General features: G+C 45.8%; 4 protein-coding genes, 2 long non-coding RNA genes, 49 other non-coding genes and 7 pseudogenes across 64 annotated transcripts; 56 read left to right on the plus strand and 6 right to left on the minus strand.

Annotated features, from left to right (window-relative positions):
* Window positions 1-10,504: 10,504 nt before the first annotated feature.
* Window positions 10,505-10,623, plus strand: LOC130125625 (5S ribosomal RNA). The gene has a single exon (XR_008811497.1). It is a non-coding gene; the product is annotated as a 5S ribosomal RNA (ribosomal RNA).
* A 611-nt stretch (window positions 10,624-11,234) lies between these two features.
* LOC130125786 (5S ribosomal RNA) lies at window positions 11,235-11,353 on the plus strand. Its single transcript, XR_008811632.1, has one exon. It is a non-coding gene; the product is annotated as a 5S ribosomal RNA (ribosomal RNA).
* Window positions 11,354-11,963: 610 nt separating this feature from the next.
* LOC130125658 (5S ribosomal RNA) lies at window positions 11,964-12,072 on the plus strand (annotated as a pseudogene).
* Window positions 12,073-12,348: 276 nt separating this feature from the next.
* On the plus strand, window positions 12,349-12,467 carry LOC130125798 (5S ribosomal RNA). Its single transcript, XR_008811644.1, has one exon. It is a non-coding gene; the product is annotated as a 5S ribosomal RNA (ribosomal RNA).
* A 611-nt stretch (window positions 12,468-13,078) lies between these two features.
* LOC130125811 (5S ribosomal RNA) lies at window positions 13,079-13,197 on the plus strand. Its single transcript, XR_008811655.1, has one exon. It is a non-coding gene; the product is annotated as a 5S ribosomal RNA (ribosomal RNA).
* Window positions 13,198-13,473: 276 nt separating this feature from the next.
* LOC130125822 (5S ribosomal RNA) lies at window positions 13,474-13,592 on the plus strand. Its single transcript, XR_008811662.1, has one exon. It is a non-coding gene; the product is annotated as a 5S ribosomal RNA (ribosomal RNA).
* A 7,234-nt stretch (window positions 13,593-20,826) lies between these two features.
* On the plus strand, window positions 20,827-20,945 carry LOC130125611 (5S ribosomal RNA). The gene has a single exon (XR_008811484.1). It is a non-coding gene; the product is annotated as a 5S ribosomal RNA (ribosomal RNA).
* Window positions 20,946-27,837: 6,892 nt separating this feature from the next.
* LOC130125834 (5S ribosomal RNA) lies at window positions 27,838-27,956 on the plus strand. Its single transcript, XR_008811670.1, has one exon. It is a non-coding gene; the product is annotated as a 5S ribosomal RNA (ribosomal RNA).
* Window positions 27,957-28,232: 276 nt separating this feature from the next.
* Window positions 28,233-28,351, plus strand: LOC130125846 (5S ribosomal RNA). The gene has a single exon (XR_008811681.1). It is a non-coding gene; the product is annotated as a 5S ribosomal RNA (ribosomal RNA).
* Window positions 28,352-28,961: 610 nt separating this feature from the next.
* LOC130125629 (5S ribosomal RNA) lies at window positions 28,962-29,080 on the plus strand. Its single transcript, XR_008811501.1, has one exon. It is a non-coding gene; the product is annotated as a 5S ribosomal RNA (ribosomal RNA).
* A 6,884-nt stretch (window positions 29,081-35,964) lies between these two features.
* On the plus strand, window positions 35,965-36,083 carry LOC130125847 (5S ribosomal RNA). The gene has a single exon (XR_008811682.1). It is a non-coding gene; the product is annotated as a 5S ribosomal RNA (ribosomal RNA).
* A 610-nt stretch (window positions 36,084-36,693) lies between these two features.
* LOC130125848 (5S ribosomal RNA) lies at window positions 36,694-36,812 on the plus strand. The gene has a single exon (XR_008811683.1). It is a non-coding gene; the product is annotated as a 5S ribosomal RNA (ribosomal RNA).
* A 276-nt stretch (window positions 36,813-37,088) lies between these two features.
* On the plus strand, window positions 37,089-37,197 carry LOC130125651 (5S ribosomal RNA; annotated as a pseudogene).
* A 6,900-nt stretch (window positions 37,198-44,097) lies between these two features.
* On the plus strand, window positions 44,098-44,216 carry LOC130125645 (5S ribosomal RNA). The gene has a single exon (XR_008811516.1). It is a non-coding gene; the product is annotated as a 5S ribosomal RNA (ribosomal RNA).
* A 13,520-nt stretch (window positions 44,217-57,736) lies between these two features.
* On the plus strand, window positions 57,737-57,855 carry LOC130125613 (5S ribosomal RNA). The gene has a single exon (XR_008811485.1). It is a non-coding gene; the product is annotated as a 5S ribosomal RNA (ribosomal RNA).
* Window positions 57,856-58,131: 276 nt separating this feature from the next.
* On the plus strand, window positions 58,132-58,250 carry LOC130125849 (5S ribosomal RNA). The gene has a single exon (XR_008811684.1). It is a non-coding gene; the product is annotated as a 5S ribosomal RNA (ribosomal RNA).
* Window positions 58,251-58,860: 610 nt separating this feature from the next.
* Window positions 58,861-58,979, plus strand: LOC130125632 (5S ribosomal RNA). The gene has a single exon (XR_008811504.1). It is a non-coding gene; the product is annotated as a 5S ribosomal RNA (ribosomal RNA).
* Window positions 58,980-59,255: 276 nt separating this feature from the next.
* Window positions 59,256-59,374, plus strand: LOC130125626 (5S ribosomal RNA). Its single transcript, XR_008811498.1, has one exon. It is a non-coding gene; the product is annotated as a 5S ribosomal RNA (ribosomal RNA).
* A 276-nt stretch (window positions 59,375-59,650) lies between these two features.
* Window positions 59,651-59,769, plus strand: LOC130125850 (5S ribosomal RNA). The gene has a single exon (XR_008811685.1). It is a non-coding gene; the product is annotated as a 5S ribosomal RNA (ribosomal RNA).
* A 6,904-nt stretch (window positions 59,770-66,673) lies between these two features.
* On the plus strand, window positions 66,674-66,792 carry LOC130125851 (5S ribosomal RNA). Its single transcript, XR_008811686.1, has one exon. It is a non-coding gene; the product is annotated as a 5S ribosomal RNA (ribosomal RNA).
* A 6,906-nt stretch (window positions 66,793-73,698) lies between these two features.
* On the plus strand, window positions 73,699-73,817 carry LOC130125853 (5S ribosomal RNA). Its single transcript, XR_008811688.1, has one exon. It is a non-coding gene; the product is annotated as a 5S ribosomal RNA (ribosomal RNA).
* Window positions 73,818-74,430: 613 nt separating this feature from the next.
* On the plus strand, window positions 74,431-74,549 carry LOC130125614 (5S ribosomal RNA). The gene has a single exon (XR_008811486.1). It is a non-coding gene; the product is annotated as a 5S ribosomal RNA (ribosomal RNA).
* Window positions 74,550-81,438: 6,889 nt separating this feature from the next.
* On the plus strand, window positions 81,439-81,557 carry LOC130125672 (5S ribosomal RNA). Its single transcript, XR_008811522.1, has one exon. It is a non-coding gene; the product is annotated as a 5S ribosomal RNA (ribosomal RNA).
* A 276-nt stretch (window positions 81,558-81,833) lies between these two features.
* Window positions 81,834-81,952, plus strand: LOC130125854 (5S ribosomal RNA). The gene has a single exon (XR_008811689.1). It is a non-coding gene; the product is annotated as a 5S ribosomal RNA (ribosomal RNA).
* A 610-nt stretch (window positions 81,953-82,562) lies between these two features.
* Window positions 82,563-82,681, plus strand: LOC130125633 (5S ribosomal RNA). Its single transcript, XR_008811505.1, has one exon. It is a non-coding gene; the product is annotated as a 5S ribosomal RNA (ribosomal RNA).
* A 276-nt stretch (window positions 82,682-82,957) lies between these two features.
* On the plus strand, window positions 82,958-83,076 carry LOC130125642 (5S ribosomal RNA). Its single transcript, XR_008811514.1, has one exon. It is a non-coding gene; the product is annotated as a 5S ribosomal RNA (ribosomal RNA).
* Window positions 83,077-96,603: 13,527 nt separating this feature from the next.
* Window positions 96,604-96,722, plus strand: LOC130125634 (5S ribosomal RNA). Its single transcript, XR_008811506.1, has one exon. It is a non-coding gene; the product is annotated as a 5S ribosomal RNA (ribosomal RNA).
* Window positions 96,723-96,998: 276 nt separating this feature from the next.
* Window positions 96,999-97,117, plus strand: LOC130125627 (5S ribosomal RNA). Its single transcript, XR_008811499.1, has one exon. It is a non-coding gene; the product is annotated as a 5S ribosomal RNA (ribosomal RNA).
* A 276-nt stretch (window positions 97,118-97,393) lies between these two features.
* Window positions 97,394-97,512, plus strand: LOC130125856 (5S ribosomal RNA). The gene has a single exon (XR_008811690.1). It is a non-coding gene; the product is annotated as a 5S ribosomal RNA (ribosomal RNA).
* Window positions 97,513-104,420: 6,908 nt separating this feature from the next.
* Window positions 104,421-104,539, plus strand: LOC130125628 (5S ribosomal RNA). The gene has a single exon (XR_008811500.1). It is a non-coding gene; the product is annotated as a 5S ribosomal RNA (ribosomal RNA).
* Window positions 104,540-105,149: 610 nt separating this feature from the next.
* On the plus strand, window positions 105,150-105,268 carry LOC130125639 (5S ribosomal RNA). Its single transcript, XR_008811511.1, has one exon. It is a non-coding gene; the product is annotated as a 5S ribosomal RNA (ribosomal RNA).
* Window positions 105,269-105,544: 276 nt separating this feature from the next.
* LOC130125652 (5S ribosomal RNA) lies at window positions 105,545-105,653 on the plus strand (annotated as a pseudogene).
* A 611-nt stretch (window positions 105,654-106,264) lies between these two features.
* On the plus strand, window positions 106,265-106,383 carry LOC130125857 (5S ribosomal RNA). Its single transcript, XR_008811691.1, has one exon. It is a non-coding gene; the product is annotated as a 5S ribosomal RNA (ribosomal RNA).
* Window positions 106,384-106,993: 610 nt separating this feature from the next.
* Window positions 106,994-107,112, plus strand: LOC130125858 (5S ribosomal RNA). Its single transcript, XR_008811692.1, has one exon. It is a non-coding gene; the product is annotated as a 5S ribosomal RNA (ribosomal RNA).
* Window positions 107,113-107,388: 276 nt separating this feature from the next.
* On the plus strand, window positions 107,389-107,507 carry LOC130125590 (5S ribosomal RNA). The gene has a single exon (XR_008811464.1). It is a non-coding gene; the product is annotated as a 5S ribosomal RNA (ribosomal RNA).
* Window positions 107,508-108,118: 611 nt separating this feature from the next.
* Window positions 108,119-108,237, plus strand: LOC130125591 (5S ribosomal RNA). The gene has a single exon (XR_008811465.1). It is a non-coding gene; the product is annotated as a 5S ribosomal RNA (ribosomal RNA).
* A 610-nt stretch (window positions 108,238-108,847) lies between these two features.
* Window positions 108,848-108,966, plus strand: LOC130125592 (5S ribosomal RNA). Its single transcript, XR_008811466.1, has one exon. It is a non-coding gene; the product is annotated as a 5S ribosomal RNA (ribosomal RNA).
* Window positions 108,967-109,575: 609 nt separating this feature from the next.
* LOC130125593 (5S ribosomal RNA) lies at window positions 109,576-109,694 on the plus strand. Its single transcript, XR_008811467.1, has one exon. It is a non-coding gene; the product is annotated as a 5S ribosomal RNA (ribosomal RNA).
* Window positions 109,695-110,303: 609 nt separating this feature from the next.
* On the plus strand, window positions 110,304-110,422 carry LOC130125594 (5S ribosomal RNA). Its single transcript, XR_008811468.1, has one exon. It is a non-coding gene; the product is annotated as a 5S ribosomal RNA (ribosomal RNA).
* Window positions 110,423-110,698: 276 nt separating this feature from the next.
* LOC130125654 (5S ribosomal RNA) lies at window positions 110,699-110,807 on the plus strand (annotated as a pseudogene).
* A 609-nt stretch (window positions 110,808-111,416) lies between these two features.
* On the plus strand, window positions 111,417-111,535 carry LOC130125597 (5S ribosomal RNA). Its single transcript, XR_008811470.1, has one exon. It is a non-coding gene; the product is annotated as a 5S ribosomal RNA (ribosomal RNA).
* Window positions 111,536-111,811: 276 nt separating this feature from the next.
* Window positions 111,812-111,930, plus strand: LOC130125674 (5S ribosomal RNA). Its single transcript, XR_008811524.1, has one exon. It is a non-coding gene; the product is annotated as a 5S ribosomal RNA (ribosomal RNA).
* A 611-nt stretch (window positions 111,931-112,541) lies between these two features.
* LOC130125598 (5S ribosomal RNA) lies at window positions 112,542-112,660 on the plus strand. Its single transcript, XR_008811471.1, has one exon. It is a non-coding gene; the product is annotated as a 5S ribosomal RNA (ribosomal RNA).
* Window positions 112,661-112,936: 276 nt separating this feature from the next.
* On the plus strand, window positions 112,937-113,055 carry LOC130125599 (5S ribosomal RNA). The gene has a single exon (XR_008811472.1). It is a non-coding gene; the product is annotated as a 5S ribosomal RNA (ribosomal RNA).
* Window positions 113,056-113,665: 610 nt separating this feature from the next.
* LOC130125600 (5S ribosomal RNA) lies at window positions 113,666-113,784 on the plus strand. The gene has a single exon (XR_008811473.1). It is a non-coding gene; the product is annotated as a 5S ribosomal RNA (ribosomal RNA).
* A 276-nt stretch (window positions 113,785-114,060) lies between these two features.
* LOC130125601 (5S ribosomal RNA) lies at window positions 114,061-114,179 on the plus strand. The gene has a single exon (XR_008811474.1). It is a non-coding gene; the product is annotated as a 5S ribosomal RNA (ribosomal RNA).
* A 609-nt stretch (window positions 114,180-114,788) lies between these two features.
* LOC130125602 (5S ribosomal RNA) lies at window positions 114,789-114,907 on the plus strand. Its single transcript, XR_008811475.1, has one exon. It is a non-coding gene; the product is annotated as a 5S ribosomal RNA (ribosomal RNA).
* Window positions 114,908-115,515: 608 nt separating this feature from the next.
* On the plus strand, window positions 115,516-115,634 carry LOC130125603 (5S ribosomal RNA). The gene has a single exon (XR_008811476.1). It is a non-coding gene; the product is annotated as a 5S ribosomal RNA (ribosomal RNA).
* A 276-nt stretch (window positions 115,635-115,910) lies between these two features.
* Window positions 115,911-116,019, plus strand: LOC130125655 (5S ribosomal RNA; annotated as a pseudogene).
* A 610-nt stretch (window positions 116,020-116,629) lies between these two features.
* LOC130125604 (5S ribosomal RNA) lies at window positions 116,630-116,748 on the plus strand. Its single transcript, XR_008811477.1, has one exon. It is a non-coding gene; the product is annotated as a 5S ribosomal RNA (ribosomal RNA).
* A 276-nt stretch (window positions 116,749-117,024) lies between these two features.
* Window positions 117,025-117,143, plus strand: LOC130125646 (5S ribosomal RNA). Its single transcript, XR_008811517.1, has one exon. It is a non-coding gene; the product is annotated as a 5S ribosomal RNA (ribosomal RNA).
* Window positions 117,144-130,997: 13,854 nt separating this feature from the next.
* LOC130125605 (5S ribosomal RNA) lies at window positions 130,998-131,116 on the plus strand. Its single transcript, XR_008811478.1, has one exon. It is a non-coding gene; the product is annotated as a 5S ribosomal RNA (ribosomal RNA).
* A 611-nt stretch (window positions 131,117-131,727) lies between these two features.
* On the plus strand, window positions 131,728-131,846 carry LOC130125606 (5S ribosomal RNA). The gene has a single exon (XR_008811479.1). It is a non-coding gene; the product is annotated as a 5S ribosomal RNA (ribosomal RNA).
* A 6,829-nt stretch (window positions 131,847-138,675) lies between these two features.
* On the plus strand, window positions 138,676-138,784 carry LOC130125656 (5S ribosomal RNA; annotated as a pseudogene).
* A 610-nt stretch (window positions 138,785-139,394) lies between these two features.
* LOC130125657 (5S ribosomal RNA) lies at window positions 139,395-139,503 on the plus strand (annotated as a pseudogene).
* A 31,437-nt stretch (window positions 139,504-170,940) lies between these two features.
* Window positions 170,941-404,319, minus strand: utrn (utrophin). Of its 7 annotated transcripts, none has more exons than XM_056294966.1 (74): window positions 404,241-404,319; window positions 403,671-403,843; window positions 400,904-401,019; window positions 400,065-400,231; window positions 394,379-394,615; window positions 388,319-388,500; window positions 387,620-387,770; window positions 387,016-387,135; window positions 386,073-386,174; window positions 384,534-384,641; window positions 382,948-383,127; window positions 381,572-381,735; window positions 381,323-381,446; window positions 380,986-381,073; window positions 379,910-380,154; window positions 378,984-379,152; window positions 377,269-377,402; window positions 374,718-374,855; window positions 374,458-374,571; window positions 373,767-373,922; window positions 373,366-373,536; window positions 368,730-368,921; window positions 367,774-367,908; window positions 366,290-366,439; window positions 365,441-365,602; window positions 365,022-365,153; window positions 364,469-364,642; window positions 364,197-364,352; window positions 363,896-364,066; window positions 363,384-363,563; window positions 362,494-362,622; window positions 361,075-361,245; window positions 360,822-360,878; window positions 360,326-360,478; window positions 359,258-359,395; window positions 358,989-359,084; window positions 358,570-358,737; window positions 358,236-358,408; window positions 354,896-355,046; window positions 352,707-352,882; window positions 352,014-352,149; window positions 351,441-351,590; window positions 351,020-351,271; window positions 349,533-349,634; window positions 348,735-348,846; window positions 347,940-348,157; window positions 347,253-347,370; window positions 346,797-347,002; window positions 345,671-345,825; window positions 345,370-345,559; window positions 280,865-281,037; window positions 276,548-276,704; window positions 264,648-264,777; window positions 257,853-258,121; window positions 254,839-254,985; window positions 246,268-246,346; window positions 240,935-240,995; window positions 231,550-231,611; window positions 230,585-230,659; window positions 226,487-226,688; window positions 225,844-225,929; window positions 224,142-224,299; window positions 214,805-214,971; window positions 212,259-212,370; window positions 209,137-209,273; window positions 201,172-201,210; window positions 200,594-200,659; window positions 198,226-198,291; window positions 186,529-186,690; window positions 185,198-185,435; window positions 183,006-183,081; window positions 181,773-181,856; window positions 174,926-174,951; window positions 170,941-172,674 (listed from the first exon to the last, which is right to left on the minus strand). In XM_056294966.1, exons 2-74 carry the CDS (start codon window positions 403,829-403,831, stop codon window positions 172,666-172,668), a joined length of 10,311 nt encoding a protein of 3,436 aa, XP_056150941.1. In that variant the 5' UTR covers window positions 403,832-403,843; window positions 404,241-404,319; the 3' UTR covers window positions 170,941-172,665. The 7 variants fall into 7 exon arrangements, with proteins under 7 accessions (XP_056150941.1, XP_056150943.1, XP_056150940.1 ...); XM_056294968.1 differs by having other exon boundaries at window positions 351,020-351,172; window positions 360,326-360,481; XM_056294965.1 differs by having other exon boundaries at window positions 360,326-360,481.
* Window positions 404,320-407,542: 3,223 nt separating this feature from the next.
* LOC130125403 (uncharacterized) lies at window positions 407,543-446,610 on the minus strand. Its single transcript, XR_008811427.1, has 4 exons — window positions 446,227-446,610; window positions 444,635-444,794; window positions 412,020-412,081; window positions 407,543-407,592 (listed from the first exon to the last, which is right to left on the minus strand). It is a non-coding gene; the product is annotated as an uncharacterized LOC130125403 (long non-coding RNA).
* Window positions 446,611-455,851: 9,241 nt separating this feature from the next.
* Window positions 455,852-455,934, minus strand: trnal-uaa (transfer RNA leucine (anticodon UAA)). The gene has a single exon. It is a non-coding gene; the product is annotated as a tRNA-Leu (tRNA).
* A 12,701-nt stretch (window positions 455,935-468,635) lies between these two features.
* Window positions 468,636-470,925, minus strand: LOC130124805 (syntaxin-11-like). The gene is made up of 2 exons (XM_056294153.1): window positions 470,857-470,925; window positions 468,636-469,537 (listed from the first exon to the last, which is right to left on the minus strand). The coding sequence occupies exon 2, from the start codon at window positions 469,530-469,532 to the stop codon at window positions 468,636-468,638; it is 897 nt and encodes a 298-aa protein (XP_056150128.1). The 5' UTR covers window positions 469,533-469,537; window positions 470,857-470,925.
* A 676-nt stretch (window positions 470,926-471,601) lies between these two features.
* On the minus strand, window positions 471,602-474,377 carry stx11b.1 (syntaxin 11b, tandem duplicate 1). 2 transcript variants are annotated; one of them, XM_056295023.1, is made up of 3 exons: window positions 474,297-474,358; window positions 473,788-473,922; window positions 471,602-473,394 (listed from the first exon to the last, which is right to left on the minus strand). In XM_056295023.1, exon 3 carries the CDS (start codon window positions 473,385-473,387, stop codon window positions 472,491-472,493), a length of 897 nt encoding a protein of 298 aa, XP_056150998.1. In that variant the 5' UTR covers window positions 473,388-473,394; window positions 473,788-473,922; window positions 474,297-474,358; the 3' UTR covers window positions 471,602-472,490. The 2 variants fall into 2 exon arrangements, with proteins under 2 accessions (XP_056150998.1, XP_056150999.1); XM_056295024.1 differs by lacking the exon at window positions 473,788-473,922 and having other exon boundaries at window positions 474,297-474,377.
* A 2,541-nt stretch (window positions 474,378-476,918) lies between these two features.
* mthfd1l (methylenetetrahydrofolate dehydrogenase (NADP+ dependent) 1 like) lies at window positions 476,919-568,854 on the plus strand. 3 transcript variants are annotated; one of them, XM_056294091.1, is made up of 28 exons: window positions 476,919-477,308; window positions 479,871-479,958; window positions 480,720-480,770; window positions 481,355-481,408; window positions 483,635-483,759; window positions 484,608-484,708; window positions 486,422-486,558; window positions 487,332-487,443; window positions 487,529-487,584; window positions 487,740-487,837; window positions 488,653-488,826; window positions 509,906-510,042; window positions 510,640-510,686; window positions 511,533-511,640; window positions 512,230-512,304; window positions 513,772-513,874; window positions 515,581-515,657; window positions 520,126-520,266; window positions 522,491-522,559; window positions 530,090-530,201; window positions 535,230-535,369; window positions 536,573-536,614; window positions 542,492-542,595; window positions 542,942-543,119; window positions 549,777-549,884; window positions 552,130-552,282; window positions 567,396-567,514; window positions 567,897-568,854. In XM_056294091.1, the coding sequence occupies exons 1-27, from the start codon at window positions 477,031-477,033 to the stop codon at window positions 567,483-567,485; spliced, it is 2,958 nt and encodes a 985-aa protein (XP_056150066.1). In that variant the 5' UTR covers window positions 476,919-477,030; the 3' UTR covers window positions 567,486-567,514; window positions 567,897-568,854. The 3 variants fall into 3 exon arrangements, with proteins under 3 accessions (XP_056150066.1, XP_056150067.1, XP_056150068.1); XM_056294092.1 differs by lacking the exons at window positions 476,919-477,308; window positions 479,871-479,958; window positions 480,720-480,770; ... (13 more) ...; window positions 515,581-515,657; window positions 520,126-520,266 and adding an exon at window positions 521,325-521,447; XM_056294093.1 differs by lacking the exons at window positions 476,919-477,308; window positions 479,871-479,958; window positions 480,720-480,770; ... (14 more) ...; window positions 520,126-520,266; window positions 522,491-522,559 and adding an exon at window positions 528,369-528,431.
* Window positions 536,270-540,028, minus strand: LOC130124751 (uncharacterized). The gene is made up of 3 exons (XR_008811399.1): window positions 539,945-540,028; window positions 536,544-536,594; window positions 536,270-536,341 (listed from the first exon to the last, which is right to left on the minus strand). It is a non-coding gene; the product is annotated as an uncharacterized LOC130124751 (long non-coding RNA).
* Window positions 568,855-576,716: the final 7,862 nt, after the last annotated feature.

Consider the following 576,716-nt stretch of genomic DNA (forward strand, 5'->3'; position numbering starts at 1 on the left):
GGGATTATGTTGACTGCATCTCTAAAGTGATCTCATTTGAATGTTCACAGCCTGAGTTTGGGGAAAATATCATAGAGGGGTGGGAGAAATTAAAAGTGAGAATTAAACAAAAAAGTATTCAGTTTGCGAAAAGATTGAACTTTAAAACTAGAGAAAAAGAAAGATCATTAAGAAATACAATTGCTAAATTAAATGCACAACCGGTTGTCAATGTTGAAAGGCTTGTGAATATTCAAAATGAAATAAATGAAATTGAAAGGATAAAATGTGAAGGTGCTATAGTGAGGAGCCGTGCTCAATATGCAGTAGAAGGGGAGAAAAGTACAGCTTTTTTCCTCAACTTGGAAAAAAGGAAACAAAATCAGTGTTATTTGCAAGAAATCAAAAATAAAGAAGGTAAAGTAGTGACCAATTTCGTAGACATTCTGGAAACAGTACAAACTTTTTATAGTGACTTGTTTAAAACTGAGAGTTCAGACATACAAGCTACAAATGACATATTGGAAGAGATGACTGCTAAATTAAATGATGAGGATAAATCAGCGTGTGAACAGGAAATAACTGAGGAAGATATAGAGTGTGCAATAAATCAAATGATGTCAAATAAAAGCCCAGGTAGTGATGGGTTGACGGCAAACTTCTATAAAGCTTTCTGCAACACGCTCAAACCAACACTACTGAAATTGTATAAAACAATGGAAAAAGAACAGAAGGTACCGGAGTCAATGACTCTAGGCTTGATCACTTTAATTTTTAAGAAAGGGGAGAAGAATAAACTAACAAATTATAGGCCCATTACTCTGTTGAACAATGACTACAAAATACTAATGAAAATATTGGCAAACAGAGTCAAACAAATATTACATACAATAATAGAAGCCACCCAGGCTTATAGTGTGCCAGGGAGAGAAGTCACTGACACAGTACGCACCATAAGAGATGTGGTGGAGTATTTAAAAGAGACAGATCAAGCAGGTGTCCTTCTGGCCATTGACTTCAATAAAGCCTTTGACCGAGTAGAGCATCAATTTATGTTTAATGTACTGGAGAAGGTAGGTTTTGGAGACAGATTTCTAACTTGGGTAAAATTATTATATAGCAAAGCTACAGGTAAGGTCAAATGCAACGGTGCAACCACTGATGCGTTTCCTCTGGAAAGGTCGGTCAGACAAGGCTGTCCACTATCCTCAATCCTGTACACAATAATAGCAGAGCCACTAGGAATTCTATTAAAACAAGACAAGGGTATTAGAGGTATTGAGTTACCAGGGGGAGGATCCTGTGTCGTCCAGCAATTTGCTGATGACACCACCCTAACAGTAAAGGACATGGCAAGCATAGAGAGAGCAATGGCAGTAATAAACATGTACGGTCGAGCCTCTGGCTCCCGCATAAATGTAGGTAAGTCAGAAATCATGTTCATTAACATGGCTGAGCCTCAGCAGGAGACCACACCTTTTAAAATACAAAGCAAGCATATAAAAATTCTAGGTACCTACATCGGTAAAGATGTAGTGGCAGCTCGTGATCTGTCATGGACGGAAATTATTAGTAAAATAGAAAAATGTCTAAATTATTGGAAACTGAGAGACCTAAAACTCAAAGGTAGAGTAGTGGTTCTAAACAACTTAATATTGTCAAAACTAAACTATACATTAGCAGTTATAGAACTACCCTTATGGGTATTAAACAGAATAAATGAAATTATAACCAATTTTTTGTGGAGGGCAAAAGTAAGTAAAATAGCACGAAAAACATTAATAAGTAAGTACAGAGAGGGAGGACTTCAATTAGTAGATATAGAAAGCAAAAAAAGGGCGTTCAGGATCAAAACTGTGCAAAAATATCTGTGTGACTCCACAGCCCACGGCTGGAAAAGCCTGATGGCTTACTTCATAAACAAGGTATTTCACATAGGCGATTTTGTGCTGCTGATGCAACTAAAGCGACCGATGATGGCGGGGCTTCCAGGTTTCTATAGAGAAGTCCTGTCCGCTCACGCGGAATTTCTAAAGCATATAGACTATGCATGTGACTCGGTAAACGTCATCAGAGAAATGCCAATCTTTCTAAATAAGAAAATTCAAAAGACAGGTAAGCTTCTATGTAATAATGACATGTTAACAGCAGGTTTGGTCCAGTTGAAGGACGTCATGTATGAACTGATGCCGGGTTTTCTCCCCCCCCAAGCCATATATGACAGTATAAAGGAGATAAACTATGAGGCCAAAATTACGGAGACAACAAGCTATTATAACGACTTAAAGGAAAGCATCCCAAAAGAATGGCGGACAACCATAGAGCGGAGAGTGGTACAGAACAGAGAGGGGGAGCTCCCAGCCATGTTGGTGGAGCAAGGAGGAGAGTGGAGGAGTATACACAGATTGACAAGCAAACAGATCTATGGAAAGTTTCTGGCACAGGCGTCGCAACGTCCGACCTCTCTGCCGTTCTGGGGCAAAGTTATGCCCAATTTGAATGTGGGACAAATCTGGGGACAATGGAGGGTGAGAGGGAACAGCATTGAGGCAGAAGACAACGACTACAAAATCCGACACAACAAAGTGTTCACTAACGTTATTCTGCACCAATTTGACAAGGGGGTCGGCAGGGAGTGCGACGTCTGTGGCCTGCTGCCTGAAACACTATTGCACATGTACCGCCACTGCTCGGAGCTGGCGAGCTTCTTTGAAACCCTGAAAAAGTGCTTAGTCAACAAACTGGGATTAATTTGGGACAGCGGGGATTCGTGGGATGTATTCTTTGTGTTTGGAGTGTGGGAGAAGAGCAGGGTGAAGAACGCAGCGCTGTGCAAATTCCTCTTAAGTCACCCCCGGTGGGCCGTCAAATCACGTCGGAACATTGCGCACTTTGAACGCAGAATCATCCCGGTTTGGAACATTTTCAAAAACATGGTCAAAAAACAAACACATTACAGACTGACGCACGGCGATGCGGACTTCACCCGGCTCTTCATCAGAGACAGCCATCTCCTCTCCCTCAACAGGAGGGGGGAGATTGTGTGGAACTGGTGAGGGAGGGAGGGAGGGAGGGAGGGGAGGGAAAAAGTCTGAAATGATGTGAACGGAAAATGATGATTATTGGAAGTGTAAATATAAACAAAGTTAAAGACGCGTTACGGTTTTCTTTTAACTTTCTCTGTTATGTTTTATTGAAGTTAAGGGGAGGATGGGATCATTCTGTTTAATGTGGAATGTGTGTCATTTAAAATCTCAAAGTGGTGTTTTAATGTCACTTTCTTTTAAAAACACAGTCTAAGGTTTGTTCAAAAGGGCTGATTTGTTTCATTTTCTGTTCTGATTCCAAAGCGCTGATTTAAGTTGATGATTTGGAAAGCATGGCTTTATTTTATGTATAAAGAGAGACGGATACTATCTTGTGTAAGCGAAACAAAGTGTAAAACAAATGTAACAATGTGGAATTGATGGACAATACATGCAATCAAAAATGTATTTTTGTTCCCAAAAATATATTTTCATAATAAAAGACAAAAAAAAAAAAAAAAAAAAAATAACGCCCGATCTCGTCCGATCTCGGAAGCCAAGCAGGGTCGGGCCTGGTTAGTACTTGGATGGGAGACCGCCTGGGAATACCAGGTGCTGTAAGCCTTTATCCCCCCGCCCCAACTATGATCCACAAAGCAAACGTATAGGAAAAACCAGACATACATTTTGGTCAAAGATCACTACAAGCTACTCAATGGCCACCTCTTATGTTTTAGTCTTATTCTGTCACAGTCTCTCGCCCTTGACATCAAAGCGATCGCCCTTGACACCTGCTGACCCCCCCCCCCTTCACCGCGGTACACCAGTTGGCCATCAAAGGAATCGCCGCTCTCCCTTGACATCAAAGCGATCGCCATCACCCTTAAAAAGCCTCCACTGTGAACCAGTCTGCGCTGGAACGTCGCCTTTCATGGACTTCTGCCTGCCCGCCTGCCTACCAGCCACTGAGCGAACTCCTGCTCTACCCCTGAGATCGGTTACTTCCATAAAGACTTGATTTCTTCCCTTACCTGGTTGTCCCGTCTGCTTTTGGGTTCTTTCCTGACACGTGACATATTCTTACACTTAACACTTGACTCTTTCCACAGCAAACGCAATAAGATGTCACGTAGCTGGTCATAAACGCAGAAACTGGTGAAATAAGCTGATAGCAGAAAGAAGAAGCGCGGAGGCCGAATTATATATAAAAGAGCGGCACGGTGCCGGCTCAACGGCTTACGGCCATACCACTCTGATAACTTCCGGGTTGGCGTGGTGGCGGCGGAGCGGACGAAAAAGACATTAAATCGACGGGGAAACGAGAGCAGTCTCTGAAAATAACGTTTCTAACTTCCCCCCAGCAGCTTTCTGCTGCACGGGGGAAACTTTTGTGGCTTTAGAAGCACGAAAATGGCACAAACGGCAAGGACACTCGGACCGGACAAGACTTACGACGACGGGCAGACGGACAAACAAAATGGAGGTATGGCGGCGGAAACAAAGAAGCCCCAGCAGGACGCGAATCCGACTGAGGCAGATAGCGTGATGGAGAAGGGGGAGAGAGGAGAATTTGTGGTGGTGGAGAGTCGAGCGGAGAAACGAAAAGAGAGACGAGGTGGAGGGGTCACAGCAATGGGGTTGGTGAAAGAGACGGCGGTCGCAGCGGAAGCGGCGGGGAGGGAGGGGGAAGGGAGAGAGTTGGACAGAGACCTGGTGGTTAATGTGGACGTGGAGGGAGAAGACAAAATCTCCATGATGGAGCTTCTGCGTGCGGTTGACAACACGTGTGGGAGAGTATTGGGCTGCAGGTCGAAAAGCGACAAACGATGGGAGCTCACGATGAGTAACCCGAAAGGGAAAACAAGACTGCTGGACGGCTTCAAGATTAGAAACTCCAGAGTGGTGGCATCGGAAGTTACGAGGGACACCAGGATCGTCTCCTTTTTGAACCTTCCCCTGTATGTCACAGACAATCAAATTGTTACTAAACTGGAGCAGTGGGGCGTGGAGCCGGTGTCTCCTATCAAGCGGAGGAAGTGGGCCGGGACGGACGTTTTTGACGGGACGAGATTCCTCAAAGTCCGTTTCAATGAAAATGTCTCCTCTTTACCTTACAGCACCAAATTTGAGACGCTGGAAGGGATTGAATACTTCAGAGTGCTGCACGATAACCAATCTAAAGTTTGCAGGCTGTGCCTCCAGCCCGGACACATCCTACGGGAGTGCCCGGAGTTCAAGTGCTTCAAGTGCGGGGAGATCGGACACTACGCACGAGAATGCGCAGCCATGCCTGGAGCAGATCCCAAAGAGGAGACAGAGAGGGACACCGGCGAGGGAGTGGAGGACGGGGCAGAAGAGACGGAGACAGGAGATCATCCTGATGGCATTGCGACTGATGGCGAAGCAGAGGGGCCCCAGTCAGCTGCACGCCATGAGATGGAGGAGGAGAGCGAGGTCGAGGAGGAAGAGGAGGAGAAAAGAGGAAGCGGCGGTTTGACTGCGGCCTCTGAGAGGGTGGGGAGGATGCCGACGAGCGTCTCCACTCTGGCGCACGGGTCGCTGAGGGGTCAGGCTGTAACAACATCAGGGGACAGGAGCCGCAGCAACCAGAGGGAGGGCAGTTCGGCCAGCCTTGCGTCCTTGCCTTGCGGGCAGCCGGGGCAGAAAGGGCCTCTACACGGGCAGGGGAGTGAGAGACGACAGCCGAACCCTAAGGCTTCGGAATGGGATGGAGTTAGTAAGGGGAGGGAAGAGGGAACAAGCAGAAAGGGCAAGACTAAGAGGGGTAAATAATAATGGACTGAAAAGGGTGTGCATCATGTTTTTTGTTTGGGGATTATTTTTCTCTGTCTTTCCCACTCACCATGGTCAAAATAGCATCATTCAACGTACGTGGACTACGTGACATGGACAAGTTCACTAAAGTCGTAAAAATGTGTGATGCAGAAATAATCTGTCTCCAAGAAACCCACTGGGACACTGACTGTGAAACTCAGTGCAAGAAAAGGTGGCCTGGATCCTACTTTTCAAGCCATGGGACTCAGCGGGCACGAGGAGTAAGCATCATGGTGAGTAGCCACATTGAGGCTGATGCCACTCTAATAGACAAAGACATTGGGGGGAGGTGGGTTAAAGTGGGCTTTGTTTTTGAAGACACTGTCTACAAATTACTGAACATTTATGCGCCCAACCACGAGGGGGACAGGTCTTCTTTCTTTCGAGAATTGAATATCATAGCTAAAGACTGTGACATCATAGTTGGGGATTTCAATGTCAAGATGAGCAGGCTTGACATTAGCGATAACGGTAGCTATAAACACGACTGTTCTAGAGCGGCCCTGAATCTGTTTATGGCCAAGAATAATTTCTGTGATTTATGGAGAACCAGAAATCCCATAACACGAGAGTACTCGAGAGTACAGCCACAAATGGACACTGTACGGCAAAGTCGGATTGATTTTTGTTTAGTCAAGAAACCGCAGATCGACCTTTTCGATACTGTGCGCTATTGTTTAAATTTCATTAGTGATCATGCCATCCTGCGTGTGGGAATGGGGGGTAAAAGGAGGGGGAGGGGGGGAGGCGTGTGGCACCTTAATGCTAGCCTGCTGAACAGAAGGGATTATGTTGAATGCATCTCTAAATTGATCTCATTTGAATGTTCACAGCCTGAGTTTGGGGAAAATATCATAGAGGGGTGGGAGAAATTAAAAGTGAGAATTAAACAAAAAAGTATTCAGTTTGCGAAAAGATTGAACTTTAAAACTAGAGAAAAAGAAAGATCATTAAGAAATACAATTGCTAAATTAAATGCACAACCGGTTGTCAATGTTGAAAGGCTTGTGAATATTCAAAATGAAATAAATGAAATTGAAAGGATAAAATGTGAAGGTGCTATAGTGAGGAGCCGTGCTCAATATGCAGTAGAAGGGGAGAAAAGTACAGCTTTTTTCCTCAACTTGGAAAAAAGGAAACAAAATCAGTGTTATTTGCAAGAAATCAAAAATAAAGAAGGTAAAGTAGTGACCAATTTCGTAGACATTCTGGAAACAGTACAAACTTTTTATAGTGACTTGTTTAAAACTGAGAGTTCAGACATACAAGCTACAAATGACATATTGGAAGAGATGACTGCTAAATTAAATGATGAGGATAAATCAGCGTGTGAACAGGAAATAACTGAGGAAGATATAGAGTGTGCAATAAATCAAATGATGTCAAATAAAAGCCCAGGTAGTGATGGGTTGACGGCAAACTTCTATAAAGCTTTCTGCAACACGCTCAAACCAACACTACTGAAATTGTATAAAACAATGGAAAAAGAACAGAAGGTACCGGAGTCAATGACTCTAGGCTTGATCACTTTAATTTTTAAGAAAGGGGAGAAGAATAAACTAACAAATTATAGGCCCATTACTCTGTTGAACAATGACTACAAAATACTAATGAAAATATTGGCAAACAGAGTCAAACAAATATTACATACAATAATAGAAGCCACCCAGGCTTATAGTGTGCCAGGGAGAGAAGTCACTGACACAGTACGCACCATAAGAGATGTGGTGGAGTATTTAAAAGAGACAGATCAAGCAGGTGTCCTTCTGGCCATTGACTTCAATAAAGCCTTTGACCGAGTAGAGCATCAATTTATGTTTAATGTACTGGAGAAGGTAGGTTTTGGAGACAGATTTCTAACTTGGGTAAAATTATTATATAGCAAAGCTACAGGTAAGGTCAAATGCAACGGTGCAACCACTGATGCGTTTCCTCTGGAAAGGTCGGTCAGACAAGGCTGTCCACTATCCTCAATCCTGTACACAATAATAGCAGAGCCACTAGGAATTCTATTAAAACAAGACAAGGGTATTAGAGGTATTGAGTTACCAGGGGGAGGATCCTGTGTCGTCCAGCAATTTGCTGATGACACCACCCTAACAGTAAAGGACATGGCAAGCATAGAGAGAGCAATGGCAGTAATAAACATGTACGGTCGAGCCTCTGGCTCCCGCATAAATGTAGGTAAGTCAGAAATCATGTTCATTAACATGGCTGAGCCTCAGCAGGAGACCACACCTTTTAAAATACAAAGCAAGCATATAAAAATTCTAGGTACCTACATCGGTAAAGATGTAGTGGCAGCTCGTGATCTGTCATGGACGGAAATTATTAGTAAAATAGAAAAATGTCTAAATTATTGGAAACTGAGAGACCTAAAACTCAAAGGTAGAGTAGTGGTTCTAAACAACTTAATATTGTCAAAACTAAACTATACATTAGCAGTTATAGAACTACCCTTATGGGTATTAAACAGAATAAATGAAATTATAACCAATTTTTTGTGGAGGGCAAAAGTAAGTAAAATAGCACGAAAAACATTAATAAGTAGGTACAGAGAGGGAGGACTTCAATTAGTAGATATAGAAAGCAAAAAAAGGGCGTTCAGGATCAAAACTGTGCAAAAATATCTGTGTGACTCCACAGCCCACGGCTGGAAAAGCCTGATGGCTTACTTCATAAACAAGGTATTTCACATAGGCGATTTTGTGCTGCTGATGCAACTAAAGCGACCGATGATGGCGGGGCTTCCAGGTTTCTATAGAGAAGTCCTGTCCGCTCACGCGGAATTTCTAAAGCATATAGACTATGCATGTGACTCGGTAAACGTCATCAGAGAAATGCCAATCTTTCTAAATAAGAAAATTCAAAAGACAGGTAAGCTTCTATGTAATAATGACATGTTAACAGCAGGTTTGGTCCAGTTGAAGGACGTCATGTATGAACTGATGCCGGGTTTTCTCCCCCCCCAAGCCATATATGACAGTATAAAGGAGATAAACTATGAGGCCAAAATTACGGAGACAACAAGCTATTATAACGACTTAAAGGAAAGCATCCCAAAAGAATGGCGGACAACCATAGAGCGGAGAGTGGTACAGAACAGAGAGGGGAAGCTCCCAGCCATGTTGGTGGAGCAAGGAGGAGAGTGGAGGAGTATACACAGGTTGACAAGCAAACAGATCTATGGAAAGTTTCTGGCACAGGCGTCGCAACGTCCGACCTCTCTGCCGTTCTGGGGCAAAGTTATGCCCAATTTGAATGTGGGACAAATCTGGGGACAATGGAGGGTGAGAGGGAACAGCATTGAGGCAGAAGACAACGACTACAAAATCCGACACAACAAAGTGTTCACTAACGTTATTCTGCACCAATTTGACAAGGGGGTCGGCAGGGAGTGCGACGTCTGTGGCCTGCTGTCTGAAACACTATTGCACATGTACCGCCACTGCTCGGAGCTGGCGAGCTTCTTTGAAACCCTGAAAAAGTGCTTAGTCAACAAACTGGGATTAATTTGGGACAGCGGGGATTCGTGGGATGTATTCTTTGTGTTTGGAGTGTGGGAGAAGAGCAGGGTGAAGAACGCAGCGCTGTGCAAATTCCTCTTAAGTCACGCCCGGTGGGCCGTCAAATCACGTCGGAACATTGCGCACTTTGAACGCAGAATCATCCCGGTTTGGAACATTTTCAAAAACATGGTCAAAAAACAAACACATTACAGACTGACGCACGGCGATGCGGACTTCACCCGGCTCTTCATCAGAGACAGCCATCTCCTCTCCCTCAACAGGAGGGGGGAGATTGTGTGGAACTGGTGAGGGAGGGAGGGAGGGGAGGAAAAAGTCTGAAATGATGTGAACGGAAAATGATGATTATTGGAAGTGTAAATATAAACAGAGTTAAAGACGCGTTACGGTTTTCTTTGAACTTTCTCTGTTATGTTTTATTGAAGTTAAGGGGAGGATGGGATCATTCTGTTTAATGTGGAATGTGTGTCATTTAAAATCTCAAAGTGGTGTTTTAATGTCACCTTCTTTTAAAAACACAGTCTAAGGTTTGTTCAAAAGGGCTGATTTGTTTCATTTTCTGTTCTGATTCCAAAGCGCTGATTTAAGTTGATGATTTGGAAAGCATGGCTTTATTTTATGTATAAAGAGAGACGGATACTATCTTGTGTAAGCGAAACAAAGTGTAAAACAAATGTAACAATGTGGAATTGATGGACAATACATGCAATCAAAAATGTATTTTTGTTCCCAAAAATATATTTTCATAATAAAAGACAAAAAAAAAAAAAAAAAAAACGCCCGATCTCGGAAGCTAAGCAGGGTCGGGCCTGGTTAGTACTTGGATGGGAGACCGCCTGGGAATACCAGGTGCTGTAAGCCTTTTATCCCCCCGCCCCAACTATAATCCACAAAGCAAACGTATAGGAAAAACCAGACATACATTTTGGTCAAAGATCACTACAAGCTACTCAATGGCCACCTCTTATGTTTTAGTCTTATTCTTAAACTTAACACTTGACTCTTTCCACAGCAAACGCAATAAGATGTCACGTAGCTGGTCATAAACGCAGAAACTGGTGAAATAAGCTGATCGCAGAAAGAAGAAGCGCGGAGGCCGAATTATATATAAAAGAGCGGCACGGTGCCGGCTCAACGGCTTACGGCCATACCACTCCGATAACGCCCGATCTCGTCCGATCTCGGAAGCCAAGCAGGGTCGGGCCTGGTTAGTACTTGGATGGGAGACCGCCTGGGAATACCAGGTGCTGTAAGCCTTTTATCCCCCCGCCCCAACTATAATCCACAAAGCAAACGTATAGGAAAAACCAGACATACATTTTGGTCAAAGATCACTACAAGCTACTCAATGGCCACCTCTTATGTTTTAGTCTTATTCTGTCACAGTCTCTCGCCCTTGACATCAAAGCGATCGCCCTTGACACCTGCTGACCCCCCCCCCCTTCACCGCGGTACACCAGTTGGCCATCAAAGGAATCGCCGCTCTCCGTTGACATCAAAGCGATCGCCATCACCCTTAAAAAGCCTCCACTGTGAACCAGTCTGCGCTGGAACGTCGCCTTTCATGGACTTCTGCCTGCCCGCCTGCCTACCAGCCACTGAGCGAACTCCTGCTCTACCCCTGAGATCGGTTACTTCCATAAAGACTTGATTTCTTCCCTTACCTGGTTGTCCCGTCTGCTTTTGGGTTCTTTCCTGACACGTGACATATTCTTACACTTAACACTTGACTCTTTCCACAGCAAACGCAATAAGATGTCACGTAGCTGGTCATAAACGCAGAAACTGGTGAAATAAGCTGATAGCAGAAAGAAGAAGCGCGGAGGCCGAATTATATATAAAAGAGCGGCACGGTGCCGGCTCAACGGCTTACGGCCATACCACTCTGATAACGCCCGATCTCGTCCGATCTCGGAAGCCAAGCAGGGTCGGGCCTGGTTAGTACTTGGATGGGAGACCGCCTGGGAATACCAGGTGCTGTAAGCCTTTTATCCCCCCGCCCCAACTATAATCCACAAAGCAAACGTATAGGAAAAACCGGACATACATTTTGGTCAAAGATCACTACAAGCTACTCAATGGCCACCTCTTATGTTTTAGTCTTATTCTGTCACAGTCTCTCGCCCTTGACATCAAAGCGATCGCCCTTGACACCTGCTGACCCCCCCCCCTTCACCGCGGTACACCAGTTGGCCATCAAAGGAATCGCCGCTCTCCGTTGACATCAAAGCGATCGCCATCACCCTTAAAAAGCCTCCACTGTGAACCAGTCTGCGCTGGAACGTCGCCTTTCATGGACTTCTGCCTGCCCGCCTGCCTACCAGCCACTGAGCGAACTCCTGCTCTACCCCTGAGATCGGTTACTTCCATAAAGACTTGATTTCTTCCCTTACCTGGTTGTCCCGTCTGCTTTTGGGTTCTTTCCTGACACGTGACATATTCTTACACTTAACACTTGACTCTTTCCACAGCAAACGCAATAAGATGTCACGTAGCTGGTCATAAACGCAGAAACTGGTGAAATAAGCTGATAGCAGAAAGAAGAAGCGCGGAGGCCGAATTATATATAAAAGAGCGGCACGGTGCCGGCTCAACGGCTTACGGCCATACCACTCTGATAACGCCCGATCTCGGAAGCCAAGCAGGGCCGGGCCTGGTTAGTACTTGGATGGGAGACCGCCTGGGAATACCAGGTGCTGTAAGCCTTTTATCCCCCCGCCCCAACTATAATCCACAAAGCAAACGTATAGGAAAAACCAGACATACATTTTGGTCAAAGATCACTACAAGCTACTCAATGGCCACCTCTTATGTTTTAGTCTTATTCTTAAACTTAACACTTGACTCTTTCCACAGCAAACGCAATAAGATGTCACGTAGCTGGTCATAAACGCAGAAACTGGTGAAATAAGCTGATAGCAGAAAGAAGAAGCGCGGAGGCCGAATTATATATAAAAGAGCGGCACGGTGCCGGCTCAATGGCTTACGGCCATACCACTCTGATAACGCCCGATCTCGTCCGATCTCGGAAGCCAAGCAGGGTCGGGCCTGGTTAGTACTTGGATGGGAGACCGCCTGGGAATACCAGGTGCTGTAAGCCTTTTATCCCCCCGCCCCAACTATGATCCACAAAGCAAACGTATAGGAAAAGCCAGACATACATTTTGGTCAAAGATCACTACAAGCTACTCAATGGCCACCTCTTATGTTTTAGTCTTATTCTGTCACAGTCTCTCGCCCTTGACATCAAAGCGATCGCCCTTGACACCTGCTGACCCCCCCCCCCCTTCACCGCGGTACACCAGTTGGCCATCAAAGGAATCGCCGCTCTCCCTTGACATCAAAGCGATCGCCATCACCCTTAAAAAGCCTCCACTGTGAACCAGTCTGCGCTGGAACGTCGCCTTTCATGGACTTCTGCCTGCCCGCCTGCCTACCAGCCACTGAGCGAACTCCTACTCTACCCCTGAGATCGGTTACTTCCATAAAGATTGATTTCTTCCCTTACCTGGTTGTCCCGTCTGCTTTTGGGTTCTTTCCTGATACGTGACATATTCTTACACTTAACACTTGACTCTTTCCACAGCAAACGCAATAAGATGTCACGTAGCTGGTCATAAACGCAGAAACTGGTGAAATAAGCTGATAGCAGAAAGAAGAAGCGCGGAGGCCGAATTATATATAAAAGAGCGGCACGGTGCCGGCTCAACGGCTTACGGCCATACCACTCTGATAACGCCCGATCTCGTCCGATCTCGGAAGCCAAGCAGGGTCGGGCCTGGTTAGTACTTGGATGGGAGACCGCCTGGGAATACCAGGTGCTGTAAGCCTTTTATCCCCCCGCCCCAACTATAATCCACAAAGCAAACGTATAGGAAAAACCAGACATACATTTTGGTCAAAGATCACTACAAGCTACTCAATGGCCACCTCTTATGTTTTAGTCTTATTCTTAAACTTAACACTTGACTCTTTCCACAGCAAACGCAATAAGATGTCACGTAGCTGGTCATAAACGCAGAAACTGGTGAAATAAGCTGATCGCAGAAAGAAGAAGCGCGGAGGCCGAATTATATATAAAAGAGCGGCACGGTGCCGGCTCAATGGCTTACGGCCATACCACTCTGATAACGCCCGATCTCGTCCGATCTCGGAAGCCAAGCAGGGTCGGGCCTGGTTAGTACTTGGATGGGAGACCGCCTGGGAATACCAGGTGCTGTAAGCCTTTTATCCCCCCGCCCCAACCATGATCCACAAAGCAAACGTATAGGAAAAACCAGACATACATTTTGGTCAAAGATCACTACAAGCTACTCAATGGCCACCTCTTATGTTTTAGTCTTATTCTGTCACAGTCTCTCGCCCTTGACATCAAAGCGATCGCCCTTGACACCTGCTGACCCCCCCCCCTTCACCGCGGTACACCAGTTGGCCATCAAAGGAATCGCCGCTCTCCCTTGACATCAAAGCGATCGCCATCACCCTTAAAAAGCCTCCACTGTGAACCAGTCTGCGCTGGAACGTCGCCTTTCATGGACTTCTGCCTGCCCGCCTGCCTACCAGCCACTGAGCGAACTCCTGCTCTACCCCTGAGATCGGTTACTTCCATAAAGACTTGATTTCTTCCCTTACCTGGTTGTCCCGTCTGCTTTTGGGTTCTTTCCTGACACGTGACATATTCTTACACTTAACACTTGACTCTTTCCACAGCAAACGCAATAAGATGTCACGTAGCTGGTCATAAACGCAGAAACTGGTGAAATAAGCTGATAGCAGAAAGAAGAAGCGCGGAGGCCGAATTATATATAAAAGAGCGGCACGGTGCCGGCTCAACGGCTTACGGCCATACCACTCTGATAACTTCCGGGTTGGCGTGGTGGCGGCGGAGCGGACGAAAAAGACATTAAATCGACGGGGAAACGAGAGCAGTCTCTGAAAATCACGTTTCTAACTCCCCCCCAGCAGCTTTCTGCTGCACGGGGGAAACTTTTGTGGCTTTAGAAGCACGAAAATGGCACAGACGGCAAGGACACTCGGACCGGACAAGACTTACGACGACGGGCAGACGGACAAACAAAATGGAGGTATAGCGGCGGAAACAAAGAAGCCCCAGCAGGACGCGAATCCGACTGAGGCAGAAAGCGTGATGGAGAAGGGGGAGAGAGGAGAATTTGTGGTGGTGGAGAGTCGAGCGGAGAAACGAAAAGAGAGACGAGGTGGAGGGGCCACAGCAATGGGGTTGGTGAAAGAGACGGCGGTCGCAGCGGAAGCGGCGGGGAGGGAGGGGGAAGGGAGAGAGATGGATAGAGACCTGGTGGTTAATGTGGACGTGGAGGGAGAAGACAAAATCTCCATGATGGAGCTTCTGCGTGCGGTTGACAACACGTGTGGGAGAGTATTGGGCTGCAGGTCGAAAAGCGACAAGCGATGGGAGCTCACGATGAGTAACCCGAAAGGGAAAACAAGACTGCTGGACGGCTTCAAGATTAGAAACTCCAGAGTGGTGGCATCGGAAGTTACGAGGGACACCAGGATCGTCTCCTTTTTGAACCTTCCCCTGTATGTCACAGACAATCAAATTGTTACTAAACTGAAGCAGTGGGGCGTGGAGCCGGTGTCTCCTATCAAGCGGAGGAAGTGGGCCGGGACGGACGTTTTTGACGGGACGAGATTCCTCAAAGTCCGTTTCAATGAAAATGTCTCCTCTTTACCTTACAGCACCAAATTTGAGACGCTGGAAGGGATTGAATACTTCAGAGTGCTGCACGATAATCAATCTAAAGTTTGCAGGCTGTGCCTCCAGCCCGGACACATCCTACGGGAGTGCCCGGAGTTCAAGTGCTTCAAGTGCGGGGAGATCGGACACTACGCACGAGAATGCGCAGCCATGCCTGGAGCAGATCCCAAAGAGGAGACAGAGAGGGACACCGGCGAGGGAGTGGAGGACGGGGCAGAAGAGACGGAGACAGGAAATCATCCTGATGGCATTGCGACTGATGGCGAAGCAGAGGGGCCCCAGTCAGCTGCACGCCATGAGATGGAGGAGGAGAGCGAGGTCGAGGAGGAAGAGGAGGAGGAGGAGAAAAGAGGAAGCGGCGGTTTGACTGCGGCCTCTGAGAGGGTGGGGAGGATGCCGACGAGCGTCTCCACTCTGGCGCACGGGTCGCTGAGGGGTCAGGCTGTAACAACATCAGGGGACAGGAGCCGCAGCAACCAGAGGGAGGGCAGTTCGGCCAGCCTTGCGTCCTTGCCTTGCGGGCAGCCGGGGCAGAGAGGGCCTCTACACGGGCAGGGGAGTGAGAGACGACAGCCGAACCCTAAGGCTTCGGAATGGGATGGAGTTAGTAAGGGGAGGGAAGAGGGAACAAGCAGAAAGGGCAAGACTAAGAGGGGTAAATAATAATGGACTGAAAAGGGTGTGCATCATGTTTTTTGTTTGGGGATTATTTTTCTCTGTCTTTCCCACTCACCATGGTCAAAATAGCATCATTCAACGTACGTGGACTACGTGACATGGACAAGTTCACTAAAGTCGTAAAAATGTGTGATGCAGAAATAATCTGTCTCCAAGAAACCCACTGGGACACTGACTGTGAAACTCAGTGCAAGAAAAGGTGGCCTGGATCCTACTTTTCAAGCCATGGGACTCAGCGGGCACGAGGAGTAAGCATCATGGTGAGTAGCCACATTGAGGCTGATGCCACTCTAATAGACAAAGACATTGGGGGGAGGTGGGTTAAAGTGGGCTTTGTTTTTGAAGACACTGTCTACAAATTACTGAACATTTATGCGCCCAACCACGAGGGGGACAGGTCTTCTTTCTTTCGAGAATTGAATATCATAGCTAAAGACTGTGACATCATAGTTGGGGATTTCAATGTCAAGATGAGCAGGCTTGACATTAGCGATAACGGTAGCTATAAACACGACTGTTCTAGAGCGGCCCTGAATCTGTTTATGGCCAAGAATAATTTCTGTGATTTATGGAGAACCAGAAATCCCATAACACGAGAGTACTCGAGAGTACAGCCACAAATGGACACTGTACGGCAAAGTCGGATTGATTTTTGTTTAGTCAAGAAACCGCAGATCGACCTTTTCGATACTGTGCGCTATTGTTTAAATTTCATTAGTGATCATGCCATCCTGCGTGTGGGAATGGGGGGTAAAAGGAGGGGGAGGGGGGGAGGCGTGTGGCACCTTAATGCTAGCCTGCTGAACAGAAGGGATTATGTTGAATGCATCTCTAAAGTGATCTCATTTGAATGTTCACAGCCTGAGTTTGGGGAAAATATCATAGAGGGGTGGGAGAAATTAAAAGTGAGAATTAAACAAAAAAGTATTCAGTTTGCGAAAAGATTGAACTTTAAAACTAGAGAAAAAGAAAGATCATTAAGAAATACAATTGCTAAATTAAATGCACAACCGGTTGTCAATGTTGAAAGGCTTGTGAATATTCAAAATGAAATAAATGAAATTGAAAGGATAAAATGTGAAGGTGCTATAGTGAGGAGCCGTGCTCAATATGCAGTAGAAGGGGAGAAAAGTACAGCTTTTTTCCTCAACTTGGAAAAAAGGAAACAAAATCAGTGTTATTTGCAAGAAATCAAAAATAAAGAAGGTAAAGTAGTGACCAATTTCGTAGACATTCTGGAAACAGTACAAACTTTTTATAGTGACTTGTTTAAAACTGAGAGTTCAGACATACAAGCTACAAATGACATATTGGAAGAGATGACTGCTAAATTAAATGATGAGGATAAATCAGCGTGTGAACAGGAAATAACTGAGGAAGATATAGAGTGTGCAATAAATCAAATGATGTCATATAAAAGCCCAGGTAGTGATGGGTTGACGGCAAACTTCTATAAAGCTTTCTGCAACACGCTCAAACCAACACTACTGAAATTGTATAAAACAATGGAAAAAGAACAGAAGGTACCGGAGTCAATGACTCTAGGCTTGATCACTTTAATTTTTAAGAAAGGGGAGAAGGATGACCTAACAAATTATAGGCCCATTACTCTGTTGAACAATGACTACAAAATACTAATGAAAATATTGGCAAACAGAGTCAAACAAATATTACATACAATAATAGAAGCCACCCAGGCTTATAGTGTGCCAGGGAGAGAAGTCACTGACACAGTACGCACCATAAGAGATGTGGTGGAGTATTTAAAAGAGACAGATCAAGCAGGTGTCCTTCTGGCCATTGACTTCAATAAAGCCTTTGACCGAGTAGAGCATCAATTTATGTTTAATGTACTGGAGAAGGTAGGTTTTGGAGACAGATTTCTAACTTGGGTAAAATTATTATATAGCAAAGCTACAGGTAAGGTCAAATGCAACGGTGCAACCACTGATGCGTTTCCTCTGGAAAGGTCGGTCAGACAAGGCTGTCCACTATCCTCAATCCTGTACACAATAATAGCAGAGCCACTAGGAATTCTATTAAAACAAGACAAGGGTATTAGAGGTATTGAGTTACCAGGGGGAGGATCCTGTGTCGTCCAGCAATTTGCTGATGACACCACCCTAACAGTAAAGGACATGGCAAGCATAGAGAGAGCAATGGCAGTAATAAACATGTACGGTCGAGCCTCTGGCTCCCGCATAAATGTAGGTAAGTCAGAAATCATGTTCATTAACATGGCTGAGCCTCAGCAGGAGACCACACCTTTTAAAATACAAAGCAAGCATATAAAAATTCTAGGTACCTACATCGGTAAAGATGTAGTGGCAGCTCGTGATCTGTCATGGACGGAAATTATTAGTAAAATAGAAAAATGTCTAAATTATTGGAAACTGAGAGACCTAAAACTCAAAGGTAGAGTAGTGGTTCTAAACAACTTAATATTGTCAAAACTAAACTATACATTAGCAGTTATAGAACTACCCTTATGGGTATTAAACAGAATAAATGAAATTATAACCAATTTTTTGTGGAGGGCAAAAGTAAGTAAAATAGCACGAAAAACATTAATAAGTAAGTACAGAGAGGGAGGACTTCAATTAGTAGATATAGAAAGCAAAAAAAGGGCGTTCAGGATCAAAACTGTGCAAAAATATCTGTGTGACTCCACAGCCCACGGCTGGAAAAGCCTGATGGCTTACTTCATAAACAAGGTATTTCACATAGGCGATTTTGTGCTGCTGATGCAACTAAAGCGACCGATGATGGCGGGGCTTCCAGGTTTCTATAGAGAAGTCCTGTCCGCTCACGCGGAATTTCTAAAGCATATAGACTATGCATGTGACTCGGTAAACGTCATCAGAGAAATGCCAATCTTTCTAAATAAGAAAATTCAAAAGACAGGTAAGCTTCTATGTAATAATGACATGTTAACAGCAGGTTTGGTCCAGTTGAAGGACGTCATGTATGAACTGATGCCGGGTTTTCTCCCCCCCCAAGCCATATATGACAGTATAAAGGAGATAAACTATGAGGCCAAAATTACGGAGACAACAAGCTATTATAACGACTTAAAGGAAAGCATCCCAAAAGAATGGCGGACAACCATAGAGCGGAGAGTGGTACAGAACAGAGAGGGGAAGCTCCCAGCCATGTTGGTGGAGCAAGGAGGAGAGTGGAGGAGTATACACAGGTTGACAAGCAAACAGATCTATGGAAAGTTTCTGGCACAGGCGTCGCAACGTCCGACCTCTCTGCCGTTCTGGGGCAAAGTTATGCCCAATTTGAATGTGGGACAAATCTGGGGACAATGGAGGGTGAGAGGGAACAGCATTGAGGCAGAAGACAACGACTACAAAATCCGACACAACAAAGTGTTCACTAACGTTATTCTGCACCAATTTGACAAGGGGGTCGGCAGGGAGTGCGACGTCTGTGGCCTGCTGCCTGAAACACTATTGCACATGTACCGCCACTGCTCGGAGCTGGCGAGCTTCTTTGAAACCCTGAAAAAGTGCTTAGTCAACAAACTGGGATTAATTTGGGACAGCGGGGATTCGTGGGATGTATTCTTTGTGTTTGGAGTGTGGGAGAAGAGCAGGGTGAAGAACGCAGCGCTGTGCAAATTCCTCTTAAGTCACGCCCGGTGGGCCGTCAAATCACGTCGGAACATTGCGCACTTTGAACGCAGAATCATCCCGGTTTGGAACATTTTCAAAAACATGGTCAAAAAACAAACACATTACAGACTGACGCACGGCGATGCGGACTTCACCCGGCTCTTCATCAGAGACAGCCATCTCCTCTCCCTCAACAGGAGGGGGGAGATTGTGTGGAACTGGTGAGGGAGGGAGGGAGGGGAGGAAAAAGTCTGAAATGATGTGAACGGAAAATGATGATTATTGGAAGTGTAAATATAAACAGAGTTAAAGACGCGTTACGGTTTTCTTTTAACTTTCTCTGTTATGTTTTATTGAAGTTAAGGGGAGGATGGGATCATTCTGTTTAATGTGGAATGTGTGTCATTTAAAATCTCAAAGTGGTGTTTTAATGTCACCTTCTTTTAAAAACACAGTCTAAGGTTTGTTCAAAAGGGCTGATTTGTTTCATTTTCTGTTCTGATTCCAAAGCGCTGATTTAAGTTGATGATTTGGAAAGCATGGCTTTATTTTATGTATAAAGAGAGACGGATACTATCTTGTGTAAGCGAAACAAAGTGTAAAACAAATGTAACAATGTGGAATTGATGGACAATACATGCAATCAAAAATGTATTTTTGTTCCCAAAAATATATTTTCATAATAAAAGACAAAAAAAAAAAAAAAAAAAAAAAAATAACGCCCGATCTCGTCCGATCTCGGAAGCCAAGCAGGGTCGGGCCTGGTTAGTACTTGGATGGGAGACCGCCTGGGAATACCAGGTGCTGTAAGCCTTTTATCCCCCCGCCCCAACTATGATCCACAAAGCAAACGTATAGGAAAAACCAGACATACATTTTGGTCAAAGATCACTACAAGCTACTCAATGGCCACCTCTTATGTTTTAGTCTTATTCTGTCACAGTCTCTCGCCCTTGACATCAAAGCGATCGCCCTTGACACCTGCTGACCCCCCCCCCCTTCACCGCGGTACACCAGTTGGCCATCAAAGGAATCGCCGCTCTCCCTTGACATCAAAGCGATCGCCATCACCCTTAAAAAGCCTCCACTGTGAACCAGTCTGCGCTGGAACGTCGCCTTTCATGGACTTCTGCCTGCCCGCCTGCCTACCAGCCACTGAGCGAACTCCTGCTCTACCCCTGAGATCGGTTACTTCCATAAAGACTTGATTTCTTCCCTTACCTGGTTGTCCCGTCTGCTTTTGGGTTCTTTCCTGACACGTGACATATTCTTACACTTAACACTTGACTCTTTCCACAGCAAACGCAATAAGATGTCACGTAGCTGGTCATAAACGCAGAAACTGGTGAAATAAGCTGATAGCAGAAAGAAGAAGCGCGGAGGCCGAATTATATATAAAAGAGCGGCACGGTGCCGGCTCAACGGCTTACGGCCATACCACTCTGATAACGCCCGATCTCGTCCGATCTCGGAAGCCAAGCAGGGCCGGGCCTGGTTAGTACTTGGATGGGAGACCGCCTGGGAATACCAGGTGCTGTAAGCCTTTTATCCCCCCGCCCCAACTATAATCCACAAAGCAAACGTATAGGAAAAACCAGACATACATTTTGGTCAAAGATCACTACAAGCTACTCAATGGCCACCTCTTATGTTTTAGTCTTATTCTTAAACTTAACACTTGACTCTTTCCACAGCAAACGCAATAAGATGTCACGTAGCTGGTCATAAACGCAGAAACTGGTGAAATAAGCTGATCGCAGAAAGAAGAAGCGCGGAGGCCGAATTATATATAAAAGAGCGGCACGGTGCCGGCTCAACGGCTTACGGCCATACCACTCTGATAACTTCCGGGTTGGCGTGGTGGCGGCGGAGCGGACGAAAAAGACATTAAATCGACGGGGAAACGAGAGCAGTCTCTGAAAATAACGTTTCTAACTTCCCCCCAGCAGCTTTCTGCTGCACGGGGGAAACTTTTGTGGCTTTAGAAGCACGAAAATGGCACAAACGGCAAGGACACTCGGACCGGACAAGACTTACGACGACGGGCAGACGGACAAACAAAATGGAGGTATGGCGGCGGAAACAAAGAAGCCCCAGCAGGACGCGAATCCGACTGAGGCAGATAGCGTGATGGAGAAGGGGGAGAGAGGAGAATTTGTGGTGGTGGAGAGTCGAGCGGAGAAACGAAAAGAGAGACGAGGTGGAGGGGTCACAGCAATGGGGTTGGTGAAAGAGACGGCGGTCGCAGCGGAAGCGGCGGGGAGGGAGGGGGAAGGGAGAGAGTTGGACAGAGACCTGGTGGTTAATGTGGACGTGGAGGGAGAAGACAAAATCTCCATGATGGAGCTTCTGCGTGCGGTTGACAACACGTGTGGGAGAGTATTGGGCTGCAGGTCGAAAAGCGACAAACGATGGGAGCTCACGATGAGTAACCCGAAAGGGAAAACAAGACTGCTGGACGGCTTCAAGATTAGAAACTCCAGAGTGGTGGCATCGGAAGTTACGAGGGACACCAGGATCGTCTCCTTTTTGAACCTTCCCCTGTATGTCACAGACAATCAAATTGTTACTAAACTGGAGCAGTGGGGCGTGGAGCCGGTGTCTCCTATCAAGCGGAGGAAGTGGGCCGGGACGGACGTTTTTGACGGGACGAGATTCCTCAAAGTCCGTTTCAATGAAAATGTCTCCTCTTTACCTTACAGCACCAAATTTGAGACGCTGGAAGGGATTGAATACTTCAGAGTGCTGCACGATAACCAATCTAAAGTTTGCAGGCTGTGCCTCCAGCCCGGACACATCCTACGGGAGTGCCCGGAGTTCAAGTGCTTCAAGTGCGGGGAGATCGGACACTACGCACGAGAATGCGCAGCCATGCCTGGAGCAGATCCCAAAGAGGAGACAGAGAGGGACACCGGCGAGGGAGTGGAGGACGGGGCAGAAGAGACGGAGACAGGAGATCATCCTGATGGCATTGCGACTGATGGCGAAGCAGAGGGGCCCCAGTCAGCTGCACGCCATGAGATGGAGGAGGAGAGCGAGGTCGAGGAGGAAGAGGAGGAGAAAAGAGGAAGCGGCGGTTTGACTGCGGCCTCTGAGAGGGTGGGGAGGATGCCGACGAGCGTCTCCACTCTGGCGCACGGGTCGCTGAGGGGTCAGGCTGTAACAACATCAGGGGACAGGAGCCGCAGCAACCAGAGGGAGGGCAGTTCGGCCAGCCTTGCGTCCTTGCCTTGCGGGCAGCCGGGGCAGAAAGGGCCTCTACACGGGCAGGGGAGTGAGAGACGACAGCCGAACCCTAAGGCTTCGGAATGGGATGGAGTTAGTAAGGGGAGGGAAGAGGGAACAAGCAGAAAGGGCAAGACTAAGAGGGGTAAATAATAATGGACTGAAAAGGGTGTGCATCATGTTTTTTGTTTGGGGATTATTTTTCTCTGTCTTTCCCACTCACCATGGTCAAAATAGCATCATTCAACGTACGTGGACTACGTGACATGGACAAGTTCACTAAAGTCGTAAAAATGTGTGATGCAGAAATAATCTGTCTCCAAGAAACCCACTGGGACACTGACTGTGAAACTCAGTGCAAGAAAAGGTGGCCTGGATCCTACTTTTCAAGCCATGGGACTCAGCGGGCACGAGGAGTAAGCATCATGGTGAGTAGCCACATTGAGGCTGATGCCACTCTAATAGACAAAGACATTGGGGGGAGGTGGGTTAAAGTGGGCTTTGTTTTTGAAGACATTGTCTACAAATTACTGAACATTTATGCGCCCAACCACGAGGGGGACAGGTCTTCTTTCTTTCGAGAATTGAATATCATAGCTAAAGACTGTGACATCATAGTTGGGGATTTCAATGTCAAGATGAGCAGGCTTGACATTAGCGATAACGGTAGCTATAAACACGACTGTTCTAGAGCGGCCCTGAATCTGTTTATGGCCAAGAATAATTTCTGTGATTTATGGAGAACCAGAAATCCCATAACACGAGAGTACTCGAGAGTACAGCCACAAATGGACACTGTACGGCAAAGTCGGATTGATTTTTGTTTAGTCAAGAAACCGCAGATCGACCTTTTCGATACTGTGCGCTATTGTTTAAATTTCATTAGTGATCATGCCATCCTGCGTGTGGGAATGGGGGGTAAAAGGAGGGGGAGGGGGGGAGGCGTGTGGCACCTTAATGCTAGCCTGCTGAACAGAAGGGATTATGTTGAATGCATCTCTAAATTGATCTCATTTGAATGTTCACAGCCTGAGTTTGGGGAAAATATCATAGAGGGGTGGGAGAAATTAAAAGTGAGAATTAAACAAAAAAGTATTCAGTTTGCGAAAAGATTGAACTTTAAAACTAGAGAAAAAGAAAGATCATTAAGAAATACAATTGCTAAATTAAATGCACAACCGGTTGTCAATGTTGAAAGGCTTGTGAATATTCAAAATGAAATAAATGAAATTGAAAGGATAAAATGTGAAGGTGCTATAGTGAGGAGCCGTGCTCAATATGCAGTAGAAGGGGAGAAAAGTACAGCTTTTTTCCTCAACTTGGAAAAAAGGAAACAAAATCAGTGTTATTTGCAAGAAATCAAAAATAAAGAAGGTAAAGTAGTGACCAATTTCGTAGACATTCTGGAAACAGTACAAACTTTTTATAGTGACTTGTTTAAAACTGAGAGTTCAGACATACAAGCTACAAATGACATATTGGAAGAGATGACTGCTAAATTAAATGATGAGGATAAATCAGCGTGTGAACAGGAAATAACTGAGGAAGATATAGAGTGTGCAATAAATCAAATGATGTCAAATAAAAGCCCAGGTAGTGATGGGTTGACGGCAAACTTCTATAAAGCTTTCTGCAACACGCTCAAACCAACACTACTGAAATTGTATAAAACAATGGAAAAAGAACAGAAGGTACCGGAGTCAATGACTCTAGGCTTGATCACTTTAATTTTTAAGAAAGGGGAGAAGAATAAACTAACAAATTATAGGCCCATTACTCTGTTGAACAATGACTACAAAATACTAATGAAAATATTGGCAAACAGAGTCAAACAAATATTACATACAATAATAGAAGCCACCCAGGCTTATAGTGTGCCAGGGAGAGAAGTCACTGACACAGTACGCACCATAAGAGATGTGGTGGAGTATTTAAAAGAGACAGATCAAGCAGGTGTCCTTCTGGCCATTGACTTCAATAAAGCCTTTGACCGAGTAGAGCATCAATTTATGTTTAATGTACTGGAGAAGGTAGGTTTTGGAGACAGATTTCTAACTTGGGTAAAATTATTATATAGCAAAGCTACAGGTAAGGTCAAATGCAACGGTGCAACCACTGATGCGTTTCCTCTGGAAAGGTCGGTCAGACAAGGCTGTCCACTATCCTCAATCCTGTACACAATAATAGCAGAGCCACTAGGAATTCTATTAAAACAAGACAAGGGTATTAGAGGTATTGAGTTACCAGGGGGAGGATCCTGTGTCGTCCAGCAATTTGCTGATGACACCACCCTAACAGTAAAGGACATGGCAAGCATAGAGAGAGCAATGGCAGTAATAAACATGTACGGTCGAGCCTCTGGCTCCCGCATAAATGTAGGTAAGTCAGAAATCATGTTCATTAACATGGCTGAGCCTCAGCAGGAGACCACACCTTTTAAAATACAAAGCAAGCATATAAAAATTCTAGGTACCTACATCGGTAAAGATGTAGTGGCAGCTCGTGATCTGTCATGGACGGAAATTATTAGTAAAATAGAAAAATGTCTAAATTATTGGAAACTGAGAGACCTAAAACTCAAAGGTAGAGTAGTGGTTCTAAACAACTTAATATTGTCAAAACTAAACTATACATTAGCAGTTATAGAACTACCCTTATGGGTATTAAACAGAATAAATGAAATTATAACCAATTTTTTGTGGAGGGCAAAAGTAAGTAAAATAGCACGAAAAACATTAATAAGTAGGTACAGAGAGGGAGGACTTCAATTAGTAGATATAGAAAGCAAAAAAAGGGCGTTCAGGATCAAAACTGTGCAAAAATATCTGTGTGACTCCACAGCCCACGGCTGGAAAAGCCTGATGGCTTACTTCATAAACAAGGTATTTCACATAGGCGATTTTGTGCTGCTGATGCAACTAAAGCGACCGATGATGGCGGGGCTTCCAGGTTTCTATAGAGAAGTCCTGTCCGCTCACGCGGAATTTCTAAAGCATATAGACTATGCATGTGACTCGGTAAACGTCATCAGAGAAATGCCAATCTTTCTAAATAAGAAAATTCAAAAGACAGGTAAGCTTCTATGTAATAATGACATGTTAACAGCAGGTTTGGTCCAGTTGAAGGACGTCATGTATGAACTGATGCCGGGTTTTCTCCCCCCCCAAGCCATATATGACAGTATAAAGGAGATAAACTATGAGGCCAAAATTACGGAGACAACAAGCTATTATAACGACTTAAAGGAAAGCATCCCAAAAGAATGGCGGACAACCATAGAGCGGAGAGTGGTACAGAACAGAGAGGGGAAGCTCCCAGCCATGTTGGTGGAGCAAGGAGGAGAGTGGAGGAGTATACACAGGTTGACAAGCAAACAGATCTATGGAAAGTTTCTGGCACAGGCGTCGCAACGTCCGACCTCTCTGCCGTTCTGGGGCAAAGTTATGCCCAATTTGAATGTGGGACAAATCTGGGGACAATGGAGGGTGAGAGGGAACAGCATTGAGGCAGAAGACAACGACTACAAAATCCGACACAACAAAGTGTTCACTAACGTTATTCTGCACCAATTTGACAAGGGGGTCGGCAGGGAGTGCGACGTCTGTGGCCTGCTGCCTGAAACACTATTGCACATGTACCGCCACTGCTCGGAGCTGGCGAGCTTCTTTGAAACCCTGAAAAAGTGCTTAGTCAACAAACTGGGATTAATTTGGGACAGCGGGGATTCGTGGGATGTATTCTTTGTGTTTGGAGTGTGGGAGAAGAGCAGGGTGAAGAACGCAGCGCTGTGCAAATTCCTCTTAAGTCACGCCCGGTGGGCCGTCAAATCACGTCGGAACATTGCGCACTTTGAACGCAGAATCATCCCGGTTTGGAACATTTTCAAAAACATGGTCAAAAAACAAACACATTACAGACTGACGCACGGCGATGCGGACTTCACCCGGCTCTTCATCAGAGACAGCCATCTCCTCTCCCTCAACAGGAGGGGGGAGATTGTGTGGAACTGGTGAGGGAGGGAGGGAGGGGAGGAAAAAGTCTGAAATGATGTGAACGGAAAATGATGATTATTGGAAGTGTAAATATAAACAGAGTTAAAGACGCGTTACGGTTTTCTTTGAACTTTCTCTGTTATGTTTTATTGAAGTTAAGGGGAGGATGGGATCATTCTGTTTAATGTGGAATGTGTGTCATTTAAAATCTCAAAGTGGTGTTTTAATGTCACCTTCTTTTAAAAACACAGTCTAAGGTTTGTTCAAAAGGGCTGATTTGTTTCATTTTCTGTTCTGATTCCAAAGCGCTGATTTAAGTTGATGATTTGGAAAGCATGGCTTTATTTTATGTATAAAGAGAGACGGATACTATCTTGTGTAAGCGAAACAAAGTGTAAAACAAATGTAACAATGTGGAATTGATGGACAATACATGCAATCAAAAATGTATTTTTGTTCCCAAAAATATATTTTCATAATAAAAGACAAAAAAAAAAAAAAAAAAAAAAAATAACGCCCGATCTCGTCCGATCTCGGAAGCCAAGCAGAGTCGGGCCTGGTTAGTACTTGGATGGGAGACCGCCTGGGAATACCAGGTGCTGTAAGCCTTTTATCCCCCCGCCCCAACTATGATCCACAAAGCAAACGTATAGGAAAAGCCAGACATACATTTTGGTCAAAGATCACTACAAGCTACTCAATGGCCACCTCTTATGTTTTAGTCTTATTCTGTCACAGTCTCTCGCCCTTGACATCAAAGCGATCGCCCTTGACACCTGCTGACCCCCCCCCCCTTCACCGCGGTACACCAGTTGGCCATCAAAGGAATCGCCGCTCTCCCTTGACATCAAAGCGATCGCCATCACCCTTAAAAAGCCTCCACTGTGAACCAGTCTGCGCTGGAACGTCGCCTTTCATGGACTTCTGCCTGCCCGCCTGCCTACCAGCCACTGAGCGAACTCCTACTCTACCCCTGAGATCGGTTACTTCCATAAAGATTGATTTCTTCCCTTACCTGGTTGTCCCGTCTGCGTTTGGGTTCTTTCCTGATACGTGACATATTCTTACACTTAACACTTGACTCTTTCCACAGCAAACGCAATAAGATGTCACGTAGCTGGTCATAAACGCAGAAACTGGTGAAATAAGCTGATAGCAGAAAGAAGAAGCGCGGAGGCCGAATTATATATAAAAGAGCGGCACGGTGCCGGCTCAACGGCTTACGGCCATACCACTCTGATAACGCCCGATCTCGTCCGATCTCGGAAGCCAAGCAGGGTCGGGCCTGGTTAGTACTTGGATGGGAGACCGCCTGGGAATACCAGGTGCTGTAAGCCTTTTATCCCCCCGCCCCAACTATAATCCACAAAGCAAACGTATAGGAAAAACCAGACATACATTTTGGTCAAAGATCACTACAAGCTACTCAATGGCCACCTCTTATGTTTTAGTCTTATTCTTAAACTTAACACTTGACTCTTTCCACAGCAAACGCAATAAGATGTCACGTAGCTGGTCATAAACGCAGAAACTGGTGAAATAAGCTGATCGCAGAAAGAAGAAGCGCGGAGGCCGAATTATATATAAAAGAGCGGCACGGTGCCGGCTCAACGGCTTACGGCCATACCACTCTGATAACGCCCGATCTCGTCCGATCTCGGAAGCCAAGCAGGGTCGGGCCTGGTTAGTACTTGGATGGGAGACCGCCTGGGAATACCAGGTGCTGTAAGCCTTTTATCCCCCCGCCCCAACTATAATCCACAAAGCAAACGTATAGGAAAAGCCAGACATACATTTTGGTCAAAGATCACTACAAGCTACTCAATGGCCACCTCTTATGTTTTAGTCTTATTCTGTCACAGTCTCTCGCCCTTGACATCAAAGCGATCGCCCTTGACACCTGCTGACCCCCCCCCCTTCATCGCGGTACACCAGTTGGCCATCAAAGGAATCGCCGCTCTCCGTTGACATCAAAGCGATCGCCATCACCCTTAAAAAGCCTCCACTGTGAACCAGTCTGCGCTGGAACGTCGCCTTTCATGGACTTCTGCCTGCCCGCCTGCCTACCAGCCACTGAGCGAACTCCTGCTCTACCCCTGAGATCGGTTACTTCCATAAAGACTTGATTTCTTCCCTTACCTGGTTGTCCCGTCTGCTTTTGGGTTCTTTCCTGACACGTGACATATTCTTACACTTAACAATTGACTCTTTCCACAGCAAACGCAATAAGATGTCACGTAGCTGGTCATAAACGCAGAAACTGGTGAAATAAGCTGATAGCAGAAAGAAGAAGCGCGGAGGCCGAATTATATATAAAAGAGCGGCACGGTGCCGGCTCAACGGCTTACGGCCATACCACTCTGATAACGCCCGATCTCGTCCGATCTCGGAAGCCAAGCAGGGTCGGGCCTGCTTAGTACTTGGATGGGAGACCGCCTGGGAATACCAGGTGCTGTAAGCCTTTTATCCCCCCGCCCCAACTATAATCCACAAAGCAAACGTATAGGAAAAACCAGACATACATTTTGGTCAAAGATCACTACAAGCTACTCAATGGCCACCTCTTATGTTTTAGTCTTATTCTTAAACTTAACACTTGACTCTTTCCACAGCAAACGCAATAAGATGTCACGTAGCTGGTCATAAACGCAGAAACTGGTGAAATAAGCTGATCGCAGAAAGAAGAAGCGCGGAGGCCGAATTATATATAAAAGAGCGGCACGGTGCCGGCTCAATGGCTTACGGCCATACCACTCTGATAACTTCCGGGTTGGCGTGGTGGCGGCGGAGCGGACGAAAAAGACATTAAATCGACGGGGAAACGAGAGCAGTCTCTGAAAATAACGTTTCTAACTTCCCCCCAGCAGCTTTCTGCTGCACGGGGGAAACTTTTGTGGCTTTAGAAGCACGAAAATGGCACAAACGGCAAGGACACTCGGACCGGACAAGACTTACGACGACGGGCAGACGGACAAACAAAATGGAGGTATGGCGGCGGAAACAAAGAAGCCCCAGCAGGACGCGAATCCGACTGAGGCAGATAGCGTGATGGAGAAGGGGGAGAGAGGAGAATTTGTGGTGGTGGAGAGTCGAGCGGAGAAACGAAAAGAGAGACGAGGTGGAGGGGTCACAGCAATGGGGTTGGTGAAAGAGACGGCGGTCGCAGCGGAAGCGGCGGGGAGGGAGGGGGAAGGGAGAGAGTTGGACAGAGACCTGGTGGTTAATGTGGACGTGGAGGGAGAAGACAAAATCTCCATGATGGAGCTTCTGCGTGCGGTTGACAACACGTGTGGGAGAGTATTGGGCTGCAGGTCGAAAAGCGACAAACGATGGGAGCTCACGATGAGTAACCCGAAAGGGAAAACAAGACTGCTGGACGGCTTCAAGATTAGAAACTCCAGAGTGGTGGCATCGGAAGTTACGAGGGACACCAGGATCGTCTCCTTTTTGAACCTTCCCCTGTATGTCACAGACAATCAAATTGTTACTAAACTGGAGCAGTGGGGCGTGGAGCCGGTGTCTCCTATCAAGCGGAGGAAGTGGGCCGGGACGGACGTTTTTGACGGGACGAGATTCCTCAAAGTCCGTTTCAATGAAAATGTCTCCTCTTTACCTTACAGCACCAAATTTGAGACGCTGGAAGGGATTGAATACTTCAGAGTGCTGCACGATAACCAATCTAAAGTTTGCAGGCTGTGCCTCCAGCCCGGACACATCCTACGGGAGTGCCCGGAGTTCAAGTGCTTCAAGTGCGGGGAGATCGGACACTACGCACGAGAATGCGCAGCCATGCCTGGAGCAGATCCCAAAGAGGAGACAGAGAGGGACACCGGCGAGGGAGTGGAGGACGGGGCAGAAGAGACGGAGACAGGAGATCATCCTGATGGCATTGCGACTGATGGCGAAGCAGAGGGGCCCCAGTCAGCTGCACGCCATGAGATGGAGGAGGAGAGCGAGGTCGAGGAGGAAGAGGAGGAGAAAAGAGGAAGCGGCGGTTTGACTGCGGCCTCTGAGAGGGTGGGGAGGATGCCGACGAGCGTCTCCACTCTGGCGCACGGGTCGCTGAGGGGTCAGGCTGTAACAACATCAGGGGACAGGAGCCGCAGCAACCAGAGGGAGGGCAGTTCGGCCAGCCTTGCGTCCTTGCCTTGCGGGCAGCCGGGGCAGAAAGGGCCTCTACACGGGCAGGGGAGTGAGAGACGACAGCCGAACCCTAAGGCTTCGGAATGGGATGGAGTTAGTAAGGGGAGGGAAGAGGGAACAAGCAGAAAGGGCAAGACTAAGAGGGGTAAATAATAATGGACTGAAAAGGGTGTGCATCATGTTTTTTGTTTGGGGATTATTTTTCTCTGTCTTTCCCACTCACCATGGTCAAAATAGCATCATTCAACGTACGTGGACTACGTGACATGGACAAGTTCACTAAAGTCGTAAAAATGTGTGATGCAGAAATAATCTGTCTCCAAGAAACCCACTGGGACACTGACTGTGAAACTCAGTGCAAGAAAAGGTGGCCTGGATCCTACTTTTCAAGCCATGGGACTCAGCGGGCACGAGGAGTAAGCATCATGGTGAGTAGCCACATTGAGGCTGATGCCACTCTAATAGACAAAGACATTGGGGGGAGGTGGGTTAAAGTGGGCTTTGTTTTTGAAGACATTGTCTACAAATTACTGAACATTTATGCGCCCAACCACGAGGGGGACAGGTCTTCTTTCTTTCGAGAATTGAATATCATAGCTAAAGACTGTGACATCATAGTTGGGGATTTCAATGTCAAGATGAGCAGGCTTGACATTAGCGATAACGGTAGCTATAAACACGACTGTTCTAGAGCGGCCCTGAATCTGTTTATGGCCAAGAATAATTTCTGTGATTTATGGAGAACCAGAAATCCCATAACACGAGAGTACTCGAGAGTACAGCCACAAATGGACACTGTACGGCAAAGTCGGATTGATTTTTGTTTAGTCAAGAAACCGCAGATCGACCTTTTCGATACTGTGCGCTATTGTTTAAATTTCATTAGTGATCATGCCATCCTGCGTGTGGGAATGGGGGGTAAAAGGAGGGGGAGGGGGGGAGGCGTGTGGCACCTTAATGCTAGCCTGCTGAACAGAAGGGATTATGTTGAATGCATCTCTAAATTGATCTCATTTGAATGTTCACAGCCTGAGTTTGGGGAAAATATCATAGAGGGGTGGGAGAAATTAAAAGTGAGAATTAAACAAAAAAGTATTCAGTTTGCGAAAAGATTGAACTTTAAAACTAGAGAAAAAGAAAGATCATTAAGAAATACAATTGCTAAATTAAATGCACAACCGGTTGTCAATGTTGAAAGGCTTGTGAATATTCAAAATGAAATAAATGAAATTGAAAGGATAAAATGTGAAGGTGCTATAGTGAGGAGCCGTGCTCAATATGCAGTAGAAGGGGAGAAAAGTACAGCTTTTTTCCTCAACTTGGAAAAAAGGAAACAAAATCAGTGTTATTTGCAAGAAATCAAAAATAAAGAAGGTAAAGTAGTGACCAATTTCGTAGACATTCTGGAAACAGTACAAACTTTTTATAGTGACTTGTTTAAAACTGAGAGTTCAGACATACAAGCTACAAATGACATATTGGAAGAGATGACTGCTAAATTAAATGATGAGGATAAATCAGCGTGTGAACAGGAAATAACTGAGGAAGATATAGAGTGTGCAATAAATCAAATGATGTCAAATAAAAGCCCAGGTAGTGATGGGTTGACGGCAAACTTCTATAAAGCTTTCTGCAACACGCTCAAACCAACACTACTGAAATTGTATAAAACAATGGAAAAAGAACAGAAGGTACCGGAGTCAATGACTCTAGGCTTGATCACTTTAATTTTTAAGAAAGGGGAGAAGAATAAACTAACAAATTATAGGCCCATTACTCTGTTGAACAATGACTACAAAATACTAATGAAAATATTGGCAAACAGAGTCAAACAAATATTACATACAATAATAGAAGCCACCCAGGCTTATAGTGTGCCAGGGAGAGAAGTCACTGACACAGTACGCACCATAAGAGATGTGGTGGAGTATTTAAAAGAGACAGATCAAGCAGGTGTCCTTCTGGCCATTGACTTCAATAAAGCCTTTGACCGAGTAGAGCATCAATTTATGTTTAATGTACTGGAGAAGGTAGGTTTTGGAGACAGATTTCTAACTTGGGTAAAATTATTATATAGCAAAGCTACAGGTAAGGTCAAATGCAACGGTGCAACCACTGATGCGTTTCCTCTGGAAAGGTCGGTCAGACAAGGCTGTCCACTATCCTCAATCCTGTACACAATAATAGCAGAGCCACTAGGAATTCTATTAAAACAAGACAAGGGTATTAGAGGTATTGAGTTACCAGGGGGAGGATCCTGTGTCGTCCAGCAATTTGCTGATGACACCACCCTAACAGTAAAGGACATGGCAAGCATAGAGAGAGCAATGGCAGTAATAAACATGTACGGTCGAGCCTCTGGCTCCCGCATAAATGTAGGTAAGTCAGAAATCATGTTCATTAACATGGCTGAGCCTCAGCAGGAGACCACACCTTTTAAAATACAAAGCAAGCATATAAAAATTCTAGGTACCTACATCGGTAAAGATGTAGTGGCAGCTCGTGATCTGTCATGGACGGAAATTATTAGTAAAATAGAAAAATGTCTAAATTATTGGAAACTGAGAGACCTAAAACTCAAAGGTAGAGTAGTGGTTCTAAACAACTTAATATTGTCAAAACTAAACTATACATTAGCAGTTATAGAACTACCCTTATGGGTATTAAACAGAATAAATGAAATTATAACCAATTTTTTGTGGAGGGCAAAAGTAAGTAAAATAGCACGAAAAACATTAATAAGTAGGTACAGAGAGGGAGGACTTCAATTAGTAGATATAGAAAGCAAAAAAAGGGCGTTCAGGATCAAAACTGTGCAAAAATATCTGTGTGACTCCACAGCCCACGGCTGGAAAAGCCTGATGGCTTACTTCATAAACAAGGTATTTCACATAGGCGATTTTGTGCTGCTGATGCAACTAAAGCGACCGATGATGGCGGGGCTTCCAGGTTTCTATAGAGAAGTCCTGTCCGCTCACGCGGAATTTCTAAAGCATATAGACTATGCATGTGACTCGGTAAACGTCATCAGAGAAATGCCAATCTTTCTAAATAAGAAAATTCAAAAGACAGGTAAGCTTCTATGTAATAATGACATGTTAACAGCAGGTTTGGTCCAGTTGAAGGACGTCATGTATGAACTGATGCCGGGTTTTCTCCCCCCCCAAGCCATATATGACAGTATAAAGGAGATAAACTATGAGGCCAAAATTACGGAGACAACAAGCTATTATAACGACTTAAAGGAAAGCATCCCAAAAGAATGGCGGACAACCATAGAGCGGAGAGTGGTACAGAACAGAGAGGGGAAGCTCCCAGCCATGTTGGTGGAGCAAGGAGGAGAGTGGAGGAGTATACACAGGTTGACAAGCAAACAGATCTATGGAAAGTTTCTGGCACAGGCGTCGCAACGTCCGACCTCTCTGCCGTTCTGGGGCAAAGTTATGCCCAATTTGAATGTGGGACAAATCTGGGGACAATGGAGGGTGAGAGGGAACAGCATTGAGGCAGAAGACAACGACTACAAAATCCGACACAACAAAGTGTTCACTAACGTTATTCTGCACCAATTTGACAAGGGGGTCGGCAGGGAGTGCGACGTCTGTGGCCTGCTGCCTGAAACACTATTGCACATGTACCGCCACTGCTCGGAGCTGGCGAGCTTCTTTGAAACCCTGAAAAAGTGCTTAGTCAACAAACTGGGATTAATTTGGGACAGCGGGGATTCGTGGGATGTATTCTTTGTGTTTGGAGTGTGGGAGAAGAGCAGGGTGAAGAACGCAGCGCTGTGCAAATTCCTCTTAAGTCACGCCCGGTGGGCCGTCAAATCACGTCGGAACATTGCGCACTTTGAACGCAGAATCATCCCGGTTTGGAACATTTTCAAAAACATGGTCAAAAAACAAACACATTACAGACTGACGCACGGCGATGCGGACTTCACCCGGCTCTTCATCAGAGACAGCCATCTCCTCTCCCTCAACAGGAGGGGGGAGATTGTGTGGAACTGGTGAGGGAGGGAGGGAGGGGAGGAAAAAGTCTGAAATGATGTGAACGGAAAATGATGATTATTGGAAGTGTAAATATAAACAGAGTTAAAGACGCGTTACGGTTTTCTTTGAACTTTCTCTGTTATGTTTTATTGAAGTTAAGGGGAGGATGGGATCATTCTGTTTAATGTGGAATGTGTGTCATTTAAAATCTCAAAGTGGTGTTTTAATGTCACCTTCTTTTAAAAACACAGTCTAAGGTTTGTTCAAAAGGGCTGATTTGTTTCATTTTCTGTTCTGATTCCAAAGCGCTGATTTAAGTTGATGATTTGGAAAGCATGGCTTTATTTTATGTATAAAGAGAGACGGATACTATCTTGTGTAAGCGAAACAAAGTGTAAAACAAATGTAACAATGTGGAATTGATGGACAATACATGCAATCAAAAATGTATTTTTGTTCCCAAAAATATATTTTCATAATAAAAGACAAAAAAAAAAAAAAAATAACGCCCGATCTCGTCCGATCTCGGAAGCCAAGCAGGGTCGGGCCTGGTTAGTACTTGGATGGGAGACCGCCTGGGAATACCAGGTGCTGTAAGCCTTTTATCCCCCCGCCCCAACTATGATCCACAAAGCAAACGTATAGGAAAAGCCAGACATACATTTTGGTCAAAGATCACTACAAGCTACTCAATGGCCACCTCTTATGTTTTAGTCTTATTCTGTCACAGTCTCTCGCCCTTGACATCAAAGCGATCGCCCTTGACACCTGCTGACCCCCCCCCCCTTCACCGCGGTACACCAGTTGGCCATCAAAGGAATCGCCGCTCTCCCTTGACATCAAAGCGATCGCCATCACCCTTAAAAAGCCTCCACTGTGAACCAGTCTGCGCTGGAACGTCGCCTTTCATGGACTTCTGCCTGCCCGCCTGCCTACCAGCCACTGACCGAACTCCTACTCTACCCCTGAGATCGGTTACTTCCATAAAGATTGATTTCTTCCCTTACCTGGTTGTCCCGTCTGCTTTTGGGTTCTTTCCTGATACGTGACATATTCTTACACTTAACACTTGACTCTTTCCACAGCAAACGCAATAAGATGTCACGTAGCTGGTCATAAACGCAGAAACTGGTGAAATAAGCTGATAGCAGAAAGAAGAAGCGCGGAGGCCGAATTATATATAAAAGAGCGGCACGGTGCCGGCTCAACGGCTTACGGCCATACCACTCTGATAACGCCCGATCTCGTCCGATCTCGGAAGCCAAGCAGGGTCGGGCCTGGTTAGTACTTGGATGGGAGACCGCCTGGGAATACCAGGTGCTGTAAGCCTTTTATCCCCCCGCCCCAACTATAATCCACAAAGCAAACGTATAGGAAAAGCCAGACATACATTTTGGTCAAAGATCACTACAAGCTACTCAATGGCCACCTCTTATGTTTTAGTCTTATTCTGTCACAGTCTCTCGCCCTTGACATCAAAGCGATCGCCCTTGACACCTGCTGACCCCCCCCCCTTCATCGCGGTACACCAGTTGGCCATCAAAGGAATCGCCGCTCTCCCTTGACATCAAAGCGATCGCCATCACCCTTAAAAAGCCTCCACTGTGAACCAGTCTGCGCTGGAACGTCGCCTTTCATGGACTTCTGCCTGCCCGCCTGCCTACCAGCCACTGAGCGAACTCCTGCTCTACCCCTGAGATCGGTTACTTCCATAAAGACTTGATTTCTTCCCTTACCTGGTTGTCCCGTCTGCTTTTGGGTTCTTTCCTGACACGTGACATATTCTTACACTTAACACTTGACTCTTTCCACAGCAAACGCAATAAGATGTCACGTAGCTGGTCATAAACGCAGAAACTGGTGAAATAAGCTGATAGCAGAAAGAAGAAGCGCGGAGGCCGAATTATATATAAAAGAGCGGCACGGTGCCGGCTCAACGGCTTACGGCCATACCACTCTGATAACGCCCGATCTCGTCCGATCTCGGAAGCCAAGCAGGGTCGGGCCTGGTTAGTACTTGGATGGGAGACCGCCTGGGAATACCAGGTGCTGTAAGCCTTTTATCCCCCCGCCCCAACTATAATCCACAAAGCAAACGTATAGGAAAAACCAGACATACATTTTGGTCAAAGATCACTACAAGCTACTCAATGGCCACCTCTTATGTTTTAGTCTTATTCTTAAACTTAACACTTGACTCTTTCCACAGCAAACGCAATAAGATGTCACGTAGCTGGTCATAAACGCAGAAACTGGTGAAATAAGCTGATCGCAGAAAGAAGAAGCGCGGAGGCCGAATTATATATAAAAGAGCGGCACGGTGCCGGCTCAATGGCTTACGGCCATACCACTCTGATAACGCCCGATCTCGGAAGCCAAGCAGGGTCGGGCCTGGTTAGTACTTGGATGGGAGACCGCCTGGGAATACCAGGTGCTGTAAGCCTTTTATCCCCCCGCCCCAACTATGATCCACAAAGCAAACGTATAGGAAAAACCAGACATACATTTTGGTCAAAGATCACTACAAGCTACTCAATGGCCACCTCTTATGTTTTAGTCTTATTCTGTCACAGTCTCTCGCCCTTGACATCAAAGCGATCGCCCTTGACACCTGCTGACCCCCCCCCCTTCACCGCGGTACACCAGTTGGCCATCAAAGGAATCGCCGCTCTCCGTTGACATCAAAGCGATCGCCATCACCCTTAAAAAGCCTCCACTGTGAACCAGTCTGCGCTGGAACGTCGCCTTTCATGGACTTCTGCCTGCCCGCCTGCCTACCAGCCACTGAGCGAACTCCTGCTCTACCCCTGAGATCGGTTACTTCCATAAAGACTTGATTTCTTCCCTTACCTGGTTGTCCCGTCTGCTTTTGGGTTCTTTCCTGACACGTGACATATTCTTACACTTAACACTTGACTCTTTCCACAGCAAACGCAATAAGATGTCACGTAGCTGGTCATAAACGCAGAAACTGGTGAAATAAGCTGATAGCAGAAAGAAGAAGCGCGGAGGCCGAATTATATATAAAAGAGCGGCACGGTGCCGGCTCAACGGCTTACGGCCATACCACTCTGATAACTTCCGGGTTGGCGTGGTGGCGGCGGAGCGGACGAAAAAGACATTAAATCGACGGGGAAACGAGAGCAGTCTCTGAAAATCACGTTTCTAACTCCCCCCCAGCAGCTTTCTGCTGCACGGGGGAAACTTTTGTGGCTTTAGAAGCACGAAAATGGCACAGACGGCAAGGACACTCGGACCGGACAAGACTTACGACGACGGGCAGACGGACAAACAAAATGGAGGTATAGCGGCGGAAACAAAGAAGCCCCAGCAGGACGCGAATCCGACTGAGGCAGAAAGCGTGATGGAGAAGGGGGAGAGAGGAGAATTTGTGGTGGTGGAGAGTCGAGCGGAGAAACGAAAAGAGAGACGAGGTGGAGGGGCCACAGCAATGGGGTTGGTGAAAGAGACGGCGGTCGCAGCGGAAGCGGCGGGGAGGGAGGGGGAAGGGAGAGAGATGGATAGAGACCTGGTGGTTAATGTGGACGTGGAGGGAGAAGACAAAATCTCCATGATGGAGCTTCTGCGTGCGGTTGACAACACGTGTGGGAGAGTATTGGGCTGCAGGTCGAAAAGCGACAAGCGATGGGAGCTCACGATGAGTAACCCGAAAGGGAAAACAAGACTGCTGGACGGCTTCAAGATTAGAAACTCCAGAGTGGTGGCATCGGAAGTTACGAGGGACACCAGGATCGTCTCCTTTTTGAACCTTCCCCTGTATGTCACAGACAATCAAATTGTTACTAAACTGAAGCAGTGGGGCGTGGAGCCGGTGTCTCCTATCAAGCGGAGGAAGTGGGCCGGGACGGACGTTTTTGACGGGACGAGATTCCTCAAAGTCCGTTTCAATGAAAATGTCTCCTCTTTACCTTACAGCACCAAATTTGAGACGCTGGAAGGGATTGAATACTTCAGAGTGCTGCACGATAATCAATCTAAAGTTTGCAGGCTGTGCCTCCAGCCCGGACACATCCTACGGGAGTGCCCGGAGTTCAAGTGCTTCAAGTGCGGGGAGATCGGACACTACGCACGAGAATGCGCAGCCATGCCTGGAGCAGATCCCAAAGAGGAGACAGAGAGGGACACCGGCGAGGGAGTGGAGGACGGGGCAGAAGAGACGGAGACAGGAAATCATCCTGATGGCATTGCGACTGATGGCGAAGCAGAGGGGCCCCAGTCAGCTGCACGCCATGAGATGGAGGAGGAGAGCGAGGTCGAGGAGGAAGAGGAGGAGGAGGAGAAAAGAGGAAGCGGCGGTTTGACTGCGGCCTCTGAGAGGGTGGGGAGGATGCCGACGAGCGTCTCCACTCTGGCGCACGGGTCGCTGAGGGGTCAGGCTGTAACAACATCAGGGGACAGGAGCCGCAGCAACCAGAGGGAGGGCAGTTCGGCCAGCCTTGCGTCCTTGCCTTGCGGGCAGCCGGGGCAGAGAGGGCCTCTACACGGGCAGGGGAGTGAGAGACGACAGCCGAACCCTAAGGCTTCGGAATGGGATGGAGTTAGTAAGGGGAGGGAAGAGGGAACAAGCAGAAAGGGCAAGACTAAGAGGGGTAAATAATAATGGACTGAAAAGGGTGTGCATCATGTTTTTTGTTTGGGGATTATTTTTCTCTGTCTTTCCCACTCACCATGGTCAAAATAGCATCATTCAACGTACGTGGACTACGTGACATGGACAAGTTCACTAAAGTCGTAAAAATGTGTGATGCAGAAATAATCTGTCTCCAAGAAACCCACTGGGACACTGACTGTGAAACTCAGTGCAAGAAAAGGTGGCCTGGATCCTACTTTTCAAGCCATGGGACTCAGCGGGCACGAGGAGTAAGCATCATGGTGAGTAGCCACATTGAGGCTGATGCCACTCTAATAGACAAAGACATTGGGGGGAGGTGGGTTAAAGTGGGCTTTGTTTTTGAAGACACTGTCTACAAATTACTGAACATTTATGCGCCCAACCACGAGGGGGACAGGTCTTCTTTCTTTCGAGAATTGAATATCATAGCTAAAGACTGTGACATCATAGTTGGGGATTTCAATGTCAAGATGAGCAGGCTTGACATTAGCGATAACGGTAGCTATAAACACGACTGTTCTAGAGCGGCCCTGAATCTGTTTATGGCCAAGAATAATTTCTGTGATTTATGGAGAACCAGAAATCCCATAACACGAGAGTACTCGAGAGTACAGCCACAAATGGACACTGTACGGCAAAGTCGGATTGATTTTTGTTTAGTCAAGAAACCGCAGATCGACCTTTTCGATACTGTGCGCTATTGTTTAAATTTCATTAGTGATCATGCCATCCTGCGTGTGGGAATGGGGGGTAAAAGGAGGGGGAGGGGGGGAGGCGTGTGGCACCTTAATGCTAGCCTGCTGAACAGAAGGGATTATGTTGAATGCATCTCTAAAGTGATCTCATTTGAATGTTCACAGCCTGAGTTTGGGGGAAATATCATAGAGGGGTGGGAGAAATTAAAAGTGAGAATTAAACAAAAAAGTATTCAGTTTGCGAAAAGATTGAACTTTAAAACTAGAGAAAAAGAAAGATCATTAAGAAATACAATTGCTAAATTAAATGCACAACCGGTTGTCAATGTTGAAAGGCTTGTGAATATTCAAAATGAAATAAATGAAATTGAAAGGATAAAATGTGAAGGTGCTATAGTGAGGAGCCGTGCTCAATATGCAGTAGAAGGGGAGAAAAGTACAGCTTTTTTCCTCAACTTGGAAAAAAGGAAACAAAATCAGTGTTATTTGCAAGAAATCAAAAATAAAGAAGGTAAAGTAGTGACCAATTTCGTAGACATTCTGGAAACAGTACAAACTTTTTATAGTGACTTGTTTAAAACTGAGAGTTCAGACATACAAGCTACAAATGACATATTGGAAGAGATGACTGCTAAATTAAATGATGAGGATAAATCAGCGTGTGAACAGGAAATAACTGAGGAAGATATAGAGTGTGCAATAAATCAAATGATGTCAAATAAAAGCCCAGGTAGTGATGGGTTGACGGCAAACTTCTATAAAGCTTTCTGCAACACGCTCAAACCAACACTACTGAAATTGTATAAAACAATGGAAAAAGAACAGAAGGTACCGGAGTCAATGACTCTAGGCTTGATCACTTTAATTTTTAAGAAAGGGGAGAAGGATGACCTAACAAATTATAGGCCCATTACTCTGTTGAACAATGACTACAAAATACTAATGAAAATATTGGCAAACAGAGTCAAACAAATATTACATACAATAATAGAAGCCACCCAGGCTTATAGTGTGCCAGGGAGAGAAGTCACTGACACAGTACGCACCATAAGAGATGTGGTGGAGTATTTAAAAGAGACAGATCAAGCAGGTGTCCTTCTGGCCATTGACTTCAATAAAGCCTTTGACCGAGTAGAGCATCAATTTATGTTTAAGGTACTGGAGAAGGTAGGTTTTGGAGACAGATTTCTAACTTGGGTAAAATTATTATATAGCAAAGCTACAGGTAAGGTCAAATGCAACGGTGCAACCACTGATGCGTTTCCTCTGGAAAGGTCGGTCAGACAAGGCTGTCCACTATCCTCAATCCTGTACACAATAATAGCAGAGCCACTAGGAATTCTATTAAAACAAGACAAGGGTATTAGAGGTATTGAGTTACCAGGGGGAGGATCCTGTGTCGTCCAGCAATTTGCTGATGACACCACCCTAACAGTAAAGGACATGGCAAGCATAGAGAGAGCAATGGCAGTAATAAACATGTACGGTCGAGCCTCTGGCTCCCGCATAAATGTAGGTAAGTCAGAAATCATGTTCATTAACATGGCTGAGCCTCAGCAGGAGACCACACCTTTTAAAATACAAAGCAAGCATATAAAAATTCTAGGTACCTACATCGGTAAAGATGTAGTGGCAGCTCGTGATCTGTCATGGACGGAAATTATTAGTAAAATAGAAAAATGTCTAAATTATTGGAAACTGAGAGACCTAAAACTCAAAGGTAGAGTAGTGGTTCTAAACAACTTAATATTGTCAAAACTAAACTATACATTAGCAGTTATAGAACTACCCTTATGGGTATTAAACAGAATAAATGAAATTATAACCAATTTTTTGTGGAGGGCAAAAGTAAGTAAAATAGCACGAAAAACATTAATAAGTAAGTACAGAGAGGGAGGACTTCAATTAGTAGATATAGAAAGCAAAAAAAGGGCGTTCAGGATCAAAACTGTGCAAAAATATCTGTGTGACTCCACAGCCCACGGCTGGAAAAGCCTGATGGCTTACTTCATAAACAAGGTATTTCACATAGGCGATTTTGTGCTGCTGATGCAACTAAAGCGACCGATGATGGCGGGGCTTCCAGGTTTCTATAGAGAAGTCCTGTCCGCTCACGCGGAATTTCTAAAGCATATAGACTATGCATGTGACTCGGTAAACGTCATCAGAGAAATGCCAATCTTTCTAAATAAGAAAATTCAAAAGACAGGTAAGCTTCTATGTAATAATGACATGTTAACAGCAGGTTTGGTCCAGTTGAAGGACGTCATGTATGAACTGATGCCGGGTTTTCTCCCCCCCCAAGCCATATATGACAGTATAAAGGAGATAAACTATGAGGCCAAAATTACGGAGACAACAAGCTATTATAACGACTTAAAGGAAAGCATCCCAAAAGAATGGCGGACAACCATAGAGCGGAGAGTGGTACAGAACAGAGAGGGGGAGCTCCCAGCCATGTTGGTGGAGCAAGGAGGAGAGTGGAGGAGTATACACAGATTGACAAGCAAACAGATCTATGGAAAGTTTCTGGCACAGGCGTCGCAACGTCCGACCTCTCTGCCGTTCTGGGGCAAAGTTATGCCCAATTTGAATGTGGGACAAATCTGGGGACAATGGAGGGTGAGAGGGAACAGCATTGAGGCAGAAGACAACGACTACAAAATCCGACACAACAAAGTGTTCACTAACGTTATTCTGCACCAATTTGACAAGGGGGTCGGCAGGGAGTGCGACGTCTGTGGCCTGCTGCCTGAAACACTATTGCACATGTACCGCCACTGCTCGGAGCTGGCGAGCTTCTTTGAAACCCTGAAAAAGTGCTTAGTCAACAAACTGGGATTAATTTGGGACAGCGGGGATTCGTGGGATGTATTCTTTGTGTTTGGAGTGTGGGAGAAGAGCAGGGTGAAGAACGCAGCGCTGTGCAAATTGCTCTTAAGTCACGCCCGGTGGGCCGTCAAATCACGTCGGAACATTGCGCACTTTGAACGCAGAATCATCCCGGTTTGGAACATTTTCAAAAACATGGTCAAAAAACAAACACATTACAGACTGACGCACGGCGATGCGGACTTCACCCGGCTCTTCATCAGAGACAGCCATCTCCTCTCCCTCAACAGGAGGGGGGAGATTGTGTGGAACTGGTGAGGGAGGGAGGGAGGGAGGGAGGGAGGGAGGGGAGGGAAAAAGTCTGAAATGATGTGAACGGAAAATGATGATTATTGGAAGTGTAAATATAAACAAAGTTAAAGACGCGTTACGGTTTTCTTTTAACTTTCTCTGTTATGTTTTATTGAAGTTAAGGGGAGGATGGGATCATTCTGTTTAATGTGGAATGTGTGTCATTTAAAATCTCAAAGTGGTGTTTTAATGTCACTTTCTTTTAAAAACACAGTCTAAGGTTTGTTCAAAAGGGCTGATTTGTTTCATTTTCTGTTCTGATTCCAAAGCGCTGATTTAAGTTGATGATTTGGAAAGCATGGCTTTATTTTATGTATAAAGAGAGACGGATACTATCTTGTGTAAGCGAAACAAAGTGTAAAACAAATGTAACAATGTGGAATTGATGGACAATACATGCAATCAAAAATGTATTTTTGTTCCCAAAAATATATTTTCATAATAAAAGACAAAAAAAAATAACGCCCGATCTCGTCCGATCTCGGAAGCCAAGCAGGGTCGGGCCTGGTTAGTACTTGGATGGGAGACCGCCTGGGAATACCAGGTGCTGTAAGCCTTTTATCCCCCCGCCCCAACTATAATCCACAAAGCAAACGTATAGGAAAAACCAGACATACATTTTGGTCAAAGATCACTACAAGCTACTCAATGGCCACCTCTTATGTTTTAGTCTTATTCTTAAACTTAACACTTGACTCTTTCCACAGCAAACGCAATAAGATGTCACGTAGCTGGTCATAAACGCAGAAACTGGTGAAATAAGCTGATCGCAGAAAGAAGAAGCGCGGAGGCCGAATTATATATAAAAGAGCGGCACGGTGCCGGCTCAACGGCTTACGGCCATACCACTCCGATAACGCCCGATCTCGTCCAATCTCGGAAGCCAAGCAGGGTCGGGCCTGGTTAGTACTTGGATGGGAGACCGCCTGGGAATACCAGGTGCTGTAAGCCTTTTATCCCCCCGCCCCAACTATAATCCACAAAGCAAACGTATAGGAAAAACCAGACATACATTTTGGTCAAAGATCACTACAAGCTACTCAATGGCCACCTCTTATGTTTTAGTCTTATTCTGTCACAGTCTCTCGCCCTTGACATCAAAGCGATCGCCCTTGACACCTGCTGACCCCCCCCCTTCACCGCGGTACACCAGTTGGCCATCAAAGGAATCGCCGCTCTCCCTTGACATCAAAGCGATCGCCATCACCCTTAAAAAGCCTCCACTGTGAACCAGTCTGCGCTGGAACGTCGCCTTTCATGGACTTCTGCCTGCCCGCCTGCCTACCAGCCACTGAGCGAACTCCTGCTCTACCCCTGAGATCGGTTACTTCCATAAAGACTTGATTTCTTCCCTTACCTGGTTGTCCCGTCTGCTTTTGGGTTCTTTCCTGACACGTGACATATTCTTACACTTAACACTTGACTCTTTCCACAGCAAACGCAATAAGATGTCACGTAGCTGGTCATAAACGCAGAAACTGGTGAAATAAGCTGATAGCAGAAAGAAGAAGCGCGGAGGCCGAATTATATATAAAAGAGCGGCACGGTGCCGGCTCAACGGCTTACGGCCATACCACTCTGATAACTTCCGGGTTGGCGTGGTGGCGGCGGAGCGGACGAAAAAGACATTAAATCGACGGGGAAACGAGAGCAGTCTCTGAAAATCACGTTTCTAACTCCCCCCCAGCAGCTTTCTGCTGCACGGGGGAAACTTTTGTGGCTTTAGAAGCACGAAAATGGCACAGACGGCAAGGACACTCGGACCGGACAAGACTTACGACGACGGGCAGACGGACAAACAAAATGGAGGTATAGCGGCGGAAACAAAGAAGCCCCAGCAGGACGCGAATCCGACTGAGGCAGAAAGCGTGATGGAGAAGGGGGAGAGAGGAGAATTTGTGGTGGTGGAGAGTCGAGCGGAGAAACGAAAAGAGAGACGAGGTGGAGGGGTCACAGCAATGGCGTTGGTGAAAGAGACGGCGGTCGCAGCGGAAGCGGCGGGGAGGGAGGGGGAAGGGAGAGAGATGGATAGAGACCTGGTGGTTAATGTGGACGTGGAGGGAGAAGACAAAATCTCCATGATGGAGCTTCTGCGTGCGGTTGACAACACGTGTGGGAGAGTATTGGGCTGCAGGTCGAAAAGCGACAAGCGATGGGAGCTCACGATGAGTAACCCGAAAGGGAAAACAAGACTGCTGGACGGCTTCAAGATTAGAAACTCCAGAGTGGTGGCATCGGAAGTTACGAGGGACACCAGGATCGTCTCCTTTTTGAACCTTCCCCTGTATGTCACAGACAATCAAATTGTTACTAAACTGAAGCAGTGGGGCGTGGAGCCGGTGTCTCCTATCAAGCGGAGGAAGTGGGCCGGGACGGACGTTTTTGACGGGACGAGATTCCTCAAAGTCCGTTTCAATGAAAATGTCTCCTCTTTACCTTACAGCACCAAATTTGAGACGCTGGAAGGGATTGAATACTTCAGAGTGCTGCACGATAATCAATCTAAAGTTTGCAGGCTGTGCCTCCAGCCCGGACACATCCTACGGGAGTGCCCGGAGTTCAAGTGCTTCAAGTGCGGGGAGATCGGACACTACGCACGAGAATGCGCAGCCATGCCTGGAGCAGATCCCAAAGAGGAGACAGAGAGGGACACCGGCGAGGGAGTGGAGGACGGGGCAGAAGAGACGGAGACAGGAAATCATCCTGATGGCATTGCGACTGATGGCGAAGCAGAGGGGCCCCAGTCAGCTGCACGCCATGAGATGGAGGAGGAGAGCGAGGTCGAGGAGGAAGAGGAGGAGGAGGAGAAAAGAGGAAGCGGCGGTTTGACTGCGGCCTCTGAGAGGGTGGGGAGGATGCCGACGAGCGTCTCCACTCTGGCGCACGGGTCGCTGAGGGGTCAGGCTGTAACAACATCAGGGGACAGGAGCCGCAGCAACCAGAGGGAGGGCAGTTCGGCCAGCCTTGCGTCCTTGCCTTGCGGGCAGCCGGGGCAGAGAGGGCCTCTACACGGGCAGGGGAGTGAGAGACGACAGCCGAACCCTAAGGCTTCGGAATGGGATGGAGTTAGTAAGGGGAGGGAAGAGGGAACAAGCAGAAAGGGCAAGACTAAGAGGGGTAAATAATAATGGACTGAAAAGGGTGTGCATCATGTTTTTTGTTTGGGGATTATTTTTCTCTGTCTTTCCCACTCACCATGGTCAAAATAGCATCATTCAACGTACGTGGACTACGTGACATGGACAAGTTCACTAAAGTCGTAAAAATGTGTGATGCAGAAATAATCTGTCTCCAAGAAACCCACTGGGACACTGACTGTGAAACTCAGTGCAAGAAAAGGTGGCCTGGATCCTACTTTTCAAGCCATGGGACTCAGCGGGCACGAGGAGTAAGCATCATGGTGAGTAGCCACATTGAGGCTGATGCCACTCTAATAGACAAAGACATTGGGGGGAGGTGGGTTAAAGTGGGCTTTGTTTTTGAAGACACTGTCTACAAATTACTGAACATTTATGCGCCCAACCACGAGGGGGACAGGTCTTCTTTCTTTCGAGAATTGAATATCATAGCTAAAGACTGTGACATCATAGTTGGGGATTTCAATGTCAAGATGAGCAGGCTTGACATTAGCGATAACGGTAGCTATAAACACGACTGTTCTAGAGCGGCCCTGAATCTGTTTATGGCCAAGAATAATTTCTGTGATTTATGGAGAACCAGAAATCCCATAACACGAGAGTACTCGAGAGTACAGCCACAAATGGACACTGTACGGCAAAGTCGGATTGATTTTTGTTTAGTCAAGAAACCGCAGATCGACCTTTTCGATACTGTGCGCTATTGTTTAAATTTCATTAGTGATCATGCCATCCTGCGTGTGGGAATGGGGGGTAAAAGGAGGGGGAGGGGGGGAGGCGTGTGGCACCTTAATGCTAGCCTGCTGAACAGAAGGGATTATGTTGAATGCATCTCTAAAGTGATCTCATTTGAATGTTCACAGCCTGAGTTTGGGGAAAATATCATAGAGGGGTGGGAGAAATTAAAAGTGAGAATTAAACAAAAAAGTATTCAGTTTGCGAAAAGATTGAACTTTAAAACTAGAGAAAAAGAAAGATCATTAAGAAATACAATTGCTAAATTAAATGCACAACCGGTTGTCAATGTTGAAAGGCTTGTGAATATTCAAAATGAAATAAATGAAATTGAAAGGATAAAATGTGAAGGTGCTATAGTGAGGAGCCGTGCTCAATATGCAGTAGAAGGGGAGAAAAGTACAGCTTTTTTCCTCAACTTGGAAAAAAGGAAACAAAATCAGTGTTATTTGCAAGAAATCAAAAATAAAGAAGGTAAAGTAGTGACCAATTTCGTAGACATTCTGGAAACAGTACAAACTTTTTATAGTGACTTGTTTAAAACTGAGAGTTCAGACATACAAGCTACAAATGACATATTGGAAGAGATGACTGCTAAATTAAATGATGAGGATAAATCAGCGTGTGAACAGGAAATAACTGAGGAAGATATAGAGTGTGCAATAAATCAAATGATGTCAAATAAAAGCCCAGGTAGTGATGGGTTGACGGCAAACTTCTATAAAGCTTTCTGCAACACGCTCAAACCAACACTACTGAAATTGTATAAAACAATGGAAAAAGAACAGAAGGTACCGGAGTCAATGACTCTAGGCTTGATCACTTTAATTTTTAAGAAAGGGGAGAAGAATAAACTAACAAATTATAGGCCCATTACTCTGTTGAACAATGACTACAAAATACTAATGAAAATATTGGCAAACAGAGTCAAACAAATATTACATACAATAATAGAAGCCACCCAGGCTTATAGTGTGCCAGGGAGAGAAGTCACTGACACAGTACGCACCATAAGAGATGTGGTGGAGTATTTAAAAGAGACAGATCAAGCAGGTGTCCTTCTGGCCATTGACTTCAATAAAGCCTTTGACCGAGTAGAGCATCAATTTATGTTTAATGTACTGGAGAAGGTAGGTTTTGGAGACAGATTTCTAACTTGGGTAAAATTATTATATAGCAAAGCTACAGGTAAGGTCAAATGCAACGGTGCAACCACTGATGCGTTTCCTCTGGAAAGGTCGGTCAGACAAGGCTGTCCACTATCCTCAATCCTGTACACAATAATAGCAGAGCCACTAGGAATTCTATTAAAACAAGACAAGGGTATTAGAGGTATTGAGTTACCAGGGGGAGGATCCTGTGTCGTCCAGCAATTTGCTGATGACACCACCCTAACAGTAAAGGACATGGCAAGCATAGAGAGAGCAATGGCAGTAATAAACATGTACGGTCGAGCCTCTGGCTCCCGCATAAATGTAGGTAAGTCAGAAATCATGTTCATTAACATGGCTGAGCCTCAGCAGGAGACCACACCTTTTAAAATACAAAGCAAGCATATAAAAATTCTAGGTACCTACATCGGTAAAGATGTAGTGGCAGCTCGTGATCTGTCATGGACGGAAATTATTAGTAAAATAGAAAAATGTCTAAATTATTGGAAACTGAGAGACCTAAAACTCAAAGGTAGAGTAGTGGTTCTAAACAACTTAATATTGTCAAAACTAAACTATACATTAGCAGTTATAGAACTACCCTTATGGGTATTAAACAGAATAAATGAAATTATAACCAATTTTTTGTGGAGGGCAAAAGTAAGTAAAATAGCACGAAAAACATTAATAAGTAAGTACAGAGAGGGAGGACTTCAATTAGTAGATATAGAAAGCAAAAAAAGGGCGTTCAGGATCAAAACTGTGCAAAAATATCTGTGTGACTCCACAGCCCACGGCTGGAAAAGCCTGATGGCTTACTTCATAAACAAGGTATTTCACATAGGCGATTTTGTGCTGCTGATGCAACTAAAGCGACCGATGATGGCGGGGCTTCCAGGTTTCTATAGAGAAGTCCTGTCCGCTCACGCGGAATTTCTAAAGCATATAGACTATGCATGTGACTCGGTAAACGTCATCAGAGAAATGCCAATCTTTCTAAATAAGAAAATTCAAAAGACAGGTAAGCTTCTATGTAATAATGACATGTTAACAGCAGGTTTGGTCCAGTTGAAGGACGTCATGTATGAACTGATGCCGGGTTTTCTCCCCCCCCAAGCCATATATGACAGTATAAAGGAGATAAACTATGAGGCCAAAATTACGGAGACAACAAGCTATTATAACGACTTAAAGGAAAGCATCCCAAAAGAATGGCGGACAACCATAGAGCGGAGAGTGGTACAGAACAGAGAGGGGAAGCTCCCAGCCATGTTGGTGGAGCAAGGAGGAGAGTGGAGGAGTATACACAGATTGACAAGCAAACAGATCTATGGAAAGTTTCTGGCACAGGCGTCGCAACGTCCGACCTCTCTGCCGTTCTGGGGCAAAGTTATGCCCAATTTGAATGTGGGACAAATCTGGGGACAATGGAGGGTGAGAGGGAACAGCATTGAGGCAGAAGACAACGACTACAAAATCCGACACAACAAAGTGTTCACTAACGTTATTCTGCACCAATTTGACAAGGGGGTCGGCAGGGAGTGCGACGTCTGTGGCCTGCTGCCTGAAACACTATTGCACATGTACCGCCACTGCTCGGAGCTGGCGAGCTTCTTTGAAACCCTGAAAAAGTGCTTAGTCAACAAACTGGGATTAATTTGGGACAGCGGGGATTCGTGGGATGTATTCTTTGTGTTTGGAGTGTGGGAGAAGAGCAGGGTGAAGAACGCAGCGCTGTGCAAATTGCTCTTAAGTCACGCCCGGTGGGCCGTCAAATCACGTCGGAACATTGCGCACTTTGAACGCAGAATCATCCCGGTTTGGAACATTTTCAAAAACATGGTCAAAAAACAAACACATTACAGACTGACGCACGGCGATGCGGACTTCACCCGGCTCTTCATCAGAGACAGCCATCTCCTCTCCCTCAACAGGAGGGGGGAGATTGTGTGGAACTGGTGAGGGAGGGAGGGAGGGAGGGAGGGGAGGGAAAAAGTCTGAAATGATGTGAACGGAAAATGATGATTATTGGAAGTGTAAATATAAACAAAGTTAAAGACGCGTTACGGTTTTCTTTTAACTTTCTCTGTTATGTTTTATTGAAGTTAAGGGGAGGATGGGATCATTCTGTTTAATGTGGAATGTGTGTCATTTAAAATCTCAAAGTGGTGTTTTAATGTCACTTTCTTTTAAAAACACAGTCTAAGGTTTGTTCAAAAGGGCTGATTTGTTTCATTTTCTGTTCTGATTCCAAAGCGCTGATTTAAGTTGATGATTTGGAAAGCATGGCTTTATTTTATGTATAAAGAGAGACGGATACTATCTTGTGTAAGCGAAACAAAGTGTAAAACAAATGTAACAATGTGGAATTGATGGACAATACATGCAATCAAAAATGTATTTTTGTTCCCAAAAATATATTTTCATAATAAAAGACAAAAAAAAAAAAAATAACGCCCGATCTCGTCCGATCTCGGAAGCTAAGCAGGGTCGGGCCTGGTTAGTACTTGGATGGGAGACCGCCTGGGAATACCAGGTGCTGTAAGCCTTTTATCCCCCCGCCCCAACTATAATCCACAAAGCAAACGTATAGGAAAAACCAGACATACATTTTGGTCAAAGATCACTACAAGCTACTCAATGGCCACCTCTTATGTTTTAGTCTTATTCTTAAACTTAACACTTGACTCTTTCCACAGCAAACGCAATAAGATGTCACGTAGCTGGTCATAAACGCAGAAACTGGTGAAATAAGCTGATCGCAGAAAGAAGAAGCGCGGAGGCCGAATTATATATAAAAGAGCGGCACGGTGCCGGCTCAATGGCTTACGGCCATACCACTCTGATAACTTCCGGGGTTGGCGTGGTGGCGGCGGAGCGGACGAAAAAGACATTAAATCGACGGGGAAACGAGAGCAGTCTCTGAAAATCACGTTTCTAACTCCCCCCCAGCAGCTTTCTGCTGCACGGGGGAAACTTTTGTGGCTTTAGAAGCACGAAAATGGCACAGACGGCAAGGACACTCGGACCGGACAAGACTTACGACGACGGGCAGACGGACAAACAAAATGGAGGTATAGCGGCGGAAACAAAGAAGCCCCAGCAGGACGCGAATCCGACTGAGGCAGAAAGCGTGATGGAGAAGGGGGAGAGAGGAGAATTTGTGGTGGTGGAGAGTCGAGCGGAGAAACGAAAAGAGAGACGAGGTGGAGGGGCCACAGCAATGGGGTTGGTGAAAGAGACGGCGGTCGCAGCGGAAGCGGCGGGGAGGGAGGGGGAAGGGAGAGAGATGGACAGAGACCTGGTGGTTAATGTGGACGTGGAGGGAGAAGACAAAATCTCCATGATGGAGCTTCTGCGTGCGGTTGACAACACGTGTGGGAGAGTATTGGGCTGCAGGTCGAAAAGCGACAAGCGATGGGAGCTCACGATGAGTAACCCGAAAGGGAAAACAAGACTGCTGGACGGCTTCAAGATTAGAAACTCCAGAGTGGTGGCATCGGAAGTTACGAGGGACACCAGGATCGTCTCCTTTTTGAACCTTCCCCTGTATGTCACAGACAATCAAATTGTTACTAAACTGGAGCAGTGGGGCGTGGAGCCGGTGTCTCCTATCAAGCGGAGGAAGTGGGCCGGGACGGACGTTTTTGACGGGACGAGATTCCTCAAAGTCCGTTTCAATGAAAATGTCTCCTCTTTACCTTACAGCACCAAATTTGAGACGCTGGAAGGAATTGAATACTTCAGAGTGCTGCACGATAACCAATCTAAAGTTTGCAGGCTGTGCCTCCAGCCCGGACACATCCTACGGGAGTGCCCGGAGTTCAAGTGCTTCAAGTGCGGGGAGATCGGACACTACGCACGAGAATGCGCAGCCATGCCTGGAGCAGATCCCAAAGAGGCGACAGAGAGGGACACCGGCGAGGGAGTGGAGGACGGGGCAGAAGAGACGGAGACAGGAGATCATCCTGATGGCAATGCGACTGATGGCGAAGCAGAGGGGCCCCAGTCAGCTGCACGCCATGAGATGGAGGAGGAGAGCGAGGTCGAGGAGGAAGAGGAGGAGGAGGAGAAAAGAGGAAGCGGCGGTTTGACTGCGGCCTCTGAGAGGGTGGGGAGGATGCCGACGAGCGTCTCCACTCTGGCGCACGGGTCGCTGAGGGGTCAGGCTGTAACAACATCAGGGGACAGGAGCCGCAGCCACCAGAGGGAGGGCAGTTCGGCCAGCCTGGCGTCCTTGCCTTGCGGGCAGCCGGGGCAGAGAGGGCCTCTACACGGGCAGGGGAGTGAGAGACGACAGCCGAACCCTAAGGCTTCGGAATGGGATGGAGTCAGTAAGGGGAGGGAAGAGGGAACAAGCAGAAAGGGCAAGACTAAGAGGGGTAAATAATAATGGACTGAAAAGGGTGTGCATCATGTTTTTTTTGTTTGGGGATTATTTTTCTCTGTCTTTCCCACTCACCATGGTCAAAATAGCATCATTCAACGTACGTGGACTACGTGACATGGACAAGTTCACTAAAGTCGTAAAAATGTGTGATGCAGAAATAATCTGTCTCCAAGAAACCCACTGGGACACTGACTGTGAAACTCAGTGCAAGAAAAGGTGGCCTGGATCCTACTTTTCAAGCCATGGGACTCAGCGGGCACGAGGAGTAAGCATCATGGTGAGTAGCCACATTGAGGCTGATGCCACTCTAATAGACAAAGACATTGGGGGGAGGTGGGTTAAAGTGGGCTTTGTTTTTGAAGACACTGTCTACAAATTACTGAACATTTATGCGCCCAACCACGAGGGGGACAGGTCTTCTTTCTTTCGAGAATTGAATATCATAGCTAAAGACTGTGACATCATAGTTGGGGATTTCAATGTCAAGATGAGCAGGCTTGACATTAGCGATAACGGTAGCTATAAACACGACTGTTCCAGAGCGGCCCTGAATCTGTTTATGGCCAAGAATAATTTCTGTGATTTATGGAGAACCAGAAATCCCATAACACGAGAGTACTCGAGAGTACAGCCACAAATGGACACTGTACGGCAAAGTCGGATTGATTTTTGTTTAGTCAAGAAACCGCAGATCGACCTTTTCGATACTGTGCGCTATTGTTTAAATTTCATTAGTGATCATGCCATCCTGCGTGTGGGAATGGGGGGTAAAAAGAGGGGGAGGGGGGGAGGCGTGTGGCACCTTAATGCTAGCCTGCTGAACAGAAGGGATTATGTTGACTGTATCTCTAAATTGATCTCATTTGAATGTTCACAGCCTGAGTTTGGGGAAAATATCATAGAGGGGTGGGAGAAATTAAAAGTGAGAATTAAACAAAAAAGTATTCAGTTTGCGAAAAGATTGAACTTTAAAACTAGAGAAAAAGAAAGATCATTAAGAAATACAATTGCTAAATTAAATGCACAACCGGTTGTCAATGTTGAAAGGCTTGTGAATATTCAAAATGAAATAAATGAAATTGAAAGGATAAAATGTGAAGGTGCTATAGTGAGGAGCCGTGCTCAATATGCAGTAGAAGGGGAGAAAAGTACAGCTTTTTTCCTCAACTTGGAAAAAAGGAAACAAAATCAGTGTTATTTGCAAGAAATCAAAAATAAAGAAGGTAAAGTAGTGACCAATTTCGTAGACATTCTGGAAACAGTACAAACTTTTTATAGTGACTTGTTTAAAACTGAGAGTTCAGACATACAAGCTACAAATGACATATTGGAAGAGATGACTGCTAAATTAAATGATGAGGATAAATCAGCGTGTGAACAGGAAATAACTGAGGAAGATATAGAGTGTGCAATAAATCAAATGATGTCAAATAAAAGCCCAGGTAGTGATGGGTTGACGGCAAACTTCTATAAAGCTTTCTGCAACACGCTCAAACCAACACTACTGAAATTGTATAAAACAATGGAAAAAGAACAGAAGGTACCGGAGTCAATGACTCTAGGCTTGATCACTTTAATTTTTAAGAAAGGGGAGAAGAATAAACTAACAAATTATAGGCCCATTACTCTGTTGAACAATGACTACAAAATACTAATGAAAATATTGGCAAACAGAGTCAAACAAATATTACATACAATAATAGGAGCCACCCAGGCTTATAGTGTGCCAGGGAGAGAAGTCACTGACACAGTACGCACCATAAGAGATGTGGTGGAGTATTTAAAAGAGACAGATCAAGCAGGTGTCCTTCTGGCCATTGACTTCAATAAAGCCTTTGACCGAGTAGAGCATCAATTTATGTTTAATGTACTGGAGAAGGTAGGTTTTGGAGACAGATTTCTAACTTGGGTAAAATTATTATATAGCAAAGCTACAGGTAAGGTCAAATGCAACGGTGCAACCACTGATGCGTTTCCTCTGGAAAGGTCGGTCAGACAAGGCTGTCCACTATCCTCAATCCTGTACACAATAATAGCAGAGCCACTAGGAATTCTATTAAAACAAGACAAGGGTATTAGAGGTATTGAGTTACCAGGGGGAGGATCCTGTGTCGTCCAGCAATTTGCTGATGACACCACCCTAACAGTAAAGGACATGGCAAGCATAGAGAGAGCAATGGCAGTAATAAACATGTACGGTCGAGCCTCTGGCTCCCGCATAAATGTAGGTAAGTCAGAAATCATGTTCATTAACATGGCTGAGCCTCAGCAGGAGACCACACCTTTTAAAATACAAAGCAAGCATATAAAAATTCTAGGTACCTACATCGGTAAAGATGTAGTGGCAGCTCGTGATCTGTCATGGACGGAAATTATTAGTAAAATAGAAAAATGTCTAAATTATTGGAAACTGAGAGACCTAAAACTCAAAGGTAGAGTAGTGGTTCTAAACAACTTAATATTGTCAAAACTAAACTATACATTAGCAGTTATAGAACTACCCTTATGGGTATTAAACAGAATAAATGAAATTATAACCAATTTTTTGTGGAGGGCAAAAGTAAGTAAAATAGCACGAAAAACATTAATAAGTAAGTACAGAGAGGGAGGACTTCAATTAGTAGATATAGAAAGCAAAAAAAGGGCGTTCAGGATCAAAACTGTGCAAAAATATCTGTGTGACTCCACAGCCCACGGCTGGAAAAGCCTGATGGCTTACTTCATAAACAAGGTATTTCACATAGGCGATTTTGTGCTGCTGATGCAACTAAAGCGACCGATGATGGCGGGGCTTCCAGGTTTCTATAGAGAAGTCCTGTCCGCTCACGCGGAATTTCTAAAGCATATAGACTATGCATGTGACTCGGTAAACGTCATCAGAGAAATGCCAATCTTTCTAAATAAGAAAATTCAAAAGACAGGTAAGCTTCTATGTAATAATGACATGTTAACAGCAGGTTTGGTCCAGTTGAAGGACGTCATGTATGAACTGATGCCGGGTTTTCTCCCCCCCCAAGCCATATATGACAGTATAAAGGAGATAAACTATGAGGCCAAAATTACGGAGACAACAAGCTATTATAACGACTTAAAGGAAAGCATCCCAAAAGAATGGCGGACAACCATAGAGCGGAGAGTGGTACAGAACAGAGAGGGGAAGCTCCCAGCCATGTTGGTGGAGCAAGGAGGAGAGTGGAGGAGTATACACAGGTTGACAAGCAAACAGATCTATGGAAAGTTTCTGGCACAGGCGTCGCAACGTCCGACCTCTCTGCCGTTCTGGGGCAAAGTTATGCCCAATTTGAATGTGGGACAAATCTGGGGACAATGGAGGGTGAGAGGGAACAGCATTGAGGCAGAAGACAACGACTACAAAATCCGACACAACAAAGTGTTCACTAACGTTATTCTGCACCAATTTGACAAGGGGGTCGGCAGGGAGTGCGACGTCTGTGGCCTGCTGCCTGAAACACTATTGCACATGTACCGCCACTGCTCGGAGCTGGCGAGCTTCTTTGAAACCCTGAAAAAGTGCTTAGTCAACAAACTGGGATTAATTTGGGACAGCGGGGATTCGTGGGATGTATTCTTTGTGTTTGGAGTGTGGGAGAAGAGCAGGGTGAAGAACGCAGCGCTGTGCAAATTCCTCTTAAGTCACGCCCGGTGGGCCGTCAAATCACGTCGGAACATTGCGCACTTTGAACGCAGAATCATCCCGGTTTGGAACATTTTCAAAAACATGGTCAAAAAACAAACACATTACAGACTGACGCACGGCGATGCGGACTTCACCCGGCTCTTCATCAGAGACAGCCATCTCCTCTCCCTCAACAGGAGGGGGGAGATTGTGTGGAACTGGTGAGGGAGGGAGGGAGGGGAGGAAAAAGTCTGAAATGATGTGAACGGAAAATGATGATTATTGGAAGTGTAAATATAAACAGAGTTAAAGACGCGTTACGGTTTTCTTTTAACTTTCTCTGTTATGTTTTATTGAAGTTAAGGGGAGGATGGGATCATTCTGTTTAATGTGGAATGTGTGTCATTTAAAATCTCAAAGTGGTGTTTTAATGTCACTTTCTTTTAAAAACACAGTCTAAGGTTTGTTCAAAAGGGCTGATTTGTTTCATTTTCTGTTCTGATTCCAAAGCGCTGATTTAAGTTGATGATTTGGAAAGCATGGCTTTATTTTATGTATAAAGAGAGACGGATACTATCTTGTGTAAGCGAAACAAAGTGTAAAACAAATGTAACAATGTGGAATTGATGGACAATACATGCAATCAAAAATGTATTTTTGTTCCCAAAAATATATTTTCATAATAAAAGACAAAAAAAAAAAAAAAAAAAAAATAACGCCCGATCTCGTCCGATCTCGGAAGCCAAGCAGGGTCGGGCCTGGTTAGTACTTGGATGGGAGACCGCCTGGGAATACCAGGTGCTGTAAGCCTTTTATCCCCCCGCCCCAACTATGATCCACAAAGCAAACGTATAGGAAAAACCAGACATACATTTTGGTCAAAGATCACTACAAGCTACTCAATGGCCACCTCTTATGTTTTAGTCTTATTCTGTCACAGTCTCTCGCCCTTGACATCAAAGCGATCGCCCTTGACACCTGCTGACCCCCCCCCCCTTCACCGCGGTACACCAGTTGGCCATCAAAGGAATCGCCGCTCTCCCTTGACATCAAAGCGATCGCCATCACCCTTAAAAAGCCTCCACTGTGAACCAGTCTGCGCTGGAACGTCGCCTTTCATGGACTTCTGCCTGCCCGCCTGCCTACCAGCCACTGAGCGAACTCCTGCTCTACCCCTGAGATCGGTTACTTCCATAAAGACTTGATTTCTTCCCTTACCTGGTTGTCCCGTCTGCTTTTGGGTTCTTTCCTGACACGTGACATATTCTTACACTTAACACTTGACTCTTTCCACAGCAAACGCAATAAGATGTCACGTAGCTGGTCATAAACGCAGAAACTGGTGAAATAAGCTGATAGCAGAAAGAAGAAGCGCGGAGGCCGAATTATATATAAAAGAGCGGCACGGTGCCGGCTCAACGGCTTACGGCCATACCACTCTGATAACGCCCGATCTCGTCCGATCTCGGAAGCCAAGCAGGGCCGGGCCTGGTTAGTACTTGGATGGGAGACCGCCTGGGAATACCAGGTGCTGTAAGCCTTTTATCCCCCCGCCCCAACTATAATCCACAAAGCAAACGTATAGGAAAAACCAGACATACATTTTGGTCAAAGATCACTACAAGCTACTCAATGGCCACCTCTTATGTTTTAGTCTTATTCTTAAACTTAACACTTGACTCTTTCCACAGCAAACGCAATAAGATGTCACGTAGCTGGTCATAAACGCAGAAACTGGTGAAATAAGCTGATCGCAGAAAGAAGAAGCGCGGAGGCCGAATTATATATAAAAGAGCGGCACGGTGCCGGCTCAATGGCTTACGGCCATACCACTCTGATAACGCCCGATCTCGTCCGATCTCGGAAGCCAAGCAGGGTCGGGCCTGGTTAGTACTTGGATGGGAGACCGCCTGGGAATACCAGGTGCTGTAAGCCTTTTATCCCCCCGCCCCAACTATGATCCACAAAGCAAACGTATAGGAAAAACCAGACATACATTTTGGTCAAAGATCACTACAAGCTACTCAATGGCCACCTCTTATGTTTTAGTCTTATTCTGTCACAGTCTCTCGCCCTTGACATCAAAGCGATCGCCCTTGACACCTGCTGACCCCCCCCCCTTCACCGCGGTACACCAGTTGGCCATCAAAGGAATCGCCGCTCTCCGTTGACATCAAAGCGATCGCCATCACCCTTAAAAAGCCTCCACTGTGAACCAGTCTGCGCTGGAACGTCGCCTTTCATGGACTTCTGCCTGCCCGCCTGCCTACCAGCCACTGAGCGAACTCCTGCTCTACCCCTGAGATCGGTTACTTCCATAAAGACTTGATTTCTTCCCTTACCTGGTTGTCCCGTCTGCTTTTGGGTTCTTTCCTGACACGTGACATATTCTTACACTTAACACTTGACTCTTTCCACAGCAAACGCAATAAGATGTCACGTAGCTGGTCATAAACGCAGAAACTGGTGAAATAAGCTGATAGCAGAAAGAAGAAGCGCGGAGGCCGAATTATATATAAAAGAGCGGCACGGTGCCGGCTCAACGGCTTACGGCCATACCACTCTGATAACGCCCGATCTCGTCCGATCTCGGAAGCAAAGCAGGGTCGGGCCTGCTTAGTACTTGGATGGGAGACCGCCTGGGAATACCAGGTGCTGTAAGCCTTTTATCCCCCCGCCCCAACTATAATCCACAAAGCAAACGTATAGGAAAAACCAGACATACATTTTGGTCAAAGATCACTACAAGCTACTCAATGGCCACCTCTTATGTTTTAGTCTTATTCTTAAACTTAACACTTGACTCTTTCCACAGCAAACGCAATAAGATGTCACGTAGCTGGTCATAAACGCAGAAACTGGTGAAATAAGCTGATCGCAGAAAGAAGAAGCGCGGAGGCCGAATTATATATAAAAGAGCGGCACGGTGCCGGCTCAACGGCTTACGGCCATACCACTCCGATAACGCCCGATCTCGTCCGATCTCGGAAGCCAAGCAGGGTCGGGCCTGGTTAGTACTTGGATGGGAGACCGCCTGGGAATACCAGGTGCTGTAAGCCTTTTATCCCCCCGCCCCAACTATAATCCACAAAGCAAACGTATAGGAAAAACCAGACATACATTTTGGTCAAAGATCACTACAAGCTACTCAATGGCCACCTCTTATGTTTTAGTCTTATTCTTAAACTTAACACTTGACTCTTTCCACAGCAAACGCAATAAGATGTCACGTAGCTGGTCATAAACGCAGAAACTGGTGAAATAAGCTGATCGCAGAAAGAAGAAGCGCGGAGGCCGAATTATATATAAAAGAGCGGCACGGTGCCGGCTCAATGGCTTACGGCCATACCACTCTGATAACGCCCGATCTCGTCCGATCTCGGAAGCCAAGCAGGGTCGGGCCTGGTTAGTACTTGGATGGGAGACCGCCTGGGAATACCAGGTGCTGTAAGCCTTTTATCCCCCCGCCCCAACTATGATCCACAAAGCAAACGTATAGGAAAAACCAGACATACATTTTGGTCAAAGATCACTACAAGCTACTCAATGGCCACCTCTTATGTTTTAGTCTTATTCTGTCACAGTCTCTCGCCCTTGACATCAAAGCGATCGCCCTTGACACCTGCTGACCCCCCCCCTTCACCGCGGTACACCAGTTGGCCATCAAAGGAATCGCCGCTCTCCCTTGACATCAAAGCGATCGCCATCACCCTTAAAAAGCCTCCACTGTGAACCAGTCTGCGCTGGAACGTCGCCTTTCATGGACTTCTGCCTGCCCGCCTGCCTACCAGCCACTGAGCGAACTCCTGCTCTACCCCTGAGATCGGTTACTTCCATAAAGACTTGATTTCTTCCCTTACCTGGTTGTCCCGTCTGCTTTTGGGTTCTTTCCTGACACGTGACATATTCTTACACTTAACACTTGACTCTTTCCACAGCAAACGCAATAAGATGTCACGTAGCTGGTCATAAACGCAGAAACTGGTGAAATAAGCTGATAGCAGAAAGAAGAAGCGCGGAGGCCGAATTATATATAAAAGAGCGGCACGGTGCCGGCTCAACGGCTTACGGCCATACCACTCTGATAACTTCCGGGTTGGCGTGGTGGCGGCGGAGCGGACGAAAAAGACATTAAATCGACGGGGAAACGAGAGCAGTCTCTGAAAATCACGTTTCTAACTCCCCCCCAGCAGCTTTCTGCTGCACGGGGGAAACTTTTGTGGCTTTAGAAGCACGAAAATGGCACAGACGGCAAGGACACTCGGACCGGACAAGACTTACGACGACGGGCAGACGGACAAACAAAATGGAGGTATAGCGGCGGAAACAAAGAAGCCCCAGCAGGACGCGAATCCGACTGAGGCAGAAAGCGTGATGGAGAAGGGGGAGAGAGGAGAATTTGTGGTGGTGGAGAGTCGAGCGGAGAAACGAAAAGAGAGACGAGGTGGAGGGGCCACAGCAATGGGGTTGGTGAAAGAGACGGCGGTCGCAGCGGAAGCGGCGGGGAGGGAGGGGGAAGGGAGAGAGATGGACAGAGACCTGGTGGTTAATGTGGACGTGGAGGGAGAAGACAAAATCTCCATGATGGAGCTTCTGCGTGCGGTTGACAACACGTGTGGGAGAGTATTGGGCTGCAGGTCGAAAAGCGACAAACGATGGGAGCTCACGATGAGTAACCCGAAAGGGAAAACAAGACTGCTGGACGGCTTCAAGATTAGAAACTCCAGAGTGGTGGCATCGGAAGTTACGAGGGACACCAGGATCGTCTCCTTTTTGAACCTTCCCCTGTATGTCACAGACAATCAAATTGTTACTAAACTGGAGCAGTGGGGCGTGGAGCCGGTGTCTCCTATCAAGCGGAGGAAGTGGGCCGGGACGGACGTTTTTGACGGGACGAGATTCCTCAAAGTCCGTTTCAATGAAAATGTCTCCTCTTTACCTTACAGCACCAAATTTGAGACGCTGGAAGGGATTGAATACTTCAGAGTGCTGCACGATAATCAATCTAAAGTTTGCAGGCTGTGCCTCCAGCCCGGACACATCCTACGGGAGTGCCCGGAGTTCAAGTGCTTCAAGTGCGGGGAGATCGGACACTACGCACGAGAATGCGCAGCCATGCCTGGAGCAGATCCCAAAGAGGAGACAGAGAGGGACACCGGCGAGGGAGTAGAGGACGGGGCAGAAGAGACGGAGACAGGAAATCATCCTGATGGCATTGCGACTGATGGCGAAGCAGAGGGGCCCCAGTCAGCTGCACGCCATGAGATGGAGGAGGAGAGCGAGGTCGAGGAGGAAGAGGAGGAGGAGGAGGAGAAAAGAGGAAGCGGCGGTTTGACTGCGGCCTCTGAGAGGGTGGGGAGGATGCCGACGAGCGTCTCCACTCTGGCGCACGGGTCGCTGAGGGGTCAGGCTGTAACAACATCAGGGGACAGGAGCCGCAGCAACCAGAGGGAGGGCAGTTCGGCCAGCCTTGCGTCCTTGCCTTGCGGGCAGCCGGGGCAGAGAGGGCCTCTACACGGGCAGGGGAGTGAGAGACGACAGCCGAACCCTAAGGCTTCGGAATGGGATGGAGTTAGTAAGGGGAGGGAAGAGGGAACAAGCAGAAAGGGCAAGACTAAGAGGGGTAAATAATAATGGACTGAAAAGGGTGTGCATCATGTTTTTTTGTTTGGGGATTATTTTTCTCTGTCTTTCCCACTCACCATGGTCAAAATAGCATCATTCAACGTACGTGGACTACGTGACATGGACAAGTTCACTAAAGTCGTAAAAATGTGTGATGCAGAAATAATCTGTCTCCAAGAAACCCACTGGGACACTGACTGTGAAACTCAGTGCAAGAAAAGGTGGCCTGGATCCTACTTTTCAAGCCATGGGACTCAGCGGGCACGAGGAGTAAGCATCATGGTGAGTAGCCACATTGAGGCTGATGCCACTCTAATAGACAAAGACATTGGGGGGAGGTGGGTTAAAGTGGGCTTTGTTTTTGAAGACACTGTCTACAAATTACTGAACATTTATGCGCCCAACCACGAGGGGGACAGGTCTTCTTTCTTTCGAGAATTGAATATCATAGCTAAAGACTGTGACGTCATAGTTGGGGATTTCAATGTCAAGATGAGCAGGCTTGACATTAGCGATAACGGTAGCTATAAACACGACTGTTCCAGAGCGGCCCTGAATCTGTTTATGGCCAAGAATAATTTCTGTGATTTATGGAGAACCAGAAATCCCATAACACGAGAGTACTCGAGAGTACAGCCACAAATGGACACTGTACGGCAAAGTCGGATTGATTTTTGTTTAGTCAAGAAACCGCAGATCGACCTTTTCGATACTGTGCGCTATTGTTTAAATTTCATTAGTGATCATGCCATCCTGCGTGTGGGAATGGGGGGTAAAAGGAGGGGGAGGGGGGGAGGCGTGTGGCACCTTAATGCTAGCCTGCTGAACAGAAGGGATTATGTTGACTGTATCTCTAAATTGATCTCATTTGAATGTTCACAGCCTGAGTTTGGGGAAAATATCATAGAGGGGTGGGAGAAATTAAAAGTGAGAATTAAACAAAAAAGTATTCAGTTTGCGAAAAGATTGAACTTTAAAACTAGAGAAAAAGAAAGATCATTAAGAAATACAATTGCTAAATTAAATGCACAACCGGTTGTCAATGTTGAAAGGCTTGTGAATATTCAAAATGAAATAAATGAAATTGAAAGGATAAAATGTGAAGGTGCTATAGTGAGGAGCCGTGCTCAATATGCAGTAGAAGGGGAGAAAAGTACAGCTTTTTTCCTCAACTTGGAAAAAAGGAAACAAAATCAGTGTTATTTGCAAGAAATCAAAAATAAAGAAGGTAAAGTAGTGACCAATTTCGTAGACATTCTGGAAACAGTACAAACTTTTTATAGTGACTTGTTTAAAACTGAGAGTTCAGACATACAAGCTACAAATGACATATTGGAAGAGATGACTGCTAAATTAAATGATGAGGATAAATCAGCGTGTGAACAGGAAATAACTGAGGAAGATATAGAGTGTGCAATAAATCAAATGATGTCAAATAAAAGCCCAGGTAGTGATGGGTTGACGGCAAACTTCTATAAAGCTTTCTGCAACACGCTCAAACCAACACTACTGAAATTGTATAAAACAATGGAAAAAGAACAGAAGGTACCGGAGTCAATGACTCTAGGCTTGATCACTTTAATTTTTAAGAAAGGGGAGAAGAATAAACTAACAAATTATAGGCCCATTACTCTGTTGAACAATGACTACAAAATACTAATGAAAATATTGGCAAACAGAGTCAAACAAATATTACATACAATAATAGAAGCCACCCAGGCTTATAGTGTGCCAGGGAGAGAAGTCACTGACACAGTACGCACCATAAGAGATGTGGTGGAGTATTTAAAAGAGACAGATCAAGCAGGTGTCCTTCTGGCCATTGACTTCAATAAAGCCTTTGACCGAGTAGAGCATCAATTTATGTTTAATGTACTGGAGAAGGTAGGTTTTGGAGACAGATTTCTAACTTGGGTAAAATTATTATATAGCAAAGCTACAGGTAAGGTCAAATGCAACGGTGCAACCACTGATGCGTTTCCTCTGGAAAGGTCGGTCAGACAAGGCTGTCCACTATCCTCAATCCTGTACACAATAATAGCAGAGCCACTAGGAATTCTATTAAAACAAGACAAGGGTATTAGAGGTATTGAGTTACCAGGGGGAGGATCCTGTGTCGTCCAGCAATTTGCTGATGACACCACCCTAACAGTAAAGGACATGGCAAGCATAGAGAGAGCAATGGCAGTAATAAACATGTACGGTCGAGCCTCTGGCTCCCGCATAAATGTAGGTAAGTCAGAAATCATGTTCATTAACATGGCTGAGCCTCAGCAGGAGACCACACCTTTTAAAATACAAAGCAAGCATATAAAAATTCTAGGTACCTACATCGGTAAAGATGTAGTGGCAGCTCGTGATCTGTCATGGACGGAAATTATTAGTAAAATAGAAAAATGTCTAAATTATTGGAAACTGAGAGACCTAAAACTCAAAGGTAGAGTAGTGGTTCTAAACAACTTAATATTGTCAAAACTAAACTATACATTAGCAGTTATAGAACTACCCTTATGGGTATTAAACAGAATAAATGAAATTATAACCAATTTTTTGTGGAGGGCAAAAGTAAGTAAAATAGCACGAAAAACATTAATAAGTAAGTACAGAGAGGGAGGACTTCAATTAGTAGATATAGAAAGCAAAAAAAGGGCGTTCAGGATCAAAACTGTGCAAAAATATCTGTGTGACTCCACAGCCCACGGCTGGAAAAGCCTGATGGCTTACTTCATAAACAAGGTATTTCACATAGGCGATTTTGTGCTGCTGATGCAACTAAAGCGACCGATGATGGCGGGGCTTCCAGGTTTCTATAGAGAAGTCCTGTCCGCTCACGCGGAATTTCTAAAGCATATAGACTATGCATGTGACTCGGTAAACGTCATCAGAGAAATGCCAATCTTTCTAAATAAGAAAATTCAAAAGACAGGTAAGCTTCTATGTAATAATGACATGTTAAGAGCAGGTTTGGTCCAGTTGAAGGACGTCATGTATGAACTGATGCCGGGTTTTCTCCCCCCCCAAGCCATATATGACAGTATAAAGGAGATAAACTATGAGGCCAAAATTACGGAGACAACAAGCTATTATAACGATTTAAAGGAAAGCATCCCAAAAGAATGGCGGACAACCATAGAGCGGAGAGTGGTACAGAACAGAGAGGGGGAGCTCCCAGCCATGTTGGTGGAGCAAGGAGGAGAGTGGAGGAGTATACACAGGTTGACAAGCAAACAGATCTATGGAAAGTTTCTGGCACAGGCGTCGCAACGACCGACCTCTCTGCCGTTCTGGGGCAAAGTTATGCCCAATTTGAATGTGGGACAAATCTGGGGACAATGGAGGGTGAGAGGGAACAGCATTGAGGCAGAAGACAACGACTACAAAATCCGACACAACAAAGTGTTCACGAACGTTATTCTGCACCAATTTGACAAGGGGGTCGGCAGGGAGTGCGACGTCTGTGGCCTGCTGCCTGAAACACTATTGCACATGTACCGCCACTGCTCGGAGCTGGCGAGCTTCTTTGAAACCCTGAAAAAGTGCTTAGTCAACAAACTGGGATTAATTTGGGACAGCGGGGATTCGTGGGATGTATTCTTTGTGTTTGGAGTGTGGGAGAAGAGCAGGGTGAAGAACGCAGCGCTGTGCAAATTCCTCTTAAGTCACGCCCGGTGGGCCGTCAAATCACGTCGGAACATTGCGCACTTTGAACGCAGAATCATCCCGGTTTGGAACATTTTCAAAAACATGGTCAAAAAACAAACACATTACAGACTGACGCACGGCGATGCGGACTTCACCCGGCTCTTCATCAGAGACAGCCATCTCCTCTCCCTCAACAGGAGGGGGGAGATTGTGTGGAACTGGTGAGGGAGGGAGGGAGGGAGGGAGGGAGGGGAGGAAAAAGTCTGAAATGATGTGAACGGAAAATGATGATTATTGGAAGTGTAAATATAAACAGAGTTAAAGACGCGTTACGGTTTTCTTTTAACTTTCTCTGTTATGTTTTATTGAAGTTAAGGGGAGGATGGGATCATTCTGTTTAATGTGGAATGTGTGTCATTTAAAATCTCAAAGTGGTGTTTTAATGTCACTTTCTTTTAAAAACACAGTCTAAGGTTTGTTCAAAAGGGCTGATTTGTTTCATTTTCTGTTCTGATTCCAAAGCGCTGATTTAAGTTGATGATTTGGAAAGCATGGCTTTATTTTATGTATAAAGAGAGACGGATACTATCTTGTGTAAGCGAAACAAAGTGTAAAACAAATGTAACAATGTGGAATTGATGGACAATACATGCAATCAAAAATGTATTTTTGTTCCCAAAAATATATTTTCATAATAAAAGACAAAAAAAAAAAAAAATAACGCCCGATCTCGTCCGATCTCGGAAGCTAAGCAGGGTCGGGCCTGGTTAGTACTTGGATGGGAGACCGCCTGGGAATACCAGGTGCTGTAAGCCTTTTATCCCCCCGCCCCAACTATAATCCACAAAGCAAACGTATAGGAAAAACCAGACATACATTTTGGTCAAAGATCACTACAAGCTACTCAATGGCCACCTCTTATGTTTTAGTCTTATTCTTAAACTTAACACTTGACTCTTTCCACAGCAAACGCAATAAGATGTCACGTAGCTGGTCATAAACGCAGAAACTGGTGAAATAAGCTGATCGCAGAAAGAAGAAGCGCGGAGGCCGAATTATATATAAAAGAGCGGCACGGTGCCAGCTCAATGGCTTACGGCCATACCACTCTGATAACGCCCGATCTCGTCCGATCTCGGAAGCCAAGCAGGGTCGGGCCTGGTTAGTACTTGGATGGGAGACCGCCTGGGAATACCAGGTGCTGTAAGCCTTTTATCCCCCCGCCCCAACTATGATCCACAAAGCAAACGTATAGGAAAAACCAGACATACATTTTGGTCAAAGATCACTACAAGCTACTCAATGGCCACCTCTTATGTTTTAGTCTTATTCTGTCACAGTCTCTCGCCCTTGACATCAAAGCGATCGCCCTTGACACCTGCTGACCCCCCCCTCCTTCACCGCGGTACACCAGTTGGCCATCAAAGGAATCGCCGCTCTCCCTTGACATCAAAGCGATCGCCATCACCCTTAAAAAGCCTCCACTGTGAACCAGTCTGCGCTGGAACGTCGCCTTTCATGGACTTCTGCCTGCCCGCCTGCCTACCAGCCACTGAGCGAACTCCTGCTCTACCCCTGAGATCGGTTACTTCCATAAAGACTTGATTTCTTCCCTTACCTGGTTGTCCCGTCTGCTTTTGGGTTCTTTCCTGACACGTGACATATTCTTACACTTAACACTTGACTCTTTCCACAGCAAACGCAATAAGATGTCACGTAGCTGGTCATAAACGCAGAAACTGGTGAAATAAGCTGATAGCAGAAAGAAGAAGCGCGGAGGCCGAATTATATATAAAAGAGCGGCACGGTGCCGGCTCAACGGCTTACGGCCATACCACTCTGATAACTTCCGGGTTGGCGTGGTGGCGGCGGAGCGGACGAAAAAGACATTAAATCGACGGGGAAACGAGAGCAGTCTCTGAAAATCACGTTTCTAACTCCCCCCCAGCAGCTTTCTGCTGCACGGGGGAAACTTTTGTGGCTTTAGAAGCACGAAAATGGCACAGACGGCAAGGACACTCGGACCGGACAAGACTTACGACGACGGGCAGACGGACAAACAAAATGGAGGTATAGCGGCGGAAACAAAGAAGCCCCAGCAGGACGCGAATCCGACTGAGGCAGAAAGCGTGATGGAGAAGGGGGAGAGAGGAGAATTTGTGGTGGTGGAGAGTCGAGCGGAGAAACGAAAAGAGAGACGAGGTGGAGGGGCCACAGCAATGGGGTTGGTGAAAGAGACGGCGGTCGCAGCGGAAGCGGCGGGGAGGGAGGGGGAAGGGAGAGAGATGGATAGAGACCTGGTGGTTAATGTGGACGTGGAGGGAGAAGACAAAATCTCCATGATGGAGCTTCTGCGTGCGGTTGACAACACGTGTGGGAGAGTATTGGGCTGCAGGTCGAAAAGCGACAAGCGATGGGAGCTCACGATGAGTAACCCGAAAGGGAAAACAAGACTGCTGGACGGCTTCAAGATTAGAAACTCCAGAGTGGTGGCATCGGAAGTTACGAGGGACACCAGGATCGTCTCCTTTTTGAACCTTCCCCTGTATGTCACAGACAATCAAATTGTTACTAAACTGAAGCAGTGGGGCGTGGAGCCGGTGTCTCCTATCAAGCGGAGGAAGTGGGCCGGGACGGACGTTTTTGACGGGACGAGATTCCTCAAAGTCCGTTTCAATGAAAATGTCTCCTCTTTACCTTACAGCACCAAATTTGAGACGCTGGAAGGGATTGAATACTTCAGAGTGCTGCACGATAATCAATCTAAAGTTTGCAGGCTGTGCCTCCAGCCCGGACACATCCTACGGGAGTGCCCGGAGTTCAAGTGCTTCAAGTGCGGGGAGATCGGACACTACGCACGAGAATGCGCAGCCATGCCTGGAGCAGATCCCAAAGAGGAGACAGAGAGGGACACCGGCGAGGGAGTGGAGGACGGGGCAGAAGAGACGGAGACAGGAAATCATCCTGATGGCATTGCGACTGATGGCGAAGCAGAGGGGCCCCAGTCAGCTGCACGCCATGAGATGGAGGAGGAGAGCGAGGTCGAGGAGGAAGAGGAGGAGGAGGAGAAAAGAGGAAGCGGCGGTTTGACTGCGGCCTCTGAGAGGGTGGGGAGGATGCCGACGAGCGTCTCCACTCTGGCGCACGGGTCGCTGAGGGGTCAGGCTGTAACAACATCAGGGGACAGGAGCCGCAGCAACCAGAGGGAGGGCAGTTCGGCCAGCCTTGCGTCCTTGCCTTGCGGGCAGCCGGGGCAGAGAGGGCCTCTACACGGGCAGGGGAGTGAGAGACGACAGCCGAACCCTAAGGCTTCGGAATGGGATGGAGTTAGTAAGGGGAGGGAAGAGGGAACAAGCAGAAAGGGCAAGACTAAGAGGGGTAAATAATAATGGACTGAAAAGGGTGTGCATCATGTTTTTTGTTTGGGGATTATTTTTCTCTGTCTTTCCCACTCACCATGGTCAAAATAGCATCATTCAACGTACGTGGACTACGTGACATGGACAAGTTCACTAAAGTCGTAAAAATGTGTGATGCAGAAATAATCTGTCTCCAAGAAACCCACTGGGACACTGACTGTGAAACTCAGTGCAAGAAAAGGTGGCCTGGATCCTACTTTTCAAGCCATGGGACTCAGCGGGCACGAGGAGTAAGCATCATGGTGAGTAGCCACATTGAGGCTGATGCCACTCTAATAGACAAAGACATTGGGGGGAGGTGGGTTAAAGTGGGCTTTGTTTTTGAAGACACTGTCTACAAATTACTGAACATTTATGCGCCCAACCACGAGGGGGACAGGTCTTCTTTCTTTCGAGAATTGAATATCATAGCTAAAGACTGTGACATCATAGTTGGGGATTTCAATGTCAAGATGAGCAGGCTTGACATTAGCGATAACGGTAGCTATAAACACGACTGTTCTAGAGCGGCCCTGAATCTGTTTATGGCCAAGAATAATTTCTGTGATTTATGGAGAACCAGAAATCCCATAACACGAGAGTACTCGAGAGTACAGCCACAAATGGACACTGTACGGCAAAGTCGGATTGATTTTTGTTTAGTCAAGAAACCGCAGATCGACCTTTTCGATACTGTGCGCTATTGTTTAAATTTCATTAGTGATCATGCCATCCTGCGTGTGGGAATGGGGGGTAAAAGGAGGGGGAGGGGGGGAGGCGTGTGGCACCTTAATGCTAGCCTGCTGAACAGAAGGGATTATGTTGAATGCATCTCTAAAGTGATCTCATTTGAATGTTCACAGCCTGAGTTTGGGGGAAATATCATAGAGGGGTGGGAGAAATTAAAAGTGAGAATTAAACAAAAAAGTATTCAGTTTGCGAAAAGATTGAACTTTAAAACTAGAGAAAAAGAAAGATCATTAAGAAATACAATTGCTAAATTAAATGCACAACCGGTTGTCAATGTTGAAAGGCTTGTGAATATTCAAAATGAAATAAATGAAATTGAAAGGATAAAATGTGAAGGTGCTATAGTGAGGAGCCGTGCTCAATATGCAGTAGAAGGGGAGAAAAGTACAGCTTTTTTCCTCAACTTGGAAAAAAGGAAACAAAATCAGTGTTATTTGCAAGAAATCAAAAATAAAGAAGGTAAAGTAGTGACCAATTTCGTAGACATTCTGGAAACAGTACAAACTTTTTATAGTGACTTGTTTAAAACTGAGAGTTCAGACATACAAGCTACAAATGACATATTGGAAGAGATGACTGCTAAATTAAATGATGAGGATAAATCAGCGTGTGAACAGGAAATAACTGAGGAAGATATAGAGTGTGCAATAAATCAAATGATGTCAAATAAAAGCCCAGGTAGTGATGGGTTGACGGCAAACTTCTATAAAGCTTTCTGCAACACGCTCAAACCAACACTACTGAAATTGTATAAAACAATGGAAAAAGAACAGAAGGTACCGGAGTCAATGACTCTAGGCTTGATCACTTTAATTTTTAAGAAAGGGGAGAAGGATGACCTAACAAATTATAGGCCCATTACTCTGTTGAACAATGACTACAAAATACTAATGAAAATATTGGCAAACAGAGTCAAACAAATATTACATACAATAATAGAAGCCACCCAGGCTTATAGTGTGCCAGGGAGAGAAGTCACTGACACAGTACGCACCATAAGAGATGTGGTGGAGTATTTAAAAGAGACAGATCAAGCAGGTGTCCTTCTGGCCATTGACTTCAATAAAGCCTTTGACCGAGTAGAGCATCAATTTATGTTTAAGGTACTGGAGAAGGTAGGTTTTGGAGACAGATTTCTAACTTGGGTAAAATTATTATATAGCAAAGCTACAGGTAAGGTCAAATGCAACGGTGCAACCACTGATGCGTTTCCTCTGGAAAGGTCGGTCAGACAAGGCTGTCCACTATCCTCAATCCTGTACACAATAATAGCAGAGCCACTAGGAATTCTATTAAAACAAGACAAGGGTATTAGAGGTATTGAGTTACCAGGGGGAGGATCCTGTGTCGTCCAGCAATTTGCTGATGACACCACCCTAACAGTAAAGGACATGGCAAGCATAGAGAGAGCAATGGCAGTAATAAACATGTACGGTCGAGCCTCTGGCTCCCGCATAAATGTAGGTAAGTCAGAAATCATGTTCATTAACATGGCTGAGCCTCAGCAGGAGACCACACCTTTTAAAATACAAAGCAAGCATATAAAAATTCTAGGTACCTACATCGGTAAAGATGTAGTGGCAGCTCGTGATCTGTCATGGACGGAAATTATTAGTAAAATAGAAAAATGTCTAAATTATTGGAAACTGAGAGACCTAAAACTCAAAGGTAGAGTAGTGGTTCTAAACAACTTAATATTGTCAAAACTAAACTATACATTAGCAGTTATAGAACTACCCTTATGGGTATTAAACAGAATAAATGAAATTATAACCAATTTTTTGTGGAGGGCAAAAGTAAGTAAAATAGCACGAAAAACATTAATAAGTAAGTACAGAGAGGGAGGACTTCAATTAGTAGATATAGAAAGCAAAAAAAGGGCGTTCAGGATCAAAACTGTGCAAAAATATCTGTGTGACTCCACAGCCCACGGCTGGAAAAGCCTGATGGCTTACTTCATAAACAAGGTATTTCACATAGGCGATTTTGTGCTGCTGATGCAACTAAAGCGACCGATGATGGCGGGGCTTCCAGGTTTCTATAGAGAAGTCCTGTCCGCTCACGCGGAATTTCTAAAGCATATAGACTATGCATGTGACTCGGTAAACGTCATCAGAGAAATGCCAATCTTTCTAAATAAGAAAATTCAAAAGACAGGTAAGCTTCTATGTAATAATGACATGTTAACAGCAGGTTTGGTCCAGTTGAAGGACGTCATGTATGAACTGATGCCGGGTTTTCTCCCCCCCCAAGCCATATATGACAGTATAAAGGAGATAAACTATGAGGCCAAAATTACGGAGACAACAAGCTATTATAACGACTTAAAGGAAAGCATCCCAAAAGAATGGCGGACAACCATAGAGCGGAGAGTGGTACAGAACAGAGAGGGGGAGCTCCCAGCCATGTTGGTGGAGCAAGGAGGAGAGTGGAGGAGTATACACAGATTGACAAGCAAACAGATCTATGGAAAGTTTCTGGCACAGGCGTCGCAACGTCCGACCTCTCTGCCGTTCTGGGGCAAAGTTATGCCCAATTTGAATGTGGGACAAATCTGGGGACAATGGAGGGTGAGAGGGAACAGCATTGAGGCAGAAGACAACGACTACAAAATCCGACACAACAAAGTGTTCACTAACGTTATTCTGCACCAATTTGACAAGGGGGTCGGCAGGGAGTGCGACGTCTGTGGCCTGCTGCCTGAAACACTATTGCACATGTACCGCCACTGCTCGGAGCTGGCGAGCTTCTTTGAAACCCTGAAAAAGTGCTTAGTCAACAAACTGGGATTAATTTGGGACAGCGGGGATTCGTGGGATGTATTCTTTGTGTTTGGAGTGTGGGAGAAGAGCAGGGTGAAGAACGCAGCGCTGTGCAAATTGCTCTTAAGTCACGCCCGGTGGGCCGTCAAATCACGTCGGAACATTGCGCACTTTGAACGCAGAATCATCCCGGTTTGGAACATTTTCAAAAACATGGTCAAAAAACAAACACATTACAGACTGACGCACGGCGATGCGGACTTCACCCGGCTCTTCATCAGAGACAGCCATCTCCTCTCCCTCAACAGGAGGGGGGAGATTGTGTGGAACTGGTGAGGGAGGGAGGGAGGGAGGGAGGGAGGGAGGGAGGGGAGGGAAAAAGTCTGAAATGATGTGAACGGAAAATGATGATTATTGGAAGTGTAAATATAAACAAAGTTAAAGACGCGTTACGGTTTTCTTTTAACTTTCTCTGTTATGTTTTATTGAAGTTAAGGGGAGGATGGGATCATTCTGTTTAATGTGGAATGTGTGTCATTTAAAATCTCAAAGTGGTGTTTTAATGTCACTTTCTTTTAAAAACACAGTCTAAGGTTTGTTCAAAAGGGCTGATTTGTTTCATTTTCTGTTCTGATTCCAAAGCGCTGATTTAAGTTGATGATTTGGAAAGCATGGCTTTATTTTATGTATAAAGAGAGACGGATACTATCTTGTGTAAGCGAAACAAAGTGTAAAACAAATGTAACAATGTGGAATTGATGGACAATACATGCAATCAAAAATGTATTTTTGTTCCCAAAAATATATTTTCATAATAAAAGACAAAAAAAAAATAACGCCCGATCTCGTCCGATCTCGGAAGCTAAGCAGGGTCGGGCCTGGTTAGTACTTGGATGGGAGACCGCCTGGGAATACCAGGTGCTGTAAGCCTTTTATCCCCCCGCCCCAACTATAATCCACAAAGCAAACGTATAGGAAAAACCAGACATACATTTTGGTCAAAGATCACTACAAGCTACTCAATGGCCACCTCTTATGTTTTAGTCTTATTCTTAAACTTAACACTTGACTCTTTCCACAGCAAACGCAATAAGATGTCACGTAGCTGGTCATAAACGCAGAAACTGGTGAAATAAGCTGATCGCAGAAAGAAGAAGCGCGGAGGCCGAATTATATATAAAAGAGCGGCACGGTGCCGGCTCAATGGCTTACGGCCATACCACTCTGATAACGCCCGATCTCGTCCGATCTCGGAAGCCAAGCAGGGTCGGGCCTGGTTAGTACTTGGATGGGAGACCGCCTGGGAATACCAGGTGCTGTAAGCCTTTTATCCCCCCGCCCCAACTATAATCCACAAAGCAAACGTATAGGAAAAACCAGACATACATTTTGGTCAAAGATCACTACAAGCTACTCAATGGCCACCTCTTATGTTTTAGTCTTATTCTGTCACAGTCTCTCGCCCTTGACATCAAAGCGATCGCCCTTGACACCTGCTGACCCCCCCCCCCCCTTCACCGCGGTACACCAGTTGGCCATCAAAGGAATCGCCGCTCTCCCTTGACATCAAAGCGATCGCCATCACCCTTAAAAAGCCTCCACTGTGAACCAGTCTGCGCTGGAACGTCGCCTTTCATGGACTTCTGCCTGCCCGCCTGCCTACCAGCCACTGAGCGAACTCCTGCTCTACCCCTGAGATCGGTTACTTCCATAAAGACTTGATTTCTTCCCTTACCTGGTTGTCCCGTCTGCTTTTGGGTTCTTTCCTGACACGTGACATATTCTTACACTTAACACTTGACTCTTTCCACAGCAAACGCAATAAGATGTCACGTAGCTGGTCATAAACGCAGAAACTGGTGAAATAAGCTGATAGCAGAAAGAAGAAGCGCGGAGGCCGAATTATATATAAAAGAGCGGCACGGTGCCGGCTCAACGGCTTACGGCCATACCACTCTGATAACGCCCGATCTCGTCCGATCTCGGAAGCCAAGCAGGGCCGGGCCTGGTTAGTACTTGGATGGGAGACCGCCTGGGAATACCAGGTGCTGTAAGCCTTTTATCCCCCCGCCCCAACTATAATCCACAAAGCAAACGTATAGGAAAAACCAGACATACATTTTGGTCAAAGATCACTACAAGCTACTCAATGGCCACCTCTTATGTTTTAGTCTTATTCTTAAACTTAACACTTGACTCTTTCCACAGCAAACGCAATAAGATGTCACGTAGCTGGTCATAAACGCAGAAACTGGTGAAATAAGCTGATCGCAGAAAGAAGAAGCGCGGAGGCCGAATTATATACAAAAGAGCGGCACGGTGCCGGCTCAACGGCTTACGGCCATACCACTCTGATAACTTCCGGGTTGGCGTGGTGGCGGCGGAGCGGACGAAAAAGACATTAAATCGACGGGGAAACGAGAGCAGTCTCTGAAAATAACGTTTCTAACTCCCCCCCCAGCAGCTTTCTGCTGCACGGGGGAAACTTTTGTGGCTTTAGAAGCACGAAAATGGCACAAACGGCAAGGACACTCGGACCGGACAAGACTTACGACGACGGGCAGACGGACAAACAAAATGGAGGTATGGCGGCGGAAACAAAGAAGCCCCAGCAGGACGCGAATCCGACTGAGGCAGAAAGCGTGATGGAGAAGGGGGAGAGAGGAGAATTTGTGGTGGTGGAGAGTCGAGCGGAGAAACGAAAAGAGAGACGAGGTGGAGGGGCCACAGCAATGGGGTTGGTGAAAGAGACGGCGGTCGCAGCGGGAGCGGCGGGGAGGGAGGGGGAAGGGAGAGAGATGGACAGAAACCTGGTGGTTAATGTGGACGTGGAGGGAGAAGACAAAATCTCCATGATGGAGCTTCTGCGTGCGGTTGACAACACGTGTGGGAGAGTATTGGGCTGCAGGTCGAAAAGCGACAAACGATGGGAGCTCACGATGAGTAACCCGAAAGGGAAAACAAGACTGCTTGACGGCTTCAAGATTAGAAACTCCAGAGTGGTGGCATCGGAAGTTACGAGGGACACCAGGATCGTCTCCTTTTTGAACCTTCCCCTGTATGTCACAGACAATCAAATTGTTACTAAACTGGAGCAGTGGGGCGTGGAGCCGGTGTCTCCTATCAAGCGGAGGAAGTGGGCCGGGACGGACGTTTTTGACGGGACGAGATTCCTCAAAGTCCGTTTCAATGAAAATGTCTCCTCTTTACCTTACAGCACCAAATTTGAGACGCTGGAAGGGATTGAATACTTCAGAGTGCTGCACGATAACCAATCTAAAGTTTGCAGGCTGTGCCTCCAGCCCGGACACATCCTACGGGAGTGCCCGGAGTTCAAGTGCTTCAAGTGCGGGGAGATCGGACACTACGCACGAGAATGCGCAGCCATGCCTGGAGCAGATCCCAAAGAGGAGACAGAGAGGGACACCGGCGAGGGAGTGGAGGACGGGGCAGAAGAGACGGAGACAGGAAATCATCCTGATGGCATTGCGACTGATGGCGAAGCAGAGGGGCCCCAGTCAGCTGCACGCCATGAGATGGAGGAGGAGAGCGAGGTCGAGGAGGAAGAGGAGGAGGAGGAGAAAAGAGGAAGCGGCGGTTTGACTGCGGCCTCTGAGAGGGTGGGGAGGATGCCGACGAGCGTCTCCACTCTGGCGCACGGGTCGCTGAGGGGTCAGGCTGTAACAACATCAGGGGACAGGAGCCGCAGCAACCAGAGGGAGGGCAGTTCGGCCAGCCTTGCGTCCTTGCCTTGCGGGCAGCCGGGGCAGAGAGGGCCTCTACACGGGCAGGGGAGTGAGAGACGACAGCCGAACCCTAAGGCTTCGGAATGGGATGGAGTTAGTAAGGGGAGGGAAGAGGGAACAAGCAGAAAGGGCAAGACTAAGAGGGGTAAATAATAATGGACTGAAAAGGGTGTGCATCATGTTTTTTGTTTGGGGATTATTTTTCTCTGTCTTTCCCACTCACCATGGTCAAAATAGCATCATTCAACGTACGTGGACTACGTGACATGGACAAGTTCACTAAAGTCGTAAAAATGTGTGATGCAGAAATAATCTGTCTCCAAGAAACCCACTGGGACACTGACTGTGAAACTCAGTGCAAGAAAAGGTGGCCTGGATCCTACTTTTCAAGCCATGGGACTCAGCGGGCACGAGGAGTAAGCATCATGGTGAGTAGCCACATTGAGGCTGATGCCACTCTAATAGACAAAGACATTGGGGGGAGGTGGGTTAAAGTGGGCTTTGTTTTTGAAGACACTGTCTACAAATTACTGAACATTTATGCGCCCAACCACGAGGGGGACAGGTCTTCTTTCTTTCGAGAATTGAATATCATAGCTAAAGACTGTGACGTCATAGTTGGGGATTTCAATGTCAAGATGAGCAGGCTTGACATTAGCGATAACGGTAGCTATAAACACGACTGTTCTAGAGCGGCCCTGAATCTGTTTATGGCCAAGAATAATTTCTGTGATTTATGGAGAACCAGAAATCCCATAACACGAGAGTACTCGAGAGTACAGCCACAAATGGACACTGTACGGCAAAGTCGGATTGATTTTTGTTTAGTCAAGAAACCGCAGATCGACCTTTTCGATACTGTGCGCTATTGTTTAAATTTCATTAGTGATCATGCCATCCTGCGTGTGGGAATGGGGGGTAAAAGGAGGGGGAGGGGGGGAGGCGTGTGGCACCTTAATGCTAGCCTGCTGAACAGAAGGGATTATGTTGAATGCATCTCTAAATTGATCTCATTTGAATGTTCACAGCCTGAGTTTGGGGAAAATATCATAGAGGGGTGGGAGAAATTAAAAGTGAGAATTAAACAAAAAAGTATTCAGTTTGCGAAAAGATTGAACTTTAAAACTAGAGAAAAAGAAAGATCATTAAGAAATACAATTGCTAAATTAAATGCACAACCGGTTGTCAATGTTGAAAGGCTTGTGAATATTCAAAATGAAATAAATGAAATTGAAAGGATAAAATGTGAAGGTGCTATAGTGAGGAGCCGTGCTCAATATGCAGTAGAAGGGGAGAAAAGTACAGCTTTTTTTCCTCAACTTGGAAAAAAGGAAACAAAATCAGTGTTATTTGCAAGAAATCAAAAATAAAGAAGGTAAAGTAGTGACCAATTTCGTAGACATTCTGGAAACAGTACAAACTTTTTATAGTGACTTGTTTAAAACTGAGAGTTCAGACATACAAGCTACAAATGACATATTGGAAGAGATGACTGCTAAATTAAATGATGAGGATAAATCAGCGTGTGAACAGGAAATAACTGAGGAAGATATAGAGTGTGCAATAAATCAAATGATGTCAAATAAAAGCCCAGGTAGTGATGGGTTGACGGCAAACTTCTATAAAGCTTTCTGCAACACGCTCAAACCAACACTACTGAAATTGTATAAAACAATGGAAAAAGAACAGAAGGTACCGGAGTCAATGACTCTAGGCTTGATCACTTTAATTTTTAAGAAAGGGGAGAAGAATAAACTAACAAATTATAGGCCCATTACTCTGTTGAACAATGACTACAAAATACTAATGAAAATATTGGCAAACAGAGTCAAACAAATATTACATACAATAATAGAAGCCACCCAGGCTTATAGTGTGCCAGGGAGAGAAGTCACTGACACAGTACGCACCATAAGAGATGTGGTGGAGTATTTAAAAGAGACAGATCAAGCAGGTGTCCTTCTGGCCATTGACTTCAATAAAGCCTTTGACCGAGTAGAGCATCAATTTATGTTTAATGTACTGGAGAAGGTAGGTTTTGGAGACAGATTTCTAACTTGGGTAAAATTATTATATAGCAAAGCTACAGGTAAGGTCAAATGCAACGGTGCAACCACTGATGCGTTTCCTCTGGAAAGGTCGGTCAGACAAGGCTGTCCACTATCCTCAATCCTGTACACAATAATAGCAGAGCCACTAGGAATTCTATTAAAACAAGACAAGGGTATTAGAGGTATTGAGTTACCAGGGGGAGGATCCTGTGTCGTCCAGCAATTTGCTGATGACACCACCCTAACAGTAAAGGACATGGCAAGCATAGAGAGAGCAATGGCAGTAATAAACATGTACGGTCGAGCCTCTGGCTCCCGCATAAATGTAGGTAAGTCAGAAATCATGTTCATTAACATGGCTGAGCCTCAGCAGGAGACCACACCTTTTAAAATACAAAGCAAGCATATAAAAATTCTAGGTACCTACATCGGTAAAGATGTAGTGGCAGCTCGTGATCTGTCATGGACGGAAATTATTAGTAAAATAGAAAAATGTCTAAATTATTGGAAACTGAGAGACCTAAAACTCAAAGGTAGAGTAGTGGTTCTAAACAACTTAATATTGTCAAAACTAAACTATACATTAGCAGTTATAGAACTACCCTTATGGGTATTAAACAGAATAAATGAAATTATAACCAATTTTTTGTGGAGGGCAAAAGTAAGTAAAATAGCACGAAAAACATTGATAAGTAAGTACAGAGAGGGAGGACTTCAATTAGTAGATATAGAAAGCAAAAAAAGGGCGTTCAGGATCAAAACTGTGCAAAAATATCTGTGTGACTCCACAGCCCACGGCTGGAAAAGCCTGATGGCTTACTTCATAAACAAGGTATTTCACATAGGCGATTTTGTGCTGCTGATGCAACTAAAGCGACCGATGATGGCGGGGCTTCCAGGTTTCTATAGAGAAGTCCTGTCCGCTCACGCGGAATTTCTAAAGCATATAGACTATGCATGTGACTCGGTAAACGTCATCAGAGAAATGCCAATCTTTCTAAATAAGAAAATTCAAAAGACAGGTAAGCTTCTATGTAATAATGACATGTTAACAGCAGGTTTGGTCCAGTTGAAGGACGTCATGTATGAACTGATGCCGGGTTTTCTCCCCCCCCAAGCCATATATGACAGTATAAAGGAGATAAACTATGAGGCCAAAATTACGGAGACAACAAGCTATTATAACGACTTAAAGGAAAGCATCCCAAAAGAATGGCGGACAACCATAGAGCGGAGAGTGGTACAGAACAGAGAGGGGGAGCTCCCAGCCATGTCGGTGGAGCAAGGAGGAGAGTGGAGGAGTATACACAGGTTGACAAGCAAACAGATCTATGGAAAGTTTCTGGCACAGGCGTCGCAACGTCCGACCTCTCTGCCGTTCTGGGGCAAAGTTATGCCCAATTTGAATGTGGGACAAATCTGGGGACAATGGAGGGTGAGAGGGAACAGCATTGAGGCAGAAGACAACGACTACAAAATCCGACACAACAAAGTGTTCACTAACGTTATTCTGCACCAATTTGACAAGGGGGTCGGCAGGGAGTGCGACGTCTGTGGCCTGCTGCCTGAAACACTATTGCACATGTACCGCCACTGCTCGGAGCTGGCGAGCTTCTTTGAAACCCTGAAAAAGTGCTTAGTCAACAAACTGGGATTAATTTGGGACAGCGGGGATTCGTGGGATGTATTCTTTGTGTTTGGAGTGTGGGAGAAGAGCAGGGTGAAGAACGCAGCGCTGTGCAAATTCCTCTTAAGTCACGCCCGGTGGGCCGTCAAATCACGTCGGAACATTGCGCACTTTGAACGCAGAATCATCCCGGTTTGGAACATTTTCAAAAACATGGTCAAAAAACAAACACATTACAGACTGACGCACGGCGATGCGGACTTCACCCGGCTCTTCATCAGAGACAGCCATCTCCTCTCCCTCAACAGGAGGGGGGAGATTGTGTGGAACTGGTGAGGGAGGGAGGGAGGGGAGGAAAAAGTCTGAAATGATGTGAACGGAAAATGATGATTATTGGAAGTGTAAATATAAACAGAGTTAAAGACGCGTTACGGTTTTCTTTGAACTTTCTCTGTTATGTTTTATTGAAGTTAAGGGGAGGATGGGATCATTCTGTTTAATGTGGAATGTGTGTCATTTAAAATCTCAAAGTGGTGTTTTAATGTCACTTTCTTTTAAAAACACAGTCTAAGGTTTGTTCAAAAGGGCTGATTTGTTTCATTTTCTGTTCTGATTCCAAAGCGCTGATTTAAGTTGATGATTTGGAAAGCATGGCTTTATTTTATGTATAAAGAGAGACGGATACTATCTTGTGTAAGCGAAACAAAGTGTAAAACAAATGTAACAATGTGGAATTGATGGACAATACATGCAATCAAAAATGTATTTTTGTTCCCAAAAATATATTTTCATAATAAAAGACAAAAAAAAAAAAATAACGCCCGATCTCGTCCGATCTCGGAAGCCAAGCAGGGTCGGGCCTGGTTAGTACTTGGATGGGAGACCGCCTGGGAATACCAGGTGCTGTAAGCCTTTTATCCCCCCGCCCCAACTATGATCCACAAAGCAAACGTATAGGAAAAACCAGACATACATTTTGGTCAAAGATCACTACAAGCTACTCAATGGCCACCTCTTATGTTTTAGTCTTATTCTGTCACAGTCTCTCGCCCTTGACATCAAAGCGATCGCCCTTGACACCTGCTGACCCCCCCCCCTTCACCGCGGTACACCAGTTGGCCATCAAAGGAATCGCCGCTCTCCGTTGACATCAAAGCGATCGCCATCACCCTTAAAAAGCCTCCACTGTGAACCAGTCTGCGCTGGAACGTCGCCTTTCATGGACTTCTGCCTGCCCGCCTGCCTACCAGCCACTGAGCGAACTCCTGCTCTACCCCTGAGATCGGTTACTTCCATAAAGACTTGATTTCTTCCCTTACCTGGTTGTCCCGTCTGCTTTTGGGTTCTTTCCTGACACGTGACATATTCTTACACTTAACACTTGACTCTTTCCACAGCAAACGCAATAAGATGTCACGTAGCTGGTCATAAACGCAGAAACTGGTGAAATAAGCTGATAGCAGAAAGAAGAAGCGCGGAGGCCGAATTATATATAAAAGAGCGGCACGGTGCCGGCTCAACGGCTTACGGCCATACCACTCTGATAACGCCCGATCTCGTCCGATCTCGGAAGCTAAGCAGGGTCGGGCCTGGTTAGTACTTGGATGGGAGACCGCCTGGGAATACCAGGTGCTGTAAGCCTTTTATCCCCCCGCCCCAACTATAATCCACAAAGCAAACGTATAGGAAAAACCAGACATACATTTTGGTCAAAGATCACTACAAGCTACTCAATGGCCACCTCTTATGTTTTAGTCTTATTCTTAAACTTAACACTTGACTCTTTCCACAGCAAACGCAATAAGATGTCACGTAGCTGGTCATAAACGCAGAAACTGGTGAAATAAGCTGATCGCAGAAAGAAGAAGCGCGGAGGCCGAATTATATATAAAAGAGCGGCACGGTGCCGGCTCAATGGCTTACGGCCATACCACTCTGATAACGCCCGATCTCGTCCGATCTCGGAAGCCAAGCAGGGTCGGGCCTGGTTAGTACTTGGATGGGAGACCGCCTGGGAATACCAGGTGCTGTAAGCCTTTTATCCCCCCGCCCCAACTATGATCCACAAAGCAAACGTATAGGAAAAACCAGACATACATTTTGGTCAAAGATCACTACAAGCTACTCAATGGCCACCTCTTATGTTTTAGTCTTATTCTGTCACAGTCTCTCGCCCTTGACATCAAAGCGATCGCCCTTGACACCTGCTGACCCCCCCCCCTTCACCGCGGTACACCAGTTGGCCATCAAAGGAATCGCCGCTCTCCCTTGACATCAAAGCGATCGCCATCACCCTTAAAAAGCCTCCACTGTGAACCAGTCTGCGCTGGAACGTCGCCTTTCATGGACTTCTGCCTGCCCGCCTGCCTACCAGCCACTGAGCGAACTCCTGCTCTACCCCTGAGATCGGTTACTTCCATAAAGACTTGATTTCTTCCCTTACCTGGTTGTCCCGTCTGCTTTTGGGTTCTTTCCTGACACGTGACATATTCTTACACTTAACACTTGACTCTTTCCACAGCAAACGCAATAAGATGTCACGTAGCTGGTCATAAACGCAGAAACTGGTGAAATAAGCTGATAGCAGAAAGAAGAAGCGCGGAGGCCGAATTATATATAAAAGAGCGGCACGGTGCCGGCTCAACGGCTTACGGCCATACCACTCTGATAACGCCCGATCTCGTCCGATCTCGGAAGCAAAGCAGGGTCGGGCCTGCTTAGTACTTGGATGGGAGACCGCCTGGGAATACCAGGTGCTGTAAGCCTTTTATCCCCCCGCCCCAACTATAATCCACAAAGCAAACGTATAGGAAAAACCAGACATACATTTTGGTCAAAGATCACTACAAGCTACTCAATGGCCACCTCTTATGTTTTAGTCTTATTCTTAAACTTAACACTTGACTCTTTCCACAGCAAACGCAATAAGATGTCACGTAGCTGGTCATAAACGCAGAAACTGGTGAAATAAGCTGATCGCAGAAAGAAGAAGCGCGGAGGCCGAATTATATATAAAAGAGCGGCACGGTGCCGGCTCAACGGCTTACGGCCATACCACTCCGATAACGCCCGATCTCGTCCGATCTCGGAAGCCAAGTAGGGTCGGGCCTGGTTAGTACTTGGATGGGAGACCGCCTGGGAATACCAGGTGCTGTAAGCCTTTTATCCCCCCGCCCCAACTATAATCCACAAAGCAAACGTATAGGAAAAACCAGACATACATTTTGGTCAAAGATCACTACAAGCTACTCAATGGCCACCTCTTATGTTTTAGTCTTATTCTTAAACTTAACACTTGACTCTTTCCACAGCAAACGCAATAAGATGTCACGTAGCTGGTCATAAACGCAGAAACTGGTGAAATAAGCTGATCGCAGAAAGAAGAAGCGCGGAGGCCGAATTATATATAAAAGAGCGGCACGGTGCCGGCTCAATGGCTTACGGCCATACCACTCTGATAACTTCCGGGTTGGCGTGGTGGCGGCGGAGCGGACGAAAAAGACATTAAATCGACGGGGAAACGAGAGCAGTCTCTGAAAATCACGTTTCTAACTCCCCCCCAGCAGCTTTCTGCTGCACGGGGGAAACTTTTGTGGCTTTAGAAGCACGAAAATGGCACAGACGGCAAGGACACTCGGACCGGACAAGACTTACGACGACGGGCAGACGGACAAACAAAATGGAGGTATAGCGGCGGAAACAAAGAAGCCCCAGCAGGACGCGAATCCGACTGAGGCAGAAAGCGTGATGGAGAAGGGGGAGAGAGGAGAATTTGTGGTGGTGGAGAGTCGAGCGGAGAAACGAAAAGAGAGACGAGGTGGAGGGGCCACAGCAATGGGGTTGGTGAAAGAGACGGCGGTCGCAGCGGAAGCGGCGGGGAGGGAGGGGGAAGGGAGAGAGATGGATAGAGACCTGGTGGTTAATGTGGACGTGGAGGGAGAAGACAAAATCTCCATGATGGAGCTTCTGCGTGCGGTTGACAACACGTGTGGGAGAGTATTGGGCTGCAGGTCGAAAAGCGACAAGCGATGGGAGCTCACGATGAGTAACCCGAAAGGGAAAACAAGACTGCTGGACGGCTTCAAGATTAGAAACTCCAGAGTGGTGGCATCGGAAGTTACGAGGGACACCAGGATCGTCTCCTTTTTGAACCTTCCCCTGTATGTCACAGACAATCAAATTGTTACTAAACTGAAGCAGTGGGGCGTGGAGCCGGTGTCTCCTATCAAGCGGAGGAAGTGGGCCGGGACGGACGTTTTTGACGGGACGAGATTCCTCAAAGTCCGTTTCAATGAAAATGTCTCCTCTTTACCTTACAGCACCAAATTTGAGACGCTGGAAGGGATTGAATACTTCAGAGTGCTGCACGATAATCAATCTAAAGTTTGCAGGCTGTGCCTCCAGCCCGGACACATCCTACGGGAGTGCCCGGAGTTCAAGTGCTTCAAGTGCGGGGAGATCGGACACTACGCACGAGAATGCGCAGCCATGCCTGGAGCAGATCCCAAAGAGGAGACAGAGAGGGACACCGGCGAGGGAGTGGAGGACGGGGCAGAAGAGACGGAGACAGGAAATCATCCTGATGGCATTGCGACTGATGGCGAAGCAGAGGGGCCCCAGTCAGCTGCACGCCATGAGATGGAGGAGGAGAGCGAGGTCGAGGAGGAAGAGGAGGAGGAGGAGAAAAGAGGAAGCGGCGGTTTGACTGCGGCCTCTGAGAGGGTGGGGAGGATGCCGACGAGCGTCTCCACTCTGGCGCACGGGTCGCTGAGGGGTCAGGCTGTAACAACATCAGGGGACAGGAGCCGCAGCAACCAGAGGGAGGGCAGTTCGGCCAGCCTTGCGTCCTTGCCTTGCGGGCAGCCGGGGCAGAGAGGGCCTCTACACGGGCAGGGGAGTGAGAGACGACAGCCGAACCCTAAGGCTTCGGAATGGGATGGAGTTAGTAAGGGGAGGGAAGAGGGAACAAGCAGAAAGGGCAAGACTAAGAGGGGTAAATAATAATGGACTGAAAAGGGTGTGCATCATGTTTTTTTGTTTGGGGATTATTTTTCTCTGTCTTTCCCACTCACCATGGTCAAAATAGCATCATTCAACGTACGTGGACTACGTGACATGGACAAGTTCACTAAAGTCGTAAAAATGTGTGATGCAGAAATAATCTGTCTCCAAGAAACCCACTGGGACACTGACTGTGAAACTCAGTGCAAGAAAAGGTGGCCTGGATCCTACTTTTCAAGCCATGGGACTCAGCGGGCACGAGGAGTAAGCATCATGGTGAGTAGCCACATTGAGGCTGATGCCACTCTAATAGACAAAGACATTGGGGGGAGGTGGGTTAAAGTGGGCTTTGTTTTTGAAGACACTGTCTACAAATTACTGAACATTTATGCGCCCAACCACGAGGGGGACAGGTCTTCTTTCTTTCGAGAATTGAATATCATAGCTAAAGACTGTGACATCATAGTTGGGGATTTCAATGTCAAGATGAGCAGGCTTGACATTAGCGATAACGGTAGCTATAAACACGACTGTTCTAGAGCGGCCCTGAATCTGTTTATGGCCAAGAATAATTTCTGTGATTTATGGAGAACCAGAAATCCCATAACACGAGAGTACTCGAGAGTACAGCCACAAATGGACACTGTACGGCAAAGTCGGATTGATTTTTGTTTAGTCAAGAAACCGCAGATCGACCTTTTCGATACTGTGCGCTATTGTTTAAATTTCATTAGTGATCATGCCATCCTGCGTGTGGGAATGGGGGGTAAAAGGAGGGGGAGGGGGGGAGGCGTGTGGCACCTTAATGCTAGCCTGCTGAACAGAAGGGATTATGTTGAATGCATCTCTAAAGTGATCTCATTTGAATGTTCACAGCCTGAGTTTGGGGAAAATATCATAGAGGGGTGGGAGAAATTAAAAGTGAGAATTAAACAAAAAAGTATTCAGTTTGCGAAAAGATTGAACTTTAAAACTAGAGAAAAAGAAAGATCATTAAGAAATACAATTGCTAAATTAAATGCACAACCGGTTGTCAATGTTGAAAGGCTTGTGAATATTCAAAATGAAATAAATGAAATTGAAAGGATAAAATGTGAAGGTGCTATAGTGAGGAGCCGTGCTCAATATGCAGTAGAAGGGGAGAAAAGTACAGCTTTTTTCCTCAACTTGGAAAAAAGGAAACAAAATCAGTGTTATTTGCAAGAAATCAAAAATAAAGAAGGTAAAGTAGTGACCAATTTCGTAGACATTCTGGAAACAGTACAAACTTTTTATAGTGACTTGTTTAAAACTGAGAGTTCAGACATACAAGCTACAAATGACATATTGGAAGAGATGACTGCTAAATTAAATGATGAGGATAAATCAGCGTGTGAACAGGAAATAACTGAGGAAGATATAGAGTGTGCAATAAATCAAATGATGTCAAATAAAAGCCCAGGTAGTGATGGGTTGACGGCAAACTTCTATAAAGCTTTCTGCAACACGCTCAAACCAACACTACTGAAATTGTATAAAACAATGGAAAAAGAACAGAAGGTACCGGAGCCAATGACTCTAGGCTTGATCACTTTAATTTTTAAGAAAGGGGAGAAGAATAAACTAACAAATTATAGGCCCATTACTCTGTTGAACAATGACTACAAAATACTAATGAAAATATTGGCAAACAGAGTCAAACAAATATTACATACAATAATAGAAGCCACCCAGGCTTATAGTGTGCCAGGGAGAGAAGTCACTGACACAGTACGCACCATAAGAGATGTGGTGGAGTATTTAAAAGAGACAGATCAAGCAGGTGTCCTTCTGGCCATTGACTTCAATAAAGCCTTTGACCGAGTAGAGCATCAATTTATGTTTAATGTACTGGAGAAGGTAGGTTTTGGAGACAGATTTCTAACTTGGGTAAAATTATTATATAGCAAAGCTACAGGTAAGGTCAAATGCAACGGTGCAACCACTGATGCGTTTCCTCTGGAAAGGTCGGTCAGACAAGGCTGTCCACTATCCTCAATCCTGTACACAATAATAGCAGAGCCACTAGGAATTCTATTAAAACAAGACAAGGGTATTAGAGGTATTGAGTTACCAGGGGGAGGATCCTGTGTCGTCCAGCAATTTGCTGATGACACCACCCTAACAGTAAAGGACATGGCAAGCATAGAGAGAGCAATGGCAGTAATAAACATGTACGGTCGAGCCTCTGGCTCCCGCATAAATGTAGGTAAGTCAGAAATCATGTTCATTAACATGGCTGAGCCTCAGCAGGAGACCACACCTTTTAAAATACAAAGCAAGCATATAAAAATTCTAGGTACCTACATCGGTAAAGATGTAGTGGCAGCTCGTGATCTGTCATGGACGGAAATTATTAGTAAAATAGAAAAATGTCTAAATTATTGGAAACTGAGAGACCTAAAACTCAAAGGTAGAGTAGTGGTTCTAAACAACTTAATATTGTCAAAACTAAACTATACATTAGCAGTTATAGAACTACCCTTATGGGTATTAAACAGAATAAATGAAATTATAACCAATTTTTTGTGGAGGGCAAAAGTAAGTAAAATAGCACGAAAAACATTAATAAGTAAGTACAGAGAGGGAGGACTTCAATTAGTAGATATAGAAAGCAAAAAAAGGGCGTTCAGGATCAAAACTGTGCAAAAATATCTGTGTGACTCCACAGCCCACGGCTGGAAAAGCCTGATGGCTTACTTCATAAACAAGGTATTTCACATAGGCGATTTTGTGCTGCTGATGCAACTAAAGCGACCGATGATGGCGGGGCTTCCAGGTTTCTATAGAGAAGTCCTGTCCGCTCACGCGGAATTTCTAAAGCATATAGACTATGCATGTGACTCGGTAAACGTCATCAGAGAAATGCCAATCTTTCTAAATAAGAAAATTCAAAAGACAGGTAAGCTTCTATGTAATAATGACATGTTAACAGCAGGTTTGGTCCAGTTGAAGGACGTCATGTATGAACTGATGCCGGGTTTTCTCCCCCCCCAAGCCATATATGACAGTATAAAGGAGATAAACTATGAGGCCAAAATTACGGAGACAACAAGCTATTATAACGACTTAAAGGAAAGCATCCCAAAAGAATGGCGGACAACCATAGAGCGGAGAGTGGTACAGAACAGAGAGGGGGAGCTCCCAGCCATGTTGGTGGAGCAAGGAGGAGAGTGGAGGAGTATACACAGATTGACAAGCAAACAGATCTATGGAAAGTTTCTGGCACAGGCGTCGCAACGTCCGACCTCTCTGCCGTTCTGGGGCAAAGTTATGCCCAATTTGAATGTGGGACAAATCTGGGGACAATGGAGGGTGAGAGGGAACAGCATTGAGGCAGAAGACAACGACTACAAAATCCGACACAACAAAGTGTTCACTAACGTTATTCTGCACCAATTTGACAAGGGGGTCGGCAGGGAGTGCGACGTCTGTGGCCTGCTGCCTGAAACACTATTGCACATGTACCGCCACTGCTCGGAGCTGGCGAGCTTCTTTGAAACCCTGAAAAAGTGCTTAGTCAACAAACTGGGATTAATTTGGGACAGCGGGGATTCGTGGGATGTATTCTTTGTGTTTGGAGTGTGGGAGAAGAGCAGGGTGAAGAACGCAGCGCTGTGCAAATTCCTCTTAAGTCACGCCCGGTGGGCCGTCAAATCACGTCGGAACATTGCGCACTTTGAACGCAGAATCATCCCGGTTTGGAACATTTTCAAAAACATGGTCAAAAAACAAACACATTACAGACTGACGCACGGCGATGCGGACTTCACCCGGCTCTTCATCAGAGACAGCCATCTCCTCTCCCTCAACAGGAGGGGGGAGATTGTGTGGAACTGGTGAGGGAGGGAGGGAGGGAGGGAGGGGAGGGAAAAAGTCTGAAATGATGTGAACGGAAAATGATGATTATTGGAAGTGTAAATATAAACAAAGTTAAAGACGCGTTACGGTTTTCTTTTAACTTTCTCTGTTATGTTTTATTGAAGTTAAGGGGAGGATGGGATCATTCTGTTTAATGTGGAATGTGTGTCATTTAAAATCTCAAAGTGGTGTTTTAATGTCACTTTCTTTTAAAAACACAGTCTAAGGTTTGTTCAAAAGGGCTGATTTGTTTCATTTTCTGTTCTGATTCCAAAGCGCTGATTTAAGTTGATGATTTGGAAAGCATGGCTTTATTTTATGTATAAAGAGAGACGGATACTATCTTGTGTAAGCGAAACAAAGTGTAAAACAAATGTAACAATGTGGAATTGATGGACAATACATGCAATCAAAAATGTATTTTTGTTCCCAAAAATATATTTTCATAATAAAAGACAAAAAAAAAAAAAAAAATAACGCCCGATCTCGTCCGATCTCGGAAGCCAAGCAGGGTCGGGCCTGGTTAGTACTTGGATGGGAGACCGCCTGGGAATACCAGGTGCTGTAAGCCTTTTATCCCCCCGCCCCAACTATGATCCACAAAGCAAACGTATAGGAAAAACCAGACATACATTTTGGTCAAAGATCACTACAAGCTACTCAATGGCCACCTCTTATGTTTTAGTCTTATTCTGTCACAGTCTCTCGCCCTTGACATCAAAGCGATCGCCCTTGACACCTGCTGACCCCCCCCCTTCACCGCGGTACACCAGTTGGCCATCAAAGGAATCGCCGCTCTCCCTTGACATCAAAGCGATCGCCATCACCCTTAAAAAGCCTCCACTGTGAACCAGTCTGCGCTGGAACGTCGCCTTTCATGGACTTCTGCCTGCCCGCCTGCCTACCAGCCACTGAGCGAACTCCTGCTCTACCCCTGAGATCGGTTACTTCCATAAAGACTTGATTTCTTCCCTTACCTGGTTGTCCCGTCTGCTTTTGGGTTCTTTCCTGACACGTGACATATTCTTACACTTAACACTTGACTCTTTCCACAGCAAACGCAATAAGATGTCACGTAGCTGGTCATAAACGCAGAAACTGGTGAAATAAGCTGATAGCAGAAAGAAGAAGCGCGGAGGCCGAATTATATATAAAAGAGCGGCACGGTGCCGGCTCAACGGCTTACGGCCATACCACTCTGATAACTTCCGGGTTGGCGTGGTGGCGGCGGAGCGGACGAAAAAGACATTAAATCGACGGGGAAACGAGAGCAGTCTCTGAAAATCACGTTTCTAACTCCCCCCCAGCAGCTTTCTGCTGCACGGGGGAAACTTTTGTGGCTTTAGAAGCACGAAAATGGCACAGACGGCAAGGACACTCGGACCGGACAAGACTTACGACGACGGGCAGACGGACAAACAAAATGGAGGTATAGCGGCGGAAACAAAGAAGCCCCAGCAGGACGCGAATCCGACTGAGGCAGAAAGCGTGATGGAGAAGGGGGAGAGAGGAGAATTTGTGGTGGTGGAGAGTCGAGCGGAGAAACGAAAAGAGAGACGAGGTGGAGGGGCCACAGCAATGGGGTTGGTGAAAGAGACGGCGGTCGCAGCGGAAGCGGCGGGGAGGGAGGGGGAAGGGAGAGAGATGGACAGAGACCTGGTGGTTAATGTGGACGTGGAGGGAGAAGACAAAATCTCCATGATGGAGCTTCTGCGTGCGGTTGACAACACGTGTGGGAGAGTATTGGGCTGCAGGTCGAAAAGCGACAAACGATGGGAGCTCACGATGAGTAACCCGAAAGGGAAAACAAGACTGCTGGACGGCTTCAAGATTAGAAACTCCAGAGTGGTGGCATCGGAAGTTACGAGGGACACCAGGATCGTCTCCTTTTTGAACCTTCCCCTGTATGTCACAGACAATCAAATTGTTACTAAACTGGAGCAGTGGGGCGTGGAGCCGGTGTCTCCTATCAAGCGGAGGAAGTGGGCCGGGACGGACGTTTTTGACGGGACGAGATTCCTCAAAGTCCGTTTCAATGAAAATGTCTCCTCTTTACCTTACAGCACCAAATTTGAGACGCTGGAAGGGATTGAATACTTCAGAGTGCTGCACGATAACCAATCTAAAGTTTGCAGGCTGTGCCTCCAGCCCGGACACATCCTACGGGAGTGCCCGGAGTTCAAGTGCTTCAAGTGCGGGGAGATCGGACACTACGCACGAGAATGCGCAGCCATGCCTGGAGCAGATCCCAAAGAGGAGACAGAGAGGGACACCGGCGAGGGAGTGGAGGACGGGGCAGAAGAGACGGAGACAGGAGATCATCCTGATGGCATTGCGACTGATGGCGAAGCAGAGGGGCCCCAGTCAGCTGCACGCCATGAGATGGAGGAGGAGAGCGAGGTCGAGGAGGAAGAGGAGGAGAAAAGAGGAAGCGGCGGTTTGACTGCGGCCTCTGAGAGGGTGGGGAGGATGCCGACGAGCGTCTCCACTCTGGCGCACGGGTCGCTGAGGGGTCAGGCTGTAACAACATCAGGGGACAGGAGCCGCAGCAACCAGAGGGAGGGCAGTTCGGCCAGCCTTGCGTCCTTGCCTTGCGGGCAGCCGGGGCAGAGAGGGCCTCTACACGGGCAGGGGAGTGAGAGACGACAGCCGAACCCTAAGGCTTCGGAATGGGATGGAGTTAGTAAGGGGAGGGAAGAGGGAACAAGCAGAAAGGGCAAGACTAAGAGGGGTAAATAATAATGGACTGAAAAGGGTGTGCATCATGTTTTTTGTTTGGGGATTATTTTTCTCTGTCTTTCCCACTCACCATGGTCAAAATAGCATCATTCAACGTACGTGGACTACGTGACATGGACAAGTTCACTAAAGTCGTAAAAATGTGTGATGCAGAAATAATCTGTCTCCAAGAAACCCACTGGGACACTGACTGTGAAACTCAGTGCAAGAAAAGGTGGCCTGGATCCTACTTTTCAAGCCATGGGACTCAGCGGGCACGAGGAGTAAGCATCATGGTGAGTAGCCACATTGAGGCTGATGCCACTCTAATAGACAAAGACATTGGGGGGAGGTGGGTTAAAGTGGGCTTTGTTTTTGAAGACACTGTCTACAAATTACTGAACATTTATGCGCCCAACCACGAGGGGGACAGGTCTTCTTTCTTTCGAGAATTGAATATCATAGCTAAAGACTGTGACATCATAGTTGGGGATTTCAATGTCAAGATGAGCAGGCTTGACATTAGCGATAACGGTAGCTATAAACACGACTGTTCTAGAGCGGCCCTGAATCTGTTTATGGCCAAGAATAATTTCTGTGATTTATGGAGAACCAGAAATCCCATAACACGAGAGTACTCGAGAGTACAGCCACAAATGGACACTGTACGGCAAAGTCGGATTGATTTTTGTTTAGTCAAGAAACCGCAGATCGACCTTTTCGATACTGTGCGCTATTGTTTAAATTTCATTAGTGATCATGCCATCCTGCGTGTGGGAATGGGGGGTAAAAGGAGGGGGAGGGGGGGAGGCGTGTGGCACCTTAATGCTAGCCTGCTGAACAGAAGGGATTATGTTGAATGCATCTCTAAAGTGATCTCATTTGAATGTTCACAGCCTGAGTTTGGGGAAAATATCATAGAGGGGTGGGAGAAATTAAAAGTGAGAATTAAACAAAAAAGTATTCAGTTTGCGAAAAGATTGAACTTTAAAACTAGAGAAAAAGAAAGATCATTAAGAAATACAATTGCTAAATTAAATGCACAACCGGTTGTCAATGTTGAAAGGCTTGTGAATATTCAAAATGAAATAAATGAAATTGAAAGGATAAAATGTGAAGGTGCTATAGTGAGGAGCCGTGCTCAATATGCAGTAGAAGGGGAGAAAAGTACAGCTTTTTTCCTCAACTTGGAAAAAAGGAAACAAAATCAGTGTTATTTGCAAGAAATCAAAAATAAAGAAGGTAAAGTAGTGACCAATTTCGTAGACATTCTGGAAACAGTACAAACTTTTTATAGTGACTTGTTTAAAACTGAGAGTTCAGACATACAAGCTACAAATGACATATTGGAAGAGATGACTGCTAAATTAAATGATGAGGATAAATCAGCGTGTGAACAGGAAATAACTGAGGAAGATATAGAGTGTGCAATAAATCAAATGATGTCAAATAAAAGCCCAGGTAGTGATGGGTTGACGGCAAACTTCTATAAAGCTTTCTGCAACACGCTCAAACCAACACTACTGAAATTGTATAAAACAATGGGAAAAGAACAGAAGGTACCGGAGTCAATGACTCTAGGCTTGATCACTTTAATTTTTAAGAAAGGGGAGAAGAATAAACTAACAAATTATAGGCCCATTACTCTGTTGAACAATGACTACAAAATACTAATGAAAATATTGGCAAACAGAGTCAAACAAATATTACATACAATAATAGAAGCCACCCAGGCTTATAGTGTGCCAGGGAGAGAAGTCACTGACACAGTACGCACCATAAGAGATGTGGTGGAGTATTTAAAAGAGACAGATCAAGCAGGTGTCCTTCTGGCCATTGACTTCAATAAAGCCTTTGACCGAGTAGAGCATCAATTTATGTTTAATGTACTGGAGAAGGTAGGTTTTGGAGACAGATTTCTAACTTGGGTAAAATTATTATATAGCAAAGCTACAGGTAAGGTCAAATGCAACGGTGCAACCACTGATGCGTTTCCTCTGGAAAGGTCGGTCAGACAAGGCTGTCCACTATCCTCAATCCTGTACACAATAATAGCAGAGCCACTAGGAATTCTATTAAAACAAGACAAGGGTATTAGAGGTATTGAGTTACCAGGGGGAGGATCCTGTGTCGTCCAGCAATTTGCTGATGACACCACCCTAACAGTAAAGGACATGGCAAGCATAGAGAGAGCAATGGCAGTAATAAACATGTACGGTCGAGCCTCTGGCTCCCGCATAAATGTAGGTAAGTCAGAAATCATGTTCATTAACATGGCTGAGCCTCAGCAGGAGACCACACCTTTTAAAATACAAAGCAAGCATATAAAAATTCTAGGTACCTACATCGGTAAAGATGTAGTGGCAGCTCGTGATCTGTCATGGACGGAAATTATTAGTAAAATAGAAAAATGTCTAAATTATTGGAAACTGAGAGACCTAAAACTCAAAGGTAGAGTAGTGGTTCTAAACAACTTAATATTGTCAAAACTAAACTATACATTAGCAGTTATAGAACTACCCTTATGGGTATTAAACAGAATAAATGAAATTATAACCAATTTTTTGTGGAGGGCAAAAGTAAGTAAAATAGCACGAAAAACATTAATAAGTAAGTACAGAGAGGGAGGACTTCAATTAGTAGATATAGAAAGCAAAAAAAGGGCGTTCAGGATCAAAACTGTGCAAAAATATCTGTGTGACTCCACAGCCCACGGCTGGAAAAGCCTGATGGCTTACTTCATAAACAAGGTATTTCACATAGGCGATTTTGTGCTGCTGATGCAACTAAAGCGACCGATGATGGCGGGGCTTCCAGGTTTCTATAGAGAAGTCCTGTCCGCTCACGCGGAATTTCTAAAGCATATAGACTATGCATGTGACTCGGTAAACGTCATCAGAGAAATGCCAATCTTTCTAAATAAGAAAATTCAAAAGACAGGTAAGCTTCTATGTAATAATGACATGTTAACAGCAGGTTTGGTCCAGTTGAAGGACGTCATGTATGAACTGATGCCGGGTTTTCTCCCCCCCCAAGCCATATATGACAGTATAAAGGAGATAAACTATGAGGCCAAAATTACGGAGACAACAAGCTATTATAACGACTTAAAGGAAAGCATCCCAAAAGAATGGCGGACAACCATAGAGCGGAGAGTGGTACAGAACAGAGAGGGGGAGCTCCCAGCCATGTTGGTGGAGCAAGGAGGAGAGTGGAGGAGTATACACAGATTGACAAGCAAACAGATCTATGGAAAGTTTCTGGCACAGGCGTCGCAACGTCCGACCTCTCTGCCGTTCTGGGGCAAAGTTATGCCCAATTTGAATGTGGGACAAATCTGGGGACAATGGAGGGTGAGAGGGAACAGCATTGAGGCAGAAGACAACGACTACAAAATCCGACACAACAAAGTGTTCACTAACGTTATTCTGCACCAATTTGACAAGGGGGTCGGCAGGGAGTGCGACGTCTGTGGCCTGCTGCCTGAAACACTATTGCACATGTACCGCCACTGCTCGGAGCTGGCGAGCTTCTTTGAAACCCTGAAAAAGTGCTTAGTCAACAAACTGGGATTAATTTGGGACAGCGGGGATTCGTGGGATGTATTCTTTGTGTTTGGAGTGTGGGAGAAGAGCAGGGTGAAGAACGCAGCGCTGTGCAAATTCCTCTTAAGTCACGCCCGGTGGGCCGTCAAATCACGTCGGAACATTGCGCACTTTGAACGCAGAATCATCCCGGTTTGGAACATTTTCAAAAACATGGTCAAAAAACAAACACATTACAGACTGACGCACGGCGATGCGGACTTCACCCGGCTCTTCATCAGAGACAGCCATCTCCTCTCCCTCAACAGGAGGGGGGAGATTGTGTGGAACTGGTGAGGGAGGGAGGGAGGGAGGGAGGGGAGGGAAAAAGTCTGAAATGATGTGAACGGAAAATGATGATTATTGGAAGTGTAAATATAAACAAAGTTAAAGACGCGTTACGGTTTTCTTTTAACTTTCTCTGTTATGTTTTATTGAAGTTAAGGGGAGGATGGGATCATTCTGTTTAATGTGGAATGTGTGTCATTTAAAATCTCAAAGTGGTGTTTTAATGTCACTTTCTTTTAAAAACACAGTCTAAGGTTTGTTCAAAAGGGCTGATTTGTTTCATTTTCTGTTCTGATTCCAAAGCGCTGATTTAAGTTGATGATTTGGAAAGCATGGCTTTATTTTATGTATAAAGAGAGACGGATACTATCTTGTGTAAGCGAAACAAAGTGTAAAACAAATGTAACAATGTGGAATTGATGGACAATACATGCAATCAAAAATGTATTTTTGTTCCCAAAAATATATTTTCATAATAAAAGACAAAAAAAAAAAAAAAAAAAAAAAAAATAACGCCCGATCTCGTCCGATCTCGGAAGCCAAGCAGGGTCGGGCCTGGTTAGTACTTGGATGGGAGACCGCCTGGGAATACCAGGTGCTGTAAGCCTTTTATCCCCCCGCCCCAACTATGATCCACAAAGCAAACGTATAGGAAAAACCAGACATACATTTTGGTCAAAGATCACTACAAGCTACTCAATGGCCACCTCTTATGTTTTAGTCTTATTCTGTCACAGTCTCTCGCCCTTGACATCAAAGCGATCGCCCTTGACACCTGCTGACCCCCCCCCCTTCACCGCGGTACACCAGTTGGCCATCAAAGGAATCGCCGCTCTCCGTTGACATCAAAGCGATCGCCATCACCCTTAAAAAGCCTCCACTGTGAACCAGTCTGCGCTGGAACGTCGCCTTTCATGGACTTCTGCCTGCCCGCCTGCCTACCAGCCACTGAGCGAACTCCTGCTCTACCCCTGAGATCGGTTACTTCCATAAAGACTTGATTTCTTCCCTTACCTGGTTGTCCCGTCTGCTTTTGGGTTCTTTCCTGACACGTGACATATTCTTACACTTAACACTTGACTCTTTCCACAGCAAACGCAATAAGATGTCACGTAGCTGGTCATAAACGCAGAAACTGGTGAAATAAGCTGATAGCAGAAAGAAGAAGCGCGGAGGCCGAATTATATATAAAAGAGCGGCACGGTGCCGGCTCAACGGCTTACGGCCATACCACTCTGATAACGCCCGATCTCGTCCGATCTCGGAAGCAAAGCAGGGTCGGGCCTGCTTAGTACTTGGATGGGAGACCGCCTGGGAATACCAGGTGCTGTAAGCCTTTTATCCCCCCGCCCCAACTATAATCCACAAAGCAAACGTATAGGAAAAACCAGACATACATTTTGGTCAAAGATCACTACAAGCTACTCAATGGCCACCTCTTATGTTTTAGTCTTATTCTTAAACTTAACACTTGACTCTTTCCACAGCAAACGCAATAAGATGTCACGTAGCTGGTCATAAACGCAGAAACTGGTGAAATAAGCTGATCGCAGAAAGAAGAAGCGCGGAGGCCGAATTATATATAAAAGAGCGGCACGGTGCCGGCTCAACGGCTTACGGCCATACCACTCCGATAACGCCCGATCTCGTCCGATCTCGGAAGCCAAGCAGGGTCGGGCCTGGTTAGTACTTGGATGGGAGACCGCCTGGGAATACCAGGTGCTGTAAGCCTTTTATCCCCCCGCCCCAACTATAATCCACAAAGCAAACGTATAGGAAAAACCAGACATACATTTTGGTCAAAGATCACTACAAGCTACTCAATGGCCACCTCTTATGTTTTAGTCTTATTCTTAAACTTAACACTTGACTCTTTCCACAGCAAACGCAATAAGATGTCACGTAGCTGGTCATAAACGCAGAAACTGGTGAAATAAGCTGATCGCAGAAAGAAGAAGCGCGGAGGCCGAATTATATATAAAAGAGCGGCACGGTGCCGGCTCAATGGCTTACGGCCATACCACTCTGATAACGCCCGATCTCGTCCGATCTCGGAAGCCAAGCAGGGTCGGGCCTGGTTAGTACTTGGATGGGAGACCGCCTGGGAATACCAGGTGCTGTAAGCCTTTTATCCCCCCGCCCCAACTATGATCCACAAAGCAAACGTATAGGAAAAACCAGACATACATTTTGGTCAAAGATCACTACAAGCTACTCAATGGCCACCTCTTATGTTTTAGTCTTATTCTGTCACAGTCTCTCGCCCTTGACATCAAAGCGATCGCCCTTGACACCTGCTGACCCCCCCCCTTCACCGCGGTACACCAGTTGGCCATCAAAGGAATCGCCGCTCTCCCTTGACATCAAAGCGATCGCCATCACCCTTAAAAAGCCTCCACTGTGAACCAGTCTGCGCTGGAACGTCGCCTTTCATGGACTTCTGCCTGCCCGCCTGCCTACCAGCCACTGAGCGAACTCCTGCTCTACCCCTGAGATCGGTTACTTCCATAAAGACTTGATTTCTTCCCTTACCTGGTTGTCCCGTCTGCTTTTGGGTTCTTTCCTGACACGTGACATATTCTTACACTTAACACTTGACTCTTTCCACAGCAAACGCAATAAGATGTCACGTAGCTGGTCATAAACGCAGAAACTGGTGAAATAAGCTGATAGCAGAAAGAAGAAGCGCGGAGGCCGAATTATATATAAAAGAGCGGCACGGTGCCGGCTCAACGGCTTACGGCCATACCACTCTGATAACTTCCGGGTTGGCGTGGTGGCGGCGGAGCGGACGAAAAAGACATTAAATCGACGGGGAAACGAGAGCAGTCTCTGAAAATCACGTTTCTAACTCCCCCCCAGCAGCTTTCTGCTGCACGGGGGAAACTTTTGTGGCTTTAGAAGCACGAAAATGGCACAGACGGCAAGGACACTCGGACCGGACAAGACTTACGACGACGGGCAGACGGACAAACAAAATGGAGGTATAGCGGCGGAAACAAAGAAGCCCCAGCAGGACGCGAATCCGACTGAGGCAGAAAGCGTGATGGAGAAGGGGGAGAGAGGAGAATTTGTGGTGGTGGAGAGTCGAGCGGAGAAACGAAAAGAGAGACGAGGTGGAGGGGCCACAGCAATGGGGTTGGTGAAAGAGACGGCGGTCGCAGCGGAAGCGGCGGGGAGGGAGGGGGAAGGGAGAGAGATGGACAGAGACCTGGTGGTTAATGTGGACGTGGAGGGAGAAGACAAAATCTCCATGATGGAGCTTCTGCGTGCGGTTGACAACACGTGTGGGAGAGTATTGGGCTGCAGGTCGAAAAGCGACAAACGATGGGAGCTCACGATGAGTAACCCGAAAGGGAAAACAAGACTGCTGGACGGCTTCAAGATTAGAAACTCCAGAGTGGTGGCATCGGAAGTTACGAGGGACACCAGGATCGTCTCCTTTTTGAACCTTCCCCTGTATGTCACAGACAATCAAATTGTTACTAAACTGGAGCAGTGGGGCGTGGAGCCGGTGTCTCCTATCAAGCGGAGGAAGTGGGCCGGGACGGACGTTTTTGACGGGACGAGATTCCTCAAAGTCCGTTTCAATGAAAATGTCTCCTCTTTACCTTACAGCACCAAATTTGAGACGCTGGAAGGGATTGAATACTTCAGAGTGCTGCACGATAATCAATCTAAAGTTTGCAGGCTGTGCCTCCAGCCCGGACACATCCTACGGGAGTGCCCGGAGTTCAAGTGCTTCAAGTGCGGGGAGATCGGACACTACGCACGAGAATGCGCAGCCATGCCTGGAGCAGATCCCAAAGAGGAGACAGAGAGGGACACCGGCGAGGGAGTAGAGGACGGGGCAGAAGAGACGGAGACAGGAAATCATCCTGATGGCATTGCGACTGATGGCGAAGCAGAGGGGCCCCAGTCAGCTGCACGCCATGAGATGGAGGAGGAGAGCGAGGTCGAGGAGGAAGAGGAGGAGGAGGAGGAGAAAAGAGGAAGCGGCGGTTTGACTGCGGCCTCTGAGAGGGTGGGGAGGATGCCGACGAGCGTCTCCACTCTGGCGCACGGGTCGCTGAGGGGTCAGGCTGTAACAACATCAGGGGACAGGAGCCGCAGCAACCAGAGGGAGGGCAGTTCGGCCAGCCTTGCGTCCTTGCCTTGCGGGCAGCCGGGGCAGAGAGGGCCTCTACACGGGCAGGGGAGTGAGAGACGACAGCCGAACCCTAAGGCTTCGGAATGGGATGGAGTTAGTAAGGGGAGGGAAGAGGGAACAAGCAGAAAGGGCAAGACTAAGAGGGGTAAATAATAATGGACTGAAAAGGGTGTGCATCATGTTTTTTTGTTTGGGGATTATTTTTCTCTGTCTTTCCCACTCACCATGGTCAAAATAGCATCATTCAACGTACGTGGACTACGTGACATGGACAAGTTCACTAAAGTCGTAAAAATGTGTGATGCAGAAATAATCTGTCTCCAAGAAACCCACTGGGACACTGACTGTGAAACTCAGTGCAAGAAAAGGTGGCCTGGATCCTACTTTTCAAGCCATGGGACTCAGCGGGCACGAGGAGTAAGCATCATGGTGAGTAGCCACATTGAGGCTGATGCCACTCTAATAGACAAAGACATTGGGGGGAGGTGGGTTAAAGTGGGCTTTGTTTTTGAAGACACTGTCTACAAATTACTGAACATTTATGCGCCCAACCACGAGGGGGACAGGTCTTCTTTCTTTCGAGAATTGAATATCATAGCTAAAGACTGTGACGTCATAGTTGGGGATTTCAATGTCAAGATGAGCAGGCTTGACATTAGCGATAACGGTAGCTATAAACACGACTGTTCCAGAGCGGCCCTGAATCTGTTTATGGCCAAGAATAATTTCTGTGATTTATGGAGAACCAGAAATCCCATAACACGAGAGTACTCGAGAGTACAGCCACAAATGGACACTGTACGGCAAAGTCGGATTGATTTTTGTTTAGTCAAGAAACCGCAGATCGACCTTTTCGATACTGTGCGCTATTGTTTAAATTTCATTAGTGATCATGCCATCCTGCGTGTGGGAATGGGGGGTAAAAGGAGGGGGAGGGGGGGAGGCGTGTGGCACCTTAATGCTAGCCTGCTGAACAGAAGGGATTATGTTGACTGTATCTCTAAATTGATCTCATTTGAATGTTCACAGCCTGAGTTTGGGGAAAATATCATAGAGGGGTGGGAGAAATTAAAAGTGAGAATTAAACAAAAAAGTATTCAGTTTGCGAAAAGATTGAACTTTAAAACTAGAGAAAAAGAAAGATCATTAAGAAATACAATTGCTAAATTAAATGCACAACCGGTTGTCAATGTTGAAAGGCTTGTGAATATTCAAAATGAAATAAATGAAATTGAAAGGATAAAATGTGAAGGTGCTATAGTGAGGAGCCGTGCTCAATATGCAGTAGAAGGGGAGAAAAGTACAGCTTTTTTCCTCAACTTGGAAAAAAGGAAACAAAATCAGTGTTATTTGCAAGAAATCAAAAATAAAGAAGGTAAAGTAGTGACCAATTTCGTAGACATTCTGGAAACAGTACAAACTTTTTATAGTGACTTGTTTAAAACTGAGAGTTCAGACATACAAGCTACAAATGACATATTGGAAGAGATGACTGCTAAATTAAATGATGAGGATAAATCAGCGTGTGAACAGGAAATAACTGAGGAAGATATAGAGTGTGCAATAAATCAAATGATGTCAAATAAAAGCCCAGGTAGTGATGGGTTGACGGCAAACTTCTATAAAGCTTTCTGCAACACGCTCAAACCAACACTACTGAAATTGTATAAAACAATGGAAAAAGAACAGAAGGTACCGGAGTCAATGACTCTAGGCTTGATCACTTTAATTTTTAAGAAAGGGGAGAAGAATAAACTAACAAATTATAGGCCCATTACTCTGTTGAACAATGACTACAAAATACTAATGAAAATATTGGCAAACAGAGTCAAACAAATATTACATACAATAATAGAAGCCACCCAGGCTTATAGTGTGCCAGGGAGAGAAGTCACTGACACAGTACGCACCATAAGAGATGTGGTGGAGTATTTAAAAGAGACAGATCAAGCAGGTGTCCTTCTGGCCATTGACTTCAATAAAGCCTTTGACCGAGTAGAGCATCAATTTATGTTTAATGTACTGGAGAAGGTAGGTTTTGGAGACAGATTTCTAACTTGGGTAAAATTATTATATAGCAAAGCTACAGGTAAGGTCAAATGCAACGGTGCAACCACTGATGCGTTTCCTCTGGAAAGGTCGGTCAGACAAGGCTGTCCACTATCCTCAATCCTGTACACAATAATAGCAGAGCCACTAGGAATTCTATTAAAACAAGACAAGGGTATTAGAGGTATTGAGTTACCAGGGGGAGGATCCTGTGTCGTCCAGCAATTTGCTGATGACACCACCCTAACAGTAAAGGACATGGCAAGCATAGAGAGAGCAATGGCAGTAATAAACATGTACGGTCGAGCCTCTGGCTCCCGCATAAATGTAGGTAAGTCAGAAATCATGTTCATTAACATGGCTGAGCCTCAGCAGGAGACCACACCTTTTAAAATACAAAGCAAGCATATAAAAATTCTAGGTACCTACATCGGTAAAGATGTAGTGGCAGCTCGTGATCTGTCATGGACGGAAATTATTAGTAAAATAGAAAAATGTCTAAATTATTGGAAACTGAGAGACCTAAAACTCAAAGGTAGAGTAGTGGTTCTAAACAACTTAATATTGTCAAAACTAAACTATACATTAGCAGTTATAGAACTACCCTTATGGGTATTAAACAGAATAAATGAAATTATAACCAATTTTTTGTGGAGGGCAAAAGTAAGTAAAATAGCACGAAAAACATTAATAAGTAAGTACAGAGAGGGAGGACTTCAATTAGTAGATATAGAAAGCAAAAAAAGGGCGTTCAGGATCAAAACTGTGCAAAAATATCTGTGTGACTCCACAGCCCACGGCTGGAAAAGCCTGATGGCTTACTTCATAAACAAGGTATTTCACATAGGCGATTTTGTGCTGCTGATGCAACTAAAGCGACCGATGATGGCGGGGCTTCCAGGTTTCTATAGAGAAGTCCTGTCCGCTCACGCGGAATTTCTAAAGCATATAGACTATGCATGTGACTCGGTAAACGTCATCAGAGAAATGCCAATCTTTCTAAATAAGAAAATTCAAAAGACAGGTAAGCTTCTATGTAATAATGACATGTTAAGAGCAGGTTTGGTCCAGTTGAAGGACGTCATGTATGAACTGATGCCGGGTTTTCTCCCCCCCCAAGCCATATATGACAGTATAAAGGAGATAAACTATGAGGCCAAAATTACGGAGACAACAAGCTATTATAACGATTTAAAGGAAAGCATCCCAAAAGAATGGCGGACAACCATAGAGCGGAGAGTGGTACAGAACAGAGAGGGGGAGCTCCCAGCCATGTTGGTGGAGCAAGGAGGAGAGTGGAGGAGTATACACAGGTTGACAAGCAAACAGATCTATGGAAAGTTTCTGGCACAGGCGTCGCAACGACCGACCTCTCTGCCGTTCTGGGGCAAAGTTATGCCCAATTTGAATGTGGGACAAATCTGGGGACAATGGAGGGTGAGAGGGAACAGCATTGAGGCAGAAGACAACGACTACAAAATCCGACACAACAAAGTGTTCACGAACGTTATTCTGCACCAATTTGACAAGGGGGTCGGCAGGGAGTGCGACGTCTGTGGCCTGCTGCCTGAAACACTATTGCACATGTACCGCCACTGCTCGGAGCTGGCGAGCTTCTTTGAAACCCTGAAAAAGTGCTTAGTCAACAAACTGGGATTAATTTGGGACAGCGGGGATTCGTGGGATGTATTCTTTGTGTTTGGAGTGTGGGAGAAGAGCAGGGTGAAGAACGCAGCGCTGTGCAAATTCCTCTTAAGTCACGCCCGGTGGGCCGTCAAATCACGTCGGAACATTGCGCACTTTGAACGCAGAATCATCCCGGTTTGGAACATTTTCAAAAACATGGTCAAAAAACAAACACATTACAGACTGACGCACGGCGATGCGGACTTCACCCGGCTCTTCATCAGAGACAGCCATCTCCTCTCCCTCAACAGGAGGGGGGAGATTGTGTGGAACTGGTGAGGGAGGGAGGGAGGGAGGGAGGGAGGGAGGGGAGGAAAAAGTCTGAAATGATGTGAACGGAAAATGATGATTATTGGAAGTGTAAATATAAACAGAGTTAAAGACGCGTTACGGTTTTCTTTTAACTTTCTCTGTTATGTTTTATTGAAGTTAAGGGGAGGATGGGATCATTCTGTTTAATGTGGAATGTGTGTCATTTAAAATCTCAAAGTGGTGTTTTAATGTCACTTTCTTTTAAAAACACAGTCTAAGGTTTGTTCAAAAGGGCTGATTTGTTTCATTTTCTGTTCTGATTCCAAAGCGCTGATTTAAGTTGATGATTTGGAAAGCATGGCTTTATTTTATGTATAAAGAGAGACGGATACTATCTTGTGTAAGCGAAACAAAGTGTAAAACAAATGTAACAATGTGGAATTGATGGACAATACATGCAATCAAAAATGTATTTTTGTTCCCAAAAATATATTTTCATAATAAAAGACAAAAAAAAAAAAAAATAACGCCCGATCTCGTCCGATCTCGGAAGCTAAGCAGGGTCGGGCCTGGTTAGTACTTGGATGGGAGACCGCCTGGGAATACCAGGTGCTGTAAGCCTTTTATCCCCCCGCCCCAACTATAATCCACAAAGCAAACGTATAGGAAAAACCAGACATACATTTTGGTCAAAGATCACTACAAGCTACTCAATGGCCACCTCTTATGTTTTAGTCTTATTCTTAAACTTAACACTTGACTCTTTCCACAGCAAACGCAATAAGATGTCACGTAGCTGGTCATAAACGCAGAAACTGGTGAAATAAGCTGATCGCAGAAAGAAGAAGCGCGGAGGCCGAATTATATATAAAAGAGCGGCACGGTGCCGGCTCAACGGCTTACGGCCATACCACTCCGATAACGCCCGATCTCGTCCGATCTCGGAAGCCAAGCAGGGTCGGGCCTGGTTAGTACTTGGATGGGAGACCGCCTGGGAATACCAGGTGCTGTAAGCCTTTTATCCCCCCGCCCCAACTATAATCCACAAAGCAAACGTATAGGAAAAACCAGACATACATTTTGGTCAAAGATCACTACAAGCTACTCAATGGCCACCTCTTATGTTTTAGTCTTATTCTGTCACAGTCTCTCGCCCTTGACATCAAAGCGATCGCCCTTGACACCTGCTGACCCCCCCCCCTTCACCGCGGTACACCAGTTGGCCATCAAAGGAATCGCCGCTCTCCCTTGACATCAAAGCGATCGCCATCACCCTTAAAAAGCCTCCACTGTGAACCAGTCTGCGCTGGAACGTCGCCTTTCATGGACTTCTGCCTGCCCGCCTGCCTACCAGCCACTGAGCGAACTCCTGCTCTACCCCTGAGATCGGTTACTTCCATAAAGACTTGATTTCTTCCCTTACCTGGTTGTCCCGTCTGCTTTTGGGTTCTTTCCTGACACGTGACATATTCTTACACTTAACACTTGACTCTTTCCACAGCAAACGCAATAAGATGTCACGTAGCTGGTCATAAACGCAGAAACTGGTGAAATAAGCTGATAGCAGAAAGAAGAAGCGCGGAGGCCGAATTATATATAAAAGAGCGGCACGGTGCCGGCTCAACGGCTTACGACCATACCACTCTGATAACGCCCGATCTCGTCCGATCTCGGAAGCCAAGCAGGGCCGGGCCTGGTTAGTACTTGGATGGGAGACCGCCTGGGAATACCAGGTGCTGTAAGCCTTTTATCCCCCCGCCCCAACTATAATCCACAAAGCAAACGTATAGGAAAAACCAGACATACATTTTGGTCAAAGATCACTACAAGCTACTCAATGGCCACCTCTTATGTTTTAGTCTTATTCTTAAACTTAACACTTGACTCTTTCCACAGCAAACGCAATAAGATGTCACGTAGCTGGTCATAAACGCAGAAACTGGTGAAATAAGCTGATCGCAGAAAGAAGAAGCGCGGAGGCCGAATTATATATAAAAGAGCGGCACGGTGCCGGCTCAATGGCTTACGGCCATACCACTCTGATAACGCCCGATCTCGGAAGCCAAGCAGGGTCGGGCCTGGTTAGTACTTGGATGGGAGACCGCCTGGGAATACCAGGTGCTGTAAGCCTTTTATCCCCCCGCCCCAACTATGATCCACAAAGCAAACGTATAGGAAAAACCAGACATACATTTTGGTCAAAGATCACTACAAGCTACTCAATGGCCACCTCTTATGTTTTAGTCTTATTCTGTCACAGTCTCTCGCCCTTGACATCAAAGCGATCGCCCTTGACACCTGCTGACCCCCCCCCCCTTCACCGCGGTACACCAGTTGGCCATCAAAGGAATCGCCGCTCTCCGTTGACATCAAAGCGATCGCCATCACCCTTAAAAAGCCTCCACTGTGAACCAGTCTGCGCTGGAACGTCGCCTTTCATGGACTTCTGCCTGCCCGCCTGCCTACCAGCCACTGAGCGAACTCCTGCTCTACCCCTGAGATCGGTTACTTCCATAAAGACTTGATTTCTTCCCTTACCTGGTTGTCCCGTCTGCTTTTGGGTTCTTTCCTGACACGTGACATATTCTTACACTTAACACTTGACTCTTTCCACAGCAAACGCAATAAGATGTCACGTAGCTGGTCATAAACGCAGAAACTGGTGAAATAAGCTGATAGCAGAAAAAAGAAGCGCGGAGGCCGAATTATATATAAAAGAGCGGCACGGTGCCGGCTCAACGGCTTACGGCCATACCACTCTGATAACGCCCGATCTCGTCCGATCTCGGAAGCCAAGCAGGGTCGGGCCTGGTTAGTACTTGGATGGGAGACCGCCTGGGAATACCAGGTGCTGTAAGCCTTTTATCCCCCCGCCCCAACTATAATCCACAAAGCAAACGTATAGGAAAAACCAGACATACATTTTGGTCAAAGATCACTACAAGCTACTCAATGGCCACCTCTTATGTTTTAGTCTTATTCTGTCACAGTCTCTCGCCCTTGACATCAAAGCGATCGCCCTTGACACCTGCTGACCCCCCCCCCTTCATCGCGGTACACCAGTTGGCCATCAAAGGAATCGCCGCTCTCCGTTGACATCAAAGCGATCGCCATCACCCTTAAAAAGCCTCCACTGTGAACCAGTCTGCGCTGGAACGTCGCCTTTCATGGACTTCTGCCTGCCCGCCTGCCTACCAGCCACTGAGCGAACTCCTGCTCTACCCCTGAGATCGGTTACTTCCATAAAGACTTGATTTCTTCCCTTACCTGGTTGTCCCGTCTGCTTTTGGGTTCTTTCCTGACACGTGACATATTCTTACACTTAACACTTGACTCTTTCCACAGCAAACGCAATAAGATGTCACGTAGCTGGTCATAAACGCAGAAACTGGTGAAATAAGCTGATAGCAGAAAGAAGAAGCGCGGAGGCCGAATTATATATAAAAGAGCGGCACGGTGCCGGCTCAACGGCTTACGGCCATACCACTCTGATAACGCCCGATCTCGTCCGATCTCGGAAGCCAAGCAGGGTCGGGCCTGGTTAGTACTTGGATGGGAGACCGCCTGGGAATACCAGGTGCTGTAAGCCTTTTATCCCCCCGCCCCAACTATAATCCACAAAGCAAACGTATAGGAAAAACCAGACATACATTTTGGTCAAAGATCACTACAAGCTACTCAATGGCCACCTCTTATGTTTTAGTCTTATTCTTAAACTTAACACTTGACTCTTTCCACAGCAAACGCAATAAGATGTCACGTAGCTGGTCATAAACGCAGAAACTGGTGAAATAAGCTGATCGCAGAAAGAAGAAGCGCGGAGGCCGAATTATATATAAAAGAGCGGCACGGTGCCGGCTCAATGGCTTACGGCCATACCACTCTGATAACGCCCGATCTCGTCCGATCTCGGAAGCCAAGCAGGGTCGGGCCTGGTTAGTACTTGGATGGGAGACCGCCTGGGAATACCAGGTGCTGTAAGCCTTTTATCCCCCCGCCCCAACTATGATCCACAAAGCAAACGTATAGGAAAAGCCAGACATACATTTTGGTCAAAGATCACTACAAGCTACTCAATGGCCACCTCTTATGTTTTAGTCTTATTCTGTCACAGTCTCTCGCCCTTGACATCAAAGCGATCGCCCTTGACACCTGCTGACCCCCCCCCCCCTTCACCGCGGTACACCAGTTGGCCATCAAAGGAATCGCCGCTCTCCCTTGACATCAAAGCGATCGCCATCACCCTTAAAAAGCCTCCACTGTGAACCAGTCTGCGCTGGAACGTCGCCTTTCATGGACTTCTGCCTGCCCGCCTGCCTACCAGCCACTGACCGAACTCCTACTCTACCCCTGAGATCGGTTACTTCCATAAAGATTGATTTCTTCCCTTACCTGGTTGTCCCGTCTGCTTTTGGGTTCTTTCCTGATACGTGACATATTCTTACACTTAACACTTGACTCTTTCCACAGCAAACGCAATAAGATGTCACGTAGCTGGTCATAAACGCAGAAACTGGTGAAATAAGCTGATAGCAGAAAGAAGAAGCGCGGAGGCCGAATTATATATAAAAGAGCGGCACGGTGCCGGCTCAACGGCTTACGGCCATACCACTCTGATAACGCCCGATCTCGTCCGATCTCGGAAGCCAAGCAGGGTCGGGCCTGGTTAGTACTTGGATGGGAGACCGCCTGGGAATACCAGGTGCTGTAAGCCTTTTATCCCCCCGCCCCAACTATGATCCACAAAGCAAACGTATAGGAAAAGCCAGACATACATTTTGGTCAAAGATCACTACAAGCTACTCAATGGCCACCTCTTATGTTTTAGTCTTATTCTGTCACAGTCTCTCGCCCTTGACATCAAAGCGATCGCCCTTGACACCTGCTGACCCCCCCCCCCTTCACCGCGGTACACCAGTTGGCCATCAAAGGAATCGCCGCTCTCCGTTGACATCAAAGCGATCGCCATCACCCTTAAAAAGCCTCCACTGTGAACCAGTCTGCGCTGGAACGTCGCCTTTCATGGACTTCTGCCTGCCCGCCTGCCTACCAGCCACTGACCGAACTCCTACTCTACCCCTGAGATCGGTTACTTCCATAAAGATTGATTTCTTCCCTTACCTGGTTGTCCCGTCTGCTTTTGGGTTCTTTCCTGATACGTGACATATTCTTACACTTAACACTTGACTCTTTCCACAGCAAACGCAATAAGATGTCACGTAGCTGGTCATAAACGCAGAAACTGGTGAAATAAGCTGATAGCAGAAAGAAGAAGCGCGGAGGCCGAATTATATATAAAAGAGCGGCACGGTGCCGGCTCAACGGCTTACGGCCATACCACTCTGATAACGCCCGATCTCGTCCGATCTCGGAAGCCAAGCAGGGTCGGGCCTGGTTAGTACTTGGATGGGAGACCGCCTGGGAATACCAGGTGCTGTAAGCCTTTTATCCCCCCGCCCCAACTATAATCCACAAAGCAAACGTATAGGAAAAGCCAGACATACATTTTGGTCAAAGATCACTACAAGCTACTCAATGGCCACCTCTTATGTTTTAGTCTTATTCTGTCACAGTCTCTCGCCCTTGACATCAAAGCGATCGCCCTTGACACCTGCTGACCCCCCCCCCTTCATCGCGGTACACCAGTTGGCCATCAAAGGAATCGCCGCTCTCCGTTGACATCAAAGCGATCGCCATCACCCTTAAAAAGCCTCCACTGTGAACCAGTCTGCGCTGGAACGTCGCCTTTCATGGACTTCTGCCTGCCCGCCTGCCTACCAGCCACTGACCGAACTCCTACTCTACCCCTGAGATCGGTTACTTCCATAAAGATTGATTTCTTCCCTTACCTGGTTGTCCCGTCTGCTTTTGGGTTCTTTCCTGATACGTGACATATTCTTACACTTAACACTTGACTCTTTCCACAGCAAACGCAATAAGATGTCACGTAGCTGGTCATAAACGCAGAAACTGGTGAAATAAGCTGATAGCAGAAAGAAGAAGCGCGGAGGCCGAATTATATATAAAAGAGCGGCACGGTGCCGGCTCAACGGCTTACGGCCATACCACTCTGATAACGCCCGATCTCGTCCGATCTCGGAAGCCAAGCAGGGTCGGGCCTGGTTAGTACTTGGATGGGAGACCGCCTGGGAATACCAGGTGCTGTAAGCCTTTTATCCCCCCGCCCCAACTATAATCCACAAAGCAAACGTATAGGAAAAACCAGACATACATTTTGGTCAAAGATCACTACAAGCTACTCAATGGCCACCTCTTATGTTTTAGTCTTATTCTGTCACAGTCTCTCGCCCTTGACATCAAAGCGATCGCCCTTGACACCTGCTGACCCCCCCCCTTCACCGCGGTACACCAGTTGGCCATCAAAGGAATCGCCGCTCTCCCTTGACATCAAAGCGATCGCCATCACCCTTAAAAAGCCTCCACTGTGAACCAGTCTGCGCTGGAACGTCGCCTTTCATGGACTTCTGCCTGCCCGCCTGCCTACCAGCCACTGAGCGAACTCCTGCTCTACCCCTGAGATCGGTTACTTCCATAAAGACTTGATTTCTTCCCTTACCTGGTTGTCCCGTCTGCTTTTGGGTTCTTTCCTGACACGTGACATATTCTTACACTTAACACTTGACTCTTTCCACAGCAAACGCAATAAGATGTCACGTAGCTGGTCATAAACGCAGAAACTGGTGAAATAAGCTGATAGCAGAAAGAAGAAGCGCGGAGGCCGAATTATATATAAAAGAGCGGCACGGTGCCGGCTCAACGGCTTACGGCCATACCACTCTGATAACGCCCGATCTCGTCCGATCTCGGAAGCCAAGCAGGGTCGGGCCTGGTTAGTACTTGGATGGGAGACCGCCTGGGAATACCAGGTGCTGTAAGCCTTTTATCCCCCCGCCCCAACTATAATCCACAAAGCAAACGTATAGGAAAAACCAGACATACATTTTGGTCAAAGATCACTACAAGCTACTCAATGGCCACCTCTTATGTTTTAGTCTTATTCTTAAACTTAACACTTGACTCTTTCCACAGCAAACGCAATAAGATGTCACGTAGCTGGTCATAAACGCAGAAACTGGTGAAATAAGCTGATCGCAGAAAGAAGAAGCGCGGAGGCCGAATTATATATAAAAGAGCGGCACGGTGCCGGCTCAATGGCTTACGGCCATACCACTCTGATAACGCCCGATCTCGGAAGCCAAGCAGGGTCGGGCCTGGTTAGTACTTGGATGGGAGACCGCCTGGGAATACCAGGTGCTGTAAGCCTTTTATCCCCCCGCCCCAACTATGATCCACAAAGCAAACGTATAGGAAAAACCAGACATACATTTTGGTCAAAGATCACTACAAGCTACTCAATGGCCACCTCTTATGTTTTAGTCTTATTCTGTCACAGTCTCTCGCCCTTGACATCAAAGCGATCGCCCTTGACACCTGCTGACCCCCCCCCTTCACCGCGGTACACCAGTTGGCCATCAAAGGAATCGCCGCTCTCCGTTGACATCAAAGCGATCGCCATCACCCTTAAAAAGCCTCCACTGTGAACCAGTCTGCGCTGGAACGTCGCCTTTCATGGACTTCTGCCTGCCCGCCTGCCTACCAGCCACTGAGCGAACTCCTGCTCTACCCCTGAGATCGGTTACTTCCATAAAGACTTGATTTCTTCCCTTACCTGGTTGTCCCGTCTGCTTTTGGGTTCTTTCCTGACACGTGACATATTCTTACACTTAACACTTGACTCTTTCCACAGCAAACGCAATAAGATGTCACGTAGCTGGTCATAAACGCAGAAACTGGTGAAATAAGCTGATAGCAGAAAAAAGAAGCGCGGAGGCCGAATTATATATAAAAGAGCGGCACGGTGCCGGCTCAACGGCTTACGGCCATACCACTCTGATAACGCCCGATCTCGTCCGATCTCGGAAGCCAAGCAGGGTCGGGCCTGGTTAGTACTTGGATGGGAGACCGCCTGGGAATACCAGGTGCTGTAAGCCTTTTATCCCCCCGCCCCAACTATAATCCACAAAGCAAACGTATAGGAAAAACCAGACATACATTTTGGTCAAAGATCACTACAAGCTACTCAATGGCCACCTCTTATGTTTTAGTCTTATTCTTAAACTTAACACTTGACTCTTTCCAGAGCAAACGCAATAAGATGTCACGTAGCTGGTCATAAACGCAGAAACTGGTGAAATAAGCTGATCGCAGAAAGAAGAAGCGCGGAGGCCGAATTATATATAAAAGAGCGGCACGGTGCCGGCTCAATGGCTTACGGCCATACCACTCTGATAACGCCCGATCTCGTCCGATCTCGGAAGCCAAGCAGAGTCGGGCCTGGTTAGTACTTGGATGGGAGACCGCCTGGGAATACCAGGTGCTGTAAGCCTTTTATCCCCCCGCCCCAACTATGATCCACAAAGCAAACGTATAGGAAAAGCCAGACATACATTTTGGTCAAAGATCACTACAAGCTACTCAATGGCCACCTCTTATGTTTTAGTCTTATTCTGTCACAGTCTCTCGCCCTTGACATCAAAGCGATCGCCCTTGACACCTGCTGACCCCCCCCCCCCTTCACCGCGGTACACCAGTTGGCCATCAAAGGAATCGCCGCTCTCCCTTGACATCAAAGCGATCGCCATCACCCTTAAAAAGCCTCCACTGTGAACCAGTCTGCGCTGGAACGTCGCCTTTCATGGACTTCTGCCTGCCCGCCTGCCTACCAGCCACTGAGCGAACTCCTACTCTACCCCTGAGATCGGTTACTTCCATAAAGATTGATTTCTTCCCTTACCTGGTTGTCCCGTCTGCGTTTGGGTTCTTTCCTGATACGTGACATATTCTTACACTTAACACTTGACTCTTTCCACAGCAAACGCAATAAGATGTCACGTAGCTGGTCATAAACGCAGAAACTGGTGAAATAAGCTGATAGCAGAAAGAAGAAGCGCGGAGGCCGAATTATATATAAAAGAGCGGCACGGTGCCGGCTCAACGGCTTACGGCCATACCACTCTGATAACGCCCGATCTCGTCCGATCTCGGAAGCCAAGCAGGGTCGGGCCTGGTTAGTACTTGGATGGGAGACCGCCTGGGAATACCAGGTGCTGTAAGCCTTTTATCCCCCCGCCCCAACTATAATCCACAAAGCAAACGTATAGGAAAAACCAGACATACATTTTGGTCAAAGATCACTACAAGCTACTCAATGGCCACCTCTTATGTTTTAGTCTTATTCTTAAACTTAACACTTGACTCTTTCCACAGCAAACGCAATAAGATGTCACGTAGCTGGTCATAAACGCAGAAACTGGTGAAATAAGCTGATCGCAGAAAGAAGAAGCGCGGAGGCCGAATTATATATAAAAGAGCGGCACGGTGCCGGCTCAACGGCTTACGGCCATACCACTCTGATAACGCCCGATCTCGTCCGATCTCGGAAGCCAAGCAGGGTCGGGCCTGGTTAGTACTTGGATGGGAGACCGCCTGGGAATACCAGGTGCTGTAAGCCTTTTATCCCCCCGCCCCAACTATAATCCACAAAGCAAACGTATAGGAAAAGCCAGACATACATTTTGGTCAAAGATCACTACAAGCTACTCAATGGCCACCTCTTATGTTTTAGTCTTATTCTGTCACAGTCTCTCGCCCTTGACATCAAAGCGATCGCCCTTGACACCTGCTGACCCCCCCCCCTTCATCGCGGTACACCAGTTGGCCATCAAAGGAATCGCCGCTCTCCGTTGACATCAAAGCGATCGCCATCACCCTTAAAAAGCCTCCACTGTGAACCAGTCTGCGCTGGAACGTCGCCTTTCATGGACTTCTGCCTGCCCGCCTGCCTACCAGCCACTGAGCGAACTCCTGCTCTACCCCTGAGATCGGTTACTTCCATAAAGACTTGATTTCTTCCCTTACCTGGTTGTCCCGTCTGCTTTTGGGTTCTTTCCTGACACGTGACATATTCTTACACTTAACACTTGACTCTTTCCACAGCAAACGCAATAAGATGTCACGTAGCTGGTCATAAACGCAGAAACTGGTGAAATAAGCTGATAGCAGAAAGAAGAAGCGCGGAGGCCGAATTATATATAAAAGAGCGGCACGGTGCCGGCTCAACGGCTTACGGCCATACCACTCTGATAACGCCCGATCTCGTCCGATCTCGGAAGCCAAGCAGGGTCGGGCCTGGTTAGTACTTGGATGGGAGACCGCCTGGGAATACCAGGTGCTGTAAGCCTTTTATCCCCCCGCCCCAACTATAATCCACAAAGCAAACGTATAGGAAAAACCAGACATACATTTTGGTCAAAGATCACTACAAGCTACTCAATGGCCACCTCTTATGTTTTAGTCTTATTCTTAAACTTAACACTTGACTCTTTCCACAGCAAACGCAATAAGATGTCACGTAGCTGGTCATAAACGCAGAAACTGGTGAAATAAGCTGATCGCAGAAAGAAGAAGCGCGGAGGCCGAATTATATATAAAAGAGCGGCACGGTGCCGGCTCAATGGCTTACGGCCATACCACTCTGATAACGCCCGATCTCGTCCGATCTCGGAAGCCAAGCAGGGTCGGGCCTGGTTAGTACTTGGATGGGAGACCGCCTGGGAATACCAGGTGCTGTAAGCCTTTTATCCCCCCGCCCCAACTATGATCCACAAAGCAAACGTATAGGAAAAGCCAGACATACATTTTGGTCAAAGATCACTACAAGCTACTCAATGGCCACCTCTTATGTTTTAGTCTTATTCTGTCACAGTCTCTCGCCCTTGACATCAAAGCGATCGCCCTTGACACCTGCTGACCCCCCCCCCTTCACCGCGGTACACCAGTTGGCCATCAAAGGAATCGCCGCTCTCCCTTGACATCAAAGCGATCGCCATCACCCTTAAAAAGCCTCCACTGTGAACCAGTCTGCGCTGGAACGTCGCCTTTCATGGACTTCTGCCTGCCCGCCTGCCTACCAGCCACTGACCGAACTCCTACTCTACCCCTGAGATCGGTTACTTCCATAAAGATTGATTTCTTCCCTTACCTGGTTGTCCCGTCTGCTTTTGGGTTCTTTCCTGATACGTGACATATTCTTACACTTAACACTTGACTCTTTCCACAGCAAACGCAATAAGATGTCACGTAGCTGGTCATAAACGCAGAAACTGGTGAAATAAGCTGATAGCAGAAAGAAGAAGCGCGGAGGCCGAATTATATATAAAAGAGCGGCACGGTGCCGGCTCAACGGCTTACGGCCATACCACTCTGATAACGCCCGATCTCGTCCGATCTCGGAAGCCAAGCAGGGTCGGGCCTGGTTAGTACTTGGATGGGAGACCGCCTGGGAATACCAGGTGCTGTAAGCCTTTTATCCCCCCGCCCCAACTATAATCCACAAAGCAAACGTATAGGAAAAGCCAGACATACATTTTGGTCAAAGATCACTACAAGCTACTCAATGGCCACCTCTTATGTTTTAGTCTTATTCTGTCACAGTCTCTCGCCCTTGACATCAAAGCGATCGCCCTTGACACCTGCTGACCCCCCCCTTCACCGCGGTACACCAGTTGGCCATCAAAGGAATCGCCGCTCTCCCTTGACATCAAAGCGATCGCCATCACCCTTAAAAAGCCTCCACTGTGAACCAGTCTGCGCTGGAACGTCGCCTTTCATGGACTTCTGCCTGCCCGCCTGCCTACCAGCCACTGAGCGAACTCCTGCTCTACCCCTGAGATCGGTTACTTCCATAAAGACTTGATTTCTTCCCTTACCTGGTTGTCCCGTCTGCTTTTGGGTTCTTTCCTGACACGTGACATATTCTTACACTTAACACTTGACTCTTTCCACAGCAAACGCAATAAGATGTCACGTAGCTGGTCATAAACGCAGAAACTGGTGAAATAAGCTGATAGCAGAAAGAAGAAGCGCGGAGGCCGAATTATATATAAAAGAGCGGCACGGTGCCGGCTCAACGGCTTACGGCCATACCACTCTGATAACGCCCGATCTCGTCCGATCTCGGAAGCCAAGCAGGGTCGGGCCTGGTTAGTACTTGGATGGGAGACCGCCTGGGAATACCAGGTGCTGTAAGCCTTTTATCCCCCCGCCCCAACTATAATCCACAAAGCAAACGTATAGGAAAAACCAGACATACATTTTGGTCAAAGATCACTACAAGCTACTCAATGGCCACCTCTTATGTTTTAGTCTTATTCTTAAACTTAACACTTGACTCTTTCCACAGCAAACGCAATAAGATGTCACGTAGCTGGTCATAAACGCAGAAACTGGTGAAATAAGCTGATCGCAGAAAGAAGAAGCGCGGAGGCCGAATTATATATAAAAGAGCGGCACGGTGCCGGCTCAATGGCTTACGGCCATACCACTCTGATAACGCCCGATCTCGGAAGCCAAGCAGGGTCGGGCCTGGTTAGTACTTGGATGGGAGACCGCCTGGGAATACCAGGTGCTGTAAGCCTTTTATCCCCCCGCCCCAACTATGATCCACAAAGCAAACGTATAGGAAAAACCAGACATACATTTTGGTCAAAGATCACTACAAGCTACTCAATGGCCACCTCTTATGTTTTAGTCTTATTCTGTCACAGTCTCTCACCCTTGACATCAAAGCGATCGCCCTTGACACCTGCTGACCCCCCCCCCTTCACCGCGGTACACCAGTTGGCCATCAAAGGAATCGCCGCTCTCCGTTGACATCAAAGCGATCGCCATCACCCTTAAAAAGCCTCCACTGTGAACCAGTCTGCGCTGGAACGTCGCCTTTCATGGACTTCTGCCTGCCCGCCTGCCTACCAGCCACTGAGCGAACTCCTGCTCTACCCCTGAGATCGGTTACTTCCATAAAGACTTGATTTCTTCCCTTACCTGGTTGTCCCGTCTGCTTTTGGGTTCTTTCCTGACACGTGACATATTCTTACACTTAACACTTGACTCTTTCCACAGCAAACGCAATAAGATGTCACGTAGCTGGTCATAAACGCAGAAACTGGTGAAATAAGCTGATAGCAGAAAGAAGAAGCGCGGAGGCCGAATTATATATAAAAGAGCGGCACGGTGCCGGCTCAACGGCTTACGGCCATACCACTCTGATAACGCCCGATCTCGTCCGATCTCGGAAGCCAAGCAGGGTCGGGCCTGGTTAGTACTTGGATGGGAGACCGCCTGGGAATACCAGGTGCTGTAAGCCTTTTATCCCCCCGCCCCAACTATAATCCACAAAGCAAACGTATAGGAAAAACCAGACATACATTTTGGTCAAAGATCACTACAAGCTACTCAATGGCCACCTCTTATGTTTTAGTCTTATTCTTAAACTTAACACTTGACTCTTTCCACAGCAAACGCAATAAGATGTCACGTAGCTGGTCATAAACGCAGAAACTGGTGAAATAAGCTGATCGCAGAAAGAAGAAGCGCGGAGGCCGAATTATATATAAAAGAGCGGCACGGTGCCGGCTCAACGGCTTACGGCCATACCAATCCGATAACGCCCGATCTCGTCCAATCTCGGAAGCCAAGCAGGGTCGGGCCTGGTTAGTACTTGGATGGGAGACCGCCTGGGAATACCAGGTGCTGTAAGCCTTTTATCCCCCCGCCCCAACTATAATCCACAAAGCAAACGTATAGGAAAAACCAGACATACATTTTGGTCAAAGATCACTACAAGCTACTCAATGGCCACCTCTTATGTTTTAGTCTTATTCTGTCACAGTCTCTCGCCCTTGACATCAAAGCGATCGCCCTTGACACCTGCTGACCCCCCCCCTTCACCGCGGTACACCAGTTGGCCATCAAAGGAATCGCCGCTCTCCCTTGACATCAAAGCGATCGCCATCACCCTTAAAAAGCCTCCACTGTGAACCAGTCTGCGCTGGAACGTCGCCTTTCATGGACTTCTGCCTGCCCGCCTGCCTACCAGCCACTGAGCGAACTCCTGCTCTACCCCTGAGATCGGTTACTTCCATAAAGACTTGATTTCTTCCCTTACCTGGTTGTCCCGTCTGCTTTTGGGTTCTTTCCTGACACGTGACATATTCTTACACTTAACACTTGACTCTTTCCACAGCAAACGCAATAAGATGTCACGTAGCTGGTCATAAACGCAGAAACTGGTGAAATAAGCTGATAGCAGAAAGAAGAAGCGCGGAGGCCGAATTATATATAAAAGAGCGGCACGGTGCCGGCTCAACGGCTTACGGCCATACCACTCTGATAACTTCCGGGTTGGCGTGGTGGCGGCGGAGCGGACGAAAAAGACATTAAATCGACGGGGAAACGAGAGCAGTCTCTGAAAATCACGTTTCTAACTCCCCCCCAGCAGCTTTCTGCTGCACGGGGGAAACTTTTGTGGCTTTAGAAGCACGAAAATGGCACAGACGGCAAGGACACTCGGACCGGACAAGACTTACGACGACGGGCAGACGGACAAACAAAATGGAGGTATAGCGGCGGAAACAAAGAAGCCCCAGCAGGACGCGAATCCGACTGAGGCAGAAAGCGTGATGGAGAAGGGGGAGAGAGGAGAATTTGTGGTGGTGGAGAGTCGAGCGGAGAAACGAAAAGAGAGACGAGGTGGAGGGGTCACAGCAATGGCGTTGGTGAAAGAGACGGCGGTCGCAGCGGAAGCGGCGGGGAGGGAGGGGGAAGGGAGAGAGATGGATAGAGACCTGGTGGTTAATGTGGACGTGGAGGGAGAAGACAAAATCTCCATGATGGAGCTTCTGCGTGCGGTTGACAACACGTGTGGGAGAGTATTGGGCTGCAGGTCGAAAAGCGACAAGCGATGGGAGCTCACGATGAGTAACCCGAAAGGGAAAACAAGACTGCTGGACGGCTTCAAGATTAGAAACTCCAGAGTGGTGGCATCGGAAGTTACGAGGGACACCAGGATCGTCTCCTTTTTGAACCTTCCCCTGTATGTCACAGACAATCAAATTGTTACTAAACTGAAGCAGTGGGGCGTGGAGCCGGTGTCTCCTATCAAGCGGAGGAAGTGGGCCGGGACGGACGTTTTTGACGGGACGAGATTCCTCAAAGTCCGTTTCAATGAAAATGTCTCCTCTTTACCTTACAGCACCAAATTTGAGACGCTGGAAGGGATTGAATACTTCAGAGTGCTGCACGATAATCAATCTAAAGTTTGCAGGCTGTGCCTCCAGCCCGGACACATCCTACGGGAGTGCCCGGAGTTCAAGTGCTTCAAGTGCGGGGAGATCGGACACTACGCACGAGAATGCGCAGCCATGCCTGGAGCAGATCCCAAAGAGGAGACAGAGAGGGACACCGGCGAGGGAGTGGAGGACGGGGCAGAAGAGACGGAGACAGGAAATCATCCTGATGGCATTGCGACTGATGGCGAAGCAGAGGGGCCCCAGTCAGCTGCACGCCATGAGATGGAGGAGGAGAGCGAGGTCGAGGAGGAAGAGGAGGAGGAGGAGAAAAGAGGAAGCGGCGGTTTGACTGCGGCCTCTGAGAGGGTGGGGAGGATGCCGACGAGCGTCTCCACTCTGGCGCACGGGTCGCTGAGGGGTCAGGCTGTAACAACATCAGGGGACAGGAGCCGCAGCAACCAGAGGGAGGGCAGTTCGGCCAGCCTTGCGTCCTTGCCTTGCGGGCAGCCGGGGCAGAGAGGGCCTCTACACGGGCAGGGGAGTGAGAGACGACAGCCGAACCCTAAGGCTTCGGAATGGGATGGAGTTAGTAAGGGGAGGGAAGAGGGAACAAGCAGAAAGGGCAAGACTAAGAGGGGTAAATAATAATGGACTGAAAAGGGTGTGCATCATGTTTTTTGTTTGGGGATTATTTTTCTCTGTCTTTCCCACTCACCATGGTCAAAATAGCATCATTCAACGTACGTGGACTACGTGACATGGACAAGTTCACTAAAGTCGTAAAAATGTGTGATGCAGAAATAATCTGTCTCCAAGAAACCCACTGGGACACTGACTGTGAAACTCAGTGCAAGAAAAGGTGGCCTGGATCCTACTTTTCAAGCCATGGGACTCAGCGGGCACGAGGAGTAAGCATCATGGTGAGTAGCCACATTGAGGCTGATGCCACTCTAATAGACAAAGACATTGGGGGGAGGTGGGTTAAAGTGGGCTTTGTTTTTGAAGACACTGTCTACAAATTACTGAACATTTATGCGCCCAACCACGAGGGGGACAGGTCTTCTTTCTTTCGAGAATTGAATATCATAGCTAAAGACTGTGACATCATAGTTGGGGATTTCAATGTCAAGATGAGCAGGCTTGACATTAGCGATAACGGTAGCTATAAACACGACTGTTCTAGAGCGGCCCTGAATCTGTTTATGGCCAAGAATAATTTCTGTGATTTATGGAGAACCAGAAATCCCATAACACGAGAGTACTCGAGAGTACAGCCACAAATGGACACTGTACGGCAAAGTCGGATTGATTTTTGTTTAGTCAAGAAACCGCAGATCGACCTTTTCGATACTGTGCGCTATTGTTTAAATTTCATTAGTGATCATGCCATCCTGCGTGTGGGAATGGGGGGTAAAAGGAGGGGGAGGGGGGGAGGCGTGTGGCACCTTAATGCTAGCCTGCTGAACAGAAGGGATTATGTTGAATGCATCTCTAAAGTGATCTCATTTGAATGTTCACAGCCTGAGTTTGGGGAAAATATCATAGAGGGGTGGGAGAAATTAAAAGTGAGAATTAAACAAAAAAGTATTCAGTTTGCGAAAAGATTGAACTTTAAAACTAGAGAAAAAGAAAGATCATTAAGAAATACAATTGCTAAATTAAATGCACAACCGGTTGTCAATGTTGAAAGGCTTGTGAATATTCAAAATGAAATAAATGAAATTGAAAGGATAAAATGTGAAGGTGCTATAGTGAGGAGCCGTGCTCAATATGCAGTAGAAGGGGAGAAAAGTACAGCTTTTTTCCTCAACTTGGAAAAAAGGAAACAAAATCAGTGTTATTTGCAAGAAATCAAAAATAAAGAAGGTAAAGTAGTGACCAATTTCGTAGACATTCTGGAAACAGTACAAACTTTTTATAGTGACTTGTTTAAAACTGAGAGTTCAGACATACAAGCTACAAATGACATATTGGAAGAGATGACTGCTAAATTAAATGATGAGGATAAATCAGCGTGTGAACAGGAAATAACTGAGGAAGATATAGAGTGTGCAATAAATCAAATGATGTCAAATAAAAGCCCAGGTAGTGATGGGTTGACGGCAAACTTCTATAAAGCTTTCTGCAACACGCTCAAACCAACACTACTGAAATTGTATAAAACAATGGAAAAAGAACAGAAGGTACCGGAGTCAATGACTCTAGGCTTGATCACTTTAATTTTTAAGAAAGGGGAGAAGAATAAACTAACAAATTATAGGCCCATTACTCTGTTGAACAATGACTACAAAATACTAATGAAAATATTGGCAAACAGAGTCAAACAAATATTACATACAATAATAGAAGCCACCCAGGCTTATAGTGTGCCAGGGAGAGAAGTCACTGACACAGTACGCACCATAAGAGATGTGGTGGAGTATTTAAAAGAGACAGATCAAGCAGGTGTCCTTCTGGCCATTGACTTCAATAAAGCCTTTGACCGAGTAGAGCATCAATTTATGTTTAATGTACTGGAGAAGGTAGGTTTTGGAGACAGATTTCTAACTTGGGTAAAATTATTATATAGCAAAGCTACAGGTAAGGTCAAATGCAACGGTGCAACCACTGATGCGTTTCCTCTGGAAAGGTCGGTCAGACAAGGCTGTCCACTATCCTCAATCCTGTACACAATAATAGCAGAGCCACTAGGAATTCTATTAAAACAAGACAAGGGTATTAGAGGTATTGAGTTACCAGGGGGAGGATCCTGTGTCGTCCAGCAATTTGCTGATGACACCACCCTAACAGTAAAGGACATGGCAAGCATAGAGAGAGCAATGGCAGTAATAAACATGTACGGTCGAGCCTCTGGCTCCCGCATAAATGTAGGTAAGTCAGAAATCATGTTCATTAACATGGCTGAGCCTCAGCAGGAGACCACACCTTTTAAAATACAAAGCAAGCATATAAAAATTCTAGGTACCTACATCGGTAAAGATGTAGTGGCAGCTCGTGATCTGTCATGGACGGAAATTATTAGTAAAATAGAAAAATGTCTAAATTATTGGAAACTGAGAGACCTAAAACTCAAAGGTAGAGTAGTGGTTCTAAACAACTTAATATTGTCAAAACTAAACTATACATTAGCAGTTATAGAACTACCCTTATGGGTATTAAACAGAATAAATGAAATTATAACCAATTTTTTGTGGAGGGCAAAAGTAAGTAAAATAGCACGAAAAACATTAATAAGTAAGTACAGAGAGGGAGGACTTCAATTAGTAGATATAGAAAGCAAAAAAAGGGCGTTCAGGATCAAAACTGTGCAAAAATATCTGTGTGACTCCACAGCCCACGGCTGGAAAAGCCTGATGGCTTACTTCATAAACAAGGTATTTCACATAGGCGATTTTGTGCTGCTGATGCAACTAAAGCGACCGATGATGGCGGGGCTTCCAGGTTTCTATAGAGAAGTCCTGTCCGCTCACGCGGAATTTCTAAAGCATATAGACTATGCATGTGACTCGGTAAACGTCATCAGAGAAATGCCAATCTTTCTAAATAAGAAAATTCAAAAGACAGGTAAGCTTCTATGTAATAATGACATGTTAACAGCAGGTTTGGTCCAGTTGAAGGACGTCATGTATGAACTGATGCCGGGTTTTCTCCCCCCCCCAAGCCATATATGACAGTATAAAGGAGATAAACTATGAGGCCAAAATTACGGAGACAACAAGCTATTATAACGACTTAAAGGAAAGCATCCCAAAAGAATGGCGGACAACCATAGAGCGGAGAGTGGTACAGAACAGAGAGGGGGAGCTCCCAGCCATGTTGGTGGAGCAAGGAGGAGAGTGGAGGAGTATACACAGATTGACAAGCAAACAGATCTATGGAAAGTTTCTGGCACAGGCGTCGCAACGTCCGACCTCTCTGCCGTTCTGGGGCAAAGTTATGCCCAATTTGAATGTGGGACAAATCTGGGGACAATGGAGGGTGAGAGGGAACAGCATTGAGGCAGAAGACAACGACTACAAAATCCGACACAACAAAGTGTTCACTAACGTTATTCTGCACCAATTTGACAAGGGGGTCGGCAGGGAGTGCGACGTCTGTGGCCTGCTGCCTGAAACACTATTGCACATGTACCGCCACTGCTCGGAGCTGGCGAGCTTCTTTGAAACCCTGAAAAAGTGTTTAGTCAACAAACTGGGATTAATTTGGGACAGCGGGGATTCGTGGGATGTATTCTTTGTGTTTGGAGTGTGGGAGAAGAGCAGGGTGAAGAACGCAGCGCTGTGCAAATTCCTCTTAAGTCACGCCCGGTGGGCCGTCAAATCACGTCGGAACATTGCGCACTTTGAACGCAGAATCATCCCGGTTTGGAACATTTTCAAAAACATGGTCAAAAAACAAACACATTACAGACTGACGCACGGCGATGCGGACTTCACCCGGCTCTTCATCAGAGACAGCCATCTCCTCTCCCTCAACAGGAGGGGGGAGATTGTGTGGAACTGGTGAGGGAGGGAGGGAGGGAGGGAGGGAGGGAGGGGAGGGAAAAAGTCTGAAATGATGTGAACGGAAAATGATGATTATTGGAAGTGTAAATATAAACAAAGTTAAAGACGCGTTACGGTTTTCTTTTAACTTTCTCTGTTATGTTTTATTGAAGTTAAGGGGAGGATGGGATCATTCTGTTTAATGTGGAATGTGTGTCATTTAAAATCTCAAAGTGGTGTTTTAATGTCACTTTCTTTTAAAAACACAGTCTAAGGTTTGTTCAAAAGGGCTGATTTGTTTCATTTTCTGTTCTGATTCCAAAGCGCTGATTTAAGTTGATGATTTGGAAAGCATGGCTTTATTTTATGTATAAAGAGAGACGGATACTATCTTGTGTAAGCGAAACAAAGTGTAAAACAAATGTAACAATGTGGAATTGATGGACAATACATGCAATCAAAAATGTATTTTTGTTCCCAAAAATATATTTTCATAATAAAAGACAAAAAAAAAAAAAAAAATAACGCCCGATCTCGTCCGATCTCGGAAGCCAAGCAGGGTCGGGCCTGGTTAGTACTTGGATGGGAGACCGCCTGGGAATACCAGGTGCTGTAAGCCTTTTATCCCCCCGCCCCAACTATAATCCACAAAGCAAACGTATAGGAAAAGCCAGACATACATTTTGGTCAAAGATCACTACAAGCTACTCAATGGCCACCTCTTATGTTTTAGTCTTATTCTGTCACAGTCTCTCGCCCTTGACATCAAAGCGATCGCCCTTGACACCTGCTGACCCCCCCCCTTCATCGCGGTACACCAGTTGGCCATCAAAGGAATCGCCGCTCTCCGTTGACATCAAAGCGATCGCCATCACCCTTAAAAAGCCTCCACTGTGAACCAGTCTGCGCTGGAACGTCGCCTTTCATGGACTTCTGCCTGCCCGCCTGCCTACCAGCCACTGAGCGAACTCCTGCTCTACCCCTGAGATCGGTTACTTCCATAAAGACTTGATTTCTTCCCTTACCTGGTTGTCCCGTCTGCTTTTGGGTTCTTTCCTGACACGTGACATATTCTTACACTTAACACTTGACTCTTTCCACAGCAAACGCAATAAGATGTCACGTAGCTGGTCATAAACGCAGAAACTGGTGAAATAAGCTGATAGCAGAAAGAAGAAGCGCGGAGGCCGAATTATATATAAAAGAGCGGCACGGTGCCGGCTCAATGGCTTACGGCCATACCACTCTGATAACTTCCGAGTTGGCGTGGTGGCGGCGGAGCGGACGAAAAAGACATTAAATCGACGGGGAAACGAGAGCAGTCTCTGAAAATCACGTTTCTAACTCCCCCCCAGCAGCTTTCTGCTGCACGGGGGAAACTTTTGTGGCTTTAGAAGCACGAAAATGGCACAGACGGCAAGGACACTCGGACCGGACAAGACTTACGACGACGGGCAGACGGACAAACAAAATGGAGGTATAGCGGCGGAAACAAAGAAGCCCCAGCAGGACGCGAATCCGACTGAGGCAGAAAGCGTGATGGAGAAGGGGGAGAGAGGAGAATTTGTGGTGGTGGAGAGTCGAGCGGAGAAACGAAAAGAGAGACGAGGTGGAGGGGCCACAGCAATGGGGTTGGTGAAAGAGACGGCGGTCGCAGCGGAAGCGGCGGGGAGGGAGGGGGAAGGGAGAGAGATGGACAGAGACCTGGTGGTTAATGTGGACGTGGAGGGAGAAGACAAAATCTCCATGATGGAGCTTCTGCGTGCGGTTGACAACACGTGTGGGAGAGTATTGGGCTGCAGGTCGAAAAGCGACAAACGATGGGAGCTCACGATGAGTAACCCGAAAGGGAAAACAAGACTGCTGGACGGCTTCAAGATTAGAAACTCCAGAGTGGTGGCATCGGAAGTTACGAGGGACACCAGGATCGTCTCCTTTTTGAACCTTCCCCTGTATGTCACAGACAATCAAATTGTTACTAAACTGGAGCAGTGGGGCGTGGAGCCGGTGTCTCCTATCAAGCGGAGGAAGTGGGCCGGGACGGACGTTTTTGACGGGACGAGATTCCTCAAAGTCCGTTTCAATGAAAATGTCTCCTCTTTACCTTACAGCACCAAATTTGAGACGCTGGAAGGGATTGAATACTTCAGAGTGCTGCACGATAATCAATCTAAAGTTTGCAGGCTGTGCCTCCAGCCCGGACACATCCTACGGGAGTGCCCGGAGTTCAAGTGCTTCAAGTGCGGGGAGATCGGACACTACGCACGAGAATGCGCAGCCATGCCTGGAGCAGATCCCAAAGAGGAGACAGAGAGGGACACCGGCGAGGGAGTGGAGGACGGGGCAGAAGAGACGGAGACAGGAAATCATCCTGATGGCATTGCGACTGATGGCGAAGCAGAGGGGCCCCAGTCAGCTGCACGCCATGAGATGGAGGAGGAGAGCGAGGTCGAGGAGGAAGAGGAGGAGGAGGAGGAGAAAAGAGGAAGCGGCGGTTTGACTGCGGCCTCTGAGAGGGTGGGGAGGATGCCGACGAGCGTCTCCACTCTGGCGCACGGGTCGCTGAGGGGTCAGGCTGTAACAACATCAGGGGACAGGAGCCGCAGCAACCAGAGGGAGGGCAGTTCGGCCAGCCTGGCGTCCTTGCCTTGCGGGCAGCCGGGGCAGAGAGGGCCTCTACACGGGCAGGGGAGTGAGAGACGACAGCCGAACCCTAAGGCTTCGGAATGGGATGGAGTTAGTAAGGGGAGGGAAGAGGGAACAAGCAGAAAGGGCAAGACTAAGAGGGGTAAATAATAATGGACTGAAAAGGGTGTGCATCATGTTTTTTGTTTGGGGATTATTTTTCTCTGTCTTTCCCACTCACCATGGTCAAAATAGCATCATTCAACGTACGTGGACTACGTGACATGGACAAGTTCACTAAAGTCGTAAAAATGTGTGATGCAGAAATAATCTGTCTCCAAGAAACCCACTGGGACACTGACTGTGAAACTCAGTGCAAGAAAAGGTGGCCTGGATCCTACTTTTCAAGCCATGGGACTCAGCGGGCACGAGAAGTAAGCATCATGGTGAGTAGCCACATTGAGGCTGATGCCACTCTAATAGACAAAGACATTGGGGGGAGGTGGGTTAAAGTGGGCTTTGTTTTTGAAGACACTGTCTACAAATTACTGAACATTTATGCGCCCAACCACGAGGGGGACAGGTCTTCTTTCTTTCGAGAATTGAATATCATAGCTAAAGACTGTGACATCATAGTTGGGGATTTCAATGTCAAGATGAGCAGGCTTGACATTAGCGATAACGGTAGCTATAAACACGACTGTTCCAGAGCGGCCCTGAATCTGTTTATGGCCAAGAATAATTTCTGTGATTTATGGAGAACCAGAAATCCCATAACACGAGAGTACTCGAGAGTACAGCCACAAATGGACACTGTACGGCAAAGTCGGATTGATTTTTGTTTAGTCAAGAAACCGCAGATCGACCTTTTCGATACTGTGCGCTATTGTTTAAATTTCATTAGTGATCATGCCATCCTGCGTGTGGGAATGGGGGGTAAAAGGAGGGGGAGGGGGGGGAGGCGTGTGGCACCTTAATGCTAGCCTGCTGAACAGAAGGGATTATGTTGAATGCATCTCTAAATTGATCTCATTTGAATGTTCACAGCCTGAGTTTGGGGAAAATATCATAGAGGGGTGGGAGAAATTAAAAGTGAGAATTAAACAAAAAAGTATTCAGTTTGCGAAAAGATTGAACTTTAAAACTAGAGAAAAAGAAAGATCATTAAGAAATACAATTGCTAAATTAAATGCACAACCGGTTGTCAATGTTGAAAGGCTTGTGAATATTCAAAATGAAATAAATGAAATTGAAAGGATAAAATGTGAAGGTGCTATAGTGAGGAGCCGTGCTCAATATGCAGTAGAAGGGGAGAAAAGTACAGCTTTTTTCCTCAACTTGGAAAAAAGGAAACAAAATCAGTGTTATTTGCAAGAAATCAAAAATAAAGAAGGTAAAGTAGTGACCAATTTCGTAGACATTCTGGAAACAGTACAAACTTTTTATAGTGACTTGTTTAAAACTGAGAGTTCAGACATACAAGCTACAAATGACATATTGGAAGAGATGACTGCTAAATTAAATGATGAGGATAAATCAGCGTGTGAACAGGAAATAACTGAGGAAGATATAGAGTGTGCAATAAATCAAATGATGTCAAATAAAAGCCCAGGTAGTGATGGGTTGACGGCAAACTTCTATAAAGCTTTCTGCAACACGCTCAAACCAACACTACTGAAATTGTATAAAACAATGGAAAAAGAACAGAAGGTACCGGAGTCAATGACTCTAGGCTTGATCACTTTAATTTTTAAGAAAGGGGAGAAGAATAAACTAACAAATTATAGGCCCATTACTCAGTTGAACAATGACTACAAAATACTAATGAAAATATTCGCAAACAGAGTCAAACAAATATTACATACAATAATAGAAGCCACCCAGGCTTATAGTGTGCCAGGGAGAGAAGTCACTGACACAGTACGCACCATAAGAGATGTGGTGGAGTATTTAAAAGAGACAGATCAAGCAGGTGTCCTTCTGGCCATTGACTTCAATAAAGCCTTTGACCGAGTAGAGCATCAATTTATGTTTAATGTACTGGAGAAGGTAGGTTTTGGAGACAGATTTCTACCTTGGGTAAAATTATTATATAGCAAAGCTACAGGTAAGGTCAAATGCAACGGTGCAACCACTGATGCGTTTCCTCTGGAAAGGTCGGTCAGACAAGGCTGTCCACTATCCTCAATCCTGTACACAATAATAGCAGAGCCACTAGGAATTCTATTAAAACAAGACAAGGGTATTAGAGGTATTGAGTTACCAGGGGGAGGATCCTGTGTCGTCCAGCAATTTGCTGATGACACCACCCTAACAGTAAAGGACATGGCAAGCATAGAGAGAGCAATCGCAGTAATAAACATGTACGGTCGAGCCTCTGGCTCCCGCATGAATGTAGGTAAGTCAGAAATCATGTTCATTAACATGGCTGAGCCTCAGCAGGAGACCACACCTTTTAAAATACAAAGCAAGCATATAAAAATTCTAGGTACCTACATCGGTAAAGATGTAGTGGCAGCTCGTGATCTGTCATGGACGGAAATTATTAATAAAATAGAAAAATGTCTAAATTATTGGAAACTGAGAGACCTAAAACTCAAAGGTAGAGTAGTGGTTCTAAACAACTTAATATTGTCAAAACTAAACTATACATTAGCAGTTATAGAACTACCCTTATGGGTATTAAACAGAATAAATGAAATTATAACCAATTTTTTGTGGAGGGCAAAAGTAAGTAAAATAGCACGAAAAACATTAATAAGTAAGTACAGAGACGGAGGACTTCAATTAGTAGATATAGAAAGCAAAAAAAGGGCGTTCAGGATCAAAACTGTGCAAAAATATCTGTGTGACTCCACAGCCCACGGCTGGAAAAGCCTGATGGCTTACTTCATAAACAAGGTATTCCACATAGGCGATTTTGTGCTGCTGATGCAACTAAAGCGACCGATGATGGCGGGGCTTCCAGGTTTCTATAGAGAAGTCCTGTCCGCTCACGCGGAATTTCTAAAGCATATAGACTATGCATGTGACTCGGTAAACGTCATCAGAGAAATGCCAATCTTTCTAAATAAGAAAATTCAAAAGACAGGTAAGCTTCTATGTAATAATGACATGTTAACAGCAGGTTTGGTCCAGTTGAAGGACGTCATGTATGAACTGATGCCGGGTTTTCTCCCCCCCCCAAGCCATATATGACAGTATAAAGGAGATAAACTATGAGGCCAAAATTACGGAGACAACAAGCTATTATAACGATTTAAAGGAAAGCATCCCAAAAGAATGGCGGACAACCATAGAGCGGAGAGTGGTACAGAACAGAGAGGGGGAGCTCCCAGCCATGTTGGTGGAGCAAGGAGGAGAGTGGAGGAGTATACACAGGTTGACAAGCAAACAGATCTATGAAAAGTTTCTGGCACAGGCGTCGCAATGTCCGACCTCTCTGCCGTTCTGGAGCAAAGTTATGCCCAATTTGAATGTGGGACAAATCTGGGGACAATGGAGGGTGAGAGGGAACAGCATTGAGGCAGAAGACAACGACTACAAAATCCGACACAACAAAGTGTTCACTAACGTTATTCTGCACCAGTTTGACAAGGGGGTCGGCAGGGAGTGCGACGTCTGTGGCCTGCTGCCTGAAACACTATTGCACATGTACCGCCACTGCTCGGAGCTGGCGAGCTTCTTTGAATCCCTGAAAAAGTGCTTAGTCAACAAACTGGGATTAATTTGGGACAGCGGGGATTCGTGGGATGTATTCTTTGTGTTTGGAGTGTGGGAGAAGAGCAGGGTGAAGAACGCAGCGCTGTGCAAATTGCTCTTAAGTCACGCCCGGTGGGCCGTCAAATCACGTCGAAACATTGCGCACTTTGAACGCAGAATCATCCCGGTTTGGAACATTTTCAAAAACATGGTCAAAAAACAAACACATTACAGACTGACGCACGGCGATGCGGACTTCACCCGGCTCTTCATCAGAGACAGCCATCTCTTCTCCCTCAACAGGAGGGGGGAGATTGTGTGGAACTGGTGAGGGAGGGAGGGAGGGGAGGAAAAAGTCTGAAATGATGTGAACGGAAAATGATGATTATTGGAAGGGTAAACATAAACAGAGTTAAAGACGAGTTACGGTTTTCTTTTAACTTTCTCTGTTATGTTTTATTGAAGTTAAGGGGAGGATGGGATCATTCTGTTTAATGTGGAATGTGTGTCATTTAAAATCTCAAAGTGGTGTTTTAATGTCACTTTCTTTTAAAAACAAAGTCTAAGGCTTGTTCAAAGGGCTGATTTGTTTCATTTTCTGTTCTGGTTCCAAAGCGCTGATTTAAGTTGATGATTTGGAAAGCATGGCTTTATTTTATGTATAAAGAGAGACGGATACTATCTTGTGTAAGCGAAACAAAGTGTAAAACAAATGTAACAATGTGGAATTGATGGACAATACATGCAATCAAAAATGTATTTTTGTTCCCAAAAATATATTTTCATAATAAAAGACAAAAAAAAAATAACGCCCGATCTCGTCTGATCTCGGAAGCCAAGCAGGGTCGGGCCTGGTTAGTACTTGGATGGGAGACCGCCTGGGAATACCAGGTGCTGTAAGCCTTTTATCCCCCCGCCCCAACTATAATCCACAAAGCAAACGTATAGGAAAAACCAGACATACATTTTGGTCAAAGATCACTACAAGCTACTCAATGGCCACCTCTTATGTTTTAGTCTTATTCTGTCACAGCCTCTCGCCCTTGACATCAAAGCGATCGCCCTTGACACCTGCTGACCCCCCCCCCCTTCACCGCGGTACACCAGTTGGCCATCAAAGGAATCGCCGCTCTCCCTTGACATCAAAGCGATCGCCATCACCCTTAAAAAGCCTCCACTGTGAACCAGTCTGCGCTGGAACGTCGCCTTTCATGGACTTCTGCCTGCCCGCCTGCCTACCAGCCACTGAGCGAACTCCTGCTCTACCCCTGAGATCGGTTACTTCCATAAAGACTTGATTTCTTCCCTTACCTGGTTGTCCCGTCTGCTTTTGGGTTCTTTCCTGATACGTGACATATTCTTACACTTAACACTTGACTCTTTCCACAGCAAACGCAATAAGATGTCACGTAGCTGGTCATAAACGCAGAAACTGGTGAAATAAGCTGATAGCAGAAAGAAGAAGCGCGGAGGCCGAATTATATACAAAAGAGCGGCACGGTGCCGGCTCGACGGCTTACGGCCATACCACTCTGATAACGCCCGATCTCGTCCGATCTCGGAAGCCAAGCAGGGTCGGGCCTGGTTAGTACTTGGATGGGAGACCGCCTGGGAATACCAGGTGCTGTAAGCCTTTTATCCCCCCGCCCCAACTATAATCCACAAAGCAAACGTATAGGAAAAACCAGACATACATTTTGGTCAAAGATCACTACAAGCTACTCAATGGCCACCTCTTATGTTTTAGTCTTATTCTGTCACAGCCTCTCGCCCTTGACATCAAAGCGATCGCCCTTGACACCTGCTGACCCCCCCCCCCTTCACCGCGGTACACCAGTTGGCCATCAAAGGAATCGCCGCTCTCCCTTGACATCAAAGCGATCGCCATCACCCTTAAAAAGCCTCCACTGTGAACCAGTCTGCGCTGGAACGTCGCCTTTCATGGACTTCTGCCTGCCCGCCTGCCTACCAGCCACTGAGCGAACTCCTGCTCTACCCCTGAGATCGGTTACTTCCATAAAGACTTGATTTCTTCCCTTACCTGGTTGTCCCGTCTGCTTTTGGGTTCTTTCCTGATACGTGACATATTCTTACACTTAACACTTGACTCTTTCCACAGCAAACGCAATAAGATGTCACGTAGCTGGTCATAAATGCAGAAACTGGTGAAATAAGCTGATAGCAGAAAGAAGAAGCGCGGAGGCCGAATTATATATAAAAGAGCGGCACGGTGCCGGCTCAACGGCTTACGGCCATACCACTCTGATAACGCCCGATCTCGTCCGATCTCGGAAGCCAAGCAGGGTCGGGCCTGGTTAGTACTTGGATGGGAGACCGCCTGGGAATACCAGGTGCTGTAAGCCTTTTATCCCCCCGCCCCAACTATAATCCACAAAGCAAACGTATAGGAAAAACCAGACATACATTTTGGTCAAAGATCACTACAAGCTACTCAATGGCCACCTCTTATGTTTTAGTCTTATTCTGTCACAGCCTCTCGCCCTTGACATCAAAGCGATCGCCCTTGACACCTGCTGACCCCCCCCCCTTCACCGCGGTACACCAGTTGGCCATCAAAGGAATCGCCGCTCTCCCTTGACATCAAAGCGATCGCCATCACCCTTAAAAAGCCTCCACTGTGAACCAGTCTGCGCTGGAACGTCGCCTTTCATGGACTTCTGCCTGCCCGCCTGCCTACCAGCCACTGAGCGAACTCCTGCTCTACCCCTGAGATCGGTTACTTCCATAAAGACTTGATTTCTTCCCTTACCTGGTTGTCCCGTCTGCTTCTGGGTTCTTTCCTGATACGTGACATATTCTTACACTTAACACTTGACTCTTTCCACAGCAAACGCAATAAGATGTCACGTAGCTGAAAGCGTGATGGAGAAGGGGGAGAGAGGAGAATTTGTGGTGGTGGAGAGTCGAGCGGAGAAACGAAAAGAGAGACGAGGTGGAGGGGTCACAGCAATGGGGTTGGTGAAAGAGACGGCGGTCGCAGCGGGAGCGGCGGGGAGGGAGGGGGAAGGGAGAGAGATGGACAGAGACCTGGTGGTTCATGTGGACGTGGAGGGAGAAGACAAAATCTCCATGATGGAGCTTCTGCGTGCGGTTGACAACACGTGTGGGAGAGTATTGGGCTGCAGGTCGAAAAGCGACAAGCGATGGGAGCTCACGATGAGTAACCCGAAAGGGAAAACAAGACTGCTGGACGGCTTCAAGATTGGAAACTCCAGAGTGGTGGCATCGGAAGTTACGAGGGACACCAGGATCGTCTCCTTTTTGAACCTTCCCCTGTATGTCACAGACAATCAAATTGTTACTAAACTGGAGCAGTGGGGCGTGGAGCCGGTGTCTCCTATCAAGCGGAGGAAGTGGGCCGGGACGGACGTTTTTGACGGGACGAGATTCCTCAAAGTCCGTTTCAATGAAGATGTCTCCTCTTTACCTTACAGCACCAAATTTGAGACGCTGGAAGGGATTGAATACTTCAGAGTGTTGCACGATAATCAATCTAAAGTTTGCAGGCTGTGCCTCCAGCCCGGACACATCCTACGGGAGTGCCCGGAGTTCAAGTGCTTCAAGTGCGGGGAGATCGGACACTACGCACGAGAATGCGCAGCCATGCCTGGAGCAGATCCCAAAGAGGAGACAGAGAGGGACACCGGCGAGGGAGTGGAGGACGGGGCAGAAGAGACGGAGACAGGAGATCATCCTGATGGCATTGCGACTGATGGCGAAGCAGAGGGGCCCCAGTCAGCTGCACGCCATGAGATGGAGGAGGAGAGCGAGGTCGAGGAGGAAGAGGAGGAGGAGGAGAAAAGAGGAAGCGGCGGTTTGACTGCGGCCTCTGAGAGGGTGGGGAGGATGCCGACGAGCGTCTCCACTCTGGCGCACGGGTCGCTGAGGGGTCAGGCTGTAACAACATCAGGGGACAGGAGCCGCAGCAACCAGAGGGAGGGCAGTTCGGCCAGCCTTGCGTCCTTGCCTTGCGGGCAGCCGGGGCAGAGAGGGCCTCTACACGGGCAGGGGAGTGAGAGACGACAGCCGAACCCTAAGGCTTCGGAATGGGATGGAGTCAGTAAGGGGAGGGAAGAGGGAACAAGCAGAAAGGGCAAGACTAAGAGGGGTAAATAATAATGGACTGAAAAGGGTGTGCATCATGTTTTTTGTTTGGGGATTATTTTTCTCTGTCTTTCCCACTCACCATGGTCAAAATAGCATCATTCAACGTACGTGGACTACGTGACATGGACAAGTTCACTAAAGCCGTAAAAATGTGTGATGCAGAAATAATCTGTCTCCAAGAAACCCACTGGGACACTGACTGTGAAACTCAGTGCAAGAAAAGGTGGCCTGGATCCTACTTTTCAAGCCATGGGACTCAGCGGGCACGAGGAGTAAGCATCATGGTGAGTAGCCACATTGAGGCTGATGCCACTCTAATAGACAAAGACATTGGGGGGAGGTGGGTTAAAGTGGGCTTTGTTTTTGAAGACACTGTCTACAAATTACTGAACATTTATGCGCCCAACCACGAGGGGGACAGGTCTTCTTTCTTTCGAGAATTGAATATCATAGCTAAAGACTGTGACATCATAGTTGGGGATTTCAATGTCAAGATGAGCAGGCTTGACATTAGCGATAACGGTAGCTATAAACACGACTGTTCCAGAGCGGCCCTGAATCTGTTTATGGCCAAGAATAATTTCTGTGATTTATGGAGAACCAGAAATCCCATAACACGAGAGTACTCGAGAGTACAGCCACAAATGGACACTGTACGGCAAAGTCGGATTGATTTTTGTTTAGTCAAGAAACCGCAGATCGACCTTTTCGATACTGTGCGCTATTGTTTAAATTTCATTAGTGATCATGCCATCCTGCGTGTGGGAATGGGGGGTAAAAGGAGGGGGGGGGGAGGCGTGTGGCACCTTAATGCTAGCCTGCTGAACAGAAGGGATTATGTTGAATGCATCTCTAAATTGATCTCATTTGAATGTTCACAGCCTGAGTTTGGGGAAAATATCATAGAGGGGTGGGAGAAATTAAAAGTGAGAATTAAACAAAAAAGTATTCAGTTTGCGAAAAGATTGAACTTTACAACTAGAGAAAAAGAAAGATCATTAAGAAATACAATTGCTAAATTAAATGCACAACCGGTTGTCAATGTTGAAAGGCTTGTGAATATTCAAAATGAAATAAATGAAATTGAAAGGATAAAATGTGAAGGTGCTATAGTGAGGAGCCGTGCTCAATATGCAGTAGAAGGGGAGAAAAGTACAGCTTTTTTCCTCAACTTGGAAAAAAAAAAACAAAATCAGTGTTATTTGCAAGAAATCAAAAATAAAGAAGGTAAAGTAGTGACCAATTTCGTAGACATTCTGGAAACAGTACAAACTTTTTATAGTGACTTGTTTAAAACTGAGAGTTCAGACATACAAGCTACAAATGACATATTGGAAGAGATGACTGCTAAATTAAATGATGAGGATAAATCAGCGTGTGAACAGGAAATAACTGAGGAAGATATAGAGTGTGCAATAAATCAAATGATGTCAAATAAAAGCCCAGGTAGTGATGGGTTGACGGCAAACTTCTATAAAGCTTTCTGCAACACGCTCAAACCAACACTACTGAAATTGTATAAAACAATGGAAAAAGAACAGAAGGTACCGGAGTCAATGACTCTAGGCTTGATCACTTTAATTTTTAAGAAAGGGGAGAAGGATGACCTAACAAATTATAGGCCCATTACTCTGTTGAACAATGACTACAAAATACTAATGAAAATATTCGCAAACAGAGTCAAACAAATATTACATACAATAATAGAAGCCACCCAGGCTTATAGTGTGCCAGAGAGAGATGTCACTGACACAGTACGCACCATAAGAGATGTGGTGGAGTATTTAAAAGAGACAGATCAAGCAGGTGTCCTTCTGGCCATTGACTTCAATAAAGCCTTTGACCGAGTAGAGCATCAATTTATGTTTAATGTACTGGAGAAGGTAGGTTTTGGAGACAGATTTCTAACTTGGGTAAAATTATTATATAGCAAAGCTACAGGTAAGGTCAAATGCAACGGTGCAACCACTGATGCGTTTCCTCTGGAAAGGTCGGTCAGACAAGGCTGTCCACTATCCTCAATCCTGTACACAATAATAGCAGAGCCACTAGGAATTCTATTAAAACAAGACAAGGGTATTAGAGGTATTGAGTTACCAGGGGGAGGATCCTGTGTCGTCCAGCAATTTGCTGATGACACCACCCTAACAGTAAAGGACATGGCAAGCATAGAGAGAGCAATCGCAGTAATAAACATGTACGGTCGAGCCTCTGGCTCCCGCATAAATGTAGGTAAGTCAGAAATCATGTTCATTAACATGGCTGAGCCTCAGCAGGAGACCACACCTTTTAAAATACAAAGCAAGCATATAAAAATTCTAGGTACCTACATCGGTAAAGATGTAGTGGCAGCTCGTGATCTGTCATGGACGGAAATTATTAATAAAATAGAAAAATGTCTAAATTATTGGAAACTGAGAGACCTAAAACTCAAAGGTAGAGTAGTGGTTCTAAACAACTTAATATTGTCAAAACTAAACTATACATTAGCAGTTATAGAACTACCCTTATGGGTATTAAACAGAATAAATGAAATTATAACCAATTTTTTGTCGAGGGCAAAAGTAAGTAAAATAGCACGAAAAACATTAATAAGTACAGAGACGGAGGACTTCAATTAGTAGATATAGAAAGCAAAAAAAGGGCGTTCAGGATCAAAACTGTGCAAAAATATCTGTGTGACTCCACAGCCCACGGCTGGAAAAGCCTGATGGCTTACTTCATAAACAAGGTATTTCACATAGGCGATTTTGTGCTGCTGATGCAACTAAAGCGACCGATGATGGCGGGGCTTCCAGGTTTCTATAGAGAAGTCCTGTCCGCTCACGCGGAATTTCTAAAGCATATAGACTATGCATGTGACTCGGTAAACGTCATCAGAGAAATGCCAATCTTTCTAAATAAGAAAATTCAAAAGACAGGTAAGCTTCTATGTAATAATGACATGTTAACAGCAGGTTTGGTCCAGTTGAAGGACGTCATGTATGAACTGATGCCGGGTTTTCTCCCCCCCCAAGCCATATATGACAGTATAAAGGAGATAAACTATGAGGCCAAAATTACGGAGACAACAAGCTATTATAACGATTTAAAGGAAAGCATCCCAAAAGAATGGCGGACAACCATAGAGCGGAGAGTGGTACAGAACAGAGAGGGGAAGCTCCCAGCCATGTTGGTGGAGCAAGGAGGAGAGTGGAGGAGTATACACAGGTTGACAAGCAAACAGATCTATGGAAAGTTTCTGGCACAGGCGTCGCAACGTCCGACCTCTCTGCCGTTCTGGGGCAAAGTTATGCCCAATTTGAATGTGGGACAAATCTGGGGACAATGGAGGGTGAGAGGGAACAGCATTGAGGCAGAAGACAACGACTACAAAATCCGACACAACAAAGTGTTCACGAACGTTATTCTGCACCAGTTTGACAAGGGGGTCGGCAGGGAGTGCGACGTCTGTGGCCTGCTGCCTGAAACACTATTGCACATGTACGGCCACTGCTCGGAGCTGGCGAGCTTCTTTGAATCCCTGAAAAAGTGCTTAGTCAACAAACTGGGATTAATTTGGGACAGCGGGGATTCGTGGGATGTATTCTTTGTGTTTGGAGTGTGGGAGAAGAGCAGGGTGAAGAACGCAGCGCTGTGCAAATTCCTCTTAAGTCACGCCCGGTGGGCCGTCAAATCACGTCGGAACATTGCGCACTTTGAACGCAGAATCATCCCGGTTTGGAACATTTTCAAAAACATGGTCAAAAAACAAACACATTACAGACTGACGCACGGCGATGCGGACTTCACCCGGCTCTTCATCAGAGACAGCCATCTCCTCTCCCTCAACAGGAGGGGGGAGATTGTGTGGAACTGGTGAGGGAGGGAGGGAGGGGAGGAAAAAGTCTGAAATGATGTGAACGGAAAATGATGATTATTGGAAGGGTAAATATAAACAGAGTTAAAGACGAGTTACGGTTTTCTTTTAACTTTCTCTGTTATGTTTTATTGAAGTTAAGGGGAGGATGGGATCATTCTGTTTAATGTGGAATGTGTGTCATTTAAAATCTCAAAGTGGTGTTTTAATGTCACTTTCTTTTAAAAACACAGTCTAAGGTTTGTTCAAAAGGGCTGATTTGTTTCATTTTCTGTTCTGGTTCCAAAGCGCTGATTTAAGTTGATGATTTGGAAAGCATGGCTTTATTTTATGTATAAAGAGAGACGGATACTATCTTGTGTAAGCCAAACAAAGTGTAAAACAAATGTAACAATGTGGAATTGATGGACAATACATGCAATCAAAAATGTATTTTTGTTCCCAAAAATATATTTTCATAATAAAAGACAAAAAAAAAAAAATAAAAAAAAAAATAAATAACGCCCGATCTCGTCCGATCTCGGAAGCCAAGCAGGGTCGGGCCTGGTTAGTACTTGGATGGGAGACCGCCTGGGAATACCAGGTGCTGTAAGCCTTTTATCCCCCCGCCCCAACTATAATCCACAAAGCAAACGTATAGGAAAAACCAGACATACATTTTGGTCAAAGATCACTACAAGCTACTCAATGGCCACCTCTTCTGTTTTAGTCTTATTCTGTCACAGCCTCTCGCCCTTGACATCAAAGCGATCGCCCTTGACACCTGCTGACCCCCCCCCCTTCACCGCGGTACACCAGTTGGCCATCAAAGGAATCGCCGCTCTCCCTTGACATCAAAGCGATCGCCATCACCCTTAAAAAGCCTCCACTGTGAACCAGTCTGCGCTGGAACGTCGCCTTTCATGGACTTCTGCCTGCCCGCCTGCCTACCAGCCACTGAGCGAACTCCTGCTCTACCCCTGAGATCGGTTACTTCCATAAAGACTTGATTTCTTCCCTTACCTGGTTGTCCCGTCTGCTTTTGGGTTCTTTCCTGATACGTGACATATTCTTACACTTAACACTTGACTCTTTCCACAGCAAACGCAATAAGATGTCACGTAGCTGGTCATAAACGCAGAAACTGGTGAAATAAGCTGATAGCAGAAAGAAGAAGCGCGGAGGCCGAATTATATATAAAAGAGCGGCACGGTGCCGGCTCAACGGCTTACGGCCATACCACTCTGATAACGCCCGATCTCGGAAGCCAAGCAGGGTCGGGCCTGGTTAGTACTTGGATGGGAGACCGCCTGGGAATACCAGGTGCTGTAAGCCTTTTATCCCCCCGCCCCAACTATAATCCACAAAGCAAACGTATAGGAAAAACCAGACATACATTTTGGTCAAAGATCACTACAAGCTACTCAATGGCCACCTCTTATGTTTTAGTCTTATTCTGTCACAGCCTCTCGCCCTTGACATCAAAGCGATCGCCCTTGACACCTGCTGACCCCCCCCCCTTCACCGCGGTACACCAGTTGGCCATCAAAGGAATCGCCGCTCTCCCTTGACATCAAAGCGATCGCCATCACCCTTAAAAAGCCTCCACTGTGAACCAGTCTGCGCTGGAACGTCGCCTTTCATGGACTTCTGCCTGCCCGCCTGCCTACCAGCCACTGAGCGAACTCCTGCTCTACCCCTGAGATCGGTTACTTCCATAAAGACTTGATTTCTTCCCTTACCTGGTTGTCCCGTCTGCTTTTGGGTTCTTTCCTGATACGTGACATATTCTTACACTTAACACTTGACTCTTTCCACAGCAAACGCAATAAGATGTCACGTAGCTGGTCATAAACGCAGAAACTGGTGAAATAAGCTGATAGCAGAAAGAAGAAGCGCGGAGGCCGAATTATATACAAAAGAGCGGCACGGTGCCGGCTCAACGGCTTACGGCCATACCACTCTGATAACGCCCGATCTCGGAAGCCAAGCAGGGTCGGGCCTGGTTAGTACTTGGATGGGAGACCGCCTGGGAATACCAGGTGCTGTAAGCCTTTTATCCCCCCGCCCCAACTATAATCCACAAAGCAAACGTATAGGAAAAACCAGACATACATTTTGGTCAAAGATCACTACAAGCTACTCAATGGCCACCTCTTATGTTTTAGTCTTATTCTGTCACAGCCTCTCGCCCTTGACATCAAAGCGATCGCCCTTGACACCTGCTGACCCCCCCCCTTCACCGCGGTACACCAGTTGGCCATCAAAGGAATCGCCGCTCTCCCTTGACATCAAAGCGATCGCCATCACCCTTAAAAAGCCTCCACTGTGAACCAGTCTGCGCTGGAAAGTCGCCTTTCATGGACTTCTGCCTGCCCGCCTGCCTACCAGCCACTGAGTGAACTCCTGCTCTACCCCTGAGATCGGTTACTTCCATAAAGACTTGATTTCTTCCCTTACCTGGTTGTCCCGTCTGCTTTTGGGTTCTTTCCTGATACGTGACATATTCTTACACTTAACACTTGACTCTTTCCACAGCAAACGCAATAAGATGTCACGTAGCTGGTCATAAACGCAGAAACTGGTGAAATAAGCTGATAGCAGAAAGAAGAAGTGCGGAGGGACGAAAAAGACATTAAATCGACGGGGAAACGAGAGCAGTCTCTGAAAATAACGTTTCTAACTTCCCCCAAGCAGCTTTCTGCTGCACGGGGGAAACTTTTGTGGCTTTAGAAGCACGAAAATGGCACAAACGGCAAGGACACTCAGACCTGACAAGACTTACGACGACGGGCAGACGGACAAACAAAATGGAGGTATAGCGGCGGAAACAAAGAAGCCCCAGCAGGACGCGAATCCGACTGAGGCAGAAAGCGTGATGGAGAAGGGGGAGAGAGGACAATTTGTGGTGGTGGAGAGTCGAGCGGAGAAACGAAAAGAGAGACGAGGTGGAGGGGTCACAGCAATGGGGTTGGTGAAAGAGACGGCGGTCGCAGCGGGAGCGGCGGGGAGGGAGGGGGAAGGGAGAGAGATGGACAGAGACCTGGTGGTTCATGTGGACGTGGAGGGAGAAGACAAAATCTCCATGATGGAGCTTCTGCGTGTGGTTGACAACACGTGTGGGAGAGTATTGGGCTGCAGGTCGAAAAGCGACAAGCGATGGGAGCTCACGATGAGTAACCCGAAAGGGAAAACAAGACTGCTGGACGGCTTCAAGATTGGAAACTCCAGAGTGGTGGCATCGGAAGTTACGAGGGACACCAGGATCGTCTCCTTTTTGAACCTTCCCCTGTATGTCACAGACAATCAAATTGTTACTAAACTGGAGCAGTGGGGCGTGGAGCCGGTGTCTCCTATCAAGCGGAGGAAGTGGGCCGGGACGGACGTTTTTGACGGGACGAGATTCCTCAAAGTCCGTTTCAATGAAGATGTCTCCTCTTTACCTTACAGCACCAAATTTGAGACGCTGGAAGGGATTGAATACTTCAGAGTGTTGCACGATAATCAATCTAAAGTTTGCAGGCTGTGCCTCCAGCCCGGACACATCCTACGGGAGTGCCCGGAGTTCAAGTGCTTCAAGTGCGGGGAGATCGGACACTACGCACGAGAATGCGCAGCCATGCCTGGAGCAGATCCCAAAGAGGAGACAGAGAGGGACACCGGCGAGGGAGTGGAGGACGGGGCAGAAGAGACGGAGACAGGAGATCATCCTGATGGCATTGCGACTGATGGCGAAGCAGAGGGGCCCCAGTCAGCTGCACGCCATGAGATGGAGGAGGAGAGCGAGGTCGAGGAGGAAGAGGAGGAGGAGGAGAAAAGAGGAAGCGGCGGTTTGACTGCGGCCTCTGAGAGGGTGGGGAGGATGCCGACGAGCGTCTCCACTCTGGCGCACGGGTCGCTGAGGGGTCAGGCTGTAACAACATCAGGGGACAGGAGCCGCAGCAACCAGAGGGAGGGCAGTTCGGCCAGCCTTGCGTCCTTGCCTTGCGGGCAGCCGGGGCAGAGAGGGCCTCTACACGGGCAGGGGAGTGAGAGACGACAGCCGAACCCTAAGGCTTCGGAATGGGATGGAGTCAGTAAGGGGAGGGAAGAGGGAACAAGCAGAAAGGGCAAGACTAAGAGGGGTAAATAATAATGGACTGAAAAGGGTGTGCATCATGTTTTTTGTTTGGGGATTATTTTTCTCTGTCTTTCCCACTCACCATGGTCAAAATAGCATCATTCAACGTACGTGGACTACGTGACATGGACAAGTTCACTAAAGCCGTAAAAATGTGTGATGCAGAAATAATCTGTCTCCAAGAAACCCACTGGGACACTGACTGTGAAACTCAGTGCAAGAAAAGGTGGCCTGGATCCTACTTTTCAAGCCATGGGACTCAGCGGGCACGAGGAGTAAGCATCATGGTGAGTAGCCACATTGAGGCTGATGCCACTCTAATAGACAAAGACATTGGGGGGAGGTGGGTTAAAGTGGGCTTTGTTTTTGAAGACACTGTCTACAAATTACTGAACATTTATGCGCCCAACCACGAGGGGGACAGGTCTTCTTTCTTTCGAGAATTGAATATCATAGCTAAAGACTGTGACATCATAGTTGGGGATTTCAATGTCAAGATGAGCAGGCTTGACATTAGCGATAACGGTAGCTATAAACACGACTGTTCCAGAGCGGCCCTGAATCTGTTTATGGCCAAGAATAATTTCTGTGATTTATGGAGAACCAGAAATCCCATAACACGAGAGTACTCGAGAGTACAGCCACAAATGGACACTGTACGGCAAAGTCGGATTGATTTTTGTTTAGTCAAGAAACCGCAGATCGACCTTTTCGATACTGTGCGCTATTGTTTAAATTTCATTAGTGATCATGCCATCCTGCGTGTGGGAATGGGGGGTAAAAGGAGGGGGAGGGGGGGAGGCGTGTGGCACCTTAATGCTAGCCTGCTGAACAGAAGGGATTATGTTGAATGCATCTCTAAATTGATCTCATTTGAATGTTCACAGCCTGAGTTTGGGGAAAATATCATAGAGGGGTGGGAGAAATTAAAAGTGAGAATTAAACAAAAAAGTATTCAGTTTGCGAAAAGATTGAACTTTACAACTAGAGAAAAAGAAAGATCATTAAGAAATACAATTGCTAAATTAAATGCACAACCGGTTGTCAATGTTGAAAGGCTTGTGAATATTCAAAATGAAATAAATGAAATTGAAAGGATAAAATGTGAAGGTGCTATAGTGAGGAGCCGTGCTCAATATGCAGTAGAAGGGGAGAAAAGTACAGCTTTTTTCCTCAACTTGGAAAAAAGGAAACAAAATCAGTGTTATTTGCAAGAAATCAAAAATAAAGAAGGTAAAGTAGTGACCAATTTCGTAGACATTCTGGAAACAGTACAAACTTTTTATAGTGACTTGTTTAAAACTGAGAGTTCAGACATACAAGCTACAAATGACATATTGGAAGAGATGACTGCTAAATTAAATGATGAAGATAAATCAGCGTGTGAACAGGAAATAACTGAGGAAGATATAGAGTGTGCAATAAATCAAATGATGTCAAATAAAAGCCCAGGTAGTGATGGGTTGACGGCAAACTTCTATAAAGCTTTCTGCAACACGCTCAAACCAACACTACTGAAATTGTACAAAACAATGGAAAAAGAACAGAAGGTACCGGAGTCAATGACTCTAGGCTTGATCACTTTAATTTTTAAGAAAGGGGACAAGGATGAACTAACAAATTATAGGCCCATTACTCTGTTGAACAATGACTACAAAATACTAATGAAAATATTCGCAAACAGAGTCAAACAAATATTACATACAATAATAGAAGCCACCCAGGCTTATAGTGTGCCAGGGAGAGAAGTCACTGACACAGTACGCACCATAAGAGATGTGGTGGAGTATTTAAAAGAGACAGATCAAGCAGGTGTCCTTCTGGCCATTGACTTCAATAAAGCCTTTGACCGAGTAGAGCATCAATTTATGTTTAATGTACTGGAGAAGGTAGGTTTTGGAGACAGATTTCTAACTTCGGTAAAATTGTTATATAGCAAAGCTACAGGTAAGGTCAAATGCAACGGTGCAACCACTGATGCGTTTCCTCTGGAAAGGTCGGTCAGACAAGGCTGTCCACTATCCTCAATCCTGTACACAATAATAGCAGAGCCACTAGGAATTCTATTAAAACAAGACAAGGGTATTAGAGGTATTGAGTTACCAGGGGGAGGATCCTGTGTCGTCCAGCAATTTGCTGATGACACCACCCTAACAGTAAAGGACATGGCAAGCATAGAGAGAGCAATCGCAGTAATAAACATGTACGGTCGAGCCTCTGGCTCCCGCATAAATGTAGGTAAGTCAGAAATCATGTTCATTAACATGGCTGAGCCTCAGCAGGAGACCACACCTTTTAAAATACAAAGCAAGCATATAAAAATTCTAGGTACCTACATCGGTAAAGATGTAGTGGCAGCTCGTGATCTGTCATGGACGGAAATTATTAGTAAAATAGAAAAATGTCTAAATTATTGGAAACTGAGAGACCTAAAACTCAAAGGTAGAGTAGTGGTTCTAAACAACTTAATATTGTCAAAACTAAACTATACATTAGCAGTTATAGAACTACCCTTATGGGTATTAAACAGAATAAATGAAATTATAACCAATTTTTTGTGGAGGGCAAAAGTAAGTAAAATAGCACGAAAAACATTAATAAGTAAGTACAGAGACGGAGGACTTCAATTAGTAGATATAGAAAGCAAAAAAAGGGCGTTCAGGATCAAAACTGTGCAAAAATATCTGTGTGACTCCACAGCCCACGGCTGGAAAAGCCTGATGGCTTACTTCATAAACAAGGTATTTCACATAGGCGATTTTGTGCTGCTGATGCAACTAAAGCGACCGATGATGGCGGGGCTTCCAGGTTTCTATAGAGAAGTCCTGTCCGCTCACGCGGAATTTCTAAAGCATATAGACTATGCATGTGACTCGGTAAACGTCATCAGAGAAATGCCAATCTTTCTAAATAAGAAAATTCAAAAGACAGGTAAGCTTCTATGTAATAATGACATGTTAACAGCAGGTTTGGTCCAGTTGAAGGACGTCATGTATGAACTGATGCCGGGTTTTCTCCCCCCCAAGCCATATATGACAGTATAAAGGAGATAAACTATGAGGCCAAAATTACGGAGACAACAAGCTATTATAACGACTTAAAGGAAAGCATCCCAAAAGAATGGCGGACAACCATAGAGCGGAGAGTGGTACAGAACAGAGAGGGGAAGCTCCCAGCCATGTTGGTGGAGCAAGGAGGAGAGTGGAGGAGTATACACAGGTTGACAAGCAAACAGATCTATGGAAAGTTTCTGGCACAGGCGTCGCAACGTCCGACCTCTCTGCCGTTCTGGGGCAAAGTTATGCCCAATTTGAATGTGGGACAAATCTGGGGACAATGGAGGGTGAGAGGGAACAGCATTGAGGCAGAAGACAACGACTACAAAATCCGACACAACAAAGTGTTCACTAACGTTATTCTGCACCAATTTGACAAGGGGGTCGGCAGGGAGTGCGACGTCTGTGGCCTGCTGCCTGAAACACTATTGCACATGTACCGCCACTGCTCGGAGCTGGCGAGCTTCTTTGAAACCCTGAAAAAGTGCTTAGTCAACAAACTGGGATTAATTTGGGACAGCGGGGATTCGTGGGATGTATTCTTTGTGTTTGGAGTGTGGGAGAAGAGCAGGGTGAAGAACGCAGCGCTGTGCAAATTCCTCTTAAGTCACGCCCGGTGGGCCGTCAAATCACGTCGGAACATTGCGCACTTTGAACGCAGAATCATCCCGGTTTGGAACATTTTCAAAAACATGGTCAAAAAACAAACACATTACAGACTGACGCACGGCGATGCGGACTTCACCCGGCTCTTCATCAGAGACAGCCATCTCCTCTCCCTCAACAGGAGGGGGGAGATTGTGTGGAACTGGTGAGGGAGGGAGGGAGGGAGGGAGGGGAGGAAAAAGTCTGAAATGATGTGAACGGAAAATGATGATTATTGGAAGTGTAAATATAAACAGAGTTAAAGACGCGTTACGGTTTTCTTTTAACTTTCTCTGTTATGTTTTATTGAAGTTAAGGGGAGGATGGGATCATTCTGTTTAATGTGGAATGTGTGTCATTTAAAATCTCAAAGTGGTGTTTTAATGTCACTTTCTTTTAAAAACACAGTCTAAGGTTTGTTCAAAAGGGCTGATTTGTTTCATTTTCTGTTCTGATTCCAAAGCGCTGATTTAAGTTGATGATTTGGAAAGCATGGCTTTATTTTATGTATAAAGAGAGACGGATACTATCTTGTGTAAGCGAAACAAAGTGTAAAACAAATGTAACAATGTGGAATTGATGGACAATACATGCAATCAAAAATGTATTTTTGTTCCCAAAAATATATTTTCATAATAAAAGACAAAAAAAAAATAAAAATAACGCCCGATCTCGGAAGCTAAGCAGGGTCGGGCCTGGTTAGTACTTGGATGGGAGACCGCCTGGGAATACCAGGTGCTGTAAGCCTTTTATCCCCCCGGCCCAACTATAATCCACAAAGCAAACGTATAGGAAAAACCAGACATACATTTTGGTCAAAGATCACTACAAGCTTCTCAATGGCCACCTCTTATGCTTTAGTCTTATTCTTACACTTTACACTTGACTCATTCGACAGTGAAAGCGATAAGATGTCACGGAGTTTGTTATAAACGCAGAAACTTCAGAAACAAGTTGGTAGCAGAAAGATGATGAGCAGCGGCCCAATCATAGAAAAGAGCAATACTCTAAGCCCTCATTAGTTTACGGCCATACCACCCTGACAACGCCCCTGTGCGTCACTTCCGGGTTGCAGACTGTGGCTGTGTGTGTGAGAGAGCGTGGTGGAGGAAGAGAGGACGATAAAGATATTAAATCGAAGGGGAAAAGAGAGTAGTTACTGAAAATAACGCTTCTAGGCCCCCCGGCAGCTTTCTGCTGCACGGGGAAACTTTTGTGGCTTTAGAAGTACGAAAATGGCACAAACGGCAAAGACACTCGGACCGGACAAGACTAACAACGAAGGGCAGACGGACAAACAAAATGGAGTTATGGCGGCGGAAAAAAAAGAAATCCCAGCAGGATGCGAATCCCACTGGGGCAGAAAGCATGACGGAGAAGGGGGAGAGAGCAGAATTGGTGGTGGTGGTGAGTGGAGTGGAGAAACGAAAAGAGAGAGGAGGTAGAGAGTCTACAGCAACGGCGTTGGTGAAAGACGGCGGTTGCAGCGGAGACGGCAAGAGCGGTGGGGAGGGAGGGGGAAAGGCGGGAGCTGGACAAAGACCTGGTGGTTAATGTGGATGTGGAAGGAGAGGACAAAATCTCTATGATGGAGTTTCTGCGTGCGGTTGACAACACGTGTGAGAGAGTATTGGGCTGCAGGTCGAAAAGTGACAAACGATGGGAGCTCACGATGAGTAACCCGAAAGGGAAAACAAGACTGCTGGACGGCTTCAAAATTAGAACCTCCAGAGTGGTGGCATCAGAAGTAACGACGGACACCAGGATCGTCTCCTTATTGAACCTTCCCCTGTATGTCACAGACAATCAAATTGTTAATAAACTGGAGCAGTTGGGTGTGGAGCCGGTGTCTCCTATCAAGCGGAGGAAGTGGGCCGGGACGAAAGTTTTTGATGGGACGAGATTCCTCAAAGTCCGTTTCAATGAAAATGTCTCCTCTTTACCTAATAGCACCAAGTTTGAGACGCTGGAAGGGATTGAATATTTCAGAGTGCTGCATGATAACCAATCTAAAGTTTGCAGGCTGCGCCTCCAGCCCGGACACATCCTACGGGAGTGCCCGGAGTTCAAGTGCTTCAAGTGTGGGGAGATCGGACACTACGCACGAGAATGCGCAGCCGTGCCTGAAGCAGATCCCAAAGAGGAGACAGAGAGGGACACCGGCGAGGGAGAGGAGGAGGGGGAAGAGGAGACGGGGATAGGAGATCATCCTGGTGGCATTGCGACTGATGGCGAAGATGAGGGGCCCCAGTCAGCTGCACGCCATGAGATGGAGGAGGAGAGCGAGGTCAAGGAGGAGGAGAAAGGAGGAAGCAGCGGTGTGACGGCGGCCTCTGAGAGGGTGAGGAGGATGCCGATGAGCGACTCTACTCTGGCGCACGGGTCGCTGAGGAGTCAGGCTGTAACAGCATCGGGGGACAGGAGCCGCAGCAACCAGAGGGAGGGCAGTTCGGGCAGCCTGGCGTCCTTGCCTTGCGGGCAGCCGGGGCAGAGCGGGCCTCTACAAGGGCAGGGCAGTGAGAGACGAAAGCTGAACCCTAAGGATTCGGAATGGGAGGCAATTACTAAGGGGAGGGAAGGGGGAACAAGCAGAAAGGGAAAGACTAAGAGGGGTAAATAATAATTGACTGAAAAGGGTGTGCATCATATTTTTTGGGGGGGGGGGTTATTTATCTTTATCTTTACCACTCACCATGGTTAAAATAGCATCATTTAACGTACGTGGACTACGTGACATAGACAAGTTCACTAAAGTCGTAAAAATGTGTGATGCAGAAATAAGCTGTCTTCAAGAAACCCACTGGGACACTGACTGTGAAACCAAGTGCAAGAAAAGGTGGCCTGGATTTTACTTTTCAAGCCATGGGACTCAGCGGGCACGAGGAGTAAGCGTCATGGTGAGTAGCCAAATTGAGGCTGATGCCACTCTAATAGACAAAGACATTGGGGGGAGGTGGGTTAAAGTGGGCTTTGTTTTTGAGGACACTGTATACAAATTATTGAACATTTATGCACCCAACCACGAGGGGGACAGGTCTTCTTTCTTTCAAGAATTGAATATTATAGCTAAAGACTGTGACATCATAGTTGGGGATTTCAATGTTAAGATGAGCAGGCTTTACATCAGCGATACCGGTAGTTATAAACAAGACTGTTCAAGAGCGGCTCTGAATCAGTTTATGGACAAGAATAATTTATGAGATTTATGGAGAACCAGAAAGCCAATAACAAGAGAGTACTCAAGAGTACAGCCATACATGGACACTGTACAGCAAAGTCGGATAGATTTTTTGTTTAGTCAAGAAACCACAGATTGACCTTTTTAACACTTTGCGCTATTGTTTAAATTTTATTAGTGATCATGACATTCTGCATGTGGGAATGGGGGGTAAAAGGGGGGGGAGGGGCGTGTGGCACCTTAATGCTAGTCTGCTGAACAGAAGGGATTATGTTGAATGTATCTCTAAATTGATTTCATTTGAATGTTCACAGCCTGTGTTTGGGGAAAATATTATAGAGAGTTGGTAGAAATTAAAGGCGAGGATTAAACAAAAAAGCATTCAGTTTGCAAAAAAATTGAACTTTACAACTAGAGAAAAAGAAAGATCATTAAGAAATACAATTGTTAAATTAAATGCACAACCGGTTGTTAATGTTGAAAGGCTTGTGAATATTCAAAATGAAATAAATGAAATTGAAAGGATAAAATGTGAAGGTGCTAGAGTGAGGAGTCTTGCTCAATATGCAGTAGAAGGGGGAAAAAGTACAGCTTTTTTCCTTAACTTGGAAACAAGAAAACAAAATCAGTGTTATTTGCAAGAAATCAAAAATAAAGAAGGTAAAGTAGTGACCAATTTAGTAGACGTTCTGGAAACAGTGCAAACGTTTTATAGCGACTTGTTCAAAACTGAGAGTTCAGACATACAAGTTACAAATGAAATATTAGAAAAGGTGAGTGCTAAACTAAATGAAGAGGATAAATCAATGTGTGAACAGGAAATAACTGAGAAAGATATAGAGTGCGCAATAAATCAAATGATGTCAAATAAAAGCCCAGGTAGTGATGGGTTGACGGCAAACTTTTTGCAATGTGCTCAAACCAATATTACTGAAATTGTATGAAACAATGGAAAGAGAACAGAAGGTACAGAGTCAATGACTCTGGGCTTAATCACTCTAATTTTTAAGAAAGAGAAGAAGGATGAACTAACAAATTATAGGCCGATTACTCTGTTAAACAATGATTACAAAATACTAATGAAAATATTCGCAAACAGAGTCAAACAAATATAATAGAACCCACCCAGGCATATAGTGTGCCAGGGAGAGAAGTCAATGACACAGTATGCACAATAAGAGATGTGGTGGAGTATTTAAAGGAGACAAATCAAGAAGGCGTCCTTCTGGCCATTGATTTCAATAAAGCCTTTGATCGAGTAAAGCATCAATTTATGTTTAATGTACTAAAAAAGGTAGGTTTTGGAGACAGATTTCTAACATGGGTAAAATTGCTATATAGCAAAGCTACAGGTAAGGTTAAATGCAACGGTGCAACCACTGATGCATTTCCTCTGGAAAGGTCAGTCAGACAAGGCTGTCCACTATCTTCAATCCTGTACACAATAATAGCAGAGCCACTAGGAATTTTATCAAAAAAAGATAAGTGTATTAGTGGTACTGAGTTACCGGGGGGAGGATCCTGCGTCGTCCAGCAATTTGCTGATGACACGACCTTAACAGTAAAGAATATGGCAAGTATAGACAGAGCAATTGCAGTAATAAACATGTATGGTCGAGCCTCTGGCTCCCGCATAAATGTAGGTAAGTCAGAAATAATGTTTATTAACACGGCTGAGCCTCAGCAGGAAACCACACCTTTAAAGATACAAAGTAAGTATATAAAAATTCTAGGCACCTACATCGGAAAAGATGTAGAGGCAGCTCGTTATCTGTCATGGACAGAAATTATTAATAAAATAGAAATTTTTTTAAATGATTGGAAACTGAGAGAACTGAAACTCAAAGGTAAAGTAGTAGTTCTAAATAACTTAATATTGTCAAAATTAAATTATGCATTAGCAGTTATAGAACTACCCTTATGGGTATTAAATAGAGTAAATTAAATCATAACCAATTTTTTGGGGAGAGCAAAAGCAAGCAAAATAGCACGAAAGACGTTAATAGGTAAGTACAGGGAGGGAGGACTTCAATTAGTAGATCTAGAAAGCAAAAAAAGAGCGTTCAGAATCAAAACTGTAAAAAAATATTTGTGTGACTCCACAGCCCACGGCTGGAAGAGCCTGATGGCATACTTTATAAATAAAGTATTTAACATAGGTGATTTTGTGTTGCTGATGCAACTAAAGAGACCGATGATGGCGGGGCTTCCAGGTTTTTATAGAGAAGTCCTGTCCACTCACGCGGAATTTTTAGATTATGCATGTGATTCAGTAAGTGTTATCAGAGAAATGCCAATCTTTCTAAATTGGAAAATTAAAAAGACAGGTAAGCTTTTGTGTAATAATAATATGTTAAGAGCAGGTTTGATTCAGTTGAAAGATATCATGTATGAACTAATGCCGGGTTTTCTTCCTCCCCAAGCTATAGATGATAGTATAAAAGAGATAAATTATGATGCCAAAATGACAGAAACAACAAATTATTACAGTGATCTAAAGGAAAGCATTCCAAAAGAATGGCAGACAATTATAGAACAGAGAGTAGTACAAAACAGAGAGGGGAAGCTCCCAGCCATGTTGGTTGAGCAAAGAGGAGAGTGGAAGAGTATAAATAGTTTAAAAAGCAAACAGATTTATGAAAAGTTTCTGGTACAGGCGTCGCAATGTCCTACCACTCTGCCATTCTGGGGCAAAGTTATGCCAAATTTGAATGTGGGTCAAATCTGGGGACAATGGAGGGTGAGAGGGAACAGCGTCAAGGCAGAAGACAATGACTATAAAATTCGACATAATAAAGTGTTCACTAATGTTATTCTGCACCAGTTTGACAAGGGGGTCGGGAGGGAGTGTGACGTCTGTGGCCTGCTGCCTGAAACATTAATGCATATGTACGGGGACTGTTCGGAGCTTACGAGTTTCTTTGAAACTTTGAAAGAGTGCTTAGTCAACAAACTGGGACTAATTTGGGACAGCGGGGATTCGTGGGATGTATTTTTTATATTTGGAGTGTGGGAGAAGAGCAGGGTGAAGAACGTAGCGCTGTGCAAATTCCTCTTAAGTCACGCCCGGTGGGCAGTCAAATCACATCAAAACATTACGCACTTTGAACGCAGAATCATCTCGGTTTGGAACATTTTCAAAAACATAGTCAAAAGACAATACATTACAGATTGACGCACGGCGATGCGGACTTCACCCTGTTCTTCATAGGAGACAACGATCTCCTCTCCCTCAATAGGAGGGGGGCGATTGTCTGGAACTGGTGAGGGAGAGGAGGGAAGGAAAAAGCCTGAAATTATGTGAATGGGAAAATGATGAATATTGGAAGGGAAAATACAAACAGAGTTAAGGATGAGTTACGTTTTTTAAATTTCTTTGTTATGTTTAATTTAAGTTAGAGGGGAGGATTATTTTGTTTTGTTCTTTTTGTTAATTTCAATTTTTGTTTGGCATGAGCAGAATCTTTAAGTTAGTGCAAGATGTTTGATTTATTTGAAAAGTTAAAGGGGAGGATGGGATTATTTTGTTTAATGTGGAATGTGTGCGGTTTCAAATCTTAAAGGGGTGTTTTAATTTGGGGAACAAGTATTGCAATGTCATTTTCTTTTAAAAACACAGTCTAAGGTTTGTTCAAAAGGGTTGATTTGTTTTAATTTTTGTCCTGGCTTCAAAGCATTAATTTAAGTCGATGATTTAAAAAGCATGGCTTTATTTTATGTATAAAGAGAGACGGATATTATTTTGTGTAAGTGAACCAAAGTGTAAAACAGATGAAATGATGTGGACATGATGGACAATACATCAAAAAAAAAAATATTTTTTTCAAAAAATATGCTTTCATAATAAAAAAGACAACAAAACAAAACAACGCCCGATCTCGTCTGATCAACGGGCTACGTTGGTCAGCCATTACGTTTAATAGGACTGATGGGACTAAATCAGATTTTTATTTTATTTCTGCAATAGCTGACCAAGGCATTAACTTTCTGTTGCAGGTCATGAATGCATAATGTGAAATCTATTAAAATGACATGATGTTTTATCAGGAACATTTATTTGTCATTTCATTCCATGCAACTGCGCACATGAAATTTAACAAGATATCGTTTATTGCACATTGTCTATCTTGGGAGAGAGCGCTTTGAGTGGTTGTTGCAGCTAGAAAAGCGCTATAAAAAATGCAACTTGATTGATTCATTGATTGATTTCCCCCAGCCCACAGTAGTGCAACACAAAGACAAAAACACATATCCAAAAACTACAAGAACTACAAGAGCACCTACACACTATATGTACAAAAGTATTGGGACACACTTCTTAATCATTGAATTCAGGTGTTTCTTTCAGACCCATTGCCACAGGTGTATAAAATCAAGCAGCTAGCAAGCAGCTAGAACACATTTGACCAATGTTAGACTGGCCAACATTTTTCCTAATGCAGACTCTTCCTGTCCTTGCTGTAAAGTCAACCAGCAGATCACACACGCCTATGTTCTGGTCATGCCCTAACCTTAACACATTTTGGACCAGTATTTTTAACGCCTATAGCAAGATGTTTCAACAAGATATTCCTCCTAACCCCATATATGCCCTATTTGGTTTTGCTGCAGAAACTCGTACCCTTAAAGGTAAAGCACATGTAATCATAGCCTTTACCTCCTTGCTTGCTAGACGTCTCATTCATCGTTCTCTCATGGAAGCAACAAGCACCACTTCCAGATGGATTAAAGACATTATGCAGTTTTCGAAACTTGAGAAAATCAGATACACCCATCAAGGCTCTATACAAAAGTTTATGAAGATTTGGACCCCCTTTTTCGACTATTACAAGAGCTTACAAATCCCACTCAATAAGGAAGATTAGAGTTAGATTTAGGCAGCAGACCCCCCCCCCTCCTTTTTTTGTTGTTTTTTTGTCTGTTTATTTTCCTTTTTTCTATATATATGTGTGTATTATGAATAATATGTATGTATGGCAAGATACATGTGCAATCTATTTACTAATCTTTATATATGGATTAGGTATAATGCATTTGTGGTTGTGTACTTCCATGTCTATGTGCACAAAAAATGTATTGTGAAAATTAATAATTGTTAAAGTGAAAAAGAAAAAAGATCAACGCCTGGTCTCGGAAGCTAAGCAGAGTCGGCCCTGGTTAGGATGGGAGCCCGCCAGGGAATATCAGGTGCTGCAAGCACGATTTGGCGAAAGAGTCATATTGCGATTAATGTGGACAATATTGCGGATTGCGATATAATAAACAAATTTATACATATACAACTATTACAAATTTGTCGTGGTGCTGCGGCATGTAGCGACTTTCATTTTGCATGTTTTACACAGCGCCTCTATCTGCTCAATATCGCGGAGCTTGAATCCAAAATATCGCCATATAACAGAGGTCGCGTTATTATGCTTTTTTTTCTTTTTTGTGGTCTGCACACAGCACACTGGATAGTCATGTGGCCGTAGACTGCCCAGCTTCAATGCCTAAACAGAGACTGATTGCTCATCTCTTAATTATGGGCGTAGATATGCAGACTGCACACAGACGTTCACACGCGCACATTTTATAATGTAATTAAATTGCAGCCTTTTGCGGTTATATAACTGCTCGGTCTGACATTGTGATTGTCTTTAGAGTAATCGTGCACCACTAACGCTCATTTCGCAACGCTCGCAGTTTCACCGCCATTAACTCCGCGCATTCGTCTCCTACCTTGGTCTTTGTATGTGTAGCCCTCGGTTCTGCAGGCCGGCTCCCTAGCCCTGAATTTTGCCTCCTTCCTGGCTCCCTCTGCGTTGGTATCTGGTTGGTGTGGTTGGAGTCAGGAGAAAACGGACAGGAGTCGGCGTTCTTTGGTCCGAGGAGCGCAGAATTTATTTCCTCTTTGCGGTCTTTCGTCACCTTTAACATAACAAAAACGTCGTCACTCATTTCAACTTATTTTCAAATTAACAGTAGGCCTGGTGCCACACAGAACGAGCAGCTAGCTAGCATTTACGGGTTAGCTCTCAGTAGTTCGCTAGCCACATGGGAATCAGACGTCATAAAACAAAACCGTTTGCACAAAATAATAACCTAAAACATAAAACGATATCTCTGGCACACATGTTTACATATAAAACTGCACGGATGACCATTTAAACATAGGGTTGCAGATGGATATAACAGAGCACCCTGCTTCAACGTCTTACCTTTAACGTATCAAAAACGTTGACCTAAAATGGCCACCACGACCAACGACGGCAGCCCAAACAGCTGTTCAACCAGGCATATCAACAAACTTAGCGCCCCCCAGTGGCTACTCCCAGATTACCTCGTAAATTGAACAAGGAATGAGACATCTCAAAAACAAAACATTACAGCATAAATGATGTGTCACCTTCACCATCTTACAGCACAATACATTTCAATAGATTTACGGTTCCTGCTTATTCTGATGACTTGCACTGGGTCAGGCAGGGTTGCATAATCCAGACAGTAGCTGCTGGTAGCTAGTCTCAAGCAGGCCTCCAAATGATCATCAGTAATGGCGGAAAGGTATTTGATTTAACAATCTTCATGTGGGAAAAGGCTGACTCACATAAATAAATCGAGCCAACAAATGAGGTAGCACATTTCTCCGTGTTTGGATACGTTTCCTCCGTAAATTCCTAAACTGTCCAGCATGAGCCTGCAACTTCAATTTCATGTCAGCCTGCAGTGACAAGAGCTCATCCTCCTGAGCAGACGAGTTCATGGGAAACCGTGTCGCGATTTTGGAAGCCAGGGAATCAACATCAGCGTCTTCTCCAAATGGAAAGCACATGAATGTAGCCATCAGCTCGAGTAAAGCAGAGTATTTGTCAAAGTCTCAGCAGACATTTTTAATCTCTCTCTGTGTAGCACGCACTGTCAAGTTGTGCACGTTCCTTCTTTTGCTTCTCCAGCTCGGGCACAATGTTTTGGAAGTTCCCCAAATTGTGGCGCTGCAGCTTTGAGGACAGCCAAGCTTTAAATTGCACAATTGCGCTGTATCACCAAGGTCCGTGGACTCGTCTAGCTGCAATGAGAAACACCCGCAGTCTGCCGTGTCCTTCTTAAGTTCCTGCCTCAGATCATCAGCCACCACTAGGCCGCTCTGATGGCTGAGCGAAATAAACTGCCGTTCTTGCAGTCCGCTCGTCATGTAGCTGGGAGGTTCGTATCCCAGACTCGCCGTAACCGGTCACAGCCAGGCATTCATTAGGCCACCCTTAGCCGAGGGATAGTGGGTGTAGGTCGGTGCAGTATTCGGGGACTCGTCGTTCTCCGGCGACCCCTCTGGTCCATCCGGGCGCCTGCAGCCAAGTAACCGAAAGCATTCTCCCTACGTCTCCTTCGCGGCCTGAAGGTAATACAATCCATGCGAGGCTTCAGCGTGTAAAATGGCGAGAGCAGCCGACACGAGTTTGAAGGAAGCTGGTGTTACGACTATCTCCTTCCTGTGGAAACGTGAGCCAGGGGAGTTATTCGACAAGAGTTCCGGCCATATGCCATTGAGTTAATCGGGTGGGATAAGGGGAAAAACTAGAAATACATTTACTAAGAAAAAAAATCATCAGCCATCACTTTACAGCACCGTGTAACCGTGATTCTGGATAACTGAGCGGATTTGATAGCGGATGCTATTTCGGGTTTGATTTTAAAATCCGGAAACAAGTCCGCTGCCTCCAGCAAAGGCCTCTCACCGTTTCTCCGTCTTGGAAGGACTCCTTGTGTTTAATGATGGTGTGGCTCGCCCGGAATGATGCTTCGGTGGCTTGCCTTTGCTTTGATTTCGGCTGTGTGAAAAGTGACCGCTGTCCGCACCTTTCTCTTTCTCAACTTGCTTTTGGCAGGGAAGTCGCTGTCATAGTTTTTATGAAGGGTTCAAAAGTGTCTCTCCACGTTTCCTTTCCTCGGAATAGTGACGCTAGCTTGGGAGATTAGGCCAACACACTTCGAATAGGAAACGGTGAAAAAGTCTTCCTCCCATTCTGCATGGAATTGGTTAAGTTTTCGGCTTCTTACTTGGTCACGTATTAATTTTTACATTGTAGAGCCGAAGGAACGGAGAAGACCGTAGGTTCACACTTTAGCCGTGTAGGCAACTTTCTTTAATCAACGGTAAATCAGAGAGACAACAAAACCACAGCTCGACTGAGCGGAGGCGGCAAGAATAATCAGAAAACTGGCTTAACAACCATAACTTAACTCTGCGTTAACCTGCCAGGGCAACCCTGACTTAACCCTTAGTTCCTGGGGTGAATTCTATCCCCAATATGTGTCCACCACATGAGCCCCCCCCCCCCCCAGAATTCGCCCTAGTAATCGAAGTCAGGCAGGCGCGGGGGGACGACAGGCCGTCCGCGGCGGCTCCGGGTAACAGGGGCCGGAGTGTCTCTGGGAGGCATTGACGCGGGCCTGTGGAGGTCGGCCTGAGGAGCAGAAGAGGCAGTGCGGGCCTCCACGGGGGGAGGAGGCGGAGCCGGGGGACGACCGCGACGAGGAGGTTGGTTTAACTCCAACGGCTGCGTCAAGTCCAGGTGTGCGGGTTTAACTCGGTCCACTGAAACATGCTCGGCCGTGCCTCCAAAATCCACCACCAGGTGCTTAGTTCCCCGTTCCAGGACGCGGAAGGGGCCGTCATAAGGGGGTTGCAGAGGGGGGCGGTGTGCGTCGTGACGGATGAACACGTAGTCCGCTGACTGCAGACCTGAGGGCACCTGGGACACCGGAGCGCCGTGTTGGGCGGTAGGGATGGGTGTGAAAGCTCTGACCCCGTCCAGCAAGGAGGCTCGTTGGTCCACAGCTGACCAGGGACGCGTTGCGTTGGGCATGAAATCACCTGGGACTCGCAGCGGCGTGCCATACACCAGCTCCGCAGAGGAGGCTTGTAGGTCTTCCTTCGGGGCGGTCCGCAGGCCCAGCATGACCCATGGGAGCTTGTCGACCCAGTTGCAGTCCTTGAGAGTAGCCCGAAGCGCAGCCTTCATGGACCGGTGGAAGCGCTCACATAGGCCGTTCGCCTGAGGGTGGTAGGCGGTAGTGCGGTGAAGCTTGACGCCCAGAGCCTCACCCACAGCATTCCATAGCTCTGAGGTAAACTGTGGCCCGTGGTCAGATGAAAGGTCGGAAGGCGTACCGAAACGTGAGACCCACGACCCAATAAAAGCCCGGGCCACATCAGCAGACGTCGTGGATGCCAGGGGAACAGCTTCAGGCCAGCGCGTAGTCCTGTCCACCACAGTGAAGAGGTAGGTGAACCCATGGGAGGGGGGTAAGGGACCAACCAGGTCGACGTGGACATGGTCAAATCGTCTCTCCGGCACTGCGAAGCGTTCCAGGGGCGCCTTAATGTGGCGGTGTATCTTAGCCCGCTGACAGGCAACACACGAGTCGGCCCACGCTTTCACGTCTCTCTTAAGTCCCTCCCACACAAACTTAGCAGAGGTCAGGCGCACGGATGGCTTACCGCCTGGATGAGAGAGGCCGTGCACAGCTTCAAACACGGGGCGTCTCCAGCTGTCCGGGACGATGGGCCTGGGCTGTCCTGTGGAGACGTCACACAGGAGGGTGACACCTGTGTCGCTGAAAGGAACGTCCTGCAGGCGGAGCCCCGTGTCGGAGGTCCAGAGACGGAGGATGTTCGGGTCCGTGGCCTGGTCAGCGGCCATCTGTACATAGTCCAGGCCTAGGTGGACCGCTCCAATCACTGCCCTAGAGAGGCAGTCAGCTACCTGGTTAGACTTACCAGCGACGTGCTGGATGTCGGTAGTGAATTCCGAAATGTAGGAGAGTTGTCGCTGCTGGCGAGCGGACCATGGCTCGGCCGTCTTGGACATGGCAAACGTGAGGGGCTTGTGGTCCACGTACGCAGTAAACTCGCGGCCCTCTAGCAGGAACCGGAAATGCCGGACGGCGAGCCAGAGACCGAGGAGTTCCCTGTCAAAAGCGCTATACTTGCGCTCTCGGGGTGTAAGCTGGCGACTGTAAAAGGCCAAAGGCTGCCAAGCCCCCCCCCCCATCCACTGCTTGTGAACCGCACCAACAGCATAGTCCGATGCATCCGTGGTTATGGAAATAGGCGCTGTAGGTGAAGGATGCGCTAGCAGAGTAGCCTGGGAGAGCGCAGCTTTAGTCTCGGTGAACGCACGGTCCCGCGTGCGTCCCCACTCCCACGATGTGGAGTGGGGACGCCCACGGGCTGTCAGAGCAGCGGATGATCCCCATGCGTTCCAGGTGCTCGAACTCAGACTTGGCAATGGCGAGTTTGGCGGGGTCGAGACGCCTGGCTCTGGCGTAGACCGGAGGCCCCTTCGTAGCAATGTGATGCTCCACCCCATGCTTAGCGGTGGGTGCAGAGAAGGTAGGCTGGGTGAGGTCAGGGAACTCAGCGAGGAGGCGGTTGAACTTGTCTGCCTCTGAGAGAGAGTTGGCTAGACCTGCATAGGCCGCTTCCCCCCGCGTACATGCGAAGGAGGAGCAGGTTAAGGCGTCGACCAGACGGCTGTTCTGAATGTCCACTAGCAAACCGTAAGCGCACAAAAAATCAGCTTCGATGAGGGGAAGCGTTACATTGGCCATGACGAACTCCCACGTGAAACGTTGTCCACCAAAACACAGTTCTACAGACCGCACGCCGTAGGTGTGGATAGGGCTGCTGTCAGCCGTCGCCAACTGGGGGCCCCACTCCCCGCCCATGATGTCGACGTCAGTAGCAGGGAGCACGCTTCTCTGTGCGCCCGTGTCACAGAGAAATCACCGACCGGAGATGGTGTCGAGGATGAAGAGTAGCCTGCTCGTATCGCCAACACTCATGGCCACTACTGAGTGTTGGCCCTCTCGTTTCCCGTCGGCCTGTAGTTGCAGGGGGAACGGCACCGTTTAGCTTTCGCACCAAATCGAGCGTGGTACATACAGAGTCCAGAGGGCTTGTAGCGGTCTGACGCTGTGGCGCCACCGTCGGGCCACGCCCGCGATGTCGGCGGGGAGCCAGTGAAGGTAGGAGCCAGCACCCCGGCATGGGAGGAACGTTGTGTAGCGACGAAGAATCGGTCAGCCTCCTTTGCCAGCTCACGGGGATCAGTGATGGTGGAGTTAGCGAGCGCAGTCTGGACGTGGGGCGGCATGTTGCGCAGAAACAGCTCCATAAACAGGAAACATGGCTTTTCTTGACCCAGTAGATTTAACATCCTGCTCATTAGCTCCGATGGTTTGCCATCTCCCAAACCCTGAATTGCGAAGAGGCGACGTGCTCTCTCCGTTGTTGACAGTTCAAAAGTTTCAAGGAGGAGATGTTTAAGTGCGGCGTATTTACCATCGGCCGGTGGGTCGGTTATGAAACCGCTTATCCTGGAAGCCGTAGCGCACCCCAGCGCAATTACACACACACACACACACACACACACACACACAGGGTCACATTGTTAATCGTCCCACAGTAAACCCGGTATTGTTATATTTAGTTTTGTGCTCCACTTTGGCATTCTGGTGCATCTCTCGTCAGCAGAAAGCAAAGTACACACAGGGCTGGCAGATCTGCTCCAACTGGTGCCAGTGCACATCCTTTATTGTACTGCTTGAGGATTTGGGGGAAAAAAACACCCCCCCAAAAAAAAAAATGTTGTCATGTCATCCTCAGCCTCCTCCCGTAAGTGGATAACCTGCTTTCCAAACACAAGCCGCACTGCAGACAGAAGAAGCCTTGTTTTCGGCTAATTCCCATCAAAACAACAAAGATGAAGACTTTGGAAAAGTTGCGGCCTCACATCTTTACATTGATCAAGCCCCGTTGGTGTTTTCAGCTTTTCCTCAACATTTTTGAGCGGGCGAAAGTTGGGGAAAAAATGGGCCATCACTCTCCCCGGCATCTGTTGTCCGTCATGAATAATGGAATAGAGACACGGAGAGGCGAGCGAGAGGGTGAAACTGGGAAACAGAGGCACCATCCATGAGATTTTCATACCATTTCGAAGGCTCTCATCTTGACCTCTTTCATTTTGAGTCCCTATTTTAAAAAAATCCCAAAACAAAACAAAACAATAAACATACAAAACCATTAACTGGAGATCACTCATGTGTGTTTCTTTCATGCCCCGAGATGATACAGCTGGTATTGTTATGCTCGCGCACCAGAACCTGACCCGTGTGGCGAAACCCAAGACAGACAGACACGAGATGACTTCTAAGTCTACAAAGGGGGGTTTTATTGTGGGAGGGAAATGTATGGTGAAAAAAGGCGTTCTGTTAGTGGGATGTGTGAATAAACTATGTGTGGTGTCCCGTGTATAACTATGTGTGAGTGTTTTTAGCCAATGTGTGGTGCGGTATGTAAATGACCAGGAGGTGTTGAAGAAATGTGCGTGCACCTGGCGAGAAAGTCCAGTCCGTGATCCAAGAGGGGTTGTCCGAGAAAGTCCAGGTCCGAGATCCGGGAAGTCGAGTCCGAAAGGAGGGGTCCAGGTAGAGGGACAAGGGGGAGATCGCAGGAGAGGTCCGGGGAGAAACGTGAAGGTCGCTGGGGACGAGGGAGACGCGGGGAGCCGTGGAAATCGCGGAGGGAGAGTCTTGGGAGGAAACAGAGACACGAAGATAAGACACTGGGGAATAAACAGAAAGCAAGGAACGCTGGAGGGCTTATCAGAACTTCACCGCAGGGTTCAGTACGTCGAAGCACTGAGAGACGTTCTGGGAGGCTTCTTGTAGAAGGCTGCCTGATTGCCACAGGTGTGCCTGATGGATGATGGCAAACACCTGGTGCAGTGCAGCGCTCGTCTCCTCAGAGCGCGAGCCGAGCGCTCGGATGTTTCCGGCACGTCCGAGCTGGGGGAGTGGCTTGAACGTGCCGGGGAGGCAGCTCGGGGCGGTGTAAGCACAACAGGTATCAATGAATGTAAATCTCCCCCCCCCCAGGCTAAAAACTAAAGAATCAAAAGGCCTTTCTAGCAGCGTTGTTAGCAGATAACGTAAACATTGACATGAATGAAACATTAGAGCAGTCCTGCCGTCTTGACTAGAAAACATCAGAAAGCTGGCTGATGCAACGGCCGTGTTTTCGGTCCTCGCTGATTAACTTTACATCATTGACGCGTTGTAAATTAAGCAGCACAAAGCAGTTTTCTGTTATGCGAGACGGTTTCGTGATTGTTGACTGATCTACCATGGGACATAGAGATCGAATATTTTAAAGGTCGAGTTTCCGTGATACTAGGTCAGTTTGGTGAAAGGATTATAACTGGAACGGCAAGGTGGTGAGAAGGAGAAGAACAGGTTAAAACATTGCCTGGGATTCCCTTGCCTACCAACACGGGGATCGCCGGTTCGAATCCCCGTGTTACCTCCGGCTTGGTCGGGCGTCCCTACAAACACAATTGGCCGTGTCTACGGATGGGAAGCCGAATGTGGGTATGTGTCCTGCACATACCCACATTCGGCACATACCCACTGTCCTCTGGTCGGTCAGAGCGCCTGTTCGGAGGGGAGGGGGGAACTGGGGGGAATAGCATGATCCTCCCACATGCTACGTCCCCCGGCGAAACTGCTCATTGTCAGGTGAAAAGAAGCAGCTGGCGACTCCACACTTATTGGAGGAGGCATGTGGTGGTCTGCAGCCCTCCCCGGATCGGCAGAGGGGGTGGAGCAGCGACCAGGATGGCTCGGAAGAGTGGGGTAACTGGCCATATACAGTTAGGGAGAAAAAAAAGGGGGGGGGGCATTGCCTGGTTCCAGACCTTTGAATCCGCCCACTCCACCGAGTTGACCGATTCTGGCATCGTGGCATGAAACAGCAGTTCCTCGGTTGAAAAAGCGATTATCCAATGAGCGCTGTGGGTGGACTCACGCTTGGCCAAGCAGCGCCACGGGCGGGACTAACGCCGTTGTAAAACTTGTCAAGCGTTACCCTGCGCTCACAATGGCGGCGTGCCAAGTCGCTATCGCCTAGCTGTCGCTTGTGGGTGTTGCTAACATAGTTTTGAGGAAGTAGGCTACAAATATATTGACATGAGATGCATCGATCTTCTAAAAAAACGTATATACGAATAAATGTATATATTACTCACTGCATAACTGACCAGTGCAGGGAAGGTACAGTAGACACAGTCGTGTTCAGACGTGTTGTGTTGTGGGCTGCCTTGTTTGGGTTTTTGCCTTATCAGGTCCAAATGAACGACAGTGCTGATTGGGGTGAGGGATAAGCAGACACACGCACCGTTATTAGGGCCACTTCTCACGCCATCTTGGCAAAGTATTGTGACGAGCTTGCATGGAAGAATGGACGACAGGCAGAGATTTCCATTTAATGGCAATCCCCATGCCCCGTACACCACACGGCCCCCGGAATGCTCTTTCATTTGTCTTTGGAACAGAACAACAACATTGATTTCTCCCCCGAGGGAACAGCCAGCAATGTTGGTCTAAGTGACGTTCCGACAGTCAGTAAACGGTCTTCTATTTAGTCTGAGTCAACCCCCCCAACAAACTACACATCCCAACATGAACCAAACCTATGAACATGTAAAAATGTAACGTAAATCATAACAATTTCAACTCGAACATTAACAGTCCCATGAGTCCTTGCGCTCCCCCATTGCAGAACCGTCAACAGTCAGAGCGACCACCTCATAGCACCCATCTGAGGGGTCAGTTGTCCTCAACGACCCCATCACCCAACATATAGCCCCTCAAATGCCTAGGGTGCCGTCGCTGGTGAACAGGCCGCCTGGGGCTCACAGGAAGCGCAACTGGAGAAGAGTCACACTGATCGGTGCATGGGGTAATGCTGTCACCCACCCCCTCCCCAATAACAGGCGGAGCAAGGGGGTAGTATGGGAAGAGTCTGTCCTGGTGCAGCACCACCATGCGCCCCCAGCTGGGCATGCACCCCTGGTACACCACCTCAGACAGCTGGCCCATGACCTTGCCAGGCCCCTACCAGTGGCTGCGAAGCTTGAGGGGAATCCCCTTTTTGCGAGCGGGACAATACAGTATTACAGTAAGGTATGGTGGCACATAGTCAAACACGGAAAAAACTGCAGCGGATTGTCAGCAAGGCATCCAAAATCATAGGCAACCCACTTCCCTCAGTTGAATCGCTACATACTCACCGGACTGTAAAGCGAGCAAAAAAGACCATCTCAGACCACTGGCACGCATACTACCATTCCCCTAATTGTTGCAGGACACATACCCACATCCTAAGCCGGATGTGGGTATGTGTCCTGGTCGCTGCACTAGCGCTTCCTCTGGTCGGTCGGGGCGCCTGTTCGGAGGGGGGGGGGGGCTGGGGGGAATAGCGTGATCGTCCCATGCGCTACGTCTCCCTGGTGAAACTCCTCACTGTCGGGTGAAAAGAAGTGGCTGGCGACTCCACATGTATCGGAAGAGGCATGTGGTAGTCTGCAACCCTCCCCGGATCGGCAGAAGGGGCGGAGCAGTGACTGGGACGGCATGGAAGAGTGGGGTAATTGGCTGGGTACAATTGGAGAGAAAAGCGGGGGGGGGGGGGGTCCAAAAAAAAAAAGAGGGTTCACGTTCAACATATCGTGACAGGAAACCCAACAACGCTGCAACCGGTTTCTCCTCCATGTCGGCTATGGGAACGTCTTCACCTTTCGGCTGCTCCCGTTAGGGGTCGCCACAGTGAATCATCCGTTTCCATCTCTTCTGGTCCTCTGCATCTTCCTCTGTCACGTCAGCCACCTTGCATGTCCTCCCTCACCACATCCATAAACCTCCTCTTTGGCCTTCCTCTTTTCCGCTTGCCTGGCAGCTTCATCATCAGCATCAGCACCATGTTTATATTAAGGCCTTTTTTGTGACACCTTTGCTTTACTATTTGTTTTGATATTTTTTTGAACCACAACTCCAAAAAATTGCATAAAAATTATAGCAAATTCAGACACCAACAAAAAAGGGGGAAGTCAGGAGCAATGTAGAAAGGTGTGAGGAAAGAGGAGGCGAGACTGAGGTGGAGGAGTAAGAAGAAGGAAGACGGAGGCCAGGAACGAGATAGGGGACAAAAAAAGAAGCGTGAAAACAAAAAAACAAAAAACGGTGAGAAGAAAGAACAAGACAGGGAACAGAGAGGGTGGCGAAGCAGTTTAGCGCGCCAGGTTGCCGCCATCAGACAGCTGGATCATTTCGAAGTGACGGATTCGCTGTTCAGAAGAAAAGCCTGGAAGAGCCAATTAGAAGAAACGAAAACAATGAGGGCTGATGATGGATGGCTCCTGTAGCCCTGATGGAATAATCAGAGGGAGCGCTCTTCCAGTTACTAGTGGAAACTCAAGGCCGTCTCTGTCTCCGCTCACATCTCGACAAAGCCGTGGTTACACGTGTGACTGAAGCCCTCTGTCGGCGGCGTAATGAGGTATGGCTGCTGTCAACCCCGCTCCCATGATCCCCGCACCTCCGCTCGCTCCCTTCCTGTTCGGCTTTCACGCCTCTGTCTCTGAGTCAAGTTCGCCGCTTCTCCGCCTTTTCTGCTCAAATTCCTCGTCGGCTCCTGCCTCTTGTTTTCTCCTCAAGGGGCGACCCTTTTCTAGCTTCGCTTTGAACACACACGGACACACACACACACACACACACACACACACACACACACACACACACACACACACACACACACACACACACACACACACACACACAGAGACACACACACAGAGACACACACAGTCTCTCTCACTCGCTTCCATCGAGAGACGAGCGTAAAAGCCGCTCTTAACGCTAAGCACCACCTGACAGCCTCAGCGCGGCTCACTCTTGTGGCGGCTTATAAAGTCCCCCTACTACTTCCTCTTGAAACATGACAACCGCCTGCCTGCAGCCGCTCTGCTGGGTCTTTAAAGGCTATTCTAAGCATCTGAGCGGCGCGTCGCGATCATTAGCACCCTGTTTGAGGGAAAGAATATGGCTGCGCTGGAGACGCACCGCAGAGAACATTCGAGAGGACGGACGAGACGCCTCGCGTGCACACAGCTGCAAGCATCACACAACTTAATTGGAGCGTGTACCGCGCGCCGTCTGGCGCAGCGCTGAGATCAGCAGAGGAGCTGTGTCTGACAGATGCAAGGTTTTTTTTTCTTTCTTCTTCTTTTGTTTCTTTTTTTAAATGAGGTTTATTATGTAAAGCAGGGGTTGGGTTGCTGCTGCTGGGTGCTTTCTATCAATGTGATTGAGAGAAACTGCCGGAGCGTCGCGCATTTTCACACGCAGACAGTTGTGAGACTGTTTCTCTGCCCGCTTTACACATGAATGAGTGTGACTCCTCTACATACAGAAGAGCCATTACTATGTAAAACAAGGGCTGCAGGTGAGCCGCGCTACTACAGCTAGTGTCGTGTGTCGTGTGCATGAGAACCTGATCAGTGCCGGGTTTGCTACCCGGCGGACACAGGCCATTTCTAAGAGGGTAAAGACTGGGTTTGAAGACCTGAAGGACAAAACGTAGACATGACATAACATTACATGACGTATCTTCCCATTCAAATCTTGACAAACTTTCCGACTCCATTCGCGCGTCGGTGTCATCGTCACATCCACCAGGTGTGAGAACCGTGATATGGTTTCCTCCCTTCTTCCCCATGTAACCCTTCCACGGAGAATCGGGCCACAAAGAGAACCCAGCTCAAAATTTTCTGGGGAGAAATGTATCAGCCACTTAAGTCATAATAAGCCTGACAAGCCATCAGCTGAGCCGGAAGGCAAAGCTCTCAATTTACCAGTCAATCTTCGTTCTAACACTCACCTATGGTCATGAGCTTTGGGTAGTGACCAAAAAGGTGAGATCGCTGATACAAGCGGCTGAAATGAGTTTCCTCCGTAGGGTGTCTGGGCTCAGCCTTAAAGATAGGGTGAGGAGCTTGGACATCCGGAGGGAGCTTGGAGTAGAGCCGCTGCTCCTTCACGTCGAAAGGAGCCAGTTGAGGTGATTTGGGCATCCCTTCGAGGTTTTCCAGGCACGTCCAACTGGGAGGAGAACCCGGGGTAGACCTAGAACTCGCTGGAGGGGCTACATGTCCAATATGGCCTGGGAACGCCTTGGGATCCCCCAGGAGAAGCTGGAGGGGTTTGCTGGGGACAGGGACATCTGGAGTGCCCTACTTAGCTTGCTGCCACCGAAACACGACCCCGGAGAAGCGGCTGATGATGAGATGAGATGAGATGAGAAAGGCATCAGCTGCCTATCTGCCCCTCATACAAAGAGCAACAAATTCCCATGGTTACCTGGTTGTTTACAGCTAGCCTGACTGCCTCACGCCGGTGGCCCTCAGCACCATGACCAAGAATGCCAATGACCTGACCACGGCTACCGCGGCTAATGGCCCGTACAGTAATGAAACCGTGGGGGTATTGACTGATCCCCTGAATACCTCCCCTCGCTCCCATTCTGACACACTGATTTCTGTTTGTTTCCCTCCATTAGGTCCGGGCCCGGGCCAGGCACCAGGAACGAGGCTGTGCCAAAGAGATGTGGGACACTAAACGGTGTTAGAAAGCTCGGTACATTAGTCTTGGCCACAGGGCAGGTGGGATATGAGAGGGAGAGAGCGAGAGAGAGAGAGAGAGAGAGAGAGAAAGAGAGAAATGAATGTGAATAAGGTAATGGGTGACAGAAGTGTGCAGCCTGCAAACGAGTGTGTGTGTGTGTGTGTGTGTGTGTGTGTGTGTGTAGCAGTTGCATAGGGGGTGATAGGATTGTAAAGAGTGTTGATAAATGTGAGAATGATGGTGTGGCGCTAATGGCTGGCTCGACTGTGAGTCATAGAGAGTGAAGGAGACAAGGGGGACTCCTAAGAAGGAACCGGTAAGAGCCAAAAATGAGTGAAAGACCAAATGGATTGGGGGGGGGGGGGGCAGAGGGAAATCGAGAAAAAAGGGAGAATGATCAAAAGTGAAGGAGCATTAAATGAGGAGAGTGCGGTAGATGGAAAAGTTGTGCTGCAGTAGGTGTCGGCCCATAAGGCTCGCACACTCCACATGATAGGTCTGTCTGCTAATGAAATACTTAAAATGATGAAACGCACAAAGTGAGATATCTCAGGTGGTGTCTCTCACTTTGTCTCTCTGACATCACACAGACGAATGCCCTGCATATACCCTTTAAAGCCCACAATAGAAGCCTAGCGAGGTGCCACTGAGGGCATACCGTCAAGAGAGGCCTCCTGCTAGCCTATTAGCTACCTAGACTTAATTTCCATTGATGGAGCTAATGATGGCACTAATGCTGACATACCGTGTCTGTGCTCTGAATAGTCTGGGGTTTTTAGGGTACATTGAGTACGATTAACTTGAGAGAATTAACTCTGCAAGGGAAACATTCAAATCAGGCAGTTTAGCAGGATACAAGTTGGACTTGCATTGTTTATCTTTATTTTTTGCATCAATGCGAGATATTTGTGTCGGACTACTGTGTTAGCAAAACAGAGCCTCAATAGCCGACATGTAAAGGAAATAAAAACAGGAATTGCCTAGTATCTCGCCCTGGTTTTCCCTCTTTCTTTGTTCATCTTGCTCGCTCTCTCTGGGGGTCCGGTGTGTAATCCAGCCCGGACCAGCTCTGCGGTGTCCGGCCTCTTTTCCTTCTCTGCATCTGTTTCCTGTCCCGTCCCTTGTGCCAGCGGGGCCTCTCTCAGCCAAGGAGCCCATCATCATCATAGCAGCCGTGCCAGGCCCGTCTCTGCCTGCCAAGCATTTGATCAAAGAAGAGGGCAGCTGTGGAGCGGGCCGGCATGCCAGCCAGTGGCACTGCACGACTGAGAGGAGGAAAACAACAACAGCAACCAAACAAAACCCAACAACGTGCAACACCATCTCATACCAGGTATTTGGGACCCCCGTCCACCCCACCCCCCCATGGGTGGGCAGACGGGGGGGTGTGAGCGAGTCCTTGGAGAGACAGCTCTATTTTAGCCTGACCAAGAGAGCTGAGAGAATTAGTGACAGCAGACGGTGGCACTCACAACAGCACAGAGTGGCGAGGGGAATTAATTAGATAATACTTAAATTGTCTGGATTCCCGTCAGGGCTTTCATATCCGTCGTGAAGGGAAATTTCAGCTCCGCGTGTAAAGCAACATCTCTGACAACACCAGGGTTAAAGATAGAGGGCTGCTGGGGGGGGGGGGGCTAGTAAAATGTAAAACACAAGCGCTCACACTGGGAGGCCCTTTGGATAAAAGCATATACCTCAATGCCTTTTGTTGAGCTGATAAATTACTAAATCATATGCTGCAACACACAAATGGCACATGGTAATAACCATGGCAGAACACCTCCCGGTACCAAGCAATCCAATGCTATTTCCCCTTGGGTGCACCAAAAGCACTTTCAAACTTATTTGTCTTTACAAATGAGCCAATTCCTAGGGTAGAGCACAGAGGAGATGGGGGGTGGTAGGGGTTGGTGGGCTGATCATGGCACCCCAGGGAGACGAGAGGATTTGAGCAATACTGTCTATATGAGGACTCTGAATGTCTATCCTTAGATCCAGTGCGTCCAGGCGGCTGTTGCATTATTAAAGCGTGTTTTGGGACGGGCAGACCATGGCACTATTGGGAGCGCTATAAAGAGTAAACTTGCCCGGCATGCAAAAGTCTAGCTGCTCCTCTCTCAAGCTAATTAGCCTACAGTGCGCAGGATTCACCCGGGCATCGCAACAGAAAAGAGCAGGGAAATGATTAGGGCACCGTGTCAGAGCGCTCCCAAAATACATCCACTCCTTTATCGCCCTTGCAATGGATCACTGAGCTGGAGAGGAAAAAAAGAGAGACGGGTGTGGAAAGACAAAAAAAAAAAAAAGGCGAGGGTTTAATTTCACCAAGGTGAGTTTAGCAACTTATTTGCCTTTGCAGGAGAAAGAATAAGAAAGGAAAGTTGGCTGGGAGAAAGGGAGGCAGGAAATAAAGCAGGGATGGACTACTAAAGGATGAAAGAGAAGGAAATAAGGAGCGGATGCGAATGTTGAAAACTCTAGGAATGATGCAATGGTGCCCTGTCATGTAACATGGAGGGCTGTGTGTGTGTGTGTGTGTGTGTGTGTGTGTGTGTGTGTGTGTGTGTGTGTGTGTGCAGGCGTTCATTCCAACTCAATACAACACTGACTAGTTACCTGTCTGGTTGAACGTGTGTTGTTCAGTCATATCAGCTGGTGTAGTGCTGCATACAAACACCCCTTATGGCACATGATTGGACAACACTGCTGCAATAAGGAATGTAAATGTAAACTTGTGCACAAACACTACTTTCTGCTAACATCTAGTTTAATCTGACCAGAAGCAGGCAGGCTTTTAAAAAGGAGTGGCTATTGCATCCAATAAGCTTTTACTAATCTTATTTAAGATCGGCAATAGCCCACAAGAAGGCCGAGCTCTCATAGCACCCAGGTGAAATCTCTGCAAGTAAGGTCGGAGTAATTAATGTATGAATCCTAATGCCAGTAATATTCCACGCATGAATAAAAAACTGAGTTGGGGAGGCTGTGGATGACAGCAGGCTGGGAGGAGGCTAGCGTGCTTCATAATTACTTATCATCCTTCATTTGAAAGCTCTGCAGGATAATCACACTGCCTCATGCTGTGTAATCAGCCCCTTTGATAGGCAATCACGGTAAAGCCTGGGTCGGCGACGCTGCAGATTTTTGAAGGTAATGATGAGGCCTATTTTCAGCGTCAGATGTGGGTGTCTGAGATGCTTTTTGCATTCAGGGAAGCTCCTGCAGATGTGGTGTTGGTGGGGGGTGGGGATGTCTGAATTTCTCAATGCATCATGGTTAATTATTCATGAACTCCTGCAGTTTACATTATCATCTCACTGAAATATTTACTGTATCAGCCGGCTATAACATTGCTAACACATGTATTAAGGCAGGCGGCATTGTATTCACACTCGATTTCGAGGACCGCCTGCATCGTAACGCAATGCGTACACAATGCAAAACTTCTTGCAAGGAAACCCCATACAGCATTAGTATCACAACACATCCTGAAGACACAAAGCATGTCAGAAAAGAGGGGATCCTGGGGCGTCTGGGTAGCCTAGCCGTCTATTCCGTTGCCTACCAACACGGGGATCACCGGTTTGAATCTCCATGTTACCTCCGGCTTGGTCGAGTGTTCCTACACACACAATTGGCCGTGTCTGTGGGTTGGAAGCCAGATGTGGATATGTGTCCTGATCGCTGCACTAGCACCTCCTCTGGTCGGTCGGGGCACCTGTTCGGGGGAGATGGCATGCTACGTCTCCCTGGTGAAACTCCTCACTGTCAGGTGAAAAGAAGCGGCTGGCGACTCCACATGTATGGGAGGAGGCATGTGGTAGTCTGCAGAGGGGGTGGAGCAGTGACCAAGATGGCTCAGAAGAGTGAGGTAATTGGCTGAGTACAACTGGGGAGAAAAGGGGGGGGGGGAATTCAAAAAGAAAAGAGGAGATACCTATTTTGAGAGATACAGAAAAATCGACCGCACTGAGATGATGCATACTTGTTATAAAAATTTTATTTAGAATAAAACAATGTAGCCATATTACACGTGATGTGGTCATTCTATTCTACATACCTCAGGAGATACGACACAGTTCTACCATGGTACGGTTCATCTCTATTGTGATCATGACGGTCATCATCATCATCATCATCATCATCATAATTAATGTCAACATTGTCAGTCCACAGTTGGAGGTGGTTATAGTAGTGTTGTTTAATCTCACAAGTTTTACAGGATAGCATACAGCACAACAACACAACGCAGTGAGGGACCAGTGCTAGAAGGCCAGTGGGAGAAAATAAAACCCAACAACAGAGAACGACAGTAATACTCATCATGAGGTGCGGCTAGCTTCAGTAGGCCACAGACTCATCGTGGTACAGCAACAAAACATTATTTTTTTGGCTCACTTGGTATCTCCTCATTGCAGTGCACACCAATACAGGAAGCACAAGCTTGGAACGCTAAACCAGGTCGCTTGTTGTACGCTGTGTAGGAGCACAAGTAAATTGTTCAGTTAAACAAGTTTACCAACCACGCAAACAAAACTGTGTCTATGATTCTGAGGTAGCAAGGCAATCATGGCTTTCTTCTGATTCTCCAACATAGATCTTTTCTTATTCAATACAAAACTATTCTACGTGGTGACTGTAGGCCTGTTGCGAACCCAAATATGGAAACGACTTTTAGGTTCAAATTAAATCTATACTTTCTAAAACCGCTCTCCTTTATACACGATCCAACTCTTAATTTTATCAGCCGTTCTCTCCGCTTTCCACGTGTGGAATGACAACTGTATAGGCACAGAAGGGGTCAAGTTTACGTCAACAAATTGTGGTCGGCGTCGTCACCGCCATCAATACTTTTTAAAGGGGAACATGACATCAGGCATGCTACAAGACCGACCGTAGAAAGAAAGATGCTTTGCGGTCTTTCTACATCGTGGGAGCAACTCATTTATTCTCATCAGTCATAAACAACCGTTTTCTCTCAAAATCAGAACAAAATCTGTGGCTATGTCCCTTGTGATGATGCCAGCGGGAGGTGGGGCGGTGGGGTAGAAAGCAGGAGAATGGTAGCAGTGGATTGGCCGAAAACATGTAACAGTTTGATTCCCAGTAAAGGCTGAACAAAAGGTGAAAAGAAAGAAAACAATACACACAAATCCCACCCCACCTGCTAAATCAGTGGTTCTCAACTCTGGTACCTGGGACCCCCCACCCCCACCCCCAGTACTGCTGGTTTTCTATGTGAATGTTATTAAATACATGACAAAACAGACAAACCAGCGGGACTTAGGATGGGGGTGGAGGAGGTCCTGAGGTCAAAGGTTAGGAAGCACTCCTCAAAGCAACAAAAAGCATATTCCACTATACAAAGCCCCCCCCCCCCCCCAACCCTTTCAATCATCGGCACATCCAAACAAATCACTGACAAATGTTTCAAACCAACTTCAGGTACAATCTACAGTTCATAAAATGTACAGTTTGCATAGTACAAGACAACAAGGTGGTAATAGTAAGTTAAGTTTCTCTGGTCCTGTGTGTCTTTGGGTTTTAGGATGAGATCGACTGGCTAAGGGGCGAGGGATGAGCTCTCCATCTGCCCTCGGCTGCAGAGAGGGATGGAGAGGAGACAGAAAGTCTGTGTGTTTGGGAATGCTCCTGTTTCTTAAGACACACGCTGCAAACAGACATGCCCGCCCGTCCTCTGCGGCAACTGTTCTCACATCACCTTTAAAAAACAGAGAAGAAGAAGCTTATTAGATCATGCATGTCCGCTGCAGTATGGGTGAAGACATACTGAACTGATCATATTTACACACGTGCCCACTCGCTCTTTTTTTTTTCTCCCCAATTGTACTTGCCCAATTACCCCACTCTTCCGAGCCGTCCCGGTCTCTGCTCCACCCCCTATGCCGATCCAGGGAGGGCTGCAGACTACCACATGCCTCCTCCGATACATGTGGAGTCGCCAGCCGCTTCTTTTCACCTGACAGTGAGGATCACGCTATTCCCCCCAGTCCCCCCGAACAGGTGTCCCAACCAACCAGGACACATACCCAGGGCCAATTGTGTCTGAAGGGATGGCCAACCAAGCCGGAGATTGATGGGGATTTGAATCGGCGAGCCCCCTGTTGGTAGGCAATGGAATAGACCGCCACACCACCCGGGCGCCCCCTACGTACCCACTCTCGACACCAACAGGACAGGCGATTATGACTCAAACCTCCATACCAGAAGCCTTACCAGTGACATACTTAAACAAGTTCCCACTTACTGCTGTTCTGATAACTCACATCAGAACGATCACCTGGGTGGGGCTGCATTCACTAGAGCAACGTGCTGGAAAACAACATCTCCTCTGAGTTTTGGGGCAGTGAATCGAGGTTTAAAGTGCTGCTGCTGCCGAACCGGCCTCATTTCTCATCAGAGAAAATTGCAGCTGAAAGTAAACAGGCTTCAAAACTGGTCTGAACCCTTGTCCCACAAGCCTGTTAGAGCCCATTAGGAACAGGGTCTGAAGACAGGGATACATGGGAGCGCGGATGACTCACTTTTTACACAACGCAGATGTTTTTGTGGAAAAGACAAAGGAAAAAAATAAGAAACTAGACAACCTATTCTCTGTTTCGGTGCTAAATCCTGATGGGAACGCTATGAAACGGAGGTCGATTAAGATGAAATGGGGGAGGAAGGAATGACTCTGAAATGAGGAGAAAGGGAAAAAAACCCAGGGAGACTAAGAGGAGGTGCACAGCATGGTTTCTACGCACATTCGTTTTAATGAATGCTGAGTATCGAGTGCATATTTAAAGCACACACTGACAACGCTTCATTTAACGCAGCGAGAAGTAGTCTGTTCGTGACCGCTACGGCTATAACCGCCATCAAAGATGCAACGTTGGGGGAAAACAACAACAACAGAGAAAGTAAAGTAAATAAAAGAGGATATGTGGCTGTTACAGAGCAGCCACCACCCAACAAAAAAAAGGATCCAAAGGAAATAAGCGGTTCATCTGGCCTGTGGAGGCATCAGATGGGCTGATGGGTTTGAAGGCAGCAAATAATTAGCTGGCGACCGGTCAGCAACTACGGCTCTCCCAGCCTCTGCTCCATAGTTCTCCTTGGCCCTCAGTCAGAGAAATAAGAAGGGTTTCGCTAATGACACTCCTCATTAGCTGTCCTGTTCTCACAAGGCGCCAAACATGAAGACACACGGCAGGTGGAGGACGACTCCTATCACGAGCTGTAATTACCTTGACAATGTTGTTGCGTCGCAGCTTTATTTCATTTTTACAAAAGACCTCACTTCAGGAGTGAAGTGGGGCTTCTGAAGTCTGGAAATGTGTGTATCTGTTATAAAGATACCGCTCTGCTCTCTGATGTCAGCTTTGCCGTACAGAATGTGACTGTCAGTCGCCAAATTATTCTGGATCTATAATTAAGAAAGGGTGTCCGGGTAGCGTGGCAGTCTATTCCGTTGCCTACCAACACGGGGATCACCGGTTTGAATCCCCGTGTTACCTCCGTTTGGTCGGGTGTCCCTACAAACACAATTGGCTGTGTCTGCAGGTGGGGAGCCGGATGTGGGTATGTGTCCTTGTCGCTGCACTAGCGCCTCCTCTGGTCGGTCGGGGCACCTGGGGGGAATAGTGTGATCCTCCCACATGCTACGTCCCCCTGGTGAAACTCCTCACTGTCAGGTGAAAGGAAGCGGCTGGTGACACCACATGTATTGGAGGAGGCATGTGGTAGTCTGCAGCCCTCCCCAGATCAGCAGAGGGGGTGGAGCAGCGACCGGGACGGCTCAGAAGAATGAGGTAATTGGCCAGATACAATTGGGGAGAAAAAAAGGGGGGGGATAATTAAGAAACAACCTGTATCAATAATGTTACTTTGTCTATACCACATGTTGTTCCATACAAAGGGGATTCGGATCTGAGCTGGTGTGTATACGAAACTGTGGAGGAGTGTTTTCTTACCTGCGGTCTTGAGGAGAGACTTGAGGCTGCAAGAGAAAAAGAAGGAAAGCAGTTTTAGTTTACAAGAGTTTAGGATTTTCAATTTTCCAACATCCACACTTAAAAAGTTATCACCTCGTGGGTCTCTCACAGCCCCCATCCAAACACACAGCCCCATGCTTTCTTATGACTGTTCAGCCGTTATGCCTTGGAGCTGAGCAGTAAGCTAACGCTAATAACCCCACAGCCTCTGTCAGATTAGAATGGATTTTTAACTAAACCAACTAAAGTCGAATGCAATTTAAAGTCAGTGAGCGCTAACGTAAAACAAACATTTGCTTTCTCCATTAAATGAACATCCCCGAGGTAGCCCTTCACCCAATTTCTGCTGTTGACAGTAATGAGAGCACAATGATTTTCATGAACTTTTTTTTTTATTTAGTGTCTTCAATCTTTTTAGCTGAATTTATGGAAAATTGCATCCGTCAAGGCTGTGTTTCAGAAATTATTTCAAAATCCAATGTCAACCAATACTGTCGAGTCTTATTACAAATCCACCTGCATGAGTTAAATAATGCATTGACTTTGCCCTATCAATGAACACACTCTGGGTTACACTCATCACCAGTAATGCTTCTGGATAAGCAAGAAAACAGCACGCAGACACAAAAGACCTTTTGAATTTCAGAATACAAACACGCAGAAAGCCCCCGGGGATTATCATCTAAAATAAATGGAGTCCATTAGATACAAAGACTATGAGATTCTGTCCAAAATCAGCACACTGCTGTTCACCAATGTGTCCATATATGCACCTATGGTACACACAGAGACAGAAATATTCAGGCAAAGCTGAACGAGAGGATGAGGAGGTGAGACAAGAGGGGAAGTGCGTTAGTGTGCAAAATTGCTGAGGGGGTGGCCGAGGAGCAAGGAACAAAGACGCAGTGAGGGATGGAGCGAGGTGAAGTGGGGTTGAGTGATGAAGAGTGGCACAGACGTGGTCCACAGGTGGAGGATCAGTCGAATGGAAACTGATGATGCTAAGGATCGGGCTGAGAAATAAGCCACTGCCCCCCCCCCCTTTCTACTTGTGTGGCTTGGTCTCTTAACACTGCTTTCACCTGGTAAGGTTAACTAATGCTACAATTGACTTGACTGGGAGATCCTGGACCTCATCTTGTGAATAACGCAGATACCCTGTGGGACAAATGATGTAACAAGAAAAATGCTAGAATGCAGGGGTGAAATGCAGTTCTCCAAGTTTTGTCAAAACTCAGCCAACAGGATTTGAGATATTGTGTCTCATGGGTGGAAAGATAAGCAGATGGAGACCAATCCCTTGTCAGTACATAATTGAGTCAAGGGAGAGGGGAGCAGGCAGACCATAACGGTAATTCAAAAATAGTTATGTGCTTGGGCTTGGCGTGGGTATGTCAATATTCTGCACACAGGCTTTACTGTACCTAACATGCCTTCCCTAAGGTAAAAAAAAAAAAAAAAAAAAAACTTCTTAGTTCGCTGTTCACTTGACACCTATTGTTCATATCTACTGAAAATGAGTCAGTGTGGAAAAAAGGCTTTGTTCTTAAAAAATGACCCTTTGTGCAGAGTTTGGACAATAATTGCACTTTTACAGATCTCGTAGACTACACAATTGTGTATATTTTTATATTCGTTTTCAGTGGGTGTCGGACTCCACCGAGGTTGTCCCTTGTCTCCGATTCTGTTTGTGATATTCATGGACAGGATCTCAAGGCGCAGCCAAGGTGAGGAGTGTGTCCATTTTGGGAACCTCAGAATAACATCTCTGCTCTTCGAAGATGATGTGGTTTTGTTGGCTTCTTCAGAACGTGACCTCCAGCGCACACTGAGGCGGTTTGCAACTGAGGGTAAAATGGCTGGGATGAGAGTCAGCACCTCCAAGTCCGAGGTCATGGTTCTCTACCGGAAAATGGTGGATTTCTCCCTTCGGGTTGGGGATGAATTGTGGCTTCAAGTGTGAAGGAGTTCAAGTATCTCGGGGTCTTGTTCATGAGTGAGGGTAGGATGGAGCGGGAGACTGACAGGTGGATTGGTGCAGCATCAGCAGTAATGCGGACGTTGTACCAGACCGTTGTGGTGAAGAGGGAGCTGAGCCGGAAGGCATAGCTCTCAATTTACCAGTCAATCTTTGTTCCAACCCTCACCTATGGTCATGAACTTTGGGTAGTGACTGAAAGGGTGAGATCGTGGATACAAGCGGCTGAAATGAGTTTCCACTGTAGGGTGTCTGGACTTAGCCTTAGAGATAGGGTGAGGAGCTCAGACATGCGGAAGGAGCTCGGAGTAGAGCTGCTGCTCCTTCGCATCGAAAGGAGCCAGTTGAGGTGGTTCAGGCATCTGATTAGGATGCCTCCTGGGCGCCTTCCTTTGGAGGTTTACTGGGCACGGCCAACTGGGAGGAGAACCTGGGGTAGACCCAGAACTCGCTGGAGGGACTAAATGTCCAGGGGAGCTGGTGGGCATTGCTGGGGAGAGGGACGTCTGGAGTGTCTTACTTGGCTTGCTGCCACCGCAACTCGGCCCGGAGAAGCGGCTGAAGATGAATATATATATATATATATATATATATATATATATATATATACACTTAGCACAAAGTTAAGGAAATTTGTGTTTGGTAGGTTATTTCTTTGTTGTAACAATGCTTCTTGGCAATAAATCTTATACCGTTGGAAAGCCTGTTTATTTCCCTTTTAAATGGGGCCACATTTGTAAGGAACATGCATTTGTGGGATGAGCAGCAGAGCTGAGTATGTGGGTTGCGCCCAAGAAAAATTTGCCAAATCTTCTCTGCCAATGCCAAACAGCTTATTTTGCTGTTGCTATTGACTCTTGTTTTGAGCTTCTGGTACTCCACGTGCTGACAATCAGGTGCCTGATATAAGATTTATTGCCAAGAAGCATTGTTACAACTAAGAAATAATTTACCTAACACAAATTTCCTTACTTTTTGTGCTAAGTTTTTCTATATATATATATATATGTGTGTGTGTGTGTGTGTGTGTGTGTGTGTGCGTGTGTACTATATAGCGAGTTCAGGGGGCAGCCGGGAAACTGCCGCAGCCGGGAATCTAATTCAGATAGCCCGGACCACGGGCGACTGCGCTAACCAGTCAACTAAAGGGTCCAACCCATTAGCCAAGGGCTAGCAAGTCTCCTCATCTGTGGTCATTACACTAGCCCCCTCAGCAGGACGGTGGCAATGGAATACGCTAAGGAGTGTGTAACAATTCACCTGCCAAATCAACTCGTCCTGAAAATGGATGGCATTGGAGCATCAGGCCCATACCTGGCTGTCACTGGCAGCAGAGATAGGTGCCGCGAGGCATCCAGTGTGGTAATGTAAACGATCATTGAGCATGTATCAAGATACACTACTCCCCTCTCTCAGGAATATATACACACACCCACCGATCAGCCAAAACCTAATATTGTATAGGTCCCCCTTGTGTCGCCAAAACAGCTCTGACCCATCGAGGCATGGACCCCACAAGACCTCTGAAGGTGTCCTCTGGTATCTGACACCAAGATGTTAGCAGCAGATCCTTTAAGTCCTGTAAGTTGTGAGATGAGGCCTCAGTGGATCGCATTTGTTTTTCCAGCACATCCCACAGATGTTCGATTGGATTGAGATCTCGAGAATTTGGAGGCCAAGGCAACACCTTGAACTCTTTTGTCATGTTCCTCAAACCATTCCTGAATAATGTGTGCAGTGTGGCAGAGTACATTATCCTGCTGAAAGAAGCCACTGCAATCTGGGAATACAGTTGTCATGAAGGGGTGTACTTGGTCTGCAACAACATCTAGGTAGGTGGCACATGTCAAAATAACATCCACATGAATGCAAGGACCCAAGGTTTCCCAGCAGAACACTGCCTTAGAGCATCACATTGCCTCAGCCAGCTTATCTTCTTCCCATAGTACATCCTGGGGCCATCTCTTTCCCAGGTAAATGACGCACATGCACCCGGCACATCAGATGCAGGCAAGTTCTTCCATTGCTCCACAGCGCAATTCTGATGCTCAAGTGCCCATTATAGGCTCTTTTGGCAGTGGACAGGGGTCATCATGGGCACTCTGTATGGTCTGTGGCTATGCAGCCCCATAAGCAAAAAGCTGTGATACACTGCGTGTCCTGTCTATCAGAGCCAGCATTAACTTTTTCAGCAATTTGAGCCAAAGAAGCTCTTCTGTGGGATTGGATCAGATGGATTAGCCCTTTGCTCCTCACACCCAGGAACCTTGGGCGCCCATGACCCCGTCACGGGTTCACCAGTTGTCCTTCCTTGGACCACTTTTGGTAGGTACTGACCACTGCATACAAACAACACGTCACAGAACTGGTGACAAATAGGCACAAATGTGTCACAAATACGGCAGTGGCACCTCTATAAACGAAAGAAAACAAACCTATTCACCACCCTGCCATGTAAATTCTCTAAAGCATCTGTGCTAATATACCAAATATAGCAGTTCACAGAGAAAGTAACATTCATTGTTTTACACATTTGCCAAACAACATTACAAAACAACAAACCAGAAATTATCATCAAACTGTTTCATACCAAAGTCACCGATAGCAAACTGGGCTCTGCATGTGTGAGGTTTTCAGTCCGCAACCATCTGTAATCCGTTAGAACCAGTGGCCATCTCCAGCGAAAAATAATGCATTATCTTTCCAAAGTTTTTTAATCACCGCAACCATGAGAGGTTCTTGATCATACAGGCACAACTGTGCACATAAAATATTAGGCTGATGGGTCCAGTAGTTTACGAGATTAGCTGTGGACAGACACACACAAGCGACCAAACGCATATGGCCTGGTGGAGAATAAACAAGTTTCCACAGTTGATGTAGTATTTGTGGTAACTTCTTCCTCTAAAAAGGACCACTCCACAACTTCATGCTCCAAGATCAACTTTATATAGGTAGGGCAAAGACAGTACTGAATATACAGAGGTTTACACCGACTATTTTGTTGGGGTGAAGGAGCTTACCACACACACGGAGACAAAATGAAATAGAGAGAACCCCACGCCCCGGAAACTCCCGAAACAGCATCTCCTAACAAACAGCTAACCCTAGCGGGAGTATGGCTAGATTACCATTATCCTTACATTTTATAACCATCACCAGTCACTCGCGCAAATTCAGCAAATTCAATAAAGTATAGTCACAATATTATCAGTGCACTGCCTTCAGTTCAATAAGAAAAATGTGCACGCCAAACTCGAGTTGAAGTTCCAATTCACTTGATAGACTTGTGGCAGTCTTCTGTCACAAAATTCATCCAGTAATTTAGTCCATTTGGGAGAATGTGTAAAAAATGCAGACAATCCGGGCGGCATGGCGGTCTATTCCGCTGCCTACCAACACGGGGATCACTGGTTCGAATCCCTGTGTTACCTCTGGCTTGGTTGGGCGTCCCTACAAACACAATTGGTCATGTCTGCGGGTGGGAACCTGGATGTGGGTATGTGTCCTGGTCGCTGCACTAGCGCCTCCTCTGGTCGGTCGGGGTGCCTGTTTGGGGGAACTGGGGGGGAATAGCGTGGAGGAACTGGGGGGAATAGTGTGATTCTCCCACGTGCTACGTCCCCCTGGCGAAACTCCTCACTGTCAGGTGAAAAGATGTGGCTGGTGACTCCACATGTATCAGAGGAGGCATGTGGTAGTCTGCTGCCCTTCCCGGATCGGCAGAGGGGGTGGAGCAGCAACTGGGACGGCTTAGAAGAGTGGAGTAATTGGCCAAGCACAATTGAGAGAAAAAATCCAAAAACAGAAAAAAAATGCAGACAATCCTCCCAGATTTGCAAAAAAACACAAAATAGATCGGCAACAAGTCGTCACTAGCTGTGAATGTGGTGGCCATTGAACTTAGTTCGCTCGCAACCCGCAAACAGTTCAAGCTCAAAGGTGATGACAACACTTGGGCTAGCACCGACACATGCAGGGCCATGGAGCAGTCTGTCACTCAACATCCAAATTTGATTGGCTGATGATACGGTCACTCAAAGTTGTAATCTGTTTTCAGCTTTGGGCTTCAACGAAAGGCTAGCGATACAAACTACTGCTGATCCAAGGAGCTGTGATGCGTTTAGATGACAAAGGAAATCTTTGCTCAGCCCCACGAGACAACAAGTAATTGAATTCAGACAAAATTCAGGCAAGGTTCAAATTAATTATGAAAAACGATTTTGACAGGGCCAGCAGAGAAGGCCCTGATAGCCCACCACTGTATGTGTGTGTATGTATATGTATATATATATCTATATATATATATATATCTATATATATATATATATAGATATAGATATATAGATATATATATAGATATATATATATACTTAGCACAAAAAGTAAGGAAATGTGTGTTTGGTAGATTATTTCTTTGTTGTAACAATGCTTTTCTTGGAAATAAATCTTATACCGGTGGAAAGCCTGTTTATTTCCCTTTTAAATGGTGCCGCATTTGTAAGGAACGTGCATTTGTGGGATGAGCAGCACAGCTGAGTATGTGGGTTGCGCCCATGAAAAATTTGCCAAATCTTCTCTGCCAATGCCAAACAGCTTATTTTGCTGTTGCTATTGACTCTTGTTTTGAGCTTCTGGTACCCCAAGTGTTGACAATCAGGTGCCTGATATAAGATTTATTACCAAGAAGCATTATTACAACACAGAAATAATCTAACAAACACAAATTTCCTTACTTTTTGTGCTAAGTTTATATATATATATTACAACCTTGTTAAAAAAAAAACACATCGCTGACATTAAGAGGGGAAGAAAAAAGTGCCAGAGGAGTTGGAAGAGAAAACTTACAACTGCATGCAGGGAAGCTGTTGTTAATCTGCTCCATTACATCCGCCAGGTCAGAGCTACTATTGTGGGGGTCCAGCAGCTCATCTGAAAGCACACACGGTATGATGGGAAAGTAGTGAGCAAAAGTATATATGTTGTGTTCTCACTACGAGCTTCATAAAGGGAACTTTTAATTTTTTTGACCCCCACCCCCTTTTCCCCCCTTCCCAATTGTACTTGGCCAATTACCCCACTCTTTTGAGCCATCCTGGTCACTGCACCACCCCGTCTGCTGACCCGGGGAGTGCTGCAGACTACCACATGCCTCCTCTGATACATGTGGAGTCACCAAGCCGCTTCTTTTCACCTGACAGTGAGGAGTTTTGCCAGGGGGACGTAGTGCGTGGGAGGATCATGCTATTCCCCCAGTTCCCCCTTCCCCCCTGAACAAGCACTCCAACTGACCAGAGGAGGCGCTAATGCAGCGACCAGGACACATACCCACATCCGGCTTCCCACCTGCAGACACGGCCAACTGTCTGTAGGGATGACCGACCAAGCCGGAGGTAACACGAGGATTCGAACCAGCGATCCCCGTTTTGGTAGGCAACGGAACAGACCGGCACACCACATGGATGCCTGGGAAATTACTTTTGTTTTGTTTATGTCCAATCAGTACTGATGAGTAATGCAGTGAATCGAAGCAATTTTGCCCTCACTTTGTACGATACTGACGGAGAAATCAGGGTTCTCCTGTTCAGTGTTTCCCACAGCACCTACATGTACTAGAATGCCTCGCCTCTTTATCGTCAGCGGTAAAATCCTCTGTGCTAGTGTTGTGGGACATCATTTCGTCCATCAGAAACATAGCTTAGCTGGGGGAATGATGATGTGTTTTTTGAACAGCGTCTTCAGGGTAGATTAAGAGTATTAGAAACAGTTTTTCTGTGTGCCAACTGACGTCGCAGTATGTCACTTGGCGGTCACTGCCGCTCCAAAAATTTAGAAACGATCGGGAACTACAGGTGTTTTTCATGTGCTATCCCTGCTGCAGATAGACAGAGATAAGGCTGAAAATCGGTGAATTTTCCCTTTAAGAGCAGGATGATTTATGTTGGGATCCAAGTAGTTCCTGCCACTGTTTGTATGCCCAATAGCCCAATAAGTAGGTGTCTGCACACACCTGTAACAATGCAGCAATGCTGTGCATGTGTGTAATGTGTGTGTGCTTTCGTGCATGTGTGTACGACTCACCTGAGGTTTCATTGAGTGGTCCTTGGTCTATCACATTGGGAGAGGACACCCCATTTACCCTTGAATCTACCTCCGGCTGAGAGAAATGAGGCAGAGAGAGAGATAAATAGATGACAGACGTTACAAAAAGCATTGATATGACACTATTCAGCCAGCTATTCCTTTCTTGTGACAGCAAAAAAGTTTAATACACACATCTATGCCAGTGTCCTAATTTGTGTTTAATGAGGTGATTTTCAGATTGGTTGGGGGTTCTGCAGAAATAACATTTACATAACTTTTTTAGCGTTTAGCAAAGGCCTTTATTGAACAAAGCAGTGAGTAATAATAAATACAACAGCGCAAGCCAGTCCAGTTTATAGATACAACAAATGTTCTTTACAATCCACAGAATTTGGTGTTTGTTGGTCGTATTCATGGATTATGCTGTAAAGCAGAATCAGACGATTCCTCACATTTAATGAAATGGACAATTTTTCATCGTGGCAAACAGTATCCTGATTAGAAAAGTGACAGCGATCACTTCTATAAATCATAATAAAATACTGCCTTAATCAATTGTCCAATAGCGCCAAGGATTTTCTGTAGAAACTGCAGTGGATGGCTGATCAACTGGTGAACAGAAGAGAACGGCTGATGTCCAGCAACATTTACGGCAGAGTGCCATATTCCTTCAGCTTTCTGCTGCAAGAGACCACATCAATGTATTTCTTCTCCCTCCATCCTTCTTTGGCCTCCTCTCTATCCCTCTAGTCCTCTTCTGAGCCCTCCACCTCTCTCTCTCGACGCTCCTAATTCTCCATCCTTCCATCCATCTCCTACTTCATCTTCAGGTGCCCCTGGCACTGGTAAAGGCTAATGTGCTGGAAATGTCTGTGAAGCGCAGCCAGTGTCTGGAGGCCTGTCTTGGAATAGCACAGGTCAGGGCTTTAGCAAGCCTTGAGGAGCCTGAATCAAATGAATGGCAGCAAACTTTTCTGTATTATTCTTGGGCCGCTCTGCAACATTGTGATTGACAGAAAGTCATGCTGACATATTGGCTTATCTGGGGTCTTAAACGTCATGTTTTTCGGAGTACTGTAAAACATCAGAAGCTATTTTGGGGTACATTTTCGCTCAAGTATGCATCTGTGTGTGGCTTGTTCTGGGTTACAAATCCACGGGTTATCTCAAAAACAGTATCAGAATCACTTTAAATGCAAAGAAATGTATCTCAGTATCACAGGCACAGCGACGCAGTTTACAGATAGAGCAAGGATAGCCGGTCCTCACAATACAGTGCAATGCAATGGGACAGTACACGACATAAACTGACAAAACCCAATCCCTATGTGCATTTCAGACGGTAGGGAATAATGTATGGTGGGTAGCTACAGATCAACCCTACAACTTAAAAAATGGAGGCAAAGTTAATTTGGCCCAGGCCGGGTGCAGAGGAAGCATATATGTCTCTATCAACATGTAAATAATTCTTCGTCCCTTAATAATGTGCTGAGTCACATCAGTGAACTTTTTGGGCCGGTGTTGTGAGTTATTACTTCGCATCCGACTCCCAGAGAGCCAATACCTGCCCTGTGTTTGCTCTGTCTGATTGGACTGGCCTGCTATTTATTTGGCTTGAGGAAAATTTCTAGCTTGGAAGAGGCAATCTAACCCTACTGAGCAATTAGGCTGTGCATAAACAGATGTGGAAGTTATTGACAGAGGGACTGGAGAGAGGCACCGGACCTCTGGATGGAATGGTTATAAAGTGATTAGACACTAATCTGAGTTCAGACAAGCTGTTTGTGTTGTGGAAAAGTGTGATGGGTTAGGGATGAGAGGAGCTACCTTGTATTAAATGCGAGTGTGTGGGCACATGTATTTGTGTGTGCCTGTGTGCACAGAAGAGTACTGTATGTTGGTGTTTAGGTGGCGCTGTGTGGGTGTGCATGCACATTATTTCGCTATTATTGCTGACTGCGATTTTACCAATGATGCCAAATTTGACAATTTTTGGTGCGTTTTGTGGCAGATTTTGACAGGCCGCTGTTCGTTTTGTTCTACAGTGCGGCAAAGAGACACACAGCCATGCTGGCAGGCTTGTAGGAGGGACCTGCTGGTGTTGCCCTACAGCTCCTCCATGCACCTCTAGCTATGCACCCAGTGCATTACATGGTGCTTTTGAATAAATGCGTCCTCTGAATGGTTACCTGGTGCAGCAGCTGTCGGAGGCGGTGGAGCTGAGACTCCAGCTGCTTGTTGTGTTCCTCCAGGATGTGCATGCGGGCCTCTAGGCGGCCCTTGTGCTGACGCAGCAGTTTGGCCTCAGCCAGGAGGTCCGCTTCATCGGGGTGGGTAGAGGAGCCCTCAGAATCCCACTGGCCCCCAGGAGGGGCTCCTCGCTGGCCGTGCTGTTCCTTCAGCTGCTCATACTCCTTCTGGAGAGTTCTGTGGTGAAAGGATTAGAAATATAGGGTTGGAGAAATTCAAGAATGTACTGACACATCTACAAATGCCTACAGAGACATGTGCACACACAGAGAAAGACGGGAGTCTGAAACGGCACATTCAAAAGCCTCCCTCAAACCCACACAGTAGGGAGTAACAAAAAAATACTAACTTCTAGTTTACCTCTCTCTACTGCTTTCTCAGTCAAATCTTATTTGAAATGGATAGACAGACACAAAGGGCCTCGTGCCATATCTCTAGCTTCTTCTGCTGCCTTCTCTGCCTTTCTACCCTCTCCCCGCCCTCCCATCCACCCTAGAGCGGTAAGCTGCAGTGCTTTACTTAAGTTGGCATTTATGAGTCTGGCAATGAAGCGTGTGTGTGTGTGTGTGTGTGTGTGTGTGTGTGTGTGTGTGTGTGTGTGTGTGTGTGTGCGCATGTGTTTGTGTGTATGACCAGCGTTAAATCACTCTGGTAGAACCACCTGCAGCACAAAAGCCTCTCTACAACAATAGAGTATGCACAATCCTGCTTTCCCCGAGCCATATCCAACCACTAATCAAACTGTAGGGAGACTTGGCACGTGTGAGACAGTCTGAGCTATGGCAAGTATGAGTATGTGTATGTATTGCCCATTGGGAAGTGAGATAAAAAAACAACTTATTTGCTGGATTGGCTGAAATAAGCAAAGAGCAAACAGACTGTCCCCAAGCAGGCAGATGAAAATACATAGAGTCCACAAACGTGAAAAAAATCTGCATTTGTCTGCATTTAAATAGTTTGACAAGTTAGTGCAGGTCAAATCTGGGATTCCCCCATTAATTTCAGCTATTAAATGTAGCTATGGAGAGGTAACGCAGTTGAGAGGGAGAAGACAGGATAAAGAAGAAATGAAAAAAACCTGGAGATGAGGAATGTGCAAAAGGGATTGTATGTACCTCAATTTCAAAACATTATAGAGGATCATTTGTCTGCTACACGTGCTGGAGCATAGTCTGGGCTGACAGCTAGCACACGTGGAAGCCCACAGCCATCCTCCTTGTCCACTCAGTGGGTCTCGGGTAGTATTGGGAGACACCTGCCGATCACCTACCTCTGTTCTTCCTCCAAGCGGGCGATGATTCGCTCCAGCTCGCCTCGCTCCTCCCTCTCCACGGCCTGGAGGATCTGCGCGGGGCTCTGGGGCTGACTGCAGGGGGAGCCCTCCCCCCCCAGGGTCTGGCAGTACTGCAGTATCAGGGCGTGCTCGTCGTCCCTAGAGAAAACATTGCAGTTAATTTGCGGAAGGTACTGATCAGTAGAGAATGAGAGAGCCTGGCTTCTTGATGCGACCTTGCCCAAGAGCGTGGCCACAAGGGGACTGGGTTGAAATCACTTCCCTTCGAATCAATTCAGTTAAGTGCATTCTTCCCAGAGTTTATGAAACTTATCAGTGAATGAAAAACAGAAACAATAAAAAAAAAGGGCACAAAAAAAAAGATCGAAACTGATTCCATGTATTGAGCTAAAAATGAGCTAGGATGCCCCAACATTAGAAAATAAACTGTTGATTCTGTTTACATTTGCACTGAACAAAATTAACAGACAGCATCCTTGGTGCATGTTAATGTCTCAACCCAGTTTAATAAGACACCGTACAGTTAAATGTTAGTGGTGCAGCCGACTGAGCAAATGATCTGGCAGGGGATTTGGGCAGAAAACATGGTGTGTAAGACCTTTAGTTATTGTGGGCCTGCTGCACTGTGAGCCTCCCAATCCCCTGAGGAACACATATCTGTCAGTCCCAACCATCTGATAACTGGAATAAAGGAGGGCTGAGATGGAGGGAGCAGGGGAATAAAAGAGCTTGGCAGATGGGGGGTGGGAGGGAGGAGGGGGAGAGAGAGAGATAGAGAGAGAGAGAGAAATGGCTTCAGGTGTGTGTGCGTGCTATCTAGATGATCTGACAAAAGGTGGCAGGTCTTGCCAAAGCCTGGCTGTCACCCTCATTCTGAAACACAACTTGAGACCAGAAGACAAACACTAAACCCTGACAACCTCACACGGCCATATGCAAGAACGCACAAACACCCACCCGCCCACGCCCAAGGTTTAAAACTCCTATCCATTCCCAAAGTGACTGTCATCGCCGGAGCCACTTTGACAGCTTGAAAGACTTGGACTGGAAAACAAAATAATGATGGTTCAGAGCCAGACACCGGCACTTTTCCTCCCCTTGCATCCCTCAGGTTCAATCCAAATGACCCTCTTTAGGTTCAGTTCTGGGATGTTGATAGCTTTTGATTATGCAGAAGATTAATACTTAATACTACACCAGCCTGACCAGAAATAACCTCACACACACACTCTCTTGCAAATATTAAACGTTTAAAAAGGTAAATAACCTGAGTTTAGTTGAATAACAATCTCAGTTTAGTAACGACTATGGACTCAGGCCTTCATGTTCAGTGAGTAGGCCAATGTGACCTGCTTACTCCAACAAACAATAGATGACGATCCGTTACAATGGCGTGCATCAACCCCCCCCCCTTTTTCGCCCCAATTGTACCCGGCCAATTACCCCACTCTTCCTGCTCCACCCCTTCTGCCGATCCAGGGAGGGCTGCAGACTACCACGTGCCTCCTTCGATACATGTGGAGTCGCCAGCTGCTTCTTTTCACCCGACAGTGAGGAGTTTCACCAGGGGGACATAGCATGTGGGAGGATCACGCCATTCCCCCCAGTTCCCCCTCCCCCCTGAACACGCGTCCCGACTGACCAGAGGAGGCGCAAGTGCAGCGACCAGGACACATACCCACATCCGGCTTCCCACCTGCAGACACGGCCAATTGTGTCTGTAGGGACATCCGACCAAGCCGGAGGTAACACGGGGATTCGAACCAGCGATCTCCATGTTGGTAGGCAACGGAATAGACCGCTACGCTACCCGGACGCCCGTGCATCAACCTCCATGTGAAACAGCCTCGGTTTGATGCAGAAGGAGACAAGCTGAGAGGTCAGTAAATGCTTGAGTTTGTCCCGACCATACCAGGCATTTTAAACAACACTACAGAGAAAACCTTTTGCCTCTGGTGGTAATTACAATCCAGTGGAAGGAGGAGGACTGCATAGGACGTGCAGCTGATGAAACGTCCTCAGATGAATCCCTTTTATTCATATTGAAAAAAAAAAAAAGAAAAAGAAAAAAAACCCAACACAACAACAATCATCCTTGCACTCGGCTAACGAAACTGAAGAGATAAGGTTTCGACTGTTAACCAGCTCTGAGCTTCTTGTGTGAACGCAGCGAAAGTGTTGAGGGCCCTTTCCTTTTCATTTAAGGAAGTGTGGACTCCTTTGTGTCAAGTCTGAACTTTTCAGGGAGCTAACTGGAATGAACGGCAAAGCCACAAACGTAAATTGAATTTTGCAAAACTTTGAAGGAGCCCTTTGAAAATGTGTTTCCTTTTAAATGATTGGCCACTGAAAATACTCCCATACATATAATGTTATTCAGAAACACTCGCTGCATTTCTTTTCATCCGGTGGCAAATTTATATTTTGGCTTTTCACCCCCACCCACACACACACACACTGAATAATATCATGCTTTTGTTTTCATTGATAGATGTGAAGGACAGGGCTGCCCGTGACACGAGAAGCCTTGGTTGAGATATGAAGTTGGATTTGCCGCTGCTTCACATGCAACAAGTTATAGTGAACGCTACCGCGCGCGCACACACACATGCACACACACACACACACGTGCACATTTCTCTCTCCCTTGTCTGTAATGACAACAGAGGCAGGGATGCTGAAGAAAGGCTTAGTTCCAGCAGAGAAACTTGGAAATTAGAGGCAGTGTGGTCCGCGGGGTACAGGGGGAAGCAGAGGTTCTGCGTATGGTGAGTGAACCATTTACCAGGACCCTGGCAGCTGTTAGTCACAGCAGGATGATGTGGCAGCCAGGGAGAACCCAGAGGACAGCGGGAAGGAGATCATTAGGAAAAGGAAAATGGGGACTATTGGGGATAGAGCTGGCTGTGCTCGGTAAGTGATTCTCACACCGCGGGCTCTGGAATAGCGAAGCGCGAGGTGGGAGGAAAGGGGGGGGGCAGTTAGGTGATTGAACAGGACACAGCAATGAAGGAGATGAAGAAAAAGTGAGGGTGAGAGAATAGAGGAAGCACAAGATGGGCCAAGAGAGATTCAGCCATGGAGAAGCAGGGAGGAGAGTGGGTAATGTGAATGGGTGTGATGGATGGCGGTGCTATTAGCTCAATGCGGCCACGGTGGGCAGCCAATCTGAGTTGCCTCACCCAGTGTGGGTGAGGAGGAGGAGGACGCGGCTGAGACCTTCTACCAGCTTTCTGGAGTATGTGCTCAGCTAAACATCTTAACATATCACACGGCACGCAACTCGGGTCAAGCTGAACACAACATTAGCTGGACTCAACGAGAAACAAGAGAGGTGGGCAAAGAAGGAGAAAGAGTCAGGATGGAAAGGAAAGAAGGAAGGATGAGAAAGACTAACACACACCTGGTGTGTTAGTGTGAGCGTGAGAGAGGAGATGAAACCTCTTTCATTTCGTCCCCCCTGATGAGATACGAAAGTCCAATACCCATCACAGTGTGTACTCTCGCTCTCTCTCTTTCATTCTTTCTTTCCATCAGTGGGATATAGTGCAATGACTCTCAGTTTTGCAGGAGTGCAGACTTTGATGTGGCGCATGCACGATGTTTTCTTTTTCTCTTCCGTTTTCTTCCTGCGATGCTAAACATAGTCAAATGAACTCAGCGTTTAATCTGAAGGCTGGCTAAGACCCAAAGGTAAAACATGATTAGACTACAACTAAAGCTGATGAAAGGAGGTAGGGGTGGGGGTGGGGTGGAGTAGGCAAGGGAAAGGCGCGATGAAAGGAGAGATTCATATATAGGAGGCCCGAGAAGTCGAAATGAAAGTGTGGTTTCAGGGACACAGCAAGAGAAGGAGAGAGCATGAAAGAAAAGAAAGGACGGCACGGTGGGTGGGGGTGGGGTTGGGGCTTGGGCAGGCTGCAGAGAGAAAGAGAGGGAGAGAGAGAGGGAGGTTACCGCCCCGGGCGCTGATGACATCACTGGGCTTTGGCTGGAGGTGAAAGAAAATAAGAAACCATCTCACTTTCTAATTAAAGCTTTTCTCTCAGATAACTGCACAGCAGAACAAAACAAACGCACACGCATGCGCCCGCCACTTGTGTGTGTGTCATTGCAGCGCCTGCAAATGAGTGTTCGCCAGCTCTGACGGATTGGAAAACACAAGCCAAAAGCCAAACAGGCTTGTAATTGGCAAACACAGTCGCCCATGTTACAACACTCATGTTTTCATAAGCTCGTACGTTGGCAAGGAGAGGCCATGCATCGTCCTGCCAAGCATCCACCAGATGAACCCAGAGCCAGATGAACTGCTGTGATAGGAGGAGGCAGGCTGTCGTGAAATCATGTGTGGGTGGTAAGGAATTAGATGGAAGTCTTAAAAAAAAGGGGGGGGGCATTGTGTAAAATAGAGGTAAGAGAATGATTTTTTTGGCCGCATTAATGCAGACTATAGCTGTAAGCCTGGCCCGGCTTCAGGCACCCAGCAGATTCATGATGGTGATGATTTAATTTAGTTGGCAGTGAGGCTTAGAGGAGGATTTATCCTCCACAGTTGTGGGTCTGATGTGTGTCAAGACATTACAGATGAGGTTTATATCAAAAAAAAAAAAAAAAACTAAACCCAGAGGAGGCTTTGTCGAAACAAGCTGAAACAAGTGTCAGGTAGACAGCCTGTGTTTCTATTCACTAAACAGCTGCTATATAGCCTACCTAAAGTTCAGTTTGCATTTGCTCCATCACCTCTGACACTTCAGCTGCACTCAACAGAATCACGCAGGATATTTTTTCTACTGGAAAGGATTTCTATAGCTTACGCAGAGGGCGTCAGTTGAGCAGGCGGTCCTTCAGTGTGGCCCAGGACACATTCGCGAAGCTCTGTTGAAAGAACGTGGCCTTATGTGGCCCAGACCGACTCTATATATGGTCTGAGTATCGGATCTCAATGTGTCTTTAATGCATCTTGGGTGCATTCACAGCTGTACTTGGAGCTGTCCACTTGTGATCAGATCACACAAGACACATGTTAATGCCAGGTGTGAACAGGGTCACGCCTGAATGCCTGTAAAGATAATGGCTTCTTCCCCATGTTACCTCCAGCTTGGTCAGGCATCCCAACAGACACAATTGGATCCCTACAGACACAATTGGCCGTGTCTGTGGGTGGGAAGCCGGATGTGGGTATGTGTACTGGTCGCTGCAACAGCGCCTCCTCTGGTCGGTCGGGGCACCTGTTCAGGGGGGAGGGGGAACTGGGGGGAATAGCGTGATCCTCCCACGTGCTACGTCTCCCTGGTGAAACTCCTCACTGTCAGGTGAAAAGAAGCGGCTGGCAACTCCACAAGTATCAGAGGAGGCGTGTGGTAGTCTGCAGCCCTCCCCAGATCGGCAGAGAGGGTGGAGCAGTGACCAGTAGAGCTCGACGAGTGGGGTGGCCAGGTACAATTTGGGAGAAAGGGGGGGGGGGGGGGAATTTAGAAAAAAGATGATGGCTTTTTTCCCCAAGTAAATTAAACTACAGAACAAGAAAAAGTGAGAATTAAAGACAATGTGTGTTGTCCAGCATTATAAAAGCTCTGAGAGGAAAGACATTCGTTTCCACCTACAAGTGCTCACCACTTCTCCATCCCTCCGTCCGTCCACTGACCAGGCAAAAAAGGGCGTTATTTTGCCAGTTGGCGTGGAGAAAAGCAGCATTTAGCATTTGTGAACTCAGCCCAGCACGTTTCAAATGAAGCTCTCCTTAACAGCGAGGCCAGATGAAGGCAAAGTGTGGGGGCAGAGGACTAAAGCACATCCTTGACACAGTTTTACACTTCAACACACACACACACACACACACCATTCAACCCACACTACACGTCACTCTTGAAAAACTGTTTAATTTCTTCTTTTTCAAGTTCTCCGCTTGTCTGTCTTTCACATGAAAATCCTCCTTTTCCCCAGCTAAAGGTGGCACAGTAAATACACTGATACTGTACACAAGATTGGCATTCATTCTATCAGAGTAAAGAGGCCATATCACACATCTATGAGGCTCTTATCCAAGTCATCTGATGGAGTGAAAACTAATTCCCTCTCAATACAAAAACAGAAATGCGTGTGTGTGTATGAGAGGGAGAGGGAGAGAGAGAGAGAGAGAGCGAGAGATGAGACAAGGAGGAACAAAGACAAAATGAGAGTTTGAAGGGCATTTCAATTTGAAGGGCTCATTTCCCAGATTAGGATCTCTAAAAAGTCCCCTAATGTTAGAAGAGCATTAAGGGACAGACACACACACACACACACACACACCGTGTATATGCTTATGTGTGTGTCTGTGTGTGTGTGTATATATATATATATATATATATATATATATATATATATATATATATATATATATACACTACCGTTCAAAAGTTTGGGATCACCCAAACAATTTTGTGTTTTCCATGAAAAGTCACACTTATTCACCACCATATGTTGTGAAATGAATAGAAAATAGAGTCAAGACATTGACAAGGTTAGAAATAATGATTTGTATTTGAAATAAGATTTTTTTTTACATCAAACTTTGCTTTCGTCAAAGAATCCTCCATTTGCAGCAATTACAGCATTGCAGACCTTTGGCATTCTAGCTGTTAATTTGTTGAGGTAATCTGGAGAAATTGCACCCCACGCTTCCAGAAGCAGCTCCCACAAGTTGGATTGGTTGGATGGGCACTTCTTGCGTACCATACGGTCAAGCTGCTCCCACAACCGCTCAATGGGGTTCAGATCTGGTGACTGCGCTGGCCACTCCATTACCGATAGAATACCAGCTGCCTGCTTCTGCTCTAAATAGTTCTTGCACAATTTGGAGGTGTGTTTAGGGTCATTGTCCTGTTGTAGGATGAAATTGGCTCCAATCAAGCGCTGTCCACTGGGTATGGCATGGCGTTGCAAAATGGAGTGATAGCCTTCCTTATTCAGAATCCCTTTTACCCTGTACAAATCTCCCACCTTACCAGCACCAAAGCAACCCCAGACCATCACATTACCTCCACCATGCTTAACAGATGGCGTCAGGCATTCTTCCAGCATCTTTTCATTTGTTCTGCGTCTCACAAACGTTCTTCTTTGTGATCCAAACACCTCAAACTTGGATTCATCCGTCCACAACACTTTTTTCCAGTCTTCCTCTGTCCAATGTCTGTGTTCTTTTGCCCATCTTAATCTTTTTCTTTTATTGGTCAGTCTCAGATATGGCTTTTTCTTTGCCACTCTGCCCTGAAGCCCAGAATCCCGCAGCCGCCTCTTCACTGTAGATGTTGACACTGGTGTTTTGCGGGTACTATTTAATGAAGATGCCAGTTGGGGACCTGTGAGGCGTCTGTTTCTCAAACTAGAGACTCTAATGTACTTATCTTCTTGCTCAGTTGTGCAACGCGGCCTCCCACTTCTTTTTCTACTCTGGTTAGAGCCTGTTTGTGCTGTCCTCTGAAGGGAGTAGTACACACCGGTGTAGGAAATCTTCAATTTCTTAGCAATTTCTCGCATGGAATAGCCTTCATTTCTAAGAACAAGAATAGACTGTCGAGTTTCAGATGAAAGTTCTCTTTTTCTGGCCATTTTGAGCGTTTAATTGACCCCACAAATGTGATGCTCCAGAAACTCAATCTGCTCAAAGGAAGGTCAGTTTTGTAGCTTCTGTAACGAGCTAAACTGTTTTCAGATGTGTGAACATGATTGCACAAGGGTTTTCTAATCATCAATTAGCCTTCTGAGCCAATGAGCAAACACATTGTACCATTAGAACACTGGAGTGATAGTTGCTTGAAATGGGCCTCTATACACCTATGTAGATATAGCACCAAAAACCAGACATTTGCAGCTAGAATAGTCATTTACCACATTAGCAATGTATAGTGTATTTCTTTAAAGTTAAGACTAGTTTAAAGTTATCTTCATTGAAAAGTACAGTGCTTTTCCTTCAAAAATATGGACATTTCAATGTGATCCCAAACTTTTGAACGGTAGTGTATATATATATATATATATATATATATATATATATATATATATATATATATATATATATCAGAATTATCAGTGCCACTCCTGCCTTCTATCATTTCCTCTTCTTCAGGTGTTTGCCCAGTTCTCAGTCCTTTCCTCCCCTTAAGATAACTGCTTGTTATCAGGGGGAATCTCTACTGAATGTGCTCCATTTTCATTGCTGGCACTTCAATCCGTTACATTTCATTTCAGTCCTGTCTTTCCCTCCTTGGGTCAACCATACCCCATTGTCTTCCTTTCTCAACACAGTCCAACTCTCGCTTCTCTCCAGTCTCCCTCTCCTTCATCTATCCTTTGCTGATAGCCACCTTGTTGTTCCTTTGGAACGGTTCTAAAGGCTTTGATAGAGGGTTTGATGGAAGGTTTCCAGCAAAACCCTAACGGGAAATGGTGCAATTTTCTCACAATTGTTGTTTTTAATAGCAAAATTCCTCATTGGCACAGAACATTTGGGAAAAAATGGAAATAAAAGAATGAATAAAAATGATCCGTTGCCTAACTACTTTACCTAAAAAATGTCTCGTGTACCAACACTATGTGCCACTGTGTTGGTGCTCAACTGAAAATGGACTCATTTCCAGCAGTGTAATGGTTGATGTGGAGGTGGGAATATGGCGACCTAGATGGGTGGATCACCAAGGAGAAAGTGGATATACTCTCCTGTATATTTCAATGGCATATTGGCTGACTGTAAATAGATGGAAAAAGAGGTGGGTATACTCAGTATCCCTGCGTATTTCCTCCACAAATCCATCCATCCATCCATTATCCAAGTGCTTATCCGAACTCAGGTCATGGGATGCTGGAGCTTATCCCAGCAGTCATTGGGCGGCAGGTGGGGAGACACCCTGGACAGGCCGCCAGTCCATCACAGAGCCAACACCGACACACACACACATTCACACCTAGGGACAATTTAGTACGGCCGATTCACCTGACCTACATGTCTCTGGACTGTGGGAGGAAACTGGAGCGCCTAGAGGAAACCCACGCAGACACGGGGAGAACCTGCCAACTCCACACAGAGGACCAACCAGAATGACCCCCAAGGTTGGACAACCTCGGGGTTTAGAACCCAGGACCGTCTTGCAGTGAGGCGACCGTGTTAACCACTGTGCCACTTCCACTACACCATTCACTTCTAAAACTATACTGCAGAGCTGAGCCCTTCAACAGAGCATGGAATTAAACCCTGCAACTCCTCTGGGCCATGGATGCAAATAAGCTCCGTTTCCTTTGAAGGGACTCAAAGTCTGTGATAATAAAACTACCATAATGATCACATGGTGTTACATCAACATGAAATTAAATTTTCACTACTTTAGAGAGGAATTTTCCATAAGCGCTGGCTGTCCGCCGGACATTAAATCATTTCCAGCCGACTACTTTCTCACCATTTTTTTCCTCCCATAGCGAGTTGCTTCTCACCCTATTGATGTAAGGTGCCTTGCATCCAATCGAGTGGCGCCTACGTCACGAACACAAAAGTGTAACTGTCACTCACTGCTTGATGGTGTGCACGGGCTTGTCAGTCACATGAGGAGCAGGCAGGACAGGTAACAAGGCCACAAATTTGCGGGGGTTGCCAACTTAAGTCCAAACGGTTTTCCGCTTCTTTCAAGCAAACAAAATAGACACGTCGCTTTTTGTTATCGAGCGCTGCTTTTCACGCTGATTTATTGACATGGAGTGTTGTTTTACAACTCGTTTGTCTCGCCCATCTACTCTGTGTTGCTTTTAACGTCAGTCACGCCACTGAAGCCTCTCAAATCGGTAAAGCCCATGTATTTTTATTTCACCTGTCATGATCTCAGACACGTCCGCTTGCTTATCAGATTATATTGACTGGAAAGTCGTCGTTTTTCTGAATGAAACGACATATAGCACTCCAAAGGTTTGACATACGTTTGATTGACAAAACAGGTGTTCTAACCATGAATGCTTGTGATTCGATAGCGGAAACTATGAGAGACAAATCGCCTCGAACCATCTGGAAATGCACTGTGTAGTCTATAATTTAGCCTAATCTATGAACACTTCAAGGAAAGAAAACCACCGCTCATTATATTGCCAATTACAGTATGTAAGGAGGGATGTGATGGCTTCCACAATTTCAACAGCCGTGTTATCATTATCATATTAGAAGTCACACCACTAGGGTTTATATAGTCTCATCACGGGGGACGTAGACTCTTCTTTCCCGGGGTTATCGGGTGGGAACAACGATAACAGTGTCAATCAATGTTGATGTAGGCCCACAGAGGTCTGCTGCTTCATCCCTGTCCCTGCATGTATGAACAACTCCATTCTTCTATCAGATTACAGAGAATCCAATTTGTCACACAAAAGGAAAAGAGCACCACCAAACCCAACTGAGAGGACTCTGACTTCCTTCTTTAGGAAACCGGTTGGTCGGTTCATACCAGATGATGAAAAATATTCACTTACCTTAAAATGTAACTTAATAATGGCATCCATATTACAATACACTATTTTACAATAGTAGAATACAATATTCTATTTAATTTTTTTGTTTAATTAAGTCTATTTATGTCCATTCAACTTGATGGATGGATGGATAGATTATGCACTAGTGGAAAACCCTGCTAGAGTTTGTTTTCTCCTCTAAAAGCCACCCGGTGTACTTTTTAAAAAGCAGAACTGAAACAATGGAAAGTGTCTCCACCATCAGACAGCTTTTGCTGCCATTCACCTCCTCAGAATGGGTTATAAAGTCAAATCACAGCATCTAGGTCATGAGTTTATGGTAAAGTAATAGTATAATAAGATCTAAAAAGAACAGAATAGAATACACTTTTTTGTCATTGTACATATATACAATGAAATTCATTATCTGCATTTAACCCGCCCTAGCTGTGTAGCTAGGAGCAGTGGGCAGCTGCAGCGCCCGAGGACCAACTCCAGTTCTTCTTTCCATTGCCTTGCTCAGGGGCACAGACAGGAGTATTAACCCTAACATGCATGTCTTTTTGATGGCGGGAGGAAACCAGAGCACCTGGAGGAAACCCAAGCAGACATGGGGAGAACATTTGGGCGGCACGGTGGCGCAGTGGTTAGCGCTGTCGCCTCACAGCAAAAAGGTCCTGGGTTCGAACCCCGCAGTTGTCCAACCTTGGGGGTCATCCCAGGTCCTTTCTGTGTGGTGTTTGCATGTTCTCCCCATGTCTGTGGTGGCTTTTCTTGGGGTGGTATGGTTTCCCCCACCATCAAAAAGACATGCATGTTAGGATTAATACTCCCGTCTGTGCCCCTGACTGAGGCATGGCAAGACGAACTGGAGTTGGTCCCCGGGTGCTGCATGGCGGCTGCCCACTGCTCCTAGCTACACAGCTAGGATGGGTTAAATGCAGAGCGTAATTCCTCAGGGGGATCATTAAAGTATATCAAAATCAAAATAAACAAATATATATATATGCAAACTCCACACAGACAGGACCTGGGGCTCGAACCCAGGACCTTCTTGCTGTGAGGCAACAGTGCTAACCACTGGGCCACTGTGCCGCCAGGAAAATATAACTCTTGAATTCTGGCATGACCTAGATGAAAGTGATTACTTAAAGTAACAACAGTTCATCTTTGGAATCAGTAGCTTTTTTAAGACGTGTGGAAACTTACATGCTGCCCGTGGCAGAGCTGCTGTCTGTAGGAAGGGATCCATTGGAACGCTCCATTTGGGCCAACCTGGGAAAGACACCATCATTATGAGGGATACTGAATTTACCAGTTAATAAGAAATGAATTATTTAAGAGCTGCCATGAACTTATTAGCATGAAGAAAATGGATGTCAATGAATGAGGGGTGTCCATGCCACTGTGACACACCAATTGCTTGAGTAAATGAGAGAAATATTCAACCCTGGCCAAATGCCAACTGGGAGAAACTATGAGGGCTAGTTTGTAGGCAGAGCACACCAGAGAAGTGTGGACAGGTGCACAGGGTTCAACTCAATGACAAGGGGAGTTTATTATGACAAATAATGGATTCTGGGTCGATCCACATCTTAACAAGTAGAAACTTTTTATCTAACTGACCAAACACAGCACGGTGCAAGGATGTATGTGTGTGTGCATGTGTGCATGCATGTGTAATTGTGTTTAGAGAACCGTGCAAGCACGACCACATGCGTTGTGTGTCTGTTCATGTCTGCGTGTGTGCGTGCATGCTCCCATGTATGCGTGCGCACATGTGACCGGGGGCAAAACACAGTGGATTACTAGCCATAGATCCAGACAAAGCGGCCATGCTAATTAGATTGGCTCCCCAGATCAAAGCCTGTATTTACTGAACTCTGGAACAGAGAGACAGCAGGCTCGCCCCGCACATTAAAGCGAAGAGAACATGATCAACACACTTTCCTTAGGCTATGATTGAACCACTCCATGAATATGATTAAGTGCTTGCGCGTGTACGAGCTTTTAAACTGCGCATTTTGTGAGGGTCATGTTTCATTGATAAAGACTGTGTGGGTGTGTGTGTGTGTGTGTGTGTGTGTGCAACACGGTTATGTGTACATGCATGTTTGTCCATATTTAAGGTGAAAAGCCTCTCTGATGAGAGTCATGTCTGTCTAGTTGCTGACAAGATAGCAAGGGAAGATGGAATGATCCAAGGTTAATTGTGTGTGACGAAAGGAAGCGTATGGGCCAGACAGGTTGGCGCACTATCAGATCAACAATCTTTTAAGAAGGATATGCTGGGGATCGTTTGACAAGAGCAATCTTTAGCTGCTGCGGGGGGAACTGGAGCACAGCTCTCATTAGATTTACTCATTATCTTCAACTGAATGTAAAGACCGTCGAAAATAAGGTGAGCAAAACCATTTTCAATTTTTTAATCTTTTCTCAATCGGCATGCTTATAATCCATCTTTCGCTACTCTGTTATATCCCATTTTCCTAGTGGGAATTTGATCTCATGCTACCTTTGATTGTTTTGGTCTAATGCTTTAAAAAGCACTTCACTGCAGTCAGTTTTATCTCGGTTACTTAAGTTTTTTCACGAATTCATTGCTTTAATCTATTTTTCCATACTCATTGTTAATAACATCTTTTAAAATCTTAGGTGCCCCTTAAGAAGGCTCTGATAGCATCATCGCTCATGTATAATTTTTTTTACATGGCACTCATTTGCATAGCAACAGTTCCGTTTCCTCCCCTCCCCCTTTTTCTCCCCAATTGTACTTGGCCAATTACCCTATTTTCTGAGCCATCTCAGTCGCTGCTCCACCCCCTCTGCTGATTCAGGGAGGGCTGCAGACTGCCATACATCTCCTTTGATACATGTGGAGTCACCAACCGCTTCTTTTCACCTGACAGTGAGGAGTTTCCCCAGGGGGACATAGCGTGTAAGAGGATCACGCTGTTCCCCCCAGTCCCCCCGAACAGAGGCCCCAACTGACCAGAGGAGGCACAAGTGCAGCGACCAGGATACATACCACATCCGGCTTCCCACCCGCAGACACGGCCAATTGTGTTTGTAGGGACGCCTGACCAAGCTGGAGGTAACACGGAGACTGGAACCGGGATCCCCATGTTGGTAGGCAACGGAATAGACCGCTACACTACCTGAACGCCCAACAGTTGCTTTTCTCAGAATTTTATTTTGTACATTCTTTGATATTGAATTGTAAAGAGTCCGAGTTGTGTAACTGATCAGAAGAGTCTGACACCCACAGTCCTTATGCTGCACTGGCGCTTCATAAGCACTTATTTCTGAAGGGCTTCATTCTATGATTTACTCATTTAATGTAAAGTCATGACTTGAAATTGTTTTTACTCCGAAATTGTACCAACTTGTGTGCCAAAGACTCACCTTACAATAGCTACTTTAAAAAAAGAAAAAAGGGGGTGACAGCACATGTCACTTTTTGTCAGACCATGTATTTGTTACTTCTGGAATACCCGCAGTTGCATTTTTGAACTTTTTATGTAAGCCATGAGGCGACTGACAACATGAGGTGATAGATGGAGAATGTGAGGCATACCTGCTGGCATACTGCTCTATCCTGGAATGGGTGTCATCATGAGATAGCTGAGGTGACTGGGACAGCCTATAAATGAATGGGGCAATGGAGATGAATTAGATTTGCCATGCACACACACACACACACACACACACAACATCATCATCCAACACAGCTGCAACACACACACAACCCCCTTCTGGCACTATATGAAATCACCTAGAAAAGAGATCAGACGGCGCCTACGAAGAGAAAGAGCTGAGCGGGATGATCTATGGTGCGGCCTGATGGTTTTTGACAGCTACTGCTTGGTTGAGAGATGGGGTGCTAGTTGAAAGGAAAAGGAGGCACGTTTTGAGAGGATGCTGTGAGTAGAGCCGACGTAGGTGACTTGTGATTTGCGTGTTCAGCTGGTCGATCAGGCAGGCGGGCAACATGCAACAGTGACTTAAGTAGGGTGGTTAACTAGTGGTGGGGATACTCTGGGGTAAAAGTTTAGATAAAGGAGGTGGGTTCGAGGGAGTGGGAGGGTGGGTGTCGTTTAGATGCATTCCAGTCGGGAGGAGGGGTGGGGTTTGGGTTTTGGCGTGGATACTCACTCATACTGCTCCGGACACATGCTGATGAGGGTGACTGGACTGTAAGAGAAATGGAGGGAAGGAAAAAGGTACCACAGAACATTTTAGGGTCACAACACACAGTGGGTCAGAGTCAGAAACAGCAGGAGGAGGAACATACAGAGGGAAGAACCCATCAAACTGCACAGCCACACAACAGGTGGACTGAAGGCATGGAAAGTCGCCAACACACTGCGTCTGTTCCTTGTGCTGGAGAAGCCTATCAGTTATAGACCGTGTCAAAGGCCCATTCCCATCTTATGGAAGTTGATAATAATCTGTTACCATAAAAGGAAAACTAGCTCTGGAATGAATCTGGAAAATTAAAACTTCCGATATTAAAACAAATACTTCTCTTAACCATTCATTAAACCTCCTTCTTTTTAATAATCTACAAGCAATAATGTTGCCAGTGGCATGTGTCAAGATGTTTAAAGGCCATAAAAATTAATTACAAGGCGTAATTACTGCTATTCTTAAACAGCTGTCATTTCTATCGTGATGAGATGCTTCCTCGACTGGGCTCAAAAGACATTGTTATATTTTCTTGGGGGGAGGATGGTTTTTGGGAGTGGGTAAGATATTGGGCGAGGAGCCCGGAGGTTCTCAGACAAGAGTGGAGAGATTTAACAAACAGAAGTCTGCCACGGTCATTATGTCTCTCGCAGCAGGACGGCCAATGTAGTCACGCATCTCTAGCCATGAGGAGAATGACAAATGCAGCAGGGGAAATCGGGGAGGCAGAGAGAGAGAGACAGCAAGAATGAGAGAGAGAGGGAGCAGCAGGGAAACGAGACTGTGTTGCACCGTTTTGTGCACCCCCAGTTAACAGTTACAGGTTGGTTTCCCCGGTCTGCTTTTTTCGTAGGAGGGACGTGTTGCGTAAGAGTGATTTTTTTGTATCTAAAGCAAAACAATAGCTTTGCTGAAGCAGCTTCAATTTCTCCGACCCCGACTCGCGCTGTGGCGTAGCTGGATGTTTCATCCTTCGCATGGGTTACACTGTTCAGGAAACACTGAAGCGAGACGTTGGAGGAGAAAAAGAGAGACACGAGAGTCAAAGAGCAAAGAGGAGGAGAGTTACCGGAATGAAGGGAGGAGATGGGAAATGAACCATGTGAAGAAAGATGAGTGAGAGAGTGCACGTAAAGGAGAGAGAGGGGGAATGAGCAAGACAAGAGGCCTTGGGAGCATTTGGGTCGAACACTTTTTTTTTCTTCCTTGTAGCGCGAGGAGTCGGATGGAAGTCTCGCTGGGTTTTGTGAGGTGTGTGCAGAGAAGAGCCCCGGTCACATTTCCCTGCAAGAGACGTCTGCCAAGTGCCCGAGCAGTGTGGCCATAGCTTTAACCTACAGCTATAGTGTATACAGCCCCGATTTATGATGAATAGCTACTCAAGATATGAAAGCCTTAAAAACATGGGTGTTCACATCTGCCAAAGAAAAGAGCATCTTCTCTGTTTGACCTTCAGTAAAGAAGCAATTAAATTTCCTAGAAATCCATCCATCCATTATCTGAACTGCTTATCCTGCTCACAGGGTCGCGGGGATGCTGGAGCCTATTCCAGCAGTCATTGGGCGACAGGCAGGGAGACACCCTGGACAGCCCGTCAGGCCATCACAGGGCCTTTCCTAGAAAGCCCTATTGAAATACAACAGGGCCCTTTTTCTCCTTTCGATTTCACATTCTTAAGATGTGTACACAGGCTGCTCAAATCAAGTCAGATAGAAAATTCCTGTAGCGAGCCATCAGTCAAAAGATAGATAAACGAAGGGGCGCCTGGGTAGCGTAGCGGTCTATTCCATTGCCTACCAACACAGGGATCGCCGGTTCGAATCCCCGTGTTACCTCCGGCTTGGTCGGGCATCCCTACAGACATAATCGGCCTCGTCTGCGGGTGGGAAGCTGGATGTGTCCTGGTCACTGCACTAGCGCCTCCTCTGGTTGGTCGGGGCGCCTGTTTAGGGGGGAGAGGGAACTGTTGGGGGATCCTCCCACGTACTACGTTCCCCTGGCGAAAGTCCTCACTGTCAGGTGAAAAGAAAGCGGCTGGCGACTCCACATGTATCGGAGGAGGCATGTGGTGGTCTGCAGCCCTCCTCAGATCAGCAGAAGGGGTGGAGCAGTGACCAGGACGGCTCAGAAGAGTGGGGTAATTGGCCGGGTACAAGTGGGGAGGAAAAAAAAGGGGGGAGGTAGAAAAAGTTCATATATTTTAAGACATCCTTCTAAAAGAACAAAGTACAATCGATCTGGGCAGTGGGGCTGACCTACAGTAAAAATGGCAGTGGACCTTGGCTCAGAGACAGAACACCCAGATGCAGGCTTCCAAACTTTCCATTTGAAGAGTCTCGTTTAAATGAGAGCAATTGCTAAACAAACGACCTGTGGCGCCACGTTTCCAACTGGCTTCAGAGTTTCAGTCTAGACCAAAAACTTTCCCACCAGTCGTTTGGAGCCGAGGGCCAACAACGTTGCCAGGGGACCTGATAAGTCCGCCGTCAAACCCAAATCCTGCACCGTGTATTTCAAATGCCATGAATGCCCTATTCTGCAGCGTGCCTCAGAATCGATTGAGTCAGTCACCCATGACCTGCTCTTCCTCCCCTTCATCTCCTCCTCTGTGAAGAGGCTAAAAGAGCAGCTCTGCATGCTGACACCTCTACTTGTCTAATGCCAGACAGAGGATGCATGATGGTGGGATGGTGGGGAAGGGCTATGTGTGTGTGTGTGTGTGTGTGTGTGTGTGTGTGAGAGAGAAGGAATGAGAACGTCCATAAAGCAAATGTGTGTTGGTACAGATACACAGCCATGCATCTAGGAGAAATATTGCTGGTTCCCTGTCAGGCCAGGATTTCTCCACTAGCTTTAATTAGATGGACTGAAAACATAAGCTATACATTTCTTTCGTGAGTAAAGTGTTTTTGGCTAATACAACGAATGTGTGAGGTGAATATATGAATATATCTGAGAAAACAATATCACACAACGTTCCACTTACATTCAACTGGCGTATTTAGCAATCTGACATAACACAGCAGGGACTTTCTTGTCTTTAAATTGTGGCCACATGCTTATGATGAATAGTCAGACTGGTTTCTTCTTAGACCAACATGTTATTGGGATGGTGAAGATTGTTGACTTAAACTATGATAGTCCCCCTTTGTAAAGGCTTGTTTGCTTGGCAGCCCTTATTTGTCACATCGGCCTGCAAGCTGAAAAGCCAAATCTGCTATAGGCCAGGACACTGTAATTGTTCCCTTAGTACAACTAAATAAAGTCTGCATGTTAAAACTGCTTTGCTGAATAGGTTTTAACTAGAAATGTAATAATAATAATAATGGATTATATTTATATAGCACTTTATCTAGATACCCAGAGCACTTCACATTGGAGGGGGAAACTCACTTCAACCACCACCAATGTGTAGCACCCACCTGGGTGATGCACAGCAGCCATTTTGCACCAGAATGCTCACCACACATCAGCTTGAGGTGGAGAGGGAGGAATCATTGAGCCAATTACATGGGGGGATGATTAGGTGGCCAGATGGAGAGAGCCAGGTTGGGAATTTTGCCAGGACACCAAGGGACCTCCTACTCTTTGCGGTAAGTGCCATGGGATCTTTAATGACCACAGTACCAAGGACATTGGTTTAATGTCTCATCTGAAGGACGGCATCTCCTACAACAGTGTCCCCGTCACTATACTGGGGTGTTGGGATTTTTGATGATGTTTTTTTTATTAGGACCAGAGGGAAGACTGCCCCCTACTAGCCCACCAACAACGCATTTTCCTGGGAGGTCTCCCATCCAAGTACTAGCCAAGCCCACACCTGCTTAGCTTCTGTTGTGCAGCAGAACATGCTGGTATGGCTGCTGGCATGTACTAATAAAAAGCTTGTAATACAGCATCTACTCAAATTTTCCAAGCTGCATTATATTAGTGCCAATATTAAAATGTCATTTCTGATGACTATCAAAAGCTTTCACAAGGTTTTCCTACTAACTTGCTTGATTTAAAGATGACTCAGTTCAGAGAGGAGTTGTCAGGAAGGCCACCGTTAATATCCTAATAAATGGATTTTGCCATTACATAATAATCTTATAGGCTCATTTTTATTCAACCTTAAGCGTTTTCTAGAGACAGAAATTCTTAAAAAGACGAGTTCAGATTTCTCCCTTTGTTCTCAAATCCACAAACTTATGCAGTTATCGAACTCGATCGCTCCACGAGCCGTGATGTGGCAAAGACTTGCGTGCTACTACATATGGTTATGTGGGGTAAACTGAAAAAACAACACTGAGTGGGAGGCCATTTAAAATGTTCTTTCATATTCAAATATAGCTGTGATAGATAAGAAATTCCTATACGGCATATAACGAGGCCAAGACAGAAGTGGGAGGTGAGAGTAGGTGGTGTTCTGCTCTCACAAGGTGGACAGAAACTGAGTGGGTGGCAAATAAAATGAAGAGGAAGCGTGATGCAGAAAGACAGAGAATGCCAGTGAGTGCATCAGAGCGCGAAATGATGAGGGAGACGAACAAGATTTCTCCTTTTCTTCCGTTTGCATGATTAAAACTTATACAAAACTGTCGCTCTGGTAGGACTCCCTCTCCCTCCATGAGCGTAACTGGAAAAGTGGAGCAAAAGTGCTTCCGCTTCCAGTGCAGGAAGATGGCGGCGCAAATTCACTTTTGCAGCGGCCTCACACAGCAGTGTCTTTGTCCATGTCTGCGTCTATGTTAGTCTTAGTTTGATGGCTAGGAGAGCTGGCGCTGGATCATCTGGGAGAGCTTAGTCTGCTTCTGCTGTATAATGTTGGCCCAGGGACCACGGCCTGCCTGGAGCTGTGCCTGAAGAGGTAACACCGAGGGTGGTCTGACAGGACGCAGAAGCGGGGCAGGCTAAGCTAACTGCTAGCCCATGCAGACTGGCAGTTCCGATACCACCGAGGGTGGTCTGGCAGCGGCCTTGCCTAGCCTTGACTGTGTTTTTAGTGTCATCATGTGGAGTGCAGGGGTGTGTGTCAAAGGTGTCTGACCAGGAGAGCTAGCGTTGGATCGGATGAGGGAGCTTGGTCTGCTGCAACCTGTGAGCCCAAGGACCACAGCCCTGACTGGATCTGTTCCCGAAGAGGAAACACCGAGGGCGGTCTGACAGGGCGCGGAAACAGGGCAGGCTAAGCTAACTGCTAGCCCATGCAGACCGGGAGTTCTGACAGTCATCCTGGGTGGTGTTCGTTCTCCTGGACAGGGATTTTTTTTTTTTTTGGTTAGTTTAGATAGATGTGTTCTTGTAGTTTTTGGATCTGTTTTTGTCTTTGTGTTGCACTGCTGTGGGCTGAGGGAAACATGAAATGACACAACAAAGCGTTTTTGATTCTGATTCTAATGTTTGGAAGAATACTAACAAAATTATACTTAAATTACTCTCAGCAAGATTAACACACTGGAATTTGTTATCAAATCAACAGTGAATGGAAGTGATTATTTTACAAGGAAAACAATTTCACCATTTCATCAAATCAAACAATTTCAATTATTTTGTACCAGCAACATTACCACTTGTTGTGCATCATAACACAGAACACCAAGACATAATTTGCATTTTGGAGCTGGAGAACGCACGGTAAAAACAGTTTATAGCAGTGATTTCATTCCAAAAACTGGGCAAACAATGCTGAAATCAATGACTATTCACAATGTTTGCTTAATCCATTTTCATTTAAAGCACCCTTTTCAAAGGAGGACGAGGAGCCTAGACTGTGACCTTCTCACTGTTCAGTAATAACTTTTTGGGGTTGGCTGGCAGGGATGCAATTAAAGACTGTCCCTCAACCAGCAGGGCCGGGAAATAGGCTCCTGTGATAGAAAGAATCTGGCCTGCTTAAACGCTGCTGAGCAAGTCCGTAAATCTCCACTAGCTCCAGGGACATGGCTCAGTCGCTGCCCCTGTGTCCTCAGATGGGGGGGATAAAAACACGCTTTCCCTCGTCAGATCCATGAAAGGGTTTAATGATTACTAATAACTGACACAGGTAACACAAACTTAACTAATATGGTCAGCATAATCCAATCATGAATAGAGTATTTCATATTCAAATGCACCTAGCGCTAAGCAGGTTGAGACAGAGAGATCTTATGATGTGATCATGTGCAATACAAAGTTTGTGCAATACAAATATACAATTGTAAATACATATTCAACTGCTGTATACCGGTTACAATCATTGCTGTTATTGTTGTGGTTGTGACATAGGATGATCCACTGTGGCGACCCCTAACAGGAGCAGCTGACAGTAATAGTAGTAGTAGTAGTAGTAGTGTTAGAAGTAGTGGTTGTAAAATTGGCATATAACATAGTATGGAGTTGTGAGATGGATTGTCGGTGAACATATATTGTATACTTCTGATACATAAGATACTGTAGTGTAATATAGCAAGAGTATATAGCATAGTTTATGGGCATGATGGGTTGTGGACTTGGGGTACTGGCATATGGTATAGTGCATTGGCAATACAGTATATAAGCAGTATGGTATATTGGCATAGGTTTGTTGATTACTCAAACATAACAACACTCTCTATGAAAGTGCCATACCTGTTGTGCATACATGGTTGCCTCCAATATCCTGTTGCTGTTTCATTTATTGTTTTTTTCTTCCTTAGTTGTCTACTTTCTTTTTTCTTTTTTTGTGAGTCTGCAAGTGCTAGAAGCTGCTGTGTACCGGAGTCAAATTCCTCGTGTGCATCAGCACACTTGGCCAATAAAACCGATTCTGATATCTGAGCCTGATATCGACGGTCTTAAAGGACGTTTTCTAAGAGAAGAGCACAGACTGTAAAAGTGCCTGCAGACAGAGCAAGACTAACAGGGAAGAAGTCAGGTGGAAAAGGAAGAGAGAGAGGCAAAACCGAGGAAAACGATGTCAGCGGACTAGCCCTGGGTTTGCTCCATTTTCTTCTGCCACATCTCCGATGTGCAACAGTTCCTCCGCCTCTAAAGGGGCAAGGCAGTGCTGCAGATATTTTTCAGGGAGGAGAGGCCGGCTGGGAGGTGAGGAGGGAGGAGAAGAAACACATGGATATGGGGGGTGGGGGGGGTGGAGGTGGGAATTAGGGTGCACGACCTGACATGACTGTAGGGACTTTCACAGGAAAGGGAAATTGGTTGGGAGGGAATGAACGTGAATCAGTCAGTGGGCTAGCGTGTGTGCGTGTATGGGCACCACCGAGAGCTAGGTTCATCAGAAAGTTTGTTTTTAAAGTCTGTGCTTGCGATACCACCCAGAATGGTGGGGTAAATAAATAGATAGACAGACAGACAGACAGACAGACAGACAGACAGACAGACAGACAAAACAGTTAGACAGATGTGGACTGACAGTAAAATACTAAACAAATAAAATGAGGGAGTGTGAACTTGGATGGTACTAGAAACAGACGGCACTTAAATGACAATCGAGGGGAGGGGGGACTATAACTCAACAGATTCACCCCAGGTGCGACGATTTGCCACCTGCCTGGGGCATCTGAATAATGCAAGGACTAGTTTCACGACGGTTCCTGGGGGATTTATGGCCGGCAGGAGCAGGGCTGCAAGTCGAGGCTCAGCAACAGGGCTTGCACTACAGAGGGGCGACCAACACTTAGAAATTAAATACTTGTGGGCAGGGAACAAGTAAACCCCTGGCAGACAGGTAAATAAACACACCCAAACACACATGAAGTGTTCTCGTGAGAGTGGGGATCCACGCACTTGGAGGTGCGGGGTCCTCCGATTGTCCAACAACAGGAGTAGATTTCAGACCATGGTTTGAAAACAAAACATTTTATTCAAACAAACACTGTTATCGCTCCTCTTTCTTTTCCGCCTTTTTTGAAAGCTTGTGCACATGCATCATGGGCAAAATGTTTGAAGTTTTAAGTGCCGACTGCTACTTACGTTTCCATATTGTCCCCCTCTAGGACTGTCTGCACTGGAAGGTAGCCAAGCCGTGGGTGTTTTGCAAAATACTTCTTAGAGCGGAACTTGTTCTTGAGGACCTTGGTGAAGTCCCGCATGTCCTCACCTGATGTGGTCTACAGTGCACAGACACAGATAAGCGGGGGAGAGGGGGACAGAGAGAGTGAGACCGCAGAGGTGTTACACAGGGTTTGTGCATGTGCATGAATGTGTGGATGAGTATGCATTTGTGCATAAAAGATGCTTGTGTGTTTGTGTGTGTTTTGTTAATGTGATAATTAGCCACGGCATTTTCCCAGGAATAGTGGTTTCTGCATTGCAAGCAAACGACAAATTACCACAGTAGCCCGACCAGATAGAAAGAAAGAAAAACAATTTCTACGGGGGACTCAGGCAACTGCTAGGGAACAGAAACACACAAAAGGCGCACACAGTTCCCACAATTGACAGTTGTGGGTAAACGAATAGACTCTAATGAGTTCACATAGCTTATTTACTAATCTACGCAATCCAAGATGGCATTTTGGGTAAACCGAAAACAGCTACTGAGGAGGACAACATGACCGGGGGAGGCAGAGGAGGCAGCAGAAGAAAAGGTGCTTTATGCGAGTGATCGCGTGCTCCTGTTTATGTGCACCAGTTAACGTGCAGTTCATTAGCCGTGTTTGGACGACTGGAGGATTTCCAACCCAGCGACATCGGAGACCAGACACTATTAACCCCATCACAACTTCCCCGCTTTCAACGAGGGAAAACCTTAAAACTGGGGTAAATCGATACAGCGCCGCGCCGCATTTCAGCGTCTGCAGTATCACTCATAACGTGCACCGGGCACAATGACAACGGCACCTTCTACAAAACCACAAGCCAATAAAAAGAGCAACACGAGGCCGTAAAATAAGCGGCAGGATGGGAATGTGAGAGACAGTGTTTTTAGACGACTGCTCCAAGTCTCAAACTTTAATACCCCCCTGCCCATCTCCACCTCCCCTCACCCCGACAATACAAACAAATGAATAAATATAAAAATACTTTTTTTTTGACATCTTCCATCATTATCACTGGCTTAAATCTGAAACAAATCTGCTTTTCCAGCTCAGAAAGAAAAAAATACCACTGAATGTGTCATTATTTTTGTGTTTGTTTCCCACTGAGGAAATAACCTAGCGACTAATAAATGGCAATAAAACTCTCGTGGTTCAACAAATGGAATTAAAGGAAGCTAACATGATCAATGGAGAGCAAAAAATTTAAAGTGTTCCCATTGGATTTTCTGCACAATAAAAAAAAACCTTTGTCGTCAGAGTGATTTGGGGGGGAAGACATCTACTGTATTGCAATACCACAAAACTCATAAAAAGTATGCCATTGGGCGTCCGGGTAGCGTAGCGGTCTATTCCATTGCCTACCAACACGGGGATCCCGGTTCGAATCCCCATGTTGCCTCCTGCTTGGTTGGGCGTCCGACAGACACAACTGGCTGTGTCTGCGGGTGGGAAGCCGGATGTAGGTATGTGTCCTGGTCACTGCACTAGTGCCTCCTCTGGTCAGTCAGGGCGCCTGTTCGGCGGGAGGGGGAACTGCGGGGAGAGCGTGATCCTCCAACGTACTACGTCCCCCTGGTGAAACCCCTCATTGTCAGGTGAAAAGAAGTGACTGGCGACTCCACATGTATCAGAGGGAGGCATGTGGTAGTCTGCAGCCCTCCCCGGATCGGCAGAGGGGGTGGAGCAGCAGCCAAGACGGCTCGGAAGAGTGGGATAATTGGGCAGATACAATTGGGGAGGAAAAAAAAAAGGGGGGGGGGATATGCCATTGTTTTTTTTTTAGATAAATTGATGGCCAAATCTGCGGCTGCAGTACTGCTGAGGCAAATGCTAAACGCATCTTTTTGTATTTAATGAAGCTGGTGTGAGACCAACATTCCCCGCCGCTGGCACACATTCACCAGACGGCACTTGACAGGCCTGTGCTTTAGCTTGCCGCCGTATAGCCGAGTGTAACATAATGTTTCAAAGTGGAGACGAGAAACTGCCAGGTATTTAAACTCTGGGCAGGGGGATTGGTACTTCCTTCAGCAGCCTGAAGTCAATATCTATCCAATTTGCAGATTGAAAAACCAGATTAAAAGACTGAAACAAGAAACGCATTTCAGCCAATTTGCCCGCAGTTTGACTCTTACCAAAATTGCCAAAGCCTGGCCCCAAGAGTGTGCTAGAGAGAGAGAGTGTGTGTGAGAGAGAGAGTGGAAGAGAGACAGTGTGAGTGAGAGAGAGAGACTATGAGAAAGTGTGTATGAGAGCGAGAAAAAGGTTCATCTTCTGTACAGTCTCCCCCTACACCTCCTCCCAGCATCTCTCTCTCTCAGTGGTAGTAAGACAAGATATTGCTTTCAGGCAGCAAATTATGAAACAGCTCAAAGATTCAAAGTATTCTCTATTTGTTCATGTGAAACCACTTTAGGACAGGAATTTGCCGAGCGAGCTGGCAGGTGCACAATTTGGTAAAATCACCTCCGGTACACGGGAGGACAAACTGAGAGACAAGGGAGAAGGTATACGTGTGCATGTTTGAATGATTTTACTGATCTCGGTTTTACTGGGTTTTCCATGACACTGGTCTGGTCTGGGCCTGATTAAGTCAGTCATCATGCAGTAGACAGGAAACTTGTGTTTCCTTAATGCACACTTAAGAAAACTCTTATGAACCCAGCTGTAACGCAAACCATAAAACAATATGACCAAATTAAAAAAAAAACAAGAGGTTTTAAATGCCACATAATACTGCAGCTAAAATACATAATCTGTCTTTGTGTTAGTGTGTAACTGGGGCTATGAGAGTTTACAATACCCCAGATGTGCAGGGAAAGCCTGCGAATATATATTCAGAGGGAGGGAGAGGCAGAACTCAGGGGTTTACTCAACATTAGAAGAGAAAGCCTTAATGAACGCCGGGGATAAGGGATAACAGAAGGGGTGTGTGTGTGTGTATGCCGTTATTTCATTTAATGGATGAGTGAAATGCATTAGCATGTGAAATAGAGATATGGGTAGAGCCACGATGAGTGTGTGTGTGTGTGTGTGTGTGTGTTGTGTAGTCACCGGTGTGCAGTATTCCACCATGGGGTAGTTGAGCTTGTGGCCCTTGGCAGTGCGCCCGGAGAAGAAGCAACTTTGACACACGTCATAGTTAAAGTGCTTCAGACTGCGATATCTAGAGAGAGAAAGAGAGAGAGAAAGGGGGTGGGAGTGGGAGAGGGAAAGGGGGGGGAGAGTCGCAGTAAAATAAGAAGCAGGAAGGAATAAAAACAGCAGCAGAGGCAGTACATTTCACTTCAGTGTCCTGAAATCCATGTGGACGTGTGTTTGTTTGCATACTGTTAACTTGTCAAACCTAGAGTCTTAGCAGAAGCTTTTGATTTCCACCATCATCATCATCAACACTGGCGAGTAATCTTCTCTCTCTCTTTCTCTCTCTCTCTCTCTCTCTCTCTCTCTCTCTCTCTCTCTCTCTCTCTCCCTCACACACACACACACACACACACACACGCCATCCTTCTGAACATACATACTGACAGTCTGACTGATACCTATATTTCCGGCCAGACTAAACTGCCGCGTCAGTGTCCCCACCAACAGCAGCCAGTGGACCGTTTAACAGCTAGATTGAGACAGGAGCCATTCAGACATAATAGCTGGAGTCTTTTATCTCTTCTTCCGCTTGAGAATTTTCAAGGTTAGCTGACTGATGAGCTACGAGAGGCAGCCATATATCACAGGCTGCAACAATGCACAGCACACCGGCACGTCAAACACACCATTACCTGCCGACATGTAGCATATTACTACAAGGAGATCCATCTGATTCACCTTCAAAGGGGGAGACACGAAGATGAGGTTCAGCCGCTAATTAACAATTTCTTATTTGGTACAACATCCGGCATTTGAAGTCTAGAGTTGATCGGGGAACATCCGAGCCATGCCGTGATTTTGGACAGATCTCCAGAGTACATAAGAAGCTTGCTTTGCATTTTCTGACCTCAAACCCCACCACCACCCCACCACATCATCGATCACTGACAGAGCTCGGGTGACTTGTGCTCTGTCAAACAACTCATTGTATCTGTCTTCCAACTGGTGAAGTATGACGTCTCAAAGGGACAATGTTTTCGGTCAACTCCCATCACTGCTGTTCTTTGTCCGCTGGAGAAAAGAAAAAAAAATCCACAGCAAAACTTGAACATGAAAACTTTATGATGGGTATATTGGTGCGGGTTCCTCCGTCATATCCTTCCCTTGGGCTAATGTAGTGCTTGTGGATACTACATCAGAGGTTTTTTTTGTTTTGTTTTGTTTTTTGCTCAGTGTTATGTCTCTTGTTCATTATTTTACTTGCACTCCATATCACAACAAGCACCACTGCTTTACTTTGTTTTCCACCGAGGTTCAAATTCATTTATTTTCTACAATCTATTAAATTAATCAACCAGCTGTTAACCACCGGCACTCCCTGCTGCTGCACTGCAGTGCTGAACATTCTCAAGTGCCGTGGAGTTTTCTTTGTGTCTGGCGACACTCAGGGAAATGTTCTTTTACAACTCAGCGGGACCTGATTGGTGGATGTGTCCGGGTAGCGTAGCGGTCTATTCCGTTGCCTACCAACACGGGACCGCCGGGTCGAATCCCCGCGTTACCTACGGCTTGGTCGGGCGTCCCTACAAACACAATTGGCAGTGTCTGAGGGTGGGGAGCAAGATGTGGGTATGTGTCCTGGTCGCTGCACTAGCGCTTCCTCTGGTTGGTCGGGGCACCTGTTCGGGCGGGAAGGACTGGGGGGAATACCGTGATCCTCCCACGCGCTACATCCCCCTGGCGAAACTCTCACTGTCAGGTGAAAAGGAGCGGCTGGCGACTCCATGTGTGTCGGAGGAGGCATGTGGGAGTCTGCAGCCCTCCCCAGATCGGCAGAGGGGGTGGAACAGAGACCGGGATGGCTTGGAAGAGTAGGGTAATTGGCCAAGTATAAGCAGCGAAAAAGGGGGAAAAAACATCAATAACAAAAACAAAAAAAGAACCCTAATTGGTGGATGTAAAATGTGAACAACAAATAATTAAGTGGCGATAAGGGACAAAGTGGGTAATGTGTATGTTGCGTATGTGTTCAGGTGTGTGTTGGTGTTCGCTTGCTTTTGCGTCTGTTGAGCTTCCGCTGTATCAAAGGGTGGTCTGTTATTTGGCGTTTGTCTAACCGACGCCTCTTGGAGTCTGAGCTCGCGTGTTTGTTTATGTGCTGAGGCAAACCTTCAGATGGTATTTAGTCAGTGGTGTATCTGCAGCTGACATTTAGATAAATGCCTGGCCCCCAGAGCAGCTCTGCCCTTTTGCCTCAAACTGGAGAGCGCTGCACAGAACAATGGCACGCTGTGTGTCTGGCGGTCTTGTCCTGGGTGTATACGCACACTTTGTGAACGTGTTGTTTTGTATACGTGTGGTTGTCTTTGGTTTTGCTTGCACGCAGGTGTGTGTGTGAGCCTGTGTGCGTGAGCCTGTGTGCCGAAGAGGTGAGAGGTTCACGAACAGATACGTCAGGGGTAAATACCAACGAGGTCGGCGCCGTTCTTCTGAGCTCGGTAAGTGTGTGTTTGTACCTGAAGCCGACGATGGGACACTCCTTGCATATGTTACACTTGGCTTGGTGCTTGGCCGTTTCAGCAGCAGCCACTCTGTGCAGAACCGGAAGCCAAACCATGGACTGGGGCTCCAGACGCATCCAATCAATAAACTGCCTGGGCTCCAGCTCCACCTTATTGGTCACCTGGGGTAAAAAACGGGGTAGGACAAAAAATGAGAAGTGCAGTGTCAGACGTGACGGGAAATAAGTTTTCAAACCCTCACTTGTTTCTTGGGCCTAATAAATATGCAGACCCTTTTAAGATGAGAATACATGTTGAAGTGATGATTCCCTTTTACACATTGGCTTGAACTGCCATCCAAATCTAAACTTCTTTTTTTTTTGCATCCCCCCCCCCTTTCCTCCCCAGTTGTACTTGGCCAATTACCCCACTCTTCCAAGCCGTCCCGGTCACTGCTCCACCCCCTCTGCCAATCCGGGGAGGGCTACAGACAACCACATGCCTCCTCCGATACATGTGGAGTCACCAGCCGCTTCTTTTCACCTGACAGTGAGGAGTTTCACCAGGGGGACGTAGCATGTGAGAAAATCACGCTATTCCCCCCAGTTCCCCTCCCCCTCCGACCAGAGGAGGCGCTAGTGCAGCAACCAGGACACATTCCGGCTTCCCACCGGCAGACACAGCCAATTGTGTCTGTAGGGATGCCTGACCAAGCCAGAGGCAACACGGGGATTCGAACCAGCGAGCCCCATGGTGGTAGGTAATGGAATAGACCGCCACGGCTCCAGACACCGTAAGTCTAAACTTTCACGAGCGTCTTTTTTTATTCAGATTCAGTGGATGAAATATGTGACAATAAAACTTAATTGGTTTTTAAAATATTACTGCCCCTGTGTCTACAGCCCTACAGTCATGGTGCCGGGCAACAAAAACGCTTATAAACTCCTTATCTTCACTGGTGCTCTAAGGGATTTTTTTCATTGGTTAGAAAATCTGCTGCACTTTTGGCTGCTTCGCTGTGTTTTCGCATTTAGAGATGTGATAGTACATGTGTCTTATGTTTTGTTTTTGTCATTATGCTGTTAGATAGCAGTACTTGATATACTGGTTGTGGTAAAGATCAATTAATCAATCAATCTATCCAGCCATCCATCCATCCTCCAGTTATTTGCCCCCAACTGCAGATAAACCAGTTCTCCCTCTGAATTAAGAAAAAAAGCATGTGTAAGGAAACGATGAGAAATGACAGAAACACGAAAGACAACATCGAGAGACAATAAAAAAAACCCGCTCACTAATATATATTATTCAGGAGGCGCTTTAGTTTTTCATTGATCATAATGAGACATACAAAATCGGGCATAAGCTATGCACCATCCACTGAGGAAGCTGTTGTTGAACAAGTGCCTGACTGACAAACCTTTCCATTTTCCCTCTGCGAAAGGGCGGCAAGTAAAAAATGGATCCAGCTGTCCATCCAATAGCAGGCATACCAAAGTAGGGTTTAAAAAATGGAAGAGGAGGGAATGACTCAGAGCTCACTCGTATCCCTGTGTGTTGTAATGAAGTCAACACAGGAAGCAGACAGACACAGAAATGTGGATTACAACTTCCTGAACTGGGGAACCTTTTAATCACAGTCCAACTTCACTCATATGTAAGTAATAGCACACACACACCGAGTCACGCAACAGCACGTCATCAACAAAAGACATAACCAGGGTTTCCCTGGGTTTTTTTGAGACAAATGTGTCAAAAGGCTGGAGAATGGGAGCATCCAGGTAGCGTAACAGTCTATTCCGTTGGCCTACCAACATGAGGATCGCCGGTTCGAATCCCTGTGTTACTTCCGGCTTAGTCGGGCTTCCCTACAGAGATGTGTCTGCGGGTGGGAAGCTGGATGTGGGTATGTGTCCTGATCACTGCACTAGCGCCTCCTCTGGTCGGTCGGGGCGCCTGTAGGGGGGGAGGGGGAGCGGGGGGGAATAGCGTGATCCTCCCATGCACTACGTCCCCCTGGTGAAACTCCTCACTGTCAGGTGAAAAGAAGCGGCTGGTGACTCCACATGTATCGGAGGAGGCATGTGGTAGTCTGCAGCCCTCCCCGGATCGGCAGAGGGGGTGGAGTAGCAATCGGGACGGCTTGGAAGAGTGGGGTAACTGGCTGGATACAATTGGGGAGAAAAAGGGGGGTAAAAACAAAAAAGGCTGGATTTTATATATAAATTTTATACCAAGATGGAACAAAAAGATGAAAAATAAAGGTTGTGACAAATGACAGTTTTTATTTTGGCACAGAATCAACATAAAACGCAGCTGCAGATTGTGCAATCTTTCTGTGCACATTTCACTGAGTTACTGACTGAAGACGTGAAAATAGATGACAAAATAAAATAGTCTGTCTCCTCTGTCTTTCTTCCTCTATACTAGGCCTTTTATCAAAGAACACCGTTATCGTCTTCATTTTAATTATGGAGATTAAATTTCAAGTCATTGCATTATTTCAGACATCAGTGACAAACAGCTGTGGTTATTTCTAGGGGTGGTTGTCATTTGAAATTTATCGCCAAGGCTTTATTACATATTGGATTGGTTAAACAGATGAAATTTCTGCTTTCTAAAATGATCTGTCAAGTACAGGTGTTATGCAGTTTCACATCCCTGCCAGGAAATGCATCCACCCCACAAATTTGTCAGATATGTATGCATTTAGTGTCATTTCACGCAGCTTGATTAAACAACCATCACTGTGCTGGACAGAGCTAAAAACAGCCCCACATCAGAAAAATATAATTAACAGTCACAGATTTTTTCTCTAACTTTAACCTGAGTACTCCCATGACTAAACACAGCCACACACATCCAACAAATCTGCAGAGTGTGTGCACTTCTCGGTGGGAAGGAAAAATTTGGCATAACACTGGCGCTCAAAACATAGGCTACTGAGGTTTGATATCCTGTCCTATTTATTTCTGTAACTTAACCTAACCTAGCTTTCAAGCTAACCTAGATTTCATTAGAAACAACAATTACAATCTTCTTTTCGTCTTGAAACCGGGGTGGGAGAGAGTACGCTGGAGCGAGTTGGCTGCTGCTTCTCTCCAGGGAAAATTGTTTTGTTCTGTGATTTTATCTTTTATATTTTAAAATTTTATCTATGCTAATTCATAGGATAGGTCCTTTATTTGTTTTTGCTTTTTTTGCACTTATTACAATTCTTCTTCTTATTCTTCTTCTTACGATTTATTGTTATTATAACTTCTTATTACTGCTCCGAGCCAGTTGAGGTGGTTCGGGCATCTGATTAGGATGCCTCCTGGGCGCCTTCCTTTGGAGGTTTACCGGGCACGGCCAACTGGGAGGAGACCCCAGGGTAGACCCAGAACTCGCTGGAGGGACTACATGTCCAATCTGGCCTGGGAACACCCCAGGAGGAGCTGGAGGGCGTTGCTGGGGAGAGGGACGTCTGGCGTGCCCTACTTAGCTTGCTGCCACCGCGACCCGACCCCAGAGAAGCGGCTGATGATGAATGAATGAATGAACTTCTTATAACAATGGATTGCCCTGATTTTAATGCCAAGCTTTTTATGGATGGCTGTCGTCTTTTACCTAGAACTACTCCCTACCCGCCCCTCCCCTGCCTGATTGAGCTCCTAACCCTACTGCCACTGGATTCTCAATCTCTCCACCATGGGGTTGCCCTCTGACTGTGGACATTCCAGTGGGGTTGCCCAGTGGAATGTACAAATCCAAGTGGGAAGGCTTAAGGCTGTCCACTGACACCCGGTCCAGTTTGCCTCCAATGTTGAGGATGAAGAACTTGCCCCTTGGCTCCAGCACCCGGAATGGCCCATCGTAAGGAGGCTGCAAGGGGCCATGGTGAACACTGTGACAAACAAACACATACACTGTCTCTCAATCCGGGCAGGAGATGTGAAAGAAGAAAATCATGCAGTGAGGTGAGCATTAGTACAAAAACCTGGGCACTGTTGAGGTGTGCGTGCTGCTGCTGCTGGCCAGCCCACAACAGCAAGTTGTGTTGGGCAGGAAATCACCAGCCACATGCAGGGGTTGTCTGTAAACCAACTCAGCAGTGGAAGAACAAAGGTCCTCCCAGATAGTCTTGGAGGCTGGCCTGAAGCACAGCCTTCAGAGAGCCATGAAAGCGCTCACACAGTCTGTTAGAGCCTGGGGGTGATAGGTCATGGTGCAGTGTACCTTCACCGCAAAGCTGCTGGCAACAGTGTTCCATAGCCCTGATGTGAACTGCAAGCCATGGTCTGATGTGATGTCAGAAGGGATGCAAAATGTGGTGACCCACATGCCCAGGAACACCCAGGCTACATTGGCGGTAGAAGTGGACTCGAACATGACAGCCTCGGGCCACTGGGTTGTGCAGGCTACAATTGTGAGGTGTGTTAACCCTCGTGAGGGAGGAAAGGGGCCCACCAAATTCACATGCATGTGGTCAAAACATCTCTCCAGTACTTCAAAAGTTTCCAGTGGGGCTTTTGAGTAGCGGTGCACTTTAGCCCACTGGCATTCGATGCAGGCAGCGGCCCAGTCATAAACGTCCTTTTTGAGCACATGTCAGACAAACTTTGCCACTACCAGCTTCTGCGACGCTTTCCTGCCAGGTTGGGATAGGTTCTATATAGCATCAAACACCTGCCTGTGCCAACCAGTTGGCACAATAGGCCTGGGCAGGTCTGTGAAATGTCACAAAGCAGGGTGCCACTGAAAGGAACATCTGTTAGATGCAGACCACTGATGGCTGTCCTATATGCCCATGTCAGCATCGTGTGCCTGATACACAGGCACACACAGCAGACATAATCCACTCGAAGGTGCATTGCCCTAGCGAAATAGCAAGAGAGACAGTCTGCCACCCAATTATTTCTCCCCACTGCATGACTAATGTCCATTGTAAACTCTGAAATGAAGGAGAGCTTACGCTGCTGCCGGGCTGACCATGGCTCAGACGCCTTGGCCATGGGAACAGTCAGAGACTTGTGGTCCACAAAACGGTGATAGAAATTCACTATGCCCAAAAACTTCTGAAGCGCCTCAGTGGTGACTAGCTGTGGGAACCAACAGATCACCTCCATTTTAAGAGCCAGGGGAACTGCCCCCCTCACTCGTGACATGGTGGCCAGGTTTATTGATGGAGAACAACCCAAACTGGCACTTCGCTGGGTTGATGATCAACCCGGGATCCTTAAGCCACTTGAACAGGACCCTGAGGTGCAACAAGTATTCATCCCTGGATGTGCCTACCACCAAGATGTCGTCAAACAAAAAGGAATGGCAAGTCATACAAAACACTGTCCATCAGCCATTGGAAAATCTACGTTATATTTTTTGTAGGCCAAAGGCATACACAGGAACTCACAACAACCAAAAAGGGGTCATGGGAATATCCTGTGGATGCACCAGGACCTGGTGGTAATGGCGGACAAGGTCCACCTTTGAAAAGATGACTATCCCAGCCAACCGGGCTTAATAATCCTGAATGTAGGGAACTGGGTAGCGGTCCGGGGTTTTAGCCTCATTTAAGCGACGCTAGTCAATGCATTAGCGCCAACCGCCACCGGGCTTTTGTACACTGTGTAGCAGTGGCTTCCTGCCGATGGCTTCATGTCGCCTAAACCAATTAGAGCAAATCACGAACACGTTCGGAAGTGGTAAGCTTGAAAGTTTCTGACGAAAGTTCTTTAAGACTGTCATGCTTGTTTGCTGCCAGAGGATTTTGCAGGGGACTCACCATCCTGACTGCGGTGGAGCTTCCCAGGACCACGACAACATAATAATATTTCTTGATCTTCCTGATCGCAAACTGAGTCTCCGCATAGGAAAACCACACAGCGGCATGTCCCTCACAAAACTCCCCTCGCTTAAAAGCAATGGCAATAGTTGCCAAACTTGCGAAGACAAAAATAAACACTCGGGAATGATTCAAACAGTCATCGGGGTCACCATTATAAAGGCACCAACACCGAGAGCAGAGACACAGAGAAATGTGGATTACAATTGCCCGAACTGGGGAAACTTTTAGCTGCGGTCCAACTTCACTCACATAATAATCATAATAATAATACATTTTATTTGTGGGCGCCTTTCAGAGCACTCAAGGACACCTTACAGAACACAGTTAAAAAAACAATACAAGCAGCACTATATCAGACAGCATAAAATCAAAACAAAGCAGGGTAGACAATAAATGTTAACACAATAGATAAGTATAAAATCGTCATCTGCACAAAACTCAGTGAAGCGTGGATCAGACTGAATATGCCAGTTTGAAAAGGTACGTTTTGAGATGGGATTTGAAGGCTGAAAGAGAGTCAATATTGTGAATGTCTTGTGGGAGAGAGGTCCATAGGCGGGGGGGCAGAATGACTGAAGGCTCTAGACCCCATGGTAGTCAAGCGGGCCGATGGTGTAGTGAGTTGCAGAGCAGAAGAGGATGTGAGAGTGCGGGAGGGCGTGTGGATATGAAGGAGTTCAGAAAGATATGAAGGAGCTAGGTTACGAAGGGCCTTAAAGGTGTGAAGCAGGATCTTGAAGTCAATACGATATTTAACAGGGAGCCAATGGAGCTGCTGAACAGGAGTGAGTAAGTGAGTAACACATGTAAGTAACAGTGCACATACAACAAGTTGAAGAACAGCACGTCATCAACAACAGACGCCCCTACAGTGTATTGATTTATGTGCATCCTTACTGGAGTCTTGAAGCTTTGTGTGTGTCCAGGCTTTTTGTAATGCTGCTAATTAGGCAGCATAATTAGTACCGCCTGCTCCCAAAAATCAAACTAAATATTGCTAACGTGGTCTTTGACGATCCTGTTAGAATTAATGAACACTTATGAATTTATGAACCAGAAAAAAAGAGAACTGAGAAACAAACCTGCAAAACAGTATCATCATGCACAAAATTGAAAATGAATTGGGAGAAGACGAGTAAACGCTACCGGGGAAGTCTCAAGGAGGACATTGAAAGAAAAGTATGTGCATTCAATGTAAATGCAAAAACTCCAGATTTTTGAACCCGAAACCATTTAGGAGGTTTTTCTGAGAAGCACTGTTCCCCTTTCTCCCAGTCCTTCACCCCATCCTGTTCTGCCTTTCCTATGCACTGTTATTTGTCCAAGTCTCCCTTTCCTGATGTGGCTCTTACCCTCCCTCACCCCACCCCGTCCTCCCTGACAGCAGAGTTATGGCACTAACACATTAATTACTTCTGGGTAGGGATAGATGGACGGATGAGAGGACCGAAGGATGGATGGCTAAATGACAGAAAATGACAGGGGATCGGTGAAAGAGGCCGTATTTATGGGCAACCAACTCGTTCATCACAAGCCCATTAAACCAAATGGACTGAGTGACTCCACTGACACAGGCAGGTCAGACTGACTCACAGGTGGCACAGAGTGCATTGTGTGTGTGTGTGTGTGTGTGTGTGTGTGTTCACTTCCCGGTCTATCCGGTTTAGTGCCTCAATGACAAAGGCACTTGCAGTGTAGTGAAATTCATAATCGAGTGTGTGTAGATGTGTGTGAAGTGTGCATTTGTTTGTGTCCTGCAGTAAGTGTGTACTAAAGTGCTGAAATGGGATGCACTGTAGAAAGAGGATTAGGCCACAGTAAAGGCACGATCCAAATTACTGTTAGATGTGAGGAAGGGAGAAAGGATATAAATGACAAATCGACAGACAGAGAAGCTGACAGACAGAAAGAAAGTGGACCACATTTATGATGTTGAGTGGTAAAGCAGTTGGTAAAACTTCTAAGTCGGCCACGCTCCAATAGCTGCTATTTTGGGAGGTGGAGCATGGCAATTGGTGGAAGTTATAGCTTCCTAATTTTAATGTCTCGCCTTCAATTTATGGCTGCCGAAGCATGAGTCAGGGGAGAAAAAGTGAGAAAAATGAAAAAGTGATCTCGGGGGATGAAGACATCATTAAATGCCAGTGACGTTCAGAGATAAACCCAGGGAGAGTGGCTGGCTGGCAACTATAAAACACTGGGGGACAGACAGCAGAAGTGTGCAGGCACAGGAAGCCTTCATGGTTGGTCAGTGGAGCTTGGTTATTAAGACAATCTCCCAGGGCTGAGCGAAGGATGGGTTAGAGGGCTGAAGAAAGTAGAGGAGCTGATGATGATGACAAAAATGGTTAGGAAGTTTACATTTGAACCTAATTTATTAAGGACTCAAGATGACCAGCTAGAAAATTGTGATCTGCAACTGTGATATATAAGTGTAATCTCAATTGAGATGAGCTGGAATATTGTTACACCATTAATTACTTCTGGCTGTTTTTATATATCCTCGTCTCCAACAACTACTAAAAACAAAGCTCAAAGGGACTTTTTTTGGGGGGGTTCCCCTTTTTCTCCCCAACTGTACTGGCCAATTACCCCACTCTTCCGAGCCATCCCAGCCGCTGCTCCACCCCCTCTGCAGACTACCACATGCCTCCTCCGATACATGTGGAGTCGCTAGCCGCTTCTTTTCACTTGACAGTGAGGAGTTTCACCAGGGGGACGTAGCGCGTCAGCGAGTCATGGTATCCCCCCCCCCGAACAGGTGCCCTGACCGACAGAGGAGGCGCTAGTGCAACGACCAGGAAACATACCCACGTCCGGCTTCCCACCCGCAGACACAGCCTATTATTTCTGCAGGGACGCCCGACCAAGCTGGAGGCAACACGGGGATTCGAACCGGCGATCCCCGTGTTGGTAGGCAACGGAATAGACCGCTACGCTACCCGGACGCTCAGGACATTTTTTAAAATGTGCCAAACACTTCCATTATTTTGAAGCTGTGCAAAATAAGTGTGTGTCTATAATCCCAAAATCAAACAAATATTTTCCCATTCCAACAATCCCTGTGGAATCTGACACTTTCCACCTCTTTTGCATTCAAGTGAACATCCTGTTTTGTTTTGTTTTTCCTGTAGCACTTACTAGTGCATTTATATTTATTTCAAGTAACTGAACACAGTTACAGTTCACTGTGGTAAATCACTGAAAGAAATGTGCTGACAAGGTAATGGGGCAAATGTTGGTGCATACTTTGGTTTGTGTGTGTGTGTGTGTGTGTGTGTGTGTGTGTGTGGTGGTCTAGGGTAGTGGTACTAATAATGTGCCATGGAGAGCCATGTGCATTCAGGTTTTCTTTCCAACCTAAAACTACACCATCTGATTTTACTATTTGGTCCTCCCCCATCTGGTTTAAAATGTGTAATCAGTGAAATCGTGTTGGTGGAGTGGTAGGCTAGAAAGAATGCCTGCATGCACAAGGCCCTTCATGGTACGCGGTTGAATACCACTGGTCCACGTCATACGTACATGCTGGAAGCAGCTGCGGACGCTGGGTTCAATGTTGGAGCCCCCGAAGGCAGCCACCTCGCCCAGCTGCCTGGGGATCTGGATGGCGTCGTGAAGCAGCAGGCCCAGCTGTCTCTGGTCACAAGTGTCACCAGCCGATGCCACCTGGCTGAACAGGTCTGGACAGAGAGAGGGCAGGGGGTGGAGGTTAGTGAGATCAGAAAGCATAAAAAGAAGAAGATGAATTGATTGACAGATAGACAGACAGGCAGGCAGAGACACAGAGAAGTGGGAAGTAGACGGGGCGGCAGGAGACAGATGAGGGGAGGAGACAAGTTGGAAAAAAAAGTTTCATCTTAAAATTTTTCTGTTCTTGCAGACTTCTCTCACTCAACACCACTCCGAAGGAGACCAACTGGGCGGTACGCGGAGGTCAGCTTGACCATGCGTGGTTTAGGTTAACAAAAATGTTGTGATATTTTCCAGATGAAGTTGTAAAAACACCGCTTGACCCACAGCAGACAGCCCAGATGAGGGCTGGCAAAGCTTCAGCTGACTGCACAGACCGACCAAAAGAAGGGGATGAGGAGCGAAACGGTGATGGGGTGAAGCATGGCAGTTCTGTCCGTTTCTGCTTGCTGCTGACTTTGATCTCTGCATGAGGCCCGGTCCTGATGCCAGCTCCTGTTATGCACGAGGTGGGAGGTGGTGCTGGCGCATTCTGTGATACTTTGTATTTGTGTGTGTGCTTGTGCATCATAGTATGCACAGCAGGATAATGGTAGTACTATGAAATTGTGTGTATTTTTGGCCCCTCCCATACAGAAACTACCTGTCTTCCCTTGCTTGGTAAAACCCATGTCTTCCACTGCATACAGCAGACTTCCACCATCCTTACCATTTCAACACTTTTGACATGGCTTATTTTGTTATCTGTCGGAGTGTGTGTGTATGTGTGTGAGTGTGGCCTGCAGCATGGCTCCACACATGGACCTCCGGGCCAACAAGACTCCGATGGAGGAGGGGCGCAATGAAGCATGCTCCATCTCCTTCTCAGCTTAATAGAAATTGCCAGTGGAACAAATAGGCTCAGAGATGGCGTCCACCTCATAGGAGGAGGAAAAAGGGGAGAAAGAGAGAGAGAGAGAGAGAGAGAGAGAGAGAGAGTGTGTGTGTGTGTGTGTGTGTATATGTGGTGAGGAGAAAGGGATGTGTGAGAGAGAGCGGGTGAAAGAGAAGGTGGCGGTGGTAGATAGGAACAATGGTGCAGAGAGGGACAGCCGGGGAGATATAGCGAGACAGAACAAGAACAGAAAGCCAAAATGACAGCCGTCTCCCAGCACGGCAGGAACTATATCCACTCTCCCAACCCCACTGCTCCAAAAGAAAAAAAAAAGAAAAAAAAGAAGATGCTGAATAAAAGAAAAGAAATAAATAAAGAACCGTGGAAACAAGTGGGCGGTCTCTCATCCAATTAGATAACCCTTCGTCCTGCTCCTCCAACTGTCTGAATAAATACTACTAGGAGGGCAGGCATCAATGGGTAGTGTAGAATAGGCTGGCGTTGTACTGGCATGTATAGGGTAGGGGGGCTGGTGTGTGTGTGTGTGTGTGTGTGTGTGTGTGTGGGTGTATGACGGTGGTGGTGGTGTGTGTGTGCGTGGGGGGGTGTTGTAAAGTGTGCATGCACTTCCAGATAGCAGAACTCATAAATACCACTTACATTTGTATTTCTCTTCCAGATGTCCTTTGGAGAGAGACAGTAATCCTATCTTCATGGACAGGACACGGATCTTCCCACTCCGACCGCTGTAGGAGCCAGAACACATGTAAGTGCATGAATGCATATATATATATATATATATATATATTTGTTTATTTATGCACACAGCTCTAAGTAAGACAAACACACACACATTCATATACACACAGGCCCTCGAGTGGCGGTAAGCCAGCCATATTTAGAACCGGTGTTTATGCTTGTAGATAATACGTCTGCACTCTTAAGTGTGCATGTTTGATCTGTTCTGGTGTGAAGTAATTTAACACGACAACGGTGACAAAAAAATTAACGTGTTTCTGGAGAAAGGAGTTCAATGTAATCTGCATGCCCTTCTTGTGTGTATGTGTCTACAGGATGCGAGTGTGTATGAGAGGACTGCTAGCCATACATGCAGACACAGGTTACATGGTTATGGAGTTTACAGTTGAACCCTAGTAACAAACGGATTGTGTGTTTGTGCATGTGCCTGAAATCACGTTTTCACACTGAAGGTCCAACACCCCCCATTATGACCCCCTGAGCATGTGTGCACCTGTTTCAGGATGAAGACTGAGCACACACATGCACACACACACAGACATACGTGTCATAGACGTTGAGCAGCCAGTTGAGACACATGTCTACGCAGAGAGGCACGTTGACCAGGTCTTTGTGCTCCTGCTCCAGGCCGTCATAGATAGATGTCAGGCAGTTGATGACGTCTGGCACGGACAGCAGCTGGCTGTTGTTGGTCAGCTTGTGCTGCTCAAAGGTGCTCTGGGCCACGCTCAGGTCCAACAGGTCCACTGTGGGACGAGACAGTGGGGAGGTCCAGAAGGCGACACAGACAGACAGACAGACAGACAGACAGACAGACAGACAGACAGACAGACAGACAGACAGACAGACAGACAGACAGACAGACAGACAGACACACACACACACACACAGAGAGAGAGAGAGAGAGAGAGAGAGAGAGAGAGAGAGAGAGAAGGATGGATGGCAGATGGAGGATAAATGTGCAGACATGAGAGGAAAGGAGAGAAGGGGGAAGAGATGCAGAGGGTAGGCGAGGCAAAGATGGGGGGGTGGAAAAAAGAGTAAGAGAAAGCGTGAGAAGCGATGGAGGGGAAGAGTGAGGATGAGAGGCAGAGAGGAAGAGGGAGCAGGAAAGAGGAGAAGCATGGATAAAGGAAGGAAGGAGGAGGTGAGTAAGAGGAAAAAAGAATAAAAGAGGGATTGGGAGAGGGAGAGAAACCAACACAGGTAGTTAGAACCAGCAGCTTCCTGTCCAGCTTGTTCCCATTTTCTCACCAGCAGCAGCACACTGCAGATGGCAAGCTGAAAATGGCACAGCATATTCACAGAGGCAGCACACTTCAAACTCGCAGACTGACGGACTAATTGTCCAAAATAATCCAAAAAAAAAAAAAAAAAAAAAACTTTAAATATCTCTGGGGAAAAGCAATGGAGATAAGATAAAAACTGAAGATAAAAACAGACTGAAGACGGCAATAAAAATAGACAAAAAAGGACTCTCAACACAAAAGAGTAAGTGTCAGCTACCCAGCCCGAGGAGCGATCAGTCTGTGATCCTCTCCTGTCAACAAGGCATGAAAAGCATGGCGTTCGCCATCACTTACAGTAAAATATATTTCACAGCACCCATAACCTCTAACCATTTATCTATGTCTGTCTGTTGACAGAGGCAAAAGATAATGGAGAGAGAGAGTATTGATTCACATCAGCTAATAAAGCCCGTAGGGATGACAATATGAACAAAAGAATTGGCAGCATAAACTCAGGAATTGCACACACACAAACAAAGGGTGCACATGCACACACACTCACAGGCGTCAGGACAAATCCCACTAATTGGAACTGAAAATGAGACTCCTTTGGCAGCTAATTATGTGTAGACACTGCCATGTGGTCTCTCACTCTTATACACACACAGAGAAAAGTGTGTTCTGTAAGTTTTGGTGTTTATATTATACTAGCAGAATAGTCACTGATCTCCGTGTTCTTCTGTCCTACTTTCATGCAACCTCAAGCACTCATTTCACCTCTCTCATTGCTCGCTCTCCCTTCCTCTCTTTACATGTAAAAGTATATAAAAGAAAGGCAAGAGTCGTTAGACAGATGACAGACATCAAGAGTCTAATTTGGGCCCACAGCCGCATCGTGTACACCAAACCCGGTGTGGGAAGATGGCGGCGTGAACTCACGTTTGCAGCGGCTCCACCCAGTACCGACAATGCAGTGTCTCTGTCCATGTCTACGTCTGATTTTGTCATCGTGTGAAGTTTTTGTTTTGATCTTCGATTTTTTTTTTTCGTTTAATGGCTGGGAGAACTGGCGTTGGATCGGCTGAGGGAGCCTGGTCTGCTGTGTCCGGTGGGCCCAAGGACCACGGCACTGCCCGGAGCTGGGCTCGAAGAGGAAGCAACGAGGGTGGTCTGACAGGACGCGGAAGCAGGGCAGGCTAAGGGCAGGTTAGCCTGCCCTGCCAGTAGAATTTTTGGACTGTTGCACTAAATGGACTGTATTGTGAGCGGCTTGTGTCCCCCCTCCCCCCCTTGGTTCTCTCTGTTTTTGGTAATTTTGGATATGTGTTTTTATCTTTTGTGTTGCACCGCTGTGGGCTGGGTGAAACGAAATTTCGTTTCTTTTGTGTATGGAAGTACATGATAGAATTAACAATAAATTGTTCCCGATTGCTGAAACCCAAGCGACCATTCGCTCGCTCTGACAAACTCTGAATGAATTCTTCCGTTTTCCATTTTGGCTCTCCTCCTTCCTGCAAGCCTTCTCCCCTTTCTTCTCTTCCTCACACTCCCCCTCACTCGGCCCTCCTCATTGTGCCCGTCTCTCTCACCCGCCTTTGGTTGTCTATCTCCTCTAGTCACCCCTTGCGTTCCCCGGGCAGAGGTAATTACTGGGTTGTATCCACATGGAGTGGGTACAGCAGGTCAACCGTGAACAACAAACAGCAAAACTTTGCTTCCCTCTCTCTCTTGCGCTACACACACACACACACACACACACACACACACACACACACAAACAGGGGCAAATATGAGGCTGTGAGACTGTTGCATGATTGCAGGATGCCATGCAAGCTCATTTGTGCCATCCAAACCCCCTGGCACAGACTTAACCTGATTAGCCATTTATTGGTATCCCTGTCCTGTGTGTGTGTCTCCATGTGCCACTCTCCCCCTATCTGACAGACACACACACACATATACACACACACACACACACACACACAGATCTTCTGGCAAACAGGATGAATCCAGGCTAATAACCAATAATTACTTATCCTTTGCGTTTATGTGTGTGTGTGTGCTTACTGTGCAGCGCTGCGATAGCGCTAATCTAATGGGTGAAATTGAATTGAGGTGCCCGGAGCCGAAATCCAATGGGTTTATGAATATATGTCACAAACAAACACGGGCGTGAGATATGAGAGCCAATATGAGACGCGGAAAGCTAAAACATCTGACTCACTGAATCTCATATACCCCGACAAACACTACAATGCAATTTATGCTGGGTGAACACAAAAATATGCAGATATACATATGCACACAATTCAATTGGCTCACACGTGCAAGTGTATACAAACATGAATAAAATGCATCTACAGTCATGGCCACCACACACCAAACACAGGAGGTGTGCCGCATTCTTTCTCTCCTGTTTATTCAACTCACTGACTTGCTCACTGACTCAAAAACACCCAGACTTTGTTTCTCTCCTCTGCACATACAGACTTCCCAGGAACAGCAGCATGTATATTACCGCCATTCTCAGTGTGCTTCTATGGTAATGTGAATAGCTTGATGCCGTTTCATGTTTGTTGCTATTTAGATATTAGGCAAATTTGCTTTTTACATTTTTAAGAGGGCCACACGCAGTGGTTAGCGCGGTTAACCCACAGCAAGAAGGTCCTAGGTTCGAACCCCAGTGTTGTCCAACCTTGGGGGTCATCCCAGGTCGTGCTCTGTGTGGAGTTTGTATGTTCTTCCCGTGTCTGGTTGGGTTTCCTGCGGGTGCTCCAGTTTCCTCTCACAGTCCAAAGACATGTAGTCAGCTGAATCGGCCGTACTAAATTGTCTCTAGGCATGAATGTGTCGGCTCTGTGATGGATTGGCGACCTGTCTAGGGTGTCTCCCCGCCTGCCGCCCAATGTCTGCTGGGATAGGCTCCAGCATCCCACGACCCCGATTGGGTTAAGCGGCTTGGATAATGGAATGGAATGGCAAACTTGCTACCGCCACACTTTCTAAGTGAATTGGAGGGCGGGGGTGTGCAACACCTGCAGTGTGTGTGTGGTGGAAGAAACAGCTATCATTAACCACCTACCCAGTACAAAGGATAATAAGCTTAATAAGCTCTAATTTCAAGGAACAAAAAAAATCTTGTGGTGTGTCACCAACAAAAACACACCTGTGCACACAGGTGTGTTGCAGATTTGACGGCACATACAAAACCACACAAAGATGCACATGCGTGCTCTTTCTTACATGGCACGGGTAATATTAAAGCCTAACTATCCTTGGTCCCTGCACTGCTCTGGCATTGTGTCTGGCACAGCATCAAGTCCTTATAACATCCTTCACTGCACCTGGATGAATGAGGAGGGGATGGGGGTGCCATTAGAGAAGTTATCATGGTGGTTGTGTGTCTTACTTACAGCACAGTGCTTTCTGGAGTCGGCGGATCTTCATGGCTGTTCGGTATGCGGAGAATCTCACATTATTCAGGTCAGCTGAAGGTGTGGGGGGGGGGGCGGGGGAGAGACGAAAAATGGAGAGAAATGAAAGGGGTAGAGATAGGAGGAAACAGACAGGAAGTCAGAACAGGTGAGACCTTGGTCTTCAATGAAGCTAAAGCTGACTTCCTTCTTAAGGGATAAAAATGTGAATGTGTATGAGGCCACCGAGGCGAGGGCTATTGTGGACTGTGTAATTAGACTGGAGGGTCCTGTCTCGGTGGAACCCGCAACTCTGTCTTATTTGTTGAGCCAAGGGCTTACAACAAACACTCCCGAAGTTTCACAGCTTATTACTGATCCAGCTGCTTATTAAAGAGCAGAAACACTGGCCATCTCAGAGGGACACGGCCATGCAAATAGATTGGTTGGAGGGACAGGGAGAGAGGCAGCGAGACAAGAGAAAGCGAAGAGATGTGCCCGCATGCGTGTGTGCCCCCCCCCACTTTCTCCCTAGTTGCACTCAGCCAATTACTCCACTCTTCCGAGACATCCCGGTAGCTGCTCCACCCCCTCTGCCGATCCGGGGAGGGCTGCAGACTACCACATGCCTCCTCCAATACATGTGGCGTCGCCAGCCGCTTCTTTTCACCTGACAGTGAGGAGTTTCGCCAGGGGGACGTAGCGCGTGTGAGGATCACGCTATTCCCCCCCCGCTCTCCTCCCCCCCGAACAGGCGCCCCGACTGACCAGAGGAGGCGCTAGTGCAGCGACCAGGACATATACCCACATCCGGCTTCCCACCCGCAGACACGGCCACTTGTGTGTGAAGGGACGCACAACCAAGCTGGAGGCGACACGGGGATTCGAACCAGCGATCCCCGTGTTGGTAGGCAACGGAATAGACCGTTATGCTACCCGGACGCCCTTGTGTGTGTTTTTCTTACCTAGTGACTGGTAGAGCTCTGTCATCTTTGGATGGTCCCAGCAGGTCGTTTGTGTCTGGTGGCTGAAACCACAGCAGAGGAAACTCATTATGGTTGGAACACAGACAAGCAAATGGACATGGACGCGCACGCACACGCACGCACACACACATGCATACACACAAACTACCTGAAACGTACACAGAAGAAAACTACACGCACTTGAGATATGACTTGTGCATCAGTCCAGAAGAATTTTGGTACTGTGCCTAAGTCAGTGACAGAGGCTCCAGAGTTTTAGAGTGCACAAATCTACTTCAAAGCCTTCCTAATGACAAGGCAAGAAAGTATCACCAGCACACACACATACACACACACACACACACACACGCACACACATACTGTGTAAAACAAACACACTTTGAACCCCTCTGATCTCCACAGGATTTGCCTGCTCCTTAGGCCCAGTCTACCACGCTTGATCCATGCCACATGAATATAAAGAAAGAGGCTATATTGATTTCTCAACTCCCTCTAGTTTGCATTCCCTCTTTAGACAAGCTCCCAGGTGGCCTTGATGAAAAAAAAAACCCGACGACCAGTGCTTACATGAATAATCGAAAGAAAGAAATACAGCCAACCCCAAAGCAGATCGAACCCTGCTGCATTCCGAGAGAGCAGCTGAGGTCCAGATATGTCTAATCAGTGCCTCGGTCTGTGCTGCTCTGTGTGGATGGGGAGAGTGTTGTGGCTTGCTATCACCAGTCATACCATGATCTCAGGGGTTCTGCAAACTTTCTGAGAGAGGGTTTTCAAAGGCTTGCATCTCTTTTTGAATGGCGACCCTCCCTGGTGGTTCTGCAGCAGCTTGCTCTCTGCTCACTTGCAACATTAAGGGGAGGTTGAGCACTGATGGTGAGCCCAGGTGAGCAAGTGGCTGGCAGAAGACTTCTTGTTTGAAGGCACTTATCACTATTCATTGGCCAAAAAGACCGATTACCCATTTCTTCATTTCACTGATGAACCAAAACATTATGACTACCTGTCTAACATGCTGTTGGTCCTCTGTGTGCCGCCAAAACAGTGCTGACCCGCATGGACTCAAAAAGATGCCTGAAGGTGTCCTTTGGTATCTGGCACCAAAGCATAAGCAGCAGATCCTTCAAATCCTGTAAGTTGCGAGGTGGAGCCGCCATGAATCGGACTTGTCGGTCGAGCACATCCCACAGATGCTCAATTGAACTGAGATCTGGAGAATTTGGAGGCCAGGGCAACACCTTGCACACTTCATCATGTTCCTCAAACCATTCCTGAACAATGTGTGCAGTGTGGCAGGGTGCATTATCCTGCTGAAAGGGGCCACTGCCATCAGGGAATACCATTGTCATGAAGGAGTGAACCTGGTCTGCAATGATGTTTAGGTAGGTGGTATGTGTCAAATTGACATCCACATGAATGGCAGGACCCAAGGTTTCCCAGCAGAACATTGCCTAGAGCATCACACTGCCTCCATCGGCTTGTTGTCTTCCAACAGTTTATCCTGGTGCCATCACTTTCCCAGGTAAATGGCACACACGTAGTATGTGGCCATCCATGTGATCTAATAGAAAAAACAGGACTCATCGGACCAGGCGACCTCCTTCCGCTGCTCCAAGGTCCAGTTCCAATGCTTGCGTTCTCATTGTAGGTGCTTTCATCGGTGGACATGGGTCATCATGGGCACTCTGACCAGTCTGTGGCTTCGCAGGCCCATATGCAACAAGGTGTAATGCACCGTGTTGTCACACATTCTTCCTGTAACCATCACTAAAGTTTCTGCAGCTTACACCACAATAGACTTTCTGTCTTTTCGGACCAGACGGAATAGCCTTTGTTGCCCTTGTGCATTGATGAGCCTTGGGCCCAACACCTTGTCGCCGGTTTGTCCCTCCTCGGACCACTGTCAGTAGGTACTCAGCACTGCTGACCGGGAGCACCCCACAAGCCTTGCCGTTTAAGAGATGCTCTGACCCAGTCGTCTGGCCATAACAATTTGGCCCTTGTCAAAGTCGCTCAGGTCTTTACTCCTGCCCATTTCTCCTGCATGCATCACATTAACTACAAGAACTGATTGTTCACTTACCATCTAATCTACCCAGACCTTGACATGTGCCCTTGTTGGAAAATGATCCGACATTATTGGGTTCACCTATGAGTGGTCATTATGTTTTGGCTCATCAGTGTATGTTTGCATTATTAATGACAGTGGGCCTCCCTAGGGAGGCTGAGGAGATCGTGTACTTTTTCAGTGAGCCAACAAAGTGTCTGACTGACTTCGAGTGGGTTGCAATAAGTCCCAGGCAGGGTACTTGTGGACCGAGACTTTATTTCATGAACGGGTGACAGATACATGTACACATGCAGGCGAACAAATGAGCATGCTCACAAATAACTACACCGCTGGGAGCAGGCACAATGACTATCCAATGACAAACATCCTGCCAACTGCTGTCTGAATAAAAAAAAGTGTTTTCACTCTACTGTGGGGGTAGGAGGGGGGACATCATAGAATGTGAATATGCACAAGCACATGCACACCCACACACACCCTATACACACATATACACATGCAACTGCTGGCATATACAAAGAGGCGAGCGGTGTTTCCATCAACAGACAGGTTCAACAACTTCTGTTTATATCCACAACTCACGAATGCCCTAATGGGGACAACAGAAGCGTCAGGTTCAACTCTCCTCAATGCCATGTCTTTGCTGTGCTTTACAATCTTCTTCGTTCTCCTTTAGGTGTAAGAACCCATGGACTGATGACATATAAAATACTACAAAGCTGCTACATTTTAGATATGACAGCAAGTGAAAATCAGCAGTGGGGAAATAAGCAAAAGAGAAAATGAAAGAATGGGGAATAGGGCGTCCGGGTAATGTAGCAGTCTATTCCGTTGCCTACCAACACAGGGATCGCCAGTTCGAATCTCCGTGTTACCTCCGGCTTGCTCAGGCGTCCCTACAGATACAGCTGGCTGTGTTTGCGGGTGGGAAGCCAGATGTCAGTATGTGTACTGGTCACTGCACTAGTGCCTCCTCTGGTCGGTCGGGGGCGCCTGTTCGGGGGGGGGGGGGGCGGCTGTGGGGAATAACATGATCCTCCCACGTGATACATCCCCCTGGTGAAACTCCTCACTGTCAGGAGAAAAGAAGAGGCTGGCGAGTCCACATGTATCAGAGGAGGCATGTGGTAGTCTGCAGCCCTCCCCGGATCGGCAGAGGGGGTGGAGCAGCAACCGGGACGGCTCAGAAGAGTGGGGTAATTGGCAGGGTACATCCATCCATCCATTATCCGAACCGCTTATCCTGCTCTCAGGGTCGCGGGGATGCTGGAGCCTATTCCAGCAGTCATTGGGCAGCAGGCAGGGAGACACCCTGGACAGGCCGCCAGCCTATCACACAGGGCTGACAGACACTCACACACACACACACACATTCACACCTAGGGACAATTTAGTATAGCCGATTCACCTGACCTAAATGTCTTTGGACTGTGGGAGGAAACCGGAGCACCCAGGTGAAACCTACGCTGACACGGGGAGAACATGCAAACTCCACACAGAGGACGACCCAGGACGGCCCCCAAGGTTGGACTACCCCGGGGCTCAAACCCAGGACCTCCTTGCTGTCAGGCGACTGCGCTAACAACTGTGCCACCATGTCGTGGCCAGGTACAATTGGGGAAAAAAAAGGGGGAAATTACAAAAGACAAGAGGAAAAAATGAATGGGGGACAAAAACTGACAGATTTGTAGGCAGCTCTATCGTCCTTCCTCTTCGTGCTTTGAGAGGACTCATGACTTCCTCCAACAGAAGCTCTTTATAGCTTGGAACAAACCCAAGGGGAGCAACTGTAACGTTTATATTCTATACATAACTATCAAAAATAAGACATTTGACCTGCGTTATTTGGTTCTTATACTTGTTTTCGGCAGGGGTGGGAATGAGTCAGTTTGCCTTGTAATCCGTCACAAAAGATGCCTCTGGTGACCCACTGAAACCTTAACATTAACATAAAACGATGCAGCAGGAGTTGAAGGTAAGACAAAATTCACCTCCTAGTTTGAATGCACAATGATAATAAGATTATGTAAATGAGGACCACTTTTGTAAACATTTCCTGTCCAATGCCAGCATTTCCTCCATCACACAGACCGAAGGTTCCAACGTTTGTTTAATTTTCCTCCACATAAATACGACTCACTTCTACCAGAACGCTCACCAAAACGCTGCGGCTGTCAGTGATCCCTCCTACTCATCCGCCTGCCCCAAGGAAAAGAGGTCAGCGTATTCAATCGAAGAACATCAAAATTCAACATCTGTACCTCTGAAGAGGAACGTCTTGACACAAGCCAATGACAATTCACTTCCATGGCCTGCCTCCATGGCAACTGTTATCAGTGGATCTAATGGCAGACTGGACGCACGGGGGCAATTGGGTAGACGTATCTCGTCAAGCTGCTGGCTGCAGAACAACCACCGACTCACTGCGACGCAGCGCTCGACGCCACAGCAGCTCTCCTCCAGGGAGGGAGTCTGTCGCTGTCACACGCACACATCAACACCCTCATGAATAAGCACGTCTGTGCAGATGACTGATTTCTTGTGTATCTCGCCATCCGACGAGACAGAATTACGCACATATCTGAGTGGGTCAGAGAAAGGGGGCAAGATTTCTGAACTTCCTTTTTTTTTTCCTTCCCTCCCCTTCCGGGGACAGCCCTCTTCTGCCAGACTTATCGTGAAGTGTTAGTGACAAGTGATAAGTGCCTGCATTCTCCACTTGACAACCTTTTCGATCTCTCTCTCTCTCTCTCTCTCTCTCTCTCTCTCTCTCTCTCTCTCACCTTTTCTCTTCACTCTCTCTCCCCACATGCTTTCCACACAAAGCCTAAACTTTTTTATTCTCCACAGTACTACCCCTTCACACTGTCCTAATGTAAGTGAAGGGTTTTTAGCTGCTCTGAATTTGCCTTAAAACTTTGCTAATCTCAATGCGGTAATTATTGTAGGCCGTGCTAACGTGTCCATACATTGTCCTCAAGGGGGCATACACACACCCATCCATACGCATGCATAAATAAATGGGAAAACACATGCATGCACACGCACACACGCGCCTCTTTTCTCAGAATAAGAAAAAGGGAAATAGACAGACACAGCCAGCATAAACAGATAAAGCTCTGAAATGTTTAGAGAAGCTAAATCTGATCCCCCCCCCCTTTCTCCCCAAGCATATCCGGCCAATTTCCCCACTCTACCGAGCCGTCCCGGTTGCTGCTGCACCCCCTCTGCTGATCCAGGGAGGGCTGCAGACTACCACATGCCTCGTCCGATACATGTGGAGTCGCCAGCCGCTTCTTTTCACCAGACAGTGAGGAGTTTCACCAGGGGGACATAGTGCGTGGGAGGATTACGCTATTGCTCCCCCAGTCCCCCCCTCCGAATAGGCACCGAGACCAACCAGAGGAGGCGCTAGTGCAGCGACCAGGACACATACCCACATCCAGCTTCCCACCCGCAGACACGGCCAATTGTTTCTGTAGGGACGCCTGACCAAGCTGGAGGTAACATGGGGATTCGAACTGGCAATTCCTGTGTCAGTAGGCAACGGAATAGACCGCTACGCCACCCGGACACTCCTAAATCTAATCTTAGCAGGCTCGCAGCCATGCTATGTTTCTCTGTGACAGCCCACTGGACATGTAGAGCCACCAAAATGTCACAGGTCATGCAGGACAGCATCTGCGGTCTCCGGCTAGTGGTGGCTAACAGAGGGCTCTAATGAAAATATTGGACTTGCAGGGTACCTGATACAATATCCTGGGGGAGATGTATCAGACGTGGTTTTAATAGAGGTGCTCTGTAAGTTCAAAGAAATGAGACAGGAGGGGAGAGGAGGAGATGGGAGCCATGCAGAGGAGGTTCTTGGAACCTGAATTAATGTGTCAAAGACCGAAGCCAAGTGTTCTTCAAACGTCACTGCTCTGCAAGGGACCTCTGATGATTAGTCCTGGCAATGGGTCCAGAATTCACTTTTTCTTTTTTTTCTGGAGGTGATGAAAAGTGGGTTTTTTTCCCTGGAGATTTCAAAGTTGCTCCTATTGCTCAGAGGCCATTTTGGGTCAGTGGGCTACCTTGAGGAGAGACAGCCTGCTTCCTTGCTATGGGTTCCACAAAGCTAGGGGGACGGATAAGACAGTTGGTCGGGTTGGTCGGATGTCCCTACAGACACAATTGGCCTTGTCTACGGGTGGGAACCCAGATGTGGGTATGTGTCTTGGTCACTGCACTAGTGCCTCCTCTGGTCAGTTGGGGTGCCTGTTTGGGGGGAGAGGGGGGAATGGGGGGAATGGGGGGAATAGCGTGATCCTCCCACATGCTACGTTTCCCTAACAAAGCTCCTCAACTGTCAGGTGAAACAAAGCGGCTGGCGACTCCACATGTATTGGAGGAGGCATGTGGTAGTCTGGGGGGTGGAGCAGTGACCGGAATGGCTCGGAAGAGTGGGTTACAATTTGGAGAAAGGGGGGGATCAAAAAAAAAAAAGAGACAAACAGTGTGTGTGTCTTGGTTCACAAGTCGACTTGGTGCTGTTAATATGTCCCACCGTTTTTCATATGTTTGTGCATGTATGTTTGCCGATATAAGTACATGCGTGTGTCCTTTGTGTTGGTGTGTGTGCTTATACAGGCATGTCATTGTGTTTGCGTGGTGGAATAAAAGGTTCACTAGCTGGGTGCATCTGTGATCACAGGTTGTTGTTGACTCCAAAGTTATAAGCCTGCTTCAGAGTCTGTCTCTGGCTTTCATCTCTGATCCCCTCCAGTCCTAAGCTGCAGGCCTAAACACAGTACAGGTGCTCTCCACCCCTTTCACTCCCTCTCTCATCCCCGCTTTTGAAATCCATCTCCCCTCATCCGCATCTCCACCTCCATATTTTCTGGGTAAGACCTTAAAATTACCATATAATTACCATTTACATACCTGGTTAACGCCTGGCTGTTTGCATTGCTATCTGTCGGCCTATACGTGTGCATGTCTAATGAACTGTTTTGCCCTTTTCTCTCCGCTTTACTTTTGGCTGGGCTGCCTACTGTGTAAATGGAATTTTCTTCCTGCTGAACTTAATGACCTAATTGGTTAATTGAAACAAATTTCCCTACCCTCTCATGGCTCTGCCATCTTGTTCTGTAGGTATGATTCCATTTTGAGTTACCAATAGTGGCGACGCCATGATTATCACACCCGGCGTGGGGCTCCTCTCTGCCTTTTCAAAAAGAGACGTTGCCAAATACTTGGCCTGATTTAAAATGCAGTTAGAATGCAGAGTGAGGCACTCGACTAAAGTTGTTATACCGACTATTGGAAGAGAAAGGGAAGCTGTCCAGGGGCTGAGCGATGTATTATCTATTCAAATGGTAGAGCTGATGCTGGACTGAATGAGCAATGCCTGGGTCAAACACCTTGAATTTTAATATGCGCCATGGGCCAAATGGCGTGAAGGAAAGGCACTAATGGGGAGCACAACACAGGATGTACGTGCAAGGAATATGCACGCCTGCAGGAGTTGTGGCCATCCTTGTTTGATGTATGTCAGAGGTCACCAGAGCTCTGATAGCATCACAGCTCTAATGGGAACAGATGAGCAAGTGTGTGTGCGTGTGCACGTGTTTTTGTATCGTTTGTTATGAATTGTTCTTTTTTTTTTCTTGTTTAAGTGTTGCATTGATGTATTTGCACATTCAACATTCATTGCACCTTCATGAGCTGAAGTGGACATGACCGTTCTTGTAGGAACAGTCCAGTCGGTCAAAGAGAATTCAATAGATTGTTATAACCATATGCACATTTCCAAGGGACATGATTATTGATGTAACATGAATTGTAGCTTCAAAAACAGAGGAATCTTTTTACCTCGTTTTAATTTTTTTTGTTTGTTGGATTTTCCCCCCTTTTTCACCCCAGTTGTATCTGGCCAATTACTCCACTCTTCTGAGCCATCCCGGTTGCTGCTCCACCCCCTCTGCCAATCTGGGCAGGGCTGCAGACTACCACATGCCTCCTCCGATACATGTGGAGTCACCAGCCGCTTCTTTTCACCTGACAGTGAGGCGTTTCACCAGGGGGACGTAGCACCTGGGAGGATCATGCTATTCCCCCCATTACCCCTCCCCCCTGAACAGGTGCCCCGGCCGATCAGAGGAGGCGCTAGTGCAGCGACCAGGACACATACTACCCACATCCAGCTTCCGGGTGTGGGCGTGTAGGGATGCCCGACCAAGCTGAAGGTATCCGAAGGATTTGAACCGGCGATCCCCGTGTTGGTAGGCAACGGAATAGACCGCCACGGCACCCGGGCGCCCTCATTTTAATTTTTTACATGGTGTGAAAGGAAGTTGGTGCTTAACTGTAGGGTTCTCAAATGGGATATTAAAGCTGAAATGCAAGTATATTTATCAATGTGGGCCGACAGGACGTCTACGCGCTGACCATCTCCAGATATTTTCATAATTTTTGTCTCCATAAAACTCAAAACACCAAGGTCTCTTTTTCCACAGTTTGATGTTTTCTTAGCCTGTTTAGTTTCAATAGAGCAAAGAGTAAAGTCGCTGAGTAAAATTACTAAATACATTGTATGCGACTCTACGGTTTTTACCTACACTAGCTTTGGAGCTATGCATGACCTCACTACATCATATATCCTGTCAAATGATGAATTCGCCCAGCAGATTTTAGTTGGCTTTAGAATATGAATGTGAGCGCTAAGCCCAGGGCTAAAACTAATTATTGTGCTAACAAACTAAGCGTGAACACAGGCTAAAGTAGCCATGAGTTAGTCTGGAGCTAATTCTAGCCCAGGGCTGGACTCTTCATAGTCTGAAAGTACGTTTTCCCTTTCAAAGAGCCCAGTGTGAGGTTTTGCACAATGACATGAACACAGAGAGATACACTGTTATCTGCTGATTTCCTTTTTGTGTAAAGGTGTTTGACCTCAAGGACACTGCAGCCAGGAGGTGGTCCATAAATCACGGCTGAGGGATGGTGAGGGTAGGAGGTGTTTTGAGGACATAGGAACGGAAAACACAAACAGAGTCCAAGATGGGTTTTCAGAGTTCTGAAAACTACAAGAAAGGGTCTGAAGATTCCTTAATTCAACAGAATTTACACAGGTGAGATTCCACCACTTTAGATGTGATACAACATCACCCCTGCAGGTGACCGTAGGATCATATGTTCATAAAAATTGAAACGGTCCATAGAGACAGAACACAAGAATAGAAACAGTCCACAGTCACATTCACCCATACACACATGCATGCACACACACAACAATCCAACACATTTCTTGTCACTTACTTAATATAATATGGAACCTTGTTTTGAGAAACTGCTCGTTGCCAGGGGAGCTGTACAGAAGCTGGGGAGAGAGAGACAGAGAGAGAGAGAGAGAGAGAGAGAGAGAGAGAGAGAGAGAGAGAGAGAGAGACAGAGAGAGACAGAGAGAGAGATCAAAATCAAAACAACATATTAATGAATGCAGCCCAACTTTATATGCAGCACAATAATCCAATGAATGTTTGGAGCATAGCTTTAAATAAAGCTAGTGCCAAACCCTTTTTGAATTGTGTAGGCTAGCTGTACCAATAAGAGCCTTAACATGCATTAAACTGGACAAGTGTAAATGGGTGTCACTCTCTCTATTCAGCTACAAGAGAGAGCGAGAAAGGGCCAAGACAGAGAGACGGTGGAAGAGGGAAGAAAAAAAAAAAGACAATTCCTAGAGTCATATCTGCAAAAAAGGCGCTACTTCATCCGTGTTGTTTAATCTTACGAATTTCATTATGAGAACACAAGATAAGAGGCAGAGCGGAAAAAACAGACTCGTCGTAAGGAGATATTAAAAGACCAATGCAATGTGCAGAATGACTGCTGATATGGAAAGCAGCCAAACGTAAGCCTTCAGCAGCTCGTATACCACCGAGATGGCGCCACTAATGGTAGCATCGGTGTGTTGGTGCACACTGTTTGGCATTGGTTTTTTGTTTTTTTTTGTTTTTATAAATTCAAGTGTTTTGCTACAATACCCAGACCTCTTTTACCAGAGAAGAGCTTATGGAAGCTCAGGGAAACTACTTCTGCAGATTTATTTCCCAACTTTCTGATCCCATCTGTGGAATTACTGGACATTTTGGTCAAAGGTGCGCTCACCTTTGTTCACGCAGTAAACACTGGAGGAGGGGGAAACGAGCTGGCGCGCCCGTACACCTCCGCAGAAGTAGACTACGCACTCCACTGCCGGGAATGTTTCCCTCTAAAGTGTGATCACTGTGCAACAAACTAGACGAAATTCATCTACTGGTAGGGAAGAATAGACTTTTCTTCATCTTGCATTTTGTGCTTCATGGAAACTTGGCTGTGTAGAGCAATACAGGACTCTGTGCTACAGCTGGCAGGCAGGCTTCCCGCTGTTCAGAGTGGATCGCAACACAGAGCTCTCCGGCAAAATGAAAGGTGGAGGTATTTGTTTTTATGTTAACAGTGTATAGTGTAAAGACATGACAGTGATTCTGCAGCACTGTTCTCCTGTTCTTTTTCATCAACTGTGAACCCCTCTACTCCTTCCGTGAGTTTGCGTCATTCATTCTAGCCAGTGTTTACATTTAACATGCAGGAGGCACAGTGCTTGCTTGCTGACCAGCTATTGTGTGTGGAGCGGACAAACCCAGACTCTTTAGTTATTGTCTCCAGCAACTTTTTAACAAAGGGAATCTCAGCCAAGAACTATCTAAATACCGTCAGCTGATTAAATGCCCGACCAGGGAGGGGATCACTTTAGATCACTGGTACATTACAATCAACAGTGCCTATCACACAGTCCCCTGTGCTGCACTGGGACACTCTGACCATGTCATGGTCCACCAGACTCCTGCATAAAAGCCAAAATGAAAACTCTTCCAATCTGTTATGAGGACATCTAAGAAGTAGATCAATGAAGCTACGACGGATCTTCACTTGTGCTTGGACTGTACTGACTGGGATGTTTTCAGGTCCGCCACCAACAGTCTGGTTAAGTACACTGAAGCTGTGACATCTTGTATCAACTACAAACCGAAAGCTCCCCAAACTCCACAAATGATTAGTTTCTGGCCAATGATTTGAATGATTTCTGACAATTTGAAAGACAATGCAACAGTCCTGACACCATCCCCCTTGACTCCGCCCACCAGCTCCTGACCACCAGCTCCTCCTCCCCTGCCTTAGCAGGGGCCTGGGCCTCTCTACAACTGTCCACCTTAGAGGCTCCCTTCTCCCCTACCACAGGGATGACTCTCTCCATCCTGGAGAGGGCCGTTAACAGGCTGTTCAAGAGATAGAACCCCCGCAAAGCTGCGGTAGCAAACTGTCTCTCCCTCCAACCTGAAGCACTGTGCCGACCAGCTGTCCCTGGTGTTCGCAGATATTTTTAACACCTCACTGGAGCCACGCCATGTACCAGCCTTCTTTAAGACCACCCCCATCTTACAGTTCCCCCCAAAAAAAAACAAGAACCACAGGACTCAATGACTACAGACCCATCGCTCTGACCTCTGTGGTAATGTAGCCTTTTGTGTGCCTTGTTCTGTCCCACCTTCAAACTATCACTGACCCACACCTGAACTCCCTAAAATTTGCCTACAGAGCCAACAGGTCTGTGGATGATGCAGTAAACATGGCACTTCACTTCATCCTCCAGCACCTGGACTCTGCAGGAACCTACGCCAGGATCCTGTTTGTGGATTTCAGCTCTGCTTTCAACACCATCATCCCGGATCTGCTGCAGGACAAACTCTCCCATCTGCATATGCCTGTCTCCACCTGCAGGTGGATCAGTAACTTCCTATCTGACAGGAAGCAGCACGTGAAACTGGGGAAACACGTCTCTCAGACCATCAGCACCAGTTCCCCTCAAGGCTGTGTCCTTTCCCCTCTACTCTTCTCCCTGTATACAAACAGTTGCACTTCCAGTCACCAGTCAGTCAAGCTCCTTGTATTGCTACGATATCAGGGGTTCTCAGAGACCAACAAGACCAAGTTGCGGAGGGTGATCACCTTGGGGTTCAAGCTCTGCGGTAGGCAGTGCTCAACCCTCCAGCAGCTCTATGAGCAGAAGGCAGTGAATAAAGCAAGTAAGATCGTGAGAGACTCAACTCATAACCTCAGCACCTGCTTTCAGATCCTGCCCTCTGGTATAGGATACATGTTGCCCCTGTAGCCAAAACAAAAAAGAGCAGGGCCAGTTTCATCCCTTCTGCTATTAGGCTCCTTAACAAACAACCCCCCACAACCCCCTTGCCCCCTCCGCCTGGAAGAACTAGAACCTGTTGTGCGAACACCCCTCATACACACTCACACACACACACACATGTATGCACTCAGGCACACACACGCGCACACACATTCTCATAATTTTAAAATCTTTTCAGCTTTCATAACGGTCCAATTTATTTATTTTACTTATTGTCTTGCCTGTATGTACTAACATGAGCAAAATGAATTTCCCTTGTGAACAATAAAGTACATCTATCTATCTATCTATCTATCTATCTATCTATCTATCTATCTATCTATCTATCTATCTATCTATCTATCCTGAAGTTTGCTGATGACATCACCTTTATTGATTTCATTTCTTGTGGGGATGAGTCCGCCTACAGATGGGAGATGGACTATCTGGTGTCATGGTGTGGCCCAAACAACTTGGAGCTCAACGCTCTAAAGATAGTTGAGATGGTTGTGGACATCAGAAATTATCCAGCCCCACCTGCCCCCATCACCCTGTGTGGCTCCCCAGTCGACACTGTGGAATCCTCTGCTTCCTGGGCACCATCATCACCCAGAAGTGGGAGCTGACCAAGAAGGCACAGCAGAGGATATACTTCCTGAGGCAGCTGAAAAAGTTCAACTTGCCAAAGCCAATGATGGCGCAATTTTACACTGCCATCATTGAGACCATCCTCAACTCAATTGCTGCCACTGCCAAGGACAAGGGCAGACTGCAGCATATCATTTGCTCTGCTGAGAGGGTGACTGGCTGCAGCCTGCCATCCCTCCATGACCTGTATGCCCTCTAAGACACTGAGGCCAGCAGGAAAGATCATGACTGACCCTCCCCACCCAGGCCATAGTCTCTTCAAAAAACTCCCCCCGGGCAAGAGGCTAAGGTCTATACAAACCAGAACCTCACGCCACAAGAAAAGCTTCTTCCCTACAGCAGTAGGCCTTTCTAACAAGCCCCCAGACACCCACAGATCTTGACATTGCCCCCTCCATCCTCTTTTATCTTCCCTACTGTGCTCTCTGTATATGGAAACCCTACATAAACCTGCACTACCCTGTAAATAACTCTTATTCTATAAATAACCACTTAAAATTCTAACTTTTTGTAAATGCAACTCCTGCCACCCAGTGCCAGGCATCAGGGGCCACCACGTAGTCTCATGTTCAACTCTAGAACGGTGTCGATTCCACCTTATTGCACCTTACTTTCATTTTTATTTTATTTATTATTCTTTTTAACTGTTATCTTTACTATTGTTAATTTTTCCCTCTTGCATCAACATACAAAGACAATTTCCTTGTATTTTCTTGTTCTTGGCAATAAATCTGATTCTGATTCTCTCACAAGCCACGCGGCGCAGAGATGTTATTGCTTCATTTGCGGTCCTCCCTCTTCCTCTCCTCTCAGACACAGCCTTTATGTACAGTGAGAGGAAGTCAAAGGCAAATAAGTGAACAAAGCAAGACAGAGAGAGAGACAGACAGACAGAAAGATTAGGAAAGACCAGAGGATACACTAGATGAATAGGTGAGAGTTACAGATCCTTGTTGATCCTCCAGGGAATATTGAGCAATGGGAGTAACTGGTAGGAGCCAACGATGAAGGATGAAAGGAGACTCCTAACACTCCTCACGCTCATTTGTCTGGCCTGGCTGCTGAGCTCCCGCCATGCTTATTTTGGCAAACTCTGCGTTTATCAGAGACACAGCATGTCCTCCCAGTCTCCAGACTGCCCAGAACTACACACCGTCCATTTTTTTTCTGTGTCTGACAGCCAAACCAAGACATCCCAGGTGAAGTGGGGAGTGGAGGTGGGAAGCAACACTAATGGCTGTATGATGATGGAGAATGGAAACGGAGGAAGAGGAAAGAGTCTTAAGACACCAACACTGGCTGGTTAATGGTCTCCAGCGTTTGTCTTCTCCTCCTTTACCTCTCCCCTCTCTCACAACTCTTCTCCCTCTCCCTCCTTTTTAATAATAACCTCTTTGGGGAGAGGAAGTGGAGGAAGTCAGTAGAGAGCTGTGATTAAGCCTTACATTATTCAAGCGTAAAATGCCTCCTCTGCAAACCAAACAGTCGGTTTGTGTGTGTGTGTGTGTGTGTGTGTGTGTGTGTGTGTGTGTGTGTGTGTGTGTGTGTGTGTGCGTGCGTGTGCGTGTGCGTGCACTCACACCATGTCTTTGTTTCTGCATGTGTCTGTCTGTGTGCTTGCATGTGAGACATGTGAGGCAGAGGAAATTCGCACTTGTCCTTTTAGTTAACATGACTCTGGAAAGACACAAGATGGATTATGAAAAGGTCAGCGGTATGAACCACCGTACCCGAGCTGTGACTACCTGAGCCGTGGAGATATTATTTCTGTACTCACTGGAGAGGAAGTGTTGGGAGGAGGGGCCGAAGTCTCGATGGGCTTCCTGAAGGAGCTTCAGTCTGTCCTCCACTGCCACCTGGACAACCACCAACACAGAACAAAAGAAAAAGGCCTGATAATTCTACTGCGAGCTCAATTACTGTTCACAAACATATAATACAGCGGTCTGCCCAAAGGTCAGTGCTGGGCGGGGGGGGGGGGGGGGGGGTTCCACTTTTCAACTCAGCTGATACGGAGAGGAGTTGTTGTTCTTTTTTGTTAATCTGAAAAACATATATACCTTTTTAAAAAAAACTTTTATATACTGCATCTTGAATGAATAACATGATTCACCACCATGAATTCAGGTTCCGTTAACTTTACACAGACCTTTTTAGAAACCTAACCATCACAAAAGGTTGACGTTTTTATATGGAACTCAATTTTCTCAGCACAGAGAAACCAATAAGCTATGGGGGGGGGGGGCACACAATGTGCCTGTGGGGCAGTATCATGGCTTAGTGTTTGGCAATGTTTTGGCAAGGTCCCGAGTTTGATCCCGAACCTTTTGTGCTGACTATAAATCCTTCCCGTATCTTCTCAAGCTTCCCCTCTGGCTGTTCTGGTTTCCTCACTCATGGTCCAAGCCGTCCAATGGAGACTTTAGATTTCTTGTAGGTTTGATGATGTGCAAGGGGTAGGGGACAGTGAATGATCCCCTACCCCCTAAGTTCATCATTAGAGGTTCTCCATTAAAGTTGCATCCTACTTTCAACTGCCACCACATACTGTAGTCATTTTCCCCCTTAAATGTTCAAGTAATTACTCCGAGCAGGCAAAGTTCTGATGAAAAACCCAGTTTACACAAATGGTTTCAATGCCTTACACTGACTGACATCTGCAGTGTTTCACATTTGCATGACACAAATCCAGTAAAAATGAGGGCTAATGTGATGAACTTATGCAGCTATGGGGTACAAAACACACAAGCAGCCAAACATGACTACACACAGACACATACAGTCAAACACATAGTTGTCTATCTTACAACCGGCACAAAGTGCAACCCAAGTGTCTTTACTAGTTTCAGACTGACGCAGTGGTCATTTTCCCGTCCAGCAGCCACATTGTTTAAATAGCAAATGTGCTAGCTGGCGTCCAGGTGGTGTGGCGGTCTATTCCGTTGCCTATCAACACAGGGCTCGCCAGTTCGAATCCCTGTGTTACCACCGGCTTGGTCGGGTGTCCCTACAGACACAATTGGCCATGTCTGCAGGTGGGAAGCCGGTTGCGGCTATGTGTCCTGGTCGCTGCACTAGTGCCGCCGCTGGTCGGTCAGGGCACCTGTCTGGGGAGGGGGGAGGGGGGAGGATAGTGTCATCCTCCTGCTACATCCCCCTGGTGAAACTCCTCACTGTCAGGTGAAAAGAAGCTGCTGGCAACTCCACATGTATCGGAGGAGGCATGTGGTAGTCTGCAGCCCTCCCCGGATCGGCAGAGGGGGTGGAGCAGTGACTGGGACAGCTCAAAAGAGTGGGTTAATTGGCCGGATACAATTGGGGAGAAAAAGGGGGGAAAAAAATCAAGCTATTCCCCCCCAGTTCCCCCTCCTTCCCGAACAGGCGTCCCGACCGACCAGAGGAGGCGCTAGTGCAGCGACCAGGACACACAACCACATCCGGCTTCCCACCCGCAGACACGGTCAGTTGTGTCTGTAGGGACACACGACCAAGCCGGAGGTAACATGCGGATTTGAACTGGCGAAGACACAACATTCTGCTCATGCATGCTTTTGCTTTGCGTACGAGCAGATCCGTTTCCTCTGCAGAGAAGCGTTCTTTCCTACTACTCTGCAAATCTGCCATTATAACAGCAATCTGCCCAAGTGCACGCGCACTTGACTTTTAAAGGGAATGGGAGATGGCACTCTGATTGGTTTATTTCACGTTACCCCCAAATCACACCAATGATCAAGACATTAAGTACAACCCCTTTGAACCATGCGCCTTACTCTGCACAGTCAGACTCGCCGTTAAACTAGCAGAAGTGGATTTGAACACGCCCTAAATGCATTGGCACCGTGCGCTTTACACCGCGCACTTACATTGTTAAAATACAGCCCATACACTTATATGCTCCCCTGTAAACAGTGTATTGACCTCTCCAGCAGTGCATTTGTCCCCTATAAGACATTGGTGTTACTGCATGGCATCAGGCTATAACCACCTGAATATTACTGACAGTCTGAGCCGCTGAAACAGACAGACAAACACACCCACATGGACATGCCAGGTACTATGATAGACGGATATGGCTAATCTATACAGGGAGCAGGGAAATAGACAAAGAATGGCCGCCGGCTCAGTTTCCCTCTACCGACTAATGACTCATATATTCACTGTCCCGCAGAGATGAAGATGGGGGCTGTCTGCATAAGAAAATCAAATCATCAAACTACACAGTCAGACTCGGCTTATTAGCGGCGCTGTTCTCTTCTTTCACACAGGGAAAATAAGGCAGAGGCTCAGTCAAATGGGCAGGCCAGTAAATGTGCATTCTACCGTGTCTCATCCCACACATAGACACAGCATGCCGGCTATGGACACTCTTTCATCACTAGGACCATTACTATGAGACTTATGGAGTCTCTCCATAGAAACACCAATAGGCCACCAAAATAGTGCCGCTAAAGAGCGTCTCCAGGGTGTCACACATAATAGGATAACGCATCTATTTCTGTAATGGGATACATTTTTGCACAGAATTTTCAGTTTTTTTTTTTTTACTGAGATATAGAAATCCCATTCCTGTTTTTTTTTTCCCTCCCCCTGATCCCATCTCTTCCTCATCAATCTAAAACTGGGACATAGCTTGCTTCAATTCTGGGAGTTTAGATATGGTCTCTGCACAGACAGACAAGATGGCTGCTGCAACAATTTTCCACCCCGTTGTCTGTAGATTGCCGTCCATCTGTGCCGGCCTGGTGTGCTTCAATTTGATGCCATCACAGCTGGGCTGAGTACCCTGGATGCCCTTGTGCTACCGCTGGGCATGACAGGCATCACTGGCCAAGCTAGCAACAGCGGTTATTCTGAGGCCGCATTTAAAGAGATAGCGCCTTTATTTTTACTTCTCTGCACCTGTTTTGAGCCATTTCTCTGAGGGAGGAAGACTTGGATCCAAAATTGGTGAGTGGACATAGCCCACATCTAGGTCAAACAGCATTTGAAGACAAAATAAAGTGAAAGACTTTTACATCCCTTGCCCATTCACAACTGGAAACACTCGGTGGTTCAAGTTTGCACAGTGGTAGGGAACTGAATGTATACAACCTTGTGAGGGAAGTCCCTTCCTTATTCACTCACAGGCTCTCCTTCTCTTCTCAGCCTATCTGATTATTAATTAAGAGACTTCTTTGCGGTTCCCCTCCGGGCCCGGGACATGCTTCACTCTGAGCTCGCTCTGCAAGTCCCACAGCACATCAGATAATGCGATTCAAATGGGGAGAGCGGGTGGGGATGGAGGGACAGCAGCAAATGTGACTGGTGCAGTGTGACAACAGTGCCATTGATGCAGAGTGACAAATTGTTGCATTGAGCAGGGGGCTGCATTCAAACAGAACAGGTAGCTAGGCAGGGGGACATCTCTCAGTCCCCTGTGTGTCTGGTTAATATAAAGCTAAATCGTCATGCAGATAGGAAAGGGGGGAGAGAGAGAGAGAGAGAGAGAGAGAGACAGACAGACAGACAAACAGACAATGAAAAAAAGCAGACAGAAAAAAATGAGAAGAAAGGGAGAGAACTGTTCTGGAAAAGCTCAGTTTATATGTGCCCACATATGTAAACAAAGAGAGGCAAAAGAATGAATGGAGTGGAATGAAAAGTCTTTATGCATGCTCAGTAATCCAGGTAAGAAAATCACAGAAGGTTGAATCAGTTCATCTGGGCACAATGTTCATTGAGAGAAACGTTTCATCACTCATCGAATTGGCATCTTCAGTCTCAAGTGACTGCAGGTATCCCCGCCCTTATAAACAATACAGTGGCATAATGACCAAAACCAACAATCAGTTTCATATGCAAATTACCCTGACCATTAACTAGCATTTCAATGGCCATGTCCATCCATCCATTAGCTGAACCGCTTATCCTGCTCTCAGGATCACGGGGATGCTGGAGCCCATTCCAGCAGTCATTGGGTGGCAGGCGGGGAGACACCCTGGACAGGCCGCCAGGCCATCACAGGGCCGACACACACACACACACACACACACACACACACACACACACACACACACACACACACACACACACACACACACACACACACACACACACACACACACACACACACACAAACAAACATTCATACCTAGGGACAATTTACTATGGCCAATTCACCTGACTTACATGTCTTTGGACTGTGGGAGGAAACCGGAGCACCCGGAGGAAACCCAGGCAGACACGGGGAAAACACGCAAACTCCACACAGAATGACCCGGGATGACCCACCAAGGCTGGAATACCCGGGGCTCAAACCCAGGACCTTCTTGCTGTGAGGGGACCGTGCTAACTACTGCACCGCCACAATGGCCATGTGTACAGAGGGTTTGGGAATGGTTGCAATCACAGCATTGTAAGATGGCGACAGATGTACTCTTACTGCTGCCCCCCCCCCCCCCCCCCCCCGAGCTGACAACATCTCCACTGACGCCAGGGAAGGGGAGAAATCCCACATTAAACAGGCCCTGGTTAAGTGTGGTTATCCTAACTGGGCATTTGTCAAAGCCAGGAAGACGCCCAAACAGTGCACGAGCCTATCGAAGAGAGGAGAAGGACAACAGCTGGCTAAGTATAAACCAGTGGTGATTCTGTATGTGGTGGGAGTGTCGGAACAGTTGAGACACGTATTTTCCAAACACCACATCGCAGTTGCTTTCAAACCCGAAAACATGCTGCACCAGAGACTGGTGCACCCCAAGGATCAGGTCCCCCGGCACAAACGTAGTGTATGCTGTTAAGTGCCAGGAGGATTGCCGTGACTTGTACATCGGGGAAACTAAACAGACGCTGGCCAAGAGGATGACACAACACAGGAGCGCTAACACGTCAGGCCAGGACTCCGCAGTCTACACCCATCTACAGGCCAGTGGTCACTCTTTCAGGGGTGAAGATGTGCACGTCCTTAATGGGGAGGAACGCTGGTTTGAATGGGGAGTCAAAGAGGCCATCTATGTTAAGAGGGAACGACCATCCCTGAATCGAGGGAGTGCTAAGAGTACATCTGTCACCATCTGACAGTGCTGTTGCAAACATTCCCAAATCCTCTGTGAATAGTACACATGGCCGTTCTAACTGTAGCTAATGGTCACACCCATATTTGCATATGAAACTGGTCATTGGTTTGGGTTGTTATGCCACTGTATTGTTTATAAGGGGGAGGATACCTGCAGTCAGTTTAGACTGAAGAGGTCACTCAGATGAGTGATGAACCATTTCTTTCTGTAAACGTGTTCATACGAACTGATTCAACTTTCTGTAGCAGAATGAAAAGTGGGATTGGAAGAAAAACTGAAGATCTGTAATGTTTGTCTGGCTTTTACTTGGATTGACTCAGTTTTGAATTTGTATTGTACTGGTTAAATGCAGAGCATATTTTCCCTACAGGGATCAATAAAGTATCTCAAAATAAAAAAAAAATTTTTTTTTCAAAACATTGAAGTTCTTTGGTGCTCTGAAAAAGACTTTGTGATAGTCCTCTGTTTTTGTCAAAAGCATTGTGTTAAAAAAAGTGACTTGGATAAGAATCCAACATGCGGACAATAACAGACGAGGGTTAGGGAGGTGTTGGAAGCTGAACCGTTCCAAACAAGCTTCCTTCAAGCATTTATGCCGAAGCAATAAGCTTCCAATAAGGATGGGGACGGGTGGAGGCCAGAATTAGTGATCCACACATACTAAGTATGCACTTCATACTCCACCCTCAAACAATTATGAAGCATAAGTATTAACAGATGACATTTGAGAGTGATATTTATTCAAACTGTTTGATTTCCCCTGAAGAACGACCCTGGTTTCTAACTCGTGATCTTACTGCGCTGTCTCCACAGCTAACTGAACGAGAAGGCAATCTGCTTATTGCCTTTGAGGTAAATATTACCAGCCACAACGCTGTGGCTCCACAACTCCCACCTCCCCTGTGACCAACATTTCTGCTTCCAGTGTGTCATTAGGAGTGACTCCCTACAGTCAAACTCAAAATTGGATTAATCTTGCCTTTTCTAAACTCAGCTGTCAAATAAATACCGCTGAGTCTACGGACTGTTAAATCATTTCACTAATCAAATTAATAGGAGAAGGATAATTTAGTGAAAACAGTTCAGTTAAATATATATAATATAAAGATATTCTAATAGGCCAAACAATTTATCTAAGACTTGGGAATAAAATCCACTTCAATGACTTAGCTATAAATGATTAGCAAATACATATGCATACATGCAAATTGTGAATATGCAAAGTGAATTGTTCATATGGCGCTGCAATTGGCAGATATTATGCAACAACGCGGCATTATTGGGAATCTGTGTACAGCTACATGTGTGTGTGTATGTGTGTGTGTGTGTGTGTGTGTGTGTGTGTGTGTGTGTGTGTGTGTGTATTTTGACAGAGTTCTGAGGTTTTCTAAGAGACCTGTGGGCTAAAAGACACTCTGAGCTTTGTGTCAAATCAAAAGCCGCTTGTGTTGGACAGTTGCTTGCAGCTTTGAGAAGGAAACTGTCCTTAATTCAAGGTGCAGGAACCTGACCCAAAGGGTTAAGCAACACTTTTCGAATTAGCTTCTCATACATCAGAGTGGGACTAGAAGGGCACACCTGTTGATCCCAGTTCTCTGGCAAACTGACATTGAGAGGCAGCAGGCCAATCCAACATTGATTTCTACATCCACTGAAGCATTATGTTAAAGTTCAGTTACTCTATTGATCCCCGTTGGGAAATGAGTCCTCTGCATTTGACCCATCCTAACTATTTAGCAGCTGTAGACATCCACAGAGCAGTACCCAGGAACCGACTATGGTTCTAAGGTCAGTGCCTTGGTCAATGGCTTTGGTAGGTGTATTATGGCTATTTTAAATTGTGCGCTGCGAATAAACAACACAAGTATACGAAAGATTCACAGGCAAGATTGTCACTTAAAAACTATTTATATTTGCTGTGGCACAAATTTAGAACACCATAGAAAGAAAGTCTCGCACCACAGTAAAAAAGGACGAGATGGATTCAACAGTGTCCAATGATGGTGGACATGCATGTTAGGGTTAATATTAGTGCTGCACGATTTGGTGAAAAAGTCATATTGCAATTATTGTGGACAATAACACAATTTGCAATTGTGATATAATAAACAAATTTATACATATACAAATTATACAAATTTGTCATGTTGCTGCGACATGTAGCGACTTTCATTTTGCATGTTTTACACAGCACCTCTTTTTGCTCAATGTCACTGAGCCTGAATCCAAAATATTCCCATATAACAGAGGTAGCTTTTTTTTTGGCCATCAGCGTTAACCTGCCCGTTGTCACTGGTATCCATTTTTTCCTTCTTTCTGGTCTGCACACAGCACACCGGCTAGTCATGTGACCGTAGACTGCACACGCTTCACTGTCTAAACAGAAACTGACTGGTCATCTCTTAATTAAGGGTGTAGATGTGCAGACTGCACACAGACATTCACACATGCACACTATCTAATTAAATCACAGCCTTTTGCGGTTATATAATTGCACAGGCTGACATCGCGACTGTGATTAATCGTGCAGCACTAGTTAATACTCCTGTCTGTGCCCCTGACCAAGGCAATAGGAAGAAGAACTGGAGTTGGTCCCCGGATGCCGCACCACAGCTGCCCACTGCTCCTATACAGTTGGATGGGTTAAATGCGGAAAACAAATTTTATTGTAACCGAAAAACTGTACACGGACAAAATAAAGCGGCTATCCTTTCCTTCTAATTTTAACAAAACTGAAAACAGCGATTTTGGTTACATCGCAATTTGGAGCTAGGGAGGAATGAACATGGGGAGTTCAACTGTCTGATCCAAAAGCTAAAACTGTACCATGGCCACTTCAGGCAGTACTTCAGGATGACAATGGGCCAGCTTGAGTATGTCTTATTGTTATAAAATTATCATCATTACTACCACTACTACTACTACTACTACCACTACTAGTCCTCACTGATGTGCAAATAAATTGCAAAAAAAAATCATTCTTGATATTTAAAATGGCCTTTAACCGAGCTTTATAGACCACACTCACAATGCTGCATCAATCTGTCATGTCATGGCTGACAAACACAACACATTATCACACAAAAGGCACACAAACCAAACCTGTATTTATTTTCCAAGTCAAACTTTTAGGATTCTGTAAGCGGAGACATTTAGAGGTAGAATAAATTGTGAAAAGTCGCAGAGGGTATGATGAAAAAGGAAAAATGCAATTTTCAAAATCAATAGTAACTGCTTCGCCATATGGGGTTCTTAGTCTCTCTGCTATTCAGGCAGAGGCCCTCCAACCTCACCTGCAGCAGTTTCCACCTCATGTTGAGTTGGTCTAGTTGTCTGGAGGCGGTGGAGGACAGCTGGACATCCATCGGAGCGAGCTCCGCCGACAGTTCATTGACTAAGCGTACGTCCTGACGTAGGGGGGCGATTTCCTCCTTGAACACCTGGGGAGAAAAGTGAAAACACGAAATCAGCTGCAATCTTGTATTTCATTGTATAACGGTACTTCAGATGATGTGGTTTTGTTGGCTTCATCAGAACGCGACCTCCAGCGCGCACTGGGGCGGTCAGATAATGGATGGATGGATGGATAAAATATGTTACTGCCTCTCCTTGACTGCACTTCATGCAACACTTGGTATTCGAAAACTTTGTCACAATAACAAAACAAGTATAATAAACTTTTGTGCAAACAGATTTTAGTGCAAATCAGATAGATCTGAAAAACATTTCACACGACGAATTTTTTAAGAGTAAATCGTAAAATGATGCACCCATCAAATGAACATGACATACAGTCCGCTCTAGTTCTAGCTACTTCATTTTCTTCCCTGGTACAAATCGTTTTTCTTTTTTTTGCATTAACAAAATTCAGGCTGCAGCACGGTACATGACCTTGCTGTGCAGTTTCTCTTTTCGCCATCTAACCACAGCTTCCTTCCTTTTTTCCTTTGACCTATCGCTGGCCTTTTAAAGAAACAAGATCCTTTCCTCAACAAAGATGCTCAGCCTCCCTGGGAAAGTCTACTCTAGGGTTTTGGAAGAGGCTCTGACGGATTGTTGAACCTCAGATCCAGGAGGAACAATGCGGATTCCGTCCTGGCCGTGGAGCAACGGACCAACTCTTTACCCCTTCGGAAGTGCTGAGGGGGGCATGGGAGTTTGACCAGCCAGTGTGTAGGTGTTTTGTGGACCTGGAGAAGGATTATGACCGTGTACCCCGGGGCACTCTGTGGGGGGGGGGGGGGTTCTGCGGGAGTATGGGGTACTGGGGCAGTTGCTACAAGCCATCCGGTCCATGTATAACCGAAGTGAGAGCTGTGTCTGCATTCTCGGCACAAAGTCAAACACGTTTTCGGTGGGTGTCAGACTCCACCGAGGTTGTCCCTTGTCTCCGATTCTGTTTGTGATATTCATGGACAGGATCTCAAGGTGCAGCCAAAGTGAGGAGTGTGTCCGTTTCGGGAACCTCAGAATTACATCTCTGCTCTTCGCAGATGATGTGGTTTTGTTGGGTTCATCAGAACGCGACCATCGGCACGCACTGGGGTGGTTTGCAGCTGAGTGTGAAATGGCTGGGATGAGAGTCAGCACCTCCAAGTCTGAGGCCATGGTTCTCTACTGGAAAATGGTGGATTTCTCCCTCCAGGTTGGGGATGAGTTGTTGCACCAAGTATCTTGGGGTGTTGTTCACGAGTGAGGGTAGGATGGAGCGGGAGATTGACAGGCGGATTGGAGCAGCATCAGCAGTAATGTGGACGTTGTACCAGACTGTTGAGGTGAAGAGGGAACTGAGCCAGAAGGCAAAGCTCTCAATTTAACAGTCAATCTGCGTTCCAATTCTCACCTGTGGTCATGAGCTTTGGACAGTGACCGAAAGGGTGAGATCGCTAATACAAGCGGCTGAAATGACTTTCCTCGTAGGGTGTCTGGGCTCAGCCTTAGAGATAGGGTAAGGAGCTCGGACATGCGGAGGGAGCTCGGAGTAGACCTGCTGCTCCTTCGCGTCGAAAGGAACCAGTTGAGGTGGTTTGGGCATCTGATTAGGATGCCTCCTGGGCGCCTTCCTTTGGAGGATTTCCGGGCACGTCCAACTAGGAGGAGACCCCGGGGTAGACCCAGAACTCGCTGGAGGGACTAATATGTCCAATCTGGCCTGGGAACACCTTGGGGTCCCCCAGGAGGAGCTGGAGGGCGTTGCTGGGAAGAGGGACGTCTGGAGTGCCCTACTTAGATTGCTGCCACCGCGATGCGACCCCAGACAAGCGGCTGGTGATGACATGAGAGACGGTACTTTAACTTGTGTTAATGTGTAGTTTTGTATGGTTACAGAATATGCAGTGGGTATTTAGTGGTCTAATTTGTAGTGAGTAAAACATACTTTTAGATCTGTAGACATTTTTCTGTTGATTTGCTTCTTACCAGTTTAATATTCATATGTCAGTAGGACTGTATAGCAAAGACCCAATTTTTACAGATTTCTTTTTTGTGATTACTCGTGCTTTCTTGTTTCTTAGATTTCTCTGCTAATTTGCCTCTCAGCTAAGTTTGTACTGAATCTTGTCTTATGTTGTAAGCATTTCTGCCCACCAAGCTGTGATCCCTGTATGTACTAGGCTAGTATAAAAAGCTTTTGATAACCGATGGAAAAAAGTTATTTTTGCGGACAGAGAGTTAGTGTTCCAACATTTGCCTGACTTGCTGCTCATTCATTTAATATGCTGACCAAATGGATTTGCCCCAGTTAAATGGACGACAACAACAACATGTTTCCAACTTTGTCGATGACATTTCAAGACTCTTCCCGTCAGTCACAACACTGCGATCATTAAGCGTCTGTAATCCGCATGTTAAATACTTAGGAAAGCAGCTCTGTTAATAGGCATTAAAAAGCATTAGCTGTGAAGTGGCAACGTATATTGGGGTATGCATATTAGGCATCTGTATCTGTAGCATCTGTGTGTGCAAAGTAATGCCATGGGGATAGACAATGTGTTACAGAGATTGTGTTTGAAGTGCAAGTTAATTAAAGTAATGGAACAGGGAGGGAATTGCTTCTCCTCACGTTTGCTCGGCTCACTGTTTCCGGGCACCACCACGGTGTCTCCTCTCTGTCACTTTCACGGTCGTTCTCTTGATCTTTCCCTCACTTATCTATTTTACCTCTTATCAGCTTTGAACTTAAATGGCGCTTCCAGTCCTGGCGAAATCACCTTTGGAAAAGAGATCCTTAATCTGAATGGTAATAACCTAGTTGAAAGTTAAAAAGGAAAAAACAAAAAAATCATCAATGCTGGCCTCTCGCTCTCACCATAGTTCTGTCGATGTGGTCCTGCAGGGAGTCTATAAGCAGGTCCCCTACGGGCTGCCAGGTTGCCTTGGCCTCTTCAGCCCGGGAAAGCCGAAGGTCCAGCTGGTCCATGGAGCTCTGGAGCTCCTGGAGGCGCTCCAGGGCTCGCTCCACCTGGTTCTGCCAGCCGCCCACATGTCCTTTCAGTCGCTCCCAACGCTCCCGCACCTCACCTGTCTGCTTGCGGATGGCCCGGGCCACTCCGCGGGCCTTCTCTTCTGGGCTAAGGTCTGGAGGGAGAGAGGGGGAAAGGTGGTGAGAACAGAGTATAGGTGACATATCAAAGCACAGAAAGACAGAGTGAAGGGGAGGTGGAAAAAGAGAGGAACATCCCCAACCCATATCTGTGTTCACTTTACAATATCAGTCGGGTAGCTTTTATATATTCTCAATTCTTATCACTCTCATGGCATGCTGGTGACTGAATTACTGTCTCAGTCTCCTGACACAACCGCCCTCTCTCTCTTTTGCAGTTATACAGCCAAATATGGCTGTGAGCATCTGCAAGGCAGAGATAGCACTTCACGGCAGGCACAGTGCAGCATGACAGTGCCATTCGATGATAATGAAGAAAGTGAGGCACAAGAACGGCCGCTCAGGTCACTAGTGCAGACAAAGCCGGTGACAAGGAGAGTGGATCAAACTCACCGAGGCTTTAGATCAGTGTCACCCTCAGATGTCCCGCCCACTATCGTGAAACAACATGCTCTGCCTCTGATCTTAAATCAGCTTCTTATCTATTTATACAATGAAACGAAGTTTTGATATACGCGTTGGAGATCACAGGAAACAAGCCAATCGGTCTCTGCTCTGAAGTCGTGCCACGCCCTGTACACAGCCTCTTGGGTTTGTTTAATTATTAACACAGTAGGTCTTTTCAGTTTGACAGGAAATGTGCTGACTTAACTGAGGCTTCCCTGATTCATCGGTTTGGGCTGAGAGGTACAGAGACAGCATGCATAATGAACTAGTGCTTATCTAGTGCTGAGATGCTATCTTTGACTGACTGATCAACAGTTGAATTATTAGTGGGCGGAATTCCACTGATTTCACTTTTTGTCAACCACAAAACTGAATCGAATTTACTTTTAAATGCCTTCCTGTCATAAAGCTTCCGTCACAAACCCCAGCTCTCTTTTATACCAAACAGATTATAACAAGTTCTAAAACTTATTAGTAAATACTGCACAATTATTTAAATCTGCTATATCTACTTCACTCAGTATGAGCTCAATGAAGCTAAATATGAGCTACTGATTTACTGTTAACTGCCCCAGTATGAAGTAGGTAAAATGCGTTGTCAGTAAGAGGCCATTAACGAGACTTGAATGGATTTAACCTTTTGGTTGGTGTTCAATATGATGGATGCGGAAGGTGGCCAAGAAATAAGAGCTCCGCACTCTGCAGATAAAGATTATTTCCTAAAACCAAGAGATCTTGCATCATGTGGTGACGGGGCTAAGGGGCTGCAGAGACTGGATACAGTGCACTGTTTTAGAGTACTGTGTGAGTCCTGAAAAGGAAGCCCTACACTGCCAACATTAAAAGGGCAGGTAGTTGAGTTCAGTGAAATAAAACCATTCACGGTTCATTAGAACGGTCCTCTCATTGGTGACCTTCTGCAGTTGCCCAAGACAGACATTTAAAGCCAACGCTAACTTGACTCTAATTTTGAAAATGTATACATGATACAAAAAAGGTCTGTAACTTTGTAAGATTTTTATTGTTTTTGGATTTTCCCCCCTTTTCTCCCCAATTGTATCCGACCAATTACCCCACTCTTCCGAGCCGTCCCGGTCACTGCTCCACGCCCTCTGCTTATCCGGGAAGGGCTGCAGACTACCACATGCCTCCTCCAATACATGTGGAGTCGCCAGCCACTTCTTTTCACCTGACAGTGAGGAGTTTCACCAGGGGGATGTAGTACATGGGAGGATCACGCTATTCCTCTCCAGTTCCCCCTCCCCCCCAAACATGCACCCAGACCGATCAGAGGAGGCACTAGCGCAGCAACCAGGACACATACCCACATCCGGCTTCCCACCCGCAGACACAGCCAATTGTTTCTGTAGGGACGCCCGACCAAGCCGGAGTTAACACGGGGATTTGAACCGGCGATCCTCGTGTTGGTAGGCAATGGAATACACCACCACACCAACTAAAGGATTTTAACCAAAGTTTCGATAAAAAAGCACAATCAACTATAATTAAATGTACTTAAACACCTCTGCCTAATGCTCCATAACCTGCCTGCCAGGACTGTGTGAGTGTCCAATCACATGATGATTGACGGCAGCATCTCACTGGCAGTGTAAACATAAAATCTGACAACACGGTAGTCAGTTAAATGTAGTTAGTGCTCTGCTAGCACACAGGTAAGATTGCATGGTTAAGCTATCTATGTTTGAACAGGCAGAATCTGATATTCCTGAGAATCAACCAGGGACCAAATGTGTAAACCATGTGTACACATGAAAAGTATACTTGCACCACTTTCCACACAGGTTTCCAAATGTATAAAAATCCACGGGTGGTGAGATTGTGCGTACCAGTACACATCTTTCACACCATTCGTACCGTATACATGCAGTCTTTTGAGTCCAATTAGTGTGATGTTGTGAGTTGGCAAAAAAGGATAATAAAAGTGTGTATTTGCACGACATTTTATTTAGAGCTTCTTTTCTTTCACTACATTGTGTTTGGATGTAATCTATAGTTTAAAAAAAACTTCACTATGATTACACAGTGATGGGTGAGTGGTTGCCAACCTTTTTTTTGACAAGCCTTAATTTTGTTCTATCTTGAGTAAATATGTCGTTATGCATTATAATTATAATGATCTTTGTATAAATAAATAAATAGTACAAGATCTTTGTATAAAAAAAGGTTATTCTGTATTATTGGGGAGAAAGAATAACCTACACTGTCAGGTGTGACCAATTATCAAGTCGTTAAAAAGCCACTATATAAAGGCTGTAACTGAGTGTAATGGCTGTGCCAAATGATACAATGGCTTCTTTAGCGTTGCTGGAGGATATTGTGCAATTAAGGCAAAAACAAGTCTTCAGAGACCGTACTGATTTCCTGGCCCATGATGATGAGTGGCTAATGCGCCACTTTCGATTTCCAAGAGCTGTTCTCTTTCAAATTGTGTACTGAACTGGGCCCTGTGTTGGACCGGCACTCTCGGAGAAACCGTGCCATCCCTGTTCATCTATGTACTGACAACAATCGGGTTTTTTGGCAACGGGGATGTTTCAGCAGGAGCTCTCGGACAGATCAGGGATATCCCCAAGCCGGGTCATGCCCATGATGTGGGGTGGCATAACTTGTTTGAGTGACAGATGCATCAGGTTCCCTTACACAGCAGCTGAACAGCAACATCAAAATGCAATCTGCAGCGATCTCTGGTTTTCCAGATGTAATCGACGCTACCGACTGCACACAGGTTTGCAATACGGATGAATTTGGGGGGATGGATTTTTTACGTTCAAGCCACGATTCAGTCACACTGTCTCAAAACTGTGTGGGGAGGAGACTTCAAGCTGGAGCAGTAGAGGCCTGTTTTTAAGATGTGATTATTACTGACCTTTGATAATAATGCTGTTTCTGTTTCATGCAATTCAAGCCATTAAATGCACACATTTTATAACCTCAGGCAACAATGGGTATGCATTGAAGCCATGGCTACTTATGCCATTTACAAACCCCCAGAGCAGACAACAGTGCTTTGCAGAAGAGTGTTGCACTGGGCTTTTAAAAGGGAGATGGGTTGTGCTTGGATGCCTCAGGTGGTAGACTACTGTACCAGTCTGGAAAAGTTCACAGAATTAAAAGGGCATGTGTTGTGTTGCACAATCTGGCGGTGAGGAGTGCAGTTCCCTTCCCACCTGAAATCATCAGACCTGATGGCCCCCTGTTGAACCCCATGGTGAACAGCTGCAGCAGCAGTCCAACTGTGTCTTGATGTGATGCAGTGACTCCTGGCATGGTAAGTCAAGTGAACACTGTGTGTTTTATGAAACCAGCAGCGGATGGATACATTTTATTTTTTCACAAGCTCTTTTAAGCGTACAGCATATTTCACTTGACGATTCCCCTGAGTGTCACTTGCAATTCCTTCAGTTCCATGGCAACATTATCGATAGAATTTATATTCCCTGGGCATCTGGGTGGCGTGCTGGTCTATTCTGTTACCTACCAACATGGGGATGATCGCCAGTTCGAATCCTCATGTTATGACCGACTTGATCGGGCATCCCTACAGACATAATTGGCTGTGTCTGCGGATGGGAAGCTGGATGTGGGTATGTGTCCTGGTCGCTGCACTAGCACTTCTTCTGGTCGGTCGGGGCGCCTGTTTGGGGAGGAGGTGGACCTGGGGGGAAATAGCGTGATCCTTTGACGTGCTACGTCCCCCCTGCAAAACTACTCACTGTCAGGTGAAAAGAAGCGGTTGGTGACTCCACATGTATTGGAGGAGACATGTGGTAGTCTGCAGCCCCCCCCCCCCCCAGATCAGCAGAGGGGGTGGAGCAGCTACCGGGACGTCTTGGAAAATAGGGTAATTGGCCAAGTACAATCGGGGAGTAAAAGGAGGGGGGAAAAAATTATAATTAAGTTTTGTGACTCTAGGACACAGTCTGTGAGGACACGTGTCGGGGCAGGTGATGGCTGTGGTGCACTCACACCAGATTCTCTCCCCCAACCAGTGTCTTGATCAGAATCCGTGAATAAAATATTCTACATTACAAAGGACAAACTAGTCTTTTTTATTGCATGTCTGATTACAATAAGACTCAAACTGGGCAACATACTAAGTTTCATCTGGGCTGGTGCATCTGTGTCTCCAAACTCATCTGGCACAAACATACTAATGGCAGTTTGGCCCAGGATAGAAGCCATGTGCTCATCAAGTACTGGGGTCCCCTGTCCTCCTCCAGTAGCTTGCACACTAACGCTGTGCACAGTAATGCATTTCTTGGCCTCACGCTTGAAATCAGACCACTTTTTTCTTTTTATCTCCTCCAGGGTCTGTGGCTCAGAACGAACGGCATTCACTGCTTCGCTTACTTTTTGCCATTCAACTTGTTTCAATTTGGTGGTAATGCCAGAGCTTAGGCTTCCACATAATATGAGTCTTCTTCTGTCAATTTGATCAACCATTGTTTCAAGTTCACAGTCAGTGAAATTATGCTGCTTCTTCTTCAAGTGCTGCTTAAATGCTTCTGTCATTTCTCCTCAAAACTAAAGTAAACACTGGCCCCTTTTACGCAAACCAGGCAATTGTGTTGGAAGCCATTTATAGTGAATTGTGGGCATGGTCAGAAGGCTCGTGCATGTTTGCACAGTTTTGGGTTGATTGAAATGTGTGTGTGAGTTAACACGTGGGAACACACGTCAGAATCAGAATACTTTATTCATCCCCGAGGGGAAATTGGGTTCTATTACGTACGTGGGGTTTTATAAATTTGATGAAAAGACTGCGTATGCGTGTTTCCTGTTTTGTGTGTACACAGATTTCTACTCTGAAATATACACAGAGTTTTATACATTTGGCCCCAGAGGTCCAACCCTGATGAAACACACAACTTCGCCATTCGATCGGTCAGTGCATTGTGAGTTATAAAGCAGAAACCACACAGGAGTTAAGTTTACACTACCTGACTAAGACACATGATGCGACAGCCTTATCTGTGTTTTTGCAAAGCGACAGTCATGACATGGAGCTAGCATGGTTGCCCCATGTAGTGTTTTCTTTTGTTTCCATTGGGGCTTACCTTAAGACAGGGATGGTGTGTTTGTTCGAGTCCCTTTTGGTTGTTGCGTTTGATGGAATAAGGGTGTTCAGTTATCTTCCTCACGTCCGTTAGCTGTCCTGGTCACTGCTCCACCCTCTCTGCCGATCCGGGGAGGGCTGAAGACTACCACATGCCTCTTCCGATACATGTGGAGTCACCAGCCACTTCTGTTCACCTGACAGTGAGGAGTTTTACCAGGGGGATGTAGCATGTGGGAGGATCACGCTATTCCCCCCAGTCCCCCCCCCCCCGAACAGGCACCCCGACCAACTAGAGGAGGCGCTAGTGCAGCGACCAGGACACATAGCCACATCCGGCTTCCCACCCACAGACACGGCCAATTGTGTCTGTAGGGACACAACTGGCCAAGCCGGGGGTAACACGGGGATTCGAACACATAATCCCCGTGTTGGCAGGCAACGGAATAGACTGCTACGCTACCTGGACGCCAGTGTTTGCACATTTATCCGCAACTTTCTGGGCATATAAAAATGTGAGAATTGCTTACTGTTACGCTGGAGCGTAGTAAATACGTTACAGACGTAGGCATCTCTCTAATTCTGACTGGTGTATTAACTGACATGAATTACTTGACGTTGGTCACCTTCAAGAAACTAGTGAGAAAACATGAAAAATGCATTGCACAGAAATCTCTCATTTGGAGTAGCTAACTTGTTCTTCCTTCTGCAGTCAGTAATATGTTCACGCATGACCCTTCAGTTTATAGTAAGAAGCTGAATAAAGAAAGAAGTTTTCAGGGCATGTAACAGATGAATGTATAGCCATGGCTATCAAGAGAGGACAGAATTTTAAGTCAATACTTTCCGAACTGCCAATACTTTTGTAGAATTACATCAAATCTAACTCATACTTTCCACACCTGTGTAGGAACCCTGTTAAAATAGTGCTTGCAATCAGTAGATGTGTTTTGTGAAGCATGAGAGTGTGAACCAACCAGTTTTGGGCTGCAGATTCTTGCGTGGCTCCCCGGGGCCCTCAATGGGCTGGTCAGCAAGGAACAGCCGAGCCTGGTCCAAAGTAGTGATCACCAAATGCTCACGCTCCTTCAGCTCTGAACATATTGCCTGTGGGTGGAAAAGATGCACAACAGTAAAACAGGAACAGTACTGGACACCAGAAACAGACTGGTCTCTTGGTAAACAGTCAACAGAAGTCATTTTGAGTTGTACTCAAATAGTTTTACTTGTTGTAAATGTCCACTATGAACAGAGCATGGTTTTACAGAGAACTTGATGGGATTTTCTTTGTACGAGTGTTTGCTTGACGAATGTCACCTCATCACATCTATGCAAATAACCTGCAGGTGAAACTGGCATGGTTTCAATGGCGTATTGTACCCAGACTCCAGATCTATTGACACATCTTTCAATTTTCCTAAATCAGCGCTGACTTTCATTATATTATAAAGGATACACTTTACATAATCACACATGGAGGATAAAAGCAGGTATTTATGTTCAGCCTGTGGATGTGCTAAACAACAAGTTAATGGCTAATTAGGTGATGGTTGCAATATAAAAACATGCTCTACCTTTACCTCTGTTGAAGGAAGTTAGAGGACAGAAAGCAGGATGAGAGAAATGTGCATAGCATAAAGCGAGGTTGCAAGAACGTTGGCAAAGAGAGTGGGACAAACAGCAAGGTGAGAACCAAAGGCCAAGTGAGCTATCTCCTTGGGGTCAGTGTAAAATTAGCTGAGCAATCTGCAGAGCAGAGGAATGGCTGGGCACTAAAGCCCTGCAGGAATTATCATTACAGAGCTGGCTGTGATACCACAACCTGCTGAAAAAGTCGGCCTACGCTGCAATTTGCAATGTGCAGTTTACCATGTGTGCACAAGCCTACTCTTTTCCCTATGGTAGAGAGAGAAGGAATTTCTATGGAGCCAAGAACCCCTCCCACATACAAAGAGACACACACATACACACAATACAAATAAATAAGATCTACTGGGATATTGGCAGTCACTTTCTCAAAACCCAACAACGTTCAACATCAATGGCTCCATGATACCACAGACAAATAATAGTGGAGGAGGGGCTGAAAGCAAGTGATCACCTCATGTAGTAGTATAATTATTCTTGGTTTCAGGTGAGCGCGACCCCAGGGGAAGACTGATGCCTATCGAAGTGTGTGATTGCTTTGTGAGGGAAAGATGTAGTCGGATATGCTATTAGGCAGTTCGGTCAGATGGGACTGCCCGCTTCTATGAGGGCTCACACTTATCAGACAAACATTGAGGAAGATGAGGTGGCAAAAATTACATATTTTACTCAGGCATGCAACATTGCCCACCAATAGAATGAAGAGCAGGATGATTTTTTTTTTTAAGAAAAAGTAATCGTTTATACCCAAGGAAAGACCGCACGAATTACAAATAAGGAGAAATATTCCAATCTCTACATTGTATTACAAGTAGATAGTGGGAGACTGACGAAGGCAAGAAACAAAAACACTACAGTAAAGTACAGATAAGACCAGGAGGACGCACTGTTGCTGTGGCAGTCCCAAGAGGCCAACTGCTGCCTGTTCACAAGCCTTGAGATAGGCGCAGTCCTCCAGTATGAGCACAAAAACTAAATCTTCTGGTCATTTAATAAACAAATAAAATAATTTCAAAATGTGCGTTTCCGTATAAATTAGGTTTACATGACTGCAATGACAATTTTATACAGCCACCTATGGCCAAATGTGCCCTCACACTGCAATTGCACCTCCTGCTGAACACAAATCAAATCACTCCTGCTAATGAATGGTTTGCTACATTCCAATGACCTTCTCCCAGCTCATTTGTAGAAAATGCATGAGCAGATGAGAAAAGAGACCTTGAGAAATGGACACTGAATGAGAGGGTATCAGAGAGAGGGAAAAACTGTGCAGGAGGTGAGAGATTACTGGAGAGTCAAAGGACGAAATCTCCGAACATTCTCGGTGTCTGCAGAAACAATACAAATGATGGACGCTGAACTGAATGAGATCGATTTCCGTTTCAAATCAGGATTAAAAAAAAAAGAGCAATGAAATTCTACAAACACTGAAAAACATGTGACCCAAGGCTCCCCGCTAAAAAGTTCTCTGTTGCCAAGAGGGTAAGCTAAAGGAAAGTCTCCTTAGCCGGCTGATCCTGAGAATAACCTCAAAGCCTCATGACAACCCCCTGACCCCCCTTAAATCAAATTTAACTTAAGAAAAAGAAAACTACATTAACTGTTGGCATCAACCACAAAACCTCAAAGTGAACTTCAATGCTATATGGCTCTGAAAAGACGATACGCAATTAATTGGCAGACAATCTGACCAGCATGACTGATGAGAAACTGAGAAAGAAATCAACTAAATACAGATTCAGTGACTACATCTTCACCATAGTGACAGGTCAACACAGACAAAACTATCTGTCCTGGGGAGATGGGCTGTGTCTGTTCTGTAAGCAGAAAGCGGTGGACACACAACGTCTCCTGATATACTATAGCTTATGTGAAGACATAACAACCAAATCCATCCACCCATTATCCAAGCCACTTATCCGAATTCGGGTTGCGGGATGCTGGAGCCTACCCCAGCAGTCATTGGGTGGCAGGCGGGGAGACACCCTAGACAGGCCTCCAGTCCATCACAGGACCGACACAGTCACACCTAGGGACAATTTAGTATGGCTGATTCAACTGACCTACATGTCTTTGGACTGTGGGAGGAAACAGGAGCACCCGGAGGAAACCCACACAGACATGGGGAGAACATGCAAACTCCACACAGAGGAAGACCTGGGCTGACCCCCAAGGTTGAACAACCCCACGGTTTGAACCCAGGACCTTTTTGCTGTGAGGCGACCACGCAAACCACTGCACCACCGTGCCACCCATAAGAACCAAATCCTTTACTATAACCAGAGAAGGATGCATGAGCAGAGAAAAACACAGACATGCTAGGGGGGTCCGGGGGTATGCTCACCCCGGAGATTTTTTTTTTTGAAAGATAAGCTACTTAATGCTCATTTCTGATGTCTTTTAGGATTACTCTGGTGCTGGTCACAAGCTAACAGAATTACAATATTGAGTAAAATAAAGTACAAAGTATTATGTTATTAGGTGCAAATGTACCTTTACATATGATGTGCTCACATTTACAAAGAAAATGAACAAAGGGCAGCACCATCAGGTACACAACTAATTCGACATTATTTTCAAAATCATTACCCTCCATAACCACTCTGTGCCAGAAACCATGTTCAAATTTGAAAAGAAAAATTGCAAATGTGAATATGAAAGAGTATCCTATGCTCTAGGACTGGTGGGGTGGGGGGGAACAGGGCTAGAGGGGTCTGTCCTTATTTTTTCTTCTTGGCCTGGACCAGTTTCTTAAAGGTCCATTTTCCCTGTTTTGCCATATGCCTCATCCTTGCCCTGTTCTCCTCTTCAGTCGTCTGCCTTTTGCTCTCCTGAGCACTGCCAGATGGTTGGCAGGCGTACTTGCTCTGCTACGTGCTCTTGTCTAGCAGACTCTGGGTAGTGTCTAGAGGGTAACCCCAGACTTGCAAAACTCCCACGGGATTTTTAACTTAAACTCAGCCTAATGCTTACCTTGCGCATGTTGAGAGTTTGGCAAATCTGGGGTTACCATCTAGACACAAGCCAGTGGCGATGCGCAGGTCGACCCGCAACACGTGGGTCCTGCAGGTTGACTGGCGGGTTGGGTTCGGGGTAAGCTTACTCGAAATTTCAGGGGTTCGGACGGATCAAAAAGTGACAAAGCAGCATTCAGACAGAGTAAGTTATAAATAACTTACAGAAACATTGCCCCATGTAGCATACCATGGGGTTTCTGTCAGGGCCTTCAGTAACAAACTGCAACCAACACACACACACACACACACACACACACACACACACACACACACACACACACACACACCAAATGCATAATGAAACAAATGCCAAGAATTTGATACATTCTCTGATCAAATCATCGTTAGAAGCACCAAAACACAGTGTGTCAGTGCAAGTCACAGCCTACGTACGGGAAAACCAGCAGAGTGCCAAAACATTGTACAAGTACTTAGATATCTCTATTTTATTTAAAGAATGTTTTATTCTTGTATCATTCCATACAGTGCAGGAAGGGGGGGCTGCAGCTCCCCCTAGTGGTGGGTTCAGCCCCCCCCCCCAGTAGTGGCAGGTGGCTATGTAACATCTTAGACCCAACAGTATGCCTAACTCTTCCTAACGTACAAATGCTAAAAAATAAAATATACCTTTATTTTAAACTGTGGGCTAGGGCTGCATGGAAAGTACATTTTTAATAATAAAGTGAGTAAACACTCCGTTCCAAATCTGCTACACATGCGCCTTACAAACAAAAAACAAAACAATGACGTCATTCTGTAGGGACCAGGGGAGGCGGTCGCTCTGACTGTCGGCGTTTCTACGCTGGGGGAGCGCAATGGCTGATGGGACTGTTAATGTTAGATTTAAAATTGTGTTCTAATGATGTGGTGTTCATGTTGTGGTTCTTGTGTCGTTGCTCTGGGGGTTCGACTAAGTAGGAGACTGTTTACTGAATAACTGACTGTAGGACTGTGACTGGGACTGATGTCGCCACTTGGGACATGGCGGGGACTGGTTACGTTATTGTCAGTTCTGGTCCGTTCTGGCTGGTGTGAATAAGAGGGCACTCAAGGGGTCGTGCGGTGTATGGGGCACGGGAGTTGTGATTAAAAAGAGATCTCTGCCTCTCGACTCATTCCTCCACGCCAGCTCGCCACAATATTTTTCATTTTAGTTGGCAGCCCCCCTACTTAAAACATCTTCCCGCAAGCCTGATTCTATATGCATAATACTGTACATCTTATTGTGTGTGTGTGGGGGGGGGGGGGGGGCAGAGGAAGAGAGAGGAAGAGAGAGGGGGAGAGAGAGAGCAGGAGTAAAAGGAACTACCTGTAGCAACTAACGTTGATGTTGTTTATTCTCAAGTGCACCCAGTATGTTTCGTCTCTTGCATGTCACTTGGATTTCATCCAGATAAACAATCATGAAACCATGTAATCTTAGATTAAGACAGTATCCTAAAGCAGACAGCACTGCCACTTGGTAACACAAACTATTTGAAATATACCATAGTAGCACTTGCAAAGGATAGTTCTAAAAAATAAAAAATAAAAAAAACAACTTTTTTTTACACTGCCAAAAGCAAATTCGGAGGGCAAAATGCGCCAGTGGACTGGTATGAAAATGTAGTGCTGTTACACTGAGAAGCTGTTAACGATTACCACATGCTGCTGAGTAATTAAGCATCATTTTGTTTCTGGAATGATGCAAATGTTGCTCATAGTAGCATCATCTTACATCAAATGTTCTGACCTACAGTTGTCTATTTAAGCTGGCCAGCGAGTGCACTTTTTACTACTACTGCTGCTGCTACTGACTATTTCCTGGAAAGGCCTGCTGTCCACCTACAAGTGTTTTGGCTTTGTGCCACCTGGATTTCCATAAGCATGTTTCATGTTGAGCTCCAGAGTGCCTGCATGTCCTAAGGAGCTCAGCGTCCCCCACTGAGCAATTAATGTGAAATGTAGCCACATCATTTTATTATAAAAAGGTCAACCCTGTGAAAATGGACCTTCCACGGGGGGTCCCATGCTTGCCGACCTGCTGGCTGCCCGTGGGAGGACCGATGAAATATTTCTGTCGCAGATGAAACTACCAAAAAGGCTTTTGCACTCTGCTCATAAAAATGAGCACATTTCAAAAACTAAAAAATGTACATAATTCAAATAACTTAGGGAGTGTTAAGAAATATTTTGTTCAATTTTCTAAATTCAGATTTGTTTTGGATCAGTATGATTTGCATGTTTATTTAGTAAAATCTAGTGAAAGAAACATGTCCAATTTTTGTATTTTTGTTATTTATGACACAATTTCACTCTTTTATCAAGTTATGATTTATTGACTTACATACCCTTTTAGGTTAGGTTGTATGGATTTTTTTTTATATGTGAAGCATTTGAAGATAATGTAAGTAATGACATCACAGCAAGCAAAAACACCAACGTAGGCATTGGTGGACCATTTCTGTTGCAAAGTTCAAAGGGTAAATTCACGACACTTGTGCTTTTAATTGCCAGTGGCTCCAAAATGGGACCGAAGAGGCTGGAGAAATCTGTAACCATGGCAATGTAAACTGTAACCCACCCATACCCATGCGTCTGTCACCCATCACCGAAGTCAGCGGAAACCTAAATCCGACACCGAAAACCTTCCCCTGAAACATGTTTTTGGGGAAACAAAGAGCAGCTCAGGTCAGGGGCGGCACACAAGGCGGATAAAATATGTATGGCTTTCAGAGCACAAAGAACTACTTTCATTTCAAGGAAGAAAAAAAAACAGTGATGAGTGATGCCAGTGAAAAGGCTTGACCTCCCTACTTTATAGACCAAAGGGAAAACTCTTCACTTTAATTTTCTCCTCCCACCCCTTTACCTCCCTCTATTGTTGCACTGTCACATGTAGAAAGATGGTCCAAGGCTACCATGGAGATCTGTGAAGGTCAGCAGAAGAAAAGATGCAGGATGTGATGCTTTAGAGATCATATTTTTTCTCTTGTCAGTCCCAAAATACATTTGGCGTGTACGTTGTCGCTTAATGTTTTGGTGACCTTGGCCATTGTGTGTGTGTGTGCATGTGTGTGTGCGTGTGTGTGTGCGTGTGTGTATGTGGTTGGGGTAGCAGAGCAGCCGGTCTTATCACCAGGCACCCCTGTGCTGTGAGGAGATAAGAGGGCACGATAACATCACAACACAGCTACTTCCAAAAGTCTGCCAAAACCACCCACTCTCCCCACCTTCTGTAAATCCCACTATCTCGTCCTCTCGACAATATACCCATCCGTCCCTTCACATTTTTAAGAAAAACGTCTTCCCGAGGGACTACTATTCCACCCCTTCAAATTAGACAAGATCCGACAGTTTAAGGGGGTCTGAACAACAGTTGCTGACTAAAAGAAAAGAAAACGTGCTCAGCATCCCATACACGCCAGAGTGAGACGCCTTGCACTAACACATCACAAATACCATTCCTTGGTCTACCAAACAAAAGCTTAGAGAGCTCCTGAGTGTAATTGCAGATAAAGGCTACTAATTCATGATTTTTTTTTTTTGCCTTGACACATCAAGCATCAACAGGGGCATTGCAATCTGCTGCTACTTAGCTGACTTGTGTTACCTGCAGCTGAAATAAGGAGCGGCGAGTGAGTTCCTTGGTCCTTGTGAGGGATATTTCTACCTTGTGCTGTCTGAGCCAAATTAAACTCCACAAGAGCACACAGAGCAACAGTTCATGAGAGGAGCTCAGGGTGGTCTGAGGCTGTAAATCCGCTCACTGCCCAAAGTCTACTGTGCACCTAGAATGGCTAAAACTAGTCATGGATGGCTGCTGTCAGGAGGCTATATTCTCAAGTTTTGCTGACCTACCATTCCCAGCTAAGTTTTTTTGTTAAAAATGATGCAACAAGGGGACATCCGGGTAGTGCAGCGGTCTATTCTGTTGCCCACCAACACGTGGATCGGCAGTTCCAATCCCCGTGTTGCCTCCAGCTTGGTCGGGCGTCCCTACAGACACAATTGGCCATGTCTGCGGTCAGCAAGCTGGATGTAGGTATGTGTCCTGGTCGCTGCACTAGCACTTCCTCTGGCCGGTTGGGGCGCCTGTTCGGGGGGAGGGGGAACTGGGGGGAACAGCGTGATCCTACATCCCCCTGGCAAAACTCCTCACTGTCAGGTGAAAAGAAGTGGCTGGCGACTCCACATGTATCAGAGGAGGCATGTGCTGGTCTGCAGCCCTCCCCAGATCAGCAGAGCGGGTGGAGCAACGACCGGGATGGCTCTGAGAGCAGGGTGATTGGCCAGGCCCCCCCCCCCAAAAAAAATTAACGCAACATGTTTGGTTCAGCTAACTATAACAAATCCCACACTTGGTGGCACAGCGGAGGCCATGCACAGCCCCGACACCTCATCTGCAGCGACATGAAACGCCTCACCACGGGTAAAGTGAGGAAATGGAAACACACCCCGGTGAGTTGCCTGGTGGGGTGTGTGCCACGTGGGGCTGGGTCCTTGCTGCGGCGGCCTGGGTTCGAGTCCGGCCCGGGCCCTTTGCTGCGTGTCATCCCCTCTTGCTCTCTCCCCTGCCTTTCCTGTCTCTCTCTCCACTATCACTGTCAAATAAAAGGTGAAAAATGCCAAAAAAAAAAAAAGAAAGGAAAAAAAAAGGTGAGGAAATGGGAAAAAAAAACAAATTAAAAGTTTGTCAAGAGATGTGCAATTATTCAAAGTAAGCCAAAAAGAGTACACTGCAGAGAGATAAGGTTGGTCCAGCACAGCACTTTAATCCATTTCATTTTCCTTTATGACCTGCCTGTTCAGGTACCAACGGTGCTAATCAATCACCCCGACAGCATGATTAAACAGGCTTTGTGTGGCCATTTGGATTATTAGCCTCACTTTGGCCTGGCTAAGTAGGCTAGTTTAGAACGCATCATGTGGATGAAGGTGTAGGAACACCTCCGTGGACTGCAAAGAAAAACAAATTCACATAAGGAGATAGGCAGTAAAGAAGTCAAAAGCAATTGCTTCTCGTGTTTTTCTTAATTTTTACTTCTGTCCAAAATAATTAGAGGCTCTTTTTGAAATAACCATGTATGACTCATTTTGTGCCTATGAAGACAAAAAGCCAACTGTTGCTGAAAGATAAAGGGGTCATTAAAACTGTCCATAAGCACTCTGGTCCCTGGTTCCCTGTTCTTGCCCTGAAAGCTGTTAATCTAATAGCTTGATGACTGATGGGTTTAGTCAGCTGGATGCTGATGCAGGCCTTTTATTGGTTGATTCAATGCCCAATTAATAAAAAGCTATTATGGCCATATCAGCAGACAAAAACAATGACACAAATCAATATGTGGAGTTGGGGGGGATGGGGGGGGCTCTTGGGTAGACAGGATAAAACTATTTTATCCCTCCACTTTCAACAGTCGCTGTTAATCTGAAAACAAATGACGGAAGATACCCGGGAAGAAAAACGCCGGTGTTTGGCCTGTAGAAATAAACAAGAGGGAAGCACACCCAAACATCACACATCAAATATTTGTCTCTTTCTATCCCATTTCGCCTTCACCCTCCCCTGCTCTTTCTAAATTTTTCTTCCTCTGCTCTCCTCGTCTCTCTTTTGCAACCTCCCGCCGATGGCTCGCTGTCCATCATTTCTGCTTTGATTGTTCAGACCACTGCTCTCATCCCACCGCCCCCCCACCCCCTTCGATTTTCTAATAACTAACAATATCCTTTGCTCTCCATTGGGCTAAGTGGCTTAGTCAGCCTTTTTTATCGCCCAGAAAGAAGAGAGGGAAGATGGGTTTTTGCTGCTTAGTCTTCCTAAGCCTTCGCTACCTCACAGTTACAAATTTCCATATATCTACACACATTTTCCACATTACTCTGGCTGTGTGGCTGACGTCTGTGTTGTTTATGTGAATGAGAGAGCATGTCAGTGTGTGTGTGTTTGCATATGTGTGTGTGTGTGTGTGTGTGTGTGTGTGTGTGTGTGTGTGTGTGTGTGTGTGAGTTATAGAGCGTGACGTGTTCAAAGCCCAAGCTCTTTGTACTGCTCTGCCCCTCTATGAGTCGGTCAGCCCTTTGAGCCAATCTATTAAGAATATATGATGGGAAGAAAGAGAGGAGTAAAAAGAGAGAGAGACACAGAAACAACTATAGTCAAAATGAAAAGTGATCCTTTTTCACTTTCAACTTCTCTTGTTACATTATTCACCATCCCCAGAGCCAGAGGCTGGAGAGGGGATGGAGAGTGAGGGAGGGATATTGGAGAACGTGCAAGAAAGAGATTATAAAATAAAGGAAAGGAATACTGTGGAGGGGGTGAGGTGGGGTGAGAGAGAAAGAAAGAGCAAGGCGCACAAGTCAGTGGTGAATGGAGAGAATGAAGGGGGGATACTGAGAGAGACGGAGAGAGAAAGAGAAGGGATATTGGACAAAAGAAATAGTAAGAGAGAGAGCGAGAGTGAAGATGGGAGCACAACACAGGGCGGTGAAGGAGGGAACCGGTGGGTGGGGGTGTGGGGGGGGGACACAGAATGACGGAGCGAGGTAGAACAGCTGAGGAGGATAATGAGAAAAGGAAGGGCACGGTGGAGATGCGTGACGACTGTACCCTCCTGTGGCCACCGCGTCTTCTCCGGCCCATTCCTTATCTAATGGAGCCTGTCTGATCTGCTGGGCTGAGACCCGACCCCCTCCCCACCATCAGGTGTTGAGCTGACTATAACACACAGCGTTCGCCTCTATGTCTTCTATGGCCTGCAGACAGCCTTGCACACCTCAGAGGACACATTTAGACTGTACTGAGGAGGTGTTTGAGGCGGCTCGGCTTAACAACGCATGAGCCCGCATGCCAGCACACGTACACATACACAAACCTCTGCCTACCCCTGCATACAGGAGCTCCTACACGCAGGGAAACACACGCACTTTTTCAACCCACACGCCGCATCACGCACCCCCATTACAGATACACCATGCACTCATGTCCACATCACTGTCAAGCTGCGTACATGCATGTCTGCTTGTATTGTCTGTGTGAGGGAACATGCCCACCCTGTGCGCCCGTGAACCCACACAGGTGTGTGTTTGTGCATGTCTACATGCGCATTGAGGCAAGGCACTTTGGAGGAGAAAAATTATAGTTTGGTGCACGTCTTGCCTTGGAGAGGTCAGGTGAACAGATTAGCATGCCACATCGGTGACAGTTGGCAGTTATTCACAGACAGACAGACTGACAGAACAGGGGTTAATTCCAGCCAAAGGCAAAGTCATCCATCTGAAAGTGCTCATGTGCCAATACACTATCACAATTACGGCAGGTTACAATAAATATTACAGTGAGAAGAGGTGATGATAAATAACCATGAAGTATAGAGTATGGAGGACAAATAACTGTAATAAAAGGAAAGAAATGGATAGTGTACCAGTGTTATTGACTGCGATTATGCTGCTAACCATATGGTGGTTGGCTTGATGTCGATGATCAAACACTGAGCTGACTCTGCACCACTTAGGCTGGATTAAAAAGCCATCATGGAGCTAACTGACTGTAATAAGATAATTGATCCGCTTCCGGTGTGGGAAGATGGCTGTGCGAATTCACATTGCGGCGGCCTCACCCAGTGCCGGTGTCGGAAGATGGCGGCGCAAATTCACATGTGCGGCGGCCTCCCTCAGTACCGTCCATGCAGTGTCTTTGTCCATGTCTGCATCAAATATTGTCTTCGTTTGATGGCTGGAAGAGCTTAGACTCCTAATGCTATACAAGCCAACTACCTCTCAGATGTACGTCGCTATGGATAAAACCATCTGCTAAATGAGATTGTAAATTGTAATTGAGTTGACAATAGCTAGTGCTGGCTCTGTCTATCAATGCTGATAGGTGTGCACACACGCCTAAATCCAACAGACCCATTATTGATGTCATTAGCTGCAGCTGTGTTTATCCTGCTACGCTAACATCACAAAGTACCAAGACCAGCCTGGCATGTTTTTAACCTTTGGATTGTTTTTAACCTGTAGATGTCAGGAAACTAAAATGGGTTAGGGTTTAGATGAGGAAAGACAACAAAACTCAACATTAAGGGGCAGCATTGTTAATATCGGATGGAGTGGTCAGATATTAATGATTACTCCATCAAAAGCCAGAATTTACGCCAGAATGCTTGATCACCAATATGATCTCTAGGTGCAGGCCTAGTCAGTACATAGCCCATGGTATCAGTCCATACCGTGCAGTGGTTTTGCTGCTGCAGCAGGGTGGGCACGTCTCCTCCAATCGGCATCTGCTTGGCCAGCTCTTCATCCTTCATACAGATCCACCTCCATAGCTCCTCCAGGAGGCCCAGCAGACGAGACCAACGCTCAGCACTGGCCTCCAAGTGTGCCCTGCCAATGGACACCATCAATTTCAATCATGAATGTGCTACTTATGCATACTCACAACATTCATTATTCATAGTGCAGTAAATTGGAATAAAGGCTGCCCTTGACAAGAGATACTCTTAGCAAAAGAACAGATTTAGAATTTTATCTAATGATGTCATTCAGTACCTCCTCAGTAGTATACAAATGCACAAATTAGCAACAGTGCTTCATCCATACGATTGTCCAGCAGCTATTACATGACTTCATGCAAAATGCTCTTTGAATTTACTGAGTAAGACCAATGCATATTTAAGTAACGCTCAGATGTGGGAGATGTGACTACATTTTCAGGGCATAACTTAACATGTTTTACAACGTGTTGTAAAATCAACTAATGAACTGAAAAAAAGATCAAACTGGCTCAAAAGCCCTACATGTGTCATGGACCAAGCAGACAAATGATAGTCCTTTTAGAGCAGAGGGATTTTTTTTCGTCGTGAGGTGCAAAATTCCCTCCCAAAAGTATGGGCGGTGGTAGGATTGTGTTTTGCATATTCATAAGCACTTTGTTTTTATTTTCTCTGCTCGGCTCCAGGGTGTTAGGAAAATATGTATAGAGAGCTTGTACTGCTGCTGTCCATGTTAACCTTAATTACACATGTACTGTAATTAAAACATAATGGGCCATACACACTCAACCCACTTATTGCAGTGCACACACACACACACACACACACACACACACACACACACACACACACACACACACACACACACACACACACACACAGCTGGCAGGAGAACTCAGTGTTAGTCCTCTCAAGTAGCAACAATTAATTCCTCTGCATCAATGGTTAAATACAGTGTATTAAAGGCTTCTAGAGAGGGGATGACTTGCAGCAAAGGGCCCGAGTCAGATTCGAACCAAGGCCGCTGTGGTTCAGTCTCCCCCTTGACATATGGTACACGCTCTATGATGGGAGCCACCAAGGCACCCAAACAATAGTGATGTCTAACTTTTTCTTGCCTTTCTTAGTATAACTAGGCGACAAAAATATAAAGACACACACACACACACACAGAAGTATAAGCATTTTCTATCTATGTGCTTCTTCTGCTTTCCTCTGCTGTATGTGGAGTGATACATCCTCATAACCTGACAATGAAAAATTCCTTTTCCTTAGTTTCAATTTGTCAGTTACAGTTACTTTTCAAGTCACAAGCTCTTCCTGTGGCTCTTCCATTTCTTTGTATCACCTGTGAACCTCTTCTCTTTGGCATCTTCCTGTGGGTTCATACCTACGTGGATTAGCTTGACCTCAATCTGGCCCCGTCCTCCCAACACACACACACACACACACACACACACACACACACACACACACACACACACACACACACACACACACACACACACACACACACACACACACACACACACACAGCAACCTCTTCTTTATTTACGCTGAGACTGATGCTATATTGTCTGTGGCCTCTTGAAGTTATATGCCAAAGTGCTCTGGCTCTTCAGTCTCTCTGGGGCCATATTTCTTCAGTCTGTTTCACGCCAGCTGGAAAGACCAAGGAAACTACTGCAAGTGGCGCAGCTGATAGGAGACAGCCATAACTGCATAGATATTGAACACTGAGGAGTCAGTGTGGTTATGAAATACATGCCTGTGTGCTCAACAGCATGTGTGGGCCTTGATAAATCTCAGAGATGTGAGTCAGAGTCCATTGTGGATGACACAGCATTGATATTTCATAGGTTCAGCCCCAAATAAAGGTTCCTCTCAGTATAGTCTGGGAGATGTATTAAGTGTGAGGTGAGTGATACAGGATGGTGGTGAGTTAATAAACTGTACTGGCCTTGGGCTGGAATTAGCTCTTGATTTGTACCCCAGCCATTTCTGCAAGGAGGAGAGAAAGCTTACCAGGCTTGATAGACATTCATGACCAAACTCCTGTGTTGTGATGCTTGGTGCTTGTGCCTCGGTATTCCAGATTGGATATAGTGTCGAAACCGCCACGTTCTTAATACGCTTTTTCTTTTTCTTTTTGAGAAACGTACTGTATCGAGGATAACTACATTAAGCTCTGCACAGTGAGACACAATAAGGGCTTACGCTGTGTGTGAAACAATAGCATCAGGAACCAAGATATTTCAGCCCATTTGTATCAGTGCTTTGTTGGGGAATTGTTCCATCTGTCAGACGGTTTTTCAACACTGTGATCAGGAACACAAAGATGGGGAAAAACATGAAGACTGAAACCTTTACATTTTAAAAGAATTAAAGTGGGGGCGTCCGGGTAGCGTGGCGGTCTATTCTGATGCCTACCAACACGGGGATCGCCGGTTCAAATCCCCATGTTACCTCCGGCTCGGTCGGGCATCCCTACAGACACAGTTGGCCATGTCTGCAGGTGGGAAGCTGGATGTGGGTATGTGTCCTGGTCACTGCACTAGCGCCTCCTCTGGTCCGTCGGGGCGCCTGTTTGGAGGGGAAGGGAATGAGGGGGAAAGCATGATCCTCCCATACACTACGTCCCCCTGGCGAAACTCCTCACTGTCAGAGGAAAAGAAGCAGTTGGTGACTCCACATGTATTGGAGGAGACATGTGGTAGTCTGCAGCCCTCCCCGGATCAGCAGAGGGGGTGCAGCAGCGACCAGGACGGCTTGGAAGAGTGGGGTAATTAGCCAGGTACAATTGGGGAGAAAAAGGGGTACAATTTAAAAAAAAAGAAAAAGAAGTAAAGTGTCACTTCTCCCCCAGGTCTGAGCCTAACTCCGCCCACTACATAATTTTGAAAAATGCTAAAAAGTGGGCAAGGGGCTGAGAAGGGGGGCAGGGTGAGGGGGCATGATTGTGCGAGGCAGGAGTAGCTGGGGAGATCCACGAGGAGGGCCTGGCGCGTACCCAGTCCTCTCCACCGCCTCGCAAAGATGCCTCAACCGCCGCAACGCGGATACGCTCCAGCTGGAAGGGGGCCCAGTGAGACGGGCCGCGCACTGCGTTTTCTGGCAGTGGAGAGAGGTAAGTAATGGGACAACTGCTCCCCCAGCCACAACGCAAGCCCAGCCCTGCTTGGCACCCCAGCCCGACCGACCCACCTGACCGGTGATCCTTCTACAGCTGTCAAAAAAAAAAACCATGAGTCTGAACAATTGCATCAAAATGGAAAATGATTAAATAATATAACTATAACAGTGTAAATTCAGAGAAATTCAAAAGGCTGGTATAAAATGTAATAAGGCTATTCAGTCTATTCCGTAACAGTCTATTCTGTTGCCTACCAACACGGGGATCGCCGGTTCGAATCCCTGTGTTACCTCTGGCTTGGTCAGGCATCCCTACAGACACAATTGGCCATGTCTGCGGGTGGGAAGCCGGATGTGGGTGTGTCCTGGTCGCTGCACTAGCGCCTCCTTTGATCGGTCGGGGTGCCTGTTCGGGGAGGGGAGGGAATTGGGGGGAATAGCGTGATCCTCCCACGCGCTACGTGCCCCATGCGAAACTCCTCACTGTCAGGTGAAAAGAAGCGGCTGGTGACTCCACATGTATCGGAGGAGGCATGTGGTAGTCTGCAGCCCTCCCCGGATCAGCAGAGGGGGTGGAGCAGCGACCAGGACATCTCGGAAGAGTGGGGTAATTGGCTGGATAAATTGGGGAGAAAAGGGGGGGGGGGTTGGGGATAAAAAAAAAATGTAATAAGGATACAAGCTTAGCAAGGCTGGCAAAAAAACAAAAAAAAAGCCTCAACTCCTGTGAATGATGAGTCTGGATCAGCATATATCTGAAAATGAGCACGGTTTCACAAGGGTGAGGAATTAGGGAGGTGGGTCGCCCACCTCTGATTAGAGAGCGTTAACGTCCTTTTTTTCTTTTTAATTTCACGACGTAGATATGTCCCAACCGGTGGAGTCTAACTCAGCATTGGCCTTGCAAGGTTCAGGGCTGATATAAAACAGTAGATGGCATGTTGAGCCATTTTCCAACTCATGAAATGGCGATTTTTATATATTTGGTAAGAAATGTCAATATTAACACCAGCACTGATGTGTTTCATATCCTTTAGTTTACAGCTCAAAAAACACGTTTAAGTGTTTAGCACCTCTTTTAAATCTTAAGAGATAACATAGCTGTCCATTTTCAGTCCATTTTCACGGGGTAGCACTAACCGGATATTGGCCGACTTAGCCTTGAGGTCGCTCCAGCGTTGATTCATGTCATCAAGTCGGTGCTGGAGGAACACAGCCTCTTCAGAGCTGCCCAGGGCCTTGACCATCTTCGATTTGTTTCCATCCACGCTCTTGTAGATGTCATTGTGTGCATCAATCTCAGCCTGGATATCCTATGAAAACAGACAGACAGACAAAGAGTTGTTAAGCTTTGACCACCAGTCGGGGAAGCACAAAGGTGCCTGGCCAACATACGGCAGATTAAGGCCAGCTCTTTCCGGTCCATTAGGAACAACCTCGATGTTCAACAGAGACCTCCACCACTGGACGTTCTAGTCTCACGGGGCATCACGATGAATTAATTATGAGCTGAGAATTATACGAGCTTCTTTAGCAAAGGCTTGTCTAGAGGGAGTTCACAGTTCAAGTTACCAGAGGCCAGAAAAGTTTGTAGATCGTTAAAATCTCCTTTAGATATATTATCTTGAGTGCTGAAAAAAAAACAAAACAGATTTAACTTTCTATCCTTGTTTGTAACTGGAACCACCACTGCATCCAAAATCAGGCCCCTAAGCCCTGCTTGTTGTCATTCTGATGCTGGACTGGTTAATACTAGGACTAGACTGAAGAATGCTAAGCTTGTTTCATGCTAGGCTGTAGCATGCAATACTAATGTAATGCTACGCTATCCTAAACTGGCATGTCTGTGAGATAAATGCCAGCAAAGGACCCCCTGGACCACGGGCTAAAAATGAGATTTGTGTGTGTATGTGTGTGTGACTGTGTAAGTATGTGTGCTAGGTGCATCACAACTTAAAAAGGGAGGTTGTGATAGACAAGCAGCATTTTGAGAGACTGCTTTGGCAGGGAGAGGGAGGTTGTAATGGGACAAAATCAGTAACGGTATCAGCTGTTGTGTAATTGATGCTGCACACATCCAAAGTATATGAAAAACAACAACAACAACAATAGAACTAAAGCATTGCTGTTTGGGAGATGATGCCTTTTTCATTACCCAACACTGTAGCCCGTGATATAATCACTTTACTGCAAGCTCTGTATCGTTACACATTTAATCATAATGAGAAGATTTAATATTCTATATTATTTAATGTTCTATATTAATAGTCCACAGGCTTAGTGGTTGTGTCAGGGAGGGCATCCGACGTAAGATTTTGCCAAGTCATTATGCGGACTGACAAGACCACCGTCGGTGCTGTGCCCTCACAGGGTACCGATGGAAACTATCAAATCTGCCGTGGCGCCCCCTGGGAAACAGGGAACAAGCCAGAAGAAGATTTAACATTCTATTCAATATACATTTTTAATCATTTTTAGTCACACAGTTTTTATTGTTTTATTTTGTCCCCCTTTTTCTTCCCAATTGTACCCGGCTAATTACCCCACTCTTCTGAGCCATCCCGTTCACTGCTCCACCCTCTCTGCTGATCTGGGGAGGGCTGCAGACTACCACATGCCTCCTCCGATACATGTGGAGTCGCCAGCCGCTTCTTTTCACCTGACAGTGAGGAGTTTTACCAGGGGGGCATAGCGCATATGAGGATCACACTATTCACCCCAGCCCCCCCCCACCCGAACAGGAACCCCGACTGACCAGAGGAGGCGCTAGTGCAGCAACCAGGACACATACCCACATCCGGCTTCCCACCCGCAGACACAGCCAATTGTGTCTGTAGGGACGCCCAACCAAGCCAGAGGCAACACAAGGATTCGAACCAGGATACCCGTGTTGGTAGCAACGGAATAGACTGCTGCACTACCCGGACGCCTGAATACATACATTTTAAGTACGGCCAGCTCCGGTGGGGACTGGGCCCCCAACCGTGGCAGTGTCTGCACAACACACCACCAATGGATCTTTACAGAACTACTAGCAGTAGTGTTATCACCATGTTACATGCTTTCTCTCACATTCTCAACGGCCACGGCACACATTATGAAGACAATTTGTGCATAAAAAGGATGCACAGATTTGCACGAGCATCCACCAGCATTTAAACGAGAATGGCACCAGAGCTGCTCGCCTACGGCAATGTGTGACATGTCAGCCGCTCTGCAAAAAATAAACAAAACACAGCCACAGTCTGAGGACGGTATAGCAAAACAACCCTATCAGCTCTGCCACCCTGCTGTAATTGTGCAGTATTTACCACCAATAGTCATCTTGCACAGGATGACGGAAATCCCCCCCGACTGTGGCTGCAAAGATAACAATCAGACACTGGCTCGTTTTGACAGCTTAACACAAACCAAATGCTAAATAAAGGTCTGACTATGGAGAGAGAGAGAGAGAGAGAGAGAGAGAGAGAGAGAGAGAGAGAGTGGGGGGGCATTTTCCATTCAAATGTTAAGCCAATTTTAAGCAAGCTTTTGAAAAAGTGAAAATTTCAATGGGAGTCAGGTGTGTTTATTTTGGCTGGTTTCGGCGAATAAACAATTTGAGTGTACTCAAGGCGCGAAAAAACTCAAAAAGATTCAGGAGAAAAGTCGAGTTCCACCTTGAACGAGCATTAAAAAGTTTTTTGGCATTTGATATTTTGGATTTCTTTCTATATTCTGAGTTATCGTTCAGCTTTTCTTATCCATAACTTCAAAACTCACACAAAAGTGCCTGATGGGAACAGCCAGCGATTGTGCAGACACTGTACACAACGGTGCACAAGCTTCCTTCCTATTCGGTGGTGATTTATAAAATTTATTCAATGCAATTCAACACTAGATTGAGATAGTACTGCATATAGGTTAACGTGAAACCTGGGCTACTTGGGTATGGTAACTAACCACTCTTCTTTGGTCTTTGCTTCTCACACACACACACACACACACACACACACACACACACACACACACATGTACATGCATGCATGCACACATGCACACACACACCTCTGGATTCTGTTGCTATCACTCCATTCAGTTGATCTTACAAGAACGGGCTCTTTACTTTTATGCCACTTATGTTTATCATGAGTCTCTAATTGCGGAAGCGAGATCCTGGCACACAACCCTCTCCCCTCTTGGCTCTTAGTCCATGCCGTGATCAAAAGCACACATGCACACAGTACAAATAAATATGAAATAGCTCACCTAAACATGAACATATATAACACATCTGTCTCTCCTGTGCACACAAGCATGCACAGAAATTGCATTATGCATGCGAGAGAGAGAGAGAGAGAGACAGACAGAGAGAGAGAGCAAGAGAGAGAGAGAGGATGGAGGAGTAATGAGTGCTGGAGACTGGCTGGCTCTGGACTGGTCAGATCTCAGACAGGATCAGACCAGTCCCTGAACACTGATGTGCCATCTTCTGTTTATTTGGTCCCATCAAAGAACAAGTAAACAGAGATAATGTGAATAAACTGAAAACACGAACATACAAAAAACCTGAATTCATGTGCAATATAAAAAAAAAAAATCCAGTTCATAACAGTGATCTTACCTACAACATATGGTGGCGAAGTTATCGCACATAGTGAGCTTCCCTTTGCCCCACCAAGCACATGCAGGCACTTTATAGACCCACATTTCTTAAGACCCCACAAAAAAGTTCTGCACTCAACTACAATTACGATTTCCTTGGGGGAAAAAAAAACGTGTCCAATTCAGAGACATTTGTCCCATTCAAGACTCATTCTGCCTCTCTGCGTGGTAGCACTCTCTAATAACTAGCAACTTGGTCCAAAACAGATTTTTCAGTTTTAATGAGCCCAATAATGACTACTCAGACCTCATAAAGCAAACTGCTTTAGCAAGAGGGGGGCAAAGGGAGAGCGAGTGGTGTGTGGGCGTACATATTCACAGTGTGTGGCATGCACATTACTTTAGAATGGAAAACTTTTATAAAATGGTTAGATCAGGGTGGGGTCATGGAATAAAAAAGGAAAAAAATTCCGCTTTTGATATCGTCAGATCTACCTGTTCAAACTTTCTCAGCATCTCCTGCAAGCTGACGTTCAGGCCAATCATGTTGGAGTTTATGCTCCGGCTACTCCCACTCCTGTCAATCACTACATTTTCTTTAAGCTCATGTGGGTCAGGGGGCAGGAGGCGGTCTGGACAGACAATAAAGTCCTCAAGTGGTTACGGTCGAAACCAACACGATCGAGGACAGAGTTCAGATCAAGGAGAAATCCAACATTTGAAAGATGGCGGACTCCAGGAATGTGGCTGTTGGGAAACGCAGCTCCTGGAAAGGGTTTGAACGAAATAAGGTCGAATCCAGGTTGTGCTCGTAACACACGCGACGTGCACACCTCATGCATTCCTCTGCAGCGTCCGCACAAGCGTGCTGGTGTGTGCGCTCGCCCGATCCAACCACATGTTCGTAGCATCCTCTTTTCGGAGGCAAGCCAGGTGGGTGGGTGGGTGGATGTGGGTGGGGGGTTGTTAGTGATGGCTAGTTGGTGGTTATCATCAAAAGTGGAGATTTTGCTTAATAAAGAGGTGGGTGCTGCTGGAAGCCTGGCAGAGGCTGGGAAGCTGATGCCAAGGAGGAGTTCCAGGGGAACTTGGGCGGTGGTCTGGAGACCAGAGATAACAGATTGAGTCCTGAGGGACAGCAGACTGGTGTAAACCGAGTGAAGGGCAGTCAATTTGACTCTACCCTTGAACTTTTTTTTCCCCTCTCCACTTCTCTGAGCTTTCCCTTCCTCCACTTCCACCTCTGGGCATGAAGGAAGCCGTTTAACGCTCTGTCCATCGGTCTAACCAGGCAAGGGGGCAAGAGCGTTTGTTCTCAATTACCCGGATAAAAAAGCGGTCTGTTCCACGCACAAATGCACTCTTTCTTGCAGGAGAGATGGCGACACAAAGAGGCACATGGTTTGTCCTCTCACTTCTCTCTCGGTATAGGTACTACACAAACTGAAAGAAACACAGCAGCACCAGTCTGGACCCTACGTCAGCCTCCGGTCTGGTCTCCCTCACTCACACCCACCCTAATCACTGCCATGACTGGGCCAGTTAGTCAAAAAGAAAGCTCCCTTCTTTTCTCTGGCGCTTCAGGCCACATGTTCAACGAGACGTCCCTGCAGCTTGGTGTCCGTTCCCGGGGAAGGGAGTCCCGGCTAGACGGCCGCCGTGTGTCAAAACGCCGCAGCTTAGTTCCTTTCCATTCGTAAGAGGGGAAACAAGACGGGGCAGTATTGGTCTGTTCCTCTTCCTCGCTCAGTTGAGGGAACTTTGCTCAAGTTGCGTCTCCCTCGGCTCTCTTTCCCCTCCGGTCAACACAAACTCCCAGGCTGGTCTCTCCCTCTCTCTCTCTCTCCCTCTCTGGCCACTGGCTACACTCTTTCACACAGCTGTTTATTATTTTAATCAGCATCCTCTCTTTCCCCTCCTCTCTCTCTCTCTCTCTCTCTCTCTACCTCCCCCTTTCCAAGTAGACACACACCCACTTCCTGAGGCCTGCACCGGTACACAGAGAGCGAGTGAGAAAGAGAGAAAAAGAGAGGTTTAGTAGAGTGATAGAGCAAAGGGAGGTGCAGAAAGGGATGGATTGCAGTGTCATAATACCATTACCATAGCTAGAAGCATTTATTCCAATAAACCAAATAAAGGAACTGATATAAGGTGGAGAGGATTGGAGCAAGGATGGATGGATTGAGCGAGTGCAAGATGACAAAAAAAAAGAAGAATAAGGTGAAAGTGTTGACGGTTCCGAATTATGATTTCTACTTTAAATCATCTGCCAGCCCACCTTTAAATAGAGAGTAGATGCAGAGCAGCCCATTTCTACTACTGGTGTCCAATGATGAGAGCAGCAGAGAACGTCTAGACCAGTATTTCCATGTTTTGAGTTACCGTTTGGCATGCATCGCTGAATATTAAAACCATTTCTGCATGCCCACAGACCTGCACACCAACACCGGTGTGTGGTCATCACAAGTGGCCTCTGTGCAACCTGCAAAATCATGACTGAAGCTTCTGCTTTGCACACTCCCAGCAGCTGAACACACCACAGGACAAAACCCTCAGTGTGCGCTACCTGCTTCTTACCCGGGCCCTGCGGGGAACGGGACTCTGCAACGCCCGTCACAACCAAGTTTAATCAGCAGCAACCTTGATTTTGTTGAAAGAAAAACTGACAGAGTGTTTTAATGCCCTCTCTTCCACGACAAGAAGTGACAACCGTGACTAAACTGAAATTCACATTTGTACACAAAAGCTAAAATCGAATGCAGTCGTGTTTCACTGTCTCCTTCTTCGTCTTAGAAAAAGGGTTGGGTGGCAAAAGTTTTTCATCATAGTCATCTTCGACCCAAATTAGCTCTGGTCAACAGCAACAGCTTAATCCTGTACAGTTTGTGTGTGTGTGTGTGTGTGTGTGTGTGTGTGTGTGTGTGTGTGTGTGTGTGTGTGTGTATTATATACAGTGGGGTGGGGGTGTTGAAGGGCGTAGAGAACCCTTTCAATGCAGTTCAGTTGAGCCATAAAGTTTTTAAATGCACACTCAACTCAGAAGTACTGTAAAAAAAAAAAGTACTTCAGTACTTCAGTTGGCCTAATCGCAATGTAATCTCTGGAATCAGTCCACCGGCCTGCATGCAGGACTGCAGAAAATGCACCCTGGAATACCTATCGCAGAACAAAAGAGGAAATGCTTTGAAGTCTATTAACAGGTCCTTTCGACACATGTTCGAAGGGGTTTGAGTACCGATCCTGGTCTTTGGGGCATTGCTAAATGGGTTCCAGCATCGCAACGCATTCCATACATTAGATCTGCGCACGCGAGGGCGTGTGTGTGTGTGTGTGCGCATGTGTGTGTGTACGTGTGCTTGCATGCATGTGTGCCCAGAAGTAAGTGTGAGCGTGTTGGCACATCATCGGCCCTGCGAACAGAAGGACAGACATGTGGTATGCATCAAAGACGCACACATCAGATGGCTGTCATGGAAAAAAAAAAGAAAGAAAGAAAATGTTATAGCACAATGTTGCATATTCATAAGCCAGAGTCTTTGAAGTGTGCTTACCTAATTAATAATATTTACATATGCCGTGAAACAGCACTTTTGATGTGTGCCGGCATGGAGATGTGCTGTTTGAGTGTTTTTTAGCGAGGCGGGGACATTCTGGGAGCGGGGAAAAGGTGCTGTTCAACCTAAAAAGTCTAACAAATCTGACATGAATTGGATAGTCAGACTAGAAAACCTTCAGATTTTTTTTGTTCCTGTTTTTTGCAAAGTGTTGTTGACACTTGTGGCTCGCCGTGGGGTTTGACGCACCTTAAAGCTCAACGGCACGCACAACAGCCATATGAGAAAACACAACTTTAATGGAGAGTGAACACACACACACACGCACACGCACACACTTGCACATGCACACACACACACACACGCACATGCATGCACACACACACACACACACGCATATGCATGTGTGCACACGCACACACACAAATACACACACAAGACTCACATTATTAACACGAAGTCAGCTTGGTGCAGGAGGTATGTTAGACTGCATTACTGGAGCTAAGAGGATTAGGACCATTACAGGCGGGAGAATGTAGCGCTGCTTCCCCTCAGGCACCACGACTTGGAGAAGGAGAAGCGACAGACAGAGACATCAAATACAATGGAGGAAGTCTTGGGGACACAAGAGAGGAAGAGAATGGGAGGGGGGTGACTGACAGCGAGGGGAGTGAGAGATAAAGACAGAGAGATAGAGAGGCTAGACTTCAAGCACAAGAAAATGACAAGAAAAGATGGTAAGGGAGAAAAAGGTAGTGTTAGAGAAGCAGTAGGAGAGAGAGAGAGAGAATAGGAAAGAAGACAAGTAGGACAGAAGTAAAGAGAAGTGTTGCACGGAGGCACATGAGCCTGTGAGTCCCAGTGTATTGCGGGGGGGGGGTGGTAGATGAGGAGGAACGATGGGGGGGGGGCAGCCCCGTGGAACTTCAATAGCAATCTCAGACCTGATAAGTTATCTCTAAAATCATGATAACAGAGAGAGACGGAGATCTGCAACAGCTTCACTATTCTATAAAACAGTGTGTAAGACGCGTAACAGAAGAACAAAAAAGAAAAGACAAAAGAAAAAAGCTACATAGAGTGAGACTGAGAGGCAGATGTTGCAGGCATAAGGGGAAGGGAATGTGTGTGTGTGCAGGAAAAGAGCGGCTCAGTCAGTGGATGCTTTGTGCCTGCAGTGAGGTTGAGTTCAGGTCCTGACTTTCGTTTGACTTCCGTGTTGGCATGGCGGCTGCTGTAAACCGTGTTTGCTCGGGAAAACAACATGCTGATCCTGCTCCACAGCCCAGTTCCAGCATTGGATTGCTTCTTTTTTTGGGGGGGGGGGGTATTTACACTTTGATCATCGCTTGGCACAAAAATATCCAGTTACTATTTCAGCCCACACTTGAGAGTCTTTGATAAATAACTGTAGATGTTATTAAATCAATAGAGAGAGGAGTCCACAACACCTCATCTTTTCATGGCACTGGTGAGAAGCCAACGCCTGATGAATAACACCTCACACTACTCCCACATCTCCTCACTGACTAACATTTGACTTTCTGGCTTAGTTTTATTGTGGTCATTTGTTTTTGTTTTCTTGGATTCCCCCCCCCCCCCAATTGTACTTGGACAATTACCCCACTTTTCCAAGCCATCCGGGTCGCTGCTCCACCCCCTCTGCCAATCCGGGGAGTACTGCAGACTACCACATGCCTCCTCCGATACCAGCCGCTTCTTTTCACCTGACAATGAGGAGTTTCGCCAGGGGGACGTAGCATGTGGGAGGATCATGCTATTCCCCCCAGTTCCCCCTCCCCCCCGAACAGGCGCCCCGACTGACCAGAGGAGCCGCTAGTGCAGCGACCAGGACACATACCCAAATCCGGCTTCCCACCCGCAGACACGGCCAATTGTGTCTGCAGGGACGCCCGACCAAGCCGGAGGTAACACGGGGATTCGAATCAGCGATCCCCGTGTTGGTAGGCAACAGAACAGACCGCTACGCTACCAGGACAGCCATTGTAGTCAGTTGGGAACAAAAATGAGCTCTGTGGTTGGGCACATAGCTCCCAGACAATAACAAGAAAGCATTGCAAACTAACTGTAAAAATATGTACGATCAAACTCCCAAAGCAATGTTGTGTTGCGATTATGCACCCATTTTACACAAGATAGCTAAAAGGGTGAGTGAGAGAGGACAGATAAAAAAAAAAATCATCTGCTAATGGATGGGGAGAGGAGACGGAGGCAGAGCAGTATGCAGTCCCGCTGTACGAGACCAGAGGGTTTATGCATCTGTCTAAACAACAGAGAAGAGAAACACAAGCGCACACACACACACACACACACACACACACACACACACACACACACACACACACACACACACACACACACACACACACGCACACCCAATACATGCAGCCCAATTTCAGCAGCAGTTGTTTAGCAATACGCAGTACGGTATCGGACCGCCATCGTATTGTAACATTCCACAACAAATCTCAGGCCACATCCCGCGCGTTCACTCCCTCTGGTACAGGTCATCGCCGACACACCTCTTCCTGTTAGGAAAACAAGGCCCCGCTGGAGAGATCAGAGGTCCGATCTATGCAAGAGCACAAGCGTGTGTGTGTGTGTGTGTGTGTGTGTGTGAGTGTCCATGAGCATCTGTGTGCATCTTTGTCTAGTGTGGTTGACTGTCAGGAAGGTTTACACAAAAGCTCTTCAAAATCGTAGGACAGAAATCTTGCATGTGTGTAGAGCGATGTAGATGAGTGTATTTTTCTGTGGTAGAAGACTGCAGTACCTGAATAATGTGTGTCCATAGTCACGCAGATAACAACAGTCAGACTCTGGTTTTGCTCGACACTGGGAGACCGTAGAGACAGAATTTCAGGTTTTGCACAGAGTCCCAACACTTAGGAGCACAAGCAGACGTTCTCGTTGGGAACATGAGCACAGCAGCCTGAGGAGCGAGGCTACATGACTGGTTCGGGCCGGGGACGGGAAGCGATGGTCACGCAGATGAATAACGCTAAAGTGACAAAGCTGTTTTGCACGGTAGTGTGTCGCATCTGAGTAGCTGGCAAAGCAGCCCATGGCCATGTGTATGTAGGGAAATTGCAGGGTGGGCCGATAAAACCATACCAGTTATCAATTCAATTACTACTACTACTACTTTCGGCTGCTCCCGTTAGGGGTCGCCACAGCTGATAATCCGTTTCCACCTCTTCCTGTCCTCTGCATCTACCTCTGTCCCACCAGCCACCTGCATGTCTTCCCTCACCACATCCATAAACTTCCTCTTTGGCCTTCCTCTTTTCCTCTTCCTTGGCAGCTCCATATTCAGCATTTACTAATTCAATTACATTTTCCTTAAATTCAAAATTAACACATGCTGGGTATTTACAGTCAAAGGTGCTGGATATGCTTGTTTTATAAATCAAACAGCACTTCATATCCACTATTTGTATCTGCCATTTGGGAAAGAGGCCGGGAACAATTTCCAGTAATTCCTGCTGGTCGTCTTTCATAATTGACTGCTGATTACTGTGCATTAATTGCAGTAATCAGTCATGCACATGTTCAGAAAATATGGTATTCTGGCAATTAGAAAAAAGTGTTTTTCATTCATTTTTCATTCAAGAGCAACCCCCCCCCCTTTCCCTCTTTTTCTCCCCAATTGTATCCTATTTTCCGAGTTGTCCCGGTCGCTGCTGCACCCCCTCTGCCTCTCCGGGGAGGGCTGCAGACTACCACATGCCTCCTCCGATACATGTGGAGTCACCAGCCGCTTCTTTTCACCTGACAGTGAGGAGTTTTGCCAGGGGGGTGTAGTGCATAGGAGGATCACGCTATTCCCCCCAGTCCCGTCCCCCCCGAACAGGTGCCCCAACCAACCAGAGGAGGCACTAGTGCATCAACCAGGACACATACCCACATCCGGCTTCCCACCCGCAGACACAGCCAATTGTGTCTGTAGGGACACCCGACCGAGTCAGAGGTAACACGGGGATTCGAACCGCCGATCCCCGTGTTGGTAGGTAATGGAATAGACCGCCACGCCACCCCATTCAAGAGCAAAATTTACTCATCAACACTGACACAAAGTACTTTATATGGTGTGATAAAAGCTTTTAGTTTTTCAACATTTAAATTTTCATAACATTCTCGGCCATATTGGCCAGCAGAAATAATTTAAAGAAAAAATAACCTGGCATAGAGCTATATACACACTTCTATAAATCCACTTTTAATCTTTTAAAGACCTCAAACAATGCCTACCAAGGTACTGCCAGCGCCAGAGGCAATGCAAACCTTCCTGCAGTGTTGCGGTCTCACAGCTCAAACCTCACTGCAGCAGAGACGTGTGCACATCTGACAACATACATCAGCGTCACTCTGATGGTACTTAAAAATCTTGCTCTCATTCAATCCATCTAAACTACACCCACTTCAGCCCAAGCCAAAATGGCGTGATGCAATGAGATGAGACAACTTCACACAAAAACAACTTGCGGAGTGTGATGCGAAGAAACATGAGAGACAGAGTCGAGGCGATACGGCGTGGCATTCAAACGATGCACGGTTGAAAGGTCAGCAACGCTACACATCTTGATGCCAGCCTCAACATACACGGCACTGACTGCACATGATGAATGACACCTCCCTACGGCACTGTACTGACAGTTAACCTCTGAAGATGTAGCAAAGCTGTCATTACCGGAAACAACTGAGGTCAAAGGTCAAAAAAAGCCCGGCCACTAAACAGTGCCGGGAATCCAATAATGTGCCATGAGCCGCCTCCTCGGAATCATAAGCAATAATGGATGTCTCGGAGTCTGCGTGTGAGCTCCCCAACAGGGATGCTGAAGTTGATTAAGCGTGTTTTGAGCTGCTGTTTGATAATCAGCTATTGATTCTGGTGGGCCTGTAGTGGGTTTCTTTGTTTTAGAAAGGCCTCTTAGGAGACAACCTTCAGGCTGAAGTGGAAATCCACTGTTCTCAGGTGCTAATTGTTGTGTTGAAGATAAGTGGTCATGGGGCCAAGTGGTCAGAATGACCAACATGCCTACAATATATCACAGACAACAGTTTGGCTCCTATCGACTCCTGTCATATGCATACTCTCTTAGTGAGACCATGTGGCGGAACAGGAAATGTTGAGTGACCATCAAAACCAACTCCTCCGACTGGACAGGTAAGGTCACGGCGTTCTTTTTTAATTGGTTCAGCTCACAGTGGTAAATCATTTAAGACAGAAACCTTTAATGAGTTCTTAACACTAGACGTGAATCTTTCGCTGAGAAAGAAATTCTAGTTTTTTTAAATTTAGAATTCTTTGAATTATAACATAACATTCGAGCCCTGCTGAGGGCCCTACTAGCTCGCACCTCCCTCCTCTCCCGCGAGCTGTCGCTGATTCCCGCCAGCCGTGTCTCTCGCAGTTTCCCTCCGCTTCCATCAGCCCTTTGATGCTGCTCCTTTCTCTAGTGGAACACGGGTCTCTGCCACAGTGGGGAGTTGTCAGAACACAACCACATACGAGTGTACCCCCTGAGCCCCTCCGACCCCCGACAGCATCTGTGTTATGGCAGCTTCTGATGCCCAGCCCTGCTCTAACCCCTTTTGAAGAGCAACACAATGGAAACTAAATGTACAAGTGATCGTGTGCCACCCCGTCACGCCTGGTGAGGAAGAAAAGGTCCGAAATGTTCCCCCCTTTTCACTCCAATTGTATCCGGCCAATTACCCCACTCTTCCGAGCTGTCCCGGTCGCTGCTCCACCCCCTCTGCCGATCCAGGGAGGGCTGCAGACTACCACATGCCTTCTCCAATACGTGTGGAGTTGCCAGCCACTTCTTCTCACCTGACAGTGAGGAGTTTCACCAGGGGGACACAGCGCGTGGAAGGATCACGCTAGTTCTCCCCTCCCCCCGAAAAGGTGCCCCGATCAACCAGAGGAGGCGCTAGTGCAGTGACCAGGACACTTACCCACATTTGGCTTCCCACCCACAGACATGGCCTATTGTGTCTGTAGGGACACCCGACCAAGCCGGAGATAACACGGGGTTTCGAACCGACGATCCCCGTGTTGGCAGGCAACGGAATAGACCGCCACGCTACCCGGAAGCCCCTAAGAGGTCTGAAATGTGAGGTGACTGGACCTATTAGCATGTTGTGCAGATTAAAGTGCTGCATTCATGTTGAAAGGTTAAAAATAAAGGCCCCGGGGGCTGCCGCCTCCATTGTAATGGTGCCGATGTAAAAAAAATAAAGGTGAAACATAAAATGAAAGCGGGGCATTGTACCACAGACAGTTTAGCTGTAGAGTGGAAGGCTGAAAAAAAAAAAAGAAAAAGGTTCAGTCAAAGAAAAACATTAATGGAGACCCCCTGATGTGCACATGAAAATGCCAGTGTACCCACACTTGTGTGCTTGCACGTGTGGTGCACACACACGCATGTGCATGCTTGCTCGCACGCACGCACACACCATCCAAAGATCCACAGAATCTGATTGCTGTTGTCACCACATCCCACAGTTTGGGGGCAGCTGCTGGGGAGCTTTTCAAACCAAACACGAGATGGATCCAAGCCGAAACGTGGATTCTTATATGCTCAAGTGAATGAGGACGAAAGAGCGATAAGAGGAGGGAAAAAGACAGAAGGGGCAGGGGCGACAAGAGGAACATGCAAAGGAAAGAACGGATGTATCAGGCCAAAATGCCCTGCAGAAAGGAAGTCATGGTGGGTTGCGGAGGTGTGAGGAGCTAACCCTGGGTTCCTTTCCCAATGACCGCCCTTGTTTGTTTTAACTCAGCAAATAGATAAATGAAAAACAGGTAGCGTGGGAAAGGGCGTTTTTGTGACACCCTCACGACCCCCTCCCCATCTAAAAAGGAAAAAAAAAAACATTCCATGGAAGTTTCTGATAATATCGCAAATCCCGCTGGAGAATAATTTTCCACCGGTTGGTTTTTGGGCTTAACATTTGAAGGGGTGCCGCACCGCACTGAGCGCATACCCTCAAATTTAACCTGATCCCCATCACCATGAACCACGCTTCATCATCCCGCTTTCAAGACCCAGAAGTTGCCATGCTTTGTACACCCGTTTTGAAAGAAATTTTAGCAAACATAACTGACATCGCCCCTACAGTATTTTCTTCATGAATACTAATTCTGCTCCACATTCCAGCCTCGACTTCAAATGTGCTTACTTTCCAGAGGCACAGTGGAAAACTAAGCGGGAAAAAAGCGAAGAGACACTGAAAGGTCACAGGGAGCAAATATGATTTCCCCCCCCCCCCAATTGTATTTAGCCAATTATCCCACTCTTCCGAGCCATCCCGGTCGCTGCTCGGCCCCCTCTGCCGATCCCGGGAGGGCTACAGACTACCACATGCCTACTCCGATGCATGCGGAGTCACCAGCCGCTTCTTTTCACCTGACAGTGAGGAGTTTCACCAGGGGGACGTAGCACATAGGAGGCTCATGCTATTCTCCCCAGTTCCCCCTCCCCTCCGAACAGGCACCCCAACCGACTGACCAGAGGAGGTCCTAGTGCAGCGAGACCAGGACACATAGGGACGTCCAACCAAGCCAGCGGCAACATGGGGATTTGAACCGACAATCCCCGTGTTGGTAGGCAACGGAATAGAGCGCCACACTACCTGGATGCCCCGCAAGTACGATTTTCTGACACTGAAAATCTCGAGAACCAATCTAGTCGTGTTCCAGTGTTAAGAACAGCCTCTTACCGTCTCTTGACTGTGCCGTCCGGCTGTTCTGTGATGTTCGCTGTCATTCGGAGAGTGCTTTACTGAAAGCTGACATTGTTCAATGGAGTGGGAGACTTTTCAAACTGTCCCGAGGTCTCAAAGTGCCCCTGCTGGTCAAAATCTCCATCTGAGCAGCCAAGGATTGAAATATCAGTCAGTTTCCCCATCCTCTCAGATGACTATCGATTCCACAAATAGCACAGCTGGGATTCTGAGTTGAGGCCAGAATGAGAATTAGAGCTTCATTACATTGAAAAGGGAAAAAAAATCTATTTATAATAAGGCTTCCCTATACTGACAGAACACCGTCGCTCTGGATCGATGACCAAACCGTGCAATCAGCGTCTAACTTGCCATTAATTGACCTATCAAGAGCAGGAGGCACCGGCTTGGCAGCTGGTGTGATTGATGACATAGAGATTTCCATGACTCCATAATCCTTTCCCCAAATAAACCATCATCAAGCCAGTGCAGGGGTGTGTCTGTCAGCCATGCATACTGCAGATAGGCTTCCTGTCCCACCCCCCTGTAGATGCTCCACTAGGTAGGACCTACAACAGCGCCTCAGCCCAGGGCAGAGATAAGACCCTCAGACATTTTCAATCGACACCCCAATCACACATACACACGCAAGCACACACACGCACGCACACATGTACACACCCGCTGTCAAACAATTCAACCATTAAGACTCTGGAGGCTTCAGAGGACAAATTCATCACCAGAGATTCAGATTTATTTGGTCCACAAAGAAAGAAAGTTGTGGAACTGATGTGGTATAATGGATCATTAGCGCATGCGACATTTTCAGAAACGGCTTGAGGGAGAAATCCTTTTCGAATCAAACTAAGGATTATGCCCACCCCTCCCCCAACACACTTGCAAAACTTTTGCCAGCACACAATATCAAGTCCCTCAGACAACTACTGTCACGAACAAAAGATACACACGTGCATGCACGCACACACACACACACATTTCATGATGGACGGGTGTCAGGGAGAGGTGAAGGACGAGAAGTCCGGATTATTAAAATAAATTTGTGCAGACAAGATGCTAGCAGACGGCCTGACAGACAAAGAGGGCACCGCTGAAAAGGACAAATTGTCTGCGGGATCCAAAAATAGGATGTTTTGGAGCAAATAAACACTTGTAGTGAATTTTTAATAAGTTAACGCCTTTAAATACCGTGCCTCCGAGACACAAGGCGGGCGGGGAGACGTAAAGAGATGGTACCGATACCGCAGAGAGCAGCACAGATCGTGTGTGTGTGTGTGATAAGACGCGTTTAGTTTCTTTCTTGCTGCGTTACAGGTTATTCAGTATGCCGAGTCTCCCAGTACATCTGGGTAAGAGAGTATCGGCAAACACCCACCGGTTTATATTAAATCAGCTGAAGTGAGTCACAGATACGGTTTACCACGTCAGAACATTCAACTACAGTCAGGCAAGTTGTCGTTCACAGAAGCAGACTGCACCAAGTTTGTTGGCAAATCCTTTTTTTCTGGGGGGTGGGGGGGGGTCCGAACTTCCTGGAAACAACAACGCCATGTGTCAAACCTTGCCCATCTGGTACGAGCAGATTTGAACAGGAACGATTCTTCACAGAAACCACTTGACTCGGGCCTGATAGAATGACAAGACCAAGTCAACGAAAACCACCAGGTTTACAGGGAACCCACAACAGCATGTCGTGCCACATGCCAATGCTGTGGATATGAGAGGGTTTGGAGGAAGAGATCAAGTTAATACAGCGGGGAGGGTGTGATGAGCTCCATCTACTGTTGTGCCAGTTCACTGGTTCTACAGCCTGGGTCATCTCCCCACACCTCTGCTTCCCCCCCCTTCCTCTCACACAAAACTCTTCATCTCGTCTCTTACTCATTTCCATCTTCCTCCGCTGCTTCCGTCAGCTCAACCTCCTCTTTACTCTCCTCTCCCTGCTCTTCATCCCACCCAGTTAAGCCTTTTCTCTGCTGCGCTCCTCCCCACCCGCCTCCATAGTTATTAGCGAGCCATGCAACCTCCACAGGTCCCCGTCCCTCTTGAGCATGCTCCCCCATCACCATAACAACTGGCTAGTGGCTGGGTTATTACTTCCTGAAACGCTCGCTATGGAAGCGCCGTCTCGGCCTATAGAGTGACGGCATTCCCTCTCGGGAAGCACTAAATTACTCTGCCCGACACTCCTGGCACGAATACACAGCCGGGAATCTCTTTCGTCATTTATTTCTCCATCCCTGCACTACCCACCCCACCCCCACCACTTTCCTCTCATCGATTCCTACCTCTCTTACAAAGGCTGCTATCGTCTTCCCTCCGTGCAACCGCTTCGCACCGCCGGTTCCACGCTACCACGTCAGAACACACGCAGGAACCTCAAGTGTTTTTTGTCGCATGTGATCCACTGAGCTCGCATTGCCTGCTCAACAACAATGACGCTCAAATGGGAGCTTTTATATTCAATAAAGACAACCCAAATTGACTTCTCTGTGTGGCAACAGTACATGCACGGGGAGTTTTTTTAAGCCCCGGCTCCCTGTGTGTGCGCCCGGAGCTGCAAGCTTCGGTTTTCTGCTGTTGCCATATTGCGAGCGTTAATGGAGGTCATCAGTGCATGGCAGCCACTTGCGTAATGGAAGATACGATTCCACAGCACATGGTTTAATGCATAATGGTGCACAGACGTGATCTGTTATCATATGGAGCAGCATTTAGTCCACATACCTACTCTACTCCACTGGGTATGGGGGGAAAATGAGAAAATTAAATACTCCCTCAATATACATTTCATTTTATCGCCACAGATAGAGGCCTATATTGTAGAGCTTTGTTATTTTTGTACCATTACAGAGCTAACCTTCCAAAGACTTTCTCCTCCCGCCGAGTAATGTGAGATCTAGGCAGTCATCCTGCCTATGTGTGGAAATAAAAAAATGGGACTGTCAAAAACATAGAACGTGGTAGGGGAGCCGAGGGTCCAAATTAATGCTCTGTGCCAGTTTGACCTTAGGACTCACCGCCCGGGATCTGATGTCTCTCCCACTGTAACCCCCCCGGGACTGGAAAAACACACTCTCATTTAAACTCGCCTGTACCGCTACTCCCCCTGGAGGACTCCATCCTGCAGCAAGCTGAAAGCGCTCTGGCAGAAAATTTAAGGGCAGTCAGCTTCCGACATGAAGGTTTAAAAATGTCAGTAAGTACGAGCAGGCATAATTGCAATTTCATATTAAGGGTGGAAAAAGTTCTGACATGACTTATCTCGGTTTCTTTTTTTTTTACATCACAAAAACCAGCCATTTTAACAAGGGTGTGCAGACTTTTTATTTCCACTGTAGCTACCACGTCAGCTTCAGACAACATGTGCTCCTTTTGTTAATGTGATCTTTACCGTCAGATACTAACTCATGTGCAAAGCCAGTTCTTGGTATTCATTTAGCAGGAGTAACCATTATTTTTTGCTTTCACGCCCGATTCACTGAACGCAATCAATAGTTGTGGAGAGAGAGAGGTCACTGCAGATTGCTGGGGGTTACCGATGCATTTGATCATCAGTACTGCAAAACCTCACAGCAAGAAGGTCCTAGGTTTGAGCCCCAGGGTAGTCCAAAGTCCAACCTTGGGGGGGTCATCCCAAGTCGTCCTCTATGTGGAGTTTGCATGTTCTCCCCGTGTCTGCGTGGGTTTTCTTCAGGTGCTCCGGTTTCCTCTCACAGTCCAAAGACATGCAGGTCAGGTGAATAGGCCATACTAAACTGTCCCTAGGAGGGAATGTGTGCGTCGGCCCTGTGATGGCCCGGCAGCCTGTCCAGGGTGTCTCCCCGCCTGCTGCCCAATGACTGCTGGGATAGGCTCCAGCGTCCACGCGACCCTGAGAGCAGAATAAGCGGTTTGGATAATGGATGGATGGATGGGTAAATATTGCAAACCATTGGCTTAGCAGATAGCGACACACGGTGCTTTAATAACTGATGGTTAGCAACATGCTAGCAATGTGACAGGAAACATGGGAGATACCTCCAGGTACATGAGTCAGTCTTATTGCAGGACTATGTCAACCTAACCTATTTAAGGATCAAACAACTGTCTCTAGGAATGCTTTAGGGTGTTTATTTGGGTGGGAATCTAAATTTAAAGTAATTTTTGCTCAATCTCCTGTTCTCTATGAACTCACACCATAGCCTATGTGGCAGAAACATAATAATGTGTGAGGTGGTGGGTAGGAACATGCTCCAGTTAAATAGCCTACACCTTCATCCCAAAATAGTCAGAAAACCGGATCACTAATTACCATGAACAATAAATAAACATAAGACACTTTACCGTGTGGGTAACCAAACAGCTCTCAGATCCAGATTTCAATGTAAAAACCATGTAATTACTAAATCCGTACCTGAAGCTTGTGCCGTATCAGTTATGACAGAAGATCCAGTATGCGGGGGAAATCAATTCGTCAACCTTAAGACAGGATTTAAATAGCTTTTTAAAAAAGTGCCAGAGTTTATTTTTGCGCGTGCATTGCTAGTTTTGTAAGACCAAGTGTCAATGATTGACGTATCATTCAGGAACACAGCTCTTCATGCACAGCTCATGAGGAAAGGCAACTCGCATCCATCCCCCTGTAGGACTCGGTCCAGGGTTTCTCCATTTCACAGTGCACTCACACAACCTGGTGGAGGAAATTAGGGGGAATGCAATCAACTTCCAATCAAATGTAATGCCCCCCGAAAGGACACACTGGCACAGCTTTAAACTTCAGTTAACCACCGCGACAGGGGGGATAATTTCAATGAATGCAAGCAGAGGACGGCAAGGTAGCGAGAAGGGGGGTGACAGAGGGTAGTGAAAAAGCTGACAGTCCCCTTTTTTAATATATAAATTATAATAACAACTAAGGGTTTTGGGCCTGTAAGGAAACAGATACATTCCTCTTCTCAAAACAATACCTACACATATATATTATTTATTATATTATTTATATATTTGTGGCACGGTGGCCCAGTGGTTAGCGCTGTCACCTCACAGCAAGAAGGTCCTGGGTTCCAACTCTGAGGTTGTCCAACCTTGGGGGGGGGGGGGGTCATCCCAGGTCGTACTCTGTGTGGAGTTTGCATGTTCTCCCCGTGTCTGCAGTGGGTTTTCTACGGTTTCCCCCACCATCAAAAGAAACATGCATGTTAGGGTTTCTACTCCTGTCTGTGCCCCTGACCAAGGCAATGGGAGAAGAACTGGAGTTGGTCCCCGGGCGCAGCATGAAGGTGGCAGCCCACTGCTCCTCGCTACACAGATCACAGCTAGGATGGGTTAATTTGCAGTAACTGAATTTCCCCAAGGAGATTAATAAAAGAAACGTAAAAAAAAAAATAACAGGTCGGGAGACGATTTCTTAAAACCAGTCGGTCAACGTGATCATAGTCCACAAAACCGGCCAGGAGATGATTTCATAAAATCAGTGAGTCAATGTGACCGTACTCCACAAAACCAGTCAATCAACATGACCGTAGTTCATAATACCGGCCGGTAGACGTTTTCATAAAACCGGTGAGTAAACATGACTGTAGTCCACAAAACCAGTCAATCAATGTGACCGTAGTTCACAAAACTGGCCGGGAGACATTTTCAAAAAACCAGTCAGTCAACGTGACAGTAGTCCGCAAAACCAGTCAATCAACTTGACCATAGTCCACAATACTGGCCGGTAGACGATTTCATAAAACCAATATATATACTACATACGTGTGTGTGTGTGTGTGTGTGTGTGTGTGTGTGTGTGTGTGTGTGTGTGTGCATGTGTGTAGGCTGATCCATTCCAACCACACTTCTTGCTTTTCTCTCTACATAAAATGCTCAGAAAATCAAGAAGCATGGCTGCTGAGAGAGGTGTCGTGGGTTTCTCCAAAGAGCTTCAGACGTTTTCGAGAAACTCAATTAGCTTAATTAGATGGATGAAGATGACAGAGCGTACAGCGAGAAAGAGAAAATTAGCTATAAGAAAAAAACAGAAGGTAGGTGTGCGTGTGTGCGTGCGTGCGTGCACGCACGCATGTGTGTAATACAAAAAGTGTGTGCATATATGCACATCAACCTAACCCAGCTCTGCAGGATGTGTGTGCTTCCTAAAGGGAGTCAATGAACAAACAACAGCTGCCTCCATCATGAAGGAGTGGGATGAAAAGCCGAGATGAGAGCAGGAGTGAGGGAAAAGAGCACCGTCTCTGTTCATCTGGGCCTCAGAGGCAGCTGTCACAGCTCTGTACCTTTAAGGTAGATGAGAAGAGTAGGTAGGACAAAAACAGTAGCACACACACTGGACACACACACACACACACACACTGGGTCAGCTCCGCAGAGGCCTAGCCATTCATTTCTGAAACGGCACTTTTTTTTTCATCAAACAGACAGACACACTTATTATGTAAATTTGCCATGCTATGTAAGACGGAGATGCAAATCCTGATGTCGTGTTTGATGATGAATCAGAATGACACATGCAGCAAGCGGAAGGGGGTCTGTGTGAATAAAGCTATGTAATAAGATGAGTCAAGGACAGAAGAATAAAAGATTAGTCAGCCCCACTGTCAAATGTATACCTGTCATGCCAACAAGGATTTGGTATTATACCACACACAAAGGGATAGACAGAGAGACAAAGGTGGCTATAGAAACTATGGCCAATCGATGTACTGTCTGTACGCCGTACCATTAGCTACAACAATGGTAAATACCTGTATAAATACTTTTAAGACAGCACATTGAGTTCTCTTTTCCCCTTTCATTGGGAAAGGCAGGATGAATATATCTCATATCACACAGAAACGAGCGTTAATCATTATTCAGACCAACATGGTGGCTTACCATCACTATACACCGACCCAAGTTATTGGGAGAAAGATGAATTCATCATGAATCACAAATAAAATAACACATTCTCCAGCTGAACGTTAGAGGGTGTTATTGAATCTGAGCTAAAAAGTGATTTTGTGTCATTTCTCGGCTGTAAGACCATAATGTTGACAAAACCGTCACTTGACTACGGCTGATATGTTCTAACCTCAAAATAAAAGCATTTTAACATTTTCCATCTCTCACTGACATTAACCAATTCAGTGTCACCTGCCCTGCTGACACCTTAACTCCCTCGTTTCTCAGCAGCGGGGCTGGGTTCGACAGAGGGCCTCAGGCAGTTGCCCGGGAGACCTTGACATGGTAGGAAATTATTACAAGCGTCGATCAAAAAAGCATCCAGACACGACCAATTCTTGAGCTAAATGCAATTTCTTTCCCCCCCTTTTTTCCCCCCCAATTGTACTTGGCCAACTACCCCACTCTTGCGAGGCATCCCGTTCTCTGCTCCACCCCCTCTGCTGATCTGAGGAGGGCTGCAGACTACCACAGACTACCACTCTCCTCTGATACATGTGGAGTCACCAGCCGCTTCTTTTCACCTGACAGGAATTTCACCAGGGGAACGTAGTGCATGGGAGAATTACGCCACTCCCTCCATTTCCCCTCCCCCCCGAACAGGTGCCCCGACCAACCAAGGGAGGGGCTAGTGTAGTGACCAGAACACATACCCACATCCGGCTTCCCACCCGCAGACACAGCCAATTGTATCTGTAGGGATGCCCAACCAAGCCGGAGGTAAAATGGGGATTCGAACTAGGGATGCCCGTGTTGGTTGGCAACGGAATAGATCGCTACGCCACCCGGACGCCTACTAAATGCAATTCTTATATAAAATATAAAAGCCTTTTTAATTTCTGTAGATGTCACAGTCATGTTCGCTATGACTAGGAACAAGACTAGGTCAAAACCTGGTATATGACTGGACTGTGTATGGCCAGTGTTCGAAATTGTGACCAAATTGTTACGGGGATAGTCACTGATAGCGTCTATAATGTGAATTCCTGGATATTAGATGTTCATCTGCTATTTCCTGTGGTGGTCCCTGTAGTATTTGTTGTTAAAGTGTACTGAAGTGGCATATCACATGACATGGTTACGCTACGGTCGAGAACAATACTTTACACTCATACCTTGGGACGTTTGATTTGATTGCCAACTTAATTTGATTGTAAGTATAGGCTACCTATTCTTTTTATCTGTTAACACCCCCTGCTTTTTCATCTGTTTCTATCTGTGGAAGTCTCTTGTTTTTCTAATAGTCCAGTCAAACTGCGGTTTGACCAAAATCGCAATAGTAATCATTCCAGGTTTCATGTGATCCCTAGGGACATCCAAACAACATATTAAAAGTATAGTATTATATACTTAGTGGATCACGGTAAATTCAGGGATTGAAATTTGGGGCCGTCGTGTCACAGCGTCACACAAAGAAGTGTGTATCTCTGCTTCTGAACATGCTATTTTCATATAATTTATGTCTATACATTGGTTTTCTAGGGTGTTCTTTCACATACAACCATCAGATATGACCTGTTCTGAATGTATATGTGCACTTTTTTTGGGGGGGGTACCTTTACCCCAAAATTACCTTTTTTTGGTATCCAATCAAAGTCAATCAACTTAGGTTATTAACCATTTATTATCGTTGAATTTTCTGCACATACAAATTTGTCTTAGTAATATGTTTTTCCATGAAAACTATGATGCATATCAGCACACAGACTGAAACCTTAAATGAGACCAAGCTTGAAACATGCCTTGGCTCTAGGCCTACATGTAATCTTCACTCAATGTCCTCATCCAAATGTTGTACTGACATATTCGCGCACACACCTCTGCACTCTGAACAGGCTAGGGGGCAATCGAGTCATTGACAACAGCATTTACACCGCATAGTGCCGCAACTTGACTTGCAATTGCAATACCCAAGCTCCAACAAGGATTGAGGAGCAGCATCCTGGTTGGAATGGATGGGAATGAGGCATGAGGTCTTGGATCCTCCAGCCCCATTCCTCCAGTGGTAGCGAGTTTCCCATCCATTCCTGCACCTGATGGTACACTCTGAAGCTGTGAAACATGGCAGACAAGATGTTGGTGGCAAGTTGCGAGGGTGGATAGCTGTTTTGCTGTCAGTCATCTTAGTATAGAAACGATTCAGCCCGAGGACACTGAGAGAATCCGTTTCTCTGCCTTTGTAGATTAGTATCATTGCCCTTTCCCCTGCAGCAGCAATTTCATCCTTCATTGCAGATTGTTTTTTTCTCCTAGGTTGGGGCCTTTTTTGAGTTAGACTGACTGGACCAGAGGTTGAAACAACGAATAGACAGACAGAGAGATATAAAGGGTGCGGGGATGTCATACCATGGTGTGTGGAGCACAAAGGCCTGGAAAGGAACAGGGGAAGGTGGGGTATAGGGCCACAAGGTAGACCAGGGGCCAAGGGAGTATCTGGCTGTGATGAATAAATCAGTCTCCCACAGCTCCCTCAAATGAATTCATTCACAGTTACAGCTACAGCAGCCTTGTGGTGTCATGTATTAATATATTAAAAAGGTGAGACAGACTTACACTACCGTTCAAAAGTTTGGGATCACATTGAAATGTCCATATTTTTGAAGGAAAAGCACTGTACTGTTCAATGAAGATAACTTTAAACTAGTCTTAACTTTAGAGAAATACACTCTATACATTGCTAATGTGGTAAATGACTATTCTAGCTGCAAATGTCTGGTTTTTGGTGCAATATCTACATAGGTGTATAGAGGCCCATTTCAAGCAACTATCACTCCAGTGTTCTAATGGTACAATGTGTTTGCTCATTGGCTCAGAAGGCTAATTGATGATTAGAAAACCCTTGTGCAATCATGTTCACATATCTGAAAACAGTTTAGCTCGTTACAGAAGCTACAAAACTGACCTTCCTTTGAGCAGATTGAGTTTCTGGAGCATCACATTTGTGGGGTCAATTAAACGCTCAAAATGGCCAGAAAAAGAGAACTTTCATCTGAAACTCGACAGTCTATTCTTGTTCTTAGAAATGAAGGCTATTCCATGCGAGAAATTGCTAAGAAATTGAAGATTTCCTACACCGGTGTGTACTACTCCCTTCAGAGGACAGCACAAACAGGCTCTAACCAGAGTAGAAAAAGAAGTGGGAGGCCGCGTTGCACAACTGAGCAAGAAGATAAGTACATTAGAGTCTCTAGTTTGAGAAACAGACGCCTCACAGGTCCCCAACTGGCATCTTCATTAAATAGTACCCGCAAAACACCAGTGTCAACATCTACAGTGAAGAGGCAGCTGCGGGATTCTGGGCTTCAGGGCAGAGTGGCAAAGAAAAAGCCATATCTGAGACTGACCAATAAAAGAAAAAGATTAAGATGGGCAAAAGAACACAGACATTGGACAGAGGAAGACTGGAAAAAAGTGTTGTGGACGGATGAATCCAAGTTTGAGGTGTTTGGATCACAAAGAAGAACGTTTGTGAGACGCAGAACAAATGAAAAGATGCTGGAAGAATGCCTGACGCCATCTGTTAAGCATGGTGGAGGTAATGTGATGGTCTGGGGTTGCTTTGGTGCTGGTAAGGTGGGAGATTTGTACAGGGTAAAAGGGATTCTGAATAAGGAAGGCTATCACTCCATTTTGCAACGCCATGCCATACCCAGTGGACAGCGCTTGATTGGAGCCAATTTCATCCTACAACAGGACAATGACCCTAAACACACCTCCAAATTGTGCAAGAACTATTTAGAGCAGAAGCAGGCAGCTGGTATTCTATCGGTAATGGAGTGGCCAGCGCAGTCACCAGATCTGAACCCCATTGAGCTGTTGTGGGAGCAGCTTGACCGTATGGTACGCAAGAAGTGCCCATCCAACCAATCCAACTTGTGGGAGCTGCTTCTGGAAGCGTGGGGTGCAATTTCTCCAGATTACCTCAACAAATTAATAGCTAGAATGCCAAAGGTCTGCAATGCTGTAATTGCTGCAAATGGAGGATTCTTTGACGAAAGCAAAGTTTGATGTAAAAAAAATCTTATTTCAAATACAAATCATTATTTCTAACCTTGTCAATGTCTTGACTCTATTTTCTATTCATTTCACAACATATGGTGGTGAATAAGTGTGACTTTTCATGGAAAACACAAAATTGTTTGGGTGATCCCAAACTTTTGAACGGTAGTGTATGCTCCAAAACATACACCCCACAGCTCAAAAGTGAAGAGCAGGTGCTTGTTGCGTTCCTCGTTTCAGCTTGACTGAGGTTACCCCAAAGGTCTTATTTTCGTAGGTTTTGGCATCATTAATATTGGCTATTTTATCATTTTACTCAACGGTTTCATTGTGGAGATTTGGGAACTGCTGTGCACAACTTTACAACACATCTTATGATGCCATGGAATAGGATCCTCAATCCTGTGCTTTCCTTTATAATTACGTAATAATACAATGTGACAATGTGAACACACTGTAACATTGCAGCACACATTATTGTATGTTTCACAACCACTGCTGTCAGACACTGACCGTTACAAGCTAACAAACAAAACAAAAATATCTTCCGCAAAACAAAATCTTCCACAATCCTTTTGTGAATTGGCCAGTGAGTGTTTTGTCAGAGTGACTGTTATGTGGGGTGATTTACCTGTTCGCTCTCTCTCATGGCTCTTGGCATTCGGCTGACCAGTCGTGTAACTTTAGTGATGTTGTTGGTCACCTGATCCAGTGGCCCAACTGAGTTATTTGATCACTCAGTCAGTCACTCTAATGTGGTCACTCAGTCAGTCAGTCAGTCACTCTAACATGGTCACTCTAACGAGGTCACTCAGTCAGTCAGTCACTAACGTGGTCACTCAGTCAGTCACTCAAACGTGTTCACTCTAACAAGGTCACTCAGTCAGTCAGTCACTCACTCTAACGAGGTCACTCAGCCAGTCAGTCAGTCACTCTAACGTGGTCAGTCAGTCAGTCAGTCAGTCAGTCAGTCAGTCAGTCACTCTAACATGGTCACTCTAACGAGGTCACTCAGTCAGTCACTCTAACAAGGTCACTCAGTCAGTCAGTCACTCTAACGTGGTCAGTCAGTCAGTCAGTCAGTCAGTCAGTCAGTCAGTCACTCTAACATGGTCACTCTAACGAGGTCACTCAGTCAGTCACTCTAACAAGGTCACTCAGTCACTCTAACGTGGTCAGTCAGTCAGTCAGTCAGTTAGTCACTCTAATGTGGTCACTCAGTCAGTTAATCAGTCACTAATGTGGTCACTGAGTAGGTCAGTCAGTCAGTCACTCTAACATGGTCACTCTAACGAGGTCACTCAGTCAGTCACTAACGTGGTCACTCAGTCAGTCACTCAAACACGGTCACTCTAACAACGTCACTCAGTCAGTCAGTCACTCTAACACGGTCACTGAGTCAGTCACTCTAACGTGGTCACTCAGTCAGTCAGTCTGTCACTCTAACGCGGTCACTTGGTCAGTCAGTCGCTCTAACGTGGCAACTCGGTCAGGGACATTGGCGTTTGTAAGGCTGGCTCGCCAGCTGGTTGAGCCAAAAAGGAAATAAAGAATGTGTCCTTCTAAAACATTTGAGAATTACAGCAATAGCAAACACTGTTTCTAAATCACTTATATACTCTTATGGAGTTAAATAGGCTTGACTAACTGCACTGGAGTATGCACAGAGAGCATCTCAATAATGACAGGTAAACAGGTTATCATATCTACTGTGGGGGCCCAGGGGCAAAAAGGTTGACAACCATTGCCTTAAACAATCTCTTGTGTTTTCCATACCAGCGGTACTCGGTCGTAATGGATATGAATCCTCCAGTGGACAATCTAACTAAATGGGAAAAAAAGCCAACAAGGACACAAAATTGATTGCTAACAGCCTAACAATCAGAAAGGATAACAAAAAACCTTACTGGGGCATCGTTACATGCTGTTTTTACCTTTATTTATCTAGAGAAGGTTCACTGAGCGAGAATACTGTTTTACAATAAAGCCTTTCAGTCACAGAGGCACAGAAACACAAGGCATTAACAGATTGGGGACGGTCTGTACATCGCTGGTGCTTAGCGAGCCAGCCAAGTGTTTATTTGTTGTGTGGCTCCATATGTTCCACTTCCTGAGTGTGGTGCAACACTACTATCAAGATCCATTTTTTACCCATTTTACACTCAATTTTCGGCCATGTCACTTGCTTTCCGTCTTCATGCATTCCGCTTGGTCTCTCACTCCATTTTAGGCTTCAGTGAGCCCTAGCTTCCTGCATCTGGCTACTTATCTCATTTTGTTCTTTTCTAAATCCTCCTTTTATAATGAGAAATACAAGGAATTCAAAAAGTATCACATCGCCTTGTTCAAAAACGTTCATTAGTCCAAAAGCTCCAGACGACTGACAACAAAACCAAAAAAATGCCATTACAGTGCATTTCCAAATTCAAACGCATTTCCAAGTCATTCAGGTATCTAGGAAGTACATAAACACATTTCTAAATGTAGCTAGCAACCACAACGAAAGAAGAAAAAAAACAGCTGAGGCAAGCTGAATACTCTGGCACAGCAGCACCGCCAGATATTAAGGACCTTGGCGTTTTCAACCCCTCTAATAAGTGAACATTTCACCATCTGTCATAATTTGAGTCGGTTTATTGTGCATTCGGACTAGATATAGACCAAGTCAGATGAAAAGAGAGGAATAAATACACATTAGAAGGCGGCGATATTAATGTTCCTTTAGATGTTCTTTATATAATGAGTACTTTCTCTCGCTCCAGCTTTAACACACACACACACACACACACACACACACACACACACACACACACACACACACACACACACACACACACACACACACACACACACACACACACACACACACACACACACACAGTCTTTATCAGTTTCTCTCTAATCTTTGAATGATGCCTTTGATCTCGGGCTTGATGAGGAAATATACATTCAGAAGAAAAAAACCAGCAAGGCCTGTCCAATTAGGGTGAATCTAAGTGATATATGAAATGTGTGGTTGTTCAAATACATCCGTACAAATTAGTTTGCAGTGCTGTGAAGGCTCCCATTCAACACACACTGCCAAGCACAGCAGAGGTAAGACATCATTAGGAATACATACATTAGAGTCCAGCTGATAATTCAAAGAGCAAGAGAGCGCAGAGCGAGACACATCAGTCATGTTTAGCATCCGGACCACAGAGAGATAAAAAAGACAAAAAGGAAGGCAATTAGAATCAAAATTAGGTATTTTGTTAAATACACCGTGTTGTTGATCAAGTGTGTCGTGGCAATTATTTAATTGCACTCTGACATTACACGAGGAACGAGACAAAAATCTCTTGCATTATTGTCACAAGATTTTAATGTATGTTCAATGAACAGACGCATCCAAGCCCAGGTGCTTGAATGCGCCCCGATCAATACAGTACAGTCGCTCTTATAGGGCAGTTGTCTGTTCTTCCCCTCCTTATCTCATGTCTTCCAGCTCTCATCCACCAGAGCCACTTCTGAAATTAGTTTGTACACACTTGCTACACTGAGTGAGTCTCCCATACAGCCAACAATTAACAATAGGCCCTTATTTGTGCACCTGGAGAGACACTTTATAAGACTACCTTTGTTCTACTTCCTGGGGATCCTCAGGAAGAACCACCTTACCACCTCACTGCTTGTGTTCTTCTACCACAGCTCCATGGAGAGCATACTGACCTACTGCATCTGTGTCTGGTTTGCCAGCTGCACAGTAGCAGAGAGGAAAGCGCTCCAGAGGGTCATCACCACCGCCCAGAAGATCATAGGATGCCCACTCCCCTCCCTGGAAGATCTATAAATTTCCCACTGTCTTAAAAAAGCATATGGCATCCTCAAGGACCCGTCCTACCCAGGACACCATCTGTTTGAACTGCTGCCCTCGGGCAGACATTACAGGACAATAAGAGCTCGGACAAATAGACTAAAGAACAGCTTCTATTCCCGAGCCATAACCACACTAAATGCTGCTAAGTCTTGATTCCTGACTTTTTGTGCAATATGTTGGTGTCCAGTAGAATGTAGAAATGAAAGTATGTGTGTTTTATGTTTTTAATTCTTTTTATACTGATCTTTGCACTGACAAGAACTGCACTTTCAAATTTTGTTGGACTTGTACAATGACAAAGAAAGTTCTATTCTATTCTACTACACATGGACTTCAAGCATCTATCTAAGCAATGTAAGGTCATGGTGAAAGATTAAAAGCAAGCAAAAATCAAATATGAACTGCCCTCACAAAGTGACTCTCTGACACATTTTATCAGATTTAACGGGCTTTTACCTGTTTTGACTGTTCGTATAATAATGGAATATGGCAAAATGGAATGGTCCAGTCCAGACTGAGTACCTTGTTTATCTAAGATAAGAGATGTACTTTATTAATCCCAGTGGGGAGATTCATCCTCTGCCTTTAACCCATCCCAACACACACACTGATAGCAGTGGGCAGCCACCGTGCAGCGCCCGGGGACCAACTCCAGTTCTTCTTTCCACTGCCTTGCTCAGGGGGCACAGACAGGAGTATTAACCCTAACGTGCATGTCTTTACGATGGTGGGAGGAAACCGGAGCACCCGGAGGAAACCCACCACAGACACGGGCAGAACATGCAAACGCCACACAGAAAGGACCTGGGACAGCCTGGGGTTCGAACCCAGGACCTTCTTGCTGTGAGGCAACAGTGCTAACCACTGGGCCACCGTGCCGCCCATGACACCTAAGCAATGTCTATACCACCAGTCTTTACAGCAACATTAACGCTCCACTTGCTCTTATCTTGTTTGTTAAACGTGTCGATATCCATCGTTCCTTTATAGCACACTTCAATACACACAAGCAGACTCACACAAAGGCAGTACTGTGTATATATGTAGGCACTCAGCGACAGTCTCTCACTCACAAACACTCCTGCACAAATACAAGAAACCCCAATGAACACGATAACTAGTAATGTACAGTGATGTAGATCATCAGCTAAACCTCTTTTGATTTGGTGTGCTATGATTATTTACGTTATTATTATTTATGTTCATACAATTATTTATGTTTCTCTTGTCAGAACTACATCAATTTCATGCTTCATTAGAATGGATTGTTTTACAATTGGATGGATTCTGGATTAATTGTTCGCTTGTCATCAATTTCATGCTTCGTTTAAAGGACCCTCTCATCATGTAGTCTTCCATCACAACTGCAACGCACAAAGTCCTCACACGGAGCGAGGAGACATTAACGCTGAATCACCAGCAACATCTCCAGCAATTTTCTGTCATGTCACCAAGATGAACAAAAATGATCATCTTCCAGATAGCAGCTTTGGCTGAATAAACTACACTTAATGAGAGTAATATAACGTCATAGTCGGTTCTGTTCAAAAGTGACACTAACTCTAAAACAAATAACAAGTCTTAAAAACGCACATAAAAATCATCCTAACTGCATGAGCCAAAATAAGATTGTGCACTAGTTGTTGCCATCCAAGTTATGTTGGGCAAAACAGAACACCTGACAGCAGCTTATGCACCACCTACACCATTTATAAAGTTGGTATGTGGTAGTCACAACCACCCTGGAACTATGTATATACATATATATATTTTAAATGAATTAGGTATTATGAAATGTATTAAAATGTATGATGCAGACAATTCAAAGGGGTAGTAATAGCTGCTCATAGGTCAGTAGCGGTGACCCCTAAGATCCATTTTAATGTCCATGATTTGCATCCATTTAGCAGATATGGGTTTAAGCGGTGTCAGCAGCTGCCCTGTCACCTTTAAATATGCCATTAGCACACCTTTTCTCCTCTCCTCCATCCACCAAGTGTTAAGGAGAGGGATAAGTGAAACTTTGAAATGCATGCGCTTTCACACAGAGTTTTCCAAAAGTCTATGTTGGATTTTTCAAGCCTGTCATGTTGTAAGGCATGTTGATTTACATCACATTCGATGATCTCTGTTGTCAATTTAATGGAAACAGCCGTAAATCGGTAACTTGCGATGCCTGCAGGCATGGGCTAAAGTAAAGAGACGATAGGAGCAGAACCTTTCCTCGCTGGTCGGACTGGTGCTAGGGAGGTTTGAACTTCTGTAGCAGTTCATCATTTTAACTGTGTAACATAGTTAAAACACGTTTTGTATTCAGTAACGAAGAAACAGCAAACACGTAGATACGTTTAACCAGCCTCAAAAATGAAGAAATGAGTGGGTAATACAGCCATAAGCGGCAATTCTGGGATTCAAGCCAACACAGACTGCTAGAAGTTGAAAGCTTCAACAGCTTAATTAAAAATACCCACCAAGTTTGGTCATGTTTGGACAAAATGTGTCCCAGTGCATCCTAGGATGTATCTTCGAGTCGATTCATGGCCAAATTTGCGCCAGGCCCATGCATGTGTTCGGAGCTGGTGGCGCCCCCTATTGAGCGAGTTCAAAATAGTTTTACACACATGGTTCAACATTGTTATGAAACATGTCCTGAGTTTTGTAATGATTGGACAAACAATTTCTGATTTATAGTTTGATTTATGTTATGCCACCAACACTCCTTGCATTTGCAGCAGCCCCTCGTGGTCGATTTGAATGAAACGTTCAAGGTATGTTTCAGGTACTTATGTGAACATATCCTGCAAGTTTTGTGATGACTGGCCCAACGGTTGTTGAATTCGGTCTATTTATGTGCTGAGCCGTGCCCTTTTGAAGTTCATCGATCAATATCTTGAAAACTAAATAAGATCTCAAAAATATTGATACAACTTCGGATAAGCGTAGTCCAATAATGACCCACAGAAAATCTGGTAGCAATTGAACCTATGGTTTAGGAGGAGATGTCAAAAATGTGCCTTTCAAAATTCAAAATGGCAGAAAATCTAGTCAGGCTGACTTTAGTGGTACTCGAGGCAAATTTGTAGCGTGAGAGGGCGTCCCGTTAGCGTAGCGATCTATTCCATTGCCTACCAACACGGGGATCACCGGTTTGAATCCCCATGTTACCCCTGGCTTGGTCGGGTGTCCCTACAGACCAGACACAATTGGCCATGTCTGTGGGTGGGATGCCGAATGTGGGTACGTGTCCTGGTTGCTGCACTAGCACCTCCTCTGGTCGGCTGGGATGGCTCGGAAGAGTGGGGTAATTGGCCAGATACAATTGGGGCGAAAAGGGGAGGGAACACCCCCGGGAACCCCCCCCCCAAAAAAAATTTAGATTGTAGAGTGAGGACAGATGGAAGTCTACCAAGTTTCGTGTAAATTGGACTTCCGACATAGGAGTTATGACTTTTCAAAGTTAACCTTTGATTATAGTACCCCCGTCAGGCCGATTTGGGTCGTATTTCTTGGCCAGTACATGCACACAACTTCCAATCAATGGGCAAAATCTCATGTCTTTACCGTTTATCATCTCACAGGAATTTGTGCAAACATTTCTAAAGAAAAATAACCAGCACAAAAACAGTTGGATTTAAGCCCTTCGGGGTTGAAGCCTACTAACAGAGTGAACCTGCTAGGTTATGAAATGATGAACATCACCAGAACAACTGTGTGGAGATGACTGTGCCTTGACTGATAAGCTGGGGTTCGTGTTGTCCGACGTATGCTAACATCTCCTGCTGCATTTTCCCTCACAACTATGAGACACATGAGCTTGTTTACCTCATGCTTGATGCCTTGAAGCTTTGCGATGCAGAAATTAAAGGAAAAAAAAAATCACTGGCGATGGATTTGACCCATCGCCAATTCCTGATGTATTCATCTATCGGCCCATCCCCAGCAGGTGTAATTCTCTGAGGACAAGAAAAACCAGAATGTAATCAAATCAGTGAGGAGCGAGGAGTCCAGCGGGAGACTCTTCGACAGTCTACTGCTGCGGAGAAAACACAAGTATTAAACCACCCATCAGAAAAATGATGGTCAATTAAAACAAAAATTATATTACAGGACTTATTGGAACTGCATCAATCAGAATAATTGCAATATCTTGTGCAACCTCGGGTAAGAGCATCAGAGAAACCTAGAAGACTTTAAGACACACAGGCGCATGCACACACACACACCCTCTCTTCTGAAGCGTGTCTCTACATCAGATGGCTCTTTCAGGGTCAACCTCCTTTCTTATGACCACTGGGAGGGCGTCATATCTTGTCGTGTGTGCTCTGCGTGTATATGAGCATATGCAACTTTCAGACTGGTATTTTTCTAAAAAGTGCTAGTTTTATTTTCCCCCTAATGTGGACTGAGCTGCTGAGCCCCCCCCCCAGAGCCCCCCCAATGATAGCTACCTCTGTAATTTAACCCAGTATGTGGCTGAGATCCTTTTTTTACCCCCTCCATGTCAAAAATAATAAAATAATAACAGCCTTTGAAGAATCCAGGACATCCGAGTGATAGATGTTTACAATTACGTCTTAGCCAAAGACTTTTTTTTAATCATTTGCATAAAAGGTCGTGACTACGGAAGTGACTATAAAATGCATAATTATCTGCAGGAACAAATGGGATCAGGAAATATCTTCTATCGGAAGGAGAGAGAGGGTGAAAAGAAATTAAGTTAAACAGTGACGCTGAGGTTGTTTGCACTTAATAGCCCAATTTCAATTTAAAATGCAACTGTAAACTTGGCAAATTATGGCTTTCTAGGTTTCTAATAACATGTCATTTATGTTTTCATCTCTTCGGGCTCTTCCTATTCTTTCCTCCACAATCCCCCCCCCCACATACACACACCTCAGCAGCCATAAAACCCGCTTAGGGTCTGGCACCGGATCCGTTTTACTCATCATGCCACCCTGTTAGTCCACTTAACACAGTAGCGGAAGCGCCATGGCAGAGTAAATGGCCTGCCTGAAAGCCGCGTCTCCAAATCATGGCACAGCCCGTTTTCCCTTCTTCTCCCCCTTTGCAACTCGTCTTCCACCTCTTAAGACGTGACAGCAAACCCCTCGGGTAACTAGACTGGTGCAATAGAAATAGCAGCAAACACAAGCGCACATAAATACAATAGCGCTCAGTCATTCGCGCAATCTCACACAAGCACAAACACACACATGCGTTTAGGAGGGCAGCAGTACAGTAAATGTAGGGAACGCACTCGTCCAGGGAAACAGCACTCCTCGGAAAGTGGTTTCCTCCTAGGAGGCCGGCCTCGATCAAAGCTCCCAAAAAAAAAAAAGGTGCTTTTAAGGCTTTCAGACGAAAGTGGCGGCGCTCGTTTCTCTCCCTTTGTTTACCTGCTGACTATTTCTAGTTGCCTGTCCAGCCATGTTGCATCAGGCGCTCTGAGGACCGTTCAATGAGCGCTCATTCCTGCCCAGATAGCCTACGTGGCGGAGGCAGAAAGACGCGCCATGGGGGCACATAGCAGATGTACAATCATTTCAAAATGTTTGTGGCCGACTCTGCCGTCAACACAGAAGTAGCATGAAGAAAATGGGAAAAAAAGAAAAAGTTTCTGTCCTAGCAGACGCGCAGTTTCAACAAAATGGCAGCGATAGGAGGTGGCACGCTGTAGCCTTACTCCACAGGGAGCGGAGAGACACAAGGGCTGAAAAGAAGCACCAAAGAAAAAAAGGAAAAGAAAGTACTCCGGAGAAAGAAAGGATAACAGATGTGTTTTATGTGTGCTGTGTTTGTGTGTGTGCCGGGTGGTGGAGGCATGATAAGGGAAAGGTAAAAGGTGGCAGTCGGTATTATCCACGAAGTGTGAGTACACACTGATGTTCACCGCACTTTATAGTACGTTATGAACGGTTCCTGTATCATCTCCCCCCTCGCGTTCATCTCTTCTGCCTAGTCCACACGTACGCGGGTATTCTTGAAAACGGGGGGGGGGGGAATTCTCCTTCATTTAAAAAAAAATACACAAAAACGCACGCTGCTCAACACAACGAATGCGCTGTCAAGAGCATACCAAACCAACAGGTGGCGATATAACCCTAACCCCAAACCCACGTTGGCCAATCAGAAGCCTGGAAAAAAAAGCCAACAACTCAGTTTTCCTTGTCTACACGTCAAAACTTTCTGAAAATCTTCACCCTGGAAGGAGTTTTCCAGTAGGTCCGTTTTCAGTGATCTAAAACGTAATTTGTGTGCAGATGAAAGATCGAAACGCGTAGAAAAAAATACATTTTCAAAAATACCTGTGTACGAGTGGACTAGGCATTAGCCTTTGACAGCCCCCTTCAACCAGCCTTTGGCACAGCCACTGCAGTGGAAGACTTGAGCTGCCACCACATATGAAAACCACTTTATGTGACATTGTACAGTTACAACGATGTAACCCATCCTATTGTATAGGAGCAGTGGGCAGCTGCAGCACCCGGGGACCAACTCCAGTTCTTCTTTCCATTGCCTTGCTCAGGGGCACAGATAGGAGTATTAACCCTAACATGCACGTCTTTTTGATGGTGGGAGGAAACCAGAGCACCCACAGGAAACCTATGCAGACATGGGAAGAGCATGTAAACTCCGCATACAAAGGACCTGGGACAGCCTGGGGTTCGAACCCAGGACCTCCTTGCTGTGAGGAAACAGTGCTAACTACTGGGCTACCGTGGTGTCCTTAAATACGTATATATTACACTTAACACTATAAAGAGAAGGGCATCCGGGTGGTGTGGTGGTCTATTCCGTTGCCTACCAACACCGGGATTGCCAGTTCGAATCCCAATGTTTCTTCCGGCTTGGTCAGGTATCCGTACAGACACAACTGGCCGTGTCTGCGGGTGGGAAGCCAGATGTGGGTATGTGTCCTGGTCACTGCACTAGCAGGAGGGGGAACTGGGGGGAATAGCGTGATCCTCCCACGTGCTACCGTCCCCCTGGCGAAACTCCTCACTGTCAAGTGAAAAGAAGCGGCTGGCAACTCCACATGTAACGGAGGAGGCATGTGGTAGTCTGCAGCCCTCCCCGGATTAGTAGAGCGGGTGCAGCAACGACCAGGACGGCTCGGAAGAGTGGGATAATTGACCAAGTACAATTGGAGGAGGAGGAGGAGGAGGAGGAGGAGGGGGGGGTGAATAAAATAAAAAACTATACGGAGAGAGAGACACACACATACAAGCTACAAACCAAAAGCATGTGCACACCCCACCTCACATTAGCCAGGTGAGCCGTAGCGAGACACTGGGCTGGACTGGTTCCATGTTTGAGGCCTCCCAGTTAGCAGACAGCCAGGGTTCATAACAGCCCTGGCCCGCTACCGAGACACGGCATACACTTGTCTCATGTCAGGGTGTAGAACTCTGTGCCAATCACATGAATGGGACACTGCTACACAAGCCCTCGAAAAGGATGATATATTTTTAGATGGTAAAAGTTTTGAAGACATGTCAGGGCACCCAAATGTCTCCGGCAGGTGTGGTGTGCACGCCATGTCGTGAGTAAATCCAACTCGTATGACATTTTTAACATTTCACCTCTCAAGCAGTCCTTTTTTTCTGTCATCTGTGCCGTCACTCTGTGCAATACATTTCCTTTGGGAGACAAACCTTGAAACTCGCTTTAAAAAAAGCACACGAGCCATATCTGGATCTGGTTGAGGTTAAATAAACGCATGTCACATTCCTTATAGATACTCTGACAGTTCCTTCCTTCTCTGGGAAAATCGGGGGAAATTTACGGACTCTTGAAAAGTGGCTGCTTCTGATATGGAAGACGCCGTTATGAGCGGTTGCATAACTGGATTGCACCAATGAAAAGACAAAAAGAAAACGCCAGAGATGGGCAGCGTGACAGACGGCCGCCTCGACCTTCAGCTTCATTGGGAAATTTTGAAATCCCTCCCCCCTCCCGGCTTACATCAATTCATATTACTTCTTATTGACTCGGAAACAAGGAACTCTACTGAGACAGAAGGATGAAGAGAGGATAAAATGGGGAGACGGGGAAAGATGGAGGCAAAGAGGGAGAATAGCTGGTGGGTGAGTCCTTGAGTGAGGGCAGTAGCACAGTCCTGTTTAACGAGGGGATGAGAATATAATCTATAGTGGGAGAACTTTGCTCAGGGCCGTTGGTCCATTATCAAACAGATTATATTTGTGTCCAAAGGAGTTGAATCAAGTGCAACTGGACTTGGTATATATCCGTGAAGACCAACTCCTTTGGATAACCATGACCTGGATGAATGAGAACATTCACAGACATTATATTTGTGTGTGGTGTCTGTATGCACGTGTGTGTTTGTGCACGTCATGCTGTTTATGTGCCTGATGCATTTTATAGAAGAAGCAGAGCCACCATCGGGCCAAAGATAGGTCACCTTTTTCTGAGTCACTGGCACTCACTTGCATGCACGCACACACGCACACACACACACACACACACACACACCCGCACGCACACACACACACACACACACCGAGTACAGAAACAAAAGAGCTTGACTGCAGGGAGATACTGTACCATTTTAAAGCATTTCATACTCACTACAGAAACTTCCGAGATCAAAACCGTTGTGGACCTCTGAAAGCTTTAGCTCAATATCCCAAACAACTCATATTGCCAACTTGATTTTGGTATTGAGCCAGTCATTTTTCTGTCTTTGCCAGGGGAGTTTCTTTTTTTTCAAAACAGATTCCAATGTAATATACCTCACAAGGTCAGACTAAATAAGCATATATATATACACTCACTGGCCACTTTATTAGGTACACCTTGCTAGTACCGGGTTGGACCCCCTTTTGCCTTCAGAACTGCCTTAATCCTTCGTGGCATAGATTCAACAAGGTACTGGAAACATTCCTCAGAGAGTTTGGTCCATATTGACATGATAGCATCACGCAGTTGCTGCAGATTTGTCGGCTGCACATCCATGATGCGAATCTCCCGGTCCACCACATCCCAAAGGTGCTCTATTGGATTGAGATCTGGTGACTGTGGAGGCCATTTGAGTACAGTGAACTCATTGTCATGTTCAAGAAACCAGTCTGAGATGATTCGAGCTTTATGACATGGCGTGTTATCCTGCTGGAAGTAGCCATCAGAAGATGGGAACACTGTGGTCATAAAGGGATGGACATGGTCAGCAACAATACTCAGGTAGGCTGTGGCGTTGACACGATGCTCAATTGGTACTAAGGGGCCCAAAGTGTGCCAAGAAAATATCCCCCACACCATTACACCACCACCAGCAGCCTGAACCGTTGATACAAGGCAGGATGGATCCATGCTTTCATGTTGTTGACGCCAAATTCTGACCCTACCATCCAAATGTCGCAGCAGAAATCGAGACTCATCAGACCAGGCAACGTTTTTCCAATCTTCTATTGTCCAATTTTGGTGAGCCTGTGCGAATTGTAGCCTCAGTTTCCTGTTCTTAGCTGACAGGAGTGGCACCCAGTGTGGTCTTCTGCTGCTGTAGCCCATCTGCCTCAAGGTTCGACGTGTTTGTGCGTTCAGAGATGCTCTTCTGCATACCTCGGTTGTAATGAGTGGTTATTTGAGTTACTGTTGCCTTTCTATCAGCTCGAACCAGTCTGGCCATTCTCCTCTGACCTCCGGCATCAACAAGGCATTTTCGCCCACAGAACGGCCGCTCACTGGATATTTTCTCTTTTTCGGACCATTCTCTGTAAACCCTAGAGATGGTTGTGCGTGAAAATCCCAGTAGATCAGCAGTTTCTGAAATACTCAGACCAGCCCGTCTGGCACCAACAACCATGCCACGTTCAAAGTCACTTAAATCACCTTTCTTCCCCATTCTGATGCTCGGTTTGAACTGCAGCAGATCGTCTTGACCATGTCTACATGCCTAAATGCATTGAGTTGCTGCCATGTGATTGGCTGATTAGAAATTTGCGTTAACGAGCAGTTGGACAGGTGTGCCTAATAAAGTGGCTGGTGAGTGTGTGTATATATATATATATATATATATACACACACACACACACACACACACATACACACACACACACACACACTTGGCTTCTGGAACATGATCTGCTGTGGCGACCCCTAACTAGAGCAGCCGAAAGTAGTAGTAGTAGTGTTTAAATGGGGTTCCAATGAAGGATTAATGTTCCCATGATGGGAATAATGGGACAAAACCGAGTTGTCCCTGGAAGGATTAAATAGATGAGTGACAGACAACCAGAAGGGCTGCAGAGACCTACATCACCCGTGTAACCCAAACATGCACAAAGACTATGAGGGGAGCAAATGTGAAGAGAGCCCATGTTGAATTCATATATAGCTGAAACTTGTGCATATGTATAAACCGAGTTAGTTGGCTGACAGTGTTAACGATCCTTATTTTTTACCTTTATATTCAACAAGATCCGCATATTTGAGATGGCTTGGACATGTGTGGAGGAGAGATGCTGGGTATATTGGGGGAAGGATGCTGAATATGGAGCTGCCAGGGAAGAGGAAAAGAGGAAGGCCAAATGGATGTGGTGAGGGAAGACATGCAAGTGGCTGGTGTGACAGAGGAAGTTGCAGAAGACAGGAAGAAATGGAAACGGATGATCCGCTGTGGCGATCCCTAATGGGAGCAGCCAAATAAAGTAGTACTAGTAGTAGCAGTAGTAGTAGTAGAAGATATTCAACATGATAGCAAAGCTCCGTCTTGAGCAGCCTCTATTTTCTTCCCTTACTTTACTAAGTGGATAAGCATTGAATTTACACTGAAAGCAATGAATTGGACGGCATGGTGGCACAGTGGTTAGCACTGTCGCCTCACAGCAAGAAGGTCCTGGGTTTGAACCCCAGGGTTGTCCAACCTTGGGGGTCATCCCAGGTCGTCCTCTGTGTGGAGTTTGCATGTTCTCCCCGTGTCTGCAATTGGTTTCCTCCAGGTGCTCCGGTTTCCCACACCATCAAAAAAGTCATGCACGTTAGGGTTAATACTCCTGACTGTGCCCCTGACCGAGGCATGGCAAGACGAGCTGGAGTTGGTCCCCGGGTGCTGCACGGCGACTGCCCACTGCTCCTAGCTAGGATGGGTTAAACGCAGAGCATAAGTTCCCTACGTGGAACAATAAAGTATCTCAAGATAGAAAAAATAAATAAATAACTGGAGATAGGCGTGCATGTCAGTGTAAAAACAAGGATATACAAATGACATAAAAACACATGCTTGGAAGGCGATTGGGCCATTTACGTCAAGAAAATAATTGCCGTTTGGTAAAGCAGGCAAATTTGGCCTTTGCCAGCATCACTATAGGAGGAGCCCCAATTTATTTAAGTCAGTTGACCATTAAAAAGGCACTTGACGGGCCCGTTTCTGCTGATGAAGCGATAAAGGCAAAAGGATAAGAGAGAGAGAGAGAAGACAGTAATGTAAATAATGAGAGAAAATGGACAGAAATGAAGAAGTGGAGACGGAGGCTAAGTGCACATGATGCCCCAAACTGTGCAGCCAATCAGCTGCACAGTCACGACACAAGACCATCGCTGAGTGAGGGAGCAGTCAGCGCTGCAAGGGTTAAATCCATTTATCAGCTGGTCCTCGTCTGTCACAAACTGGAAAGAGTAGCATAGCTATTTTGTATGTGTGTTTGTGTGCATGTGTGCTAATTAAGGTAAACAAGTGAACTGAGGAGCTGGGTGTTGAGTGGCATGTCTGTGAGGGATATTGGAGGCCTAAATTGATTTAGCACCTTTTTAAGGCCCGACGCTGTCAGTATCAGTGCATAAACACAGACTCAAATGGGATTAGACACACACACCAAACAACTGAGGACAACCCAACAACCCCACGCTAGACCTGCGCTATAATGAGATAATAAATGTAAACGTGCGATAATTATGTGACGCTTTATTCATGCCCATAGAGAGGCTTTTATTTCTGCTTGCCGCCCCCCCTGCGAGGAGGGGTCAGACGGGAGAACGCTGCAGAATCACAACACAAACGTTTGTTTTGGAAATCAACATCTGGCTAAAGCACATTTAAGCAGGTTGGATGATTCCCAACATCAGCCTTAAATATGGATACTTGGGACTTACAGGCGGTCTCCCTACACTCATCATTCACCATGCCACCTTTCTGCCCCAAACTATTATCCAGACTGCATTTAAGGCAATTTAAATTCCCCTCGACGATGTGGGAAGAGCACGGGGGAAATAGCAACAGTTGGAAGATATTATATACTTCCTACGATTGCTTTGCGTTGGAAGAGGAAATAAAAGTGAATATAACAAGACTGGGAACCACTGTGCCACAGAAACAGCCTGTGGCCATCTTTCTATTAAAGGGAATATTTGTTTCTCACCCTCCATTTGGTCCCTGTATACAAGCAGTTTCTGAATCCAATTCAGCAGCCGAACTCAATATCCTTCATACCGCAGGGGGAAGCACAAGTCTGGGTTAAGGCGACTTTCTCCTCCTGATGAAATGGATTTGTGGCAGTGATATAGCCTGCAATACATCAGAGTGCCTCAGCTGAGCATAATGATTCAATGAGAACACCCGTGGAGTAATAACATTACATTTGGCCCGGCTGCAGTATTTTTATAAGCTGGGGGGGTAAACGGGAATGCAGTGATAACTCCTTTTTTTTTTATCAAAGATAAAACGCTGGGCATTTCTATCATTTCATCTCGCAGGTTGAAAGCCGGCGCTGGTCAACGGCCATTTGGTTAGCGAGTTCACACATGCAGCGATGGAAGCCAAAGTGCGGCATTTTATTTTAAACTTTTGAGACCGCACGCTGTCGGGTTCCTAATGAGAAGCGCCAGGTTGATACCCAAAGTCAAGTGTAAGGAGACGAGGTGCTAAGAGGAGCCACCGAGGCCGGAGACAATTAGTATAATGCAAGCCAGTTGATGCGAGCCGTTTTCATCTTAATTGAAGCCAGTAAAACATCTGTATTATAGACTGGAGTGGCAGGATCTGAATATGAAATGGTCTCTTCAACACAGACTATGAAAAGACCATGATTGCCTTCACCTCTCTCTGAAACATTTTTATGTCCATCTGGCCAGATTTCAGTTGAAGGATGGTTTCACATTATTGTCGGGATTTTAAATCACTTAAATTGCACTGGCATCTGGCCACTGGGCCACTGATTTCCCCAGTCTCCAGCCTTCATATTATCTCTTATCAACATTTCGCCCCCCCCCCCCCCCACTCCCTTTGCTATTTGAGAATGGTCAGCAGAGAAGTGCAAAAGAGACATGAAGGGGCCCGGAGCTAATGCCAAGAGATGGGAGTGGGTGGTGAGAGGTGGGTGATGGGTGATGGGGACATGCATAACTTGTATCGTCACTGTTCTGTCACATTCGGTCCTTGGAATGAACTTGCAGCCTCAACGCAACTGAAGCTGGCACTCCCTGGCCGTTGCCAAGGTGAGCCAATGAGTGGATAACATCTTTCAGTCTTTTATCTCCTCTCCTTTTCCTTCTTTGCCCTCCGCCCCCACTACCTTGTTAGTCTTTGGCCTCTGCCAACACCGCTGCCGGTGAGGGTGTCATGGCAACGAGCTAGCCACAGTCCATCTCTGCTTGATGCACACTTCTGGAAATGGAGGAAACACCATCAAAAATGAAGTCCAGTGCTTACCAATACTGAAACCTTGGATCATCAATGGAAATGTTTCCCTTTAACCCATTCTATTGTATGGGAGCACTAGGCAGCTGCAGCACCCGGGGACCAACTCCAGTTCTTCTTTCCATTGCCTTGCTCAGGGGCAGGAATATTAACCCTAACATGCATGTCTTTTTGATGGTGGGAGGAAACCGGAGCACCCAGAAGAAACCCATGCAGACACGGGGAGAACATGCAAACTCCACACAGAAAGGACCTGGGATGGGAACCCAGGACCTTCTTGCTGTGAGGCAACAGCGCTAACCACTGGGCCACTGTGCCACCCAAAAATGGCATGCTGATGATGACGATCACCAAAGGGCACCGTATTGAGAGTATGGACCTTAGGATCCAAACTGAGGCACACTAGTCTGGATGAATCACTTAAACTTGCCCCCCCCCCCCATCTCCAGCTACTTGCACACATCTGGTGCACTGTCAAACGGATGTGTAAAAAACAGGTCTGAGGTTAAAAAGAGACATCGTCAATTCTTTGCTGCCCATGATGAACAACTGTTTCATCGTCACTCTCATAGAAACATCTGGAGAGGCGAGAGAGAGAAAAAAAAACAGCTCCACTGACAAGCTTCTACAGTACTGGCCGGTCCCATGCGAACAGTAAGAAACTCTTTTTTTACCCTCCGGTAAACCTAAAAAAATAAATAAAAAAAAGTCTGTAGAGCTTTAAAATAGAGATGATAAAGAAGAAGAGAAAAAGAACAGCAAAATGCCTCCAGAAGAGAGAGAGAGAGAGAGACACTGGGGGCATCATCTTTGAGGATAGTCACAAAGATGTGTGGCAAAAACGGAAAAATAAAACAGACTCCAAACTTCCTACTTTGAGGCTGTGCGTGAAGTGAGTCAAATGTTTGCAAATTTAAACTAATTCAACCTCTTTCGACAAACCACAAAATGGTGAGCAATTACTATCTTTGCATGGTAATGAACAGCCCGGTAATATTGTGAGATGTATGCATCCGTGCGTGTTTTATGTCCATCTTCCTACTATGAGTCGGCTTCTTCGTCTCCGTGTGAAAATTCGCTCGTAATGACTTACGATTGCTCACGCATACACAGTCAACAAACACAGGGGAGTGAGACTTGACCGTCAGACATCGATGATGTCAGAGGGAAGGTCAGAGGGAGGGAGGAGAAAGTCAGACCAAACAAACTGTCAATCACCTGGCTGCTGTGCTGCTGTTTAGCAGGGTGGGGCTAAAGAGGGCTATAAATAGATCACAGCAGAACGTAGAGGACAATTATGAGACATAAGAACCAGCCAGGGCTGTGTGTGTGTGTGTTCCAAAACAAGCTGCTAGTGGTAATTAATAGATCTCTCGCCCCCACTGGAGGGCATTAATAGAAAATTAAGGCATGATTCACCACTATGAATCTCATGGCAAATGCCAAACACAGACATGCAGCAGAGCTACAGTTATTTTCCTTTCCATCAAGTTAACAATATTTTGGGGCATCTGGTTAGCGTGGCGGTCTATTCCGTTGCCTACCAACACGGGGATCGCTGGTTCGAATCCCCGTGTTACCTCCGGCTTGGTCGGGCATCCCTACAGATACAATTGGCCGTGTCTGTGGGTGGGAAGCTAGCCTCCTCTGGTCGGTCTTGGGGCGCCTGTTCGGGGGGGGACTGGGGGGAATAGCGTGATCCTCCCACACGTTACGTCCCCCTGGTGAAACTCCTCACTGTCAGGTGAAAAGAAGCATGTATCAGAGGAGGCATGTGGTAGTCTGCAGCCCTCCCCGGATCGGCTCTGAGAGTGGGGTGATTGGCCAGGTACAATTGGGGGGAAAACAAAAAAAAAACAAAAAACAAAAACAACAAACAATATTTTGATTTTCCTGAAACTAGCTAGATAGCCAGCTGGATAGGGAAGCATGTCTATGCTCCATCAACCCTATTTCATTGAACTTAGCTATAACCTAACCTACCTTAACCTGACTTAACCTCAAACTAACCCTTACCCAGCGCTTACTTTAACCTAACCTTAACTGATAGCTAACCTATTCAATAGCTAACCCACAAGGCTGAGGGAACATTAGGTTGACCTCGCTAGATAGTTCGGATTCTTCATTTAAAAAAAAAAACAAGTTTAAATCCAAATATATTCACATACACATCCATACACACATTGATACACAGGTACAACTACCAACATACGCACATGATGTTTAGTGGGGCATGGTGGGCAAGGGTACACCAATAAGGACAAAAACCTCTGGCGGAGTATTTTACTGAGAGCTGCGTTGACAGAAGGGATGAAACTCCAACCAAAGCAGGCATTTCACCAGGCTGTGGACCGCCACCTTCAGCCAGATGGACGTAGAATGACGAATGGGTTGAGGAGGTGCCCAGAATCATGTGCTATACAGTGAGTGCTTTGCGTGTGATGGCTTCGCTGCTGACGTCTGAGAGTTTAGGGATGGGAAGGCCAATAATTTCGAAGGCAGCATGTGATACGGTTGTTTGTTTGTGATGGCAGCAGCTGACAAGATGAAGAAACAGACGGAGCAGTACAGTAGCATGGGTTGAATGATGCTTTTGTAAAGCAGCAACAGAAGGTTGGGTACAAGCAGAGAGCGCTTTTAAGTTTATGGATGACAGTCTTTGCTGGCAGCCTTTACGGATGTCATTGGTGTGTCAATTGAAACTGAGTTTATTGTCGAAGGTGAGCCCAAGATATGTGACGCACTCAATCTCCACAGTCTCATTGTTGATTGAAATGGAGTTATGGGCTGTAAAGTGTGAGCTGGGTGTGCCGACAATTCTTTCATCTTTGTGACATTCAACTGCAGGCAGTTATCCGTGCACCATTTTGTGAAAGGGGAAATGGAAGCGGGAATGAAGTTATTGTCATTAAGGAGTACAAGTATAGCAATGTGGACCAAGGGTCTGAGGTATATGGTGGTGGGTGAGGGGCTGATGCAGTCATTGGTGTACAGGGTGTATAGGAATGAGCTTAGAAAACAACTTCGTGGGGCTCAGGTGATGATGATGATAGCAGGGGATGTCACCGTGCCCACTCTTATTGTCTGTGATCTGTCAGTGAGGAAGTTGTGTACTCAGTGGATAAAGAGTGGGGGAACATCAAGATGATGAATTTCATAATCATTAGGATGAGCAGATGCAAACAGTCTAAATACGGGACAACCAGCAAGATTTTGTGGGACAGATTTATAATGTCCACTCTTTCTAGCTGACAACGCCATAACGGATAGAAAACTTTGATATAATGCGTACTAAGCTTAATTAGACATTTATATCCCGCCTGCAATTACTCTTACCCACAAGTCGGCGCATAACAATACATAATATGCGCGAATAAGAGAGTAGAAATGGGAACAGGAATGACAAATGGCAAATAACGAGAGGATTTTTAGTGATACATAATTTAGATCTGACGTCCAATATAGCAAAAAATACTGAATGAACAGTCAACAAAAAGTCAGCATTAAAAGGATAGCTCAAGCACATCTTATCCTTCCAAATCCCGACATGACTTAAGTGTATTAAGAGAGACTGGAGCCGGCACAGCAGAGAATGCCAGAGATCATTAAGAAACAATCAAAATTGATCATTTAAGCTTTAAATGGGGAAGTGCGTTCTTTTATAATTTTGCTTCAATATACACTACTACTACTACTACTACTACTACTTTCGGCTGCTCCCATTAGGGGTCGCCACAGCGGATCATCCGTTTCCATCTCTTCCTGTCTTCTGCATCTTCCTCTGTCACACCAGCAACCTGCATGTCCTCCCTCACCACATCCATAAACCTCCTCTTTGGCCTTCCTCTTTTCCTCTTCCCTGGCAGCTCCATATTCAGCATCCTCCTCGCAATATACTCCCAGTATACCCAATATACCCATCCCAATATTGCTTCAATATACAGGACATCGTCTCAATATGTGGGACCTGGGACAAATGGTCAAAATGCTTTGCAGCTGCTTATAAATTGGGATAGCTGGTCATCCTTGTGGTCATCCGGTGACCCTGGATGGTGTCGTAGGACGAAAAGAGGTCAACAAAGAGTCAAAGAAGTTATCTGGTGTTTGTAGGTGCTGAAGCAGCGAGTGGAGGGGACATGCCACAGCATCCTCTATTCCCCCATTTGGCTTTGGTGAATTGGAGGGGGTCCAGCTGTGTAGTCCAACAGCTGGAGGAAAATAATTCAGGGCCAGCTTTTCTAGGCACTTCGTTAATATTGTGGCGAGCAACTGGATGGTAGTGGTTTAACACGACAAGTAAATATCAGCAACGGTTGCTGACAGATGCTAACTGAAACAAATTAGCCTTCCCCATATTCCGGATATTCCGGATTTCTGTATTCCAAACACGGGCACTAAGTTGTTTTTGTTGATGTTTGACCCCAGAAAGACTTGGCTTGCAGTCGACAGTCCTCAACAAACTGTGCTGCATTCACAGCAAAGCATAGCTACTGAGCAGCAGACGCCGGTAAACTTGAGTATCCACTACGCTTCAGTTCGAGTTTGTTAGCCTTGCTTGGTTAGATTCGTTGTTGCTATTCACATCGCTGAACACTAGAGGGCAGGATTCATGCAGAATAACAAACGATGCTTTTAGCCTTTCTCTGACCTTAGCACGCATCCTAACCCCAAAATGTTCACTTTTAATAAACTGAGAACATGGATCTGATTTCAAGTAGGATTGTATTTCTTCTCTACAGGAATACAATCTCGCACACATGCAAACACACACACAGCCACCCACACACCCACACCCACATTCTTCTGACCCAGACCACTTTCCTCCATTGTCTTGACTGTGGATATTTTCAAGGACACCTCCCAGCGAGTCTCGGAGCGATGATCTAATTACTGTTATTAGCCAAATCTAATTGGAGTTTTAAAATGAAAAGATTAGCTTTCGCACCACCAGTGATAACCTATTTCACAGTTTGAGAGAGACGGAGAGAGGGAGGATGATGGAGGGTGGAGGGGCCGAGTTAGAGGGCGTTCAAGAATCAGCGCGCGATGAATTTGTTCCCTGGCATATTACTGGCCTCTTTAAACTCATAAATAAATAAACCCAGACCTTAAGTGGTGGGAAGGGAACAGAGTGCAGCCCGGGCAACATATTTTTGTCCGAACCCCACCCGAGCCAGCGGGCATAGTAACCGAACCCTGTTTTTTATGTCCGAGCCCGGCACACCTAATGTAAACTGAAGCACTGAGTTTGTTTTACCGTGTCATGCAATTGTAGTTACCATGGTTACAGCATGCCTGTTTACCCAGATTACACGCGTGGGCACCTTGTGAATGACCATCAAAAGGCATTGTTTTATATAGGCTATAGCGTTCAGTGTTGTCACGTAAACCCCAGCACTGCACAGGAAGTACCCCAAAACACAGACAGTAGGTCCATCATTTCATTTATTTTTACACTGTAGTTTCACTAAACTTGAGGCCGACGTGACCGAACCCGACCCCGAACATTTCTAAATTTTTTTATTCGAAACCGGTCCAGTGGGTCAGGTCCCGACGGATCTGGTCAGTTAACAATCCTCTACCTGGCCCCACAGCCCCTCCCTCCACCCAGCCAGGCTCCACCCCTCTTCACTCATCAACAGTTGTTTTCATCTCCCTCCAACTCTGCATACAGCTTGCACAGTTTGGCTCTGGTGTGTGTGTTTGGGGGGGGGGGCGCATCTGCAGAGGGTCCCCCTTACCATTCATCAGATTAACCCAGCAGTTGCTCTCTGCCACACGCCACCCACAGTGGCCGAAGGTAATTGCTTTTTAATTAAGCCCCCAGCGCTAATCCCAATGATATTTAGCAGGCACAAACCCGCCCACCCACACCGACCCACACACAGACACAAGAAAGAGGACATAAACCAAATGGGGCAGACGTTCAGCCGAAACTACCCAGTGGTAGTCTGGAGGAATGTGTAATAGGCAGCATTCATCATTGTTCAAGTTAGCCACCGTGGAAATCAGGAAAGGCTGTAAAAAAAAAAAAGGAAAAAAAAGAAGAAGAATATATTAAGAAAATGAAGTCATTACTGTATTACTTCATCTGGGAATATCCTTTTTACTGAGAAAGAATGGCTGGATCGATTCCACTGAGCCTCTGTGTGTGTGTATGTGTGTGTGTGTGTGCATATATATATATATATATATATATATAGCAGAAGAGTATCCCTACTGACCCCCAAGTGAGCCCTGACAACCTCACAGCTGGAAAAAAATCAAAGGCACTCTTTTGATTGATCTTTGCTTCCCGTTGTCTTTCCCTGCCCTACTCCCTCTAACACACCCTCTCTCTCTCTCTCTCTCTCTCTCTCTCTCTACTTGTCAGTCTCTCATCTGTCCATCCTTTCACTTCCTCTGCCTCCATCTCCATCACTCACAACGGCCCGCGTGCCTTCTTTCACTCGCTCCGTCTGCACTACCCATCACATCTGCATCACATCTGCCTCTTTGTTTTCCTTCTGCCATTCAATGTTTGTCTTCCACCGCTGGGCTTCTACACCTCTATTATTTCTCCTCTCCTCTCAAACAAACTCCAGTTTGCTCCTCTGGGTGAAGGAGGGGGGGAGGGGTAATAATGCTCCTTTTATACATATCTCTGTATATTAACTATGTAATGTTCTCAGTCAATTAACACACACACACACACACACCCACACACACACGTGTATAAAATGATTTCCTCTACCTGGCCTTCTACTGTTGATTCTCTCTCTCTCTCCCTCTCTCTCTCTGGCGTTTCCGTGCCAACGGTGAAAGTACAGTAAGACCCCTGCAGGGAGTTAAAGCTTATTTTGGGCTGCTACTCACAAACCTTTCTTGCCACTTCCATCCCCTCGCCTCATCGCAAACTTCCACTGATCCCTCTTGACTTTGTTATTTTGAATTGCTCTCGTATATCAGAGGGCAGGCGACAGCGCCCTCGTTTCGTTTCATTTCTTTATTTATTTTACTCGATCCATATGAAAAGGGTATTTTCGGCGCTCGTGTGTGACATTGCAGGGTCAACAGCAAGGGGACGGGCAAAGCGGAGATGCAACACCAACAAACCCTGAAAAACATTTCAACATCTAGATTTTATCTGTCACCTTATTCTCCGAGGTAGGAGGAGGAGGAGGAGGTTGCGTCCCTTGTTTGTGTGATTGTAAGGGATCGGGCTTTCTGCAGGCCCGCTGTGGCATCCGACTCCGGGCTGCAGAGACCGCCTGTGTGCCCTACTACAGATTACAGACTATTTATAGCCGCGGTTTATCTTTAATCTCCCTCTGACATGAGACGGGAAAACGGTTTTCGGCTGCTTTTTGTTTCCGTCGCACCTCCGTGTGTTCAACTCCCCGGAGGCTCGCTCGCTACGTTCTCCTCCTCTCTCCTTCTTCACAAAACACCTCTCGCTCTCGCTCTCTCCATTCCCCATCCCCACCCATCGCTCATATTTCCTCTCCTCCTCCTTCCCTTCACAGTCATTCCTCCTCTCCTCCTCTGTCATGCCTGCCCCCCCCCTTCCCAACCACCCCCATCAACCATCTTCTTTATCTGCTGCCTTTCATTTTAGCTCCCGTTCTTCCCCTCATTTAAGCCACCGACAACCCCCTGAGTCAGGAATCTGCCCATCACACGGAGCACCCCGCATCTGTCATATGGAGCCCATAGCGACACACATGCACACGCACAGACACACACATGCACACACATGCTCATAAGGACAAACAGCATACGTACGTTGGTATAGTTTCATGTGTTCTCTGATGAAAAGCGCCCCTCTGAGGACTTTACCCTTTGTGACGAGATGACGCCGCCGCTTCACTTGAAGTATGTGATCAATGTTTCAGTACCACAGGGTGATGATGTACATCACGAGCACACCATCAGAAGAACACAGGCCCCAAATTACATGTAAGGCACATGCCCGGGGCATAGAGGGAAGGACGGACAGAAGGGGGCTTATAGCAGGATGAGAGAAAGTGGGAGAGCCTATGAATGATTCAAGAGTGGCACGCAAAGAGCAGATGATGTATAAACAGGAATGGAGGGATATGAGCCAGAGCATATGCTCTCTTACTGAGGGGGAGAATTAGGCAAATTGGTAGTGAGAGGAATGATGAAAGGAGTGAAGGGCGAGATCTATAAAAGGCAAGTTTGTCAGCTGGAGGAGAGAAGGAGGTAGAGGGGGAAAAAAAGTTCTGCCAGCTCATGCACTTTTACTTATGGAGTGATGAGTTGTCCACCAGAGGAATGAGCTGGGTCATTGTATATTTATCCACTGGAGACAAGTGTGGTTGGAGAGTACACCCGCCGTCTCTCTGCTAAGCCAATCGAAGAAGACTGCGGACATGTAGATAATGAACATGAAGGCAGTCCGTCCATCCCTCCATTATCCAAACCGCTTATCCTTATTAGGGTCACAGGATGCTGGAGCCTATCCCAGCAGTCATTGGGCGGCAGGTGGGGAGACACCCTGGACAGGCAGCCAGTCCATCAGAGAGCCCACACACACACACACACACACACACACACACACACACACACACACACACACTCATACTCACATTCACACCTAGGGATAATTTAGTATGGCCAATTCACCTGACCTACATGTCTCCGGACTGTGGGAGGAAAACGGAGCACAGGACCTTCTTGCTGTGAGATGACCACGCTAACCACTGCGCCACCGTGCCGCCTGTGAAGGAGGTCCAACAATTGAAAAAAGTCAAAATAGAAGAAACAAAAAAACAGGTACAGATTTGCAAGGATAAAGACCAGCAAAACTCAAAAGAGTTGGCACAGCGGACACTGTGCAGGTGAACCCCACCCACCACCGCCGCAAACAAGCCTCTTGTTTTTCCCCTTTTATGTTTTCCCTTGACAGGAGAGACTGAGGGGCCGTGGGTAGCAGGAGATTACAAAGGGAAAGACAGTGGGTACAGACTCTTTGTTGGACATCGCGGTGAGAGGGAGAAAACGGTGCAGCAAAAAAAAAAAAAAGTAAAGAAATGTAAAGTAAAGAAGAAGAAGTGTAGGGACACGACAGGGAAGGAGTAGGAGTCATTTGGGAAAATTGGTGAAGCAATATAAATGTGCATCCACTTGTGCCCAATAGTCTAACCTGTTATCGAAGGTTTGGTCTGAGCACACTTTGTGTGTGTGTGTGTGTGCACGCCAGTACACCGAAGGCCTTACATCCTTATATTATCTTCCAATCTAACATCGTCGCATTTATCACCATCACTGAGGTTTAGTTTAAGTTTCAAAACATGTACACACACACACACACACACACACGTGCGCGCGCGTGCACACAAGCCCCCTACAGACCCTCATATGCTGAGTCACGGTCCATATCGTGTGTGTGTGTGTGTGTGTGTGTTAAATATTGGCAGAGAGCACAGCTTGGGACTAGTCCCAAGGGGCTATCGTCAGACCGAGAATAGAAAGAGCACAAAAAGAAAAATGACCGCCCCCCCAACACACACACACACACACACACACTTTCCTCATTTCCTGAAACTCGGCCTGGCACAATGTGGCGGCAGGGCAACCCGGCATCATGCTTTTACGTGCTCACAGAGTCACAAGATTTAATCTATTGAATCGTGTCTCCGGGCAGCACCACTGTTCAACTTGTTCCGTGCTACACGGAACGAAATGTAAACCCGTGCATCTTAAACAGGAGCATTTCTCAAGACTTTTTTTTTTGTGCCGGACTCAAACGACATTTAAACCGGTGCATTTCAATTGGGGGAGATTTTCTTCGACTTTAGAAGGGGTGGGGGGGACCCAGATACCAGAATAAAATGTTGGCATTTTACGTTTCTGAACCAAAAATACGTTTCATATCGACATTTCAACCTATAGCCAACGTTGGTGGAGCCTGCGTCCACATCATGCAAGTTTCTGTCTGCAAAAAGAAAAAAAAATGGCTGACATTCCCTTTTATTCTCAGTAGAAAATGCAATATGGTTTCGGCATCAAATTCCGTTTTGATCACATTTCTAGTGAGAAATGTGCGTTTTATTTTCATAATCTTTGTTCAGTGAAAGTATATTACCTTTAGTTTGTTAGTTTTATGAAGATTCTGTCTGTCTCTCTCTTCGCTTTCTTTCTCTCAGGGTTTAGTTTGTTTTTTTTTTTTATATGAAAAATTACCCCCATAGTATTTTCCCTCTCGAGACAGAGCCCAGACAGGAAATGAGAGCATTGAGCTCGAACTGAACCCAGGAAGAGTGGCGAGCACAGTTCTGAGCCCACTGACCAATCAGAACACTGAACAATCAGAACACTGACCGATCAGAACATGGGAGTCTCTGGCCATCTTGACCCTGAATGACCCGTCCCAGGCAGGCAGACCCAGTCATACATCAGGATGTCAGGTGAATCAGTAGTACTGGTCTGCTCGGGTCCGGTCTGAAAATAGGCAACCTTGCCAGGAGGCCAAATAGGACTAAAAAACACACTCCTAATATGACCGATGACTTCCCATACTGAAAACAAAACAGTGCCCCGCATGACAATGCAAAATAAACAGTGAACTTGTGTGTTCACATGATCTTCTACCACAGTTTGCATTTGGACCAGGACCACTCTCCCCACCGGCTGTAATATCACCTGCTCAGTGAGGCTTTAGTCTTATCCATCAACACTGGAACCTCATCTCATTTAGATTATCCTGTAGCTGAATTGAAATGTTGACGATGATGTGCCAAGAACACTAAAATACCCCTAGTTGCTCAATTTGTCAAAATTTTTGATATCATTAAAAACTCTACGGGCGTCCCTACAGACACAATTGGTCGTGTCTGCTGGTGGAAAGCCGGATGTGGGTATGCGTCCTGGTCGCTACTAACTAGCGCCTCCTCTGTTCGGTTGGGGTCGCCTGTTCAGGGGGGAGGGGGAACTGGGGGGAATAGCGTGATCCTCCCACGCGCTACATCCCCCTGGTGAAACGCCTCACTGTCAGGTGAAATTAAGCGGCCGGTGACTCCACATGTATCGGAGGAGGCATGTGGTAGTCTGCAGCCCTCCCCGGATCAGGAGAGTGGTGGAGCAAAGCTCGGGACAGCTCGGAAGAGTAGGGTGTTTGGCTGGATACAATTGGGGAGAAAAGGGGGGGGGGGACTGTAAACACAATATCAACAGTATGGAGTATGAGTACCACAATTGTAATGCAAAAAAAGTGTGATTAGCTTTTCAGCCTTTTAAGTGTAGCTGCACATCATTGTGAATAGCTCTCTTTCACCACTCCCCCTACTTTGCCCCTCTCTCTCTCTGCTGTTTATCGTGGCCACCCCAGTGCATGAGGTTATGGATCACAGTGCTCCTCACCATGATATAGTACGTCTAATGACACATCACACAGGCATTAGCAGATGTAGCTAGCCGGGATGGCTGGGCTTGAGAGCCACTAATGGAACGGTGCATACACAAAGTCCATTGCAGTAGCGCACAAACTCGCACATATACATCCCACAACCACACGTTAATGGCTCAATAAATGGGTTTACAGGATGTGGGTGAGCAAGACATAGAGAGAGAGAGAGAGAGAGAGAGAGAGAGAGAGAGAGAGAGAGAGAGAGAGAGCATATGAAGTGATGGAGGAAGGGCAGAGAGGAAAGGAGCAGACGGATGGGGACGTATACTAGATACACACACATGCACTATAATACTTTGCCTATGCATCCATTTTATTTAAGCAGCAATAATGTTTCCCGTGTACTCTTCCTCTCATGTCAGGACAGGATCCATCACGCCTCCTCATCTCCATTGGTCTGAACGGAGAGCCTTGCTGTTACAGTCATGGCAGTCAGGAACAGGAGAGCAGCTCAACTCGGGGCGATATCAATGATTTGAGTCCCATTATCACTGCTCCACTTTCAGTCCAATTGCAGTGTAGTCGTTTGCAAATAGCAAGTCCGTTAGCGGCAATTTACACATGATGACAGTTCGGGAGAGAAACCTCCCGCATTACTTCCTTTTCTGATATTGTCCTCACATTTCTCAAGATTCCTCCTCTCAATGAATTTAAATGAATTAAACTTGTGAATTTGTTATCATATATCATCAGTTGTGATGTGTGTGTGTGTGTGTGTGTGTGTGTGTGTGTGTGTGTGTGTGTGTGTGTGTGTGTGTGTGTGTTTGTGCGTGGGCAAGAGAGATGGAGCAATACTGAGTGTGCAAGTGCGCTATTTTGACACAGAAGTGTGTGCAGGCGTGTACGTGAGTCCAGTGAACGTGTCTCAAACGCGCATGACAGACCCTGGTGGAGCCCAAGGACAGGGAGGTCAAATTACTGAGCTCGTTGCCTCTCGGTCTTGCTCGCTTGTCCCGGGGTAGCGGTGAACTGCCCCGGCACAAACCGGGGGGGTGGGGGGGTTGCCCCCAAGACAAAACACTTAACACTGGAAGGCAATGTTTAACGTACTAACATTTGCTTTAGAGTTATTCCTAAAGAGGGCATACACACACACACACACACACACACACACACACACACACACACACACAGTTGAGAGCCAGTGCCAGAGTAATGAGACTAGGAGGACACTCCTCAGGAGAGCATGGTGCCCTTCAGCCAATTTCCAGCCTGCGATTACATAGGAGAGACAGAGCAGATGAACAGGGAAGAGACGCAAACCGCCGCCAGGACCGGCGCGTCCCCCAGTACAAGTAAGCATGTTATCACGAAGACTCTTCTCAGAGAAACCAGATGAGTCACCAGCAGGCTGCCCAAACAATGAGCAAAACCACAAGACAAAAAGCTAGGAAGAAATCGAGGAGACACGGAGAAGCTTTGGACACAGCATAGACTCTTTATGAGCGTCACTTTTTTTTTTGTTACCTTGAAGGCTATTGGTCAACACTGTTATGCAGAGCAGCTTACAGGGGGGCAAGTTCATAAATTCAGAGGTAAATGCACCGCAGAAACGCCAAGCTGAAAGAAACACGCCACACATAGACGTCAAATCCTTCTCACGGTGTCCCACCTCACCATTACTCCTCGGAGGTAGAAAAGCGGCCGACCATTTATCCAGCAAATGACAGATACGACTCTGAAAACGATTCTGATTACTTGTTTTTTTTGGTTTGCACAGATTGCACAACTAGATATTATTGATCGACATAATGGTGGCGGGTGCAAAAGACAGACACCCACGCACACATGAATAAACGCAACTGCCATGCAATTACCACAAAAACATGTTCCCCAGTAAAACTGCATTAAAGAAAGAGAAGACAAAATTGACGGTTGTAAGAAGGTAATATTTTCACACACGTCATGGTGGCGTGGTCAGCTCCGCCTGGCACTACTGGAATAAATGAAGGTCTGGCTCTGGCAGTAGAGAAGCTCTGCCTGCTCCGTCCGATGCACGAAGGCTGATGACAGGACTTGTCAAGCTGGTCTGCAACAACACATGGAAATATTGCACCTCTTCATGCATGAGGATGAAATGTAAAATATGCTCCTTTCTTCCAAAGCCACAGAAATAGTTATGTCTAGTTGTCCACGTATTTTACAAGTTCTCGCCCCCACATACCCCCAAAATATAAACAAACAAACAAAATGCCATCTCTCTTCTTTATCTGTTTTTACTAGCTAGCCTCATGATGATAAATCATATGGCGTCATTTCGATCGGCGGTCCGATGTCATGTCCCCGCTAACAGTAAGTACAGAAAGCACAAAATTCTGAGGTAAATCTTCTCCAAACATACACGCGTCTGTCTGCAATCTCGTGATAGCACCCGGCGGTGTCAGAGACCACACCACCCTGATGCAAAGGGAAGCAGGTTGATCTGAGAGGTCTGGCCGGACCTGAGAGGGCGAGCCCTGAACACATCCATCATCAGGAGCCACTGTCTCCGTCTGACGGCCAGTGAGTACACCCAAGGAAGGCAGGACGGGTCGAGTATTACATATTCTCTATGGGGGAGGCCAAACAAGGCCGGAACGACCCTGGGGAAGGGTAATCAAGTGTGGAACGACTTCTGCCTCCCACTGGGCGGGGCACAATCCAGGAACGTCTACCGTCACAGGGGGCAGAACGAGTGCCAAATAGCCAATTCCACCTCGGGGAGAAGCGTGGAGAGAACGTTTAGGTACTGGGAAGTTTTGAGTCAAACCGGAACGAGGCGGGGTAGCACAGAGATGCTAGACAGCTGCAAAGGAGGACGAATGGCAAGATCATCAAGCCAATAACACGTCCTCGGGGCTGCTATACAATCCAGATTCAGTTGGTTCAATGAGTAAGAGCTAGCTCAGCATCAACTGAGAACGCAGAGGTAAAAAAAAACATGAACTCCTTTGAATGAATCCGTTCTGTCCTGCTGTCTGTTTTTCAAGGACTCCTGGCCTTGCATACTCTACCTATAGATAGATATTATCACTGAAAGCTAGAGCAACCACCCTGCAAGGAAAATTAATCGCTGAGGATTTCATTCTAAGACGGAACAGCCAGGTGATGTGATGCACCTATGGCGATGACTGAGTCGAGCTTCCACGTTCGAAAAGTAATGAGAAAATTGGTCACACACACACACACACACACACACACACACACACACACACACACACACACACAAAGATGGCTGAGAGAAATGATTAGAGGAGTGACGGTGTTAAATGGTTACACTTTGTGTTTAAACCTTCGCACACAAGTGTGTGTTGTGTAGCGTGAGAGACAGACACTAGCAAACGACATTATATGAAAGTGAGACATCAGGAGAACCACCAGTGGTCTTTCCTAAAGCACAATCAATGAAGCTGACAGTGGGCTGCAACGGGTCACAGAGCAACACAGACCTGTAGCTTAAAGCCAACGCCTGAAACTCATCAGATAAGTCCTGTTATCACTGGCGACTAAAAAGCAATCGATTTCACGCGACTGGAATTCAGCTGAAACTTGGGGATGGGAGCTCATTTCAACTGGAGCCGAAATGATTTATTCTGCAAAAATTCACAACACAACCATGCACACACCGGCTCACTCAAATGCAGCCTTACTTTAACTTGTCAGTTTGTTTATGCTTTCAACACCGGAGTGCCAAAAGCCACTTCACAAGCTATCGGCATAAAGAAGCACACTGAAAATACGGAAACAATAACAACAGCGGTGCGCAGTAGGGTACATTATTCGCAATGCAGAAAAAGTCCCATAAGTCGCAGTGGGGTGTGTACAGAAATGTGAATTGACAGTTCGACAACATCGGCAGGGACACAACCCTTCAAGCGCCAAATGACTCATGAATAAAGTGAAAAATAAATAAATAAAAATATGGACAGTCTCAAAAATAGTCAGTGAACAGCAGCACGGAGGGAAGGAATGGAACCATAATAAAACTACTGGTCCAACTTAACAAATTAACACTATGAAAATACACACACACACAAAAAACATGTTGAGAAGGGGAAAGAAAGAGTAGGTGGTAAGCTTGTGGTAAGCCACTGGCGCTGACATGAAAAAGCCTGCAATACAGGCGAAAAAAATTCTGACTCCTTAAAAATGGACAGCAAAACAGACCAGATCGAACCAAAAAAAAGTTTTCATCAACTAAATTTAATTAAGGGAAAGAATTAAAAAGGCAAAGTAAATGAACTGTTTCAACTCAAAATAAAAGTGACTCTATATAGGAAACATTCACACATTGGGCTGACTAAACTGACAAAACCAAAACAAAGATCAGCAAAAAGGAAAAGGGGATGCCCTCTCCTCTCAGGCTCTTTGCCCGGTTCCTCGTGGTCCACGTACCTTGCAGAGTTTCTGGTAGCGCGGGGAGGAGATGGCCATCCTCTGTAGCCTGTGTAGGAAGACCACCACTTTCTGGAGGGAGGTCCGGACCATGGCCATCATCTTAAGACTGCCACAGGTCTGCAGCAGCCTGCTCTTGCTCCGCATGCTAGCACTGCCCTGCCCCGCTCATAGCCTCTCCCTCTCCGGAGCCAGCCAGCTACCTCCGCGCCGAGCTGACGTGATGCGCGCACACACTCACTTATATATACACACACACACACACACATACACACACACATACACACACACTCTCCCTCACTCACTCACACACACTCTCTCTCTCTCTCTCTCTCTCGCTCACACACACACGCACGCACGCACTCGCTCACTCACACAAGCACACGCGTGGCCGGTGAAAACAAACAAGCGTGCTGAGAAAGCGAGCGGTATGCAACCCCCCACCAGCCCCCTTCGCGCTTCGTCATGCAAGCAAACACACGCACGCACGCACGCGCACACGTTAACCGCGCGCGGGACACGTTCGGTGCGCTCTCTCGCGCGCAGCTCCAAAGACGCGCAGGCTCATGATGACGCGGGCGGCCGCTCACTTCAGTCCGACCGCCGAGTCGGAGGTTCGAGTCAGACCCCGAGCCGACACGGGGTTACGGCGGACGGAGAAGAAGAAACGAGCCGCACTACGTATGCCCCACGCTCCGTGCGGAGCCGGACGGCGAACAACGGGAGAAGAGGACGCAGAAGTGCCGGAAAGCGGCGGAGCGCTGGACGAGTACAGCCGGATGTGCTGCGCTCACAGCGCGCGATCCACTTTTTTTTACAACCGATAGCTCGAGACGGAGCGGAGGGGCGGGGGGACACTTTGCAAATTGCTGCACGAGGAGCGGGACGACAGACAGACAGACAGACAGACAGACAGACAGACAGACAGACAGACAGACAGACAGACAGGTACAAACGGATGAAGAGCGACATCCACGTTGTGGGAAAAGTTGCCAACAGCATGAGACTTGCGGCTCCCCGCAAAAGTGTTGAACACAGTGCTGATAACTCTCTGTAGGCTTCTCCTGCTCGACATTTAACCCAAGTGCTGCTGACCCTTACACCCCCCCCCCACACACACACACACACATACACACACGCTGCAAGGCTGAGCGTTTTTGTGATGTGGAGAGGAAAAATTATGCACCTGACTGACACGGATAACAATACCCAGGATTCAAGATTGTTTATTTGTTACGTCTGATTATACAAGTACAAGAGAGTAAAATTCTTGTGTTTCGGCTCCTCAACACTGCAGCAACGATAGTAATAAACAACAACAAAACAGAACAAAATAAAGCAGTACTAATAATAAATAGTGTGTGGTGTATGTAGGGTGCCGTGTGTGTGTGTTCAAGAGTTTCAAGATTCAAGAGTTTTATTTGTCACATACACACATAAGTACAAGCCCCGAGTGCAGTGCAATGAAAAAAAAGCTATGAGCCCCGAAATGAAGTGCGCATGTGTGTGTGTAAATGTGCATATGTATATGTAGTTGTTTGTATATTTGTGTGTGTTTGTGTACGCCAAGCTATTTCTGTGTGCGTTTGTGTGTAAACTGATATATCTCTCGTCTCATAGCAGAGGTACCGAAAACACAGATCCCCCATACAATGACTCATAAAGCACCATGACTCAAATATAAAAACGGACAGTTTGTTCTCTCTCTCTCTCTCTCTCTCTCTCTCTCTCTCTCTCTCTCTCTCTCTCTCTCTCTCTCTCTCTCTCTCTCTCTCTCTCATGCACGCACACATATAAGATTCATTACTGTACAATGGTCTCTGTGTAACAATTTGTGTAGTTTTAATTCTCCTTGAATCTCACTTGTCTATATAAACCAATAAGACCAAGCATCTCTTTAACTCATCATTATTTGCAATTTCCCAGCTTAAACATACAGCCAACCTCCACAATCATTTGCTTACAAGCACACACACACACACACACACACAAACACCCTCAATGCAGAGCCAGGGAAAGGGGATCATGATAAGCTTGTTGAAGACTTGTGTTTATATAAGGTTTAACTGACTATACACCGTCCGTTTCAGTCATTCCACACAGTATTGACTCTGTGTCACGGGGAATTACATGGCACACTGAGTGTACGGCTCGCTCCATGTTAACGATACTCCAGTAATGAGTCTCCAGTAAGAGATTTAAGAGGCATGCATCCTCTTCCATTCTCTTTGCAGCTAGAGTAAGAGGCTGTCACAGGAAGAGCAGGAAACGCACACAAACACAAACAACAAAGCAGTCATAAATGGTCATGCCATCGCATAAATAAACACGGCAAGTTTGACAAAAGTGGCACTACAGCGACGGATACTACACATACATCACACCTTTTGTTGCCATTGTGTGTGTGTGTGTGTGTGTGGGTGTGAATGACGGTGTCAATGATTTATTAGAAACCAGGCTGCAAGTAGCATTATGTCAGCAAAAACTAGGCCCCATGCACAAAACAATGTCCAACAGTTTCAATACACACACACACACACACACACACACACACACACACACACACACAACAACAAATAAAAACCAACACTGGAATACAATCAATAACTAGCAAGTTGTGACACTGATGATTTGCTGGACAATTTTTTGGTTAATGTAAATGTACAACACTTACAGCAAATGGCAACACACTGACTCACACTGGCAATTATAATCTGCTCAAAGACTCCCTGGCCGCTGGATGAAGTCTGATTAGATCGACAATTCAAAGTGTAGTGTTTTGGGATACAAAATCCCAGTGAGTGTATGAATTTGGAAGAAAGAACAACTCATTAATTGAAATTCTAGGTTAAGAATTGGAGCACCACATTCCTCAAAATCACCTCATTAGAATCAGAATCATGTTTATTGGCCATGTAGGTTTGCACACACATGGAATTTGACTCCAGTGGCTCTCTCAGTATACTTAACATAAAATAACAACACTACACCACAACAATCTTCCGATATGTACAGAAGGATTGACTTACACAGGTGAAATAAGAGGTGATAAAGTACAATGGTGCAGAGACTATATCAGAGATGCTGAAATAGATGTTAGCAGGTTACTTACATACATGCCTGAGGTAGATGAACATGACAAAGTGTACCAATATATGTACAATGTAGAGTACAGTATATACAAAATGGTTGGATTTATTTGACAGCGTTAAGCGTTCATTTGAATGACAGCCTGCGGACAGAAACTGTTTTTATATCTGGTTGTTTTGGGGCACAGGGGTATCTCAGTTGTGCCTGTATGATCACTCAACTAATTTGACAGTGCAAAAAACTGTGTAACCATTGATTGCTTCAGTTCTAAATCAAATTCATGCACAAACACGCGGGAGCGTTTGGGATTTACTGACAACAGGGATGGCAGAAGACCTTCATATGCAGTCTCATCAGAAGCACTACGATCATGGAGAACAAGCCAGCAAACTTGCTTCTCATCAACTGAGACAATCTGACACAGCTGGAATTATATCAGAAAATGAGTGACAACTACTGATCAGAGAGCTATCACTGATCGTTCATTCATTCATTCATTCATTCATTCATTCATTCATTCATTCATTATCCAAACCGCTTATCCTTACTCAAGGTCGCGGGGATGCTGGAGCCTATCCCAGCAGTCATTGGGCGGCAGGTGGGAAGACATCCTGGACAAGCTCCCAGTCCATCACATGGCCCAGTCTATGCACTATATATATATATATATATATATATATATATATATATATGTGTGTGTGTGTGTGTGTGTGTGTATGTGGTGTGTGTGTGTGTGTGTGTATAAAGGAGTGAGTTATATGTTATCCAGCAGATGGCGTTTGTGTGTTTTTCTGTATGTTTCTGTTATGCTCTGCAGTAGTTGAGTTGTCCCCCCCCCCATTGATCAGTTTAAGAAATTTCACAAAGATCTGTATACATCTAAAGTAGGTGAACAAACTAAAAGCATTTTTTTGAGAAAGTTAAAATGCCAACTGTTAATAGTGTTAATACATGATGCTTGGATAAGGCTACGTCAATAGCCGAAATAGACGAGACAGTTAAAAAGATGAAAAAAGGCAAATCTCCAGGACTGGGGCAATGAGGAAGCACTGACAACAGTCAGTAGTTTGGTCAGTGCTTGCTCATTGCTGCACCTAAAGCAAATGGACCCATCATTAATGCTATTTGCTGCAACTGTGTTTACACTTCTATGCTTACATCACTTGGTCCTAAGATCAGCCCACCACTTGTAAATGGGTTTTCACCTTTAATTGCAGAAAACGTACAAACGTTGTATAGGGTGGAGTTGCTCTTTAAAGTGGGGTTGGATAGAAAGGCTAAACTGTCAATTATGCTCTCGGTTTCACTTCCTATTTCTATCTCTCTTTCATTCCCTCTTAATGCACCTCCCGAGTGCCATTTATTAGTCTTCTCCAACTGTATGAAAGAGACTGAAAATACAAGAAAGATTTCCTGACATCTATTTTTTTTTATCCACATCACCTGACAGTGTCGTGGTGGTTCTATTATATGCCCTTCAATAAAAATAAGGCAATAAGGGTGTTTTAGAAATATGAATCAAAAGTTTGGTAACAGTAAGCATCAGTCAGCGCCCTGCAGAGAACTGCTAAATTTTTTCTTAGCCTTACTTCCATTCTGCAATGAAAGAATCCTCAGAAAACTCAGTTGCCATTCATACTCAATGCAGTTAATTTCACTCCGAAACCTTGGCCGGCTTCAAGCAGAAAGAGAGGTTGGCAACTACTGATACAACGACAGCTGAGACAAAGAGGCTGAAAATGCCATTATGGCAGTGATGCTTTCTATGAGGAGGGTGGAGATAAACGTACGCTGTTGTCTCCCCTTTTCAGGGGCAAGGCCCTTATCTGTGCAACAACAGCCAGCATGTATACTCACTCAAACACGCCGAATCGATGTTCAAAAGAGAAAGGCGATGTGTGACTTGCAGTAGCATGGTATATAATCCAAACAAGATGAGGACAAGATGGTTTAGATTAGAATTTTAAAAAGACCTTTCAAATTCAGACGGCTGCAACAAAGGATTAATAACCATTTTATCTATGGGCCGAAAGTGAGGTAAAGTGATTTTCTGATGAAAACGTTACCTCAAAGGGAAGATAATGTGTGTCAACAGATTCCCGGGGGACGGCCCGGGTAAATGACAAGCTAGTCAAGGGATGCACCCGCACACACTCAAACGCACTCAGAATTCAGAAGAATCACAGCACACAAAAGATCAATGAGCTGCTACCCATGAATACAAGGAAGCGCACTTACATACCCTCTACATGCCCTCTCATTCACACATCTTTAACCATCAGCTTACACATGGGGGCACACACACCCTAGACTCCCATCCTCTTGCTGAAGGATGCTTTAATGGAGGATGACAAGGAGATAATAGGATAGCACCTGTCTTCCTCCCCCACAGACAGACACACACACACACACACTTTACTGGCCTACCTCTAGTTGTCCTCTTAGCTCCTTGATGTGGGTGGAGTCCTGCGATAGCTCCTCCCTCTGGGAGGCATCAGCCAAAACGTTGACAGTCGTCTCTGCCTCCTGAAGCCATTTCAGGAAGGCCTCAAGTTCTCTCAGAGAGGTCTGTAGGCTCTTCAGCTCACAGTCCAACTGGGCCTGCCGGTCACTTGCCCTGTCAACCAGCATTGGTAGGCCAATCACACGTCTATACACGAGAAGTCACGTCATCTATGGATAGAATTGTCAGTCGTAAAACAAGCTAGCTCATGATTCCATAGGGCACCTGTTGTTGATGCTGTTCCAGGCTGCGTTGTGTATGTCTGTGACCTCCTTGATCCTCCTGGTATCGTCAGTGCAGTACTCCCGCAGAAGCTGACTGGACAGTTCATTGAAGGCAGCCACAATGGCTTGGCCTCGGTCCAGGTCTTGGAGGAATGCCTGACAGAAAAAAACCCAAATGACAACATTGATGCCTGTTAGAATGGTGATTGCAGTGACACCATCGATGTGGAGGAAAAGATCCAAGCAGATGTGCCGTGACAGAGGACCCTGCTGTTCACTGTTGCCATATTTTATTGTCATATTTGTTTGCATCTGATCTATATACTGTTGTTGCTCGGTATCTGTTTAAGAAGACAAACAGGCCTGCAAGGATATTGATGAGCCCCTCTACACTTGACAAACATTAAATTAAAACCTCAGCTCCCAACAGAACAAACTCATTTGCTGTGTGACTGCTAGCTCTAAGCCTTATTGCCATTATTTTCATTTAACCTTTATCTAACCTTGCATGTCAGATGAAAGCACATTTTCATTTTTATGGACAGCCTGGCAACTCACAAGGCCAGTTTCAAATTCACTGCAAGTTTACAAGTCATACTTACAAGCCCCTGAGGATCATATACTGTCAACTAAAGATAGATTTTGCTGCCTAAATTGGATAATTACTCACTGTTACACCATTATCAAAGACTGCTCAACCAAGGAGCAGGGAGCGGCATGTAAAGCATGCTACATTCTGTTAAACTCAGTTGCTCTCTAGTGTTTGGTAATGGCATTGCATCAAGGCCACTGGTGATGAAGCAGAATCATGTGTCCTACGTCATCATCACAAATTAACATGATGGATGATGTGGCTCTATGAAGGTTTATTAAGGTCTAGTGTGAGGTATTGTGGACAAATGATTTGTTAATTTAAATTCTGCCTCATGCCGTCTTACAACTGTATCAAGGACCTCTTCCATGAGGAAAGGTTACTCTGGAAAAGTCCACCACCTCATTCAGGCTAGTGGGCAATAAAAATCCCCTACAGATGGTAATAAGGTGAAATAACAGCTACTGGAGACTCAGAGAGAAGCCTACACGTGGGAACACAGGAAGAACCTTGAGCAGTCAAACTGCTGATTGACCTTGTTGTCCATAAGCTGTTTGGTCAGGGGGTCTCTGGACTGCTGGAGCAGGTTGTGGAAACGCCCCTCATTGTGCCCAATCAGGGCTTTCACCTCCTGCCTCTGCTCCTCCCACTGGATACTGTGTCCAATCATGTTGTCCAGCTGCTTAAGTCGTGCCTCCACACCATGCTGCGTACTGTCCCATTGACTGCGCACCTTCTCCACTGGACAAGGACATAAGAACCTTTACTTTGCTGTCAGATTAGTTTTGATTTACTTGCGAGATTTTCCGTAATACAAACAAGTAGCACAAAAAAAAAGCAGAAAACCAGAGATTTCTAAGCCAGAGTTGAACGGCCAAACCTGAAATCCCTGCCCTAATGTGGCCCGTTACAAGGCTGACATTTTAGTCTCAAAGTTTGTCTCTCTCTACATTTAAAAACACTCAATACATGTGTATTGCTGTGTACATACATTTCTCAGTAATGGATGTGCGAACGTCTAGGTTGGAGGTCTTGTTTTTGATGTTCTGGGCCAGGGTGAAAATGTCCTCAAGCTGTGGGTGTCGCTGCTCCAGGTCACTCTTAGTCACCTAGCAAAGCAACAGAAGCGTATGAAACAAAACTTCTTCAACTCACATGTATTAAAACACCTGCATCACCACGGAAAAAGTGCAAACATACATGCTGTATCAAAAGTATATTATGTAGGGGCGTCCGCGTGGTGTGGTGGTCTATTCCGTTGCCTACCAACACGGGGATCGCCAGTTTGAATCGCCGTGTTGCCTGCGGCTTGGTCGGGCATCCTTACAGACACAATTGGCTGTGTCTGTGGGTGGGAAGCCGGATGTGGGTATCTGTCCTGGTCGCTGCACTAGCGCCTCCTCTGGTCGGTTGGGGCTCCTATTCAGGGGGGAGGGGAACTAGGAGGAATAGTGTGATCCTCCCATGCGCTACGTGTCCCTGGTGAAACTCCTCATTGTCAGGTGAAAAGAAGCGGCTGGCAACTCCACATGTATCAGAAGAGTCATGTGGTAGTCTGCAGCCCTCCCCGGATCGGCAGAGGGGGTGGAGCAGGGACCAGGATGGCTCGAAAGAGTGGGGGTAATTGGCCAGATATAATTGGGGAGAAAAAGGAGGTGAAAAAAACAAATAGGTATACCTGGAGACGTCCCACAGTGGTCCTGATCTCCTCCGTGTCTCCAACAGTAACGATGTTGGACTTGAGCATCTGAGTGATGAGTAGAAGCCAGTCAGCCAGCTCTGTGGCCGTCTCATTGAGGTCTGTGGGTGCCACGGTGTCCAGGGTATGGGGGGTCTCGTGGCGAGGATCCTCACTTAACAGACTGGCCATCTGGACTGCAGAGGGCACAGAGGACACTGAGGAAAGAGAGAGAGAGAGAGAGAGAGACCACTGGGTGTTTAATGTTGACATGCGTAGTTTCTCTGAGCTTGTGAAAAGCATTGGTAAGAGCAAGGGTTAAGCTTGGCAGTGGCCTTAAAGCCATGCTGTCATTTCACAGTAATCTTGGTTTAAAGGCAGATGCGATGTGGCATCTGGGTTTGCATTTTCATGATATGCTTTAAGGACTTTCTGGTTCACTTCTTATTGCTTATTTAGGTATCTCCTTAATCCACTAGATTAAGACTGGCTAATGAAGAACATCGCAACTGTCACTTAGGTACCTACTGTCAATACTTGTGTTAAGACTGACCTTCATCTATGTGAATTCCTGTATAAAAGCCTGCATTTCCCTGTCAAGTAAATGCCTGATGAGCAACCATGAGCCTCAAATGCCATATCTTAAATGCCACAGTACAGGGATTATTCCTTTATTATGAATACGCTGTACCTTTTCATCCTCATGCACATGATAAACTCCAAAATGAGAGCAGGTAATTGATGAAAAAGATCCATATTTCATATTTCAAACTCAATCAAAGTGATGGAATGTACCAAGCTGCTGCTGAACCACATGTTGAGTCCATGGAGAAACAGGTTGCTGGAGGGATTCTCTCAGCTGGCTGTCCAGGGCCTTCCAGTCAGCGGCCAGCTGCTCTACCTTACTCTACAGATATGGAGGACCAGAGGAGAGTCATTGATTTATTACACAGTACTTACATTTAATCATTTGAACCATTAATACTTCATATGATGAGCAAATCATGTCAAGTTAATCCATCTGTACTTGCTTCAATCATAGTACTTCTTTTTTCTCCCCAATTGTACTTGGCCAATTAGCCGATTTTGCGAGCTATCCTGGTCGCTGCTCCACCCCCTCTGCTGATCCAGGGAGGGAAGCAGACTATCACACGCCTCCTCCGATACATGTGGAGTCGCCAGCCGCTTCTTTTCACCTGACAGTGTGGAGTTTCACCAGGGTGACGTAGCGTGTGGGAGGTTCATGCCATTCCTCCCAGTTCCCCCTCCCCCCCCGAACAGGTGCCCCGACCGACCAGAGGAGGCGCTAGTGCAGCGACCAGGACACATACCCACATCCGCCTTCCCACCCGCAGACATGGCCAATTGTGTCTGTAGGGACGCCGACCAAGCCGGAGGTAACACGGGGATTCGAACTGGCGATCCCCGTGTTGGTAGGCAATGGAATAGACCGCTACGCCACCCAGACGCCTAATCATAGTACTTCTTGCTAACCAAACTACACTTTCAGTGCACAGTTGTCACTTAAACAATATAATTTTTTTTCCATTTGCATCACGCTATAGTATATTATGTTACTATGGCAACTGGGACCTTCTCCTGTGGCAAAAGCTGCTGTCGTCTCTGAAGTTCTATAGATCGAGCCAACAGGTCCTCCAAGTCTCTCTTCCTATCCTTCATAGAGGCCTCCAGCACCTTCAACACAAAAAAAGACATGAATAAGAAAACTGCTGACACTCGTTGCACACACAAAATTGTGTGTGCAAACAATACCCAACCCTACACGTACACACTTTGCGTGTGTACGTGTAGGGTTGGGTATTGTTTGGATTTCATTGACTCTGATTCAGTTCATCACATCTGGTTCCGAATCCCGGTTCTGATTCTTGTCAGAATTTTTGAAGAAGAAGCCAAAATTTTTCAAAAGCAACAGCTATAATCTCAATATCACATTTGGTGCTTAACAATGTTGGTCATCCTCCTGCAATTTTGCCAAGATACTATCACTCTTCAGAATTCTAATCTTGATAAAATATACCAGCTTCACATGCAGTCAGTTTTATCATAAATAATCGCAGGATATCAATAAATATCCTGTATATCTATCAATAATCTGTTTTAAATGAATGAGAACTGTTGCTATTTTCCATGCAAATCTGGCCCCTCGTTGCAATGGTGAATGGAGTTTCCCTACAAGGATGAAATGAAGGAGGGGGGTCATACCGCTATGTGAATTTGCATCAGAGAGAAATATCGAACATGAATATCATCCCCCATCTTGCCATATAAAAGTTGGTTATCCCGTTGTTTACATGTTGTTGAATCTAACTGCAAGGCACTAACGATGCAAACGCCGGCTCTGTGGAAAGTAATGACGACTGGAACTCAGACAGACATAAATAATGGTGCATCCTTTCAGGTTTAAATCATTCTGCAGTCAATGCCTCGCCATATTGGAGGTGCTTTCCTCCCTTGCATGAAATGATCTAATGGTGATGATCACAGTTTGCTGTATTCCTGTCTTTCGCAAAGCTTGGCCTCGCTTCAGCATTTGCGCCGGTCAGCCAAGTCATAAACAGCCCACATGCCGTGTTGACTCACAACGTAGACAGAGATGAAGACATTAGCTCAGCAGGACCTGACAACTGGCTGAAACTTTTTTTAAAGACTTTTCGACGCTCAATCCATTTTTTTGTTCTGCAAACTCTTGACTGAAACAGCATTTTCAGGACTCAGTAAATGGCTTTGAAAGATGTTCTTTAACAAATGCTATTCAGAACCAGTTCCAAGTCAGAAAGAGTTCTTGATGTTAAACTCGACGCTTGGTGTGTGTATATTTCTACTGCTTTTGTTTCAATATGCAGTGCTCTGTATTTTGCATGTTCTCATAATCCATTTTGAGCAGTGGTTCTCAATACATTCCTCAGGGACCCCCGGGTACTATAGGCTGTTCATGACGTTTGCCTGTTGTTCCACGTCTAATTCCTGCATGATTGGAAATGGGATTGGCCGGAGCAACAGTCAGAATAGAAAACCAGCAGCACTGGTGGAAGGTCATGATTTACAGGACAGGGGCATACCTGTGCCTGGGTGGGGCTGAGGCCTTTGGATGTGAGAGTCTGATGAGTGACTAGAACCCAGTCGGTCAGTCTGTTCATCCTGTCCTGGAACTGGCCGTGACTTTGCAGGTTCTCCTCCACCTCTCCTGCCTTATCCAGCAGCTCCCGGGTCACCTGCAGGTGAGGAGTGGGGGAGCAGAAGGCAGGGGCAGAAGAAGAAGGTATGGATGAAGAAAACGACGGATGGCGGGGCATAGGGAGGCGAGCGGTGAGCTAGGTAAGGTCAGACAGGACACAGGGAATCAGTGAAGATATCAGAAGCCAATTAAATTCTCATGTTACATGATGTATTACAATCTGCACAAGGCCTCTGAATGAAAGGCAAAATGATGAATAAAAGATGATGTTGGGCTTTGATGCGCAGGCCCCGTGCTGCTCTTACCTGGCTCCAGTTGAGGTTGATGGCTCGCAGCTTGCTGATGTGCAGGTCTCTGTCTTGTGAGCTGACGCTGGAACTGGCCAGAATTTGAGGGGCATGCTTGTTCAGCCAAGCAAGACGCTCGTTCTGCGCATCCATTTCCTCTGCCAAGGCCTTTAGGAAAAGCATTCACATCAGGGGAATACAAGTGCAAACAGATTAACAGCATGAGAAAGAGTTGAAAGGAAGTGGAGAAAGGGGTATTCTCAGGCGAGGAGTACTTCAGTCCAAGGAAGAATGCTTGCTCAAGCAAATGTAGTTTTTCAAAGCAAACAATAGTCGTTTCAAGGTGTTGAAGGGCAGCGGGTCGTGTAGATAATGGCTATTATTTGTCTGCTTTTTGACACAAGGGTAAATGTGAAGAGATTGGAACCTCAAAGGGAAAAAAAATGTAAAAAAAAGAAAAACGAAACACACTCAAAACAGACCATAAAAATAGCACCAACTGGCTCCAGAGCTGGAACACGAGGCGCTGTTCCCTAGCAAGACACCGGCTGAGTCAAACTAGCGTGACAGTGCGGGCGGGACGCGCAGTACCTTGAGTTCTTTGAATTTTTTCTCCGAGGCAGTGACGGGCAGAGAGCTGGCGGCGCTCTCTGCCTGCTCCAGCCACAGGGCCAGCTCACCACTCCTCCTCACCAGATCTGACAGAGCTGGGTCCCCTGCAGCCAACCTGCACGTGCAAACACACATCCATGCACGCATGCGCACACACACACACACACACACACACACAAAATGAATGCATACAAAAACAACTTTCTAGTACACACAGACAGGCTTATAATAACGCACGTGTTTACTTTCTCGAGCTCACACACACACACACACAAACACACACAGGTATATTCCTGTACATACAAAGAACAGACATGAACACATATTCAGCCAGACCCATACAGCACACGCATGGACACATGAACAGGATCGGGACCTCCATTTCTTCTAAGGTTGCAATGCTTAATTCAAAATTTCTCATTCTATTGGAATAGCCTACCGACTGACAACTCTGATAATGTTACTGGCTAACCGTTAAGACAGCAAGAATGCCACTGGCAGAATGGGAGAGTCAACCTTTGTATTAAATTCCGCTGTAAGATGTTCTACTGCCAAGATGATATGTATAGTATACACTGTCAAAATCTGATGATGTCCTCCTCTTTATCACACCAAACCACTCTGCCTCACTGCCTTGACATGGCATCCCATATGTTGCTGCAAACACACTACCTGCGCTGCCTATCCAGAACCTGCCGGTTGACGTCGCTCCAGCGCTGGCCCAGAGCCTCCAGCTTCTCTTCCAGCAGAGGCCCGTCAGGGGCCGACAGCTGCCCGATTATCCTCTCCCCTGTGTGGGTTAAAACCGCCAGAACAGGCTGGTGACTGGCCAGGCCTTCCTCCAGCTCCTGACAGGAGATGGAGAGGGAAGAAAAGAGAGTGTTGGGGGGGGGGGGGTGGAGGAGAAGAAGGGTGAGCTCAGACATCAGTACGAGTGCAGAAGCCCCGGTTACCTTGAGGCCAAAATCCCCGAGCTCAAGACCGTCTCCCAGGCAAATCTCCCATTGACACATGCGGGCGATTTGCGGCAAATCAGGATTTAAGCTGCCAAATCTCCACGCACAGCAGAGGGAGATTGAACTAACAGAGACAGACCTATAAAGAAGGCAGGGTAACACGTTAAGTCCGCTAAAGGGTGAGTCAGCTAATTGATCTCTCAATTCCAATCTATTTGATCTCTCGTCTCTCCCTCAGTCGGTGGGAAAGGTGTGCGGGGGAACTGGTAGCAGGGTGGGGTGGGGGCTGCCGAGTGAAGCCCTTCGCTTTGTAAATCATGGTGATGGAGATGCTACAGTGGCGGCAGGTGTTGTAAATGATAATGTCAGGCCTTTAAAGGAATCGGGTCCGTGCATGAGTGATATCGCCGCTTGAATAATCAAACAAAGCAAATTAAAAGATGTGTTCAGCCTCTTATGTTGCTCTCCATTGCACTTCTCTCCCACTCTTGTCCAATTAAATGAAAACTTAAATGTAAAAGATGTTTACTTGATACAGTACAGAGCTCAGATTGTTTTCTCGCTTTTTTTGGGGGGGGCGGGGGATAAATCCACATAATTATCTCCCATCTAACACTTTCAGCCGCTTTAATGACTAATGTAAATATGTTGCTGCTGCATATTTATGGGATTGGGTTTCGTTCCCTTTCTGTAAATAAGCATATGGCGTATTGTTCTGGTGTGCCGTTACTGGTTTTGTCCAATTCCCTATTGTCCCGTGGTCCCACCACTGCACGACCCCTCACAGTAGTTTAGTAGGGCAAATACTTCCCATGTGCATCCGTCGATGTACGCTTGGTTGGTCGACTTCCTTTTCACCTGCGGGTTTCTTTGGGGGAACATAAAGTGAGTGGGGACCCCGCATTTCCCCCTTAGATCCAACTGCAGCTCTGCAGACACCCCCCGACCTGTAGAAGTCACTGGTCACAATGGTGAGACAGAATAGCCCATACCAATTGTATTCATCTTTTTGCCATAGCCTACATTATGTTGCCTTTGAGTGCTTCACAACCTGTACTGCATGGCAGGTCGGTTTCGGTCTCCGTGAATTTACCGACCACCTTTCTGCCGACGAGATATAGAGTATAGGTTATTGACTATTGCAAACTGTTCTCTTCTCTCCCGTCTTTTCTCTCTCTCTGAATGATGTATTGTCCCTTCTCTTCCTCTATGTATATGAACGGTGTGATGTGAGTCTCCCTTGTGTGCACGTGCAGGCTGTCCTCCTCTCAGGTCTCCATGGTGACGGTGGTCGTCACCTGGACACTGTTTGGCATCCCCCTCATCACATTTTCTTTTTATGTATCTTATAAATCCATATAATTTGTTGTCCCGTTTTAATGTTTTAGCCTTCTCTCACTCAGATGTGTGACTAAGGTTTATTTTTTATTTTTCTTTTTAACATGGTGATGGTGGTCACGTGGCTCAGGTTCTGGGCTGTCTGGTGGCATCTGGACACTGCTTGGCATCCTCCTCATCATTATTCTTCATATATTCTATAACTGCATTATAATTCTGTTATCCTCTTTCAATGTTGTATTGTGTAAATTGTGTACACACAACATCCATTGCACATTGTCCGTCTTGGGAGAGAGATCCCTCCTCTGTTGCTCTCCCTGAGGTTTCTTCCTATTGTTTCTCTCTTTTCTAGGGAGTTGTTCCTTATCCGATGTGAGGGTCTTAGGACAGGATCTTGTGTTGCTGAGGCAAATTTGTAATTTGTGATATCGGGCTATACAAATGAAATTGACTATTCACTTACTCATTCGCATGCATGCACACGCACACGCACACACACACACACACACACACACACACACACACACACACAGAGCCAGACACATTAGCCATCCATCCTGGCCTGACCTCTTGGTGGTGCCGTGCAGTGCTCAGGTCCGGCTGGCCGTCGGGGCTGGTGCTCTCAGACAGCAGTGTCTCGGTGTCGGTCAGCCATTGGCTCAGGTCATTCATGTCGCAGTGGAACTGCCTCCACTCCTCTACGGCGCGGTCGAACGTCCTGCAGTATCAGGGGAGATTGAATGCATGCACATATAAAAACCATTCAACACTGAGACGATGATGACAATGACGGCGGTGGCAGCGGCAGAGCGTTTCCCGTAAGTGGCCATTAGCACTCCATCAAATGCTTCACAAGGCGCTCGGAAGAGATCTGGTGTTACACTGTTTGAGAAGCTGGGTTGTCTGATGTGTAGGCAAATCAAGACTTTCCAGGATTTTCTTACAATCAAACACAAGCAGGCAGCCCACTGTGAGCAATCAGGTGCTCTCTGTTTTACCAGTGTTGCAAACGGGACCATAATTCAGATGATTAGCATTATTAAAGCCCTCCACTTGATCATCTTTAAAAGCCCTGCTGTTCAGCGACCCCTCTATATTTCAACGGTAATAACATAACTCAACAAAATTGGAATTTTCTCTATAAATTTATTTCTGATTTTTCTCCCAATTTAGTGGCCAATCGATCCCTATTTTAATTCAAACACCCACCCTCGTACTGCATGCGTTCGCCAACTGCATCTCTCCGGCCGGCAGTCTCGAAGGAGACCGCCTCCCCACTTTTGTGACAAGGCGACTCCAGGCCGAACCACTGTTTTTTCCAACACACACAGAGACGCATTCACGTGACGAACACAAGCCGACTCCGCCCCCCTCCCGAAGACAGCGTTGCCAATGATTGCTGCTTCACCGAGTCCGGCCATAGTCGGATCTGACGAGACCGGGGCGTGAACCCCAGTCCTCAGTGGGCAACTGCATCGACACAAAGCCGATGCTTAGACCGCTACACCACCGCGGACTTGGAATTTTCTCTGATTGTTCCCCAGTGCAACTGAATCCACTGCACTACAGTGAAAATGAGGTGAAGAAGTTCCTCTATCGGGATACTGAGCCTCCTCCAATATGTCCATCCATCCATTATCCAAGCCGCTTATCCCAATCAGGGTCACGGGATGCTGGAGCCTATCCCAGCAGTCTTTGGGGCGGCAGGTGAGGAGACATCCTGGACAGGCCGTCAGTCCATCACAGGGCCCACACACACACACACATACACATATTCACACCTAGGGACAATTTAGTATGGCCAATTCACCTGACCTACATGTCTCTGGGCTGTGGGAGGAAAGCGGAGCACCCAGAGGAAACCCACACAGACACGGGGAGAACATGCAAACTCCACACAGAGGATGACCTGGGATGACCCCCCCACCCCAAAAGGTTGGACTAGCCCAGGGCTCGAACCCTGGACCTTCCTACTGTAAGGCGACTGCGCCAACATCGTGCCGCCCCTCCAATATGTAAAAAATGAACAAGCCACAGGGGAAAATAAATAAACGCCTTTCTCTGTTCCTGACCTCTTCCGAACACTCGCCAATGTTTTTATACTTGGGAGCACGGCTTCTAACTGGAACGTTTACACTTAAATAAACCAAGACCAGACAGTTGATTGCTAAAAAAATTGAATCTAAAAAAAAGCCAGCTCTCATCATCAGTTATGACGGCGTCATTCCCCTCTTGCAGCAGTTCCCAGAGGGAATCCAATTCAGTCTTAGCGACAGGGGAAGTAAATTAGTTTTGGATTGGCAGTTTTAACCAATAAACCCCACGCTTTGGTTTTTAATGATGCCTAAAGGGTCACTGTGACGCAAGGCTGAGCGCTTCAGCGTTAATGTGCCGCCCACCAAATCAGGTCCTCACATGTGCGCACAGTGTACTCAGCAAATGACGACTGTTTATGCCCAAGGAGTTGTGTTCATTGTAATCAAGGTCAACAGTATGTGTGTGTGTGTGTGTTTGTGTGTGACTAACTGAATAAATGAGTATGTACATGAGTAGGAGATTGTTTATGCCCAAGAAATTGTTTTAATACTCATCAAGGTCACCATTGTGTGTGTGTGTGCGCGCGCCCAGGCCTATATGCTTATCCGTTCCTACAGTCTCCAGACTGGTAGACAGCTGACATTTAAGGTCTCCTCGACTCACTGGCAGCACACAAACAAGCCCACATGCTCACACAGACAGGTACACCCCCCAACACACACACACACACGTGTACACACACACACACACACACACACACACACACACACACACACACACACACACACAAGCGGGACTGCCGTTGCACTTTAAATCTGCAATTTGTTTCATATGATTTTCATTGCATTTATCGTGTTCTTTGTTGCTGCAGAGGTTTTGGAGAAAAAAAATATCTCTAAAATCTTTCAATCATGACCGACAATATCAAAGCAGCTGGCGACTCCACATGTATCGGAGGAGGCATGTGGTAGTCTGCAGCCCTCCCCGGATCGGCAGAGGGGATGGAGCAGTGACCGGGATGGCTTGGAAGAGTGGGGTAATTGGCCGGATACAACTGGGGAGAAATGGGAGGGGGGGATCCAAACGATAACTTCACTTTGACAAAAAAAAAAAAAAAAAAAAACTCAGCACAAAAAGTAAGGAAATGTGTGTTTGGTAGATTATTTCTTTGTTGTAACAATGCTTCTTGGCAATAAATATTATATCAGGCACCTGATTGTCAGCACCTGGGGTACCAGACACTCAAAACAAGAGTCAATAGCAACAGCAAAATAAGCTGTTTGGCATGGCAGAGAAGATTTGGCAAATTTTTCATGGGTGCAACCCACATACTCAGCTCTGCTGCTCATCCCACAAATGCATGTTCCTTAGAAATGTGGCCCCATGTAAAAGGGAAATAAACAGGCTTTCCAACGGTATAAGATTTATTGCCAAGAAGCATTGTTACAACAAAGAAATAATCTACCAAACACAAATGTTCTTACTTTTTGTGCCAAGCATATATCTATCTATCTATCTATCTATCTATCTATCTATCTATCTATCTATCTATCTATCTATCTATCTATATATAGATATATTTATTCGGTGTGAATGTGTGTGTGTGTCAGTCTGTGATGACCTGGTGGCCTGTCCAGGGTGTCTCCCCGCCTGCCATCCCGTGACTGCTGGAGTAGGCTCCAGCATCCCCGTGACCCTGCCAGCAGGATAAGCGGTTTGGATAATGGATGATGGATGGATTATCTCCATGTTGAGCATATGTACAATACAATCTGTTACACTGTGTGTGTGGCTGAGTGAGTGAGTGAGTGAGTGAGTGAGTGAGTGAGTGAGTGTGTGTGTGTGTGTGTGTGTGTGTGGGCACACCCACCCCTTGCGGTGGTTGTACATGCGGTTAAGGCGGTCCCACTCAGCATTGAGCTGGGTCAGGGCATCGCCAATCTGGGCCACCTCAGCGGGCGAGGCTTCCTGGATGGCGTCCGGCTGGCGTTCATGGATCACCGTCACCTGCTCACCCAGACGATCCAGACTCTCCTTGATGTTCTGAGAAAGGGTGATTTGGGTGATGAGGGAGACGCGTAATCAAATTCATAACACGGCAGGGGGAATATGAAATTAATACTCTTCTGTGGATTATCCCAAACAGAGCAGGTTTTTACTTTTTTTGACCTCGATTACTGGGTAGAAAAAAAGGGACAACTCACTTTGAGTGTGTCCTCCTGGCTGGAGAAGTCTTCGTACAACCCCCCGCTGAGCTCTGAGGAATTGAGCAGCAGCTCATTGTCTGCCATGGCCAGGAGAACCTTGTTGATGTCCAGCAGGTAGTCAGAGGGACTAAGCGAGGAGGCCCTGCTATGCTCCACCGGTGACATCTGCTGGCCACAGAGGAGTAGGACAACACCAGACACGGAGGGAGGAAGAGAGAGCAAGTGATAAACAAACAGGGAATGAGAGAGAAAAAGCATTTTGCAATTTACATATTTTAGTTGAACACAGCATATTTTACAAACCAAGCACGCATATACCATGTCACATGGTACGAGAAAAAAAAACACAAAATTGAATATACCTTTACCAGTGAAAATGTAAGCGTGTGTGTCTGTCTGTGCGAGGGGGGTCTCACCATAGAAGACAGCTCGCTTGTCTGTTCTGTGAAGCTGTATGAGGAAGAAGACTCCACAGAGACGTCCACCTGCTTACTTCGCTGTACCCTCAACTCCTGAAATACACAGAGACGAACACACATACAAACACATAAAGACACAGGTGCAAGGTCAAAATTTGCATTTACACAAGACAAAATGACCAAGGCCAGCTCCCCCTCCTCCTCCTTTGGCCTCTTAGCCTTGAGTGCCACTTTAGCATCTATGTGACATGTTGTGTCTCACCCACCCTGTGAGCAGAGTACTGGCTCTGCAGCCTCAGCAACAGCAGCCTCAGCTCCTCCACCTGCCCCACGTCCACAGTGTGCTGGAGCATCTCCTCTCCTCTCCTCAGCAGGTCCTCCACGCTGGCCTTCTCCTCATCCATCTGGCAAGAAAGATGCCCCAGAGGTGAAAGGTCAAATAAGACTTAACAGAGTTCCAGAGTTATGTCAGCGGTGAGACTGGAAACCTTAAAAGAGCCATTTCAGAAATTCTGAATTTTTATTTTTTTCCTTTCAGAATTTCAATGAGCCAGTGAAATTATATTCTCTCTCAACTCTGATAATGTGCAATGGCGAACAAAGGGCAAAAAAGGATTTACGAATAGTTATCACCTCTAAATTGTTCCCTTGCTTAAATAAAATATGAGCTGAACCGTGCAAAAAGAGTCAGATCCCTTCCCAGGCAAAGCGCCGTTGGAGGAAAAAAAAGAATGTACTTCCTGACTGGCACACTGACCTTGTTGTGGATTGGTGAGATTTCTCCAGACATTGTGTACAGCGCCATAAACTTTGATAACACAGGTTGAGATCCAGACTTGTTAGGCCTTCAACGCCCAATCAGAGCTTTGGCTTATCATGTGACACTTTCTTTTCTTTTTTTTTTTAACACAGCTTGTAGTCCGGTAAATTCTTCTAAGAGAACCTCATAAACCTCTCAGACTGATAAAGACGGACAGGGAATAACAAGCAGCACTGGGCAGCTGGTTCAACAATTGGACTCCGTATGCATGTTTCCATGCTCCTCTTGAGAAACTGCGAGTGATAGCACACTTAATTAAAACCTTTTGAAATATTTAGGATTGCTGCTGCCCTTATGCAGAACCCTGTAAAATTGAAAAATCCTGAGGCAATTATGCATGTGTGGCATCTTACAAACAAGGTGGGAAGCCATTACTTGACTCTGCACCCAATGAATAATGATTATCTTTATTGTTACACAAATATTCAGGTTCTTACCAAAAACAGAATAATGCGCTATCAAAGTGCTGCCAGGGGAAACGAAATTAAAGAGCAGCGTACGGGTCTGCGTGTACCTTGTCATCGTCCAGGATGTGTGTGGGGTCCTGCTGATGTTGCAGAATCCTGAGTGTGTCTAAGAGCTCTGCCTGGAGGTCCTGCGCCTCCCTGGTCTTCTGAGCCCCTACAGGACCGGCCTGGCTCCGGCTCTCGATCGGGCTCTGGAGGACCTGCTGAGAAGAGCAGCACACACCCACCGATGAATTAACTTCAAATGTCAAAAACAGCACAGGCAGACGAAATGAATTTGCAGTGATGCAAAATATTAAATATCTCACTGTATGCTCAAAGACATCCATGAAACCATACAGGCAATGGTGTTTTCTAATATTCACATTATTCATGTGAACAATAAACTTTGGCAGAACATTTCGAAGTATTACAGTCATCCCAATATTTAGGTAGCATGAATGAAATGAACTGATATCTTTCTGGTTGAATACAGGTGGAGGAGAAACGCTTCCAACAGAAACGCTTTGTGAACAGGTTTGAAGGGCTGAGGTTTTACTCTACCTGTTGTGCTGCCCATGGAATCCCCTCTTCATCATCAGGCTCCAGACTTGTCATTGACTATAAGCCAACACGCATACACACACGCACATGCATGCACACACACACATAAACACACAGAGTGATAGTGACTGTAAATAGGGTTCAAAAACACTATTGGCTTAACACACTGAGGCCTTGATCCCCCCGACTGAATATCACATGGGTCTGTTTCTTGGCTGAGTTGGGCATTTAAGGGAGGGTTTTTAACTCTTACCTTTGCAGCCTTAATGTGTTGGGAGACTTTATCAAAGTTGCGGTTGAGCTCTGCTAGTTTGGGCTCAACCACATCCTGACAAGCAGGCCCCCTGCTGGTCATTAGGATGACGGCCTGGTCCCTCACACTGTCCACACGCAGACTGAGGTCCTCCAGCTCCACCAGCATACGCTGAAGACAGACCGACCTCTGGTTAATACAGAACTCCTATTCCTTTATGTATGTCTTCAGTCTGAGACTGGCTGATATCATCTGCTTTGATCAAAAAAAAAATTTATTTTTTGGGGGGATTTTCCCACTTTTCTCCCCTACACCCGGCCAATTACCCCACTCTTCGGAGCCATCCCAGTCGCTGCTCCACCCCCTCTGCCTCTCCGGGGAGGGCTGCAGACTACCACATGCCTCCTCCGATACATGTTGAGTCGCCAGCCTGTTTCTTTTCGCCTGACAGTGAGGAGTTTTGCCAGGGGGGCGTAACGCGTGGAGGATCACGCCATTCCCCCCAGGTCCCCCTCCCCCCGAACAGGCACCCCGACCGAATAGAGGAGGCACTAGCGCAGAGACCAGGACACATACCCACATCCGGCTTCCCACCCGCAGACACGGCCAATTGTGTCTGTAGGGACGCCCGACCAAGCCGGAGGTAACACGGGGATTCGAACCGCCAATCCCCATGTTGGTAGGCAACAAAATAGACCACCACACCGCCCAGACGCCCCCCTGACATCACCTGCTTTGATTAAAATTCAATCCAACAGGTTCTGCTCTTATTTAGCAGGCTCCTAAAAAGGCAGGATTTTTATTAAAGATCTCCTCTTGTAAGCGGGAAACGAAGGTTAACCGTGTAATATTAATGAATCACAGGTTGTTTGGCACGATCACAGGAACCCTATTTCAACACTACAGCACATAAAGAAATAAATGAAAGACTTCATCTGTCAGTCCTTGTGCATGCTTTCTTTTCATACCTCAACAAAGCCCCTCCTTGTCCTCCACCTTGAAAAGCCTCCTCCTCTCACACTTTGTGTGAGGCTCAACTTGGAAAACATGGACCCTCGCTGTGGGAGGACGAGCCTCCAGCTTGTAGAATCCTATCTTTCACATTTGTTTTACCTTTTTATGATGTAAACCATGTGGACTTCTATAGACTTGAAAAGATACACCTGTGTATACATCCACTGCCAATATAGGGTGAACTAGTGAAAGTGAAATAGATACTGGTGGGACTACTAGCTTTTTGTAGTATCTATAGGTGGCCTCGCTCTCATAACACACTTGTTGAACACATTTACTCAAAGTGCTTTGTCCTCGTTAGCATAAGTGGTTATAGTGCACAGTGTGACTTGAATCCCTAACCCTCCCAGCTCTCCTTTTTCACAGTGCGCCCCCCCCCCTCTCTGCCTTGCTCCCCCTCCTTACCTTGACCACCCTCTCCCTCTCTGCGGGAGCCAGCCTCTCGGCCTCATCCAGGTGTATCTGGGTCTGGTAAAGCCAGGTGCTGATGTGAGCTAGGTTCTCGTCGAAGATCTCCACCTCACTCTGATGGCTCTGCTCATGTGAAGGGATATTAAAAAAAAAAAGGCAACAAAAGGCTCAGAGACTTTACAAGGTGTAAAACTATTCATCACCACTACGTCCTCTTATGTCAGTTTATTCACGTGAAATATTTACTACTGAAGAGCCAGTTGGATCGTCCCAGAACGTCTGTTCTCACTTGGCCAGTTAATCAGAATACTTTATTGAGTAAAGTATTCTGATTAGTGTTAGAATACCTTATCTAATATAATTAAAAGTATTATATTAGATAAGTGTTATCATAAAATTAGATTTTTGGACTATTGCTTCCTTTTAACAAATAAGGACTGTTTGCTGGTAAGCTTGACATACACTTAACCTATAATAAAGGGCACTTTCCAAGCCATTTACAAAGATTTTAAGATATCCTGTTTTTCTATCATTTCTCCATGGTTTAAAAAAAAGTTTCATGACTTTCTAAATTTTCTTTAGCAACCCATGTCCCCTGTCAGATGTTCACAATACTTGAAAGCATTGAGTTCATAAAGTAAACGTAATAATCAATTACCCATTTCGTCATTCATATAAAGGTAGTAAGGCCAACACAGTGTCGGGAAAATCTTTTCCTCACACAGGAACAACAACTCCGCTGAACACAACATTGTCCTATTCAGTGGCAATGTTTTAGTAGGGAAGATGAAGGCCCACCCGGACCCAAAAAAAAAAACATTTGGCAGGTCCCATATCCTGACTACTTGGAGGCCAAGATGAATATTTATAACACTTGGTCTCACCAGCACAGCACTAAGCCAATCCTCAGTCCAGGTCCGGATGCGACCCCAGCCCTCATTGAGGCCACAGAGCCTGTCCTCCAGCTGAGACTCACTCCCCTCCACCAGAGTCTGAAGACTGGCGCTGGTCTCCATCAGGCTGGACAGCTCCGCCTTGCGCCGCTCCGACTCCTTCAGCAGACCCTGAGGTAGAGGCATGCATGCAGACACAGCAGTGAACATGTTGGACATGTATAGCTAATTACTTTCAAATGAACTTATTTTCACATAACTGCCATAGTTTGCTCTTAATAACAAACTATAAACTGACTTTTATATTTCGCTAATGAAAACAAACTAATTCAGACAAAAATACATTAGCGGTCAATTCTTCTACTTGAATTTTCATTCGTCTATTTATTCTAACCAGTCACAAGATGCTAGCATTACACACACACACACACACACACACACACACACACACACACACACACACACACACACACACACACACACACATATACAGAGTTTCTCACATTAGCCCATGCAATCTCAGCATCAATGTCAGCCGGCATGTCTCCTGAGTTGTTCTTCTGCTGGAGCGGAGCCTCTGTGGTGGTCAGCCAGTCCTGCAGGGCGGTGCTCTCCTTGTGGTACTTCTGAGACAGAGAAAGAGCCTTCTCCAGGTCCTGCTTTCCCTCCGTCACCTGGGCAGACAAGAGGACAGGTGACATTAGTAAGCGTGACTAATATGCTACAGGAAAATTAAGATGGGTTTTCACTTGACAGAGGTAATTTCTTTATTATTTGTAGAACAGCTGCAAAAGAGTGAATAACCTGTGCCCCTAAGTCATTGTAAAGCAGTTTGAGGGCAGTGAGTTGTTCGTCCATGGCCTTGGGATTCTCTGTTTGCTGTTTCTGGACTATCTGCCTGCCTGTCTTTATCACCGTCTCCACCTCCAGCTTCACCTCACTCAGCAACTTGTATAGCTTCTGTACAGAGAAGGTAGCAAGGACGAGCATATCAGCATTTATGCTCTTCAAAAGCTTGAAAAAAAATTAGAAAAAATAATTTCATTCATCGGCTGCAAATAAACTTAAGCTCTCACCATGCAGCCAGCAAGGTGGGTCTGAATCTTGTCAGGTTCCACGTCCCTGGCATCTAAAATGTGCAGCTCAGCCTTCGCCCCATCCAGGACCCTCTTACAGTCCAGCATGCGCTGCTCAAAGTTAGCGGGCTTCTGGAACAGCTGGTACTTGGTGGAGATCTCCCTCAGCTTCCTCTGTAGAAGGTAAAGGATGTGTTTAACACTGCAATACATAAGTCTTAGAAACAAACTGAAAGCAATGCAGATTAGTGGGATCACAGCAATACACCACATTTTTCACAAGGATCTATACAGGAATTTAAACACTTGGTTACAAACATATAAGAAAATACCCCATATGACAAAGAAAAGCAAAAGGAAGAACCAGGGAACAAAAGGGACAAAAGGATTCCTCATATAGGGGCAAAATATATGGGAAAATACAGCAGTAGTAGGCTATAGCAGTATGATTAGAAGAAGCAGTAGTAAAAACAGCAATATACAGCGAGAGGGGAGTGATCGCTCTCCGGTGGCATTGCAACTCCAAGTTCTCTCCACTAGGGGTCAGTGGTACCTGGAGCTGGTCCAACATGGTCCCTCCACGGGCAGCCTTGGCATCGCCGGAGGCGGGAGGCAGGTTGGCCACGTTCCTCCTCCTCATCTCCTCCACCGTCACCTCGTGAGCTGCAATCTCTGCTCCGATGTTCTGAAAGAGGAGGGGGGAGAGATGAATGCCCTATGCCACCTTGCAGTCAGGGAGTTCAAGGACCAAGTGTATGTGTGTGTGTGTGTGCGTGTTTGTGTATGCACACCAGCTTAAATGCAAGTATCTTCAACTACAATTACTTGCATTAGCACAGGTGTATGCTGTATGTTTATGTGTAAGTATCAGAGTGAAAAAGTTTGCTTGCATCTGTTCATTTGTGAGTGGGTGCCCGTTATGTTCGCACATCCAACTTCTTCTTGCACATCTGTGTGCGTGTGTGTGTGTACCTGTGCCTCCTGTGGGAGCTGGAATGCGTCGATGCGGTCGGTGAGGTATGAGGTGAGTGTGTGGTCCAGCTGGCTCAGAGACTCCTGCAGCGTCTGGAGAGCCTGCTCGTTCTCCCTCAGCGTCTGAAGCTGTTGCTCCAAGCTGATCTGCCTGTTCACGGCCTGGAGGACAGATGCAAAGAAAAATAAAAAAAAATTAAAAATGGCCTCTACCTTCCAACAGAACGGGGTGGTGGGGCTGCTTTTACATGCGATTTAACACGATGAAATTCCTCAGGCGCAGTAGCCTGAATGAGCTCATAATCCAAGTTTCCAAAAAAAGAAAAACATTTGCTGGATTTATCCATTATTTGCCATTTTCATTTGGCTTCTACAGGTACTAAACTACAAGATTAATTTCAGTGCAATATTGGGAGGATTGTGGTGAATTGTGTATGTTTAAAAAGGTCTATTTTTAAATTAGATATGAAAATGCATTTAAAAAGCTTATCCAAAATAGGTCCCCAATTACACGAGTTATTATTTAGATTTGATTACATCTTAAATCAATCTGTCTTAGATTTCATATAGATTGTGTCAATACCTAACTAAAACAATTTGCTCTATTTATTTATAACCAGCTTGAAGAGACAAAAAAAAATTCTGACGTAATATCAACTATGCATGAGATCAATTTCATCAGATTTGCTCAGTAATATTTTGTGTCAAACATGAAACCATAATTTCATAATCCCAATAAAGTGAATTTAGAAACTTGTAATATCTTTTAACCACTATATTCATTTTTTACAGCAACACAAAATAACAACCATCCGACCACCCACATCCACCCAAAGAGAGGGATCTCACCTGGTGGCTGAGCTGATCGTAGCGCGAGTTGAAGGCCTCTAGTTTCTCACTAATCAGTTCATCCAGTATGCCTCCGTCTATCAGCGTCTGACCCAGCTCCCTGATCTGAGTCCTGTTATCCCCGGGATGTCGAAGCACACCCTCCAGAGACTGTTGGCAGACGGGGAGAGAGAGAGAGAGCGAGAGAGAGACAGAGCGAGAGAGCACGAGAGCGAGAGCGAGAGAAGAGACAGAGAGAGCAAAAGAGAGAGACAGCGAGAGAGACAGCGAGAGGAGAGAAGAGAGAGAGAGAGAGACATAGAGAGTGTTAATGTCCAATGAATGGCAGCACCAAAGAATCAATAAAAAATGAAGGAAAAAGAAAAGGATGAGAAGTGAGAGAGAGCGAGACAGAGAGCAAGAGAGGAGGTATATAAATTCTACACAGTCACCATTAAAACACAAAAATAGATATTTCAACCATAAGTCTCATGTTGAAAGTACAACACTAGATCAAATCGCTAAAATTAACTTGACAGTCTGTCCGCAGGGACAGTGCAAACGTATGACCCGAAGACAGTGACCAAAGAATTGAAGAACACAAAGAGAAAAAAAAACACAAATGGGAACGAAAAAAGAAAAAGAAAAAAGACAACAAGTGAGGGCTTGACAATGTCAGAGAGAAACAGCGAGAGAAGGAAGAGACTGGAGAGGAAGGGAACATCGCAGATGAAGATGTCGATGGGAAACAACAAGAGACGGCTAACGAGGGAGAAGTGAGGCAGAAGTGTGCAGTGACAGGGCTTATTTTGACGCCACAGTCTCTGTTTATGTGGGCACGTAACATGTCCTTTCCCTTCCCCCGCAGTGGGACAGAGACATGGCCTGGGGAGGGTTCCTCTGATTAGAACACAGAGTAGGGCTCAGGGGAGGGAGAGAGTGAAAGAGAACGAAAGAGAGAGAGCGAGAGAGAGAGACGAGACAGAGACGGTGGGAGAGAGACACAGATGTAAAGTTTATGGGCAGAGGGAAAAAAGATGGTTGAGAGACAGGGATGTAGAGAGGAGGAAGAGAGCAAGAGAGGGGAATGATGGAAGAAGCGGAAAGGAGGTAATATAAGAAAATCAAATGGGGGGAAAAATGCATATAAACACACACAAGGACAAGAAAGAGAAGAGGAGACCTTGTCTTCAAGGGTCTTCCTTTTCTGTCATCACCATATGTGACATGGTAGAAGTAGCTCAGTGATTAAAGTGACTGTGACAGGGATGCTGCAAGCGGTCTACATATATAGCAGCAGATCAGGACTAAACAGACCCAGTCTAAGGAACAACACGGTGAACTTCATTAACACACTCAGGATGTGGAGCAAGATGATGCAAGAGAGAGGTGGTGTCAGTAGAAAAAGACTTTGATGCTTAGTGTGTAGAAATTATTGGAAAAATGGTCACGTGTGTGTACATGTGTGTGCGTGTGTATGCGTGTGCGTGTGTGTGCCTGTGCACCTCAAGGGCTTCATTGACGGCCTCGGTGCTCTCCGGAACATTGACAGTAGCCTGGACTTTCTCCTCCAAAGTGTTAAGCCAAGCTTGCTCCAGATCCAAGTACTGAAGCAACTCCATCCAACAGGACCACACCTCCTACCCAATACAACACCCCCAAATCACAAAAGATACACACACACACACACACACACACACACACACTGTGTTCAACTAGATATGTGGTCTCTGGGTGTTATTTTAGACTGAAGCAGGATTTGAAGGAGGTTTTGCCATATACACAGGCCCTGGCTAGTGCCATTGTCTGCCCACCGAGCTTCACAGCAGAACAAAATGCTCCTCCACACAGAAGACATCTAAACTTGTGCCTTAAAGAAACTTACAGGCTGTGGTGACTAACAAACTTCAGGCAATTGACACAGACTAAATAAGGGCAGAGCCGCATCTCAATGACATGGATGACAGTTAGCCTCCAGTAAGACCTCCAGACAGTTATATTAAAAAAAAAGTTTTTAAAAAAAAAAGACCCTTAAACCATGATGCTCTACTGACCATTCACAGTAAGGGTCAGGATCACCACCAAACCCCCCCAGACTCTCATTCTCCTACTGAGGGGATCAACACTGGGTATCCAGGAAATGACATAGTGCATTAAATCCATGTCATTCTAGCACTGAATCATGGGTGGTATGTTCATAAGCATACTTCAGCTATGGTAAGCATGAATATGATATAGGTTTTCTTATAACTAGCATTTTTACCGAAATTCAGCCCATCATTGAACTAGTTTAAGATTCAGTCATGTTGTAAAAAAAGCTAAATCTCTTCTTCCTCGACCAGCCCCCAATTCAAACAACATTTCTGTCTCTATGACACACACACACACACACACACACACACACACACACACACACACACACACACACACACACACACACACACACACACACACACACTACCTCCAGAGTGTGGCACTTGCTCTTGAACCGGTCACAAAGCTTGTGGTAGTTGGCCAGCACTCCCCCCAGTTCCGAGGTCAGCTCCTGTCCACTACTGCCACCAAGGGATGATGTTCTGGACACTAATGTGTTGATGTTGTCCTTCAGGATCTTCACCCTCACCTCCTTCTGCAGCACATCCTCTTTAGCCCTCTGAAAGAGAGAGTGAGCGAGAGAGAGAGAGAGAGAGAGAGAGAGAGAGAGACTTTGACTTTTAAAATAACTTATTTACATCACATTATAAAAATCCTCCATTCCCATCATGTCAACATAAACCGGTAAGCTAAAAAACAATAAAATCTCAGGCATCATTACTCCGGCTCCATCAAATTATATACACAAAAAAACTTCCATCACAGCCACACACCCACACATGACCATAAATTAAAAATTAAGAATAAGTGAACCATCTTCCCTAAGTGAACATGAAACCTGTCGGTTCCTCCACAGAGCCCTGAAAGAGTCCACATTACTGGTTAGGGTGTAGAAAGAGTGCTCTATCCTCTGATGAGCCGCCACCAAACCCTTCAGACTCTGCACCACATCAGTTCAGTCCTGACCTAACATTTTATTCTTCCTGGTCTTCCAGATCGCTAGCTTAGCAGTTCCAAACAAAAATTTCCCTAGGACCAGAAGCAGTCTTTTTCTTACTGCATATTTAGGCCCAAAAACAAACAAGGGGACAGAGAATTCCTCTCCCAAAGCTTTCAATCATTCCTGCAGAACTCTAAATAAGCCCACTAATCGAGGACAAGAGACCACTAAATGCTCTAATGTTTCCCTTTGTGTACAGAAAGGATATTCCTCCCCAGTGCTTGGATCCAGGTGAGTTCTGTGTCTGTTTGTAGCTATTGCTCCATGTCCATCTTCACAAGAGATCAGCCATCCGTTTCTCAACAGGAGGCTTATACAGGCCCCTCCATCTGCCTTTAGAGGTACAGTCTGAAGCAAAAACCTTAGTTCACCTCAACTCCTCGACTTCAATCAGAGAGTGAAGGTTAAGTACCTTCACACAGCTGTAATAAAACTGTTTCTTCCCACAAGAGCTGAAACTACCCAACACTGGTGTATTCAGGGAAAGAAGCAGTCCGCTCCCCCCTCACCACTCCTCAACAGCAGGACTGATGATCAAGGGAAGGAAAAGCATACTCATTGTCATCATCCTATTCGTCAGCTAGAGCACAATTTTTTGGCAAACGCTCTCAGTGGCCCAGACCGGGACTTTCAGGCTTCGTCCACAACCCTCCTCAGCACTCTGGAGGACCTGATGTTGGTGATGCAACTAGGTGTTTCCATTGATGTTTTTGTAAGATGGCCCAGTTTAGTGATGACAGCCTCAACAAACTTAATATTTACTGTAGCAGAGGAAAAAGCGGTATTTCGCAAACAGTGGCTCCTCAAAAAGCTACATTCCTGGTCTAGGGTCAGAAGTTTGTATGACCTCCAGCATCTGCCAGGCTTCAACCACTGAGTTGTAAAAGGGTGTAAATCCAGTCAGGTAAGCTTCAGATTATCTCAGAAGAAAAAGTTGTTTAGCCGCAGTTCTGGATAGAATGTTTACAAGTCCTTGTCCTCCCTCTGCTACAGGGAGACAGGGCCGACACTCAGCCAGTGCTGACCAGATCAGAAAAAAAATTGACCAGGAGCCTCTGCATTTCTTCCACAAGGCCTGATGGTGACACTAAAACAATGAGTATGTGCTATAGAGATGAGACGACCAGGTTATTAACTATCAGAGCTCTTCACCTATAGGACAGCTGGTGTAGCAACCATTTCCATTTAGACAACTTGGCTTCCACCTTCTCCAGCACTCCCTCCCAGTTTTGCCGCTGAAAGTCCTCACTTCCTAAATACACTCCTAGGACTTTAATACCCGTTTCTCCCCACCTAAGGTTCCCAGAAAGACCAGGAGTGCACCCCAAGCTCCACTGACCCACCAAACAAGCCTCACTTTTTCCTCAGTTAACTTTGGCTGAAAAAAGTGTTTTATATGGGACCAGGCTTTCTTTTAATTCCTGGACATCTCCCTCGCCCTGGGCAAACACATTAACGTCATCAGTGTATGCTGATACAACAACAGAAGGGTGTTGAACTAGCTCTGGCAGAGAGAGACCCCTCAGCCTGCTCCTCAAGCTGCACAGGAGAGGCTCAATGGTGATGCTGTAAAGCTGGCCTGAGATGGGGCAGCCCTGTCTGATCCCTCTCCTAACTGGCACAGGACAGCTTAACCCTCCCTCCCCCTTCACTACACAACAGCTTTTATCCAGGAAACCAACCCTTCTCCAACATCAAAGGCCTGCAAGGTAGAGAAAAGAAAACCATTATCTATCTACATGGTCAAAAGGCTTCTCCTGGTCAATAGATAAAATACCAACATTTATACTATATAATTTACATATATCAAACACATCTCTCATTAAAAATAAATTATCTAGCACAGACCTGTCTGGAACACAATAAGATTGATCCACAGAAATCAACAGTTCAATAAATATTTTCAGTCTGTTTGATAAAACTTTGGAGAGAAAATTATAGTCTGTACATAAAAGAGCCTCTTGGTCTCCAGTTTTTTAAAACGCGCTAAATCTCCCTTCTTAGGCAGCAGAGAGAGAATTGCACGCCTACAGGAAACTGGAAGTGTCCCTTTTTTAAAACACTCTTTAAAAATGTCCAGAAGATCCTGTCCTAAAACACTCTAGAAGTGTTTAAAAAAAGTTGAATGGTAAGCAGTCTATTCCTGGAGCCTTGCCCGACACCATCTGAGACACAGCAGCAGTCAGTTCATCCAGAGTTATGTGTCCAAGTTCAGTGTATCCTGTTCTTCTGGACTCAGCAGAGGAAGGCCCTGTAGAAGCTCTGCAGCAGAGTCCACATCACGGCCGTCTGCCCTGAAAAATTCTGTGTAGAAGTCCACTGCATGTTTCCTCATCTCAGCTGAATCTGTGGTCACCTTTCCATCAGTGAGACAAAGACACGCCATTCGTTTGTTGTTTTTTTAACCACTGACTTCTCTAAATTAAAGAAAGTGGTTCGTGCATCCATGTCCTGGAGTCTGGTGAAGCATGCTTGGACTAAAGCTCTTTTAGATCTCTCTTGCAGGGAGGAGTTCAGCTGCTGTCTTTTACAGTGTAGGAGATCACTATTCTGCTGACCAGTTTGTGAGACAGAGACATCTTCCAGGTCTCTTATCTCTTCTTCTAACTCCTGTACAGCTCTCTTAATGTTAGCTGTGGAATTATATGTGTATTGCTGGCAAAATACCCTAATTTGGGCCTTTCCTACCTCCTACCACTGAGTAAGCGAAAGAAAATCGCCTTAGATCTCCAATAATCCCAAAACAATTTAAAATTTTCACAAAAATTAGGATCATGCAATAATTTAACATTCATTAAAATGGCAAAAAAAATTGGTTTTCCAGTGGGAGATAAAATCAGCTCCATTAAAACTAAATGATGGTCTGTAAAAGCGACAGGGTGGATCTGACAATTAACAACTCGAGCAGTAAAAGAACTAGATACGTAAAATCTGTCTAATCTAGCTGCACTAACTCTGCGATCTGATATTTTGACCAAAGTGTACTGTCTAACTGAAGGGTGTTTCATCCTCCACACATCAACCAAATCAGTTTTCTTTAAGACATGGGACAAAACAGAGGATGAAGGTGTGGCTCCTCCCAGTTCTATCTAAAGTAAAGTCAGTGCAGCAATTCCGGTCTCCACCCAATACACCCTCCTGCCTCGATGCCACTTAATTTTTCTTTCAACATTTTAAAAAGCCCTTCACACTCAGAGCCTTGGTTTGGTGCATACGCATTAATATATCTAAACTTAAACCCTCTATTTCAGCTATCACCATAAGGAACCTGCCCTTCACAATCTCCGTACTGGATATAATGTTTGCATTTAAGATAGAAGAAAATAAAATGGCCACTCCTGCACTAAAATTTGTCTGGCTAAGGACATGCTGCCCTGCCCAAGTCTTGTAGAAAAAGCACATCCAGTCCTTTCTGCTTGATTACTTCTGTTATTAAAGCTCTTTTCTGTGCATTTCTACCCCCATTCATATTTAATGAAGCCACCCTTAAACCCTGCATACGAAGAGAAGAGAGACAGACCGGTAAGAAGCCAGACAGAAAAAGACAGCAGAGATGAAACACCCAGTGTTGTATGATCATGGTACATTTAAATTGAGTTTCATTTTCTTTTCCATTTTAGCCTTAGGCACTTTTAAACTTCTCCTTAAACCAGTGACATGCTTCTCGAGATGAGAGAGAGAGAGAGAGAGAGAGAGAGAGAGAGAGAGAGAGAGAGAGAGAGAGAGAGAGAGAGAGAGAGAGAGAGAGAGAGAGAGAGAGAGCGAGCGAGCGAGCGAGAGAGAGAGAGATAGATGTGGAAGGTCACAAAGCACTGCAAACTCTTCATGGCGCAAAAAAAAAAAAAATCACAAAAACAGGTGTTCGACTGATTCTCTAAGATTTTGATTCTGGAACAACATCCTAGTGATGAACATCGCTTTCGACTGCAGATCAACTATATTCACCCAATACTCCCTCTCCCATGCCTTATATGCGCTCCCTGCTGCGACCTATGTCTCCCACCTTCATCTCTTCCAGTGCGCCCTCAAGCTCCTCAGGACTCTTGTACTCAAAGTCTCTCATGAGGAACTCCTCGTCCACCTGGGTCATCCACTCCTGCATCTCTGCCAAATCCTTCCTCAGGTTCACCTGCCTCTCCTGACTTTCTGCCACGCGCTCTTGGTGGCTCAGCAGCTGGAGGAGGGGGGCACAGAGAGAGTACACTTAGCATTTTAGTCATCTGACTTAGATAAACATACGCTTCCTCACTCTTTCACACATTAACTCATCTCTACCGGCTTCCGCACTGCAGCAAAAACGCATTAAAAGATCATTATTATGGTACAGTCCAGTTTGTCCCTGCATTACAAAAAGAGCCAACACAAGGACAAACAAATACTTCCGAAACCTTTTTTTCTCCTCACCTGTTTGCTGAGCGTATCCCACCTGCCCTGGCACTCATCCAGCTTGGCCTGCCCCCAGTTGGCCAGACCTGGTACTGCAGTGCCCTGAACCGCACATACATTCTCTCTCATCTGCTTCAATGAACTTTCCACTGTTTCCATCTCATTCACGTACTCCTGGTGGACAGCAAGACAAAGAAAGGCACAAAGGAAATATTTTATCCATGGCAAATATATACTGAAATATAGAGAGGATACTAAAATATGCAAATATATACGGAACTATAGAGAGGATAATGAAATATACAAATATATACTGAACTATAGAGAGGATAATGAAATATACAAATATATACTGAAATATAGAGAGGATACTGAAATATACAAAAACCGTCTTTAACAAATTCTAGATAAAATCACTTTCATTTAAATCTATTCAAGAAATGGCCTTTGTATAAAATGTTAAAATGGTTATTCTGAAAAAGGTTATGTCATTAAAGTGATGCAAAAACTGGAGCTCTGTGATAAACTAATGCATACAGGGTTCACTACATTTAAACGTACTGAATGAACGTGTCCGAAATATAACAAAGATCCTCTTTTACCACGTGTCCAAATCTGTGTCGAAAACTTTTCGGCATGAGTTTGAAAATAAACAGAATCTCCCCACCCACCTACCCCCCAAAAAAGAGAGAACAGAGTGACCTCTGACCTTGCATTGGTTAAGCTCTTCCTGTAGCCTCTCTGTGTCACTCTGCCCAGTACCATCCCTTGACAACAGTTCCTGCACTGTGTCCAGCCATCGTTCCACCTCCACCACGCGCACCTTTTAACATTTAGTACCGTTTTACGTTTAAAACAATATGATCAAGAAATACATTAACAAGCTTCACTTTCTTTAAAAATAATAATAATAATAATTTGAAAGGTTTCACAGCAGGCTTCAATCCAAAACATAAATGATCGCCCTACCTTGTTGTCTTTCAGGCTACCCAGGATGCACTGCAGCGTGCCCAGCTCATCACGGGCCTTGGAGGAAAGCTGACTCCATCTTTGTAGTTCATCCAAGTCTGAGGCCTGCTGTGTTTGCTCTATCTCGATACACAGACCCTGGTGTAAAGAGGATACTGAAATGAAAACTATACTCCCCTAACAACATGGACAGACAGATATGAAGTACTATGGCCAAACTATGTATAGAGATCACAAAACAATGGACAATGAAATGAAACCTTTATATTCCCTTTACAGAGGATATGGTAATACACACAACGCACACATACAGAAAGAACAACAACTATAACTAACAATGACACGTCTGCTTAAATGGCTTCTTATTGCCTAGGCTGATAAGAGACACCTATTGGTGCTGAACTGAATTTTGGTTCGTTTCTACGCCCTGTGATGGCTTGGCAGCCTGTCCAGGGTGTCTCCCTGCCTGCCGCCCAATGACTGCTGGAATAGGCTCCAGCATCCCCGCGACCCTGAGAGCAGGATAAGCAGTTCAGATAATGGGTGGATGGATCTACGTCTAACAATGAAAAGAGTCCCCCCCCCTTTTCTCCAAATTGTACTCGGCCAATTGCCCCATTCTTCCAAGCTGTCCCGGTTGCTGCTCCACCCTCTCTGCCAATCCGGGGAGGGCTGCAGACTGCCACATGCATCCTCCGATACATGTGGAGTCGCCAGCCGATTCTTTTCACCTGACAGTGAGGAGTTTAGCCAAGCGGACATAACGCGTGGGAGGATCACGCTATTCCCCCCCAGTTCCTCCTCCCCTCTGAACAGGCGCTCCGACCGACCAGAGGAGGCGCTAGTGCAGCGACTAGGACACATACCCACATCTGGCTTCCCACCCACAGACATGGCCAATTGTGTCTGTAGGGACGCCCGACCAAGTTGGAGGTAACACGGGGATTCGAACCGGAGATCCTCGTGTTGGCAGGCAACGGAATAGGCCGCCACGCTACCCGGACACCACAATGAAAGAGTTTTAACAACATATCCAATCCTTTACATCATTGGTTCTCAACCTGGGGGTCAAGAGCCCTAAGAGAGTTGCGAGATAATTTCAGGGGGTCGCCAGATGGTTGTAGAAAAAACAAGAATGAAACCGTCCACACCCACGGCACACATGATGCAAAAAATAAGTGTACTGCGTCTTTAATTGCTGTGCTGTCAGTATAAAAGGCGGTGTGCTCTGCACTGGCCCTCAGTATACTTCAAGACTTCTTTTAGAACAATACAGTACTAAACATCTGTACATTTAGTAGATAATAATAATCATTCTTCACAACAGGATCAGCATGAAAAAACATCACAGCCATTGATTGTTACAGAAATCGCAAACACCAACCTGATTATTCTGGGGGTCGCGACTCGAAAAGGTTGAGAACCACTGCTTTACATTACAGCATGAGAATGGGGGTTTATACCAGGGGGGAAAAAATAAAGTAAAACTGGTCTACCTAAAATAAGCCCCAGCCCTAAACACAAGTCTCAATTTACACAACCAATCTGACTGCCTATAGGATTCAGGAAGGGCCAATTGTGAGGCTTTAGCCAAAGCAGCTGTTGCTGTCATGGGCTGGTGTGTTGTGACTGGCAGACTGGTTTCTGTAAAGACTTATTAAGAGGTCTGTGCCACAGATTAGTGGGCTCTGTGCCCAGAATGTGCGAGGTCCCCACCCCCGGCACCATGCCCTATCTGCCACGATAACAAGGCCTAGGGCCGACCCGCATTCCACCGAGGGAGGGGGGGGGGGATATATACACACAGACACACATACACACACATGCATGTGCCCACATAGACACACCTTCACACATACAAAAAAAACCCCATGAATACGCTCTCACAAAAACACGCACACAAAGAGACAAATACACACAACACTACAATACCAATCACACAGACACACAACAAATATACGCACATACACACACACACACACACACACACACACACACACACACACAGACTTCTGTCTATCTTCCCCTCAATGGGTTGATACACTGCAGAGGAAACTGAATGTCTGTTGTTTTTTTACAGTGCACAATGGGTACCATTCTAAGGAGAAAAATTTTTTAACACACCCTCCCATGTAACGACAAGCACGCGTATGAAAGAGGGGGAGGTGAAAACAAGATCCTTGTCTGTTCAAACAGACAAACAGCTCAGAAGTCCCCAAATGACCGTGCCATGAGTTACAGCTGCAAAGCTGCAAGCAAAATGAAATGCCAAAGAGATGACAACCACCATTTACAGCCCTTTTGCTGAAATATTTCCACAGCAACATGATTTGTGACACTTGTAAAACACTTTTCCCTCGGATCAAAAAAGAAAAAAGAATTCCAGGCGATTAGACAGAAATATCAGAATCCAATATTTGGATTTGATTGCCTTGATTTCTATAGTAATTTTACAAGTCAAATAGATGACTTCTTTTCAGTTTGAGAAAATGTTCCTCTATCTAGTATCCTTTGATCGTCATCAAATTCACACACACGCACAACCACTCACCTGTGCCCGCTCCACTGCTGCCTCCGTGGTCGGGATGTCCACTATGCCCTCTCTCAGCGTTGCCAGCCTGGCCTCAAGGCCCTCCACTGGGTCTGTCACTGTCTGGTTGAACACGGCCTGAAGGCTGGCCAAGGCTGGAGGAGGAGGAGGAGGAGAAGGAGAACAAGAAGAAGAAGAAGAAGAAGAAGAAGAAGAAGAAGAAGAAGAAGAAGAAGAAGAAGAAGAAGAAGAAGAAGAAGAAGAAGAAGAAGAAGAAGAAGAGGGAGGAAGAGAAGAAGAAGCAGAAGCAGAAGAAGACGTCGAAGCAAAAGAAGAGTAGTAGTAGTAGTAGTAGTGGTAGTAGTAGTAGTAGAGGAGGAGGAGGAGGAGAGAGGGGAGGAAGGGAATGAAGAGGTGAGGAGAGGAGAGAGGAGGATAATTGAGGTGCAGAATTCAGAACCATTTCTGTCAAGCTACCACAAGGGGGCACCGACTCATTTTGGGATTCCCCCAAGTTTGGTTGCCAGTCTACAAGCGTGTGCGCTTGCGTGTGTGTGTGGTTTTATTTTTATCCCCATCCCTGCAGAGGAGCCCAGATGTTTGACAATCTGTCTCTCAGAAAGCATGTATGAGTGCTCATAAGCAAATCCAGCCAATCAATCAAAGTAGCTGAACTTTTCTAAACACTATAAAACCTCAACACAAGGATTTCCAACCCCACTTAAGAGACCGGTCTACCTAAACCAAATAAGGAAGGTGATGCGGTACCCTATTTTGTCTTTATTTGCTCCCCTGTTCCTCCACTTGACCCCCTGTTTGCCTTTTTTATTACCTAGTGATTTAATGGTTACATAGCCTTCCTATGTTTATACAAAGACAGTAGAGATGACAGAGTATAGATACAGTATAAGCATATGAGAGAGAGAGAGAGAGAGAGAGAGAGAGAGAGAGAGAGAGAGAGAGAGAGAGAGAGAGAGAGAGAGAGAGAGAAGCAGGCTCGCCTCAAGCATAAATAAAATAGTTTTCCTTGGCTCTCAACCAAAACCTCACAGCTCTAAAAGAGGCACAGACACACGTATGGACAGACGCTCACACACACTCACAAACACACAAACATGTTTACGTGCACACATGCCTATACACAAACAACCCCCCCCGTTCTTTACTTTTTTGGACAAGCAGTGCTCCTAAGTTCTGGAGGTAAAATGGTGACTGATTTTCAGGACTCCGGCTCTGCGCCAGGTCCTTGGGTTCAGAGATAGAGCTGGCAAAGAGACATAACCTCGCACACGATCACACACACACACACACACACACACACACACACACACACACACACACACACACACACACACACACACGTACACCATTGGGAGCCTCTGGAAGCCATATAAGGCTATCATCCATTACTTGTGGCAGGCCAAGGCTCCATATAAATGTCGATGTTAAATTCACACAATTCCAACCGAACTGGACTCAGCCAACCATCTTCTTGTCTCTATAAAACCTGAGAGCGATGAAGTAAGAGTGACTGGGGAATTAGTTCTCAGTCTACGGACAGGTATGAATTCACTAGCCAGGAGCTTTCTGAAAAGACATCCAAATAGGTAATGGTTGTGTTCTTTACCGAGGAAGGCTCTCACAGCATGATGACACTCTACCTTCAGCACTGTCCCGATGTTACTGTTGATTTCATTTAAATCAGATTTACACTACACCCAATTGCTGTAAGGTACCTTCATTGACCACTTGATCTCTGTTCTGTAGCTGCTGCAGTGTGGAAGCGTGGTGGGCCGAGACCACCAGTACGTTGTCTCTCAGAGTTGGCGTGGCCCCCAGTGACCCCACCTCAGTGGACAGCTCCTCCAATCGTGGGCTCAGGGAAGACACCTGGACCAATCGGGACTGAGGAACACAAGGAAGGAGAAGAAAAGGAAGGATATTGATCTAAAAAGTGTTTCAATGCACCCCATTGAGCCCCATAAGAGAAAGTTGTGTTTTTGGTGTGTGTCCTCCATCCACAGGGAGGTCAGAGTCCTGTCAGACGACCCTACTGTCCTCACAGTTGCCGTTTTGATATTGTTAGTTTTTTAAATATACATTTATTTCTTATTTTTCCTTTGTTCTCCCAATTTAGTGGCCAATCGATCCCTATTTTAGTTCAAACACCCACCCTCGTACTACATGCGTTCGCCAACTGCATCTCTCTGGCCGGCAGTCTCGAAGGAGACGCCTCCCCACTTTCGTGGCAAGGCGAATCCAGGCCAAACCACTGTTTTTTCCGACACACACAGAGACGCATTCATGTGATGAACACAAGCCGACTCCGCCCCCCTCCCGAAGACAGCGTTGCCAATTATTGCTGCTTCATCGATTCTGGCCATAGTCGGTTCTGACGAGACCGGGGCGCGAACCCCAGTCCCCAGTAGGCAACTGCATCGACACAAAGCCGATGCTTAGACCGCTACACCACCGCGGACCCGATATTGTTAGTTTTTTAATATGCATTCTGTGTTAGTCATGAAACTAGCGCCTTTGGGGATGCATAAAGTTCTTCTCCACACTGAACTGGAATTGTGCAAACTCAAGTTTCTCAACAAGAAAATAAAGGTAAACAGTCAAAACAGGTGAAGGGGGAATGAAACGAGAAACAGATCTTCACCTGACAATCTCCACTCAGGGCTTTAAGTTGGTCCTCATCCAGCGTTTCCACCACAGAAGTCGAGTTCAGCCACTTGTCCTGTTCTCCCAAGGCCTGGTCCAGATCAGCCAGCTCCGCGGACACAGCGCTGACTCGGTTCTGGACACGGACCCGCTCCTGGGCCGCCTGCAGCTCCCTCACACACACATCCCTCTCAGTTTGGATCAGATCTATGTCTGCCCTCACAGAGTCCACGCTAACCCCCTCTGCAGAGACAAACACAACAGACAGGCAGACGGCTCTCATCCGATTCTCACTGAATAAACATTACACCCTTTTTTTTCCTAAATCAGATGTTCAGTAGTTTGTTTATGTGACTGTCTTTGAGTTGAGTTTCGAGAAGGAGAACGAGAGCGAGATGAAGAAAAGAATGGAGAGACTGAGAAGGAAAGCACAGTAAACACAGACTGGAGAAGAGATAATACGAGGTGTGTGTGTGGGGGGGGTGGGGGTGAGTTTACAGGAAAGTTTTGTGTTAAACAAATCCGCTCCAGCTTAACAGCTCTGCCCAGCTACCCCTCGCTGCCTCAAGCAGAGTGTAAACACATAAAACCAGAGGCCAGTTCACTTCACTAAGCAGTGATATGAAGTCAGCAAACCCTACAGGCTGAAAGCTTTTCACTACTTCACCTGCAAGCACACACACGCACGCACGGACACACACGCGCAAGCACGCACACGCACACGCGCGCGCGCACACACACACACACCTTCAGATTGCTGGTGCACAAACCTTGATCACAATAAGAATTTAGCCTTATAAATGCCAAGAAAATGCCAAGCAGATGTGGAAAAGCGGTAAAAAAAAAATTACGAGACAAACATCATTAAACACAGAAATGGAAGAATTTGGTTTGGGCTCATAACTCTGAGGACCTGTAAAATGCAGTACATCTTAGGTGGTGGTGCTCAACAAAACTAATAGGGAATTTGGAGTTCAGCAACAGTTATAAATCTTGTTTTGATGTCAGGGTTGGTACGCTATTTCAGTGTCACGTCAATTCCCGAAAGAGGCGGTGGGGGTCTATGCATCATACCTCTCTCTAGCTGGTCCATCAAGATGCGTCCTTCTTGGGTCACCTGAGCGATCATGGGTTCCTTTGATGAGAATTCCAGCTCTAAGGTCTATTGAGATTGGGCAAAAAAATAAAAGCTGTGTATGTAGGATGTTGATGATAGGTGTAGTTTTCAGAAGGACACTGTTGTTTTTTTTAAAATATATAATCTTAATAAATCATTATTTCAAAATAAAATTTAATAAATTGTACAAGTTCCTCTTCATGAGATTGGTTTCCATGTTTTGCTTCTCTGTCACAATAGTTTGCAGATTTTTCTGTGGAAGAGTATTCCTCCTCTTCCTCTCATCAGGCGTACCTTGAGTTCTCCCTGCAGGTCTGCTGGTTCAGGGGTAGTCCCGGGGGACTTGGATGCCAAGGCCTGAGCCGAGGCCTTCCATGTTTTCATCCAGCTCAACAGGTCACTTAGGTTACTTTCCAACCTGCAGAGTACAAAGTGTGTGTGTGTGTGTGTTTCTGGAAATTTCATTTTCCTAGGAGGATGATGTGAATTGTGTATACATATATAAATGTGTGTGTTTGCACATGCACAGATGCAAATTCTTACACTCGTCTGACTTCAACATCCGTCTCCAGCAGTCGTCTCTTTGGGGGGGCGGGTGGTGCTAGCTCCTGATCAGCCATGACAGCTGCCGCTGCCAGAGCAACTGTATCCGTGACAACCTCCTCTTCCATCTGAGCCATGGAGCCACTGGTCACTGCCTCCATTACCTTGACAGTCAGTCAGGTAACCCAAAAGAATAAGACGTACAGAAACAACATCCACTGGCAGTCATATAACAAACAGAGGCCAAGGATGCCACTGTGCCATGATGGGCAGTTTTGATGCTTCACTTCCAAAGTAAACATGTGTGAATTTGTGGGATACCATTGTTGTATCAAGTCATTTGAATCCCACATACTTTAATATAGCAGTGACTTTAATTATGCTGTAGTTTAATCCCCCTTCCTCTTCCTGTCTAGTTTTTTTTTCTTTTTCCCCTTTTTCCCCCCAATTGTATCCGGCCAATTACCTCACTCTTCCGAGCCGTCCCAGTCACTGCTCCACCCCCTCTTGCTGATCCGGGGAGGGCTGCAGACTACCACGTCTCCTCCGATACATGTGGAGTCGCCAGCCGCTTCTTTTCACCTGACAGTGAGGAGTTCTCCAGGGGGGGCGTAGCGCGTGGGAGGATCACGCTATTCCCCCCAGTTACCCCTCCCCCCCGAACAGGCGCCCCGATCGACCAGAGGAGGTGCTTGTGCAGCGACCACGACACATACCCACATCCGGCTTTCTTCGCGCAACACAGCCAATTGTTTTTGTAGGGACGCCTGACCAAGCCAGAGGTAACACAGGGATTCGACCCGGCGATCCCCATGTTGACAGGCAACGGAATAGACCGCCACGCCACCCAGATGCCCCCTATTCCTGTCTAGTATTTAATCAGGTCATAAGAGTTTAGAATTGTTTTTTGAGAAAATATTGTTTCCGCATCTGCCTGGCCTGGAAGTCTTGTGTTCGATGCCAAAGTAAAAATATAAAGCGGTTGTTGTCAACTCCCTGAAATGAAAATCGGGACTGTTGACGTACACACCGGTGACCTCTGTGTGCACATACACGCGATAAACTCCGGCAAGTTTCTGAACCACAAATTTGAGCATGTTCTTTTGTGTACGGCTGCTTTTTCATACTGTCAACTGTTCAACTAATCTTATTTTTAGAAATTTCACAAATTGCACTCCTATTAGTCTGAACCAATTCAGCATAGCTGACTTTTTTTGTAACATACTCTTCCCTCACCATCTCATTTGCCAAGCTACACTCATTTTCCCTACACCTAAAGAATACGTGCGTGCACACACACACTCACACACTCACACACTCACACACACACACACACACACACACACACACACACACACACACACACACACACACACCTGGAAGGAACAGTCCTCCAGCTTCTGGACTAGGTTGTCCCATCTCTGGGCCAGCTCCTCCGTGTCTCCCTCAATCTTGGCTCCCGCCACGGGACTCTGCAGCAGTGATGTCACATCCTGTCCTGCATCTGAGAGCTGGTCCAGGGTCCTCCTCTTCTTCTCCATGTCTTCCTTCAGGATCTAGAGGATGGAAGGTCACAACAAACACAGGCTGCATGGAGGTAGGGGATGGAAAGTGGGTTTCCAATGACACGCTCTTATAATAACTGTACTTCTGGCCAACAGGTTTCAAAAATTGTTAGAAATGGTTGGCCAGAATCAAGCAAGCAAGGGTGCAACTTAAGAGAACCTTTCAGATGACATTTAAAATGGTATTTTTACGGAAGTTTTATAACGTCCCATATTGTTGTTATGCAGGTGATATCCAACTCCATCTATAAGCAAAACCCAATGATTTTAGTAGATTGGCTTCTTTAACAGATCGTTTCTATGCCATTTAGGTCTGGATGTCACAGTATTTCCTCCAGCTAAACTTGGACAAAATGGAAGTTCTCGTTTTTGGCCCTGAAAACTTATCATGATTTCAGCAGTATCTAGCTAAAAAAAAAAAACGGCCTCTTTGACCCTCAGGTGAAGTTTACACAACACTACAAAACACTTGTCCAGAGCCGTGTTTTACGGTGGAAAAACACTGCTAAAATCAGACTATTTTTACCTTTTCAAGAAACCAAAAAAATAATCCACACTTTTGTGTCATCACCGCTGGACTATTGAAACACGTGTTAATGTGTTTAGCCGAGCCGCAGCAGCCTGGCTGTAAGCTAGCTCCAAATGCTGTTGCTCATTTGTTAATAAAGATAAAGTACAGATTACAGTTCACCCCAGATCTGCTTTGGCTACCAGTCAAATTTAAATCAATTTGGATAACCTGTTGATAAGATACAAAGCACTACAACCTGGAGGTCCTCAACCCATAGGCTTCCTATGCCTCGTGGTCAGGGGTCACACGTCTAACAAGGGGGTCATGCCTGTTTCCATTACATCTTTAAAAGACACTGTGGAGACACTTATTCTTGCTTTGAACTGTGTTTAAAACTGTTGCGTTGTTTCCAGCCCTCCTTTCATCTCTTTAATGTAATCTTTGCTTGCTTTCATCCTGTTCATTCGCTGCCTTTTATAAAATGCCTTTACTTCGGTCTCTGCCCCTTGTAGGACTTGTTTGTGACCTTTTTTTTTTTAATATATCTTGTGAAGTAGTTTGTGATTCTTTTTTTTTTAAAGGTGATGTATAAAAAGATTTATCAACCGACTATTGAATGGACTTTTGTGTCTTATCCATTTTTTTCCTGTCTAACTTTTCAAAGTTCAATAGTTTTCTTTACCCAATTACTGTATACTGTAGCTGCAAAACGTATATGCAATACCAATGAAACCTGCAACTAATACTGCTAAAAAGAGATACCGCAGGTTCATGGCAATACAGCAAATACAGAGATAACTATTACATTAGCAAACGCTTGTACATTCCTACATGAATGCTAATGTTGTTGGCACCAATACTTAAATTTCAGATCCAGTCTACTTACTGCTAATCGGCGCACATTTGCATTCATTTCAGTGTGGTCCTTGAAGCTGCTGGTCTGGACTTCATGCAAGGCCTCCTCTTTCTCTGACAGCCACACTTTAAACAAGCTCTACGGAGGAGAGAGAATAATAATATTAAATTCATTTGGCGCTCAAAGACCACAGACAGACAGTAAGGGGTGAGGGTCCTTCGTGATCTCAAGTTGAGCCCTTAAAAAAATCTGGCGGTACCAATTACCTGAGCAACCGAATTACTCCTGAGTTTAAAAACAAACTGTTTTTAATTAAAGTGATGGCATGTAAAAGTTTATTGCAGGATTTTCCCCAGATTCTGTACAAATAACAAGGTTGCTTCTGAAAGACGACGCCTCACATTAAACAGATTTTCAACAAGCTTTAGAGAGGGCAAAATGAATACTCTGTCCTTCACTCTTTTCAGTCAGGCGAAGAGCATTTGTGGTCAGTATCTTTTTATACTAAAAGCTGAGCCGGGATTCTAATCAGGTTTTGAGCTTTTAATTTGGCTCTTTGTGTAGATCAGCTGCTACACAGACAGCCATTAAAGTGTAATTTCTCCCCCAAGTCTGAGCCTAACTCCACCCACTGCATAATTTTGAAAAATGTTAAATGTCACGTGGGCAAGGGGCTGAGAAGGGGGCGGGGAGGGGTTGACATTTGAGACAGGAGCATGGGCAGGAGTAGCTGGGGGGAGCCGCCCAGCACTATTCGCTGGCTCACCGCGGTTCCTAGCCAGTCCCCTCCACCGGCCCGTCTTCCGCCACGGCATCAGCCACCACCCCATGAAGACGCCCAACTGCCGTGACGCGGATGCACCGCGGATGGAAGGGAGCCCCCCCGAGACGGGCCAACACTTTCTGGCGGCAGAGAGAGGCGTGCAATGGGGCTGGACTCCACCAGCTGCAGTGCGGCGCGAGCCCAGCCCGACTGACCCAGTTGTCCAGAGGTGCTTCTACAGCCGTCAAAAGCACAAATCTGAACCATTGCGCCAAAATTGAAAATGATGAAATAATGCAACGATAACTGTAAATTCAGAGAAATTCAAAAGCTTGGTAGAAAATGTAACACAAGTGCAAGGTTATTACGTAAACTCCTGTGACTGATGAGTCTCGACTAGAAAATATTGGAAAATGAACGTGGTTTCACAGACTCACACTCATAGGCGGGGGCTGGGGGAGGTGGGTCGCCCACCTCTGATTAGAGGGCATTAACTTTTCTTTTTTTTTCAAATTTCATTGTGTAGATAAGTTTCAACCGGTCAACTGTACGTCAGCATTGGCTTTGCAGGGTTTAAAACAGTAGATGGTGTGTTAAGCCATTTTCAACTCATGAAATGCCGATTTTTATAAGTTTGGTTAGAAATGTCAATATAAACACGAGCATTGATGTGTTTCATTACCGTACAGTCATATAATTCAGTTTAAAGCTCAAAAAACATATAAAGTGTTCAGTACTCAGACTGAAGTGGTGCTACATGAATGGCAAATGAAATTCAGACAGATAAAATGGCGAGTGAGTGCTACCTGGTCCTCCAGAAGCTGTTGCCACACCATGAGGATTTCCTGAAGCTTGTGCCATCTCTCCTCTGTCCATCGGCACACAGCTGCCCAGCGCTCACCCAAAGACTGGAGGGAAGAGGGAATAACAATAATAGAGATGTGATGTGAAATGCAAAATAAGGGAGAAAATTAAAGAATACGGCTACAAAAAATGGATTCCGCAAGCGCCAAACACCCAAATTTCAGAAAGGAATTGACAAGAAAGCAACAGGAGGTTTCTCACAACTGAAAAACAGCAGCATTTATAAGTATGAAGCAAAATCATCAAGGCATACAATGCTACCTTTGCTCTCACATACCACCTACAAGTATATGTGTCTTTGGATCTTGTTAAAGAGTAACTAAACACCAGATCATTTTAGAGAGTTTGCTGACATCTATAGGTTAAAAATTCATATAAAGGTTAAAAACATGGTCTTGGTACTCTGTGAAGTTAGCATAGCAGGATAAACATAGCTGCAGCTAATAACATTAACAATGGATGTATGTGTACCAAAGAACCAGCATTGACTGTACTACTGACAATTGTTAGTGTCATTAGCAATACTTACCATGCATATTTTTGCTCTGTCCACTTTTGTTAATGTTTCATTTGTACATTGAAAAACAATTTTTTTTAACGCTCTAAGCCTATTACTTTAATATCACTTCAACATTTACAGATAGAGTAAAAATGTGAAAAGTTGTGGAACTCTAGTCCAAGAAATCAATCCAGACAAAGGCAGTATTGCTGCCAGCGTTTCATCAGAGTGCACCACACTACCATTATAGACTGGGCACCCATAAACTGGACAATACAAAATAGATTGAATGTATTTGTGGAAAAGGCACAACAGCTCCCTACACAATAGTCAGGGCAGGTTAGCAAAATGGATGTCCCGAGATACTTTTGGGCTTGGCGTCTTACTTGTAATTGCTCTTCTAGTGCGGCTGTGGCACTCTCGCCGCTGTTCTCATCCACCACCACTACCATGTGTGTCAGAGAGTTTACCTTCACCTGCTCTGCCTCCAGGTCACTCTGAAGCTCCTGGACAGAAACACAAATAACACAATGAGCTAGGTTACATTAATCATTAACCATCAACACAAATGGTAGGAGCCAACTGAGCTCCACAGTAATGCCAAGAGAGAAAGAGGCCACGGTTTAAGATACTTGCTGTACCTGCGGAATCAAACATGTGACAAGGCAATCATTACACTTGTCTGTTTGTACAGCTGACTGAAGAAAACAGTAAATCCAATCTGACTGTGGTATTTTAACAGGTGTATCCTATCACATTGCACTAACTTAACAAAGGGTCACCTTTAATGGTCAAGTAAATTTATACACACAGTATACCAAGAACTAAGGGGGAAATTAACTTAAAGTGCTAACTTCGCTTTAACTGTAATACCAAGTGTATCTTAAAGATATTGATATGGATCGATGTTTTCACTTTGCGTCGACGATATAGGATTGTTGATCAATACATCGATCCAGATTGATGGATCGTTACTCCCCTAAGCCTTACCTTGTGTTGCTCTAACTGTGCCTTGTAGCCTTCTAGGTCTCCCGCCACTGGTTCCGTCTCCATCTTTCTAATTCGTTCTTCAGTCTGGGTCAGCCAATCAGAGAGCTGTTGCAACTGCTGCTGCTGAAGATCCATTAGGACCTCATGGAGCCTTGAAAGTGATGGGGGAAAACAGATAAAGGACAGATGAGGTAGGGCCATGTGGATGTGGGTCAGAGGTGCTTAGAAGTTAAGAATTGAGTGCTATTAATTCTCGAATACTAACATGTCCTAAAGAGCACGCGCTGCTATCAGTTATTTCAATTACCATTAAAAAAAAGTTGTCTATTTGGCTGGGATAGCAAGCTAGCATTCTCCCTGTGCATGGCTTAATTGCCTCATGGTCAAAAAACACCAGAGAACAGTGCAATTTACATACTGCACTCACAAAGTTATGAAAAGCAGAACACATACAGACATATTCAGTTCAACTGATTCTCTGATGGGTATTATGGACGATGCCAATTCAACATCTGATCAATGATATGACATTTCTATATTGTTTTTGTGAATCAACTAGCTCTTTATAGAGAACCTCATAAGTCCCTTGTTTGAATAGAGACAGGGAGAGGACAGGCGCCGTTATTAAATGGACTTGTTTGTTATATGTGTGTGTGTGTGTGTGTGTGTGTGTCTCTCCCTCTCACACACACACTCTACCTGGCCTGCCGGTCCATGCTGGCCACTCGGAGGCTCTCCCAGCGGGAATTCAGCAGGCTCATCTGCTCCCTGATCTCATCCTCCTCTTCCTCTGTCAGGTTACCCTGGGCGATCAGTTGGTTACCTGCTTGCAGCACGTTACCCACGCTGCTCTGATGTGCTGTCAGCTCCATCATGAAGGCCTGGGGGGGCGGGGGCAAACCAAAAGGTAACAGTTAAAAGGATAGTTAGGAATACTTGAAATGTATTCCGATTATTCTTATCCCACCTACGGGTCACCAAAAGCAAGCAATGCCAGAGCAGTCTAATAATGTCAACTGTCCCTGTTGACTTGCATTGCAATGCACCTGGCTAGCTTGGGGTTTTGTGTCCAGTATGGGCGAACAGGAAAGTAAGATCTATCAACGGACAATGCCAGTGGTGAGCAGAAAATAGGAATGGACTTCAAAAACTATTCCTTTAAAGAATGAGAGCCTTTTTGATATGTTACAAGAACCATAGTTAGCTAGGTTACCAAATATAACGAAAAACATTACTGGTTCTAAACCAGTGAATGCTTCATTTGTGGTTACAGGCCTTCTTGACAGGCCATGTGACAACTTTTCAAACAAAACATAAACCACCCCAGGACAAAGAATGGGATTCCAGACTTAGAAGAGGATAATCACTACCTCTTTGTATGGGGTGAGGAAATCCGAGAGTGCAACCATACACCCTCCGTTTTTCCAACACAGAGGGGTAGGATCTGGAGTAGCCTAACATGGCCTCTATAATAACATGGCTGTGTCTCTGTGCTGGCATAGAGGCTTGGCACTTGCTTAATAACATCTGGACACATTTCTCTCCCCTTCTGCCTTTTACAATACATGCTGGCTAGCCCACTATTTTAAAATGCATACTGAGCCCCCTTGCTCTGAAGAAACAGTCATCATAGCAAGTGGATAGACTGTTCAGTGACCAATAGAGGAAACAATAAGAAAGAAAAGATGGAGAAAAACTTTTAGAAAGAAAAATTCAGCGGAGAATTTGAGCAATCTAGCTTGCTTGTTAGCCGCAGAGGGAGCTTGCTTGTAGATGCTGTTTGTCACAAGCAATGTGTTGGCCAAGGAATTGAGTTATTGTCTGTTTCCCATCTGTGCTCTATGGATAAATAAGCACTTTGTGACTGGACAATTTTGAGCACTTTATTTTCTATGATGCTTTAGGGAAGAAGCTGGAATGAAATAGAAAAACAACCTGGAATCAAAGGTTTTCTTATCCTGCAAAGCCACACTGTTAAAGAGGATTTGGGACCTGTTGCTTTGCTTCCAGTTTTCTGCACTGACCTGGATTCCAAACATTTAAATTCTCTGACTTTTTCACGTCTCAGTCAAGGGAATTCAGGCAAAGTTATATCACATGCACAGGCACGCGCACACACACGCACAGATCCCAAACCACTCCGATAGTAAGCTCTGGGCCAGGGCGTCACAGAGTGCTGTGCTCTGCTGTTTGCAGCAGAATTCCTGGCATTCCCAACATGTGCGGAGCATGTTCTGTGGGACTGTGGGAGTGCCTTGTCTCTGGAACATTGCTATCTTCAATCTGAATCAGGGAGAGACGGTTCAAATAAAAGGTACTCCCAAGTGAGCCAGAGAAATCCTTATCTGTGCAATGATGCTGCATCGTGTCATTTTAATGTTTGAAGCGTACCATAGAAATGAGAGGAACTCACAAGATGTATGTGAATATGAATTCTTTTCTCTTAATTTAGGATACATGTAAATAGCTGAAGTTTTTGAGAGCATTCAATCTGTAAGTGTCCTGACATGGTCAACAAGGGGTTAACTGACCAATCTACTAAAAGGCACCATCATCTGTTTTTTTTTGTGTTGCAAGTTATTTTCTGAGTAAGCCTTTTTCTGAATGAACTCCAGAGCATCGCAAAACCTACTGGCACGCACACACATGTATTTGTTGTTTCCTTTCAGTCGATTCACTCACATATTGTATGTGATATGACGCCCTCTTGAGACTGGCTGAGGACACCGCTATTCACGCCTGAAAGGCAAATGATGTGTGCTGACGCATGGCGGATAGCCCTGCGCTATACAGCATCACCACCAGCAGTCTCCCGTAGCTCCGTCACTCTTAACTTCGCAAAGACCACCTTCAAAATACAGCAGAAAACTTCGCAAAACGTTCAACTTAGCTAACGAAGTTCCACTGCAGCTACCAAACATGAGTGAGCAAATTCCAACTAATTCTTCTTCCAAAAGGAAAACCACGTCCTTGTCCTCAAGGCTGTGGTTTTTCTCTGGATGAGGACCTCCACGATGCTCGCCCAGTCTGTTTGGAAGTCGTCCGTGCTAGACGAGCGCTGATGTAGCCTGAATCTTGTGCACTCTGTAGCCAGCTCAGGTGTATGATTCTTGAATGGCATGTGACCTTCTTTTAACGAAATTTGGGTCAAGCTGTGGTGCAGCAGAAGGACCCTCTCCTCTCGGAAATTTCTGGACAGCCCCTATCTGATACAGAGGCTGAGGCTGGTGGAGAAGCAAGGCTCTCCTGGAGTGACCAAGTGGAGCAGGAATTGGATGATATGAAGCAGGAAGGCTCTGCAAATTTTATGACTGCAGGTGGGCTCCTTCCGGACTATCAGGAAGAGGAGGATGTTGTTGAGCTGGGCTACAGCCTTTCTGGAAATGAGCAGGAGGAATTGCTGGCGGGTCAGGCTACCTCTGGTGCTGCAGAGGCTAGCCAGGGCGTTACTGATTACTCTTTTCTGGCTCTGTTTTGTCAGGCTGCAAGCAAGCTGGGGGTGGACTGGAATTCGCCACCTACAGCTCAGAAACACACAAGGTTTGCAGGGGTTTTCTTTACTTCAGTGCTGACTACAACCAAAAATTACCTGCCCATATTATATGGAGTAGAGATAAACTTTTTAATCAAGAAAGGAGCAATTCCCTTGGAAAAACAGAAAGGCTGATACAGCCACTATTTTGTCATACCAAAGAAAGATGGAGGCTTACGCTCCATTCTGGACCTACGGGTGTTAAATGAGCATCTGAAACAATTCAAGTTCAAGATGCTAACACTATGGCAGGTAATAAACACATTCGGACCGGAGCAGTGGTTCACATTCAATAGATCCGACCGATGCTTATTTTCACATAGCAGTTCATCCAAATCACAGACAGTATCTCAGATTTGCATTCAAAGGGCTCGCCTACAACTATCTTGTTCTGCCTTCGGGCTGACAATAGCGCCACGCATGTTCACCAAATGTGTCGAGGCAGCGTTAAATCTCCTGCCGAGTCAGGGAATACAAATACTTGCATATCTGGACAATCTGGCCATTATATCACTTTCCAGGGCAGAATATCACACAAGAGGTAGTGATGTCGCATCTGCAGGTTTTCGGGCTTTTCCCTCAATCTGAACAAGTGCTCGCTAACCCCGAGTCAGCAATTGTCCTTTCTGGGGCTGGAAATATGCTCGCTCACCTGTTGTGCCTCAGCGCAAGATAGCAGTGTTTCGCAACCGCATAGTGCAGTTTCTATTGGGACACATACTGCAGCTTTGCAAATACCTACAGCTGTTGAGAATGATGGCATTCTATGACAGCAGTTGTACTGCTGGACGTGTTGTTAATGCATGCACTGTAGCGGTGGATATAATCTCTTCGCCTATACCCAGCATGTCATCTGCACAGATGGATAATGGTAACCAAGCAGTGTATAGTGGCTTTTTTACCTAGGCGGAACTGGGCCTACTACTATATGGGGTGTCTAGATGCAGAATCCTATACTGCAAAGTGGTGACCACAGATGCCTCGTTAATGGACTGGGGGGGGGCATTTACAGAACAGTAATGGTGAGGGGAAAATGGTCGCATGTGGAAAGCAAACGCCACATAAATTACTTGGAGCTTCTACCGCTACAGCACTTTCAGTCTGTTCTGGTGGGTCACTATGTTCTGCTCAAAACAGACAAACATGACAGTGTTGTCATACATAAACAGGCAAGGGAGCACTCACTCTCGCTCCATACTTCAACTGTCTTACTCTCTGCTGGTAGGAGCAGCATGCATCTCTTGTCGATCAGAGCAGCACATGTTCACCTCAATCGAGGCATGCACCCTCCCCTCCCCTCCAGAGGAGAGCCAGAGAATGGAGACTTCACCCCAGGGTTGTGGCGCAGATATGGAATCAGTTTGGCAGGGCTGACATAGATCTCTTTGCCTCCTGAGAAAACACACATTTTGCCCTCTGTTCTTCTCTCTGACAGACCCCAGTGAACAACTGGGAATAGATGCTTTGGCTAATCTATGGCCTCAGACTCTACTGTATGCTTTCCCACCAGTGGAGCTGATTTTGCCCAATCTGGAGAAGGTCCAACAGGGGGGCTTATCCACGATTCTGGTGGCTTCATGTTGGCCAACGAAAGGGTGGTATGCACAAATAGTCGGCCTCATGGTGGGGGAGCCTTGGTGTTTCCCAACCTGCAAGGATCTTCTATCTCAGGCAGGGGAGAGATAGTGCATCCATGCCCAGTTCTGTGGCATCTTCATGCTTACCTGTTAGAGGTTAAACATAATGGCCAGGGGCCTACCTTCCAATGTTTTTGCAAGGGCTTCATCTACAAAGGGCCTGTATGCTTATAAGTGACATGCATTTGAGCAGTGGTCCCAGGGATGGGGTTTGATTCTATTTCAGTGTTCTATGGTGGATGTTCTGAGATTCCTTCATGACCTGTTGGAGCAGGGCCATTCCTTTTCTACCATTAAGGCCTATTTAGTTGCAATATTGTCTTGTCATGTGGGTTTTGGTGGCATGTCACTGGGTGCACACCCTCTGGCCATACGGTTTATGAAAGGCGTACGACGGTTGAAGTTGGTTGTAAGGAACAACATTCCTTCCTAGGATCTTAATTCATTTCTTGATGCTCTTTGTGAGCCATCTTTTGAACCCTTGGAGTCAACTGACAAAGTTTCTCTCATATAAGACAGCCTTCCTTGTACCGTTGGCATCAGCTAAACAGGTAGGGGATCGTCATGCTTTGTCAATACATCCAGCATGTCTGGTTTTTGCACCAGGGGATACTAAGGTGATACTATGCTCTAATACATATATTCCTAAAGTCATGCTCATTGGCCTTTGAGTGAATTCCGCTGTCTCCTTGTCCTTTTGCCTTGGAGGAGCACAGAAGGTGGCATATATTGTGACCTGTGAGGGCTTTACGCACGCATGTTAACCATACTCAGCCTTTTCATAAATGTGGTCAGCATTTCGTCTGCTTCACTAATCCAGTTAAGGGCAAGGCTCTGTCAAAGCAGCATCTTTCTCATTGGATGGTTGAGGCCATTTCTCTGGCTTACAGCAGCAAGGGCTTGAATTTACCTGGGACAGTGCAGGCACACTACCAGAGGAATAGCTTTGTCTTGGGCCTTGTTTACAGGGTTGGCTGTTGGGGACATTTGCGTAGCAGCTAGCTGGGCTTCTCCACACACTTTTGTGGGGTTCTATCGTTTAGATGTAGTGGCCCCTTCAGTGGCTCACTCTGTGCTCTCTGCTGGATCTAATTTCCTTTGAACCCAGTAGGTTGGTTTGTTCCTGATCTGCGGGCATGAATAGATAGTATGTTCCATACAATATGTGTTGTACTGACTGAATCGACTGAAAAGGAACGTAGGATAATGAATATAACCGCTGTTCCCTGAAGAAGAGGAATGAGGTATTAACACTGATTCACCCCACTTCACTGGGAGAGCTCAGTGAAGAGCAGTGTGATGAATTAAAGGATGCTGCTGGTGACGATGCCATATAGCCTATGGTGCGGGACCAGGTGACCTGCTAGGCTGTGATGCCTCACCATACATCATTTGCCTTTCAGGCGTGAATAGAGCTGTCTTCAGCCTTACTCAAGAAGGCGTTATATCTCATACAATATGTGTTGTACCTCATTCCTCTCCTTAAGGTAAGAGTGGTTATATTCATAACCCTATGTTTTATTTTGTGTGTGTGCCTTCTTGCATCTCTACTGGCTCTTTGACCAGGCTGTCCACACTGACTCCCCTTACCTCATGTGTGTGAAACTGCTCCTTGACCTCCTCCACATCGTCAGACACCTCCTCCTGCATATACAGGGCATCCTCAGCCGACAGCAGCCAGGTCAGCACCTCCTCCAGAGTGGCCTGATAGCTGTCCAAGTCCACCTCCAGGAGACTGCCCTCCGTCTCCCCTTCTGTCTCCGTCAGAGTGCTGGGGGTCTCTGGCCGGGGGCTGCTCCCTGCCTCCTCCACCTCCATAGTCAAGCCCTGAGAGACCGGAGATGGGGAAGGAAGACACAGGACCACATTGGTATGAGTTATACACATCTTTTATTTTCATTACAAAACAAATTGAAATTAAGAAAATACAATTATCATAGACACACACACACACACACACACACACAAACAAACAAAACATGATGTTGATTATGTCAATGTTTGTAAATATCAATAAAAATGCAAATAAAGAACTTAATATAATAATAGTAGTAGTTTTTTGTTGGGGATTTGTGTCAAGTTAAGAGGGAGGGTAAGCTAAAACTGCCATTTACAGCATCTTCATGGTCTTTTTTTTTTTCTTTTGTTGATTTTTTTCCCCCTTTTTTCTCCCAAATTGTACCCGGTCAATTACCCCACTCTTCCAAGCTGTCCCGGTCACTGCTCCACCCCCTCTGCTTATCTGGGGAGGGCTGCAGACTACCACGCCTCCTCCAGTACATGTGGAGTCGCCAGCCGCTTCTTTTCACCTGACAGTGAGGAGTTCTCCAGGGGGACGTAGCGCGTGGGAGGATCATGCTATTCCCCCCCCCTCCGAACAGGCGCCCCGACCGACCAGAGGAGGCGCTAGTGCAGCGACCAGGACACATACCAACGTCTGGCTTTCCACCCACAGACATGGCCAATTGTGTCTGTAGGGACGCCCGACCAAGCCGGAGGTAACACGGGGATTCGCACCGGCGATCCCCGTGCTGGTAGGCAACAGAATATACGTTCCCTACACTACCCGGACGCCTAGCGTCTTCATGGTCTTAAACAGGAGAGAAATAAAAATGCTCATGAAGAGTAGATGGCCATGAACAAAGAAGTCACAGTACACTTTCAAGTTGTGCAGCCCTGATGCATGACACCGAGGTGGCTATTGTGAAAGGACCTTCCAGACTATGACACCCATACAACCTCAGCAGGCAGGTTTTAAAATAGAACCAGACTAAGAGGAGGGCCCAAATCTGCTCTACCAGGAGGAAGGGAGCTCTGCCCAGCCCTGTAAAGAAAATACCAAGCTAAAGGCCTCAGACACTGGGAGTTGTGCTTCTAGCCAGCTGGGCAGGTCAACCCTCATTCCAGGAATAGCAAGGCGGCACAAACACTGTGAAAGCCTGGGTGAGGCTGGCTCTGTAGAATGATGGGTAGTGTAGTACCCACTGAGAAAGTCACAAGAAGAATAGACCTGGGAATGGAAATGACTTCGGAGTAAGATCTGATGCCAATTTACCCGTGTTTCCCACAAATTGTCCTTATCTATTAGCAGATGCTCAGGTCTATTTGAAGTCCCATTTCAATAACTTTTTAACAGTTAACAATTAACTAGAGGCAATTTCCCTTCACTCTACCGCTCCGATCAATGTTCACCCTGGGATTGTATACAGCTGAAGGGAATGTACACAGTTGCACCTGCTCTTCAGAGATGGAAGCAGAGACAGAAGGGGAAAGAGAGACAGCAGCATAAATTTTGGAGTTTTTGCAATCTTTGACTTGGGTAATCACTCTGAACTTGAAGAAAGCAAGCGTGCCATCATATAGTCAAAGCAACTGTGGTGTGCTTCAGCAGTGATATGAGTCACACTTCACAAGTGCCCTCAGCTAACAAGCCATAGGGAAAAGAAGAGAGCGGGTAATGTTTAATTGCACAGGAAAAAAAAGACCTATATAACAAGGCAGCACCTGATTGATTCAGCGCTTTAACTTCAGCTGCTGTAAGTTACAATTTGAGAGACAGCCCTGCTGCGTAATAACAGCAGTACTGCAAGTGTGCAATTTTTCTCTACAACCTCTCGCTCTCTCTCTCTCTCTCTCCACACCACATATCTTACCTGCAAAAAATAAACAATTCAGATTAATTTTCGACTTTATATTTTTGGAATGCATTGGAGTCCATTCGGAATGCAGTCAAACACACGGTTTTTGCACCCCACTTGAACAAATGAAGACAAAAGTGGTCAAAAACTGCTCCAAGTTTCCAGTTCAGGAAATCACTACGAGAAAAAAGTGGACGAACTGCAATCTGCAAGTTGGTGTTATGAAGAGGAGATAAAATGTTGGTAGCCTGTCAGTGCCAGCCATGGCAAATCAAAGATGAGAGAAATGCTAATCAGTACTGGGATGAGAACAAGTCAAACGGACCTTTGTTTTCCAGCTGAAATTACCCAGCATTCAGTGAGCCTAGGAAAAGGTCATCTATTGAAAATATTCCATGACATTTTGCACATTTGGGAATAAAGTCACCCACGTGCTGTAACTGTGTTACCAGGCCCAAGTCCGGCAGCACAGAGTGAGACAGAGTTACTAAAAAGAAAGTCAGAAAGAGAGCAGGGGAAGAGCAAGTGAAGAGAGGGAAAGCAAGCCAGAAAGAGCAAAATAGTGTAAGAGAAATGGTAAGGCTTCCATGCTCCATTTATTAACATGAATAGCTGTAAAATAGCTGTGGTTTGGCTTAACAGAGCACTTTATTATCACCAGATGATGGTCCCAGCTAAATCTCAGCATTCATTGGTTTGCAGTTGAGTTTCTGGAATATATAATGCATTGCTGTGATTACTCCATGTGCTCTCTTAGTCAGTGATTTTACAATCTGCAAAACAAAAAAATTTAAATTTAAAGATGGAAATACAATAAAACTTAAAACCAGCTTTCAAGTGGGCTAATAATCAAAAGCAATAATGATTCTAAAATCTAAATACAAAGCTCATAACCACTGTTATGAAGTGGCTATTAAGGGGAAAACATACAGTTGTCAAAAACAAAGACAGCCTTTATTTCTCCTCCACTCTTCCACCCCCTTCTCTCTCTCAAGCATTACGTATCACTTCCTATGGGGAGAGGAAGTATGCCAGGAAAGAAAACCCTTGTTGGACCAATCAAACTACCAGTTCAATAGACTTTTCCAGTACAGTTTCCAAGAAGTGGAAAGTGTTTGCCCATGGGCAATAAAACCTTTAAGAGTTAATTTAGGTACGTTCTGGCTTGCACCTGGGAAAACCTCTCTAGTCAAACTGAAAACTTATGAAATGAGCTTCCCTGTGGCTATATGTGATGGAAAGGAGGAGGAGAGAAGGAGTGGAGTAACTGTAGAGATGATACATATGCAATGCTCATGCACACGAACAAACACACTCTTTTTGTCAAAAAAGGTTTTATGTGTGTGTGTGTGTGTGTGTGTGTATGTATATATATATATATATATATATATATATATATATATAAAACTTTGCTAAAAGAAAAACTCAACGGTAGGGAAAGTGCTAAACAAATAAGGAGCAAAATAATCCAGTGAATATGATGATTGCTTATGGCATGGAACAAGCTTGTACTGTCTCATAAAGAATTTACTTGACTCACTGGATTATATATATATATAAGGTACCCCAAAGACACAATTGGCTGTGTCTGCGGGTGGGGAGCCGGATGTGGGTATGTGTCCTGGTCGCTGCACTAGCACATCTTCTGGTCGGTCAGGCTGCCTGTTCGGGGGGGGAGGGGGAACTGGGTGGAAATAGCGTGATCCTCCCACGCGCTATGTCCCCCTGGTGAAACTCCTCACTGTCAGGTGAAAAGAAGCAGCTGGCAACTCCACATGTATGGGAGGAAGCATGTGGTAGTCTGCAGCCCTCCCAGGATTGGCAGAGGGGGAGGAGCAGCGACTGGGAGAGTTGGGTAATTGGCTACGTACGATTGGAGAGAGAGAGAGAGAGAAAAAAAAAAAGGGGGGGGGGGGGTCAAAAAAAAGTTATATTTTTTAGACCAACCGCAAAAAAGGCTCAGCAACTAGTCTGGGAAAGCCATCAGAAAACATGAAGAGAACAAAGCAAAGCGAAAGCGAGATCACAAGGAACGGCATTGTCAAGTTGGTAAAAGGACCAGTGATAAGAAGTCAAATTTAATCACTGTCCAAATAAGACATTCTCAAATGCATAGATGTCAGACCCCTGCCAGCTCAAATATGTGTGTACAAAACTTAAAATAGGCTTTCAATCAAGGAAGCAGCCACCCATATGGCCAACTATAAAGCCAAGCAGAACTCTCCCAGAATAACTTCAGCTACCTATGCACACAGACACCCCCTATTCACTTCTGTTTACAGTCCCATTTCAATCCCTTCCATTTACAACAGTGCATTACCAGAATGGGGGTCGTCCTATTGGCCCATATCCAAGTGGTGAGTCATGGCCCTGCTCTCTATTTATCTGTACCTGCTGTGCTTTTTCAATGGATGAGGTGGTGCTATGGAGTAGAGGCCTTTTCAAAGGAGGAGTGACTTATTGGAACCAACCACACATGAGAAATTTACAAAGTTCTCCGTTCTGGCAGATAAAAGGATCCGTGGTCTTCAAATCGAACGTTATCAGCAACTTAACAGGGCAGCGAAGGTTCAAGCAGTTGTGACAAGTTGAAGTGCTTAGAAAGAAGTAATGATTTGTTTATGCCAAGACAGACAAGAGTAATGCAGACAGCAGACACTGGGATGGCCATAATCTGCCCGTCTGAAGCACCCTGTCACTACCGAACTAATTGGACCCTGGGGATTAATGAAATTAGATTGTACTTCCCATATCGGAAGTTTTTGTATGGCCTCTATAGCTATGGCTTTAAGCTTTTACAAACAAACAATACCATGGCCTAATGTGTCCGGGTAGCATAGCGGTCTATTCCGTTGCCTACTAACACGGGGATCGCCAGTTCGAATCCCCGTGTTACCTCCGGCTTGGTCGGGCATCCCTATAGACACAATTGTTTGTGTTTGTGGGTAGAAAACCGGATGTGGGTATGTATCCTGGTCACTGCACTAGCGCCTCCTCTGGTCGGTCGGTGTGCCTGTTCGGGGGAATGCGTGATCCTCCCACACACTACGTCCTCCTGGTGAAAACTCCACACTGTCAGGTGAAAAGAAGCGGCTGATGACTCCACATGTATCAGAGGCGGCATGTAGTAGGCTGCAGCCCTCCCCGGATCGGCAGAGGGGGTGGAGCAGTGACCGGGACGGCTCAGAAGAGTGGGATAATTGGCCGGATACAATTGGGGAGAAAAAGGGGGGGAAATTTTATAAAAAAAAAAAAAACAATGCCATGGTCTCTTCTCTGAGAAACAAACACTACCTCGGCTCCAGCAAGCAACTTTCAATTCATGCAATTACAAAAACTAGTTCCCAGAACATGAAATGTGGATGCATTCTAGTGGTTCCCACCCAAACCTGGCACAGATCATCTTGTACCACATCCCCTTTCCTTTTTGAAACACAATTGTCATGAGAACATTTAAGGGTGCTACATTGATACTGATAACAAACGAAAATAAGAAAAATAAAGAACAAACAGAAGGAAAAGAATGGACTCAAAATGGGGTCAAGAGTTAGGTTTGTTTACAGCGGAAGGCTGCAGAAAGTGGAAAGGCTGTACTGAGTCCTGTTTGACTGAATTTGTAATGTAAACTGTAGTAGTACCTGAGTGCTGAGACCCGGGCCCGAATCCGCAGCCTCTGCTTTGTATTTGCGCGGCAGGGTCTCCACCTCTCTGATGGCTTCCATGCTGACGTCGTGGGGCAAGGCAGCAAACAGCGACGTCACATACATTATGATGGACTTCTTATCTGGCAGCTGCACCGCCACGTCTGAGAGGGAGGGGGAAAAAATAAGGAAGGGGTTGAGAAAATGGCGATAAAGAGAGAGGAGGCGAAGCAGGGGGAGTCGAGGGGAGGTGGGGGTGAAATTTGTATTAAAAGGAGAACAAAATGACAGTGGAGGTGGAAACAGACGGTGGTGAGGGATGATGGGAGAGGATTTGGGGAGACAGACTGGGTGAGAGGAGCTGAATAGGGGGCAGGTTGATGCATGTTATAGCGATTAGACCAGCTTTCGACATACATGTCACGTAAGTCCTAAGTAGGGTAAACAGAGGTTGTCCATGCCTAGGCAGTTAAATAACACGTGCACTAACAGACATACGCGTAGAAACAGCTAAAAGGGATATTTTGCTTATGAAAGCATGCAATTCAAGGCTACTTGCTATACAGAACTGCCACAACATTATCATTCTCAAACATATGCTATGTTTTGATGGCGTTTGTATAAATTCAGCACGGTGAATTTTTTTTTTTTGTCCTAACACATTCCGGGTGGATTTTATATGTCATTCAAGGGAATAAAATGTTTCTGTGGTGGATCTGCTTTCTTTTTGTTTGGCCTGACATTGCAGAGGCACCTTCTTTCCGGTGCAGAAAACTCCACTTGACATGCCGACATTATGAACTGTGTGTGTGTGCAACGGCTGACCATGACGGTACCTTCAGGGTCCAGTAGCCGCTCAATGGCCAGCTGGTCTTTTGCTACAGTGAAGGCGTGGTCCAGTCTCTCCACAGGGCTCAGTGTGACCACCTGCTCCCAGCTGAATACATTGGGCCTGAGAACACACACACATGCACAAATTCACACACATACACACAGAGCAGCAGCTGTGTGAGCAACAAAATGGAGTCAGAAGTGCCAACTGAATGCTCCCCAATGGTGAGGACTACAATGACTTAATTAATTTCATGCAAGGCACATTTCTAGTACGTTCAACCTAGATACTATACACCAATCTACCCACCTACCTACAGCCTGAGAGCACAGGATGCGAAAGGTGTGACCTCATTTCTGCTCTTGCTGATTCAGAATTGAATCTACTTTTGAACATACATCTCTAGGTGCGTTACGCATGCTCAACAATCCAGGTAAGAAAACCAAATAAAGTTGAATCAGTTCATCTGGACACGTTTACTGGGAGAAACATTCCATCACTCATCTAAGTGACGTCTTCAGTCTCATTCTTAATGATGCCCGACAACCTTTTAAATGAAGTCTGGTATCAAAACAAGTAAACTTGCCCTTTAACTCTTTATGAGCTTTTAATGGGACTGTATTACTGTTTTATTTTGTATAAAGAGCTGACTTCATCTATATATTATTATTATTAAGATTCAATCATCTTCTGACGATTCTGATTTAATTTCAGCCTGAGATTAGCATGAACTGTTTCCAGATTTTCTTTTTCTGGACCCCCCCCCCCCATTTTTCTCCTCAAGTGTATCCGGCCAATTACCACACTCTTCCAAGCCGTCCTGGTCACTGCTTCACCCCCTCTGTCGATCCGGGGAGGCTGCAGACTACCACGCCTCCTCAGATACATGTGGAGTCACCAGCCGCTTCTTTTCACCTGACAGTGAGGAGTTTCACCAGGGGGACGTAGCACGTGGGGGGATCATGCTATTCCCCCCAGTTCAACCCCCCCCCCTAACAGGCGCCCCGACCAACCAGAGGAGGCGCTAGTGCAGCAACCAGGACACATACCCCCATCCAGATTCCCACCCACAGACACGGTCAACTGTGTCTGTAGAGATGCCCGACCAAGCCAGAGGTAACACGGGGATTCGAACTGACGATCCCCGTGTTGGTAGGCAACGGAATAGACCGCTATGCTACCCGGACGCCCCGTTTCCAGATTTTCTGTTCCTGGAATGAGTGTGTTCATTGATCCACTTAAACCCTCACCCATGTTTAAATCAACAAACACACACACGCCTGTGTGTGTGTGTGTGTGTGTGTGTGTGTGCGTGTTTGTTTTTCTATCCCAATGGGGACCAACTGTCCCCGTGTGTGCTTGTTTTTCTATCCCCATGGGGACCAAATGTCCCCATTAGGACAGAAAAACCAGAAACCACCTACCTTGTGGGGACATTTTATGGGTCCCCATGAGGAAAACAGTCTATTTTGGGGTCAGGACTTGGGTTTCGGGTTAAGGTTAGAGTTAAGGGCTATGGAATGAATGTTGTCAATGAGGGGTCCCACAATTATAGAGAAACAAATGCGTGTGTGCGTGTGTGTGTGTGTGTGTGTGTGTGAGACCAAGGGGTTAAGAGATGGGGGAAATACCCCCAAGTACCCCCCTGAACTATTTCTTTCACACACTGCAGCACACACATACACCAGACGTGTGCAAACGGTGACATGACAGGCGTAAACAGAACAAGTTGGACTGTGTACACACACACCAGGCAGAGGCTGACCCTCTCAATGGCTAACGTGACCTTTCCCCAGAGACACGAATGGGTTATCTCTTTCCCTCTCTCACACTCACACACATTCCTAAACACATCTTCTTGAATAGATTTGAAGTTCAATATGATATATGACAATAGTGTCTAAGCAATTTAACTGCCAACACTTGGAATATGTTAATTTCTTTAAATTTCTTAGACAAACAGACAATAATTAATAACTCATAATTAATGGAGTAATTAATATAAATATAATTAATACTTATTGAATACTTATATTATTTAATTATTAAACAATTAAATTTAATAACTTTAATAATAAATGTGTTAAATAATTATAGCATAATTAATCACTTATGATAATTAATAATAATAATAATAACAATTGGGATAATGGAAGGATGGATAGACAGACACAGAGGACTCAGTTCCTATAATTTCCTTTCCTTACTTTTGCTCACTGTTATATTTCAGTTTAATATTCTATATACTGTAGGCTTTCATACACTACTTCTTATACTCACATCCTCCTGAGCACAATCAAACCGCCTCTAACAGAGACAAAGTGCACTAAAGACACCCATTTTTCATATTTTCTTGCGAACTTCTTACATTTTACCTTATATTTTGAATTTTGTGTCATGTGAGCTACACGAGTGACCCATCAACTCATATTCCATCCATCCATCCACACAGAGGACGCCCTGGGACAACCCCCAGCGTTGGACTACCCCGGGGCTCGAACCCAGGACCTTCTTGCTGTGAGGCGACCGTGCTAACCACTGCACCACCGTGCCGCCCCAACTCACATTCCTTGCAAATGCAAACCATTTTGTGGAATAAAACTGATTCTGACATGGCGGCACACAAACACAACAGCTAAAACGCCAAGATGGTCTTTGTCCCCGTTTTACATCTGCACCAGGATGTCAATTAAAATGTTCATCCTACCCCACCTGCAAACTCTATGGCCTTGTTCTGCTACCCGAGTCCCTTGCCCCCCACCCCCTCCCACCTGAAGCGGTGTAGGATGGCATTGAAGGCCAGGCCATCGGCCCAACTGGTGGTGAAGTTGAGGACGTTGACCTCCGGGTAGGATCGGCTGCACTGGCGTACCCAGCTCAGCAGGATCTTCTCACTGTTGGTCTGCTGAAGGTTGGACATGATGTCCTTCATGATGTCTTTCACCTGGAAATGTGAACACACACACACACACACACACACACACACACACACACACACACACACACACACACACACACACACACACACACACACACACACACACACACTATGCTAACCGGGTTTAGAATTCTTAACACAAACCTACAAATGTATAAATTTATTTTTACTACTGCGCCTCATTGTGACAACTTACCTGCTTATATTTTGCTTGTAAGCACTTGGTAAACTCTTACTTTAGAAAAGGACTGTCCAAATGAAGGTTTTATCATTGCTCATAAGTGGAATGCATCATATGCTAAACTTCATGCCCTAAGTGCACTTGTGCCATGTGCTTTAGACTGTGTGCTGAGACTACTAAAGATATAGCACCGTGTGTGCACGTGTGTGTATGCGCGCGCACCTGCCAGTGAAGAATAATACTCCAGATCAAACCCAAGGTCAGTTTGTGGTTCCCGTCCACAATGTCTGTCCCGCCAATGTTTACCAGATCCACCTAAGAGAGAGAGATGTGTGTCAGAGAAAGAGAAAGAGACATGCGTGTGTGTGTGGGAGAGAGAGAGAGAGAGAGAGCGAGAAAGATGTGAGAGAGAGAGACGTGTGAGAGATGTGTGTGTGTGAGAGTGAGAGAGAGAGAGACAGAGACAGAGGAGATGTGAGAGAGACAGATGTGTGGGAGAGATCGAGAGAGACAGATGTCGGAAAGAGACAGAAAGATGTGTGTGAGAGAGAGAGAGAAAGAGATGTGAGCGATGTGTGTGTCGTGTGTGTGTGTGTGTGTGTGTGTGTGTGTGAGAGAGAGAGAGAGGAGAGAGAGAGAGAGACAAAACACAGACTGGCATAGGCGGAGGTAGCCAAGAAGAGAGAGAGGTTTGTTTAAGAGTCTCAGCATGTGGACTGACCCAGCTATTCACACCACATCCTGAATGACGGACTTCACCTGCCGTTGTGTTCATGCTTTAGTACTGTTGTCATAACTAAATGCTCAACTAACAACGAGAATTCAAGAGCAGGAACTGTGTCCGTCACACCTCAAGGCATGAGACCAACTCGTCTGAAATGACTCCTCATTCCTCCCTCGTACCGAGTGAAACCCCAGAGCGAATGACTCGTTTCAAAACAATGCTTCCAGGTGTATTCAGGTGTGATAAACACTGGAGAAAAAGTTGGTCTAATATTATCTTTATGTGAGACAAATACATTTATTTCTCCATGGACTCCGGTCTTTCCAGCACCTAGACGGATTTGTAGCTCTGCGGAGGACAACAACCTTCTTCAAAATGAAAAGTTCCCTTCAGCAGGGTAAACAATGTGCTTCGCTTTAAAAATCAATTTACCCTCCGCAGCCCACGGCTATTTCTCTACACTTTTCAAGCTCCCGTCTTTTCATGTACATTTTCCTCTTGACACACAATGGATTCTGTCACCCTTATCACATGCACCCAGCAACAGACATGATGTGTGAGTGTTTGTGTGTGTGTCTCATCCTATCATGTGAGGAGAAGTTAATCATGAAGTGATTACATATAAATACTGTGGAAAGGTTCGGGGGAACAGAGCATAACGTGGGGTCAAGTGTCTGGTCACAGTAAAATCTGACCTTTGTCTCCAGCACGAAATTGACCTATGGTCCATTTCCAGTTCCAATTAGCCCTGTCCTGTCCACCGTTCTCTCTCTCTCTCTCTCTCTCTCTCTCTCTCTCTCTCTCTCTCTCTCTCTCTCTCCTCTTCTCTCTCTCGTCTCTCTCTCTCTCTCTCTCTCTCTCTCTCTCTCTCTCTCTCTCTCTCTCTCTCTCTCTCTCTCTCTCTCTCTCCTCTCTCTCTCTCTCTCTCTCTCTCTCTCTCCTCTCTCTCTCTCTCTCTCTCTCTCTCTCTCTCTCTCTCTCTCTCTCTCTCTCTCTCTCTCTCTCTCTCTCTCTCTGCACATTTGCTGGTTCACTTATAGGCTGGAGTCTGGACCAATATGGGCATACACAGAGGCATGAGCACAACTTGCAATACACGCATGCATGCATGCACGTGCACACACACACACAAACACACACTTATGACCAATTTATAAGCAGCTTCGCAGCCTCAGCCTATATTGCCTTTCAAAGCCATACCACTTGCCTCCCAGAACTGCTAGGGAAAGTGAGCTTGTAAAAGCTTGTTCTGCACCATGGACTATGCATCCTAGTCAACAGACAGCCATCACTCTCATGGATTATTATGCAGGAGAGGAAAAAAAAAAGAAAAAGAACTAAAACAAGGCTGTTCCTCACATACACAACCACAGACTCCGGTCTTTGCCATTTCCAGGCACAGGCCCAGCTCTGTTCTTCCCCATTGCCAAGGTCAAGGCACAAGGCCTGAATATTGTGCAGCAAATTACAGGAATTGTACAGTACACAATCAACTGGCCCTGGAATAAAAACTTGTCTACTCTTGAAAACAACTGGGAAACACACATCATAGAGGGTACAACACACCATTACAGCAAGTTTCTTTGGGTTTCTGGGGTTTTTTTGGGGGGTGAGGGGCAGATGATTATGTGACCCGTTACTGTAAGGTCCTCTATGACACGTGGTGTGCCACTGACATGGAAGACAGACAAACCACCCACACGGCTGAGGACGTGGGATGGCCGGGAGACTCACATTATTTGATGCAGGACTTGAAGCACTTTGTTGACGTTGTTGAGGGCGTGCACTCTGGTGGACCCTCGCTCTTGGTCTGAGGAGAAACGAAAGCAGCGCAGGTCAGTTGACTGGCCTGTTCACTGTTCAGCAACCAGACACTGAAATCACTGCAGCAACGCGAGAGTAACTTCAGTAACATTTGAACATTCTGCACAGTCTCGCCAAGCGTGAAAGCACTTGACACCGACTGACCGGTTTCGCAGTTACAGTCTGAGTGGATGAAAAATCCAATCTCTGAAAAGCTCCAAAAAAAAAAAAGAAATCCAACAACAAACACAAACACACACTAATAGAAATAATGAGCTTACAATTAGGGAGTCATTTGGTTTTAGATCAAACTAAGGAGTAATGAGTTGGATTGGGAGGCTTTGCCCAGATTCAGGCTGCTTTGTCTGTACTTTCAATCAGCATACCGCTCCTCCCCATACCTTCATGTACCCGTTCAGGTAACACCAGTCTCTTGAGGGCAAGTTATAGGGAAAAAACAACAACAAGTAAGTCGAACTGCTGCCAAGTTGAAGTCATTGTAGTCTTGACATACCACATCAAGTCGTCAGCACCAAATTACATGGTTAGGATCTGCTATCAAAAGACAGTGTTCGAATAATTTGAGACTGTTGGCAGCTGGTAGGATGGTAGGTGCTAGAAAGAAGAAACATTTGTTGGGGAATAAGGATGTGAGTGGGAGGTGAAAACAATATTAACACAATACCTAATACAAAGAATGTGCATGCCCCTCAACACACATACTATACACACACACACACCATATTGTTCCCATCTTGGTACATTCACTCAATATTCCCTTGATCACTTTTAAAACAGGTCCATTGATTTTTACACTCAAAATAAGTTAATGTACATGGCCAAGATTTCTTACTTATCCTACTATAAAAGACACCCACACACAGAGAACAGATATACATGCATGCACTCACCAAGACACTGCCAGTGAGTCCTTCCAACAGGTCCAGCAGCTTCCTGCCATCCCTGAGGTCACAGAACATGTCCTTGATAGCGTCTTCCCGTCTGGTTGGAATAAAACAATGCAACCACTGAGTTACATGTCTGCGTCTACACCCACACCAAGCCCAAACCAAGGATGAAGGTTACACAGTGTTGCTGTGATGTCTCCGGGTGGTAAACTCCAGATGTTTTCGACCATCAATCAAGACCCCACTAGTAATCATCAACTTTCGTATTCTTTTTTTTTCTCCCATCATGTAGTGTGGAATTCAAAATATTTACATAGTGAATTAAGATCTCTTAAACTATATATCATCGCTGTTGAGCAAAAACCACACCTCTGCATTGGAGCCAACCAATGCAGCCAACAAATTACATTTCACAATTTTATAAAACAAAAAACACTTTTTCACAGGCTTTTAAAACTATTAATTTGTGTAGGAACATTGAGGCATTCACAAACCTTAAGATACACATTTGGGTAGAGCGCATACCACATGAGCCCAGGTCTTATCACAGAGTCCCAGGTTGAGTGTGTGGCTTGGATTCCTAACGCTATACAAGCCAACTACCTCAGATATGACTGAGAGTAACACAAACAGTCATACCGGCTTGAGTGTCACCCATGTTAACAAGTCCACATCAGGTGTTGGAGACCAGAACCAACCTCATGAGAAATGGGCTACTGGAACAAGGCATTCATGGACAAGGGCTGAGAACCTGGAACTGATGGATTGCTACAGTAACCGCACACCCCAGGAGATGGGTTATATGAAGAGTATGAGGAATTGTGGACCAGTAAGAGACCTACTTCCACACTGACTCAGAAGCAGCTAGTGGCTCAATACCCGAACATCAATAGAAGGAAGCTACTGTCACAACTTGAGATGCAAGGCTTTCAACAGGATGACTATACAATTCAGCACCCTGCCCAGTAGGCAGGAAATACATGAGGACAGACCCCAACTAGCTGAAACAATCCTACCATCCATGACAGCTGAAGCTACTGAAGTTCAAATGAGAATCATGGCCAGACTAAACAACATCTCTTTGGGAGAGACCGAGTGATACTGGGTAGGATATATACAAAAAGAAGGCATGTACACAACACCAATTCCCAGTGGCTGGTGGACTTAAGAGCAGACCTCAACAATTTCCCGAGAAGAAGAACCAGTTATCATCAGAGTGGCAGACATCCAACAGGAGTCTCAAGCATGAAGCACTGGACTGCACCAGGCCCTTACATGATCACACCTACCGGCTGAGATGTTAATGGCACTCCATGAACACCTGGCAACACAGATGAACCGGGATTCACAGGCAAATGGAAACCACAAATAGTCAGCAAGGAGGTCAGCTACATGCCAAATACCTCCAGAGAGTAAGACAGACCCTGAGAAGCCAGCTCAGTGGGAAGAATAAGATCCAGGCCATCAACACATGTGCTCTACCAGTCATCAGATACCCAGCTGGAATAATAGCTGGCAAAAGGAGGAGGTAAAGGCCACAGATATCGGGACACAGAAACTCCTCAAACTGCACAAAGGATTCCACCCAAAGTCCAGCAGCCGAGCCTGTACAATAAGCAAAAAGATGGGGGCCAAGGTTAGTGAGTGTCAGAGCCACTATCCAGGATGAAACAAGGAACATCCATGAGTACATCAGAAAGATGCCCCCCCAAAGACAAACTGCTGAATGAGTACCTCAGACAGCAGAAGAGAGTGGGGAGGAAGAAGAAGAGGAGTATCATGGAAGACTAAGCCCCTCCATGGGATGTACCATTGACAGATAGAAGACGTGACTGATAGAGAAATCCTACCAGTAGCTAGCAAAGTATGAAGTACAGCAGAAAGGCTTTGATAATAGCAACATAAGAACAGGCACTCAGCACCAAAATTGGTTGAGGCAGGGGTCTACCACAACAGCCAAGACCCAAGATGCAGGCTGTGCAAAGATGCCCTGAGACAGTCCAGCGCTTAGTAACAGAGTGTAAAATTCTAGCTGCGAAAGCATACACTGAAAGGCATGACCAAGTGGCTGGGATAGTGTACAGGGACATCCGTACTGAATAAAGGCTGCAAGTCCCCAAGTCCAAATGGGAGACACCACTACAGGTGGTTGAGAATGGCAGAGCTATGATCCCGTGGGACTTCAAGATCTAAACTGACAAGCAGGTGCTGGCTAATCAACCAGACATTGTGGTGGTTGACAAGGAACAGAGGACAGTGGTAGTGATCAATGTAGCAATCCCGAGTGATGGCAACATCGGGAAGAAAGAGCATGAGAAGCTAGAGAAATACCAAGGGCTGAAGGAAAGAGTAGATCGGATGTGGAAGGTGTAGTACAGTAGTCCCAGTGGTAATAGGAGCACTAGGGGGCTGTGACCCCCAAAATGGGATAGTGGCTCCAGCAGATTCCAGGAGCAACATCTGAGGTCTCTTTCCAGAAGAGTGCAGTCCTAGGGATAGCTAAGATACTGCGCAGAACCCTCAAACTCCCAGGCCTCTGGTAGAGGACCCGAGCTTGAGAAAGACACACACCACCCAAAAAAGGGTGAGAGGGATGAATTGGGGGCGGCATGGCTCAGGAGGTAGAGCAAGTCATCTAGTAATCGGAAGGTCGCTGGTTCCATCCCTGACTCCTCCAGAGATCGTGTCGAAGTGTCCATGAGCAAGACACTGACCCCTAATTGCTCCTGATCAGCAGGTTGGCGCCTTGCATGGCAGCCTCCGACATCAGTGTATGAATGTGTGTGTGAATGGGTGAATGTGAGACATACACTGTAAAGCACTTTGAGTGATCGGTATACTAGAAAAGCACTATATAAATGCAGTCTATAGCCATCCATCCATCCATTGTCTAAACCGCTTATCCTGCTCGCGGGGATGCTGGATGCTGGAGCCTATCCCAGCATACATATATATAAACGCGATGTCAGTGCTTGTAAGAAGAGTGACAGAAAAACAGAGAAAATATGAGAAATTGGCATGTCTTAACACCTACCCAGCTCATACACTGGAAATACCTCAGCTATAATCCCTGCTATATCTATCAGCCAGAACAAAGGACTAAAAAGGAAAGACAAAGAGGCAGAGGAAGAGAAGTTAATAATGGCAGAAGCTGAGGAAGTTGCCCTGGCCAAACAGTCATTTTATAATGCTGATACAAGTTACATCGGTTATATCAACTAAATAATTCAAGATGGCTCTCTTGATAGCTTGTCTTGAAAGATCAATAAAGCAAAGCCCACATGAACAAAACCACCAGCTCCTGGCAGAATTGCTTGAGAGTTAATAGAATAAACTAAACATACTCCAAAATCAAGCAATACATGTATTGCACAGCACTTTCTCATGTTAGGTTAAATTGTTAGTTTTTGCCACTAAAAACAAAATTTTTTAAGTACTGAAATCTCAGCCAATTCTTATTTCAATCCATTGACATAAACCCTATCCATAAGTGTTCTGAGCAGGTTAAAGGGGCGGGGGGGGGGTATTATGGAAAACCAGATTTGTCTAGTCTTGGGGTAGATGTTGCTGTCAGTGAGAGTCACCATATTCATCCTTTCACAGCACTTAAATAACAGCTCTGTTTCCCCAGCTTTTCTATGTGATGAAGTAGCCCAATTTGAACAACCCATTCACAGTTGCCCCCCCCCGCCCAATGTGAAGTAACTCCAGGAACAATCATCCAGATTTTGCATAAGGCAGCCCATGCTGAGAGCAAGGCAGCATCTGGCTGAAAAGTATCGTTTCTGTGAAGGGAGGGGGCGAGGCTAGCAATACAGCCAGCCAATCAGAGCTCATGAATAATGCTATTATCATATTATCGAGCCCCCTAAACACCCTGTTTTATTAGTTGTAGGTGAGGAGCACTGAAAACCAAACGACTTCTTGCGAAACCAAACAAACTTTGGTAAGAAAAATGTCCAAGATATGTAACAGACAGTTAGTAGTTACACAAATTGGTCAGAAAGTAGGAACATCACCCCCCCCTCCCCGGATTTTTTTTTTTTGAGAATTATTTGTGAAAGCTTGACCCAGACCTAGTGTTGGAGGCTGCCATGATTATTGTAGAGCTAACTGGTTAGCTGGTTCTCAATCGGGTGCTCGGTTAGCACTGCAGTTAGTACTGCTGGTTTTCTATTCTGCCAGTTTATTAATTACATTCACTTGTTGTTACAGTTATTCCATCCTCCAATCAGGGAGGCTTTAGACCTGGAACAACGGGGGAATGTTATGAACTACCGAGCAGAACAGAAATGCAGCAGGAGTGGTGAGGACCTGATTGAGATACAGTGAAGTAGCCTCTTCAGCGTGGGAGAAGGTCAGAAGCTTGACAGTCAGAGTTTCCGAGAGAAGCTTTTAATTTGAAATAGCCTCCCGAGATAATCTGTTGGGATAGAAATAATCTTTGCTTGGGATAGAAATAACCTCTGCTAAGGCCCATCATTTGGTTTGTGGTTCTCCATAATTTCAGCAATTTTGGTCAGGTGCCCTACAGACTATTTGTTAAAAGAAAAACATTGGCCTCACCTTAGAAAACTGTGCATTTATCCATTTGGTGAACGTTTTCTTCTGAACTGCATCGTGCTCATCTGGAGGAGAAAAAGGAAAAGACAACAAGTGTAAAAAAGGCTGGAAGAGAGTGAGAGAAAAGAGAGAGAGCGAAATAATTGAGGGGCCCCATCAGAAACTGGTCCTCAGGGGAAACCAGCTGACGTTATGATGGCAGAAATGAAAATGATTGTGTGAAATGTTTTCGAATACACAGGACCTGATGTCAAAATCCAGAGTGCCACCTCTTAAACTCCAATGCTCCTGGTGCCGATGGAGGACTTAAGCACTGACCTACGCTACTCCAATGTTGAGAAAGGCTAGGCAGACATGAAAACCAAAAACAAATTAAAGAGAAAAAAACAGCTACAAAGCCCAGTTCATGCTTGGTTTTATAAGTGACCAAATGGCCAAACTCAGTCCTCCACTGACATATATACTAGTATCGGTACCTGCACTTTACACTTACGTTTTAAATTATGATCAATTTGCCTGGGAACATTGGAAAATAGAAAAGTACAATGTTCTCTCAAATGGGAACAGAGCACAGCAAGAGGTATGTGGTGTCAGAAATAAAGCTCTCCTGATGGGGTTTTGTACCTGACAAACGCCAAAATACCAGGAAAATAATGTTTCCGTTTGCTAGCATGTGTACACACTGTTCCCATTTCTTTTGTTTTTTTCGGCCCTTTTTCTCCCTAATTGTACTTGGCCAATTACCCCACTCTTCCTAGCCATTGCTGTCACTGCTCCACCCCCTCTGCCGATCCGTGGAGGGCTGCAGACTACCACATGCATCCCCCGGTACATGTGGAGTTGCCAGCCGCTTCTTTTCACCTGACAGTGAGGAGTTTCGCCAGGGAGACGTAGCACGTGGGACAATCACACTATTCCCCTCACTTCCCCCTCCCCCCTAAACAGGCACCCAACTGACCAGAGGAAGTGCTAGTGCAGCGACCAAGACACATACCCACATCCAGCTTCCCACCCACAGACACAGCCAATTGTGTCTGTAGGGACTTCCGACCAAGCCGGGGGTAACACAGGGATTCAAACAGGCGATCCCCATGTTGGTAGGCAACAGAATAGACCACTATGCTACCCAGACGCCCACCACCTTTCCCATTTCTAATGTCCCCCCCGACCTTTTAGTCCAACTGTATGAATATTTCACATTCTCCTCCTGCTTGACACTTTCGTCTTCCTCCTCCCTTGTTCTCTCCTAAAGAAGCTCTCTAATGGAGCCTGAATGTGTGCATGTGTCAGACGAAGCTGACTCGATGAACCGGTCTTTAAAGGTTTCTGTAGTGGATCAGAGTGGTCCATTTAGAGACTACGACTTCACTAATAAAGCAAAGGCTTTTTGGGGTATCTTATTGATTATCAATGCAAACATTCATACCCTTGCTAACGACAAACAACACTAGGTCAAAACCTAGTATATAGCTTGACCGTGTATGGTCAATGTTCAAAATTGTGGCCAATTTATTGTAGAGATAGTGGTAGCATCTATAACGTGAATTGCTGGATGCTCATCTGCAATTTGCTGTAGCGGTCCCTGCGGTCCTGGCGGATCCCAAAACATTCCCAGGCCAGATTGGACATGTAGTCCCTCCAGCAAGTTGTGGGTCTAACCTGAGGTCTCCTCCCAGTTGGATGTGCCCGGAAAACCTCCAAAGGAAGGGGCCCAAGAGGAATCCTAATAAGATGCCCAAACCACCTCAACTGGCTCCTTTCAACGCAAAGGAGCAGCCACTTGATCTGCGATCTCACCCTTTCGGCCCCTACCCAAAGGTCATGACCATCGGTGAGGGTTGGAACAAAGATTGACTGGTAAATTGAGAGCTTTGCCTTCCAGCTCAGCTCCCTCTTCACCATAACGGTCCAGTACAATGTCCGCATTACTGCTGACGCTGCACCAATTAGCCTGTCAATCTCCCACTCCATCCTACCCTCACTCATGAACAAGACCCCAAGATACTTGAACTCCTTCACTTGAGGTAACAGCTCATCCCCAACCCGGAGGGAGCAATCCACCATTTTCCGGTAGAGAACCATGGCCTCAGACGTGGAGGTGCTGACTCTCATCCCAGCCATTTCACACTCCGCTGCAAACCGCCCCAGTGCATATGCATATTACCTAATGTAAATATGTGCAAATACCACCAAAGCACCGAGACGCTATTTGCATGGCAACGCAGTTACGTGCTCGGCCGACCAATTGTGTAACTTCAGTGACGTTGTTGGTCACCTGATCCAGCAGGCCAATCGTGTCAAACTGATCACTCAGTCAGTCACTCTAAACATGATTGATCACTCAATCAGTCAGAGATTTTTGCGTTCGCAGAGCTGGCTCACTGGCCAGTCCAGCCAAAAATGTTATTTTAGCTCTTGATGCATTATAGAAACCAAAGAAAAAATACATAGGAAGACTAAATCATGTACCGATAGTATGTTTTTTTCCCTTTCATAAACCATATCTTATGCTTGAATTTAATCAGAGAGGCTTTATAAACTTCCATATCAGCAGTCAATAAAAAGAAGTGGGAGGTCATCCTTCCAAGTGTTGCATCATGTTTTCAAATGCCCATAAGAAACACTTGAATTTGAACAGAATCAAATAATAGAAATAGAAACGACTTATTAGTCAGAGAGTAAATCTGTCTTGTGGATATGGACGTGCAGTGGTCATTCATTGGATGAACATCTCTAACAGAAAACAAAACATTAAAGGTAGAACGAGTAGGGTTTTCCAAAAAAAATTAGTGTATAGGCTCATACAAAAGTAATCCCTCTCAATCATCACTTATGACCCACTAGATGTTTGTGACCTTGTCTTCTGCTTGTATTTTCCTATTTTGCTGTGTACAGTACATTTCTGGGTGTTAACCTGTGGGCAGCGGGACTCTATAAAAAAATAGCGACCAGGTGCCAGATCGGGATCATAAGCACACATCCAAGAGGAAGCTACGACAATGAAAAGACACAAACATAGCGAGGCAAAATGCCAAGCGGACAAAGCTCGTTCCAAAACGAAAGTGAATCTGGAGTTGGCTTTCACCTGCTGGCGAGCACTGAAGGAGAGGATGGGGATGAAGAGCAACACGGAGTTGGCCTGTACACTGAGATGTGTTTTGGCAACTTCAGTCAGGGGGAGTATGCTTCTGGTGACGTTGAGCCACGGAGGAGGGGCCAGCTTTGAATGTTGTGTTTACAAACCGTGAAAAATCCTACTCATGCTACCTTTTTTTACATCTTTTTTTTTTTTATTTTCCCCCCTTTTCTCCCCAATTATATCCAGTCAATTACCCCACTCTTCCAAGCCATCCCAGTTGCTGCTCCATACCCTCTGCCGATCCAGGGAGGACTGCAGATTACCACATGCCTCCTCCAATACATGTGGAGTCACCAGCTGCTTCTTTTCACTTGACAGTGAAGAGTTTCACCAGGGGCACATACTGCATGGGAGGATCACACTATTCCCCTCAGTTCCCCCTCCCCCCTTAACAGGAGCCCTGACCAACCAGAGGAGGCGCTAGTGCAGTGACCAGGACATACACCCACATCCGGCTTCCCACCTGCATATATAGCCAATTGTGTCTGTAGGGACGCCCGACCAAGCCAGAGGTAACATGGGGATTTGAACCGGCAATCCCTGTGTTGGTAGACAACAGAATAGACTGCTACACTACCTGGATACCCTACTCATTCTACCTTTAAAGGGAAGTATTGGCATTCTTGAGCATAGTTTAACCAGCCAGTTTAAACAATTGAATGAAGTAATCAACCAAAGTCTATTGGGGAGGCTCATACCAAGGTGAGTCAGTAAAAGGGGGTTTGGTGGTCTGTGGTTCCGGTCTACACCAGTTCTTTATATGTGCTTTTTTCTGCACTCCATTAAATAACGGGCCCACCAGGTTGTCCATCAAGTCCTGAACACCTCAGGCAGCAGGTCGAACTGAGACATTCAGGTTTGAGTTAAACATGTGTGTGTGTGTTAAACAGACACCGTTCTCCAACGAGCCGCTGGGTTTGAGCGCCACAAACTGAACAAAAGGTGAAAGGTTATGATCACCAGCCCCAGGGATCGGCGGCTTCTTTGTTTGGGGTGTATGGAGACTATGGTGTGTGCGTGTGTGTGTGTGTAGGCCCTGGTATGGAGAGCAGTCACATTAAAAACAAGAATGTACCCCCCAAGGGGAGGCGAGAGGGGAGGGTGTGTGGGTTAGAGAGGTGAAGAGGTGAGAGGATGAGATAATAGACGGCAGTAACATAGAGGGGAGGAATTAGGGACGAGGCGGAGATGGCAGAGCTTTAACATGTTTTCGGTGTCACACTGGAACTCCATGCTTATTTTACACCTTATCCTCTTGATGAGATATGGAGAATATGACCAGTGTTTATCTAACGCGCTGTGCTGTGACATTAGTTTGGGTGACGAGATCTTCTTTTTTTTTTCCGACCGCGACCTAAAACTACGCCACCCTCGCTGATGTGCGTGACAAGTATCACAGTTTGTGCAATTGTGTGCTCATTTGTGTGTTTGAGCTAGAAAAATAATATTTCCACAAATTTCTTGTCTTTTGAAGCAACTCCTAAATCTCTCAAGGTCTGGGCATCATCAAGTTCAATGTCCACACAATGCAGAGTTTTCTCACCTGCACAAAACCAAGAGGAAGAGAGGGAGGGAAGCCCGGGGAGAGGCGGAGCAGATAGTGGGCTAACGGAAGAGAAAGGGCAGTGAAAAGAAAAAGAAAGCAAGAAGCCACTTTATTTCGTCATTGTACGGTTACAACGAAATTTGTCTTCTGCATTTAGCCCATTCTATTGTATAGGAGCAGTGGGCAGCTGCAGCGCCCGGCAACCAACTGCAATTCTTCTTTCCACTGCCTTGCTCAGGGGCGCAGGCAGGAGTAGTAACCCTAACATGCATGTCTTTTTGATGGTGGGAGGAGATGAAACCGGAGCACCTGGAGGAAACCCACGTAGACATGGGAAGAACATGCAAACTCCATACTGAAAGGACCTGGGACGGCCTGGGGTTCGAACCCAGAACCTTCTTGCTGTGAGGCAACAGTGCTAACCACTGGGCCAATTGAAAGGGTGACCGTTGGATGGTGAAAAAATAAAGGCCTGTTGACTGAAAGACTTACATCTGTACCCAGTACATTCTGTGCGGTTCAATTTGAGGAGCCAACAATAAATATTTTGTTAATGACCTTGTGAAGGTGTGCTGACTTCCAGAGCGCGCGCACACACACACACACACACACATATAGATATGGTAACACTTTAGTATGGGGAACATAAAAAAACTTAATTACTAGTGAATTAGTAATGATCAAGATGTCACTTTAGTATGGGGAACATATTCTAAGTAACAAAAACTTAATTTACAGTAATTTAACACTATTAACACTTGTAGTTTTGTGTTTTGTTATTTAAGAACAGACCATATTCATTACGTGTTAGTGAGGGAGAATAACTCTTCTTGTGGTACTACCACCTTATAAAGTCCATACTAAGCAAAGCATATTGAGATGGTACTACTAATAAGCAATAATTCTGAGGTTATAGAGGGAAAACTCATAGTTAATGGCTTACTGGTTGTATAATAAGGCCATGCAGAATAAGGCATTAATGAGTACGTAATAATGACCAATTAAGAGCCAATATGTTGCTAATTTGCATGTTAATAAGCACCTAATTAATGGTGACTACGTTCCCCATACTAAAGTGTTACCATATATATATATAAACAACTAAGCAAAAATACCACGAGCCAATCTTTAAGGAGAGACAGAGAATGACAGAAGAGTTGAGGAAAGAGAGGAGTTCACAAAGAGTTCATGCAGAAGGTGAAGGAGGGAGCTATACTGAAGGTGAAGGGAAACCAGGGGCCAGCTGATGTACTTAAGGGTTAGGTAGTCTAACAAAAGGTAGGGGCCGTAGCAGGGGCACAAATAACTGATGGCAATCAACCACAGCAGAGAACCAATAGCAGGGATGACAAGACATGTCCTGACAGAGAGAGAGAGAGAGAGAGAGAGAGAGAGAGAGAGAGAGAGAGAGAGAGAGAGAGAGAGAGAGAGAGAGAGAGAGAGAGAGAGCGAGAGAGAGAGAGAGAGAGAGAGAGGGACTGGTATGGTCATCTAAAAAGCAAATCTATACTCACAGATGGGGGTATAAGGAATAAGTACAGGTACGCTTTCAACACAATATTAGATTACCCTTTATGAGGAACCCCACATGACAGCCTCATGCCCTTACAGTCATATCAGACTCCCCCCCCCCCCCCCAGGAGAGGTGGACTCACCACCTTACCACCTCCACAAGACAATACGCCTGATTCATACACACTCCCTTCTGTTCCTCCTCCCAACAGCACAAGAATGTCTTACAGCTGAACAGATCAAAGGAGCAGTGGGCTTGAAGAGTGTGTGTGTGTGTGTGTGTGTGTGTGTGTGTGTGTGTGTGTGTGTGTGTGTGTGTGTGTGTGTGTGTGTGTGTGTGTGTGTGTGTGTGTGTCTGTGTACACAAGACAAATGCTTATCAGGAACGTGTGAGTACCTGCCATTGCACATTACTGCACTAATGAGTGTGTGTGTGTGTGTGTGTGTGTGTATACAAAACAAATGCTTATCAGGAACGTGTGAGTAAGTCATTGCACATTACTGTACTAATGATATTGTGTGTCTAGGTGTCTTTTTGATTTGATCTACGTACAGGTCTGCATGTACTTAAACAACCGTTACATGAATACATAAATGTGTCTTTACAACTACAGATTTTCTATGATGGAAGCAGAAAACACATTTACCCACAGACTCTCAGGTTATCCATGCTCCTGGACTTCGCTGTGGGCAACCGGCTAGTGGTAGGCTGTGTGTGCTATGTGGACCAGAGGACCTCACCTTGGGCCCCCTCTAGCTCAGCAGCTTTTCGAGATATGAGGACTTCATTAGACAAACCCAACTCTTTTAATGTCTCACAACTTTAAACTAAGTCCATACTCAAAATCAACAGGAGGCTCGGTAAATAGAGCGCCACACAATCACACTGACAATGGTGATTTGCTTGACTAAACTTAGTCCCTGTGCATAGACTAAATTGATCTCTTTCAGTCGATTCACTTGGTACAACATATTAAGTATGGATTATTGCACCCCTGCATGGCCTGACTGAAGACATCTCTATTCCCGTGCTTAAAGCAGATGATCTGTGGTAACATATGTGAGGCCCCACCTGCACATATATAAATACATCTGTCACCATGGTCCCTCAGTTCTTACGCTCTTCATCTTGCTAGGAACACCTCTGCCGAGTCAGGCTAGCTAGCTACAGCTAGTTAGCACTGGTTTTTCGATAAGCTACCTTCGAGCTGGTAGTAGCCTCATGGCCCTTGTCGGTGTTAGCCACCGGCTACCACAGAGCGCTACTTTTGAGTGCATTTTTTCCACGAGCTTTGTGTTTCAGAATGAGCACCATGCCTAAACAGGCGAAGAAGTCTTCTGTTTACCCCTATCCTCAGGAGTGCAGCTTCTCTTTGCATGACCAAGGGCCAGCACAAGGCATGTCCTATCTCTCTGGTGATTGTCCACACCAGGAGAGCACTGACTGAGCCCTGAGTCCTGTGCGTTTTGTCACCAGCTCTGGCATTCAACCCTGGAGAGGCGGGTCACGTTTGAGGAGAAAGTGCTGGGAAAGACCACCAATACACAGCAGCACTACCCCCGTCTTTCCGAGTCAAGGGACCAAGTTTTGTCTGAGTCCGAAGGTGAGGAGCCTTTAGTCAAAGTCCCCGTTGGTAACTGGGCTGACTACGTGGAGTATGTTGAGGGGTTAGCCAAGTTTGATCCAGAGCCCTTTGAGAGTGCTAGCCAGCCGTAGCTTGAGCTAGCTCCTTGCCATGATGGTGATGACCTGCTGGACACCGGCTTGGACAAGCTGCAATCACCCAGTCAAACTCCACACCACCCTGGCTTGAAGCAAGGGTCCACCAACAGGCTTCCAGCACCTGGAAGGAAGAAACCACACTCCTCCTAGCTCTGGCACTGAGTGGAGAGGGGCTCCAGCAGCAGGGAGACACTGCTGCCCCTCAACCATTATCACCCAAGAGGTGTCCTCCATGTTCTGTTCAGGGGTCCAGTCCCAGAAGGCACTGCACTCCCCTAACAGTCTCTTAAGCACAACACCCTCATGCACACAAATACACTTTTATTGCCTCAGGTTGTAGCCCCAGTTTGGATGCATTAAATGTTTCTCATGTGACCACAGCAAGTGTTCCCAATGTTTGTCACTTTTTTCAAACACACACACACACACACACACACACACACACACACACACACACACACACACACACACACACACACACACACACACACACACACACACACGCCCCCGCCCAATTGTACTTGACCAATTACCCCACTCCTCTGAGCCATCCCCAGTCGCTGCTCTACCCTCTCTGCCGATCTGGGGAGGGCTGCAGACTACAACATGCCTCCTCCAATACATGTGGAGTCACCAGCTGCTTCTTTTCACCCACAGTGAAAAGTGTGGTTTCGCCAGGGGGACATAGCACATGGGAAGACATGCTCCTGTATGCATTTCTCTCAGTGGAAATGGCACTTCCTGTTCTGGAGAAGGTGTACCGTCAAGATCTGTCCCTGATCCTGGTGGGCCCTCGGTGGCTGGTGAAGTCATGGTATGTCGTGATAATCAGTCCGCTGGCAGCAAGGCCCTGGACGCTTGCTCTCCGCAGGAATCTCCTCTCTCAAGCAGGAGGGGAGGTGATTCATCTGCGCCCAGAACTGTGGCAGCTACATGCCTACCTGTTGAGGGGTCCAATTTAATAGCTAAGGGTCTGCCCCTAAGTATAGTGGCAATGATCCAAAGTGTGAGGGCCTCATCCTCTAGAGGCTTTTATACCTATAAATGGTGGGCATTCAAGCAGTGGTGTTAGGACTGAAATGTACTCCAATTTCAGTGGTCTTCTGTGGATGTTTTGACATTCCTTCAGGAATTGCTGGATAAGGGTCCCTCCTTTTCCAAGATCAAGGTCTATTTGGCAACTATATCTGCCTGTCATGTTGGCTTGGATGGAGTGACGCCCGGTGCTCACCCTCTTGCCATGCGTTTTTTAAAGGGAGTCTGCCAGCTGAAGCCTGTAGTTAAATCCAGCGCCCCTCAGGGGATTTGGCTTTGGTGCTTGAGGCTCTATGTGGTCCCCTGTTTGAGCCCATTATGTCTGCAGATATGAAATTTCTTTCACACAAGACTGCACTGCTTCTCGCTTTGACCTCCACAAAGTGGGTGGGCGACCTACATGCTTTATCTGTGCATCTCTCTTGTACCCTGTTCACTTCTGGCTCCAAGGTTACACTACGCACAAATGTGGCATATTTGCCTAACCCTGCAGCCTATAGCTCTATGGCTTTTGAGCTGTTGAGCTTTTGTGTCCCTCCTTTTGCATTCGAAGAGCAGAGGAGGTTGCATTCCCTGTGTCCTGTGTGTGCTATGCACCTACATAGACCGCACTCAGTGTGCGCGTTTATGTAACCAGTTGTTTGTCTGTTTTGCTAATCCGGCCAGGGGTAAAGCCCTGTCTAAACAGTGGCTTTCTCACTGGATTGTGGAGGTTATATCCCTGGCTTACGACAGCAGAAGTCTTCCATGGCCTCATGGTGAGGGCACATTCAACCAGGAGCATGACAACTTCATGAGCTTTTATTCAAAGGGGCATCTGTGAATGATTTCTGTGCTGCAGCCAGTTGGTCAACACTGCACAATTTTGTTCGGTTTTACCGTTTGGATGTGACAGCCCCTTCGGTGGCTCATTCTGTCCTTTCTGCTGGGTCTATGAAGCACTAGAGTGCTAGGGAGTTTTGACTCCAGTTCGGTGGCTGCTATGCAGGCTCTGAATTCATGTCAGGAATCAGGAAAAATGTATTCGTCATTTCATCTCATGTACTACGTACACAAAAGAAACAAAACGCCGTTTTCCCCAGCCCACAGCAGTACAACAAAAAAGACAAACACATATTCAAAACCTCCAAAAACAACACCCCCAAAAACATACAAAAACGGAGAGAACAAAGCAAAACAAAAAACCAAACACAAACAGCCAAGAACACAGTCGACCCAGTGCAACACAGTCGAAAAACTCCACCGTCTAGAGAACGAACGCCAGCCAGGATGACTGTCAGAACTGTCGGTGTGCATGGGCTAGCAGTTAGCCTAGCCTGCCCTGCTTCTGCATCCTGTCGGTGTTTCCTCTTCAGGTACATAAAACGCAGCAGACCGATCCAACGCTAGCTGTCCAGCCAGACACCTTCGACACACCTCCCCCACACTCCATACGACGACACAAACGCAGACGCAGACAAAAACACTGCACAGTCGACGCTAGGTGAGGCCGCCACCAGAAAATCTCGGTGTTTCCCCTTGGGCAGGGCCATGGGCTAGCAGTTAGCTTAGCCTGCCCTGCTTCCGCGTCCTGTCTGACGCCCTCGGTGTTTCCTCTTTGGGCACAGCTCCAGGCAGGGCCGTGGTCGCTGGGCCCACAGGATGCAGCAGACCAAGTTCTCTCAGTCAATCCAACGCCAGCTCTTCCAGCCACGTGAAATCGATGATCAAAATAAAAACTTCACACAATGGCACAATCTTAAACGTAGACATGGACAAAGACACTGCATAATCGGTACCGGGTGAGGCCGCTGCTAATGTGAATTCACGCTGCCATCTTCCCACACCGAAAGCGAACTATGTATGTATGTCCCAAAGTATGTCCCATACTGTATGTGTTGTACCAAGTGAATTAACTGAAAGGGAACAAAATGTTATGACTATAACATCTGTTCCCTGAAGGTGAGGAACGAGGTACAACACTAGGTTGCCCCACTTCGCAGCTGGGCTCGGTGAAGAGCGGCTATCAAACTGAGGGATGACCGTGGTAACAGATGTGTATATGTGCAGGTGGAGCCTCACATACGTCACCACAGATCATCTGCCTTAAAGACGTGAACAGAGGTATCTTCAGTCAGGCCACACAGGGGCGTGATATCCAAATACTATATGTGTTGTACCTCGTACCTCGCCTTCAAGGAACAGAAGTTACAGTCAAAATATTTTGTTTTCTGTAAGCACCCTCTTTAGGATAATGCATCAAATGACTTTATGAGTGGTGAAATTTCCCGTTAAACACAGTGCCATAAGATTTGCTGAAGATGGGAGTGATTGATAGTTTAGCAAAGATAAAGTTGATCAGACAATACCGACAAAAACTAGACTGATTTTTTTTGGGGGGGGGGGGGGGGGCTTCCCCGATCTCTGCTCCAGCCTCTCTGCTGACCCGAGGAGGACTGCAGACTACCATATGCCTCCTCCGACACATGTGGAGTCGCCAGCTGCTTCTTTTCACCTGACAGTGAGGAGTTTCACCAGGGAGACGTAGCGCATGGGAGGATCAAGCTATTCCCCTCAGTTCCCCCATCCCCTCCGAACAGACGCCCTGACCAATCACAGGAGGTGCTGTTGCAGTGACCAGGACACATACCCACACGCGGCTTTCCACTCACAGAAATGGCCAATTGTGTCTGTAGGGACGCCCGACCAAGCCGGAGGTAACACGGGAATTCAAACTGGCAATCCCTGTGTTGGTAGGCAATGGAATGTACTGCTACGTTACCCAGACGCTCAGACCAGACTGATCTTTGTATGAATATTATCAATTAACATTATAAATTGATGTAAATTTCATAAACTATGATCAGTCTTTGATGGTTACTCCATCATATGACAGTAATATTTTATCAGGCCAGAAGAGGAAGCCTATAACTGATCTAGAGGAGGTAAGAGCCACAGAGACATTAGTCTACAACACTTAATTCAACCATACCAAACAATCAGTCAGTACAGTTCAGAGCTGAACCGCATGCATACATGCAGAGATTCACGTGCATCTGGTGGAACAAGACAGAGGCAACGACACATTTATTCACACACACACATGCACAGAAACAGCTATGGACAGGGGAGTGGGCGGGCTACTGTAAAGGCAAAGTGTCACTTCCTCACCAGCCAAACAGGAAGTTATGATTGCTTAAGGAAGAGCAATCCCACAGCTCACTGACAAATATACACACACACACACACCAACTATACACAAGCACACACACACACAAAACCATGAAAAATCCAGCACTGTGTTCCAAGATTACACTGGATACAGAGTTCCCATCCTTGTAAAAGTATCCCACCCCACCACCCGCTTTTTCCATGTAGAAATGAGTCAAGCATTTCCATGACTAAAACTGCACACACACTCGAGGTAATTTGCTGGTGGTTTCTCACTGAGAAAGGACAGACTAAAAAGAATAATTACTTCCCAAATATCTGGCATCCAATGTGAAGGAAGCGCTTGATGTGTGAGGGAAAAAATAACTAAATGAAAATAAACACAGGAAATGAGACTTGAATCAATCAGCAAAATTTAATGACCGTCCACAACATAACCTGAGAACTCATTAAATGTGCTGGTAGCGCTCATAATTTCTTGATATTCCAGAAATTCTATGATGGATTTGGCCCCTGCATCTGTTAGCGAGACAGCACAGGACTAATATCTAACAAAATGAGCCAGGAGAATAAGGTTTAAAAAAAAAAAAACAAGAGAGCAGGAAAACACATTTGTTGCCAAGAAACCACAAGGAAGGTAGTTTAAAAAACAGTCCATTCACGTTCTATACCAGCTTAATCCAATTCAGGGCTTCAGGTGGCGGCTGGAGCTTATCCCAACATGCATCGGGCAGAAGCCGAGGAGACACCTTTCAATCGCAGGGCCAATTTAGACACTCCAATTCAACTAACACGGGTGATCTGGATTGTGGGAGGAAACCAGCATACCAGCCGGAGGTCCACACAAACACAGGGAGTATATGCAAAAACTCCACATATATGGGCTGAAATTGAACCCATGGCCTCTTGCTGTGAAGCGACAGTAGTAAAACAGAACACAGTCATATAATCTATATAGCCTCATTACATCAAACTGGAAACTGTATCCGGTCAATATAATCCTCCGGTATTACAGGTGGAGAGACTGTGACCACATGGCTGGGGTGGGGGCGGGGCAAAAAAAAAAAAAATCAAACCCTGAGTGTTTCCACAGCAACACCACATGTAAACACCAGAGCTCCAAGCTTAGACCCATAAAGATATTTTACAAGGTACGGACACACCAGAGACCAGCAATGGCCGCTAGCCAAGCTACAACTAAAAATTATATTTCCAGCTACTGCTCAAGACAATTACTTGGCTGCATCTAGGAAAGGCTTTATAAATGCTTATTTGGTTATGGCATGAACACGAGTAATAGTAAAACAACCAGTGTTGCAATTAACTGTGGAGGTCAGCTCATTATGCCATAATGCAAGTCTGTCAGAGCAGTTAAAAGCAAGTTGCATTTGGCGTCCGGGTGGTGTGGTGGTCTATTCCATTGCCTACCAAGACGCGGATTGCTGGTTCGAATCCCTGCGTTTACCTCCAGCTTGGTCGGGCGTTCCTACAGACACAATTGGCCATGTCTGCAGGTGCCAAGCCAGATGTGGGTGTGTGTCCTGGTCGCTGCACTCCTCTGGTCAGTCGCGGCGCCTGTTCGGGGGGGAGGGGGAACTGGGGGGAATAGTGTGATCCTCCCACGCGCTATGTCTCCCTGGCGAAACTTCTCACTCCAACTCCACATATATCTGAGGAGGCATGTGGTAGTCTGCAGCCCTCCCCGGATCGGCAGAGGGGGTGGAGCAGCAACCGGGACGGCTCGGAAGAGTGGGGTAATTGGAAGAGTGGGGTAATTGGCCAAGTACAATTGGGGAGAAAAACGGGGGAAATCCACAAAAAAAAAAGCAAGTTGCATTCTTTACCTAGGGTTCTTCATTAACCAAGAATGATCACAGGCCCATACAAAAAGGTTTTCAGCAGAAGACACACTCAGATTCTCCTGGATGAACTTCACCTTGTGGGGCTGGAGGCTGGAGAGAGGCACAGCTGCTAGCCTGTCTGTCAGCAGAGCTCCACCCCTGGCCTATTGCACTTATCCTTACAAAACAAACACACACACACACACACACACGCACGAACAATTGTGCTGATGACCTTACAATCTTCAACTGAACCACTATCTATCACTCAACATCACCCTCCCTCAACCATCATACAAACTCCCGCGTACACGTAAACAACGGTGCATACATGCCTTAACCCCATTCGTAGTTTGACGGCAGAGACAAACTCTATTTTGATTCAGAGGGTTGAGTGGAATGCATAGAATTCCCATCATTTCACATGCCGCCCCCTACCACCTACCCCTCCACCACCTCGGTGCAGTCGCCTGTCTGAGCTTGCCCCAGCCGCCGTGGCCCTGTTCACGCTCTCCTCTATCCAAGATCAAGGAATTTGCAGGGACCACACTCCTGACGTTCCAGGAAGATTAACCCACATCCCCACTTAGCAGTTTTGGAAAAACAGCGGTGTGGAGGGTGCTGCGGCGCACGCATCAGCGTAATTCGTTGTGAATCAGTGCTAGGGGCAACAGGGTTCGGTATAAACACGGCAGATTGATGAATGCTGCGCTGTGGGTCAGGTTGCTCTACGGATCAGGTGGTACAGCCAGCCACTGTATATAACCGGCTTTTGAGATGTACGGTGTGTCAGCAACGGCGACGGGAAAACAAGCAAATTAACTATGGCCGATTTCTACCGCACTTAAAACGCACCTGGATAATCCACCAAAATCTACCAAATCTGTTACGTGGTTAAATAGGTTGACAGTCAAATACCTGCATTAACTGTGTATACGTGGAGATGCTAATTTCTAATAAGAACACCGTCATCATGAAATTGTTGCTATGGAAAAACTCAGTTGGCAAATAAAAGAGCGCACAATTCTGATAAATCAGTACTAAGCACAGAGGCACTGCTGTCCCTCTTGTGGTTTTTGTCATCATTCACTGGCGGTGGTTCATACCATTATATCCCAGAGCGAATGTGGAGTTCAGGCTGTATTTAAGAGCTACGGGCGGTTTGGTTATATTTATTACGGCTTAACTTTTTGTGCAACTCTTGTAAAATGACAAATACAACAGACCAGTAATTCCAGCTCATGGACTAGGCTAATAAATCTCCAAAGCTAATTTGCCATTCGAAGTCAAACCCCTTCGGGAATAGATCCGAGTACCAAACATTTATAAGGACCGAGCAAATGCTGGTTTTGTATTTATAAGTACAGAAGTCAATGTTTATCTAAGAGCTGGAGAAACAGGAACCAATTATGATTATAGTGAATATCCAATAGATAAGCAAATGGAGAAATGAAAAAGTACACACACACATACACACACCTCCCTTACACCTGTATCAAGTTGCTAGTCTACTGAAATGGTTCAAAGTTGAAATAAATAAATAAATGAAACCTAGCTAGACCACAACGCAGACCTGACATAATGACATGCTGCATCCATCAACCTCTACGACCCACCACCCCTCACAGTGACGCCTAGTTCAGCATGTCTCTGTGTATCATGCACCTGGATGGGGTTCCTACCTCTGAGCCTGAGGCTGCGCTCTGCCATCTCTCCCTGCAGGCCACCACAACGGCACAGACGAGGGGAAAGCAAACAGAAAAACAGGCCGAGAGAAAGAGCACGAGTATCAGTGCAGGGCAGAAACTCCCATTGCTGCCTCCAAGACTCTCTCTCTCTCTCTCTCTCTCTCTCCTTCGACTCCGTCGCTTCTTGACCAGAGGAGGAGGAGAAGAACAGAAGAATGCAGCAGAGGGAGGGGGTAGAGAGACAGAGAAAGGGAGAGAGAGTGAGAGCGAGACTGTCGGCGATAGAGACAGTGAGAGAGAGAGAGAGAGAGAGAGAGAGAGAGAGAGAGAGAGAGAGAGAGAGAGAGAGAGAGAGAGAGAGAGAGAGAGAGAGAGAGAAGGGGGAGGTTGAGGAACAGAGCAGGACAGGGCAAGCCAGAGGTGGGCATGATAATGCATTGTTGGTTGGTAGAGGAACGCAGAACACACACGCACAAACTCACTCTCACACTCACACACACACACACACACACACACACACACACACACACACACACACACACACACACACACACACACACACACTGTTCCTTAGCATCCCAGCGTGCAACAGGGCAGAACGTGAGAAGCCTCCCACGATGGAAGGAGATATAAAGAAGGGGGAATCTGTGTGCCTGATTTTATGATGACACAGACAAACAGCACAGACACAACATGAGATAGCGGAGAAGCGATACAGCTAGAGGAGAGCTATGGCCATAAAGGAGTTTGTTTGTTTGTTTTCTACTGGAACACAACCTGAGCACCCTCTGATCTCCACAACCCAAAAGCCTGCCTCACGGACAGCTGTTTGCCATGACTTTCTTTCTCTCTCTCACACAAACACACACATCTAAATCAAATCTGAAAAGAAGTCTGAAAACAAGTGTTGCCCTGTTTTGTAGCAAAGACCCAATCAGATGCAAACACTGGTGCTGGTGAGAAGAGAGAAGGTATTGCATGACTAAGGGGTAACTTGGTTATTTTGCCCACGATGCTGAAAGACACCGAGTAGCTACTGGCACACGGAGGCAATCCGACAAAATCCCAAAATGCATGCAGCAGAGGGACATAATACTAATGACATAAATTGCAGGAAAAGAAAAATACCACTACAGCCAAGTGAGAGAAGACTGCAAATCCTCCAAGTTACTAGCTCTGCCTCAGCTGTTCCCAAAGATAAGCAAAACAAGTTCGCTGAAAACATTAAAAAGGCATTCAGGGGCATCTGGGTGGCGTGGCAGTCTATTCCGATGTCTACCAACACGGGGATCGCCGGTTCACATCCATGTGTTACCTCCGGCTTGTTCGGGCATCCGTACAGACACAATTGGCCATGTCTGCAGGTGGGAAGCCAGACGTGGGTATGTGTCCTGGTCGCTGCACTAGCGCCTCCTCTGGTCAGTCGGGGCGCCTGTTCAGGGGGGAGGGGGAACTGGGAGGAATAGTGTGATCCTCTCATGTGCTACGTCCCCCTGGTGAAATTCCTCACTGTCAGGTGAAAAGAAGCGGCTGGCGACTCCACATGTATCGGAGGAGGCAGCCCTCCCAGCTCAGCAGAGGGGGTGGAGCAGTGACTGGGACGGCTCAGAAAAATAGGGTAATTGGCCAAGTACAATTGGGGAGAAATAGGGGGGGGGGAGGGGGGATTCCTGGACAAATTATAGTACCTAGCAAGATTTCCATCCATCCATCCACCCATTATCTGAACCGCTTATCCTGCTCTCAGGGTCGCGGGATGCTGCAGCCTATTCCAGCAGTCATTGGGCGGCAGGCGGGGAGACACCCTGGACAGGCCATAAGGCCATCACAGGGCGCGCGCACACACACACACACACACACACACACACACACACACACACTCACACACAGTCATACCTAGGGACAATTTAGTATGGCCAATTCACCTGACCTGAATGTCTTTGGACTGTGGGAGGAAACCGGAGCACCGGGAGAAAACCCACGCAGACACGGGGAGAACATGCAAACTCCACACAGAGGACAACCCGGGATGACCCACCCAGGTTGGACTACCCCGGGGCTCAAACCCAGGACCTTCTTGCTGTGAGGCAACCACGATAACCACTGTGCCACCCTGCCACCCTCTAGCAAGACCTGAACATAGAAAAAGTTTAGTGTATCTGAAATTAACTTCATGGTTTCGCAGGTTGGAACAATTAATTGTGTTTGTTAATATTTGTTACTGCAGCTACTGAAGTCAGTCTTGTCAATCACAACCCTTTACAAGAATGAGCTATTATCTGAAAGGTTGTCTTTGATTTTAAAAACAAATATGAATAAAAAAATAATTAAAGTCTGTGGCTATGAAGAAAAAAAGCAACCTTTTCCCTCTATCAACAACATCGCCCGTTACTCTTTTCCACAGACACGCTCCTCCACTTACCCAGCGCTGGACCATTTTCCTGCTTCCCCTTCCTCCTGAAAAAACTACGCTTTCTCCAAGGCAGCCACCTGCTCCAATTCATGACGATTTAAGTGAAAAAAAAACAAAAAACAGAAAACTATGAGAGAAATGAAAGTACCAAATGCGGAAGAGGAAGAGAAGTAGCGTTGTGCGAGACAGAGTGACGAGAGAGAGAGAGAGAGAGGAAATGGAGGTGTGACTGTTGATCAAGCATGCTATGCATGTTTACTTGGGGTGCTGGGCCAGCTTGTCTGCTGTGATGTGACATCACACACACACACACACACACACACACACACACGCACACACACGCACACGCACGCGCACACACATGCACAAATACATGCACACACACGCGGGACATACAATTGCACACTCGACGGAACGACAAGACAATAAATAGGGTGAAGAGAGCACAGATTGCTTTCGCTTGTCAATAAACAGACAAGTGACAGGTGACAAATAGATGGAGGTTGGTTGTGTGCGCCATAAATAGTGTTTCAACTGACAGCTGACTCTCCCAGACAACACGGAGGAGCTGTGTGGGACACTTCTCACTCTGCTTTGCGTCGGTGTGCGACAGCAGGCAAACATGAACCACGGCGGCCCGGGTCCCAACACGCACAGCCACAACCCGCAGCACACAGCGGGCTGCGAGAGCCTCTTCCTGTGCGGCCATGACTCATGTTTCTATGAAAGTGAAACCAGCCCTTTGACCATCAGCTACATGACGGAGAACTCCTATGGCTGGAGGTACAGTTGACATCTCTGGACGTGCCCTCTTGACATTTGGGGGAGGCCTGTGGGTTAGTCTGGTGGCCATGGGGAACAGGTTGCAGGTCATGGGCCCCGAGTCCATTTGTTCCCTGACATATTTAGTCAATGAGAAGCAACTGAGTAAACAGCCATCTTCCCACGGAGGGAGGGAAAGAGAGCACGAGGAAGAGACGTAGAGATAGACTGGACGACTGTAAGAGAGGATAAAGATAGCTCGGAAGTCGGAGCAAGGGCGAAAGAGAGTTTATTTTGCTGTTTCGGTTTCCCTCCTCCATCCTCTCACCAGAGGGAAGTGAAGGAGGGCTTAACAGCCTGCTCCACCCACAGCAAAACTTCCACCCCAAATTATGATCGAATTCAATCCCCATCCATCCACACTGGAGGGTTGCACCAGCTGGCCTGGACACAACACAGAGAAATTAAGTTTTAAGCTTTCGTGGCCTTGGCAGCGGCTGAGGGAGTCAGAGGACCAACGGGGACTTTCCAATGGGCTGCATCAGTCATGAACCCAGAGACCTGCCTCCCTCCCTCTATCAGTCACGTTCACGCCACACATCGACCCTCCGCTCATCCTTCACAAGCTGCTTCATCACAGCCGGTCCTTTGTCAGCTGGCGGTTATGCTTGCCTTATAAACACACACATGTCCCAGTGCACATACCATGCACAAACACACATCCATCTCTCCCCCCACCCCCTCTCCCCCCCCCCACTCTCTCTCGTCATCTGTCCGACAGCTGTCGATCACATTCCATTGAAATCGCCACCTCTGACTCTTATCAGGGTTTTAGATTGTTCCACAGTTCAATCCAGGACAAATGAATGAGCGAAAGCTCCCCCCCCCCCTTTTTCTCCGCAATTGTATCCGGCCAATTAACCCACTCTTCCGAGCCGTCCCAGCGGCTGCTCCAACCTCTCTGCCAATCTGGGGAGGGCTGCAGACTACCACATGCCTCCTCCGATACGTGTGGAGTCACCAGCCGCTTCTTTTCACCTGACAGTGAGGAGTTTCGCCAGGGGGACATAGCGGGTGGGAGGCTCACACTATTCCCCCCAGTTCCCCCTCCCCCCGAACAGGTGCCCTGACCGACCAGGGGAGGCGCTAGTGCAGTGACCAGGACACATACCCACATCCGGCTTCCCACCAGCAGACACGACCAACTGTGTCTGTAGGGACGCCCGACCAAGCCGGAGGTAACATGGGGATTCGATCTTGTGATCCCTGTGTTGGTAGGCAACGGAATAGATCGCCATGCCACCCGGACGCCCCCAGGCTTCTTTTTTTTTTCTGGCCCTGACTAAGTTGGCGGTGCCTCCGGCATAAGATAAAAGAGAGAACCATAATCTGGCATCAAATGACCTGGCCCTTTCAGTCAATCCCAGTCCCAAATCGCTAACAGGCACAAACTCGAACAGCCAAATGAGATTTTACGTCCATTTACATCGTTACGCATGGACACATGAGGCACATACCAAGACACGTGAAACGCATATTAACCTATTATTCACGTATCCAGTGCATTTTCTCTTGTCCCATGCATTCTGAAAATAGCCGACAAATACAAAATTTCCCTCTTCAATAACCCTCTTCTGGGCAGAAAAGAAAATTCCCAGGCATCCAGGTATCGTGGTGGTCTATTCAGTTGCCTACCAACACGGGGCTCACAGGTATGAATCCCCGTGTTACCTCCGGCTTGGTCAGGCGTCCCTGTAGACGCAACTGGCCATGTCTGTGGATGGGAAGCTGGATGTGGGTCTGTGTCCCGGTCGCCACACTAGCGCCTCCTGCGGTCAGTCGAGGCGCCTGTTCGGGGGGGGGGGACTTGGGGGAACAGCAGGATCCTCCCACACACTTACGTCCCCCTGGCAAAACTCCTCACTGTCAGGTGAAAAGAAGCGGCTGGTGACTCCACGTGTATCGGTGGAGGCATGTGGTAGTCTGCAGCCCTTCCCAGATCAGCAGAGGGGGTGGAGCAGTCGCAGGGACGGCTCGGAAGAGTCGGGTAATTGGCCAGATACAATTGGGGAGAAAAAAATCCAAAAAATAAAATTCGGTAACACTTTCTATGAAGTGTGCATATATAACGCCCTATATCATCTATAATGCCCTATAAGCATCTATTACACCTATAACACCCATACGTTCCCATAATGTGTATTACAATGACTAACGGTTATGGCTGAAGACTGTGAAATAGCACTGAAGTCTCATTATGCATCTCTACAAAACTTCAGCAAAACAAGTTGCCTATGATGCATTATGACATTTGACAGATAAACAGGCTAATGATGACATATTTATAACACATAAATCCATTTTAAATTATTATTTAAATTGCATAATGTATCATAAAGGTGGTTATGAGGTGTTGTGAGGGCGTATACATGGTTATAATGAATCTTAGAATGACAAAGCTATACTTATAGGGCGTTATAGATGCTTATAGGGCATTATAGATGCAGGCTTCATAGAAAGTGTTGCCGAAAACTCCGAATAATGTTTTGTTTTAAACAGCCTTTCTGTAGTTAAAGTTTAAGGATGCAAGTTTGAAATGGCAGATTTAAGCAATCATGGGTGTACTTCAAACATGCAACAGACGGAATCAGTGGCTCAGCCTTCATCTAAATGGAAAAAAAGTGTAAGATAGAAGCTCTCCCTATGCCACAGACCTCCATCCATGACCTCAAGGAGGAGTTCGTTGAGAAATGGTTTCCACCCAATCATCCTTGAACTATATCAAAGCTTCTTTTTTTCCATCCCAAACCCTCTTTGGGCCTTCAGGGTACATTCAAGTAACCCCCCCCCCCAGGCTGCATCTGACAGGAATACTCTGATCTATCAGACTAAATTGATAATATCAATCAGCACTGTATAAGTATCAACACAGATAAGGGTGTGGTAAACTATAAAATGCCTTCAAATGTCACTTCTTAATTATCCAACTAGGCCTTACTGGATATTTTATAAAGGGAAATCAAATGAGCATGGGCTGACTGAATTTGGAAAATCAAGTTTGTTACGAAATTTGGGCAAAGGTGATTTTTTTTTTTAGGAGTTTTTCCCATTTTTTCTCCCTCCCCAATTGCACAAGGCCAATCACCCCACTCTTCCGAGCAGTCCCGGTCGCTGCTCCACCCCCTCTGCCGATCCGGGGAGGGCTGCAGACTACCACATGCCTCCTCCGATATATGTGGAGTCGCCAGCCGCTTCTTTTCACCTGACAGTGAGGAGTTTCGCCAGGGGGACGTAGCGCATGGGAGGATCACGCCATTCTCCCCAATTCCCCCTCCCCCCCGAATAGGTATCCCGACCGACCAGAGGAGGCATTAGTGCAGCGACCAGGACACATACCCACATCCAGCTTGTCACTCGCAGACACGGCCAATTGTGTCTGTAGGGACGCCCGACCAAGCTGGAGGTAACACGGGGATTTGAACTGGTGAGCCCTGTGTTGGTAGACCCGGACGCCCTGTTTTTCCACGTGTAATGAATTTGGAGTGGAGGAGCCAGTATCTAAAGGTAATATGGACTGGTTGGCAAAAGCCTACAGGGCAACAAGGCCCATCTGAGAGGTGAGGAATTCAGTCGTACTGAAATAATTCACTTAGCAGAGAAATACCACTGGAGCTTTAAAGGGTTAATCTGAACTCTGTGGGCCTGAGCCCGTTTATGTTTTAGTAAATCCTCTCGTGTCATGCCAGGGGTCAGAAGGTAGATTGGGCAACATGGCTTTGTGGTCCTAATGAAGGCAGCATGTTTGGGGGGGGTGGGGGGTTAAACTAGGGAGTGGGGTAGTTTACCGAAAAAGAGAGAATAAGGTTTGTAGGAGTGGGTTTTCAGAAAAGATGCTGGATACGGACATCATAACATTCACACTGTACACACACACACACACACTGTACACACACACACACACACACACACACACACACACACACACCCACAGCTGAACAGCCACCACAGCCTTTTAGAGGACACTGATCATTTTCTGTCATTTCCAGTGTCGTGTGCGCTGGGTGGGGTGTCTGTGTACCAAGACACACACACACACACACACACACACACACGCACGCACGCACGCACGCACGCACGAACACGAATGCATGAACACACAAACACACACACACACACACACACACACACACACACACACACACACACGCATGCACACACACGTGCACACACACACACAAATGAGTCCCACACACAGCCACACCCAGGGGAGATATTTTAGCCAGTGCCTGTGCTCCTAAATTTCCAGCCAGAGTTCTGAGACCTGCCTTCCCTCCCACTTCCCAGGCAGTGTTGACTACAAGGACAGCACCCACCCCCTCAACACACACACACACACACACACACCAACATCTATATAACTGGGCAAGCTCGTCCAGCTGGCTGTCCTATACATACTCCCCTCCCTAAATGTCAAAACAAATTCATGAGAAGTTGCACACTGAGGTTTTTTACCCATAAGTCTACGATCACACAGGCGCAAATGACCATCGCCTGCTGAGACGACAGTCATATGCCTTCATGCTGAACGTGGGCAGTGCAGGATGCGACGGACAAGGAAATCAGTTTGCTGGTTTATAGTCTGAGCAGTTGTTGGTTTTGGGAGGGGAATATGTCCAGAAAATGATAAATATATTTTTTCACTTAATTGTCCCACTTGTACGCGGTATAGTTTTATGGACAAATATGGAAGAAAAACATTGGTGTACAAGTTATGTTTGTATACCGTGAAATATGAACTGATGTTATTTTCCACGTATTCACATTCAACGCCTGTCTCCCGACTCACTGCCAGCCAGGCAGCATCTCTCTTGTGGGGCAGTTTGTAGTTTCCACGGGCGATGTTGTACAATACCGGCTGGTTAGACACAGCAACAGTCAGTCTCCTCCAGCCTGCCTCACTAAGAAAACTACAGCCAATTACAGCCAAGCGGGGTCATCCACACGCACCTCTTTGCTATTGGTTGAGGCTGCGGAGGCTCGCCAGTCAAAGTTCACAAATGTTGAACTCCACCCGAAGCGAAGATGCCAATTTCTTCCGCCATCTGAAGCGAATGTTTTATTCGCCCCTTCTCTCGCATAGAATGGGACTCAGAATCAGAAACAGCCTTTCCCCCAACCCACAGCAGTGCAACACAAAGACAAAAACACATATCCAAAACCACAAGAACTACGAGAACACATATATCCAAACTAAACGACAAAAATCACTGTCCAGAGAGCGAACACCAGCCAGGATGGCTGTGGGAACTGCCGGTCTGCATGGGCTAGCAGTTAGCTTAGCCTGCCCTGCGTCCGCGTCCTATCAGACCGCCCTTGGTGTTTCTTCTTTGGGCGCAGTGGCGGTCAGAGCCGTGGTCCTAGGGTCCACAGGATGCAGCAGACCAGGCTCCCTCAGCCAATCCAACGCCAGCTCTCCCAGCCAGACACCTTCGACACACCTCCCCGCACTTCACACGACGACACTAAAAACACAGCCAAGGCTAGGCGAGGCCACCCCCAGACCGCCCTTGGTGTTATTGGAACTGCTGGTCTGCATGGGCTAGCAGTTAACTTAGCCTGCCTCACTTCTGCAGCCTGTCAGACCGCCCTCGGTGTTACCTCTTTGGCCACAGCTCCAGGCAGAGCCATGGTCCCTGGGCCCACAGGATACAGCTGACCAAGCTCTCCCAGCCGATCCAGCGCTCCCAGTCATCAAGTGAAGACAAACCCAGAAGCAGATGTGGACAAAAACACTGCATGGATGGTACTGGGTGAGGCCACCGCAAACGTGAATTTGCGCCGCAATCTTCCCACACCGGTACTGGGCGCGGCCGCTGCAAACGTGGACTAGCTCCACCATCTTCCCACACCGGAAGTGTGGGAAGGCAGGAAGTGAATGGGAGGTGAATATTCATCAGTGTTAATGGTGTTTCTGCTCCGACACCAAAGAGTGAGATAGACAGAGAGACAGACAGACAGACAAACAGAGCGAGTGAGAGAGAGAGAGAGGGAGAGCAAATAAACATTTCATCACCTCAAAATGAACAGCTAAAAACCCGGGCGGGTTGAGAGGTCAGTTGTTTTGGGTGTGGCGTTGCATGTACGTGTACACAGTGTAGTTTGTGTCACCAGCAGTCTGTCTGTTGGTCTCTCAGTGAGAAAACAACACAGCTTATTGACAGCTTCAAAAGGGCTGTTGTTGTTTCAGAGGTGTGGGTGGAAAACCAGTCCCCATAGTGTCTCTGCGGAGATGATTTAAACAAGATAAAGCACCGACGGTTTGGCTGCATCTAAGCTGACGTTCCAATACAGCGGTCTTTGTCAACAAAACAACAACAACACACACACGCACGCACACACACACACACACACCATGATCCACCCTACTTCTAATATCCCGGGTGTACTGACATGCAGTTGATCTAGTATGGTGACAACAGGATAATTACTGTAACTATTTGCATGAATCTGCACCACACCTTCCTCCCCACACATACCCTCCATCTGATGTCACATCACATTCTCGTCTGCTGATGATTTCTCAGTTTTGCAGACAGCCAGACAATGTAAGCTGATGGTCTTGTGTGACTCAGTGGTAGAAGATGGGTGCGCTTATACTGTAATGCACTCTGAATGAAAATTATGAACATGGATTTACTTTAAAAAAAAAAAAGATCAACAAGGAAATCATTCAGTAAAGGAAGGAGTGTGATGATGGAGGGCGGTGAGTGGGGTAGTGGGAGAGAGGCAAAGAAAACGAGAGAGACAGAGACACACACACACACACACACACACACATAGACAGCAAGAGAGAGAGAGAGAGAGAAAGAGAGATCATGGAACCAGAGCCACCTCACCATTTTCTTTACATGCTTTTTCCAGGCCAGTGCTCTCAAGTGACAAACAGAGGTAGGAGGGAAGACTATGGTGTGTGTGTGTGTGTGTGTGTGTGTGTGTGTGTGTGTGTGTGTGTGTGTGTGTGTGTGTGTGTGTGTGTGTGTGTGTGTGTGTGTGTGTGTGTGTGTGTGTATAATGCTTGTTAAGCAACAGCCCTAACCAATGGATGATTTGGGTGTTTTACCATCTCTTGATGCACTATGGGAGGGGAAGTGGGAGGTACACAGGCAGGCCAGGTATGGCAGGGGGAAGGGAACGAAAAGGAGCTAAATCAACCTAACCTGGGTCAAAAAGGCTTTTACAAATCATTTCACTGCATACAGTTGGACCTTTTTTTGTGTAATACCAGATGGCCACGCATATCTATGGCGCTGTTAGCAACGGGCGTTGGTAAACATCGGATCACAAAGAGCCACGCATATCAATAGCTCTGACAACGACTCCTAGAGGATAAATTCTCATCACCAGCCAGTCAGACTAGCTTGGTCTAGTCAGAAAGGCACGAACTGAGGAAGCCTCTTGGATGAGAGGCGAAACGTCTTCACGGATATATACCAAGTCCAGTTGCACTTGATTCAACTCCTTTGGATAACAGATGGGTGGAGCATGGCACATAGCTCACGCTACACACCAAGCTCCCATAAAGCCAGTGTGAGACTCAATTCAGTGCACTTCACCGGCATCGCGCACTTATCCGACGCCATCTGAACGGTCTAAGCGGAGCTGCGTGGTTATGCCTGCTGCAGCGAGTAGACGAAAACAAACATGCATTATTTTCAAATGCCCTTTGACCCCTTCGTGAACCCCTACGACAGAGAAGTCAACTGCACCCCCAAATGCGTGATGTGTACTTCATGTGGGTAAATTTTAGCCGCACACTAAAGGCGAGAGAGAGAGTAAATCTGGCCCAGTGGCCAATGGGTTTTCTTTGCACCCAGAGCAGAGTCACTTTTTCTCATAACTGCCACCAGCTTCACACATTTCTACCCTGCCCCCACTTCCCTCACTGTCCCTCTTTCTATGCCATCTCTCTTCTATCTCTCGGGTCCATTGTAGGCTTACGTAACAACTTGACACGCTAGAAAACATGAGACCCCATCTGCCCCTCCTCCCTCTCTTTCGGAGCGCGAGTATGCATTTGTGTGCAAGAGAGAGAGGAGAGTGTGTCTGACTTACTGACCTCCATCACGGGAGGTAAACGGATAACACACACGCACACCGATACAGCCCTTAGCATGCCAAGTGGTGGTAATCTAGATGATGGCATTGGTTATGTACTGTTGTACTCACACAGCCCCAGAGTAGGCTATCCCTGCAACACTCTGCAGCATGGCTAAGTTAAAAACATAGCTCTGGAAGAAATGACTCCACTCTGATGACAAATGAGGTTTCACACACTCACCAAGGCCTAACCTACACCATTAACCCCACCCCCACCTGAATCCCCCCCCCCCGGTTTGCAGGATGACAGAAAATCAACCAGCCACAACTTCCTGTCAAGGCATAATGATTACGAGGACATGAAGAGGGATGGACAATTGGTTGTGTTTGTGTGTGTGTGTGTGTGTGTGTGTGTGTGTGTGTGTGTGTGTGTGTGTGTGCAGATGCATGAAAGAGAGATTTGGGGCTTCAACAACTGAAATACTGACAGTCTTGAAGGTCCGTGAGTGCATTCCAGATGTTCTGTGGCAACTGTTCAAAAATTCAAACACGCGCTGAACCTGGGCTTTACAAGACACGAAGTTCACGTCAACATGTGCGGTAATACCTCTGTCTTTCAAAGACCCCAGCCCCTCGCTCTGCTCAGCTGTAATAACATCCTCTCACCTGCCCTCAGCCCCCTGCCCTGCCCACAGGACAAGCTTTCTAACACCCTGTCCTGCTCCTCATCTGCCTGTCAATCAACACTGAAAGCCTATTCATCTGCATGTGGACTGCAAGCTGCTTCTCACTATTTACGCATCCTGTCTCAATTTCTCTTTCCCTCTCTTCTTTTTTTCCCCCACACACACAAAGCATACAACACAGACCCACACATTGTGAGTCACAGACAGTGGGTAACCCAGGGCTTGTTTGGCCACTGACGGATTTTTACCAAAGAAAAAAAATGCCCACCTGAGAGCTCTTAACCCTGGCTACCTTCCATCCTCGTAACAAATAGGATGTTTTCTAGAGCACTTCCTATGGACTGGGGCTCGATGAGGTGCACGGCTGCATCCCCTGTTAATGATTGTTTATCTTAACCAACTTTATTGACAGGTTTCACACTCGCTGAACGCAGAAAACTCATTCACCCTTGTTCACATTAGCCCACTGACTGATTTAACAAAGAGCCATGCATCGGGTGAAGAAGATTAGCAACAGTCATGCTCCAGCCTGGAGATCTTTTTCAATCCAGCTGTGCCTTCTCTACTTCTTGGGTCGTTTTTTTTTTTGTTGTAGTGAACAGCTAAGCTTTGCGGTAAATTTTCCCACTGTGCAATAAAAGAAAACATTAGTTTTGGGGGTTGCTAGGCAACCTGAATCCTTGTAAGAAAAGCATTGTGGTCTGGAGACAAGCGTTGTAAATTACAACCTCCAACGGAACAGTGGAATTCCTGGCCCGGAATCTGCCAGCGTTCCGAGGCTGGGCACTCGCTCCATTCCTCGAGCTGGACCCGAAAACCACCAGAGCACTGGAGAGGCTGCCACATGGACAGCACATGATGCGCAAAGTCGCCATTATCTAGATACCAACAGCTGGAATATCGATCTGATAAATCATGACTATACATTATCTCCCTTAAAATCTCTCACCACCACACCACCACCCCTTTAATTTACCATACAGCCAACCAACCGGTTTAACAAGACCACTTCAACTGAAATCCCACTCCAGGGGCCTCAGAGAATTACAACTTGCAGCGGAGTTGGTGACATAATATCAAATGAAAATACATTGTGGGGAAGCTAGAATGTTTACAGCTTAAAAACTGTCAATTCTTCATCTCCAAAAGCACAAAGTCTCCCAAGGAAAACAATTTAAAACTCTGCATGTGTCTGCCTCTCTTAATGGCGGCACCTATAAAAGATTAACCCATGGAATGGAAAGATCGGTCGTGAAAGGCATCAGAGGGTGTGGTTCTTCTAAACCCACCCTAACATTCTTGCCATTTCCATTTATGCCCTACCCGTCGTGGACTTTTCTTTTCTTTTACTTTCTCTTTCTCCCGGTAAAGTTGTCCCACTCTCTGCTTTTCATTATTCTTTTGTTCCTTCTTTGGCTTGTTCCCTGTGCTCCAGCAGAAACTGAGGTAGTCCATGCTCAAATAGGTTTCTTGGCTTTGTCAGTTTCCTCTTGGCTATTGCCGTTAAGCACACACAACGCGACACACTCTCTCAGTCTAACTAGCTATGTGGTATTTGTCCTCTTGCCAAACAAAAACCATCAACATGTCTTCTCAGATCTCTAAAAACCAGTTTAGTAATCCTGCTGCACATTTGCAACCTACTCTGCCTTAGTTCGTATACAGTGCCAAAACAGATGCGCAAGATCATATCTAAGGATGCACTGATACCGCTTTTTCACTGCTGATGCCAATTCCCGAGTACAACATTTTTAAGCATCAACGGATACCAAGTGCTGATCTTATCCATTAATTTTGCTGAACAATGCAGGATAGACTAACAGTTTGGTGCCAATAGGCAAAATAACTTTGATCGAATCAGATTTTTTTTTACCCACCAATAAAGAAACACATGCTTCCATGTGCCAAAATTGCAGTAAATCAAGACATTTTGCTTTTACGGGGTATCTGCACACTTTTAAAGTACACATTTAATGACTTTTAAGACCTTTTAAATACCTCTAAATGGAAAAAATAATGCCATTTCCATGGCAAAAACAAAAAACAAAACTTGACAAACTAGACACTATACACTGTTGTTGAGTTTTAATGAATATGAATATAAAGGCAATTTTCTGTGCAAATTAGCTGACAACAGTTAACGAAAATAAAACTATGGAGGTTAGACCCTGGCAAATGGAAAACGATAGTATCAAATTTAAACAGCCAGATATCACGAGATTTCGTTCTTATATTGACGAAAATTAATCTATTGAATCATCCACCAGTGGACTAACTTTTTTCATCCTGCACTGGATGAATTTAAGTCAATGGAGATTTCAATGGACTGTCGTATCATTTCAATACTGACAGGTTAGATCAATTATATTGTAACTAGCCAAGACATCACTGTTCAGTGACCCTAACCCTAATCCTAACTGCAATAAAAGTCTTTGCACTATATCAAATTAAAATTAGGTGAATGACAGCAAATAACTCCACAAATCAGGATATTTCAAGCAAAACATACAACCAGGTTTGACACGTTACTCACATAGGGTCACTGAACAGTGATATCTTGGCTAGTTACAACATGATTGATCTACCCTGTCAGTTTTGAAATGATATGAAAGTCCATTGAAATCTCCATTGACTTAAATTCCTTGGGACGAAAAAAGATAAACAATCGTCCGCTGGACGATGGAGTAGATTAATTTTCGTCAATATAAGAACGAAATCTCCCCTCTAAAGTTACCATAAGTAGCCAAACTAGCAATGGGCTCAACATATGACTCAATGGCCACGGCGCTTTCAAGCGCTAGCATAGCATAGTACATGTGCTATTCGGATTTCATATGAGAATCTTGTACTTTACAACCCATTATCACCAGTTTGACTGTTTGGCAACAAAGATCACATTGTGCCTCGTGAGAATTGCTGAATTTTTTAAGCCACCCATGATATTTGTCATACTCCAACCATTTCAGATTGAATTTACATTTACCCATTTTCTATTAGCTTGCCACCTCATCTGTTGCCCACTAGCTAGGGGTGAGCGGATCGATCCCAATATTTCCATACTACAGTTCCTATGTCTCGCTTTTGAAGATCGATTCTAGCGTCAATAGGGTCGATACCAGTTTAAGATTTAGTTTCTCTCTTCTTCATTGTACCCATTTCATCAAAGAGTGGAACCGTCAGTGCAAACAATATTCCGCTGTCGTTAACACATTTTAGTGCACGCACTCTTTGCCTCTCCACTGCTGTTGTCGTGCTGTGTGCACTCTAACAACAAACATACGTGTTGCGTATGCGCAGAGGCACGCACCCCAACTACCGACACCAATTCCTGGGTTTCAGTCCCTGACTTTTTGCCTGTGGTTTTGCTTCCGGTAAAAGATTTACCAGAAATAAAACCTTTTTTTTTATGTTTGCATATTCAATTTATAATAACTTTGTTATTTGCCTTTAAAAGCTGTACTGTGTTTTAACATGCATGTGATTAAGAGATTAACAGTGGAAAACAATGAAACAATTTTTTGGTTTCATTCATTTATGTAGCACTTTGTAAAAAAGTGCTACATAAATGCATGAAGCCAGTTTTGCTTGCTACACACATGCTTCAGTTGGAAATCCCGGGTCTCACAGGTGGCAGGTAGAACTTCTACCACCCTCCTTACAATGATTGCTAACCTGTGGCAAATTATTTGGTGGTCATGACAATGTATTCAAATTTAACCTACTGATGATGCACTCACCTCATAAATCACGACACACTGCTCTCCCCTACACAAAAGTACATAAGCCGCTTTTAATAATAAAAAGTATCAGTATCAATATTGATATTGGCGAATCTGGCCCTGTATTACTGGTCTCAAATATTGCAGTATCGCCCACCTCTACCGTTAGCTACTGCCTCCCTGTCCTACTGCCCCTGGTGGTCTAGCGCAGTGTTTCTCAACCGGGGGTCCGCGGACCCCTAGTGGTCCGTGGTGTAATTGCAAGGGGTCCGTGAAAATAAAATATCTTTAAAAAAAAAGATCCTATGACATTTATAGAAATAGGATTATTTTACTCAAATGTGACTGAGACCTTTATCTACCTAAACTATAAAGGGTAACAGGACTTTTTTCTCTAATTACATCTGTTTCATAAGTGTAATTTATTGTATTTTAATAAGAGATCTCGCTCCCGTTTGCATTGTTAAAAGTTACTGCATGAAAATTCTGTTGTTACATATATCTGAAAGTTACTGAATACATATTCTGTTTTGTTACATATATCTGAAAGTTACTGAATACATATTCTGTTTTGTTACATATATCTGAAAATTACTGAATACATATTCTGTTTTGTTACATATATCTGAAAGTTCCTGCATAAGAATTCTGTTTTGTTAACTATATCTAAGTTACAACTGAAAGCTCTTATTTTTGCCCCAAAGAGTGAATAAACGCTATAATGCAATTTAAAATGCAGTTTCTACTGTTTCTATCAAATTGCAACCCCCCTCCCCCAAGATCAGGTGGAGGGGTCCTCAGGGTAGATCAAAAATACACAGGGGGTCCAGGACCCCAAAAAGGTTGAGAACCACTGGTCTAGCGTATGCTAGTTAGGACAGATGCATTACACATTGCTTGCAAAAATTATCGGGCTGGCGTGAAATATGAAATAAAACAAAACATAAAAATAGTACAAACAATAGATATACGCTCATTCGATCTGTCCCAGAATAAATTTGATGCCTCCCTTAAAAAAAACTTCCAGACATTTTAAAACATTTTTAAAGAAATTCAAGATGTTTTAAGACTTTTTAAGGATTTGCGGGGACCCTGTTCTATTTGACACATTTCTCACACATTTTAGTGTTCGGTAAAATCTCTGATACTGGTACTCGATTTTAGCCTGGCAATAGCCCAATATACCAGTATCAGTGCATCCCTAATAGTACCACAACTTGGCAACTCTTTTCAACTTTTTAAGGAGGTTGTTAATCTGTATTTCTAAACTACTGCCAAAGATGTCAACTTCAGAGGCTGACTCATACCGGATCTCCATTTGATGATGTCACTGAACTCCTCATTGGCTCCTCCCTCAGCACTGTCACCAGCTGATGCCATGGTATTAATCCACGGATATATTATTCCAAGTTATGCGATAAGGAGCCTGGTCTCTTCATGCACAGCACAATAGTCCTTTGTCAGCACCTGTAAATAAATACATACATTTAATTTGAGAGTCAACCAATGCAAAGTGAACAAGTGTTTGCATTTCACTGTGATGATTCGGTTTGCTCCATCCAAACATGCAAAGGCCATGCTTAACCTTTTCTTTTTTGCTTGGCTATAACTGCAAGTTATTTTAATGAGTTATTTTCTAAGGAAACCTGGGACGTGAGTGCCAAACGCATTGAAGCAGCACAAACACCCACAAATATGAGGAAACACCCACAATACAGACACGCACCTAAAAGTAACAAAGGAATAGGAAAGTGTGAGGAATTGTGTTGTTAGGAAAAAACAACAACAGCTGTTACAGGCTGAGACTATGCTCTACTCATTGTTGCTGGGAGAGAAACATCAGTTTTTTGATTAAATTTAGGGTTACCATCAAAGATGTTAACTAGTTAGTTTTAATATTATCACATATTTCGTTGTTTACTTTGTTTGCTCACCAGCCTGCTGTGATAATATAAGTGCAAATCAGCTTCCAGTCAGGTCCTTGTGACATGCACTATCAGTGATTACTTCCCAGTGTTGGGTTTGACTTATTCACTCCTAACAGTGATACAGTGACGTGGTGAGTGCCAAGTGCATTATGCTTTGCAGAATGCTGTTGATAACGAATGACCGTTTGACAAAAACATGCCTCAGTCTTACTGCCTGCATCTTGTTCCAGTGCACACGTTATGGTTTTGGCCCTGTTTTGGTTGAAGTCACCCTTTGATCAAAACAAATTTGGTCTGATCCAGTCCTGAAAGAGCTTGGGGGTTTTACCTTGAAAGGAGTTTATGTGTAGTTTTATTGAGCTCTGCACGGTGAGTTCCCATACTTGAGGGGTGATGTAAGACCCCCAAATCAACAACTAACATTTTAAACGACGGCCACCCCATTTGTCCAGGGTCCATCCGCCCGAAGTTCCTCCAGCCAGGAGAACAAATTGCTTGGACAGTCACAAGGATTTGAACAAGACTAACAGTTTGGAAATGGCCACAAAATGCAAGACGTGTGTGCGAGCAGGTTTTCCCCTCCAGCTCGAGTAATATTGGATTTCTTTGAACAATAGTAGTACTATGCCTAAAGGTTTGCAGGCCAATACAATTTTGGCTCCTCGGACGTCATTTTAATCGGATGAGATTAGCCCCGGGTAGAGTAGTCTACCCCTGTGCAGCGGGCTGACTTCTCACTTGGCATGTGAAGTTTTCCCGCAGCCCGCTCGCAGGTCGCTGGGTTTGCAGTTTCAGGAGAGCGCCGCGGGGTTGCCAGTCTTCCGCGTCTCCCCTATTCGACGCCTAAAACCACGGGGGGGGTAAAAGGGAAAGTGCCAGATTTGTTTGCCCTGTGTTTCGGTTTGCCACCGCTGGGCTCTTCGCGGGCGAGCACGGAGCAGTGGTCCCTGGGTTAAATCGCACACACTCACCTTTTCTGTCAGCGACGACAGCGCCTGCCTTCCGACACAGCGGCTCCGCGAGGAGGAGGAGGAGGAGGACTGTTGCGAGAGCAGCGAAACACGTCGGCGCAGAAAAGGTTCAAAGCGAACAAATCCGACGACTCTACGGCATTTTCTCCGAGGGGGGGCGGCAAGAGTAGAGGAAAGCACGAATCTCCAAGGCGCATCCAACTCTTCCCGGTGACCAAATGTCCACTTCTTCAGAGAGACGCCTTCTTTTTTTTCTTTTTTTCTTCCCCCCTCTCTTTCTCCAAAAAGAAAAACTCGCCTTTTTGTTTTTTAATCTTCAGGGAACGACGTGAAGGTTGTATTCGTATACCGAGAAGTAGTCTATTTCCACTTTCATAGGGTCGCCGCGATTTAACACACACACAGAGGGGGAAGGAAAAAAAAAAAAAAAAAAAGACCAGCCGTGGAGTTGGTCCCAAACTTCGCCCCTTGTTGCTGCTTTTCCCTCTGGCTGCAAACTTCTGACGCACGGATGGAAACATGGCGCGGTGGAAATCACGTGACTCTCCCCGATGGAAATGAAATGTCGCCTGATTATCCGTTTTTATTAAACACGTGCGCGCGCGCGCACGCACACATTTTAAGTCTCGACAGTCTGATTTACATATGGAATATTCGAAATTCATACCAATGATCTACAGTTAATTCACTTTATTATACCTTTATTAACTTATATATATTTTTCCATTTTCTACATTTTTCTGAGTCAGACTGTGGCCTTTTTTTTTTTAAATTAATGTGTGTCCAATATATTATCTGGAAATCCTTTCAACTTTTTTAGGCCTCTAGATGTATCAAGCAAACACATCTACCAGTTAAAACTGGGTTCCTTACTAAAGACGTTTAAATAATCTGATGCATACGTAGATTTGTTCGCTGAGTTTGATGTGTGAGTTTTTTTGATCGCATCAGATTGTTGGCAATTGTTTATCTTTATATCATGCACCCTTAGTTCCTGGGTTGAATTCTGTCCCCAATACGTGTCCACCACACCCTGCTTATTTACATGATCGAAATCGATCGCAATTCATTCATTCATTCAAACTGTAGCTCGGTATCCATGAGTTATACAGTGACTTCGGTAAACCTGGCTCGGATTGAATGTTTTGCCTGAAGAGTTCTGTTTAAGCAGAGTTAATACATTTTATGCTCTAACGTGCTGTACTATAAGCAGACACGTTGGCCATTGGCTAACAGGTCGTACCCTTTAGTCGGCAGGTTAACGTTGTCGCTTGCGGAGCGGGAGATACGGGTTTGCGTCCCGACTGTGGCGGTTCCCGGACTGCCCCCCGAATTCGCTACACTGGTGTCAGAAGCGGGATGGTGAGACCGTAAGGCCATCGGAAGCGTATGCGCCCAGATGTATGAAGGAGCTGATATGTTTAAGCGCGGGGACGCGCTTCCCGAAGGAGGGGGGGTAGTGTAACGTGCATGTATAAGTAAACACCTTGGCTAACCCGTTAGTCGATTACGGTGTGGGAGTTACGGGTTCGCGTCCCAGATGCGGCGTCCCGAGCTGCCCCCTGAATTTGCTACAATACCAAACAGGATCCTTCCAAAAAAACAAACAACAACAAAAAAAGATTTGAAAAGGGGGAATAGGTTGCCATGGATCCAAACCAGGGGTTTCCCATTGTGACCAATCATATCACCTACTGAGTCATTTTTGGATGAATGCATGAGATATCCCTGACTACATACGGGCCTATGTCATATTTTTTTTCTTGTGTGTCCGGACTGGTTCTTATATTCAGGTCCACAACTTTTCCAGTCTGAATAATGGATAAGGCCGGTGGTAAGACAGTCCGAGGCTTTGTCAATGTGGAGATGTTAATCTTCCACGGTAATAAATCTCCTCACGTCTCAGTTGTCAGCGCTCCTATGGTGGATGCTTCCTCACACAGCTGGACGAGGGAGATCAGTTTCACAAATTAGCACAACGCCTATCAAGTGACAGCAGACATGACGAGAGAGAGAGAGAGAGAGAGGACGAATCAGGAATGCCGACCTGTAAATCCAACTGGATTTAAAAGGTAGGATGTGGAAAAGGAAGCGGTGTGGTTTATGGAAACGCCAAATCAACAAATATGATACGGTACCCAACACGTGTCCGCTGCCACCGCTGGCGTTTCAGTCATTTACAGGACTGAAGATCCCCCCCCCCCCAATAGGAATTGAATCTTTGGGCAAATACGCCTCCATGATTGTTCAACATATACTACTCATAAGTGACGTCTCTAGATGAGGGGCCAGTGGGGCTTGCCCCACCAGATTTCACCAGTGAAAGACATGATCAATAATTCAGTGTAACAAGTAATATATACACGTTTTCTTCGTATCTAACATTGTTGAGCGTCTATTACATATGGCAATGGTCCCATACATTCCAAATATCTTCCTGTATCTGTTGTGTAAAGGTCAGCACCTCCTGTCAGTCTTGGTTTGGTGAGCATGGGCCCCAAGAGAGCAGTTGAAAACACTGCACATGTTGAATACGCCTTCAACAATGAGCTGTGGGGCAGGAGCATCTACATGGATTTTCTGTAATACGCTTAAACCACCAAGTTTCATAACAGTTATCTTCCAATGGCATAATCGACAATTTCACAGCAAGAAAAGCTAGAAGGGTCCAGTTGTAGGGGATGGCTGTAATTTCAATGTCTTACCTTTTTATTTATTAATGTTACTTAACTATTTTTCCATAACTATGTAAAGAGATATAAAGAGTTGATATATTTATTTACCTTTTTGTTATTTTGCTTTACTGGTTAATTTTTCTGAATCAAGAGTCAGGAAGTGCGGTGGATTAGCAAGGATGACGTGTGGGCAGCTATGAAGAGGATGAAGAGTGGAAAAGGGGTTGGTCCAGATGACGTACCTTTTATGGGGGGATTTCCCCCCCTTTTTTCTCCACAATTGTACTTGGCCGATGACCGCACTCTTCCGAGCCGTCCCAGTCGCTGCTCCACCTCCTCTGCTGATCCGGGGAGGGCTGCAGACTACCACATACCTCCTCCTCCGATACATGTGGAGTCGCCAGCCGCTTCTTTTCCCCTGACAGTGAGGGGTTCCGCTAAGGGGACGTAGCGCGTGAGAGGATCACGCTATTCCTCCCCAGTTCCCCCTCCGCCCTGAACAGGCTCCCCGACCGATCAGGGGAGGCGCTAGTGCAACGACCAGGACACATACCCACATCCGGCTTCCCACCCGCAGACACGGCCATTGTGTCTGTAGGGACGCCCGACCAAGTCGGAGGTAACACGGGGATTCGAACTGGCGATCCCCGTGTTGGTAGGCAACGGAATAGAGCGCCACGCCACCCGAACGCCCCAGATGACGTACCTGTGGAGGCATGAAGACGTTTGGGAGAGGTGGCAGTGGTGTTTTTAACCAGATTGTTTAAAACAATCTTAGAAAGTGAGAGGATGTCTGAGGAGTGGAGAAGAAGCATACTGGTACCGATTTTCAAGAACAAGGGTGATGTGCAGAACTGTAGCAACTACAGAGGTATAAAGTTGATCAGCCACAGCATGAAGATATGGGAAAGAGTAATAGAAGCTAGGTTAAGAGGAGAGGTGACTATTAGTGAGCAGCAGTATGGTTTCATGCCACCAAAGAGCGCCACAGATGCGATGTTTGCTTTGAGAATGTTGATTGAGAAGTATAGAGAAGGCCAGAAAGACTTACACTGTGGATTTCGAGAAAGCATTTGACACGGTGGCGAGAGAGGAGGTGTGGTATTGTATAAGGAAGTCGGGAGTGGTAGAGAAGTATGTTTAGGAGTGGTGCAGGATATGTATGAGGGAAGTGTGACAGTGGTGAGGTGTGTGGTTGGGGTGACAGATGGGTTCAAGGTGGAGGTGGGGTTACATCAAGGATCGGCTCTGAGCCCTTTCTTATTCACTATGGTGATGGGCAGGTTGATGGACGAGATCAGGCAGGAGTCTCTGTGGACTATGGTGTTCGCGGATGACATTGTGATCTGTAGTGAGAGTAGGGAATAGGTTGAGGAGAGCCTGGAGAGGCGGAGGTATGCACAGAATACATATGCGTGAACAAGAGTGGGGACAGAAGAATGGTGAGGATGCACGGAGTAGAGGTGACGAAGGCATATGCGTTTAAATACTTGGGGTCAGCTGTCCAAAGTAACGGGGAGTGCAGTAGAGAGGTGAAGAAGAGAGTGCAGGCAGGGTGGAGTGGGTGGAGAAGAGTGTCAGGAGTGATTTGCTACAGAAGGGTACCAGCAAGAGTTAAAGGGAAGGTTTACAAGATGGTTGTTAGACCAGCTATGTTGTATGGTTTGGAGACAGTGGCACTGACGAAAAGACAGGAGACGGAGCTGGAGGTGGCAGAGTTGAAGATGCTAAGATTTTCACTGGGAGTAACGAAGAAGGACAGGATTAGGACTAAGTATATCAGAGGGACAGCTCAGGTTGGACGGTTTGGAGACAAAGCAAGAGAGGCAAGATTGAGATGGTTTGGACATGTGTGGAGGAGAGATGCTGGGTATATTGGGAGAAGGATGCTGAATATGGAGCTGCCAGGGAAGAGGAAAAGAGGAAGGCCAAAGAGGAGGTTTATGGATGTGGTGAGGAAGATGCAGAGGACAGGAAGAGATGAAAAGGGATGATCCGCTGTGGCGACCCCTAACGGGTGCAGCCAAAAGTGGTAGTAGTAGTACTAGCAGATTTCTTGGTCATTGTAACCTTAGCTAAAAATTGGAATATGTAAATCCTTTTTTCTTTCTCTCTCTAAATGATGTGCAATATTTCTATCTGTTTATTTATATAGCTATGTTGTATTGCATTTATACATTTTTAGTTTTATTGGCTTGATAAATAAATGTTAAATAACAAGAAAATAGCCTTTGACATTATTTATTAGTTGTGGTTCTTCGTAAAGGTTTCTTTTTTTTCTAGTTTCTGATCATGGAAATTATAAGTAGGGCGTCCGGGTGGCGTGGTGGTCTATTCCATTGCCTACCAACACGAGGATTGTCGATTTGAATCCCCGTGTTACTTCTGCCTTGGTCGGGCGTCCCTAGAGACACAACTGGCCGTGTCTACAGGTGGGAGGCCGGATGTGGGTATGTGTCCTGGTCGCTGCACTAGCGCTCCCTGTGAGAAAGGAAGAGGGCTAGGTATGCAGATCTGGTAGCTGAGTGTCACAGGAATGGGTGGAAGGCTCATTGCGAGCCGGTTGAAGTGGGTTGCAGGGGCTTTGCAGGCCAGTCTCTACACCGGGTCCTGGGACTCCTGGGCATTGGAGGGCTGTGCAACGAAGAAGAGCCATTATGAATATCTTGGAAGCTTCTGAAAAGGCCTCTTGTTGGCTCTGGGTGAAGAGGGGCGACGCGTGGCGTAATGCGCTACACAAGTTCGGGCTTGATCATCCCCGCCTGGATCGCTCGGGCGACGGTGTCTGATTGTTAAGACCCGAAACACCTAATGACCCCGAGTTCATTACCGACGATGTGTCCAGGTTGCACCACAATGGTGTGTCAAAGAACTAGACATGAACGACCCTGTTCATTAAGTTAGGCTGGAGGCCAGTATGTGGCATAGGTGGATGGCAAGGTAGGGATAAAAGTAGGTCAGAAACTGACAGGTTTAATAACAATGTAAACTGCTCGGATAATCTGCTTAAGCGATGTTTCGATTTTAAAAAATGATGCTAACGCAAGATAGTTTGTGGCAGGTTATCGCCAATCTTTTGGTAGCAGTCATGGAAAGGTTTGGAAATTTGAGAAGGTGTTGGCAGCCTGTGTATATTTGTAAGATGTAAATTAATTCCAGATTAGTGTAACTAATGAAGAGACGGTCCTATTCGTATTATACTTTGTATTATTATCCTCTTCGACAACATTAATACAGACACACAGGAGAGTGCACATACAGGAAGATTTTATTACCAGCTGTGTTTTGTGCAGTACCAACAGTATCTAGAATGACTGATTAGTGTGATACTGTTCAGAGCAAGGTGTTGTCTCACCTTGTTATATTTTATTTAGTTTGTCAAATGATATCAGTCAGTTTTGTAGTCTGTGCACACACACGTGCACCTATGATGGCAACCCTGAAATCACAGAGTCCCCCCCACATAACAAACCCGAGTTTAACCCCTGCTGCTTGATAACTTTGGATTTGTAACGCGATGCTGTGTGAAAAAGGAATTATACCAGTTGTATGAGATCACGTCCGTTATTGATGACGACACTCATATCTCCGTCTGCACTTCCGCTAACTCCTGCATTATGTGATGCCCACTGGAAGTGTCATCACATTTATGATGGTATCTTGGGGTTTGAGAGAATATATTGTTTAGAATCATTTTATTTTATATGTGGAGTCTGTCTGTATGTTTATTTAACCATAATGGTTTAATCCCAGTTGCCTGTAGTGGCGACTCCATTACAGCAGAGGGCGCTGTGACACGGTTGAGTGAGGATATTGTGTTGAGCGGGGTTTCTTCACAGCGTTGAGAGACTTCGAGAAAGCGACTCACGGTTGACTGACGTCTTTATTCCGTGACTGTTTTCAGGTGGGTACTGTGTCACAAGCACTATATATTGTTTAATATTGTTTCATACGATATTTATACAGTGTTTTTTCGTTTTATTAGATTAGAGAATATAGGGTTTATCTTGTTTTTACCGTTGGCTAGTAGCTAGCTAATGCAACCTGGCTCGCCGCGAGCGTTAGCTCTGCTGTCGCCTAGGCAAGGTCACGTGGTTCTCTCCGCGCTGTGTAACGTCATATTTTTGCTCTAGCTTGTAACGTTAGTTGTACCTTGCTCCACGCATCCCTTTAGTCTAAGTTTTGATTGGCTCAACAGTTTCAAGTGTTATAAAACGGTTTCCGTGTTTGAAGTGTAGATTATAAATTTATAAGATTATTATTGATTGTATTCATTCATTACTGTGAACAGGTCCTCCTATAATACTGAAAAGTATATGAAAGTGCATTTAAGATGCAGAATGTAAACACATGTTTATAGATAAGATGACAGTAGATGATATGGATGAGAGATAGGGATATGGAGATATGTTTTTGATATTGACCAGTTTATTTGGAGTGTTTATATAGAAATTGAATATATAAAGTAAGGCAGCCAATGTAAATGTCTAGACAGACAATAAATATATGTACAATAGTACAAGTGACTTAGAGGACCATGTAAGCAGGGTGATGATTGTAAATAAATATAACATTGAGAGACTTCGAGGAAGCAAGTCACGGTTGACTGACGTCTTTATTCCATGACTGTTTTCAGATATCTGTCAAACTATAACTGCCTGCACCGTACCAAGCCCGGTACTTGCTACAATTACGTTAATGTTAACGCATTTGTGATTTCATTCATTGATGAGGTACGTTTGTGTTTGGATTCATTGAGCAAGTAGGTTTGTGTGTAATTCACTGACGAGTCCGATGCTGCCCATACAGTTTATTGTGCCCAACCAGGCTTTCAGGGAGAGTTCCTGTGTCCCGCGTGTTGTCCACACATTCTGTACACTGCCCTTGTCTTAAGGGTCATTTATGACACACCTTCATTAAACCTCTAAATTAAAGCAACTTAATCTAATTTTTAAACCCCAAATCTATTTTGCACGAAGAAACAACCTGTCATTCGTCACAAACTTTGTGACTATCTGGGGTTTCCCTCATCACAGTGCAGAAAGACTGCATTTAATCAGTGGACACCACCTGTTTATATTACAACACACCTGTCATACTTGTTTTCTTTACTAAAGTAGAGGTTTATTATCATTATTATTATTATTCATCCATCCATTATCCAAACTGTTTATGCTGCTCTCAGGGTCGTGGGGATGTTGGACCCTACCCCAGCAGTCATTGGGCAGCAGGCGGAGAGACACCCTGGACAGGCCGCCAGGCCATCACAGGGCACACACACACACAGCGACAATTCAGTTGGGCCGATCGATTCACCTGACCTACATGGCTTTGGACTGTGGGAAACCGGACCACCCAGAGAAAATCCACGCAGACACGGGGAGAACAAGCAAACTCCACACAGAGGACGACCCGGGATGACCCACCAAGGTTGGACTACCTCGGGGCTCGAATCCAGGACCTTCTTGCTGTAAGGTGACTGCGCTAACCACTGAGCCACCGTGCCGCCCAGGTTGTTTTATTATTATTATTATCCAAACCGCTTATCCTGCTCTCAGGGCCGTGGAGATGCTGGAGCTTATCGCAGCAGTTAATATTATTTTATTATTGCTTGAGGTACTGCATATGTGTAAACATTAACTTTTCAGCAAGAGATAGCACTTGTATAGCCTAAGAAATGAGCAGAAATGTGCAAAAAGTAGTTTTTGTCTTAGGTCAAACATGACCCTAAGAATATCTTAGTACCCTAGCTTTCATGTACAGCTTTTACTTTTACTTAGTTCAGCTTTCATGGAAATATGAACAAAAACAATTTCACTTTTTCTAATGTTGGGGGGTGGGGTCACTCTAGGAAAAGTAATCAAATTTCAGATTGAAAAAAGATAATTTACCTGATCCAAAAAAAACCTGTTTATAAAGCTGATTTTAACTTCTGGGTCAAACATGACCCTAAGCCAAGCTTAGTACCCTAGTGTTGTACAGCTTTCATGGAAATATGAACAAAAACAATGTTTCCCTTTTTCTAGGAAAAGTCATCAAATTTCAGGTGGAAAAAATATCATTTAGAGTCTTTTCTCTGCTTTTAAACACTGTTATGGGTCATTTCTTTACCCGCAGACAACAGAGAAGGAGTATTTGAATTGATTTGAATCATGAATTGTGTTAACAGAGTTCTACATAGTTGTCTGCAAGTCAGGTCCGCCAGGAATCTTTGAATAGAGCCAAAATGTATACAAGCAATGTCGAGATTGTGTTTTAAAATAAGAGTAAAAGTACTTTTGTTTCGGATAAACCTCAGACTACTTGATAGGGTGTCCATGAGTCCCAGGCATCGCCCTTGCAACTAATTACAGGAGAGTACGCGTTAGTTGGGAGACCTCATGCTGGACTAAATCCGACAAGTACAACCACACTACCCTCTAGTGCCCTAAAAGGGCCATTACACTATTACGTTTACCGTCTGAGTCAAAGGCCAAGTAAAACTGAAACCTTTCAACGAATCGGAAGGAAATACAAAAATTCACAATTTTTCCACTGCATCAACTAAAATGCATCCCTCGCACGTAACGAGAAAAGGGGATTAATGCAAGCGTCTACAAAATGGATAAAGGTTGAGACATTTTGTTGCGCAAAAAAGAAGTCGCTTGATTCAATTCCTTTGGACTTCACTTCCAACTTCCCGTTTATCGAAGGTAAACGGGAGATATCATAGATCCTCTCTCGACATCCTCTTGACCAAAACGAATTAACGATGTGCCCTTTGCATAAATCAATAAACTTATCAGCCAGCAGGAGGAGGTCTATTGCCGTAAAGAACCTAAATTACACTGTCTTTTATCGTGACCCGACCTGGCTGACATCTCTGCTGCTGTTGCTGCTGCTGTTGAACAATAGGGTTGTTCCAGATTGGCCACAAACAAATAACGCGGTTGTTTTGGACAAAACAATTCTACCAGGAGTGGGGTTCGAACCCACGCGGACATATGTCCATTGGATCTTAAGTCCAACGCCTTAACCACTCGGCCATCCTGGTGTAGACACTACTAATTGCAGTACTTTCATACTATAAAATTCAAACAGGCGATGCGGTTATCGGAGACTTCTGCGGAGTGATTTTTTTTAACGTCTCCTTTTCCCTCTGCCGGTATACGACGCCGGTAACCATTTCTTCACCAACTCTTTCAAAGCGGAAGGTTCCAACCAGCCAGCAGTGTTTCTGACGCGACGAGCTATGACGTGCGATGCTAACTTGCTAATATCCTGTTTTTTATTAGCAACAAAGTGAGTTGAGCACGCACCGCTTTGCGGAGCGAGGCGTGTTGGAAGACACTTTACCGGACACTGAAGACACGCAGGCATTGTTACCCTGCTGCACTTAGCAGAAGCCAACGTCATAAAAAAGGTGTTGTTAGTAACATGAGCCAATGCTAGCTAACTAGCACGCAGGATATCGCCGGCGAATCTACATACGCCTTCTACAAACGCGCCATTTGATACAGGTTCGAATCCCGGCTTGGCCGTAAGCGGTTACGAATTCACTAAATCGTATGCATAAATCTAAGGTTTTAACAGTTTTACTGCAAAACGATAACAGTGTAAACTTGTAAAAGTATTAGATATTATGTTTATATCGATAATTATATATAAGTGTTACAGAATTGTGTTTATATATACGTTTAATATATGATGTATTGCGATACATATTAGTGTAAGATTTACAAACTATGTTCTCAAACTTGTGAAAGCATTAAAAATACATGTTGATATCGAGAATTAAGCAGAAGTGTAACATGGAAATGTAACATCACTTAGCTATCTGGTATCGAAACCCACGTTATTGAAATTGCATAACTACATTCATACTAACGCAATAATTACATTTATTCTTGTGCAATAAGTATATTTATTCAAGTATAAAATCGATGTATTTACTTATCTTAGTCATGATTTTAGATTAGAACCTCTGTTGTTGGCTGGGATTGTTTGGATATTGTGGTTTGGTTTAGTTTTGTTTTGTTTCCGTGTCTTAAATGCAACAGATCAGAGGCAGTACTCTTAATTTCGTTGTATTCTGTGACAGAAAGGCTTCTTCTTCTTCTTCTTCTTCTTCTCCTTCTTCTACTTCGTCTTTTTCTTCTTAAGCTTCTTCTGAGTCCAGCAGTACCAATCTTGTGACGAAAAACCCATTATAGTTTTTTCTGATAAATTATAATTGTAGCTCCATATCCATAAACGGTTGTCTATGCATTGCTATGGTTTCCTTGCTATGTCCCCATGGCTCTCCAGTTGAATTGGTGTTATATTAAATACTCTTGTGCCACTCACTTACACATACAAAGGGGAGATAGATAAAGGAGTGAACAGACAGCTACACAATTGTTTGACATGGACCACAAACTAATCACTCCTGCCGGGATTTGAACCAGCTTTTACCCAGAGTGAATATGTTCAGTTACAACACAGGATTTAAATTTAGTTTGATTTATATTTTTATTTTATATTTGCACACAAATAAGACTGCATGAAATCCAAATAATGAAAAAAAAACTTAGGTGAGCTCAAGAAGTCACAGGCTTGTACAATGGACCTCCCTTCAACTTAACAGACTAATTTAGGGAAAGACAACCCAAAAATATGTGACAAGCAGCACACAAAATGAGCAGGAAAAAAAAACCCAATCGGTAGACAACAGTCCAATGAAAAGCGAAGAAATACATCAACAACAATACAAGGAAAATAGTCTATTATATATTTGAATAATGTAAAGCTGTATCAATTTAAATATTTGATATTCACGACCTGGAAATGATACGCGCTGTATGAAGGTTTTGTTAAGACTTAGTGCTATATTATATAATGCTACTTTTTTTTTTTTAAACAGTGAGGGAAGTGTCAAGGCCTTGAGGGAGTTTGGGGAGGAGAGCTTAAGTCAAGGAAGAGCTTAGATTTCTTTTGGTGTGGCGACGGTCAAAATCTTACTTATAAATTATATATAAATTCTTCTTTCGGCTGTTCCCCTTAGGGGTTGTCACAGTGGATCAACTGTTTGTCCTGTCCTCTGCATCTTCCTCTGTCACGCCAGCCACCTGCATGTCCTCTCTCACCACATCCATAAACCTCCTCTTTGGCCTTCCTGTTTTCCTCTTACCTGGAAGCTCCATATTCAGCATGCTTCTCCCAATATACCCAGCATCTCTCCTCTGCACGTGTCCAAACCATCTCAATCTTGCCTCTCTTGCTTTGTCTCCAAACCGTCCAACCTGAGCTGTCCCTCTAATATACTCGTTCCTAATCCTGTCCTTCTTCATCACTCCCAATGAAAATTTTAGCGTCTTCAACTTTGCCACCTCCAGCTCCGCCTCCTGTCTTTTCATCAGTGCCACTGTCTCCAAACCATATAACATAGCTGGTCTCATTACCATTTTGTAAAGCTTCCCTTTAACTCTTGCCGATACCTTTGTCACAAATCACTACTGACGCTCCTCCACCCACTCCACCCTGCACTCTCTTCTTCAGCTCTTTTCTGCACTCCCCGTTACTTTGAACAGTTGACCCCCAAGTATGTAAACTCATCCACTCTCATCACCTCTACTCCTTGCATCCTCACTTCACATGCATCATTGCTGTTCTCCCTCTCATTCACACATATATCCCGTCATGCTCCTACTGACTTTCATTCTTCTCTCCAGTGCACACCTCCACCTCTCCAGGCTCTCATCAACCTGCTCCCTACAGATCACAATGTCATTATCATTACTGTTGTTGTTATTGCAGTTATTACTAATAGTACTATTACTACATTAACATTATAAATTAATACAGCCTCGAATACAAATAAAAATTAAATAGCCAATTTGAAATAACCTAAAGATATTACTTTACATATTTTATATTACACACACACAGGGTGGGTCAGGGCTGTTTAGTGCTCTATATTTGGGCTGTTTAGTGCTCTATACCAGGAGGCTGCGTTTTACCCCCTTCCCATAATCTCTGGCCTGCAGCTCCATTTTCCATGCCTCGTAAGAGGTCGTGGCAGTCTCCTCACGGTACCAGTTGTCATAATACATTGTGGCCAGGAGTTTTTCTGTCCTTGTGGCACTTACTGCATGTTACCACATCGATTTCTCTAGCGTATTTCCGCTTCATAGTTCCAGCTTGCTCCATTTCCATCTCCTTCTCCTGTTGTAGTGGGTGGTGTATGGCACATCTTGGCTTGCTTATGCTTTCAGGCTTTTTGACAACAGGGCCCGGTGCAGGAAGGACAGAATGTTGCAGGGTATGATGAAAAGGTCCCTGAATCACAAAGAGAGGTGGAGGCTCGGGAGTCAAATGGATAGCAGTTGGAGCGAGGCGGGTGGGCAGCTGGAGCAGAGGAAGTGATGGCAGCTGGTGCAGTGGAAGTGATGGCAGGAAAAAAATGGACATATCTGTCCCAAGGCAGGTGTGGCAGGTATGTTGAGTGGCAGAAAGTCTGCTGCCTTCAAAAAAAGGGTGTGGCTCGTGGAAACCGCCAGTTTCTAACATGTCTGGCTTTTGTAAAGCCTCTGGCAGGAGTTGAGCTGCAGCGATGGAAGGTTCAGGAGGAGAAAGGCGCTGAACTAAAGGGTTGGTTATCCGACTGGTATACCTAAATCAACAAATTGAAACAAAAAAATTAATTCAATACAATTATTCGATTTTATACTGTCACATTTCCCAAGGAAAATGACAGACGATAACCCAGATGTATGACTCACAGACAGGAAGGTTAGAAAACACTCAGTTTAACAGTCTTGGGCAGGCAGATGGGCAAAAAATGTTCAAAGCACACTTTCAAATTACTGGGGACATCATGCCCAATCAGGCAATCAGATCCAACGAGGGGCAGGCAGAGAAACGAAGTTGAGGAGCAGCCAAAAGACTTCAACCACAGTACCAGGTAGGAATTGGGCCAGAGAACGCTGAGTAGCTTGGCTGTACACACAAGACAAGCTGGCAGGGAAACCAGCGGAGTGTAAGATCAGGTGTGAGAAAAACCAGGTTGACTGAGGGCAAAACCAGGGACAGGAACTGACACAACAAGAAAGGTGAACTTCAAAATAAAACAGGAAAGACAACAGACAATGATAGAGGTAATAAGTGCCTGACTCAAACTATAGGACCATTACTGCTGAACATTAGTGACAGAACTAAACTGGGAGACAGTAAAATGACAAACCTGGAAACATCATAAAATACTCAAACTGATACATTCAGATTCAGATTGATTTTATTTCGAACATGCTAAAATAACAAAATAAAATACACAGGCAGGAATACAAGAACAAATGGAAATAATAGTAAACATGTTTTGCAAACTCTCTGCAACAACACAAGTAATAACTGGACCATGTTGGAAAAGGGCGTAGGATGAAGTAAAGAACTTTTCTGGTCCTACCCCTTTCTTATACTTTATCAGTCAAATCAAAACAAAACTTTCAAGACAAAACAAAAGTGAAAAAAAAATGCCAATGCATAGAGATCAAAATAAACAAAACAATACAAGTCAAACAAGGGACCTTACACGTCATGTATCATGTCATGTTATTCCAATCCACCTCTTTGCTCATCCATCCTATATCTATTCAATATGTTGTTTTTAAAAAGTTGTTTAAATTTACTTATTGATATACACATCTTAATTTATTTTTTTCCATAGATTGACTCCTTTGATGAATATACAATGAAGTTTTGCATTTGTCCTCACTAGTTGTTTTTTGAATATACATATTCCTCTGAGATCGTGTTTACTTTCCCTCCTTTGGAACAACTTTTGGACACTGTTTGGTAACTGCTGATTTTTTACTCTGTACATGATTTGAATTGTTTTGAAGTCAACCAAATCCTTAAATTTTAGTGCTTTCATTTTGATAAAGAGTGGGTTTGTAGGCTCTCTGTAAGTGGTTTTGTTTACAATTCTTATGGCTCTTTTTTGAAGGATGAAAATTGGATGTGTGTTTGTTTTGTATGTGTTCCCCCACACTTCCACACAGTAGGTAATGTATGGAAGTATGAAGGAGCAGTACAAGGTGTATAGTGCTGGTTGATGCAGGAGATCTTTGACTTTATTTATTTATTATTGCCATTGACTTTGATATTTTTGCTTTAATATACTTTATATGTGGTTTCCAACATAATTTATTGTCTATTATTACTCCAAGAAATTAGATTTTTCTGACACTTTTTCGATTTCTACATCATTTATCACGAGCTTCTTGTTTTAGTTTGTTGACCGATTCCCAAATATTATGAATTTCGTTTTGCTTAGATTTCTATCATTTCTAACATTTCTATCAACTGTATATTGGACTTTTTGTTGGCCACATGGTCATATATTCTATAATTACAGGTAATCAGTGGTTTATAATGTCCCAATGAATCAGTCATCCTGGTTTTTTTGTATTATGAGAAATTGTCTTTAAATCAATAACTTCAGACATGCAGACCAAGACCCTCAGACAGACAAAGGGATTAGGGCACTGGTAAATAAAAACAATCCCACAGCTATCAATGTGTTTGTAGTTTAACATTTGTTCTTAAAGACATGACAGACATCAGACCATGTTCACACTTACCACTGAGATAATGTTGCACAGCTGACTTGGGGCAACTGCAGAGCAGTCCATTCCATCACCCTGGCATTATTCATAATGCACTCACGAATGACGAATGTTATTATAGTCATGCACAACCAGAGGTCACTTGTTCTGTCTCACACCACAAACAACCTTGGGGTGAGGTTATATCTGGCAGTTTCACGAAGACAGCTTCAGCATAGCAGTTACAATTTGGCCACTGAGCTGGACTTCCACGTGCACCAACAAAACACCTACGAACGTGTAAAAACAGTTAAACATTAAAATCTACACAAATTTTGTGCAGTGAGTGGCTTCATCATTTTTGTTTGCTAAAATATGTCTTTGTGTGCTCTCCACCCTTGGTGAGACGAGTCTTTTGGTTGCTTTAAACCTGCCCTTGTTCAGGCTTGATTGGTGACGAACAGGGAGAACAGTGGCAGATCTGTCTCTCTGAATTATATAATTGTAACAAATTAATCCCTGTAATGTGTGAGAAATCACATAAACTACACTACAAATCACCCAAAGACAACACTTCATATCAGTGATGTAATTCTTGCATGCATTTTATTTCATTAATGAATGTTTAACTGGAACATGTCATTGCACTTAAATACTACAGAGTGGAAAATCACATCATTTAATATGCACTGTGTTCAGTGCTATCCCAATCTCTGTTTCAAGTGGTCAAGATAAGAAGAACCATTGACATATAGAACCATTGACCCCATCTTTCAGCTCCTATAATAAGTTTTAAAAGTGTTATAGTATGTATGAAAATAGTTCACTTATGAGTCCCTTGTAACACAGTTGGCACATTTGCCACAGGTGGAGAGACTTGCTCTGCTGCCTCAAGTGGATCAAGCAGCTCTGCTGCCTCTATGAGCTCTCGGTCACTGGGCTGAGTAGATACAACTAGACATTTCAAAAATGTAGAATATAACAAGCCAATACATACAGATCAGACATTACATCATAAGATGTACGCAAATGAGTTATGGTTTATGGAAACAGATTTTAGAATTTACTAGGCTGGACATTCTGCTGACACAGAAGATTATGCATACTCCTCTTCAGGCAGTGATCGGAGGGCAACTTCTTATTAACCAAGGAGCCTAAGTACTGACACTGATGCTGGCCGTGGGCTTTGATGGTGACTGAAAGGCTGACTGCTGGTGCTCATTGACTGCTGTGATTCAATTTTCACTGGCTCATGACCCTCAGGAAACATCAGCAGGTATTCCTTGAATGCCATCTTATTAGCAGCGTGTTTCTTTTCATCAACCCTCTGGGATGACACTGCTGACTCTTAAAGTAGATGACACCAAGTACCCTGCATACCACAAAGTGTTTTCTGATACCCGCTTAAATGTTTGCCCCCTGAACTGGCCAAACTGCATCTGGCACCAGCCAATCAAATGCCGTCTCTACTCTGGGTCCCCACCTTGTTGCTTCACTGCCTGCTTTGCAGAGTCCAGAGCCTTGTCAGAGGACATAGGTCTGGACCACCTCGTTTGAGTTCTCTCTCCTAACCCAGACAGCTGCATGTGAGTCACCTATGCAAGGGGAGCCATCAATTTTCCACTGAAAATGAAGCTCTATGTCCGAAACAAATCAAAAATAATTGATATGACATATGGTAAAGCACACTAGAAACTGAGTTTATTGGGCACTGGATTATCCTTATTAATCTGTGACTTTCATTGGACTGCATCGAACTATTTTATCATTCATTTATGTTTCCAATCAGCATATATATGTATGGTAATAATGAAATAAAGAAAACCTAGCACAACCGCATTTAACATGATTTAAATCAATATTATCAAGTTATATCACATTTTCATACAGATCATTGATGTGTTGCAATGTTCAGAGGCAAATGAACAGCATATTATAGTGAATTTGGGGGGCAGCCCGGGAATCGGCCACAGCCGGGACGCGAACCCGTGTCTCCCGCTCCGCAAGCGACAACGTTAACTAGTCGACTAAAGGGTCAGACCTGTTAGCCAAGGACCAACGTGTCTACTTATCCATGCACGTTACCGCCGCGCTTCCGATGACCTCACAGTCTCACCAGCCCACTTCTGACATCAATGTCGCGAATTCGGGGGGCAACCACAGGAACTGCCGCTGCCGAGACGCGAACCCATGTCGCCCGCACCGCAGGAGACATCGCTAACCGCTCCCCGACTGGTTAACGTTGTCGCTTGCGGAGCGGCAGACACGGGTTCGCATCCCGGCTGTGGCGACGGTTCCCGGGCTGCCCCCCCAAATTCGCTACATTGGTGTCAGAAGTGGGATGGTGAGACCGTGAGGTCATCGGAAGCGCAGGGACACGCTTCCCGACGGAGGAGGGTAGTGGAACGTGCATGGATAAGTAAACACGCTGGCTGACGGGTCTGACCCTTTAGTCGAGCGGTTAGCAATGTCTCCCACGTCGCGGTAAGTACAGGTTCGCGCCGCGGCAGTTCCTGTGGTTGCCCTCCGCTACAATATTAACCTCGAGTATTACAGTCAACTCAGACATAACTTTATATTGGGGGGAGGAATCACAAATACAATACAACGTAGCCTACTGTAACCGAGCTATTTTCTCGCCCGGTGCGGGATTCGATACGGGGTGTACTGCCCCACAAGGCGACATCGCTAACCGCTCGGCTAAAGGGTTAGACCCGTTAGCTAGGGACTAACGTGTATTATTAGTAGTTTACACCACTGAGTTTGAATCATCATCAAATATGCTAAAGTCTGGACTGATGTCCAAACAAAATAAATCTGAATATAGTCGAACATAATCAGCCACTAAAATACAGCACAAAGAAATGTTTTTAACTTAATTGGTTGGCTAGCTGTAACCCCGCAAGAAGCTAAACGTAGTCTTCGAGTAGCTAGCTAGCCATCAAAATTTCAAAGTGGTTAACTAACGTTAACATTATTATGACATTATAATATTATCAGAATCGGAGACACTGTCATTTCATTTCATGTGCGCAAGTGCATGAAATGAAACGAAACATAATTTCTCTCATCCCGCAGCAGTGCAACACAAAGACAAAAACACATCCAAGAACACAATATATCCAAACTAACATATATCTAAAAAAAATTAAAAAAAATCACTGTCCAGGAGAATGAACGCCAGCCAGGATGACCGTCAGAACTGGCCTGCATGGGCTAGCAGTTAGCTTAACCTGTCCCGCTTCCGCATCCTGTCAGCCCGCCTTGGGCCCTCCTCTTCGGGTGCAGCTCCGGTGTGGGTTCCATTTCTGCTCGGGTACAATATCGACTCGCGGTCCTTCGACTTCATATGACGTCACGGATTATGTTGCTAGCTAGCGTTGTTTAAGGCTAGCTTTATAGTTATTTAGCTGTGTGTTTTTTACAATCCACGTTGACATAGAGTTGGTTTGTAAAGGTGCGAGGGCCAAAGGCCCGAGCCGTGTAGTCACAGGACCCTGAGCACATCCGGTAGGGCAAGTAGATCAAGTACCGACACCGGTCAGGGCCATGGTCCTTGAGCGCACAGGATGCAGCAGACCAGGCTCCCTCAGCCGATCCAGTGCTAGCTCTCCCAGCCAGACACACCTCCCTGCACTCCACACGGCGACACTAAAAACACAGTCAAGGCTAGGCGAGGCCGCCGCCAGACCACCGTCGGTGTTATCAGAACTACCGGTCTGCATGAGCTAGCAGTTACCTTAGACTGCCCCGCTCCCGCTTCCGCGTCCTGTCAGACCACCCTCGGCGTTACCTCTTTGGGCACAGCTCCAGGCAGGGCCGTGGTCCCTTGGCCGACAGGATGCAGCTGACTAAGCTCTCCCAGCCAATCCAGCGCCAGCTCTCCCAGCCATCAAATTAAAACAAATTTAGACGCAGACGTGGACAAAGACACTGCATGGACGGTACTCGGTTAGGCCACTGCACACGTGAATTAGCACCGCCATCTTCCAACACCGTTACCGGATGAGGCCCCTGCAAATGTGAATTTGCGCTGCCATCTTCCCACACCAACCTTCATTACCTCACAACAGGACAAATTTTAATACCTTAATGATCTTACCTTAGCTAACTTCTCAAAAGGTTGCTCTTGCAATAATTTCTGTTAGCTTGTTGTTGATTGTTTTAGCTTGTTGTTGATTGTTTTGGGCTGTATATATGTATTGTTGTAAATTGATGTACAACAATGTATTGTTGTACAACAATACGTATATGACCATGTCATATACGTATTGTTAATTAGATTAACAATCAGGCGACACAATAACTCAGACAGATAGCATGTTGATTCAGCTTGACCGTCTTTTTTACTGAATGCCTTTGTCTATGGTGTTAGAAGGCACCATAGAAGCCTTCTAACACCGTAGAAGGCTTCTAAGGTACCTTCTATGGGCATTGACAAAGACAAGCGTATTGTATAAGAATGATGATTTTTGGTTGGCCAAATTGTAGAACATTTGTGGAAGTGAGCTACATTGATTGGACAATTTGTAGGAGATTTGCATAAGACGGATGCATATTGACTGGCTCTCGACAATAATTGATATGACATATGGTAAAGGACACTAGTAACTGGGTTTTTTGGGCTTTTGTGCCGCAGGGAGCAAGCAAGAGCAGATAGTTGGTGGTAGAGTTAAGTATCGCAATTACAACTGGAGCTTTGCTCGATGTACCTATTGTACCATGAAACACTTGCTATTTACACTTCGTACAAACCAGAGGCGCAACGCTCCTGTAAATATTGCTGAAATTATTCAGCTTCCGGTTTTCACAGTTTCTGCATGTAAAGTTTTAAATCAGGAATAGACAAGCAGCGGATTCAGCTCCTGCAGCGGAGTATGAAAACTTAAGAGCTGTCTTCAGACCTTTCTGCCTCCTCTTGGTAAAAGAAAAAAAAAAGCTTTACAGCCAACAAATTTCTAAAGACACCTCATTGTAAATTATTCATTATTTGGCCTGCTAATGTGATTGAGAACATCCAAATTATTATTTCACATTGTGGAAGTTTAGGGCTGGCAGCACTCTGTTATTGACAGATTGTATGGGGAATAGTTCCTTTTCGATTGCTTGAGCATAATGAGACAATTTTTACATTTTAAATTACAGTATTTGCCAACAATTATATATGATATAAAGGGTTTGAATATGACCACCATTAGGCATGTAGACAGGGAGACTCCCTGGACAGGGGCCATATACACAATCATTCATGCACCATTCATGCCATCACTGATGAATGGACTATTTATAGTTACATCAGACTGGTATTACAGGCAAACTTGGATTAGTGTCAACCTATAATGAAGACGAAATGCAGAAATTTTATCTCATGTATGGTCTGGATTTATACACAAGGATGTCATATCTTTTTCATGAAATGGCCCTTCCAAAACAATAAAAATACAGCAATTTTGTTAAACATAAGAGCCAAGATAAGAGATGTACTTTATCAATTCCCATAGGGAAATTCATCCTCTGCATTTAACCCATCCTAACCATGTAGCTAGGAGTTGTGGGCAGCCGCTGTGCAGTGCCCGGGGACCAAACCCAGTTCTTTTTTCCATGCCTCAGTCAGGGGCACAGACAGGAGTATTAACCTTAACAAACATGTATTTTGATGGTGGGAGGAAACCGGAGCACCCAGAAGAAACCCATGCAGACACGGGGAGAACATGCAAACTCCACACAGAAAGGACCTGAGACGGCCTGGGGCTCAAACTCAGAACCTTCTTGCTGTGAGGTAACAGTGCTAACCACTGGGACACCATGCTGCCTAACCTGAAAACCTGAATAGTCAGATAGATGAGAACCATTATGTCATCTCCCATCTAAGGGAGATAACACAATGGCTCCTCGTGACTTAACAGAAAAATCTGGCAGGGCCAGTTAAATTGATGCCCTGCTACTTCTTCCTCATTCTTGAACAAGCTCAAATTTGTATCTTGCACTAAAAGTGAAAAGGTCAAAGACTCGCCCCCTTCTTTGCTATATCGCTTTCCGTTTGCTAGGCCAACTTCACATCATCTTTTTGCAAAACCCGTTGATCTCAACTCACTTCACCAAATCAGCTTTCACTTTCCTTGGCAATTTGAAAGTCAACTCTCCCCAATATTAATCTGATCTCCTTCGCTCCGAATCCCCATCTACTCTCAAAGATAGGGCTTGACTTTTTTTCTGTCTTGACTAAAACACATCAAACTTTGTTACCCCTCTTTTTGTCTCCAGTAATGTTGAATTTTGTAAAACTGTATAGCAGGTTCTTTAAATACTTTAACCCAATTTGTTGACTTCTCTAACCCTCATCCTCTTCTTACAGCTACAATTTGTGCAGTGTTTTTACTAGTTTTTCTGCAATGTGTTCTTTTATTTTCTGCTTGTTTCCACATTTCAATTTCCTGAGAGCTTAAAATTTCTTAGCAGCACTTTATCTTGTGTCTGACTTCTCCAGCACTTTCTTTTGTGGAATTTCCCCCTTTTTTCTTTCCAATTGTATCCGACCAATTACCCCACTCTTCCAAGCCCCCTCTGCCGATTCAGGGAGGGCTGCAGACTACCACATGCCTCCTCCAATACATGTGGCGTCGCCAGCTGCTTTTGACCTGACAGTGAGGAGTTTCACCAGGGGGACTTAGCGCATGGGAGGATCACGCTATTCCCCCCCAGTTCCCCCTCCCCCCGAACAGGCGCCCAAACTGACCAGAGGAAGTGCTAGTGCAGCGACCAGGACACATACCCACATCCGGATTCCCACTCGCAGACACGGACAATTGTGTCTGTCGGGACGCCCAACCAAGCTGGAGGTAACACGGGGATTCGAACCAGCGATCCCTGTGTTGGTACTCCCACTTACACATACACATGACACTGAAGGTCAGCTGCTAGTAAATTGCAGGTTTTACAGTTATGAGTTTCTATATGGTGAATTTTGGACTTGAAGAACAATGCTGGTAACATCTAGTGAATTTAAAAGATTCATTTGAAATTTACAAGAAAACCCTGTGTGAGTTTGTTCCAGTTTTCCATATATTTTCACACACTGGGCCAATGTTTAGTCTTTATTTACTTTCAGTTCATTCCATTTAAATATATTCAAGCCATCAAAATTAAGTTTAAGCTACTACCATGACAATTTTCTCTATAAAACCCGACTCCAACAGGGTAGACAGGGGCAGCACTGCAGGAATGGGTTCTTCCTCTTGAACCTCTGGGCCTGCTTGAGTTCAATGTTGATCTTCTCCACATACTCTTGCGTGGCATACATGTTAGCCTCGATGTTGTTGAGCATGGGTGCCTGCTCCTCCACCAGTAAGGCCATGTGCAGGAACAGGTCATGGACCTCCTTCAGCCTCGTCTCGAGCTCCACCAGCTCCCTGTGTCTTCCTTTGATTTCACACAGTGCCCAGCGCGATGAGTGCCCACCTTCTGTTTGCAGGTTGCTGGACAGCTCAGCCCACCCCTCACCCCCTTTGTCTACCAGGACATCCAGCCGCTTATCACTAATGTCAAACCCCACTATGGAGACCTGTCTCTGGAGCCGCCTGCGACATAGCTTCCTCTGCACCATCTCGGCCTCATTATAGTCAGCCATGACACTGTGAAAGGCCAAGGCCAGCGAGTCGTACTGGCCCCGGATGATTCGGCTCACAGCGGCATGGGGACCTTCTTTTTCCTGTAGCTCGTGGCTTTGGGTGCCCAAGGCCTGGAGGCGGGAGTAGAGAGCCTTGCCCCGCCGGTGGATGGCCCTGGCGATGGAGTCGGAGTCCTGTTTGAGTAGGGTGAGGCGGCGCGTGCTGGTGCCAAAGCGCTCATTGTGTTTGCTCAGGTGCCCCACCTCCAGACGAAGGAGCGAGATCTCCTTTCGTATGAAGTGGGACTCCTGCAGGACGCTGTCAATGACCGGGGAGCTCTCGAACACCACTGCCTCGTGGGACAGACTCATACCATCCATGTCATACTCCACTCTGTACTGCTCAGGCTCATGGTTCTCCTGCTCCTTGCCGATAGCCTGCAGCATCTCTAGCCTGTCCCGCATCCTGCCTGAGAGATCATTGGTAAGGAGATCTGTTACTGTAGATACTGGGATGAACCTGCTTTCCACCTTTCATGGAAATGAATGGTTCATGGAAAGATAGAATATTTCAGCTCAAGTCAATACAAAACAACCAATGAAGCTTTTCAAGGGGTTTTAAGAATTATTTCCATGACAGAAATACATCATGGACACTGATGAAGGCCTGTGGTCAATATGCATTGGCCATTTGTCCTGGTCTAGTAATAAAGGCTTTTATATAAAATGTTCAACACCTGACACACTGTCTCAGTCTTTCCTTCTTGTTGCCATACTTTATGTTTTTTCTACTTTACATGGATGAGTTTTTCCAAGGTATTTTCTCCTCGTGCTTGCTTAATTGCCCCCAACAAAGAGCACCTGTTGGGGTATCAGAGACAGCCAGAGCTTTTTTCTTTATTGATCTGGAAAATTGTTTTAATGAAGTCACCTATTATCATCATTATTATTAGCTTTGGTCAAACTTAATTCATAGCTTAACCTATGTAATGGGGGCAGTCCTATGCTGTTCTATGCTGGTCACACCTACTACTTTGTAAAGTGCTCCCTTTTTAGAAGACACAGAGCAAGGGGAAAAAATATTAGGGCTGTATCATTTAACTTTGACAGAGTGATAATACTGTATTTCCAGGATAAGAGTTGATTTACTCTATTTGCATGACTATTAGCTCAGAGACATGAAAACACCAATCCTTAAGTCCTGAATGCAGGTGCCTGTAATACAACAACAAAGAGACGTTTAAATAGTACCACACCGAATCTGAGACAATGGCAGCAGTCACAGACAAACTGGTAATTGGGGTGTTTTTTTTTTAAACAAGGAAACTAACAGAAATTACTGTGGCGAGAGGGGGACCTAGCATATATATATTATATATATATACATATATCTCAATAGTAGCAAGCACATTTCGTGCATTTGTAACTTCAAACTTCCACATTGTGCTGCTAGCCCTGCACCTTTGCGACTGGTCTCTTACAGAAAAAACCAAGAACATTTCCCCCATACCACGTTGACAGAACGCTAATTCAATGATAACTTTTTAAAAAAAAGTCTAAACGTATTCAAAAACAAATAAGCGTTCACTTAGTTAATGAGATGTGTCCCCCTTTCCGTGGAGGATAAATCTGTATCACACCACTCCTTGCTGCTGAGGCAGTGCACCAATAATCAGGTGTGTGTGTGTGTGTGTGTGTGTGTGATTATCCAGTTGTCCAACAGGCTGTAAAGAAAAGCAATCACACATTCTTTAAGGAATAAATCCGTGCAAGCAGCTAAGTGTCTTACCTCTTTTCAACGACCGCCACCAGATCAGGAAACTAGCTCATCTCCCCCATATAGCTCCGTGACATGGGCGAGAATCTTCGCTGCTTGAGGAGGAAGTTGTCCAAAAGCCGTGTGTGTGTGTGTGTGTGTGTGTGTGCGCGCGCGCGCGCGCGATTTACGCCCCAGGTGAAAGCTATAAGCCTTTTCACTGCCACGAGCGCAATAGTTCCTTGAAAGAAAATTTTCAAGCACGTTTTCAATTTTAAAGTTTAGTCGCTGGATTAAAAGAAAACGAAAGAGTTGTTGCACACACTGGGGGGGGGGGGGTGCCCACCTCAGAGGGGTTGGAGAGACAACAGGCTGACATCACATTCGGTGGGAAACTCAGCTGGACAGAGTTGATGTCGTTATTCATGGGTACCAAATACGTCACTTCCGAAATGCCCGCCGCAGGTTGCCCGCTGTAGGCTGTTGAGATCAAGACGACTTTATAGTTTCTAATCCCTTCATAGTGTGTGTGTGTGTGTGTGTGTGTGTGTGAAGGAAGACAAAAGAAAAACACGAGCTTCCGCTGCATGAGGAGGTATGCGAGGGAGAATCAGAACGAACGAATGAGGAGATGGAAACTGATAACTGACTTGACTAGTTTTGTGTGTGTCTGTGAATGTTCTCATTCATCCAGTTTTGTGTGTGCCGTTGCAATGTTCACATCGGGAACAATAAACAGACAAACACAGCACATTTTAATATAGTTATTTATCTAACATACACGACATGATGGTAGACAGAATTCACGGGTATTTTTATTCAGTTAAACACAAAACAATCAGTGGAAAGATCAACATTAATGTACACTGTGATGCTTTAATTCAAATGTATGATCCCAGTATAATATCAAGGCTGATAGTCATCTTGTGTGCTTCAAGTTAAAGCTGCTGTCCCTCCTCCCTTTTACCACGCATGCCTTTAAAAATGGATGGTGAATATAAAGAGATTTTAAAACATTTATGGATTCTTCAGTAGGACTTTATTCTCTAAAACTGTGTTTTTACTTCCGTCTCATGTGTTTTTAGAAACATTTGTTTGAAATCCATTTTGCCAGTGACATTTGACCTGCAGGGACGTTTGACCTAACGGCAGTTTCTGCATCAGGACAATTTGCATCATTTCTGGTCGTCAAATCACAAGAGACGTATAAATACAATGATTTTCAAATAATTGTCTGGGATCGCAGAAAAACTTCCTGACATTCGACATGATGTGTGGCAAAAACCTTGCTCGTGTAAATCCTTCAACAGCCAGCTAAAACAAACCAGTTATTTTTTAATGCTTCATGGCCCCAAGTCTGCAGGGCATCACAGACCTGATTTGCATGAATCCTGGTTTATGATGCTCACACCAAAATTATGATTCAACATTACTGCGGAATTTATCATTTTAAAAATGTATTTTACCCAAATATGTATATTTTTTCTCTCAGTATAGACAAAGCATAGTATCTTTGCAGCAAGCCTGTGTCTAACTTCCTGGAAAATTTGGGGTGATGTATTTGCTTTAAAAGCTGGTAAGTGAGGATTCTTTCCATTTTATTTACCATGCTAGTAGATTGCTTACATTTCACTGTGCCTAAGCCTGGCTTTTCTCCGTAAGTCCCTTTATTTAAAGCAAGGGAAGCAGCCGCAGAACATCTTCCGGAAGGGGTTATTCTGATCGTGGCGTTTGGCTTTGCCAAGTTTGACCAGGACATCTTGGATGGCCATGTCAGTTTTCTGAACATTGGTCTGGATGGAGGCTGTCATGGGACCCTGCTCCTCCACCAGCAGGGCAATGTCTAGGAAGATCTCATGAATGCTCTTGACGCGGGACTCCAGGTCCACCAGCTCCTGGTGACGTTTCTCAATCTGGGTCAAGGCTGAGCGAGCCGTCTTACCCTCGGTCACTATGTCCTCAGTAAAGATGTTCCACTGGCCTGTCTCTATCATCTCCTCTACCTGGTCGCCTGTCACCTCTTGCCCCACTATCTCCAGCTGCCTCTGGATGTGGGCCTTGCAGTTCTCCCGGTGGTTCATCTCTGCGTCATTGTAGTCAAACATAGCATCACGGAAACCGTTGCTGAGAGAAGCATACTGTGTTCTGGCTATACGTGTGACGGCAGTGTTGGTGCCATGCTCTGCTTCCAGCTTGTGAGCTGTGTTGTCCATTTCCTTCAGACGTGACAGTACGCTCTCTGCACGGCCCTTGATATCTCCAGCAATGGCATTGGAGTCCCTCTTGATAATGCTCATGCGGGTGGTACCCTGAAGCACACGGGAGTGCTGCTCGCGAAGCCTTTTGACCTCCAGACGGATGAGCTGGACATCTCGGTGGATGTCCTGAGACTGGGCGAAGACCTCTTCAAGGGCAGGGTTGTTGTCGAACACCACAGCCTCGTGGGTAAGCTCGTCCTCCAGGTCCACATTGCTGAAGGAGCCGGAGGCAGAGGACTCGGCATACTCTATCGGCTCCACATGGCCGTTGGACATTTCCTGCAGTTGGCTCAGTCTGTCCCTCATGGTTGAGCTGGAGGACAAAGACAAAGAGGATAGGAGATGGAGACCCCTTTTTTTCAATTGCTCCCATACAGAAGACATGAAATATTCAAACAAACAAAGACTGCTGAAATGTTATGAGGAATGTTATGAGAAAAACGTATCTCTCTTTTTCAGCCACACAAACACAGACATTATTTGCACAGATGGGCCTGTACAACACAGGTAATACCAAGATGAATTAATACATATTCATGTCAATAGAAAAAACTAGTCCTAAATAACAATTTGAACGGGGAGCAGATGGTGTTTAGGACCGAAATGAGTCACATACTTTCTAATCAGCTGACATGACGTGCTATGCAGTGTGAATAGCTAAAACCCATCTGATTAAAGCTGTCACACCAGTTTTAAGAATCCATACCTTTTCCCTTCCGATCTAACACACCTGAGACTACTCCCTCGTCTGACAGGTTCTCAGAAAGAATAGTTCAAGGTGGTGCTTCCCACTCATCAAGTTGTTTTAACTCATGATCAGGATCTTTTCTTAACCTGTAATCTGAGCAGATTTTACGGGAACTTTATATTTAATTGAAGCATCATCATCCAAAAAAAAACTGCATTACTGGAATGCATTAACCTGTTTGACGTGTCATTGTCTTCAAATAACGTTGAAGTTCAAGAGATTTAAAACAGCATATACTTCAGGTCACTATGCTGCACCTGATCCTACCAGGTGCCCACCACTACAAAATTACATTTGCAGTGCTGGGCACCTATCTTGTTAGATATTCAGGGTAATGAGCTAATCTACCTTCTACCACTATTGGACGATCATCATGTTCATTTTAATACGCTTTATCTCACCTCTGTCGTCTCTCGCCCCTCTCTAATTCACACATATACGTACACAACACCAGGAAAGGGCCTTACCTGTTTGGTGTCTATCAATAAAATGCGTTTTTGTCCCAGCTGAGGTCACTGTGGTGCAGCCGCGACATCTTACACCACCTGAAGGCTTGATGAGAGAGAGGACAGTCCCTCACGCATGACCTCCATGTCTCCAGCTATTATTTGACTTTTCGTGTACTGGAGCAACACCTGCGCGCACCGTCACGCCACAACAACGATGCGAGAGTGGAATGAGGCCCGGCGAGTTCGGCCTTGGTCTGACGCGACTAATGGGAGACGAACGAGCTTCGATTCGCCAACCGGGATCTCAAATCAGCTGCCGTGACCAATCAGACCAAGCCGACTGAACGGCGTTGGCAGTGGAGGGAACGATTGAAAATGTCGGCGTCGGTCGTTTGCGAAGGCTTGCGAGTTGCCCCGGCCACACCGGTTTGCGGACAAAAGCGGACTCGCACCCACACCCATCAGAGAGAGAGAGAGATGTTAATGTGGTCTCGGTTCTATGGGATTGTTTTTAACAACTAGATCTAGTCAAGAATTAACAATGACTCCTTTGTAAAACATGTTTCTGCAACAACGTCATAACCCGTCTCATATGATGTAAAACGTTACGGTCAATCTTGAGAAGGATGAGGAACGTCGTGTTTATGAGTGTCGCATCATTAACTCCGGGCTCGTGGCTGCGTAATTAGGGAGCTGAGATCAGGTGGGCGTGGCCAACAGGTTTGGAGGGGGGAAACGTCACGATACCGTTTTAGACTTGATTATCTCTTTTTGAGAAGAGGACACGTAATTAAAACAAGGATGATTTCCTCTGTCTGATACCACGGTGTCAGGTTAAAACTTTGTTTTAGACTCCTGGATTACTGTGACAATACGTTTTGTAAGGCAAAGCTACAGACAAAAGTTTAAACGGATTCTAGCAGAAGGACACTTTCTAAGTATTGTCACACTTTTCCTCTCTCTTCCTCTTCTTGTTCATTAAGCTGTTTGATGCATTATCCAATGTGCAGGGAAATTTGGATTTTATGACATCTGTTAAGAATTACCATAATAGAGTAGAATAAAATGTTGTCTGGCCATGGCCAGAAAAGTATATTTGGCATAATTTCAGTAGGCCTACAATAATACCACAGGTAACATTATAGATATGCATTAACACATTAACATAACATAACATGACATGACATGAAAACTGTGAGGCTAAAAAGTTTTTATTTTGTTGAAGAGGCTGATTTCACTTGTGATAAAGAATATATTGAACATTGGCACAGTGGTTAGTGCAGTCGCCTCACAGCAAGAAGGTCCTGGGTTCGAGCCCCCGGGTAGTCCAACCTTGGGGGGGTCATCCCGGGTTGTCCTCTGTGTGGAGTTTGCATGTTCTCCCCGTGTCTGCGTAGGTTTCCTCCAGGGGCTCCGGTTTCCTCCCACAGTCCAAAGACATGTAAGTCAGGTGAATTGGCCATACTAAATTGTTCCTAGGTATGTGTGTGTGTGTGTGTGTGTGTGTGTGTGTGTGTGTGTGTGTGTGTGTGTGTGTGTGTGTGTGTGTGTGTGTGTCTCGGCCCTGTGATGGCCTGGCGGCTTGTCCAGGGTGTCTCCCCACCTGCTGCCCAATGACTGCTGGAATAGGCTCCAGCATCCCCGCGACCCTGGGGACACGCTAAGCGCTTCAGCTCATGGATGGATGGATGGCATCTACTAACAATGGCCAGAGGGGGAAACTTCGAACTCAGGATGGAGAAAGCGGTTAAGTCATTCACTTTCTTTCGGAAGCCCGTGTCATACATGACACTGCCCCCTGCTGCTTGCCTATGACCTGCTATTCATATCGGGGTTCCTGCTGAAAGCATGTCTGCACTTTGCTCCAAGATTTGTGAACCATATCAAAAGCAAGGACACTTTCCACAAGACTGACTTATAATAGACCCTGTCAGGAACGTCTTGTATGACTCCAAAGTCTATAAATAGTACTGTCACCCTGTGTGATAGTCTGGCGGCCTGTCCAGGGTGTCTCCGCGCCTGCCGCCCAGTGACCGCTGCCCAGGATAGGCTCCAGCATCCCTGAGAGCAGGATAAGCGGTTCGAAAAATGGATGGATGGATGGATGGATGGATGGATGGATGGATGGTAGTACCATCATTGTTGTTCATCACTGAGACATGTAATCCTTTACATGTAAATACTCCAAAACTTGATGAGTTGGTTGTCTTACATTAAGATGTTGGCCGCTGAATTGAAGTAGCAGTCGGCACCAGTCAGTCTTCAGATAACACAGGATCTTCTGATTACCATGTGACTCCATTTCGACGCAGTCCTGTGATTTGGATTAAGCATAACACACGCGCGCACACACCTCGATTTATAGCGTATACACAATCACACGACACAAACTTTAGCAAAGGCATCAAACAAAACAGACTAAATACATCGCCAAAAAAATGGAATATATATTTTCTATTATCGCTCTGTCTCTCCGCCTCTCCGTCTGTCTCTGTCTGTTTCTCTTTCTCTCACGCGCGCGCGCGCGCTACATGGTGGCACGTGAGCACACACACACGCTACATGGTGGCACGTGAGGTCATATAGTCTTCTTTGGGTTCTAGGGAGAACATGTGCGTCATTCTCACAGAAGAGGCGCTGCTTGCTACGCACCTTCCTGCCAGGCTGCGCTACATCCCCATCACTAGCGCAGCTTCCGCCTCCAGTTCGGACGCCAGCTATCAAAAGTACGAACGCGCACATCTCACACGTCATGAAGTTGTCCGTACTTCGCCATGCTTGTCGCGGTCTTCCGATAGCTCACGTCCACCACCACCACCACCATCATCGTCATCATCATCACCTCCGTCCCAGTACCGGAGCATTGGATTTCGCTCAGAGGAGATGCCTGGCGGCGGGTCCGAGTGGAAGCCGGCCGGTGGTCCGGACGGCGACCACGGCAACCGGCGGCGCGAGCTCAAAAGTCGCCCCGAGGTTTGGGACGCGGCCAGCCAAAGAAGAAGACGGAATCGGCTGCGAGAACTCAGTGAGGTGAGAAAATGAAAAGGAGGTCATTTTTCTCTCTCGTTTGTGTAGAGGGATGTGTTACACGGCGAGTCCACTTCCTGGTACAACGGCGTCTCCTTAATCATACTTAACGTGTGAAATGTGGAGAGGAGTGTGAAAGAAACTGTAATATCGTTGTTTTGTGTGTGTGTGTCGGACGCCATTATGTTGCATGTCTCCGGCTATATATCTGTTGGCCCGTAGCCCGTCCCGAACGTGTCTCCGCCGGTCTCTGAGGAAAGACGCGGCGAAACAAGACTCGGGTGTGGGGGATTTTCTTCTTCTTTTGTTGTCGACAAAAGTGTAACGGGAGTATGAAGTTAAAGTTGTATTTATTGTATGACATAAGTCGTTGGCGTGTGGTGTCGGGCGGATGTTTACATGTGTAAGGCGATGTGGGTCAGTGTGTTAGCTGAGATCACTGGAGACCATCCCGGCTCCTCCCCGAGCCCAATGCATCGCAACGTGGCGCAGCACATCGCCGTCCCATGTTGCATCATAGTGGGTTGATCAGACTTTGCGGTCTCCTGGGCCTCATCTCCAGTTTCACCAGTAGCGTTGCGTGGGGTTTCAGTAAGGGGCTTCAGAAACGAACTGCCCCCCCCACACACACACTCACACAAGTTTATCATATGGGTGTCGATACAGCCAACACAGCCAGATACACAATACTGTATATGCACTACTGGATCAACACTAAAAACACAGCTGATCTTCAACAACCACAATGCACATCACTGTGCACTATAGCGGCAATTGCAGCATCACCATCAGATCTTCCTTTAAGTCACTCAGTAACCACACACCACGTGCACACCCACACACCACGTGCACACGCACACAACCACATGGCACAAAAACAACTAGAAGAGGTCACCCAGTAGAGTGCAGGTCTCCGCGAGGTGTATTTCCCCTTCTCCGGTGCGCCGACTTAACCGCCCCGTTTTTCGCCTCCTGGGAGAAGGGGCCCCTTATTGAAAGACTTAAGATGTGTTTAACCGTTGTGGTTTTCATGATATAAAGTGAATGTAGGTGAATGACTTTTCATTCATTCTAAAGCGATTAAAAAATGGGGAAAAATAGCTCAGCCATGGGAAATGTTTTATTGTGACTACTGAGGGGATTCCCAGCTGTGTCCTACTCTTGAAATTGTATTTTTATAGTGGCATTATAGCATGTTATAACAGTTACAATGCCCGATGACTGCTGGGATAGGCTCCAGCATCCCCTGCAACCCTGAGAGCAGGATAAGCAGTAAGCAGTAAATCCCCCTCATGATGTCAGTTAAAGAGACATGACGGCAAGGTGAATAAAGTTAATTTTTTTGGTTCGTCCAATGTTCTTCCAGTTCTCCTGTGCTGAGATCACCAGTGAATTATTTGCTGATTTGCAAAATATGATTGATGTCTCGTTTAGTTTCAACACTCATACCCAAATACATCTTGGGCACTTTTGCTGCCTGGGCTAAATCAACTGTACGCATGCATGCAGTGACAGAGAGCAGCATTGGTTGAGCGAGCTAGAGAGTGAATGGAAAGAGGGAGCAGCAATAGCAAGTACAAACATTTTCCGAAGGTTTTTAATCACCGCAACTACGAGAGGGTCTTGATCATACAGTCATACTACTACTACTACAGTCATAACTGTGCACAAAAAAAAATTAGGCTGATAGATCCAGTAGTTTGCGAGATTAGCCGTGGACAGACACACATGTGACCAAACACTTAATGCCTGGCAGAAATAACAAACAAGTTTCCACAGTTGATGTAGTGTTCACCAGTCACTTGTGCAACTTAAACAAAGTATAGCCGCAATATTATCAGTGCACTGCCTTCAGTTCAATAAGAAAAATGTGCACACCAACCTGGAGTTGAAGTTCCACCTCACTTGAGAGACCCTTGGCAGCCTTCTCTTGCAAAATTCACCCAGGTATTTAGTCCATTTTGGAGAAGGTAAAAAAAATAATAATGCAGACAGTAGCTGTGATTGTGGTGGCCATTGCGCTTAGTTTGCTCACAACCCACCAAAGGCTCAAGCTCAAAGTTGATGACAACACCGGGGCTAGCACCAATACATCACAGGGCCCTGGGGTGTTCTGTCTCATCAAAATTTGATTGGCTGATGATACGGTCGGTCACTCAAAGTTGTAATCAGTTTGTAGCTTCGGGCTTCAAGGACAGGCTAGCAAAACCATTAGTGCTGGTCCAAGGAGTTGTGATGCGTTTAGATGATGTAGGAAATTCCTGCTCAGCCCCACAAGAAAACAAGTAATTGAATTCAGACGCATTTCATGCATACTTCAATTTAACTATGAAAAACAAATTATGATTTTGATTTTGGCAGGGCCAGCAGAGAAGGCCCTGATGGCCCTGACAGCCCACCATGGAGTTTTACACACGTTTGTCGTACTGCTCTCCGAGAGGCAACCACACGTAACTCTGCGGGACAACTCACAATATTCGCCCCCTAAATTTTGTTGTAAAGTAGTGTTTTTTGACTGTTGTCTAGATGGAGAGGTTTTTGTTCACTAGTTTATTTTCTTCTTAGGCAAATAGTTCAGCGCTCCAAGGAGGCGATGGTGGCTTTCCAAAGAGGAACCCAATCAGCGCTTCAGCCTATGTTAGCCATCATACAGGTAAAGGGGCAAAAACGGAAATGTGTGAATGAATAACCCGGGATTAATGCCTTAAAATATCAGGTAATGCTTTACAATAAATGGATGTGATAAGTAGTAGTTAATAGGTGAAAAGGCTCTAAAAAGTCCTTACAAAATGCTTATTATTATTATTATTATTAAGACTATGTAAGTGTTAATTATACCATCATAAACACGTTTTCGGCCACTAGATGGTACTTGCAAAGTATGCAAAACCTACTTTTTCCTCACCCGTCTTAGGTTGTAAGTCCAAGCTGCATAAAACTTTGCACACAGCATCTAAGGACCATCATGATTAAAAGTTATTAAATTGATTTTGATAGCCCTCAAAATACAAAAGTTATGACTTATAAGGACCTTATTACCTTTTAACTAATACTTGTTACATTCACTTAATGTAAAGCCTTACCAAATATAATGTTTTCTGACACAGAGCACAAAGATAACACAGCCTTGTATAGTGCTAGACATGGAGAGTGGGATATGCGGGCCCACTTGGAGGGTTGTCCACAAACACCTACGTATCTAGTGCTGTTCAGCCTCAGTGGCCTCAGTCGCACCTTTGCCTTCAACTACCCATGAACTAGAAAGATTATCTGAGATATCTGTATGAATCTTTGTCATTTATCACAACTGTGTGGCCTTGTTTGTGTGTGTGTGTGTGTGTGTGTGTGTGTGTGTTTTTGCATGCATGTATTCATGTATGTTTGTGTGTCTTTGTATGTGTTTTAATCTCAAAGGCAGGTGAGGATGATGGCTTGCTGGAGGTCAATAAGAAGATTGCAAGGAAGGTAAATATCTTCTCTTCCTAGCTGCCTGTAACCCTTTTTGTTTATCTATATCTGTCTGTTTTTCCGTCTGTTCTGTGGCACGGTGGCGCCACCATGCAAGAAGGTCCTAGCAAGAAGGTCCTAAGTTCGATTTCCGCCTGGGGCGGTGTTGACACCGGGGGAGTTTGCATGTTCTCTCAAGGCCTGTCGGTGTGCAGTGGCTGTCTGTGTGTACTCTGCATGTTCGCCCTGTGCTTACATGGGTTACCTCCAGCGTCAATAAAAACATGCAGAACACTCTCCTGTCCTGTCTCTGACCATAACATGCATGTCCACCCGGAATTGGTCCCCGGGCACGAAAGGAAAGGGCTGCCCACTTCTTCTGGCTGCCCCTGGAAGAGGGACAGCAAGATTGGGAAAATGCAGAAGGAACATTTCTTCAGCCACCACTCCCTGCATAAAGTCTCTCATCTCTTCTTTTCTGCATATGTAGTATATCTTTGTCACATTTTGTACACTCAAACTGTTTAAAAGTATATCTTTGTCACCTTTTGTACACTCAACCTGTTTAACCTGTGATTGTCTCTGTGTCCTTGCTCCTACAGATTGGCTTGTATGTCATGCAGATCTGTCTGCGTAAAGACTGCACTGAGGATGAGGTAAGTCAAACTTGATGGGCATAGATTTCCTCATATTTATGTCTTAGATCAGGCCGGCGCACCTCTTCCCTCCACGTCATTCTGCAAGTCAGCACTTGAACTGCCTTTCTCCTCGCTGTTTGTCTGTATACCGGATGTGATCGCAGGGTAGTTCAATGTGAGTTGTCTCGATCGAAATCGATCTATTGCAAAGAGAGATCTTGCTTTTACGCTCCTAAAAATACAGGATGGACTTTTTAGCCGTTTGGTTGCAATCCAGTAAATGTGAATGGATGCAGGTTTGCGGAGTCCTCACGGGGTCCCTTGTTATATTTGTTCCCTCTTCACCTTGTCATATTTTCATGTCATTATGTAACTCCTGCCAACTTGAGAAGCTCCTCCTAAATTGTGGGTTTGGGAATCTCCTCTCCATCGGCTGGAAGGGGGTTTTTCATCCTGTGAGTGAGTGAGTGAGTGAGTGAGTGAGTGAGTGAGTGAGTGTGTGTGTGTGTGTGTGTGTGTGAGAGGGTCTCCTGGGAATAGCTCAGGGCTTAGAGAGGTATGGAATTCCACCTCACTACTCTCTGCTGCTCCACTTTCACACTTCCTTTTCTCTCTCTCTCTCTCTCTCTCTCTCTCTCTCTCTCTCTCTCTCTCTCTCTCTCTCTCTTTTGGTCGGCTCTCTTCCAAAAGCTCTTAACATTTGTCTGCTCTATCTTTCCTTCCTCTCCTCCTCCGTTGCTTCCTCCCTCCCCTTTAGGTCATGCTAGGTTACCATCTTTGCCACATGCCCAGCCTTTGTGAATAAAGACCAATTTACCTCATACTTTCTGCATACACGTGTCCGCAAGGGTCCACTTAAGTCTGCGTGATGTAAATGTCGTCATCTGCCCATGTCTGCGCCGTCCCCTATGCAGACATTCGTGCACAGCCCAAAATTTGTGCACGGACTGTATGCATGGCAAGCGCGCCGACTGCACATGCTCCAGATAACAAAATGGATGTTTGTTTTGAAGAGAGGCTGTATAATTCGTCTTTGAAAGAATACAAAGACAGCTGAATGGCATTGAACTCCTGGGGAGAAATTGCACAAATGCTTGGGAGAGATGAAAATGAAATTATTATGGCGGTTGGCAAACATTATGGTGCATCACCGCCACCAACTGGAATGGAGTGTGGCTTGGGAAATGTGCATGAGTGGAACGTCAGACCGATGCGGACCCTCAGTTGTAGTATGAATGGAACTGCTTGCGTGTCTGTGTGACCGGCACAAGTCCGCAGCTGTCCGCGGACACGAAAAGTGGAAAGTATGTCCAAAACTAGATTAGAGGACTGCATTAGAATTGTGATTCCGCGGGACCCAAAACAAATCTCGTGGGAGTGGGCAGTTTTAACTTTGCTGCTGGTGGGAGCGGGTAGTCAAGACATAAACTACGTTCCTGGGATTTAGCTAGCCCTAACCAGAAAGATGGAGTCAACACTAGAATAACTGTAATTATTGCACTATTTTGGACGTAATTATGCACTAGAACATAATTTTGCTACATTTTTACCGACAGGTTTGCATCCCTGCGGGACGGGAGAAAACACAAAATCAATGGAACGCTATTGTGGGGGGCATAAATGGTCAGAATGTTTGCAGGGGTGGGTGGGAGGGGACACACATACTGTGGGAGCGGATGGGAGTGGACACACACATTGCGGGAGCGGGCGGGAGGAGACACACACATTTCAGGAGCGGGCGGGTTGGGGACACATACTGCAGGAGCAAGCGAGAGGGGACACACACATTGTTTTGAGCGGGCAGGAGGGGACACACATTGCGGGAGCGGGCGGGAGTGGACACAGACATTGCAGGAGCGGGCGGGAGGTGACACATACTGCAGGAGTGAACGAGAGGGGACACACACATTGTTTTGAGCGGGTGGGAGGGGACGCACATTGTGGGAGCGGGCAGGAGTGGACACACACATTGCGGGAGCAGGCGGGAGTGGACACAGACATTGCGGGAGCGGGCGGTAATGGTCAGAACTCCAGCGGGAGCGGGATTAAGAAAACAGTCCTGCGCAGGGCTCTACTGTAGATCACGCAAGTCTTGCAGTCTGCATCGCTCCCCTCTCCATCACTTTACATACTTAGACTATGTAGTACGCATACCAGCACATGTCAACTTAACATGTCAACATAACTGATGTTTTTACAATTTTGTGTGACTGCAGTGTTTGTTATTTGTGTGTCTGTGTATAGATTTTAGAGGAGGTGTTGAAACTGAACGAGGACCCCAAGGTGCACGGGGTCTACCTCCACCTCCCACCCAGCTCCTTGACCAACAGGGTGCTCAACACACTTAAACCTGAGAAGGATGTGGACAGGTAAAGACTAGGATGGCAGGAGTTTTGAACTTAAGTGGGGATGGGTTGTGTGGGATAGGATAGTAGCAGCAGTCAGGGGCAAATGTAAATCTGTAGGGCAGAGTCTGAAAGGTTAGATGTTATTCATGACATGGCGTAATGGCTGGGATTGTTTCTCGTCTAATACTGCTCACTCCAGTTTGCAGGTCCGGAGGTTTGAACTCAGAGTAGAGGATTTGTGAGAACAGCGGACTATGATTTGTGGTCCATGCCTGAATAAGGCTTGTGCCATGCTGAACAGTCTCTCGCCCCTTTGGTTCACTTGTGATTTATGTGGCCCTGTTGAAAGATATCCATGTCTAAGAGGAATGTCCATTCTTATCCTGACCAAGGAGTAGACCTTTTTCTGGTAGTAAACTTCCAGCATCTGTATTTTGCAGTGTGTTATTTTGTGGCGGTTTGGACATAAATGCATTTACTCACATGCTGCTTAAAATTTGGTCCAAATTAGAATGGGCTGCAGAAAATTAAGCTCATGAGTAAATTTAGATAATCTCCTTCAGCAGACATCGGAATAGAAAATTAGAAAAGGACCGTGTGATATCACGAGTTGCAGATTGGGAAATTGATCACACAATCAATTTTTTTTTTTTTACAAAACTGGGCTCGGTTGTCTTTTGAAATGCTTTGATATTTATGGGTCCTAGGAGTTTACTGTAATGAGCTACTGTAACATTTGAATTTTGCATATAATTAATCATCATTTTGCAATCATCATTAATAGAGGAGTGCAAGGCAGAGGAATAGGAGCTAAACAGAAAAATCTTTTGATAACTATGTTTTCATGTTTTTCTTTTTTATTATTCCAGTATGTCAGATCTGAACATGGGCCGTCTGGTAAGGGGGGATTTCAGCCAAGGCTTTGTGCCACCCATGGCCAGTGCTGTCATGGACCTGCTGGAGAGACATGGTGAGTGTCAGTGGGTGGGTGAGGAGACCAAAGATCGTGGTAGAGAGGTTAGGGATCAAGGGTCAGTGGGGTACAGCTATGAGTTACTCTGAGTATCCCTCATAGAGCTGCCCTGCACTCCATGTCTACGTCAAAGATGGCCAGATTTAGACGGCTGTTTAATCGATGGATTTTGCCTGATTGCATCATCATCTTCATCAACCATCATCTACGTAGACTGTTGAATGTCCTAGCATGCAGCCTGGTGCCGTGTCTGTCTGAATGTTGCTTTGTTATCAATTAGAAACATGGTTCAGGGTGTCCGGGTAGTGTAGCGGTCCATTCTGTTTCCTATCAACATGGGGATCACCAGTTCAAATCCCTGTGTTACCTCCGGCTTGGTCGGGTGACCCTACAAACACATTTTCTTTTCTCCCTAATTGTACTTGCCAATTACCCTATTTTCCAAGTTGTCCCGGTCGCTGTTCCACTCCCTCTACTGATCCGGGGAGGGCTGCAGACTACCACATGTCTCCTCCAATACATGTGGCGTTGCCAGCCGCTTCTTTTGACCTGACAGTGAGGAGTTTTGCCAGGGGGACGTAGCGCATGGGAGGATCATGTTATTCCCCCCAGTTCCCCCTCCCCCTGAACAGGTGCCCCGACTGACCAGAGGAGGTGTTGGTGCAACAACCAGGACACATAGCCACATTCAGCCTCCCACTCACAGACACAGCCAGTTGTGTCTGTAGGGACACCCGACCAAGCCAGAGGTAACACGGGGATTCGAACCGGCGAGCCTTGTGTTGGTAGGCAATGGAATAGACCGCTACACTACCCAGACGCCCTCTTTGGAAATTCTTAACATGATGCAAGCATGATCTGCAGTCTCAATCCTTGGAGCAAGGGATGCTATAGCAGGCAACAAAAGGACGAATTTGTCATCTCTGATTTCTGCCCTCTTCTGCTCTTTTTCACACCAGTATAGCGCCCCCTTGAGAACTCTGGTTTGTTACTTCCACAGAGACACGGATGCATGTTGAGTATGTACAATCGGGACGTGCATTTGCAGTGCGCATGTCAGGCATGGTAATTTGAGCTGGCATACTTAAATAGAGTATGTTTTGGGCCTTAAGAATTTCAGGTGACACATTTTAGAATGCAACGATGTGTGAGATTGACTTTGTGTGGCTTGAAACGTCCATGGTTTTGAACTAAAGTAGAGTAGGGGGTGCCCGGGTGTCCCGGCAAAATTCCCAGCCTGGCTCTCACCATCTGGCCACCTAATCAACCCCCCGTGTAATTGGCTCAGTGATTCCTCCCTCTCCACCTCAAACTGATCTGTGTGGTGAGCGTTCTGGTGCAAAATGGCTGCTGTGCATCACCCAGGTGGGTGCTACACATTGGTGGTGGTTGAAGTGAGTTGCCCCCTTCAATGTGAAGCGCTTTGGGTGTCTAGAAAAGCTCTATATAAATGTAATGATTATTGTTATTGTTACTATCAGTAAGTTTTGGGCCTAAGGGTTCCCATGAGCCTCCATTTGTAGCAGAGCAGCATCCTCCAAAAGACTTTGATTCTGATCAGATGAGACGGTTACAAAAATTACAAAAATATCCAGTGTAGATGACCATGGTCTAAAAGAAGTCAGCGTTAATATAGCATTAGAACCTTCTGAATTATGGTATACAGTGGAGAGGTTTATTTTCCAATATATAACTGTAGCATTTCCACAGATGCTCCTTTAGAAGGGAAAACAGTGTTGCTGGTTGGTGTTGAAGGACCCCTCAGGGTGTCTCTACAGTGCCTGCTGCAGAGAAGAGGAATGATAGCACTCAACAGTCAAAGGAGCTCCGAGAGTCTTCAGGAACAGGTGTGTGTGTGTGTGTGTGTGTGTGTGTGTGTGTGTGTGTGTGTGTGTGTGTGTGTGTGTGTGTGTGTGTGTGTGTGTGGGCCTCTCTACATGTACATTTACACTTAACCAAGTTATCAAGACTGAAAGTTCCATCATTACTATTTGATAACCACATTAAATGGTTGGTGGAGTTCAATTCATGATTCTGTAAAAGAAAAAAAAAATATGCGTGGGAGAGAAATGTCAAATTGGTGAAAATTTTAACCAAATGCTCATGGTCCACAGCTAATTAATAAAAAAAAAAGCAGATAAAATAAAATCAAACTAAAATATAAAAGTAGGATAAGCGGTTCAGATAATGGATGGATGGATCGAAAATATACAAGTTAAATTGGAAATTGTCCTCCCTGTATGGTACCCAAAGTGCTTCAAGCAACACTTGATTGGGTGGGTTTTGTAGGATGACCACAAGGTGGCAGTCTCTCCCTTTTCACTCACAATCCCCGAGTCAGATAATGCAAAGGGAGATTCACAGCGTCATAGGCCTGCAAAGATTGGCTGAAGAACAACAATCAACATCTAATACTGAGTTTCCTTACTACCTATAAGAAAAGCATTGTTCAAGGTCAGCCTCGTTCAGCCACCATAGCTTTCTAACGTCACCATCACTGTACTATTGAACAATAACACTTCTTATTTCTAACCATATCTTTTTCTCATTTTTCTTTGTCTCTCTTTTTTACCATATTTTTTCCCATATTCATGAGTCATGTTTCCTGTGTTTATTCCAGGTGATGCAGGCAGATGCTGTGGTCCTCTTGGGGCTGGGCCAAATGGATGTCCCTCCCACCTGGGTGAGACCAGGGGCTGCTGTCATCCATTGTGACCCAGCGTTGACAACAGGTATAGTGTGTGGCTGTTGTGACAGTTGCTAGTTGGCTTTATACAGCTCCCTGTGACGCATTAACAGTAGATGTGCTGCTTTTAGATGAGACGTCCTCACAGCCTGGGCTTTCACACCTCATTGCAGCTTATAGGATGCAGGTACGTCTCTTTGATCTCACCTCTCCTGATCTAATTTATTTTTCATCTTTTTAATTTTCTCCATTTGTTGGCTTAATCCTTAATCTCTCTTTCTCTCTCTCTCTTTTATTTTTCTCTTGTTCACTCCTTTCTGTCTATCCCCCTCTCGCCATCAGAACGTGGTATATGCAAGCAGCCGCTGGCTCCAGGCGCAGCAGTACAGACCCTGGAGACTGTGCAGTCTTAAACTCCAGCCCCTCTCCCCCGTACCCAGGTATACACCAACAGTGTCACAGTCTCTGCCTGCTTTCAAAAACAGATCTGCCTTTTTGTTAGAGCTGATCGTCACATCTTCAATGTCAGTCAGCGATGACTTGAATTAACTCTACTTTTCATCTAATGTTAGGCTTTATGTCTAAACCATTTGTGGGATGTTGGCAAACAGAGTAGAGCATAGTTATTACCTAAGGTAGATCACATTGATTACAATCGCACTTTTTTGGTCTTACTTTAATACCGTTCATTCATTTTGAATGTGACCCAAATTCGAGATCGGTGTGAACAAACCATCCTGACATGATTTGAATGCAAAAACAAACAACCACAAATGCTGTCTTGTGACCATGTTCAGATGTTAACAATTTTTTTCAGACACCAGTTGATTTTGATATGTACCCTTGAGTCTAGTGTGAATAGAAGCATCCCCCCAAGTAGACATTAAATCAATGACTGTGTTGTTGTTGTTCTCCTTCATCTTTTTCTGGTCTGGTCAAGCCACTGCACTACACATTAAGTCCACCAACCTGGAGTGATAATGACAGTTATCTGGGCCATGGAGGGTGACATAAAACATGAATTCCAATTCTATCATTAAGACTTGGGTCACATGTCCACATAGTAGATGTGTATCTACCTGATCTGGGACTGCATATGAAAGTGGCCCAAATTGAGGGGAAAAATTGCATAGTGTTGGATTTAAGTTGCAGTCTGAACATAGCTTTTGATTGCTTAAATGAGCACTGCTCAGTCTTGATTTATTGAAAAGTAATATAGCCCAAATTATCCCTGATGTCCCCTCCGATCCTGCAGTGATATAGAGATATCCAGAGCCCAGACTCCAAAGCCAGTCGACCAGCTGGCTGAGGAGATTGGCCTGCTTCCAGAAGAGCTGGAGGCCTACGGAAAGACCAAGGCCAAGGTCCAACTCTCCTTGCTAGATCGCCTCCACTCACAGCCCGATGGGAAATACGTACTGGTGGCAGGGTAAGTCTGGAAGCTGATCAATGGAGTCCTTTCATCTACTTGTAGTACAAATGATACCAAGATCCTTTTGACTAGAGCTACAGGCGTGTACTTTTTTTTGTAAAAATAAGAAAACAAAGAGGACAGTTTGTTCAGATGTATCAACAAACAACTTGAAATCAGAATAGTAAAATGACACTTAACACTAGCATTGGCTGGACAACTGATCCAGTAGACAAATTGTTGTATTAAAGTGTTGGGCTGGTAAAAAGTGGGTGGCTGTCGGGCTGGGACACTTCAAATATGCGGAGATAGTTGATCAGTTTCAGCTTCATCTGTGGAGTGGGAAGTTTTTCCTCTATAATAGGGGGTGAGTTCCAAAAAGCCTTTTCATCCTGAGGATGAGTCACTGGCTTAGATTTGCTTTTTTAGCCTTTCAGAGAACCTCTGCTCGGCAGCCCTGACACCTTTTTTTTTTTTTGGCCCATAAAGTCTCCCCCTCTGAGCTCTGCTCTTAACCAACGCTAGTCTTTGTTGTATCTAACCCAGGTTTTTGTGGGAATGCATATGTTCTCACAAAACCTGTTCGATAACCACAGGTTGTCTTTGTACACATCCAGGCTGCTGGTATTTTCTCTAAATACATGCCAATCCAGCGAATCAAATAGGTTAGGCAGAGCGCTTTAATTCTCCTCTGATAGACAGTATCAATAATGCTGCATCACTAAGATCTAATAAAAAAACTCTAGCGAATGTAAAGCCCCGTGGAGAAATGCCGAGATCATAAAGCAGCTGAAAAGAGATTGCCGAAAAGCTGAGAGGAGGTGGAGAAAATCAAAACTGCGCCTTGACCGGGACATTTTCAAAAACACCTTCAGGAACTACAACAGAAGCTTGAAACGGGCCAGAAAAGAATTTTTTCTCAACTCTTATCAACGACCACAAAAATGATCCAAAACATTTTTTTTAACCGTTGACAAACTCATTGGCCCCTCCGCTGCTGTGTCTTCTGACACTTTTTCAACTGCCAAATACAATGAATTTGCATTATTTTTCAATGACAAAATTCTTAACATTAGGCGCAATATCCCAACCAATGAATTTACTGCTAATTATGACATACTTCCACTGCTTTCATTATAACTGATTCTGCTGTTCAACATCGGGTTTATGTAGATGCGCTTCTTGAGGTGAGTTTTCCCCCCTTCACTGATAAGCGCTTTAGGTGTCAAGATGAAGTGCTACATAAATGTAATCCATTATTATTATTATTGCGTGTTGACAGTCTCAAGCAATTGTCCACTGTAGACTCCAAAGATCTTACTAATGCTGTAAATCAACGTGGGTCCTTTACCAGACCAGCCCTCTCGATCCACTTCCAACATCCTTTTTTAAATCTGCATTTAATTTTTTAAAAGATGACATCTTGTCAATTGTAAACTGTTCCCTTCAGACTGGTATCTTTTCCTATTGCACGAAAACTGCTGCTATTATACCACTTCTAAAAAAGAGCAACCTGGACCCAAATGTACTCAGTAATTATAGGCCAATCTCCAACCTAATCTTCCTGAGATTATTGAGATTTTATATCAGCAGCTGAACTGCTATCTTCCATCCATCCATCATCCAATCACTTATCCTGCTGTCAGGGTCGCGGGGATGCCGCAGCCTATCTATCTTACAGACAATAATATCTATGATAAATTCCAGTCTGGCTTCCGCACGTGTCATAGCACAGAAACGGCTCTTTTAAAAGTTGTTAATGACATGACGATTAACAGTGACAATAAAAAGACCTCAGTCCAAATACTCCTTGACATAAGTTCTGCATTCGACACAGTGGCTCATGGGATCGTGCTGGAAAGGTTACGAAATTGGGTGGGTCTATCTGGCACAATTCTCCAGTGGTTTGAATACTACCTGCATAACTGTAATTTCATTGTCACACTTAGTGACTTCCAGTCCAACAAACACAAATTAGTGTGTGGGGTCCCGCAGAGGTCCATCCTGGGTCCTATTCTCTTCAATTTATATATGCTTCCCCTTGGCTACATTATCAGCAAATATAACAATAATATTAGTTGTCATAATTGTGCTGATGATACACAGCTTCTCATCTCATTATCCACTGATGACTTCCAACCCATAAACTCCCTAGTCAGCTGCTTGGAAGAAATCCACCACTGGATGGCAGGGAGCTTCCTTCAGCTTAACCGGGAGAAAATTGAGATCCTAGTTGTAGGGGCCAAAGCCCAGAGACAGCTGGTCTGTGAGTACCTGGAGTCCAGATCACTAAAAACCAGTGAACAGATTAAAAACCTAGGAGTAGGGGCATCCCAGTGGCTCACATGGTAGAACGCGTACCACATAAGGCTGAGTCCTTACCGCAGCAGACTGGGTTTGAATCTGGCCCGGACCCTTTGCTGCACGTCACCCCTCTCTCTTTCCTGCCACTATCGCTATCAAATAAAGGCAGAGAATGCCAAAAAAAAAAAAATCTTTGAAAAAAAAAACTAGGAGTAACCATGGATGATGAATTAAGTTTTAAGGATCATATCAATGGCACCACCAAGGTTGTCTTTTTCCAACTCAGAAACATTTCCAAAATCAGAGGCTCCCAGTCTGACTCGAATAAACTCATATATGCATTTGTCATGAGCAGGCTGGGCTATTGCAATTCTCTGTTTTCAGGTCTTCCAAACCAGTCAAGCCATAGATTACAACTCAGCCACGTAAGTTCTAAGTTTCTAACCAGGACAAAAAAAATCAGATTACGTAACGCCAGTCTTCCGAAACCTTCATTGGCTACCTGTTTCTTTCCGAATACAATTCAAAATCCTCCTCTTAGTTTACAAAGCACTTGCTGGTCTGACTCCTCCGTACATTTCAGACATGCTGTCAGTTAACAATCCCCGCAGATCTCTCAGGTCACAAGGTGGAAATCTCCTCCATGTACCTAGAGCATTTTCAAAGTCTGGTGAACTGGCATTCAGCGTCTGTGCACCTAAAGTATGGATCAGTTTGCCTGCTGATTTTAGACTTGCTCGAACACTGTTCTCTTTTAATACCAAACTAAAGGTCTTCCTTTTCAGTCGAGAATGACCACACCACATTTGTTCAGTTTGTATGTTGTATTTTTTCTGTTTTGTTTTTTTTTACATTTTTTTATGTAAAGCACTTTGAACTGCTTTTGTATGAGATAGTGCTATACAAATAGAAATTACATTGAATTGAATTTCAGTTTCTGCTCTGAGGCTGTGTTTGGGTTCGACCATGTGGACCATTGCATGGGCAAGATTTCCCAGAGGCTGTGTGGAAGAGTGAGCAATAAGTGTCTTTGATAGTGGTGTACCAATGATCAAGCATTCTACCATCTCTGGTGACATACATGATGTACTGCCAATATTTGGGGAGGTCTTGACCCATGTTTGCCTTGTTAGAATCTCCTGAGATGATTTGAGAAACCAACTCTCTTAGTTATCTGTCCCTGCAGCCCTTACAGAACATCATGTACTCAGGCATGTGGTGGAGCGAAAACACCAAACCAAAATGATTCAGGAAAAGTCACATGGAGAGAAGACAGACTTAGGGTCAATAAAGATACAGACTAAAAACGATTTCGGAAACAACATGATATCATTATTCTGGCGTTTGTTGATATTAAAACATACCCCACCTCCTGTGAATTTTCCTCGATGGCAGCATGTTGTCCATCATCAGCCCACACAGCCAAGTCTCGGCAGAACAGGAGGCAGATGATAGAAAAATCTCTTTTTGGCGTAATCAGAAGTTGCTGCTCATCTGGTTTATTGCACTAATGTCAGAGGTTTGTAAATAGAATTCCTTTGTGAGGCATGTTCAACCACTGCAAAACAGCATCAGGGCTCCTGCTCATTTACCACTTCTTCTGTGTCAGGCCAGCTGAAATAGATCTGCACCTTGTTTGATCAGAATATCCAAGAATAAAAGTTTTTATGACAATATAATAACTTTAGGTTACCGACATAACCCTGGTTCTCTGAGTAGCATGAGTGAGTGTCTTGGATTGGGAGACGCCCACAGCATGACCTCATCAGAAGCTCCTATAGACCCTTTTACAGTTGGTAAACAGTGAACATGTGATTTAGTATGCGTGTGCATTTTGGCAGCAAAAAAATTGATTTTATTATTTGCAACCATACAACTGTATGCTATAACCTCTTATTTATGCTACAATATAACTTCTATTTGTTATGATAGCCACTTACATATTTATCTAGACTCGTTATATTTCTTGTAGCCACAATCGTCACCTGTTTGCATTGAATGGTCTCTTCCCCGATGGAATGCGGTAGAAATTAATACCTTTATTATATAGAAATTAATACCTTTAGTTTTGCTAGACCTGTTCTGGCAACCCACAACACAACAAGATGACATTTTAAAAATGTAAATATCAATCGATCAAAAATCCACTTGCACTCTGCATTGTTTGGAGATGGAGAAGTTGCCTCTTTTGCTGCCAAAATGCGCGCACATACTATGCGTGACGTAGGTCATAAAAAGGTCTATTGCATTTTGCCAACCAAGATTGGATGGAGCTAAATGCGTCAGTGTCAGGGGGGGTGGAGACCCTCCCCCTATAAAAGGGCTTCACATTAAGCACCCAATCACTCAAAAAAATGTTCCCCTTGAGGCGTTTGGGTAGTGCAGCGGGCTATTCCATTGCCTACCAACACAGGGATCACCGGTTCGAATCCCCGTGTTACCTCTGGCTTGCTTGGGCATCCCTACAGACACAATTGGCCGTGTCTGCGGGTGGGAAGCCGGATGTGGGTATGTGTCCTGGTTGCTGCACTAGCACCTCCCCTGGTCGGTCAGGGCGCCTGTTCAAGTTGGAGGGGGATCTGGGGGGAATAGCGTGATCCTCCCACGTGCTACGTCCCCCTGTGAAACTCTTCACTGTCAGATAAAAAGAAGCGGCTGGCGTCTCCACATGTATCGGAGGAGTCATGTGGTAATTTGCAGCCGTCCAAGTATTGGCAGAGGGGATGGAGCAGTGACCGGGATGGCTTGGAAGAATGGGGTAATTGGACGGGTACAGTTGGGGAGAAAAAGGGGGAAAACCCCCCCCCCAAAAAAAAAGTTCACCTCTCCCTCGCTACGAATGAGCAAGGAGAGTGATCTGGTGAGATACTCACTCATGCTACTTACAGAACCGGGGTTACGTCTGTAACCTAAAGTTTTCTTTCATAGCATTAGATTCGTGTCTCACTTTGTTTAATACTGAGTCCCAGATTGTGGGGCAGATGTTAGTGAGGGACCAATTGTCCCGAAATGAGCCTTACTGAGAGTTAGCTACACTAAGCAACAAATGGGCTAATAGAGGAGCCATACCATCAAAGGACCATGCAAAGGTGTGTGGGGAGGCCCAACTTGGTATAGCACAAAACTCCTGAATGGAGATCCCTCTGAAACGGGCCCATGAGGTGGTGAGACCCCTGGTAGAATGTGCACGCAGCCACGTGCACGGGTGCAAACCCTTAGAGCTATAAGCTAAAGCAATAGACTCCACAGTTCAGTGAGAGTGGATTGAGACTTCTTTGAGACTGGCTTCCCCAAGTGGTCTTTGTCCAAGACAAAAAAGCTGGTCACTTTTCCCACAGCTTTTGGTTCTATCCATGTAGATGCGTAAAGATCGTACCAGTTACAACATATATAACCATTGATGCTCATCTGTCGAGAATTGCGGGAGATAGTAGGACACAAGGTCAGTTGGGGAGCATGACCCTGACACCTTAGGCGTAAAGGCAGGGTTGGGCTGTAAGAACTTTGTACATGCCTGGTGTACTGAAACACCATAAATCTCACCCACTCGTTTAGCTGAAGCAAGAGACAGCAACAAAGCTGTCTTTAAAGCCGCCATTTTCCGAGCTGCAAAGGATGTGCAGCAAGTTAGGGCGATCAAGGATAGAGATAGAAATGTGCTGACACGCAAGGAGAGTGTGCTGAGAAGGTGGAAGGAGTACTTTGAGGGGCTGATGAATGAAGAAAACAAGAGAGAAAGAGGGTTGGATGATGTAGGGATAGTGAATCAGGAAGTGCAGTGGATAAGCAAGGAGGAAGTGAGGGCAGCTATGAAGAGTGGAAAGGCAGTTGGTCCTGATGACATACCTGTGGAGGCATGGAGATGTTTCGGAGAGATGGCAGTGGGGTTTTTAACTAGATTGTTTAACACAATTTTGGAAAGTGAGAGGATGCCTGAGGACTGGAGAAGAAGCATACTGGTACCGATTTTCAAGAACAAGGGCGATGTGCAGAACTGTAGCAACCACAGAAGTGTAAAGTTGATCAGCCACAGCATGAAGATATGGGAAAGAGTAATAGAAGCTAGGTTAAGAGAAGCGGTGACGATTAGCAAGCAGCAGTATGGTTTCATGCTGCGAAAGAGCGCCACAGATGCGATGTTTGTTTTGAGAATGTTGATTGAGAAGTATAGAGAAGGCCAGAAGGAGTTACATTGTGTCTTTGTAGATTTAGAGAAAGCGTATGACAGGGTGCCGAGAGAGGAGGTGTGGTATTGTATGAGGAAGTCAGGAGTTGCAGAGACGTATGTAGGAGTGGTGCAGGCTATGTATGAGGGAAGTTTGACAATGGTGAGGTGTGCAGTTGAAATGACAGATGGGTTCAAGGTGGAGGTCGGATTACATCAAGGATCGGCTCTGAGCCCTTTCTTGTTTGCAATGGTGATGGACAGGTTGACGGACAAGATCAGGCAGGAGTCTCCATGGACGATGATGTTCGCGGATGACATTGTGATCTGTAGCGAGAGTAGGGTGTAGGTTGAGGAGAGCCTGGAGAGGTGGAGGTATGCATTGGAGAGAAGAGGAATGAAAGTCAGTAGGAGCAATACAGAATACCTATGCGTGAATGAGAGGGAGGACAGTGGAATGGTGAGGATGCAAGGAGTAGAGGTGACGAAGGCATACAAGTTTAAATACTTGGGGTCAACTGTCCAAAGTAACAGGGATTACAGGAGAGAGGTGAAGAAGAGAGTGCAGGCAGGATGGAGTGGGTGGCGAAGAGTGTCAGTAGTGATTTGCGACAGAGGGGTACCAGCAAGAGTTAAAGGGAAGGTTTACAAGATGGTTGTGAGACCAGCTCTGTTATATGGTTTGGAGACAGTGGCACTGACGAAAAGAGGTGGAGCTGGAGGTGGCAGAGTCGAAGATGCTAAGATTTTCACTGGGAGTGACGAAGAAGGACAGGACTAGGAACAATTATATTAGAGGGACCGCTCAAGTTGGATGGTTTGGAGACAAAGCGAGACGGGCAAGATTGAAATGGCTTGGACGTGTGTGGAGGAGAGATGCTGGGTATATTGGGAGAAGGATGCTGAATATGGAGCTGCCAGGGAAGAGAAAAAGAGGTAGGCCAAAGAGGGGGTTTATGGATGTGGTGAGGAAAGACATGCAGGTGGCTGGTGTAACAGAGGAAGATGCAGAAGACAGGAAGAACTGGAAATGGATTATCCGCTGTGGCGACCCCTAATGTGAACAGCTGAAAATAGAAGTAGTAGTAGTAGAAGATTTTCAAGTCCACCTGTTCCACTGGTGCAAAAGGTGGGACCGAAAGGGGATCCAACACAATGGGAAGGGCAGGGCTCCAGACTAACTTTTTTCACCACCGTCCTGGAACTGTCCCAAAAAGTAAACCATCCTTTTTTCTTTCTTTTTTTTTAACCCCCCCCCCTCCCCAATTGTGTCCCGCCAATTGCCCCACTCTTCTGAGCAGTCCCGGTTGCTGCTCCATCCCCTCTGCCGATCCAGGGAAGGCTGGAATAGACCGCCACGCCACCTGGACACCCAACCATCCTTATTTCTAAATGTAGGGCGTCTGTGTGGTGTGGTGGTCTATTCTGTTGCCTACCAAAACGGGGATCCTCGGTTTGAATCCTCACGTTACCTCCGGCTTGGTCGGGCATTCCTGCAGACACAGTTGGCTGTGTCTGCGGGAGGGAAGCTGGATGTGGGCATGGGTCCTGGTCACTGCACTAGCGCCTTCTCTGGTTGGTCAGGGCACCTGTTCAGGGGGAGGGGGAACAGGGGGGAATAACATAATCCTCCCACATGCTATGTCCCCCTGGCGAAACTCCTCACTGTCAGGTGAAAAGAAGCGGCTGGCGGCTCCACATGTATTGGAGGAGACGTGGTAGTCTGCAGCCCTCCCCGGATCAGCAGAGGGGGTGGAGCAGAGACTGGGATGGCTCAGAAGAATGGGGTAATTGGCCGGGTACAATTGGGGAGAAAAAAGGGGAAAGAATTCCACAAAAAAATAAAAAATTCTAAATGTCTTTTTACTTTGTTATTGGCATCTATAGTATATATTTACATAACAACATACTATTCAATTGATTGGAAATAAGTGATTGTATTTTTATCTTTACAATTGCTTTGATTAAAAAAATTCTCGACATAAGTAGTTTTAATCATGTATTATAATCTCTTTAGATTTAGTATTAGGAAGTTAAACAGGGTAATGTCCACTTTGTAATATATATTTTATATTGCTCTGAAAACATCAACAAATTTCTCCTTCAAATACTTGTGTTTATTTAAGTTTCTCATCAAAAATATAATTTTACAAAAACATTTAAACGCATCATGATAAAGTAATAATTTGCCTTCACCCAATACTAATTTTTACTGAACAGAGCTTGGAACGCATCATAATGCTCCGCTAAAAAATACACGCTTAGTCTATTTTTGATGGAAGCCACATGCACAGAGCAGATTGAGCTGGGCAGGAAGTCAGACACAGGAATGGCCTAGAGCATAGGGAGCTCGTCGAATAGGCCCTAGTATTCTGGATGGTCTCAATTATGCCCACAGGGAGTCACATGGTCCTCAAATTGAACCACTCATGGGCCAAGCCCACAGATCCAGCCTCTCTGGGTGGGGCTGAAATAACTCTACCTGGCCTGAGACAGCAGATTCCAGCATATTGTCAGAAGTTATGGCTCCCAGAGCTGGGTTATCTCCGCCAGCCAGTGCTTTGATGGCCATTACAGAGCTATGAGAATCATCGACAGGCCCTCTTCCCGTACCCTGGCTTGGGTCGGGAAAATCAGAGCTATTGGGTGGAATGCATACAAAAGAGCATGAGACCAGTGGTGAGCCAGTGTGTCCACCCCCAGGGGTACATTGTGGTCATGAAGGGAGAAAAACAGAGGACACTGAGTGTTTTCTCCCATCGCAAAGAGGTCCATGGATAGCCACCCATAATGTTCCCAAACCAGACTCAGCTACGCCTGGGTGAAGTCTCCATTCCCCTTGACAAAAGACCTGCTCCAAGGTTCAGTATCCCTGGCACATGAGTGGCCTTTAGGGGACAGAAAATATTTGCTGCTCCAAACAATCAGTGTGTGTAACTAAAGGGATCTCGGTGTTGTCCATTCGGATTAACATATGATGTCCCCTCAGGAAAGGGAGGAAATGTTTCACAGATAGATGAATAGCTAACAATTCCAGGTAATTTATGTGAAATGAGCATATGTGGGGATACCAGGTTCCATTTACTGTGGTCGCCTCGAACATGCTGCCCCCCCCCCCCCCAGCTCAATAGGAAGACATCTGTTGTGGCCACTTTCCTGGACAAAATAACCTCCTTGAGTCTTGAAACCCACACTTCTCCATGGGATTAGTGCTGCTGTGCAGGTCACAGAGACTCTCACTCTGAGAGCCATGATGGGATGGGTCTAGCCTGTGAGAAGCCACCCAACACTGCATTCCCCTCATGTGTAAGCGTCCCATTGGAATCACTGCCAGGGCTGAGGTCATTAGCCCTAACAACCATTGGCAAAGCCTGAGAGACCCACATTTCCCCCTGTGAAAAAGGGCTAAACAAACTCTGAGTGCCTGTAACCTTTCTCCTGTCAGCTTCATTCTGGCCTGAGCTGAGTCTATAAATAGGCCTATAAATTAGATATTTTGACAAGGAAGAAAAAAAACCTGTTTTCTAGATTTATTTTGAAACCTAGATTCACCAAATGCTCTGTGAGTAACTTTGTGTGATATATCACCTCCTGGCGGGAGGATGCCACAGTAAGCCAGTTGTCGATGTATGTGGCTACTTGGACGCCCTGTCCAAGTAGCCATGTACGTCCAATGGCCGCCTCAGTGGATTTCACAAACACTCTTGGGCTTAGTGAGAGGCCAAAGGGGAGGACTAGATACTCATCACTTAGGCTATCCCTTGGAAGGCAAATCTGAGATACTAGGTGTGTGTTGGGTATACTGGGATGTGAAAATTAGCATCAATGAGCAAATAAGCAATAAGAAAATAAGCGGGTTGGTCAGGCTGGTTCCCTTCCTGAGGGAGCTACTTTTTCTGCCATGAGCCCTTCGGAGCTGATGCCCTCGGTGGGGCCTGTGGGGCTGCTTGAGGTATAGGCAACCTGGGGATTCTGAAAGTGGGAGGTGGGCATGCCACAGCCTGGGCAAAGGATTGGCGATTGGCATGAGGGGCAACAGAGGGTGCCCTTTTCAGCAGGCAGAGCTGAGGGCATCATCCCCCCTCTTTCTCTACTCACACCTCTTCTACATTGACATGACCGCCGTACCGAAGAGGCCCTGGGGTATTATGGGGGTGTCGAGGAGGTCCTCCTTCTCCTTGGTTGACAGAATGGTGAGATTCAGCCAACACGCTCTCTCCTGCAAGACCATCAACCCCATGGCTCTACCCTGTGACTGGATCGCCACCTTGTGCAGGCAGTGGTTGGTGATGGTACACACCTCTTGCCATAACGCGGGGGTCAGGCGAAGCTGTCATCGCCTCCTCCAGCTCAGCTTGGTATGCCATCAGAAGGGAGGTAGCATTAAGGGCCCGGTCCACTAGTACAGCTGCCTTGTATGCCTTATCTGTCTGGCTGGATTTGAACCGGTTCCGCTCTGGATGGGAGTGCGCCCGGTGATGACAGGGTTGTTTTCGTGTGGAGGTGAGGTGCCACCATGGTCTCTATTGGGGGAGGCCGTGGCGCTCCATTCCCTCACAGTCAGGATGGCGCTGCCTGCCACAGGATGCTTCTTCCTGTATGGTTTATTATGGAATTACTGCAGGAATTTGCTTTCTCTTGTTAGACCAAGAGAAAGCAAATTCCTCCAGTAATTCTGGGAAAATCTGCAGAAGATGCTATCCCATCCTCTTCACTTTGGGCAACTTTTTGCCATAATAATGAGACCGCGCCCCCTCAACTTGAACTTCAGGCCACTAGATTTTGAGCTTAGAAGCCGCACGTTTATACACATCCAAGTCCAGTATATGGGGAAGACTAGGCCCCGTCTTTTGCCGGAGTTACCATTGAGGATTGAGGTTTTGCAACCCGGCCTGACAGTGCCAGTGAAGAGTCGTTGTCATCGCCCTTGTCGGACATGAAGAGTTCCGACCCACCTTCCGAAACATAATCCACCATATCCACCAGCTAACTCAGTGGGCCTGTTGCGAGGCTGAGCCCAGCTAATTCCTGGGGCAGCAAGCCGGCTAGTTCTTGAGGCAGCAGGTCAATGAAGTCAAGTTGTTCCCCCCAACTCGGTCCAGCCTCAGCTTCGGGGGCCATCATCTAAGCGAGGTCTATCGGCTCATGAGCTGCTGCGGTGGAAGGCATAATCGGGTCAGTGCTGGACGAGTTCATCCGACATGCCAGTCAAGTCAAATTAATTTGTATGGCCCAATTTCACAAATTACAAATTTCCCAAATGGGACTTCACAGCAAACAACATCCTGTCCTTAGACCCTTGCATCGGATAAGGAACAACTCCCTAAAAAAAAAAAAAAAAAAAAGGGAGAAAAAATAGGAAGAAACCTCAGTGAGAGCAACAGAGGAGGGATCTCTCTCCCAAGACGGACAATGTGCAATGGATGTTGGGTTTACACAATTTACAGAGTACAACATTGAAAGAGGATAACAGAATTATAATGGAATTATAAAATATATGAGGAATATGATGAGGAGGATGCCAAGCGATGTCCAGATGCCACTGGAACAGCCCAGGACCCGAGCCACGCGACCAGCTTCACCATGTAAAAAAAGTGAGTGCATTCCTTCGTGGGCTCAAAAGCAGCTTGGGCATGTTTCAGGCCAAGACACATCACACACAGGTAGATGTTCAACATTTATAGCCATAGCAAGAGGTATGTGATCAGTCATTGCTGCCCCATACATAATACTCATACTCCCCAACAAGGCATGTGCATCAGCAGTGCAATACAGTGGTCTAGCCATGACGAAGTGTGCCAGGCCTCACTTATGTTATGTATATGTATGTACACAGAAGTAGCTTGGCATACACAAACACACACAAATATGCAAACTAAACACACATATGCACATTTATTAAGGCTGGGCCTACACACACGCGCGCACACACACACACCACCTTACATACATCACACTCTTTATTATTATTACTGCTTGTTTGTTCTGTTTTGTTGTTATTTAATTACTATTGTTGCTGCAGTGTTGAGGAGCCAAAACTCAATAATTTTACTCTCTTATACTTTTATAATGAGACGTAACAAATAAAGAATCTTGAATCTGAATAACTATTTGTAGGCAAAAGCACTGTTTGACAATATAAGGTTATTTATTAGTTTGACAGATCTGAGCCATGTGATTAGCAAATACTGAATTCCTGTCTGAGATATCCACATTCAAATCCCCAGTGACACAAACTGGAAGAAGTATTATCTTGAATAAAGAATTGATGAATGCAAGCCTATTTAAGTATTCATCCTCATTCTTATGGCATTCATAGGGTGTAAGGATAAAGAATTCCCTGGCATTTTGAGTAAACTGCAATGCACCAGTCACCACCAAGCCTAACCACATTTATCCATGAGTCAATCTTCTTATTCCATAGAATAGCCACACTTGCTGGTATCCTGCCTTTCACTATTCCCATGCCAAGGTCAGTTGTAGACTCCCCAGCCCCATGAAAGTTATCATTGAAGGAGTTTAGTTTTTCCAAGTCTTGCCTAGCTAAAAATGTCTCTTGCATACATAGTATGTCACAGTTCTCCAAAAGGTTTTCAACAACTATGCGGTGAGCTTTATCCCCTGCACTCTGGCCCAGATGCAGGCCACGACAGTTGACTAGCGAATGACCATATCACCAGCAGGCATACTCACCCCCCCCCCCCGCAGCAGCAAAAGCAGTGTTTGACCCGATAACTCCACCCCTGTGCGGCTCATAATAGCGGAGGACAAGCACTCCTTCAGGCCAGAGCTCCGGATTGTACATGTCACCAACCTCATTGCATTCAGCAGATATTTCAAATGAGCGGAATCTACTGTGTAGAGTCAATCTTTTGACATAGTGCCTGGTGACCGAGCCTTCGCTTGTGTCGATGGATGGTTTAGCTAGGTCAGTTAGCTAAGACAGTTAGCTTGAGAGAGAACGTTAGGAACTTCTGCTCGTAGTGAGAAGAGGTTTTTGAATGACTGGCAGTGTAGTGTCAAGCCCTTTTATAGGGGGAGGGTCTCCACCCTCCCTGACACTGACATGCTTGGTTCCAGCCAATCCTGGTTTAGGAACTTCTGATGAGGTCACGCCGTAGGCGTCTCCCAATGTGAGACAGGAAATGAATATTATGAAAGAGAACCGTTCAGCAGTTTAGTACTAAAACCAGCTTTGCCGGGTTCTTTTGTAAGGGCCAAGACTATCTGCTGTCTATCACTGACTGACCTACTGATCGATTGCCCTTCTGTTATTTACTGTTTTGTTAACGTCTGTGCCTTTGACTCTCCCATCTGCATCTTTCGTCACTGCAGTGTCTCACCGCAGCTTTTATTTGTTTTACCTAATGGTTATTGTAAATTAGAAATGATGTAAAATGTGGTGCCCTCATTCTAGCTGTTTTCTTCTGCCTTTGATTAGTAACACATTTTTCTATCGCCGGAATTAAAATGACACCACACACACACACACACACACACACACACACACACACACACACACACACACACACACACACACACACACACACACACATGAATAACAGCGCAGAAAGGCTATTCCAGGATTTAAAAGATTTCCTATTTCCCAGTGAGGCAGGCTGTAGTGTAGAACTGATGAACCACCGTCCCCGGCTTGAATGATGTCGCCTTCCAGCTCTCAACCAGCTGTCCAGTAATGCGTTCCAGTCCCTACTCAGCAGATATACCTTAGCTTTCGAAAAGAGTGATATTTGGTGGTAGAGGTTACGCCTCCAGTTTGGATTTTAAAGATTGCAGTTCATTTACTTTGATTCAGGAAATGGTGATAATATTGGGCATTGTGCAGGCGATATCCATGAGGAGACATCTACAACTGATTCCAGCACCAGAAGATGCTGACACATATAGCGTGGTGTAGGGACATTAGAAGCTTGGGATATTGCTAGATATGCAATTTATTATACTTACTATGCTTTATAAAATGACATTCGATATTCAATCACGTGAGTTATGAACTATGGAGCTCAGCTCAGAATGAAGCCGAAAGCAGAACACAAACTGCGGTTGGTGATAATGGAAATAGGAGGAAAAGTCAAAAACCATTTCTTTACCGGTGAGACTGGAGCCACCTCATTGTGCTGTTCTGGGAAGGGGAGTGTTGGGTTGGGCTAGACCTGTCAAATATTTTCACTACAGAGAAAAGGAGGGAAATGCTGAGTGAAAGAGGTATGAAATGTTTTCCCCCCCCCCCAAACTCCTTTGGGGGTGTGTGTGTGTGTGTGAGTGTGAGAGAGAGAGAGAGATATGTGATGTTCTATCTGGACCCTTGTTTGAAGCGTGTGTGATCGCTGCAACACATATCCCCTTTCCACTAACCCAAACCTAGTTCTAGCTCTGGGCTGGTTCTAGTGCCGGTTCAAGTTGCGAACCTCCCAAGAACTGGTCTGCTTCTCCACCGGGTAGAGCTGGCTAGAGAGCCACCTCATTACGTCACTGTACACATCTGTATACGTCTCCGCTTTCCCAGCAAGGGAGAGACTAATGCCCTTCTGGGTGTAGATTTTGGAATTTATTTTTACAGTTTTCATATGCTATTTTCTCACTGAATTCACGTCTGAGAATTTTTGAGGCGAGAAGTCAACTGTGTGTAGATTTCAAATGTTGGCAATTTTATGAAAATTAATGGCAAATTGAAAACGTGCTCTAGCATTTTTGGAGTTGAGAAGCTCCACAAACTGGTGACCAGCCAGCCAGCTCACAGCAGGCGGACGGCGGTCTGGATCTCCCTTAAGGTGATGGTGGAGCGCTTGTTGTAATGTGCCAGATGAGAAGCCTCACTGGCGATGTGCTCAAAGATGTCATTAACGAAGGAGTTCATGATGCCCATGGCCTTGGAGGAGATGCCGGTGTTGGGGTGGACCTGCTTCAGGACCTTTTACACGTAGATGGCATAGCTCTCCTTCCTGGACTTTCTTTGCTTCTTCCCTCCCTTGCCGGCGGCCTTGGTCACGGCTTCTTGGAGACCTTTTTGGGCGCTGACTTGGCGGGTTCAGGCATGATGCTACACTTGTACTTCTACAAGAGAATGTGAGTCTGTGAGCTGGCCGGAGCTCTCTCATGATACCAGTCTCATAGACAAGAGGCTTTTATTTCCTTGTTGATGGATGGCTTGTTTAATATCATTAAATATCATGTTGTTAAATATCATATTATATTGTTAAATATCATGAGACAAATGTCCATTATCAACTTAATGGAACCTGTGATTATCTGCCTTGTTCTCCTGTGGGGTGACTGGTCTGAAATGTACAAGGTTTCCTTGATTAATCTCTCAGTATTTTTTAGGGCGAACTCTTCTGTGCTTTTTGTCGATTTTTTTTTTAAGCATAGGATTTCAGATAGTTATACCAAAATGAGGTTTTGAAATGTGGAAAAAATGAATGTGTGGTGTCAAATTCACTCCTTCAAAGTTGATCGAATAAAGTATGTGCTGATAAAACCATTTGATTCCTATCAACTGTGATTTGAAGTGTCATTAAGGGGTGCATGTATTATTCAGCAGAACTGACTGTTGCTGCTGAAAGTATCCCCTATTGGTCTTGTTGGTCTTGTTGGTCATGCTAGTCCCGCCCCCAGCCCCCAATGTAAGCGGTTCTTGCTTCCAGCCCAGCAAAGAGCTGATGCTGCTTTGGAACCAGTTTTCCTGGCCAAGAGCTGGTTCTTTGGCTGTCGAAACGAGAGGAACTTGTTCGAGATTAGGCACTGGCTCCAAATCAGCCCTCGAACTACCTTGGTGGAAAAGGGCTTATCTTATAGACCAGGACTGGTACCTTTTTTAATAGGGGGGGGGGGTGGAAAAGGCACTGATACAGTGATGCACAATACCGCACTTGTACTGAACTGGTACTGTGGTACTCCAGACCACACCATCGCCGGGCTACAGTCATGAGAACAGAGAATCCATACATGCGTGAGCACACATACACAGCCAGCTAGGCATATGCTTACATGGACCCGCACACACACACACACACACACACACTCTTTTTGTATACGTTTTGAGGACCCTTGTTAATTACATTAATTCCCCCACCCTTACCATCAGAATGGCATGCCTAACCTTAGCCCTTAACCTTAGCCCTTAACCTTTTCCAAATACATTTACCTTAACCTAATTCTTTTTTTAATGTATTTATTCATTTAACAGGTACAATCAGATCCAACGAACATTTACTTTTTTTTAAACTCCCTTCCCCACCACTTGTCCACTTGATAAAAAAGAATAAATTATGATAAACAACTCAGTCTGTCCTTCTTAACACAGTTGTTTAGTCAATAATAAAACAAAAGAGCATGCAAAATGGCAACACTGTACATGTAATTACATGTATTGACAGGGTGTGCACCAATAGTGAGTGCTTCATTTTTCCTGTAGTGTCTTTAATTATGTAATTAATTATAGGGCCCCAAACAGACTCAAATTTTCCAGATGAGCCCCTCTTGTACTTGATGTTATCCAGGTTTAAGAGTATCATGTCTCTGAGCCTATAGAGATGCTTTGGGGGCAAATGGTGACTTCCACTCCAACAGTATTCTTCTACGTGCTAGTAAGGATGCTAAGGGAATACTATGCTTTGTTTTCCTACTGATTATTTGCTGACCTGGTGATACCCCAAAAATGGCCATTTCTGCACACGCTGTCAGCACCAGCCTCAGCAAGGTGTTTGAAAATGGTTGTCCTTTTAGACGACGACAAGACGGAAACACACGTGTCATGTTGGCTGGTGACATGTGACATCTATTACAAGTAGGGCTGTCCCGAATACCGTGTTTTTGGGGGGGGGGGGGGGGCATGACTCCGGAAGGAGTCAGCCAGACATTTCTCCATTGTTGAATGAGACGGACAGTGTGAGTACTTGATCTACTCGTCCTACCAGATGTGCTCGGGGTCCTGCGACTACAGATGGCATCACTACTTCACGCATTATGATTGGGTAGGGGGCTAGTTCCGTTTAGGAACAGCAGGAAACAGTAGATTGATGTTAGATGCGGCATGGGCCTTTGGCTCACGCACGTTCGCTTGTCCAGGACCCCGAGTCTGCAGCCTCACTCCTTAGACGCAGCTCGGGCCTTCGGCCCTCGCACCTTTGCTAATCAACTCTATGTCAACGTGGATTGTAAAAAACACATAGCTAAATAACTATAAAGCTAGCATTAAACAATGCTAGCTAGCAGCATAATCCGTGACGTCATATGTAGTTGAAGGACCCCGAGTCGATATTGTACCCAAGCAGAAATGGAACCCACACCGGCATCGCGATGCAACATGTGTCTTTCGATTTAATGGCCTGGTGGCCTGTCCAGAGTGTCTCCCCGCCTGCTGCCCAATGACTGCTGGGATAGGCTCCAGCATCCCCGCGACCCTGAGAGCAGGATAAGCGGTTTGGAAAATGGATGGATATTAATTGTTAAGGATTCTGTTATCCTACAGTATTGTTGTTTGTATTGTTATTTGTTGATAAAAAGGTTTGGTGTGTGTTATGCATGTTTGCAATCTCGAGGGATTTGGTTGAACGAGGTCTTATCTATGCACTCTTTGTGACATTACAGCTTGTGACAATTTTTTCTTATCATGGATCAGTTATAGATCTACATAAATGCTCATTATAATAGGCTCCGAGTCCGAGACAACGCCCGAGAAAGCGCTGTGAAACAGAAGCGCAGAAACAGCATACTAGCGGCAACAAATTCAAGATTTGAGATTTATATTTATAAGATTTATATTTATTTATAATTTCTTCGTCATTTCTCAGTACTCGTATACGTTGATTGAAATTTGTCCTCCGCATTTACCTCTTCCTATACACTAGGAGCAGTGGGCGGAGCCAACTCCAGTCCCACATTCTGGCAGCTATTCGCCCAAATCTATAACGTTTTACACCCTGAACCCAACAAAAGTCAAACAGAGACACAAAACACATATTTCTGTTATAACAATAATACTTTTAATGAGATAGCTTGAACAAATTATTATTAGCCCTTTTAGGCCAATAATTACCTTAGCACCAGATGTAATGTTTTATTTTAACTATTCGGGTCAGTTGCAACTATTTTTGCAAGCAAAGTAAGTGCACGTTTTTATCATGTGTAGCGTTACTGTTTAAACGGCAGATAAAAGCAGCTTGATAATGGCGACTGGAAAACAGACATGAGCTAAGCTAAGTTTGCTAGCTCGTATAGTCTCGTTTTTTTTACACGTATAAGAATAGCCTACTATTTACAGAATTCAGGTGATTTTTCATGCTTGTTGTTCCACCGTGGTAGGCTGGTTTCACACTGCATGTTTGGCACACTGCCTTATCATCGCTCAATTTGAAGTGTCGCCATACAGCTGAGGTCTTTGGCACTTTTTCCCTTTTTTTTAAATTTCTCTATCGTATAAATTTTATTCAAAATGAAACCTTGTGATAGCACTTTTCCACACACGGCTCTGTGTTTTTGCATATAATATAAAATCTGTCCATTTGTCAACAATGACAATCTTATAAACTCTGGTAAGTGGTCACAAAGTGACCTGAAACGTGACGTCACTACTGGGAGTGAGAGGGACGTCAGGTGCCACAGCTGAGACAGTAGCTATTTAATTACACATTTTAACAGTGCAATTCAAAAGTATAAATATAGTACAAGAATGGGCTGACAAATGTTGTTTTGCAGTTCACCTTTACTGATAGCCTAGATTTAGCCAAAAAAAAAAAGCAAGCAAATCTAAGCTTCATTAGGTTTTGTGCAAATGATGATTTTATATTTATCTGTTGTAGTAGCCTTTTATTGTCTACCCTGCTTTATTTTGATTTTATGCTGTCTGATACAGTGCTCCTTGTTTTGGTTTTTTTGTAAATTTATTTCTGATTTTTCCGTTTTTCTCCCAATTTAGTGGTCAATCGCTCCCTATTTTAATTCAAACACCACCCTCGTACTGCATGCATTCGCCAACTGCATCTCTCTGGCCGGCAGTCTCGAAGGAGACGCCTCGCCACTTCCGTGACAAGGTGAATCCAGGCCGAACCACTGCTTTTTCCCCACACACACAGAGACGCATTCATGTGACGAACACAAGCCAACTCCGCCCCCCTCCCGAAGACAGCGTTGCCAATTACTGCTGCTTCATCGAATCCGGCCATAGTCGGATCTGACAAGACCGGGACGCGAACCCCAGTCCCCAGTAGGCAACTGCATCGACACAAAGCCGATGCTTAGACCGCTACACCACCACGGACCCCGCTGCTTGTTTTTAACTGTATTCTGTAAGGTGTCCTTGAGTGCTCTGAAAGGTGCCCACAAATAAAATGTATTATTATTATTATTATTATTATTATTTGAATCCCAAATTTGAAACAGAATATCTACCCAACGGATGAATATCCGAATACTTGAGTATTTGGGTCCAGCCTTAATTACAAGTATCTGTAACACTGGAATATATTTTGGAGAGTTTGGAGATGGTAAGATAGATGCGATGGACAACCTTAAATTGTATCAGATTAAGCCTGGAACAAGACATACTTTCATCCACTCAAAGTCACTTCCCCATCCCAGTCATACTTTAATCTTATTCTAATTCTAACCTTAACACTAAACCTAAGTCCTAACCCGGAAGTATAAAATAACACCTTGAAGAAGTGAGTACCTGCTGAAATGCCCTCACTTTGCAAAAAATCCTCATTCTTATGGTAGAAACTCAAATTTCACAAAAGTATAGCTGAATAAGAAGGCACGCACCACGCATACACACACACACACACACACACACTTACCCCTACTGCCAAGCCTTGTATCATCTTGATTCATGCTGTGTATGCTGTCTTTTCAGCAAATTAATGAATTTTACACTCCCGTGCATACACTCAGTGGGTCACTAACCATGATAGTGGCACAATCTCAAAGAAACAGAAAGACACACACACACACACACACACACACACACACACACACACACACACACACACGGAGTTCCTCAAGGAGCCAACTGAGTTCCCAGCGGCCCCTCTGGAGAGGCGAGGGGCCCCTCTCAATTACAGCCAGCAGCAGGCATGCCTTTGAGTCCTGCTGCCAAGGGAACATCATGTCTAGCTGAAAGTGGGGGGTGGAGTGGAGGGGGGGGGTAGTGGGTGACAAAAAGAGAGCAGAGTCTGAGGAGAGAGTGTCTGGATAAATGGCGTGGAGACCCATCAAAGCGTTCTTTCTCCTATCGTTTGAGTCCCTCTGTTGGTCCTGGTCCCCTTCTTTCACCCACCCTCCTCTTCAGCTCCTTATTGGCTTTGTACATTACCTCAAAGCCCCGCTATGGACAAAGCCAGCCATTTGTTTGTCCACATTATAATGGCTCCCGGCGGTCCTGTCCATCAGGGCCTCCGGTATGGACTAAATGTGATTTGAGCTGTTGAATCAGGTGCCACTGATTATGGGTTACGCATACACTCAAACACACGGGCCTCCAGTCTGATCATGTGAGAGCAGTAACGTTTCTGTGCATCTCTTGATATTTAGTTTTTAATGTAACAGAAAACAGCACAGTTTGGGAGTTCAGAGCAATGTAAGTAATTGGCTTCAATCTTTCCATTGTAGGATCACTCCCACTCCGCTCGGCGAGGGCAAGAGCACAGTGACCATTGGCCTTGTTCAAGCCCTGTCTGCACACCTCAAGCTCAACTCCTTCGCTTGTCTCCGACAGCCCTCCCAGGGACCCACCTTTGGGGTCAAAGGTCAGCACCACCTTGATCATTACACACGGCTCACTTGACGTTGTCTGTCAAATAAGCAGGCTGTCACTGAATGTCTTTACCACCGTATGTTTCATTGCAATGCAGTGCATTATATTGCAAGAGTTGTGTTTAATTCCCAAATGCAATATTCTTCATGAGGAAAAAGCACAACCAGGATGATACTTTTTCTTTTGAAACAAAGGTACTGAGATGTGAAACAGATTCAGTAATGTCTTGTGGTGATATTTATTTTCATGTGAGCAGAGCAATTACGTCGCAAGAGTATATATCAAACATGTTTTAGTGGGTGGATATATCATTTTGGCAGAAAGCTCATGATTTTGACTCTTGTTCTATTAAATAGTTTGGGTGGAGGGTGGATAAAGGCATAGTGGAGGGAATTATTTCAGCCGTCAGAGCGGTATTGAATAACTCTGCAGTGCGCTAGGTTTATCGGCATGAGGCTCGGAGTTCACAGCTTGCTACGGTGGGGAGCTGAGGTGGAGCGGTTCATTGGAGGGCCACAGCACAGTGCTCCTCTGCGCCTCTCTGTCCCATTGTCTCCCTCTGACTGTACTTCTTCTGCTCTGTCCTTAGGGGGTGCTGCAGGAGGCGGATATGCCCAGGTCATCCCTATGGAGGAGGTAAGACACAGAGACAGACCCTCACCGCTCTCTCAGCTGGCTTCAAAGACCTTGAACAACATGCAGAGACTTGCCGCACATGGCTATACACACACACACACACACACACACACCCTGTGACTAAAGAGAGTGGCTGTCCATGAAGACAAGGAGAGAGAGAAGGAGGAGTGAAAGAGGGAAGGGGGAGAGAGAGAGACCAGTATCAAAGCTCATAGCTAGAGAGAGCCTGTCTATCATAAGACCACCTCCTTGTTTAATACCAGAACACCAGCGCTTCTCGAATCGCAGCTTTATCATCCTCCTCTCCCTCCGTTCGACTCCACTGCTATTTCTTTTTTTCCCCATGGGCTTTAAAAGTACATAAGGGTGTGGGTTTTTTTTTCCTCACCCCCCCCCCCCAGCCTTTTGCTAAATCAATGTTTTCAGAGACGTAGCTGCAGGCAAAGTCAAGAGAGGGGGAGGATGACTTTATTGTGAGAAGCCAAATTTCATCTGAAGCCAGGCTTTGTGGTGGCAGCCTCGTAGAAACTCCACCCTACACCGATCCTCGTGATATCACTGCTGTTAATGCAACTGAATTTACTGTTCCCCAATGTTCATCAGCTAATGGCTTTGCTGTAATCTTTGTTAGCTTGACAAGCAGCATGATGCTGTTTACCGGCAGGGTCAGGAATGGGGGTTTGATTCCCACCAGGGCCATCCATATTTAAGATATATGTGATTTGCAGTGCAGAAGAACACTTTAGGTGAGGGTGCATAGTTGCATGCTGCTATTACAGCTTTTCTTCTCACCTTCTTTAATCTGTGTTTTTCCCACTCCCTCTCTTTCTCTCTTCTTTTGTCCAGTTCAACCTTCATCTGACGGGTGACATTCATGCCATCACAGCAGCCAACAATCTTGTGGCAGCAGCTATTGATGCCAGAATGCTCCATGAGGCAACCCAAACAGACAAGGTGACACAAGACGATGACATCACAGTGTTCCTTCATTCACATGTCTGACAGTTTTCTGCTCTGAAACTGACATTTATCAGCCCCAATTAATTTGCTTTTGTTAATGTTAACAAAGAGAACATGTTGGAAACTATTCCATTATTTTGAAATCATATGTCGTTACCGTGACCTTTTTTTTTTTTTAAACTGCACGGGATTTTTAAAAATAAGACATTTTTGTGCCAATACACAAACATTCAGTGGCAACTGGTTTTGGGAACTAAAGTTGTAAATGTTTGATTTATTCATAATTAATCATGTAGGCTGCTTTTTAGCTCCCAGCACAATTCAGTTCAGAGGTCACTATCAGCATCAATATCAGATAATGACCTCCCAATACAATAGTGCTTTCATCTTTGCATAATGGCATCAGAATTAACTCCCCGCAATTACATCACAAACATGATTCATTATGAGCCCAAAGAAGTCATTGTGGCTTTTAATGTCACCTATATTTATGGCTGCAACCATGACATCATGTTCTTGACTATTTAGTCAGCCGTGCTGGTCTCATAAATGATGAATTTCCATTGTTTTCCACCCCTCACAGGCACTATACAACCGTCTGGTTCCTGCTGTGAATGGAGTCAGGCGGTTCTCACCCATCCAGATCGCCAGACTACGTGTAAGTCCCATCCCAACAACCACTGGTGACGACAGCCGTGAAGTAGCCCATAAGCATATTGTTTGTGTTGAGCTCTCTGTTTTAAAAAACGTCCTCTAGGGGACCTCGGTGAGCCTCTCTCTAGACCACTGCATCTCCACAAATATCACCACAGTCATACTCCACCAATCTCCCCATCTCCAAACACCCACTCACTTATGGCTCATGAAACGCTCATCTGCTTGTATGACAGTGAGTAAGGCTATTGATGGCAGTATGCCTGAACATAAATCATAGCAATTAAAACACAACAGCTACTATAAACACCAACAGGCATAAACAGTAAGTTGACTTAAAGCTCTGAGTTGACAAGTTCACAGGGTTTCAAAATATTTATTGGCCTCAATAGATGGAGTGAGAGATAAGGAGAAGGGTGTGTTTGTATCTGGTCTACTCCCAGTGAACCTGTTGAATTTGAGAGGCATTTGACTGGCTGAATTTTGTGTGGTCCGTAACTGACCATTTATTCATAAGTCATTGGCTTGATATGCTCCCTGAAAGTTTCCTTTCAGCGGAGGCTCACCAGGCAGAAAAAAATGCAAAAATTAAGGGAAAATTTCAATTCGGAGCAGTTAGACAAAAAAAACAAAACAAAAACAAACAATCTAAAGGTCTATTGTTTGAGAACAGTCCTTTCTGTCAAAAATTAATATGATTGAATATCGAGAGGCAAAGAAATTGCCTTTGGATTGCAACATTGTACCACAGTTAGGACAGCATTCAAACCAAAGCAAAAAAAATTAAATACATGCACCCTTCACTAATACAAAGTGATATGTGGTATGACGGCAGCCATACCAACATGTACCCTGGCTCTGCCAAATGATGGAAGCTAAGCAGGTGTGGGCTTGGCTAGTACTTGGATGGGAGACCTCCCTAGAAAAATTGAGTTGCTGCTGGAAGTGGTGTTGGCAGGCCAGTAGGGGGCAGTCTTCCCTCTGGTCCTAAAAAAAACAACAAACAGCAACAAATATCAAAAACCCAATGCTCCAGTGTAGTGACGGGGTCACTGTGCTGTAGGAGGTGTCGTCTTTCGGATGAGACGTTAAACTGAGGCCCTGAGTCCCTGTCGTCATTAAAGATCCCATGGCACTTATCCCAAAGAGTAGGGGGTCCCCTGGCGTCCTGGCAAAGTTCCCCACCTGACTCTCTCCATCTGGCCACCTAATAATCCCCCCCATGTAATTGGCGCAATGATTCCTCTCTCTCAAGCTGATGTCTAGTGATCGTTCTGGTGCAAAAAATGGCTGCCGTGCATCACCCAGGTGGGTGCTACACATTGGTGGTGGTTGAAGTGAGTTACCTCCTTCAGTTCGAAACACTTTCGGCGTCTAGAGAAGCGCTATATAAATGTAATCCATTATTACAAAGCAATTACAGGTGAAACGATCCATCTATGTCTGTCTGTCTGTCTATCTCTCTTTACAGCGGCTGGGCATCAGTAAAACAGACCCTGGCTCTCTTACAGCTGAGGAGGTCAGCTCCTTCGTCCGTCTCGATTTTGACCCCTCCAAGGTCACCTGGCAAAGGGGTATTGTCATCATTTTTAGCTGATTAATATTACAAACGGCAAATCCACTGTGCTGAAGTTTTAAAAGAATGCCGATGGTAAATGCCTCAAGGTTATTGTAACACCTTTCATAAGGTATTTTGCTCCTGGTCCATCCTACCCCTTCAATCATAGGTGATGACCACTTCTTCTTTTTTTTTGTTTTTTGAAACCCCTTTTTCTCCCTTGTTGTATCCAGACAATTACCCCACTTTTTTGAGCCATGCTGATCACTGCTCCACCCCCTCTGCTGATCCGGGGAGGGCTGCAGGCTACCACATGCCTCCTCCGATACATGTGGAGTCGCCAGCCGCTTCTTTTCACCTGACAGTGAGGAGTATCACCAGGGGGACATAGCACATGGGAGGCTCATGCTATTCCCCCCAGTTCCCCCTCGTCCCTGAACAGGCATCCCGGCCTACCAGAGGAGGCGCTAGTGCAGTGACCAGGGCACATACTCACATCTGGCTTCCCACCAGCAGACGCAGCCAATTGTGTCTGTCGGGACATCTGACCAAGCCGGAGGTAACACGGGGATTTGAACTGCTGATCCCCGTGATGTTAGGCAACGGAATAGACCGCTACGCTACGCAGATGCCCTGTGATGACCACTTCTCATGCAAAAGAAATGCAGTTAGAGGCTTAAATGTGGGTAGTGGAGCTGAGTCTCGTGGTATTGGCTGGCTTGCTGACTGTCGAGCTAGCTGATATGGTGGATGGGTGGGGGTCTTTAGTGGAAGTGATGTTTTTTTGTTTTTTTTCCCCATCGTCAGCGAGACCAGCCAAGCAGGGTGTTGCAATGACTGATGAGGTATTTATACCAATGGCTCCAGAGGGCACATTTAAAAGAGGAACCCCCAGAGATTAAAAACAGATTTTACCACCTCACTTTGAGCATGTGTGGGTCTCTGCGTGCCCGAGTGTGTGTGCACGCAGGCTTGTTTGTGTGTGTGTGTGTGTGTGTGTGTGTGTGTGTGTGTGTGTGTGTGTGTGTGTGTCTAAAGGGTGTGTTCTCTGGGAGCCTGTTTTCATTTAAGCGTAAAACAGCTCATGTTTTTCGTCTCCGATCGTTACACTGAACTAACATCAGTACAAAGTTTAACTCCTGCGGTTTGCTAAGGTCTTAATGCATCGCTAACCACAGAATAACCACAGTAAAATCAACCATGGCACAGACCAACTGCTGACTTTAGAAACTCCGAAGTCACAAATCTCAATACAAAAAAATGTGTCGACAGCTATTCGAGATAAGATAAAAGATTTTCTGTCAGTTATTGGCTGTATGTATGTATATATGTATATTGTATGTATGTATGTATGTATGTATGTATGTATGTATGTATGTATGTATGTATGTAGAGGTGTGTGTGTGTGTGTGTGTGTGTGTGTGTGTGTGTGTGTGTGTGTGTGTGTGTGTGTGTAAAGCTCCGTCCATCCGTCCATGAACTCAGTTGCTCACAAGTGAGGTTGAATCTCATTTGCAACATGTGGAAATGGATTTTATAGTCTGTCAGATTGTGACTACAGGACATCAGTCTTCTCTATGTGTGTTCTTGAAGCACGAGGTCGGGAATGTTCAAAGTGTTCTTTCTGGACCATTATATCAATGGGCAGCTTCATGCCATTCATTTGGGGTGATGTGAAGGAATTGATTGGATCAAACTTAACAAGGTTGTATTGTTTTGCAGTTGTTGATACCAATGACCGTTTCTTGAGGAAGATCACAGTGGGCCAGGCAAGCACAGAGAAGGGGCAACTAAGAGAGGTACGTGGTTCACCTGAGCTCCATCCATACCGTAACAAACAGGGTTTCTCTTTACTGAGTTGTAACACACAAAGCCCCCCCCCCAACCCTTTTTTTCTCCCCAATTATACCTGTCCAATTACCCCACTCTTCTGAGCCATCCTGGTCACTGCTCCACCACCTCTGCCGAGCCGGGGAGGGCTGCAGACTACCAAATGTCTCCTCTTATGTGTCGCCAGCTGCGTCTTTTCACCTGACAGTGGGGAGTTTCACCAGGGGGCTGTAGCGCATGGGAGGATCAAACTATTCCCCTCAGTTCCCTCTCCCCCTTGAACAGGCACCCCAACCAACCAGAGGAGGTGCTAGTGCAGTGACCAGGACACATACCCACATCTGGCTTCCCATCCGCTGACACGTCCAATTGTGTCTGCAGGGACACCTGACCAAGCCGGAGGTAACATGGGGATTCGAACCGGCGATCCCCGTATGGGTAGACAATGGAATAGACTGCCATACCACCCGGACGCCCCCTGAAATATTTATTAAGTCCATCTCAGATCACCCTAGATTCTTTTAACTCCAACTAAGGAAACAAGAAGGCCACCGAAGGTGAACAGCTATCCCGCATCGATCAAAAAAAGAATCCACAAAAACAAACAAGAATTCCCGCCCAAAAAATGTGATGGCTTGCTTATGGTATACCGCAGCCAAAATACAAAACTGAAATCAATCTCACCGGGCTCAGCGGAGGAGAGTAATCCAAGATACCTTGGGTACTTGTTTGTTTGTTTATTTACTGGGTGTGCGTCCACTCACGGAAGATGAACAAAAGGTAAATGGTAAACGGATTGCATTTATATATCGCTTTTCTAGCTACAACAGCCACTCAAAGCGCCTTACAATCAATGGATGCCTCACATTCACCCGCACACACACACACACCAACGGCAGTGTCAGCCATGCAAGGCGCCAACCAGCTCATTGGGAGCGGTTAGGGGTTAGGTGTCTTGCTCAAGGACACCTTGATATATTTGCAAGGAGGGGCCAAGGATCGAACTGGCAACCCTCCAGTCACCTCCGAGCCACTGTTGTAAAGGGGCAAAGGGGGACGGCTTGCAATAGTCCTTCGGCTATGCTACTCCACAGTTCATTTATATTACTTTACTCTCAGTACTTATACAGAAACAAACTAAGGAGTTTTTTTTTAGAGGTCGTAGTAGCTGCAGTATTTCAAACTGGCGCCACACAGATCATTCACCTACTTCCTACTCTCCCCGTGAACCCTCCTCCCTGACTCATGCAACACCCTGCATAAATAACCTCTGGTGCATGATGAATGTCGGCCGCTCGAGGCCTTAAAAAACCCACACAGACCGTTATGCAACAGTGGGAAAAAGGGGAATGTATCAAATTATAAAGGAAAACACATACATCTATCATTTTTCATAGATAGCAAAACCCCGTATGTGTTATATCTGCTACCTTCATAGTGAGTTAAAAATGGCCTGACACTGAACTTAATGTGGCAGTATCACAGTGTCTTCCCTAAATTTCAAGCTATTGGCTTGTTTTATGTGACCCATGTGTCAACCTCATACTTAAAAACAGCAAAGATTAAAGAATGTAAGAAAGGTGAAATATGATGTAGAACAGCAGAAAGATAAACTGTAAAGACAAATGAAGATCCGTAAAGGTGAAATTTAAAAGATGGAGGAATATAGAATTGATAGTGATAAACATCTTTAATTAACTTGATGCTCAAAAGCTGAACAGAACTGACTGTGGGTGTGTGATCCACATTTGGGCCACCCAGGTTCAGTTTTTATATGGGCTTGTGCGTCCCGTATTAAACTAAAGCCTCCCATCATTTATGCTTTACAACTTCCCAATGGTTATTGCAAGCGCTTCACCTTTTAGTCATTTGGTAAAAAATGGGAGAATGAGGGGGGATCCAGGTAGTGTGGCAGTCTATTCCGTTGCCTACCAACACAGGGATCGCTGGTTCAAATCCCTGTGTTACCTCCGGCTTGGTCGGGCGTCCCTACAGACACAATTGGCCGTGTCTGCGGGTGGGAAGCCAGATGTGGGTATGTGTCCTGGTCACTGCCATAGCACCTCCCCTGGTCAGTTGGGGCGCCTGTTCAGGGGGGAGGGAGAACTGGGGGGGAATAGCGTGATCCTCCCACACACTACGTCCTGGTGCAACTCCTCACTGTCAGGTGAAAAGAAGCGGCTGGCAACTCCACATGTATCGGAGGAGGCATGTGGTGGTCTGTAGCCCTCCCCGGGTCAGCAGAGGGGGTGGAGCAGCGACCAAGATGGTCTCGGAAAAGTGGGGTAATTAGCCAAGTCCTATTGGGGAGAAAAAGGGGGCGGGGGATCCAAAAAAAAAGGGAGAATGTGCACGGTGATGTAATTGTCTCCTCACATTTTGTGTTAGTATCAGTGTTTGCAGTACTATACTTAATGTATTATTGAGGGTAACATCAAATGCTCTTTTTTGGGGGGGGGCATTTTTTATTGTCTCTAGACATTCAGCCCACACAAACTCTCATGCAGATACATAGGCATGTGCTGCTCCGTTCCCCATTTCCCATGTCCACAGTTAAGCCGAGCAGTATTTCACCCGCATGTCAGTAGTAATGACAGCTAAAAGAAATCCTGCAAATAAACACTTCGCCTCAATGGGAAACCAGTGGGCCTAAATGAAAGCAAATGTTTAAAGAAGGGGAAAATGACCCACTGCCCCTTAGAGACACACACAGCTAAGCATATGCTTACATTTACCTCTATCCGTTCATTCATTCTTCTTGTCCTCCATTCCTCCACTCCTCCTCCTCCGCTCCATTCCAGTGCTAGATACACTATAGCCCCTTGGGGTATTATCATATGGACTGGGAAAGAAATGTTGTTCCCTGTTGGATTGGTGTGGTTTGTGTAATGTTTCTGCATTTTGACTAAGTATAGAAATTCCTTCAGTTTTCCATTCTCTTTACTCATTCAGTTTCCCATTCTCTTCACTCATTCTTTCTCTCACCCTCTCTCTCTCCCTCTCTCTCCTGCTCTCTCCCTCTCTCTCTCTCTCCCTCTCCCTCTCTGGCTCCCTCTCTCTCTCTGTCTATCACTCTCGCTCTCATTCTCTCGCTCTCTGACACTCGCTCTCTCTCTCTCCTCTCTCTCTAACACATACACGTGCCAACACACAGAATAATTTGAAAAAAAAGAAAGAGAGAAACAGATGCTTCCTTCTATTGTTTCTCCAGTTATCCTTCCAGAAGTAGGCCATGTCCACACATGCAATCCTGGACTGAGACCCCCCATCTTTCCCTGTTTTGATTGGGTGTTTACAAATGGGATGTTTGTGACTGGCTGCCTTGTAGGAAAAGAGCTGGATTCATCTCATCCCTGTCCGTCCAAATGTTTCGTCAGTGTGGCTGCATCTTCTGTTTTGTACACAATGCGAGACCTCTGTCATTGCCTCTCACTGTTTCCATGTGTCTGTCTCACACACACGCGAACTCTTCCTCTCACTTTTCATCTCTTTTTCCCACGTCATCTTTCCACTTCTCTCTTCTCACAGGTCACATAATGCACTGTGAAAAGTGTAGTTGATATTCATGACTCACAACTTTCTCATCAGTGGATAATCTTGCTTGACAAAACACCACCGTGAAGTCACCAAGTTATTACTTGCTTTCGTGCATTCAAATGTTTTATTTTTTGGGAATTTTTCCCCCTTTTTTCTCCCCACTTGTACCTGGCCAATTACCCCACTCTTCCGAGCCATCCCGGTCGCTGCTTCACCCCCTCTGCTGATCCGGGGAGGGCTGCAGACTACCACATGCCTCCTCCGATACATGTGGAGTCACCAGCTGCTTCTTAACACCTGACAGTGAGGAGTTTCACCGGGGGGACATAGCACGTGGGAGGATCATGCTGTTCCCCCTAGTTCCACCCCCATACCCCACCCCCCCGAACAGGCGCTGCGACCAACCAGAGGAGGCGCTAGTGCAGCAACCAGGACACACACCCACATCAGGCTTCCCACCTGCAGACACGGCCAATTATGTCTGTAGGGACGCCCGACCAAGCCGAAGGTAACACAGGGATTTGAACCGGTGATCCCCGTGTTGGTAGGCAACGGAATAGACCGCCACGCCACCCGGACGCTCCTGTGCATTCAAATTTACATGATGTAAATGGCATTACTTGTTAAATTCCCATTTTTTTGTTTTTGTTTTTTCATCATGAAATACTCTTTGTGATGGGGTATATAAAATGGAGAGGAATGACACTAGCATGTGTCTATCTATCTATCTATCTATCTATCTATCTATCTATCTATCTATCTATCTATCTATCTATCTATCTATCTATCTATCTATACTTGGAAAGCTTTTTCAACCAACCAGCTAAGACTGTGACATCCTCGCTCCAGTGGTATGTAAACTATGTTGTTGTTGTTTTCCCCCCTTTGCTTCCCCTCCAGACCGGGTTCGATATTGCGGTGGCCAGTGAGATCATGGCCATCCTGGCCCTGGCTGACGGTCTTGGGGACATGAAGAACAGACTGGCACGCATGGTGGTGGGCACCAGCCGCTCAGGACAGCCTATCACCGCCGAGGACCTGGTGTGTGTTTATGGGGATTTTTTCTGTCTGGGTGCAAATCTCAAAGTGAGGTGATGGCAGTGTCCTCTCTCTGCATAACCACTTTTTTTGGGGGTGGGGGGGTGTGTGTATTGCATTGGAAAACAGAGCTAGCTGTGTGTACCTTTTAGATAATCTGGTTGTGATGTTCCATTCCCACTAGCATGGCACCAGGTCCATTTGTTGTATTTATCTTGTAGGTACACTTTTGCCTTCGGTCTTGCAGTTGTGTTTTTATTGTTGTTTTTTTCTATAATGTGATTGTGTGTTAAGAAATGGTAAGTGGGCTGCATTTATATAGCGCTTTTCTAGTCTACCAACCACTCAAAGGGCTTTACAATGTATATGCCTCGCATCGACACACACACATTTGTACACTGATGGTGGAGGCTGCCATGCAAGGCACCAACCTGCTCATCAGGAGCAGTTAGGGGTTCAGTGCCTTGCTCAAGGAATCAGGAACACTTTATTTGTCGTTTCATTTCATGTACCTGCGCACATGAAATGAAACGAAATATCGCTTCCCCCAGCCCACAGCAGTGCAACACAAAGACAAAAACACATATCCAAAAACTACAATAAGAACAAGAACACACATATCCAAACTAACACATATATTCAAACTAAACAACAACAAAAAATCACTGTCCAAGGGAAGGAATGCCAGCCAGGATGACTGTCGGAACTGCCAGTCTGCAGGGGCTAGCAGTAAGCTTACCCTGCCCCACTTCCACAACCTGTCAGTCCGCCCTTGGTGTTTACTCTTTGGGGGCAGCTCTGGGCAGGGGCCGTGGTCCTTGGGCCCACTGGACGCAGCAGATCAGGCTCCCGCAACCAATCCAATGCCAGCTTTCCCAGCCAGACACCAAAAACACCACAGTCAACGCTAGGTGAGGCCAGCACCAGACCGCCCTCGGTGTTATTGGAACTGCCAGTCTGCATGGGCTAGCAGTTAGCTTAACCTGCCCCACTTCCGCATCCTGTCAGACCGCCCTCTGTGTTTTCTCTTCGGGCGCAGCTCCGGGCAGGGCCGTGGTCCCTGGACCCACAGCACACAGCAGACCAACCTCCCCCAGCTGATCCAGTGCCAGCTCTCTCAGCCATCAAACGAAGACAAAACTTAGGTGCATACGTGGACAAAGACACTGCATGGGCAGTACTGGGTGAGGCTGCCACAAATGTGAATTCGCGCCACCATCTTCCCACATGAGTACTGGGTGAGGCCGCTGCAAATGTGAATTCGCACCGCCATCTTCCCACACTGGAAATGGACACTTCGACGCGCTCTCTGGAGGAGCTGGGGGTCAAACCAATGACCTTCCAATTACTAGACAACCCGCTGTATATCCTGAGCCATGCCACCCTTTAAGAAAGTTTGCATCCAAACCTACATATTTGGAAAAGGTTTCCCCACTAAATTGATTTTCATGATTTGTTTATCCAAACAAAACTTTTTTAAAACTTTGATTATTTTTTCTTTTGAGGATAATATTTAAAGAAGATGCTGAGTTGTCTAGAGCATACATTGTAAAGGTATGACTATGGCTCACCCTCCATAGGGTTTCTAGTGACCCTTCTGTCTTCACTGTAATTATCCTGCTAGCAAGGAGGATGGATGCTGCCAAGTTCCCACTTGGCCCGGATGTGCGAACATACTTCCTCCGCCACTAAATATGAGGGTTAATTAGAAATTCTGCAACTCTCACAGATTTGAGAGCATTACCCTGCAACATGGCTTTATTTTAACCCCAAAATGGCCGCCCAGGTGCTCTCTAAGCCCCAGCGCCTCAGATCCAGACCTTGGCCCAGCTGGCTCTGATTTCCCACAGCTGGCTATGATCTGTGTTGTTTCAGAGAAGGATCCCCTATAAAGTTACATTTGTCTTCCTGATTAGCAACGATGGGAAATCATCACCACCCGTTTGGGCAGCTGATGAGAATATCGCGCGCATGCGTGTGTGTGTGTGGGTTGTGCGAGAGAGAGAGAGAGCTGACAGCTGACATTATCAAGGTTTGGGGAGGTCTACAAATGGACTTTGAATAAAGTGATATTTAAGCACGATAGACTATCACAGGATCGATTTGATATAGTGACTGTGCATGTTAATGATGTATTGACTGTCCCCATCTTGTACCTCAGTACTGATAACCTGCTTACCCTGCCCCCACCCCCCACTTATCTTTCCCCTCCCTTTCTCTTTCTCAGGGAGTGAGTGGGGCACTGGCCGTATTAATGAAAGATGCCATTAAACCCACACTGATGCAGACCCTAGAGGTGAGTCACTCTTGCCCGTCTTTCCTCGTGAGTCATAGCAGTTTCACTATGATATTATTATGATATTATGGTATTGTTTGTACCAGGATGGCGGAGTGGTTAATTCAATTCAATTCAATTTATTATCATTAAAAACAATGTGCAGGCACATGTTAAGGCATTGGACTTAAGATCCAGTAGACATATGTCTGCGTGGGTTCGAACCCCACTCCTGGTAGAAATGTTTGGGCAGCACGGTGGCGCAGTGGTTAACGCTGTCACCTCACAGCAAGAAGGTCATGGGTTCGAACCCTGGAGTTGTCCAACCTTGGGGGTCATCCTAGTTTATCCTCTGTGTGGAGTTTGCATGTTCTCCCTGTGTCTGCAGTGGGTTTTCTCCGGGTGCTCCCGTCTCCGCCACCATCAAAAGGCGTGCATGTTAGGGTTTCTACTCCTGTCTTTGCCCTTGACTGAGGCATGGCAAGACGAACTGGAGTTGGTCCCCGGGTGCTGCATGGCGGCTGCCCACTGCTCTTAGCTACACAGCTAGGATAGGTTAAATGCAGAGCATAATTTCCCTATGGGGCTGAATAGAGTATATCAAAAATAAATAAATAAATAAATAAAATTAATCCAGTATGCATTGAATTATGACCGAAGAGATTTTCTTTTATAACTCTGAAGCCACAGTGCAATGGCTAATGGTAAGCCTAGTTGAACAACTAGTGAACCACCAATTTGATCAACAACTACAGCTGAAAGTTTGAATTCTTCAATTTATCGGACTACACATGACTAGTTTCCCTGAGCCAAAACTTTGCTAAGGCACTGAAGATGGACAGGAATCTGCATAGAGGGTTATAAGCTCCTGCACAGGTCCCCCCCCACCCCCCGCAGTTGTAATTTTTCTCTTTGTGCTTTCTGCATGGGCTGATAAAAGGTTTTGAATTATAAAAAGCTCCACAATTTGAATGGAAATTGCCTGCCGATAAGTGTGCATTGTGCCTCTCTCTACCACTCCTGTAATTGAAAGAGTACTCCAGAGAAATTGTTTTAAGAAGAATGATTGATGGTCCTTTTCCTACCATGGTGTTTATCTCAATAGAGGTGTAGCAGTTTGCTGAGGACAGGTGGAGCTGTTAGGCAGCGGTCCATCCACCCTGGGCTCCTGATGTGGTTTTGACCGACTTAAGGAATCTGTTTAGCTTAGGTGTGACAGCCTATATGCCTTGACAGTGCCTCTCGCAACATCTGGCTTTCATTTAGCCTTTGGGACATTACAGCAAAGATAGACACACACATAGACACAAACGCATATGTGCTGTGCTTGCACACACCCACTTGCATGTGCGCACACACACACACACACACACACACACACACACACACACACACACACTTATATGCACATGTGACCCTCAGTTGGTAACGCCTAAGCCCCAAGGTAAAACATGGATGGAGGGTTGGAAGGGATGTATAGAGTTCGTTTGATTAAACTGATAAAGAAGTGCACATCTGGTCTCGGTCTTTCTCTCTGTGTAGAACCAAGACCTTCCTCAGGCTTAACAGTGAGCTGTGAAACTCTTTTCTTCCTCACTGTCTCTGTGATAACCAGGAGTCATATACTGTAGCTGTAATACACCCATTGCATTCTGTCCTCAAGTCATTCAGCCAAAGTGTGCACATGCAGGTGAAGGTTTTGGATTTATCTTATCTATATCTATCTATCTATCTATCTATCTATCTATCTATCTATCTATCTATCTATCTATCTATCTATCTATCTATCTATCTATCTATCTATGTGTATGTATGTATGTATGTATGTATGTATGTATGTATGTATGTGTGTGTGTGTGTGTGTGTGTATATATATATATATATATATCCCCTCCCCCTTTTTCTCCCTAATTATACTTGGCCAATTACCGTACTTTTCCGAGCCATCCCGGTCGCCGCTCCACCCCCTCTGCCGATCCAGGGAGGGCTGCCGACTACCACATGTCTCCTCCGATACATGTGGAGTCGCCAGCTGCTTCTTTTCACCTGACAGTGAGGAGTTTCACCAGGGGGACGTAGTGCACGAGAGGATCATAATATTCCCCCCAGAACAGGCACCCCGACCAACCAGCGGAGGTGCTAGTGCAGCAATCAGGACACACACTCACATCTGGCTTCCCACCCGCAGACACAGCCACGGTCTGTAGGGACGCCCAACACATCCAGAGGTAACACTGGGATTCAAACCGGCGATCCCTGTGTCGGTAGTCTATGAAATTGACTGCTATGCTATCCGGACGCCCTGGGTTTATCTTAAATATTAAGGCTGTGAATTTAACTACAACTGGCTCGCTCAGGGTCTGAGATGAAGATTCACATTTGGGGAAGGATGACGCACCATGGATAGAATTAGTATTAGAAAATGGACACAGTCTTTCAAGCCATTTTGTGTGATACTGGAAGCTGTCACGCACAGCAAAGGACAGGTTGCACTTCGGTTGTGAATTTAAAGTTGATTTCAGTGATTTTTATTTTTGAGTTTGTGGAAGATCCATTTTTCATTTGTTAGGTATTCTTTGTTGGGTTTTCACCGTCGGGAGGGGGAATACGAATACAAACCTAAACTGGGTGTTTTTTAAGGGAGAGAGCGGATGGCGCAGTGCAGGCAGCAGAGATTTAGTTACTTTCTAGGCTTGGAGAGGAAATGTTGCGGTGCTGTTTTGTGAAACTTTTTCCTGTGTAGGTTTCCTGTGATTCTGGCCGGGGAGAGGGGACTGGTATCGGGACATAACAGACCTCCGAGCTTCATGAGAATTTTCCATCCTACATGCCTCCCTGTATCATCCAACTTTTGGGTGTGGGTGTGTGTGTGTGTACACATATTGGTGCGTGTTGTTTCAGAGGGGGTAAAGGTAAAGGGGGTGTAGCACAGGCGGGAATGGGGTCGTGGTCAGTCCCACAAGCCATGTACGTGTCTGCGAAGCAGAACTCTGTGATTGTGTGTATTTCCCAAACTTCCTGTGGATGTGGAACTTGGTTACCACCAGAGACTCCTGGCCATATACATCCTGCCAGGGGGATGGCCTGTGACTTGTCAGGTCGAAGATTAGAATCCATGGACTGAAAATCTAGACAAGCGAAGTGACAAACACCGTCTCCACACACTACTGTGGATGTGCTTTTGAGCAAGGCATAATTCCAGTTGGTCCAGTGAAGTTGCTCAGTGATCACCATTAGAAGACTGCAGTTTTACTGGGAAGCTCCAAGTTGTGCAGGTTTTCAGAAGTATGAATGTGGGCGTCCAGGTAGCGTAGCGGTCTATTCCGTTGCCTACCAACACGGGGATCGCCTATTCGAATCCCCGTGTTACCTCCAGCTTGGTCGGGTGTCCCTACAGACACAATTGGCCTGTCTGCGGGTGGGAAGCCAGATATGGGTATGTGTCCTGGTTGCTGTACTAGCACCTCCTCTGGTGGGTCAGGGCACCTGTCCGAGGGGAGGGGGGAACTTGGGGGAATAACGTGATCCTCCCACGCGCTATGTCCCCCTGGCGAAACTCCTCACTGTCAGGTGAAAAGAAGCGGCTGGTGACTCGACATCGGAGGAGGCATGTGGTAGTCTGCAGCCCTCCCCGGATCGGCAGAGGGGGTGGAGCAGCGACCGAGATGGCTCGAAAAAGTGGGGTAATTGGCCGGATACAATTGGGGAGAAAAAGGAGGGAAAAATACCACAAAAAAAATAAAGAAATATGAATGTAGGGAAGGACAGGGAGGAAATTGAGCATTGCATGCTTAGTTAAACAAAAAGCTTAAGTGAATGATTAAAGGTTCAAATTAAAAGGCTGGTTTAATTCGTGCCATGTTTTAGTGACCGGAGGACTTACAACAGTCTGTTTTCATTTTCCTCCATGAAGTTCTATTGACCTAGTAGTAACTTACTGCCTACCTGCCACCACATTCTACAGCCTCGGTACTGACGGGCCCAGCAGCTGGGAGCCAGAGCCTGTGACACAGTTAGGTCCAGTTGTCTGAGTGTGGACGGTTCATTGAGAAAACTGCTGAAGATGTGTATGTCAATACTATGAGTGTCACTAAAGAAAACTCTAGCTTCCAGTGATGAGACAGTAGCTGATACAACCGTGTGCACACAGACACACTCCGTGTCCCGTCTAGTGATATCACATGGTGTGTCTTTAGGAAAATAAGTAAAATATAGTCTATATCAGATTTACTTTACCTGCTAAATCAAAGTTGGGCAAATTGTTATATGAATGTCATAAGAATTGATGCTATCTTTTAAACAGGGATAAACGGTGGGTGTATAATATTAATCTTATTTCCGTCTTGGCTAACAAATTTTCTCACCGCTTCAGTCTTTGAAGGTTTGCGTCTGTTTTTCTTGTTTTGCTGTCGGTGGTTGTGGTGGGACTACCCTTGTGTACAGGTTTAGACGCTAATAAGCATATAATATACTCATCATTATCCGGATTACTGTTATCCTGTTAAATGTAATCCGTCACTGTGGTTCTAAATCTGCTTTGGCACAAACATCCTGTATCGTTGCTTTTTTTCTCCTCCTCCTCGCTCCCTCGTCCTCACTCCTGGTCCTCACTCCTGGTCCAACACAAGGGATTTTCTGTGAGTGACCACTCCTGCAACGTTCTGTCTTGACCTCATGTCGTTAACTCAAGCCATGTTATGCAAGAAAATGGCTTCGTACTTTTTATTTTTTGAGGGGGGGGGGGGTTTTCCTCCCTTTTTTCTGCCCAGTTGTATCCGGCCATTTACCCCACTCGTCCGAGCAGTCCCGGTCGCTGCTCCACCCCCTCTGCCGATCCGGGGAGGGCCGCAGACTACCACATGCCTCCTCCTATACATGTGGAGTCACCAGCTGCTTCTTTTTTCTTTTCACCTGACAGTGAGGAGTTTCGCCAGGGGGACGTAGCACGTGGGAGAATCACACTATTCCCCCCAGTTCCCCCTCCCCCTAACTGACCAGAGGAGGCGCTAGCGCAGCGACCGGGACACATACCCACAATCCGGCTTCCCACCCGCAGACACGGCCAATTGCGTCTTTAGGGACGCCCAACCAAGCCGGAGGTGACACGGGGATTCGAACTGGCGAGCTCCGTGTTGGTAGGCGACGGAACAGACCGCTACGCTACCTGGACACCCTGGGATACAGAATTTCTTGCATTTTAAATTTCAAGCAGTAATCAAGAAAAAAGATTTCAGATATCTCTTCCAATAATAATGCAAGTTAGATAACGCTCATGTTGTTCCTCTGCAGGGAATTCTGTAGTAAAAGGCGAAAGATTGATACCGTCTGAACAGCAACTTGAGTTCCCACCCCTCCGACGGTCTGTCTTGTCCTCATGTCGTCAGCTCAAGCCATGTTATCCAATAAAATGGCAGGGTACTTTTTCAACCAAGGCCTCTGTGTTTTTATAGTGGCATTTCATCTATCTTCTAATTTGCACAAGTAAATGAATAAGTGACACAAATTTGCATTAGTTTACTCTACTGATTAACTGCTCGGAAGTTGTGGAGGAAGGATAAAGATGGAAAGAAGAAATGACCTCAACCATTTATTTTTTTTTGTTTTGTTTTTTCCCCCTCCTCTTTTTGCCCATCGTATGAAGAGAAGGCACTGTCACCTCTTAGTCCATTTCCTCTTATGTCAGCCTGCTGTGACTCGATTTCCCTAACTACTTTCACATGCGGATGCTTTGGAAAGAGTAACAAACGTGAACTGGGTCAAGTGAAAGTTCAGGGGTTGGTAACATTAATGGAAATCCACCTGATCTATGACGTGTGTTTGATCTCCATGGGACGGACCGCGGATCATGCTAGTGAACGGATAGCAATATCGAAAGGATGTTTTTAAAAAGATGGTAACTACCAGTGCGCTGATGACCTCGTTCTCTCTCTCTCTCTCTCTCTCGCTCTCTCTCTCTCTTTCCTACTTTTTCATCCATCTGTGTTGCTCCATTTCCGCTTCTGCCTTTCCCGTTTTCTATTCCTGTTCTCTCTGCGGTTACAACTTACTGACATCCAGTTGGCCTTTAAAACGGCCGGTTCTCATAGATGAGGGGGAAGACAGTGGACAGCATTTGTCAGAGCCTTGTTAAACGGCTGATTTACTAGACCTCCAGGAGCCTATTTATGCAAGCCAAGGAAGACGCATGTAAACAAATAGCTTGTAAAATAACGGAATTTCCGATTCCTACCCATTTCCTGTGAGTGTCACAGGACTCGCACGCAGCTTAACAATGGTTAAATACAGCGCTCCCTGGCTATTATTTATTCCTTTTTCTTATTTAACCATTCATAGCAACAGTAAGTTTCAACATGAGAGGGATGTAAGGGATTTTGCTCTTTCAAAGAAGACTTTTTCTTTTCACTTTTTTCATTTTCTTTTATTTATTTTTTTACATGGTGGTGGTGGTGGTGGTGGTTGCGTGACTCGGGTCCTGGGCTGTTCCGGTGGCGTTTGGACACTGCTTGACACCCTCCTCACCATGTTCTTTATATATTTTATAATTCCATTATAATTCTGTTATCTTCTTTCAGTGTTGTATTGTGTAAATTGTGTAAACACAACATCCACTGCACGTTGTCCATGTTGGGAGAGAGATCCCTCCTCTGTTGCTCTCCCTGAGGTTTCTTCCTATTTTTCTCCCTGTTAAATGTTTTTTTTTTAGTTTTTTTTTTAGGGATTTGTTCCTTATCCGATGCGAGGGTCTAAAGACAGGATGTTGTGTTGCTTTGAAGCCCCTTGAGGCAGATTTGTGATATTCCATCCAGCTTTTATCCAAGCCGCGTTATCTGAATCCGGGTCATGGGGATGCCGGAGCCTACCCCAGCAGTCAATGGGCATAATTTTTGATATTGGGCTATCCAAATAAAATTGACTTGACTTTTCACTTTGTTTAAACAGGATTCTTCCTTTTTCTTTGTTTTTTTAACCAACTTAGCACCATGGTCTACCAAACCTAGCAAAACCTGGATTCTAACTTGACAAAGCCTCTGACATGCACACTGGCATAATTTTAAGAAAATCCCAGTTAAAACCAAAAACCTATTCATTCACAATGTCACGGTAACCTTTTCTAAAAATCAGTCATGGGAACTTCAGTAAAAAAAAAAAAAAAAAAAAAAAGGCAGAGTGATTTCCATTGACAACAAATAACCCCGGCCTCGTGTTGCAATTGAAAAAAGAGAAAGTTTGAACTTAATGAAATCTTGTCATGTATGTCCAGCCAAATCAGCAGGGGACGGTTACTTGGCTCGCTGTCATGCTGGCATGCTGCTCAAGTACCTCTTAACTTGTACCCACTGTTTAGATAAACACACTGCCAGCCAAAGTGCAGCCACTCCTGAATATTTATTCTAGCCGTCTGGCTGAAAGATGTCGAAAGTGCTGCGTGTGAGGTGCTGTGAAAGGAACCCTTTCGCGATATTAATTCTCAGTCGGGTGCGCCCCTGTGGGGTTATGCTGTTTTCTCAGCTCCCGCTCATGTGTTTGTGTGTGCCCTTCTATTTGTTGCAGGGTACGCCAGTGTTTGTCCACGCCGGGCCCTTCGCCAACATCGCCCATGGCAACTCCTCAGTGCTGGCAGACAAGTTGGCTTTGAAGCTGGTCGGTCACGATGGCTTTGTGGGTAAGAGCGCACAGTGGCACGCATGCAAATTGCACACCCGAGCCTGGGCAGACGCGCAATGACGCACAACCTTTTGGGGGAAGATAACCAGATGTTCTTGCGAGCGTGTAGCGTGTCCAGGAATCCCAAATGTACACACAAAAAGCGCACTATAGCGGAGGAATTGAAGACTCTGGTTCTGTTGTTGGACCATAACTCACAGCTTACTGCAGCCCTGAACTCTGGCTCACCACACACCTACCGGTACCTTTGCCCTACAATCACCTCAGCCCAGGTTCTGGCTCTCCTCCACCTGCCTCCACCTGTCAAACCTCCTGATCATGCAGAACTTTCTAGGAACTGGGGGGGGGTCACATAGAAAAAATAAAAGGAAGAAGGAAGAAAATCAATAATCTTAAGAGGCTCTGGAATGCTTCAGAGTGAAACATGCTAATCCCGTCAATGTCAAAGCATACCTGAGTCTCTCCTCCTTTATCTGCCTATCTATCCCACCGCCCTCGTTCTCTCTCTCCATTCATTATGGCTGCTGAAGAACGTTTGGAATGTGTTGTGCGCACTTGTGTGTGTGTTTGTGTTTGGAAGAGCGGTTATCATGAAGGCCTCATCAGGTGTGTTTTTAGTATGTTACGCTCGCCTCTTTGGCAGTGTCAGTATACGCATAGATGGCTGTTCATGGTTATGTGTGAGAAAAGCAAGCAATAGGTGCAAGGGGATTTTTTTGGGGGGGGTCGGGTATACGCAAAAACATGGGAAAGCAATGAAGGCAGCATGTGCTGAGAACTGGGTTTCACAACACTGGAGAGGTGAACTAGGTAGCACGTGTGTGTGTGTGTGTGTGTGTGTGTGTGTGTGTGAGAGTGAGTGTGGCTTCCCACCCCACCTCTCCTTCCATATGTTTGTCTTGTACCCCCCCCCCCCCCCCCGACTGTGTGTTTGGTACCTAACCCTCCGGTATGTCAGGAACTAGGCATCTCTCCTCTACCTCCTCAGGCAGCTGGAAGGATTGAGTAACCACACACCCCACACCTCCCTCCCCCATGTACACACTCACACACACAAACACACAGCACTCCTCCCCTCTCTCTCCTCAGTGATGCTTGAGGCTCACCCTTGTTTTAGTGGAATGCCGGTGAAGCAACGGCGACTGGAGAGAGAAATAACATCACAGTGATTTGTAATGTTGATAGTTTCTAGAATATTCCTGTTGAAGTTAAAAGGTTTACCAGAACGCGCCGTTCATCTTGTCCAGCCTGCCAGCGTTTTGCATGATTGAGCTTTAGTTTTTCAAGCGAACGTCTGCTAGGCCTTTCAATTAATGTGCAGTTCTTTTTTTTTCCATAGTATGTCTTGATGTGTGTCTGAGGCGGTAGAGGAGGGAAATGAACTCTTTATGAACTCTTTAATTCAGTAAGAGCTGCATAAGAGCTTTAATTTATCTGTGTGCCTCTGCTTCATCATGCCCAATATTTGTTCGGTATTTTTCATAGTCGCTCTGGAATCTGACTCCGCACATGAAATAAATGTTGTCTTTCTTGGTGGGGGGGGGGAACCCAGCCACCCATTAGGAGTTTAGCCCGCATGTCAGATGTAAGGGATTCCTGTATCCTTAGCAGTCTGGACTAGAAAACACTGATTACCCCCCCCCCAATCCCCAACCCCAAATACAGCCTTACTGTTACACAATGAAGGTTTTCGAAGATTGAGCATCTTCCCCACATTTAGTTGCAAACCCTGTTCTACTCTTTACATATCCTGTTATGGCCCCTCATCAACTCATCCCCTGAAAATAAAGTGGACATGATAGAAAAGGTAAATGGGCTGCATTTATATAGTGCTTTTCTTGGCTACCGACCACTGAAAGCACTTCACAGTGTACGCCTCACATTCATCCATTCACACACTCATTCATACACTGATAGTGGAGGCTGCCATGCAAGGCGCCAACCTGCTCATCAGGAGCAGTTAGAGGTTCAGTGTCTTGCTCAAAGACACTTTGACACACTGTTCACAGTAGCCGGGGATCGAACCAGTGACCTTTCAATTACTAGATGACCTGCTCTACCTCCTGAGCCCTGCAGCCTTGTAATCCGTGAAACAAAAAGAGACCATAGGGGTGTCCAGGTAGCATAGCGGTCTGTTCCGTTGTCAACCAACACCGGGGTCGCTGGTTTGAATCCCCATGTTACCTCTGGCTTGGTTGGCGTCCCTACAGACACAATTGGCTGGGTCTGTGGGTAGGAAGCCGGATGTGGGTATGTGTCCTGGTCGCTGCACTAGTGCCTCCTCTGGTGGTTGGTCATGGTGCCTGTTCGGGGGGAGGGGGAACTGGGGGGAATATCGTGATCCTCCCACGCGCTACGTCCCCCTGGTGAAACTCCTCACTGTCAGGTGAAAAGAAGCGGCTGGCCACTCCACATGTATCGGAGGAGGCATGTGGTAGTCTGCAGCCCTCCCCGGATCGGTAGAGGGGGTGGAGCAGTGACCGGGACAGCTCAGAGAGTGATGTGATTGGCCAGGTAGAGTTGGAGAGAAAAAGGAGAAGAAAAAAAAGAGAGAGACCATAGTTATAAGTAACCGGATTTTGCTGGTCTGTACTTGCTGTGGTCATTACATTCTGTTTTCCATGGGTAGTGGCTTTAAAGTGGAGTAATATTGTCTTAAATTGAACTTCCCCAGTATTTAGAGCACCGACCCTGTGAGAAGAAGACGGTGTTGACTTGGCCTACTTTCCAGACTTAGTGTGTAAGTGTTTTTGTTGGCTTTGGTGCCAATACCAATATGCTGACCGCTGGTAACCCCAACCAGTTCCTCCTCCTCCCTAACTCGACGTAACACAACAATGCAGACCTCCTGGTCCTCCCTTCTTATTCTCTGCACAGCTTGAGGTCACCGCACCGAGCCGGAAACTCACAAGTGTTTCCTGATGGTAACCTCTGCGCTTGGCCGCTCCGCCGTCGCTGGCGTCACGCGACAGTGGAAGGCGTCTTGGGATGTTTGCTGGTTTTAATCACGCGCTACCTTCGGTGTTTTCATTCTTGCAGGATTGAGTTTCCTTTGCTGTCTTTGTTTATCACTCTCTCTTTAGAAATATGTGCGGTATCGGTTTGCCGGCTGTTTGGGAGGGAGGGCACACGGGGCGGTCCCCAGAGTTAGCTTTACCGAAAACCGAGTTTTTCTTTCGTTAGCTCGAAGGGTATTCAGTGACAAAGCTAAACAGTGATGCTAACCAGAAAAACGACACTAGTCAGCAATCCAAGCCAAACCAAAGTCTGGTCCCATTCTCGAACTCATAACTGGGGATGGGTTTGTTGCACTTTACTGATAAATATGTGACATGTTAAGATGTACAGTATGCAGCTTGGGCCATTCAAACCACATTATAATCACGTATATGTAATCCTACCCTCCCTCCTCCTCCTCTTACTTTTGCTCTCTGAAAATTAGTTTGTACTTCAGTTGCAATTATTTCTCAGCCCCTTCTCGCTTTCACGTTTATTCCCCAAAAATTCCCCAAATCTTTCCAAGTTAATTATCTACCCTACCGTTCTCTTTCTCTCATCCCCTTCTTCTCCGTCCCCCTTACTCAGGCCCCATCCTCCTCTCTGCGAAGCTATCCCAACTGTGATGTGATTCACTACAGCAGATTCATGAATATTCTCTCTTTTTCCTTGAAGAGAAACAAGCTGTATTGAGCGTCGGCCTTTTACAAGTTTCTCAAACGCTGCATTACTTCTTCCCTTTCTTGAAGGCCCCAGGAAAACAAAAACCATTTCCAATTTGCTGCATGTTGGTGGAGCCTCAAAGAACATGTAACATTAAAGCATTTTGACTGGTTCGGGAAAAGTTGGTCTGATGAAATAATGTTGTGACATGGTGACTGCTACTGCAGCGGTCTGCAAGGTAAGTCGAGGGAGGGTTGTTCTATGCAAGGGTTAGGTTAAAGCTGCAGGTGCTCAAGCACAGTCACACACACAAACATGCCCACAGGGGTAATCACATTAATTAGATCTGCTTCCTGTCATGCTTCCCAGAGGCATCTCATTATAAACCTTTTAAAGATGTTAAGAGGGCCACTGTTTTGTTCTGTGCACACTGTACTGTACAGGCTGCCTACGCATGTAAAATTTGCATTGATTGAACAGGTTGTTTATGTTGACGCAATGCTTGCTATCTGTTTTCCATCGGCCTGTTTAGCCTCTGCTTAATCATCTAGTGACGAGTCTTTTAGGTAGCCCCCGACTTCCTTTGAATGTAAGTTGGGGCTTGAAATCCAGTATTGTGATAAGCATCGTGTATAAACGTGTGTGTACGTGTGCACATGCATATACACAATTGCAGTCTCAGGAAACACTACTGTAACAGGATTGTCATTCCAGGGTGGACTATTTGCTTTGCTTGGAGCATGTTCAAGGGGCCCGGGTGTAGGGCCTCGCCTTATCGGAGGCCCTTGATCCCCTTGAAAAGACCTTAAATTGAACCTATAACTCATTCCAGCTCTATCCCACTGCAGAAAAAAAGAAAGCAGGACTCGGGTCTTAATCCCATGACTCTGAGGATGTCTAAGTGAACCCGTGTGTGTGTGTGTGTGTGTGTGTGTGTGTGTGTGTGTGTGTGTGTGTGTGTGTGTGTGTGTGTGTGTGTGTGTGCTATTCCTCTTACTCATGAGGATGGCTGGCTTTTTGTCAGATCAGGCTACAACATTAACATGAATTATGTCAGAGGCTATAAAGTTGTGAGCGGCGGTCCCCTCCCATTGTACTCTTTCTGTGCGGGGCTCCCACGCAGATATGGAAAGTCTGTAAATTTCCTTTTCACAGTTCAAGTCTTGAAAATTTTTGAAATAAATAAATTGAAATAGTTAAATTGGGAAATTATGTAAAATGGACTTTTGTACTGCTTCGCCTTAATCAGGATTCATTATGTTCATTGCCAGCTGCAATATTCAGATCCACTGATAAAGGCAAGAGTACTGAACTCTATACCTGTGTTTCTCAGTTTAAAGAAAACCATCTGTCTTTTGCTTCACAGTGACTGAAGCTGGCTTTGGAGCAGACATTGGAATGGAGAAGTTCTTCAACATCAAGTGCCGGGCTTCAGGGCTGAGGCCCGACGTGGTGGTGCTGGTTGCGACCGTCCGAGCACTAAAGATGCATGGAGGTGGCCCCAATGTAAGCTAATGGCAAAATGATATCTAATACAGTCACAGCTTCTCTCTCTCTCTCTCTCTCTCTCTCTCTCTCTCTCTGTCTGTCTGTCTGTCTGTCTCTCTCTCTCTCTCTCTCTCTCTCTCTCTCTCTCTCTTCCCCCCTCCCTGCCCAGACCCACAGATAATAGTATAATATGTTTTTGTGTCATATTTAGCCACTCATCTATACATTGTTTCCATTGTAATCCCACTGATTCCTTGAGGTATTATACATCTTCAACAAACAAGACTAGAACGTGAAGCTGTTTTGTCATCAGTTACAACTATGCCCAATACAGTATGTTGTGACTGTACATACACATCAAATGCCATTCTCTTGCAGTCTGATTTATCATTAATGATATAGCCAGGAGGCATGTGGTAGTCTACAGCCCTCCCCGGATCAGCAGAGGGGGTGGAGCAATAACTGAGACGGCTGGGAAGAGTGGGGTAATTGGCCAAGTACAATTGGGAGAAAGGGGATAGGGGGGTGATATGTTTTTGCATATCAGAATATTTTATTATTCATCCCCGAGGGGAAATTTATATCCACATTAGATACATAAACACAAGGCAATCTACACATATGCATTTCAGAGCTGCTGCCTAGGGGTTTACGGTTCAGTGCTTAACCTGGCGGCACTCCTGCCATGATGGCAGGACCTGCTGTGCCAGCCATCATCCAGTTCCCAGACAGATTTTGTAGACACCTTCTTTCTTGGCACTAAAATAGATAATATTTATAAAAGCAATACATTAAATATATAGGATCCTTCATTCACACAGCGGAATAGGAGCCTCTTAGTATAAGACAGCCATGTTAATAGCCCCAGCTAATTTTACTTACTATAAACTCACAGCTGTGTAACCTCATGCCTCAGTCAAGAAAATGTTTATGGTTTATCGTCGAAGATCCCTCCTCATAGAATGATCACGCCACCACAATTTGTCACACCTGCCAAGAAATCCCATGTGGTGAAATCAGCAATAGCAGTATGTCTGAACAACAAGCAGTATGTCTTGCACAGGCATGTAATCTGGAGGCGGAAAGAAAAAAACAGGAAATGCCCCATTCCTAACAAATGTGTACAAAAAGGTAGGAATTCTTGGATGGAAAAGTGCATTCCTGAATGGGATGTTAAAATCAAATGTCTTACTAGGTTTTTCTTATTTTTCTGTGTTTCAGGTCTCAGCGGGTGCTCCTCTTCCTAGAGAGTACATAGATGAGGTAAGACACATGTTATCTTACACACACATACACACAAAGCATACTTAATGAATACAGACAAACAAACTGATCATAGTTTTTTCATTTTTGCCAGTTAATGGCTCTACAGTGAAAGTTGCTAAAAGGAGAAAAGGAGCACTAGCTTCACAATAATTTTTTTTAACCGGAGAAGGACTCTGGGTTGAAAATCCAATCTGATTAGGGTGATGGACCGAGCCTAATTTATTACATTTAGGCGGAAAGTGCAGGATGCATTTTGATGTTAAAGAGTCATGCAAACTCACAGCAATCACATGTTCGCCAACATGAAACTATGCGCATTGCTGTGGCTGTGTGTCGCTTGGCAGGCTGAGGGGATGACGGCCATAAATGACTTTTACCAGGGGTGACTGATGGGAGTAGAGACTGAATAAGTCTACAGCTAGGGGCCTCATTTTTAAGGCCAAAATCCCTCCTACACTTGTAACTTCCCTCTTTCCTAGGTTTAAAAAACTGAGCAGGTGTGGAAAAGGCATTGAGAGAGTAAGACCGGGCCATTAGGGCTGTAAAGCCCTCACCATACTCTCGGGCTTATCCCATCCTTAGAGTTGGGATCGATCCAATCAAATTTCAGCATTGGGTGCCGATGCTGACGTAATGCACTCATCAGATATCGAACCGACGTTACCGATCCACAGCTAGTCCAGATTCCATAGTTTGATGTATTTATGAAATATAAATATGTAATCATTTAATTTTAAGCCCAAAGCCAAAATGGTATATGTAAGTTCAGGTAGTATGAAGTGTTTTGAGTGTGGGGATGTGGGACACAAGCGCTTCGCTTGTCTGCATAGAGAGCAGGAAGCAGAGGATGCGGAGGCTGCTAGCCAGGTGGCTGAAGCGGGAGGAAGTTGCGAGGAGGTGAGGGGGAGTAATGAGGCCGATGGCCATGGGGAAACAAGTGAAACCCCACAAAATGTAAACCTGAAGTCTCCAAAACGCCACAGTAATTCAGAAAAAGATAAAATGGCCATATATGATGTAGTAACTATATCAGAGGGACCGGTCTGCTTGGAGTTAGTGGGGCTGCAGCGTGTGTAACCTCCTTGGCAGCTGCTGGAGCCAAGCCCGGGCAGGAGGCACAGAGTGACGGGGAGGAGGTGGCAGTGGACCTGCCTATCACTGAGAAGTGACAGGACCACATTTACAGTTTTCCATCCCTTTATCCAGGTTATTGTCACAGTTTGATTTAATTGATGCTTGGAGAATAAAACATTCCAACAGCAGACAGTACCATGGGTAAAGTTTTCAGGGAACAGGGTCAGGTCGCCCGTGGTGCGGGCGCCCCGGTTTCGTGTCTTGGCTGTGGCGGTTCCTGGCTGCCCCTGAATTCACTACATTCACCAGACACCTTAACACCAGGTCAGTCAGGGGCAACAGATCACCACTTAGTCAATGTTGTTTTGTTTCACCAACAAAAAAATAGAAATCTTCCTGACATTTTAACATGGGATGACTACAGGATAAGCCTTTTTGTAACGAAAATGAATTATTTTGGGTAATTTGGAGAGGAAAAAAAGCAGTTTGACTCTTTAAGTCAATTAACGTAATAAAGGAGTTGGCATAGCAACTTACACTCCTACACCTGTTTGTATGTGAAGCCTACTTAAACTACAGTTCAATTAAATTGCCTTGGAATGAATTTAAATGTAATGCATTTTTGTATTGTTTTTTTCTTTTTGCTCATTTAATAAGAACAGCTGCATGGTTTACTGCAGCCTCACGTAACCTTACACATAATACCAACAACAACAACAACAATAAAAAAGAGCTTCGTTATTGGCAGATATCCAATTTCAGGTATCGGATTGGAACTTAAAAAAAAAAGTGGATCTTGGATCTCTGCCTATCCTTTGTCCCCGAGTTATCTTTAAAGCTAGGTATTTATCGTAATGGCCAAGAAAAGAATTACAATAGAGCCGTCAGTCCACATTTATTTAAATTGGTGTGTAGCATCTAGGGAATGTCTCATGGCATTCAAACCATCTGCCTCTGGCCTCTCGGCTGTGTTCAGATCGGTCCCTGATTTTCACATACTTGCATAAATCCGACTGCTGCTATTGTGGGCGAAAGCAATTATTTGATCAACAGAGCAAATGGAACCTTTGCCATTTGGACCCTAGTACAGCGCACAACAGGTGGGATGCTAATGGTGTGTGAAAGAGAGAGGAAAAAAAGTGCGTGCGTGTATCTGTGTGTGTGCGTGTGTGCGTGTGGATTGAGATGCGAATATATGTATGCGTCACGGCTCACATTGGTATCTGGCTTGAATCACTGGTCTCTCAGTCTGGTTCAGCTGAGCAAATAATGAACCAGGGGTAAGTTAATTGTAACGCTTTTAACCAGAAACAGAAGTACTGCAAAGGATGGAGCCAGGGAAATGGATTTAAGGGGCTTGGACGGCCTTGCTGCCATGGGCCTGGGGCTGCACATTTAGCGCAGTATAGGATAATGGTGGTCAATGTTGGAAGCAGCTACAAAGAATACTAATTACATCCCTGGGCATAAAACCAGGGATTTGAACATGGTATACTGTAAGCAAAGATATAAAACATGCTTATCCACTGTGTGTTTGTCAGTTTACCGCAATCTTTTTCCACAGTTTGAAACTATTATTCAGATACTAACAATGTACCACAACATAGAATACTGAAACTCATTAATAATTTTCCAAAAACAAACAAACATCACTTTTTTTGTATTGGGTTCCATGTTGGTAACATGTGTAAAAGAGATGACTTTTGGTCTAACGGCTAGTGGGTTGGAGGGTTACAGCCCAGTGCCTTATGGGTTGTGCGCTGTTACACTTTCACTCTGTGAATTAACACCCATTAGGTAATGCAAACAAATGAATACTAAACCACATTAGATCAATTAAATCAATCAAGCCTACTTTTTGGTCAATAGAAGCTAGCTGTTGGACTCCAATCTTTCTCATAATGATAATATAATAGTATTTACATAATGATTATGAATATCACAGGGCCGACTCACACACACCCAGGGACAATTTAGTATGGCCGATTCACCTGACCTACATGATCTTTGGACTGTGGGAGGAAACACACAGACATTGGGGAGAACATGCAAACTCCACACAGAGGATGACCCGGGATGACCCCCAAGGTTGGACTACCCCGGGGCTTGAACCCAGGACCTTCTTGCTGTGAGGCGACCATGCTAACCACTGCGCCACCATGCCACCCATATTATATACCCATCAGCCAAAACATTAAAATCACCTGCCTAATATTATGTAGGTCCCCCTTGTGCCACCAAAAAAGCTCTGACCTGTTGAGGCATGGACTCCACAAGACTTCTGAAGGTGTCCTCTGCTAACTGGCAGCAGATCCTTTAAGTCTTGTAAGTTGCGAGGTGGGGCCTCCATGGATTGTACTTGTTTTTCCAGCACATCCCACAGATGCTCAATGGACTGGTGGCCTGTCCAGGGTGTCTCCTCGCCTGCCGCACAGTGACTGCTGGGATAGGCTCCAGCATCCCTGTGACCCTGAGAGTGGGATAGGCGGTTTGGATAATGGATGCATGGATGTAAGGATTATGAATATGACATAATTACATAAATCAGTGCACAGTAAATGAATAAGATCTCCCCACATTCACACTTGCAGGATGCAAATGAATTAGTTTCAGGCTATTAGACTTTTTTATGGGGGTGGGGATTCCCCCCTCCTTTTCTCCCCAATTGTACCTGTCCAGTCACCCCACTCTTCTGAGCCGTCCTGGTTGCTGCTCCATCCCTCTGTCGTCCAGGGAGGGCTGCAGACTACCACATGCCTCCTCTGATACATGTGGAGTTGTCAGCCGCTTCTTTTCACCTGACAGTGAGGAGTTTCGCCAGCTATTCCCCCCCAGTTCCCCCTCCCCCCCGAACAGGTGCCCCAACCGACCAGAGGAGGTGCTATTGCAGCGACCAGGACACATACCGACATCTGGATTCTCACCCGCAGACATGGCCAATTGTGTCTGTAAGGACACCGACCAAGCCGGAGGCAACACGGGGATTCGAACTGGCGATCCCTGTGTTGGTAGGCAATGGAATAGACCACCACGCTACCCAGACGCCCTATTAGACATGTATCAGAAATATTGTTTATACAACAGCAGAGATCTAGCTAAATGGACTGCGTTTATGTAGCGTTTTTCTAGCCTGCCGACCACTCAAAGTGCTTTATAGTGTACACCTCACATTCAGCCATTCACACACACACTCATACACTGATGGTGGAGGCTGCCATGCAAGGCGCTACCCTGCTCATCAGGAGCAGTTAGGGGTTCAATGTCTTGCTCAAGGACGCGTCGACATGCTCTCTGGAGGAGCCAGGGATCAAACCAGTGACCTTCTGATTACTAGACGACCTGCTCTACCTCCTGAGCCATACCGTCCCCAAACAATGAAAAAAACGACTTGCTTGTATAGGCTTGTGGCCTGAAAAGTTTTTTGATATTCATGATAATCTGGCATATTTGGTGCCTGAATCACTAAGAGTTTGGTAGTCACAACATAAGCACGCACACACATATACACACATTTTCAAGTACATTATAAAAAAACCTCCCTCAGACTTATACACCTGTGACTTTTTATACATTCTACCGTATTTGAAATTAGGATTTTTCCTTGACCACGTGTACATGGAACCTGATATTCTGTTTATTATAAGATTGATAGTGAAACCTGAGTTGAAGGGGGGGGGGGAAGCCATCTTGCTCTGAGCAGACAAACTCCTTTGGTTTTACAAGGGATACAAAGCTCTGATGAATCCATATTGGCATCTAATAAGCACGTAAACATTTTTTTGCTTGTGTGCTTATTTTGGCAAAGCCACCAACTCTCATCAGACTTTCTGGCAGAATTTTATCCGCTGATGTCTGTTCTTGAGCTAAGCAATATCGAATGTAAGGATACTGAAACAGTGTCATGGTGATTATGAGCATGTTGTGCACACCCTCTCCCGCGGGAGGCCTGCTGCAGGAGCAGGCCAACTTTCTGCCAAGCCTGCAGCTTAAGTAGAATATACAGCAGAGGAGATATTGTGCACAGCATACAACGCTAGTTCATCGTACTCGTGTCAAAAAAGATTCATTCTGATTTGTTCTTTAATCAGATGTAAACTTACACATCATACACTTAAAAGGAAGTCAAGTCAAGTCAATTTTATTTGTATAGCCCAGTATCACAAATTACAAATTTGCCTCAAGGGGCTTTACAGCAACACAACATCCTGTCTTTAGCCCTTCGCATCGGATAAAGAACAACTCCCTAAAAACCCTGTAACAGGGAAGGAAAATAGGAGAAAAAAGTCATTAGCAATGATGAAATACTGTCTATGTAAACCCACTCATTGCCACTGGTTTACCTATAATTGTAAAGCACAGAAGTCGTACCCCTCAAGTGGGTTTGGATTTAGTGACCCATCTCCCAAGGGCGGGTGTCAAAAGAAAATGTGTGTGTGTGTGTGTGTGTGTGTGTGTGTGTTTGACCAAGCAGAGCCACATCCTAAAGCGTGCGGGGACACAGATACAGTAGTTCTACATATAGGATGACTAATAAGATTAGAGTGTTTTTTGTGTACTGTTTTCTCCTTTCGCTCTCCCTTAACACATACACTGTCACATGAACACAGACATGCAGTTGCCCTGTCCATTATTTCATTATGTTTATGGGTAATATCCGGTTTTTGCCTTCTGTTTTCTACTTGACAAGGTTATTTATGTTCATTCTGAATTTTATAATCTCTCTGTCTCCCCCATGTCTCTCTCATCTCTCTCTCATCTCTCATCTCTCTCTCTCTCCTGTATCACTCTTCATCTCTCTAGAACTTGAGCCTAGTGACGGGCGGTTGCCATAGCAATCTAAGAAAGCAGATCCAGATAGCCCATCTGTTTGGCGTACCAGTGGTGGTGGCAGTCAATGTCTTCAAGTAAGACGCACACACAAATGCATTTGAACCTTGACCCAATCAGTCACTTAGTGTTCTGTGGTAACTGGACAGCCGTTACATTTTAGGGCCGGCAAATACATAGTTTTACTTGCATATTGCAGAGAAGCGGGCTTGTGACCAGAAGGTCGCCTGTTCGATCCCCGGTCCGGCAAAAAATGTGAGTGGGGGGAGTGAATGAACGGCGCTCTCCCCTCCATCAATACCCATGGCTTATGTGCCCTTGAGCAAGGCACTTAACCCCCAACCGACCAACTGCTCCAGTGGAGCTGCTCAGTGGCCACCTGTGAAGACTGTGGTTGAACTGTCTTTATTTTCTCCCCTGCAGAACAGACACTCAGGCAGAAATTGACCTGGTGTGTCAGATCACCAAAGAGTATGGTGCGTCTGATGCTGTACCTTGCCATCACTGGGCACAGGGCGGACGGGGCTCTATAGAGCTGGCCCAAGCTGTAAAGGAAGCTACCAGCAGACCCAGCAACTTCCAGTTCCTCTACCGCCCAGAGGTAAGAGACAGCCTGCAGATCAATTTAAGCGATCCCTATTATTCAGCGAGAGTCCTTTAGCAATTGGTCCACCTTCTTAAATGCGGATGCTCACACACACACACACACACACACACATATACATACACAGAACTTATACGTATGTTTGTCATTGAATGCTCTTCAGAGCACTTCTTTATCAATCTGCCTTGTTAAAAGCTTATTGTCACTAAGTTTAACTTGACACTAGACTGAACACTGAGCAAAGCCGACTCTGGTTTTGTTTAGGCCTACATTTCCGCCTATTTAAAACCAGGGCTCATTCTGTGCTCGTTTTAGACTGTTACTCTGGCCTCCAATTTTGCAGTTAATCAATTGACCCAAGGAGATGGAGAATGGAGCTAGGGCAATGCTATTTTCATACAAGTGCGAGAATTGATACCTGCTACTGAATTCCACCAAAAATTAAACTGTGCTTTGAGACATTGCTTCCACTTATCCTATTTTGTCTGATATTTTTTTTTTCGTGGTTTAAATATTTTCAGCTTCTAGCACCCAGTGCCTCTAGCGCTTGAAGTCATACACATTCTCAGTGCTTTCAGGAGCATGCAACTTCCCTCCTTTACAATGTAAGCAATGGGGGGGGGGCGAGCAATGTAAAGAGAGGTTCCTGGTACACAAACAGCCAAAGAATGTTAGTATTATGTATGTCTTACCTCCCAGAGCAAAGGGGACCAGTGTGAACTCATTAACCTGATTTTATCGTTTATACTCAGGTTGTCCAAAGTTCCCCAGTCCACAGGGGTAGTCATAAAGGCAAGCCTCTTCAGATTTTGAGACGAGATGACTAGAGATGTTAAGGACTGGTTGCATGCTAGATCATTATGGTAATGGTTAAACTTGAGTGGATTAGCATCATACAGGAATAGGTGAACATGTAGCAGGAGGAAATGGCACCCAGTGATTAGTTTGCGCTAAGAGAATTTTGAAAAGGAACAGCAAATTGTTAATCAAGTTATCACATGGAGGTCCTTGACACATGTAGTTTGTTTTGTTTTTTGTTTAAGTGCATTACTGGTAATTTAATTGGCAGCAAGGAACATTGGGAGCCCAGAGTAGACCTGCTCCTCTCACAGAGGTGCAGAGCAGAGTAAACCAAATTTTAAACAGTTTAATGCAAATACTGCTTGATATTATTGTCCAAACCAGGTTTTTCCAAAGCATCTCACCAGCACCTATACCACCCAAAAAATTCATTGTGATGTGGTTGTAATGTTATTTATTTTATCCCCTGAATTTTGAATGTTACATTAAGACAAAATGTTGAACAACTTTGAATGGAAAAAATTGAGATCTCATTACTTCTGGGCAATTTTTTTGATTTGGCTTTTCTAAATATAGCAGTGTGTATGACAGCTGATGGAAGGAGGTGAGTCCTCTCTGTTTTTAGCATTTTCATTTGGGGCTATTTAACATGTTTGAGGGAAATTTCAACAAAAGGGAGATGAGCTCTGGTCTAAAGTTGCCATTCGAACCATCAGTTTCTGCTTGCAAAAAAGGGTCTCCTCCCCTACTCATGTCTCCTTTTGCTGGTTTGGTCTTTTGTTGTGTTAAATGTTAAGGGTCTGTGGATACTCTTGATTTGAATTGACTTGCAAAAAAAGCCTACCAAAGTGTCTCCCCTCTTTTTGTTTCATTGGAGTGACCTTGAATACCACACCCTGGGTTTGCTCTGCTGCTGGTCAGCTATGAGTAAAAAAACAGTTATAATTTGATAGATAGGAATGCCAGATTAAATTCATAACTACACCAACACAAAAATGCCTTAAAAAACATTAAATTTTAATTTTATTTGTTCTTTTTGTTTGTTTTACAAGGACATTTGTATATATAACTTTGTTAAAAAAAACACTCAACGGTAGGGATAGTGCTCAACAAATAAGGAGCAAATATATATATATATATATATATATATATATATATATATATATATATACACTACCGTTCAAAAGTTTGGGATCACCCAAACAATTTCGTGTTTTCCATGAAAAGTCACACTTATTCACCACCATATGTTGTGAAATGAATAGAAAATAGAGTCAAGACATTGACAAGGTTAGAAATAATGATTTGTATTTGAAAAAGATTTTTTTTACATCAAACTTTGCTTTCGTCAAAGAATCCTCCATTTGCAGCAATTACAGCATTGCAGACCTTTGGCATTCTAGCTGTTAATTTGTTGAGGTAATCTGGAGAAATTGCACCCCACGCTTCCAGAAGCAGCTCCCACAAGTTGGATTGGTTGGATGGGCACTTCTTTGAGCAGATTGAGTTTCTGGAGCATCACATTTGTGGGGTCAATTAAACGCTCAAAATGGCCAGAAAAAGAGAACTTTCATCTGAAACTCGACAGTCTATTCTTGTTCTTAGAAATGAAGGCTATTCCATGCGAGAAATTGCTAAGAAATTGAAGATTTCCTACACCGGTGTGTACTACTCCCTTCAGAGGACAGCACAAACAGGCTCTAACAGGTACTATTTAATGAAGATGCCAGTTGGGGACCTGTGAGGCGTCTGTTTCTCAAACTAGAGACTCTAATGTACTTATCTTCTTGCTCAGTTGTGCAACGCGGCCTCCCACTTCTTTTTCTACTCTGGTTAGAGCCTGTTTGTGCTGTCCTCTGAAGGGAGTAGTACACACCGGTGTAGGAAATCTTCAATTTCTTAGCAATTTCTCGCATGGAATAGCCTTCATTTCTAAGAACAAGAATAGACTGTCGAGTTTCAGATGAAAGTTCTCTTTTTCTGGCCATTTTGAGCGTTTAATTGACCCCACAAATGTGATGCTCCAGAAACTCAATCTGCTCAAAGAAGTGCCCATCCAACCAATCCAACTTGTGGGAGCTGCTTCTGGAAGCGTGGGGTGCAATTTCTCCAGATTACCTCAACAAATTAACAGCTAGAATGCCAAAGGTCTGCAATGCTGTAATTGCTGCAAATGGAGGATTCTTTGACGAAAGCAAAGTTTGATGTAAAAAAAATCTTATTTCAAATACAAATCATTATTTCTAACCTTGTCAATGTCTTGACTCTATTTTCTATTCATTTCACAACATATGGTGGTGAATAAGTGTGACTTTTCATGGAAAACACAAAATTGTTTGGGTGATCCCAAACTTTTGAACGGTAGTGTATATATATACATATATATCCCCCCTTTCTCCCCAATTGTACTTGGCCAATTACCCCACTCTTCTGAGCCGTCTCGATCACTGCTCCACCCACTCTGCCGATCTGGGGAGGGTTGCAGACTACCACATGGCCCCTCTGATACATGTGGAGTCGCCAGCCGCTTCTTTTCACCTGACAGTGAGGAGTTTCGCCAGGGGGACGTAGCGCAATGGAGGATCATGCTATTCCAACCAGAGGAGGTGCTAGTGTAGTGACCAAGAAACATACCCACATCCAGCTCCCCACCTGCAGACACAGCCAGTTGTGTCTGTAGGGATGCCCGACCAAGCCAGATGTAACACGGGGATTTAAACCGGCAATCCCCGTGTTGGTAGGCAACGGAATAGTATGCTACGCTACCCGGGGATTTCTATTTTTACAGTAATATTGACAGAAACTGTAATGCATTGCTGTATTAGCAAGTGTTGGCTTATACTCGTCATCTTTAAGGCAGGTGGGTTCATACACACACCACATGGGTTTCAGATGTCCTTGAGGGCATTGAAATGCTTTGTTAGTATTTCGTATTTGCCGAACTTGGATAAACTAATTCTTCCCTTTAGACCCAATCTAAAGGACACAGATGAAGATAAGATCTGAGTTAGAGCAAGTTTGGGAAGTTGTAACATTAATTTACTTAGCTTATCCTGAATTGTGTGTGTATGTGTGTCTCTGTGTGTCTATGTTTGTGTGTGTGCAAGCATAAATAAAACCTATGTGAGTTTCTTAAAGTACCCCTCCACTTAAAAATGTGTTTTTCTTATGTTTGTGTCCTCTAAAATGGACTACTGACTTGTATCTGTGCAAAGTTTGTCAGTAGAGAGGTGTTTTCACATTCCTCTCCTGGAGGAGGAGCTGTCTGTGCACTTCCCTAAAATCTGAGATACACCAGGCAACCTAGATTTGGTACGTCACAAATCCGAAAGCCAATTGCTGTCTAAAATGCAAATGCAGGGCGGGCAAAGAAACCTGAAACCTCCTTCCGCTTCCGATGTAGGAAGATGGTGGCATAAATTCATATTTGCAGTGGCCTCACCCAGTACCGGTGTGGGAAGATGGCGGCACAAATTCACGTTTGCGGCGGCCTCACCCAGTACTGTCCATGCAGTGTCTTTGTCCACATCTGCGTCTAAGTTTGTCTTCGTCTGATGGCTGGGATAGCTGGTGCTGGATCGGCTGGGGGAGCTTGATCTGCTGCGTCTTGTGGGCCCAGGGACCACGACCCTGCCTGGAGCTGTGCACGAAGAGGTAACGCTGAGGGCGGTCTGAACGGACACAGAAGTGAGGCAGGCTGAGCTAACTGCTAGCCCATGCAGACCAGCAGTTCCAATAACACCAAGGGCGGTCAGGTGTCTGGCGGTGGCCTCGCCTAGCATTGACTGTTTTTGGTGTCGTCGTGTGGAGTGCAGGGAGGTGTGTCGAGGGTGTCTGGCTGGGAGAGCTGGTGTTGGATTGGCTGAGGGAGCCTGGTCTATTGCGTTTGGTGGGCCCAAGGACCATGGCCCCTGCCCGGAGCTGTGCCCGAAGTGGAAACACAGAGGGTAATCTGACAGGATGCAGAAGCAGGGCAGGCTAAGCTAACTGCTAGCTCATGCAGACCGGCAATTCCGACAGTCATCCTGGCTGGCGTTTGTTCCCTCAGACAGTGATTTTTTTGTTTAGTTTGGATATATGAGTTCTTGTAGTTTTTGGATATGTTTCCATTGCCTACTAACATGGGGATCGCCAGTTCGAATCCCCGTGTTACCTCCGGCTTGGTCAGGCATCCCTACAGACACAATTGGCCGTGTCTGAGGGTGGGAAGTCGGATGTGGGTATGTGTCCTGGTCGCTGCACTAGCACCTCCTCTGGTCGGTCGGGGCGCCTGTTTGGGGGGGGGAGGAGGAACTAGGAGGAATAGCGTGATCCTCCCATGTGCTACATCCCCCTGGTAAAACTCCTTACTGTCAGGTGAAAAGAAGCGGCTGGTGACTCCACATGTATTGGAGGAGGCATGTGGTAGTCTGCAGCCCTCCCTGGATCGGCAGAGGGGGTGGAGCAGTGACCAGGACATCTCTTGAAATAGGGAAATTGGCCAGATACAATTGAGGGAGAAAAGGGGGGGAGCCCCCCCCCCCAAAAAAAGGTTTTGGATATGTGTTTTTGACTTTGTGTTGCACTGCTGTGGGCTGGGGGAAACAACATTTCATTTCATGTGCTTGCGTACATGAAATGAAATAACAAAGTGTTCCTGATTCCTGCACAGAGCGGACTTGTCAGTACAGAGAGCGAGTTTACATTAGCATAGCGCAAGTTTTGACAGCAAACATGGTAGTGTGTGGATGTAAACTGGACCCTGGAGCTTTATTCCACTATCTGCCAAAAATCTCGGCCAGATGGAACATATCTTTCTGCAAACTTTGATTAGACCTCCGGCATATAATTGCATAATGAAAATGTGAACACACTGTAACGTCATAGCAGATATTATTGTATGTTTCGCAACCGCTGCTGTTTCAGCCACTGCCTGTTGCAAGCTAACGCACAACATAAACTAATAAGAGATGCTAACTACACTTACCATTCTGATACGTCTGCTAGTTGCCAATTTTGGTGCACAACAGTCTGAGTCTGACTGAGGCTGCTCAAACGTGTATTGGTGAATCTCTCCGATGTTTGATCTTAAGTAGATATGCTCATGCTCACCGCCCTTTCACCAGTCAACCTAGAGCAAGCAGCGGTGGTGGGTGGGGCCTGAGGCCTGTTGTATTTGTATATTCATAGATCCTGAATTTCTCAATGAGGGAGAAAGAGTACCTGTGCTTCCAGCTCTTTTTTGGAGATTTTTCTTTTTTCTTTTTTTTTCTTTTTCCCCCCTGTGGGAAAACCATGTTAAACAATATAGTAATCATCTCAGAGTATTTCTAAACTTTAAAACATGTCTGGAGGGCTGAGTAAGAAGTTACTAACCGCAAAATCACTAACTTGGCTCCTACTTTGTTAATGTCTTGCCAAAGGAAGAGCCGTAGGAGCCAACTGATGTCGATCTTTTTACCTGCCCAGTCAGTCATAGGTCAAGCAGGTCTGTCTTGTCTTTGACTGCATATATGACTCACAAGCTATGAAAACCTTTTGGGAGTGTGAAAGTTTTCATGGTAGCATCCCAAGATGTGATTTCGTCAACTTCCGTCTTGAAGAAATGTGATTTTTTTTTTTTTTTTAGGACAAGATTTCTGAACAATCTCTCAAAGACTTTCAAAGTAGGGCAGGAGAACAAAGCCACTTTTCTGCTCCCATATTTGAAGTTGAATTTATTTGTTCTGGCCTCTTGTGTACCTTTGCTTATTTGTTGATCTTCCCTGAAAGTCTTTGTCAGAATGATGTGGGGTCACAAAACATAACGTCTCCCATACTGCCCTTTTAAATTATTGGCTGAATTTATTTCAATAGATTTTGCTTTTCTCATAGGTACCCATAGTGGAGAAGATCAGGACGATTGCTCAGAAGGTGTATGGGGCTGATGACATTGCGCTATCCCCAGAGGCCAAGGCCAAGATAGATTACTACAACCAACAGGTGAGATCACTGCAACGACTCACTCGGATGCCTGGGTGCTCATTAGTAGGCTTTAAAATCATGACTGAGTTTGAAAATGCAGAACATCACACGAAAGATTTTTTTTCATATTTTTGTGTTGTAACTGCCCGCACACTAGACAATTGAGCAGAGACAGGGAATCATACACTTAATGATAAAACTGATATTATCCTGTTGAATCCTGACACATTACTGACATCAGGACCTCTAGTCTCTGACTGTGGCCCTGACTGAGGCATGGCAAGACGAACTGGAGTTGGTCCCCGGGAGCTGCACGGCGGCTGCCCACTGCTCCTAGCTACACAGCTAGGCCGGGTTAAATGCAGAGAAGAATTTTCCTTCGGGGATCAATAGAGTATATCAAAATAAAAGAAAATCAAAAATAACACCAAAAGCAGATGGGCTGCCAGACTGGAAAAATATATTAATTAAATGGGAGGGGGGGCTTGTTGCTTGTTTTTCATGGTCCTCACTTTACTTCTGCCTTTCTACCTAAACTATAAACCCAATCTGTCATTGGCTGTTGGCAGTCTCGGCTCTGGGAACGAGTTGCTGATCCTCAAACACTACAAGACCCATGCAGAAAATGTGTTGTTATTATCCAATAGGTTTGGTAATATCCTGTTGGCCTGATTCTGTCAGCGAGCCGATCGGGCTGGTTAAGACTGGATCTGAACCCCTCACACTGCCAAGTAATCTGTTTGCTGTCAGTCCCAAACAAAGTTCAGATTTGGACATTTACTTGGATTGTTATATTTGGCTAATTAATCTTCGCAAGCTAAGCATAAAAAGGTGAAATTTTACCTACCCAGAAGTTTTGGCCCATAGCATTGTTATATTTCCTTATTATCAGTTATTCAGTATCTCTAGAATTTGCACAAACCAGACCAGTCAGTGGTACTAGACATCAAATGATATTACACCCTTTAATTGAGATAACACTAGAATGTAAGAAAAACAAAAAGTGTGGGAACCCCCCCCTTTTTTTTTTTTGTGACGAACCTCTTCACTACCAGGGTTTTCTGCCGCAGAGACATGGACACTGATGGTGTTGGGCTCAACAGCCAGCTTACTAAACACACATATGTTTAAAACACCAGATGTAAAAATCAGTTCAGGTAACAAAACTTTTGCAGAGCCTTTAAAATGGGAGAGAATTTTATGTCTCCCTGTCCCTGGTGTGTCTTCGTCCCTCTGCCACAGACCAACACAAATGTGTGAGCAGAGAAAAGTGGAGAGGGCCAAATTTTCCATATGAGTATTCATGTCAGGGGCAGTGAAAATTTTAAAACTAATGATGTAGAGTTGTACTAAATTAAGACAACACCAAACATCCAGGGTGTCTGGGTAGCATAGCGATCTATTCCAATACCTACCAACACAGGGATCGCCGGTTCGAATCCCCGTGTTACCTCCGGCTCGGTCAGGTGTCCCTACAGACACAATTGGCCGTGTCTGCAAGTGAAAAGCCGGATGTGGGTATGTGTCCTGGTCGCTGCACTAGCGCTTCCTGTGGTCAGTCGGGGTGCCTGTTCGGGGGGGGAACTGGGGGGAATAGCGTGATCCTCCCACTTGCTATGTCCCCCTGGCGAAACTCCTCACTGTCAGGTGAAAAGAAGCCTCCTCTGATACATGTGACTCCATGTATCAGAGGAGGCATGTGGTAGTCTGCAGCCCTTCCTGGATCAGCAGAGGGGGTGGAGCAGTGACTGGGATGGCTCAGAAAATAGGGTAATTGGCCAAGTACAATTGGGGAGAAAAAGAGGGGAGGGAAAGTTAAAAAAAATATACTAAACATCCAATGATATTCACCTACTTATATTTTTCAATTGCAAAAAACAAAGCGATTTAACGCCTGAAACAACGCCATTTCAACAGATGCACTTATCAGTGGAGTTTCGTTTATGCCTATCATCATTTTCTGCTATCTTGAACATCACCCAGATATCAGTTAACAAGCGTTTCAGTCCCCTTAATCACAGGTTGTCCAATTAATTGCAGGCATAGACAGCTCCATAGGTAAAATAGGCTCAAGGATAAAAATTTTGTTGATCTTCTAGTGTTTTCCCGGCTTTATGAGTCTTGCAGATTACCGTTTGTGTGTGTGTGTGTGTGTGTGTGTGTGTGTGTGTGTGTGTGTGTGTGTGTGTGTGTCTGTGTGTGTGTGCCTCTCTCTGTTTCTTGTACACACAAACAATAATAAGTGCCTTTTCTCTCCATCCAGGGCTATGGCACACTGCCCATCTGCATGGCCAAGACGCACCTGTCCCTCTCTCACATGCCTGAAAAGAAGGGCGCCCCCACCGGATTCACCCTGCCAATTAGGAGCGTCCGTGCCAGCATTGGAGCTGGCTTCATCTATCCACTAGTGGGCACGGTGAGTGAACTGCCTCAGTTTAGGCATAGCAGAGCGATGCTTGATTGACAGTCTCTGTACCCTCATGACTGAGTCACGTATACTAGAGATGAGGTTTTCTTTTTAAAGCATGTGGATCCACACAGCTGTGCAAACATTGAGAATATTTGCAAGTGCAAGTATTGTTGCCTAGATAGTTGACTAATACGTATGTGGTGACATCTGGAAGATAAATATAAGGTATAAAGGAGGCCAACCGTGCTCTTCAATGGAGTACAGCACATGCATGCAGGTAGGCCATTTGTTTTATCTCGCCTGTGCACCGAGCTGTAGATTTAAAGACTGTGTAAGTTGGTGTAGTCACAAGGGTTCACACAATATGTACACATAAGACATACTTGAACTTAAGACCCCTTAATATTTGCCTCTCTCCACGAACTTGTTTTATCCCATGTATCATACATAGCTGACTCTTTTTCTTTACTCTCCTTTTTTGTTTGTCATCCTCAACACTATTTCGTCTATAAGTGTTCTGGAAAAAGAGTGTTTTTTTATTCAATTCAATTTTTCAACCATTTTCTGTTAGGTTTTTTTAATTTTCCTCAAAATTACTTTTTCTGGGCATGAACTAGGCAAAATAATCAAAGCATTTTCCCCCCATTGTTTCATTTCCTTCTTAATTCAAGGACCCGAGAACCACTACAGTGTTGGTACAGACCTTGTTTCCATCTTCCTGGTCCTTACAGCTTTATTTCCCACACAAACACACCAGGTTTCCTTGCATGTGTTGTGGGCACCCCCCCCCCCCACTTATTTCCACTGGCACATGTCTGAATGGGACTAAAATCTGTGGCTCTGGCCCTTTCTCCTGTCTGTCCTGACAACCTCAGCACTGAGCAGGCCAGAGCTGGGCTGGGCCGAACCAGGCTTGGTCAAATGGAGGCTCTTTGCCGATGATGGGTTGGGCAGGAAGGAGGCCGCTTCCTGAGACTACTCGGTTCCTGCTGTTTCACCAGTGTGCCCTGAGGGCTGGGCTTTGATAGGCCGGGGCGGAGGTGTCAAACCACGGCCATGCTGGGTAGGGGTGGCGCTGGCTCGGTATGACATCGCTCCAGTCTCTAGCCACTGCCTTTGATCTGGCAGGGTTCGTGGAGCCATTGGCACGTTGATGACCCCTGAACTGTGACTCCTGACCCAGGGGAATTTCCTGATGGTTCTTTGAACTCTCCTTTAGCTTGGCTGCCATCTGCCTGTCTGGTTTGTAAATTAGGTTTTCAATAATCATATGACTGCACACTTGAACGTTTTAACTATCAGATGTTTTTATATTTTTTGTGCGTCTTGATTAGATTTGACTTGGATGAAATCCAAACATTTGTGACTGTATAAGTCCCCCATTCAAAACCCCGAGTTATTTTTATGTGTTTTTGTTTTTATTTATTAATTTGGTTGGTGGTTTTGAATCAGATCTACCATTGTAATTTGGGCATGTTTATATATTTTCATGAAACCATGACCCGAGGGTCACCCTAACTCCAAGAGCAGGAGGAGCGACCTGACCAAAACACATCCTGAGGCGCTGAGGAGGGGGCAAACATGAGTGGAGAAGGGGGAGTTGCTTGGGGGGGGGGGGGTTGAGGGTCTTTGTGGGGTGAGGAATCAGGAAGGGTCTGATGTCATTCTACAGATATGTGAGGGAGGCGACACAGTCAGAACAATAGGTCTCTGTAGAATTCATATCCCGCTAGAGCCGCCTCCAATGCACCATTAAACCTAGAATCGACGAGATTTATAGAACCTGCCGAGATAATTCCACAAGACCACAAGTGGTAAATGTTTTACCAGTCATAGATTACTAAGGTGCTGTGGTCACAACTAAGAGAGGGAAGGTAGACAAGAGTTAAAACCTCAGTTTAGTGTGGTACAAATTCAGTCATGTTTTCAACACAGAGCTTTCTCCCATTGCCCACATTCAGAGTAAATGTATAGGAATTTGTCTTGATTACATTGATGTTGAGATATATGAAACTTACATAATATCGCATAACATACCAGCATATGGACCAACCATGTCTTATGGCCCATGTTTTCTCCCTTGACTGGCGGATTTTATTTAGTAGAAATTGTGCAGTTGTGGGCATCTGGGTAGCGTGGCGGTCTATTCCATTGCCTACCAACACGGGGATCACTGGTTCGAATCCCCATGTTGACGCTGGCTTGGTCGGGCACCCCTATAGACACAGTTGGCCGGGTCTGCAGGTGGGAAGCCGGATGTGGGTATGTGTCCTGGTCACTGCATTAGCACCTCCTATGATCGGTTGGGCGCCTGTTTGGGGAGGGGGAATAGCGTGATCCTCCCACGTGCTATGTCCCCCTGGTGAAACTCCTTACAGTCAGCTGGAAAGAAGCGGCTGGTGACTCCACATGTATCGGAGGAGGTATGTGGTAGTCTGCAGCCCTCCCCAAATCAGCAGAGGCAGAGGGGGTGGAGCAGCGACCGGGACGGCTCGGAAGAGTGGGGTGATTGGCCAGATACGATTGAGGAGGAAAGGGGGGGAAATCAAAAAAAAAAAAAAAAAGAAATTGTGCAGTTGTTAAACTTGGCCCACACCTGCTGCAGAATGCAGATAAACGGCGATGTTTACAACTTTCTAGTTCAAAGTGTGTGCTGTCACACACACAGGTCAAGGTTCAAACCTGAGCCACTCGTCTCTCAGTCTGTCAGTCAGTTCATCGCCAAAACCCAACCCCACTCGCTTGGTACTTACAGAGTCTTCATGAGCATCTCTTGGCCAAAATAACATTTAATAAAGTAATCAAGGTCCAGTTTCACATATGGTACACCCTCTTTATTTTTGAATAATTCACATAGTCGTCGTAGCACTCTGTCATTGTGAAACTTGATTTTTAAAGGAAAAGTAGTCCTCAGTGACCCAAGGGGCTGATGTATTTCAGAACTGAATTTCATTAATACAGCAGATTGAAGAAGGTAAATTGATTCAACATATTTTTTAGATCATTATATTTGTTACTTAGTGGAAACAGTTCTGTAGGAAGATTTACAAGACCGAGACTTCCCTGTTTTCTTTTGATTAGATCACTTTTACCAAATGAGCCCTCATGAGAAATTCGGAAAGTATAATACGCTGTAAAACGTGTAAATTCGTATCACCGTGCTCATTACACATGCATTTCAACACTCACATGTTGTGCACAACAACCTTACAGAACTTGATATTGAAATAAGAGGTGAAGAAAAATTCTTAACTCGCAACCAATGAAACCCTAATGCTCTACAACCTAAAATAATGCTGTTAAAATCTGAGATGGAACAGTTCAACAGCATTATTGCATTATCTAATGAAATTAAGCTGCAGGTGATGTTTTTCTTGTGCACAGTGACCCTTTATGAACTGCAGTTTAACAAACTGCCAGTGATCAAATGGAGGGGTGGTACCTGAAAAAACACTCACATGAATTTTGTGAAAATGTCCCCCATAATCCCCCTTTTTTTTCTCCAATTATTCAAAATATACTTTTTAATAGATTTTACTCAGATAAAAGGGTGAAGGGTAATGGGAAAAGACGAGGTTGCAAGAGAGGGGATTCCATGATGGTCTACGTCTCATGTCTCGCACCACCAGAAGGTTGTAAGAATAACTAATTTCAAATGCAGTTGTAGCTCATTCATCATCATGATTTAGATTCATTTTTCCTTTAATGCAATAAACTTGACTGCGATGAACAATAACCACAATAATCTAAAGTTCAACAAAGTTGGAACGATTATTTTATTAAATTTTACCCTATGCTTTGATTTTAGGGTGATTTAATGTAAGTGTAACTATTTTTTTTTTCATCTGCATAGAAGGCCTATGTAGACCCCTCACTTCTTAAAGGATGGGGGTAAGCAGTGATCGGAATCCAGCTACATTGTCTTTTCCATGGCTTTTCCCCAACAATGGCACATTGTGTTTGGGAATAATGGAGGGAATTTTTTGGCAGAGTTGAGATTCCATCTTTAGCCACCGAGTGTTTTATGTTCTGCAAGTTCCAACACGTAGTCTGGCTAGAGGAGAGGACCAGCGGAGAACAGCACATCTATTGTCACTTTGAGAATCTCGACACTCCACTTGTCTGCGCCGATATTTTATCTTCATTTGACTGTCAGAGGCACAACGTCCCATTTCGAGCCCAATTTTTCCAAGTGTCTTGCCCTGCAGCTTGGCATTCCCTCGAAATTATTTGTTTTGTTTTACCCCCTTATTTTGTTACCATAAGTGCCAGAGATTTATAGCCTCTGCTATGCAGGCCTATGTCTTTTCAGCATTTTCAAGACTATGGCTATTTCTGTGAGAAGTTTGTATGAGGACTTTTATTGGTCAGTGCTGTTATTAGAGGTTTTCCATTAAAATATTATACTTTATTCTGACATCACTGATGATGTTGGTGTTCCTCTATATCAAATATGCCTATTATTGATTTAGTGCTCCGATTCTTTATAGATGCCAAGCCATTATCATTATTGAAAGGAGTTACGTCACAGCCTCAGTTGAGATCAGTATGTCTCGCAGTGATATCACAGCAATGCCAGTAAAGTGTTCGGTAATTATGATCTTACAGCCAAAAAATTATGTCATTCCTTCATGATGCCGTTATTCTTAATGCACCACTTTAGAGATGCACTCTCTACTTCTCTGAGGAACATCCCTTTCTCTATCCCTTTCTTTTTGTCCGTTGCCTGAGTCATCTTTTGCTAATACTTAAACTTGAAGAATATTAATCAGTTAGTCAGTTAATTAGTATGAGCATCATCACTTTTAGAATGATGCCACACAACACTAGCGAGCAGATACTAGCATCTAGTATCTTCGTCCTTATAAGCCAGGTCTACTCTTTTAACATTTTTTGGATTTTTTTCCCCCTTTTTCTCCCCAATTGTATCCAGCCAATTACCCCACTCTTCTGAGCCGTCCCAGTTGCTGCTCCACCCCCTCTGCTGATCTGGGAAGGGCTGCAGACTACCACATGCCTCCTCCGATACATGTGGTCATCGGCCACTTCTTTTCACCTGACAGTGAGGAGTTTTGCCAGGGGGATGTACAGTTAAGGTCAAAATTATTAGCCCCCTTTATGAAATCAAACAAAACCCTTAACTTTTCCATGGAAATGACCATAACCAAAAGTGTTCATAGTTTAATTGCTTCCAAAAGAACAAAGACAAAATCTCCACTAAGCTTGATTAAGATATTTTACTGATGCGCTGAATTGAAACAAGAAAAAACAAAAATGACAAGGCCAAAATTATTAGCCCTTTGACAATTAATAGTCAATAGTGTAACCTTTCTGACTCACAACTGACAACAACCTCCTATGGTAGTTCCTAACTAGGTTGGCACATGTCTCTTGAGGGATCTTAGCCCATTCTTCCATGGCACATTGTTCCAGCTCACCGAAATTGTGTGGTTTTCGAGCATGGACATTAACCTTGAGCTTCCGCCACAGATTCTCAATAGGATTGAGATCTGGGCTCTGAGAGGGCCACTCCAGGACCTTGATTTTGGTGTCCTTCAAAAAGTTCTGGACCAACTTGGATGTATGCTTCGGGTCATTGTCTTGCTGGAAGACCCAGCAGCGGTCGAAAGCTAGACTGGCAGCAGATTTCTTTACATTATCTTTCAAAATGTCAACATAATCTTCTTTCTTCATGATCCCGAACAAGGTTCCCTGTGCCTGAAGCAGCAAAACAGCCCCACAACATTATGCTCCCACCACCATGTTTAACTGTGGCAACTGTGTTTTTAGGGTTGAAGGCCTCTCCCTTCCTTCGCCAAACAAAAGCAACATCCATGTGCCCAAACAGCTCATCTAGTCTCATCAGACCAAAGGACAGACTTCCAAAACTCATGCCCATGCTTCAGATGTTCACAAGCAAACTTCAGTCTGGCTTTGATGTGCTGCTGTGTGAGCAATGGAGTTTTTTTTGGATGATGACCTTGAAACCCACCACGATGAAGAGCCCTCACAACAGTCTTCCTTGAAACATCAAGTCCAGAAGAGGCTAGTTCAGCAACAGTCATCTTGGCAGAGATCCGGGGATTGTTGTTGACATCTCGGACTATTTTCCTCTCCAAAGTTTTTGAAATCTTGCACTTTTGACCACGCCCGGGTTTGTTTCTAACAGAATTTGTCTCCTTGTGCTTTGCAATGATGCAATGTACAGCTGTTCTAGACACTGTGAAACGCTTGAAAATGGCAGTATAGCCTCCCCGTTAAGATGAGCATCCAATATCTTCTTTCTGAGTTGTAGACTGATTTCTTTACTTTTTGACATGATGAAATTACTTCGACCAAGAATTTAAGAGTAGTCCCTCTCAATCAAGGGATCATTGCCACTAGCCCTGTTCATTGGAGTCCCTTAAATAAAGTTCAGTGCTGATTGATTGCTCAGGTGTGTTTTGAAAGCAAAAAATTACATGGGGGCTAATAATTTTGACCACCTCAATTTTCACTACATTTGTTATAAAGCAAACCTGAAGATTTATTTTACATTCCAAAATGTACCAAATAGGGGCCTTAACATTGATGAATGTTTTACTATGTAAAGTTTTAAGAATGATGCAAACATTGGGCAGAATTTTAGGGAAATGCTCCGTAGTTCCTTGAGGGCTAATAATTTTGACCTTAACTGTAGCATGTGGAATAATCACGCTACCCCCCCCCCAAACAGGCATCCGACCGACCAGAGGTGGCACTATTGCAGCGATTAGTACACATACCCACATCCGGCTTCCCACCTGCAGACACGGCCAATTGTGTCTGTAGGGACGCCCGACCAAGCCGGAGGTAACACGGGGATTTGAACCGGGATCCCCGTGTTCGTAGGCAATGAAATAGATCGCTACGCTATCCGGATGTCCCCTACTACAGCATTTGTGCAGACTATCTGCGCTTTTGGTTAAATACAGATTATCTTGTTAGGTGTGAAAGATCTATGTTAATTGTGGTGTGCACCGAAAAATCCTGGAGGTTAGCAAAAAATTGGAAGTTCTTGACCCTCTTTCATTCTTAACAGGGTGCCAATAATTACTGGTGTGTAAATTATTTCATTAAAGTCTGAACTGAAGACAGGATATATCACCATCACAACAGATAATTTGTTTTTAGCTTTTAGTCTTAGCTCAAGTACAAGTATCAAATAGGTAGCAAAAAGATGCCAACCAAGATACCGACCACTCCGATTACTGCTTGGTGTAATGAGTCTTTATTCACCTCACTACTCCACCATGAAACACATCATCCAGGGTCATCATATAGTGAAACTTCAACAGAGTTTTATCCACTTTGCCTTAAACACATCTAGCACATCTTTGCCAATTCATGTTAATTTGCAGCACCACATTAGGTGTGTTATCTCAACCGTCATTCATGTTGATTTACTGGGTCATAATTTATTTTAGTGTAACATCAAAGAAAAACTAGGAAAGACAGGGATACTCAATGTTGTTTAATGTGGGTTTTTGTAGAAATTATCACTTTGTTCTCTTTCATTACTTACGGATGCTGTGCAAGGAGGTTTCATTGCCATGGCAGTCCCTTGCTGATGGAATTGGAGCAAAGATCTACTTTATATTAGGCAATATGGAAGAAACCAAACCTTCAACAGGTTACTTAGCTCTGATTCTGACATGAAGGGACGTTTTGTATTTGAAAGAGGTCATAGCCTGCTCTTTAATTGGCAGGACCACGTCTCCTCAAACAGGGAATGAGCTGGTCACTTCCTCCTGTTTTGTGAATGCTCATTTCCTCTAATGGATCTATAAAACCAGTCCTGTGTCAGCGAAGGAGAGGCATGCAAAGAATCTCTCCTTGCTGAGCTGGATAATTCAGTTTTCAGCTCATGTGAGAAGGTTTGTCCAGATTGTGAAAGAGCAAAGGGATGTATGAATCAAACTTACCTTAAAATAAGTTCTACCAATGCTAAAGCACATTCCCCCTGCCTTTTATTCCAAACCCGGAGGACAAGGGAAGATGTTTGTTATTCTTAAAATAACTTAATAAAAATATGTTTATGCAAGTTTTTGTAACATCTGGGAAGAGATTTTACTTAAAAATGACTACTATCAGGGTGTCCAGGTAACATAGCAGTCTATTCCATTGCCTACACACACAGGGAACGCTGATTCGAATCCCTGTGTTACCTCCGGCTTGGTCAGGCGTCCCTACAGACACAATTGGCCGTGTCTGCGGGTGAGAAACCAGATGTGGGTATGTGTCCTGGTCGCCGCACTAGCGCCTTCTCTGGTTGGTTGGTGCGCCTGTTTGGGGGGGGGGGGGACTGGGGGGAACAGCGTGATCCTCCCATGTGCTATGTCCCCCTGGTGAAACTCCTCACTGTCAGGTGAAAAGAAGCAGCTGGGCGACTCCACATGTATCGGAGGAGGCATGTGGTAGTCTGCAGCCCTCCACGGATCGGCAGAGGGGGTGGAGCAGTGACCGAGAAGACTTGAAAGCGTGGGGTAATTGGCCGGATACGGTTGGGAAGAAAAAAGGAGGGAGGAAATTTCCACTCAAAAAAAAAATACTACTCTCAAGTAATGCTATGAAACGTGATTATTGCTCAGCATACATGTGACTTGTAAATGCAAGTGCAATTTTTATATAGTTAACCATGCTGTAGTTGTGGATAGACTGCTTCCCAGTATAGCTTAGACAATCTTGATTGCTAAATAGATAGTGAGGTCAATTTGGGTTTTTTTACCTGTTTTTTTTTCCCTGCAGTATAAATTTTGCCTCAGAAATGCTGAAATGATGGCATGGGTTAAATTAATGTGTTTCATTATTTAGAGGGCATACAAACATGTTAACATCCATCCATTATCCAAACCGCTTATTCTGCTCTCAGGGTCGCGGGGATGCTGGAGCCTATCCCAGCAGTCATTGGGCGACTGGCAGGGAGACACCCTGGACAGCCCACCAGGCCATCACAGGGAACATGTTAACGCCTAAAAAAAATTATCTGGAGTTGAATTACTCTGTTATGAAATGTGTAGCTCAAATCATGCAATCTCATTGGTTGATAGCCGTGGTATGATAACTGTGTACAACAGCTATAACGTTTAATGTCTGCAAAGTTCACTTTCAGCCCAAGGAAAATAAAGCAAAATAGTTAACAAACTATATAACAAACATCTACAAAATGGAAACATTTAAGATTAACTTTGCCCTAAGTTTGGGGTAGCCTTGCATATCTGGATAATTGTACTTGCTGAACCTAAAAAGGACGACATGCAGGGCTACATAAAGAAGAGGTCGGGTAAAAAAAACTGAAATGATCAGAACAATGCCAACCACACGAAATTGGCCGACAAAAGCTTTGAGGACTGGTGTAAGGATAGAAGTGTAGTTGTAGACTTTCATACAGCGTCTAAAGAGCAAGTCGATGAAATTTGGTGAGATTTCCATGCCACTGTCAGAAAAAATAAAGGCGAACCCTATGGCCTGAGCAGCTGTATTGGTACTAGCCTTAATACATATTAATGACCTACCGCTCAGTCGGTCCTGGTGCCTCCTGAAAGATGAAATTTACAACGTTCAACAATGTTTTCACCAGCGTTGTGTAAAAACCCTTGTAAAGAAAGGACTCAACACGACAGTTCATCATGCTTCAATTTCAGAGGATTACCTCAAAGAAATAAAGAAAGGGGGCGGGCAGTAAACCAAGTGTGGTATAACAATGATGGAAAAAAATGAGGGTATTTGCAAATGGTCATAGATTACAAGTGGTCATAAACCTAGTCAGATTTTAGTTGGGCCATCTCAAAAAAGGGTTGCAAAATGCGACTAAATGGTTGTGCCTTCAGTTGTCTCCTCTCTCTTTCATTAACACACACAAATTACACACCAACCATCTCTCGTAGCTGTAATGAGCAATTTAGAAATGACGGTGCTATATGATGATGATAAAACAAGGGTGGGGGGAGGGGGATTTCCAAGTCGCACCGGTGGGTCTAGTTGTAAGTTTTAGCTGCACCATCTCAGAAAAAGCAAAGGCTCCACTCTGGATCCCTGATGGTCCCCTCAGGCCTGCTGTTATTATCCACACGCGTGATGCTCCATTCACATGCTCTCCTCGTTACGGTTTCCAAATTTCATTAGAGAGAATTCTCAAGTCAGTTGATTTTTATTTACTCTTCTTTCTCAGTCGACTCTCATTTCTCCCTATTAAAAGCTGCTCACAATGTCAACAAGGCATGCGTACAGACTTCTAACATGCACAAAAAACACAGTGGACAACAAAGATGGACAGGTCCTTCTCTTATGTTCCAGCCAGGTAAAATTTGAAGATTCAATCATTTCTTGCCATATCAACTTTAAAGTTGATTTGGAATTGATTTCGGTGCGCTCAAAGATAACGTAAAACATATAACCACACAATCCATACAAGGAGCGTCCATAAAAAACAATGTTACAATCATAATTTAGTTAATGTAACCCATATGACCCCTACCCTTAAAGTGACAAATTAAAGTGCATGTGCTTAAGAAGTCTATACAAGTTTATACAAACATTTAGGATGCGGATTGCTGCAGGGTAAGTGCTGTTGTGGAAACAAGATGTTCTGGTCTTGATACCACAGAGTCCTTTACCTGAAGGGAGATGATTGAATAGGGAGTTGGCCGGGTGTGAGGGGTACTTTAAAATTTTAAAACCTTTCCGCTGAATGCGGATGTGGTATAATTCAAAAATGGTGGGGAGTTCACGGCCAATTATTTTTGACGCTGTGCACATGACTCTGTCCAATAGCTTTTTCTCGTGGGCTATAGAATTGCCATAGCATACAGTTATTGAGAAAGTGAGCACACTTTCTATTATAGCTGTGTAGAACTGTAACATTGCAACCCTTGACACTTCAAATGTGTGGTGAAGTTGTCTTCCCATTTTAGGGAGGAGGAGATTGTAATTAGGGTGAGGAGCTCAGACATCCGAAGGGAGCTTGGAGTAGAGCCACTGCTCCTTCGCATCGAAAGGAGCCAGTTGAGATGGTTCGGGCATCTGATTAGGATGCCTCCTGGGCGCCTTCCTTTGGAGGTGTACCGGGCACGGCCAACTGGGAGGAGGCCCCGGGGTAGACCCAAAACTCGCTGGAGGGACCACATGTCCAATCTGGCCTGGGAATGCCTTGGGATCCCCCAGAAGGAGCTGGAGGGTGTTGCTGGGGAGAGAAACGTCTGGAGTGCCCTACTTAGCTTGCTGCCACCGTGACCCGACCCCAGAAAAGTGGCTGAAGATGAGATGAGATGAGATGCGATGAGATGAGATTGTAATCCCAAGGAATTTGAAATGATCCACTCTCTCAGCCACCTGGTTGTTAATGACTAGCGGTAGTAACTCTCCCTGGTTTTTACGGAAGTCAACCACAAGTTCTTTAGCGTCGTTGATGTTCAGTTTCAGATTGTTATTGCCACCCCAGTCAACAAGGGCGGAGACCTTCTTTCTATAAGCTGTCTCATCATTACAGGAAATCAGTCCCGCCAGTGTTGTATCATCAGCAAACTTAGTCATTTTTCAAGTGTCAGGGTGTGAAATACCGTCATTGGTGTATAATGAGTAGAGCAGAGGTGAGAGAACACACTCCTGAGGAGCACCTGTGCAAATGCTTAATGAGTTTGAAAATCCATTGTTGATTTTGACAACCTGTGTTCTGTCCAGAAAGAGGTTCAAGACTCAGAGACATAGAAACTGATGAAAAACTAGCTGCCAAAGATTGTTATATAGCCTTGTGGGTATGATTGTATTAAAAGCTGAGCTATATTCAATGAACAGTACCCGAGTGTAGGTGGCAGGTGCCTCTAGATGCTCTGAGATGGAGCAGAGACAGAGATACAGCATCATCCGCATACTGATGGGGATCTAGCACAGCACTGGACAGATGTTTACATACTATATACTCAAACACTTTTATTACAACAGATATTAAGGCAACGGGCCTGTAGTCATTTAAACAGCTAACAATGGGCTTCTTAGGCACAGGAATCGTTACACTGGTTGATAGACCTATTAAAAATACAAGTCAGAACTGAAAGACGAGCACAACATTTTAAAGTGGCTGAGGGCACAAGTTCAGGGCCTGCAGCTTTCCTGCTGTTCTGCTTCCACAGCAGACACCTGACCTCATGTCCAAATGTACTTAACATCAGCCGGCTAAGATGTGATTTGTTGCCGGAATCTTTGATTCTAAAACTCTTGTGTGTGGCAGGATAGTAAATTTCTATTACACGGGAAAATGATATTGAAAATATGTAGGATTTCTCATGTATTTTTGTGCCACTTCGGAGTGATTGTGGGTCGTTTTGGGGGTTGGGGTATGGGGAATGTGAGCCCCAAACAAGCTGGAGAAACACACCAATATGAGAATCAGTAAAACAGAATTTTCCAAAGTGCTTCACAGCCGTTAAATTGAAATGACACAAACAAAGTTACTTAAAAAAAAGACAGCAGTAGAAATGAAGGCAACCCCTTAGGTGACGATGTGTGTACATGTACATGTCCATGTTTAATGTGAGGTACAAGTGTGTGTTTGTGTGTGTGTGTACGTATGTCTGGGTTGGTGGGGGTGCCTAGACAGACAGGATTGGGGAGGAATGCAATCCTGGTTATGGCAAGGGGGGGGTAAATAATGCTGTTGGTATACGAGTGTTGGGAGTGAGTTTATGATACTTGGGCGGTACAGTGGCCCAGTGGTCAGCGCTGTCGCCTCACAGCAAAAAGGCCCTGGGTTCGAACCCTGGGGTTGTCCAACCTTAGGGGGGGTCATCCCAGGTTGTCCTCTGTGTGGAGTTTGCATGTTCACCCCGTGTTTGCGGTGGGTTTTCTCCGGGTTCTCCGCTTTCCCCCACCATCAGAAGAAACATGCATGTTAGGGTTTATACTCCTGTCTGTGCCCCTGACCAGGGCAATGGGAGAAGAACTGGAGTTGGTCCCCGGGCGCAGCATCAAGGTGGCAGCCCACTGCTCCTAGCTACACAGATCACAGCTAGGAGGGGTTAATTTACAGTAACTGAATTTCCCAAGGGGATTAATAAAGGAAACTTAAAAAACTTAATACCAACCCCACATAATGACAGACATGCACTATATAAGCAAACTTACTGGAGGTCATCGTTCTTATTGCCATCATAAGAATCGGTTAGTCACATCACAGCTTCACACACCGTTGGTTGTGGTCTTTTCTGCAAAAGGACACGCTGAGAGTTTTCTCTGTTTTATGATATATCTTTAGCCTATCTTACAACTATCATCTGCCAAACCATCAGACACTTTATGAGCGACAGAAATCAGTGTTAGCTTCACCAGCATTTCCATCAGGGTTCACCATGCCTGGCCATTGGTACAGTAAGACAATTGTTGCACAATATCGCTTTATGAACGCGGCCTCTCCCAGGCTCATAGCGACCAGAAAGGCTTTTCTTACCTATGTTTTTGAAGCAGGGTGAGAACAGAGCAACCATTCACTGGTCAAGGTCATCACTGCTAAAGTGGAGGTGGTCAACACATTGTTCATTCTGACTTCTATAACGGTAAAAGTCTGCCTTAAGAGATAAATGAATCCAAATTATAGTCATCCAATGCACGAGGGAGGATGATCTTATTCTGTGTAATTGCCCTCAGTTTGATGAAAAGTCTTGGTGGAGTCAATCTCATAGCCCACTGTTGGCCTCCGCTGTAGGACAGCTGTGTTGTGATGGAGGCCTTAATAGGAGGTTTGACTTATTACCTTGATTAGAGTCCTCCCGTGTCATTTCCTGGGGTATTCATTGATGGTTCCTTTCATGCCCTCTTTCAGAGACTTTAGGTAAACTAAGAATGACTAGCAGTAGTATTGGTTGTCTTTCCATAGACTTAGGATAAATGATAGTGTAGAAAATATATAATCGCTTTCATATACCCTCTTTATAAGCCGAGTATATAAACGGTGCATGCAGAGATGTTAGGCAGGTGATGAGAAAGTCCGCGTTAATATCGTTTTGATGGCGAGCTGCAGAGCGGATGGTGTGCTGTGTTGTAAATGCACTGTAATGTCATGGAGGGTGAATTCATCTGTGCTCAGTGCAAAACACCATGTAATAATGAAAATAGTTGTGACCTTTACACTACATAATGAAGAGAGTTTATATTTAACGTATGATGAAATGCTTTCAGAAATATGATATATACTTTGTTTGCACCAGTGGATATTTGAAATATGTTGATCACCAACAGGTAATGGCCCCGACCCACCTCCTCACCCTTGGGTTTGTGCGTATTTGGAAGTCATGTTGGCTGTCATTGCAGATTGGACCCTCAAGTGGATATTTTCCCCTTTAACTTTGCCAGTACAGGCGTGCTTCTTCGGTTTGAATGGTCAAACTAGTGTTGACTAGTGTTTAGTGTAACTAGTGTTCTGGGTAGCCCAGTGGTTAGCACTGTTACGTCACAGCAAGAATGTCCTGGGTTCGAACTCCAGGCTGTCCCAGGTCCTTTCTGTGTGGAGTTTGCATGTTCTCCCTGTGTCTGTGTGGGTTTCCTCCAGGTACTCTGGTTTCCTCCCACAATCAAAAAGACATGTATGATGCTAGGGTGAATACTCCTGTCTGTGCCCCTGAGCAAGGCAATGGAAAGAAGAACTGGAGTTGGTCCCCGGGCGCTGCAGCTGCCCACTGCTCCTATACAATAGGATGGGTTAAATGCAGACAACACATTTCGTTGTAACCTGTACAATGAAAAAATAAAGTGGCTTCTTTCTTAATTTACCTAATACTTCTTTGACCTCTCTCTCCCTCCCTCCCTCTCTCCCTCTCTCTCTCCATCTCTCTTTCTGTCAATCTTCTCTCTTTCTCTCTCTTCACTCTCTTCTCTTTCTCTCTCCCGGCTCGCTCTCTCTCTCTCTCTCTCTCTCTCTCTCTCTCTCTCTCTCTCTCTCTCTCTCTCTCTCTCTCTCTCTCTCTCTCTCTCTCTCTCTCTCTCTCTCTCTCTCTCTCTCTCTCTCTCTCTCTCTCTCTCTCTCTCTCTCTCTCTCTCTCTCTCTCTCTCTCTCTCTCTCTCTCTCTCTCTCTCTCTCTCTCTCTCTCTCTCTCTCTCACTTTCTCTCTCAGATGAGCACTATGCCTGGCCTGCCCACCCGACCATGCTTCTATGACATCGACCTCGACCCCATCACTGAGGAGATCAGTGGGCTCTTCTGAGCATGCTCCAGCTGAAGATAACACTATCGGTAACATGGCCAACTTGCTACACACTTCTCATAGAACTGTTTGCTGTAGCTGCATAAACAACAAGTAAGGGGAAAGAGTAAACGTTAGAGGAAATAAATAAGCTCATTCAAGTTTTGACATATCTGTGTGCATGTGGGGGGGGGGCAGTATCCTTATAAATACATGGCAGTATTGGTATATGTGCATGTGTGTGTGTGTGTGTGAATCTTGTTGGACGCTTTTAAGTGTGAACTGTTTAAGTGACGAAAGCTGACCTTAATGTGACCATTTTTAAGCTCCTGTGGCAACTGGATTGACACACCTTTATGTAATTATCGTTTCGAGGAAAACCAAAGGGCTCACTCACAATTTAAATCATGATGTTTTTTTTCACCCCCACAGATTCCTGGCTCCAATCTCAGGCTCCTCAACAGAACAAGGCCGTGCCATCAAACCCAACCATCCCCAGTACTTTGTGTCAAGTCTAAATTCAAGTGTATTTAACGCGTTGCCATATTTGCACATCAGTGTTGGCGGACAAATGTGGCCGGCTGCAGGACTTTTTCCTGTCACGATGACGTCAGTGCATGTTTGCGCCAAATACTACTACTACTACTTTTGGCTGCTCCCGTTAGGGGCCGCCACAGCGGATCATCCATTTCCGTTTATCTTACTGTTCGAACGCAAAACTAATGTCGCCTTAGAAATATTTTTAATGGTGCTTTTAAAGTTACTGAATTTTTATGCGTGTCTTAATGAGGTTTGAACTTCCTTTATTCCTGAACCAAAGTTCTTGTCACATGCTCAGATGGCCATAGCTGTGTTTACGTAACCTCTGGTGCCCTAACTCCAACGTTTACTGCACTACCTCAGTGAATTTAATAGTGTTTGCTAACGCTTGCTTATTATACCCTGCTAACGTGTTCATCGATGAAAGTTAAACGTGTCGGTTCAAGGCAGTGAAGGTCAGATTTTTCAAAGACCGCCGTGCGTCCACATTCAGATTGGAAAAAAACGTGTATTCATATCTATCGTCTCAATAATGTGCCTCTCTGTGGTTTCCTCATTGAGGAATTCTCATCACAATGACTGTGAAGACTACAAGCTGTATTAAAACGAGTGTAACCGTGTCCGTGGTTTAAGTCACTAGCCATTTTACCATACGGAGACATTTAGAACAGTAATTGAAAGCCTTAACAGCATCGCAAAGTGAAACACACACTACAGCAACACGTCCGCTCTGAGGACACATTTTAATGACGCTTTTGGTGATTATGTTACTGTAGCAGATTAAAATCTGTGGTTTTATTTTTCTGATCCAAACATACTGTGCCTTTTAAAAATAAACCTTTTTATTTACTCCAAATCATAAATGTGTGCCTGTGGTTTCTCGCTTGGCAGGTGACCTGACTTGTGGCACAGTCCATCTGTTGTTTGGACAAACACACACACGCAGACACACCTGCACACAGACACACACATGCACTCTGTTACTGTTTTCTCAGGGGGGACTCTTATTGGTGTGGCTACATATTTGTAAATATGTCTACATAGATAAAAATTGTATGTCTTTGAAAATGTCTGCATAACATGCACAAACATCGAAATTACATGCAGAAGTTGCATTGATGATCTTTACATTAATCCCACCCACCCCCCTCCCATGTCAACACACATCAGATACACATACATATCAAAAGCTGCAAATATCTCTCATATTCTTTGACTTTTCCCCATCGGCGTTTACGCCTTAAAATCGAGGGCCGACCCCGAGCGTCTCCCTAGGGTGTCCCATCTGTCATCGTGGGATGTTTGGGTTGCTACGTGGAACCTGTGTACATGTGTGCACGTGTGTGTGTGTGTGGGGGGGGGGGAGGTCTGTCATAGCTTGCATTCCACACCTGTTAAGTCTGTTATTCTGTGTGTTCTCCAGGCAGGAGCTGGCCCCCTAACTACAGTGTTTGCTCCCTACTGTCAGGCCTGCAGGAATGCACTAACACACGGTCTCGCTGCACGTTTCCTATGTGCACATGTAACTGTATATATATATATATATATATATATATATATATATATACACACCGTATCCGTATATATAGTCCATGTGTGTGTAAGAGAGAGAGAGATGGTGCCCCTCCCCCTCGTATAAGGTTGGTGTCAGGTTTGGAGACGTGGCTTCATGACGAGGGGGTTGTTGTTGCACAAGGCATGGAAAAAAGCTTTCCGTTGTCAACATAGTGTGGTTTGTACTGAGTTTTGTTGATGCAGTTGCACCCAACTCGTAGCACTTTTAAAAAAGTGTGGCTAGTTTCAGTACCAAGGACAGGTCCTCTGGTGCATTTTGGTACAGCAAGGAGGTGTGAAGTGCCTCTGTAGGTGTGTTTTAACATTTACAAAGGTGCATAAATTCTGTACATGCATCAGATGTTACATTTTGTTGCAGAAATGATTGACTTTTGGTGGCAAAAATGACAAAAATGTGAACAAGTGTGGATGTCTTATTTTTTGAGAATAATCAAGCTTTTTTTTGGAATATTCCTTCTATTTTTCCCTTGTTAAAAAAAACCCCCATTTGAGCTTAACAGTCATTTTTACACAGTCCTGTATATAATCTAGGACGGACTACGACTGTTTTGAAGAATTCTCCTGTTCATTGCTCAGTATTTCAGAAGCTGCAGTTTACAGCCACCTCCTCTTAAACGGCTCATATTCTGCAGGTTAACCAGGAATCAGGAGCACCTTATTTGTCCCCAAATATCGTTTCCCCCAGCCCACAGCGGTGCGACACAAAGACAAGAACACATATCCAAACACATAGTTTATCCAAACTAACACATATATCCAAACTAAACAAAGAAATCACTGCCCAAGGGAATGAACGCCAGCCAGGAGGACTGTCGGAACTGCCGGTCAGCATGGGCTAGCAGTTAGCTTAGCCTTCCCCGCTTCCGCATCCTGTCAGACCGCCCTTGGTGTTACCTCCTCGGGCGCAGCTCCGGGCAAGGCCGTGGTCCTGGGCCCAAAGGACGCAGCAGCCCGAGCTGTCCCAGTAGATCCAGCGCCAGCTCTCCAGCAGATCCAGCGCCAGCTCTCCCAGCCTTCAAACGAAGACCAAACTTAGACGCAGACGTGGATGAAGATCCTGCATGGACGGTACTGGGTGAGGCCGCTGCAAACATGAAGTCGCGCCGCCATCTTCCCGCACCAGAAGCGGAATAGCAGAAGCCCTTTAAGACCTTATAATGGCAAATAACGCCGTCAAAACCCGTTGTAAGGTTCACGTCTTGACTTGCAGTCACTGAAGTACCAATCTGAGAAAGCTTGATTTGGATGGAAATATATGTAAGCCTTGTGCACCCTGCCTGCCTTCTGTTTTTTTTTTTTATCAACCGGTCTGGTGATTTGTTTTCTGGCTCATAAACCTCTCAGATAAACACCCCCCCCCTCCCCATTACAACCCAGTCTACCTCAGAACTACACAGATCTGCTGCCGTCATCTCTTGCTGTTCTCTGTGTACGCCTCTCTCACCTTCCCCCTGCTTGACAGGACCTCCAGTCGGTCAGAGCTCAGATCACTGAGTGCAGTGATTATGCATGCAAGGGCTCACCACAGAGCTCTGTTTCAATGCATGTCCATTAAAAACAAATTATACCCCCTGGAAACAAGGTGGATCCTCTGGAGAGAGAGAGAGAGAGAGAGAGAGAGAGAGAGAGAGAGAGAGAGAGAGAGAGAGAGAGAGAGAGCGCGTACTCTTAAACGACCTTCATTGTCTGTCTTACACACACACACACACACACACACACACACACACACACACACATAGGTGCATGCAGGAAGTCTCGCCCTCCCTCAAGCACGGTTTCATTGAGCGTGGACCTCATTACGTCCAGTAAGGCGTTCTCTGTAATGATGATCCCCCTCCCCGTCCTGCCACCTTTTCGATGACATCAGCAGCCCCGCTGGAAGACGTGCTCCCGTGAAGGTCGTTCACTGACACACACACCGGACCTCCTCGGCACATCATCTAAAATGGTTTCTCCACACCTGGTGTTCAGTGGACGAGATGTCAAAGTCTAGCATCAACTGTCAGTGTTGTTATGATTTTATGTGCTCCAGTCATATGGTGTGTTGTTATTGCTTCTTTTTTTTAAATACAGCGGGCACCTTGTTCCCCTTGTTTCCCCCCTGCTTTAATATATCTATAGAAATGTCTGCTTCTGACAGCCTCCTGCTACGCGTTCATAAGTGTGACGCTGTCCAGCAGAACAGCGTCCCTTTTATTACTGAGCGCGGGGCAGCGTGGTTACGCTGCCTTGCTGTCTGCTTACAGCGACAGTAGTTGTTCAGATGAGCACGTCACGTTTACTTTGCCTCAGCCGCGGATCCAAACCACCAACCCGTCAGTCTCCTACTGGCACCTCTGCTCTCTGCCTGGCCAGGAGGAGCAGCGCAGACGGCTGTGTGTGTGTGTGTGTGTGTGTGTGTGTGTGTGTGTGTGTGTGTGTGTGTGTGTGTGTGTGTGTGTGTGTGTGTGTGTGTGTGTGTGTGTGTGTTCTCGTACTTCTATATTTGTGAGGATCAATTTGAGAATTTAAACATCTGTGTGCGTGCGCGTATGAGTGCGTGCGTGCGTGTTTGTATGTGTGCGCGTACTTGCATGCATGCATGTGTTTGCGCGTGTGGTCGTGCGTATGTGCATGTTTGTGTGCGCGCGTGCAGGCACGTGTGCGCGCGTACGTGGATGCATGTGTGAGAGTGCTTGTGAGTGCGTGCGTGCGTGCGTGCGTGCATGCATGTGTGAGAGTGCGTGCGTGTGTGTGTGTGTGTGTGTGTGTGTGTGTGTGTGTGTTATCTCCCTACAGTCCAGTCTGATCTGGAATCTCAAGGTCAGGTCCTCCTTTCATGAGGTGGCTCGAGCGTGATGTATTAGCACGCGGCCCCCTCCTCGCTGGGAGGAATCTGTTAAGAGCAAAGCCGCGTCACTCAGCTGGGCACGACTCGCGTGGTCCACCTCGACAGATAACAACCACGGAAAGGTCTGTCAGTCCAGTTGCTACAGGAGCTTCAACATTGTCGCCTTCAACTCAGCTTCTGTCACTGAAAACAGTTCCCGCTCAAAAGCATCCAACAAGTGGCGTCTGGGTAGCGTAGCGGTCTATTCCGTTGCCTACCAACACGGGGATCGCCGGTTCAAATCCCCGTGTTACCTCCGGCTCTGTCTGGCGTCCCTACAGACACAATTGGCCGTGTCTGCGGGTAGGAAGCCGGGTGTGGGAATGTGTCCTGTTCGCTGCACTAGCGCCTCCTCTAGTCAGTCGTGGCGCCTGTTCAGAGGGGAGGGGGAACTGGGGGGAATAGCGTGATCCTCCCACGCGCTACGTCCCCCTGGTGAAACTCCTCACTGTCAGGTGAAAAGAAGCGGCTGGCCACTCCACATGTATCGGAGGAGGCATGTGGTAGTCTGCAGCCCTCCCCGGATCGGCAGAGGGGGTGGAGCAGCGACCGGGACGGCTCGGAAGAGTGGGGTAATTGGCCAAGTACAATTGGGAAGAAAAAGCGGGGGGGGGGGTCCAAAACAAGAAGAAGCATCCAACAAGATTCAACTACAGAAAACAACACCACGTGTACGCATACAGATCGGTCAAATCCTGCGTGAGCCGCTGTGTTACAACAGCTGCAGTGTAGGTCTGCGTGTGAGAGCAGATGTGAGACCCTACGGGAAAGAGGAGGGCGGGAGACGGGTCTCATCAGAGGAGCCTGTGAAGATCCGTCTGCGTCTGACTGGTTGTTTTGTTGCCCACTGTGTGTGTGTGTGTGTGTGTGTGTGTGTGTGTGTGTGTGAACGTGGCTAGTGGTAAAAATAACTATGCTGCTGGGACTTGCTGGCCAAGCGAGCGCACGGAGGAAACCCTCTTTGAATCCGGAGCAGCCGATATGTAGAAACCGGAGACCACCACAGGGGGACATGCTATATACCCCCGGGGTGTCGCGCGCAACGCCAGACTGTTGAAATATCTGTCAGCATCCGTTTTGTACAGGGTGTCATATCCGGCCTGGTGCATCTTGGTGCAGAGTCGCTGGGAGTCGCTGGGGTTTGGTAGCCCCCCCAGCTCGAGGCCAGGACACTGAACACACCTCGTGCTACACCTGTGTTATGTTAAACCGTTTGCCCCTCAGCTGTTCCCTACAGGTCAACACAACGGGCCAGTGTGGAGAGGCCGCGGCCGCGGCCTCGCCGGGCCGGGGGAAGATGTGGGGATGGGCTGAAGGTATCAAACCACGGCCCGGACAACACGCCGCTCAGCAGCGACCATGCAGGGGAGAGAAAGCGCTGATCCTATAACCTAACTGTGCAACTATATATAAAACCATAAAACTATATATATATAACTTTATATAAAACTATATATATAACTTTATATAAAACTATATATATAACTATATATAAAACTGTATATATAACTTTATATAAAACTATATATATAACTATTGAAAATCAAACAAAAACTATTCCAAAAAACACTTTCAAATTAGAGCTACAAATACAAAAATATGTAACGTTTGTCTCTCTCCCTCCCTCCCTATTTGTCCCTCTTTCTTGCTCGCTTTCTCTCCCCCTCCCAATCTGTCCCTCTGTCTCTCTCCCTCTTCCGCCCTCCCTATCTGTCCCTCTTCCTTGCTCTGCCTCCCTCCCTATCTGTCCCTCTTTATCTCCGTCTCCCTCCCTCCCTATCTGTCCCTCTTTCGCGCTGTTATTTCTGTCTGTTTCTGAGTCTTTGTTTCAAAGCTGCTGTAAATGTGTGACATTGTATTAAAGTTGTTTTTTTAAAGTCAGTCTCTCCCTCCCTCCCTTCTTGTCCCTTTTTCTTGCTCTCTCTCTCTCCCTCCCTGTTCCTCTCTCACTCCCTATTTGCCTCCCCCTCTCTCTCTCCCTCCCTGTTCCTCTTTCACTCCCTCCCTCCCTCCCTCCCTAGTTGTCCCTCTCTCTCCCTCCCTCGCTCTCTCACCCTTCCTCCCTCTCTCTCTCTCTCTCTCTCTCTCTCTCTCTCTCACTCCCTGTTCCTCCCTCCCTCCCTCCCTGTTCCTCTCTCACTCCCTCCCTCCCTAGCTGTCCCTCTCTCTCCCTCCCTCGCTCTCTCCCTCCCTCCCCATCTGTCTCTCTCGCTCTCTCCCTCCCTATCTTTCTCCTTCTCTCTCTCGCCCCCCCCTCTCGCTACTCCTCTCCTCATCAGAGGAATCTGAATGTTTTTAGCTGGGGAGGGGTTGTGACTCGTATCACATCACATAACCAAGCCTATGACAGTCCATGGTGTAATAACACAGTTATAACCACTGAAGCAGCGCTGAGCTGAAACTCACTGCTTTGCATGTAGATTATATATCCATCCATCCATCCATTACCTGAACCGCCTATCCTGCTCTCAGGGTCGCGGGAGATTGTGCTAAAATGTCAAGATAAGCACCAGGGTGGACGTCTCTGTCATAGTAACCAATGTCTCCTCTGGGCACCACTGATACAGACACAGACCACGAACTCCCAGATAGTGTGAAGAAAAGGGTTTAATAGTGGACGCTGGTCTTGCCGGTCTGAATGGTCTCACTGGCGTGTGGAAATCCAAGACGGAGGCTGGGAGTTGGAGAGACACCAGGTAGGACGAGGCAGGGGGATGGGAGGCTGGTCGAGCAGGGCAGAGCTGGGTCTTGGGTCAGGAAGGCTGGGGACAGAGCAGGACCGGAAGCTGGAGCTGATGGTCACAACACAGAAAGGGAGTACGAAGAGCACACGGCTGGCACAGAGATACACGCAAACACAGAGCCAATGCAGCTATACCACAAAGGTAAGCAGACGATCTGGCGACGAGTGGGAGAGCGAACCAGGTTTTATGGACCAGGAGAGTAGGTGGCTGATGAGGCTTGATGCAAGACAGGTGTGCAGGTGATTAGCTCCAGCCCAGCCTCCAGACCGACAGAAGGGGGAGGGACCAGGAGCACAGACAAGGAGGAAAACACTAGGAACCCTGACAGTCTCTGAATTTCATGAGTCCGAGTGCGTCGGTATTCAGGTAAAAGAAGTTGTTTTGGTGATGTGTGGCCCTTTAAAGCCTAAGACAGAACATTAGAGTATGTTCAAGTTAACGAATCACGTGTTTGACGGAATAATTTCAAATTAGGGCTCAAATTACAGAGACAAATTCACATAGACAAGCGAGTCAACATAAGGGGCAGGATGTCATGTACACAAGGCTTCACGCCTGTTTACAACATGACTATAGTGGTTTACTGGCGAACACTGACATAAATCAATTATAGCTCCAGTGATGCTTTATTTCACTGATTTCGACAATTTTACATAAATAACTTTAGAAGTATTGTTCCCAATTGGTTTTCATTACAGTTAGTCCCCGGGTTACGAACGACTTCCGTTTTTGAGTCTGTTCCTACGTCGAATTTGTATGCAAGTCAGAACAGTTAGGTACAGTTCACATCTAGCGTGAATTAATCAAATGTTTGTCTTAGTATATAGTATATATTTTACCTACAACATACATGTAATAATGCAGTAATAATAATAAATGTAACTACAGTACAGTATTTATAATTGAGAGAGAGAGAGAGAATGTGTGTATATGGAGGAAACTCATTTCAGGCTGAAATGAGTTTCCTCCGTAGGGTGTCTGGGCTCAGCCTTAGAGATAGGGTGAGGAACTCGGACATCCGGAGGGAGCTCGGAGTAGAGCCGCTGCTCCTTCACGTCGAAAGGAGCCAGTTGAGGTGGTTCGGGCATCTGATTAGGATGCCTCCTGGGCGCCTTCTTTTGGAGGTTTTCCGGGCACGTCCAACTGGGAGGAGACCCCGGGGTAGACCCAGAACTCACTGGAGGGACTACATGTCCAATCTGATGGGAACGCCTTGGGACGTCTGGAGTGCCCTACTTAGCTTGCTTCCACCACGACCCTACCCTGGAGAAGCGGCTGATGATGAGATGAGATGAGATGAGATGAGATGAGATGAGATGAGATGAGATGGGATGGGATGAGATGAGATGAGATGAGATGAGATGAGATGAGATGAGATGAGATGAGATGAGATGAGATGAGATGAGATGAGATGAGATGGGATGGGATGGGATGGGATGGGATGAGATGAGATGAGATGAGATGAGATGAGATGAGATGAGATGAGATGAGATGAATGTGTACAGGTACAAATTTTTTTAAAGA

This window comes from Lampris incognitus, chromosome 15 (genome assembly GCF_029633865.1).
Source record: "Lampris incognitus isolate fLamInc1 chromosome 15, fLamInc1.hap2, whole genome shotgun sequence".
Classification (NCBI taxonomy): Eukaryota; Metazoa; Chordata; class Actinopteri; order Lampriformes; family Lampridae; genus Lampris; species Lampris incognitus.

Bases quoted from the DNA above. Each gene is read 5' to 3' on its own strand.
- stx11b.1 (XM_056295024.1), bottom strand. From the start codon at position 473,387: ATGAGGGACAGACTGAGCCAACTGCAGGAAATGTCCAACGGCCATGTG.
- LOC130124805 (XM_056294153.1), bottom strand. From the start codon at position 469,532: ATGCGGGACAGGCTAGAGATGCTGCAGGCTATCGGCAAGGAGCAGGAG.
- mthfd1l (XM_056294091.1), top strand. From the start codon at position 477,031: ATGAAGTTGTCCGTACTTCGCCATGCTTGTCGCGGTCTTCCGATAGCT. The intron at 483,760-484,607 runs GTAAAGACTAGG...TTATTATTCCAG, and splicing joins CCTGAGAAGGATGTGGACAG to TATGTCAGATCTGAACATGG. The intron at 488,827-509,905 runs GTAAGTCTGGAA...TTTCCATTGTAG, and splicing joins AAATACGTACTGGTGGCAGG to GATCACTCCCACTCCGCTCG.
- utrn (XM_056294965.1), bottom strand. From the start codon at position 403,831: ATGAAGGACATCATGTCCAACCTTCAGCAGACCAACAGTGAGAAGATC. The intron at 394,616-400,064 runs GTACTACTACAG...CCGGTCTCTCAG, and splicing joins GCCCGGGTCTCAGCACTCAG to GGCTTGACTATGGAGGTGGA. The intron at 387,771-388,318 runs GTAGAGTGTGTG...ATCACTTTCAAG, and splicing joins AGCATGGACCGGCAGGCCAG to GCTCCATGAGGTCCTAATGG.